The sequence below is a fragment of the Tamandua tetradactyla genome, chromosome 15 (assembly GCF_023851605.1).
Source record: "Tamandua tetradactyla isolate mTamTet1 chromosome 15, mTamTet1.pri, whole genome shotgun sequence".
Taxonomy (NCBI): Eukaryota; Metazoa; Chordata; class Mammalia; order Pilosa; family Myrmecophagidae; genus Tamandua; species Tamandua tetradactyla.
This window is the reverse complement of record NC_135341.1, coordinates 38659941-39134465: the sequence shown is the minus strand read 5'-3', so window position 1 is coordinate 39134465 and position 474525 is coordinate 38659941. Positions and strand designations below refer to the sequence as shown.

The 474525-nt window shown below is 39.1% G+C and overlaps 4 protein-coding genes, 2 long non-coding RNA genes and 8 pseudogenes across 19 annotated transcripts; 6 read left to right on the top strand and 8 right to left on the bottom strand.

Annotated features, from left to right (window-relative positions):
• Positions 1-4668: 4668 nt before the first annotated feature.
• On the bottom strand, positions 4669-18261 carry ELP6 (elongator acetyltransferase complex subunit 6). 4 transcript variants are annotated; one of them, XM_077129476.1, is made up of 7 exons: positions 18059-18260; positions 16091-16169; positions 14716-14786; positions 10298-10416; positions 8655-8853; positions 6969-7115; positions 4669-5817 (listed from the first exon to the last, which is right to left on the bottom strand). In XM_077129476.1, the coding sequence occupies exons 1-7, from the start codon at positions 18110-18112 to the stop codon at positions 5689-5691; spliced, it is 798 nt and encodes a 265-aa protein (XP_076985591.1). In that variant the 5' UTR covers positions 18113-18260; the 3' UTR covers positions 4669-5688. The 4 variants fall into 4 exon arrangements, with proteins under 4 accessions (XP_076985591.1, XP_076985593.1, XP_076985594.1 ...); XM_077129478.1 differs by lacking the exon at positions 14716-14786 and having other exon boundaries at positions 18059-18250; XM_077129479.1 differs by lacking the exons at positions 14716-14786; positions 18059-18260 and adding an exon at positions 17755-17959.
• Positions 18262-18847: 586 nt separating this feature from the next.
• LOC143656795 (developmental pluripotency-associated protein 2 pseudogene) lies at positions 18848-19782 on the bottom strand (annotated as a pseudogene).
• Positions 19783-73578: 53796 nt separating this feature from the next.
• On the top strand, positions 73579-74839 carry LOC143656794 (large ribosomal subunit protein uL16-like; annotated as a pseudogene).
• Positions 74840-111005: 36166 nt separating this feature from the next.
• Positions 111006-111731, top strand: LOC143656793 (PRELI domain-containing protein 1, mitochondrial pseudogene; annotated as a pseudogene).
• Positions 111732-160330: 48599 nt separating this feature from the next.
• LOC143657271 (uncharacterized) lies at positions 160331-175293 on the top strand. 2 transcript variants are annotated; one of them, XR_013162785.1, is made up of 3 exons: positions 160331-160413; positions 172527-172638; positions 175000-175293. It is a non-coding gene; the product is annotated as an uncharacterized LOC143657271 (long non-coding RNA). The 2 variants fall into 2 exon arrangements; XR_013162786.1 differs by lacking the exon at positions 175000-175293 and adding an exon at positions 173009-173273.
• Positions 164788-177773, bottom strand: CSPG5 (chondroitin sulfate proteoglycan 5). 2 transcript variants are annotated; one of them, XM_077129475.1, is made up of 6 exons: positions 177188-177359; positions 175862-176975; positions 172971-173159; positions 170962-171037; positions 165142-165273; positions 164788-164960 (listed from the first exon to the last, which is right to left on the bottom strand). In XM_077129475.1, the coding sequence occupies exons 1-6, from the start codon at positions 177198-177200 to the stop codon at positions 164925-164927; spliced, it is 1560 nt and encodes a 519-aa protein (XP_076985590.1). In that variant the 5' UTR covers positions 177201-177359; the 3' UTR covers positions 164788-164924. The 2 variants fall into 2 exon arrangements, with proteins under 2 accessions (XP_076985590.1, XP_076985589.1); XM_077129474.1 differs by lacking the exon at positions 177188-177359 and adding an exon at positions 177668-177773 and having other exon boundaries at positions 164788-165273.
• Positions 177774-183901: 6128 nt separating this feature from the next.
• On the bottom strand, positions 183902-435022 carry SMARCC1 (SWI/SNF related BAF chromatin remodeling complex subunit C1). 6 transcript variants are annotated; one of them, XM_077129473.1, is made up of 28 exons: positions 434866-435022; positions 345055-345174; positions 330283-330368; positions 319091-319172; positions 317819-317911; positions 315923-315992; positions 312142-312211; positions 303800-303875; positions 294203-294328; positions 287045-287166; positions 281434-281558; positions 277019-277078; positions 273150-273187; positions 270754-270875; positions 266570-266641; positions 263347-263460; positions 262587-262740; positions 261771-261884; positions 258229-258288; positions 245562-245820; positions 244235-244396; positions 228196-228251; positions 226620-226734; positions 225790-225944; positions 214201-214335; positions 201262-201523; positions 187793-187969; positions 183902-186221 (listed from the first exon to the last, which is right to left on the bottom strand). In XM_077129473.1, the coding sequence occupies exons 3-28, from the start codon at positions 330354-330356 to the stop codon at positions 186127-186129; spliced, it is 2988 nt and encodes a 995-aa protein (XP_076985588.1). In that variant the 5' UTR covers positions 330357-330368; positions 345055-345174; positions 434866-435022; the 3' UTR covers positions 183902-186126. The 6 variants fall into 6 exon arrangements, with proteins under 6 accessions (XP_076985588.1, XP_076985582.1, XP_076985587.1 ...); XM_077129467.1 differs by lacking the exon at positions 434866-435022 and adding an exon at positions 356740-357009; XM_077129472.1 differs by lacking the exon at positions 434866-435022 and adding an exon at positions 356443-356617.
• Positions 190208-194720, top strand: LOC143657743 (ubiquitin-conjugating enzyme E2 E1 pseudogene; annotated as a pseudogene).
• LOC143657264 (myelin expression factor 2 pseudogene) lies at positions 287176-291239 on the bottom strand (annotated as a pseudogene).
• On the bottom strand, positions 357049-359468 carry LOC143656792 (actin-related protein 2/3 complex subunit 1A pseudogene; annotated as a pseudogene).
• Positions 423764-424921, top strand: LOC143657928 (riboflavin kinase pseudogene; annotated as a pseudogene).
• Positions 435023-435236: 214 nt separating the features above from the next.
• LOC143657259 (ATP-dependent RNA helicase DHX30) lies at positions 435237-467389 on the top strand. Of its 4 annotated transcripts, XM_077129466.1 has the most exons (26): positions 435237-435364; positions 437159-437253; positions 437961-438067; positions 438950-439004; positions 443679-443774; positions 444931-444959; positions 450653-450783; positions 451461-451571; positions 454040-454341; positions 454828-454948; positions 455635-455784; positions 457502-457654; positions 457986-458822; positions 459105-459180; positions 459269-459373; positions 459645-459820; positions 460075-460281; positions 460371-460452; positions 460527-460720; positions 460836-460995; positions 461114-461271; positions 461362-461465; positions 461543-461682; positions 461783-463189; positions 464486-466403; positions 466944-467389. In XM_077129466.1, the coding sequence occupies exons 3-24, from the start codon at positions 438043-438045 to the stop codon at positions 462034-462036; spliced, it is 3666 nt and encodes a 1221-aa protein (XP_076985581.1). In that variant the 5' UTR covers positions 435237-435364; positions 437159-437253; positions 437961-438042; the 3' UTR covers positions 462037-463189; positions 464486-466403; positions 466944-467389. The 4 variants fall into 4 exon arrangements, with proteins under 4 accessions (XP_076985581.1, XP_076985579.1, XP_076985578.1 ...); XM_077129464.1 differs by lacking the exons at positions 437961-438067; positions 444931-444959 and having other exon boundaries at positions 454175-454341; XM_077129463.1 differs by lacking the exons at positions 437961-438067; positions 444931-444959.
• LOC143657269 (uncharacterized) lies at positions 437967-448037 on the bottom strand. The gene is made up of 3 exons (XR_013162784.1): positions 447963-448037; positions 438784-438985; positions 437967-438669 (listed from the first exon to the last, which is right to left on the bottom strand). It is a non-coding gene; the product is annotated as an uncharacterized LOC143657269 (long non-coding RNA).
• Positions 467390-472888: 5499 nt separating the features above from the next.
• Positions 472889-473309, bottom strand: LOC143657927 (large ribosomal subunit protein mL42 pseudogene; annotated as a pseudogene).
• Between the last annotated feature and the right edge of the window lie 1216 nt (positions 473310-474525).

Here is a 474525-nt window from a genome sequence, read left to right as displayed (position 1 = left end):
TTCAGATGGATCCCTGGACCAGATAAGTTCTGAAATGCAGAAGGGCATTTCCAGATCATCAACTAGTTCTACCCCCATCCCATATTATCGATAGCCCCTCCTAACATGAAAAAGTTAGAATGGGAATATCCCAAATACCCCTAAAAAGTGTGAGAGAGATCAAAGGTAATGGTGCAGTTATACAGAGGTCAGATTTAAATGACTGTGAGTGCTGAATCATTATACTGATATTTCTTTTAGCCTCCAGTACCTTAGAGCAGCTAGAAATAAAAACCTAAAATTGTGGAATTATAAAAAACAGAAGCTTGGCTGGGCTAACTTCACTTGCTCCCGAAAGAGGTCTCTTCTTTTCTCCAACAGGGAAGGGTTTTAGACTGAGGCTGCTGTGCCCATGGGGGAGGGGCAACAGCCTCCAGCTTTGGGGGGTTTTACTCACAGTTCTGTGGTGTAATCTCAGCCCCTCCACCCTTTCCAAACTGGTGGACAATGTGTATCTGGTCATGGATGTCCCCTAAACAGTTGTTCCAGACAATTCCTGGCTATTTACTAGCTGCTCTAGAGGACAAACTAAATTCCACACCTCCCTATGCCACCAGCTTGTCCCACTTCCTAATAAACTCTTTTTTTTTTTGGCAAGGGCAGGCACTGGGAATCGAACCCGCCTAATAAACTCTTGATAGCAGTCATACACTTACCTTTTAATACCTATTACCAGGTAATACAATTATTTCAGAAATGTCCCATTGCAAGAACTTTATATATAAATAAATCAGAATCACACAGAAGAGAAAGGAATATAACTTTTCAATAAATGTTATTGGACTATATAATTATCAGCATGGAGACGAAGTACAGTACAGTACAGAAGTAAATTCTAAATGGGTTAAAATATTAAGTATATTTTTAAAATTATATTAAACTAAGGAAAAATAAAGGACATCCCTGGGAGACAGGTCCCATGTTGCCAGGGAGATTTAAACCCCTGAAGTCATGTCCCATATAGGGGGAACAGTGAGTTCACTGCTGAGTTGGCTTACAGAGAGGCCACATTTGAGTAACAAAAGAGTTTCCGTGGGGGGTGATTCTTAGGCATAATCATAAGTAGGCTTAGCTTCTCCTTTGAAGGAATAAGTTTCATAGGGGCAAGCCCCAAGATCGAGGGCCCAGCCTATTAAATTGGTTGTCCTCAATGCCTGTGAGAATATCAGGAATTTCCCATGTGCCAGTTTGAAAGGATTTATGTAGCCTAGAAAAGCCATGTTTTAATCCGAACCAATCTTGTAGGAGTGACGGTTTCTTCTAATCCCTATTCAGTACTATAGGTTGGGAACTTGATTAGGTTATCTCCACGGAGATGTGACAATTGTGGTTATTAACTTTCGAATAGGAGATGTGACTCCACCCATTCCAGGTGGGTCTTGATTACTTTACTGGCATCCTTTAAAAGAGGGAGCATTTTGGAGAAAGCTTGAGAATGACAATAGCAGCAAAGACACAAGAACTACAGTCCACCAACCGCCCTGGGGGAGCTTCAAGAAGAGGCCCAGAGAGAAAGCTAGTAGATGTTGCCATATTTGCCATGTGCCTTTCTAATTGAGAGAGAAACCCTGAACTTCATCAGCCTTTCTTGAGTGAAGGTAACCTCTTACTGGTGCCTTAATTTGGACATTTTTATAGATTTGCTTTAATTGGGACATCTTCTCATTCTTAGAACTGTAAATTAGCAAATTCCCCTTTTTCAAAGCCATTCTAATTCTAGTATATCACATTCTGACAGCTAGCAAACCAGAGCCCCCCTGATGGGGAAGTTTAATATTTCCACTTTTCTCCTCAGTTCCCCAAGGGGACTTCGCAAATTTTACTCTGTACCCAAAGTAATGTATCGGGGCATCACCCTAACTTGTACAAACCAACAAGACCTCACTCCCTATTTAAGACTCCATGTAATTATGGTGTTCAAATAAACTGACCATACAAGTTAAATTAGATACTGTGCTACCAAAAACATAAATTTTGCACCAAATAACATCCATTCATTTGGTCTCACAGAGAAGTTGATGTTTTAAAGTAAAGATCTATATTAGTTTGTTAAGGTGCCAAATGCAATATACCAGAAATGGAACACCTTTTATAAAGGGTATTTAATGAGTTACAAGTTTACAGTTCTAACTCATGAAAATGTCCAAACTAAGGCATGCAGGGAAAGAAATTCAAGAAAGGCTGGTGGGTCTGGAATACTTCTGTCAGCTGGGAAGGCAGGTGGCTGGCATCAGCTGGTCCCTTGCTCCTGGGCTCCACTGCTTTCAGCCTCTGTTCCTTTGGGAGTTCCTCATTTTGCTTCTCCAGGGCCAGCTTTCATCTCTTGGCTTCTCTTGGCTCTCTCCAGGTTCTGGCTTGCCTAATATCTCATGAGAAGGCACAAGGCAACATCTCCTAAGCTCCAATCCTCTCCAAACATCTGTCTCTGTTCTAAGCTCTCTCCAAAATGTTTCATCTTTTAAAGGATGCCAGTAAACTAATCAAGACCCACCTGGAATGGGTGGAGTCACATCTCCATCTAATCAAAAGGTCACATCCACATCTGGATGTATCACATCTCCATTACCACAAGACAATTGTGGGGATAATCAAGTTTCCGCACTACCATATTAGATCAGGATTAGAAGAAATGGTTGCCTCCACCAAGACTGGATCAGGATTAAAACATGGCTTTTCTGGTGTGCATAATAGATCTAAACTGGCACAAGACCATATCATTCTTTACGCTGTATTGTGATTTACCCTAGTCATAGCCAGATCATGCAACAGGTGCTTTAGGATTGCTTTCTAATTTATTGTTAAAATCCCTTATACAAAACAAGCATTCTATAATACTTCTTGAATTAATGGATGCCTGAATATAAAACAAAAGTTTTTGAGGAAGGTAAAATGTTTTATAAATAAGAATGTTGAAAAATATAAAGACTGACAAAATCTTATTTTCCAAAATATTACAAAGAATTAACAAAATAAGGCAACACTAAGATTTCAATTGATAAGTGATCAAGGGTGAGGAACAGATTCTGCACACATGGGAAAATACAGACAGAAGACCATGTCCTATTCATTAAAGAATGGTCCATTTTCACACAGCTTTACATGATTATTAAAAAATGAAAAATAAATCCAAATTTGGTGGAGGAAAACCTATATCTCACTTTTAAGTGGCTCCATCATTCTGAAGAACAACCTATAACACCTGAGGGCCAGTCCCTGCTTTAATTCAGAAATTCTACCTCAGAAAGTAGACTCTAAACTTTCATATCCCTCACTTTTCATAGCCCCCTTCCCTGCTTTATTTATAGAAATTATCATGATCTAACGCTCTACATATTTTACATCTCAATTTTGGTGGTTGTCTCTTCTATAGAATGTCATCTCCATGAGGTTGAGATCTGTTGTCACTGCCATCTCTTAAATGACTAAGCAGCCTGCCATATAAAAGGTGCTCAGTATTTGCTGAAGGAATATTCTAAGGAAACAAATACCTGCACATAAAAGTTACAGCAGCATAATTATTGTAGTGGTTTGAAAGCATGTGTGTCCCCTAGAAAAAGCATGTTTTAATCCTAATCCCGTTTTGTAAAGGAAGCTGTTTCTTCTAATCGCTATTCAGCATTGCATGCTTGAAACTGTAATTAGATCCTCTCCCTGGATGGTGTGATTTAATCAAGATTGGTTGTTAAACTGGATTAGGTGATGACATGTCTCCACCCATTTGGGTGGGTCTTGATAAATTTCTGAAGTCCTATAAAAGAGAAAACATTTTGGAGACAAGAGATTCGGAGAGAGCAGAGAATGCTGCAGCACCACGAAGCAGAGAATCCACGAGCCTGCGACCTTTGGAGATGAAGAAGGAAAACGCCTCCCACGGAGCTTCATGAAACCGAAAGCCAGGAGAGAAGAGTTAGCAGATGATGCCGTGTTCACCATGTGTCCTTCCAGCTGAGGGAGAAGCCCTGACTGTGTTTGCCATGTGCCTTCTCACTTGAGAGAGAAACCCTGAACTTCATCGGCCTTCCTGAACCAAGGTATCTTTCCCTGGATGGATGCCTTTGATTGGACATTTCTGTAGACTTGTTTTAATTGGGACATTTTCTCAGCCTGAGAACTGTAAACCAGCAACTCATAAAATTCCCCCTTTAAAAAGCCATTCTGTTTCTGGTATATTGCATTCTGGCAGCTAGCAAACTAGAACAATTATAAAAACTGGAACTTACATGCCCAGAGAATAGCTTAAGCAAATTATAGTATGCAGATACTATAAAATGCTATGGAGCCATTACACATGAAAAGTTCACTGAAAATATTTATAAATGAAAAAACATAATAGCAGCATTCATCACATGAAAAATGTTGTCTTGCAAGAATTGAAGCTCATATGAAGCTTTTATGAACACTGAAGTATTAATAAAATAATGGATTCTTTACTACTTTCTCTTAAGTTACATTCATAAATTTCAAATATTCAATTACCTCAAAATATTCAGGTCTGCAATACTTCGAGAAAAAAAAAAGCAGCCACTGTTTCAGTGAGATGAATAGTATAGTTGGGGGTAGAGGAAGGTGGGTTATAGTTCCTTTAACAAAGACTAAAAAAGATAAAAAGTTAAAATTAAACAACAGATATAAAATCCTTTAGCGCACTGCAAAGCAGTTTTTCATTTTATTTATTTTTAAAATCAAATTCATTGCGGTAAAAATACATATACAATAAATGTACCCATTTTAAGAGAATACTCTGGGTGTCCACTCTGAGGTGAACTTGACTGAGGGGGTGTGTAGGACAAGTGGCCATCTACAGGGTTCTGGGGCAGGAGCTTACCTCTTGGGGTATGCACAGGTGAGGGACCCATCCCGCTTGGGAGCAAAAGCATTCCTTACCCCTCTCACCAAGACCATGCCCACTGTGCCCAACATGGGGCCAAGTGACCAAAGCACTGGTGGCAGGCTCATGATGGTAAGGACTCATCCCTATGCGGGCAAGACTGGGAGAAACAGGAGGACCTCAAGGTCTGAACTGGGTGGGGAGCCTGCCTGAAGTTCACTTGCCAGTTAGTCAGTGAGTATGGACTTTTGAGTCAGGCCTGCTCTACAGCCTGAACATGCTTCCAAACCTTTATGAGCCAGTTTCCTCATTGGACTCAAATGGAAGATACTCTTTGAGGATGAAGGTGAAAATTAAGTGAAACAATCCAGGTGAAGCCATGATGTGTGAACTAACTTTACACTAGAAATGATTATCCTAGTTGACACCTTGAACACCTGCCAAGGATACCTCTCAGGATGTGTCCTGGCTGACACATTCATAATCACTCTGGCTCTGAAAGGCATAACCACCAAAATCGGGCAGTTCGGACCAGAGTGTATTTACATAGAGGACTCCAAAGGATCCGTTTCAACAGGATTAAACATTCAGCCTCTCTCTCAGAGGCAAGGTCGTGGATTCCTCACTGTGCTTTCTGAACAGGGCCTAGAGAAGCAAAGGTATACTATCACAATACCATTTGACCATCCATGGGTCATAGGAGCACTGCCAGTCCAGCTTGAAATACAACTACAAAGGCAGAAAGATTCATTCCTGATAGGTTGCTTTATCTTTTGCATTTAAAAACAGTCCAAGGTTGTTTCAGCTGCCTCAAAATCAGGTCACAGAATAGCGGGAGACATTCCTCTAGCAAAAAAGGAAACATTCTTGTCTTGTATCTTGTACTGGTAAGTGAGGCTCCGATCCTGCTGGGCTGTGGGCTGCAATGTTCTTCTCCACAGGATCCTTAGCTACAGAGACAGAGAGAAGAATGAAAGAGGAACAGTAACCCCAAGTACCTGCTCCATTCTGAATACTCCCCTGCCTTCTCCATGACCTTAAAACGAGGTTGAGATGAGACCTATAGTTAGATGTGCCACGAAGTAACTGACTTCTAAAACAAAGCTCATTGCTAGCTAACCAAAAATAAAGGTGTCTACCTCCCCTAATATTTGCTTATTACCAAAAATGTGAAAAAGGAATTAAAAAAAAAAAAAGAAAGAAATTGGCCAGAGAAAAATCCTTAAAGTATTTTATGTATTTGCCTTTGGTCGTTTTTCTATGCATAGTTTTGTACTTCTTGCCTAGACTGATTGAAAATCAATACATCAGAATTTGCACATCCAAATTCAAAGCTCAGGAAGGCTTGGTGATGCTACCATTGACTCAAATGCTTCAGAGACAGGCCACAGGCTGCCATGATCCGTCCCCTCACACTGTGCCCACAGGCACTACTAAAACAGAATTTCTGGGCTTGCTCATTTGCTTGATCTATCAGACTTGCCCCTGAATGACTCTGGGCCAAACTCCGACCCACCTTTACTACGTGAAGTTAACCTGGAATCTGTGGTGGAGGCTTTAGGATGATTCTAAAGAAGTTTCAGAAAGGAGAGAGCCACAGTAGTCCCTCACAGAGGTAGAATCTGACCTCCCTCCCAGGGCAGGACTCCCAGCTTCCAATTATTCCAAACCTTCTGGGCAGAGGTGGCAATGGGGGCAGCATTCACATCAGTTCTTGGGTATGGTCTCCCCAAGTCTCTATTTTAAAAGGAACAGCACTGTTCTCATTATTCAATGCCTTCTGCAGTACTGCAGAGAAATTCTGCTGATATTTGATAGCAAGGCCCCTGCACTCCACTCTGGACAGCTATCTCTTCTTTAGGAAAGTTTTATTTTGGTCACAAATGGAGCCATCACAGAAAACCAGGACTGGTCCTCCTAAGCACCATCTGAAACAGGTCTCTGGCATCCATTCACATAACTTCCAAGATTTCCCTTCCGCCTGAAGGAACACCCCAAACAGGCAACCCCTTGGCCCCAACACCTTCTCACATGCAGACCTGAAGGCACCAAAGCAAACAGCCCATTGCCCAGCCAGCCCAGGGCCCCAGTCTTTGCACACCTGCCCATGCACATCTCTGCAGAAACCGGTGGCCAGACCCTCGGCCCGCAGGATGAGGTGGCTCTGGTGACTGAGGCCGTTCAGCAGCATGTCATTCTCCTCATCCTCGGCGTCTCCACTGTCATGCACAAGAGTCACCATGTTTCCCTGCAGCACAGATACAAGATGGAAACCTGCTTCTGACTGGAAGGGGCACCAGGATCAGGAAGCACTGGGTCCTCAGTGCCACCAGGCACATCCTCTCACTAATCACCCTCACTGTTGCTGCAACTATCCCCTTTGTGGAATGGACCTGCCTGGGCTCCAGGACCCTCATTCTAATCATCCATTGGATGGTTTTACCATACGTCCAACCTGTACTTCAGCTCAGTTAATCTAAAACCAAGCTCAATTACAATCTTCAAAATTAGCTCTCTTTCCTGAATTCCTTCATATTATTAAAAGTGTCACCAACTTCCAGGCATCAATTCACCCAATCAACAGCTCCTAAGCACTTATTGTATTCCAGACCAACCCCACAATGGAGATGCATGCCCTGTAGACAGAGACATATAATACAGGATGACAATGCCAGGAGAAAAGGGAGTATGGAGTGCTGCCGGAGAACAAAGAAGAGGCATTCCTTTCAGCCTGGATGAGGGAGTTAAGAGGTTGGGACATCTAAGCTAAGACTTGATGGAAAAATAGGAGTGAGCCAAGCAGAAGTGGAAGGGAAGGCCAAACCCATCAAAGGAGGACCCCTCAAGTCAAGAAATACTAGCTATTAAGAAGAACGAAGCAGATCTGTGTATTCTGGTTTCAGGAAACAGACACCAAAATATACTGTGTATTGCTATATGAAAAAAAGAAGTAATAAGGAGTGGAGATGGTAGATTACCAGTGATGTGAAAAAAAAGCAAGGAGATGAATGTACATGCAAATATATTTGTAACTGCAGAGACTCTCTGGAAAGATGTACATTGGAGGGAAGGAGGTAATTACTTTTTCTTTCTTGCTTGCTTGCTTGTTGTACCCAGGATGCATTCCTAGTTATTCTTACCTCTGGTTAGCTCACTTAACTCATTTCTGCACAGCTCTGCACTTCCAGCCTGTCCACACCATGACAATATCCACAGATTCCTACCAGCTGCAACATCACATGCTGAAGAATGGTCACTGAGGGCCAGGCACTGTTCTGATGTGTTACAAACTTCATCTCAATTCCTGCAGTCGGGTTCTTTTTTATTGGTTGGTCTATAGTAACTGCTCATAACGCCACTATGGCAAAATTATATTTTTGCCTCATAATTTTGGTAATAAATGCAATATCCTCTAATTGTATGGCATCTCACAATTTTTAAAGCAGTCTATACACATTTTCTCAGTTGATCTTTAAAATACACTCACATATGAAAAATAACTTGCCTCGGGCCACACAAGCAATGTGTGGCAGAGGTGGGATGCCAGCAGTATCACATATGGCTGGTCCAATCAAAGACAGTGCTGTGATCATTCCTTTAATTACAAAGGTTTTATTTTTTAGCAATAACAAGCTGGGTGGGTAGACCAAAAGATTACTGAGCCTTGCAGAATAAAGCCAAGTCCCCAAACAATGAAACACAAAAATCTCTGCAAATGAGTGAGGTCTGGGTCTGTCTGGGTTCACGAAGGTCATGGAGGGAACACAGAAAGCAGGGCCCATGGTACCTTTAGCTCCAAGCACACAGTGGCTCTGCAGTAGTGGACAAAGTCTAGCACAGCCACTGCCGCCATGCCCAGGCTCAGCAGCACACTGAGGTCATCCACCAGCAGCACCGGGTACTTCCATGCCTCCTCACTGTCCACAGGCTTCAGGGCCTCCTGCACAAACTCATACAATGGCTGCAGATTCCCCGTGTTGGTCTCCCTGGAGACACAGGGCAAAAGTCACTAGAGAGTTAATGCTCTCTACCAACATTTATCTGGGACTGAGCAGCAGCACAGGAAAGGGCTGGGGAGGAGGCAAAGATCAGTATCACAGCTTTAGCACCAAGAAGTTCACAATCGGTTGGAAAGAAAAGGCTTGCATGCATTCATGAATAAGTTTTATCCAACTCAAATATTTACTGAGGATTCCTAGGTACCAAGCACTGTGCTAGAAACTGGGGGAACAAAAATAAACAGTTTCTGGGGCCCTTTAGAGATATCATACAGCCTCTTAACTCAGGAACGAAAGACATCTGGAATATTAATTTGAATTGGGGTTGCAGGAGAAGCCTTCCCAAGAAGTCATACCTGGGTATAAAAAATGAAACAGCAATTCACGTGTACTGGCAGTGAGGAGCACTGGTCTAAGAGCTGCCTGTACATTTAATAGATTTGATCTGTTTCTGACACAAGCTGGCATAGCTATCTCCAACATCCTCAATGACTATACTCACAAGTCATTTCTTAGCAATGGGTGGAGGCGCAAAAAGCAAGGGAGCACACAGCCCAAGGCAATAATCCTACTAACCCCATGCTTCAAGGGTGGGCCACTCGCATTGGGTTATCTTTACCAAAAACAGAGAGAACTATTTCTCACAACATTAGGGGGCAGCTGTAACCAGTCTCGTTATTCAGGAGAAGAAACCAAGGTTCAGAGATGCTGAGGGACAGGTGCAAGTTTAGACATCCAGGGTCAGGAGCTAGGCCTCTGACTCCATGCTGCTTCCTAAGCCCTGCATAAGTGTATATCAGAAAAAGAGGCAATGAGGAGAGTTCCTGTAAGGACTCCTTTGTAGTGGAGGCAGAATAGCAGACAGGTGGGGTCTGCATACAGCTATGTTTGTAGCTGATGTTCATAAGGGATAAGAAGCAGGAAAAACCAATCTCAGACCTATACTGTTGAATACCAGATTTTTTCTTAAGGGCCAGACAGTACGCATTCTAGGCTTCCAGGCTATATGGTTTCTACCTCAACTACTCAGCTTTGCTGTTAGAGCACAAAGGCAGCCAGGGACAACATGTAAACCAATGAATGTGGCTGTATTCCAATATTATTATTATTATTATTATTTTTATAAAAACAGGTGGGTAGACCATGGGCTATAGTTTGCTGACTCCTTTATCAGACCAACAACAGAGCAAATATAAGTGCTGAAGCTCTGCAGTCAGGGTTGGGACACCAAATAACACTGTCTATAGCTTTTAGGACAGCTGTACACCCTCTGCCCTATGATATGATAACAATAATGCTGTTATATCAGGGAATGTCTGACTCCAGAAGTCAACTCTGCCCTCCTACACAATAAGAAGAAATCACACAGCAACCCTTTTCTGGGCCCATCTACCAGGTATGCACCTCAGGGCTGGACTGCAGGCTCACTGACCTGAGAAACTGCAGGGGGTGTGGCTCCTCCTGGGTCCGGAAGAATACATCTACTGAAGACTTGAGACCCTCAAGGAACACAAGCTGCCCACGCTCCCGTGCAGAGGTCAGGCTGACACCCTAAGTACAATAAAGACGAGAATGACTTGCTGTGCCCTGGAGAGAGTCTATCAGAGAGGCTAGAGGTCAGCTCACAGGAGGGTACAGGATACATTCCAACCCCTGTAAACACATTACCTATCCCCTCTAAGTACAGGACCCATGCCTCCTTTCTTCTGGGGGCACTCAACCCACACACCCTATTCCATTTTCAGATATACATTTATATTTAGATGTCACATTTTTTAAAACTCACCCTCTTATTTATATATTATGTTCATGATTGGTCAATATTAGTTTTATAATTTACATTAGTGAAATAAACGTTCCTTTTAAAATGTATGTATTTACAAAAATTAGCATATTTAAAAACAAAAATGAGTAACAACAAGAGAGTGGGAGAATGATCAGTGTTTAGAAAATGTTGGTACAGAAAAAAGAGCCAGGATTTGGTCTCGAATTTCACTACCCTTCTGTGCTTATCTTCCCATCAGTGATATGGGACCTCAGGATTGTTTTAAGGTCTTAAATAACATAATTTATGGAATATATTTGTCAGATTGTCTGACACAGAATAAGAGCTTCAGTAAGTTTTCCTTCTCTTCTCTTTCTCTTCAACTGAAGAAATGCTTCCATAAGGGTTAGGGGATGAACTCTTTTTTTTGTGTTGGAATTTTTCTGTCCTTTATTTGAGCAGCTATGGGTCTACAGAAAAATCATGGAGATAGGTCAGAGTTCCCATATAACTCACCACCGCCACCACCATGCCCCCGACGCAAACATACATGCAGTTTTACCCATTATTAATATTTTGCATTAGTCTGATACCTTTATTACAAGTAATGGAAACAAGTCAACATGTGCTCTTGACACTTGAGCCAATTTGAACCTGTTGTATACCCTAGAAAAGCCAAGTTCTTTAATCCTCATTCAATATTGTCAGGTGGGATCTTTTTTATTGTTTCCATGGAGATGTGACCCACCCAATTGTGGATGGTAATTTTTGACTAGATGGCTTCCATGTAGATGTGTCTCCACCCATTCAAGGTGGGGGTTGCTTACTGGAGTTCTTTTAAGAGGAAACTATTTTGGAAAAAGCTCAGAACTGACAGAGCCCACACAGCCAGAGACCTTTGGAGCTGGAAAATTAAAACACCCCCAGGGAAGCCACTGAAGAAGCCTGGAGAGAAAGCTAGCAGACATCTCCATGTACCTTTCCAGCTGAGAGAAAACCCGAACATCATCGGCCTTCTTAAGTCAAGGTCTCTCTCCCTAGATGCCTTAGTTCGGACATTTGTATAGCCTTGCCTTAATTGTGGACATTTTCACAGCCTTAGAACTACAAACTTGCAACTTAATAAATTCCCCAAGCCATTCCATTCCTGGTACATGGCATTCCGGCAACTTCTACAAATGAAAACAACACTCTAGTTCAGAGATGGGCAATTTTTTTCCATAAAGAGCTACATGGTAAATATTTTAGCCTTTGCAGTCTCTATTGCAACTACTCAACTATGCCACTGTAGCACAAAAGCAGCCACAGACAATTCATAAATGAATAAATGTGGCTGTGTTCCAATCAAACTTCATTTAATACAACAGGGGTATGTTAGTTTGCAAGCTGCCCAAATGCGATAGAACTGGAATGGGTTTTAAAAGGGGGAATTTAATAAGTTACAAGTTTACAGTTCTAAAGAAGTGAAACTGTCCAAATTAAGGCACCAATAAGAGGTTACTTTCACCAAGAAAGGCCAATGGGTCAGAAATACCTATGTCAACTGGGAAATCTCGTGGCATTGGCTGGTCCCTTGCTCCTAGGGCTCTGTTCTAGTTTGCTAGCTGCCGGAATGCAACACACCAGAGACGGATTGGCTTTTAATAAAAGGGGATTTATTTTGTTGGTTCTTCAGAGGAAGGGCAGCTAACTTTCCACTGAGGTTCTTTCTTACGTGGAAGGCACAGGATGGTCTCTGCTGGTCTTCTCTCCAGGCCCCTGGGTTCCAACAACTTTCCCCAGGGTGACTTCTTTCTGCATCTCCAAAGGCCTGAACTGAGCTGTGAGTGCTGAGATGAGGAATGCCGAGCTGAGCTGTGAGTGCTGAGATGAGGAATGCCGAGCTGCTAGGCTGTGCTACATTGCGTTCTCTCATTTAAGCACAAGCCAATTAAGTCAAACGTCACTCATTGCAGCAGACACACCTCCTAGCCGACTGCAGATGTAATTAGCAACAGATGAGGTTCACGTACCATTGGCTTGTGTCCACAGCAACAGAACTAGGCATGCTCACCTGGCCAAGTTGACAACTGAATCTAACTAACACAGGCTCCATTGCTTTCAGCCTCTGTTCCTGTGGGGGCTCCTTATTTTGCTTCTCTAGGGCTGGCTTTCATCTTTTGGCTTCCCTAGGCTCTCTCCAGGTTCTGGCTTGCTTAACATCTCATGGTGACATCTGCTGGGCTCCAAGCATCTCCAAACATCTGTGTCTCTGTTCTTTTCCTGTCAGCTCTCCTCTGAAGTTTCTGGGGTTACTGTCAGCTCTGAAGTTTTTCTCCAAAATGTTTCCTCTTTTTTTGGGAGGGGGGGGTGTGTGTGCATGGTTCTGAACTCAAACCCGGGTCTCCCGCATGGAAGGCAAGCATTCTACCACTGAACCACCTGTGCACCCATACAGCAGGGTTTTTTGTTGTTGTTTTTCTGCTTGGGCAGGCACCAGGAATCAACCCAAGTCTCCGGCATGGCAGGCGAGAACTCTGCCAGCTGAGCCACCACGGCCCTCCCTGTTCCCTCTTTTAAAGACTTCCAGTAAACTAATAAAGACCCACCTGGAATAGGTGAAGTCACATCTTTATGCGATCAAAAGATGACACCCACAATTGGGTATCTCACATCTCCAAGGAGATAACCTAATTAAAAATTTCCAATATACAATATTGAATCAGGATTTAAAGAACGGCTGCTCCCACAAGATTGGTCAAGATTACATAATACTTTCTGGGCTACATAATACTTTCAAACCAGCACAGGGGCATATGTTATTACCTTTACTCTAGACCAGGACTTCTCAAATATGGTTCTACATGAACCACCTGAGTAAGAATCCCTTGAGAAACATGAGTCAAATGCAGATACCTTAACTCTACTCCAGATCCACAGAACTAGTGGCTTTTGGAGCAGAGCCCACGAATCTGCAGTCCAATAAACATCCAAGGATCTTTATCTGGAATGACAAGTTTTAGTTTTGCAACCCATTGCTCTAACTGTGCAGAAACAGGTGACATGAACTCTTTAGACTTCCCACACCCCTAGATCAGGTCTCAAATGCTCATTTATATGACAAATGCCTAATGTCCTCCCCTATCCAAAACTATACACTCCAACAACTGCTGCTGGCAAAGAAGAGGACTTCTAATCATCACCTTTGTTCTCGCTCACTACCATTTTACTTCTGCAAATACAATAACATCCCAAGAGTACGGAAGTTCACGCTCCCGTACTGCACATGCCAAGAACTGCCCATGCCATTCTTGCCTGACCGGCCTTAGAGACATGCTTCAGAGACCCGGTATGCAGCATCTATTCTGGATGTGACCACTCTCTCTGAACTCATGCCCTGACCTCTAACACAGGAACTTCTTCCTTCTCTGCAAATGATGGGAAAGAGTCTACCATTATCTCACCACCTTGTTTATTTCTCCCAATCAGAGAAGGAGCAGTGACTTGGCCTGACAGTAATATTCGGATTTTAAAGATCATTACTGATGGGTGGCATGCCCATAAAAAAATAGGCCACTGGTCTTTAATTCCCATTTTCAGGCAGTAAGTCCACCTGGTCACAGGTTATGGGTAAAAGCAAAGGCTAAGCCAGGAGGCTCACCAGCCTGCATCTTCTGAGGTGAGAGGAAAGATCATCGTAAAACTAGGCAACAAAAGCACCCCTCCCCACATTTGGGTTCCAAGCTCCAGATTTGGAGAGAGACCATGGGAGACGGAGCTGTGATCTCCAACTGACAGGAACAACATTGATTTTAGCAACTAAGTTTTCTTCTTAACTGTTCTGAAACCAGCAGAGAAGGGTTTGATCAATTAATATCCACAAACCACACATCTGATTCCACAAACTCTATATTAATAAAACATGTAGAAATGCTGCTTTAGCGCTAAAGCTAAAAGGTTCAGGAATCCAAGATTTTCTTAGTCCCGTCTTTTAAGCTCTCCACAGTCCAAACACGAAAGCCCAGCCTTAGACATGCTTACAGGTTTGCAAAGGCACACACACTTACTCAAGACCCAACCACACCACAGAGGTCTAAAATATTTACCAGCTTCTGTCCCACGATATTGTAGTGACTAAAGGACTGGATGAGTGCCACAAAGCAGACTTTACAATTAGCTAGAAAACAAAATAAATGGATTTTTAATAAAACCTCTGCTTACAACCAGTCTGATATACATCAAACCTCTGGATATCAAAGCACTGAGCAGATCTAGAGACCAGAGGTCTTGCAACCTGACATACCCATACTGACTCAAAAATGTATGTTTTTTTTCCTTCATATTTAACAATTACACCTTATTTCACTGATTTTGAGATATACTTCTTCTGCTAGATGTATTACTGGATACCTTAAATATTTTGTTCTATTGTAGATAGTGTCTTTTTAAAAATTTCATGATATTATTGTTTTATATATATAACATAAAATTTCCCATTTTTAACCATTTTAACTGTATACTTCAGTGGTATTAATTACATTTATAATGTTGTGCAAGTATTACCATCATCCAGTACCAAAATTTTTCACCACCCAAAACAGAAACTCTATACCCATTAAGGAATAATTCCTTATTCCCTCTTCTCTCAGCCTCTGGTAACCCTCATCTACTTAACTGTGTTTATGAGTTTGCTTATTTTAGATATTTCATATAAGTGTTATTGTACAATATTTGGCTTTTTGTGTCTGGCTTATTTCACTTCATTTTTTCAAAATTGTATTTCTTAATTGTTTGTTGTTAGTATATAGGAATATAATCTATTTTTAAACTAATCTTATATCCAAGAGAACTTATCGGCAGCACACAAGGCTCTGGCGATCTTACTGATCCTTATAAATTCTAATAATTTATCAATAGGTTCTCTTAATCTCTCTACTTTGATAATCACAGTCAAAAGTAATTATGACTGAGAGTGCCAAAGGTCTACCTCATATCCCAGCCTGACACAGTAGATATTCTTGGAGAACCAGTTGATAAATGAGCCTATTAGCCTCTTCTAATCAATTTATTTCCATATATAAATTTCAGTGTCCCTGCTGTTTTCTCCCCTATGATCTTCAGGAAGCATCCACTTTCAGGCAAAAGCAATCTGTAGAGAAGAACTCTCAGAGACCTGAAGATACACAAGGGCTAAGGAGCAACAAATCAAAAGGTCACGTAAAGACCTCAGTCAAGCAGTGCCAGCGTAGTGGGTGGAAAAGGGGAATGTAGGATGGGAACAGAGTGAGCACATTTCACTCCTTGGCAGGGGTGAGAAAGGGAACAAGATAGTCTAGTAATGTATTGCCTAATAAAATAACCTTTTGACTACCCAAACATGAACGCACTGGCTAGTAAATGCTCTTCTCATTGCTTTTCTGAAGTATGTTTCTCTGTCTGTTTGTCTTGTTTCTTTTTCTACAGCATCGAAGAGTCTCATACCTTTGAGGTAGAAGGAAAGAAAGTGGTGCACAAGGAAACTACCATCTGTCTTGGCGTCACAGAGTAGAGTCAGTTTCCCCTAAAAGTGAAGAGGACCAGGAAAACGTGAATTAGACTCGCTGAGAAGAAGGCAAGTTAGTGTAGAAAACTAGTCAACTGTGTACACCCCTGAACTTTTACATTTGGAGATTATTTTTTCAATGAAAATAAACACTTCCTTTCCTCACTCTTCACTCTAGTCACTCAGGGACTAATCTTGGAAAAAATTAGATTATGAACAAAGGATTTTTTTACCATCAGGCGTCAAGGAAAATCAGACTATCAGTGTGGGAAGGGATCTTTAAAATGGCCATCTGATCCAACTTCTCCCTATTTTTATTGTCTCCAATTTTGTCCTCTGGAGTGGGGAAGATGAAAGTAGCTGTTAACAGAGACCTTCAACCACAAAGTCCAATAACAAAGACTAGAGCAGAAATAAATGAAATTGAGAACATGAAAACAATAGAGAAAAGCAATAAGACCAGAAGTTGGTTCTATGAGAAAATCAGTAAGATTGATGGGCCCTTAGCAAGATTGACAAAGAAGAAGAGAGAGGACACAAATAATTAAGATCAGAAATGGAAGAGGAGACATAATCACTAACCTCACAGAAATAAAGGAGGTGATAACAGGATACTATGAACAACTTTATGCTAATAAACAACAAAGTCCTCCTTGCACCAGCTTTGGACACTGCTTCACACACACAGCTCTGATAACCAAGGGCCCTGGTCTCTCTGGAGGACCTGGCTGCCCAGCTCCAGTAACTCAAGTGCCCTGCCAGGGAACTTCAGAGAACTACAGAGAAGATCAAGAACAAGTGGTATCAGATTGGCCACTTTGTGCAGTGTAACCTCAGACAAGTGCTTTTTCTCTTTTAGTTTTCTTCACTGATAAAATATGAAAGATCACACTGCAAACGTTGACTGCGTGTGTTATCATTTCCCGGTGTTAGCTCATGGCCATTTCAACCCTCCTTCTCCCTCTGTTCCTAGGCTGACTTTGGAGGTACCAAATGTTAACAGGCAAAGTTAACCTTGGATAGAAGAGAACCAGTGGATAACTAAAATCCACAAGGACCTACTGAAGGCTACAATTTGCCAGGCACTGTGAGGGTCATGAAAAGATTTAAATAAAAGGATTTATACACCACAACATGGCTACCCTGAGGCACTTACTATGTCATCAGAAAGACAAAATTATGGGGGGGGGGGGGGAGCCAGAAATGTTCCTGGGAGACGAAACTCTGGGCCTAAAATGTGAAAGATTTCTAAAAGATACTCTCCATGAGCAAACAGAAATAAGGAAGCGTAGGAAAATGGGGCAAAGTGCCCCAAGAGTGCAGAAAGGAGGGTGGAGTCAACAGTGGCAAGGCGGCGGGCACTATTCTGAACTCAATGTGAGCCGCCAGCAGTTGTGAGGGGCACTATTAGAGACCACGAGGAGGATGTAGAAAAGAAAGGACTTTCACTGCGACCTGCCGAGAATTCCCCGGCGAGAGGAAAACTCAAGGAGGTTAAAAAGCTGGTCGAAGGTGGAGAAGGAGGAGGAGGTCTTCTCTCCTCGCGGGCTCTATCCGCAATCTCCTCTGGGCGCCAGGGACACCCTAAACCCAGTAAACGTACACGGGTCTCCCCGGATACATATCTGTGGCACGTAAGCCAATCCAACTGCAGGCGTTCTTCCTGGAAGTTTTTAAGGAACGCACGGCTTTTGAGAGGACGCGAGGAAATCAAGAAGTCCACCTTCCGCAGGCCCCAGTCTCGAGCCCAAGGCCGCGGCCTGCCCTCTCCTAACTACAAATCCCAGGCGCCTCAGTGCCCACCGATGTTGAACCTGCCCCCGACCGGAGTCGCCGGCGCTACATCCGGGAATGCACACTTCCACCACGTTCCCAGCACCCTTTCCCTTCTCCTTGCTATAGCTTACCCTTTCCTCCCTGTCAGGGGTCGTGTTCAGAAGGTTATTGAGTTCCGGAAACATCCCGAGCTTAAGGGGCTAATGCCCTAGATAGGAGCTGGGGGGTACCAAAGAGACAATAGAGGATGGAGGGCGACACACAACCACAAAAACAACCGTGTCGCGCGGAAACATCACGCATGCGCAACCTCACTTCTGTGCGCCTGCCGCAGCCAATCGAGCGTCTGGATCTGCGCCGCTGACGGCGCAAGCGCAGTGTGAGCCACAGCCTCGAGTGGTTGTGCTTCTGTTTTTTTTTTTTTTTTAACTCAGCGATTCCACTTGCACAAATTTTATTTAACAACAAATCCACGTGTAGAAATTTCATTGTACAAATGCACACACACAATATGATTGAACAAGGCTAACTGTGTGAATATTACAATGAGAAATATTTCATAATATATCCAAGTAGTTTTTAAATATTGTGGATATACCCACATAAAGATTTTTAAGATAGCAAGAACATATTCTATATAGCTATACACAGAATGTTGAAATATTTATGGATACATTTCCTGTACTTGAGCTCTCCTCTAGCAGTAATTTCTATGGAACCAACACATGGAGAAAATTTTAATTGACGTGAACAAGATTACCTTTTACTAAACCCAATTCATAAAAAGTAACAGTAGCAGTCACTTTTTGGTAAATCCAAAGTCCAGAATCCAGAAATTCACATTTTTACTCAAAAAAGCAAGCAGCATTGAGGATGTTTAGGACACAGCACATTAATCATCTGGATGCAAGTCAATTTCGCTATGGACTCTCAGTCATTTGTTGTTTACTAAAACATTGCCCTTCCAAAAATAGAGATGGTGTGGTGTGTTCAAAGCAGATCGCATCTCCTTCCCAACTGAAATTAATCTTTTCATTAACTTCTTGTTCCTCTTCACACATTCTGGGCACAACATATTGTCTTCTACGTCTGCTGATGCAAAAGTGCAGGCTGGTAACAGAAAAAGAGAGATCATTCTTTTGGGAGTGTCAGGTACCCAGGCCTGACCTGCATGGAACTGCAGGCGAACCCAACCCTTTGTGTCTGCAGGGAGAACTCTGCCATGGACCACACACCATCTGACACCTGAGGCTTGCAGCAAAAAGGTCTCAACAGAAGTAGGTATGGGACATGAATTCACAGTCTTAGGCTGAACTGCTCTTGCAGCAATTCTTGTCCATGATGCTAACATTGCCTCCTGAGCAGAAGTTATTACTTCAATTTTTTTAGTCATTTCTTCTTTCTCCTTTTTCTGACCCTTTCCTGTCTTGGTCATTGTCTTGCAATTCTTCGAACGTGACTCCAACTTGGCCTTCCGCGGTGTGTCAGGAATATCCTGTTTTTGCTCAGGGTAAGCATGTTGCTGGAGTCTCAGATAAACCTCTATTTTTGGGCCATCGGTACTCAAATTAAAATGCTGGCACCACTTTCGCAAAGTGTCCCGGTGTACCTTATTAATTGGAGGCAAAATGGTTGGCAAGGGAAGCGCTGGTACTTTAGGTTTTGAGCAAGCTTTGGATTGAGAAAGAGGAACTTTATCCCTTTTCCTAGACTTCTTTGGTTTAACTTCTGCAGTAGAAGTACTTGGTTCCATTTGATGATCTTCTTGAAGTTCCTCTTTTATTGGAACTAAAGTGATTATCACATGTTCCTCATCTACTTCCTCCTCAGAGACATTCTTTGCTCTCAAACCCATGTACTTCTGTTTATGTTCCAAGCTCTTTGGGTACGGACGTTGCGTAGTGTCCGAGCCATCGCAGGAACACTCCACGGCCGCACGCAATCGGGTCCCCTTCTCTTTTCCTTGGCATCTCCCTCTCTGGCCCCTGGGCCTCCTAGCAGTGCGATGCTTCAGTCCTCACGTGCTTTTCAGTGTCTGGTGTATATCGGGTGCGGTGGGCTACCTGGTTGAATGAGTCAAGCAAAGATGCCTGCCCTTGCGGAAAGCAGAAAACAAGCATAATAGACACGGAATTATAAGTTAAAAGTGATGAGCTCTGTGGAGAAAAGAAAATCAGGATAATGGAGCCAGTGGAGGAGCGGGTGGCTTTAGTAATTAAAGAGGTTGTCAGGGTAGCCTCCCTCACTAAGAAAGTGTGATAGGAACACAAAAAGTCCTCCTCAGAGAAAGGGGGAAAATTCAAGTTCTCCAAGTGGAAAATTTTTTATATTCTCACAAGCAGTGGGGACAACCAAAGCAATAGGCTGGGCCCCCAATCTTGGGGTTTGTTCATATGAAACTTAACCCGGCAAAGGATAGGCTAAGCCTACTTCAAATCAGGCCCAAGAGTCACCCCCGAGAGAACCTCTGTTGCTCAGATGTGGCCTCTGCACTCCCCACCCTCCCGCACCCCAGCCAACACAACAAGCAAACTCACTGCCCTCCCCCTCTCTACGTGGGACATGACTCCCAGGGGTGTGGACCTTCCTGGCAACATGGTACAGAAATCTTAGAATGAGCTGGAACTCAGCATTAAGGGATTGAGAAAACCTTGATCAAAAGAGGGAAGAGCAAAATGAGACAAAATTAAGTAAGTATCAGTGGCTGAGAGATTCCAAACAGAGTCCAGAGGTTATCCTGGAGGTTAGTCTTACCCATTAAATAGATATCACCTGTTGAGTTAAGGTGTAATGGAGAGGCTGGAGGGAACTGCCTGAAAATGTAGAGCTGTGCTCCAGTAGCCATATTTGTTGAAGATGGTTGTATAATATAGCTTTTGCAATGTGACTGTGATTGTGAAAACCTTGTGTCTGATGCTCTTTTTATCTACCTTATCAACAGACAAGTAAAACATATGGATTAAGAATAAATAAATAATAGGGGGAACAAATGTTAAAATAAATTTAGTAGATTGAAATGCTAGTGATCAATGAAAGGAAGAGGTAAGGGGTATGGTATGTATGAATTTTTTTCTGATTTCTTTTTATTTCTTTTTCTGAATAGATGTAAATGTTCTAAGAAATTATCATGATGATGAATATACAACTATGTGATGATATTGTGAGTTATTGATTATATAACAAGAATGGAATGATCATATGGTAAGAATGTGTTTGTATGTGGTTATGTTTCACAAATAAATTTTTTTTTAAAAAAAAGGCCTCCTCAGATCCTTTGCACTGGTTCTTCCATCTTCCTAGAAAGTTCTTTTCCCAGCTACCCAGCATATTAAATCTCTACTTCCTTCAGGTCTTTGCTCACATGTCATTTTATCAGTGATGCCTTCCCTGAGCAACCTATTTAAATCTCAAACTACTCCTTCCCCAACACTTCTTAATCCTCCCCTCAGCTTTAATTTTTCTATAACACATATTTATTATATCATATATAGTTTTAGCCTAGCCTAATCACCCTCAGATCTCCTGTGATTCTCACAAAGTCAAGTTTATTGACGCAGTGCAATGAAGGAGATGGAATACAACCTGAGGCCTGTCACCAGCGAAGGAAAAGGGAGTTGTTACAGGATTTGGGAAAGGGTGGAATTCAATTGAAATTTAAGTGAAGCAGTGTTTTGATAGACTCAAAGCAAAGTACAGCTGTGTGTGAAGGGGTCAGTATCCGGCCAGGACTGCAAACTGGACCAACAAACCGGTTTCCTTGGAAGCTACAAGGTTAAGATAGATGTAGGCAGTGATCTTCAAGACAGCAGAGTAGTTCCAAAGTTCCATTTCCCCGTAGAGTTTTTGAACAACAAGCAAAAACTGTCAGAATATCTTTCTCTAAGCTCTAGAAATAATCAGATTGTAGCAGTAACAGCAAGTTACTGATATGATAGGAAAACTTCATGGACTCTTTTCCTGGTACTTCTCCCGCTCTCAGGCTCACTGTGAGACAGCCTCTGTTCCCAGTGCAAGTCTCTGGTTCCAGTTCTGGAGGGAGCAGAGTAACCTTTATGTGCACATTCGATTGAATGTATATCTGTACTGATATGTCTGGCGGCAGCCTGAAGGACTATCTCAGGTGCTCAGCTATGTCTGACTTAGCCTATGACTTTCTCAGAAATAGAAGTGGTTTTCAAGGCAGCTAAATTGCTGTGAGAAAACAATCAAATCATAGCTTCCTTGAATGAAGGATTATTGGCTTTAAAACATGCAATAAAGCACCCATAACCAGAAGGAAGGAATGAAAATGTCCTGGGGTAAGATAGATATTTGGAGAGTACCTATGTAAATTGGGGAATTCATAAAGCTACATGCATGCCCACAACAAGATGCATGCACGAAAAAGACCAGAGAGGAATTTATTCTTTGACTTCAGGCTGTTCTTTAGGCTCATGAAAGGCTGGCTAAACTCTGAGGAGAGCACTTGCCCAGAGCAAATCTGCAAAGACTATGAAAGGTGTTTTATTTTGTTTCTTTGTTTTTGTTTTCTCTCTCTCTTTTTTCCTTAATTTTTTCCTCCTTCTCATCAATGTCCTCCTCCTCCTTCCTCTTTAGCTCCTAGCACTCAAGGAAATCTGTCATAACACTAGCTGAAAATAAGTTTTAAAAACAGACACTTCGAGGTGGTGCAAGAGTGACTCAGTGGCAGAATTCTCGCCTGCCATACCAGAGACCTGGGTTCAATTTCTAGAGCCTGCCCATGGGGGGAAAAAAAACCCAGACACTTCAGTAGATAAAATCCAGAGTTAATACATTAAAATATTAAAATTTCCACTGTGTGAAAAAAAATTACAAGACATACAAAGAAACAGGAAACCATAGCACATTCAAGAAAACAAAATAATACCTCTGAAAACATCAGTAAGCAGCCCCTATTTTGGATACTCCAAAGACTTTTAAAAACCATCTTAAATACACTCCAAGAGTGTAAACATGAACAGAACTAAAGGACATCATGAAAGTGATATATGAACAAGATAATACTATAAATAAAGAGGTAGAAGTCATAAGAAGGAACCAAATAGATATACTGTAGCTGAAGACCACAATAACTGAAAAAAAATTCCCTAGAGGGTCTGACAGTAGATTGGTGTCATCGGAAAAAAGAATCAGTGAACTCAAGGATAGGACAACTTAAATTATTAGGTCTGTGAGAAGCAGAAAGAAAAAAGAATGAAGAAAAGTTAACAGAACCTGAGACCTGTCGGACAGCATTAAGCATGCTAATATACATATGTTTTAGCTTCCCACCTGCTAAAACAAATACTATATAATGGGTTGGCTTACACAATGACAATTTGTGGACCCACAGTTTTGAGGCCACAGAGAAGTCCAAAATTGAGGCATCATCAAGGTGATGCTTACTCCCTGAAGACCGTGATATTCTGGGGCTGGCTGCCAGCAATCCTTGAGTCCTTGGCTTTTCTGTCACATAGCAATGCACATGATGACATCTTCTTTCTCCTCTAGGTTCCATTGACTTTCAGCTTCTCTTCCTGGCGGCCTTCTCCCTGTGACCTTCACTACGAGGCCTCCAGTGATAGGCAAAAGATCAAACGAGAAGATGGAGTTATAACAGAGAAGATAGGATTTAACAAATGAGTATAATTGCTGAATCATTAAATTGATATTTCTTTTAGTCTCCAGGGTCCTGGAGCAGTTAGAAGTAAAAATCTAAAATTGAGGAATTGCAACCCATACCAAACTCTGAAATCTGTTTTATCACTAACTGTTGTGGGGTGCTTTGAATTTATTGCTTTTTTGTATATATGTTATTTTTCACAATAAAAGTGAAATAAAATACTTATCCTGATTCAGTTGGTCACACTTACACTAAATAACATCTTCAGAAGGTCCTTATTTACAATGAGTTTGTACCCAAAGGAATGAATTAAGGTTAAGCACGTGTTTTCTTGAGGTACATAATTCAACCTACCATATTATGGGAGTTGCACAAGGAGAAGAACAGGGCAAAAGGAGCTTAAAGAGTATCTAAAGAAATGATTTAATGAAAGACGTGAACATACTAGTCCAAGAGTGGAGAAAAAGAGTGGGAGAAAGATCAAAGGTGATGGAGGAGTTATACAGAGAAGGTAGGGTTTAACAAATGAGTACGACTGCTGAATCATTAACTTGATATTTCTTTTTTTTTTTCTGAAAGTAACACAAATAGCTTTTATTTTTCCCTGACACATTTGAGAGTAGGTTGCTGACACGATGGCCCCTTGCTACCAAATACTTTAGCATGAAATTCTACAAACAAGGACATTATCCTACATAATCACAAACTAACCAAGAAAATCAGGAAGTTAATTGTGATACACTGCTACTTCTAATCTATAGACCACATGGTAACATTGCTATTTTAGTTTTTTTTTTGTTTTTTTGTTTTTGTTTTTGTTTTTTCTTAATTTGCCTTTTATTTAATTTTAATTTTTTATTAATTAAAAAAAAATTACAAGAAACACAAACATTCCCAACACATACACTCAGCAATTCACAATATCATCACATAGTTGCATATTCATCATCATGGTCATTTCCCAGAACATTTGCATCAATTCAGAAAAAGAAAAAGACAACAGAAAAATAAAACAAAAACAGAAAAAAAATTTTTACATACCATACCCCTTACCCCTCCCTTTCATTGATCACTAGCATTTCAAACTAAATTTATTTTAACATTTGTTCCCCCTATTATTTATTTTTATTCCGTATGCTCTACTCATCTGTTGACAAGGTAGATAAAAGGAGCATCAGACACAAGGTTTTCGCAATCACACAGTCATATTGTGACGGCTGTATCATTATTCAATCATCCTCAAGAAACATGGCTACTGGAACACAGCTCTATATTTTCAGGCAGTTCCCTCCAGCCTCTCCATTACATCTTGGTTAACAAGGTGATATCTACTTAATGCGTAAGAATAACCTCCAGGATAACCTCTTTACTCTGTTTGGAATCTCTCAGCCATTGACACTTTGTCTCATTTCACTCTTCCCCCTTTCGGTCGAGAAGGTTTTCTCAGTCCCTTGATGCTGGGTCTCAGCTCATTCTAGAGTTTTTCTCAATCCCTTGATGCTGAATCTCAGCTCATTCTGGGATTTCTGTCCCACATTGCCAGGAAGGTCCACACCCCTGGGAATCATGTCCCACGTAGACAGGGGGAGGGTGGGGAGTTTGCTTGCTGTGTTGGCTGGAGAGAGAGGCCACATCTGAGCAATAAAAGAGGTTCTCTTGGGGGTGACTCTTAGGCCCAATTTCAAGTAGACTTGACGTATCCACTGTGGGGTTAAGTTTCATATGAACAAACCCCAAGACTGGGAGCTCAGCCTATAGCTTCGGTTGCCCACACTGCTTGTGAGAATATCAAGAATTCAACTTGGAGAGGTTGAATTTTCCCCTGTTCTCACTCCATCAAAGGGGACTTTGCAAATACTTTTCCACTCACTGATCAAATCACTCTGGGATTCACCAGGGCATCACCTGGACAAACCAACAAAATCTCATGTCCTATACAAAGTTCTATGTACTTAAGGTGTTCAACCAACTATTTACATAAGTTATATTTGGAGACGCACTAGTCAAAGTATAAATTTGTACCAAATAAACATTTTTTGCTTTAGTCTCACACATTAGTTGAAATTTTAAAATATTAATTACCATCTGTTTTCAGCACACTGCAGTAATGACATTCGTTTGTTCTTCCTCATGCAAAAACATTTTTTTAAACTTGTACATTTAGTCACTATCATTATACACTCTAGGCATTCCTAGATTATACCATCTCAATCTTTATCGTCATTCTTTCTTTGTGATTTCATTTATGTCCCAGCCCTCCTCCCTCTATCATTCTCATATGCACTTTCATTCAGTGTTTTAACATAATTGTATTACAGTTAGGTAATATTGTGCTGTCCATTTCTGAGTTTTTATATTCAGTCCTGTTGCACAGTCTGTATCCCTTCAGTTCCAATTACCCAATATCTTACCCTATTTCTATCTCCTTTTGGTCTCTGTTACCAACAAAATATTCCAAGTTTATTCACTAATGTCGGTTCATATCAGTGAGACCATACAGTATTTGTCCTTTTGTTTCTGGCTAATCACATTCAGCATAATATCCTTAAGGCCCATTCATGTTGTTACATACTTCATAACTTTATTCTTTCTTACAGCTACATAATATTCCATCATATATATATACCACAGTTTGTTTAGCCACCCGTCTGTTGATGGACATTTTGGCTGTTTCCATCTCTTGGAAATTGTAAATAATGCTGCTATAAACATTGGTCTGCAAATGTCCATTTGTGTCCTTGCCGTCATGTCCTTTGAGTAGAGACAGCATATAGATGGGTCCTGTTTTTTAATCCATTCTGCCAGACTATGTCTTTTTTTTTTTTTAATAATAATTGCTCTTTATTAGAGGTTTAGTTCATTATCAGGCATGTGCTAAGCACTTTGCATGGATCATCTTGCTTAATCTTCTTTATATATCTTCTGAGGTAGCTACTGTAACTAGATATGTTTCCTATAAACCCTGAAAAGTGGATCTGACATGGAAGAGAGAACAGAGCTGTTGCAGAGGTCTTGCAGTTGGTAACAGAAGAAATAGCAATCTTGATGACTAAATGCCAGAGACACAAGAGGGCATCACAGCTGATGCCACCACGGATATATGTTGCTTTCCCCAGTCTTACCTTAACAGTGTTCAGTGTTACGTATAGGGGTGTGTGCCAGTTTGAAAGGATTATGTGCCCCAGAAAATCCTGATCCATCTTGCGGAGGGATTTCTTTTAATCCCTATTCAGCACTATAGGTTGGCAACTTGATTAGATTATCTCCACAGAGATGTGACTCAACCAATTATGGGTATTAACCTTTGATTAGATGGAAATGTGACTCCAACCATCATTCCAAGTGAGTCTTGATTAGTTTACTGGAATCCTTTAGAGGAGGAAACATTTTGGAAAATGTGAGAGAGCCACAAGAACCACAAGAGCCAGAGACCTTTGGAGATGAAGAAGGAAAACACATCCAGGGGAGCTGCATGAAACAACAAGCCAGGAGAGAAAGCTAGCAGATGTTACCATGCACACCATGTGCCTTTCCCATTGACAGAGAAACCCTGAACTTTATTGGCTTTTCCTCAGTGAAGGTAACCTCTTATTGGTACCTTAATTTGGACATTTTTATAGACTTGTTTTAACTGGGACATTCTCACAGCCTTAGAACTGTAAACCAGCAACTTAATTAATTCCCCCTTTTAAAAGCCATTCTGTTTCTGATATATTGCATTCTGGCAGCTAGCAAACTAGAACAGGGAGTAGTAAACTTGGAATTGAAGGATTTGAAAATCCCTGCAATAGATAGTATAGGCATTCATAAGAGAAGTTTCAGTTATAGAAAAATAAGTCTGTATTTTCCTCCACAGGTGAGATTGTAGACCTAAGTAACAATAGCACCTCTAATAATCAGGGGAGGAAAAAACTGAGTCAGACAGACTCAGATACCTGTCTAAGATCATACAGACATTAAGTGGTAGAGTCTATATTTGAAGCCATAGAGTCTAAAACCAGAGTTCAGCCTACTGAGTACTGGATATATAGAAATTTTTCAAATGCAATGAAAATCATCTTTCTTTTTAAAAGTAACCTGTATCTGGATCCTTTCTTCCTGAATTTATGTCCTTTCTGCACATTCCTGGGTCACCAAGAAAAGATAGAAATGTATTTGGGTCATAGTACTTGGGCAATTTCATTATCCTCTTGAAACTAAAGGTCTAAATCATTATCATCTTATAGAGATATAATGCAAGTCACATATAATTTCTAATTTTCTAGCAGCCAGATTTTAAAAGGTATAATGAAATAATTAATTGATTTTGATAAATAATTCTTTTAAATATATATATTACATTTATCATTTCAACATGTAATCAATATTTTAAAATTTTAAATGACTTATTTTATGTTTTTTTCTCAAACTACATCTTCAAAATCTGGTGTGCATTTTATACTTAGACCACATCTCGATTCTGATTACCCACATTTCCCATATTCAATAAGCACATGTGGCTAGTAGCTGCTATACTGAGCTGTGCTGTTCCACATAGAAGATGGAATGATGATTCAAACCCATCTGAAAGGACACCTGAGATGGTCTCCTGCCTTTTCCACAATCTTACCTTTCTATGAAAAATCTCAGACTTTTTTGGAGTCAAGCTTGGCATTTTCTTTTTTGTTTGTTTGTGTGACATTTTCTTTTAAAAAGAAAATTTTTATTTTGGTGTTTCTTTCCTCATTTTTATTAACAGCTCAGACTATGTCTTTTGATTGGAGAGTTTAATCCATAAACATTCAATGTTATTACTTCATGGGTAGTACTTTCTTCTACTATTTTGCCTTCCTGATTTTATATGTCATATCTAATTTTCCTTCTTTTTACCTTTACTCATAGTCTTCCTTTCTACACTCTTCTCCATACCTCTCTCTTCTTTCTTCGTATCTGTCTCTAGTGCTCCCTTCAGTATTTCTTGCAGAGCTGGTCTCTTGGTCACAAATTCTCTCAGTGATTTTTTGTCTGAAAATGTTTTAATTTCTCCCTCATTTTTGAAGGACAATTTTGCTGGATATAGAATTCTTGGTTGGGAGTTTTTCTCTTTTAGTAATTTAAATATATCATCCCACTGTCTTCTTGCCTTCATGGTTTTTGCTGAGAGATCTGCGCATAGTCATATTGGGCTTCCCTTGTATGTGATGGATTGCTTTTCTTTTGCTGCTTTCAAGATTCTCTCTTTCTCTTTTACCTCTGACATTCTGATTAGTAAATGTTTTGGAGTATGTCTATTTGGATCTATTCTCTTTGGGGTACACTGCACTTCTTGGATCTGTAATTTTAAGTCTTTCATAAGAGTTGGGAAACTTTCAGTGATAATTTCCTCCATTAGTTTTTCTCCTCCTTTTCCCTTCTCTTCTCCTTCTGGGATACCCACAACACGTATATTCGTGCACTTCATATTGTCTTTCCATTCCCTGAGTCCCTGCTCATATTTTTCCATTTTTTCCCTATATTTTCTTTTTCTTGCCAGATTTCAGATGTTCTGTCCTCCAGTGCACTAATCCTATGTTCTGTCTCTCAAAATCTACCATTGTAGGTTTCCATTGTTCTTTTCATCTCTTCTACCTTGCCTTTCATTCCCATAAGTTCTGTGATTTGTTTTTTCAGACTTTTGATTTCTTCATTTTGTTCATTCCTTGCCTTCTTTATATCCTCCCTCAATTCATTGATTTGGTTTTTGATGAGGTTTTCCATGTCTGTTTGTACATTCTGAATTAATTGTTTCAGCTCCTGTATGTCATTTGAATTGTTGGTTTGTTCCTTTGACTGGGCCATATCTTCAATTTTCCTAGTGTGATTTGTTATTTTTTGCTGGCATCTAGGCATTTAATTACCTTAATTAGTTTATTCTGGAGATTGCTTTCACTTCTTTTACCTAGGGTTTTCTTGCTGGATGAATTTGTTGTCTATCTGTTCTTTGACATTCAGTTCACCTTTATCTGGACCTCTAACTTAGGTTTTGTTTAGCAGAGGAGAATTAAAAGTTCTTGTTTCTTGCCCTGCTTGTATGGTGCCTTTCCCCCCACCCCCACCCTTAGGAGGATCTACTTAGATATTATAGACCTCAGCTGGATTTTCCCAGACCAAACTGGCTTCCTATCAGGAGGAAAGAGTCACCTGCATCGTTTTCCCTGAGAGTGAGACCAAGCAGGTTGAAAGACTTTCCTGTGAAGTCTCTGGACTCTGTTTTTCTTATCCTGCCCAGTATGTGGCACTTGTCTGCCTGCAGGTCCCACCAGCGTAAGATGATGTGGTACCTTTAACTTTGACGGACTCTCCCTGCTGGGGGCGTGGTGGAGACAGAGGAGAGGTTGTAGGCTGGTTTTAATGGCTTCAAATTACCAAACCCTGGTGTCTGAATTCCTTGAGGGAGGGATTCCACCTGAGTTGGGCTTCACTCCTCCCCTGGGGAAGGCATAGGCTCCAGACAAGCCCCCAAAAGAGCTCACTTCTGCCTATGCCTGGGGCAGTTGCAGCCTGAGAAGTCCTATCCAAAGGCAGTCAAACCTTTGTAGAAACACAGCTGCAAAAACCTCTGTTTCCTTCTTTTTTTCCCCTTTTTCCGTCAGCCCTGCCCTCTTGGCACCAGGGCAAAAATGAGCAACCTCCGCTTTGACCAGGTTCATCTAAGCTGGGGGCCTATTTTTAGTTGTCAGAATTTGTTAATTAATCCCACAATTTGGCTTTTGATTGTGCTCAGTCCCTGCTGCTCGTAAAGTCTCTTTCCTTTCCCCTCTGGGAAGCAGCCTGTGGGGGAGGGGCACCGGCCGCCGCAGCTTTGGGAACTTACGGTTCTGTGGGGGCTCGCAGCCGGTCCAGCTGGTCCAGACTGGGGTATGCTGTGTGTCCGGTTTCTGACATGGATCCAGGAGCTGTTCTATACTGTTTCTGGTTATTTAGTAGTTGTTCTGGAGGACAAACTAAAATGTGCACATTGTTAAGCCACCATCTTGACCTGGAACCTTGATATTTCTTTTAGTCTCCAGTATCTTAGAGCTGCTAGAAGTAAAAACCTAAAATTGTAGAATTGTAATCCATACCAAACTCTGAAATTTGTTCTACACTAATTGTGCTGTGCTTTGAAATTTATTGCTTTTTTGTATACATGTTATTTTTTACACAAAAAAGGACAGATTGAGACATTCCTAGATAAGCAAAAGCCGTGGAGTTTATCACCATCAGATCTGCCCTACAAGAAATGCTGAAGTGAACTCTTCTGTTTGAAAGTAAATGACACTAGACTGGTAGAATAAAACTGCATAAAGAAATAAAGCTCTCTGGTAAGGGCAACTACATGGGTAAGTATAAATGCCAGTGCTCTTGTATTTTTCATTTGTAATTCTACTTTTTACTTCTTACAGGATCTAAAATTCAAATACATAAAATAATGATAAAACTATTTTTTGATACACAATATGTAAAGATATAATTTGTGACAAGAACAACTGAAAGATGGGGAGATGGAGGATAAAGGAAAATAAGATCATTTGTGTAGGCTACTGAATTTAAGTTGGTATCAAATCAAATTAACCTACTGGAGATGGCATCTGAGCTACATTCTTCCAGAGCATTTATTTAACCCTCAAGTGTGGTGCTAGGTGTATACACAGAAGGTTAAATGTGCACAATCTAGCTGCTCAGCAAGTAGCAGAAAACAATGCAGGGGAATTGAGGCCTTGAGAGACCCCTACCGACTATAGCAGTGCGTCTCCAGCATGAACCTGATAGGACATTCTGATACTACTCAGTGTCAGTAAACAGCTATTCAGGTGTATATAGAGTTTCACACCAGAAAGCCATAGGCTTCTGTGCTTTTGAAAGGATGGATGGATGTCCCCTAGAAAAGCCATGTTTTAATCTAAATTCCATTTTGTAAAGGCAGAATAATCCCTATTCAATACTGTGTGTTTGAATCTGTAATTAGATCATCTCCCTAGAGATGTAACCCAATCAAGAGTGGTTGTTAAGCTGGATTGGGGGAAATGGGTCTCTACCCATTTGGGTGGGTCTTGATTAGTTTCTGGAGTCCTATAAAGGAGGGAACATTTTGGAGAATGAGAGAGATTCGGAGAGGGCAGAGAGTACTGCAGCACCATGAAGCAGAGAGTCCATGAGCCAGCAACATATGGAGATGAAGAAGGAAAATGCCTCCCGTGTAGCTTTAAGAAACCAGCAGCCAGGAGAGAGAGCTAGCAGATGACTCTGTGTTCACCATGTGCACTTCCAGCTGAGAGAGAAGCCCTGACTGTGTTCACCATGTACCTTCTCACTTGAGAGAGAAACCCTGAACTTCATCAGTCTTCTTGAATCCAGGTATCTTTTCATGGATGGATGCCTTTGATTGGACATTTCTATAGACTTGTTTTAATTGGGACATTTTCTCAGCCTTAGAACCGTAAACTAGCAACTTATTAAATTCCCTTTTTAAAGCCATTCCATTTCTGGTATATTGCATTCCAGCAGCTAGCAAACTAGAACAACTTCTTAGGGCAAGGTTTTTTTTTTTTATTTATTTTTTAACAGCTTTATTCACACACCATACAATCCATCCTAAGTGTGCAATCAATAGCCCCCGGTATAATCACATAGTTATGCATTTACCACCACAATATATAAGAACATTCCCATTTCTTCTGGAATGAAAGAAAAAAAATCCCATACTCCTCCCTTTTATATCCCCCTATTACTGGCATTTAGATTTGCTATAGTGTCTTTCTTACAATTAATGAAAGAATATTACAGAGTTACTGTTAACTATAGACCTTAGATTGTATTAATTACATTTTCCCATATGCCACGCCTCTACCTAATCCAGTTTAACAACCAGGGAGATGATCTGATTACAGTTTCAAACATACAATACTGAATAGGGATTAGAAGAAATGACTGCCTTTACAAAATGGGATTAGGATTAAAACATGGCTTTTCTAGGGTACATACATCATTTCAAACCAGCACAGCCACCATCATCAACTACTTTAGGTTATACAGTATAATTTACAGTCCCAGTTTTTATCCTCTAGATTTCCTTCTGGCAACATACATGTCCCCAGCCTTCCTCTTTCATACATACTTACACTCACCTTTGTTCATTATACTCACAATATTGTGTTATCATCACATAGTATTGTGCCATCCATTTCTGAACCTTTACAATTAACTTATTAAACATATTGTATTCCTTAAGCATCAATTGCTCAATCTCTACCCTCCTTCTAAGGAGATGCTTTTAATGTAAATGTGTTAAATGTTTCCACAGAAAGAGCAGAGATTGCAGAATGAATTAAAAAGCATGGCCCCACGATATGCTATTTGCCAAAGACTCACCTTAAATTCAAAAGGCACAAGTAGGTTGAAAGTGAAGGGGAGGAAAAGAAATTATTCCACACAAAGAGTAACCAAAAGAGAGCTGGGTTAGATATACTGCTATAAGATAAAATAGACTTTAAGTTGAAAATGGTTACAGGGGACAAAGAAAGACACTACATGCTGATAAAAGGGTCAATCCATCAAGAAGATATAAAATATATAGACAATATGCACCAGTGCTGGTTTGAAAGGATTTACATACCATAGAAAAACAATGTTTTAATCCTAATCAGTCTTGTGGGAGCAATGGTTTCTTCTAATCCCTATTCAATACTATAGGCTGTAAACTTGATTAGTTATCTCCGTGGAGATGTGACTCAATCAATTGTGGTTATTAAACTTGATTAGATGGAGGCGTGTCTCCACCCACTCTATGTGGGTCTTGATTAGTTTACTGGGATCCTATAAAAGAGGAAACATTTTTGGAGAGAATGCCTTTTGAGAACAACGAGAAAACTCCAGCAGAGCCAAACAGAGCCATGAGGCTGAGAGAACTAGAGTCCACCAGCCAGTGACCTTTCGAGATGAAGGAGCATGCCCCTGGGGGAGCCTCATGAAACACGAGGCCTAGAGGGGAAGCTAGCAGACGATGCCTTGATCACCATGTGCCTTTCTAGATGAGAGAGAAACCCTGACCCTGTTCTCCATGTGCCTCTCCACTTGAGAGAGAATCCCTGAACTTCATAAGCTTTCTTGAATCAAGGTACATTTCCCTGGATGTCTTACATTGGACATTTCTATTGACTTACTTTAATTGGGACATTTTCATGGCCTTAGAACTGTAAGCTTGTAACTTATTAAATTCCACTTTTTAAAAAGCCATTCCATTTCTGGTGTATTGCATTCTGGCAACTAGCAAACTTGAACAGCACCTTAAACCAGAACCCCAAAATAAATGAAGCAAGATTTGAAGGGTGAAATATATCGTTCTACATTAATAGTGGGAGACTTCGTTCATCACTTTTCAATTACAGAGAAGATCAATAAGGAAGTAGAGGACTTGAACAATACTATCAATTAACTAGACCTAACATATATGGAATATTTCACCCAACAACAATAGATCACATATTTCTCTCAAGTGCATTCTCTAGAATAGATCATATATTTTGTCACAAACTAGTCTCAATAAATTTTTAAAAGATTGAGAATATAGAAAGTATCTTTTCCGACCACATGGAATGAAGCTAGAAATCAAAAATAAGGAAGAAATGGAAAATACACAAAAAGGTAAAAATTAAAGAGCACACTCAAACTTCCAAAGAAGAAGAAATTATAAGGGAAATTAATATTATAATTCTCGACTCAAATGAAAATAAAAACACAATGTATCCAAACTTATAGGATGCAGCAAAGACAGGGCTCTGAGAGAAATTTATAACTATAAATGTTTACATTAAGAAAGGAGAAAGATCTCATATCAATCACCTAATCTAACACCTAGAAGAACTGAAAAACAAAACTAAATGCCACCTAAAATGAGCAAGGAAAGAATAAAGATGAATGCAGAGTTAAATGAAATAAGATCATAGATAATGCTGCGATGGTGGCTCAGTGGCAGAACTCTCGCCTGCCATGCCAGAGACCCAAGTTCGATTCCCAGTGCCAGCCCATGCAAAAAAAAAGATAATAGAAAAACAATAGAGAGAACCAATGAAACCAAAAAGTGGTTCCTTGAAAAGATCAACAAAATTGACAAAACTTTAGCTAAACTGAAAGATCAAAAAGAGGAAACGAATAATTAAAATTAGAAATGAAAGGGGGAACATTACCAAAACTTTTCCATCACCCAAAGAGAGACTCTGTCATTAACTTCCCATTTCCTATCCCCACCCCTGCCCCTAGGAAACTGTACCCTAGTTTCTGACTATGAATTTGGTTATTCTGCTTATTTCAGATAAATGGGATCATACATATTTGCCCCTTTGTGTCTGGCTCATTTCACTCAATATGATGTCTCCAAGGTTTATCCATGCTGTCTCATGTATCAGAACTTCATTCCTTTTTACAGCTGAATAATATTCCATTGTATTTGTATACCACATTTCATTTGCTCATTTATTTGTGGATAGACACTTGGGTTGCTTTCATCTTTTAGAAATTGTGAATAATGCCACCATAAATATTAGTGTGCAAACATCTGTTCTAGTTCCTGCTTTCAGTTCTTTTGAGTATGTATATACCTAGAGGTGGGATTGTCAGGTCATATGGTAATTCTATGCTTGGCTTCCACAGCATTGCAACATTTTACATACCCACTGTATTAGTTTGTTAAATGCTGCTGGATGCGATATACCAGAAATGGATTGATTGGTTTTTATGATGGGAATTTATTAAGTTACAATTTTGCAGTTCTTAAGGCCATAAAAATGTCCAAACTAAAGCATCCAGGGACGGATACCCTGACTCAAGAAAAGCTGACATCTGTCACATGGGAAGGCATGTGGCTGGCATCTGCTGGTCCTTATTCCCTGTTCTATTGCTTCCAGCTTCTGATGCCAGGGGTTTCCTCTCTAAGCATCTATGGGACTTCACTTAAGCTCCTCCAGGACACAACTCTGGGTTCTGGCTTGCTTAGCATCTCAAGGGAAGGCATATGGTGCCATCTGCTGGGCTCTGCATCTCCACACATCCGTGTCTAAGCATCTATTCTCTCTGTTGGCACACCAAGTATCTCCAAATGTCTGCATTTCTGTCAGCTTTGAAGCAACTGTTCTCCAAGAATTTCTCAAAAATGTTTCTCAGAAATGTTTCCCCTTGTAAAGGACTCCAGTAAACTAATCAAGACCCACATGAATGGAGGAGTCACATTTCCATCTAATCAAAGGCCACACCCACAATTGGATGTGTCACATCCCCATGGAAGTAATCTAATCAAAGGCCCCACCCTAAATAATAGGTCTGGCCCCATGAGATTGGATTTAGGAAAAGGACATGTCTTTTCTGCAATATGTAAGTTTCAAACTAGCACACCCACCAACAATATATAAGTGTTCCTATTTCTCCACATACTTTCCAACACCTTTTTTTATTAGACAAGTTGTAGGTTTACAGAAAAATCATGCATAAAATACAGTTTCCATGCACCACCCTATTATTAACACCTTGCATTAGTGTGGTATATTTCTTACAATTACTGAAAAAAATTTATAATTATACTATTAATTATAGTCTATGATTTACATTAAAGTTCACTGCTTGTGCTTTGTAGTCTTATAATTTTTAAAAAAATTTAATTCTAGTAACATATGTCCAAACTAAAATTTCCCCTTTCAACCATATTCAGATATGTAATTCAGTGCTATTAATTACATTCACGATGTTGTGCTACCATCACCAGAATCCATTACTGAAACTTTTCCATTAACTCAAATAGAAACTCTGTGCAATTAAAGCATTAACTCCCCATTCCCTACCTGCACCCTAATCCATAGCATCCTATATTCTAATTTCTGACTCTATAACTTTGCTCATTCTTATTATTTCATATCAACAAGGTTATACAATATTTGTCTTTGTGTGTCTGGCTTATTTCACTCAACATGATATCTTTAAGGTTCATCCATGTTGTCACATTTATCAGGACTTCGTCATGGTCAGGTTTACATGTCTCCTTGGCCAGGTGGTGGTGGTACCTGTTTGTCTGGTTGGGCAACTTCTGGCCTGTCTGTTTCTATGAGGACATTTCATAGAATTAAATCATGATCACGTCGGCAGCATCCACAGCTGATTCCATTTGTAATCAGCCAAGGGGAGTTGTCTTCTGCAATGAGTCATGTTTAATCTAATCAATGGAAGGCTTTTAAGGAGGATTCAGAAGAGACAAGCTCTGTTCCTGCTTTGGCGGGTGAGCCTTTCCTGTGGAGTTCATCCAGACCCTCCATCAGAGCCATCAGCTTCACAGCCTTCCCTATGGATTTTGGACCCTACATTCCCATAGTTACATGAGACACTTTTATAAATTTTATATTATGGATATTTCCTATTGATTCTGTTTCTCTAGAGAATCTTAACTAATACAGACTTCATTCCTTTTTACAGCTGAATAATATTCCAAAGGATATGTCATATTATATTTATTCATTCATCAATTGATGGACATTTGAGTTGCTTACACATTTGGGCTGTTGTGAATAATGCTGCAATGAACATCAGCATGCAAATATCCGTTCAAGACTCTGTTTTCAATTCTTTGTGGTATATACCTAAGAGTGGAATTGATGTGTCATACTTAATTCTCTGAGGAATCACTGAACTGTCTTCCACAGAAACTACACTATTTTACATTCCCATCAGCAGTTAATGAGTGTCCTATTTCTCTACATCCCTGCTGACACTTGAAATTTTCCATTTTTTAAATACTAGCTATTTTAGTGGTTGTGAAATGGTATCTCATGGTTCTGTTTAGACTTTGGTTTTCAGAGTAATTATAGGCTTACAGAAAAGTTATGCAGAAAGTACAGAGTTCCCATGAATCACCTCCATATATGCAGTTTTCCCTATTATTTAGATTTTGCATTAGTATTGTATGTCTATTACAATTGATAAACCAATATTATTATAATTATATTATTAACTAAAGTTCGTAGTTTACATTAGATTTCACTCTTTGTGTTGTACAATTCCATGATTCTTTTAAAAATTTTTATTGTGGTAACACATTTACAATATAAAATTTATCTTTTTAATCACTTTTAAATAAACAATTCAGTGATATTAATTATACTCACAAATTCTAAATATAACCAGCCATTCTGAGGTTTGGAGCTCTGAATATTCCCTTTCTATAGACTCTTTTATTTATTCTCCCAGAATCAGACATTACCTCTGTGCTGGTAGCTATCAAATGTTTGTTCTCAATTCTGTTTTCTTACCAAAGTTCTGGTTATACAACTTCAGCATTTATTGGATATTCCTAAATGGATGCCCCCTGCAACCTCAAACTTAATAATCCAAACACAACTCTTCACTATTCTTCCCAAATGGGTTCTGTCTTCTAACTTCTATTCTATTCAAATGGTGTGCATAAATATACCAATCTTTCCACCTAGAGATATAAGAATCCCTGTATTTCATCTCTTTTGCATCAGAATAAATTAATAAGATGTAGTGTGGCTTCAGATCAAATAGAATTAATTTTATTTATTAGAGAAATTGTGGGTTTACAGAATAATTATGCATAAAATACAGGATTCTGATGCATCCTGATGCATCACTCTATTATTAACACCTTGCATTGGTTTGTTATATTTGCTACAATAGATGAAAGCACAATTTTACAATTGTTCTATTAACTATAGTCCCTGGTTTAACTTAGGGTTCCCTGAATTTGTTGTGCTGTTCAATGGATTTTTAAAAAATTTATTCTAGTAACATATATATAACCTAAAATTTCCCCTTTCAACCACATTCAAATATATAACTAATATGTGCTACTGTTACTACCATCCATTACCAAAACTTTTCCATTGTCCCAAGTAGAAACTCTGTGTATTTTAAGCCTTAACTCTCAGTTCTCTACCTCTATCCTGTTCCTTGGCAACCTGTATTCTAGACTGTGACTCTAAGTGTTTGCTTATTCTAATTTTTCATGTCAATTAGATCAAACAATATTTATCCTTTTGTGTCAGGTGTATTTCATTCAACACAATGTCTTCAAGGTTCAACCATGTTGTCACATGTGTCAGAACATCAATCCTTTTTATGGCTGAATAATATACCATTGTGTATATATACCCTGTTTGTTTATCCATTCATTGGATTGATACACACTTGGGTTGCTTCAGCATTTTGGCTATTGTGAATATGCCGCTGTGAACATCAGTGTACAAATATCTGTTCAAGTACTTGCTTTAAATTCTTTTGAGTATATACTGAGAAGTGGGATTTACAGGCCATATGGTAATTCTATACTTAACTTTCTGGAGAACTGCCAAACTGTCTTCCACAGCCAAAGCTGCACCTCTTTACATTGCTGTCATGAATAATGAGTGTTCCTATTTCTCCACATCCTCTCCAACACTTGTAACTTTCTATTTTTTTAACAGTAGTCTTGTGGGTGTGAAATGGTTTCTTATCATGGTTTTGACTTGATTTTCCAAGTAACTAACTAAGTTAAGTATTTTTTCATATGCTTTTGGCCATTTGTGTGTGTATTCTTTGGAGAAATTTCTGTTGAAGTCTTTCAACCATTTTTAAATTGGTTTGTTTGTTGTTTTATTGTTGCATTTTAGAATTTCTTTATATATTCTGGATATTAAATCCTTACTGGATATGTGGTCCCCAAATAGTTTCTCTGGTTATATAGATTGTCATTTTACTTTCATAATAAATTCCTTTGATGCACAAAAGTTTTAAATTTTTATGAGATCCCTTTTATCTAATTTTTATTTTATTTCTTGTGCTTTCAGTGTAAAATCTAAAAACCATTTTCTAATAAAAGATATTGATGAGAGTTCCTTACGTTTTATTCCATGAGTTTTATTGTAGGTTCTTAGATTTAGAGTTTCGGTCCATTTTGAGTTGATATTTGTATAAAGTGTGAGGTAGAGGTACATCTTTTTTTTTTTTTTGCACATGGACATTCAGTTTTCCCAGCACCATTTGCTGAAGAGACAATTTTTTCCCATTGAGTGGACTTGGCCATAAGAGCCTTTCCTGTGGAGTTCATCCATAAATGTGATGGTTGATTTCTGAACACTCAATTAAATTCCATTGGTATATATGTCTGTCCTGGTGCCAGTACCATCCTGTTTTGATTACTGTGGCTTTGAAATAACTTTTAAAATCAGTAAGTGTGGGGTGTGCAATGGTGGTGCAGTGGCAGAGTTTTTGCCTGCTGTTCTAGTTTGCTAGCTGCCGAAATCCAGTATACCAGGAACAGAACAGCTTTTAAAAAGGCGAGTTTAATAAATTGCTAGTTTACAGTTCTAGGTCTGAGATGTCCCAATTAAAACAAGTCTATAGAAATGTCCAATCTAAGGTATCCAGGGAAAGATACCTTGATTCAAGAAGGCTGATGAAGTTCAGAGTTTCTCTCTCAAGTGGAAAGGCACATGGCAAGTGTGGTTAGAGTTTCTCTCTCATCTGGAAAGGCACATGGTGAACACGGCGTCATCTGCTAGCTTTCTTTCCTGGCTTACTGTTTCATGAAGCTCCCCAAGAGGCATTTTCCTTCTTCATCTCCAAAGCGCTGACTGATAGACTCTCCACCTCAAGGTGCTGCAGCTTTTTTTGCTCTCTCTGAATGTCCCACTTTCTCCAAAATGTTTCCTCTTTTATAGGATTCCAGTAAACTAATCAAGACCCACCCGAATGGGTGAAGATACATCTCCACCTAATCCAGTTTAACAACTACTCTTGATTAAGTCACATCTCCAGGGAGATGATCTAATTACAGTTTCAAACATACAGTACTGAATAAGGATTAGATGAAACAGCTGCCTTTACAAAATGGGATCAGGATTAAAACATGGCTTTTCTGGGGTACATGCATCCTTTCAAACCAGCACGCTTGTCATGCTAGAGACTTGGGTTTGGTTCCCAGTGCTTGCCCATGCCAAAATAAAAAAAAATCAGTAAGTGTGAGTCCTGCAATTTTGTTCTTCTTTTTCAACATGGCTTAAGCTATTCAGGGTTCATTACCCTCCCAAATAAATTTGATGATTGGCTTTTATATTTTCTTGCAGAAGGCTGTTGGAATTTTTATTAAGAGTACATTGAATCTGCAAATTGCTTTGTATGGAGCAATTTAACAATACTTAACTTAACAATATTTAGTCTTTCAATCCATGAACACAAATGTCTTTCAGTTTAATTAGATCTTCTCTGATTTCTTTTAGCAATGTTTTGTAGTTCTCTGTGCACAAGTCCTTTACATTCTTGGTTATACCTATTCCAGCATATTTTATTAACTTTAGTTGCTACTGTAAGTGGAATTTTTCAAAAATAAAAGCACAAGCAACCCACTTAAAAGTGGTAAAAGACTTGTATGTTTCCAAGGAGGGTATACAAATGGCCAAAAAGAAAATGAAAAGATGGTCAACATCATTAACTATTGGGAAAATGCAAAAGTAAACTACACTGAGATACCATTTCAACTCACTAGGATGTCTATTATTAAAAAACAAACAAACAGACAAAGAAAATTAGGAGTGTTTGGAGATGATATGGAGAAATAGGAATGTTCATTCATTGCTGGTGGGAATGTAAAATGATACAGCTGCTGAGAAAGTTTGGCAGTTCTTCAGAAAATTAAGTATAGAACTACCATATGACCTGGCATTCACACTTCTAGGTATGTGCCCCAAAGAACTGAAATCAGAGACTTGAACAGATATGTGCACCCCTTTGTTTATAGTGATATTATTCACAATTTCCAAAAGATGGAAGCAACCCAAGTGTTAATGCAGTACATAAATGGTAAACCCTAAATTAAACCATGGACTATAGTTAATAGTACAATTATAAAATTGTGCTTTCATAAATTGTAACCAATGTTCCTCACCAATGCAAGGTATTAATAATAGGATGGTGTATGGGAACCCTGTATTGTGTGCGCGATTATTCTGTAAACCCATAACTTCTCTAATAAAGAAAAAAATCATAGGATTATATCACATAGTGAACCTTAATGTAAAGAAAGAGCTATAGTTAATAGTACAATTGTAAAAATGATCTCTCATGGATTGTACAAATATATTATACTAGTACATGATGTCAATAATAGGGTGGTTGTCATGGTCAGGAACATGTGTCAACTTGGCCAAGTTGTGGTACCTGTTTGTCTGGTTTGGCAAGTGCTGGCCTGTCTGTTGCAATGAGGACATTTCATAGAATTAGATCATGATCACGTCAGCTGCATCCACAGCTGATTCCATTTGTAATCAGCCAAAGGGGAGTGTCTTCTGCAATGAGTGATGCTTAATTTAATCATGGGAACTCTTTTAAGGAGGATTCAGAAGAGACAGGCTCTATTCCTGCTTCGGCTGGCGAGCCTCTCCTGTGGAGTTCATCCAGACCCTCCATTGGAGTCATTGGCTTCACAGCCTGCCCTGCGGATTTTGGACTCTGCATTCCCATGGTCACGTGAGACACTTTTACAAATTTTATATTTGTGAGTGTTCCCTGTTGATTCTGTTTCTCTAGAGAACCCTAACTAATACATCTTGGTACCAGGAGTGGTTCTTAAGAAACAGAATCCTAAAAATGGGTTTTTATGAATGGTTTTCTACTCTGACTGGACTCAAAGACACTAAGGACTCTGATTCCTGCAATCAGAATGACACTCCCAATCCATGGAGTGAGCTAGCAAAAGAGATAGTCAAAATATCACCATTCGATTCTCCTAATGCTTCGCTTATACGAAGCCAGGCTCCGGGGGAATAATGTTTTTGACAGCTTTACAGAGTTTTGTAGAAATAAGAGGTATAGAGATGTTGGTTTGTTGTTGTTAGATACACTGGCTACATTAAGGGGTGAAAGAGATGGGCTTAAGACTACAAACGAAAAGCTTAAGTGCCGTCTAAAGATGTAGGCATTACTATGAGTATCCTGAAGGAAAAATCTTATTTCCTGTAGCTGTAGACTTGAGATCTCTGAAAATCAGACTCAGAATCTTATTGTTAGAGTAGCAACTTTACAATGTAAACTGAAATCTCAATCTTGCATGGTGTCTGCCATTAAAGTGAGGGAATTGATTGGAAAGGAGTGGGACCCTGAAAAATGGGATGGTGACATATGGATTGATAATGATGTCGGGGGTGAGGTTGAAACCCTAGATCATGCTGAGTCTTCTATAGATAACCCTGTAATAGTTTGCCCTGAGGACATAACCGCCCCACCTCCAGTCTGCCTTGAGGAGTTGGCCACCCAATCTCCTTCTGAAGGGATTAGCCTAGAGTGATTAATCCTATTTAACCAGATGAAACTGCAAATGAAGGCCCTGAAGCAAATGGCTCAGAAGATATTTCTAATTCTTTTCATGAACCACCCCAACACCCCTCATTTCTTCCAGACCTATAACTAGACTAAAGTCCCAACAGGCAGTAAAGGTTAGGTACAAAGTATCACACATGAGGAGGTAGGATATACTCCAAAAGAACTGTGTGAGTTTTCCAATTTATATAGACAGAAATCAGGGGAATATGTGTGGCAATGAGTTTTAAGGGTGTGGGATAATTGGGAGGAATATAAGCCTGGATCAGGCTGAATTTATTGATATGGGCCCACTAAGCAGAGATTCTGCATTCAATGTTATAGCTTGAGCGGTTAGAAAAGGTATTAACAGTTTGTTTGGATGGTTGGTTGAAACATGGATCAAACGGTGGCCAACATTACCTGAGGTTGAACTACCAGAACTGCCCTGGTATAATGTAGATGAGGGGATCCAGAAGCTTAGAGAGATTGGAATGTTAGAGTGGATTTATCATGCAAAGCCTGATCTTACACCCCAGTAATGTCCAAAGGATGCACCTTTTACCAGAACAGTGAGAAATAAATTTGTGAGACTAGCACCATCATCCCTGAAGAGCTCTGTGGTTGCACTTCTCTGTAGGTCAGATATTACTGTAGGAACTAGTGTCAGAGAGCTGGAATCCTTAAACATAATGGGGATGACAGGATCCCGAGTTGGCAGAAGCCAGGTGGCAGCACTTAATTGCCAAAGACAGGGTAGATGTGGCTATTATAATAGACAGCAAACTCAAAGCAGGTGTCAAAATTATATGACATGCAGAGATTTGTGGCATTGGCTAATAAATCATTGGGTACATAGAAATATGATAAAAGGCAGTCTACTAAATTCTTGTTCAAGCTGTATAAACAAAAGAGTTCTAGGTCAAGTGAACAGAAGTCTAAGCTGAATTACAAAAACACAGAGTCATGGCCCCTTAATTAATTTCCAGACTTGAAACAGCTTACAGACCCAGAGCCCCTTGAATGAAGAGGAGGGCAGGTCTCTTTGGGGGAGAACCCTGTTACACTGCCACAAATTTATACTGTTAACCTTCCTCCAAGCCTTCCCCAAGGAGACCGACAGCCTTTTACCAGGGCAACTGTGCATTGGGGAAAAGGAAATGATCAGATATTTTGGAGATTATTAGACACTGGTTCAGAAGTGACATTAATTCCAGGGGACCCAAAACGTCACTCTGGGCCACCAGTCAGAGTGGGGGCTTATGGAGGCCAGGTGATCAATGGAGTTTTAGCTCAGGTCTATCTCACAGTGGGTCCAGTGGGCCCCCGGACCCATCCTGTAGTTATTTCCCCAGTTCCGGAATGTATAATTGGCATAGACATACTGAGCAACTGGCAGAATCCCCACATTGGTTCTCTAACTCGTGCAGTAAGGGCTATTATGGTGGAAAAGGCCAAGCAGAAGCCACTAGAACTGCCCCTACCAAGAAAAATAGTAAATCAGAAGCAATACTGGATACCTGGAGGGATTGCAGAGATTACTGCCACTCTTAAGGACTGGAAGGATGCAGGGGTGGTGATTCCCACCAAATCCCCATTCAATTCTCCTATTTGGCTTGTGCAGAAAACAGATGGGTCTTGGAGGATGACAGTGGATTATCATAAGCTCAACCAGGTGGTAACTCCAATTGCAGCTGCTGTTCCAGATGTGGTCTCATTGCTTGAGCAAATCAGTTCATCCCCTGGTACCTGGTATGCAGCTACTGATCTGGCAAATGCTTTTTTCTCAATAGCTGTTAGTAAGGACCACCAGAAACTGTTTACTTTCAGCTGGCAAGGTCAGCAATATACTTTCACTGTCCTACCTCAGGGGTATATCAATTCTCCAGCCCTATGTCATAATCTTGTCTGCAGAGACCTTGATCGTTTCTGCCTCCCACAGACATCACACTGGTCCATTATATTGATGATATCATATTGATTGGACCTAGTGAGCAAGAAGTAGCAACTACTCCAGATTTACTCAAAAGACATTTGCGTGTCAGAGGATCGGAGATAAATCCAAAAAAATACAGGGGCCTTCCACCTCAGTGAAATTTCTAGGTGTCCAGTGGTGTTGGGCATGTCGAGATATCCCTTCTAAGGTGAAAGATAAGTTGCTGCATCTGGCCCCTCCCACAACCAAAAAAGAGGCACAATGCCTAGTTGGTCTTTTTGGATTTTGGTGACAACATATTCCTCATTTGGGTGTGCTACTCTGGCCCATTTATCGAGTGACCAGAAAAGCTGCTAATTTTGAGTGGGGACCTGAACAAGAGGAGGCTCTGTGACAGGTCCAGGCTGCTGTACAAGCTGCTCTGCCACTTGGGCCATAGGATCCAGCAGATCCAATAGTCCTGGAAGTGTCAGTGGCAAATAGAGATGCTGTCTGGAGCCTTTGGCAGGCCCCTATAGGAGAATCACAATGCACACCCTTAGGATTTTGGAGCAAGGCCTTACCATCTGCTGCAGATAACCACTCTCCTTTTGAGAAACAGCTTTTGGCCTGCTACTGGGCCTTAGTAGAGACTGAACACTTAACCATGGGCCACCAAGTTACCATGAGACCTGAGTTGCCTATCATGAGCTGGGTGTTGTCTGACCCACCAAGCCATAAAGTTGGGCATGTGCAGCAGCACTCTATTGTAAAATGAAAATAGTATATACGAGATAGAGCCAGAGCAGTTCCTGAGGCACAAGTAAGTTACGTGAAGAAGTGGCCCAAATGCCTATGGTCTCCACTCCTGCCACATTACCTTCTCTTTCCCAGACCAGAGCTATGGAGTTTCTTACAGTGAATTGACTGAGGAAGAGAAAACTCGGGCCTGGTTTTAGTTCCAAAACAGGAAGTGCTTCCTCCAAGAGAAACAACGATTCCACTGAACAGGAAGTTAAGACTGCCAACTGGTCACTTTGGGCTACTTACACCACTAGATCAACAAGTCAAGAAGGGGACTATATTATTGTCTGGGGTGATTGACCCTGATTATCAGGAGGAGGTAAGAATGCAACTACATAATGGAGGTAAAGAAGAGTTTTCTTGGAATATAGGAGATACCCTAGGGCGTCTTTTAGTACTACCATGCCCTGTGATTAAAACCAATGGAAAACTGCAACAACGCAATCCAGGCAGGACTACCAATGGCTCTGAAACTTCAGGAATGAAGGTTTGGGTCACCCCACCAGGCAAAGAACCATGGCCAGCTGAAGTGCTTACTGAGGGTAAAGGGAACATGGAATGGGTATTGGAAGAAGGTAGTGATAAATATGAACTTCAACCACGTGAACAGTTACAGAAATGAGGACTGTAATACTGTTTGGTTCATGTTATACTGTTTAAGTTGTAAGATATCAAGTTTAAGAATGAATGTTGCCTAAGGATTTGCACCCTATTCTGGAGAGATTTAATGTGTTTCCAGTTATATGCAGGACAGTTGAGTATTGTTAGGTAAGAGAAAAAATGTGTGATCTTTTATTTTTAATTGGAAATTGGGTATGGTTTAAGATGATATATATAGCTGTCAAGTTGACAAGGGGTGGACTGTCGTGGTCAGGGACATGTGTCAACTTGGCCAAGTTGTGGTACCTGTTTGTCTGGTTTGGCAAGTACTGGCCTGTCTGTTGCAATGAGGACATTTCATAGAATTAGATCATGATCACGTCAGTTGCATCCATGGCTGATTCCATTTGTAATCAGCCAAAGGGAGTGTCTTCTGCAATGAGTGATGCTTAATTTAATCATGGGAACTCTTTTAAGGAGGATTCAGAAGAGACAGGCTCTCTTCCTGCTTCTGCTGGTGAGCCTCTCCTGTGGAGTTTGTCCAGACCTTCCATCGGAGTCATTGGCTTCACAGCCTACCCTGCGGATTTTGGACTCTGCATTCCCGTGGTCACGTGAGACACTTTTATAAATTTTATATTTGCGAGTGTTCCCTGTTGATTCTGTTTCTCTAGAGAACCCTAACTAGTACAGTGGTGTATAGGAACTCTGTATTTAATGCATGAATTCAACTTCTCTAATTAAAAAAAAAAAGTATGTGGGGGAACAGCACCCTGGAGTGTCTTACAACACCCTCTTGATTGACTGGAAGCTCTGTTGGGAGAGTTTTGATTACTATTCAGTTTCCTTGCTTGTTATAGGTCTATTCAGATTTTTCTATTTCTTTATGAGTCAATTTTTGTAGTAATCTGTACCCTACTTTCAGTTTCTATGAGTTTGCATATTCTCCAGTATTTTGGGTGGAGATTACCATGGGCTATAAATTCAACATCCTAAATGTATAACAATCTTGTTTGCTTTGATACCAAATAAACTTAAATAGCATACATAAACCATTTTCCTACACCACTCTGTTCCCCTACCTTTATGAAGTTCTTGTCACAAATTAAATATACTTTGTAAGTCCAAAGCCATTGATTTACTGTGCCAGTTTGAATCTGTGGTGGACCTCAGAAAAGCCATGTTCTTTAATCCTCATTCAGTATTGCTGGGTGGGAGTATCTTGATGTTCCTGTGGAGATGTGACCCACCCAACTGTGGGTGGTAACATTTGATTAGATGATTTCCATGGAGGTGTGTCTTCATCCATTGAAGGTAGAGTTGCTTACTGGGATCCTTTAAAAGAGGAAACATTTTAAAGAGAGTCCCTTTTGGTAGAGCCATGAGAAAGTCAGCAGACGCTGCTATGTTTGCCATGTGCCCTTCCAACTGAGAGAGTAACATTGAACTTCATCGGCCTTCTTGAACCAAGGTATCTTTCCCTGGAAGCCTTAAATTGGACATTTTTTATAGACTTGTTTTAATTGGGACATTTTCTCAGCCTTAGAACTGTAAACTAGCAACTTATTAAATTCCCCTTTTAAAAGCTGTTCTGTTCCTGGTATATTGCATTCTGGAAGCTGGCAAACTAGAGCATTTACCATTACATTTTATGCATTTGCCTTTTAGGTCCTTAGGAAAAAACAAGTGGGGTTACAAATCAAAACTTACAATAGTACTGACATATACATGTCATTATTTTTAATGGAGATTTTTATTTCTTCCTGTGGCTTCAGTCTATTCTTTAGGGTTCTTTCCTTTCAACTTGTAGAACTCCTTTTCACATTTCTTGTAGGACCAGTGTAGTGCTGATGAACTCCCTCAGCTTTTGTTTATCTGGGATTGTCTTAATTCTTCCCTCATTTTTGAAAGACAGTTTTGCTAGATACAGAATTCTTGGTTGGAAAATTTTTGCCTTCAGCACTTTAAATATGTCATCCTATTGCCTTCTTGCCTCTGTGGTTTCTGACGACAAATGGCACTTAATCTTAGTGAAAGTCGTTTTGTATGTGAAATGCTGTTTCTTTCTTGTGGCTCCTGAAATTCTCTATCTTTGGCATTTGACTGTTTATTATAACATTTTTACCAGACAAAGACTGCACATTCTTTTGCCCAATGAATTTAATAACCAATTCCTGAGACACGGGAGTTTCAAAGAGAAAAAGAGTTTATTACTAGGCACATAGTAGGAGAGCAGATGCCTCGCAGCCCAAAATCTATCTCCCCACGTTTAGGGGGTTCAAGGTTTCTAAAGATTTTAGCAAAGGGAGATGAGGTCATTTCAAATAAAAACTTCAAAGCAGAAAAGGAGACAGTGTTATATTATCATTTCAATAGAAGAACATAAGCTGAAAGGAGGGGAGGCAGCGCTACCACTTCAGTACTAATGGTGTAAACCAAAGGGAAGGGAGACAAGTTATCCTTCAATAGTAGAGTCTAGCTGATATGATTTACAAATGTCCAGGGCTGAAGCTAGTTAATGGCTAACTTTGAATTCTTCATTAGCATTAGGGCCTTTGTCCTGTGAGAAAATGATCAGATAAAGGGGGTAACAGCTCTTACAGTCACAAAAGCACAAGATAAGGGCATTTACAATCATTTTAGATGTCAGGACAGATGAATTATAGTTTAGGGCTTTCAGGTATTCCCCTCTGTCTACTCCAATATACCAGAAAACAAAAAAGGAACATGATTAAGTAATCAGAATCATCCCTTAAATCCTGATTTCTCCATTCCAACATGGTGCAATGGGGGTCTATTTGTGTTTATCTTATTTGGAGCTCACTGAACATCTTGGATGTATATATTCATGTCTCTCATTAAATTTGGGATGGTTCAGACATTTCTTTGAATGTTCACTCTTCTCTTTCTCTCTTCTCTTTCTGGGACTCCAACAAAGTATATATTGGCACACTTAATGTTCCACTTGTTCCTCAGGTTGTTGGCTTCATTCTTTCACTTTTCTGCTTTTCAGATTGGATAATTTCACTTTACTTCAAGTTCACTTATTCTTTCTTCTACTGGATCCAATCTGCTGCTGAACCACTCCGTGAATTTTTAATTTTTGTTATTATGGTCTTAAGCCCTATTTCATAACTTTTCATAATTTCCATCTCTATATTAATATCTTTGTGTTCATTTGTATTTTTCTGATTTCCTTTAGTTCTTTGTCCATGTTTCCCTTTAGCTCTTTAAGCATACTTAGGATTATTTTTTAAAACTCTTCAACTGAGGGGAGAGGAGGCAAGATGGCAGCTTAGCAAGGTGTGAAATTTAGTTCGTCCTCCAGAACACTTACTAATAACCAAGAACAGTACAGAACAGCTCCTGGGGCTACGTTAGTGACTGGACACACAGTGCACCCCAGTCTGGACCAGCTGGACTGGCTGTGAGCTCTCCCAGAACCATGAGTTTCCCAAGCTGTGGTGGCCGGTGCCCCTTCCCCCCAGGCTGCATCCCAGAGGGGAAAGGAAAGAGACTTTACCAGCAGCAGGGGCTGAGCACAACTAAGCTTTAAGTGTGGAATTAATTCAAAATTCTGACTACTAAAAATAGGCCCCCAGCTAAAGTGAACCTGGTCAAAGTGGATGTCACTGATTTTTGCCCCAGCACTAAGGAGGCAGGGCTGATGGAAAAATAAAAAAAGAAGAAACAGAGGTTTTTGAGGCTGTGTTTCTACAAAGGCTTCACTGCCTTTGGATACAGTGGCAGGGCTTCTCAGGCTGCAACTGCTCCAGGCATAGGCAGAAACAAGCTTCTTTGAGAGCTTGTCTGGAGCCAGTGACTTCCCAAAGGGAGAGGTGAGGCCCAACTCAGGTGGAATCCCTCTCTCAAGGAATTCAGACTCCAGGGCTTGGTAATTTGAAGCCATTAAAACAAGCCTACAACCTCTCCTCTATCTCCACCACTCCCCCAGCAGGGAGAGTCTTCTAGAGTTAAAGGTACTGCATCATCGTATGGTGGTGGGACCTGCAGGCAGACAAGCATCACATACTGGGCAGGATAAGAAAAACAGAGTCCAGAGACTTCACAGGAAAGTCTTTCAACCTGCTGGGTCTCACCCTCAGGGAAAACTGATGCAGGTGACTCTTTTCTCCTGATAGGAGGCCAGTTTGGTCTGGGAAAATCTGGCTGGGGTCTATAATACCTAAGTAGACCCTCCTAAGTGTGTGTGTGTGTGGGGGGAAGGCACCAAACAGGCAGGGCAAGAAACAAGAAAACAAAAACTGAAAAATTCTCCTCTGTTAAACAAAACCTAAGCTAGTGGTCCAGAAAAAGCTGACCTGAATGTCAAAGAACAGACAGAGAACAAATTCACCCAGCAAGAAAACCCTAGGTAAAAGAAGTGAAAGCAATCTCCCAAATAAACTAATTAAGGTCATTAAATGTCTAGCTTCCAGCAAAAAACAACAAATCACACTAGGAAAACTGAAGATATGGCCCAGTCAAAGGAAGAAACCACCAATTCAAATGAGATAACAGGAGTTGAAACAATTAATTCAGAATGTACGAACAGACAAGGAAAACCTCATCAAAAACAAAATCAATGAATTGAGGGAGGATATAAAAAAGGCAAGGAATGAACAAAAAGAAGAAACCAAAAGTCTGAAAAAACAAATCACAGAACTTATGGGAATGAAAGGCACAGTACAAGAGATGAAAATAGCAATAGAAATCCACAATGGTAGATTTCGAGAGGCAGAAGATCGGATTAGTGAACTGGAGGATGGAACATCTGAAATCCGACAATAAAAAGAAAATATAGGGGGAATAAAGGAAAAATATGAGCAGGTACTCAGGGAATTGAATGACAATATGAAGCACATGAATATATATGTTGTGGGTGTCCTAGAGAGAGAAGAGAAGGAAAAAGAAAGAGAAAAACTAAAGGAGGAAATTATTACTGAAAATTTCCCAACTCTTGTGAAAGACTTAAAATTACAGATCCAAGAAGTGCAGCATAACCCAAAGAGAATAGATCCAAATAGATGTACTCCAAGACACTTACTATTCAGAATGTCAGAGGTCAAAGAGAAAGCAAGAACTTGAAAGCAGCCAAGAGAAAAACAATCCATCACATACAAAGGAAGACCAATAAGACTATGTGTAGATTTCTTAGAAGAAACCATGGAGGTGAGAAGACAGTGGGATGATATGTTTAAATTACTAAAAGAGAAAAAATGACAACCAAGAATTCTATATCTAGCAAAATTGTCCTTCAAAATGAGGGAGAAATTAAAACATTTTCAGACAAAAAAATCACTGAGAGAATTTGTGACCAAGAGACTGGCTCTGCAAGAAATACTAAAGGGAGCACTGGAGACAGATATGAAAAGACAGAAGAGAGAAGTGTGAAGAAGAGTGTAGAAAGGAAGACTATTAGTAAAGGTAAAAAGAAGAAAAATTAGATATGACATATAAAATCCAATAAGCAAAGCGGTAGAAGAAAGTACTACCCGTACAGTAATAACACTAATGTTAATGGATTGAACTCCCCAATCAAAAGACATAGACTGGCAGAATGGATTAAAAAACAGGACTCATCTATATGCTATTTACAGGAAACACATCTTAGACCCAAGGATAAACATAGGTTGAAAGTGAAAGGTTGGGAAAAGATACTTCATGCAAATAACAATCAGAAAAGAGAAGGAGTAGCTATACTAATATCCAACAAATTAGACCTCAAATGTAAAATGGTTATGAGACAAAGAAAGACACTATGTGCTAATAAAAGCAACAATTCAACAAGAAGACATAACAATCTTAATATTTATGCACTGAACCAGAATGCTCCAAAATACATGAGGCAAACACTGAAAATACTGAAAAGAGAAATAGACACATCTACCATAATAGTTGGAGACTTCAATTCCACACTCTCATCAATGGACAGAACATCTAGACAGAGGATCATAAAGAAACAGAGAATTTGAATCATACAATAAATGAGCTAAACTTAACAGACATTTATAGACCATTACACCCCACAACAGCAGGATATACCTTTTTCTCAAGTGCTCATGGATCATTCTCAAAGATAGGCCATATGCTGGGTCACAAAGCAAGTCTCAATAAATTTAAAAAGATTGAAATCATACAAAACACTTTCTCAGATCATAAAAGAATGAAGTTGGAAATCAATAATAGGCAGAGTGCCAGAAAATTCACAAATATGCAGAGGCTCAAAAACACACTCTTAAACAACCAGTGGGTCAAGGAAGAAATTTACAAGAGAAGTCAGTAAATATCTTGAGGCAAATTAAAATGAAAATGCAACATATCAAAACTTGTGGGATGCAACAAAGGCAGTGCTAAGAGGGAAATTTATTGCCCTAAATGCCTATATCAAAAAACAAGAGCAAACATTGAGAAATTAACTGTCCACTTGGAAGAACTGGAGAAAGAATAGCAAACTAACCCCAAAGCAAGTAAAAGGAAAGAAATAATGATGATTAGAGCAGAAATAAATGAAATTGAGAATATGAAAACAATTGAGAAAATCAACAAAACCAGAAACTGGTTCTGTGAGAAAATCAATAAGATTGATGGACCCTTAGCAAGACTGACAAAAAGAAGAAGAGAGAGGTTGCAAATAAATAAGATCAGAAATGGGACTTAGAGAGAGCAGAGAATGTTGCAGTACCATGAAGCAGAGAGTCCACCAGCCAGTGACCTTTGGAGATGAAGAAGGAAAATGCCTCCTGGGGAGCTTCATGAAATAGGAAGCCAGGAGAGAAAGCTAGTAGATGATGCCGTATTTGCCATGTGCCCTTCCAGCTGAGAGAGAAGCCCTGACTGTGTTCGCCATGTGCCTTCTCACTTGAGAGAGAAACCCTGAACTTCATCAGCCTTCTTGAACCAAGCAGAAGTTAAAAGACTGGGGGTGGACTTCTGGAGAAGATGGCGGCTTAGTAAGGCGTGCGGGTCTTAGTTCCTCCTCCAGAACAACTACTAAAGAACTAGAAACTGTACAGAACAGCTCCCAGAGCCACGACAGACACCAGACACACAGTGTACCCCATTCCGGAACGGCTGGACCGGCTAAGAAACTCCGCTGTGGTGAGGTCACCGAGAGGCACGCACTTCCCTGGGCCGAAGCGGCTGGTCGCTGGAGTCCCTCCCTCCCTCCTTCCTGGGCCGGCTGGGAGCTTTGGATTGGGTTCCCCAAGCCGCGGCGACTGGAGCCCCTTCCACACACGCGGCTTCCCGGGCCTGCCGGGAACATTGGACCGATGGTTCCCCAAGCCGCAGCGGCCCTCCCACACGCAGCTTCCCGGGCCGGCTGGTAGCCTTGGAACAACGGTCCCCCCAAGCTGCGGTGGCCGGTGACCACAGCCTCTTCCACACGCGCGGCTTCCCGGGCAGGCTGGGAGCATCGGAACAGTGGTTCCCCAAGCCGCGGGGACTGGCGACCCTCCCCCACAGGCGACTTCCCAGAGGGAAAGGAAAGAGTCTCCAGCAGTAGTAGAGACTGAGCCCAACCTAACACTAATAGTGGCATTAAGGAACAACTTCTGACTATTAAAAACAGGCCTTTAGCTCAGGAGAAACTGATCAAGGCAGAAGTTGCCAATTGGGCTAACTGAAAAAGAGGAATGGGGGCGAAACAGAGCCTTCTGCAGCTGTTTCTATGGAGGCTTCATTGCCTCTGGGCTCAGCGCTGGGATTATATAGGTTACAACTGCCCCAAACGCAGAAACAGGCTGCTTTTAGGGCTCTCTACCACCTTAACCTTCCCCACGGGAGGGGTGAAACACAACTCAGGTGGAATCCCTCTCTCTAGGAATTCAGATCGCAGGACTTTACAATTTGAAGCCATTAAAACCAACCTACAAACTTTCCTCTGTCTCCACCACACACCCAGCAGCGAGAGTCTTCCAAAGTTAAAGGAGCCATAACATCTTTTGCTGGTGGGACCTGGAGACAGACAAGCACCACATACTGGGCAGGATAAGAAAAACAGATCCCAGAGACTTCACAGGAAAATCTTTCAACCTGCTGGGTCCCACACTCAGGGAAATCTGATTAAATGCCCAGACGCCAGCAAAAAATAACAAATCACACCAGGAAAATTGAAGATATGACCCAGTCAAAGGAACAAAGCAATAGCTCAAATGAGATACAGGAGCTGAGACAACTAATTCTGAATATACAAACAGAAATGGAAAACCTCTTCAAAAGCCAAATCAATGAATTGAGGGAGGACATGAAGTGCAAGGAATGAACAAAAAGAAGAAATGGAAAGTCTGAAAAAACAAATCACAGAACTTATGGGAATGAAAGATACAGTAGAAGAGATGAAAAAAACAACAGAAACCTACAATGGTAGATTTCAAGAGACAGAGGTTAGAATTACTGAACTGGAGGATGGAACATCTGAAACCAAAAAGAAACAGACACTATAGGAATGGAAAAATATGAGCAGGGGCTCAGGGAATTGAATGATAATATGAAGCACACAAATATAGGTGTTGTGGGTGTCCCAGAAGGAGAAGAGAAGGGAAAAGGAGGAGAAAAACTAATGGAAGAAATTATCACTGAAAATTTCCCAACTCTTATGAAAGACCTAAAATTACAGATCCAAAAAGTGCAGCACACCCCAAAGAGAACAGATCCAAATAGGCGTTCTCCAAGACACTTACTAGTTAGAATGTCAGGGTCAAAGAGAAAGAGAAGATCTTGAAAGCAGCAAGAGAAAAGCAATCCATCACATACAAGGGAAACCCAATAAGACTCTGTGTAGATTTCTCAGCAGAAACCATGGAGGCAAGAAGACAGTGGGATGATATATTTAAATTACTAAAAGAGAAAAACTGCCAACCAAGACTTCTATATCCAGCAAAATTGTCCTTCAAAAATGAGGGAGGGGGGGCCGCGGTGGCTCAGCGGGCAAAGTGCTTGCCTGCTATGCCGGAGGACCTCGGTTCGATTCCCGGCCCCAGCCCATGTAACAAAAACGGAGAAACAGAATACAATAAAACAAGAAAATGTTTAAAGATGTTTCCCTTTCTTCCTTCCTTCCTTCCTTCTATCCTTCCTTCCTTCTCTCTGTCTTTCCTTTAAAAAAAAAAAAAAAAAAATGAGGGAGAAATTAAAACATTTTCAGACAAAAAGTCACTGAGAGAATTTGTGACCAAGAGACCAGCTCTGCAAGAAATACTAAAGGGAGCACTAGAGTCAGATATGAAAAGGCATAACAGAGAGGTATGGAGAAGAGTGTAGAAAGAAGGAAAATCAGATATGATATATATAATACAAAAGGCAAAATGGTAGAGGAAAGTATTACCCAAACAGTAATAACACTAAATGTTAATGGACTGAACTCCCCAATCAAAACATAGACTGGCAGAACGGATTAAAAAACAGGATCCTTCTATATGCTGTCTACAGGAAACACATCTTAGACCCAAAGATAAACATAGGTTGAAAGTGAAAGGTTGGGAAAAGATATTTCATGCAAATAACAACCAGAAAAGAGCAGGAGTAGCTATACTAATATCCAACTAATTAGACTTCAGATGTAAAACAGTTAAAAGAGACAAAGAAGGATACTATCTACTAATAAAAGGAACAATAAAACAAGAAGACATAACAATCATAAATATTTAGGCACCGAATCAAAATGCCCCAAAATACATGAGGAATACACTGCAATCACTGAAAAGGGAAATAGACACATCTACCATAATAGTTGGAGACTTCAATTCGCCACTCTCATCAATGGAGAGAACTTCTAGACAGAGGATCAATAAAGAAACAGAGAACTTGAATATTACAACAAATGACCTAGATTTAACAGACATTTATAGGACATTACACCCCACAACAGCAGGATACACCTTTTTCTCAAGTGCTCATGGATCATTCTCAAAGATAGACCATATTCTGGGTCACAAAGCAAGTCTCAACAAGTTTAAAAAGATTGAAATCATATGCAACACTTTCTCAGATCATAAAGGAATGAAGTTGGAAATCAATAATAGGCAGAGTGCCAGAAAATCCACAAATACGTGGAGGCTCAACAACACACTCTTAAGCAACGAGTGGGTCAAGGAAGAAATTACAAGAGAAATTAGTAAATATCTCGAGGCAAATGAAAATGAAAACACAACATATCAAAGCCTATGGGATGCAGCAAAGGCAGTGCTAAGAGGGAAATTTATTGCCCTAAATGCCTATATCAGAAAAGAAGAAAAGGCAAAAATTCAGGAATTAACTGTGCACTTGGAAGAACTTGAGAAAGAACAGCAAACTAACCCCAAAGCAAGCAAAAGGAAAGAAATAACAAAGATTAGAGCAGAAATAAATGAAATTGAGAACATGAAAACAATAGAGAAAATCAATAAGACCAGAAATTGGTTCTATGAGAAAATCAATAAGATTGATGGGCCCTTAGCAAGATTGGCAAAAAGAAGAAGAGAGAGGACGCAAATAAATAAGATCAGAAATGGAAGAGGAGACATAACCACTGAGCTCACAGAAATAAAGGAGGTAATAACAGGATACTATGAACAACTTTACGCTAATAAACACAACAATGTAGATGAAATGGACAAGTTACTAGAAAGGCATGAACAACCTACTTTGACTCAAGAAGAAATAGATGACCTCAACAAACAAATCACAAGTAAAGAAATTGAATCAGTCATTAAAAGCTTCCCAAAAAGAAAAGTCCAGGACCAGACGGCTTCACATGTGAATTCTACCAAACATTCAAGAAAGAATTAGTACCAACTCTGCTCAAACTCTTCAAAAAAAATTGAAGTGGAGGGACATCTACCTAATTCATTCTATGAAGCCAACATCACCCTCATACCAAAACCAGGCAAAGATATTACAAAAAAAGAAAACTACAGACCAATCTCTCTAATGACTATAGATGCAAAAATCCTCAGCAAAATTCTAGCAAATTGAATCCAGCAACACATTAAAAGAATTATACATCATGACCAAGTAGGATTCATCCCAGGTATGCAGGGATGGTTCAACATAAGAAAATCAATTAATGTAATATGCCATATCAACAAATCAAAGCAGAAAAATCACATGATCATCTCAATTGATGTAGAGAAGGCATTTGACAAGATTCAACATCCTTTCCTGTTGAAAACACTTCAAAAGATAGGAATACAAGGGAACTTCCTTAAAATGATAGAGGGAATATATGAAAAACCCACGCTAATATCATCCTCAATAGGGAAAAATTGAAAACTTTCCCCTGAAGATCAGGAACAAGACAAGGATGTCCACTATCACCACTATTATTCAACATTGTGTTGGAGGTTCTAGCCAGAGCAATCAGACAAGAAAAAGAAATACAAAGTATTAAAATTGGAAAGGAAGAAGTAAAACTATCACTGTTTGCAGACGATATGATACCTACATCGAAAACCCAGAAAAATCCACAACAAAACTACTAGAGCTAATAAATGTGTACAGCAAAGTAGCAGGTTACAAGATCAACATTCAAAAATCTGTAGTGTTTCTATACACTAGCAATGAACAAGCTGAGGGGGAAATCAAGAAACGAATCCCATTTACAATTGCAACTAAAAGAATAAAATACCTAGGAATAAATTTAACCAAAGAGACTAAAGACCTATACAAAGAAAACTACAAAAAACTGTTAAAAGAAATCACAGAAGACCTAAATAGATGGAAGGGCATACCATGTTCATGGATTGGAAGACTAAATATAGTTAAGATGTCAGTCCTACCTAAACTGATTTACAGATTCAATGCAATACCAATCAAAATCCCAACAACGTATTTTTCGGAAATAGAAAAACCAATAAGCAAATTTATCTGGAAGGGCAGGGTGCCCCGAATTGCTAAAAGTACCTTGAGGGAAAAAAAACGAAGCTGGAGGTCTCAAGCTGCTGGACTTTAAGGCATATTATGAAGCCACAGTGGTCAAAACAGCATGGTATTGGCATAAAGATAGATATATCGACCAATGGAATCGAATAGAGTGCTCAGATATAGACCCTCTCATCTATGGACATTTGATCTTTGATAAGGCAGTCAAGCCAATTCCCCAGGGACAGAACAGTCTCTACAATAAATGGTGCCTAGAGAACTGGATATCCATATGCAAAAGAATGAAAGAGGACCCATATCTCACACCCTATACAAAAGTTAACTCAAAATGGATCAAAGATCTAAACATTAGGACTAAGACCATAAAACAGTTAGAGGAAAATGTAGGGAAATATCTTATGAAACTTACAATTGGAGGCGGTTTTATGGACCTTAAACCTAAAGCAAGAACACTGAAGAAATAAATAAATAAATGGGAACTCCTCAAAATCAAACACTTTTGTGCATCAAAGAACTTCATCAAGAAAGTAGAAAGACAGCCTACACAATGGGAGACAATATTTGGAAACGACATATCAGATAAAGGTCTAGTATCCAGAATTTATAAAGAGATTGTTCAACTCAACAACAAAATGACAGCCAGCCCAATTACAAAATGGGAAAAAGATTTGAACAGACACCTCTCAGAAGAGGAAATACAAATGGCCAAAAGGTACATGAAGAGATGCTCAATGTCCCTGGCCATTAGAGAAATGCAAATCCAAACCACAATGAGATATCATCTCATACCCACCAGAATGGCCATTATCAACAAAACAGAAAATGACAAGTGCTGGAGAGGATGCGGAGAAAGAGGCACACTTATCCACTGTTGGTGGGAATTTTCAAATGGTGCAACCACTGTGGAAGGCAGTTTGGCGGTTCCTCAAAAAACTGAATATAGAATTGCCATACGACCCAGTAATACCATTGCTAGGTATCTACTCAAAGGACTTAAGGGCAAAGACACAAATGGACATTCGCACACCAATGTTTATAGCAGCATTATTTACAATTGCAAAGAGATGGATACTGCCAAAATGTCCATCAACAGACAAGTGGCTAAACAAACTGTGGTATATACATATGATGGAATATTATGCAGCTTTAAGACAGAATAAACTTATGAAGCATGTAATAACATGGATGGACCTAGAGAATATTACGCTGAGTGAGTCTAGCCAAAATATAAAGGACAAATACTGTATGGTCCTACTGATGTGAACCAACATTCGAGAATAAACTTAGAATATGTCATTGGTAACAGAGATCAGCAGGAGTTAGAAGCATGGTAAGATAATGGGTAATTGGAGCCGAAGGGATACAGACTGTGCAACAGGACTAGATACAAAAACTCAAAAATGGACAACACAATACTACCTAATTGTAATGTAATTATGTTAAAACACTGAATGAAGCTGCATCTGAGTTATAGTTTTTTTTGTTTGTTTATATATGTTTTTTCTCTATATTATCATTTTATTTCTTTTTCTGTTGTCTTGCTATTTCTTTTGCTGAATCGATGCAAATGTACTAAGAAATGATGATCATACATCTATGTGATGATATTAAGAATTACTGATTGCATATGTAGAATGGAATGATTTCTAAATGTTGTGTTAGTTAATTTTTTTAATTAATAAAAAAATTAAAAAAAAATAAGATCAGAAATGGAAGAGGAGACATAACCACTGACCCCACAGAAATAAAGGAAGTAATGACAGGATACTATGAACAACTTTATGCTAATAAACACAACAATGTAGATGAAATGGATAACTTCCTAGAAAGGCATGAACAACCAACTTTGACTTGGGAAGAAATTGACGACCTCAACAAACCAATCACAAGTAAAGAAATTAAATCAGTCATTAAGAAGCTCACCAAACAGAAAAGTCCAGGACCAGATGGCTTCACAGGTGAATTCTAGCAAACATTCCATAAAGAATTAGTACCAATCCTGCTCAAACTCTTCCAAAAAATTGAAGAGAAGGGAAAGCTACCTAACTCATTCTATGAAGCCAACATCACCCTCATACCAAAGCCAGGCAAGAAATTACAAAAGAAGAAAACTACAGACCAATCTCTCTAATGAATATAGATGCAAAAATCCTCAACAAAATTCTAGCAAATCGAATCCAGCAACACATTAAAAGAATTATACATCATGACCAAGTAGGATTCATCCCAGGTATGCAAGGATGGTTCAACATAAGAAAATTAATTAATGTAGCACACCATATCAACAAATCAAAGTAGAAAAACCACATGATCATCTCAATTAATGCAAAAAGGCATTTGACAAAATTCAACATCCTTTCCTGTTGAAAAACTTCAAAGGATAGGAATAGAAGGGAACTTCCTCAAAATGATAAAAGGGAATATATGAAGAACCCACAGCTAACTAATATCATCCTCAATGGGGAAGAACTGCAAACTTTCCCCCTAAGATCAGGAACAAGACAAGGATGTCCACTATCACCACTGTTATTCAACTTTGTGTTGGAAGTTCTAGCCAGAGCAATTAGAAAAGAAAAAGAAATACAAAGCATCAAAATTAGAAAGGAAGAAGTAAAATCTCACTGTTTGCAGATGATATGATATTATATGTCAAAAACCCTGAAAAATCCCCAGCAAAACTACTAAAGCTCATGAATGAGTATAGCAAGGTGGCAGGTTACAAGATCAACACTGAAAAATCTGTAGTGTTTCTGTACACTAGTAATGGACAATCTGAGGTGGAAATCAAGAAATGAATTCCATTTACAATTGCAACCAAAAGAATAAAATATTCAGGAATAAATTTAACTAAAGAGACAAAAGGCCTATACAGAGAAAACTACAAGAAATTGACAAAAGAAACCACAGAAGACCTAAATAGATGGAAGGGCATACTGTGTTCATGGATTGGAAGACTAAATATAGTTAAGATGTCAATTCTACCTAAATTGATTTATAATTCAATGCAATACTAATTAAAATCCCAACAACTTACTTTTCAGAAATAAAAAACCAATACCCAAATTTATCTGGAAGGTGCCCCAAATAGCTAAGAGTATCCTGAGGGAAAAAAATGAAGCCAGAGGTCTCACACTGCCTGACTTTAAGGCATATTATGAAGCTACAGTGGTCAAAACAGCATGGTACTGGCATAAAGATAGATATACTGACCAATGGAATAGAATAGAGTGTTCAGGTATAGACCCTCTCATCTATGGACAATTGATCTTTGGTAAGGCAGTTAAGCCAACTCACCCTGGACAGAACAGTCTCTTCAATAAATGGTGCCTAGAGAACTGGATATCCATATGTAATAAAATGAAAGAGGACCCATATCTCACACCCTATACAAAAATTAACTCATAATGGATCAAAGACCTAAACATTAGATCTAAGACCATAAGATTGTTAGAGAAAAATGTACGGAAATATCTTATAAATCTTATACTAGGAGGTGGTTTCCTAGACGTTACACCCAAAGCAAGAGCATTGAAGAAAGAAAGAAGTTGGAACTCCTGAAAATTAAACACTTTTGCACATCAAAGAACTTCATCAAGAAAGTAAAAAGACAGCCTACACAATGGGAAACAATATTTGGAAATGACATATCAGATAAAGGTCTAGTATTCAGAATTTATAAAGAGATTGTTCAATTCAACAACAAAAAGACAGACAACCTAATTATAAAATGGGCGAAAGACTTGAACAGACACTTCTCAGAAGAGGAAATACAAATGGCCAAAAGGCACATGAAGAGATGCTCAAGTTTCCTGGCTATTAGAGAAATGCAAATCATAACCACAATGAGATATCATCTCACACCCACCAGAATGGCCATTATCAATAAAACAGAAAATGACAAGTGCTGGAGAGGATGTGGAGAAAGGGGCACACTTATCCACTGTTGGTGGGAATGTCAAATGGTACAACCGCTGTGGAAGGCAGTTTGGTGGTTCCTCAAAAAGCTAAATATAGAATTGCCATATGACCCGGTAATACCATTGCTAGGTATCTACTCAAAGGACATGAGGGCAAGGATACAAATAGTCGTTTGCACACCAATGTTTTGTTCTACAGTCAACATACCCCAGGCAGCAAAATTTGACTGCTCTCCATTTCCTAATATAACTCATGTAGATAGTTTGATTGAACACCATAAGTATTTGGAATCTCAGATAGCACATGAGATTTTGTTGGTTTGTCCAGAGTGACCCCCCGATGAATCCCAGAATGATTTGATCAGTGACTGGAAAAGTATTTGCAAGCCCCCTTTGGGAAATGGTGAGAGTGGGGAGAAATTCAATTTCCCCAAGTTGAATTCTTGATATTCTCACAAGCAGTGTGGACAACCAAAGCTATAGGCTGAGCCCCCAGTCTTGGGGTTTGTTCATATGAAACTTAACCCCACAAAGGATAGGTCAAGTCTACTTAAAATTTAGGCCTAAGAGTCACCCCCAAGACAGCCTCTTTTGTTGCTCAGATGTGGCCTCTCTCTCCAGCCAATATGATGAGCAGTCTCATCACCCTCCCCCTCTCTGCATGGGACATGACTCCCGGGGGTGTGGACCTTCCTGACAACATAGGACGAAGATCCTGGAATGAGCTGAGACTCAGCATCAAAGGACTGAGAAAAACCCTAGAATGAGCTGAGAATTAACATCAAGGGATTGAGAGAACCTTCTCCACCAAAAGGGGGAAGAGTAAAATAAGACAAAGTGTCAATGGCTGAGAGATTCCAAACAGAGTCGAGAGGTTATCCTGGAGGTTATTCTTAAGCATTAAGTAGATATCACCTTGTTGTTTAAGATGTAGTATAGAGGCTGGAGGGAATTGCCTGAAAATGTAGTGCTGTGTTCCAGTAGCCTTGTTTCTTGATGATGATTGAACAATGATGTAACTTTCACAATGAGACTCTGTGAATGTGAAAACCTTATATCTGATGCTCCTTTTAGCTACTATATCAACAGAAGAGTAGAACATATGGAATAAAAATAAATAATAGGGGGAACAAATGTTAAAATAAATTCAGTTTGAAATAGTGGTAAATGAAAGCGAGGGGTAAGGGGTATGGTACGTATAGTTTTTTTTTTTCTATTATCATTTTATTTCTGTTTCTGTTGTCTTTTTATTTCTTTTTCTAAATCGATGCAAATGTACTAAGAAATGATGAATATGCAACTATGTGATGATATTAAGAATTACTGATTGTATATGTAGAATGGAATGATATCTAAATGTTTTGTTTGTTAATTTTTTTTAATTAATAAAAAAATTTTTTAAAAAAGTGAACAGAAAAAAAAAAACTTCATCAGCCTTCCTTCAGTGAAGGGAACCACTTGTTGATGCCTTAATTTGGAGATTATTATAGGCTTGCTTTAAAATTGGGACATTTTCACAGCCTTAGAACTGTATATTTGCAACTTAATAAATTCCCCCTTTTAAAGGTAGAAAAAAATTTTTTGACTGCTCTCATGGAGAGCTCAGTGAGCCACCTTCAATAAGCAGGGCTAAATTCTGAGACAGAGAGTCCCTCAGACCACCACCAGACAGATTGGGCCAGATATATATGTTCCCATTATGTGCATGAGGGTTACTCTGCTCCCTCTGGAACTGGGGCCATGGGTCCACACTGAGAGAGCAGGCCTGATGGGCACACAGCTGGTGAAGGGTGCGGGAGGGTCCAACTAGGGCCTTAGGAGATTCTACCTCTTTTAAGCAGCTTTTTTTTTTATATGCCACTTACCTTCATTCTGAAGTCCTTTAACTCTTTTCTGAAGCTTTTAGAAAGATGTTTCTGCCAGTTCTTGCTAGTTCTTCAAAGTTTATGTTGAAGGAAGTGGCACTGAATTGTCTCACTCTGCCTTACTTCACAAATTGTTTTTATCTCTAGAAGTTTGAGTCTTTTTAAAACATCTTCAAAGTCTCTTTTTAACCTTTTGACCATATAGAATACAGATTAATATCTGTTTTAACATTATATGCTCTTAATTCTTAATTAAGAGAATTCTGAATCAGTTCTGAGTTGGTTTCCACTGATTTTTCTCTTTATAGCCATGTTTTCCTGACTCTTTACATGCATTGCATGCCAAACATTGGGAATTTTTCCTTGCTGGGAGCTAAATATTTTTGTATTCTTGTAAATTTTCTTGAGCTTTGTTTTGGAATGCAGTTAGGGTAGTCAGAAACAGTTTGATCCTTTCATGTCTTGTTTTTTTTTATTAATTAAAAAAATTAACTAACAACATTTAGAAATCATTCCATTCTACATATGCAATCAGTAATTCTTAATATCATCACATAAATGTATGATCATCGTTTCTTAGTACATTTGCATCGATTTAGAAAAAGAAATAGCAAGACAACAGAAAAAGAAATAAAATGATAATATAGAGAAAAAAATAAAAATAAAAAATAAAAAATATATTAAAAAAACTATAGCTCAGATGCAGCTTCATTCAGTGTTTTAACATAATTACATTACAATTAGGTAGTATTGTGCTGTCCTTTTTTTTTTAATGGAAAAAAAAGAAATTAACCCAACATTTAGAAATCATACCATTCTACATATGCAATCAGTAATTCTTAACATCATCACATAGATGCATGATCATCGTTTCTTAGCACATTTGCATCGGTTTAGAAGAACTAGCAACACAACAGAAAAAGATATAGAATGTTAATATAGAGAAAAAAATAAAGGTAATATTAATAGTAAAAAAAAAAAACCTATAGCTCAGATGCAGGTTCATTCAGTGTTTTAACATGATTACTTTACAATTAGGTATTATTGTGCTGTCCATTTTTGAGTTTTTGTATCTAGTCCTGTTGCACAGTATGTATCCCTTCAGCTCCAATTACCCATTATCTTACCCTGTTTCTTTTTTTTTATTAACGGAAAGAAAAAAAAAGAAATTAACACAACATTTAGAAATCATACCATTCTACATATGCACTCAGTAATTCTTAACATCATCACATAGATGCATGATCATCGTTTCTTAGTACATTTGCATCAGTTTAGAGGAACTAGCAACACAACAGAAAAAGATATAAAATGTTGATATAGAGAAAAGAAATAAAAGTAGTAATAATAGTAAAAAAAAAAAAACCCTATAGCTCAGATGCAGCTTCATTCAGTGTTTTAACATGATTACTTTACAATTAGGTATTATTGTGCTGTCCATTTTTGAGTTTTTGTATCTAGTCCTGTTGCACAGTCTGTATCCCTTCAGCTTCAATTACTCATTATCTTACCCTGTTTCTAACTCCTGCTGGACTCTGTTATCAATGACATATTTCAAGTTTATTATTGAATGTCCATTCACATCAGTGGGACCATACAGTATTTGTCCTTTAGTTTTTGGCTGGACTCACTCAGCATAATATTCTCTAGGTCCATCCATGTTATTACATGCTTCATAAGTTTATCTTGTCTTAAAGCTGCATAATATTCCATTGTATGTATATACCACAGTTTGTTTAGCCATTCTTCTGTTGATGGACATTTTGGCTGTTTCCATCTCTTTGCAATTGTAAATAATGCTGCTATAAACATTGGTGTGCAAATGTCCGTTTGTGTCTTTGCCCTTAAGTCCTTTGAGTAGATTCCCAGCAATGGTATTGCTGGGTCGTATGGCAATTGTATATTCAGCTTTTTGAGGAACCACCAAACTGCCTTCCACAGTGGTTGCACCATTTGACATTCCCACCAACAGTGGATAAGTGTGCCTCTTTCTCCGCATCCTCTCCAGCACTTGTCATTTTCTGTTTTGTTGATAATGGCCATTCTGGTGGGTGTGAGATGATATCTCATTGTGGTTTTGATTTGCATTTCTCTAATGGCCAGGGACATTGAGCATCTCTTCATGTGCCTCTTGGCCATCCGTATTTCCTCTTCTGAGAGGTGTCTGTTCAAGTCTTTTTCCCATTTTGTAATTGGGTTGGCTGTCTTTTTGTTGTTGAGTTGAACAATCTCTTTATAAATTCTGGATACTAGACCTTTATCTGATATGTCATTTCCAAATATTATCTCCCATTGTGTAGGCTGTCTTTCTACTTTCTTGATGAAGTTCTTTGATGCACAAAAGTGTTTAATTTTGAGGAGCACCCATTTATTTATTTATTTCTTCAGTGCTCTTGCTTTAGGTTTAAGGTCCATAAAACCGCCTCCAGTTGTAAGATTCATAAGATATCTCCCTACATTTTCCTCTAACTGTTTTATGGTCTTAGACCTAATGTTTAGATCTTTGATCCATTTTGAGTTAACTTTTGTATAAGGTGTGAGATACGGGTCTTCTTTCATTCTTTTACATATGGATATCCAGTTCTCTAGGCACCATTTATTGAAGAGACTGTTCTGTCCCAGGTGAGTTGGCTTGACTGCCTTATCATAGATCAAATGTCCATAGATGAGAGGGTCTATATCTGAACACTCTATTTGATTCCATTGGTCGATATATCTATCTTTATGCCAATACCATGCTGTTTTGACCACTGTGGCTTCATAATATGCCTTAAAGTCAGGCAGCTTGAGACCTCCAGCCTCTTTTTTTTTCCTCAAGATGTTTTTAGCAATTTGGGGCAACCTGCCCTTCCAGATAAATTTGCTTATTGGTTTTTCTATTTCTGAAAAATAAGTTGTTGGGATTTTGATTGGTATTGCATTGATTCTGTAGATCAGTTTAGGTAGGATTGACATCTTAATTATATTTAGTCTTCCAATCCATGAACACGGTATGCCCTTCCATCTATTTAGGTCTTCTGTGATTTCTTTTAGCAGTTTTTTGTAGTTTTCTTTATATAGGTTTTTTGTCTCTTTGGTTAAATTTATTCCTAGGTATTTTATTCTTTTAGTTGCGATTGTAAATGGGATTCGTTTCTTGATTTCCCCCTCAGTTTGTTCACTACTAGTGTATAGAAAAGCTACAGATTTTTGAATGTTGATCTTGTAGCCTGCTACTTTGCTGTACTCATTTATTAGCTCTAGTAATTTTGTTGTGGATTTTTCTGGGTTTTCTACATATAGTATCATATCGTCTGCAAACAGTGATAGTTTTACTTCTTCCTTTCCAATTTTGATGCCTTGTATTTCTTTTTCTTGTCTAATTGCTTTGGCTAGAACTTCCAACACAATGTTGAATAATAGTGGTGATAGTGGATGTCCTTGTCTTGTTCCTGATCTTAGGGGGAAAGTTTTCAATTTTTCCCCATTGAGGATGATATTAGCTGTGGGTTTTTCATATATTCCCTCTATCATTTTAAGGAAGTTCCCTTGTATTCCTATCTTTTGAAGTGTTTTCAACAGGAAAGGATGTTGAATCTTGTCAAATGCCTTCTCTGCATCAATTGAGATGATCATGTGATTTTTCTGCTTTGATTTGTTGATGTGGTGTATTACATTAATTGATTTTCTTATGTTGAACCATCCCTGCATACCTGGGATGAATCCTACTTGGTCATGATGTATAATTCTTTTAATGTGTTGCTGGATTCAATTTGCTAGAATTTTGCTGAGGATTTTTTGCCTCTATAGTCATTAGAGAGATTGGTCTGTAGTTTTCTTTTTTTGTAATATCTTTGCCTGGTTTTGGTATGAGGGTGATGTTGGCTTCATAGAATGAAATAGGTAGTTTTCCCTCCACTTCGATTTTTTTGAAGACTTTGAGGAGAGTTGGTACTAATTCTTTCTGGAATGTTTGATAGAATTCACATGTGAAGCCATCTGGTCCTGGACTTTTCTTTTTAGGGAGCTTTTGAATGACTAATTCAATCTCTTCACTTGTGATTTGTTTGTTGAGGTCATCTATTTCTTCTTGAGTCAAAGTAGGTTGTTCATGCCTTTCTAGTAACTTGTCCATTTCATCTACATTGTTGTGTTTGTTAGCGTAAAGTTGTTCATAGTATCCTGTTATTACCTCCTTTATTTCTGTGAGGTCAGTAGTTATGTCTCCTCTTCCATTTCTGATCTTATTTATTTGCATCCTCTCTCTTCTTCTTTTTGTCAATCTTGATAAGGGCCCATCAATCTTATTGATTTTCTCATAGAACCAACTTCTGGCCTTATTGATTTTCTCTATTGTTTTCAATTTCATTTATTTCTGCTCTAATCTTTGTTATTTCTTTCCTTTTGCTTGCTTTGGGATTAGTTTGCTGTTCTTTCTCCAGTTCTTCCAAGTGCACAGTTAATTCCTGCATTTTTACCTTTTCTTCTTTTCTGATAAAGGCATTTAGGGCAATAAATTTCTCTCTTAGCACTGCCTTTGCTGCGTCCCATAAGTTTTGATATGTGGTGTTTTCATTTTCATTCGCCTCTAGGTATTTACTAATTTCTCTTGCAATTTCTTCTTTGGCCCACTGGTTGTTTAAGTGTGTGTTGTTGAGCCTCCATGTATTTGTGAATTTTCTGGCACTCCGCCTATTATTGATTTCCAACTTCATTCCTTTATGATCCGAGAAAGTGTTGTGTATGATTTCAATCTTTTTAAATTTGTTAAGACTTGCTTTGTGACCCATCATATGGTCTATCTTTGAGAATGATCCATGAGCGCTTGAGAAAAAGGTGTATCCTGCTGTTGTGGGATGTAATGTCCTATAAATGTCTGTTAAGTCTAGCTTATTTATAGTAATATTCAGATTCTCTATTTCTTTATTGATCCTCTGTCTAGATGTTCTGTCCATTGATGAGAGTGGTGAATTGAAGTCTCCAACTATTATGGTATATGTGTCTATTTCCCTTTTCAGTGTTTGCAGTGTATTCCTCACATATTTTGGGGCATTCTGGTTCGGTGCGTAAATATTTATGATTGTTATGTCTTCTTGTTGAATTGTTCCTTTTATTAGTAGATAGTGTCCTTCTTTGTCTCTTTTAACTGTTTTGCATTTGAAGTCTAATTTGTTGGATATTAGTATAGCCACTCCTGCTCTTTTCTGGTTGTTATTTGCATGAAATATCTTTTCCCAACCTTTCACTTTCAACCTATATTTATCTTTGGGTCTAAGATGTGTTTCCTGTAGACAGCATATAGAAGGATCCTGTTTTTTAATCCATTCTGCCAGTCTATGTCTTTTGATTGGGGAATTCAGTCCATTAACATTTAGAGTTATTACTGTTTGGATAATATTTTCCTCTAACATTTTGCCTTTTGTATTATATATATCATATCTGACTTTCCTTCTTTCTACACTCTTCTCCATACCTCTCTCTTCTGTCTTTTCATGTCTGACTCTAGTGCTCCCTTTAGTATTTTTTGCTAAGCTGGTCTCTTGGTCACAAATTCTCTCAGTGACTTTTTGTCTGAGAATGTTTTAATTTCTCCCTCATTTTTGAAGGACAATTTGGCTGGATATAGGAGTCTTGGTTGGCAGTTTTTCTCTTTTAGTAACTTAAATATATCATCCCACTGTCTTCTAGCTTCCATGGTTTCTGCTGAGAAATCTACACATAGTCTTATTGGGTTTCCCTTGTATGTGATGGATTGCTTCTCTCTCGCTGCTTTCAAGATCCTCTCTTTCTCTTTGACCTCTGACATTCTAACTAGTAAGTGTCTTGGAGAACGCCTATTTGGGTCTAATCTCTTTGGGGTGCGCTGCACTTCTTGGATCTGTAATTTTAGGTCTTTCATAAGAGTTGGGAAATTTTCAGTGATAATTTCTTCCATTAGTTTTTCTCCTCCTTTTCCCTTCTCTTCTCCTCCTGGGACACCCACAACACGTATATTTGTGCGATTCACATTGTACTTGAGTTCCCTGATACCCTGTTCAAATTTTTCCATTCTTTTCCCGATAGTTTCTGTTTCTTTTTGGAATTCAGATGTTCCATCCTCCAGATCACTAATTCTATCTTCTGTCTCTTTAAATCTATCATTGTAGGTATCCATTGTTTTTTCCATCTTTTCTACTTTATCCTTCACTTCCATAAGCTCTGTGATTTGTTTTTTCAGTTTTTGTATTTCTTCTTTTTGATCAGCCCATGTCTTCTTCATGTCCTCCCTCAATTTATCGATTTCATTTTTGAAGAGGTTTTCCATTTCTGTTCATATATTCAGCATTAGTTGTTTCAGCTCCTGTATCTCATTTGAACTATTGGTTTGTTCCTTTGACTGGGCCATATTTTCAATTTTCTGAGCGTGATCCGTTATCTTCTGCTGGCGTCTGGGCATTTAGTCAGATTTCCCTGGGTGTTGGACCCCACAGGTTGAAAAATTTTTCTGTGAAATCTCTGAGTTCTGTTTTTCTTATCCTGCCCAGTAGGTGGTGCTAGTGGCACACGTTTGTCTGCGGGTCCTACCAGTAAATGGTGCTGTGGGTCCTTTAACTTTGGAAAACTCTCACCGTGGGGGAGGTTTGCCAGCCGAAGCATCTTGGAAGAGTGCCAGGTCTCCCGGGGGTCCGAACGCAGGGAAGGTCACCAGCCGCCGCAGCCCGTGAGAGCGCCCATCCGAATTTCCTAGTCGGCCCGGGGCGCCAAGCGTGGCGGGAGGGCGCCAGCCGCGGCGGCCAGAGAGAGTGCACCGTTCCCAGCCAGACCGGGGAGTCATGTGTTTGGAAGGGAACCCCCCGGTCACTGTTCTCCGCGGCCTCAGGATTTCCGATCCATTTCTCAATTGGTCTGGGGGGCTGCACGTGGTGGGAGTGCCAGCCGCCTTGGCTTGAGGGGACCGCCTGCCCAATTCTGCCAGCTGGCCCGGGAAGGAGGAAGGGAGGGACTCTGGCCGCTTGCCGCCCCACCTGGGGAAACCCGCACCCCTCGGCGATCTCACCAGAGAAGGTTCTCCCATCCAGTCAGCCATTTCAGGATGGGGTATGCTGTCTTTTTTATCTCTGTCATGGCTCCGGGAGCTGTTCTGTATCGTTTCTACTCCCCTAGTAGCTGTTCTGGAGGAGGAACTAAGATCCGCGCGTCTTACTAAGCTGCCATATTCTCCGGAAGTCCAATCTCATGTCTTGTTTTTATGACTGCTAGGTGAATCTGGAACAGTTTTCGGTCCAGGACTAATTATTTCCCACTGCTGAGACAAGACCTTTCTGAGTTCTCTACACAATTCCCCATGAATTATGAGTTTTCCCAGTCTGGTTGTTCAGAATAGACACTGTTCCCAGCCCTATGTGAATGGTGGGCACTAATCTTTTTCATTCTTTTTAATGCTTCTTTCCCTGGCCTTAGATAATTTCCTCAAAGGCTGAATATTTGAGAGTGACCCTCTATAGATCTCCAGGGTTCTCTGTCTGTGTTACTCTCTCCTCTATGGTACTTTGTTCTATGAACTTAAACTGCCTTGGTCTCCCCAGACTCTTGGTTTCATCTTTTTAACTCAGGTAATATGCCAGGCTCTATCTTCATTTCCCCTCCCTGTGCCATGGCCAGGAAACTCCCTCAAGGCAGTTGGCTTGGACAATCACAAGGTTTATCTCATTTGTTTCCCATCTCTCATGGATCACTTCCATTTCTTGAAGGTTAGTGTTCTAGTTTGCTACCTGCTGGAATGTAATATACCAGAAACAGAATGGTTTTTAAGAGGGGACTTTAATAAGTTACAAGTGTACAGTTCTAAGACCATGAAAATGTCCCAATTAAAAAATGTCCAATCTAAGGCATCCAGGGAAAGATACCTTGATTCATGAAGGCCAGTAATTTTCAGTGTTTCTCTCTCAGCTGGAAGGGCACATAGTGAACATGGCAGCATTTTCTGTCTTTCTCTCCAAGCCTCTTGTTTCATGAAGCTCCTTAGGAGGTATTTTTCTTTTTCATTGCCAGAAGCCACTGGCTGGTAGACTCTATGCTTTGTGGTTCTGCGGCATTCTATCATCCTTCTCTGCTCTCTCAGAATCTCCCCTTTCTCCAGTGTTTCCTCTTTTATAGTATTCAAGTAAAGTAATCAAGACCTAACTGGAATAGGTGGAGACACATCTCCACCTAATCAAATTTATACCCACACTTGATTGAGTCACATCTCCATGGAGATAATCTAATTAAAGTTTCCAATGTACAGTACTGCATAGGGATTAGAAGAAATGGCTGTCTTTACAAAATGGGATTAGGATTAAAACATGGCTTTTCTAAGGTACACATGGCATTGGCAGTGTTATGAAAATCATTGTTTCATATATTTTGTCCCTGCTCCCCGCTTTTTTTTTTTCAAGCAGTGGGTGAATCTATTCCCAGTTACTCCATCTTGGCTGGAAATGAATTAAAGTCCTATCTTTTATTGTGAAAATTACTGTGGTAACATAAATATAATACACATTTCACATTTAACCATTTTAAATGTTTACTTCAGTGGTATTAATTATATTCACAGTGTTGTGCTACCATCACTACCATCCATTACTAAAACCTTTTCATCACCCCACACAGAAGCTCTGTGCCTATTCATCATTAACTGCCCATTTTTGCCTTCCCCCCCAATTCCTGGTAACCTCTAATTTACTTTCTGTCTCTTTAAATTTGTTTATTTTAGATATTTCATGTAAGTGGAATTATACAATTTTTTCCTTTTTGTGCTGGTGTATTTAAATCAACAAGATTGCTTCAGGTTTTCGGATTTTGTGCATGTATCATAACTTCATTGCCTTTTACAGCTGAATAATATTCTATTGCATGTTTATACCATATTTTGTTCATCTATCATCTGTTGGGGGACATTTGGGTTGTTTCCATCTTCTGGCTATTGTGAATAATGCTATGGATGTTGAGTACAAATACCTGAGTTCTGCTTTCAATTCTTTTGGATATATACCTAGAAGTGGAATTGCTGAATCATACTGTGGATTTTGTTTTTGCTTTTGAGGGTGGACAACTTATTGCCAAGGAATTTATTCATATAACATACTCCAAAGTCAAATAGAAATAAGATTTCCCTTATAGTTCACATCCTATTTATTGCAAATACTATATAGTTGACTGTATAACATCCAGAGAATATGTACATTATCCAGTGATTTTTCTTAGTTCTTCTCAGATCTTGATATAAGGAAAAGATAAGTACACCTTGGTTAAGTTTTTATTTTCCAGGGGCAAGGCAATCCTTCAAATATATGCTCTATTAAGCACATACATCAAATAGAGAATCTTTTTGGCCTTGATGAAAAGAAACTAGTCATTAAAATGTCTATTTAACACAAACATACATGTGACATATATATATATGTATATGTGTGTCATATGTATGGTTATGACTATGTATAAACACATACAAATACAAATAAATACAATTTGTGTGTTTGGTTAGCATGACTATTAGGAAAGATATTTCCACATAAAAACAACTAATACGAAAAGGTACTGGAACTGCTCTAAACCATGGGGGAAGGACTGGGTTATCTTAATGTTTTCTTTCTGAACTTCCCCTTCAGTGACACATTAACCTCTCTGTGGTCTCTAACCTCGGCACCAACCAGTTTTCTTCACTTCCTGTTATCTTGTTCCCACTTTTTAGTAAGGCTCAGAGGTGTCTGAAGGGAGGGAATATTTTGGTACAAAGGCAATGGGCAAACAGGAAAGGCAGCCAACCCGCTTGTTACGGGTTATTCATGACAACCTGGAGAGGAATTTCTTGGACTTCCCTTGGGCTGGTCAGTTTCCCTTGTGGATTTTCTTTTGAAGAATCAAAATTTGGTCAAATTTTTCCTTTATTATTTGATCTTATTGAGTCTTCTTTAAGAAAGTCTTCCTAATCCCAGGGTTATAAGGATATGCTATATTTTCTCCAACAGTTATAAAGTTTCTCTTTTCACATTTAAGTCTTTAATTCATCTGGAATTGCTATTTGCCTATTTTGGTGTGAAGTAAGGAATACAGGTCAATTTTGAATTCAGCATGTTCCATTTAACCATGCTAGTAATTTTATTGGGATTGTATTGAATCTTTAGATCCAGTTTGAGAAGTAGTATCTTTTTAAAATAAAATATTGACTCTTCCTATATTTATCCATTCTCCTATCAATAGTCATGGGCCAGTTCTAGGTTTTCCCTATTAGGAAAAATGTGCCTGTGCTCTTTCCCTTTGGCATGTCACCAAACATTTTGTATTCATAATTTCTGTTTTCCTTTTATGTAAAGAGACCTCCCTCCCATATTGTATAAGCTTCAGGCCCCAATGGGACATTGCTCCTCCCAGTATTATTGGTACTTTAAGAATCATTCCTACCCAAAAAGTCTTGCTTCCTGATGCCAAGTTTTGCATCTTTGTCCTGGGTCGGAAGAAGGCAAAAAGTAGATTACTTCCCACTATGGCCACATGGTATCAGATAAATATAAGCAGTTTTCTCCTCAAGTTCTAGAGTCTGTCCATATTTTTGCCAACATTTATATGGTGAAAAGTTGTGGCAAAGATACCCCTTCCAGGTCATCTGCATTAACAAAATGTCCTGTGCCAGGAGTGATGTTGATGTCCTCCAGACAGGTATGCTAGGTGCCTTTGGAAAGTCCCAGGGTATGGTATTCAGGTCCCACATTAGCCAAGTTATCTTGTTCATCTGCACTCAAAACATGGAGCATGTGATTGAGGTACTACTCAGGGCCAAGTTCAAGTTCCCTGGCTGCAAGAAGATCCATATCTTTAAGAATTGGAGCTTTACCAAGTTTAATGCTGATGAATTCAAAGACATAGACCCTGGGAAGTACCTCATCACCAATAGTTGTGGGGTCAAATACATCCCCAGTCATGGCCACTTGGACACGGGGCGGGCCCTACACTCATGTGATCTTTGCCAGCATTGCCTTCACCTGACTTGTGCCCACCAATAAGCTACTCCCTGAACAAATTAAAAAAAAAAAAAAAAAAAAAAAAAGAATGCCGTTGGGCGGGCCACGATGGTTCAGTGGCAGAATTCTCACCTGCCATGCCGGAGACCCGGGTTCGTTTCCTGGTGCCTCCCCATACCAAAAAAAAGAGAATGCCCTTGTGAGCAAACTCAAACATGTCTCCTGGTATACACATATAAGAGTTTCTCTAAGGTATGTACCTGGAGTGGAATTGTTGGATTATAGGTAGAGGTGGATTTAGCATGAAGCAAAGAAACCTAATTTTGTATTCATAATTTCATTTTCCTTTTCTGTAAAGAGACCCCCCTTCCATATTGTATAAGCTTCAGGCCCCAAATGCCTAGACTTCCCCTAGTCATAGCCTATGCACATGTTGAACATAACATGCAACTACGTAAAATTCAAACAGAAGGATTCGATGCATGAAACTGGGTAGAATTGGGTTGGAATAGCTGGAAGAACAAAAGGGAACGGGGATTTTATACAGCAATTAGGACACTGGTACTGCCATTTGGCTGGAGTACTCTCTTCTGTATTGAAAGGGGGCTGGAAGTCTGCAAACTACACCTTCCAGACTGGATTCCTGTTTGGTACTATTAGGGAGACCTTGGCAGTAGACTGGAAAGCAGGAGGAAGGAAGAAACTATTTTTTTTCTGCTTCTTGTGTTTTCTCTGCAGCATCAGCCTCAGTGGTGGGTGGCTGTGGGCTGCAACAGTGGTAGAGGCAGTTGCAGTAGCGGCAGGAGTGCAGACTCCTGGGTTCCAATGGCAGCAGAGGCAGCACCAGTGCCACCAGGGTCTCTGTAGCTCCCTCATTCTCCTCAGTCTCCTCACACACTCATTCCACAAGATTTTAAGCTCCATTTTTATCTACACATCTTCACCATGTCCACTTTTTCTCCATTAGTTGGGCCTTCCTAGTTCCATTCTCTTCCCTCCCCAGTAGGAACATATGATCGTACCCTTGAATTCAGAGCCCTCTGACAAGCTCTCAGTGCTTCCATCCTGTTGCCCACTCCAGTCAACCTGGGAACAGCACCTGCTCTATAACTTCCAGCACCGGATGCATCCTTCAGCCCCACTGCTTTTCTGTACGCTGGTGACCATCACTGCTAGAAAGTACCACATAGCCCTGTAATTTCTTGGTTTCCAGCCTGTTTTTGCACCTGGTTTTTTGTTAGCTACACAGTGGCTGCTTCGAATTCCAATCTCGTCTCCCCACCCCATTTCCTCTCAGAAGACAGTCTCACCTCCTACTTTATCACAGGGCCCAGCGGTCTTGACCATCTTTCTCTGTCCAGCCCCAGCCCACTCCAAATACTGCTGCATCTACACCATATTTCCCTTTTGCCTTCCTGTCTCTAATTTGGTGAGTTGTTTCCTTGAAGTGCTACCTGATACCTCCGCCATCTATGACGGAGTTTTTACAACTTCGAGTCGAAGGTGAACCCACAGAACCTTCAGACTTCTGGCTGAAAAAAAAAAGAAACCTGGAAGCAGGTTTGTGTAAGTTCCTGCACATCCACCAGAGGGCGGCAGACACTGGCTAAAGATGCTGGGTTAACTTCATGCGGGTTCATTAAACAATTGCACTTGCAAGCTTTCGGGCTGGGTCCTGCTTGCTGAGGCCACGGAGGTCAAAATGTGCAGTGTGTTTTGCAGTCTCTCCTCTCTGCTGTCGCTGCCCTATAGTTCACCCTTAGCGCTCCTCTCTGGAAACCTAACGGTAGTCTCTTCACGGGATCTCCTGCTCATCGTCTCCCTCCCTCAGGAATGACCCCACCACCATGACCCCATCCATAGCTCCCCCTCCCACTCAGCGTAAAAGCCAGACTCCTCACCACAGTCTCAGCCGCCTGATCAGACCCTCGACTGTCCTGAAATCTCCTGCCACTTATTCGCTCCAACCCAGCTCGGCTCCTTGCTGTTCCTTGAGGCATCAGACACAACCTCATCCAGGGTCTTTGTTCTTCTGTTCCCTTAGTCTGGAAAACTCTTCCCCCCTGCCGCTGTCACCCTCCTGCTCCCAGCTCACTTTCTTGAAATCCTTCATCTCTACTCAGTGAGGCCTTCTCTGAGCACGCGCAAGTAGTAGATACTAGACTGCAACCACCCAGATCTCCTGTCAGAAGGGATTTGTGGCCCAGTTCACCCACTGCAGCTCTCAGCTGCATAACACGCCTCGCTTGAGGTCACACCCTGCCCAGGGCGGCTCTCATCCTTGACTGATTGAAGAGCAGGACAGGGGTGAGGGTCCAAGTATTTAGAACCTGTGTGGGACACTGACAGATTGGTTCCAGATTCCCTGCCAGGGCTTTGTCAAGTTATACCTCTGCCCGATCCTGTTTCTTCCTTCATTTCACAGGGGTTGACCCCAAACTCCTCAACATTTAATTCCCAAGAAACCAATTTGCAATACCCTAGCACTTCTTATTTCTGAACCCTGATTTATTTTTCTCTCTAGAATTTACCACAATCTAACGCACGATTCAGTTTGTTTGCCCAATATCTCTCCTCACTAGAATGTAAGCGCAGAGAGGGCAGAGAGTTTTGTCTGTTTTCTTCATTAGTTTATCCCTGGCACATGGAAGAGAACCTGGGTTATGGGAGGTACTAAATAAATGTGCTGAGTGAATAAATGAAAGGGCAAGGATCTGTGGTCAGTTTGGTATTGCTGGAGGAAGATGTGCTTTCAGGGGAGTTGCAAAAGGTGGGAGGGGAACATTTCTTAGCCCAACTTCCTCCAAAAGACTGAGCTAAGCCGGGGTCACTTACTTGGAAGGGAATCCTGGAGCAGGGAGAGTGAAACAGAAATAGGAAAGACCTGGGCAAGAGTATGTTGGCAGTATGGGGCTGCTGGGGCTATGGAAAAGCAGGCAGAGTGCCTCCCAGAAACTTCCACCTGAAGAGCAGTTGACTGGAGCATGTTTCTATCACATTCTGTTCTCACTGGAAGAGGGTCAACCCCCGGAGTATTGACTGTCCACATGCCTGAGCTGTCCTGTGCATGGACCAAGCAATCCTCTTTCCAGATCCCCTCCAGGGAGCAGCCTCAGGCCCCAGGAGGCTCGAGCTTGAAGTAAGAGGATAAGCACACAAAGAAAGGCAAAGCTGACGTCACAGGAGAGTCTGTGAGGGGTGTTCATCTGCTTCAGAGGGAACGCGGGAGCCTTGGGTGCCATGCTTTGAGGAAGTGGGCTTGAAACAGACTGAATTAGAAGGGTTGGGGCAGAGGCCTAGAGGGGCTGAACCCAGTGGGGAACGGGAGGGGAGACATATTCAGGAGCCACTTGGCTGGAGAAGCACAAGACTCTGGGTAGCGGGTGAACTAAGAGTAGGAGGTATTAGATGTAACATGGGAAGGGCAGGAGGAAGAGGGTCAGGCTGGATTTAAACTGGAGGTGCTTGAGGCCCCGAGGGGCATGGAGGTGGACACACCCAGCAATTGCACATGGAAATCAGGGCCCAGTTAAGTGGCCTGGGCCAGACATTAGGTGAAGGGTCATGGCTGTTCTGGCTGCCTGTGCTGTGAGTGAGGAAAAGCCATTTCTCTGATTTCAGCTATGTCTTCCCTAAAATCTTGGGGAGTCTCTAGGTTCTCCTTTAGTCTCAGGAAGCTGGTTGAACTCCAATGTGACTCCCCAAATATACTATATCCAGGCAAGATAGGGCCTCTCCCTGCCCACTCAGGGTTTCACTCTGTTATCCCGAGGAGTGAATAGATCTACCTACACCAACCCCCCACCCACGACTCCCGCCGTGGCTTTGTCCATTTTGCTGTCCAGCTTTGGAGTGGGGTGGGGGTGGGGGGTCAGGGAACCCATGTCAGGTTGCACAATACCAAGCACAGATAAAGGGTGGTGTTTGGTCTGAAGCTTTATGAGGCTGAAAGGAAGAGAAGTCACTATTAAAATCTCAATACACACTTGTCACTTGGGTCCTGGAGAAGAACCGGTTTCTTTGTGTGGATAAGCAAGGCAGGGTTGGAAGAAGACCTTCAAACACAGAGGAGTAAATCGCTCTGTAAAAGCAGGGCTGTGGGGGGTGCAAGGGTAGTTCAGCGGTAGAATTCTCACCTGTCATGCGGAGACCTGACTTCGATTCCCCTCCCATGCACTTTCCAAACAAACAAACGAAAAACCAAATAAACAATTCAGCAAATGGTGCTGCAGGAAGGGGATATTCACATGGAAAAGGAATGAAACATGATTTCCGCCATACAGCATACAAGGAAAAAAAAAAAAGCCAGGCTGTGAGAAGCCTCTGACCACAGGCTCAGATACCATGGAAGCAGGTGGGGTCTTCAGTTGTCAAAGGGCTTTGAATAATAGTGATGTCTTAGATTGTTCATTTTTTTAAAAATTCAATCAATTTCGTTTTATTATTCAATTTTTCTATGTATTTTGTTGTTCTACTTACTACATCAGTCTAATTCTCACAGTGTATCTTTTGTGGTATTTTTATCATTTCCATCTTACATTTCTAATATTTTCACTTTATAATCTTAACTGCTTTATTATGCATATAATTGATGACCCCAATCACTGAATCACACTCCCCCGCACTCTCCGGGATACTGGAGTAGACAGAGGGGGACATCCGAAATCCCCAAACCACAATTTAGCTGCCCTGACATCCAAAACAACTGCAAAAGCCCACATCTCTGCCCCTATGACAGCAAGAGCTGCCACTGCCTCCATCTGGACATTCTCCTGCAGGGCAAAGGACCCAGTGCCAATGTAGAATCCGAAGTCAGCCACCAACTAGCCTCAGCCCCAGACACCCATAAACTGCACCAGCTAGACTCACACCACGGAAAGACAATCCATTTCCTCTCCCTTCAGTCCACACCCCCAGCACTGAAGCGACAGCTCTGCCTCACCCCAACTCATGCTCTCCCATTGAAACAACAATGACAACACTGTCTTCCCCTCCCCCTCAAACCTACCACTTGAAACAACCTCATCTCCCCCTATCAAAAACCCCCTAAACTCAGGGTGACAGACCCCGGGCTGCTAGGCTATCTGCTCTCCCACTACATGCCCAGTAATATTGTGCACTTTTTAAACTCTTCTGCAGTGTAACCCTGCCACCACTCCAAGCCCTCAGTATAATTGGCACTATCAACAGAAGCCTTCTATGAGGGGCTTTCGGGAATTCAGAGGTAAAGTCTACATTTCCCTCCTAGGGGTGAGTACAGGGATCTGCAGGATTTTGGACACCAGAGCAAGTAGGGGTCATGATGACAGCCCCAAGGATCTGCAAAGACCTTCATGGGAGCATCAAATTTCCCCCAAAAGGTGGGAAGACTGAATGAAAAGGTCCAGGCCTTTTACCCTGATTCCCATATCCTTTCTGCCTGACCATCTTTATGTAACCATTGACATTTTTTTTTCCTTGAACACTTATTATTTTCCTGTACATTTCCTATAAACAAGGACATTCACTTAGGTACCCACCTTAAATGCACTTCTCAAGTTCAAGAATTTAACACTGATACAAAGCTTTCAGTCCGCATTCCAATTTTTCCTTTATGTCTCAATAATGTCCTTTTGAGCCTTTTCTCTACCATCCTAAATCCCACCCAGGATCGTGTGTAGCATTTAATTGTCATGATCTCTAGTTCCTCTTACTTTCTCTCTCTTTCTTTTTTTTAATTAAAATCCATAGTTTATTCAGATTTCTTTGGTTTTTGTCTAATATTCCTTTTCTGCTCTCAGATTCCATCCAGGACACCACATTAAACTTAGTCGTCAAGTCTCCTTAAGCTCTTCTTGGCCATGATAATTTCCCAGACTTTTTTTTTTTTTTTTTTTATTAATTAACGGAAAAAAAGAAATTAACCCAACATTTAGAAATCATACCATTCTACATATGCAATCAGTAATTCTTAACATCATCACATAGATGCATGATCATCGTTTCTTAGTACCTTTGCATCGGTTTAGAAGAACTAGCAACACAACCGAAAAAGATATAGAATGTTAATATAGAGAAAAAAATAAAAGTAATAGTAGTAAAAACAAAACAAAACAAAACAAAAACCTATAGCTCGGATGCAGCTTCATTTAGTGTTTTAACATGATTACTTTACAATTAGGTATTATTGTGCTGTCCACTTTTGAGTTTTTGTATCTAGTCTTGTTGCACAGTCTGTATCCCTTCAGCTCCAATTACCAATTATCTCACCCTGTTTCTAACTCCTGCTGGACTCTGTTACCAATGACATATTCCAAGTTTATTCTCGAATGTCGATTCACATCATTGGGACCATACAGTATTTGTCTTTTAGTTTTTGGCTAGACTCACTCAGCATAATGTTCTCTAGGTCCATCCATGTTATTACATGCTTCATAAGTTTATCTGTCTTAAAGCTGCATAATATTCCATCGTATGTATATACCACAGTTTGTTTAGCCACTCGTCTGTTGATGGACATTTTGGCTGTTTCCATCTCTTTGCAATTGTAAATAACACTGCTATAAACATTGGTGTGCAAATATCCGTTTGAGTTTTTGCCCTTAATTCCTTTGAGTAGATTCCCAGCAATGGTATTGCTGGGTCATACGGCAATTCTATATTCAGCTTTTTGAGGAACTGCCAAACTGCCTTCCACAGTGGTTGCACCATTTGACATTCCCACCAACAGCGGATAAGTGTGCCTCTTTCTCCGCATCCTCTCCAGCACTTGTCATTTTCTGTTTTGTTGATAATGGCCATTCTGGTGGGTGTGAGATGAAGTCTCATTGTGGTTTTGATTTGCATTTCTCTAATGGCCAGGGACATTGAGCATCTCTTCATGTGCCTTTTGGCCATTTGTATTTCCTCTTCTGAGAGGTGTCTGTTCAAGTCTTTTTCCCATTTTGTAATTGGGTTGGCTGTCTTTTTGTTGTTGAGTTGAACAATCTCTTTATAAATTCTGGATACTAGACCTTTATCTGATATGTCATTTCCAAATATTGTCTCCCATTGTGTAGGCTGTCTTTCTACTTTCTTGGTGAAGTTCTTTGATGCACAAAAGTGTTTAATTTTGAGGAGTTCCCATTTATTTATTTCCTTCTTCAGTGCTCTTGCTTTAGGTTTAAGGTCCATAAGAGCGCCTCCAATTGTAAGATTCATAAGATATCTCCCTACATTTTCCTCTAACTGTTTTATGGTCTTAGACCTAATGTTTAGATCTTTGATCCATTTTGAGTTAACTTTTGTATACGGTGTGAGATATGGGTCTTCTTTCATTCTTTTGCATATGGATATCCAGTTCTCTAGGCACCATTTATTGAAGAGACTGTTCTGTCCCAGGTGAGTTGGCTAGACTGCCTTATCAAAGATCAAATGTCCATAGATGAGAGGGTCTATATCTGAGCACTCTATTCGATTCCATTGGTCGATATATCTATCTTTATGCCAGTACCATGCTGTTTTGACCACTGTGGCTTCATAATATGCCTTAAAGTCAGGCAGCGCGAGACCTCCAGCTTCGTTTTTTTTCCTCAAGATGTTTTTAGCAATTCGGGTCCCCCTGCCCTTCCAGATAAATTTGCTTATTGGTTTTTCTATTTCTGAAAAATAAGTTGTTGGGATTTTGATTGGTATTGCATTGAATCTGTAAATCAATTTAGGTAGGATTGACATCTTAACTATATTTAGTCTTCCAATCCATGAACACGGTATGCCCTTCCATCTATTTAGGTCTTCTGTAATTTCTTTTAACAGTTTTTTGTAGTTTTCTTTATATAGGTTTTTTGTCTCTTTAGTTAAATTTATTCCTAGGTATTTCATTCTTTTAGTTGCAATTGTAAATGGAATTCGTTCCTTGATTTCCCCCTCAGCTTGTTCATTACTAGTGTATAGAAATGCTACAGATTTTTGAATGTTGATCTTGTAACCTGCTACTTTGCTGTACCCATTTATTAACTCTAGTAGTTTTGTTGTGGATTTTTCTGGGTTTTCGACGTATAGCATCATATCGTCTGCAAACAGTGATAGTTTTACTTCTTCCTTTCCAATTTTGATGCCTTGTATTTCTTTTTCTTGTCTAATTGCTCTGGCTAGAACCTCCAACACAATGTTGAATAATAGTGGTGATAGTGGACATCCTTATCTTGTTCCTGATCTTGGGGGAAAGTTTTCAATTTTTCCCCATTGAGGATGATATTAGCTGTGGGTTTTTCATATATTCCCTCTATCATTTTAAGGAAGTTCCCTTGTATTCCTATCTTTTGAAGTGTTTTCAACAGGAAAGGATGTTGAATCCTGTCAAATGCCTTCTCTGCATCAATTGAGATGATCATGTGATTTTTCTGCTTTGATTTGTTGATGTGGTGTATTACATTAATTGATTTTCTTATGTTGAACCTTCCTTGCATACCTGGGATGAATCCTACTTGGTCATGATGTATAATTCTTTTAATGTGTTGTTGGATACGATTTGCTAGAATTTTATTGAGGATTTTTGCATCTATATTCATTAGAGAGATTGGTCTGTAGTTTTCTTTTTTTGTAATATCTTTCCCTGGTTTTGGTATGAGGGTGATGTTGGCTTCATAGAATGAATTAGGTAGTTATCCCTCCACTTCGATTTTTTTGAAGACATTGAGGAGAGTTGGTACTAATTCTTTCTGGAATGTTTGATAGAATTCACATGTGAAGCCATCTGGTCCTGGACTTTTCTTTTTAGGGAGCTTTTGAATGACTAATTCAATCTCTTCACTTGTGATTGGTTTGTTGAGGTCATCTATTTCTTCTTGAGTCAAAGTTGGTTGTTCATGTCTTTCCAAGAACCCGCCCATTTCATCTAAATTGTTGTATTTATTAGCGTAAAGTTGTTCATAGTATCCTGTTATTACCCCCTTTATTTCTGTGAGGTCAGTAGTTATGTCTCCTCTTCCATTTCTGATCTTATTTATTTGCATCCTCTCTCTTCTTCTTTTTGTCAATCTTGATAAGGGCCCATCAATCTTATTGATTTTCTCATAGAACCAACTTCTGGCCTTATTGATTTTCTCTATTGTTTTCATGTTTTCAATTTCATTTATTTCTGCTCTAATCTTTGTTATTTCTTTCCTTTTGCTTGCTTTGGGATTAGTTTGCTGTTCTTTCTCCAGTTCTTCCAAGTGGACAGTTAATTCCTGCATTTTTGCCTTTTCTTCTTTTCTGATATAGGCATTTAGGGCAATAAATTTCCCTCTTAGCACTGCCTTTGCTGCGTCCCATAAGTTTTGATATGTTGTGTTTTCATTTTCATTCGCCTCTAGGTATTTACTAATTTCTCTTGCAATTTCTTCTTTGACCCACTGGTTGTTTAAGAGTGTGTTGTTGAGCCTCCACGTATTTGTGAATTTTCTGGCACTCCGCCTATTATTGATTTCCAACTTCATTCCTTTATGATCTGAGAAAGTGTTGTGTATGATTTCAATCTTTTTAAATTTGTTAAGACTTGCTTTGTGACCCAGCGTATGGTCTATCTTTGAGAATGATCCATGAGCACTTGAGAGAAAGGTGTATCCTGCTGTTGTGGGATGTAATGTCCTATAAATGTCTGTTAAGTCTAGCTCCTTTATAGTAATATTCAGATTCTCTATTTCTTTATTGATCCTCTGTCTAGATTTTCTGTCCATTGATGAGAGTGGTGAATTGAAGTCTCCAACTATTATGGTATATGAGTCTATTTCCCTTTTCAGTGTTTGTCAGTGTATTCCTCACGTATTTTGGGGCATTCCGGTTCGGTGCGTAAATATTTATGATTGTTATGTCTTCTTGTTTAATTGTTCCTTTTATTAGTAGATAGTGTCCTTTTTGTCTCTTTTAACTGTTTTACATTTGAAGTCTAATTTGTTGGATATTAGTATAGCACTCCTGCTCTTTTCTGATTGTTATTTGCATGAAATATCTTTTCCCAACCTTTCACTTTCAACCTATGTTTATCTTTGGGTCTAAGATGTGTTTCCTGTAGACAGCATATAGAAGGATCCTGTTTTTTAATCCATTCTGCCAGTCTATGTCTTTTGATTGGGGAACTCAGTCCATTAACATTTAGTGTTATTACTGTTTGGATAATATTTTCTTCTAACATTTTGCCTTTTGTATTATATATATCATATCTGATTTTCCTTCTTTCTACACTCTTCTGCATACCTCTTTCTTCTGTCTTTTCGTATCTGACTCTAGTGCTCCCTTTAGTATTTCTTGTAGAGCTGGTCTCTTGGTCACAAATTCTCTCAGTGACTTTTTGTCTGAGAATGTTTTAATTTCTCCCTCATTTTTGAAGGACAATTTTGCTGGATATAGGAGTCTAGGTTGGCAGTTTTTCTCTTTTAGTAACTTAAATATATCATCCCACTGTCTTCTAGCTTCCATGGTTTCTGCTGAGAAATCTATACATAGTCTTATTGGGTTTCCCTTGTATGTGATGGATTGTTTTTCTCTTGCTGCTTTCAAGATCCTCTCTTTCTCTTTGACCTCTGACATTCTGACTAGTAAGTGTCTTGGAGAACGCCTATTTGGGTCTAATCTCTTTGGGGTGCGCTGCACTTCTTGGATCTGTAATTTTAGGTCTTTCATAAGAGTTGGGAAATTTTCAGTGATAATTTCTTCCATTAGTTTTTCTCCACCTTTTCCCTTCTCTTCTCCTTCTGGGACACCCACAACACGTATATTTGTGCAGTTCATATTGTCCTTGAGTTCCCTGATTCCCTGTTCAAATTTTTCCATTCTTTTCCCGATAGTTTCTGTTTCTTTTTGGAATTCAGATGTTCCATCCTCCAAATCACTAATTCTATCTTCTGTCTCTTTAAATCTATCATTGTAGCTATCCATTGTTTTTTCCATCTTTTCTACTTTATCCTTCACTTCCATAAGTTCTGTGATTTGTTTTTTCAGTTTTTCTATTTCTTCTTTTTGATCAGCCCATGTCTTCTTCATGTCCTCCCTCAATTTATCGATTTCATTTTTGAAGAGGTTTTCCATTTCTGTTCGTATATTCAGCATTAGTTGTTTCAGCTCCTGTATCTCATTTGAACTATTGGTTTGTTCCTTTGACTGGGCCATATTCTCAATCTTCTGAGTGTGGACCGTTATCTTCTGCTGGCGTCTGGGCATTTAGTCAGATTTCCCTGGGTGTCGGACCCAACAAGGTTGTAAGATTTTTCTGCGAAATCTCTGGGTTCTGTTTTTCTTATCCTGCCCAGTTCGTGGCGCTCATGGCACACGTTTGTCTCACGTGTTTGGAAGGGATCCCCCCGGTCACCGTTCTCCGTGGCCTGGGGGATTTCCGATCCAGTACTCTCAGTTGGTCTGGGGGGCCACGCGTGGTGGGGGCGTCAGCTGCCGTGGCTTGAGGGGATCCTGTGGCTCCTTTATTAAGTCCCCTATTGGTGTTTGGTTGGACCCAGTCCCTGCCACTGTCGGAAATTCCCTCCTCTCCCTGGAGGGGTGTTGGTTGCCGGCCGCCGCGGCCTGGGGAATTCGCCACCAGACCAGGAAGCCGCCCGCGGGGGAGGGGCACCGGTTGCCGACTACCGCGGCTTGGGTAGCCCTCTGATCTGAGATTCGTAGCCGGTCCAGGAAGCTGCCCGCAAAAGAGGGGTGCCAGCCGCCGCAGCTTGGGAAACTTGCCTCTCCGAGACTCTAAGCCGGCCCAGGAAGGAGGGAGGGAAGAGCTCCGGCCGCCACAGCTGCCATGGCTCAGGGAATCATGTGCCGCTCGGGGATCTCACCGCAGCAGAGTCTTGCAGTCAGACTAGCCAGTCCAGACTGGGGTACGCTGTGTGTCCATTCCCTGCCGTGGCCCCGGGAGCTGTTCTGCACTGTTTCTGTTCACCTAGTAGTTGCTCTGGAGGAGGAACTAAGACACACGTACCTTACTAAGCCACCATCTTGGCCCCCTCATCATTGACATTTTATTCTTCTTGAAGTCCAGTCACTTTCAGATGAGCTACCTGCAGGTGATACCTAGCCACACTAGCTTGCCAACCCTGGCCCCCCTGCACCCTGTCTACTGGTGCTTCCATGTTCTATCTAGAGTACTGTATGCCAAGGAGGGCAAGAAGACCAGAAAAATGGATGAAAACTGGTGGGGGATTGCATACCCCGTGTTTTCTGTTCTGTATGGCCCAAAGTCTTGCTAAAGGAAAGAACTACAGAAAATATGCTTCTTTAATACCTACTGACAGCCACCTAGTGGTCTGACTTTTTTTGAATAATAATTAATTTACAATCCTAACACCTTTAATAGTCAATTGGAGTTTCACTTCCAGAATGACAATATGCAGAGCTCTGTAGAGCCACTCCCCAGGTCAAACTTGTAAAAGTTATAAAACAACAACAATTTAAAGTCTCTGAAAGTGGTCCAAAGTTCATGCAACAAATGAAGAAATATTTATTTAAGAAAATCTATTAAAACTCAGTAAGAAGAGTGAGAATCTAGCATTTGAACCCAAACATGCTCCTTTATCCCCTCCAAGCTTAGCAAGAAAAACTCCACTCTACACTTGAGCAGCAAAGACACAGGTCTCCCTCTCCCCCAAACCAAGTGGTGGGGACTTTTTTCTTTCACTCAGTCATAGAATGGGGTCTCTCCCTTGAGCACAGTGCCACTGAGAATACTGGGAACACAATCATCTTTGCCCTACTCAATCTATAAGGTGAAAGCAAGTGTATTAATTAGAGTTCTCTAGAGAAACAGAATCAACAGGGAACACCCGCAAATATAAAATTTATAAAAGTGTCTCATGTGACCGTGGGAATGCAGAGTCCAAAATCCACAGAGTAGGCTGTGAAGCCGATGATTCCAATGGAGGGTCTGGATGAACTCCACAGGAGAGGTTCACCAGCCAAAACAGGAAGGGCCTGTCTCTTCTGAATCCTCCTTATAAGGCTTTCAGTGATTAGATTAAGCATCACTCATTGCAGAAGGCACGCCCCTTTGGCTAATTACAAATGGAATCAACTGTGGATGCAGCTGATATGATCATGATTTAATTCTATGAAATGTCCTCAGCGCAACAGACAAGACAGCACTTGTCCAACCACCACTTGGCCAAGTTGACACATGAAACTGACCATGACAGGAAGTTAAGAAGATCTGAAGCTACTGCTGCCCCCACCAAGTGACAAGCTCCTAGAGCAAGAGTGTCACTCTGAGGCAAGTGAGTCATTGTCTCCATTCCCAACTCCAGAGTTTGACCTGAAGATTTTGCTCACAGGAAGCTATAAAGTTGAGAGCACCAAATCTCTTGCAAAAGGAACTGACTTCACTTGCAATAGAATATGGAGAAGTTCATGCCTAAAAGGACTCCCCAAAACAATGGAGGTTGTAGAGGAAAGCAATTAAGAGGAAACTGGTAAGCTCATTAGAGATATAAACTAAACTGCAGGCTTACTAGTTTACCAGAGAGAACCAGGGAAAGAGTATGTCCTAGTTTGCTAGCTGCCGGAATGCAATATACCAGAAATGGAATGGCTTTTTAAAAGGGGAATTTAATAAGTTGCAAGTTAACAGTTTTTAGACCATAGAAATGTTCCAATTAAAACAAGTCTATAGAAATGTCCAATCTAAGGCATCCAGGGAAAGATACCTTGGTTCAAGAAGGCTGATGAAGTTCAGAATTTCTCCCTCAACTGAGAAGGCACATGGTGAACACAGTCAGGGTTTCTCTCTCATCTGGAAAGGCACGTGGCAAACATAGCATCATCTGCTAGATTTCTCTCCTGGCTTCTTGTTTCATGAAGTTCCCCAGGTGGCATTTTCCTTCTTCATCATCAAAAGTCGATGGCTGTAGATGGTGGCTTAGTAATGTGCGTGCGTTTTAGTTCGTCCTCCAGAGCAACTACTAAATAACCAGAAACAGTACAGAACAGCATCCGGAGGCACGACAGTGACCGGACACACAGCATACCCCAGTCTGGACCAGCTGGACCGGCTGCGAGTCTCCGGAACAGTGAGTTCCACAAGCCGCGCACAGTTCCCCAAGCCACGCCCAGTTCCCCAAGCCACGGCGGCCGGCGCCCAGCACCCCTCCCCCACAAGCGGCTTCCCGGAGGGAAAGGAAAGAGTCTCTAACAGTAGCAGGGACTGAGTCCAACCAAACACCAATAGTGGCATTAATAAACAAATTCTGACTACTAAAATTAGACCCCCAGCTCAGGCGAAACTGGTCAAGGCAGAGGTCGCCTATTGGGCTAACCGAAAAAGAGGAAAGGGGATGAAACAGAGCCTTCTGTGGCTGTTTCTACGGAGGCTTGGCTGCCTCTGGATTCAGTGGCAGGATTACACAGGCTGTACCTAGCATACGCAGAAACAGGCTGCTTTCAGGGATGTCTCCCACCTGAACCTTCCCCAAGGGAGGGGTGAAACGCAACTCAGGTGGAATCCCTCTCTCAAGGAATTCAGACCCCAGGGCTTTGCAATTTGAAGCCATTAAAACCAGCCTACAACCTTTCCTCTGTCTCCACCATGCCTCCAGCAGGGAGAGCCTTCCAAAGTTAAAGGAGCCACAACATCTTTGGTGGTGGGACCCACAGGCAGACAAGTGCCACATACTGGGCAGGATAAGAAAAACAGAGCCCAGAGACTTCACAGGAAAGTCTTTCAACCTGCTGGGTCTCACACTCAGGGAAAACTGATGGAGGTGATTCCTTCCCCCTGAAAGGAGGCCAGCTTAGTCCGGGAAAACCTGGCTGAAGTCTGTAATACCTATGTAGACCCACCTAAGGGTGGGGAGGGAAAGGCACCTTACAAGCAGGACAAGAAGCAAGAAAACAAGAACTGAAAACTTACCTTCTGTTAAACAAAACTTAAGCTAGAGGCCCAGAAAAAGCTGAACTGAAGGTCAATGAACAGATAGACAACAAACTCATCTAACAAGAAAACCCTACGTAAGATAAGTGAAAGCAATCTCCAGAATAAACTAATTAAGGTAATTAAATGTCCAGACACCAGCAAAAAATAACAAATCACACCAGGAAAATTGAAGATATGGCCCAGTGAAAGGAACAAACCAATAGTTCAAATGAGATACAGGAGCTGAAACAATTAATTCATAAAATATGAACAGAAATGGAAAACCTCTTCAAAAACCAAATCAATGAACTGAGAGAGGACATGAAGTGCAAGGAATGAACAAAAAGAAGAAATGGAAAGTCTGAAAAAACAAATCACAGAACTTATGGTAATGAAAGATACAGTAGAAGAGATGAAAAAAACAATGGAAACCTACAATGGTAGATTTCAAGAGACAGAGGTTAGAATTACTGAACTGGAGGATGGAACATCTGAAACCAAAAAGAAACAGAAACTATAGGGAAAAGAATGGAAAAATATGAGCAGGGGCTCAGGCAATTGAATGATAATATGAAGCACACAAATATAGGTGTTGTGGGTGTCCCAGAAGGAGAAGAGAAGGGAAAAGGAGGAGAAAAACTAATGGAAGAAATTATCACTGAAAATTTCCCAACTCTTATGAAAGACCTAAAATTACAGATCCAAGAAGTGCAGCGCACCCCAAAGAGAATATATCCAAATAGACATTCTCCAAGACACATACTAGTTAGAATGTCAGAGGTCAAAGAGAAAGAGGGGATCTTGAAAGCAGCAAGAGAAAAGCAATCCATCACATACAAGGGAAACCCAATAAGACTATGTGTAGATTTCTCAGCAGAAACCATGGAGGCAAGAAGACAGTGGGATGATATATTTAAATTACTAAAAGAGAAAAACTGCCAACCAAGACTTCTATATCCAGCAAAATTGTCCTTCAAAAATGAGGGAGAAATTAAAACATTTTCAGACAAAAAGTCACTGAGAGAATTTGTGACCAAGAGACCAGCTCTGCAAGAAATACTAAAGGGAGCACTAGAGTCAGATACAAAAAGACAGAAGAGAGAGGTATGGAGTAAAGTGTAGAAAGAAGGAAAATCAGATATGATATATATAATACAAAGGCAAAATGGTAGAGGAAAGTATTACCCAAACAGTAATAACACTAAATGTTAATGGACTGAACTCCCCAATCAAAAGACATAGATTGGCAGAATGGATTAAAAAACAGGATCCTTCTATATGCTGTCTACAGGAAACACATCTTAGACCCAAAGATAAACATAGGTTGAAAGTGAAAGGTTGGGAAAAGATATTTCATGCAAATAACAACCAGAAAAGAGCAGGAGTAGCTATACTAATATCCAACTAATCAGACTTCAAATGCAAAACAGTTAAAAGAGACAAAGAAGGATACTATCTACTAATAAAAGGAACAATTAAACAAGAAGTCATAACAATCATAAATGTTTATGCACTGAACCAGAATGCCCCAAAATATGTGAGGCATACACTGCAAATACTGAAAAGGGAAATAGACACATCTAAAATAATAATTGGAGACTTCAATTCGTCACTTTCATCAATGGGCAGAACATCTAGACAGAGGATCAATAAAGAAACAGAGAATTTGAACATTACAATAAATGAGCTAGACTTAACAGACATTTATAGGACATTACACCCCACAACAGCAGGATACACCATTTTCTCAAGTGCTCATGGATCATTCTCAAAGATAGACCATATGCTGGGTCACAAAGCAAGTCTCAACCAGTTTAAAAAGATTGAAATCATACACAACACTTTCTCAGATCATAAAGGAATGAAGTTGGAAATCAATAATAGGCAGAGTGCCAGAAAATTCACAAATACGTGGAGGCTCAACAACACACTCTTAAACAACCAGTGGGTCAAGGAAGAAATTACAAGAGAAATTAGTAAATATCTCAAGGCGAATGAAAATGAAAACACAACATATCAAAACCTATGGGATGCAGAAAAGGCAGTGCTAAGAGGGAAATTTATTGCCCTAAATGCCTATATCAAAAAAGAAGAAAAGGCAAAAATTCTGGAATTAACTGTCCACTTGGAAGAACTGGAGAAAGAACAGCAAACTAATCCCAAAGCAAGCAAAAGGAAAGAAATAACAAAGATTAGAGCAGAAATAAATGAAATTGAGAACATGAAAACAATAGAGAAAATCAATAAGACCAGAAGTTGGTTCTATGAGAAAATCAACAAGATTGATGGGCCCTGAGCAAGATTGACAAAAAGAAGAAGAGAGAGGACACAAATAAATAAGATCAGAAATGGAAGAGGAGACATAACCACTGACCAAACAGAAATAAAGGAGGTAATAGCAGGATACTATGAACAACTTTATGCTAATAAACACAACAATGTAGATGAAATGGACAAGTTCCTAGAAAGGCATGAACAACCAACTTTGACTTGAGAAGAAATAGATTACCTCAACAAACCAATCACAAGTAAAGAAATTGAATCAGTCATTCAAAAACTTCCCCAAATGAAAAGTCCAGGACCAGACTGCTTCACATGTGAATTCTACCAAACATTCCAGAAAGATTTAGTACCAACCCTGCTCAAACTCTTCAAAAAAATTGAAGTGGAGGGAAAGCTACCTAATTCATTCTATGAAGCCAACATCACCCTCATACCAAAACCAGGCAAAGATATTACAAAAAAAGAAAACTACAGACCAATCTCTCTAATGAATATAGATGCAAAAATCCTCAACAAAATTCTAGCAAATCGAATCCAGCAACACATTAAAAGAATTATACATCATGACCAAGTAGGATTCATCCCAGGTATGCAAGGATGGTTCAACATAAGAAAATCAATTAATGTAATACACCATATCAACAAGTCAAAGCAGAAAATTCACATGATCATCTCAATTGATGCAGAGAAGGCATTTGTAAGATTCAACATCCTTTCCTGTTGAAAACACTTCAAAGGATAGGAATACAAGGGAACTTCCTTAAAATGATAGAGGGAATATATGAAAAACCCACAGCTAATATCATCCTCAATGGGGAAAAATTGAAAACTTTCCCCCAAGATCAGGAACAAGACAAGGATGTCCACTATCACCACTGTTATTCAACATCATGCTGGAAGTTCTAGACAGAACAATTAGAAAAGAAAAAGAAATACAAGGCATCAAAATTGGAAAGGAAGAAGTAAAACTATCACTGTTTGCAGATGATATGATACTATACGTTGAAAACCATGAAAAATCCACAGCAAAACTACTAGAGCTAATAAACGAGTACAGCAAAGTCGCAGGTTACAAGATCAACATTCAAAAATCTGCAGTGTTTCTACACACTAGCAATGAACAATCTGAGGGGGAAATCAAGAAACGAATTCCATTTACAATTGCAACTAAAAGAATAAAATACTTAGGAATAAATTTAACTAAAGCGACAAAAGATCTATACAAAGAAAACTACAAGAAAATGTTAAAAGAAATCACAGAAGACCTAAATAGACGGAAGGGCATACCATGTTCATGGATTGGAAGACTAAATATAATTAAGATGTCAATCCTACCTAAATTGATTTACAGATTAAACGCAATACCAATCAAAATCCCAACAACTTACTTTTCAGAAATAGAAAAACCAATAAGCAAATTTATCTGGAAGGGCAGGGTGCCCCGAATTGCTAAAAGTATCTTGAGGAAAAAAAACAAAGCTGGGGGTCTCACGCTGCCGGACTTTAAGGCATATTATGAAGCCACAGTGGTCAAAACAGCATGGTACTGGCATAGAGATAGATATATTGATAAATGGGATCAAATAGAGTGCTCAGATATGGACATTTGATCTTTGATAAGGCAGTCAAGCCCACACATCTGGGACAGAACAGTCTCTTCAATAAATGGTGCCTAGAGAACTGGATATCCATATGCAAAAGAATGAAAGAGGACCCGTGTCTCACACCCTATACAAAAGTTAACTCAAAATGGATCAAAGATCTAAACATTAGGTCTAAGACCATAAAACAGTTAGAGGAAAATGTAGGGAGATATCTTATGAATCTTATAATTGGAGGCGGTTTTATGGACCTTACACCTAAAGCAAGAGCACTGAAGAAATAAATAAATAAATAAATGGGAGCTCCTCAAAATTAAACACTTTTGTGCATCAAAGAACTTCATCAAGAAAGTAAAAAAACAGCCTACACAATGGGAGAGAATATTTGGAAATGACATATCAGATAAAGGTCTAGTATCCAGAATTTATAAAGAGATTGTTCAACTCAACAACAAAAAGACAGCCAATCCAATTACAACATGGGAAAAAGACTTGAACAGACACTTCTCAGAAGAGGAAATACAAATGGCCAAAGGCAGATGAAGAGATGCTCAATGTCCCTGGCCATTAGAGAAATGCAAATCAAAACCACAATGAGATATCATCTCACACCCACCAGAATGGCCATTATCAACAAAACAGAAAATGACAAGTGCTAGAGAGGATGTGGAGAAAGAGGCACACTTATCCACTGTTGGTGGGAATGTCAAATGGTGCAACCACTGTGGAAGGCAGTTTGGCAGTTCCTCAAAAAGCTGAATATAGAATTGCCATATGACCCAGCAATACCATTGCTAGGTATCTACTCAGAGGACTTAAGGGCAAAGACACAAACGGACATTTGCACACCAATGTTTATAGCAGCATTATTTACAATTGCAAGATGGAAAGAGCCAAAATGTCCATCAACAGACGAGTGGCTAAACAAACTGTGGTATATACATGCGATGGAATATCATGCAACTCTAAGACAGAATAAACTTATGAAGTATGTAACAACATGGATGGACCTAGAGAACATTATGCTGAGTGAGACTAGCCAAAAACTAAAGGACAAATACTGTATGGTCTCACTGATATGAACCGACATTAATGAATAAACTTGGAATATGCCATTGGTAACAGAGACCATCAGGAGATAGAAATAGGGTAAGATAGTGGGTAACTGGAGCTGAAGGGATATGGACTGTGCAACAGGACTGGATACAAAAACTCAGAAATGGACAACACAATACTACCTAACTGTAATGTAATTATGTTAAAACACTGAATAAAGCTGCAGGTGAGAATGATAGAGGGAGGAGGGCTGGGGACATAAATGAAATCAGAAAGAAATATAGATTTTAAAGATCGAGATGGTATAATCTGGGAATGCCTAGAGTGCATAATAATAGTGAAATGTACAATGTACAAAGTTTAAAAATGTTTTTGCATGAGGAAGAACAAAGGAATGTCATTATTGCAGGGTGCTGAAAATAGATGATAATTAATACTTTAAAATATCACCTTATGTGTGAGACTAAAGCAAAATATGTTTATTTGTTACAAAATTTAGATTTTGACTAGAGCATTTCCTAATATAATTCATGTAGATAGTTTGATTGAATGTCATAAGTACTTGGAATCTCAGGTAGCACATGAGATTTTGTTGGTTTGTCCAGAGTGATCCCCCAATGAATCCCAGAATGATTTGATCAGTGACTGGAAAAGTATTTGCAAGCTCCCTTCGGGGAATGGTGAGAGTGGGGAGAAATTCAACTTCCCCAAGTTGAATTCTTGGTATTCTCACAAGCAGTGTGGACAACCAAAGCTATAGGCAGAGCCCCCAGTCTTGGGGTTTGTTCACATGAAACTTAACCCCACAAAAGATAGGTCAAGTCTACTTAAAATTTAGGCCTAAGAGTCACCCCCAAGACAGCCTCTTTTGTTGCTCAGATGTGGCCTCTCTCTCCAGCCAATATGATGAGCCCTCTCTGCATGGGACATGACTCCCAGGGGTGTGGACCTTCCTGGCAACGTGAGACAAAGATCCTGGAATGAGCTGAGACTCAGCATCAAAGGACTGAGAAAAACCCTAGAATGAGCTGAGAATTAACATCAAGAGACTGAGAGAACCTTCTCGACCAAAAGGGGGAAGAGTAAAATGAGACAAAGTGTCAATGGCTGAGAGATTCCAAACAGAGTCGAGAGGTTATCCTGGAGATTATTCTTACACATTAAGTAGATATCACCTTGTTATTCAAGATGTAGTGGAGAGGCTGGAGGGAATTGCCTGAAAATGTAGTGCTGTGTTCTAGTAGCCTTGTTTCTTGATGATGATTGAACAATGTTATAGCTTTCACAATGAGACTCTGTGAATGTGAAAACCTTATGTCTGATGCTCCTTTTAGCAACTATATCAAGAGAAGAATAGAATATATGAAATAAAAATAAATAATAGGGGGAACAAATGTTAAAATAAATTCAGTTTGAAATAGTGGTAAATGAAAGTGAGGGGTAAGGGGTATGGTACGTATAGGGTTTTTTTCTCTATTATTTTATTTCTTTTTCTGTTGTCTTTTTATTTCTTTTTCTAAATTGATGCAAATGTACTAAGAAATGATGAATATGCAACCTTGTGATGATATTAAGAATTACTGATTATATATGTAGAATGAAATGATTTCTAAATGTTTTGTTTGTTAATTTTTTTAATTAATAAAAAAAGTTTTTTTTAAAAAAAGTTGATGGCTGGAATCTTGGGGTTTGATCATATGAAACTTAACCCCGCAAAGGATAGGCTAAGACTACTTAAAATTAGGCCTAAGAGCCACCCCCAAGAGAATCTCTTTTGTTGCTCAGATGTGGCCTCTCTTTCTCAGCCAACACGACAAGCAAACTCACTGCCCTCTCTACATGGGACATGACTCCCAGGTGTGTGAACCTTCCTGGCAACATGGGACAGAAATCCTAGAATGAACTGGGACTCAGCATCAAGGGATTGAGAAATTCTTCTCGACCAAAATGGGGAAGAGTGAAATGAGACAAAATAAAGTGTCAATGGCTCAGAGATTCCAAATAGAGTCGAGAGGTTATCCTGGAGGTTATTCTTACGCATTAAATAGATATCACCTTGTTATTCAAGATGTAATGGAGAGGGTGGAGGGAACTGCCTGAAAATGTAGAGTTGTATTCCAGTAGCCACGTTTCTTGAAGATGATTGTAAAATGATATAGCTTTCACAATGTGACTGTATAATAATGTGACTGGTGTCTGATACTCCTTTTATCTACTGTATCGACAGATGAGTAAAAAATATGGGTTAAAAATAAATAAATAATCGGGGAAACAAATGTTAAAATAAATTTAGTAGATTGAAATGCTAGTGATCAATGAAAGGGAGGGGTAAGGGATATGTTATTCTTTTTATTTCTTTTTTATGAATTGATACAAATGTTCTAAGAAATGATCATGATGATGAATATACAAAAAAAAATGTTGATGGCTGATGGACTCTCTGCTTCTCATGGCTGTGTCATTCTGCTCTGCTCTCTCTGAATCTCTCTCATTCTCCAAAATGTTTCCTCCTTTATCGCATTCCAGTAAAGTAATCAAGACCCAACTGGAATGGGTAGATTCATATCTCCCCCTAATCCAGTTTAATAGCCACTCTTGATTGAGTCACATCTCCAGGGAGGTGATCTAATTAAAGTTTCAAACATACAGCACTGAATAGGGATTAGAAGAAATGGCTGCCTTTACAAAATGGGATTAGAATTAAAACATTGTTTGTCTAGGATACATACATCCCTTCAAACTGGCATAGAGGAGTTAAAAGGAACTCTCCTGGGATCAGAACAACTATCAAACACTGACCTCAAAAACTATACTTTCAAAGTAGCCTGGATTTAATTGGATCAGCCTGTGGAGCAGTTTATGCCCCAGAGCATTGTTGAAAATGGTAGAGAAATCATCCAGCAATTAATGGAGTTTACCAGCTGGGTATGATCAGGGAACGATATAATAATAAAAGAGATTGGCCAAAACTGCTGTCACACCAAAGTGACTGTGCGCACACCCAAGACTGTGCCATCTGAGGAAAAACATCAGAGGTTTCACACTGCAGAGGGTGTAGAATTCACTAAAATAATATAGCCAGTCACTAAGTAAATACACAAACAAACAACAAAAGCAATTTCCACATGGGAGAGACCAGTCTTATTTTAGTTTGCGAAAGTTGCCAAAATGTAATATACTGGAAATGGGCTGGCTTTTAACGATGGGAATTTATTAATTTACAAACTTACAGTTCTAAGGCTGTGAAAATGTCTGAATCAAGGCATTAATAGGTGATCCATTCTCCCCAAAGACTGGCTACCATGATCTGGGACTCCTCTGTCACATGGCAAGTCAAATGGCTGGATTTTGTCTCCTGGGTTCTGTTGCTTCTGGCTTCTCCATCTGTAGCTTTCTTTCTCAGCTTCTGTATGTGTCCTTCTCTCTCAGCTTCTCTGGCTTTTCTCTCTGTGTTTTATTCTCTTATAAAAGACTCCAGTAAGAGGATTAAGACCCAACTGGCATTGAAATAACCTAATCAAAAGGTCCCACCCACAATAGGTCTATACCCACAGGAATGATTTAGCTTTAAGAATATGATCTTTTCTGGGGTCCATTCAGCTTTAAACTACAAGTACTCAGAGATGTTACAATTAATTATCCAAAATATTCAGATTCCAAAAATAAATTATGAGACATACAAAGAAACAGTAAAGACTGATGCATACACTTGAAAAAAAGCAGGTAACAGAAACTGCCTCTGAGAGTAACCAAATGGTGGCTTTAATAAATACTTCAAAGTAGCCATTATAGAGATACTCAAAGAACTAAAGCAAACCATGATTAAAGAAATAAAGGAAGGTATGATGACAATGTATCTTCAAATATAAAATATCAATCAAGAGATAAAAATATAAAATAAAACAAATAGAAGCTCTGGAGTTTAAAAGTACAACAAATGTAATGAAAAAATCACTAGAGGAACTCAACAGTTATTTTAACTGGTAGAATTAATGAACATGAAGATAGATGGATAGAGATTATGTGGGCTGAAGAAAGGAGAGAAAATGGATTGAAGAAAAATGAAAAGAGCATCAAAGAAATATGGGACACCGTTAACACACAAGTATACACATAATGAGAGTGCTAGAAGGATAGAAGAAAGAAAAAGGAACAGAAAACAAATATTCAAAGAAATAATAGCTGGGAACTTCCCGAATTTATTAAAAACATTTATCTACATATCCAGAAAGTTCACTGAACCCCACATAGGATAAATACAAAGAGCTCCAAAAACATTAAAGTAAAAATGCTGAAAGCTAAAGACAAAAGGAAAATCTTGAAAGCAGCAAGAGAAAAATGACTTGTTTCTTACAAAGGAACACCAATGATATTACCAGATGGTATCATTAGAAACAATGAATGCCAGAATGCTGTGTGATGACATATTCACAGTTGTTATAGCTTGCTAGCTACTAGAATGTCATATACCAGAAACGGAACGGCTTTTAAAAAGGGGAGTTTAATAAGTTGCGAATTTATTCTTTTAAGGCCAAGAAAATGTCCCAATTAAAACAAGTCTATAGAAATATCCAATCTAAGGCATCCAGGGAAAGATACCTTCATTCAAGAAGGCTGATGAGGTTCAGAGTTTCTCTCTTCAGTGAGAAGGCACATGGTGAACACTGTCAGGTTTTCTCTCTCATCTGGAAAGGCAGGTGATGAACATGGCATCATCTGATAGCTTTCTCTTTTGGTTTCCTGTTTCATGAAGTTCCCCAGGAGGCATTTTCCTTCTTCATCTCCAAAAGTCACTGGCTGATGGACTCTCTGCTCTGTGGTTCTGCAGCATTCTGCTGTGGCTTTCTTGTGGCTCTGAAAACGGACTCTCTCCAAAATATTTCCCCTTTTAAAGGATTAATGGATGGAGTCACAACTCTGTGGAAGCTATCTGATCAAAAGTTATCACCCACAATTGGGTGGGTCATATCTCCACGGGAACAATTAAAATGCTCCCACCTAGCAGTATTGAATGAGGATTAAAGGACATGGCTTTCTGGATTTAACCTGGCACAAAAGTACTCCAAGAAAAAATTAACCAAGGACATTTTATCCAAAATCAATTTAAAAACATTAAAAAGAAAAGTATTATCAAGCAAAGGTACCTTTCAAAAATGATAGTGAAATAGGTCCTGCCCCAATCAAGATGGTGGAATGAGATGCTTCAGGGCTAAATTTCCCCAAAGAAGCTTTGAACAACCAGTAGACCTTCCAGAACATCTTTTTTAAAACCCCAGAAAGTAGTTAAAGGATTGCAGTAATGGGAAGAACACCAAGCCAAGAAAAATGTCACTTAAAAGTGGTAGGGTCTAGTGGTGGGCCATGGTGGCTCATCAGGCAGAGACCTGGGTTTGATTCCTGGTACCTGCCTATGCAAAAAAAAAAAAAAGAAAGAAAGAAAGAAAAAAGTGGTAGGGTCTAATGATGTCCTAAGGCCCCTCCCCTACCCCCACCCCCACTGGTTTGGTACATAGCTGGCCCATGCTCTCTGTGAAGACCCTTGGTCCCAGTTCTGGAAGGAGCAGAGTAACCCTCATGTAGATAATGGGAGCATGTATTTCTGTCCCAGCCTGACTGGTGGTAGTCTGAAGGACTCGCTGTTCCAGAATTTACCCTATATGTAGAAGGCAGTTCGCTGAGCTCTCCTAGAGAATGTTGTGGGAGAACAAAGTCAAACTGCCTGTGGCAAGGGATTGCTGGCTGTAGGGCACACAGAACCATGCCTAGGACCATGATGAAATGGATTCCTGGGGAAGAGATGTCATTTGTATCCATTTAATCAGGGGAATTTCTGGAGATAAATGCACATGTTCACACAAAAGGCCCCTATGCTTTGGCCTGGAGCTCATCTCCAGTCTCATTGTGCAGATAAGCCGTGAAGGACAGCACTTACACAGGTCAATCTGCAAAGATTGGAAAAGGTATTTTTTGTCCCCCTTTTTTGTTAGCTCCTGGAATTCAAGGAAGTCATATAACTAGCTAGATCCAAGCTTAAGGGACAGACACCTCAGAGTGTAAATTCTAGTGGTAACACATTAAAAGATCAAAATGTTCAGGTTTCAACAAAAGATTTAAGAAACATACAAAGAAACAGTAAGTAAAGAAGATGAAAGTAGTAGCAATGATCAATGAGGAAGACCAGACCTGGGGCATACAAAAGACTTAAAAAAAGGTCTTAAATATGCTCAAAGAGTGGAAGGAAAATATGGGCAAAGAATTAAAGGACATATTTAGGATGTTAAATTTTAACCCCATGGTAACCTCAAAGAAAATAGATGAAAAATATATCCAGTTAAAAAAGAAGACATTCAATATGGTACAACACAAAAAAATCAAATAAATATAAAAGTAGGCATTAACAGAAGAATGGCAGAGGAAAATTTTGCATTATCCGTTATGACTTCAAATGTTAATAGGCTAAATACTCCAGTCAAAAGGCAGAGATTGGCAGAATGGATGAAAATAATATAACCTGACTATATGCTATCTGCAAGAGACTTACTTTGAATTCAAAGACACAAGTGGGTTGAAAGGATGGAAAAAAGTATTATACAGGTAGTAAAAAAAAGAGAACTGGGATAGCTATACTAATATCATATAAAATAGACTTTAAGTAAAAAAAGTTACAAAAGGCAAAGACAGTAATTATATACTGATAAAAGGACATTTCAACAAGAATACATAACAATTATCAGTATATGTGCACCTAATAGCAGAGCTCCAAAGTATATGAAGCAAATTCTGACAGATTTGAAAGGAGAAATTGATGATTTTACATTAGTAGTAGGAGACATTAATATGCCACTTTCAATAATGGATAGAACATCTAGTCAGAAGATCAATAAGGAAAACAATGATATCCTAAAACACCTAGACTTTAACAGACATATATAGAACACTTCAACCAACAAAAACAGAATGTACATTCTTCTCAAGTGCACACGGATCATTCTCAAGGATAGATTATATGTTAGGTTACAAAACAAGTTGTCAAAAAGATTAAAAATATTGAAATCATACAATGTATCTTTTCCAACCACAATGGAAAACTAAAAATCAATAACAGAGGGAGAATTAGAAAACTCACAAATATGTGGAAATTAAACAGAATACTCTTAAACAACTGTGCCAGTTTGAAAAGATATATGTTCCCTAGAGAAGCTATGTTTTAATCCTAATCCCATTTTGTAAAGGCAGCCATTTCTTTTAATCCATATTCAGAACGGTGTGTTCGAAACTGTAATTAGATCACCTTCCTGGAGATGTGACTCAATCAAAAGTGCTGTTAAGATGGATTAGGTGGAGACATGTCTCCACCCATTTGGGTGGGTTTTGATTAGTTTAATGGAATTCTATAAAAGAGGAAAAATTTTGGAGAAAGAGAGATTCAGAGAGAGCAGAGCAGAATGACATAGCCACAAGAAGCAGAGAGCCCATCAGCCAGTGACTTTTGGAAATAAAAAAGCAAGACATTTCCCAGGGAGCTGGAGAGGAAGCTAGCAGATGACGCTGTGTTCACCATGTGACTTTCCAGCCAAGAGAGAAATCCTGACCATGTTTGCCATGTGCCTTTCCACATGAGAGAGAAACCCTGAACTTCATCAGCCTTCTTAAATCAAGATATCTTTCCCTGGAGGCCTTAGATTGGACATTTCTATAGACTTGCTTTAATTGGGATGTTTCCAAGTCCTAAAAACTGTTAACTTGCAAGTTATTAAATTCTCCTTTTAAAAAGTCATTGTTTCTGGTATATTGCATTCTGGCAACTAGCAAACTAGAACAGATTTTGGTACCAGGAGTGGGGTGCTGCTGTGGTTTATAAATACCAAATGTGCTGGAATGGCTTTTTAAATGGATAAGGGTAAGATTTTGGAGGAGTTGTGAGGAGCTTGATAGACAAGGCTGGGAATGTTTTGAAGAGACTGTTGGTAGAAATGTGGACTCCAAAGTTAACTGTGACAAAGCTCTAGACAGAAATGAGGCATGCGTTATTGCAAACTGGAAGGAAGGTGATCATTGTTTTAAAATGGCAGATAATCTGGCAAAATTGACTAATGGTTTTGTCTGGAAAGCAGATTTTAAAAGCCATGAACTTGGATATTTAGCAGAAGAGATTTCCAAATTAAATGTGGGAAGTGCAGACTGGTTTTTCCTCATAGCTTATAGTGAAATGCAACAAGAAAGAGATAAACTGAGAACTGAACTCTTGGGTACCAAGAAACCAGAAATTGATGTACTGGAAAATTCTGGGATTCCAGGAAGGGAGACCCCAGAGGGTAGTGACCCACTTGAGGATTTGGCCAAATGTGGAGCCAGTAAGCCATTTCAGAGAAAGCCAAGATTGGACATGGAGTTATCCAGGAAGGATTTGTGGAAACTTCTTATATCTGATGGGTATGATCAAAGGCTACTTCACAGAAAACCAGTGGGAGTGTTTCTGGATCTGTTTAAAAAGAACCACTGCCAGTTGGGACTGAGAGGAACAGAGAAGGGATACATAGGAGGAAAAATAACTTCAGAGGCAAAACCATGGAGGCTGAGGTCTGAAGTCAAGGAGCCTTAGGCACAGAGAGCAGACCCACCCAAGCAAGTGGAGAAGGTGAGTTTGCCCCGAAGGCAGAGGATGGGCCTTCCATCTCGTTGCAGTGGAAGAGTCAAGCCACCAAAGGTCTTGGAGAGGGTGAAGCACATTCCTTGGGGTTTGGGGAGAGCTTGGCTGCTACCACATGGAGGGGTTAAGCGTGTGCCCTAGAGATGACAGAGGGCCCAGGTGCAGTCCCAATCATTGGAGAGGGTGGAGCCAAGAAAAAGGTGGTCTCCCCAGTGTCCCCCAAGGTGGCGTTTGGAGAGAGACAGGCCTCTGCACAGGCCCTTGGAAAGGGTGGGACTGCCACTTTTTAAAGCCCCGAAGATAAATGACTCTCAGACTTTGAAATCTAATGGACTTTGCCCTGCAGGTTTTCGAAATTGTGTGGCTCTAGTGACCCCTTTGTTCCTGCCTCCCTGTGTAAACGGGAATATGTATCCTATGACTGTTCCTCCTTTGTATATTGGCAGCAAATAACTTGCTCTGAGTTTCACAGATCCAGAGCAGGAGGATAATTTTGCCTTAGAACAGACCATGCCTGTAACTAACTTTGATAGGAGTTTGTGTTTCTAATTTTGTATTTCATTTGTATTGCTACTGAAATGGTTTAAGGGTTTCTGATATTGTGATGGAATTAATATATTTTGTATACGGGAAAACATCTTTTTTAGGGTCCAAAGGTGGAATGTGCTGGTTTGAAAGGATGTATGTACCCTAGAAAAGCCGTGTTTTAATCCTAATCCCATTTTGTAAAGGCAGCTGTTTCTTCTAATCCCTAGTCAAGTATGTTTGAAACTGTATTTAAGTATGCATGTTTGAAACTGTAATTAAATCATCTCCCTAGAGATGTGACTCAATCGAAAGTGGTTGTTAAGATGGATTAGGTAGAGATGTGTCTACACCCATTTGGGTGGGTCTTGATTACTAATATTGAAAGCTGGGACTCTAAATGTTCATAGTGGGCACATCAATGTTCATAGTGGGCACATCAATGTTCATAGTGGGCACATCAATGTTCGTAGTGGGCACATCAATGTTCATAGTGGGCACATCAATGTTCATAGTGGGCACATCAATGTTCATAGTGGGCACATCAATGTTCATAGTGGGCACATCAATGTTCGTAGTGGGCACATCAATGTTCATAGTGGGCACATCAATGTTCATAGTGGGCACATCAATGTTCATAGTGGGCACATCAATGTTCATAGTGGCATCATTCACAATTGACAAAAGATAGAAGTAACCCAAGTGTCCATCATCTGATGAGTGAATAAATAAAACGTAGTAAATATATACAATGAAATATTGTTCCGCTGTAAAAAGGAATAAAGTTCTGATACATGTGACAACATGGATGAACTTTGAAGACAACTTGTCGCATGAAATATGCCAGATGTAAAAGGACAAATATTTTACGATATCACTTATTTGAAATAATTAGGATAAGCAAAGTCATAGAATCAGAATCTAGAATGGGGTGGGGATAGAGAATGGGGAGTTAAGGCTTAATTGGTACTCAGTTTCTGTTTCAGGTGATGGAAAAATTTTGGTAATGGATTGTGGTGATGGTAACAAAACATGGTGAATGTACTGAATTATGTACTTGAATGTCATCTCCCTAACCTTCTTCTCCCACAGTCTTTCCCAGCAATATCCCTCCAGTGTGGCAGCCAAGTCATCCTTGACTCTCTTTTCATCTTCACATTAGATCCATCAGCAAAACCTACGGTCTCAACCTTCAAAATAGGTGCAGGATCTACTTCCCACGTGTTCCACAACCAACAGCCCACTCTGAACCTCCAGCTTCTCCTGCTTTTATCAGTAAAGTAGCTACCTAAACTGTCCCCTCCTTCTCCCATACTTGCCCCAGCCTCAGGTAAGTGATCATTTTAAAACTAAGTCAGTGTATTGCAGTAGCCTACATTCTTGAAGACAATTGTATGAACTATATAGCTTTTACAATGTGACCGTGTGACTGTGAAAACTTTGTAGCTGATGCTCCCTTTATCCAGGGTATGGACAGGTGAGTAAAAAAAGGACAAAGAATAAATAAATATTGGGGGGGTGTGGAAAAGGGGTCAAAAGAAATTGGGTAGATTGCTATACTAGTGGTCAGTGAGAGGGAGGGGGTAAGGGTAAGGGGTATGGGATGTATAGGTTTTTCTTTTTCTTATTTTTTTCTGGAGTGATGCAAATGTTTTTAAAATGATCATGATGATATTAATACACAACTATGTGATGATATTGTGAGCCATTCTTAAACATTGTTGGGTGGAAATGAAAAATGATATAGTCACTTTAGATGAAGGTTTGGTGGTTTCTTAAGGATACTAAATAAACACCTACCCTATAAGTCAACAATTCCATTACTAGTGTATTTACCCAAGAAAAATGAGAATATATGTCCACAAAAAGACTTGTACATGAATGTTCATACTGCTTTCTTTGTAATAGCCAAAAAAATGGAAGCAAACCAAATGTCCACTAACTGGTGAATTAACTGTGGAATATACTTAGCAATTAAAAGGAAGGAACCACTGAAACACTCAGCTCCCAAAACCATTATGCTGTGAGAAAGAAGCCTTATCCAAAAAAGTATACACTGTATGATTCCATTTATACGAAATTTTACAGCAGATAAAACCAATCAATGCTGAAAATAAGCCAGTTTTGTAGGACAAGTCTCAATTCCCAGGGCAGGCTGGGCAGTCTCTATGCTTCCCATTCCTGGTTCCAGTCCTGACTCAGAACCTCCCTCACTGAGTAACTCTGGGTAAATCATGTCCTCTTTCTGGGCCTCAGTTTCTCCATCTGTTCATTCTCACAGAAGTTGTAACAGATGAGCCAGATGGTTCCTTTCATCCTAACATTCCAGGATTCCAGGATTCCCTTGCAAGCTACTGCTGCCTCAGGAAATACCCTGTGCCAGCCTGTGGATGGCTCAGGATTCCACAGCAGGGTGAGGACGTCCCTCCTGGGCCCTGGAGCTCTGACCTCAGGCAGATCTGGATGTGGCTGGATGTCAGCCACCCAATATAAGTAGAGCCAGGAGCTCCCAGGGCTCCCCCAAGACAGATCTTAGAGGGGAGGGATCTGGCGGTCCTTCATCACCTTTTGTTTCCCTGTCTCTGGGGCTTTGCAAGCCGATGAAAATACAGCTCTGAGAATAAAAGCCCCTTGTCCAGAATTTTGAGCCCTAATCCTCTTACATGCCACCAGCGGAAAGCCGGAGTTGGTGGCAGAAGGGCTGCTCTGATTTCCCTGCCAGTGTGTCCCTCATTCCACCCTCTGGTGCCAGCCCAGTCTCATTACAAAGGGCTGGTGCCGCGGCCAAGCAACCCCCAGCTGAATGTAATTACTACTCAGACCCTTGATGAAGAAATGATTAGGCCCTGAGCTCTAGGCAGCAGTTGAATGGCCCAGGAGCGTCTGAGCACCCATCCTGTCCTGAAAGTCGTAGGCCAGTTCAGAGCCCAGTGTAGCCTGGCCCAGGGGTCTGCCTCCTCCCCTCAGGGTCCAGATTGTTCCTTGAGAGATGAGGGAACTTGGTTTGGGTAGTTACAGGGTCTTACCCCTCCAGCCTTCAGGAGACACGGACTGAGTCCCAGCTCTTGGCCGTGGCTGGTAGGGTGTTGAAGAGGCAGGTGCTGTGGCTCCCTAGTCCTCATTTGAGGAGACAAACACCTCCATAACAGGTGAGAAGCCCATGGCACCAGTGTGGTCTCAGTGTGCCCAACCCACCAGAGAAGCCAGGCAAAACTCTGTGCTGCACTTTGAAGTGTAGGCGACAGGCAGATGACCGGGACTGGGTTGGGAGAAGGGGAAGGAGACTGTTCCTCCCAGGAAGGAGCAGCAGCAGCCCTGGGGCCAGCATTCTGAGGCTCTGGAGAGAGCAGCTGACAATGGGCTGCCCAAGGAACTGTGAAATGTGAAGTCTGCCCTGTAGGCTGGAGCTCCTGAAATGGGGGTGCACGTACCCCAAAGAGACACGACTTTGGGAAGCCATGGGTCAAACCAGGCATCAGCTTTATTTGAACATAAATGCTTACACATTTATGTGTAAACAATATAAAAGTCAATGTTTTAAAATTAAAACACAGCCACGAAGTAAAATGCAAAATCATGTATATTTTAAAGATGAAATAAAGAGGCTTCAAAGAAATGTGTGTTTGTGGAGAAACACCTCCTATTCCACTAGCAGATCCTGGCCCTGTCTTGTTTTCTGGCCGTGGTTTGGGGCAAAGCAGTGACATAATTAGGATGTGCTTATCCAGGTCACCTTATCTGCAATTAAGTCAATCAGATGAGTTCTCCCATCTGTCAAAGAGCACAGCGTGGAGTCTGATGACAGGTACAGACATGGACAGGTATTCTAAAGTGTTATAAAAAGGTGGAATCGGAATGCTCTGTGTGTGTTCTCGGAGTTGGGGACAAGGCAGGGGAGTTTGTGTGTGTCCTGGGAACCTGGTCAAGAGGAAGACTGTAAGTCTCTGGGCAAGAGGAGGGAACAGAGTCCAAGGCAGGGACGAGTCTGTGCATCAAGCCAGAAGAAGAGCTGAGGTGCAAGTGATGACGTTTTGGGAAGGAAGCCAGAGTGCTAGTGAGGGGCAGGCAAGGCCACATGTTCTGATGTTCAAACGTGCAGTTTGTAGACACTAGTCTGTTGCAGGGTAATCCTTTCATGCAGACTGTGGTGGGGACTGGGAAACAGCAGCAGGAGCAGGACCTTCACAGTTTACAAAGTGCTGTTCACACTTTTCACTTCCCATCTTCTCCTCCATCATTAGCTCACTTTTAGCACCATTAACACTGCACCAAAGCGCCAGGATAGCCAAAGAGGAAGGTGATGACACGTGAAACGGCCAGACTCTGGAACAGGAAGATGATTTATGAAGAGCTTGGTTGGGGATGCAAATGTTACACTCTACAAAAGCACAGCCTGAGTAGTTAGTGGAGGACAGAATTAGGACTCAAAAGCATCTCAGGTTAGAAAGAAGAGCATTCATCCCAATGGCCGAAAGAGAAAAGAAGGTTCAGAGACAGCATTCTGGTTGTCTTTTGGTCCTGAAAAGGCCATCAATGAAAATAAGGAGACTTACTGATTCATTCTGAGTGCTCAGAGAGTAGAAGTAGGGCCAGGGAAGCAGGGAGGATCAACAGAAAAATGAAAAAGTGGAGAAGGTGTCAGAGAGAGAAAAAATAGGATGGGCCACGGTGAGAGTTTCCTTGCTGAAGGAAGGCCAACTCTGCTACACTCATGTTCTTCGGACATTTTTCTAGTGATGATTTAAGCCACAGAGGACAAGGAGCGGCTGATAATTAAGCTATTCCCTGCCCTGAGAGTCTCTGAGTATTACAGATGAAAGGCATGTTGCAAGCCTCTCAGAGACAGGGCCTGTCTCCCAAGTCCCCGTCATCAGGCTTCTGAAAACCCTTTCCATTTTACAGGAAGAGTAAATCAAGGCACAGAGCAGGAAAGTTCCCACAATCCTGGCAACCCAGCTTTCTCCACTGTGCATCAGTGGGGACCTGCCATTTACTCCTGTAGATCAGGCTGTCATCTGTTTTTTTGTAGGTTAGCCACGCCTCTGGGGGTGTGTGACAGCTCCTCACATGGACACCTCTTCATGAATACCATTGTCCTGTGCCTGGTGCTGGCAGTGTCCAGGCAGCCATGGGAGCCAAAGGGAGGTGTTTTTTTCCTGTGGGAACTCATTCCAGTTGCCAGCAGAGTGAAGAGCAGAACTTTGTCACTTGGCTTTCTGGTGGTTACTCCTGGCAACCTTGTTTGGCCTTGTTGTGGCCTTGGACAGAGACCCAGTCTGCCGCAGGGTTTCTGTTTCTCCATCTGTAGAACAAGGATGAACTTCTACCCTGGCTGGCTGCTGAGCTGGCTGGACCAGGAAGCATGCTTTCCTCCCTGAGAGGGTGAAGTAGCCGCCAGAGTAAAGACAAGAAGCCGGGCCTACTGCCTCCCAAGAGGGGCCCAATTAGGGCAGTGAGCAGTTCCCACCAGAAGCTCTGGCCATGCCTCAAAGCCAGCCGTGTGGGCAGGCAGCAGCAGGCTGTGTGATTAATGATGGCAGCTCTACCGCCCACTGGGCCTGGCCTCAAGAACTTTAAATGAGCACATGCAGTGCCAAGGGGGAAGAGGGTCAGCTCCCTTTTTTCTGCAGGGAAGTGATGAGTGAGAGCCAGCAGCAGGAGCACCCAGCAACAAGAGGGCCAACGAAGAACCATGCTCTTGAAGTTCCTAAGACCTCTGCACAGGTCTCCCCATGGGGTCCCAGGGATGGGGTGTTTCAGCAGAAATCCAGAGATGGGCTCACTCCACAGGCACCCAACTCAACACACACCTGACTGAGGCTCAGTGATATTCCAGACCCAGAGCTATGGAAGCAAACAAAAAAGTGCCCTGTTCTCAAAGAACCTGAGCCATTCCTTCATTAATTTTTTTGTTTATTTATGCATCCAACAAATATTGATGCCTACTGAGTGTCTAGGTCCATACCAATGAGCAAGACAGACAGGACTCCTACATTCAAAAATGTATATTCCACAGAAGCCCTGCACAAAACAAGTAAATCAATAAGTAAAAAGCACAGAAAGGTAACAGAATTGTTATGGCCCCTGATTCTGGAGTCAGAAGGCCTGGGTTTGATTCCCAGATCTAACTCTTATTATATGACCATGAGGAAGCTATTTAACTTCTTTGTGCCTGGGCTTCCTTCTTTGTAAGGTGGGGATAATAAAAGTACCTATCACAGAGGTAGTTATAAGGATTAAATGAGTCAATATTTGTGATATTTGTAAAGTGCTTCAAACTGTGCCTGGTGTAGAGTAAACACTACATAGGTATTAGAACCAGGTGTTCTCTGTCTTCCTGTTCTATTATCCTTAGCCTTGTCCTCAGGCTAGTCTGAGGACATAGTCTCAAAGTCTCAAGATAGCTGCTTCAGTGCCAAGCATTACATCCATGCATAACATGTCCACTGAAGAAGAGACCATCTCTTCCTGGTGGTATGAAATTTCCCAAGAATTCCTCCTTCCACATTGCCTTTACCCAGAAGAATATGACATGCTCATGCTTCAAATCTTGGAGGAGGCATGATAATGAATTGAAAAAAGATTTTAAGAATGGACATGATATGGCTCTTGAGTAGACAGTCAACAAACTCTGCAATAAGAATTAAGAGAAGTCCTCATTAAGAATATTCATCTAACTGGAACCTAAATGATGAGAAGGAACAACTATATAACTATCTGGTGGGAAAGCATTCTAGGCAGAGGGAACAGCAAGTGTAAAGGGGCTGAAGTGCAAATGTTATTTGAGGAACATAAGAAAGACCAGTGTTGTTGCAGAGTAGGTTAAACAAGAGGGAGAGAGTGTAAGACACTAATAATAATGTCTTTTGGAATTTGAAACTTAGATAATTTTAAAATAATAACTGTAGCATATATATCAAGAGAGAAAAAACACTTAGAAGTGTTTTAAGGCATTATCTGAGAGGAGGGCAATAACAATGGCGATATCAGACTTTGACAAGGAAGGGACATGTTTGGCAATTTCTAGAGCTACACCATCCAATATGGTAACCACCATGTGGGTATTTAAATTGAAAATAAGTAAAATTAAATACAATTAGATGGCCTGACAGCTCCTCATGGTTGCAGGAGGTGGGGCAGGTGTGCAGTGACTGGCAGATGAGTGCCGAGCCTCAGCCCGGCCTCTGCATGCTCCCACCTCCAGGGCTCTGCACCGATTGCTGTGCAGGCTCTAAGCCCACCTGGGTCACGACAATGGTGAAGTATTTCCCAAACCAGAGCGGCTCCAGTGTTCCTGAGACCAAGTGTTTGCTGCCTTCTGGCAGTGGTACCCCAATAGCAAATCTGTTTTGACGGAAGACAATAGATGAGGAGGTGACTCCTGACCAGAAGCCCTGTCCCAGCAACTCCTGACCAGATCAAGAGGATGCCTCTCTGGGCTAAGTGACCGTTTACTACCAATGTTGTTCACTTGGTGCACATCCTGGAGGACTCTATCGTGGACTCACAGACTTCCACTACCTTCACCTGGAACATCACTCATGCCTGGCTGATAGTGGTGGAAGGATGTGTTCACTCTGAGCTCTGATAACAGCAGCTGGACTGAAATTGGCCAGGAATCCAGGAATCCTCTAGCTTCTTTGGCATCTCCATTGCCCTGTAGGAATTTGGTCTGGCCTGGTTCAAAAGCAATGTGACCAAGACTATGAGGTGTTTTAAATACATCTTGACTGAGCTGAAAGGTGAGGCCCCTTCCAGAACACTTGTTAATACAGCTATAGAAGTCAAGATGAAGGCAAAGGAGACAGCACTGGGAGCTACTGAGAAGGCTACAAGGCAGCCATCAAGAAGTAGCAACAGCAGCAGTAGTTTGTGCAGCCAACCCAGGTCCTGGCACATTCTGGGCCCTCCCCACACTGCCACAGCACACCAGACAATCTGGCTTACATCCCTCCACTCCGTCCCGTACTTTATTATTAAACACCAACTTCCACCCTTAACTGTGGTAGGTTAAGGGTGGATGTCCTCTTAGGTATCTCCAGTACCCTAGGCAGGTTACCTACCCACATCTGGGCTGGGCCTGCTTATTCTTCATTGGGTAGCTGAGGACGCTGAGGTATAGAGAGTTGTGGTGATTTTTCCAGGGTCACAGACCGTGTGTAGGTGAAGCAGTAGTAAATGTTAGACTTTAAGCTCCATGAGAGCAGGAATCTTTGCTTTTTTCTGTGATGTGTTCTAAGAACCTGGAATAATTATTAGCACTTAATAGGCACTCAATAATTATTTGTTAAATTCAATTAAATATTTAAATACAACAAAAATTTAGTTGTCAGTTGCACTGGACACATTTCAAATATACATAATCTACATGGATCTTGTGATGGTTTGGTTCTGGTTTCAACTTGACAAAGTAATTATGCCCAGTTGTCTGGTCAGGAAAGCACTGGCCTCACCATTGCTGCAAGGATATTTTGTGGCTGGTTGATAAACCAGACGACTGGTGTATTAAATCATCAGTCAGTTGATTGCATCTCAGGCTGATTACATCTGTAATCCATCAAGGCATGTCTCCCACAACAAGATAATTCAATCAGTTGAAGGCTTTTAAAGAAGAAGAGAGATTCTTTTGCAGTTTCTTCAGCCAGTGAGCCTCTCCTGTGGAGTTTGTCAAGACTCTTCATCACAGCAGCCAGCTTCACAACCTGCCCTATGGATTTTTGGACTCTTCCATCCCCATAGTTGCTTGAGACATCTTTAGAAATCTCCTATTAACAGATTTCTCTTGTTGGTTCTGTTTCTCTAGAGAACCCTAACACAAGGCTATTGGACAGCATAAATAGAGAACATTTGCAACATTGCAGAAATTTCTGTTGGACAGAATTCTTCTAGAGAAACCACTAAATGAATAGGAAAAAGTTAACTTTCAAACTGATGGAGGCAAACATGGAATGATAAAAATCATAATTTCTTAATTTGTAAAAATACACAGTGGTAGTGAATAAAAGTTTGAAAATCAATTTTATGTATGGATTTCAAAGGAGATTGTTAAGAAGATTTTATTCCATATTGCTAAGGTGCCGAGTATTTTGATGCAAAAAAATTGTAATTGAGTAAAGCAACCTAAAAGAAGAAAATAAAGAACACAAAAGAAAGAAAAAGTGCATAGTAAGGTGGGAGATTTAAATCTAAATTTATCAGTAATTGTATAAAATGTAAATTGACTTAACAGTTCAGTTTCCAGATGTATAAAAACACTTTTAGACTGTTTAAAGATAGATATGTAAAATAATAAGGAAGCAGGAAAGTTGGCAATAAAAAATGGAAAAATACACACTGTGCAAGCAAAGGGAAGCTGGTGTAACTACAGTAACATAAGACAAAATGGCAAACGAAATTATAACAGAAACAAATAGCCACCTCATAATGCTACAAAGATTCAATTCTCCAAGAAGATACAACAATTTTTAATTTGTAAGTATCTGTAACATGGCATCATATTTTATAAAGTGAAAATTGATAGGACTATAAAGAGAAACAGACAATTCCACAATCATGGAGGGAGATTTTAACCCACTTCTCTCATAATCTATAGAAAAGACAGGCAAAAAACATCACTAAGAAAGAGAAGACATAAATAACATGATTAGCTAACTTGATCTAATTGACATACATAGAACACAACTCCAAAACTGCAGGTATACATTCAAGCATACAGTGAATGTTGACAAAATAGATCATATACCGATCAATAAAGCAAATTTTAAAGGATCAAAATTATATAAAGAACATTCTTTAATCACAACACAGTTTTTTTAATAATCAATAACAATTACAAAGCAGGTAATTCCTATGTGCAAAGAAGGAAACTTCTAAATAATCAGAAGGCCAAAGAAGAAATTGAATAAATACCACATGTCAAAACTAGCAGGACCACAATGAGATACCCCTTCTCACCCTCTAGGATAGCTATAGGATGACAGATGTAATATGTTGCAGCCACTTCCGGAAACAGTCTGGAACTTCCTCAAAGGGCATTCTAGTCTGCAAGCTGCTGGAATGAGATTTATCAGAAACTGAATGGCTTTTAAAAAGAGGAATTTAATAAGTTGCAAGTTCTAAGGCTGTGAAAATGTCCAAATTAAAGCAAGGCTGTAGAAATGTCCAATCTAAAGCATCCAGGGGAAGATACCTTGGTTCAAGAAGGCCAATGACATTCAGGGTTTTTCTCTCAACTGGAAAGGCACATGGTGAACATGGGATGTCTGCTAGCTTTCTCTCCAGGCTTCTTGTTTCATGAAGCTCCCCTGGGAATGTTTTCTTCTTCATCTCCAAAGGTCTCTGGCTTCTTGAGCTCTGTGGTTCTTGTGGCTCTAAAGCTTCTTCCAAAATGTTTCCTCTTTTAAAGGATCCCAGTAAACTACTAGAGACCCACCTGGAATGGGTGGAGTCACATCTCCCTCTAATCAAAGGTTAATACCCACAATTGGTGAGTCACATCTCCATGGAGATAATCTAATCAAGTTTCCAACCTGCAGTGCTGAATAGGGATTAAAAGAAACGGCTGTCTCTACAAGATGGATCAGGATTAAATTTGGCTTTTCTAGGGCACATAATCCTTTCGAGCCAGCACAGAGGGATAAGTATAGAGTTACCATATAACCTGACAATTTCATTCCTACATATATACCCAAAATAAATTGAAACATCCCCACAAAAAAATCTGTATGTGAATGTTCATGGTAGCATTATTCACATAAGACAAACAGTAGGAGCAACCTAAATATCCATCAACTGATGAGTGGATAAATGTTGTATAAATATTGTTGAATATTTTTCAACAATAAAAAGGAATGAAGTACTGATAATGCTACAGCATGGATAAACCCTGAAGATACTGTGTTAAGTGAAAGAATTCAGTCATAAAAGGCAACACATTGTGTGATTCTATTTATGTGAAATGGAAAATTTCGATTTATGTCCATATGGGAACTCCACAGAAACAAAAAGTAGATTAGTGGTTGCTAGGGATTGGGGGGAAATGGGAAAGGGTAATGGGTGTAGAGTATCTTTTTGGGGTTATTAGTTACATTTAGAATGTTGTGCTACTATCCATTCCCAAAACTTTTTTTTTAATTTTAATCGATACAACAACATACAAGTACATACATTCTTTTTTCTTTTTTCTTTTTTGCATGGGCAGGCACTGGGAAACAAACCCCACATACATACATTCTTAACATACAAACATTCCATACATGTTGTACAATCAATGACACACAATATCATCACATAGTTGTATATTCATCATGATCATTTTTTAGAACATTTGCATCACTCCAGTAAAAGAAATAAAAAGAAAAAAGAAAAACTCATACATATCATACCCCTTACCTCTCCCTCTAGTATTTACATCTATCCAATACATATATTTTTAAATTTTAACATTTGTTCTAGCTGGTAGCTGCCGGAATGCAACACACCAGAGATGGATTGGCTTTTAATAAAACGGGATTTATTTTGTTAGTTCTTCAGAGGAAAGGCAGCTAACTTTCCACTGAGGTTCTTTCTTATGTGGGAAGGCACAGGATGGTCTCTGCTGGCCTTCTCTCCAGGCCCCTGGGTTCCAACAACTTTCCCCGGGGTGATTTCTTTCTGCATCTCCAAAGGCCTGGGCTGAGTTGCGAATGCTGAGATGAGGTATGCTGAGCTGCTTGGGCTGTGCTACGTTGAGCTCTCTCATTTAAGCACCAGCCAGTTAAGTCAAACATCATTCATTGCAGCAGGCATGCCTCCTAGCCAACTGCAGATGTAATTAGCAACAGATGAGGTTCACATACCATTGGCTCATGTCCACAGCAACAGAACTAGGTGCCTTCACCTGGCCAAGTTGACAGTTGACTCTAACTACCACAACATTTGTTCCCCCTATTATTTATTTTTAGTCCATATGCTTTACTCATCTGTCCATGATTTACTTCATCATGCTCCATAAAAGGAGCATCAGACACAAGGTTTTTACAATCACATGGTCACATTGCAAAAGCTATATCATTATACAATCATCTTCAAGAAACATGGCTACTGGAACACAGCTCTACAGTTTCAGGCACTTCCCTCTAGCCTAATACACCTTAATCTAAAAAGGAAATATCTATAAAAGGCATAAGAATAATCTCCAGGATAACCTCTCCACTCTGTTTGAAATCTCTCAGCCACTGACACTTCATTTTGTTTCATTTCTCTCTTCCCCCTTTCAGTCAAGAAGGCTTTCTCAATTTCTTGATGCTGAGTCTCAGCTCATTCTAGGATTTCTGTCCCATGTTGCCAGGGAGGTTTACACCCCTGGGAGTCAAGTCCCACGTAGAGAATGGGAGGGCAGTGAGTTTTCTTGCCGTGTTGGCTGAGAGAGAGATAGGCCACATCTGACCAACAAATGAGGTTCTCTGGGGGTGACTCTTAAGCTTAATTTTAAGTAGGCTTAGTCTATCCTTTGCAGGGATAAGTTTCATATGAACAAACCCCAAGATTGAGGGCTCAACCTATTGATTTGGTTGTCCCCACTGCTTGCGAGAATATCAGGAGGTCTCCTAATGGAGAAGTTGAATTTTCCCCTTTCTCACCATTTCCCCAAGGAAAATTTGCAAATACTTTTATATTCACTGTTCAAATCACTCTGGGATTTATTGGTCCATCCCTCTGGACAAACCTACAAAATCTCATGCCCTATTCAAGGTTCCCAAAACTTTTCATCACCCCAAACAGAAATTCTGTTCCGATTGACAGCTTCCCTTCTCCTAGCACCTGATAATCTTGAATCCATTTTCTGTCTATGAATTTGCTTATTTTAGGTATCTCCTATAAGTGGAACCATCCAATATTTTCTGTCTGGCTTATCTTATTAAGCATAATGTTTCCAGGTTCATCATGTTGTAGCATGAATCAGAATTTCATTCTTTTTACAGCTGAATAATACTTCAATATATGCATATTCTACATTTTGCTTATCCATTCATCAGTTGATGGACACTTGGGTTGCTTCCACCTTTTGGATATTATAAATAATACTGCTATGAACATTGGCATACAAATAGAGGTTTTGTATGGTGTTCAGTTCTTTTGAGTATATACTAGAAGTGGAATTGCCAGGTCATATGGCAATTCTACATTTAAAGATTTTAGAAAGACCAAACTGTTTTCCACAGTGGCTGCACTAATTCATGTTCTCACCAACATACATGAAGGTTCCAGTTTCTCCACATCCTCACCAACACTTGTTTTTCTTTTTTAAAAATAATAGTCACCCCATCCCCCCAAATAAAAATAAAATAATAGTCATCCTAGTAAATAAAGTGGTATCATATTGTGGTTTTGATTAGCATTTCTGTAATGATTAATGGTGTTGAACATCTTTTTTTGTTTGTTTTTTTAATTTTTTTATTAATTTTTACGTTTTTTAAAAAAAATGACAAGAAAGAAACACAAACATTCTTTTTTTTTTTTTGGCTTTTAAAAAGGTGAATTTAATGAGTTGTTAGTTTACAGTTCTAAGGCCGAGAAAATGTCCAATTAAAACAAGTCTAAAGAAATGTCCAATCAAAGGTATCTAGGGAAAGATACCTTGGTTCAAGAAGGCCGATGAAGTTCAGGGTTTCTCTCTCAAGTGGGATGGCACATGGCAAACACAGTCAGGGCTTCTCTCTCAGCTGGAAGGGCACATGGCAAATACGGCGTCATCTGCTAGCTTTCTCTCCTGGCTTCCTATTTCATGAAGCTCCCCGGGAGGCATCTTCCTTCTTCATCTCCAAAGGTCACTGGCTGGTGGACTCTCTGCTTTGTGGTGCGGCAGCATTCTCTGCCCATTCTGAGTCTCCACAAACATTCTTAACATATAATCATTCCATTCTACATATATAATCAGTAATTCACAATATCATCACAGTTGCATATTCATCATCATGATCATTTCTTAGAATACTTGCATCAATTCAGAAAAAGAAATAAAACGAAAACAGAAAAAAAAATTATAGATACCATACCCCTTACCCCTCCCTTTCATTGATCACTAGCATTTCAAACTAAATTTATTTTAACATTTGTTCCCCTTATTATTTATTTTTATTCCATATGTTCTGCTCGTCTGTTGACAAGGTAGATAAAAGGAGCATCAGACACAAGGTTTTCACAATCACACAGTCACATTGTGAAAGCTATATCATTATACAATCATCATCAAGAAACGTGGCTACTGGAGCACAGTTCTACATTATCAGGCAGTTCCCTCCAGCCTCTCTGTTACATCTTAAATAACAAGGTGATATCTACTCAATGTGTAAGAATAACCTCCAGGATAACCTGTCGACTCTGTTTGGAATCTCTCCGCTGTTAACATTTTATTTGTCTCATTTCACTCTTCCCCCTTTTGGTCGAGTAGGTTTTCTCAATCCCTTGATGCTGAGTCTCAGCTCATTCTAGGGTTTTTCTCAATCCCTTGATGCTGAGTCTCAGCTCATTCCAAGATCTCTGTCCCACGTTGCCAGGAAGGTCCACACCCCTGGGAGTCATGTCCCACAAAGACAAGGGGAGGGTGGTGAGTTTGCTTGTTGTGTTGGCTGGAGAGAAAGGCCACATCTGAGCAACAAAAGAGGCTGTCCTGAGGGTGACTCTTAGGCCTAATTTTAAGTAGGCTTGTCCTATTCTTTGTGGGGTTAAGTTTCATATGAACAAATCCCAAGACTGGGGGCTCAGCCTATAGCTTTGGTTGTCCATACTGCTTGTGAGAATATCAAGAATTCAACTTGGGGAGGTTGAATTTTCCCCCGTTGAACATCTTTTCATGTTGTTATTGGCCATTTGTAACTTTTCTTTGGAAGAATGTCTATTCAAGACCTTTGCCCATTTGTAAATTGGATTGTCTTTTTGTTATTGAGTTGTAAGATTTCTTTATATATTCTGGATAGTGAATCCTTATCTGATATATGATTTGCATCTCTTTCCTCCAGTTTGGGAAGTTTCTTTTCACTTTGATAATGTCTTTTGATGCACAAAAATTTTTAATTTTGATGAAGTCCAATTTATCTATTTCTTTGTCATTCATGCTTTTGGTGCTATACCTAAGAATCCACTATCAAATCCAAGATCATGAAAATTTCCCCTATATTTTCTTCTAAATGTTTTATTATTTTTAAGCTCTTATTTTTAGGTTGAGTTCATTTTTATATATGGTGTGAGTAAGGGTTTGTGCTGGTTTGAAGGGATGTATGTACCCGAGAAAAGCCATGTTTTGATCCTAATCCCATTTTGTAAAGGCAGCCGTTTCTTCTAATCCCTATTCAGTATTGTGTGATTGAAACAGTAATGAGATCATTTCCCTGGAGATGTGATTTAATCAAGAGTGGTTGTTAAACTGAATTAGGTAGAGGTATGTCTCCACCCATTTGGGTGGGTCTTGATTTGTTTCTGGAATCCTATAAAAGAGGAAACGTTTTTGAGAAAGGAGATTTGGAGAGAGCAGAGAATGCTGCAGCACCACGAAGCAGAGAGTCCATAGCCAGTGACCTTTGGAGATGAAGAAGGAAAATGCCTCCCTGAAGCTTCATGAAAAAGGAAGCTTCATGAAAAAGGAAGGCAGGAGAAGAAGCTAGCAGATGATGCCACGCTTGCCATGTGCCTTTCCAGATGAGAGAGGAACCCTGACCATGTTCACCATGTGCCTTTCTAGATGGGAGAAAATCTGACTATTTGCACTGTGTTCGCCATGTGCTTCTCACTTGAGAAAGAAACCCCGAACTTCATCGGTTTTCTTGAACCAAGGTATCTTTCCCTGGATGCCTTAGATTGGACATTTCTATAGACTTGTTTTAATTGGAACATTTCCATGGTCTAAAAACTGTTAACTTGCAACTTATTAAATTCCCATTTTAAAAAGCCATTCCGTTTTTGGTATATTGCATTCCAGCAGCTAGCAAACTAGAACACTGTGTTGACTCCACTTGAAGAAGACTCTTGGAAGCTTGTGTCTGCTTTCCTCTGGACTTTGCCCCATGTGCCTTTTCTTTGCTGATTTTGCTTTGTATCCATTCACTCTTATAACTCTTAGCTATGTCTACAATTATATGCTCAGTTTTGTGTGTCCTCCTAGTGAATCATTAAACCCGGAAATGGTCTTGGGACTTCTGACACGAAGTATACCTTATATTCAATAAAATTCACCTTTTAAAGTGTACAATTTGATGAGATTTTTTAAATCAGTTTTTATTCACACACCATACAATCCAGCCAATGTAAACAATCAATGTCTCTCAGTATAATCACAGAATGGTGTTTTGTGCTGGTTTGAAGCTATTATGTACCCCAGAAAAAGCATGTTTTAATCCTGGTTCAATCTTGTGGGGCAGCCATTTCTTTTAATCCTGATTCAATATAGTAGGGCAGAAACTTGTTTTTTTTATTCTTTAAGACTTAAAAAACTTTTAAACTTTTATTTCACACAGAAAATGTTTTTTATATTCATCACCATGATCATTTCTTAGAATATTTGCATCAATTTAGGAAAAAAAATAAAAAGGAACCAAAAAATTCATACATACCATACCCTTTACCCCTCCCTTTCATTGATCACTAGCATTTCAATCTACTAAATTTATTTTAACATTTGTTTCCCCGATTATTTATTTATTTTTAATCCTTTTTTTTATTCGTCTGTCAATAAGGTAGATAAAAGGAGCATCAGACACCAGGTTTTCACAATCACACAGTCACATTGTGAAAGCTATATTATTATACAATCATCTTCAAGAAACATGGCTATTGGAGCACATCTCTATATTTTCAGGCAGTTCCCTGTAGCCTCTCCATTAAACCTTAACTAAACAGGTGATATCTACTTAATGCATAAGAATAACCTCCAGGATAACCTCTCGACTTTGTTTGGAATCTCTGAGCCACTGACACTTTATTTTGTCTCATTTCACTCTTACCCCTTTTGGTCGAGAAGGATTTCTCAATCCCTTGATGCTGAGTCCCAGTTCATTCTAGAATTTCTGTCCCACGTTGCCAGGAAGGTCCACACCTCTGGGAGTCATGTCCCATGTAGAGAGGGCAGTGAGTTTGCTTGTTGTGTTGGCTGAGAGAGAGAGACCACATCTGAGCAACAGAAGAGGTTCTCTTGGGGGGTCACACAGCAAATTTGAAATCATATAAAGAAGCACATTTGAATCTAGAGAGTAGAAGGTTTGTTCCTTGCAAGCATTTAAATCAAAAGTACAGTAGTAAACATTTATTAATATTATATTAGGGAAAATGCATGCATACTTAACTCTCATATTTACTGATCTTATCTAGAGCTTAGTGAAATTTCTAAAATTTGTGTAATACTTTCCATGATTCTTTAAGTCCATTACCAAATAATGTTGGTGTTATAAAAAATTATTCTTCAAAGACTCAACTTTTTACACTTACCAATCAATGTCTGAGAAAATAATACAAGCTATGAATGAGTAATAATTATCTAAAGAATGATCACATTTCTAATCTCTCTTTTGTAGAGCCTAATTATTCAGCAAGGCCTCAAGGCCTGTGTGAATTTAAGTAGTCTATTACTGACTACAGCGAACCAATCTAGAATTATATTCAGAATTTACAGAAATATTCTGAGAAATATACCATTATAGGTTTAGGTACAGTCTTCTAGAACTAAAACACCAAATTTAATTTCAAATTTACTTCATGAGCTCTTTAAAGTTCACATTGCTATGGCCTACAGATAATAATAATAACTGTTTTCAGGTTTTTAATTGTTTGATACCTGGAAGGTAAAGACAGCCACATAAGTCTAAAGTTTTAAAAATGAGCGGTCCACACGAGAGAGGTTATTTGGACAATTTAAATGAAAACATGGATATCAGAACCAATCATACAATTTATATCAACAATATGAATGACAAAATTAAAAAAGAAGAATTGAAGAGATCCCTGTATGCTGTTTAGCCATGTGGTAGATAGTACAGCTTTAAAGACTATGAAGATGAGGAGGCAGGCCTTCATTATATTTAAAGAACTGGACTCATCCACAAATGTCTTGAGACAGTTACAAGGATTTCCATTTTATGGTAAACCAATGTGAATCCAGTATGCAAAAACAGATTCTGGACAAGCGTTTAGATTAGTGAAGGAAATCAACTCTCAAAGCAAACCAATCAAGCTATTTACGTGCCGTGAAGACAACAGAAGATCACTGAGATTATCATGAGGCAGGAAGGTATAGCCCAGGCTAATGACCTAATTAAAATACCAGAGGAGTCACAGACATTGGAACAACTAATCAAAGATGTTCATATAACTTTACTAAATAAAATAAATGGGATGGCTAATGACATAAAGGAGATCAAGAGGACATTAGAAGAGCATAAAGAGGAATTTGAAAGAATAAATAGAAAAATAGCAGATATCACAGAGATTAAAGATGTTGTAGACTAAATTTAAAAATACTAGAAACACATAACAGCAGATTTGAAGAGGCAGAAGGAAGAACAAGTGAACTAGAGGACAGGATAATTGATTTCAAACACTCAAAGCAGCAAATGGCAAAAAAGATGGAAAAATTTTAATTGGCTCTCAGGGAAATGATAGACAAAACAAAGCACACAAATATAAGAATGAATGGTGTCTCATAAGGAGAGGAGAAGAGTAAAGGACTAGGAAGATTAATTGAGGATATAATGGGGGGAAACTTTTCAACCCTTATGAAATATATAAATATGCAAGTCAATGAAGCTCAATGAAATCCAAATAGAATAAATCCAAATAGGCCTTCCCCAAGACACAAACTAATCAGTCTTTCAAATCTTGAAGAGAAACAGAAAATCCTAAAAGCAGCAAGAGAAAAACAATCTACTTCCTACAAGGGTAACCACATAAAACTGAGTTCAGACTACTAAAGTGGCACCATGGAGGCAAGAAGCTAGTGGTATGATATATTTAAGATCATGAAAGAGAAAGACTTCCAGTCAAGAATTCTGTACCCAGCCAAATTGTCCTTCAAAACTGGGGGAGAGATTAAAATTTTCACAGACAAACAAATACTGAAAGAATCTGTCAACAAGAGACCAGTCTACAAGAAATACTAAAGGGAGTTCTGCCAGTTGAAATAAAAAAAGACAGGAGAGGGAGGTCTGGAGAAGGGCACAGAATTGAAGGATACCAGTAAGGGTAACATAAAGGATAAAAAGAAAAAGAGGGAAAAGAATATATACCTCTGACAAATAAATCCAAAAGATAAGATAGTGGGTTCAAGAAATGCCTTTTCAGTAATAACTTTGAATGTTAATGGGCAAGCCTTTTTTTTTTGGTGCATGGTCAGGGAATCAAACCTGGGTCTCTCACATGGAAGGCAAGCATTCTACCACTGAATCACCCATGCATCCATGGTCAGGCCATTTTTAATAGTTGAGGACAGGACATAGTGAAAGCAAAATTTTTGTGAAGGACTTAAAAATTATTCAGTCTTTCTTTAGCCTTAGTGAGCTGTATGTGCTGGTTTGAAAGGATGTATGTCCCCTAGAAAAGCCATGTTTTAATATAAATCCCTTTTTGTAAATGCAGAATAATCCCTATTCAATACTGTATGTTTGAATCTGTAATTAAATCATCTCCCTGGAGATGTGATTTAATCAAGAGCGGTTGTTAAGCTGGGCTAGGTGACGACATGTCTCCACCCATTTGGGTGGGTCTTGATAAGTTTCCGGACTCCTATAAAAGAGGAAACATTTTGGAGAAGGAGTGATTCAGAGAGATCAGAGCAGAATGACACAGCCATGAGAAGGAGAGTTCACCAGCCAGCGACCTTTGGAAATGAAGAAGGAAAATGCCTCCCAGGGAGCTTCATGAAAGGAAGCCAGGAGAGAAAGCTAGCAGATGACACCGTGTTCGCCATGTGCCTTCTCACTTGAGAGAGAAACCCTGAACTTCATCAGCCTTCTCAAACCAAGGTATCTTTCTCTGGATGGATACCTTTGATTGGACATTTCTATAGATTTGCTTTAATTGGGACATTTTCTCGGCCTTAGAACTATAAACTAGCAACTTATTAAATTCCCCTTTTTAAAAGCCATTCCGTTTCTGGTATATTGCATTCCAGCAGCTAGCACAGTAGAACACTGTGGAATACAAAGGCCTTAGTTTTGTACAATAAACTTTTATTTGTATTTTATATCTTATGCTTTGTTTTATTGGCTCATTGCCCTATCATCAAATGCTTATTTTTGTCCAGAGCACATCTTAAGGTATATAAATCTACATCTTAAGATGCTTTTCTAGCATTATTTTGGAGTAGTTAATGGTACAGAAACATTGAACCATTTTATTAAAAGGAAAGGAGAATTAGATCACAGAAGCTAATAAATGGCAGTTGTATAAATAGTAAAAATGATCATCCTGAATATTGAAAGAAAATGAGACCTGGGCAGGATCTAAATTTGATTTTGTATCCCTTGAAGAAATTGGCATAGTATTTTGCTAGTAGTAGGCATTTCATGAATCATTAAATTCCATGTCTAATTGAATAAAAGAAATTTATGAGTTAAAAAATTAAATAAGAATATAGTGACTATAAGGAATAGATAAGGGTTTAAAAAAATCAAATTTGTTTAAGAAACAGTTTCGTCATTGGTTAGGGTCAGTTGGTCAGGCAAGTTAGCTTTAAACATGATGATGCATAAAATTGGTAAAATATTATATTAGGTAATATAAAAGCCCAACATGAACATCAAGATTAGAATGTATCTTCAAATGCAGGTTTTTAGTAGCAGTGTAATGATTTTTTGCATGAGTTTTTCACTCCATATAGACAGAAATCAGGGGAATATGTATTAAGGGTATGGGATAATGGTGGAAGGAATATAGAGTTGGATCAAGCTGAATTTATTGACATGGGCCCACTAAGCAGAGATTCTGCATTCAGTGTCATAGCTCAAGGGGTTAGAAAGCATATTAATTTGTTTGGATGGATGGCTGAAACATGAATCAAAAGGTGGCCAATACTACCTGAGGTCAGAATGTAGACAAGGGGCAAATGTACTAAGAAATGATGAATATGCAACTATGTGATGATATTAAGAATTACTGATTATATATGTAGAATGGAATGATTTCTAAATGTTTTGTTTGTTAATTTTTTTTAATTAATAAAAAAAAATGTAGACAAGGGGATCCAAAGGCTTAGAGAGATTGGAAAGTTAGAGTGGACTTATCATGGAAAACCTGCTCATACACCCCAGGAATGTCCAGAGGACACACCTTTTACCAGAAAAAGAAGAGTTTTCCTGACGACTATGCCCTGTGATTAAAGTCAAGAGGCTGCTATGCAAGCTGCTCTGCCACTTTGGCCACATGATCCAGTAGACCCAATGTTGCTAGACGTGTCAGTGACAATAGTGATGCTGACTGGAGCCTTTGGCAGGCCCCAATAGGAGAATCGCAATGTATACCCTTAGGATTTTGGAGCAAAGCCTTACCACCCACTACAGATAACTATTCTCCTTTAGAGTAACAGATTTTAGCCTGCTGCTGGGACTTAGTAGAGACTGAACGCTTAACCATGGGCCACCAAGTTACCATGAGACTTGAGTTGCCTATCATGAGATAGGTGTTGTCTGACCCATCAAGCCATAAAGTGAGGTGTGCACAGCAGCATTCCATCATAAAATGGACATGGTATATAAGAGATAGGGCTCACGCAGGTCCTGAAGGCACAAGTAAGTTACATGAGGAAGTGGCCCAAATGCCTATGGCCTCCACTCCTGCTACATTATTTTCTCTTTCCCAGACCAGAGCTATGGTCTCTTGTGGAGTTCCTTACAGTCAGTTGACTGAGGAAGAGAAAACTTGGGCCTGGTTTACAGATGATTCTGCACAAGATTCAGGAACCACCCAGAAATGGACAGCTGCAGCACTACAACCCCTTTCTGGGATGCACTTAAAGGACAGTGGTGAGAGGAAATCCTCCCAGTGGGTGGAACTTCAAGAAGTGCACCTGGTGGTTCATTTTGCATGGAAGGAGAATTGGCCAGAGGTGCATTTGTAGTGATTCATGGGCTGTTGCTAATGGTTTGTCTGGATGGTCAGGAACTTGGAAGGAGTATGACGGGAAAATTGGTGATAAAGAGGTCTAGGGAAGAGGTGTGTGGATAGACTTTCTGAATGGGCAAAGAACATGAAGATATTTGTGTCCCATGTGATTGTGCACCAAAGTGTGACTTCAGCAGAGGAAGGTTTTAATAATCAAGTGGATAAGATGACCCATCCTGTGGATACAAGTCATCCTCTTTCCTCAGCCATTCCTGCCCTTGCCCAGTGGGCTCATTAACAAAGTGGGCATGGTGGTAGGGATGGAGGTTATGCATGGACTCAGCAACATCAACTTCTACTCACCAAAGCTGACATAAGGCCACTGCTGAGTGCCCAATCTGCCAATATCAGAGACCCATAGTCAGTCCCCAATATGGCACAATTCCCCGAGGTGATCAGCCAGCTACCTGATGGCAGGTTGATTACATTGGACCACTTCCATCATGGAAGGGGCAGTGATTTTTTCTAACTAGAATAGACACATACTTTAGATATGCTTTGCATTCCCTGCATGCAATGCATGGATTTACAGAATACCTTATTCACTGTCATGGTATTCCACACAGCATTGCTTTTGATCAGGGAACCCATGTTACAGCAAATGAAGTGCTGGAAGGGGCATATGCTCATAGAATTCTCTGGTCTTACCAGGTTCCCCATCATCCAGAGGCAGGTGGGTTGATAGAATGATGGAATGGCCTTTTGAAGATCCAGTTATGGTGCCGACTAGGTGGCAATACCTTTCAGGGCTGGGGCAGTGTTATCCAGGAAACTGTGTATGCTGTGAATCAGCATCCTGTATGGTGCTGTTTCTCCCATAGCCAGGTTTCACAGGTCCAGGAATCAAGGGGTGGAAATGGGAGTGGCACCACTCACTATCACCCCTAGTTATCCACAGGAGAAGTTTTTGTTTCTTCCTTGAAACCTTAAGCTCTACTGGTCTAAAGGTCTTAGTTCCAAAAGAAGGAGTAATCCTACCAGGAAACACAACAATGATTCCATTAAACTGGAAGTTAAGACTGCCCCCTGGCCACTTCGGGCTTCTCATTCCACTGAATCAACAGGCAAGAAAGGGGATTACTACTCTGCCTGGGGTGATTGATCCTGACTATCAAGGGTAAATAGGACTGCAATTACACAATGGAGGTAAAGAAGTATTTTCCTGGAATACAGGAGCTCCCCTAGGGCATCTCTTAGTACTACCATGCCCTGTGATTATAGGCAATGGAAAACTGCAACAACTCAATCCAGGCAGGACTACTAATGACCCAGAAATTTAAGAAATGAAGGTTCGGGCCACCCCCCCACCCCCCCCGGCAAAGAACCATGGCCAACTGAAGTGCTTGCTGAGGATAAAGGGAACCTGGAGTGGATAGTAGAAGATAAATATGAACTATGACCATGTGACCAGTTACAGAAACAAGGACTGTGATTGTATGAATATTTCCTCACCATTTTGTTATAAGTATATTTACATTTCTACATAAGCAAATATCTTGCTTCCCTCTTATCATGTGACATAAGTTGTATTGCTCATATTATAGTATTTAAGTCATAAGATATGAAGATTAAGAGTGAATGTTACCTAAGGACTTGCACCCTATTCTGGAGAGATGTAGTGTGTTTCTGGTTGTACTCAGGACAGTTGAGTATTTTAGCTGAAACATATGGTTGTTATTGTGTTCTATTTGGAAATTAAGTATGTTCCAAGGCATATAGCTGCCAAGTTGACAAGGGATGGACTGTGATGGTTAGGTGTAAAGGAAAGATAAATTTGTAGAGTTTGTTCTATTCAACTGATGTTGTCATTGGGTGACTTTGGTAATAAATTGTTGAACTGTGCACTCCCACTGAGAGGACTGACTATCCTTCCAGAAAGAAATATACTTTGGTAAAGATATCTAGGCCTCAGGATGCTCCTATCTGTCCCTCACCAGTTTGCAGAGAACCAAACTGGGCCTGGTCATGTAAGCTAATTGGAATTCAGCCACTATTCTGTAAAGATACAAAAAAACCTGCATGCAAGCACTTAGAGAGATAGAGGAGAATCTTATGATAAGGAGAGAGAGAGTCTCATCCACATTTTATCTGGGAAAATAATGCTCTGCTGTGGATTTTCACTAATAAAATGAATGCTGTCTCTGAGATTGCTGTGGATTTTTACTAATGAAACTCTGAATGCTGTCTCCAAGATTTCCCACCACTTCTCTTCAGGTGTTGGTGCTATCTCATTTGGTGATGTATCTATGCTTTATTTTAAAAATTCTTTTAATTACTTCCTAATAAATTTTGTTTTTATATCACTGAAGTCTGTGCTGTCCACAAATATGAGCCTATAAATTATGTGGCCACAAATATCATGTTGCCTTTCTTTACTTTTTTTTTTTTTTTTTTTTAACATTTTTTGCTTCAGTCACACACATAAGTTGAAATTTTAAAATATTACCATCTGTTTTCAGCACCCTGTGGTAATGACATTCCTTTGCTCTTCCTCATGCGAAGACATTTTTAAAGTTTGTATGCTTAGTCAGTATCATTATAGTGTGTGTATATATATATATATATACCTATATATGATTATAGGTATAATCTTGTTGCCTTTCATGCAACATTAGGTTCTATTGTCAACTTGGCCAAGTGATTATGCCCAGCTCTCTGATCATGCACTGATTGACCATTACTGCAAGGATATTTTGTGGCTGGTTGATAAACAAGAAGGCTGTTCATTAAATCATCAGTCAGTTGATTGCATCTGTGGCTGATTACACCTGTGATCAACTAAGGTGCGTCCCCCATCAATGAGATAATTGGATCAGTTGAAGGCTTTTAAGGAAGGAAAGAGACATTTTAACTGCTCTTCAGTCAGTGAGTTCTTCCTGTGGAGTTTGTCCAGACTTTTTTTTTTAATATGAAAAAACACGTAACAAACGCAAACATTCCTCTTTTGATCATTCCATTCTACATATATAATCAGTAATTCACAATATCATCACATAGTTGCATATTCATCATCATGATCATTTCTTGGAACATTTGCATCTGTTCAGAAAAGGAAATAAAAACAGAAAAAAAAATTTATACATACCATACCCCTTACCCCTCCCTTTCACTGATCACTAGCATTTCAAACTAAATTTATTTTAACATTTGTTCCCCCTATTATTTATTTTTATTCCATATGTTCTACTCATCTGTTGACAAGGTAGATAAAAGGAGCATCAGACACAAGGTTTTCACAATCACATAGTCACACTGTGAAAGCTATATCATTATACAATCATCATCTAGAAACATGGCTACTGGAACACAGCTCTACATTTTCAGGCAGTTCCCTCCAGCCTCTCCGCTACATCTTGGTTAATAAGGTGATATCTATTTAATGCTTAAGAATAACCTCCAGGATAACCTCTCGACTTTGTTTGGAATCTCTCAGCCATTGACACTTTGTCTCATTTCACTCTTCCCCCTTTTGGTCGAGAAGGTTTTCTCAATCACTTGGTGCCGAGTCCCATCTCAGTCTAGGATTGCTGTCCCACATTGCTAGGAAGGTCCATACCCCTGAAACTCATGTCCCATGTAGATGGGGGAGGGCAGTGAGTTTGCTTGTAGTGTTGGCTGAGAGAGAGAGGCCACATCTGAGCAACAAAAGAGGCTGTCCTGGGGGTGACTCTTAGGCCTAATTTTAGGTAGGCTTGACCTATCCTTTGAGGGGTTAAGTTTCATATGAACAAACCCCAAGACTGAGGGCTCAGCCTATAGCTTTGGTTATCCACACTGCTTGTGAGAATATCAAGAATTCAACTTGGGGACGTTGAATTTTCCCCTGTTCTCACCATTCCGTGAAGGGGACTTTGCAAATACTTTTTATTCACTAATCAAATCACTCTGGGATTCATCGGGGCATCATTCTAGACAAACCAACAAAATCTTATGTCCTACCCAAGGTTCCATGTACTTATGGTGTTCAATTAAGCTGTCTACATAAGTTATATTAGGAAACGCACTAGTCAAAATATAAATTTTGTACCAAATAAACATTTTTTGCTTTAGTCTCACACATAAGTTGAAATTTTAAAATATTAATTGCCATCTATTTTCAGCACCCTGCAGTCATGACATTGCTTTGTTCTTCCTCATGCAAAAACATTTTTAAAATTTGTGCATTTATTCACTATCATTGTACACTCTAGGCATTCTTAGATTATACCATCTCAATCTTTATCGTCTATCTTTCTTTCTGATTGCATTTATGCCCCCAGCCCTCCTCCCTCTATCATTCTTACATGCAGCTTCATTCAGTGTTTTAACACAATTGTATCACAGTTAGGTAGCATTGTGCTGTCCATTTCTGAGTTTTTATATTCAGTCTTGTTGCACAATCTGTATCCCTTCAGCTCCCATTACCCAATATCATACCCTATTTCTATCTCCTGATGGTCCCTGTTACCAACAAAATATTCCAAGTTTATTCACTAGTGTCAGTTCATATCAGTGAGACCATACAGTATTTGTCTGGTCTCCATGTTGTTACATACTTCATAACTTTATTCTGCCTTAAAGCTGCACAATATTCCATCATATGTATATACCACAGTTTGTTTAGCCACTTGTCTGTTGATGGATATTTTGGCTGTTTCCATCTCTTTGCAATTGCAAATAATGCTGCCATAAGCATTGGTGTGCGAATGCCCGTTTGTGTCCTTGCTCTTATGTCCTTTGAGTAGATACCTAGCAATGGTATTGCCGGGTCATAGTTAGCTTTTTGAGGAACCATCAAACTGCCTTCCACAGTGGTTGCACCATTTGACATTCCCACCAACAGTGGATAAGTGTGCCTCTTTCTCCGCATCCTCTCCAGCACTTGTCATTTTCTGTTTTGTTGATAATGGCCACTCTGGTGGGTGTGAGATGATATCTCATTGTGGTTTTGATTTGCATTTCTCTAATGGCCAGGGACATTGAGCATCTCTTCATGTGCCTTTTGGCCATTTGTATTTCCTCTTCTGAGAAGTGTCTGTTCAAGTCTTTTTCCCATGTTGTAATTGGATTGGCTGTCTTTTTGTTGTTGAGTTGAACAATCTCTTTATAAATTCTGAATACTAGACTTTTATCTGATATGTCATTTCCAAATATTGCCTCCTATTGTGTAGGCTGTCTTTTTACTTTCTTGATGAAGTTTTTTGATGCGCAAAAGTGTTTAGTTTTGAGAAGTTCCCATTTATTTATTTCTGTCTTCAGTGCTCTTGCTTTGGGTGTAAGGTCTATAAAACCACCTCCAAGTATAAAATTATAAGGTATTTCCCTACATTTTCTTCTAACAGTTTTATGGTCTTAGATCTAATGTTTAGGTCTTTGATCCATTTTTAGTTAACTTTTGTATAGGGTGTGAGATATGGATCCTTTTTCATTCTTTTGCATATGGATGTCCAGTTCTCTAGGCACCATTTATTGAAGAGACTATTCTGTCCAGGTGAGTTGGCTTGACTGCCTTATCAAAGATCAACTGCCCATTATGAGAGGGTCTATATCTGAACACTCTATTCGATTCCATTGGTGAGTATATGTATCTTTATGCCAGTACCATGCTGTTTTGACCAGTGTAGCTTCATAATATGCCTTAAAGTCAGGTAGTGTGAGACCTCTGACTTCATTTTTTTTTTCAGGATACTTTTAGCTATTTGGGGTACCCTGCCCTTCCAGATAAACTTGGTTATTGGTTTTTCTATTTCTGAAAAGTAAGTTGTTGGGATTTTAATTAGTATTGCATTGAATCGTAAATCAATTTAGGTAGAATTGACATCTTAACTATATTTAGTCTTCCAATCCATGAACATGGTATGCCCTTTCATCTGTTAATTGTTAAAAGAAATTTCTTTTAACAGTTTCTTGTAGTTTTCTTTGTATAGGTCTTTTGTCTCATTAGTTAAATTTATTCCTTAATATTTTATTCTTTTGGTTGCAATTGTAAATGGAATCCTTTTCTTGATTTCCCCTTCAGTTTGTTCATCACTAGTGTATAGAAACACTACAGATTTTTGAGTGTTGATTTTGTATCCTGCCACTTTGCTGTACTCATTTATTAGCTCTAGTAGTTTTGCTGGGGATTTTTTTTTTGGGTTTTCAACATACAGTATCATATCATCTGCAAACAGTGAAAGTTTTGCTTCTTCCTTTCCAATTCTGATGCCTTGTATTTCTTCTTCTTATCTAATTGTTCTGTCTAGAACTTCCAACACAATGTTGAATAAAGTAGACATCCTTGTCTTGTTCCTGATCTTAGGGGAAAATTTTTCAGTTTTTCCCCCTTGAGGATGATGTTAGCTGTGGGTTTTTCATATATGCCCTCTATCATTTTAAGGAAGTTCCTTTCTATTCATATCCTTTGAAGTGTTTTCAACAGGAAAGGATATTGAATTTTGTCAGATGCCTTTTCTGCATCAATTGAGATGATCATGTGGTTTTTCTGCTTTGATTTGTTAATATGGTGTACTACATTAATTGATTTTCTTATGTTCAGCCATCCTTGCATACCTGGGATGAATCCTACTTGGTCATGATGTATAATTCTTTTAATGTGTTGCTGGATTCAATTTGCAAGAATTTTGTTGAGGATTTTTGCATCTGTATTCATTAGAGAGATTGGTCTGTAGTTTTCTTTTTCTGTAATAACTTTGCCGGCTTTGGTATGAGGGTGATGTTGGCTTCATAGAATGAGTTAGGTAGCTTTCCCTACTCTTCAATTTTTTGGAAGAGTTTGAGCAGGATTGGTACTAATTCTTTCTGGAATGTTTGCTAGAATTCACATGTGAAGCCATCTGGTCCTGGACTTTTCTTTTTGGGAAGTGTCTTAATGACTAATTCAATTTCTTTACTTTGATTGGTTTGTTGAGGCCATCTGTTTCTTCTCGATTCAAAGTTGGTTGTTCATGCTTTTCTAGGAAGCTGTCCATTTCATCTACATTGTTGTATTTATTAGCATAAAGTTGTTCATAGTATCCTGTCATTACTTCTTTTATTTCTGTGGGGTCAGTGATTATGTCTCCTCTTCCATTTCTGATCTTACTTATTTGCATCCTCTCTCTTCTTCTTTTTGTCAGTCTTGCTAAGGGTCCATCAATCTTCTTGATTTTCTCATAAAACCAGCTTCTGGTTTTGTTGATTTTCTCGATTGTTTTCATGTTCTCAATTTCATTTATTTCTGCTCTAATCTTCATTGTTTCTTTCCTTTTGCTTGCTTTGGGGTTAGTTTGCTGTTCTTTCTCCAGTTCTTCCAAGTGGACAGTTAATTCCTGTATTTTTGCCCTTTCTTCTTTTTTGATATAGGCATTTAAGGCAATAAATTTCCCTCTTAGCACTGCCTTTGCTGCATCCCATAAGTTTTGATATGTTGTGTTTTCATTTTCATTTGCCTCAAGATATTTACTGATTTCTCTTGTAATTTTTTCCTTGATCCACTGGTTGTTTAAGAGTGTGTTGTTGAGCCTCCACGTATGTGTGAATTTTCTGGCACTCTGCCTATTATTGATTTCCAACTTCACTCCTTTATGATTTGAGAAGGTGTTTTGTAGGATTTCAGTCTTTTTAATGAGACTTGCTTTGTGAACCAGCATATGGTCTATCTTTGAGAATGATCCATGAGCACTTGAGAAAAAGGTGTATCCTGCTGTTGTGGGGTGTAATGTTCTATAAATATCTGTTAATTCTAGCTCATTTATTGTATTATTCAAATTCTCTGTCTCTTTATGATCCTCTGTCTAGATGTTCTGTCCATTGATGAGAGTAGGGAATTGAAGTCCCCAACTATTATGGTAGATATGTCTATTTCTCTTTTCAGTGTTTGGCACATGTATTTTGGAGCATTCTGGTTCGGTGTAGGATTTATGATTGTTATGACTTTGTGCTGAATTGTTCCTTTTATTAATACATAGTATCCTTCTTTGAGAAAAATTGTATCCTGCTGTTGTGGGTTGTAATGTCCTATATATGTCTGTTAAGTCTAGCTCATTTATAGTAATATTAAGATTCTCTATTTCTTTATTGATCCTCTGTCTAGATGTTCTGTCCATTGATGAGAGTGGTGAATTGAAGTCTCCAACTATTATGGTATATGTGTCTATTTCCCTTTTCAGTGTTTGCAGTGTATTCCTCACATATTTTGGGGCATTCTGGTTCGGTGCATAAATATTTATGATTGTTATGTCTTCTTGTTTAATTGTTCCTTTTATTAGTATATAGTGTCCTTCTTTGTCTCTTTCAACTGTTTTACATTTGAAGTCTAATTTGTTGAATATTAGTATAGCTACTCTTGCTCTTTTCTGATTGTTATTTGCATGAAATATCTTTTCCCAACCTTTCACTTTCAACCTATGTTTATCCTTGGGTCTAAGATGTGTTTCTGTAAACAGCATATAGATGGGTCCTGTTTTTTAATCCATTCTGCCAGTCTATGTCTTTTGATTGGAGAGTTTAATCTATTAATATTTAGTGTTATTACTGTACAGATAGTACTTTCTTCTACCATTTTGCCTTTTGGATTTTATAGGTCATATCTAATTTTCCTTCTTTTTACCTTTACTCATAGTCTTCCTTTCTACACTTTTCTCCACACCTCTCTCTTCTGTCTTTTTGTATCTGTCTCTAGTGCTCCCTTTAGTATTTCTTGCAGAGCTGGTTTCTTGGTCACAAATTCTTTCAGTGATTTTTTGTCTGAAAATGTTTTAATTTCTCCCTCATTTTTGAAGGACAGTTTTGCTGGATATAGAATTCTTGGTTGGCAGTTTTTCTCTTTTAATAATTTAAATATATCATCCCACTGTCTTCTCACCTCCATGGTTTCTGCTGAGAAATCTATGCATAGTCTTATTAGGCTTCCCTTGTATGTGATGGATTGTTTTTCTCTTGCTGCTTTCAAGATTCTCTCTTTCTCTTTGACCTCTGACATTCTGATCAGTAAGTGTCTTGGAGTACGTCTATTTGGATCTGTTCTCTTTGGGGTATGCTGCACTTCTTGGATCTGTAAGTCTTTTATAAGAGTTGGGAAAGTTTCAGTGGTAATTTCCTCCATTAGTTTTTCTCCTCCTTTTCCCTTCTCTTCTCCTTCTGGGACACCCACAACATGTATATTCATGCGCTTCAGATTGTCACTCAATTCCCTGAGTCCCTGCTCATATTTTTCCATTTTTTCCCTATATTTTGTTTTTATTGTCAGATTTCAGATGTTCCGTCCTCCAGTTCACTAATCCTATCTTCTGCCTCTCGAAATCTACCATTGTGGATTTCCATTGTTTTCATCTCTTCGACTGTGCCTTTCATTCCCATAAGTTCTGTGATTTGTTTTTTTCAGACTTTCGATTTCTTCTTTTTGTTCATTCCTTGCCTTCTTTATATCCTCCTTCAATTTATTGATTTGGTTTTTGATGAGGTTTTCCATGTCTGTTTGTATATTCTGAATTACTTGTTTCAACTCCTGTATCTCATTTTAATTGTTGGTTTGTTCCTTTGACTGGGCCATATCTTCAATTTTCCTGGTGTGATTTGTTATTTTTTGCTGGTGTCTAGGCATTTAATTACCTTAATTAGTTTATTCTGGAGATTGCTTTCACTTCTTTTGCTTAGTGTTTTCTTGCTTGATGAATTTGTTGTCTATCTGTTCTTTGACATTCAGTTCAGCTTTTTCTGGACCACTAGCTTAGGTTTTGTTTAACAGAGGAGAGTTTTTCAGTTCTTGCTTTCTTGTTTCTTGACCTGCCTGTATGGTGCCTTCCCCCCCCAACACACACCCAACACTTAGGAAGGTCTACTTAGGTATTATAGACCCCAGCCAGATTTTTTCCGACCAAATTGGCCTCCTATCAGGAGGAAAGAGTCACTTGCATCAGTTTTCTCTGAGGGTGAGACCCAGTAGGTTGAAAGACTTTCCTATGAAGTCTCTGGACTCTATTTTTCTTATCCTGCCTAGTATATGGTGCTTGTCTGCCTGCAGGTCCCACCAGCCTAAGATGATGTGGTACCTTTAACTTTGGCAGACTCTCCTGGCTGGGGGCATGGTAGAGACAGTGGAGAGGTTGTAGGCTGGTTTTAATGGCTTCAAATTACCAAGGCCTGGTTTCTGAGTTCCTTAAGGGAGGGATTCCACCTAAGTTGGGCTTCACCCCTCCCTGGGGAAGGCACAGGCTCCAGACAAGCCCTCACATGAGCTAGTTTCTGCCTATGCCTGGGGCAGTTGCAGCCTGAGAAGTCATGCCACTGTATCCAAGGGCAGTCAAGCCTCCATAGAAACCTCTGTTTCTTATTTTTTTCTTTTTTGTCATTCTTGCCCCCTTGGTGCTGGGGCAAAAATGAGTGCCCTCTGCTTTGACCAGGTTCACTTGAGTTGGGGGCCTATTTTTAGTTGTCAGAATTTGTTAATTAATTCCACAATTGGTGTTCGGTTGGACTCAGCCCTTGCTGCTGGTAAAGTCTCTTTCCTTTCCCCTCTGGGAAGCAGCCTGTAGGGGAGGGGCACCAGCCGCTGCGGCTTGGGTATCTCATGGTTTTGGGGGGGCTTGCAGTCGGTCCACCTGGTCCAGACTGGGGTATGTTGTGTGTCTGGTCACTGACATGGCCCAAGAGCTGTTCTGTACTGTTTCTGGTTATTTAGTAGCTGTTCTGGAGGATGAACTAAATCACACACATTGCTAAGCTGCCATCTGGGTCAGCCATTGTCCAGACCCTCTTTTAGAGCTGCCTGTATCACAGCCTGCCCTGCAGATTTTGGATTCTTCGATTCCTATGGTTGTGTGAGATGCCTTTATAAATTTCGTATTTACAGATATCTCCTATTGGTTCTGTTTCTTTAGAGAATCCTGACTAATACAAGTTCTATACTTAGCTTCCTGAGGAACTTACAAACTGTTTTTCACAGTGGCTGTACCATTTACATTCCCAACAGCAGTGAGTAAGAAAATGATTTCTTATTATGGTTTTGATTCACATTTCCTAAATAGCTAGCGATGTTGAGCATTTTTTCAGGTGCTTATTAACCATCTGTATTTCCTCTTTGGAAAAATGCCTGTTCAAGCCTTTTGCCCATTTTTTAATTGGGTTGTTTGTTTCCTCATTGTTGAGTTCTAAGAGCTCTTTATATATTTTGGATACAAAATATAGTAGTCTTTCATTCAATGTGTGCTTTGAAAATATTTACTCTCAGTCTTTGGCTTGTCTTTTCATTCTACATATCTGTGTGTCTATTTTTGAACTCTCTATTCTGTGCTTTTGGTCTAATATATGTTATTTCACCAATACAAAATTGTCTTGATCACTAAAGCTTTATAATAAGTCCTGAAGTTAGGTAGAGTCAGCCCACCAACTTTGTTCTTCTTCAGTATTGCGTTGGCTATTCAGGGCCTTTTGCCTTTCCCTATAAACTTTAGAGTCAGTTTGTCAATACCCACAAATTAATGTCCTGGGATTTTGATTGGGATTGCATTGAATCCATATATCTAATTGCAAAAACTGACATTTGAACAATGTTGAGTCCTCCTATCCACCAACATGGATTTATCTCTCCATTTATTTAGATCTTTTATTTCTTTCATTAGAGTTCTATAGTTTTCTTCATACAATTTTGTACATATTTTATTATAGTTATACCTAACTATTCCATTTGTGTTGCTGATGTAAATGGTTTGCTATTGATTGCAAATTCCAAAGATCAGGAATATCATCACCAAGATGGTGGAGCGAGACAATCCTCTGTTCTGTTACCTGACGGTATTTTTTGAACATGCAGAAATTGGTACAAACATTTTATTTAGAGCTCTGGAAAAAATTTAAAGGGTTGCAATAACTGGGCAAGTGCCAAATCAAGTAAAATGGCAGAAAAATCTTATTGCTCTCTTGCTGACCCTTCCTTCATTCTCTCCCTTCTCAATGTGAGTCCAGCCCATGACCCCAGAGGGGCTCCTGGTCCCAGTTCCAGAGGGATCATAATAACCCTTATGCAATATAGGGGTGCATATATATCTATAACAGCTGTGCTGGCTTGAAATTATTATGTACCCCATATAAGCCATGTTTTCTTTCCTCATCCAATCTTGTGGGGGCAGACCTATTGTTTATGGTATGTGCCAGTTTGAAAGGATGTGTGTACCCTAGAAAAGCCATGTTTTAATCCTAATCCCATTTTTTAAGGCAGCTGTTTCTTCTAATCCCTACTTAGTAGTGTATGTTGGAAACTTTAATTAGATTATTTCCATGGAGATGTGACTCACTCAAGAGTGGGTGTTAAACTGGATTAGGTGGAGACATGTCTCCACCCATTACATGTGGGTCTTGATTACTTTACTGGAATCCTATAAAAGAGGAAACATTTTGGAGAAAGCTGGAGATTCAGAGAGAGCAGAGAAGAATGACAGAGTCACGAGAAAACCACAACAGAGAACACTGCAAAACCAAGAAGCAGAGAGTCCACCAGCCAGCAACTTTTGAAGATGAAGAAGGAAAATGCCTCCCAGGGAGCTGGAGAGAAAGCTAGCAGATGACGCTGTGTTCACCATGTGCCCTTTCAGCCAAGAAAGAAATGCTGACCATGTTCACCAAGTGCCTTTCCACTTGAGAGAGAAATCCTAAACTTCACTGGCCTTCTTGAGTCAAGGTATCTTTTCCTGGATGCCTTAGATTGGACATTTCTATATACTTGCTTTAATTGGGACATTTTGTCAGCCTTAGAACTGTAAACTAGCAACATATCAAATTTCCTTATTTAAAAGCCAATCAGTTTCTGGTATATTGCATTCCAGCAGCTAGCAAATTAGGATAGGGTGGAAACTTTGGATTGTTTCCATGGAAATGTGACACACCCAATTGTGGGTGTGACCTTTTGATTAGATGGAGATGTGACTCTGCCCACTCAATGTGGGTCTCGATTAGTTTACTGCAGTCCTTTACAAAGAGAAACATTTTAGAGAAACCTGAGAGCCAACACAGATGCAGACATCTGAAGATGTTTGGAGTGCCAACAGAGAGAGCAGATGCCTAGACAAGGACATTTGGAGATGCAGAGTCCAGCAGATGTCACCATGTGTCTTTCCATGAGATGCTAAGTGTTCTAGTTTGCTAGCTGCTGGAATGCAACACACCATAAATGGATTGGCTTTTAATAAAAGAGGATTTATTTAGTTAAAAACGTGTAGTTCTTCAGAGGAAAGGTAGCTGACTTTCAACTGAGGTTCTTTCTTATGCAGAAGGGCACAGGGTGATCTCTGCTGACCTTCTCTCCAGGCCTCTGGGTTCCAGCAGCTTTCCCCAGGGTGATTCCTTTCTGCATTTCCACAGAGCTGGGCTGAGCTGCATGTGTGGAGATGAGGTATGCTGAGCTGCTTAGACTGTGCTATGTTGAGCTCTCTCATTTAAGCTTCCAGCTAATTAAATCAAACATTGCAGCAGGCACGCCTCCTAGCCAACTGCAGATGTAATCAGCAACAGATGAGATTCACATGCCATTGCCTCACATACACAGCAATAGAACTAAGCACCTTCACCTGGCCAAATTGACACCTGAACCTAACTAACACACTAAGGAAACCAGAACCCAGAGTTGTGTCCCAGAGGATCTAAGTGAAGGCCCACAGACATTTAGAGTGGAAACTACTGGCATCAGAAGCTGGAAGGAACAGAACTAGCTACAAGGACCATGAGATGCCAGCCATGTGCCTTCCTATGTGACAGATATTGGCCTTTCTTGAGTCAAGGTACCTTTTCCTTGATGCCTTAGTTTGGACATTCTTATAGCCTTAGAACTGTGAATTTGTAACTTAATAAATTCCCTTTATAAATGCCACTCCATTTCTAGTATATTGCATTCTAGCAGTTTTGTAAACCAAAACACCAACCCACCTAGTGATAGCATAAGTACCCCAGGATGCTTGTCTCTGTTTTGCCAGTCTCAGAACTTCCTCTGGACATAGAAGCAGTTTACAGGGAAGCCAAACCGCATTAGAAAAACCCTAGAAGGAGCTGAGAATTAACATCAAGAGACTGAGAGAACCTTCTCGACCAAAAGGGGGAAGAGTAAAATGAGACAAAGTGTCAATGGCTGAGAGATTCCAAACAGAGTCGAGAGGTTATCCTGGAGGTTATTCTTACGCATTAAGTAGATATCACCTTGTTGTTCAAGATGTAGTGGAGAGGCTGGAGGGAATTGCCTGAAAATGTAGTGCTGTGTTCCAGTAGCCATGTTTCTTGATGATGATTGAACAATGATATAGCTTTCACAATGAGACTCTGTGAATGTGAAAACCTTATGTCTGATGCTCCTTTTAGCAACTATATCAACAGAAAAGTAAAACATATGGAATAAAAATAAATAATAGGGGGAACAAATATTAAAATAAATTCAGTTTGAAATAGTGGTAAATGAAAGCGAGGGGTAAGGGGTATGGTACGTATAGTTTTTTTTCTCTGTTATCATTTTATTTCTTTTTCTGTTGTCTTTTTATATCTTTTTCTAAATCGGTGCAAATGTACTAAGAAATGATGAATATGCAACTATGTGATGATATTAAGAATTACTGATTATATATGTAGAATGGAATGATTTCTAAATGTTTTGTTTGTTAATTTTTAATTAATAAAAAAAGTTAAAAAATGCATTAGAAAACAATCAAACTTCAGCTGCTTGAGGCAAAGTATCATGAGCTTTAAGATATACAATAGAGTACCCATCACTGGAAAGAAAGATTATGAATTCACTGGAATAAGAGGGACATTTGGAAAATCCATGTAAATGGCTGAATTAATAAGGTCTGGTGCATGCTCAGGACAATATACATGTTCAGAAAGGATCAGGGAGAACCCTACACATTTGCCTTGGGCTGTTATTTAGCCTTGTTGTTAGGCTGAGTAAACACTGAAAGAATACTTGTACTGATTCAATCTGCAAGAACTGGCAAAGGTGTTTTCTTTTATTTCATTTTTTTCTCTTTTCCTTCCTTCCTATCTTCCTTCCATCCTTCCTTTCTTTTTCTGCTGTCACTCAGGGAAATTTATATCATACCATTGACTGGATACAAGATTAAGGAACGACACTTCAATGACTAACTTCCATAATTAGCATAATATTAAAATGTCAAGTGTACAACAAAAAATTACAAGGTACACGAAGAAACAAAACATTATATCAGAAACCATCAGTAAAGGAGCCCAGGCTATGGACATACTAGATAAAGACTTTTTCTTTAAAAAAAACTATCTTAAATTTGCTTGAAGAGCTAAAGGAAAACAGGTACAAAGAACTAAAAGGAAAATGATATTTGAACAAAATGAGAATTTCAATAAAGAGACAGAAATTATTAAAAGGGACCAAACAGAAATACTGGAGCTGAAGACCACAAAAATAAAAATAAAAAATTCCCTAGAGGAATTCAGCATCAGTTTGGATCTGGCAGAAGAAAGAATCAGTGAACCTGAAGATGGTGACCTGTGGGACACCATCAAGCATTCCAGCATATGCATTATGAGATTCCCAGAATAAGAAGAAAAAAGGAAAGGGGCAAAAGAAATATATAGAAGAAATAGTGGCTGAAAACTTTGCAAATTTAATCAAAGTCATATTATGCACAGTCACAAATGTCAGTGAACTCCAAATAGGCCCAAAGAGTTCCACAGGTAGAGAAATTATAATCAAGACTGTCAAATACGGACAATAAAGAGAGGATACTGAAAGCCATAAAAGAGAAGCAACAAGTCATGTATAAGAAAGCCTTTATAAGATTATAGCTGATTTTTCATCAGAGACTATGAAGGCAATAAGACAATGAGATGATGAAGGAAAGTTTGTAGGGAGAGATTTGTTCATAATATTAATTTATTATTCTTTTAATGTCCGGGGAATCTGTAGTAATGGTGCTTCTTTCATTTCTGGTATTATTGATTTTTATCTTCTCTGTTTTACTTCTTGGTTAGCCTGACTAGAGTTTTATTGTTTTTATGGATTTTTTTCAAAAAACCAGCTTTTGGTTTCATGGATTTTCTCTGTTGTTTTCCTGTTTTCAGTTGAATTGTTCTCTACTCTAATTTTTATTTCTCTTGTTCTTCTTTCTTGAATTTAATTTGCTCTCATTTTCCTAGTTTTCTAAAGTGGAAGCTTATATTTAATTGATTTTAGGTCTTTATTCTTTTATGAATATGCATTCTATGCTATAAATTTTCTTCTAAGCAGTACTTTTGCAGCATTCCATAAATTTTGCTGTTGTATTTTCATTTTGTTTAAAATATTTTAAAATTTCCCTTAATTGTTCTTTTTTGTTCCATGTGTTTTTTGAAAGTGTTGTTTGATCTCCAAATATTTGGGGATTTTGCAGCTGTCTTCTATTATTAATTTCTAGTTTGATTGTACTGTGGGCTGGATGCATACTTTATATAACTTCTACTTTTTCAATTTTTTTGAGGTGTTTTATTGCCCAAGATGTAGTTTATCTTGGTGAATGTTCCTTGTGAACTTGAGAGGAATGTGTATTCTGCTATTGTTGCATGAACTATTTTATAGTTGTCAATTAGATCCAATTGATTAATGGTGCTTTGCAGTGCAACTCTATCCTTACTGGTTTTCTGCTTGCTATATCTGTCAGTTACTGACAGAGGGGTGTTGAAGTCTCCAACTTTAATAGTGGATTTGTCTATTTCTCTTTGCAGTTCTGCTCCATGTGTTTTGATACTCTTTTGTTTTGTGTATGTATATTCAGGATTGTTAGGTCTTAAAGGATTGACCCCTTCGTCATTATGTAATGATCCTTTTCATTCCTGACAATTTTCTTTGCTCAGATATCTTCTTTGTCTGAAATTAATATATCTACTCCAGCTTTCTTTCTTTCTTTTTGTTTTTTTAAACATTTTAAATTGTGAAATATAATATATACAAAAAAGCAATAAATTTCAAAGTACATTGTAACAAGTAGTCATAGAACAGATTTCAGAATTTGGTATGAGTTACAGTTCCTACAATTTTAGCCTTTTCCTTCTATCTGCTCCAAGAAACTGGAGACTGAAAGAAATATCAATATAATGATTCAGCAGTCATACTCATTTGTTAAATCCTATCTTCTCTATTATAACTCCTCCTTCTTCTTTGATCCTTCTCCCAATCTTTAAGGATATTTGGGCTATGCCCATTCTAATCCAACTTTCTTTTGATTAGTGTTAGCAGGTGTGGTAGTTAGGTTCAGTTATCAACTTGGCTAGGTGAAGGTGCCTAGTTCCGTTGCTGTGGACATGAGCCATTGGCATTTGAAACTCATCTGTCACTGACTGCATCTGCAGTCAGCTAGATGGAGTGCTTCCTGCAATGAGTGATGTTTAATTTAATTGTCTGGGTGCTTAAATGAGAGATCTCAATGCAGCACAGACCAAGCAGCTCAGCATACTTCATCTCAGCACTCGCAGCTCAGCCCAGACCTTTGGAGCTGTAGAAAGGAATCACCCCGGGGAAAGCTATGGGAACTCAGAAGCCGGGAGAGGACGCCAGCACAGATCGCCCTGTGCCTTCCTGTGTAAGAGAGAACCTCAGATGAAAGAAAGCTGCCTTTCCTCTGAAGAACAATAAGTTTTTTAACTCTAAATCCCCCTTTATTAAAAGCCAACCCATCTCTGGTGTGTTGCATTCTGGCAGCTTTAGCAAACTAGAACAGCATGGTATATATCTCCCTTTACTCTTTTTGTTTTTAAATATTTGTATTGAGAAATCTTCATACATATAGAGCCCATCCATACTATACAATCACCGGCTCACAATATCACCACCTAGTTGTGTATTCATCACCACGATCATTCGCATCGCTCCAGAAAAAGAAATAAGAAAAAAGAAGAAGAAACTCATACATTCCATACCCCTTACCCCTCCCTCTCATTGTCCCACAGTATTTCATCTACCCAAGTTTTTTAACCACTTATCTCCCATTATTTCTTTATTTTTTTTTACTCATCTATCCCTACCCTGGATAAAAGGAGCATCAGACACAAGGTTTTCACAATCTCACAGTCTCACTGTAAAAGCTATATAGTTATACAATTGTCTTCAAGAAATCAAGGCTACAGGAACATAGTTCAACAGCTTCAAGTACTTCCTTCTGGCCATTCCAATGCACCATAAACTAAAAATGGATATCTATATAGTGTATGAGTAATCTCTCAACTCTGAAATCTCTCAGCCACTGAAACTTTATTTTGTCTCATTTCTCTCTTTCCCCTTTGGTCAAGAAAGCTTTCTCAATCCCATGATGCTGTGTTATGGCTCATCCCTGGGATTCAGGTCCCACATTGCCAGGGATATTAACACCTCTGTGAGTCATGTTCCATAGAGGGGGAAGGGCAGTGAGTTTACATGCTGAGTTTGCTTAGAGAGGCCACATCTGAGCCACAAAAGAAGTTTCCTGGGGGTGACTCTTAGGCATAATTATAAGTAGGCTCTTAGGAATAAGTTTCATAGGGTTGAACTCCAAGATCGAAGGCTCAGCCTATTGAATTGGTTGTCTCCACTGCTTGTGAGTATATCAGGAATTTCCCAGATGGGGGAGTTTAATATTTCTTCCTTTCTCCCTTGCCCCCCAAGGGTACTTTGCAAATGCTTTTTTATTTTCTTCCCAAATTACTCTGGGATATATCGGGGCACCACACTAATCTGTACAAATCAACAAGATCTCATGCCCTATTCAAGATTCCATGTATTATGGTGTTCAAATAAACTGAGCATACAAGTTAAATTACATAATGTACTACCCAAAATATAAATTTTGCACCAAATAAACATCTCTCCCTTTATTCATACATAAAGGGAGAAGGTCTGGACAAACTCCACAGGAGAGGCTCACCAGACAAAGCAGGAAGAGAACCTGTCTCTTCTGAATCCTCCTTAAAAGGCTTCCAGCAATTAGATTAAGCATCACTCATTAAAGAAGATGCTCCCTGTGTTAGTTAGATTCAGTTGTCAACTTGGCCAGGTGAGCATACCTATTTCTGTTGCTGCAGACACAAACCAATGGTACGTGAATCTCATCTATTGCTAATTACATCTGCAGTCGGCTAGGAGGCGTGTCTGTTGCAATGAGTGACGTTTGACTTAAATGGCTGGTGCTTAAATGAGAGAACACAATGTAGCACAGCCTAGCAGCTCAGCATTCCTCATCTCAGCACTAGCAGCTCAGCCCAGGCCTTTGGAGATGCAGAAAGAAGTCACCCTGGGGAAAGTTGTTAGAACCCAGGGGCCTGGAGAGAAGACCAACAGAGACCATCCTGTGCCTTCCACGTAAGAAAGAACCTCAGTGGAAAGTTAGCTGCCTCTCCTCTGAAGAACCAACAAAATAAATCCCCTTTCATTAAAAGCCAATCCATCTCTGGTGTGTTGCATTCCATCAGCTAGCAAACTAGAACACTCCCCTTGGCTGATTACAAATGGAATCAGCAGTGGACGTCACTGACGTGATCATGATTTAATTCTGTGAAATGTCCTCATTGCAAAAGACAGGCCAGCACTTGCCCAACAGACAAACAGGTACCACCACCTGGCCAAGTTGACACATGAACCTGACCATGAAGTCCACCCCTTGTCAACTTGGCAGCTATACTCATCACCTAAACCATACCTAATATCTAAATAGAAAACAATAAAAGACACAATTTTTTCTCACCTAACAATACTCAACTGTCCCACATATAACCAGAAACACATTAAATCTCTCCAGAATAGGGTGCATGTCCTTGGGTAGTATTCATTCTTCAACTTGGTATCTTACAACTTAAACAGTATAACATGAACAAAACAGCATTACAGTCCTCGTTTCTGTAACTGATCACGTAGTCGTAGTTCATATTTATCATTACCTTCTTCCACTACCCATTCCATGTTCCCTTTACCCTCAGTAAGCACTTCAGCTGGCCGCGGTTCTTTGCCTGGTGGGGTGACCCAAGCCATCATTCCTGAAGTTTCAGAGCCATTGGTAGCCCTGCATAGATTGGGTTGTTGCAGTTTTCCATTAATTTTAATCACAGGGCATGGTAGTACTAAAAGACATCCTAGGAGATCTCTTATATTCCAGGAAAAGTTTTTTTTTTGTTTTTTTTTTAACCACCATTGTGTAGTTGCAGTCCTATTTCCCCAGATAGTCAGGGTCAATACCCCAGCCAGTAATGTAATCCCCTTCTTGGGTTGTTGATCCAAGGGTATGAGTAGCCCAAAGTGACCAGGTGGCAGTCTTAGATTTCAGTTCAATGGAATCTTTGTTGTTTTTCCTGGTGAAGCACTCCCCCTTTTGGAAGTAAAAACTGTAAACCAGTAGAGCTCAGGGTCACAGGGACAGGAAGCAAAAATTTTCCTAATGGATCACTAGGCGTAATAGTGAGTGGTGCCACTCCCATTTCCACCCCTTGGTTCCTGGACCCATGGATCCTGGCTATGGGAGAAAGAGCACCATACAGGGGACACTGATTCAGAGCATACACAGTTTCCTGGAGAACATTACCCCAGTCCTTCAAGGTATTGCTACCTAGTTGGCACTGTAATTGAGTTTTCAAAAAAACCATTTCACCATTCTATCAATCCAGCTGCTTCTGGATGATAGGGAACATGGTAAGACCAGAGAATTCCATGAGCATGTGCCCATTCCTGCACTTCATTTGCTGTGAAGTGTGTTCCCTGATCAGAAGCAATGCTGTGGAATACCATGACGATGGATAAGGCATTCTGTAAGCCCACAGATGGTAATTTTGGCAGAAGCATTACGTACAGGAAAAGCAAACCCATATCCAGAGTATGTGTCTATTCCAGTTAGAACAAATCACTGCTCCTTCCATGAAAGAAGTGTTCCAATGTAATCAACCTGCCACCATGCAGCCGGCTGGTCACCTCAGGGAATGGTGCCATATCGGGGACTAAGTGTGGGTCTTTGCTGCTGGCAGATTGGGCACTCAGCAGTGGCTGTAGTCAGGTCAGCCTTGGTGAGTGGAAGTCCATATTGCTGAGCCCATGCATAACCTCCATTCCCTACCACCATGACCACTTTGTTCATGAGCCCACTGGGCAATGACAGGAGTTGCTGAGTGTTGTAGTTCACTAGCTGCTGGAATGCAACACACCAGAGATGGATTGGCTTTCAATAAAAGGGGATTTATTTAGTTAATGTATAGTTCTTCAGAGGAAAGGCAGCTAACTTTCGAATGAGGTTCTTTCTTATATGGGAAGGCACAAAGCGATTTCTGCTGGCCTTCTCTCCAGGCCTCTGGGTTCCAACATCCTTCCCCGGGGTGATTCCTTTCTGCATCCCCAAAGGCCTGGGCTGAGCTGGAAGTGCTAAGATGAGGTATGCTGAGCTGCTTGGGCTGTGCTACATTGAGCTTTCTCATTTAAGCACCAGCCAATTAACTCAAACACCATTCATTGCAACAGGCACACCTCTTAGCTGACTGCAGATGTGAACAGGAACAGATGAGGTTCGCACGCTATTGGCTCATGTCCACAGCAACATAACTAGGCATCTTCACCTGACCAAGCTGCAACTGATTCCAACTACCACACTGAGGAAAGAGGCTGACTGGTATCCACGGAATGGGTCATCTTATCCACTTGATTATTAAAACCTTCTTCTGCTGAAGTCACCCTCTGGTGTGCATTCACATGGGACACAAATATCTTCATGTTTTTAGCCCACTCAGAAAGGTCTATCCACATATTTCTTCCCCAGACCTCTTCACCACCAATTTTCCAATTATGTTCTTTCCAAGTGCCTGATCATCCAGCCAAACAATTAGCAACAGCCCATGAGTCAGTATACAAACACACCTCTGGCCAGTTCTCCTTCCAAGCAAAATGAACAGCCAGGTGTACTGCTTGAAGTTCTGCCCGAAGTTCTGCCCACCGGGAGGATTTCCCCTCACCATTGTCCCTCAAGGACACCCCAGAAAGGGTTTGTAGTGCTGCAACTGCCCACTTTCGGGTGGTACCTGCATATTGTGCTGAACCATCTGTAAACCAGGCCTGAGTTTTCTCTTCCTCAGTCAATTCACTGTAAGGACTTTCCCAAGAGGTCATGGCTCTGGTCTAGGAAAGAGAATGTAACGTGGCAGGAGTGGAGACCATGGGCATTTCCTTCCACTTCATGTAACTTGCTTGTGCCTTCAGGACCTGCTTGAGCCCTCTCTCTTATATACCATGTCCATTTTATGATGGAGTGCTGCTGCACATGCCCAGCTTGATGGCTTGGTGGGTCAGACAACACCCAGCTCATGATAGGCAACTCAGTTCTCATGATAACTTGGTGGCCCAAGGTTAAGTGTTAGGTCTCTACTAAGGTCCAGTAGCAGGCCAAAAGCTGTTTTTTAAAAGGAGAGTAGTTATCTGCAGCAGATGGTAAGGCTTTGCTCGAAAATCCGAAGGGTCTGCATTGTGATTCTCCTATAGGGGCCTGCCAAAGGATCCAGACAGCATCTCTATTTGCCACTGACACTTATAGCACCATTGCATGTGCCAGATCATATGGTCCAAGTGGCAGAGCATCTTGTACAGCAGCCTGGACCTGTCACAGAGCCTCCTACTCAAAATTAGCAGTTTTTCTGGTCACTCGATAAATGGGCCGGAGTAGCACACCCAAATGAGGAAAATGTTGTCACCAAAATCCAAAGAGATCAACTAGGCATTGTGCCTCTGTTTTGGTTGTAGGAGTGGCCAGATGCAGCAACTTATCCTTCACCTTAGAAGGGATATCTTGACATGCCCCACACCACTGGACACCTAGAAATTTCACTGAGGTGGAAGGCCCCTGTATTTTTTGTTGGATTTATTGCCCATCCTCTGACACGCAAATGCCTTACCAGTAAGTCTAGAGTAGTTGCTACTTCTTGGTCACTAGGGCCAATCAATATAATGGACCAGTGTGATGTCTTGTGGGAGGGAGAAACGATCAAGGTCCCTGCAGACAAGATTATGACATAGAGCTAGAGAGTTGATATACCCCTGAGGTAGGACAGTGAAAGTATATTGCTGACCTTGCTGGCTGAAAGCAAACTATTTCTGGTGGTCCTTACTAACAGCTATTGAAAAAAAAGCATTTTCCAGATCAATAGCTGTATACCAGTTACCAGGGGATGTATTGATTTGCTCAAGCAATGATACCACATCTGGAACAGCAGCTGCAATTGGAGGTACCACCTGGTTGGGCTTTTGATAACCCACTGTCATCCTCCAAGACTCATCTGTTTTCTGCACAGGTCAAATAGGAGAGTTGAATAGGAATGTGGTGGGAATCACCACCCCTGCATCCTTCAAGTCCTTAAGAGTGGCAGTAATCTCTGCAATCCCTCCAGAAATCCGGTATTGCTTCTGATTTACTATTTTGCTAGGTTGGGGCAGTTCTAGTGGCTTCCACTTGGCATTTCCCACCAGAAGAGCCCTCACTGCCTGAGTTAGAGAAGCCATGTGGAGATTCTGCCAGTTGCTTAGTATGTCTATTACAATTATGCCATTCTGGAACTGGGGAAATAACTACAGAATGGGTCTGGGGCCCCACTGGACCTACTGTGAAACGGACCTGAGCTAAAACTCCATCGATCACCTGACCTCCATAAGCCCCCAGTCTAACTGGTGGACCAGAGTGATATTTTGGGTCCCCTGGAATTAATGTCACTTCTGAACCAGGGTCTAATAATTCCTGAAATATCTGGTCATTTCCTTTTCCCCAATGCACAGTTACCCTGGTAAAAAGTCGTCGGTCTTCTTGGGGAGATTAACAGTATAGATTTGTGGCAGTGTAACAGGGTTCTCCCCCAAAGGGACCTGTCTTCCCCTTCATTCAAGGGGCTCTGGGTCTGTAAACTGTCTCAAGTCCGGAAATTGATTAAGGGGCCCTGACTCTGTGTTTTTGTAATTCAAGTTAGACTTCTGTTCACTTGAGCTAGAACGCTTTTGTTTATACAGCTCAAACAAGAATTTAGTAGACTTCCCATCTATTGTATTTCTAGGTATCCCATGATTTACTAGCCAATGCCACAAATCTCTACGAGTCAGATTATTTTGTCTCCTGCTTTGAGTTTGCTGTCTATTATATTAGCCATGTCCACCCTGTCTTTGGCAATTAACTGCTGCCACCTGGCTTCTGCCAACTCGGGATCCAGTCATCCCCATTGTGTTTAAAGATTCCAACTTAGCAGCAGCAGTTTCTACAGTAATATCTGACCTACAGAGAAGTGCAACTACAGAGCTTTTCAGGGATGATGGCGCTTGTATCACAAATTTATTTCTCACTGTTTTGGTAAAAGGTGCATTCTCTGGACATTCCTGGGGTGTAAGAGCAGGCTTTGCATGATAAATCCACTCTAACATCCCAATCTCTCTAAGCCTCTGGATCCCCTCATCTACGTTATATCAGGGCAGTTCTGGCATTTCAACCTCAGATAATGTCGGCCACCTTTGATCCATGTTTCAGCCAACCATCCAAACAAACTGTTAATGCCTTTTCTAAGCCCTCGAGTTACAACATTGAATGCAGAATCTCTGCTTAGTGGGCCCATATCAATAAGTTCAGCCTGATCCAGCCTTATATTCCTCCCACCATTTTCCCACACCCTTAAAATCCATTGTCACACATATTCCCCTGATTTCTGTCTATGTAAATTGGAAAACTCACACAGTTATTTTGGAGTATGAAGTACTTCCTCATGTATGAAGTAATAGATCTGGAATAAATGAGGGGTTGTGGGGGTGGGTCATGAAAAGAATCAGAAGTATCTTCCAAGCCATTTGCTTCAGGGCATTCATTTGCAGTTTCATCTGGTGAAACAGGATTAGTCACTCTAGGGCTAAACCCTTCAGGTGGAGGTTGGGTGGCAAACTCCTCAAGGCAGACTGGAGGTGGGGTGGCAATGTCCTCAGGGCAGATTATTACAAGGTTATCTAGAGAAGACTCAGCATGACCTAGGGTTTCAACCTCTCCACCAACATCATTATCAATCCTATGTCACCATCCAAATTTTTCAGGGTCCCACTCCTTTCCAACCAATGCCCTCACTTTAATGGCAGACACCCATGTAAGACTGAGATTTCAGTTTACGCTGTAAAGTTGCTACTCTAACAATAAGATTCTAAGTCTGATTTTCAGAGATCTCAAGTCTACGGCTACAGGAAATAAGATTTTCCTTCAGGACACTCACAGAAACACCTACATTTGTCAGATGGCGCTTAAGCCACTCGTTTGAAGCCTTAAGCCCATCCCTTTCACTCAATGTATACAGTGTATCTAACAACAACCAGCCAACATCTCTATACTTCTTATTTCCACAAACCCCCTTAAAGGTGTCAAAAACATTATCCCCCAGAGCCTGGCTTCATATGAGCGAAGCATTAGGAGAATCAGATGGTGCTATTTTGACTATCTCTTTTGCCAACTCATTCCATGGATTGGCAATGTCATTCTGATCATGGGAATCAGAGTCCTTAGTGCCTTTTAGTCCAATCAGAGTAGAAAACCATTCATAAAAGCTCATTTTTAAGATTCTGTTTCTTAAGAACCACTTCTGGTACCAAGTTGTATTAGGGTTCTCTAGAGAAACAGAATCAACAGGAAATATTCGTAAATATAAAATTTATAAAAGTGTCTCACGTGACCGTTGGAACATAGAGTCCAAAATCTGTATAGAGGCTGTGAAGCTGACGATTCTGATGGAGGGTCTGGACAAGCTCCACAGGAGAGGCTCACCGGCCAAAGCAGAAGAGAACCTGTCTCTTCTGAATCCTCCTTAAAAGGCTTCCAGTGATTAGATTAAGCATCACTCATTAAAGAAGACACTCCTCTTGGCTGATTAAAAATGGAATCAGCTGTGGATGTAGCTGACGTGATCATGATTTAAATCTGTGAAATGTCCTCATAGCAAAAGACAGGTCAGCACTTGCCCAACCAAACAGGTACCACCATCTGGCCAAGTTGACACATGAACCTGACCATGACAGGGGGTGCATGGTCTGGGAATCAAATTCGGGTCTCTCACATGGAAGGTGAGCATTCTACGATTTAACCACCTGTGCACCCATGATATAGTTGGATTAATGTCTACTATATTTGTAACTGTTTCCAATTACTTGCCCTGGTTCTTTGTTTATTTTTTCTGTCTTCCACTCTTTTTCTGCCTTCTCTGGCTTCAACTGAGCATTTAATATGATTCTATTTTCTCTCATCTCTTAGCCTATCAAGCATGCTTTTTTTTTTAATTAATTCGTGGTTGCCCTAAAATTTTCAATATACATTTACAACTAATCAAAGTCTACTTTCAAATAACACTATACTGTTGCATGGATAGTGCAGGTAGCTTATAATAGAGAATTCCCAATTCCTCCCTTCTGTCCCTTGTAACATTGCTGACATTCATTTCATTGATTCATAATCTATAATCATCTAATATATTGTTGCTGTTGTTAATTTGAACAAACTATCATCTGTCAGAGCAATTAAGAAAAAGAAAAATATTTTATTTTACCTTCATTTATTCTTTCTCAATTACTTCATTTATTTCTTCATTTATTCCTAGTCAGGGTTTCTGACCTATGTCATTTCACTTCTCTCTGTAAAACTTCTCTTATTGTTTCTTTTAAGGCAGGTCTACTGAGAACAGATTTCCTCAAAATTTTTTTTCTGATAAAATCTTTATTTCTCCCTCATTTTTCAAGGATAATTTCCTTGGATACAGAATTCTAGGTTGGTGTATTTTTCTTTCAACACTTTAAATATTTCATTCCACTCTCTTCTTACTTGCATGATTTTAAAAGAGAATTCTGATGTAATTCTTATCCTTGTTCTTCTAAAGGTTTATTTTTCCTTTGGCTTCTTTCTAGATTTTGGCCTTGTTTTGAATTTCTGCAGTTTGAATATGCTATGTGTAGGTAGACAGAGAGTTTTAAATTTAATTTAATTTTTTGTTATTTATCTTACTTGGTGTTATCTGAGATTCGTGGATCTGTGGATTTGGTGTCTATCATTAATTTTGGATAATTTTCAGTCATTATTACTCAAGTATTTCTTCTGTTCCTCTCTCTTTGCTCTCCTGGTATTCCCATTATGTATATGCTGTACCTTTCATAATTTTTCCACAGTTATTGAATCATGTGTTCTGTCTTTTTCATTCTTTTTATCTCTTTGCATTTCAGTTTTGGAAGTTTCTATTCACATATCTTCAAACTCACTGATTCTTTCCTCAGTACTGCCAGTTTATTTTATTAATGAGTTCATCAAAGGCTTTCTTCTTTTCTATCACGGTAGCTTTTATTTCTAGTATTTCCTTTTGAAACTTCCTTAGAGTTTCCAACTCTCTGCTTACATTACCCATCTTTCCTTGCAAGTTGTCCACTACTTAAATTGCAGCTCTTAGCGTAATCAGTTACATTAAGTTCCCAGTCTGATATTTCCAACATCTTTACCATATCTGAGTCTGGTTCTGATATTTGCTCTGACTCTTCAGACTGTGTTTTTTGTTTGCCTCTTAGTATAACTTGTATTTTTTTTTGTTATTTTTGTTGAAAAACAGACATGAAACATTGGGTAAAATTAACTGAAATAGGACACTCCCTGGAGAAGATGGCGGCTTAGTAAGACGCGCGGGTCTTAGTTCCTCCTCCAGAACAGCAACTAAAGAAACAGAAACAATACGAAACAGCTCCCGGAGCCACGACAGAGACCAAAAAGACAGCGTACCCCATTCTGGAATGGCTGAACGGGCAGGGAGAATCCGCTGCGGTGAGATACCCAAGGGGCGCGCTTTCCCAGGCCAGGGCGGCTGGCGACCTGGGTCCCTTCCACACACGTGGCTTCCCGGTCCGACTGGGAACGTTGGATAGCGGGGCCCTCCCGCCACGCTTGGTGTCTCGGGCCAGCTGGGCAATTTGGACCGGCACTCCCCCAAGCCGCGGTGGCCTGCGACCCCCCCCCTCCACACGCGGCTTCCCGGGCCAACTGCGAGATTCGGATTGGCAAGTTAAAGGAGCCACAGCATCTTTTACTGGTGGGCTCCGCAGACAGACGAGCGCCACGAGCACCACCTACTGGGCAGGAAAAGAAAAACAGAGCCCAGAGATTTCACAGAAAAACCTTTCAACCAGCCGGGTCCCACACCCAGGGAAATCTGATCAAATGCCCAGACACCAGCAGAAAATAACGGATCACACTCGGAAAATTGAAGATATGGCCCAGTCAAAGGAACAAACCAATAGTTCAAATGAGATACAGGAGCTGAGACAACTAATGCTGAATATACGAACAGAAATGGAAAACCTCTTCAAAAACCAAATCAATAAATTGAGGGAGGACATGAAGAAGACATGGGCTGAACAAAAAGAAGAAATAGAAAATCTGAAAAAACAAATCACAGAACTTATGGGAGTGAAGGACAAAGTAGAAAAGATGGAAAAAACAATGGATATCTACAATGGTAGATTTAAAGAGACAGAAGCTACAATTAGTGAACTGGAGGATGGAACATCTGAATTCCAAAAAGAAACAGAAACTATAGGGAAAAGAATGGAAAAACTTAAGCAGGGGGATCAGGGAACTGAATGACAATATGAAGCGCACAAATATACGTGTTGTGGGTGTCCCAGAAGGAGAAGAGAAGGGAAAAGGAGGAGAAAAACTAATGGAAGAAATTATCACTGAAAATTTCCCAACTCTTATGAAAGACCTAAAATTACAGATCCAAGAAGTGCAGCGCACCCTAAAGAGATTAGACCCAAATAGGCGTTCTCCAAGACATTTACTAGTTAGAATGTCAGAGGTCAAAGAGAAAGAGAGGATCTTGAAAGCAGCAAGAGAAAAACAATCCATCACATACAAGGGAAACGCAATAAGACTATGTGTAGATTTCTCAGCAGAAACCATGGAAGCTAGAAGACAGTGGGATGATATATTTAAATTACTAAAAGAGAAAAACTGCCAACCAAGACTTCTATATCCAGCAAAATTGTCCTTCAAAAATGAAGGAGAAATTAAAACATTTATAGACAAAAAGTCACTGAGAGAATTTGTGACCAAGAGACCAGCTCTGCAAGAAATACTAAAGGGAGCACTAGAGTCAGATACGAAAAGACAGAAGAGAGAGGTATGGAGTAAAGTGTAGAAAGAAGGAAAATCAGATATGATATATATAATACAAAAGGCAAAATGGTAGAGGAAAATATCCAAACAGTAATAACACTAAAAGTTAATGGACTGAATTTCCCAATCAAAAGACATAGACTGGCAGAATGGATTACGACCCAGCAATACCACTGCTAGGTATCTCCTCAAAGGACTTAAGGGCAAAGACACAGACGGACATTTGCACACCAATGTTTATAGCAGCATTATCTACAATTGCAAAGAGATGGAAACAGCCAAAATGTCCATCAACAGACGAGTGGCTAAACAAACTGTGGTGTATACCTACGATGGAATATTATGCAGCTTTAAGACAGACTAAACTTATGAAGCATGTAATAACATGGATGGACCTAGAGAACATTATGCTGAGAGAGTCTAACCAAAAACTAAAGGACAAATACTGTATGGTCCCACTGATGTGAACCGACATTCGAAAATCAACTTGGAATATATCATTGGTAACAGAGACCAGCAGGAGTTAGAAACAGGGTAAGATAATGGGTAATTGGAACTGAAGGGATATAGACTGTGCAACAGGACTAGATACAAAAACTCAAAAATGGACAGCACAATAATACCTAATTGTAATGTAACTATGTTAAAACACTGAATGACGCTGCACCTGAACTATAGTTTTTGTTTGTTTGTTTGTTTGTATCTTTTGTTTTTGTTATTTTCTTTTCCTTTTTTATATATATATATATTTATTATTATTATTATTATTTTAATTTTCTTCTCTATATTAACATTCTATATCTTTTTCTGCTGTTTTGCTAGTTCTTTTCCTAAATCGATGCAAATGTACTAAGAAATGATGATCATACATCTATGTGATGATACTAAGAATTACTGAGTGCATATGTAGAATGGAATGATTTCTAAATGTTGTGTTAATTTCTTTTCTTTTTTTTAATTAATAAAAAAAATTTTAAAAATAAAAAAAATTAACTGAAATAAATAGGCATTTACTGTGAGGTCTTATGCTTATTTGGATAGTAGTTAGGCTGTGTTTGTTTGCTGTAGTTGTAAATACTGGGAGGTTAACATTTCCCCTGGTGTCCTTGTTTTTGTCTCCCCTGTTGTCTTTGGGTTTTTCTAGAGACTTATTCTTAAAGAAGGTCTGAGCCTTGCAGTCCATTCTGTTGCAACCCCCTGTTATTATATAGGAGCCCTATTGATGTTGTGGTAAGGTGATGGAGGGAGGGGAATCATTCTATAATCATATGATTTGGTCTCAGTCTTTTAGTGATCTTGTGTTCCTGGGCTGTAATTTTCATAAGTGCTTGTCAGCATTTTTTCCCCTTCCTCAAATGAGACCAGAAGGCTAGAGGGAGCTAGAGGTTCATGTTTCTCTTCCCCCTCTGATGACTAGGGTCTGGTAAATTGGTTAGGCACTGTTCAATGATTTCTTTTGAAAGCAATCTTTTGTTAAGGAGAACAGACAGCTCTGGAAATATTTCAAAAAGTTTACTTTTCTTTTCCACCTGCTGGAAGCAGGAAGGGATTTTTTTTTTCTGTTTTTCGCAGTGGGAAACACAGTGGGCTCTTGGACATAAAACTCAGGAAAGCGTGCGGGTCTTCCTAAAACTGCCTGCCCCCCATCTCCAGAGTCTTTAACTGTCCTGCTAGTCACACAGAGCCTCCCACAATTTGTCAATTAGAATTCAATCATTCCTACCAGTACTGGCAGAAAGTGTTTCTTCCTGGGTTTCTCCTCCAGGTAGACTGTGGTATTCTTTGTACACCTCTATCTTGTTTTGGGGCAAGTGGTTTGTCCTTTAACCTTAATTCTCTGATGGACCTAAGAAGAGTTGTTTTACAGTTTGTTAAGTTTTGTTTTTGTTTTTTTTTTTTCTTTTTAGGATAGGAATGACAACTTCCAAACTTTGTACATGTCAGACTGGAAGTCTGGCTTTTCTTTTTTAGTCTTGATATGGTGAATTATTTTGATTTTCTTACATAAAACTGACTTTGCATTCCTGGAATAAACCACACATGTTCATGACGTACTATCCTTTTTTGTATTACTGAATTTAATTTGTTAAAATTTGTTAAGGATTTTTGTATATATGTTCATGAGGGATATTGGTTAATAATTCCTTTTCTTGTAAGTTTTTTGGTATTAGAGTAATCCTGGCTTCATAAAATGAGTTGGGGAAGTATTCTCTCTGCTTGGATTTGTTGTAAGATTTTGTGAAAACTGGTATTATTCTTTCCTTAAATAGTTGTTAGAATAAATAAATGAAGCTATATGCACCTGGAGTTTACTTTTTGGGAAAGTTTTAACCACAAATTCAATTATTTTAATATGTATAGGGCTACTAAGGTTATCTATTTCTTCATGACTGTGTTTCAGCACTATTTGTCTTTGAAGGAATTTGTCCATTTCATCTAGGTTAACAAAATTATTGGTCTCAAATGGTTCATCATAATCTTTCAGTATTATTTCAATGTCTCTAGGCTGTTTAGTGATACATCCTTTTTCATTCTTGATCATTATGTAATGTGTCTTTTCTCTTTGTTTTTCCTGATCAGTCTGACTAGAAGTTATACATTTTAATCTTTTCAAAGAACTAGTTTTGGTTTCATTCATTTTCTCTATGTTGTTTTCTGGTTTTCTATATTAATGGTTTCTGTACTTTTATTTATTATTTTCCTCATCCTGCTTGTTTTGGGTTTCTTTTTTTCCAGTTTGAGGTGGAAGCTTAGATCTTTGATTTTAAGTATTTTTCTAATAAAAGCATTTAATGAAGCAAATTTCCCTCTAAGCACTGGTTTAGTTGTATTCCACAAGTTTTGATCTGATGTATTTTCATTTTAATTCAATTAAAAATATTTTCTATTTCCATTGTGACTTATTCTATGAATCTTGGGTCAAAACGTGCTGTTCAATTTCCAAATGCTTGAAGTGAGGGTTTCCACCTATCTTTGTTAAATTGATTTCTAGTTTAATTCTACTATAATCAGAGAATATGCAGTGTAATGTTTCAAATTCTATTTTTGGAATTTACTTTATGGCTCAGAATATCATCTATTTTGATTAATATTCTATGAGCTCTTGAAAATAATGTGCATTCTCCTGCTGTTGCAGGGATGTTCTATAATGATCAATTAGATCAAGCTGGTTGATAGTGTTGTTCACGTCTTCTAAATCTTTACTGATTTTGGTTTTCTTGTACTGAGGGAGGCCTGTTGACAACTCCAACTGTATCTATTTCTCCTTTAATTTCAATCACTTTTTGCTTTAGGTATTTTGAAGTTCTGTCATGAGTTGCATATACTTTAAGAATTGTTGTGTCTTCTTCATGAACTGATCTCTTTATCATTATGTAATGTTTCTCATTATTTCTGTAATATTCCTTGTTTTGAAGTTTGTTTTGTCTATTATTAATGCAAAGGAATTTTTCATCTCTGATTTTGTGGTAGATTTTTGCTATTATTTCTAGCATTTTCATGACTACTTTTTGTAGTTTCCATCACTCAAATTTCCCATCAGTTTATGTATATTGTTCATCTTTTCCACTAAATTCTTTAACATATTAATTATAGTTATTTTTAAGTCTCTGTCTGAGCCATCGTCTGGGTCATCTCTGGTCTGGTTGTTTCGATCTCTTTACTTCTAGACAGTGGGTTGTTTTTCTTGTCTTTTTTGATTCTCATGAATTTTGTATGAATGGCAGATACCGCATGTAAAAGAACAGGAAAGACTTAGCTAAGTAATATTTATGCCCAGGATGGACATGTCTCATTTTTTCTATTAGGCTATTAGTGTAAAGGATTGAGTCAATCAAATTAGTAGCAGAACTGAGTTGTTGCTATAATTCTTCCAACGGTGATTTGTTTGAGGCCTAAATGATGGAGTGTTTTTCTCAGTATTTCTGTTCTGCACTCCACTTTCAGCAGGACCTTTGATGCCTTAGCCACAGATAAGGATAGTCTCTCTATATGGTTTTTCTCTTCCCTCAACTGTAAACTGCTGCTGCTTTTTAGTCAGGGTAAGGCCCTGTGGTGGGGGTCTTAGGCAGACACTGAGTCTCAGAGTGAGGCTTTCTTACATTTCTTGCTCTCTCCTTCCTTGGGACTCAAACTCTTATTTGTATCTGTATGGAGAATCAGTTAGGAGAATGTTTTTAAATCCTCCCTCAATTGTAGCAGAACTCTAGTTTGTATCATTTCAGGGTTCTGAGTCCAAGCAGGTTTCCTGCCCCTTTCCCGGGGGCATGTGGTTGTTTCACTCTTCTCTCAATATACTTGTACTTGGAGCTGATGGTAGATGAGATTGCTACCTATTTTAGTTTCCTAGGCTACTTAAGCAAATACCATGAAATGAGACAGGTTAAACAATGGGAATTTATTCACTCCTGGTTTTGAGGCCAGGAAAATGTCCAAATGAAGGCATCATCAAGGCGATGCTTCCTGCCCAAGGACTGTGGAGTTCTGGGGCTGGCTGCTGGTGAACCTGGACTCCTTAGGTTGTCACATGGCAAGGCACGTGGCAGCATCCTCTGGTCTTGTCCTTCTCTTCTGGCTTCCATTTCATCTTCTTGCTTCTTGTGCTTTCTCCCTGTCTGAATTTCATTCTCTTGTAAATTAATAGGATTAAGATCCATCCTGATTGAGGTGGGGCACACCTTAACTGTAGTAACCTCATACTTTCAGTGGGTTCACACCCACAAGAATGGATTAGACTTAAGAACATGTTTTTCTGGGGGACATACAGCTGCCCCTCTATCAACAGTTATTTGGTACAAGGCTTCTAGGCAGGAAGAGGTTTCCTGACCCACTTACAGAGGCAAATGGTTTTGCTTCTTCATCTCCCCCAGAGGCAGTTGATTTTTCTTGGAGCAAGAGCGTTTCCTACTCTTCTGTTAGCACTTTAAGGCTTTTGCTTCAAATGATAGAATAATCTGGTAAGTGGGAAGTACTTTTCTCTTGTGCACCACTGGTGGGGGTGCCCTCAGGTCTTATGCCCTCCCTGTAGTTTTTCTTCTGAGCAGCCAATAAAGAGTTTGTGGAAAAGAGCTTGTGGATAGCTATAGACTTCGTTTGAGTCTGGAGCTCCCAGGGATTCTGAACTGTCATACTAGCTCACACTGAGCCTTTAGGAATTTGGCACTTAAGTTCTCTTCTTCCTTGCTTTTATGATATTAACTCTTCTTCATGGGGTCTTCCATAGATAAAACATTTTGTGTGTTCTATCTCTCTTTGAAGGGTCTTGTTACCCTTTGGAATTCCATGTATTTGGTTGCCTGGCAACCTCAGATCTCTGATGGGTTCAAGAACTTGTGATTTTCTAGGTTATATGACTTTTTTCTTGTTGTTAGGGTGGGAATTAGGCCTAAGAGTCACCCCCAGAGAACCTCTTTTGTTGTTCAGATGTGGCCTATCTCTCAGCCAACACGGTAAGCAAACTCACTGCCCTCCCTGTCTCTACGTGGGACATGACTCCCAGGAGTGTAAACCTCCTTGGCAACATGGGACAGAAATCCTAGAATGAGCTGGGATTTCCTAGAATGAAGTGGACTCAGCATCAAGGGATTGAGAAAACCTTCTCAACTGAAAGGGGAAAGAGAGAAATGAGACAAAATAAAGTGTCAGTGCCCGAGAGATTTCAAATAGAGTTGAGAGGTTATCCTGGAGGTTATTCTTATGCATTATATAGATGACCCCTTTTTAGTTTAAGGTGTATTCAAGACGTTAGAGGGAAGTGCCTGAAATTGTAGAGGGAAGTAGCCATGTTTCTTTAAGATGATTGTATAATGATACAGCTTTCACAAAGTGACTGTAGGATAGTGAAAACCTTGTTCTGATGCTCCTTTTATCTATGGTATGGACAGATGAGTAAAAAATATGGATTAAAAATAAATTAATAAGGGGAACAAATGTTAAATTGAGTAGAGGGAAATACTAGTGGTCAATGAGAGGGAGGGGTAAGTGGTATGTATGTATGAGCTTTTTCTTTTTATTTCTTTTTCTGGAGTAATGTAAATGTTCTGAGAAATGATCATGGTGATGAATATACAACTATATGATGATTTTGTGAGCTACGGATTGCACACCAAGTATGGAATGTTCATACATTAAGAATGTTCGCGTTGTATGTTGATCGATTTTATTAATAAAAATTAAAAAAAAGAATAATGTTATAACCATAAAGGAAGACTGATAAATTTGACTACATTAAAATTAACTTTACTGTTAACTTAATTAACATTATAAGCATGAAATTTCAAGTCACGGGATGGTAAATATTTGCAACAGATATCACCAATAAAGGGCTCATAAACAAGACAGTAAAAAAAATGCCCAGAAAAATATAATCTAATAGAAAAATGGGCTAAAGTGTTAATAAACACATGAAAAAGTGCTCGATCTCATTGGTAATCAGGGAGATGTAAATTAAAATCACAGTTACATACCAGTATGTGCATATAAGAAGGGTTAAAATTGAAAAAGTTTGAGAATATAAAGTGCTGACAAGGATGTGGAGCAACATCAGCAGCTGTTGGGGGGAATTTTTCATTGATAAACTACTTTTGACATTATGTTGTAAAGATTAATATAGGTTACATTCCATCCTAGCAATTCTGCTCCTTGGTATATACCTCAGAATTGAACACACCAGGAAGCTTCAGGAAGGGATTCTGATTGACACATTATTCTTTTAGCTTTAATAAACTTGTGGCCAGAATACTCTTAAATCTGGCTGTCCATTTGATGTCTTAGAGCTAGTTTGTATATCTTTGCTCACATCCACTGTGTGTAATTTCTTAAGTTATAAGTTCAGGGGACAATATTTTTTCCAAGTTTGCTTTAGTGGAGTCTCTCACTCTTTTCGCCAAATGTCTCACATGCTTGTAATGAGCTCCTGGGCTGTAGAGAGAGCCTCTGCTATAGTACTCAGCAGTTGTGGTGTACAGACATTTCATTGTTTACTTGACCGATAAAGCTGGTACTGCCCCTTTCCTTGAGTATGTGTTTGTACAGTTTCTACCACTTCTCAGATATTTCCACATATATTACCTTCTATGGACTTCATGACACTGGAAAATAAACTGCACAAGGCAGAGATTTTTGGTCCATTTTGTTCATTTCTGTATCTCTGATACCTAGATAGTCCTTTGCAAAGGTAAGGATTTTACAGATGAAGAACCTTAAGTACGGAGAGATCATTTTGCTCCTTAATGGAGAGGTCTCCTAACTCTGAGCCTACTGTTCAGGGCTACTTTTCAGAGCTTAGGCTAATCTTTTCACTTTTATAGATTACAGGGGAAAAAGACAAGGAACCGTTATTACAGTACTTAAAGTACGGTGTGATGTGGGGAAAGAGTACTGAAATAGAAGTTTAAAGACTAAGTTTGAATACTGTCACTGTTGCTTTCTGGTCCTAAGACCATATCTTCATGGTTCTGATGAGCATGTGAGGAGATCATGGATACGAATGTATGTTGCAAATTGCAAGGCATGGTATATGTGTAAAGGTTATGTCTTACATAAACAGATGGATCAGCATGGCACATACACTTCTCCTAAATGAAATAATCTCATCAGTGCTGAAAGGTTCCCCGATTTTTCCTCCATAATGCTTAAGATTCCCACATTTTCATTCTGTCCAAGAGTCCTAGGGAGCTGATGTGGGAATGCCCTAAGTGCTAGGCAGTCACTGGGGAGATGGGGGAAGAAATCTAACACAAGAACTGGGGGGTCCCCAGAGAGGATGCTGGCCAGCCCTATGGCTCACAGTCATCAAGGAGCACAAATACTTTGGCAGGAAAGAGAACTAGCCACAGACAGAAATCAGCATGTCCTATTCCAACACTTCAGCCCCTGCTTTGGGTCAAAGATTTGGCAACATTTGGTAACTATTCAAGGGCTGCTACTGTATCCTATTCCCCTTCCCATCAGGGTTTTCTTATTCGTCCCGCCTGTGCTGTGAAAGTGGGATAGAGCCAAGGGCTTTGATAAGCATTTCATAATGCTATTTGTGGGGAAAACAAACAAAGCAGAAAATTAACAGTCCCTTAAATCTGGATGAGGACTTAGAATGTACAAAGTGCTTCCTTGTGAAAGAAGCCAAGGGCGGCCTATCCAGGAAAGATGGGTTCTCTAATTCAGAGTACAGGAGGTTCCAAGTAGAACAATGCCAAAATCCCAAAAGTGGATAAGAGTCAGATCAGAAAGCCATAACACACATAAGCCTATAATCCAGCATCCCTATATGCAGCCCTATCCAATAGCAAAAGAGCAGACTGAGCTCACGGTACCAGCGGAACACCACCTGGGCACGAGTCCCAAGGTGAAAACAGAACTTCTGCTGTCAGTAAATGGGAGACTAGGTAAACAGGACAAACCCTTCCACAAAGCACAATAAAAAGGGTGTAAAACATCTGAAAAGCATCGAAGAGCAAACATTAGATACTAGGCTGACATTCCGGAGAGGACAGGAATACAGGCAGGTGAGCTCAGCATTCGGGGTCACTTTTGCCCTGGAAGCATTTGCTCATTTGGAAGAGGTGGCTGAGAGAATGAGTTCTGTTTCTGAAAGTTTTACATGGCTGGGGGTTGGGGAGAAGCTGAAGTTCAGGGCCCACCAAAAGTAGCACACTGGTAAACCACGGCCTGCTTTAGTCTATAAAAACAAAGGATTGTTCCCTAGGGATAAGAGTGAACCAGAAGCAAAATCTGCCTTGCAAAGTCTAATGAGTCTGTGGCTTGGCTTTAGTGGCCCAGAAAATCTCCAACCATAAACCTGGATTAAGATAATGCTGGAATTCTATTGTCCCCAGGTGCCAGGCAGCAGCAAACAAAAACACTATTTAGAGGAAGAAGTCATCCTACTCCTCAAATTATTTCTGTAACCAATTTTTCAAATACAATGCCCAGGACAGAATAAAAATAAACCACATGAGGAGAGAGGCAGCAGGAATAGGAAAGAGAAACAGTCAGAGGGATTCCAGTTGTTGGAATTATTACAGACTGAACAGTGTCAAGAAGTTCTAGAAAACTTCCCCAATCCAAATAGTAAATTTGGCTATTGAAATCTTATCTTTTTCTTTTTCATTGATCCTCATTCTTTGCCAGATTGTTACAATTTCCATCAATTCTGACTTTGCTGCTATTTCCTGAGGTATCTTTTTAGGAAGTAAATCTGATTCTGCCTCTGTCCTGTGCTTAAATGGCATTCAAGCCTTCTCAGTCTGTTCTAAATCACCCTTTCCAGTCTCATCACTTGGGTTCCCTCCCTCTCACACAATTTCTAGTCATTCAGCGCTTAACTCCTTAGCTTTTTGAGTGTCCTCTCTCCACCTTGAATGTCCTCTTCTCCTCTATTATCCTGAAAAATGCCTCTTTATCCTTCAAAGTGAAATTTGAACCTCCTTTCCCTCAAGCATTTTTGAACTCTTAACTCCAACTCTCGTAGCTCTGTACAGACTTCTATTATAATACTGACACACTGTATTACAATTATTTGTTTATAAATCTGTCTCTTAAATAGGCTGCTAACTTCTTGAGATTAGGGTCTATTTTATTCATCTAGTATTCCCAGCATCTAACACAGTACCTGTCTCTGAGTAAATGTTAAATAAATATTTATGAGACAATGACACAACAATAGGTAATATAGACCATATTTGGGATTTCAAACATGTTTAAATATACATCTTCAATGAAAGTAAGAATTCAATTCAAGATGACAAGAATGGATAGGGAGTGGACACAAAGACATTAGGAAAATAGATAACTGTTTAAAAAGTTTTATTTCAAGAACTTTGTTTTTTACCAGTATTTCAAAAAAAGGTGGGTCAAAGTACAAAAAAAGTCAGTTGAATAACAGCATAAGTTTAGAAATCACAGCAGCAGAAGCAATGTACAGACAGCATAGACAGAACAATCCAATGTATGCAATTCCTGTTCAGGTTCTTTGCTTATTTTGTGTTTTTTCCCCCTCCTGTACAAAATACATCAAAGCATGCCATGAGATCAGAAAAAGAAAAGGAATTAACAAATGGTTACAAGAAATAGACTCTGTACAAGAGGAGATACTGTTTCTTCCCTGCCCCCCCACCCCCGCCCCCCATTTCCTCTCTTCTTGTTCTGCTTCAGGTTAAGTTATTCTGCAGACAGTTTACCTCCAGGTCAGCCTGGTCACCTTTACTACTCTCAAGTTTGGGTGACATGGAGTTCTGGATGTTAAATGACTCCTCCTCTTTCAGGCATGACTTGAGAGCTTCCTGGATTTTGTGGGGAGCACTCGGATCATCCTGGAAGAGGAAAAAGTTGGGGGCAGGAAAGGATACAATGGGTACAGCAATTGAACAAAAATCTCAGGTTTTTCCACCTGTTTTGAAGGAAGCATAACTGAAAAAGGAAAGAAAGCTCTAAGACTTTAATGAACAAATATAACTTGTTAGTAGCTACTTTTTAGGAAAGTCCCCTTAAAAGCAACAGCCAGATGTAGATGAAGATTTGCTAAGTAATGAGATGATGAATACCTGTAGTTTGGACCAGTCCAAGGTTATGTCTTGGAGAGAGATTGGGGATAAATAAGTCCCTTTTAATTCCTGTGGATGGGGTCTGCTCAGCCTGCCTGGCCTTTCCTTACTCTAGTTTTCCATCCTGTTTAACAGACAGGCCTTGATCAGGAAGCATGCGTTGTCAGTTCATGCAGTGGGATGCACATGGAGCTATGGTCTGGAGCAAAGCTCCTCTCCCTACAGCAAATATATATCTTCTGACTAGAGGCCAAATATGTATGAAATGTTCACCATCAGACATTTACTTGCCAAACACTAAAGAAGTATTTCCTCAATTCAACTGCTGTGCCTGAATGAATCCTGTAGTGTCACAATGGCCTACCATACCCTGTGTTAGATGGTATCCATGATATCCATATAGCTGGTTCACCACCCACTTCTGCTGTGTTCCCGTGCCCTTCTGCTAATCCATGTATGCAGCCTTCAGCCCTGTGACAAGCTCCTGAACCTGAATTGAATTTGCCTGTTAAAGATTTTCAGGAAATCCTCACTGGTACACAACCCTCCAAGTCTACATTCTGGGTATCTAGAGAACTTTTATGGAAACTCTTGCCTTCCCACTATTCTTTTTCTTTAGATGCACTTGAGAGGATTACACCCAATGAGATTTAACAGGCCTCATTTCTTTCTCTGGTGCCCTACATAGTTGTTATAAGTATTTAGAACAACTGCTGATCAAAAAGGTGATATAACCATGCAGGCAGATTCATGGGTGGCAAGAAGGGCACAGAATGTTCCTATCGATCAGCTAACTAAGACATTTCTTGCCTTAACCACTTCCAAAATTCAAGGTAATAATCAGCTCACAAGTAAGGACCAGAGCATTTTCCATAAAACTCTGCGAAATTCTTGTCCATGCCTGTTACTGAGCTTGGCCCATAACAGCACTAGGTTAGGGTAGTAACTGGTTGTGGAAAAAACAGGGAAAAGCTTCAGGTTTTCCATGATGCCTGTATTTTTAGGACACTAGGAGTACATATGGAAATTACAGTCATTTGCCCATTACTTCTAACATCAATGCTTTTTCAGAAGACCATCTTGAACAGAGTTAATAGAGTTAAAAAAAACTTCAGACACAATTTACAGGAGAAAATGAGAACACATATTCCTATTTCTAATGAAGTAAGAATTAGAAGAAACGAACTTCATACAGTAGTGAGCCAGACTGCATACAGCTTGTGTATGGTTTCCAAGGGCACATGATATTTTTAATTGCTGCTTGGAGAGATTCAGTAAAAAGCTTTTCAATGTGCATGCTGAGATGTAATGATCTCCATGATACATTAAGTAAAAAAAAAAAAAGTAAGGGGTAGAGTATATATATGTATATATAGCAAGATCCCATTTATGTTTAAAACATATATAGATGTATATGTGTGTGTACACACAACACACAAACGCACACATGTTTTATGAAGAGGGGTAAGGTAGAACTGCACTTTTTTTTTTTAACTTGGGCAGGCACTGGGAATCGAACCCAGGTCTCCAGCATGGCAGGTGAGAATTCTACCTGCTGAGCTACTGTCACACCGCCCTAGAACTGCACTTTTTATTTCATGCACTTCTGTATTATTTTGGAGGAGGATAATGAAACATAGGCTTGAAAGCTGGGCCATTAAAGATCCTGAGTAGGAGGGACTTTGAATCACAGCAAAACTTGGAGCAAGATACAAGGGCCTATATTCACCTCTCCTTACCAGGTTGCAATTGGCTTTTATGTTTTCTGAGATAACCTCTTCCTGACACACTAAAACACAGGAACATTCTCATAAGTGAAGAAAAGTGAGATACACCTGAGCACCAATGCTGTGGTAAGCTGAAGGCAGGGGTCCAAATTAAAACTGTTCCCTTGAGAGCTCATGGGGTTTGGATAAATGAGAAAACTGCCCCAGGGCCAAGGGATAGGAGAAGCATATTCTAAAAGTAAGGAGCACAGGTAAAGGTGAGGCAATGTCTAAACCAGCTAGAGCCCTCCCACCCTGTGTGCTTCCTCTAGAACTTGATCCTATCAATCCTAGGGTTGTCCCATCTGCCTTTGAATTGGAGGAAGTCCTGTGTCATGGGAAAGCTGGATCATCATCTGGCTTAAGTCCTAGGAACTACTGTGACTCCTTCAATCCAGGGTAGTCTGGGTTCAGGCCTAGACTATTTCTTGTCCAGATACAAACCTCTATCAGAGAGGGGGACAGGTGGTGCTTTACCAAGAACCTAGAAAGAACAGAGTCTGGAAACTAAGAAAGATTTGGATGGGAAAATAAAAGCACTAAGGGAATTCATGGAAAAGTCCTTGTAATAAACTGAAGTATGTGGGAAGGTCAGTCAAACTTTAGGAGGACCCAGATTATATCCGTAACATTCCCTCAGCACAGTTGTGAGAATTGACATGACAGTGCTCAGTGTGCGGGCAGTTCACCTGTGTGTTCCAGGTGAATTCATTCATGCGATGTACCTGGAGAATGTCCAGTTTCCCACACTTACCATTCCACCTGGAAAACTTGCAAACCTCCACAACAGAGGCTGAGGAGCCACAGGCCTTTCCCTTTCCTCCTGATGCTCCTTTTAGATATATGTTGCTCAGATACGCAAAAGACTTACACACAGACTCAGACAATTGCCCATCAGCTACAGTTTCTCACATCAGTCCCAGGGGGCCATGAGGGGCAGTGCAAGGTGAATGGAGGGTAGAGGAGAGAGAAGGGAAGTGCCACTGACACATATACCAGCAACAAATCCCTCCCCCACCACAGACCCAGAGCAGCAGATTTTTTTTGTTTGAAATCTTTTCAGAGTGTGGCTTGTAGAGATTATTAGAACTGGGCAGGAAAATGGCCTACTCAATCTACTTTACCTTTGTAAAAGAAATAATCCCTCTATTAAGATAAATAGAACTCTCCAAAATTTTAGGAAACACCAATTCCAGCAAATAAGTGTAAGGGCTAAAGGCAGAGGGATGAGGAGAGGAGAGACTAAACTAGCAGGCCTAATTCTGATGCCTCTAGTGTCAATTCCCAGTTTACCCTCAAGTTTTTTTCACTTTCATCCTGCTGTTGACACCCCTTATAAGCAATGTGTTGGCTATAGCAATAGATGGGGCTTTACCTTACGATAAAATGGCAACCATCTTAATAATCAATGCCCAGAAGATCTTGAATACCTCAGTGGAGAAAATTAGAGATGAATTTAGAAAATCTACCAGTATACTCCCTGCTGAATAGGAAAGTCACTCCTTCACATGCTCAGTGCTTTTGCAGAGAGAAGAGGATTTCTTCTCTTTGGGCACAACCCAAGGGAAGGATATCAGCTGAAAACAACCCTTGAGATCCAAGGTGATCCAGAGGAGACCACCACAGCCTCATCTTGCACATCCCTGAGGGATCTCCAAATGCTGTCTGAGCCAATCTGAAAGCCCCTTCTCAAGGCAATGGCCACCATGGCTGACTACCTCCTCTCCACTCTGTTTTCAAGGCTTGCTGTATTCTGAACTCAGGGTGAGTGGTAGCCCTCATGTACAGCCCAGAACAGGACATTTTCATGTGGGCTCATGCAACCCAGCCCTCCAAGAGGAGTTATATTTCCTTTCCCTCCCTCTTGGTGAAGAGGAGAGATGTCCATGACTGTGGTAGGGATGTCTGAACAGAAATGCTTGGGTCAGAAACCTTCCTATAGTCCCTTGTGCTCTGTCAGGCAGAGAGGGAGGAAGACAATCCATGGGTGATGACTATACTGATTGGAGGAACCACTTGACTGGTCAGATCTGCTGCTAGATGGTAGATCAGATGGTGAGATCAAGAAACCCTGTAATAGGTCAGCATTCACTAATATTCAGTAAATGATGACTGAATGCCTGTTACTGCAAGGGGCTAGGTAAGGTAGAGATGGAGAGAACCAAGATGAGCAATACTCTGTCCTGCCCTCAAGGTGCTTATGTGTATTGATTAATGTGGCTATCTTAAAGTTTGTAGGACATCTAGTTTCTTTGGTTATTATGTCCATCTTAAACTTGATGCATACCAAGTGAAATAATATCCCTTTCTACCCTTTATATCAAAGGATAGAGATTTATCCTAAATTTACCTCTTCATTTCATATTCAAATTGAGTCCTTTACTCCTCCCTGACCAGGGCAAATTTACGTTCTCTAGGATTTGGTAAACAAGGCCACATTTACTATAAATCTCTTTCCTTCCTTCTAGGATAATTATAAAATGAAGTTTCTCCATCTATAAAATGAGCACAATGGTCTAGATCTGTGCTGTCCAATATGGTAGCACTAGCTACACTGCAAGAGTTCAAAGGCACATGTACCTAGTAGCTGTGATGGCAGACAGTACAGATACAGAACATTTCTATTTCACAGAAAGTTCCACGGACAGCCCTGGTCTAGATTAAGATCCCTACAAGCTTTGATACCCTATGGTCATTATTTCAAAAAACTTCAAAATTTCCTCTTAAATGCCATTGTTTCAGTGTAAAGAGTCTTAGTTTAGCTTTCTTACCTGTATAATAATATATTTATCTTGAGGTATGGTGGTTGAATCATGAAGAATTCTTGGATTTAGATGTGACATGATTTGGGACTTGGGTGGTTTATGCTTTCTTTTTGAAATTCTTTCTGATGGTAACTGAGAGAGAATATTTTACTTATAAAGTCTAGATGAAGCTGAAACCTCAGCAGCAGCTGCTCTAACTTAGGTGGTCCCATGCTCCTCCCCTTTCTGTACACCCCTACTCATAGTTTACAGGCAATACACACTAGGTTAGGGTCTTCAGAAAATCATCTATTGGGAGTCTCAGTTGGGTCTCAACTGATATTCCTGAGCCCACTGTCCTAAGAAAAGAATGTGGCTTTTTACCCCTAGGCCTGTGACTTGATTGTTTCACCAGTGTTTTGTGCTCGCTTCAGTCTCTAACCAGTTGTGTACAAGCCTGCCAGTTTTAACGGTCGTTAAACAGGGCCAAAGACCTAGAGGTTCTATTCCAATCATGCTAGGGAGCAATGACCATTTGCTTCCTTGACCTCTAAGAAATTCCCCACCAATGAAAGCAGCGACTTTCTCTTTCATATGAGAAGTAGAAAGACAATAATCAGACTTATAAAGTCTAGATGAAGCTGAAACTCATGAGTCATCCTAGAAAAAGATTTTCTCCACTACCTATAACTCTGGTTGCCAAGGAAGTGGTACATCATTGTGCCTTTATTCCCCCGTTCACTACTCAACCTGTTACCCTGAGCTGATCTCCAGAATTCTGATGGGTGGTTCCACACTCTGAAATAGACCAGGCAAAGGCAGGAGGCTGAAGCATGCATAAGGGAGATGTGAAGAAGACAAGTTACCTGACAGATAACGTTATCATAGTGAGCCAAGGCACGGGCATGGGGGGAGGAGGTACGGGGAGTGTCGCAAAGTTTCCTTACATTTGGGTGAGAGCCCTCAGCAATGGTAGAGAGGGAGAAGTTATCGTTGTGGAGCTCAGATGGGGTCCGGAATTTGCTGATCAGGGCAGAAGAGAGAAGGAAAAATGTAAGTGAAATAATCACAGCAAAGTTTGACAATAGTACTAATAATTTCTCAGCTTTGTGGGTCAAATACTGTATTTTATCAAATGCCATGGATTGCAATAAGATGCATCACTATTTAATGTACCATTAAGGAAAAAAATTTCTGCCACTTAACCATGAGCTAATACTCTGCTATCACCTAGAGTTTTTATTTTATATTTGAAACAGCTCATTTAGACTTTAGATAAATAGCTGACAACAATATGAACAGTTATGACCATGTTTGTGCATGCCAGCCAACGACAACTACAAGATGACTACCATCTGGTCAAAAGGGAATATAAGATGCCAGTGACTGTAAGACACAATCCAATTTCAGAGATGTTAATAGTGAAAAAAAAATTGTGTATTTTAGAATCAATAAATTGCCATAGTATCCGCAATGCATTAAACATGTGTAGCATTATCATAACCAGACTCAGGCAAAACAAACAAACAGTATTCAGAGAAAAACAAGGAAGGCAGCATTTCCTTCTGAAGGAATGCAGGAATCATGCTGTGTGTAAAACACATAGATGACTAGAGGAGGGAGGCCTAGAACCAGGCCTGTCCCTGGCCACAGCTCTCACTTCTTTACTCTCCTAGCAGTTTCTTCTTTCTCTCCCCCACCCTCAGCAGTAGCTGCTCTAATTTAGGTGGTCCCATGCTCCTCCCCTTTCTATACACCCCTACTCACCCACCCCCTTCATGTAGACATTATGAGCCAAGGGTCTTGGCTTGTGCCTCTCTGGAGTGATCATGTGCTCAGATACAGGCCCTGCCTCAATGCACAGGCACAATGGAGAGGTCTTTTCATCCCCATGACCGTTAGCTAAAAAGCTGCAGAGAGCTGCCAGCATCTGTACATTGCATGAATCTACCCAGCAAAGGAGCAACAGATGGCGTTTTGTCCTTTTCCCAGGACCCAGGGGAATCTTTAGTCACATTCTCTGGAGGGAGTCTCAGGTCAGGGGGAGAAAATGAATGGGACAACAGGTTAGGAGGAAGGTGGGGGCAATTCTGCATAAATTTTTTCTTGGGTTCCCTTGGAAGCTGAGCACCAATCTCCTCCTTTTGTGACTCCTGTGACACTTCAGCACTTTTATTTTGCTTACTGATAAGAGTGACTCTCTCTTAGTGTATAAAGTACATTTGAGTGTTCAAGGCATGGACTTAAAGGGTAAATGCATTTTGATTCTCACATATAGACAATAGTCACTGCTGTGTTAAGGGGTGAGCTAAATTCAGATTCTACAATCCCCGTGTGGAACTTAAAATCCACAGTAGAGTAAGTGAACCCTAACCCTCCACCAAATTCTACTCAGAAGAGATGAAGAGGATTTCCTTAAGTTTTTACACTTCTTTTTAGACCAAAGTTTGATAAGATTTTTAAAAAATAATGCATGGTGATGCTAAACCTTTCTTCTTCAATATTCATTGAGGAGACAGCAGTTTTGAGGGAGATGGAATTACTTCATGCTGATTTATGAGCGGAATCCTCACACCAGCCACTGACTATTTAAGACCAAAGGAGCAGCAGCAGTCAGGCAAAAGGTAGAGAGGATTGAGCACAGCAATTTACTCGGGGATTAGAGCTGGAGGTTGCAACTCAGGTTGCCTTTTCTTTAAGCACTCTTCATCCAGGGGTTGGGAGTATTGCTGGTTACCTGCGGTGTACCACAGGGACATAGCCTCTCCTGCAATTCCAGCATATTTCATGTTGGAATGGATAAGCTTAGTGAAATCTGTGGCATGAAAAACAGCTCAGAATGAAAAGCAGGTGCCAGAGACCCTCATGATAATGTCCCTGGCTCAGATGGATGGCACAGCAGGGTCAGGGGATCAGAGCACCTCCTGATGAGTGAAACTAGGTGACACAGACTTACTTGGTCCTGCGCAGCTTGGTATTCTCTGTCTTAAGCAGATAGAGCTTCTTGGCAAAAAATACTGTCATCATGAAGAGCAGGAGCAGTACGAGGGCGGCTGAGCCAATGGCCACGCACATCACTTGGAAGTCGGTGATGATGGACTCACAGCGCATCCCCTTGTGCCAGATGTAGTCCTGCGTGTTGCACCTGCAGCAGGGACAGGGTGAGATTGAGGTGGCGGAGCAGGCAGATACAGCCACAGCAAGGGCCTGGTCCCTGACCCCACTGCTTGACTCAATTAAAAATAAAACAACAACTTATCTCAACAGTCCGTTCCTATGACCATCTAGAAGAATTGTAATGCTTCATGTCTGCACATCCATTAGAGTTGATATTCTTGCTCCATCTTTACAATCACCCTATAAAGTGGTCTAGGCAGCTCTGAGATCTATGATAAAAATGAGGTAACCCAGGTGCTGAGAAACTGAGTGGATTGGTCAAAGTCATATGAGTGCTAAGTGATTGAGGAGGGATGGGAATCCTGTCCACCTCACAGTCTCAATAAGGACAACTGTAGGATTCTCTCAGGCCCCTTCTGGGCTCTGGGTGAAAGAAAGATGAAAAACAAGATGAATAGGAGGTACGGCTGCAAAGTACTAAGGTATGCTTTACACATTTTGTAAACCTATCTTGTTGCTTTTCAGTTCCATCTTAGTTCACATGGCTAACCAGACACTGAAAAATAAGGAAATGACAGACAAGGACAAACACAAAGATGGATTATATTCACCCCAAAGTCCTGCACCTAAAGCTTCCTATCCTATGACCATGAGAAATGTCATGCAGTGAGAATTCTCATGAAATGAAAATCACCCCTCTGGGTGGGTTTTAGTCCTTTTGTTGAGTGACTTTCTCCTGCCCTTGGGGACATTCCCAGGCTCCAACTCTTCCAATGACATTGCTGTTTCCATGGGAACCAGGCTGCTTCAAAGAGGAAAGATGCGGAAGGATACAGAGGCAGGCAAAGGACAGAGGACATGAACCTCAGGGTGAATGACAGTCAAGAGAAAGGGGTCTAAAAACAGGGAGATTGTACATGAGAGAATTGGTTACACTACATACAGCATTGTGTGGGGAGGTTTGGCTAGCAAGGCATTCCTCATTCTTTTCCAAATGCAACTCGGCTGTCAAGGGAAGGCTATCTGTTTGAGAATGCCAGGGAATGCAGATCCCTCTAACCCACTGTTCTAGAGAAGTTCCACCACAGCTATGATCGTTTCCCTGCAGTGGGTCAGGGTGACAGAGACAAAGGCATGCTGCAGTCTGCAACTAGAGGCTCAGCAGTCTCCTGTGAGTGGAATGCAAAACAGTTCTCTAGTCACAGCCGGGCCTGGGTATACACAGCCAGAAGAATTTCTGGTGGGGAGGCCCTTGTTTGATCCTTGGATGCAAGCTGAGCAAGGGGGAATTGCAGTAGATTTGTGGAGGAGCCCTTTGGAGACAGTGACAGACATACTAGTGGACCCGGGGTCAGTAAAGTCATGTAGCTTGTGAAGAGGACTATTTTACTCTTCTACTTGGGAATCCCCTGAGAACTCCAGGAGGTTCTGGAGTTTATAGTTCTCCAGAGGTAGCAATGGCTCTAAATTTCTTTTTCTTATGGGGAACTCACTTTAAAGTGAAAATTCCAGGTCTCCAATAGGATTAAAGATGATGTTGCACAGATATTTCACAGCTCCTAGGCTAAAATCATCACTATAATACCTCAAACTAAAGTTTGAAGAGCAAAATTATGGGGTTTCCTGATATATTTCTGGTAATCCTTAATCAACTGGTAAGATTCTTATTGCCATGAATTCCTGATTATATTCCCTCTTCTTGGCAATGGCTAGATGACTTCAACCAGAACCATGTCGTCACATCCTATATGTGCAATTCTACTGTCATGACTATTTATAGGAAATAACTTTATAGAAATGGTCTAGAACTCAAGTTTCAATGCCACGGGCGCAACATTCACTGTTTTTTACATGCTATTCTCCTACAGAACATCAAGACCTAAGGAACTTGAATTCTTCATATACCTCCAAAATAGAGCAAGACTGAAGTGATACTTAAAAAACACATTCCAGATAACAGAAATGCTCCTTATAGGACCACTGGAAACAAGCTTAGAAGAGACTTCTAGGGCTTGTAAAGGAGTGAGGCAAGGAAACCACCCTGATCATCCCTGACTTGTGATTCCTCCAAAATAAGCCAGTGAGCTATCCAGTAGATTAAATGGTTCACTGTTGAGGGCACTTACAAAGAGTGAAGGTGAATGGGGTAATTACCTGATGGGGCATGGGATAGTGGCTGCAGAACAAGTTCCTTGGGATACTAAACTCTCTGGGTCTTTAAAAAAACAGTTTAGGCTGGGGATTCCAAGGAAGACAAACGTCAAGGAGAGAGGAAAAGCCACCACCTAAGTTAAGAAAGTACAACAAATCTATACCACCAGGAAAGACTCAGCCCAATATTACCTACTGAGTGGCTGCTCTTCTGGGCCTGCCTCTGGGTGAGGTCTTCAATCTGACTTTTCACATGCCCGCCCCTGACACATTCCCCTCAGAAAGATCAGGCCCTCCTCCTGCCATATCATGAGTGTTCATATCAGGGAGTGTTCAGCAGCAGTTTTTCCTACAGAGTAGGTTTATGGGCCTACTCTCTTTTGGCTAGTACAACCAGAACTTTGTAAGTAATTCTGTAAAAGCTGTCTGAATGAACATTTCTTGACCTAGGAATCCTGTGACTGTACAGTCTTTTGGAACATGTGCCTGTCATATTCCCCTCTTAGCTGAGACTGCCTTACATACGCTCTTCAGGTGGTCTTTCAGAAGCCCCTATGCAGCTGCCTGCCACATTCTTACCTGCAGAAGGCCCCTATGTTCTCCACCAGGTAGCATTGGCCGCCATTGTGACAGTAGCTTGGAAAGAGGTCACACACTGATCGGCAGGAGCCGTTATGCCGAACAAAGCCACTGCGGCACTCAGTGCCATTCTCGCTTGGGGCCAGGTCCTTGCCTGGTTCTCCTGAGCCAGGCCTGAGAGCGATGCTGCTGCCAGGGACCATCCCCAGAGTATGCTGTGGGGGAACAGCGTGCCACCGATTGGTGGGCTGGCCTGCCATGGGCCCCAGGCCAGGCTTCTCAGTGAGCCCAAGAAGGTCATTTTCATCTTCCAAGTCTCCACCTCCCACTGCATCCTTATCATCCTCTTCTTCCTCCTCCTCTTCATCCAAATCATCATAGAATGAGGTGGTGGGATAGAAATCAGATTCGTCAAAGGGGGTGAAGTCATCATATAAGTCAAGCAGGCTCCAGGAAGGGGTCTCTCCACCTGGATCTGGATGGTGTTCTGAGGTTTCTGGTGACCCAGGGAAGCTCTCCAGGTCAGCCCCACGGCTCTCACCATCCAGTCCATCGAAGTAGTCAATGTCTAGTATATCTGAGGCTGGTTGGGGCTCTACTGTGCCCTGAAAGGGGTATGTTGGCTCTGGCCCATGAAGGCTGGGCATGCTGCCTCCCAGGTTCAGCCAAACCTCCACAGGGCTCTCTTTGGGTGCTTCAGGGCCAGGGCTTGGCTTGTCAACAGGGGTCAGAGAGAGTGGTTCGCTGGGTTCTGTGGCATTGGGGGTGGAGGGGAGCATTGATGACTGCCCGACGGCCTTGCTGGGAGCCGGGAGCGTCACAGGAAGGGCTTGGGTGTCGCCGCTGCCCATCTCTAAAGTCACTCCGCCAAGGCCGGGGTTGTTCGTCTCCAGCCAGGCGGTGTCCGTGACGGCGGCCGACGCCTCCAGCGCTTCCTCTGGCCCGACCCGGGAGCCCACGGCAGCCTGCTCTTCAGCGGGCTTTGGCCACGCGGTCTCTTCTTCTCCAGTCCCTGGCAGGCCGGCCTCTTCCCGCGTGTTGTTGGCGCGCGACTCCCACGTCAGGACGCTGTCCACCCGCTTCTCGGCTTCGACCGCACTGCCTGCCTCACGCACTGTGGGCAGGAGGGTGAGAAGTGGGGCGTCAGGGCGACGACGCGCGTGGAAGGGCCCTTGGGACCCGCCCCGCCCCAACTGCGCTCACCCATTCAGAGCAGGGCCGACCCTCATTCACCGCCTCAGTGTATTCGAGGCTACGTACCCATCTTTAAGCTGGTCCTGGGACCGCCCTCCCTCAGGCCAAGGAACACACCTGACCCCTTCTTACCTCGCAAAGGCATGCCCGCGCCTTACCCTGCCCCATCGTCTAAGAGGCCACGGCAGGGAGCTCCCAACTCAGGTCCCATTCTAAAGTCCTATCCTCAGGCTCCGCCCATAAGTTTCACCCTCAGGTTCTGCCCGAACCCCAGGCCACACCCTAAGCTCTCATCCTCAGGCTGTCTCCCCTCACCATCACCCTGGGGCTCCGCCCCATTTCCAGGCCCCGCCTCGAAGTCTCGCTCTCAAGCCCCGCCCCCAGTCCGCACCGCGGGCCGCATGCCCAGCTGCGGGCCGCCCCCTGCCGCTCTGCTACCCGCAAGTCTCCCACCTCCTCGTGCGCTCCTCCCCCAGCCCCGGCAGCTGGCAAAGCGCTGTCCCGCCCACTAGTCACAGCTCGCAGACTCCTCCCGTACGCGGTGTCTATGAGACCCCGGCCCGGGGATGGGGCGCAAGGGGCACTAGGGTCCCATTCGCGGTCAGTACCTACCCGGTGCGGCCTCGGCGGCGAGGACCAGAGTGGTCCTCAGAAGCAGAAGTAGCAGCAGCTGCAGCAGTTCCTGGCGCGGGCCCCCAGCGGCCCCGGCTCGGCCCATGGCGTGGCGCCCCGACCGCTGTCCGCCCAGCTGGCTGCCCCTCGGATCGCCTGGCCGCCGCGCCTCCCGCTAGTCCTGCGGCCGCCTCAGCCCGCGATGGGCAGCGCGAGGAGCCGCATGCCGCTGCCGCCGTCCGCCACTGTCCCCGGCGCCCCGCGCCTCCCCGCCTCCCGCGCTGCTGCCGCGCTCAGCACCGCCCCCGCCCCTCCCGCAGCGCCCTCCCCGCCGCACGTAGTGCTGACGCCGACCCCGCTCGGTCCGCCCGCGGTGGGGACAGACAGAACCCCCCCTCACTGGGAGCGGAGACAAACGGACCGAGTTACGCAGGGACAGGCGCTCAGCGCCATGTGTGGCATTAGCCGACAGGTGCACGAGCTGGGGACGGTGCGGGACTGGGCCGCGGTCCCGCCCTCCCCATGAGGGGCCGGCACAGATTCCCTCACTCGCAAGGAACCCACCCACCACGCGGCAAGGACGGAGGCGGGGACTTCGAGGGTCCAGATACCCGTTGCCTCCGGGCGGGGCTCGGAAAGGCCGTGGGGGCGGAAGCCCAAAACCCGGGTGTGGAAATGAGCCTCACGGTCTGCGCCAGCCGTGCGTTAGGTGCCGTTAAGGTGATCCGGGAGGTTTCCGGGTCTCCCGGGAGGCGGAGTAGGCGCTGGCAACGCCAGAGAAGGGGGCGAAGCAGATCGCCCAGGCTCTAATCGGATCAAACCTAATCCGTCTGCAGCCAAAGCCACCAGCTCATTTCTCGCCACCAGGAACCTACCAAGGATGCGGGGAACGAGACCCTCCCCGAAGTTGCGGCCGTTTCTCGTCTCTTCCTGGGTCATTTAATCCCGGCCCCTTCCTCCTTCCTCAGGGTAGGAGATAAATAAGTGGCATGTCCACGACTCCCCCACTGCCGCCCAAGTGTCCCTGGCCACCAAAGCACAGGTTCCCAGCAGCTTAGCTCACAGCTCAGGGACACGCGGGCACCACATCAGGCACTACCGTGGCCCAGAACGACGTCACCCCTGGACCCCTGCCTAGTGGAGTGGGCCTAGACACCTACCTGCTTATGCCCCAAAAGCGATTTGCTGAGACAGAATCCTTGGCTAGGGCCCTCGCATCTGGAAGCCCAGGGAACAGTCTTTTGAGGGCCCAGCTCCCCCGCCCCCTTTCACCTTTTAGTTTCCCTCTTGATGTATAATTGACACAAATAATGTTGATTTGGAGTCACAGCCCAAGGACACCAAACAGCTGTGGTATTTGAGAGATGTTCCCATTTATTCCCCTTGGAGAGCACATAGATGACCAAGTTAGAGATTCTGTCTCCTAGTTCCTCACACTGTCCCTGGAGAGCTTGACTTGGTTCACAGACTGTTTCTCACCGGAATTATTGCTGCAACCTATTAGTTTGAACTGGTGTTGTGTTCCATCCTTGCTTGCCTGTCCCATGCCTCCTTATCCCTATCGAGTTCCTATCACCTTCCTCTTTTTGAAGCTTTCTCATTCTGTTTCTTAATCTGCCTCCAATAATTCCCACTGTGCTGCAAGGCAGTTGAGTGCACGGCACCAGGCACAGAGGGAGACTAAATTAGTAACTTTCCCCCTCCACCACAGAACTGTGGGTCTGGAGATCCTACTAAGGGGCTGCCCTTCTGAGACTCTACCTGGCTTTATGCTGCCTCTGTGGACAGTAACACGCTAGTTTGAAATACTAAGCAGCGCTTTGCACTCCTGTTGGCCTAGAGGAACCAAATGCTTCCAACTCCATCTCTGCTTCCCTTATCTATAGCTTTATTCAACGTCTCCTTTTTTGCTCGTATATGCAAGTCTCTTTGTCATTTTGCTTCTCTCAGTTATCTCCTTTTGGGTGGTAGCTGTCAAGAATGGTGGGATGTGCTATCTACCTCCTCCTCCCCTTCCTAAGCCCATTTTGTGTGGAAAAGGAGTTTTATTGACAGGTACCTTGATGTCTGGAGCATTATAACCATTCCCACCCCTTTGTTAAAACTCAACCTTCTCCAGTTAAACTTTGTTTCTGATTTAAATATTTGATAACTATTTAAATATATTCTTTTAAATTCAACTTTTGAATTAAGTATAACAAGCATTTGGTGTTAAATAAATGTGAAAATTCTTCCTGTCTGTTGCCCCATTACCTTCTTCCCTTCCCTTGAGACAAAATTCTGTACCATTTTCTTCAATTTGGTATTTTAAATCAACTGTTGCCATTTGAAAAGACTGATCTTCCTTAGCAGTTTCAGAACTGAGCACAGCACATTTTGCCAGCAGTTTCAGAACTGAGCACAGCACATTTGGCTGGGTGACGCCTCCATAAGATGGATGGGAGATCCTACAGGCAGTGGCATGTGAAAGGAAGAACAGAATTGGCATCAAATCTACGTGACCTTGGGAGAATAACTTTCTCTCATTTGTGTTAGTGTCTGGTGCCCATAGTGTCAAATAAACGCATTTCACTTTTTCTGGGCACAAGAGCTAAGGTAGGATAGAGATGTAAGATGTATTATTTAAAGAAAGGAAAACTGACCTCTACCTAGAACTTACACCCATTGTCCAACACCCGAGGCACATGCATTTGGGCATCAAAACTGTTTTGTAATGGTTTCTGCATGCCTCCAAGGATCCCACTGGGTTTGGCAACCTGCCTTTAGTGCCAAATCAAGCACAAGGCCAATTGCTATGACTACAGCCTGCTTCCCTGTGCATGGATAGCCACTGCCTGCACCAGAGGGCCACTGTCCAGGGCAGGGGTGCCATGGTTGGGAGCATAATTCTATTTGGACAAGCAGCAGCAGTTTCCAACTTTGCTTTCCGAAGTAACCACTAATGTTTCAGTGAATTTTTAGTTTTCCTAGTGCTTTAATTTGATGTATTTAATCTTCACAACCACACTATGGGTATCTCAGTCCCCATTTTACACATCTGCAAACTGACTGAATTAGCAACTCTGCCCAACATTACACTAGTGAAGTGTAAGGCCAGGACTGGAATATCCTGATTCCAACCCCCTCCTATTTTCATGTGGAGGTGCTTCATCCCATCTTTTTAAACTCAGAAGGGGAAACAGGATTCAGACACAGGACCTCACTTGGCACAACACAGGCCCTGACCCCAACTTATACCCAGGCATTTAAGAATTATTCAGTCAAGGCTATGACCTCTCAACATGGAATGACAGGGCTATAAATCAACTCTTAGATCAGTCAGAAAAGAAGAGCTGGCAAGGTCCCTCCTCCCAGTGTGCTGGAGGAAATGCAGTTCTGGGTTGCAAGGCAGTATGCAGTGACTTGTTTTTGGTGAGCAGCTGCTGGGAATGGGCCTCCTTAGACCACTCCCAGAAGGAAAGTAAGGGTGAAGGATCAGAGGCCTGAGTTTGTTGTGCTGACCAACACCCTTTTTGCTGCAGGGAATTCCACATTCTCACTTGACCACATGTACTCATTTCAGAAAAAGGTATTGCAGTCTGGAGGTGGTCCTTATGTCAGAGCAGCAGAACTGCCTCTAAACTGGGAAGGCCTCTGGAGCTTTATTACACTAAACCTAAATCATTTGGTGAAGTCACACAGCATAAGCCAACACAGCCTCAAGTGAGGAGCAACTAGGCTTGTCTGCATAAGTGACCTGCTGCTTCAGCAGGTAGTTTCTCTAAATGCTTCCTGGGGACCCCATAGCTACTACTATCCTTCAAAGAAATAGCCAATAGAATAAGCTGACTGAAACAAGGAATGGCAGTATGGCTGGCCACAGGAGACCCATCAGTCAAGGTTAGATTAGCATGTGTAAAGAAACCACTACTGTCCAAGAGTGCTGCTGCTCCCAATTCTAGACTGCCTGGCCATGAGGGCATTTTAGATAGTGGACTATCATGGCACCAGCCAGAATGGGAGACATTTTCTTTACTGTTGCAGTTGCCTGAAGGTGATGATCATTGCACTGTATTAAGGCTTGGCTATGCTGTTGAGAACTACAAAGGATGTACCCTAAGGAATGCAGAGATCTCCCCTGAAGGAAAAGGTCACTGCCACAGTCACCAAGCTGCTCTCTGCATGGGTTTGGAAGGGCCTGAAAAGGGCTGGGGGATGAGGGTTCAGGAATAAAGATGGCCAGTTACAAAAAGAAAGTGATCAGATAAGGTCCTTTTCCCATTGTGGGAAGATTTTCCCAGAACTAGCTAGTTATGAATGGTTTTGGAACCATTTTAGGTTGAGATTTTTAGAACTTTCTTTTATGCACCCTTTCTTAGTAGCCCTGTTGCAATTCTATCACCAAGTTCAGGAGTAAACATGCTTCCTAAAGAAGAGTGGTGGCACACCTGGACATGAGCCACAGGGAAATGAAGCTCAGGGGGTACTGTCCATTAAGAAAAACCCACACCGAGGCCTTAGAGGTCCTGGGTTTGAAGAAGGGCTACACTTCTTCCTTCAAAGTATATGCCTTTCATTCCATTCTGAAAGATTACCCCCTTAAGTGGTGATAACCCACTAATAGAGGATCAAATTTTCACATGATTCCCAGGAAGAAATCCCTCTTCATCAGGCACCAACAAATAAGAGCTATGTTATTGGAACTGTATAATGAAGGTATTTTATAATCAAAGTCACAGAGAACCTTGCAGAAAAGAGCCTCTCGGAGGTTAGGACTAGGTGTCTAGATGAAAGGGTGCTCTGGTTATTTATATGCTCTGGAGTGAAGAGCAATTACTCAGGTTATCATACTCTGCAGGACAAATCATGGATCTTCCACTTTATGGACTTACAATTTACAGACTATACACCTTAACTCCTAGAAATTGTTTCAAAGAGACTCTTGATCCATTGTTTTATTTCTTCATGAACAGAAAGCACTATCTAAAATAAGCTTATGTGTTAACTATTTCCAATTTCGTTTCCTCTCTGAAACTTCCATCCCACTAGAATGTTAAGGGCCTGAAGGGCAGAGACTTTACCTAACTTATTTAAAACCATGACTGCAGTGTATACAAGGTTCAATGTCTGGGACATAGTAGGCCCTAAAATATTTACTGAGATGTTCTTATTGAACTGTAGAGATTTTTATTAGAGCTTACTATACATTCTTCTTTACCAATGGTTCTCAAAGGATGGTCTGAGAACAGCAGCTCCATTAGCAAACCTTGGGAATGTATTAAAAATATAAATTCGCAGGGGTGATAGCAGACCCACTTAATCTGAAAGCTGAGCATAGGGGCAAGCAGCTAGTATGCTAACAATCTCGTAGGTGATCCCTATTTGCACGGAAGTTTGAAAACTACTGTTCTTAATCCTTTTTGGTTGAATTACTCAATAGGAAGGAGTATGTGGAAGACTGGTTGACTGTATATGTTCTATTATGCTCTAAGTTTATAAATCAGTCCTTGGTTAGTTTGCACGGATGATTAACTTCCCTCGTCCCCTTTAAGAAACTACTGGAATTCTAAGATCCAGCTGGTTTTAGCTCTCTTCACTACAACTGAATTGGGAGAGGCCAGAAAGCAAAGTTCATTCAGCCTGACACACACTTTCATGAGGAAGAGAGTGGGGATTTCATTTCATCACATGGCAGATAATCTGCTTCTTTTCTCCTCATTGCCAATGGCTGTTTTCTTTTTTTTTTTGTGCACAGGGTTTGTACCTGTGTGTGCTCTATATCTGCGGAGTATATCAAGGTTTATGGAATTCCCTGCCTTTAAGGCTCATCTTCCACCCAGAGTTGTTTAAAATGGACCATAACAAACATACTCCAGTTCACCAAGTGAACCTTTTCCTCTCCTGGAGGTGCTAGGATGTGGGCCACGCTTTATGAAGGACTTTCACTCATCTTTCTTTACTTTGACCACGAAAATAAATGGTGGGTAAGGCACACTCAACTGTATGTTCCTTATGGATCATAAAGGTATAGTCAAGGGAGCTTCAAGCCACCAAATTTTAACTATCAACCAGGACCAGGTAATGCTGGATTTTATAGGGATATATACGGTAGAATACAGGGAATGGGATTAGAATCTAGTATTAAATTTACTCACTGAAAAGGAGGGAGATTAGGCCTTCCCGATCCATTTCCTCCCATCTCCCTGAACCCCCTCTCCCATCATTTTTCCAAAATAACAACACACTGAGAACACATCTTTGTACAAAAACCACATATTATTCCCCATCCCCCTCCCCTCACAAAATTGGGTGGCTGTATTACAGGAATGAAACCAGATGATAGATATGAAAAGGAATAGTCACCAATTATACTGAAACATAACAATGCTAAGAATTCAGGTATCCTGTTAAGATTATTACCAGCATAGTAAAAATATTTCCACCTGCATCATTTAAATTTGAAAGTGGTCACATTAAAAACCTGAGGTTACAGGGACCACAATATGAACCAGAATTCCATTTTCCTTCTAAAACCCCAGGGGAAAGGTATTTGGAATGAGTTTCCTTTGGGAAAGACTGGCAGGAAGTAGGGAAAACCCTGGCCATTCTCAAAAGGCACTGGGGTCTCTCTGGAGGCAACTACACTGGAACTAAACTCTCTTAGGGACAAGATTATGTCCACTCCAAGAGTCCAGAAACACACACAAAAGGAACAAGGTCTGCTTGGTTCCCAGTACTCTGATGGTGTGACCAGGACCACTTGGTTAGAGGCAACACCTGAGGGTTTGAAAGGCAAATTTCAATTGTGGTTTTGTTTTTTTTTTTTTGCTTTCTGATATTTAGGAAAAAAAGTTCTAAGAAGTTTTAGAAATACCTCCCTACAGCTTCTCATAAGTAAAGCTTTATGGAATATATAGGAAAAAAATCCAAAAGATGTTTCACCTTGCATTCTAAATAACAAAACTGCCACTTGAAAATGTGAAGTGAAGAGGTGAGATGCTTTGGAAACAAAGCTCTACCAAAAATACCCTCTCCCTACCCATGGAAAGAGAAAGGGGAGGGAAGAACAAAAAGAGAAAACCAAGAATTCTCAAGTCACTCATCAGCAGGGCTAGAAATGGGCTCAAATTAAGGCATTTTTGTGGCTCTTCTTCTGGAATGACATTCTACTCTCCAGCCCCAGCACTCCAAACCTCAAGGCATGATGCTCTGAATGCCAAGTGAGTTCCTTGGTACCCTTAGCATCTCCTTAACAACTCACTGATGGAATGTGAGACTTAAGAAAGTGGAGAAGGTACTAGAGGCCATTGTCCTGCCCCACTTCTCCAATCCCACCCCAAACCTAAAGTACCGCTTCACTAAATTCTGCACACCCTGGCTATTGCAAGAGGTAGTTTAGGGACTTGCACCCCAAGCCATGCTAACCAAGTTTCAAAAGCTAAAATGTTTAACACTATCTACTTACTTTTTTTCTTTCTTTCTTTCTTTCTTTTTTTTTTTTTTTACTTTTTAAGGGTTTTTTAAAGAGGGAGAGAAAAGAATGCATATAAAACAGTGAATAGTAGGTTAGATTCATTGGGTGGCTATTGCCCTAATCCCCTAAAACTTTCCTGGCTAGTCTAGGGGGACCAAAGAATGCCTCCTCAAATTCCAACCCTCAAAGCTCATAGTGCTATCAGAAAAAAAAAAAAAAACACTCAAAATCCAACAAAACATCTGCATAGAAAACCAAAACCAGAGGGCCTGGGAAAAGAGAGGATTTGTTCTAATGCCTGTGCTTTCCCCAACCATATACTAAAGTTCCGCCTGGCAGGGTAGAAGCCCTCATAGTCCTCGGTAGGGAACAGAATCATAGAGTCACCTTCCCCACCTTTTAATTTTGGTGCATCTATGTGTAGCAAAAGTGTTGTGAGACTTCACTATCAGCACCATTCCTAGCTCAGATAAGCAGAAATAAGGTCACTTATAATGCCTTAAAGGTATGTCCTCCATGACTATCCCTTTTTTGCCCATCACCATTTTTTTGGTTCCTAGTAACTTAAGATGCTCTCCTTTAAAACAATGACAACAGAAGAAAAAAAAAAAGAGAGAAAGAGAGAGAGGGAGGGAATGATTGAAAAGCATTATCCAAAGAAGCCTAAGACAGGAAAAACGCCGGGAGAGCAAAAATCCTTAAAATATAGAATACTACTGTTGGCAGGACTTGCAGATGAACTGCCAACCTATCCCCACACCAGGACAGGGGAGATGCAAGTTATTTTTAAGATGACCAGGGCAAACTGTCACCACAGGCCTCCCTTTGAGTGCTGACTGAGGACCTGAGAAAACACGGGAAGAGGAACGGGAAGACATGGGACGTGTGCTTGGGGCTGTGAGAAGAAAAATCTTGAAAGAAACCCAAAGAAGCTGAGGAGCACAAGTTTTCTCATCCCCACTCCAATTGGTAGCGCTGGGCATTGATGTTCCCTGCATCTTCCAGGCTAGGGAGCAGCCAAGGCTGGTGGACCTGGAGCAGGAGGTGGAGGAACCCCATCTGTGGGTGGCGGCGGTGGCTGCTGCTGCGGCGGAGGGGGATCTGCAAACATATCCAAGACAACTTGTCATTGCTGGAAATGCAATGGCTTTGGAAAGAGCCCATTAAGAGAAAAATGACATAGGAAGTAATTTTCTTTGTGGCAGGTAACCAATGTAGCCTGCTGTGGTCTATGCAGGTCAGGTCCATTTGAACCTCTAGGCCACTGCTCATAATACTTACCTTAGTCCAAGTACTTGGGAGAATGGAAAGTACCTACATCCATTCCCCCCTCCTTCAAGGCCCACCCTTTCCAGGAATCACTCCAGACCGTCTCGGAACTTAAATCAGATTTTGAATTTACTGTATCCTACTGGTTCTCTCTGCTAATTTTATCTGTTTGGTTAAATAATAAGCTTTTGGGACAAGTTCTGTGTCTTATTATTTTTCTTCTAAAGTGCCTTGCTTAGCCAAGCATAAAATAGGTAGATTATCATCAATGACTTCTTGCTGATTAACTATCTCTGCCAGAGTCAGAAAGTATCACATGAGTATTGCTGACAAGCTGGACAATCCTGGGAGGCGCCAGGGCTCCTTAACAGCAGGTCTTGGATTTTTGGCCAAAACTAGTTCAGGTCCTGGAGGGAATAATTAGTCTGAGTGTCTGGGGGCTCTTTCCTATTTCAGTTGTAGCTGCTTTGGTGTACAAAGGAACCCTAGAATTTTGCCAGAAATGGAAACATGAGACAATTAATTAACTGTAGCCTTGCTCATCAGACAATTCACCCAACCCTATAGCAGGAGGTTTCTACTAGATCTCTGAGGTTCTTCAAAACATTTTGAAACCCAATGATCAAAACCCTCTTGTCATCTTACAGTGGAAGAAATTGAAAAAAGGAAAAGCAACTTACCCCAGGTGACCTGCCAAGTATCCTAGAGCATATCAGTGGCTCAAAATTCCTAAACACTCATCTGGGGAAGAAAGTGGGGAGGGAGCTCTAACACACTCTTAAATAGACACTGCTCAGTAGCATTGGTGCTTTTTCCATTGAGCATGATGGGGCTTCATATTCCTTTTCAACATAGCCCCTGTATGTTCTTTCCTTGGTGTAAGCAGCCACTGCCAGTGAATCGGCATGGCTTTAAAAAACTTATTATCCTTGCCCTAAACCAATTCCTATTTTTTTATACTCACCACTTTTGAACTGCGTATTCTCATAAAAGGCTCCTATAAGGAAGTAACAACCAGTAGTTCTGTACGCCTACCAGGATCCAAACTAGACAGGCTTCAATAGGAGGTGAAAAGGAATGTTTTTTCAGCTTCCCCATAGACCCTGGTACCTATGAGAGTGCATGCCATGAAGGCTGTGGCACATAAGCCCAAATGGATGGGAATACTTTGCCTGTTGCCTTGCATTAGCCCATCAAGTGTGCTGAGGAGCACTGACCCAAAAACCAGCCTTCCAGAATCCACTGTCGCAGGTTACACTGTCCATGGACCTCCCAAACCTCTGGAAGGTTAGCAGGCAGGGTTAGATGAAAAGTGAGTGAAATGGAGAACAAAGCCTTCCTCCCCTCTTCACATCCCTCCCTGACAGATCTGGGACACTGGGTCCCCCAATTGTGCTACTTACACATGCCATTAGGTGCTGTGAGCGGTACCCGGGGTCCTAAGATGCTTCCTGGCATTGGAGGCATACCAGAAGGGGTAGGACCAGTCCCAGAGGGGTGGATGTTGGCTGCAACGGTGGGGATCATGCGGCCTGGCATGGGCTGCCCAGGCATCATGGAACCTGGGCCTGGTATCTGACCTGTGGAGATTTAAAATACTATAATAAATATATTAGGAAAGGGTATATAAGAAAGGGATCAGTTCAGTGTCCAAGACTACTAAATACAGACAAACATGACTAACCCAACAAAGGACTGAAAATACCAATTGAGCAAACCATCTATAATAATCTCTATTTTCAGCTTAATTTCATGATTTTTTGGGGGTGGTGGTGGTGGGGTGGGACAATATGGACAGGTCTATGGAGTTAATGATTACTCTAAATCCTGGTATAGGCTGGTAGCTGGCAAGAACAAATTACAAAGAAAGTCTTTAACAAGTGGATTGCTAAAAATGTCTTCCTAGGGTCACACAATGCTAAGCACAAACCACAGGGACAGAGAGGACTTTAACAGCAAGTCAGTTCACAGTCCAAGGATTACTGCTCCATGGGTCAAGATCTAAGTTTCATCCACAGGCTTTACGGGAAGTTAAGTCTGCCTAAAAAGTCATTTGGTCTCTAGTATGAAATCATTTTTAAGAAGGTGAGCTGGTTTGAAAGAATGTATGGACCCTAGAAAAGCCATGTTTTCAATCAAAATCCCATTTTGTAATGGTGAATCTGCAATTAGATAATCTCCCTGGAAATGTGATTTAATCAAGAGTGGTTGTTAAGCTGGATTAGGTGACAACATGTCTCCACCCATTTGGGTGGGTCTTGATAAGTTTCTGGAGTCCTATAAAAGAGGAAATATTTTGGAGAAAAAAGTGATTCAGATAGAGCAGAGCAGAACGACATAGCCATAAGAAGCAGAGTCCACCAGCCAGTGACCTTTGGAGATGAAGAAGGAAAATGCCTCCCAGGGAGCTTCATGAAATAGGAAGCCAGGAGAAGAAACTAGCAGATGACACCGTGTTCACCATTTGCCTGATTGTGTTCACCTTCCACTTGAGAGAGAGACCCTGGACGTCATTGGCCTTCCAGAACCAAGGTAGCTTTCCCTGGATGCCTTAAATTGGACATTTCTATAGACTTGTTTTAATTGGGACATTTTCTCAGTCTCAGAACTGCAAATTTGTAACTTATTAAATTCCTCTTTTTAAAAGCCATTCTGTTTCTGGTATATTGCATTCCAGCAGCTAGCAAACCAGAACAGAAGGATTCTGACTTGAATTGCCAAGACCTGTTTATAAAACAATCTCCCTCTTGCCCCAACTTTTGAAGCCCTGGTCCACAGCAAAAGAAGACCGGCGACTCCATCTCTCCTTATTGTTTTTAAATTAATGATTGGAGATCTTAGGAAAAAAAAGAACAGTAAGATAGGTATTCACCTGTATTCAGTTTCATACTGGGCCTTTAAAACAGGAAACAGTGAACTTATAGATAGCAAATATTTCAGACATCGTAGGCCATATATCATAACCTCACTGCTGTAGTGTGAAGGCAACCAAAGACAGTATTAACAACTGGGTGTGGTTGTGTAATGGTTTTAGGTTCATCATGTGTCAACAGCAAGCACTAGCCTAACCATTACTGTGAGGACATTTCATGGATTTAAATTGTCAGTTGATTGCATCTATAGCAGATTATATCTACAATCAACAAGGGGAATGTCTTCCGCAAATGAGAGAATCCAATCAGCTGGATTTAATCTAATCAGTTAAGTTTTTTTTTTTAAAAAAGGGAGAGCTGATGACTTCAGCAGTCAGAAGAGAGAACTTTGCCTCTACTTCAGTAAGTCAGCTTCTCCCTGGGGAATTCACTGAAGACCTTTCATTGTGGTCAGCTTGCAGACTGCCCTTCGGAATTAGGATTCATGTATCCCCACAGTTGTGTGACATACTTCTGTTCCAATAAATATTTATTTATAGACACTGAAATGTGAATTTCACACAATTTTCATATGACATGAAAAAATGTTCTGAATTATTCTACCCATTTAAGAACGTGAAAACCATTCTTAACTTACAAGGTGTACAAAAATAGGTGATGAGGATTGTAGTTTGCCAACTCTTATTTTAGGTAAGGTTAATAGTTTGATATTGAATACAAATTTCTAGACACAGTTCCAAAACACCTGGAAATGAGAATGCATGAAGTCCAATCTTGGAAAATTGGGGAGTTGGCCTGATAGGTAATTGGAAGTTAAAATAAAAAGAGCAGTACTGGAAATAACTCAAGACTTCCCTGTAACTGCTTAGAAAAGGACTATCTTAAGTAAGATACAAAAAGCTTGAAACTACACACCATCTACATCCAGTGTCTGTTCCTTAACCCATGCAACACAGAGAGGAATATATTGCTGCAGGGGTATCAACTGACAAAACCCCAGTGAAGTGCCAAGAGTCAGAGGTAGGACACATAAACAGCCCACTGTCTTTGGAGGACTATTTTTAAAAGAACATTAGGTCAATATGTACACCAGAATAAAGGGCAGCCAGTCTTGAATGCTGTGGTCCACCTGGTAGAGGACAACTTGGTCAAAATGCCTCAGAGAAAGCAAGAGTAGGTGCTGTTCCCAGGCCTACGTGGACACCACCATTACTTGTAGTCCAATTGACCATTAAAATATATGCTGTTACGTGCCTGTGCCATAGCTCAAGGACAAATACAGGCATTGTTGAAGCATCTGACACAAAATGATGAAAGGGACAAACATGTATACTACAAGTTTCACAAAGGATGTCTATACATAAAGGAGTGGCAGGGACTAAGGGAAAACCAGGAAAATAGCTAACCGAAGAAATGCTACATTCCAGTTAATAAAAAAAATGAAAACCCTGTTAGTGATTCAGGATTTTGGATGAAGTATACATAAAGTGAAGGGGATAGTGCCAGAGTAGATTATCCTATGCACAAGACTCACCTAAAGTTAAACAATCAGATAACATTCCCAGGAGGCAAAAACCTGGGTTCAGCATCTGACTAGGAATGTGACGTGAAGGATAAAAGACAAAAGAGGACATGAGAGAGCTTTAGCTTCAGAAGTAAGGGATGTGAGATTGGCTACCACTGTAGTGGAATACTGAGAGAGGAAGGGAAGGGAAGATAATAGAACTCTCAAAGTTTCAAATGTAAGAGGAGCTGCAGAGGACTGGCTCTCTGTAAAACTGTCACTGAGACCTGCTTTATAGGAAGCACTCTCCCTGCTCCTTTTGGGGGGTGCTTCGTTTCCTACCCCTAGATCACCTGCTAGGCCATCATTAAAAATGTGGTGTTTCCCATCGTTTAAGTCTCTATTAATTCTCTAACCCTATACCAATTACTGTGACAGGAGAAATTTTTTTTGTTGTGTTGGAAAAGCAGGAGACCTACTTTTACATCCAGATCTAAGTAATTCTAACTTGGAGACTAAGAAGCACTTCCAATGGACTCATGGAGTTAAAGGGGAAACCATATGTTAGAACAGATAAGACATACATCCTATATCTACCAATGGTACAGGTTGCCCCCTTTTTCCAAATTCAGCATGGTCAGAGGCCTTGAGCACTGAGGAAGAACATTTCACCAGTCCTCTGCAGTAGCTCTACTGACAACTGGAGTAGCGAAGCAGGTCTTACTAAGAGAGTTGCTGTAAATAGGCCAGTACTAGCTTTCAAGAGGGGAGAAATAAGGAAGAGTATTATAGATGATGCAATACACAACCATTCAATTTCAATTATTATTTTTTTTCAGTAGTTTGGGAGGGTTGTATACTGATGTCTTGAGGAAGATTTAGGTTGTCCAAACTCCTGGTTGGCCAGTGGGCCCAGCGCACACTGCAGTCAGTGCTACTTAGTATTGTCCTCATCAGGGATAGCACAGATGAACAGGTCTGGAAATCAAACTGCAGCAATCTTACCTTCAATTCACTCTCACTTAGATGACTGTCCTTGGGAAAATCATTTAGGATGCCCTGAGCCCCAGTTTCTTGATTAAAATAGTCAAGTTAAATATCTGCCCCACGTATACCACAAGGCTTTCTGTGTGGATCAGGGGAACTGCAGTGTGTTAAATTGCTTTACAGGTTATAAAGCACTTAATACTTTATGTCATTGACTCTTCCAAAATGCTTGAGAGAGGCAGAGAAAACACTCTCACTTAATAGAGAATAGAAGCTCAGAAAAATTAAAAGTCTTCTTTATTGCACAGAGCTAGTAAGAATAAAAATCAAACACTGGTCTTTGGACTCTAAATCCAGTTATCTTTCCACCACATTACTCCATGCTCAAATGAAACAATTCATGTCAAAGGACAGCTAGCATCATAAAATCTAAGATATACTCTTCTATTTCAGGCCCCATGTTTTCTTCTCCACTGTATCAAAGTTATAAGACTTTTGTTTTATTTAACAAGGACTCACTTTAATACCTTGTAGTGGGTTGAATAGTGACTTCCAAAAGATATGCCCATATCCTAATCTCTGGGACATGTGAATGTTACCATATTTTAAAAAGTTCTGTGTAAATGTAATTAAGGATCTTGAAATGAGAAGATTATCCTGAATTATCTGGGTGGGCCCTAAATCCAATGACAGGTGTCCTTTTAAGAGATTAAATGGAGAAGACACAGAAGAGAAGGCAATGTGAAGACAGAGCAGAGAGCTATCGCCACAAGATAAGGAATGCAGCCAGCTGCCAGAAACTGGAAGAGGCAAGGAAAGGTCTCTTTTTGAGTCCCAGGCAGAAGGATGGCTCTGCCAGTATCTTAGCTTCCAGAACTTGTGAAAGAATAAATTGCTGTTCTGTTTTTTTAAATCATCGTTTGTGGTAGTTTGTCATAGCAGCTTCAGGAAATGAATATACTCCTATTGTGCTCTAGGCATTTTAACTTAAGAGCTTCATAAATGTTAATCTATTCAATCCCCGTAACAACGCTATGAAATAGACGCTATTATTATCCCTGAGGATGAAATGGAAGCACATAAAGATTGAGTAACTTTCTGATCTGTACTCTGGCTCCAGTGCTTGTAACAACTATATAATCCCTTACCTGTGTAGGTCTAAAGAAATCTGGCTTTCTTCAGCAGGAACTCAGAGACTACATGATGTGAACTATATTGCTACTAAACTGATGGATTAGTGATTTGCTCTACCCCTAGCATCAGACAGAAAACTGATTCTCTTAACTAGCAACTAATATTGTGGACATTCCACTTGACAAACGATGTATTCAAACTGTTCAAGAAAGTCTGAGAAAGAAGAGCATCAGTGGCAGATCAATGCAGACCCATGAGGTGGCGCCTGTCCATCATGCCTAGGGATAAACAGTGCTCATTACTCTCAGCAGTACTCTTTGAAGCCACCTGCTCAGTGGCAGTGGCCCATTTACCTATTTCCCTACATCTTTCTGGCATCAAGCTGGGAAAGGGTAGACATTAAGGGTTTGCCAAGGCTACAAACTCACAGCTGGAAAAAACTTTTCCTTTCTCTTACTACAAATTATGAAGCCTTCTGAAAAATTTTCTATATCCCTTCTGTCATAAACAGGGACATAAAGAAGGGCCTGTGAAGTAGGTGCTAGGGTATGAGAGGACAAAGGCTCCCTAGGAAAGGTGGTAGAAAAAGGAGAAGCTAGAAGTAAAAGTTTATTTCACTTGTGGGAACTTATACAGTCCAGACATTACCACAGTCACTTGCTACACAACAGTGCCAAGCAGAACACGCAGTAATGGAAACAGGAATACTGCTGACTCACGTTTGCCATTAGCCAGAAACATGACAAGCTATCTCACTGAATTCTCCAGCTGATTTGAACATGTTTGTGCCTGTCTGAAAATACAATGTGCCACAGAAAAGCCATATTTCAATACTGATTCAATCTTGTGGAGGCAGCCGTGTCTTTTAATCCTAACTCAACACAGTAGGGCAAAAACTCTTGATTTAAATTACCCCCACAGAGATGTGACGTGCCCAATTGTGGGTATGACCTTAAATAAGATGGAGATGTGACTCTACCCATTCCGGGTGGGTCTTGATTAGTTTACTGGAATACTTTAAAAGAGGAAACAACTTAATTCAGCTGGAGACTTTGAAGAGAATGGAGGGCGGTGTGCGCCCGTGGGTGCACTCCTTGGCCCGTGCTCTCCTAACTGCATCTGAGTTCCTTTATTTACACTGGCTGCATGGTTTGTTTCTGCTTTGTTTCCCTCCCCCTTTTGGGGCTGTTTGAGGGGTAGGGTGGGGGATTTGCTATGTAGGATGACGATAGGCCAGCACTACCTTCTCCTCCTCATCTTCGTCCGCCAACCAGCAAACTGAGAAACAAACACCCCCAAGAAGGAAAGTAAAGTCAGCATGAGCAAAAACTCCAAACTCTTCTCCACTAGCACGAAGAGGATTCAGAAGAACTGGCAGACATCACTTTAGACCCTCTACCTAACTGCGGTGCTGGCCCCAAAGGTGATAACGTCTGTGAACGGAGATCAACCATTCTAGGGCCTCTGGGATCTGTGTATGAAGGTGGTATATTCTTCCTTGACATCACTTTTACACAAAAATATCCCTTCAAATCTCCAAAGGTTACCTTTTGGACAAGAATTTATTACTGTAATATTAACAGTTAAGGAGTTATTTGCTTGGACATATTGAAAGGTAATTGGAGTCCAGCACTAACCATTTCTGAAATCCTTCTTTCTATCTACTCACTTCTTACAGACTGTAATCCGGCTGATCCCTTGGTGGGAAGTATTGCCACTCAGTATATGACCAACAGAGCAGAACATGACAGAATGGCCAAACAGTGGACCAAGAAATAATGCTACATAAATTGGGTTTTCACAATTCTTGCATTATTTGTCTGTCACAGAAGAGAGCTGTGAGGGTGGGAGTTGGTAAAGAGTAGGGTATTTCTGTAACAGATATTATTCAGTCTTATTTCCTAAGATTTTGTTGTAACTTAAGGTATCTTGCTACAGTAGACAGAATTGGTAATAGCATCTTTTAAACCTGTCATTAGTTCTGCATTATTAGCTGAAATGTAGTACAGAAAAGAATGTATATTTAGACATTTGGGTTCAGTTTCTTACGTAATTTAAAAACAGCCTAATTTTATGCAGGTTATCCACGTGGCCATTTATGTAAAGTCCTTCCAAGACTATATACTTTTTTGTTTAAAAAAAAAATCAGAATTTGTATTAAATACACTGGTATTTAACATAACTAAATTAATGTTTAATAATAATATCTAATATTAATAAAGAAATACCAGTGTATTTAATACAGGTTTTTAGAGACAGTCATATATATAAAATGGATACATCTTATATATAGCTGGATACAGCTATAAGATACCATATAGGAAATGAGTGGTTGTGTATTTCATTTTATATGCCAATCTACCTTATTGTGAAAAGATTAATAAAGGTTTGAATCAGGACTTGTGAAAACCTGTAGTTTACAGGTTCCTGGGGGCGCCTGCAACAGATGCTCTTGGTTGAAGACTGGGGCCACTGTTCTCTTAAGCATATAACTGTAAGGTATGGAATAGGAGTTGCTCAGTGGATTGGTTATATATTGTGGACTACTTAAGTCTGCATTTGTTACTGTGCTAATGAACAATATTAAAAACAACAAAAAAAGAGGAAACATTTTGGAGAGAGCAGAGTTGACACAAAGCTGATACTTGGACAACAGAGACGTGGATGTCTGGAGATGCTTGGAGCCCAGCAGACGTTGCCATGAGATGTTAAATAAACCAGAACCTGGAGAGAGCCAAGGAAGTCAAGAGTAGAAAGCCAGCCCCGGAGATGCAAAGTGAGGAACCCTCACAGGACTAGAGGCTGAAAGCAATAGAGTCCAGGAGCAAGGGATCAGCAGATGCCAGTCATGTGACTACGCACTAGACAGAGGTCTTCCTGACCCATCAGCCTTTCTTGAATTAAGTTATTTTCCCCTGGATGCCTTAGTTTGGACATTTTTATAGGCTTAAACTGTAAACTTGTAACTTATTAAATTTTCTTTATAAAGCCATTCCAATTCTGGTATATTGCATTCCAGCAGTTTACAAACTAAAACAAGGTAAAATAAATACTAAAGACCCAGTTTATAGATAAGGAAACTAAGCCTCAGAAAGAGTGTGTAATTTGAACCATCAGAGGAGCAAGAAAACTGAGCTGGGATTCAAACCTGGGCATGTATGACCCTGAGGCCCATTCTCTTTTCCTCTAACCATTCTGTTTCAAAGGAATTTCTCTCTGCTTAGAAAAGGTGATTTCTAAGGATCAACTCTGAAATGGGGTAGAATTTAAGAAGACTACGGTAAATGCAAACATTCTGTGGTTTTTCTGGTATCTAAACAGATGACAACATCTGAGGGAGTTTCCATTAATCCTTATGAAACATCACTAAGTCTGGCCCACATGAACCTGAAATAAGTAAAAGCAGGCCTTGTCAAACAAAATAAAGGGTCTGTGTAAATATTTTCATTAAAAAAATTAAAATTTAGTCGTTTCCTCCTCAGTAGATAGGAAAGGTGGGAGGTGGGAGAGAGATGTGGCTACAAAACAACAGCATCAAAGCATAAAATAGTAGGAGTCTGACCTACATTAAGCTTTTTTTTTTTTTTTTAACTGCAGGCATCTGAAGCCTGAAAAACGGGAAGATTTGCTAAAATTAGGTTTAGCCTACTGGAAAAATCCCTCATACTCTTTCAGGTTTATTAAAGTGCTTTACTAAAGCATTAAGCCCATCATGCCTATCAGAGTTATTATTTAAGGATTTTACTTTTACTCTTTGGACTGGGAGAGACAGGTGAGAGAAGAACATGAATCTAAGGAAAGGAACCTGTGAATTTCCAATCTTGGGCACATATCATCACTTTGTTTCTAACCTTCCACAGCACATCTTCTGGCTGAGTCCCCAAGAGAACGGAAATAACACAATCAGGGCCAAGAAAAGGGAAGCCTGGGCTCTTTGGAGGTTGTTCCTTCCCCACAGCAGCTTCCTGGGGGCGCCTATGACAGACGCTCTTTGTTGAGGACTGGGGCCCTCACTGTTCTCTTTGTAAGGGTAACCTGGTCCTCCGGAAAGTGGCACAGCAGCCTTGCTATCACATGATGCAAACACGACTGAAGGCCCCAGAGATGATTAAAATTTGGCCGATATGATAGGCTAATCCTTAGTCCTTTTCAGCGTGAGGCTGTCAGTGAATAGGGTGGATTGGGAAGTGTCAACTGATTGTAATCCTTCCTCCCAAGTACTATTTTCTACGGGCAGAGTGGTATAAGTGGGTCTAACTGGGAGGCTTAAAAGCCAAGTGCCTGCTGCTTTGGTTGAAATGTCCTTGAATAGACCATATTTCACCAACTGAGACAAACTATTCCGGTTTTATCAATAGAATGTTACTCCTTTACTGTGTCTGAGTTCTCATATCAGACCAGTCTGTATACCGATTTTCTGGGGACCACCAAATATTCTAATATGGTCAATGATAAGTAAAGTATAAAGATATTTAAACCACATTGCAGCAATCAGTTGTAGAACAGATTTCAGATACGTTATTTTTCACAAGAAAGCAAAAAAAGTCTATTGTGATGATTAAAAAATATATATATATATTTCCCCTCTAGCCTCCAGTTATCTGGGACAGCTAGAAGGAAAAATCTGAGATGATAGAATGGTAACTCATGACAAACTCTGGGATCTGTTCTATAACTAGTTGTTGCAGAGTGCTTTGAAAGTTGTTTTTTTCTTTCTTTGCTTTGTATACAATAAAAAAAATTAAAAAAAAAAAAAGACATTTAAACCAACATGCTTTCTTTCTGGCTTCTCACTAACTCAGCCACAGAGACTTCCCCAAGGGCAGCTCACTCCAGATCCATGAGGCATGAATACTCATGAGTCTCATGAGAACCTCATTTACTACAAACGCCCAGGGTATGGCAGAGCTTATACTACACTTACATACTAGATTTCAGTCATATCCCTTTAGTTCGCCTTATTAATAGGTAATCTTCCTTTACATATGTGCCAAGGCCTCTGGACTCCTGTTCAACTTACCTTAGAAGAAAACCCCAAGCAGTCAAGAGGCTACAGTAAGTAGCAAAATCAAAGACCCCTGAGGAAGTAGCAGACACTACTCCTTGGTTCCTCACATGCTGCATGGATACCATGGAAACGATTCAGGGCATGATCAAGGGACACCATGCATGGGGAGCTAGAGACCTGAGTTCTAAGTCAACTGGCCAGACAAGTGGCCCTGGGCAAGTTCTTTGGCCGCCTGGGATCTTAAGTTTCTCATATGTAAGACCAAGATACCCCTGGCTCCCAACTCCTTTTAAACTCTGCTTCCAAACTTCACAGGTAAGTTTCACTGACATAAGGTTGAAGAAAGTGACATTCCCTGTGCCTTCTCCCCACTCTCAGAGCTCTCATAGAGTTCCTAAGTCACACATGCATGCCAGGGCATTCTTTTTTTTTCTTTCTCTTAAAATATTTTTATTGATAAATCTTCACATGTATTTCATACATGACATACAATCAATGGCTCACAATATCATCACATAGTTGTGTATTCATCACCACGATCACTTTTTAGAATATACACATCACTCCAGAAAAAGAAATTGAGAGAAAAAAGAAAAAACTCACACATACGATACACCCTACCCCTCCCTCTCATTGGCCACCAGTATTTCCATCTACCCAATTTATTTTACCTTTTATTCTCCCCATTATTTATTTTTTATCCGTATTTTTCACTCATCTGTCTGTGCCCTGGATAAAAGGTTTTCACAATCCCACAGTCACATTGTAGAAGTTATATCTTTATACAATTGTCTTCAAGAATCAAGGTTACTGGAACACAGCTCAACAGCCAGGGCTTTCTTTTCACAACTTTGTGCTGGTATCCAAGCTAGGCTCTTGAGCACCTTCTTTATAGACAGATGGCTTGCAGACTGAGGTTACTGTTTCTAAACTTCACTGAACCCTGATATCACTTCCCAAGAACCATTTTTTAAAGAAGCTCAAGTTCCCCTGGAGTTTGGTGGAGCCAGAAACCAGAAAAGCCACACCACAGTTTACTACACCAACTTAGTCCCTAAGTCTCTCCTCCTGGGTCTGCTGCCCACAGTCTCCTCCCCATCAATCTTCACAATGTGGCAGGCATGAACCTTTTAACAGGTAAAATCTGAGCTTGTTTCCATGCTTAGTAATCGTCCACTGCTCATCATCAGAGAGCTAAAAATCTCAGTGTCTTTACAATGATTTACAAGGTTCTTAGACAATCTGGCCTGAGACTATTCTCTGTCTTTTCTGCTCCCATCTTGTACAGCATGCATGGTACAGTCCAGAAATAAGGAACTGCTGTGGTCTCCTAAGCACACAGTTTCTGCCTAGAGCATATGTCCTTCCCTGACCAAACAACCTGGGTTCAAATCCTAGATATGCCACTAGTATGTCATTCTGGGCAAGTTACTAACCTTTCTGTACTAAAGGTTCCTCATTTGTAAAATGGAAATAGGGTTGCTATCAGGATTAAAAACGAAGTGAAATATACGATGAAAGAGTTGTAACAGTGTCGACATGCAAATTCTTATATACCATCAAAGAAACCTTCCTGCTATCCTCTCAAGATGTGTTTTCTCCTATGTCCTCTATAATAATTTCATTATATCAAACTCTCAGTCAGACTACAAGCTCCCTGAGAGCAAGGCCTAGCTCTTTAGTCTTCCATAGTGCCAATCACATTGCCTGGCATACAGTTGATTAAGAAATACATGGCGAATAACCTGGCCTTCCATTTCATACAAATATTCTTTCCTCTATGTAATTACATAAGCACCCATGTACACCTCTATTCTAGCACTTAACTTATGATTCTGTATGTGGCTACAGGCTTACATTTTCAAATGGAGATCTCTGAAGTCTTATATAGGTCATGTTCTTATTTGACTCTGTAACCCTGGCAATCCAAGCACAGGACCCAGAACAGAGTATGTACTCAATGTTTACAGACATGGAGAGACTGAGCCTTAAAATATTTAATTAAAAGTAAATGATAATTAGGTTTCTACTGAACACACAAAATCTACATAGCCCAGTTTGTGGGTAAAATACAGAGGCAGTGGGTGGGCCCTGACATTCTGTGAGTTTGGAGCCTCTTTCGACTCTGATTACTAAGACTGGCAGGGGATAAGGTTACACTAACAGATACACTCACTAGCTGGGCTGGTGTACATGCTTAGCTCATTCATGGCTAATAAGGTGTTGTAGTCACATAGTGGAACACTGCACGGCCAAGAGAAGCAACAATCTACAACCACTCACAACAATGAGGATGTGGTTCATACACAGTGTTGAACCAAAGTAGTCTGACACACAAAAACATCTCTGTATAATTCCCTCTAGACAATATTAAAAAATAACCACAACTAGCTATGATGTTAGAAGTCAGGACAGTTGTTACCCTAGGAAGGGAAGGGGATTGGTAGCAGCTTGAGGGCCTTAGAGCATTGGTTATGCAGATATGTTTTCTTTGTTAAAATACCAACAAGCTAGATGTTTATGATTTGGGTATTCTGCATACATATATTTCACTAAAAAATTTTAAGAAAAGAGAATAATTCATCAGAGATTTTTTAAAATACATTCATCTAGTGAACTAAATGATCCTTTCCTTTACAAATCCTCTTTACAAAAGACTATCTCTGTGAGGACATAAAGACAGAAATGACTTATTTCTCATTCAAAAATTTTTATGAATTATTTTTGCTGTTATCACCTAGTTAGGAGAAAAGCTATCTCTGAATTGGCTGTAAATTTCCCTCAGTCCTCTTTCATGAGAGGTGGCATCATGGCATCAGTCTTACTTTGAAACCAGATGGAGCTCAGGGTGAATCTTGGCTCCATCATGTAACAAGGCTATATGGCCTTGCCATGCATCAGTTCTTCAACTATAAGGTTAGTACAATTAGAAATAAGCCTGCCATACAAACACCTGTTATCACTAGAGTACAATTTAGGGAAGAACACAGAAGCATTTCTCTGACCATCTTTTCTGAATTTCATTTTTTGTTTATCTTTGAAAGTTTCTATAAGAGTATGTAAAAATAAAGGGCTGCAGACAATCCAAGGATGAAATTTTAAGGAAGTCTGGGATATACTGTTCATTCACAGGCTGATCTACCCAACGAAAGGGCATCATGCCAAGAGGACCCTGGAAAGAGAACACAAAGGCAGGTTTTATGAAGTGATGGTTATAAAACCAGTTCTTACTTGTCTACAATTTCCTGGATGACAATGGGCATTCTTCAGTCCTAGTTAGAAAACACCAACTGTGTGTTTGGCCCCTTTGATGTTCATGCCACAGAGGTGACCACAAGTCTTTTATCTGAACACTCTTTCTCTTACCTGGCTGGGGTGGATGAGGTGGTGGCATCTGGTGGTGCATCAGAGGGTAGGGAGGAGGCTGTTGATGAGGCATCATGCTGGGGTGCCCAGCTGCACCAAGTGGGGCCAGGCCAGGTCCTCCTGAGTGCTGGTGGGCCTGCTGAGGGTTTTGCCCATGCTGCTGCTGTTCCATTTGCTGTCGGGCTCGTAATTCAGCATATTTCAGCTGTTCCATGTGAAAATTCTGGCGTTCAGTAAGTAACTGTTGCCTCTGTTGTTCTAGCTATAAGAAAAGGAAGGGGAAGACACACCTTTTTAGGATAGGATGATACACAGCACATCTATCCAATGCCTGAATTTTTTCTGCATCAATACAGATACATAGCTATCGTGCCTCCTGTGATATCAAAACTAAGATAAAAAGCATTATTTCTTGAGTAGCATACTTTCACATGGATACCAATTATAATGGTCTAGGTATTCCTAATGTTGAATCTAAGGTCTGATATGAACTCAGGAACAAATATAACCATTTCTTTATGTGGAACACTGGCAGTATCACTACAAGTTTTAGTTTTCAATTATCCAAAATTATACTGGGTGACACATTCACAGAATACTTTAGAGGATTAAATAAAATTTGCAGGAATCTTGATTTGAAGATTATGCGCATTTCAATGTTCTAGATAATTTTTCTGGGATCCAAATTAAAATAAAGAGAAATAAGTTGCTAGAAGAAAAAATGAAAAATCATGGAACTGAAACCCACCCACATCAAACTTTAAACTCTGCTCTATAACTACTTGTTTAAGTGTACTTGGAAACTTATTTTGTAAAAAAAAAAAAAAGAGAGAAGAGAGAGAGAAATAAATTATTATATGGGCCTGGAAATTCAGAAACTATACATCTGTTATCAGTTCAGAGAATGGCATCTACTTTAAACGTTATAAGAATTTAATTTCAGGGCTAAAAAAAAATCAACTTGAACATAAAAGAAAATAAAAATCCAGATCACTGGAAGAAAAAAATACAAAGATCTTAAGGAAGGCTAACAGACTAGTTTCTTTTCAATGATGTCCCCATCCCACCATGTTCCATAGCAAGATCTGAACAACTGGGATACATTTTCTTAACATTCAATAGAGCAGCCACTAGCCAAATGTGGCTAGACTGAAATGAGATGTACTGTATGTATAAAATACACATTGAATTTTGAAGACTTAGTATGAAAAAATATAAATTATCAATAATTTCTAAATTGATTACATGTTGAAACATTTTGTATAATTGGTGCAAATAAGAATTTTTTTCAACTTTACCTGCCTTTTTCTTTAAAAAAAAAAAGATACTAGAAAATTAAAAATCACATTATATTTTATCGGATAGTCTAAAGCACTTAATTCTTCTTTTTAACATTTTATTTATTTATTTTTTAAATTTTTATTAATAAAACCAGTCAACATACAATATAAACATTCCTTTTTTCATCACATAGTTGTATATTCATCATGATCATTTCTTAGAACACTTGCATCAATTCAGAAAAAAGAAATAAAAACAGAAAAAAATTCATACATACCATACCCCTTACCCCTCCCTTTCATTGATCATTAGCATTGCAATCTACTAAATTTATTTTAACATTTGTTCACCCTATTATTTATTTTTAATCCGTATGTTTTACTCATCTTTCCATAAGGTAGATAAAAGAAGCATCAGATACAAGGTTTTCACAATCACACAGTCACAATGCAAAAGCTATATCTTTATACAATCATCTTTAAGAAACATGGCTCTGGGAAAACAGCTCTACATTTTTAGGCAGTTCCCTCCAGCCTCTCTGTTATGCCTTAACTAAAAAGGTGATTATCTATTTAATGCATAAGAATAACCTCCAGGATAACCTCTTGTTCTAGTTTGCTAGCTGCCGGAATGCAACACACCAGAGACGGATTGGCTTTTAATAACAGGGGATTTATTTTGTTGGTTCTTCAGAGGAAAGGCAGCTAACTTTCCACTGAGGCTCTTTCTTACGTGGAAGGCACAAGATGGTCTCTGCTGGTCTTCTCTCCAGGCCCCTGGGTTCCAACAACTTTCCCCGGGGTGACTTCTTTCTGCATCTCCAAAGGCCTGGGCTGAGCTGCAATCTCTCACTTAAGCACCAGTCAATTAAGCCAAACATCACTCATTGCAGCAGACACGCCTCCTAGCTGACTGCAGATGTAATTGGCAACAGATGAGGTTCACATACTGTTGACTTATGTCCGCAGCAACAAGATTAGGTATGCTCACCTGGCCAAGTTGACAACTGAATCTAACACACCTCTCAACTCTGTTTGGAATCTCTCAGTCATTGACACTTTATTTTGTCTCATTTCACTCTTCCCCCTTTTGGTTGAGAAGATTTTCTCAATCCTTTGATGCTGAGTACCAGTTCATTCTAGGATTTCTGCCCCAAGTTGCCAGGAAGGTCAAGACCCCTGGGAGTCATGTTCCATGTAGAGAGGGGGAGGGCAGTGAGTTTGTTTGTCATGTTGGCTGAGAGAGAGAGAGGCCACATGTGAGTAACAAAAGAGGTTCTCTTGGAGGTGACTCTTAAGCTTAATTTTAAGCAGGCTTAGCCTATCCTTTGCAGGGTTAAGTTTCATATGAACAAACCCCAAGATTGGCGCTCAGCCTATTGCTTTGGTTGTCCCCACTGCCTGTGAGAGTATCAAGAATTCTCCACTTGGGGAAACTGAATTTTCTTTCCCCTTTTCTTACCATTCCGCCAAGGGGATTTTGCAAATACTTTTTTATTCACTGTTTAAATCCTTCTGGGATGTACTGAGGCATCACTCTGGACAAACCTACAAAATCTCATGCCCTACTCAAGGTTCCATGTACTTATGGTGTTCAATTAAGCTGTCCACATAAGTTATATTAGGAAATGCATTAGTTAAAATATAAATTTTGTACCACATAAATATTTTTTCCTTTAGTCACACATAAGTTAAAGTTTTAAAATATTAATTACCATCTATTTTCAACACCCTGCATTATTGACATTCCTTTGTTCTTCCTCATGCAAAGCATTTTTAAATTTGTACATTTAATCACCATCATTATACACTCTAGGCATTTCGAGATTATACCATCTCAGTCTTTATCGTATATCTTTCCTTCTGATTTCATTTGTAAAGCACTTAATTTTTATTTTTACTATTTTAGTATTTTATAGTATATCTCTGGCTCTGTGGATAAGTACTATATACTACTATAAACACAAATTAGATGCAACATGTATTAGAACTAATCTAAAAATCTGGGCTTCTAGAAGAGATCTGCCTGAGCAGAAATCCCTGTGGAACTGAATGAGAAGCATCTCTGGCTAGCAAAGTAGCAACTAGAGATTTCCCATGGGTGATGGGGATGCAAGACAGGCCATCAACAGAATGAGAAGAGGCACGAACAGGTGAGGAGAAAAAAAATGAAGAAAACAGATGTTAAAGCCTATGTCCTATATATTGGACAGCTGGTTTATAGAGAGCCTCCTTATAGAGATTAGTAGTGAAGAACTTCCAAAACAAAATGTTTTTTTTGAGAGTTTGAGGGTTATTGGGAGGGAATGACAAACAGGGTCCTATCATGGTCTTAACTGATTGTCACAGGTTCTGTATTCTCTAGGGAGGGCAATCTGAAAAGGGTAAAGCTAGCTGGCTCAGGAAGAGAAATACAAGACGTAAACAGTAAGCTAGAAGTTCAGCTCTACAGCAAGATTAATGAGTGAGATAATGTTTAGGAGCAGACTGACAGAAATGGGATCTAAATATTCCTAACTATTTGTTCTAGGAAATTTAGTACTTCATGATAATTTGCTAAGGGTTAGGCCTAAAAGGTTGCCAAAAAAAGGACCTCCTACCTATATTACTGAGTCACTTACTAGTCTGGATAGTTCGTCTGAAGCCCTGTAACTTATGTAAGAAACTATGGAATTTAGGTGGAGATCTTTATTAAGCGGCTGAACCATTACTGGATATATTTTCTGTTATCTCTGAAGGAAACTTTTCGTCTCTGTATTATCTAGCTCAGTAATTTTCTTGTTTTGCTTTGTTTTTTTTTAACCTAACTACCCTTTCTTTTGGAGGTGACCTTAGCATTTAAGTACTTGGAAAGTAGAAGAAGAATCTATTGGTAAGGGGATAGAAGAGTCAACTGGGAAGAAAACGTTGCCCAATTTCCCTCATCTACAGCATAAACGAGCCTCAACTATGCTACTTATATCTGGGTTTCATTTGTTATTTTATGAAAAATAAAAGTAATTAAAATGGTTAAGCGATCAAACAGATATACACACAACTGAGAGAACTCAGCTTAAGCATAAAACCCAATGTGAGATAAGCAGGTCCTCCAAGTTCAAGAGTAAGAACTAGAAGGCAGACTGGCCAAGAGCAGGCTGTCTCTGCTCTGGGGCAGATGCAAGAGAATTTATGGCCAAGTCCTGGTCTCATCATGCAAAGGAAATATCCTTTCTTATTCTGGACACCTGATTTTTATTGAAATCAATTGACAACTGCATCCACTTTTGTGGTAGTCAGAAATATTTTATCGCCAGACACTAAGGAAATGCACACTGATTATAAGTAGCATTTATACCAACCAGATCTATTAAAATATATAGTAGCATTTATACCAACCAGATCTATTAAAAATATAATAAAATAGATAATATCCAATGTTGGCAATGATGTGGTGAAAAGCGCACTCAATAAAATGATGAGAATGTGATCTGGGAATTGTGGAGGGGAATTTGGCAGTATTGGGCAAAAATTTTCTTTTCTTTGAATGCTGTATGGTGGGGGTCACACTTCATTCTTTTTCCATGTGAGTATGCCCTTATTGCAGCACCATTTGTTGAATTTTTGTTTTTGTTTGTATTGGGAAGTGCATGGGCAGGAAATCAAACCCAGGTCTCCTGCATGGCAGGTGGAAATTCTACCACTTACCCTCGCACCACGAGCATTGGGCAAATTTTAAATTCCACTTCTAGAAATCAACCCCCCAAAAATGTCTGTATCCAAAAAATGTCTGTATATGTATACAGGATGTCACTTAAGCATTATTTTGGAGATACAATGGGGAAAAAGCTGCAACAACAGAACCTATAACATAATCCCAGTTACATAAAAAGATTTTCGTGTTTATATATAAACATGCTTACACATGTATTGAAAATGTTGTGGAAGACAAAAAACTATTAAAAGTGATTATCACTAAGAATGAGACTGAGGGTAGGAGAGGCTTTTATTAATTTATTATTTGAATTTTTAAAAATATCAATTATAACTTTTATAATAAAAAACCAAAATACTGAAAAATTGCTGAAGCTACATCAATCTTGTTTTTATTCTCTTCTTTCTCTACTTCCCAGGATTATGGATATAATCACAACAGCTAAAATGAACAGTATAAATTACTCACGAAAATAGTGTATTAATGAAGGTGTTAATTTTTTTCATGGCTCCAATCTGGCTGTAAGGAATCCAGTTTCATATACGGCTGCCTGTAGCCCTGCTCTGATGTCACATTCCCACCAGCATTCAAATCCTGCTGTCCTTTCCCCCTCCTCTGCTACACTATGTATGTATAAGGAAGTTGTATCCAAGTGGAACAAGAACACAACAGAGCACTTTTCTACACAAGACACCAAAGAGGGACACAGCTGCAAGTGCAGCTGAAGTTCACACAAAGCATTATTTACATAAAGCAGGGAGGAGGGGTGGGAAGAGTAAAAGACCATGGGGTTCACAAAAATCCATGTATACTGCTGAGGACTGAAATATCAGCTAAGACTTGAAGTTTCTGATCTATCTGACCTTAAAACTGAAGTAAATAATCATTACCTTTTTTCAAGTGTTTGTTGTCAGTGACCAGACATTCACTTTAGAAAAAGCAAATCCAAAACACAGACATATCCATTTCTTCTAAAACTTGTGAGAAAATGAAACAACACATTTGCATTTTGCTCCTTCCATGTGTACTTCTGGTACCAGAAGAAAATGAATTTGGAATCTTGCCATATTACTGTGGCTGGTTATTTTGTCTTTCTTGCACTGTGCTTACTTTGTGAGGTGCTACTTCTCTTTTTCTTCAGCCACTAAACTTGCTACTGGGTATGGCTTTCTGAATCTGAAATAAAACTACCTATAATGTAATGGTTAATGACTAGCAACAGATTCAATTATATGACACGAAGCACAGAGATGAATTACTACAAGTACACACAGAACAAACATATACAAGTCCCTTGGGAGCAGTATGAAATTAACCTTTTTAGACTTTTTGTTCTTTCTTCCATAGCTTGTTGATAAAGTATAAGAAACCTTTCTAAACGTATATCCCTCATATCAAAATATCTTGTTAGCTCTTCCTTCAAAATCTATCTAGAAATTGACTATTTATCTTCATTCTCATGGCCACCACTCTTGTCCAGACTATCAGCATCTTTCCTGGGGTATAATAAATATCCTACTTCCTTGTCTCTCCTATTCTAACCTTTCCTCTTACAATATATCTTCTATTTATAATATACGTTCTACAAGATAGATAGACTAACTCCTGTTAATCTATAAGGAAGATCATGCCAGTCCTCTGCTCAAGGTCCTGAAATTGTTCCTTGTTACAATCAGAGTAATGTAAAAGGCCTCTGGATGGTTTACAGAGGTTGATCCAGCCACTGTTCCCTCTCTGATTTTATCTGTCCACCACTCATTTATGCTCCAGTCTACCTACAAACTATCTAGGTCCCAAACATGTAAATCGTGCTCCTATCACAGGGGCTCTGCACTGGCTATGCCTAACTGCTTAAAAACAACTGTCCCATCAATTGTTAGTTTCTCAACAAGGCCTACTCAGATCACTTAAAAAAACTGCAATCCCTCTCCAACCATACCCAATCTCCCTGGGATCCAGCATTTTTACAAAACACTGAACACCTTCTAATATTCTTAATTCACTTATTATTTCTAAGTAATAAATTATGTTTATTTTTAATTGTCTCTCTCCAGTAGATTTTTAAAAAACTTTTTGTTGTCTAGTATAACATATATACAAAGCAAAGAAAGAAAAAAGCAATGGTTTACAAAGCACTAATCAATAAGTAGTTACAGGACAGATCCCCGAGTTTGTCATGGGGTACATTATCATAATCTCAGATTTCTCCTTCTAGCTGCTCCAGAACACTGGAGGCTAGAAGGAATGAATGTATTTTTGTATTATCAAATCGACTTTTTTTTTGTAAAAAATAACATATATACAAAACATCAATAAATTTCAAAGCACATTGCAACAATTAGTTGTAGAACAGCTTACAGACTTTGTTATGAGTTACAATTCCACAATTTTAGGTTTTTACTTCTAGCTGCTCTGAGGTACTGGAGGCGAAAAGAAATATCAATGTAATGATTCAGCACTCATACTTGTTTGTTAAACCTGACTTTCTTTGTAGAACTTCACCATCACCTTTGATCTTTCTCCAATTCTTCAGTGTATTTGTGCTATGCCCATTCTAACTTTTTTCAGGTTGGAAGGGCTGTCAGTACTATGGGATAGGGAGATGGAACTAGTTGATCTGGTCTCTCCAATAGAATTTAAGCTCCAGCAAAGCAGGGAATTTTGTTGGGTTTTGTTCCTCAAAGTGCCTACATGTCCGGAACACAGTAGGTGCTCAATAAATATTTGCTGTATGAACAAATGAACTTAACTATGCTGCAAAAGCCACTAGCTCTGGGCAGGCAGACTTCTTCAATCTTCTAAGAGCTTTTATTTCTGTATTTGGGCCATTCCTATAGCTTAGATCAGCTTTCCCCCACTCCTAGAAGCTTTCCCTGATAATCTCAGCCAACTTTTAACTCCCCTCCCTGGAGTTCCCACAGCCCCATTATCTTATAGTATTTGTTTTATTTATGTGTCCATGTCTCATTCGCTAACCTCTTTAAGGACAGAGCCTGGGTTTCTCTTTGAGCTTCCTACAATGATTCTCTTTTCTGAAGGTAAACAATTTCTATACCTAGCCAAATGAACTTAAAAAACTCAGAGTGTTTATTATTAGTAAGAAAATAGTCATGGTGTTGTATGCCCCAGGGAAGGACAGGATGCTAGTGTTGAAATAGAGATAAAAGGTTGTTTTAATTGTACAAGAAATGAGTGGGTGAAAATCTGAAGTTTTGGGTTGGTGTGACAGCCTCCAAGCTGACTCCAATGATCCTGCTTCCGAGTATTTCACCTTCTTCCACTGAAGCCTCCTCTCGCCCCTCCCCACTGTATGGCTGATAAAATGTAATTATAACTGATGGGATGTGACTTCCAAACTTAAGTTCTGAAAGACACTGTGGCTTCCATCTTAGGGATGCTTCATGTCCCTAACTCTTTAGAATTTTTCGCTCTAGGGGAAACCATTTAATGAGCAGCACTATAGATAGTACTATGTGGCAAGGAACTGAAGCCTCCTGCCAAAAAGAGCCTCAAGAGTGAACTTCAAAGTAGATCTCTTCAGCCCCAGTTGAGCCTTTAAAGAAGAATGCAACCTAGTAGGAGACTCTGAGGCAGAACCATCCGGCTAAGCTGCTCTAAAGATTCCTAATCTCAGGAACTGTGTAAATAAAATTTTTTTTTGGTTGTTTTTAGTCACTAAGTTTTGAGGTTAACTGTTTACATAGGAATAAACAACTAATACAGTGTATTGGTGTTCACTGTGTAGGGCCAACAGGGACTGCCCTGTACAAAAGAACTGCCCTTCACAAAATGCTACTAGTACTCTAATTTAAGAAAAGACAGGCCAATCACCAAAGGATTCAAGCAGAGCAACTTACGTGGTGGGCAGAACGAGGAGTGCTTCCCCAACATTTTCAGTTTTATTCAGAGACTATCCTGTAAAATGCTTACTGTGCTGTGATTAGAATCCAACGTAGAAAAATAGAGTCAAAGGACAAAAGACAAATGGAGTTGTGTAATTTTAGATAAATAAACACGACAAATATACAGTATAAGGAAAATTATGAAGGCTGAGAGAATTGAAGCCATTACACCCTGCCTCTAGGTGTCTGGGAATCAGTGAAGAGAAAATGGGCATGGAAGGGGCTGGGGTGTCTGCTATACCCACATGATAGACAAAAGTTTCCATGAGATGGTTTGGAAAGTGGGGAAGTATAGGTTCACTCTCAGAAGATAAAATGACCTACAGCTGAGGAAAAAGCCCTTACTAATCTAGTCATTGTTCTGTTGTGTCCAAGCAGGGTCATCCAATCTTCAAATTAATACCAGTTATGCTTCATGAGTACCAGTAAGGCATCTGTTTACCAATGGAAACCACCCAACCATTCATGTGAATCATACATGTGGCAATAATCCATTATATTACAGACACCTGTTACCCCAAATAACCTAAGAAAATTCATAAGGTGACAAAGAGCAGCTAATCAGTAAGATAAACACAAACAGTAATTTCGACAAATGGTGCTGGACAAATGAATACACAGATATAAAAGAATGAAGCTGAATCCTTATATACCATGTACAAAACTTTGAAACTCAAAGTGAACCAAAGACCTAAATGTAAGAGTTAAAATTACAAAACACTGAAGAAATCAGGGATAAATTTCACAATCTTGGATTTGGCAAAGGGTTTGAAGATATGACATAAAAATCTCGAGCAATTAAATTAAAAATAGATAAACTCGTCTTCAACAAAATAAAAAACTTTTGTGGTTCAAAGGATACCTTCAAGAAAGTGAAAAGACAACCCACAGAATGGGAAAAAATATTTGCAAATTATTTATCTTATAAGAGACTTGCATTTGGAATACATAAGGAGCTCTTACAACTTAATAATAAAAAGATAAATAACACGATTAAAAAACAGGAAAAGGACCTGAATAGACATTTCTTCAAAGAAGATACACAAATGGCCAATAAGCACATGAAAGCTTCTCAACATCATTAATCATCAGGGAAGTGAAAATCAAACCATCATGAAATACTTCTTAATACCCACTAGGATGGCTGGAACTGAAAGTCAGATAATAACAAGTGTTATGGAGAATATGGAGAAATTGGAACCCTCACATGCTACTGGTGGGAATGTAAAATGGTGCAGCTGCATTGGAAAACAGCCTAGCAGTTCCTCAAAAGACTAAACAAAGTGACCATATGACCCAGCAATTTGACTCCTAGGTATATACAAGAGAAATAAATTATGTCCACACAAAAATTTGTACATGAAGCATTATTCATAAGAGGCAAAAAGGTGGAAACAATCCACATGTCCATCAACAGACAAATGAATAAACTAACAGCAGTGTAACTACCCAAGGGAATATTATTCAGCCATACAAAGGTATGAAGTACTGATGACATTCTACGACTTGGATGGACCTTGACAACATCAGACTAAGTGAAAGAAGTCAGTAGTCACAAAAGACCAAACATTATATAAGTCTGTTCATATGAAAGCCTGGAATAAGAACATCTATTAAGACACAGAAAGTAGATTAGCGGTTGCTAAGGGCAGGGGCAGGGGCAAATATGGGTATAGGAGGTGACAGGTAAAGGGTATGAAGTTTCTTTTAGAGGTGATTAAAATGTTCTAAAATTGACTGTGGGGATGGTCGCACATATCTGTAAATATACTAAAAACAACTGAATTGTGCACTTTAAATGGGTGAGTTGTAAGACGTATGAATTATATCTCAATAAAGATGCTTTATGAAATTACAAACAAACAGAAAAACAAGTAACCATAACATAAATACCACTTTTTCAAAAATCCACCTCTAGGAAGTTTCTTCTGATACCCTCTCCTCTTCACACCTCTAGGCGTTCCTCTTCTGTAGTCCCACTACAGTACTGAACATGTTATGTTGTCATAATGTTTTCTTGACTGTTTTCCCCATCAAAATTAGTTCCAAGGGTGGACATTCCCAGCTTGCAACAATGATATAGACATGCATTCATTTAATAGACACTTAAATAAGGGCTTAACATGTGTCAGATTCTATATTAACAGATATTTTATAAAGTCCCTACCCTCAAAGAGTATACACTCTGGAATGGGAGACAGACATGTAAAACAATTACAATAAAGTAGATAGTTTGTTAAATTGCCACAGCAGCAATGGGAGGGCACGTCACCCATTGCCGTAGGGCTGAAGGATGAAGGATGTAGGCAAGCAGTGAGGAAAAGGACCTTGCTGGCAAAAGAGCAGGAATCAAGAGTGGCAGAGAACAAAGTCACGAGGGAAGCCTTAATGTGTTCTGGCATAACTGAACAGAGGGTGACAGAGACAAGATGGGTAGTTGGTCAGGAAAGAGCCAGTAGTGTGAGAGATGCTATGAAGATGGGGTTTCATTGACCAGATAGGTGGAGTAAAGTGGCATGAGAGGACTCCTCATTAGGAAGGGGTGGGGGTGGGGGGACAGGGTAGGAGAGCTACTGAGGCACCGAACAGCTTATCCTTGCTTATAGGGGTAGAAAGCCCACAGTAAGCAGCAGAGCTGGTCTTGGAATTGACTAACATGACCTTAACTTTCTTTTAGCTTAATTAAACTTTAGACACCCTTCTCCCTGACTCAGGACTTACCTTACCCTGGTTTTTACACTATCCAGATGTCTCAGAGCCTCCTAGCTAGTTAGTTCTTACCTCCCTCCTCTAACCTCTTAGAGGCCAGCCATCACAGATTTTAGGTGGCCGAATTATCACAAAGCAAAACAATGTGAACCAAGTTATCTAGTTGCAATACTTCAGTAAAACCACTCACCCCTCCTGGTAATCAAACACCTTATCATCCTCTGGTGTTTTTTCACCCAGTCCATTCTACACCTTAAAAAAGCCAGCTATGCTTTGTTGTGACGGAACCAAGTTCTCATCTCTCTCCCCTACAAAGGATGCTATGAATAAAATCATCCTTGCTTGCTTCACATTATCTAGTGAGGTTATTTTTTTTGACAGGATAAAATGAAAATGGGCTACTTATCTCAGGGAATCTGACAGAAGAGTTGCTCTGACTACTAAGAAAGGGTTTAACAAATGCAAACAGACTTTAAATATAATTAGTCTTCTGGGATTGTTTAATTTTAAAATTCTACCATTCAGGAGCAAACCAGTGCTTCTTATTCAGATAAAAAAGTCAAAATAGTCAGAGAAAAATCCCCAAATAAATCTTCAGATTTATTCTATCGTTCCTTCTCTAGCCAACTCAATTACAAAAAACTTCTCCCAAAGACCTGTATCTGTTTCTCCTAAAATTCCACTGAGATAACCAAATATTCTCTGAGTGTAAGCTCTGCTTACTTTTTATTATTCCCCTCCTCATTTTTGGCCTTTTTCACAATTCTTTATTCTCGAATGGCCCAAATCCTTACATCAAAAGTTTCTTTCCCAAACAATGCTGCTTAGGAGCTTAGTATAGGCTAATTCCAAATATAGGAGAGGGAAGGGAAGAGTGAGACAGATCAACAATCTGGATCTTAGGAGTGCGTTAAGAAAGGCTCACAAAAAACGAGGTGCCTACCTCAAAATGAGATTAACTTCTACTTTCTGAAAATGATATTGAAGAAAGGAAATGAAGAAAATCCTTAAATTAGGTAATGGATCTACATATGAATTCTACGTTTTTGAAGACTTAACAGGAAAACAGTGAAGTAAGTCTTAGAGCCAACTTTTGTAGAAGGGAGAATTTGATGCTGGAAAGCTAAGAGACATTATAAGAAGTTGAGGTTTACATATTTAGTTTTATAATGATATCAGTTCCTCTTATTTATCCTAGCTAGCTGAAAATCCTTTTGAAACTGCAACACAAAACAGAAGCTAGCCAGAGAGACCAAGAGAGTAAGTTACATTTATTTTATCTAACATATATTTTAGGAAAGGTAGTCAGGGATTAATTGATAAAAACCCTCTAAATTACAGAATTCCCCTTACTTACAGCCTCTTTCTCTCTGTCCATGATAGTTTCTAACTCCTCAAAATGTCGAAGTTTTATCTCCAGTTTCTTCATTTGTGTCTCAACCAGGAGAGCTACCAGGGACTTGATCTTTCTTTCTTCTACGGCAGCCAAGTGCTAAAAGCAAAAGGTCATTCAAATTATTTAGGTAAATATTTGATTATAAACAGAAACAAAATGCTGAAGTCACTATTCAAATGAGGACTGTGCCATTCAAAATAGTGCCCTAGACTGCCCCCCTTGTACATTTCTGCAAAGCACTTGTTTCAACTTAAAATAACTATCCCTGAATTTCAGATCCTTATACAGATTAAAAGAATCCCAGCATAATCTACTGCCTTCAGAGTCCACTAAAGAAGGGCGGGTGAAACAGAGCCCTAATGAGAAAAACAGGAGAACACAAATGGTGATGGTAACCTCCCACATTCCTTCACCCTTCTCACTCTCACCTCTGACCTCTAACATTCCCTTTACCATCCTTTTTCCCACCCTATGGATTTTTCAGCTGTAGACAGAAGCAGCAGCTCTCAGCACCTCGTAACAGATGCAAAATCTCTGCCTTTCTCTGATGAGTTGCAACTGTGTGCCAGAAAGGGATATAGCTTATTTATTCCTTTTCTAGTATGAGGATAGTGGCAGGAGCAGGAAAAAAAAATACAGCACAAAGATAGAGGTTACTCTGAAAGAATGGACTACTCCAATGCTAAAGAACTGAAGATGAATCCTACTAGTTTTTCTTGCCAACTCAGTAGCAGAGAGAATAAGAAGCCATATAACCCAGAGAATGAGACGCCTATTTGGCCAAGGCCCTGACCTTCTCCAGAAACCATCAAAAGGCTTCACCCAACAAACTCCCAACACCACTTTGCATATACTTTAATTATATCTGCAAAATTTATGTGTCTACCTTATTTCTACATTAGGTCATAAGAAGACATGGAATAGCTATCTTATTAAATTCTCTGCTTCCTACCAAATCTAGAAGGAGGGGACATGCAGTAGGATTTAATATAGGTGTTGGGGAGCTAAATTGGTAGTCACAGCATTTAAATGAGAGCCTTTATTTTCACTCTTTTATTGGTGAAAAGAAATATGTAGTTTTACAGCTACAAAGAACCACTAGCAGGAAGATTCAGAAATGTGAGCAAAAGGTGATGATAAGCTTTTACCAACAAATCTACATCTGTTAATGATCATGTTTATTCCCAAAACTACAGTGAGAGCTACATGAAAAACACCAAAATTTTAAATAAAGGTACTTGATTCTAAGCTGTTTATCAATGTACAGTGTTATGCAATTTATATTTTTGAATAAGAGAACTATATAAAAATTACAAAGAATTAAAAAAAAAAAGAAAAAATGGTTTCCCTTTTACTTTTGTCACCTAGCCACCATTTTAACCATTTTAAAGTGTGCGATTCAATGGCATTATATTTACAATGTTGAGCTACCTACCCATCAATACCACCCATTACTAAAACTTTTTCATAACTCAAAACAGAAACTCTCTACCTACTAAACAATAACTATACCCCCCTCAAGCCAGTTATCCTCTCCCATCTCACAATTTCTAATCTACTTTGTCTCGTATGAATTTGCTTATTCTAGATCTTTCATAAAATATGAATCCTACAATTCTCGTCTTTTTTTGTCTTACTTTACTCAACATGATGATTTCAAGGTTCAGACATGTTGTAGCATGTATTAGAACTTCATTCTTTTTTATGGCTGAATAATGTTCCATGTAAGTATACCTCATTTCATTTATTCATCTATTAATGGACACTTGGTTTGTTTGCACCTTTTGTCAACTGAATAATGCTGCAATGAAGGTCAGTATGCAAATATCTGCTCTAGTCTCCACTTTCACATCTTTTGGGTATATACAGACCAGTGGACTTGCCAAGTCACATGGTAATTTTATGTTAACTTTTCCAGGATGCAATAAATTGTTTTCCACAGTGGCTGCACTATTTTATATTCCCACCAATGACAGAAGAGGGTTCCAATTTCTCCACACCATACTAATATTGGACAAAACACATTTAAATGCAAAAAAAAATGTTACATAAGAGTCAAAGAAGGTCATTATATTTTATATATAAAAAATAACAAACAATCATAAGGGTTTATTCACCTAACTCAAAAGACATGAGGTAAAGAATGGCAAAATCGAAGGCAATAATAGATGTCTTACAGTAATAGAGGTCTCTTCAATAGACATAAAATCTACAGGGGCTCAATAAGGAAACAGAGAACTTGAATAATATGATAAATTAACTAGATTTAACAAACACAGAACATTACACTCCAAAACAGTAGGATACACATTATTCTCAAATACTCATGGATCATTCTCAAGGATGAACCCACATGCTGAGTCACAAAACAGTCTCAATAAATTTAAAAATACTGAAATTATACAAAACTACTTTCTCTGATCATAATGGAATGAACCTGGAAATCAAGAGGCAGAAAACTGGAAAATTAACAAATATATGGAGGGTAAATAACACTCTTAAATGATTAGCAAGTCAGAGAAAAAAATGCAAGAGAAATCAGTAAATATCTGGAGATGAATGAAAATGAGAACACAACATATCAAAACTTTCAAAGACAGTGCTGAAAGCGGAAAGTTATAGGTCTTAATGCCTACATTAAGGAGAAACCTAAAATCAAAGAACCAAATGCACACTTGGAAAACTAGAAAAAGACCAGCAAACTAATCCCAAGGAAGGGAGAAGGAAAGAAAAATTAGTGCAGAAATAAACAAAATTGAGAACAGCACCAAAAAAAATTAGAGAAAATCAGCAAAACCAACAGTTGTTCTTTGATAAGATCAATAAAATTGACACGCCATTAGTGAGACTGACAAAGGAAAAATGAGGAAGCAAATAAAAAAAATCAGAAGTGAGGGGGGGACACTACTACTGAACACAAAGAAATAAAAAAGATCATAAAAGGATACTATGAACAACTGTATGCCAACAAATTAGACGACCTAGATGAAATGAACAATTTATTAGAAACAACCAACGCATACTCACTTGAAAAGAAAGAGAAGACCTCAACAAACCAATCACAAGTCCTCAACAAACCAATCACAAATAGAGAATGAATGAGTAAACAAAAATCTCCAAAGAAAAGCCCAGAACTACATGGTTTCATAGGGGGAATTCTAACAGTCAATCCAAGAAAAATTAATACCAGTACTGCTTAAATTCTTCCAAAAAATTAAAGAGTGAACACTACCTAACTCATTCTATGATGCCAACATCACCTAATACCAAAGCCAGATAAAGATACTACAAGAAAAGAAAATTACAGACCAATTTCTCTAATGAATATAGATGCAAAAACCCTAAAAAAAGAAGACTTGCAAATCAAATCTAACAGCACATTAAAAGAATCACATATCATGATCAAGTGGGTTTTATTCCTGGTATGCAAGTGTGGTTCAAACAAGAAAACCAATTAATGTAATGGACCACATTAACAAATCAAAGGGAAAAAACCCACACGATTGTATCAATGGATGTAGAAAAGGAATCTTGACAAAATCCAGAGTCCTTTCTTGATAAAAACACTTCAAAAAGATAGGTATAGAAGAAAATTTCCTCAACATGATAAAGGAGATATATGAAAAAACAATAGTTAACATCAGGCACAGTGGTGAAAGACAAAGCTTTACCTTTTAGATTATGAACAAGACAAGGATGTCCACTGTCATCATCGTTATTCAACACTGTGCTAGAAGTTCTGGCTACTGCTATTAGGGAAGAAAAAGAAGGCAGCCAAATCAGAAAGGAAGAAGTAAACCGGTCACTGTTTTTAGGTAATATGATCCTATACTTAGAAAGCCCCGAAAAATCTATGTTAACAAATAAATGAGTTCAGCAAAATTGTGAGATACAAAATGAACACGCAAAAATCAGTAGTGTTTCTATACACTAGTAATGAGCAATCTGAGGAGGAAATTTACAGTAACAACTAAAAGAATCAAACATCTAGGAATAAATTTAACCAAGTATGTAAAGGACATGCATTCAAAAAACTACAACATACTGCTAAAAGAAATCAAGGAAGACCTAAATAAATGAAGTATATTTCATGTTCATGGATCAGAAAACTAAACATTGTTAGGATATCAATGTTACACAAATTGATTTACAGAAATGATCACAATCCCAATCAAAATTCCAATGGCCTACTTTGAAGAAATGGAAAAGCCAATTATCAAATTTATTTGGAAGGGTTAAGTGCCCCCAAATAGCCAAAATATCTTGAAAAAGATGAATAAACTCGGAGCACTTATATTTCTTAATTTCAAAGATATTACAAGGTCAAAACAGCATGGTACTGGCATAAAGAGAAATATACTGATCAATGGAACTGAATTGAGAGTGCAGAAACAGACTTGCACATTTACAGTCAAGTGATTTTTTGTGAGGCTGCTCATATCCACTCAACTCGGGTAGAACAGTCTCTTCAACAAATGGTGCTGTGAGAACTGGCTATCTACTCCAAAAGAAAGAAAGAAGACCTCTTACCTCACACCTCATACAAAAATTAATTCAAAATGGATCAAGCATCTTCAATATCTTGTGGCAGACAGGAGTTTCTTAGTCTTTACATCAAAAGCACAATACAAGCAATGAAAAAAAGGAGATAAAAGGGACCTCCTTAAAATTGAAGATTTTTGTGCTTCAACTTCGTTAAAGAGGTGATAAGGCGGCATATACCATGGGAGAAAATATTTTGAAACCAGTTAAATGATAAGGGTTTAATATCTAAAATACATAAAGAAATAAATACAACTCAATAATAAAAAGAAAAACAGCTCTAATGGATGGAGGGGGCTGAAGGGTATAATAACTGAGAAACCGAAAGGCAAACTGATATATATATATATATATATATATATATATATATATATATATGTATATATATGTTGGAATACTGTGCAGCTACAAATAAAGACGTCCTGAAGGCATACAACAAAATGAATGAACCTTAGGGACAATGTGTTGTGCAAAATAAGCCAGAAACAAAAGAACAATTATGCTATGATCTCTTTCAGAAAATACTTATAAGAAAATTGGAGCCTAGATTGTAAGCCCTTATTAGCAGCTACATTACTCCCAAGTTTTAAGGATGTTTCTAGATTCTGAGATACTGAGATACTGAACTATAAGTGTATAAACAAGCCGGTACTTTCTGCAGCCCTGAAAGTTAGCATTGCTACAAACAATACACACAATAACAGTTAAAAAGTAACCAAAAAAAGAGACCAGATTTACTAAGGTAAATCAGAATGCAGGGTAAAAATGACAGTGTATGTACTCTAGAGCTTCACAGACTATATGAGACCAAAGGCTTTTATTAACCTTTCTGGACAGCTCATTTAAACAACCCTAAAACTCATGGAGCCCAGAAGGCCTTGTTATTCTGTATACTTTAATGTAATACCTGGAAACATCTCAGACTATGGCGAGCTGATAATTAAAAAGTATTGGGGGTGGGCCACAGTGGTTCATCAGGCAGAGTCCTTGCCTGCCATGCCAGAGACCCGGGTTCGATTTCCAGTGCCTGCCTGTGCAAAAAAAAAAGGTATTGTAGAGTCCCTTAAGGGACCAAAGAAAAAAACATGGAACTATTAAACCTGATTCACATCTGGGAAACCCCTGATACCCTCTCAACCATTGGGGATGCCAAAGAAAACAGGCCAAGCCCTTGGTTTTAAGTTTACCCTTATGAAATTTACTTTGGTGTCAGAGAAGCCTCCAGAATAGCCTCTGGACTCTATTTGCTCTCTCTCAGCCACTAATGACTTATTTTGTTTTCTTTTCCCCCTTTTGGTCAGGAAGGCATTGTTGATACCACAATGCCAGGGCCAGGCTCATCTCAGGGAGTCATGTCCCACACTGCCTGGGAGTCTTTCACCCCCAGATGTCATGTCCCACACAGGACAACTCTTCTTGCTGAGCTGGGCTTAGAGAGAGAGAGGCCACATCTGAGCAACAAAAGAGATTTTCTTGGTCACAACAACAGGTAGACTTAGCTTTTCTGCTACAGAAATAAGCTTCACATGAGCAAGCCTCAAGATCAAGGGTTTGGACTACTGATTTGGGAGTTCCTAATATTTAATAGAGTAACAGGAGTTTCCCAGGTGGTAAAGCTATTTAATAGTTCAGAAATTGTTACTAATGTAATAAGAACCTAAAATCTGACATTAGCTTTGTGACAAGACAGGAAATGTAAGCTGAAAGAGCTTTAAGAAGACCATTGGTGAACTTAAAGGACAGAAAGAACAATACTATTGAAGGGTGAAGAGAAATGTGTCTTTGTTATGTAGTAGCACCAAGTCTGTAAAGTGACCTACAATGATGTGGTAAATAGAAAGGGTACTTAATGAACTTGTGGCTATGGCTACAGTGATGTGGTAGTTAGAGTCAGTTGTCAACTTGGCCAGGTGAACGTACTTAAGTTTTGTTGCTGCGGACATGAGCCAATGGTACCTGAACCTCATCTGTTGCTAATTACATCTGCAGTCAGCTAGGAGGCATACCTGCTGCAATGAATGATGTTTGACTTAATCGGCTGGTGCTTAAATGGGAGAGCACAGTATATCACAGCCCAAGCAGCTCAGCATACCTGATCTCAGCACTCGCAGCTCAGCCCAGGCGTTTGGAGATGCATAAAGAAGTCACCCTGGGGAAAGTTGTTGGAACCCAGGGGCCTGGAGAGAAGGCCAGCAGAGACCATCCTGTGCCTTCCACGTAAGAAAGAACCTCCACGTAAGAAAGAACCTCAGTGGAAAGTTAGCTGCCTTTCCTCTGAAGAACTAACAAAATAAATCCCCTTTTATTAAAAGCCAATCTATCTCTGGTGTGCTGCATTCCAGCAGCTAGTAAACTAGAACAAGTGATTTCTAGGCATGTAAAAATTCTTTTCATATTTTATTGGGAAGTAGCTAAAAGAGAGAGGAAGCAACTAAAGAAGGAACAATTAGGCTTCACACTGAATTCAGAGGAAATATGAAGGTGCAGAATTTGAAAATATAATAGTTTCCCAGTTCTGGTCTCTCCCAAAAAAAGAGGCTGAAAGTAAGAAATGGCTTGGGGTCAAAGACCAAATCCAGAGAAATACCAGTAAAGCATGGCTTCAGGGAAATTTTTTCAATGTGTGGCTATAAGACCTTACAAGTGCATTGTAAGGCTTCCCGAACCTTCCTTATCCCTCAGGACATTTTTCTCTTAAACCTGAAGGAAAGGTCTATAGTTTTAAGAAAACATGACCTCTGCTCTCTTGGAAAAACTGAATCCTGTTGCTGAGAAAAAAACAAACATGTTCTAGTTTCTGGTTTATTCCAACATTAGTTCTGGACACCTTCTTCCTTAGATAGAAGGGAACCAGAGGACTCAGTAATGATGCTCCTTTTCACACCCACACTTACTCCTTCAAGTGGAGCAGTTCACAGACTGCCAATAGGTTCACGAAAAAACCCATGCTACAGAAGAGTCCCTCAAATGGCAGAGATAGAGAAGAGCCAGGAATCATGACATCCCATCTGTTTAGGAGAAAGACCTAGAACTTCTAACTACTATTCCACACAGAATGTGAAAAACGATTTTAATTTATCAAGGAAAATGCTTAATAACAAAGTTGCTCATAGGAAAAGAAGATCAAAAAAAGATAAAGAAAAAACTCTGGCTAGGTAAGTTACAATAATCACAGTAATTTAAGTAAATTCCTTACCCCATAATTACCATACAGCACAAAAATGATTGTGTGCTATGAAATGTATTACATCCAGCTGTTTAGAGACATTTTATCATCACACTGAACAGTTCATGTATGAAAAGTTATGTATCAGAAGCATCTGTATCATTTTCACAAATCAGAAGGAAGTGTAGATATTTTAAGAATGAAGATCTGAAAGTGTTCAGTTATTAAGAATAAGACTGAAAACTCAGGAACTGAATTTAGTAATTCAATGAGATGAGGGAGTGAAAATTCAGTAACCTTGGACAGAAAATCTTATTTGGACACCCAAATAACATACACAGAGTATCTAAGAGCGAGGCCAATTGTTCCACAAAAGCAGTTTCTCTGTATAGGAGTCAAACAATTGTTGCAAAGCAGTTACCATTGCACTTTTGTGGCCAAAGTGTACATATCAACAGTTGTGAGGTTAGAGGAAAAGGTCATAAATCATTCATGAGATTTTAAGATGGCATACCATTTTAGTTTCGTCTATAGCCAACATACAGTTGGCTCAGCACAGAGGTATAAAAAAGGAAAATAATGTTAGAAGAGTAAGAAGACGATGCTCTATGAGAGGGAAGAGTGCCCTAAAAAGTACAGCAGGAGATATGACAGAGTGGATAAACTTTGGTGGAACTGGCAGAAGCATTTTAGGAAGGACAGGAAAGAAATAAGGCTTGACAACTAAGAAGGGTCCTGGGTCCTGACTGAAAAAATCCAGAATTCCCTATTAAATAGTTTGGACTTTTACCCTGAGACAGAGCTGGAGGTTACTGAAGAGTGTGACATGCTCATATTTGCATTTTAAAGATTCCTATCCATAATGTATGAGTCCATTTATGTGACGACAAAAATAGGAGAAACTAAGCCATGGTATTAGAAAACAGGTGTGCTGGTTTGAACATATTATGTACCCCAAAAAAGCCATGTTTTAATCCTGATTCAATCTTGTGGAGGCAGGCATTTCTTTTAATCCCAATTCAACAATGAAGGCTGGGATCTTGATTAGATTATCCCCACGGGGGCGTGGGGCACCCAAATGTGGGTATAAGCTTTTAATTAGATGAAGATGTGACTCCTCCCATTTCAGGTAGGTCTTGATTAGTTTACTGGAATCCTTTAAAAGAAAGAATATTTTGAAGAGAGTCAGAAATGAGAGAAATGACAAGCCTCAGAGCCGAGAGAAACTTTACAGCAGAGCTGACACAGATGTGGATACATGGAGAACAGAGACACGGGTGTTTGGAGATGCTTGCAGCCCAGCAGACGTTACCATGAGAGGTTAAGCAAGCCAGAACCTGGTGAGAGGCAAGGGAAGCCAAAAGATGAAAGACAGCCCTAGAGAAGTAAAGTGAGGAATCTCCACAGGAAAAGAGGCTAAAAGCAACAGAGCCCAGGAGCCAGGGAGCAGCAGATGCCAGCCACGTGACTACCCAGCTGACAGAATCTGATCCATCGGACTTTTTTTTTGTTTTTTTTTAAACTTTTTTTTATTAATTAAAAAAATTAACAAACAAAACATTTAGGTATCATTCCATTCTACATATACAATCAGTAATTCTTAATATCATCACATAGTTGCATATTCATCATTTCTTAGTATATTTGCACTGATTTAGAAAAAGAAATAAAAAGACAACAGAAGAAGAAATAAAATGATAATAGAGAAAAAAAAGACTATACATACCATACCCCTTACCCCTCGCTTTCATTTACCACTAGCATTTCAAACTGAATTTATTTTAACATTTGTTCCCCCTATTATTTATTTTTATTCCATATGTTCTACTCTTCTGTTGATATAGCTGCTAAAAGGAGCATCAGACATAAGGTTTTCACATTCACAGAGTCTCATTGTGAAAGCTATATCATTGTTCAATCACATCAGACTTTTTTGAGTGAAGGTAACCTCATGTGGGTGCCTTAATTAGGACATTTTCATCTCCTCAGAACTATAAACTTGTAATTTAATAAATTCCCCCTTTTAAAAGCCATTCCATTTCTGGTATACTGCATTCTGGAGGCTTACTAACTAAAACAGGCTAGTCATTACCCTTCCAGTAAGTGGAATGGAGTATGAGGAAGCTGGGATGGGAATGGTAATGTTATGCTTCTTAATGTGGATGCAGGTTACAGAGGAGGGGGGTTCACTTTGTGAAAAATTCATTGAGTTGTAGATTTACATGTTTCCTTATTTGAATGTAAGTTATACTTCAATAAATTTTTGAAAACAAAAAAGATTACTTGGGTTACAAGATGGAGAATGGGATGGGGCAGAAAGGCTAAAGAAGATGCGAGGCTAATAAAAGGGAGCAGAAATGGGGCAGGGCATTAGCCAAAAAACTAAAGAGCCATGAAGGGTTTGGTCGGAGATCAGCTATGAAAAATCAAAGAACAAGAAGTATTAAAGAAGACCTGAGACTGTAGGTATGAAGATTGGGTGGATGGCTGTGACACACTCTTGAGAAAGCACACAGGAGGGAGGCTCTTGGAGCCTCTACCTTATTTATACAACCAAAAAAATATGCCTACTCCTTAGGGTCTCTTAAGACTCCTGACAGTAGTATTTATAAGGAAATAGGAACTGGGGCAACACAGAGATAAGGAGATGCTCAAATAATTTGACCTGGCAAAAAACAGAGAGGATCAAAAAAAAATTTCCAACAAGAGAGCAAAACCAGACAAATGTGAAACATTAGTCACACTGGTATCTATAACAGTACTCACTGAAGCCAGTGTGTACCTTTAAAAATTCCTATAGAGTGAGGTGATATGGGAGAGAGAATACCTAAATTGAGCTATAAACCACAAAGATCAGAAGATATTTTCTTCGGAAGAGTGGCAAGTCTGAATTTGCAGGACTTCAAGCTAGTTGGGCTAAGTGTTAGGCTCACTGACTGTTACTTTATGCATTGATCCTCCTGCTACTGCCTGTAAACATTTCCCCCACCCCCAACTTTGGCACTTATACCAGATGGGTGGGCACTTTAAACAGTAAACACTTTGAGAAGCAGCTCACAGCAGCTACTGGGGAATTAAAGACCATGAAAGAGCCTCTTTACTAATCGATCAAGAAAAGGTGTAATGGCACCAGTTTAAGATAAAATGACAAGGAATGTTCTAATAGTCACTGCTTCTTAAAACGTGGGAACCCATAATAACAGGAAACTTAGCAGAGTAGAATGTAGAAAGGATAAAAAGAGTTTTAAGATCTTCGTATATTCATGCCTGGAATGCTTTAAAAGGCTAATTTAACCCAAAGTGGGAAAAACAACATTCTCTTGTCTTCCAAAGTATGCTGTGTAGCCAATACTATGTTATAAATAGAGAAAACCACCCACAGAAAAGCTGGCAAATTCAAGAAGAAAAAAAGCTATTTTAGGTTCCCCCTCTTTTCTACTTTCAATCTGTAAAAGCAAGGTGAAGTATTTATAAAAATAATTTTTGTCTTAAAAATGGTAAGTATTTTAATCTGACAGAAATTAACAGGATAGTTCAAGGCATGCCCTGGCACAAATTTAAAACCAAAAGACAATTATTGCCAATGTATCTTTACTTCTGCAGCCTTTGCAAGATTAAATGATGTAAGGAATGCATGGAAGAAAGTCATGCATTAGGACTGGATCCACTATTTCTACCATCCTCCTCCTGTCTGGATTTCATAACCTAGAACTGCCAATCAAGAAAATAGTCATCTTCTATTGGGTACAAGGCTCTTTATACTCAATGTTCCCAGTGACCTAAAAACAAAACAACCATTCATGGCTTAAGAGAGCACTGGAAAAGCGATGTCAGGGGCAAACCTTGGCTTTGGTTGCAGCTGAGGCAAGGGCAGCTGCTGCAGCTGTGGCCACATTTCCTTCAGAAATTTCATGTTCTACTTTCTTCTTCCCAATATCACTTTCTCTTTCTTTACATATATCAGTAAGTTCCTTGTTCTCTTCAGCCTCTTTTTCTTCTGAAAAAATCAGAAACCTTTATTATTATAGTGCCCAGTCTCAATCTTATAAGTCTTTATTATTAGAGTGCCCAATTGTACCTCTCACCTCTGCCGTGTGACAAACTAGGACTGTTGTTACAAAGAGCTCTCAGTGCCTTTCTTCTTTTTAAGGTTTTGCTGAACCATTACTATATGTTTAAGTCTGTTTCCATGCAGAAAGATTTCTCTAAATTATACAGTCCGCCTTCCCTATCTCTCAACTCTACATGTAGTTCCCTTGGATATAAAAGAAAATTCAGGGGAACTAAGTCATAAAATTTATGTGTTCATGAATCCATCAACTAAATGCTCTGGAAAATCAGAGTCCAGAGGGAATGAGAAGCTGAGAACCCAGTAGTTCAACAAGCCCACTGAAAAAGGCATGATGGGATGTATCAGCAACTGAGACAAAATAAAATGGCAAGGCTAACTGGCGACTTCACAATCATGTTGAACTTGCTTGTTCATACACTACTGACAAAAAGAGGAAGAAAAAAGCAAACCACTGGGCTTTAGTAGTGGTACCTGCTTCAATGAAACTCAAATGAATCTTTATCAGTACACTGAGTAAGAAACATCAGGAAATAATTCTACACACAAGTACCTACATTTCTCTAGTGCCTTACAGTTTTACATAATAAAATCTCAAATTACCTGATTTAATATCCTCACTAACTTCACTATCCTGTTCCTTCTCACTGTTTTTTTCATTTTCTCCATCTTGTACTTTATCACCTTCCTCTGCTTCATTTTCGCCTTTATTTTCTGCCTGAAGAGACAGATACAATAGGTAAAGAAGTGAAGGAAAAACAATCCTTACACGAGTGATATTACACATTATCTCAAACTACTTTAGGGTTCTACTACTTTTGGCAAGAAGTGAAGGAGGTTCAGAAAGGCCTTGGACACAGGAGATTGGAAAGAAATTAATAAATTCAGAAAAATACCTTTCACTACTTCAAAACTTGAATGCTTACAGGACTTTATGCCTCCAAAGCACAAATACCTGTTCTCTCTCCTTCATCTGCTTTAAGGGCAAAGGAATGGCAGGGGAAGGAACTGAAATCATTCATTGATTAAGTAAGTTAATAAATAAACATAATAATAAATAATTGCTCAAAAGGACCAAGAGATTAAAATTTTACCAACCATGAAGCATGATAGTGCCAGGAAAACCATCAACATAGCCCTTTAAGACATCTGCTACTGGTTTTAGGAAGAGCCACATTATAGCACCTGCGATCGTACACCGAGGACTGAAAACCTCAATTTCTCAGGTCAGCAATTGGTATCATTTGATGATTTTGAAATCTTTGTAATCTTGGTCAAATTATGTAATGCTGACTGTAGAATGAAGATGCTATCACTAACCTGATGAGCTTCTTTTAGGAATTAGATGAAATCATAAATATAAAGCACACAGAACATAAAGTATGGTATTTGGAACGTAGTAAAAGTAATAACAAATTTTACTGTTTTATCACCGTCTCTCTTTATCTATATATTATTTAAAAATACCACATACAATCAAGGCCTTAACTCTCCACTTCTATAATTTACTCAAATACTAATTGTGCACTGTGAGCTATGGAAGTGTGGGGGATACAAAGACCCAGACCCTAATCTTGAGGAGGCTGTAAAGTTTTCTTTGCGTAGCCCACCTTCTATGAAACAATGATCAAGAAACAAATATACTGGGAAATGTGGTTCCCTCTGCAATGCTGGCTTTACTGTCTCGCTTCCCCTACTAGTTGGATCTCCTATCTCCTACCCTCTATTTCAATTTTCCATACCTGCTCTTTAAAACTTAGCTCAAATGTTGCCTTCTTCTTAAGACTATTCTAAATATTCTTCTGCTGCCAGTTAATTTTCCTAAAAAAGCCCTTAATATTCTAAAATTCTCTTTTGACACATGTAAAGGATTTAAAAACCTACAACTCAATATTCCTAAGAATTACAACACTTTGTATTCATATTTCCAAATGTACCCCAGGCTGGAAAAATTTCCATAGAATGAATAAATGAGAAATGTTCTAAATTACGTCTGGTGAGAAGTATACCTTAGACCAGCAAAGTCCAAGCAGCTGAGAGAACATTTATACTTCCCTAAGAAGGGCTCAAAAAAATCTGGAAAAAATCAAACAAAACCCAAACCCAAACCTATATGCTTCAAAAGACATGCTCTCTGTGGTTCCTCTGTTGTGGGAAAATTCAAGTAGACAGACTTCACCTTTTCAGGCTGCTGAACGTCAATGTCTGTTTCCATCTTTTCCTCTTCAGTTCCTTCTACAAGTAAAAGAATAAGTACCAGTAATGCAGTAGGGAAAAAAGTAAAAACTATTATACAGCTATGAGTGTGTCTGAAATACAACTACAAAAAGTAATATGGGTGAATTTTACAAACATAACATTGAAGAAAGAAGTTAGATGCAAGACAATACATATTCTACCATTGTATTAAAGGTCAAAAACAGGTGAAAGTTACCTATGGTATCAGAAATCAAGAGGTGAGGAGAGTGACACAAACAGCTCAGGGGGAACTTTAGGGTACTAGTAATGCTCTGTTTTATTGAGCTCAGTGTTCTTACATGATGTGCAGTCATTTGTGAAAAAGTACTGGGTAAAACAGTTAGGACCTTCACTTTTCTATATATCTAATAATAAAAAGTTCAAAAATTAAAAAACAAAAAGAAAGAAAATGTGTTATTAGTAAACAGACATTTATCAAATATATAATTTGAGCCAGGTACTAGAAAACAATACCAAGTCAAATCTTCACATGAACTTTAAGAAAAGCAGAAGCAAAACCTCGTCGGGCAGTTTTTTCAAGAGAACTTACAAGTAACTAGCTTAAAACGATCAAACCCCAAGAAAGAAAGCCACTAAGATTGAGAGCAGAAACATTAACCAACAGATTTAGAACCTAAGGAATGCCAATAGTAAATCTGATAGATTCTAAATGTAGAATATCCACAGATATGATGTATAAATTAAAACAAAACAAAATAACAAAAAAACAAACCAATTAACAAGAGAATATTAGATTGATCAGAGACTTTAAAAAAAAATCAAAAGATCAAATCAGATTTCTGGAAATCAAAGTCAGGTCAACAGATTAGACAAGTTGAAGAAAGAATTACAAAACTGGAAAATATATAGTACCATTCATGGTACTATTAGTCAATATACACATTAAGAAAAGAACATTAGAAAAAGAAAATCACAACATTAAAAGGAAAAAAAGGTTTAATTTATGGGAAAGATATTACATTTTATACTTTTAGGAACCTAAATGAAAGTGGCAAAATATATATAGTGGGGGTGTGAAGGTAGTTCAGTGGTAGAGTTCCCACCTGCCATGCGGGAAACCTGGGTCCAATTCCTGGCCCATGCACTTTCCAAAAACAAATAAACAAATGAAATACCAAACAAAAACAAAAAAATCCAACAAATGGTGCTGCAATAAGGGGATATTCATGTGGAAAAAGAATGAAATGTGATCGCCGCCCTACAGAATACAAAGAAAAAACCACACACATGCATATATGTGTGTACGTATATATGTATGTTTGTGTGTGTATATATATATATATAGCCAAAACTGATAAAAGGACAGGTAGAAATTGAGACCCTTCCATCACACTGGGGTTTCCACATACCTTACTCAATGAATACCAAGATTTACAGCAGCTGTGACAATAAAATGATGATTCTAATATGTGTACAGGTATAGAATCCCTCCAACAAACAAGCTTACATGGAACTTTTAGAAATTTATAAAGCAAGCTTCACACATTTCAAAATTTCAAGTTTCATACCAAGTTCTCTCCCATGATGCAATCAAGTCAGAAGATCAAAATATGAAGATAAAGTTCTCTATAATTGGAGATTTAATTGGAAAAAACAGAAGTGTTTTTAACTTAAAAACACTTAATAACTTAAGTGGAAATAATAGGCTTATATTCATAACATCAGAAAAGAAAAATGGATAAAAGTTAATATATTTATATTTAAAAAGAAGAGAAAGAATTAATAGAATATAGAAAGTGGGGTAATAAAAAAAGATTAGGAGTGGTGCAATGGTGGCTCAGTGGCAGAATTCTTGTCTGTGATGCCAGAGACCCGGGTTTGAGTCCGGATGCCTGCCCATGCAAAAAAAAAGATACAACAGGGGTGGCAAGGTTAGTTCAGCAGTAGAATTCTTGCCTGCCATGTGAGAGATCTGGGTTCGATTCCCAACCCATGCACTACACCACCACCACGACTAAAAAAAAATTCAACAAATGGTGCTGCAGTAATGGGATACTCACATGTAAAAGGAATAAAATATGACCCCCACCACACAGCACACACACAAAAAGATAAAACAGAAAGAAAAAATAGACACAAAAGGTGGTTCTTTGAAACAACAAATAAAATCGACAAATCTCTGGTACAACTGCTCAAGGAAAGAGAGAAGACATAAATAAATAATACAAGAAATGTAAAGGTAATAATGATAGAAAAAATAAAAGGACAAATCACTCTGAAGAACTTTATATCAATAAAACCGAAAAATTATATTATGTGCACAAGTTACTAGAAAATTTAATTTTACCAAACTAATTCAAGGGAAAAAAAAACAAAAAAGAAGTCCTGACTAGTTCTATAATGGTTAGAAAACCTAAAATAACTAAACAGTTTAAAACAAAAAAAAAAAACACAAAGCAACAAGTGTTGGAGAGGATGTGGAGAAAAAGGAACATTTCTTCATTGGTGGTGGTAATGTAAAACGGTGCAGCTTCTGTGGAAGACAGTTGGTGGTTTCTCAGAAAATTAAGTACAGAATTACCATATGGCCTGGCAATCCAGGTCATTCAGTATATAGCCAAAATAATTTAAAGCAGACTCAAACAGATATTTGCACCCCTATGTTCATAGTGGCCCTATTCACAATTGCCAAAGGATGGAAGCAATCTCAATATTCATCGACTCATAAATGGATAACCAAAATGTGATGTATACATACATACCAATGGTATATTATCCAGCCATAAAAAGGAATGACGTTTTAATAAATGCAACAACATGTATAAAACGTGAAGACATCATGTTGAGTGAACTAAGTCAGACAATTATTGGTATGACCTCACTTATATGAAATAATTAGAAGAAAGAAATTCAAAGACTGAAATACAGAGTACCGGGGACTGGAGTAAAAGTAGGGATGGGGAGATAATGCTTAAATTGAATAGGTTTCTCTGTTTGGGTTGGTAGAGAAGTTTTGGTAATGAATAGTGGTAAGAGTAGCACAACATTGTGAAGGTAATTAACAGCACTGAGTTATACATTTGAATGTGGTGAAAAGGGGAGATTTTAGGTTGCATATACGTTACTAGATCATAGGTCAGTAAAACACAGAGAATCCAAATATAAACGATATTATATACGATAATAACACAATGATAAAATTGTTCTTTCATGGATTTGCAAGATATTAATAATTGGGTACTATACTGGAACTCTGAATTTTATGCCATGTCTCCGAAAACCTACAACTTCTCTATATTAAATTAAAAACAAAAAACTCACAGGTCAACAGGGTTTCCTCAGTAAAAACTGGGAAACTCTATAATACTTGTAGGAACAAGATGATTACAATCTCACACAAACTTTCCCCAAAAACAGAAACAGAAGGAATACTCCACCCCTACTCATTCTATGAGGCCAGTATAACGCTGATTAACAAATCAGTTAAAGTCAAAAGATAAGGAAAATTGAACAGTGAATAAAAAAGTATTTGCAAAGTCCCCTTGGAGAATGGTGAGAAAGGGGGGAAATTCAACTTCCCCAAGTGGAGAATTGTTGATATTCTCACAAGCAGTGGGGACAACCAAAGGAATAGGATGAGCTTTCAATCTTGGGGTTTGTTCATATGAAACTTAGCCCTGCAAAGGACAGGCTAAGCCTACTTAAAATTAGGCCTAAGAGTCACCCCCAGAGAACTTCTGTTGCTCCGATGTGGCCTTTCTCTCTCAGCCAACATGACAAGCAAACTCACTGCCTTTCCCCTCTCTACATGGGACGTGACTCCCAGGGATGTGGACCTTCCTGGCAACGTGGGGTAGAAATTCTAGAATGAGCTGAGACTCAGCATCAAGGGATTGAGGAAACGAAACCTTTTCGACCAAAAGGGGGAAGAGCGAAATGAGACAAAATAAAGCATCAATGGCTGAGAGATTCCAAACAGAGTCGAGAGGTCATCCTGGAGGTTATTCTTACACATTATACAGAGATCACCCTTATAGTTAAGGTGTAAGAGAGGCTGGAAGGAATGTCTTGAAAATGTAGAGCTGTATTCCAGTAGCTATGTTTCTTGAAGATGACTGTATAATGACATAGCTTTTGCAATGTGACTATGTGATTGTGAAAACCTTGTGTCTGATGCTTCTTTTATCTACCTTATCAACAGATGAGTAAAACATATGGATTAAAAATAAATAATAGGGGGAACAAATGTTAAAAGAAAAAGAAAAGGGAAGTGTTTTGAAGAAGGGATACCTTGGCATGGAGAAAGTCTATCGGGTTACTGGACTTCTTTCCTTTTTTGTAAATTTTTTTTAAGTTAAATAAAAGTTTTAAACAAAAATGAAAAAAAAGAAGATAATAAGGAAAATTATATACCAATAAGCTAAATCTCATTAGCAAACAGATAAAAAACTCCTAAGCAACACAATGATAATAACAAAACAGTGATTAACTATAAACCCACTTCATTAGATATATTAAAAGTGCTGGATAAAACTCAATAATTCCCATGAAAACAAGGGCTACAAGAGAAATTCTTGACCCCCACAAAGACTGTTACCAAACATTGTACCACAAACATCATTCTTCACAGAGAGATGCCAACAGGATTCCCTTTAAAATTAAGGGCAATTCAAGGAAACTAGAATTATTACTTCCTTTCAATATTGCTCTGGAGGTCCTAGCCAATATAATTAAGAAAGAGAAGTAGAAGGAAAAGGGCTGGGAAGGAGTCATGATTTGCAGAGATCAAAACCCTCTACCTAAGAATGGAATGATTTCTAAATGTTGTGTTAATTTCTTTCTTTTTTTTTAATTAATAATAATAATAATAAAAAAAAACCTCTACCTAAAAGAGCCTGCAAGAGTATGAGAAATAATCACAGGGTTTAGTAAGTTGTTTAACTATAAAATTAATATACAAATATCAACTGCTGGCAAATGATGGTATATAATTAAAAACTGTGCTGCTACAAGAAGGAATGAAGTTGTGAGGTATGCAACATTGTGAAGGAACCCGTGGGATACTTGGTGAGGGAAAATAAGCCAGAAACAGAAGAGCAAATATTGTATGATCTCATTTAGAAAACAAAAGAAAAAATGGGGTCTAGATTGTAAGCTTTTATAGCAGTCACATTTAATTTGGAGCGGTAATTGTTATTTCTGGATTTTGAGAAGCTGTTTTATATATGTAACCTAGTATTCACAGATTAAGAATAAAGCTGATCAGGTTAGGATTAAGGTAATTCAGAATACAGGGGTATGGAAGACATTGCCTATATTTTTGAACTTTATCTACTCTTTGAGACCAAAGGAAGAAAGGTTTATTTTGTGCAGAACCTAAAATTTTCTGTAGCACATAATCTAACTCAACCTGTCTGGATAGATCATTTAAACAATCCAAACACCGTGAGCCCAGAATAATAAGAGCCTTAAATCCTGTATAGCTTAATGTGATGCCTGGATACATCCCAGAGTAAATTAAACAAATAATCATAAGGTATTAGCAAAGTTCCTCGAGGGATGGGAGAAAAAATATGGAACTATTAAACTTTATGAGTGGAGAAACTCTGGATACTACATCAAATATCAGGGATACTCAAATCAATAGGCCAAGCCCTTGATCTTGGGGCTTGCTCTTGTGAAGCCTACGTATGTAAAGCAAAGAAGCTTAGCCCACTTAGAGTCACATTCAGAGGACTTCTATTGCTCAGATGTGGCCTCACTATCTCTAAGCCCAACTATGCAAGTGAAATCAATGCCCTCCCCACAACATGCTCCCTGGCAGCACTGAAGATGACTCCCAGGGATGAGTCTGGCCCTGGCACCGTGGGATCAACAATGCCATCCTGACCAAAAGGGGGAAAAGAAGTGTAACAAATAAGGTATCAGTGGCTGAGAAAGTTCAAATAGAGTCAAGAGGCTACTGTGGAGGTGACTTTTATGCAAGCTTCAGTTAGACACTGCTAGCCTATCATAGTTTGCCAAACCTCAGCCAAAACTATTACTGTCAATCCTAAAAAACACCTAGGATGTTATATAAGACTCCACAAGGGTTCCATGCACTAGGGTATCTTTTCAGAAACCTACAACCTCCAGATGGGTCCCGGACCAGATAAGGCCTGAAATGCAGAGGGACCAGCCTCTCCAGAACATCAACTATTTCTATTCCCCTGTCCCATATTCTTAACAACCCCTTTCAACACAAAAAAGTTAGAATGGGCATAGCCCAAATACCACTAAAGAGTGGGAGAAAGAACAAAGGTGATGGTGGAGTTATACAAAGAAGGTAAGTTTTAACAAATGAGTGTGACTACTGAATCATTATACTGATATTTCTTTCAATCTCCAGTATCTTACAGCATCTAAAAGTAAAAATCTAAAACTGTGGAATTGTAACCCATACCAAACTCTGAAATCTGTTCTACAACTAACTGCAGTGTTCTTTGAAATTTATCGCTTTTTTGTATATATTTTATTTTTCACAAACAAGAAAAAAAAGAATTGTGTTTTGTAGGATGTTGGCTTGAAGATGATTTTCAAGATCTTTTTTTGTAATTTAAATATGTAAAGTATACAAGAAGTGTTTTTGTTAGGGAAAAAATGAATTACTTTTTCCCCTAAAGTAAAATAATTATTGCAGAATGAGAAACAGTAATGTGTGGGATAAAATGGATGGACACAGAAAGTTGTAGAAGTCTTGCTGGAAGTGAATTTTACTGGCTGTGGTTAAGTTTGGCTAAGATTTCATAGTTTTATAAAATTTTTAATAGTTTTCTTATCAGATATATCTTCATGAAAAAACAAGAATTTGGTTTTTAATCCGTTAAAATGACAATGTTTTTCTGGATTATTTGTTTGCTCTTAGTGAGAAGCTATAAAAGGTTTTTAACCATCTGAATAATCTGCCTAGATGACAAAAATTCTATGTCTTATCATGAGACCAATATACTTATTGATATGCATGTTGACCATCTCCTTTCCTATTGTTTTAGACAATGCCTCCTCACTTTAAAGAAAAATTGTCTTTTTAAAACCATGTTAACCCCTCTATTTACCATCAAACTTTTATATCACCTTGGTTAAATAAAGGACAACAAAAATTTAAATAAAAATAAATAAAGGCATTAAAAAAGCTAATGCAATACGGACCGAGGCCTTAAATATGAATACTAAAACTATGAAACTCTAAGAAAATTATAAAGGGGTAAATCTCCATGACTTTTATAATATATTCTTAGATATGCTGTAAAAGCATGAGTAATCAAACAATAAATTCAAGTTCATCAAAATTAATAACTTCTGTACATCAAAGGACAGTATCAAGAAAGTGAAAAAATATTCTAAAGAAAGGAAGAGAGTTAGCTTATGTTCAGTCATCCATGCATGTCTCTTCTCATCCTTCTGAGGTGTGGTCCGAGTCTAAGGGATCCGTACCAGGCCTTCTGTGAGGCTGTCACTGTCGTGTTTACCCATCGGGAGATCTGGCCAGGACCTGCTGGCAGGCCAGGACACAGGAGCTAAGAAGAGTGCACACAATCCTGAGGAGGCCCCCTGCTTGGGTCGCTCTACTTGTGCAAAAAGAATTTCTAGGACAGTTCAGTGCACGTCTTCCTGAGAAAGCGCCCAGTGAATGAGCTTCTGATCATGTCTCAAAAGAGCTCCCTACCAGGCCCTTTGGACTGTGGTGTTATGTTGTGCCAATGTGAATCTGTCGTGTACTCCAGAAAAGCCAAGTTCTTTAACCCTCATTTGATATTGCTGGATGGGTTCTTTTTTTACTTTTTTATTATTATTATTTTTGTGTATGTGTGTTGATAATTTATTATGGTTTGACCAGGGCTTGTATGGATACAAACCCCTCTCACCCTCAAGCCTTTTGTAATAAAGAGTTGACTGAAAATAAGTATTTTAAAAATATGTAGAAGACTAATGAGTAAGTGACATTTACAAATAATTTGTAAGAAAATCATTTGGGATTAATAATTTTCATTTTCTCCACAAAAGCCCATGTATAAAGAAGATACCTCTCCTCAAACAGGAGAAAAAAGCCCAACAAACACACTCACGCCCATGGCACAGTCATAATATGAATTATTTTTAGTGAGAAAAATTCCAAGATTAAGATATACAGTAGTGTTTGAAGAGGAATATGTGCTATTATATTCATCCTAGAACTGAGGGAGGGTTTAGGGAAAGAGAACAGCTGGTCAATTTAAGAGATTTTAAACAGCAAAGACTACACATGAGAGCAACAGTCTATTCCCCTTAAGAGAACCAATAAATTCCTATGAACTTTCATTTTCAGGTCTTTAAATAATGGTCTCTTTTCATATGACTCTTAGTTCAAGAGTATCTTTCCCTGGATGCCTTAGTTTGGACATTTTCACAGCCTTAGAACTCTAAACTTGCAATTTAATAAATTCCCTTTTAAAAGCCAAAAAATTCCCTTTTAAAAGCAAAAAAAATTCCCTTTAAAAAATTCCCTTTTAAAAGCCAAAAAATTAAAAAATACAAGAATGGAATAAAACAGTATTAGGTAAGGGCTTAATATCCAGTATATACAAAAACTTTTACAACAAAGGGAAACATCACAAAATTTGGCAAAAGACACGAATAAACATTTTTCCAAAGATATACAAATGGGCAATAAGCTTATGAAAAGATACTCATAATTCACACGATGGAATATTATTCAGCCACAAAAAAAGAATGAAGTTCTGAGACATGCCACAAGATAGAAGAAATTCGAAATCACTGTACTCAGTGAAATAAGCAAGATTAGAGGTCACTCGGAGATGGAGGTTGGTGGTGTATGCTTGATAAGATAGGCAGATTGTGTTGAAGTAAATAAATACATTATCATTTAAAAAATAAGATTAGTATATGAGATTTATAAAGAAAAAGACAAATACTATAAAAATGAGCAAAAGATAGGAAAAGACGCTATACAGATTTATATATTATCAATAAATATAAAACATGATGTTCCACTTAAATCACTTACTAGAGAAATGCAATTTAAGACCACAATGAAATTTCATTTTACACCTGCTAGACTGGCAGAGAATCTAACACTAGGAATTACTGGATCAAATATTACTATTGGGAATGTAAACTGATACACTTTGGGAAAAAAATAGCATTATTTTTTCTTAGAAAAATTTGAGTTCTCTAAAATACTGCTACTCATAGAAGCAATTCACAAGAAACTAAGGAGTTAAGTAAGACTGTTCAACACACTAATCTTTCTTTTAGAGAAGTTTTTCTTATGAAAAGTGATGACTGAAATAAACAGTGAGTTTTGCGATACAAATTCTTTATCTCAATGTGGCAGCTGTTCAACTACCAACTTTGAAAAGCACTGTATATAAGAGAATGTGCATATCTGCAGAAGCAGGCATGTACACTTACATTTGCAATGTAAGGTCTGAACTAACAAAAAAACTGGAAACAATTCAAATTGTTTCAACAGGAGAATAAAGAACTAAACTGGGCTATAATCTCAAAATATAGTATTTTATAGCAATGAAAACAAATGAATTATGGCTACAAGGATAATACAACTACGTGGATAAATCTTGAAAACATAAGTCTCAGAAGACTAAATACACTATGTTTTATATTTTATGAAGCTTAAAGTATAACAGGGCTCTCATACTGATGAAGATGGTGGAGTGCTAAGTATCAGGGCTCTTTTCCACCACAGAAGCTTTGAACAACCAGAAAGAAAGAACCACTACAATTTTCTAAAGTTTCAGAAAATAGATAAAAGACTACAGTAATAGGGTAAGCACTGAATCAAGAAAAAGGCCACTTGAAGTGGTAGGGGTTTCCAGCTGATAAAGATGACAGCACATGACAGTTCACAGTGCCATTCCCCTAAATCTGCACAACTTACGAAAACTGGTAGTCATCTTTCTTAGAACTCTGGAAAACAGTTAAAGGGTGTCAGTAACAGGGTGAGGGCCGAATCAAGAAATCAGTTTTTAAAAATGGTAGGAGAAGCTCATGATGTTTAAACTGGTTATCCCATCAACCCTCAACAGTAGGAGGTAGAGGCAGTCTGTGTTCTCACTGACTTCAGATGGGGAAAACTAACCCCAATGAGCACAGAAGGGGACCTGTATTTCAATGCCCATAAGTTGGGTGGCAATCTAAAAGAGTGAACCAGGAAATCTATCTCCAAAATTTGCACTGTAAGCAGAAGCAAATACAGACAGCTCTAACAGGGTAATAAACAGTTAAGTGAAAGCAGAATCAGGCAAAGGATTATCTGCTTTAAATAAAAAAAGCACCGAAGAGGAGTACAAAGTTATTTTAGGGGGTGGAGGGAACATTCAAATTCTTGTAAAAGGGGGGAATTCAAATATATAACATAAGTTATCTGAATACTAAATTATTTAACAACTCCAAGATGGGGTCTCTTTTCAATCCAATAGTCACAACGAGCCTTTTAAAATACAGGTCAGATCCCAAAACTCCTTGGCTTAAAGACCTCCACTGGTTCTATAATCCTTAGAGTAAACATTAAAAACTACAAGTCTCTCTTCATTTTCTATCACCCCACCTGCCCCCAACTCATTCCAGCCACTTTACACCAGCCACCTTGTTCCTAAACTCTGCCAGGTTACTCCTGCCCAGGGGCCTTTGTACTGGCTGTTCCCTTTGTTCACATATCACTTTCTCAGTGAGACCTCCCATGATCAATTAAAATATAATTCTCCATCCTTAATCTTATTCCCCATCCCTGCTTTATTTTTTACCACAGCATTTATTATCATTAGTTAACATACTCATTCAAATTCAGTACATACATTCCAAGTTTTACTTGTTTGTTTAAATTCCTGACCAACTTTCGTCTCTAAAATAATAAAGTCCATGAGGGCAGGAATTTTTTTGTCTACTTGGTTCATCAGTACTCTGGCAGCTAGAACACAATGAAATAAAGTGATAAGGTAACTCATTCATAGTTTTACTTATACCTGTGAATCAAAATAAAGTCTAACTTACGTGGTGTAATCACATACAGGGAAGAGCACTGGGTAAAATTTGGTGCAGGTCTGTCAGAACTCAGCTGTGCACAGATGGACTGCCATAACCGTCTTGCTGGTGTATCTGCCTCTCTCAAGCAGACTCTAGATTCCCTGAGTCTATTTTCTATTGTGTTTCCCAGAGTGTATAAGATAGTGTAATACAAAGGAGGTATTAGACTTTTAATGATCCTTGTTCAGTAAATGAAAAATACTGACTCACCTACATATCTTACTTTTCACAATCTGCTAAAACTAAGAGGTTAACCTTTGGGGTCAGATAGATTTAGGTTGAAACTCTAGCTAAGATAACTCACAAGCCTATACAACTTATCTGCTGTAATTTCCCTGCTTTTACAACAGAAACAATGCCACTTCTTCCACATGGGTGTCCTAAAATACCAAATGACCACCAGTCTGAACCGCCATTAAACGTGACAGATATGGGCACTCAGAAAGAAACATTGGTTTCCAACCCTTTCAGCAAATAAAATAAAAATTATTTCCATCTCCTTTGCCCTAGCTTCACCCACCTTTTCCCTTATAAAACAGAGTAAATAAAACCTAATGATTTCAGTTAAACACAAAAGGTCTCAAATATAAATTTTATTTTTCCTTTGCTTAGAAAGGTTCCTGGTATAAAAACAAAAAAATCCACCCAAATGAATTAAGTTAGAGGAATCAGTTGATTTAGGTGCTGACCACAATTAAACAAGATGGGTTAAAGTAGCCCCTTCTTACAGAGCTAAGATTCATTTCCAAAGCAACTGCTGAGAAGTCTCTCAATAAATGAATATAAGATGTGTTTAGCACCTAGTATTCACCTATCTTTACTCTTATTCCACCAAAAATCCCACCCCCAAACAAGTTCACAATTAAAAGTAAAATAGGTTAATGAGAGGAATCTAAAATATTCTTGTACTTACAAAGGAAATATTAAGTTTTTCCATTACCATTTTAACTAATACATATAAAGGAAGGTGTAACATAGCAAAATTATGTATCACAATAAAAAGTACCATAAACCTACCACCCAAGTACACTGTTATCCATCTAAGGAAAGCCCTACATCGTTTTATTTCAAATCAGTACGCTATTCAATAAGACACTATTATTTGTTTTATATTTAGATATATATATATTACACGTAAAGTATATGTATATAAGTAAATCTGACAGTTCCTTATTTTTGAATCCCCTAGTTTGAATCTGATGAAGAGGAACGAAGTACCCACGTTACCTGCCCACTTCAATTTTGCTGAATAGTCATCTGCTGTTGTCCTAATTTATTCTATTAGTCACCGTCAGTAAAAATCACGTTAACTGTATCTACTCATTATTCACCGTTAAATTTAAAAAAAGAAAAAAGAAAAAAGAACTCCTGTTACTACAACTAGCAGACATACATCATACTTCAGAGAGGTTAATTTATAAACTCATACCCAAGAAACTATGAATGAATTTTACTGTTCATGACAAAGCATCAACCTCTGCATTCTCTAATGCTATTAGCTCTAGACACTACAGAAACTATATATTCACTAATGAACTAGAATAATCCAACTTCACAAGGAATAAAGTAGATGGATATTCTCTGACTTCTTTATTTTAAATCCTACTAAACTAGACACAGCTAAATTTGCAATCTGTTTCTAAACCACCAATACTATATGATATTATATACACCCTCCCCCCCCAAAATCATAAAGAAAGATGTTCATGTAAAAACATGTCTTGTTTTGTAAAGTTCAGGAACTTCTGTGAATCAGGTAAATTAAAAAAAGCTTTGCCAACCCTTTCCAATTCCATGACCACAGGGAACCAAAAGACCCTACAAATGAATCCAAAACACAAAACAGTTGAGAAAAATAAAGACACTTTCCAGGCTTCATTTATTAGGTCCCAGGTTTTCCCTTCCTGTACTATGTACTGCCTTCTGGTGTAGAATCAACAAAAAGTGACAGACGTGGTTTGGACTGCTAATTTCAGTCTCCATCTATAAATAAGGGAGCTTTCAAACTAATGCTCACAAACTGTTCTTTAATTCAAAGGTTCAATACTCTGGATTAGTAATCAACACTAAAAAGAAAGGTCAATGTTGATCTGAGCCCTAGTGTGAGAAGTTAGATTAATTTGAAAATATGCTTCCTTATCTGCAACATGAAACTGTTAGACTGACACTTTATGAAAGCAGTGAGAACAATAGGCTTAAATCCTATGTAAACTCTTAGAAACTAGACTGCTTTAGACCTGAGAAGGGTCCTTAATGGTATCTACTCAAACCACCACCAAGAAACAGAGCACCTGGAGTTCAGGCAGTACCATCATGTACTGTAGAGTACTGGTTGGCAATTTTAATTTTCCTACATATTATTTTTATCTATAAAAAATAAATTTAAAAAGAAAAGTAGTTGCTCTAAATCATAGGCTATACAACTTGATACGAGTGAGACAAAGATGGAAATAATTGGGCATGCTGACAGCAATAATTATGGTCTAAGTTATTCATCATACTTTTTGTCTCAAAATGACAGAAAAAAAAATAAATGGACAAGTTATATGCTAGAATTATACTACAAAAAGTCATATATAAAATATATTATTTTTGGCTTATTGTGAACAGGATCCTATTAGAACATACTGGAACACTTCTCTCTGACAAGACAGATTCTGCCTATGAGGCTATTAAGTTCTTTCAAGGCTGATTAAATAAAAACATACGATTAAAATCTTAACCACAAAAATATAATCTGTCCAATATCATAGAAAGTCATAGTGAAGGGAGATATTGTAGAGTACCTAACATCTTTCCCATGTTACAGATGAGGTATTTGACAGTCAATGAAAACAAATGGCTTTTTAAAGTCCTATAGCTATATAAGGCAGAACCAAAAGTAGAAATCTAGGTTTCTAGACTCTTCAAAATCAATGAACTACACGCTGTCTACAAGAGATTTGTTATAAATAAAAAAGCACAAACAGGTTGAAAATGAAAGGATGGAAAAAGATATTCCATGGAAACAGTAACCAAAAGAGAGCTGGAATGGCTATACTAATGTCACACAAAATACACCTTAAGACCCACCTAAAAGAAGCAATATACACGTTCTTCTCCAGTGCTGTGAAATATTTCTAGGTCGAAAATCGTATCTCAATAAACTTAAACTTCAGTGAACAATTAATAAAAATTCAGTGTAAAGTATCTTCTTTGACCACAATCCAATGAAATTACACATCAGTAACAGAAGGAAATCTAGAAAATTCACCCGTGAGAAAACACTCAAATAATCAAAGTGTCAAAGAAGTCAAATGAACAAAATGGACAAATCTTTAGTAAGATAGAGCAAGAAAAAAAGAGATGACCAAATTAATAAAATCAGGAATGAAAGTAAGGGACATTAACATCAAACTTAAAGAAATTAAAAGAATAAGAGAATGTTATACTCCCCAATCACTTGCTAACCTATCCTTAAAAGCAACCAATAACCTACTCTCTTTCTCTATGGATTTTAATTTTCTGGGCATTTGTTATAAAAGGTCTCATAATAATGTGCTCTTTTGCAACTGGATTCTCTCACTTACGTGCTACGTGCTGTAGCATGTACCAGAACTTCACTGCTTTTTAAACTGTGGTCAACAATTTTGATTCATCAGTTGATGAGTAGATAAACAAAATGTGATAAATAAATAGAATGGAGTACTATTCAACGATAGAAAGGAACTGCCGTAAGCTGCCACATACTGTATGGTTCCATTTACATGAAATGTCCACAATAGGCAAATCTATATACATAGAAAGCATATTAGTGGTTGCCAAGGGTTGGGGTGACGATGGAATGGGGAGTGAGTGCTTGATGGGTATTGGACTTCTTTTTGGGTGATAAAAATGTTCTGCTATCAGACAGTGATTGATGTACTAGAAACCACTGAATCACATTCTTTTAAATGGTTTAAAATGTTATATTCATTATATTAACACAGAATTTTATATGAAGTTAATGTTAATTAAAATAAAAAACGAAACAGTACACTAAAATTTAACCATCAGCATATAAGTAACTATGAAAATCTTTTGCGTGCTCTTATCTTTACAACCTAGATAAAAATCTACATCCAAAAACAGCTACATCTACTTAAAAACAGAGACAATTTTATAGCTTTACCTACCATAAAAGAAACAGACAAGGAAAAAAATATCATATACAAATCTTAAGAGGTAGGTTTATACTGATCACTATACTCGCTTTTTAAATTTTTATTGAGATATATTTATACAACTTAGAAACCATCCAAAGTATACAATCATTGGTTCAGTGTCATTACATGGTTGTGCACATAGCCCCATAGCCAAATTTAGACCATTTTCACTACTCCAAAAATAAATAAAAAGAAAACACTAATCCCCCCATACTCCTTATCCCTTCCTACTACTGACCCAGTGCTGGTGTGATACATTCGTCACAGTTGATGAAAGAATATTAAAATATTACTGTTAACTACAGTCCATAGTTTGCAATAGGTACATTTTTTTCTACACCCCTCAATTATAAACTCCTTACAATAGTGTCACACATCTGCTCTAGTTCATGAAAGAACTTTTTTATATTTGTATAGTTAATCATGGACACTGTTCATCACAAGATTCAGTGTTATACATTCCTGTTTTAACCTTCAACTTTCCTTCCTGTGACATACACAACTCTAAACTTCCCCTTTCCACCACACTCACACATCATTCAAGCACTGAAAATACACCACTCTAAACTTCCCCTTTCTACCACACTCACATGTCATTCAAGCACTGTCAATCATTTTCACAATAACGTATTACCGTCACTTCTTTTAAATGCAAAATAATCACCACAATTATTTTATTAAGTTGACAGGCCAATACAAACTTCCATTATCCCTGTCTTCCTTTGAAAAATTATGGATGCAGAAGAGACTTACCTAGCTTCTCTGGCATATCAGGCCCTGTGCCAGCAATACAGCTACTCTCCAGGCCATAGGTGGGATCAACTTTCCCAGAGGCTCGTGCTGCATCTTGTACTTTTTTGACATGAGCTTCAACCAATTCCAGAGGTACCTCCTCTCGGACCCGAGAAAACTCCTCTGTTAAAGAATAGAAATGGAACAGTGATTTGGTTAACTTCAGTTTAAGACTACTAGGAAATCCAACACATTAGAGTCTTGGATAAAGTAACTTCTGAAAAATCACTTGACCTTCTGGAACTCAGTCTTTGTACTGGCAAACCAAGAGGGCCAAAATGAGATAAGCATATATAGTAATTAGATTCTGTGACTCTGGGTTTTATCCTAAATGTCATAGTACCTTGCCATATGTGCTGGTGTGAAATGATGTATCCTAGAAAAGTCATGTTTTAATCCTAATCCCATTTTGTAAAGGCAGCCATTTCTTCTAATCCCTATTCAGTATTGTATGCTTAAAACTATAATGAGATCATCTCCCTGGAGATGTGATTTAATCAAGAGTGGTTGTTAAGCTGGATTAGGTAGAGGCGTGTCTCCACCCATTTGGGTGGGTCTTGATTAGTTTCTGAAGTCCTATAAAAGAGGAAACATTTTGGAGAATGAGAGATCTGAGAGAAAGCAGAGCAGCACGACACAGCCACGTGAAGCACAGTCCACCAGCCAGTGACCTTTGGAGATGAAGAAGGGAAATACCTCCTAGGGAACTTCATGAACCAGAAGCCAGGAGAAGAAGCTAACAGATGAGACCGTGTTCGTCATGTGCCCTTCCAGATGAGAGAGGAATCCTGACCATGTGCCTTTCCAGATGAGAGAGAAACTATGAACTTCATCGGCCTTCTTGAATGAAGGTATGTTTCCCTGGATGCTTTAGATTGGACATTTCTATAGACTTGTTTTAACTGGGACATTTTCTTGGCCTTAGAACTGTAAACTAGCAACTAATTAAATTCCCCTTTTTTAAAACCATTCCATTTCTGGTGTATTGCATTCCGGCAGCTAGCAAACTAGAACCCATATAATAAAAGCGATTTTAAATTTCTATCAGTAAGAATTAAAATTCTCTTCCAAATTTTCTCTAGTTATCTGCTAGTTAGGCTGATAATCAAGTAAGCAACAAAAACTAACCATAAATCCCAGAAAGAATTCTATGGTGTAAGTTGCAGTTATAATTGACACAATCCAAAAATATTAAATGGCCTCCATTAAATTTGAGCTAATTCTAATATGAATTAATATTTTAAACCAGTATCTGAAGAAGTTTTTCTATTTAGGGAGAAGTCCATACCTAAAGCTGCTTTTGCTGCAGCAGATGCCACACGTGGGTCCACCACAGATGCCAAGAAAGCAACAGTGCTCATGACTGGGTTTCCAGACTGACTAAAAGGGACAGGCTGGTAGGCTAAGGGCCCAAGGGATGCATCTGAATTCTCAAGGTATGGGTCCTCGATGGGAAGCCTCAAAAAGTGGAGGATGCACTCATCCTGGGTACGACTTCCAACATGTTCTGACACTTTGTTCCAATCATCTTTGTACATTTCCAGGGCCTAAAAGAGAAAAACAAAAGCTTTAACGTCAGGTAAAATGAAGTGACATGTAAAGTAACAAAGTCGTTTAGATAAACTATCCTTTAAAAAAATAACGTATGTAGTTATACTGCACATCAGAAAATAGACAGATTTGATGGTTGCCTTATGTGCTGGTTTGAATTTGTGGATTCCAGAAAAGCCATCTCTTTCAATCATCATTCAGTATTGCTGGGTGGGAGTTTTTAAATCATCCATGGAGATGTGACCCACCCAATTGTGGGTGGTACTTTTGATTAGCTCATTTTCATGGAGGTGTGTCCCTGTCCATTCAAGGTGGGGTTGCTTACCGGAGCCCTTTAAGAGGGAACCATTTTGGAAAGAGCTACAGAGCCCGTGCAGCCAGAGATCTTTAGAGATGAAGAAGGAAAATGCCCCCAGGGGAGCTTCATGAACCAAAAAGTGAGGAGAGAAAGCTAGCTGTCATGGCCATGTTCACCAGGTGCCTTTCCAGTTGTGAGACACCCTAAATGTCATTGGCCTTCTTGAACCAAGGTATCTTTCCCTGGATGCCTTAGATCAGACATGTCTATATAGCCCTGCTTTAGTCGGGACATTTTCACAGCCTTAGAACTGTGGACTTGTAACTTAATAAATTCCCCCCTTTTAAAAACTGTTCTGTTTCCGGTATATCACATTCTGGCAGCTAGCAAACCAGAATACCTTAATACTAAAATCTCAGTGAAAGAAGAAAAAAAATAAAAAGCATCCATACCGGAGAGAAGTAAAACCCTTTTATTTATAGAAAATGATTATTTATATAGAAAATTCTAAAGATTTTTTTTACTAAAAGTTTAGTAAGATTGCAGGATATAAGGATACAGAAAAACTCAACTGTGTTTCTGTATATATTCCATAGTGAATTTAAAAAGAATACTATTTATAATAGCATATGAAGCGAAAAGATTAGGAATAAATCTAACAAAGGAATATGCAGAAAATAATAAAACACTGGTGAGAAAAATCCAAGTGTGCCTAAATAAATGAAGAGATATACTGGGCTCAGCAATGAAAACAATTATCTCTGTGTTTACTTGGCTCACTGACTCCTTAATGCTGGACTCCCAAATGCTATTTCAGGTTTTCATTCTCAATGGAAAGTAGAAGACTCCTCAAAACCTAAGCCGGCTAATAATCCTTCTCATCAAATCCCTTTAAAAATGAGACTAATCACGAGTTTCCTTTGGATAATCAGAGAACTCTCAGTGGTCTCGGGCTGTGAAGGAATTACTTAGAAAAAACGCCTACATAACAAAAGAAAAAACAATCTACCTTGCAGCCAGAAAAGATCTACTAGAACCATCTTAAGTTCCTGATTTTGGGAAGGAATTTCCTCGGCATGCTCCATAATGACCTCTTCCAATGAATTTATTATTTATTTTCTCTTTAGCTCATTTTCCTTCAGCTAGAAAAAATAAAGTTCAGGAAGGTTTTTCTAGAATAACAATGGAGTTGGGGAACCTCCTGAGATGCAAAATCCAAGCAAGAGTCAACATCCAGGAAAGCCTAAGGCTGAAAAACAGCAAAGGTCTGTGCCTGGGTACCGATAGCAGCATTAGAAAAGGAGACAGATTGGAGTGATATTTTCAAAACAGAAAATGGTGACAGACTGGCCACAGGAAAGGGGTGAGATGGGGGTGACAGATAAAACTTATTAGTAGACATTTTGTGTTACAAAGTACGTTCATCCCTCCTACCACAAACTTGGTCCAGGTCTTCATCACTAATTTACCTGGATTCTTAGATCTATCAGTTCCTCCAGCCTCAAAGTCATCCTGCTCCCTTTTACTACAGTAAATATATTTCATACATATCTTTGTTCCTTTCTACCTAACATTAACGATGAGTGATGGCTGATCATTACCCCATGAAATTAAAGCCAAACACAATCAGGCATTCCTTACTTCTTTCACACCATCCTGTATTCTTTATGCTCCAGGAATACTCAGACCTTACAACCCTGTTCCTAGCTATTGTGCCGAGCAGCTTGTTTTGTGCCAGAAACATCTTTTCTGCCTGTATCACTCCTGCTCATTCTATAAAAACTAGAGCAGCCATTCCATTCTCAGGAAGCTGTCCATTACATCTCATCCTTCAATAAGGACATGCACTGCAACTCGTCTAAATATGTTATATGCTCCATGTATATCTCCAAATGATGACACTGCATTCAAGTTTTGTTTCATCCGAAAACTTTATAAAGTTTTCACTTACTCAACTATGAAGTCCTTAATATTAGAGACTGTAGCCTAATCATTTCATGAATGCCACAGTGTCTGAAACACATTACCCAATAAAAGTTTGCTAAATTTTTTGAGTTTAGAGAACTGGACTAAATCAGGAGAATGAATACATGGGTTTATTTTCCCTAAAAACAAGTTTTGCAGGGAAGACCTAATGATTTAAAACGTGGTTCAGAATCACATTGGTCAAAATATTTCCTGAGCTGCACATGAAGGGTAAGGCATTTCAAGTTTCTGCAAACTATGAGAGAAGCTTTGACAATCCTTACTGAATCATCTTCTAATGTCATTGCTTCTATAATTTAGTTAGCATAAACATATGTGAGAAACTCTTTCAGTCACAAACATTAATAACCCTCATATATTTTATTTACAGGTACAATTTTTTTTTATATATTTTATTTACAGGTACAATTTTTTTTTTTTAAACATGAGAAGGCACCAGGAATCGCATCTGGGTCTCTAGCATGGCAGGAGAGAGCTCTGTCACTGAGCCACCATGGCCCGCCCGCCCTACAGGTACAAATTTTATGTCCATTAATTAAGAGAAAAGCAAAGCATGCATGATAAAAATTTAAATTAACAGCAGAATCAATAAGCTTACTGACTCAATTTCAGGCCCAGGGACACTTATAAATGACGAGGAAGGATACTGTAATCAGCTACAGACAGGCAAAAATATTTTGTAAGCCTTTTTCAAAAATTCCCTTAATCACTACAGACTAGAATGGAACTACTAAAACCTTCCATTACCAAGCTTCCTATCAACACAACTTCAAACTGCTTGTAAAGATAAAGTTAGCCTTTTGTGGATTTGTATACTGCTGACTCGCTTTTAGGTTGAACACCTGAAACTCCTCACATTTTTCTGAAATCTTATTCAAACAAGTCTGCATCATCTTGAATTATACAATAATGTTTATTAAAAGCTAATTATAGAGGAGATCTAGCATATCCAACATGGTATTTGCAAAGTCTCCTTGGTGAACTGGGGAGAAAGGAGGAAATATTAAACATCCCCACCTGGGGAAGCCCTGATATTTTCACAAGCTGTGGGGACAACCAATTCAATGGGCTGGGCCCTCAATCTTGGGGCATGCCCCTATGAAGCTTATCCCTGCAAAAGAGAGGCTAAGCCTACTGGTAAAATTATTTCTCTTAAAAGTCAACCCCCCAGAGACCCTCTTTTGTTGCTCAGATGTGTTCTCTCTCTAAGGAGATAAATTCACTGCCCTCCCCCTGTGTGGGACATGACACTCAAAAGTATAAATCTCCCTGGCAATGTGGGACCTGGCTTCTGAGGATGAGCCAGGACCCTCCATCTTGAGAATGAGAAAGTCTTCTTGACAAAAAGAGAGAAGAGAGAAATGAGACAAAATAAAGTCTCAGTGGCTGAGAAATTTCAAACAGAGTTGAGAGATTATCCTGGAGGTTATTCTTACATATTATATAAATATCCTTCTTTAATTTATGGTGCATTCGAGTAGCTAGAGGGAAGTAACTGAAACTATTGAACTGTGTTCCAGTAGCCTTGATTCTTGAAGAAGACTGTATAACTATGTAGCTTTTACAATGTGACTGTGTGATTGTGAAAACCTTGTGTCTGATGCTCCTTTTATCCAGGTATGAGTTAAAAAAAGGATAAAAAATAAATAAATAAAAGGGGTAAATGGAGGGTAGAAATTGGGTAGATTGAAATACTGTGTGGGTCAATGACAGAGAAGGTTAAGGGGTGTATAGCTCTTTTTTTTTTTCTTTTTATATCTTTTTCTGGAGTGATACAAAGTATATTTCATGTACTAAGTTTGTATCTTCCTTGTACTTCTATCTTAGTATCTTTCATGTACTAAGTTTACTTTCCTGAAACCTATACCCTCCAGAGGGTTCCTAGCCCAGATTAAGTACTGACACCCAGAGGGGCCAGCCTCTCCAAGAATATTAATTAATTCTATCTCCCTATCCCATACTGTTGACACCCTTTTTCAAGATGAAAAAGACAGCTAAGACTGGGAGTAGGATCAAAAGAGGAGGAGGAGGAAATATAATAGAGAAGATAGGATTTGACAAGTATGACTGCTGAATTACTATAACGATACTAGTTTTGGCTTTCAGTGTTTTGTGGTACCTAGAAGGAAAACCCCAAAAATGTGGAATGGTAATCCACACCAAACTTTGAAATCTGTTCTGTAGCTACTTGTTAAAATGTACTTTGAAAATTACAGCTTTTTTTGGGTTATATATGTTATATTTCACAGTAAGAAATGTTTTTTAATAAATTGGGTGGTCTCAAGAATAAGAATAAATAATTGGGATGCTACCTGACGGATGTATTTACCAATAAAATGCTATGATTCCTTTTTGAAACAATAAATTCCCATAAACCTTCTTATTAGGAAGTTGATTCATCAATTTATTAGAAAAAAATGGACATGGCAATAAATCCATTAAAAACTTTTCATCTCACTTCATTATCAGCAAATAAATTACATAAATAAAAGATATTAGTGCTAAACAATACTGCTGAGAAGTCTTTTATTCCCTTTGTATATATGTAGACAACACCTGCAGATTCGATTGCATGTTTAAAAAGAAAAATCAATCACTGCATAGATTCCACCTGCAGGAAGGAAAACACGCCATTGTATAAGGATACTGTGGTTTTCTGGGATATGTTCAGGGTAAACAGTAGTTCAGTCATTTTTACCTCACTTTCTATTTACTATCCACTAAATACATAGAAGAGGAAAAAATTCTGACTATCATTATGAGGCAAGAAAAGCACTGATAATGAGGGTTGTGGTTATAGTAGGTATTGCACAACTGAATTTCTCCCAAGTGTCCAAAGATTCCAAAATAGCAATGCAAAAGCAGGTTATGTTCCCTTTTAAGTATTCAGTACACTATTCTCTTCACTTAACATTCATGGTAGATATGACTGGACAAAATAATCCTGGAAAAAAAGACAGCTTAGAAAAGAGACTCTTTGCTTATCATCATTGATAAAGAATGGGCAGATAGAAACTAAAATAATGGTAAAAACACAAAGAAATCTATCCGAATTCTGATCACAAGGGAGAGAGCAAAGAAAGAGCAAGGAAAAAAGCTAGTATATAAAAAAAAAGGAAACTGTTACTCCATCACTATCTACAACTATTATAACAACTTGAGAAACCAAATATCCACCCCACAGAAACCTGAGACATCACCTGTTCCAGGGATCTCAAAATATGGTTTAAGATTTCATGGAGGACCAAACCCTTTAGGGTACTGTAAAGTCAAAATCATCTTCATAATAATATTAAGTCATTATTACCTTTCTCATTATGTTGGCATTTACAATGATGGTTCTAAAGTAATGGTGGGTAAACCACTGGCATCTTACAAATTAAGACAGAGGCACCAAACTGTTCTAGTGGTCTCAACTCTTGAATGCCACATACTTACAGAAGAAAACAAAAAGCAAACTGCACTTCAACATTTCCTTGATAAAACTGTAAAAATTAATTTTACTAATCTAAAGATCCAAGTATATGCGTTTTATTATTTTTAAAATTTTTATTAATGAAATCAATCAACATGGGCGGGCCACGGTGGCTCAGCAGGCAAGAATGCTTGCCTGCCATGCCAGAGGACCCGGGTTCGATTCCCGGTGCCTGCCCACGTAAAAAATAAAAAAACAAAAACCAAAAAACCAATCAACATACAATATGAATGTTCTTTTTCTTTTCATCACATAGTTGTATATTCATCATCATGATCATTTCTTAGAACATTTGCACCAATTCAGAAAAAGAAATTCAAAGAAAACAGAAAAAAAATACATACATACCATACCCTATACCCTTCCCTTTCACTAATCACTACCATTCCAATCTACTAAATTTATTTTAACATTTGTTCCCCTTATTATTTATTTTTAATCCACGTTTTACTCATATGTCCATAAGGTAGATAAAAGCATCAGACACAAGGTTTTCATAATCACACAGTCACATTGCAAAAGCTACATCATTTTACAATCATCTTCAAGAAATGTGGTTACTGGAACACGGCTCTACATTTTCAGGCAGTTCCCTCCAGCCTCTCTGTTACGCCTTAACTAAAAAGGTGATATCTATTTAATGTGTAAGAATAACCTCCAGGATAACTTCTTGACTCTGCTTGGAATCTCTCAGCCATAGACACTTTATTTTGTCTCATTTCTCTCTTCCCCCTTTCAGTGAAAGGCAGATACTTTCTCAAAAAACGGACAGAGTGACTCTGGTCATTTCAAGGAAAACAACCAACAGTATCTGTTGTCTAACAAAACTCAACTTTTTAAGTGAAAATTAGAATTCTGGAAAATGTGTACCTGCCACAAAAATTTCCTAATATTTAAACGACTTTTCTTGATGAGATTGGTAATATTATAATGAGCTTTTGATATCAGATAATGCACTCTAGCAACATTTGTAAAGTCTGCATAATTCAGCAAACCAGTATTTCCGAGTTTACATGTAAGATGTTACATAATCACACATGAGTAAAAGATCCATTGGAACGAGTAAAATACTCGTCCCCTTTACAAAACATATAACCTTGTGATACCAATTTTCTTTATATACTTCAACCAAAGCAGCATTTTGAATGGAGAAGCATAAGAATCCAGCTATATTCTATTAAGCTAAGCATTGTAGATAACTGCTAAAATGTATATATAAGGCCATTCGTTCTACTAATTCCTTTAATTTTTGAAGTTATTTTTCATATAAATCTTAATTATGTTAACACATAATATCTTAACGATTATTTTCAACCGAATTAATAAATTTATCTTGGTTTTAATTTCTAATCCAGAAAATACTGATAAATAACCTTCATGAACAAAAAGTATCTGGGATATTGAAGATAACCTTAACAGTAAAAATAGGCAGTGAGATAACAAAATGTAAGAACTGCTAATCTAGCCTAATCTCCTATTTGATACTTGAAATCTGCATTGCCTATCTAATACACTCCAGTGCAAGGGAGCATTCTCCCTCATGAAAATATTACTATATGTCATAATTTAGAAGTCAAAACAGTTCTTCCATTACAAGAACCTAAAATATTCCTATAAAATGATGCAGATGATGTCAGTAAGTAAGCAAACAGCAATCACCAACTCTTTCTCCCAAGTTGCCTCCACTATTGAAACTAGAAATCTAGGTATTTGTTTTCCCAGCATCACTTGCAGCAATAATTATTAGACACATTTCTTTTTGTATGCTATATGGCGGGGGTCACATTTCATTCTTTTCTCCATGTGAGTATCCCCTTATTGCAACATCATTTTGCTGAATTTGTGTTTGGTTTTTCATTTGGTTGCTTGTTTGGGAAGTGCATGGGCAAGGAATCAAACCTGAGTCTTCTGTATGGCAGGTGAGAATCCTACCAATGAACTACCCTCGTAACCTATTAGACACATTTTGATCAATAAGATAAAAGGGGAAGACTGCTGAGAGGCTTCTGAAAAATATATTTCTTCTAAGAAGAACTCAAGAAAAATAATCTCGAACTTTCTTCCCAAATGTGAACCCTGACATTAAGCAGCTTTGATGTGACAAAAAGGAAGCAAAAAAGAAAAGAGAGAGAGAAAAAAAAAACATGGAGCTCTAAGGAAGGTAAAACAGAAAAGCTAGAGCCCTAAAAACATAAGAGCAGTAGGACAAACCCTGGAACCTCCAATTTGGAGACCTCGAGTCAAATATAAAACAAATGTATTCTTGGTATAATCCTTCTAGTGAGTTATCTGTTCCTCATAGGCAAAAGCTTTCTTAACAGATGTTAACATTCATCTTCCTCACTTGGTCCTAATTTGGCTCCCTTAAAGAGTCTATGAATAAACACTAAATAATGTCAAGAAATCTTCAATCTCACCCAAATAGCTGTTATTCTATAACAAAACAAAAATGGTTCTTCTTCAGAAATTGCTGAACAGTAACCCAGGATTCTCTATTTCCCACCCTTTAGAGTAGAAATAATAGCAAAATTCTGGTTGTGGAAGTATTGGCAAAAATCTCAAAAGACAAGAAGAAATCCAAAAAGCATCCAATAAGCTGAATGACAGGTATATATCATCATCATTATCATCACTGTTTACCACAGCCTTCCTTCATAAAAGTAGTATTCTCAATGACAGAAATCATCATCTACTACTCTGGAGTCTTTTTGGGAAATATGGAGGTTGTACACACATGCATACAAACACTACACAGATAATCTAAAAGGACTGAGATGGGTTAAACAAACAAACAAAACCAAAATTTTTTTGGTTCTGCAATCTGAAGACATGTCCCACTTTAAAAGACAACTGCTCCTAAGGGTAGGCTAATTACTGCTATGTGGGAATGAGGATCCAGAATTGTAAAATCTTCCAATTTCTAGGGAGCAATTAGAGATCTAGATTAATCTATCAAAGCTTCAGTATTTGCTTAAATGTTGGCAACTGATTAAAGGATAAAACAAAAGAAAACGTGGGCCAAAAAATTACATATCAAGGCTTGAGCATGATCTGCTCTTCTGACAGTCTCTGGCAGTCAAAACACTACCTCTAGTGCAATATTTAAACACCAAAACCACAAGAAAATTCAATTGAAACTCATTACATTGTTCAAAAATTTTCAGGATAAGTTCTATAGATATTTTTAAAAAGGCTAGCCACCAGACTCCAAGCCAAGATGGCGGCTTAGCAATGTGCACATTTTAGTTCGTCCTCCAGAACAACTACTAAATAACCAGAAAAAGTACAGAACAGCTCCTGGGGCCACGTCAGTGACCGGACACACAGCATACCCCAGTCTGGACCAGCTGGACCAGCTGGGAGCCCCTCCAGAACCCTGAGTTCCCCAAGCCGCGGTGGCCAGCGCCCCTCCCCCACAGGATGCTCCCAGAGGGGAAAGGAAAGGACTTTACCAGAAGCAGGGACTGGGCACAATCAAACGCCAATTGTGGAACTAATTAACAAATTCTGACTACTAAAAATAGGCTCCCAGCTCAGGTGAACCTGGTCAAAGCTGAGGTTGCTCATTTTTGCCCTGGCGCCAAGGGGGCAGGGCTGACGGAAAAATAAAAATAAAAAAAGGAAACAGAGGTTTTTGTGGCTGTTTCTACAAAGGCTTGACTGCCTATGGATACAGTGGCAGGGCTTCTCAGGCTGCAACTGCCCCAGGTATAGGCAGAAACAAGCTCGTTTGAGGGCTTGTCTGGAGCCTGTGCCTTCTCCAAGGGAGGGGTGAAGCCCAACTCAGGTGGAATCCCTCCCTCAAGGAATTCAGACACCAGGGCTTGGTAATTTGAAGCCATTAAAACCAGCCTACAACCTCTCCTCTGTCTCCACCACATCCCCAGCAGGGAGAGTCTGCCAAAGTTAAAGGTACCGCATCATCTTATGCTGGTGGGACCTGCAGGCAGACAAGCACCACATACTGAGCAGGATAAGAAAAACAGAGCCCAGAGACTTCACAGGAAAAGTCTTTCAACCTGCTGGGTCTCACCCTCAGGGAAAATCGATGCAAGTGACTCCTCCTGATAGGAGGCCAGTTTGGTCTGGGAAAATCTGGCTGGGGTCTATAATATCTAAGTAGGCCCTCCTAAGGCGGGGGGGGGGGGGGCACCATACAAGCAGGGCAAGAAACAAGAAAACAAGAACTTTTAATTCTCCTCTGCTAAACAAAACCTAAGCCAGAGGTCCAGATAAAGGTGAACTGAATGTCAAAGAACAGACAGACAACAAATTCATCCAGCAAGAAAACCCTAGGTAAAAGAAGTGAAAGCAATCTCCAGAATAAACTAGTTAAGGTAATTAAATGTCCAGACGCCAGTAAAAAATAACAAATCACACTAGGAAAATTGAAGATATGGTCCGGTCAAAGGAACAACCCAACAATTCAAATGAGATACAGGAGCTGAAACAATTAATCCAGAATATACGAACAGACATGGAAAACCTCATCAAAAACCAAATCAATGAATTGAGGGAGGATATAAAGAAGGCAAGGAATGAACAAAAAGAAGAAATCGAAAGTCTGAAAAAAATAAATGACAGAACTTATAGGAATGAATGGAACGGTAGAAGAGATGAAAAAACAATGGAAACCTACAATGGTAGATTTTGATAGACACATCATAGGATTAGTGAACTGGAGGATGGATCATATGAAATTGGACAGGAAAAAGAAAACATAGGGAAAAAATGGAAAAATATGAGTAGGGACTCAGGGAACTGAATGACAATATGAAGCACATGAATATATGTGTTGTGGGTGTCCCAGAAAGAGAAGAGAAGGGAAAAGGAAGAGAAAAACTAATGGAGGAAATTATCACTGAAAATTTCCCAACTCTTATGAAAGACTTAAAATCATAGATCCAAGAAGTGCAGCGTACCTCAAAGAGAATAGATCCAAACAGACATACTCCAAGACATTTACGAATCAGAATATCAGAGGTCAAAGAGAAAGCAGGAATCTTGAAAGCAGCAAGAGAAAAACAATCCATCACATACAAGGGAAGCCCAGTAAGACCATGTGTAGATTTCTCAGCAGAAACCATGGAGGCGAGAAGACAGTGGGATGATATATTTGAATTATTAAAAGAGAAAAACTGCCATCCAAGACTTCTATATCCAGCAAAATTGTCCTTCAAAAATGAGGGAGAAATTAAAACATTTTCAGACAAAAAAAATCACTGAGAGAATTTGTGACCAAGAGACCAGTTCTGCAAGAAATACTAAAGGTAGCACTAGAGACAGATATGAAAAGACAAAAGAGAGAGGTGTGGAGACCAGTGCAGAAAGGAAGACTATGAGTAAAGGTAAAAAAGAAAGAAATTAGATATGACATATAAAATCCAAATGGCAAAATGGTAGAAAAAAGTACTACTCACATAGTAATAACACTAAATGTTAATGGACTGAACTCCCCAACCGAAAGACATAGACTGGCAGAATGGATTAAAAAACAGGTCTCATCTATATGCTGTCTCTACTCAAAGGACATGAGGGAAAGGACACAAATGGACATCTGCACACCAATGTTTAAAGCAGCATTATTTACAATTACCAAGAGATGGAAACAGCCAAAATGTCCATCAACAGACGGGTGGCTAATAAACTGTGGCATACAATATGATAGAATATTATGCAGCTGTAAGAATAAAGTTATGAAGTACGTAACAATTTAGGCCTAAGAGTCACCCCCAAGAGAGCCTCTTTTGTTGCTCAGATGTGGTCTCTCTCTCCAGCCAATATAACAAGCAAACTCACCACCCTCCCCCTGTCTACGTGGGACATGACTCCCAGGGGTGTGGACCTTCCTAGCAACGGGGGACAGAAATCCTAGAATGAGCTGAAACTCCGAATAAAGGGATTGAGAAAAACTCTAGAATGAACTGAGACCAAGCATCAAGGGATTGAGAAAATCTTCTCAACGAAAAGGGGCAAGAGCGAAGTGAGACAAAGTGTCAATGGCTGACAGATTCCAAACAGAGTTGAGAGGTTATCCTGGAGCTTATTCTTACGCATTAAGTAGATATCACCTTGTTATCCAAGATGTAATGAGAGGCTGGAGGGAACTACCTGAAAATGTAGAGCTGTGTTCCAGTAGCCATGTTTCTTGAAGATGATTGTATAATGATATAGCTTTCACAGTGTGACTGTGTGATTGTGAAAACCTTGTGTCTGATGCTCCTTTTATCTACCTTGTCAACAGACGAGTAGAACATATGGAATAAAAATAACTAATAGGGAAACGAATGTTAAAATAAATTTAGTTTGAAATGCTAGTGATCAATGAATGGGAGGGGTAAGCGGTATGGTATGTATAATCTTTTTTTTTCTGTTTTTGTTTTATTTCTTTTTCTGTTGTCTTTTTCTTTCTTTTTCTGAATTGATGCAAAGGTTCTAAGAAATGATCATGATGATGAATATGCAACTATGTGATGATATTGTGAATTACTGATTACATATGTAGAATGGAATGAGCATATATTAAGAATGTTTGTTTCTTCCTTGTAATATATATTCTTAAATCAATAAAAAAAAAGCTAGTCACATAAATCATAGTACCCATCTCAAATGTGGATAAAGGTGGTCAATCTTGAAAACACTTACCTCCAGGAGGAGAAGTGTCTCCTGTTCAGTCCACTCTCTTCCAGCACTAGCACCTTTACTCTAAAGGAACAAAAGTAGAAATTATTTACTCATTCTTAAAAGGGTGAAGATATAGTGCAGCTGGATTCCTTTCTGAGGCTTAGGGGACTACAAGCTAAGTCTCCAAGTAACAGGAATGAAGGAACCTAAAGTTAAGGAAGTTTAAGGAACCTAAACTTCTAAGAGAAAGGCTGACATTTCAAAGATTTCAGCCTATCAGTCAAGTACCCAAAAACACTTGAATATATTATTCGTGTTATCTTAAAAATATTAGATAAAACCTTTTGTAAGCTATATAGAAACAATATTTTAACACATGCCATGAATCTTATGAATATTTGGTATGAATTTGACAGAGTACTCTTCAAGATTCAAGGACAAGATATACTATATATAAAGTACTCTGATGGGTACTTCATATTTTGACAAGTCCATATTAACTCACTATTAACATATCTCGATTAAAACAATCTTCATGGCATTCCACTAGAGTCCAAATTTCATCCAAATGTACAAGTGACCCCCCTACATTACAAATCACATCACCTTTTCTATGGGAATCTCATGCTTATAATTCATGTGAACTTGAGAGTACAATACAAAACTAAAAGTCTGTGTTATAGAAAATTACAATGATCAAATGAATCATACTTTGATTTGCTCTGTTCCTTTCAGAGATTTGCAGAGGACTAAATGTGTGATATGTCTGACAATATTTAGCTGTAGCTACTCCTAACTCAAAATATCCATCCTAATATATTATCTCTTCTCTACACAAATTATATTTTTAAAAAGTATGATTTAATCGATGCAAATGTACTAAGAAATGATGAATATGCAACTATGTGATGTTATTAAGAATTACTGATTGTACATGTAGATTGGAATGATTTCTAATTGTTTTGTTAATTCTTTTTTTAATTAATAAAAAAAAAGTATGATTTAATAAAGAGAAAATGTCTACTCATGACATTCTTGTCTGTGTCATTAAAATTTCTCAATATTATATCAAAGACAAACTGGGATCTATCCTATAATTACCTGTTGAAGAGTGCTTTAAAAATTATTGCTTTTTTATTTCTTTGCTTTGTATATATGTATACTATACAATAAAAGATGTTAAAATACATATATATATATTATTATGTCAAAGAGGTTCAAATTCAACCACCTTATTGTATGAAGACAGTTTGATTCCTTATCATAACTGTTCAATATTTCACTGTTTGATATATTTCACTGTTTGATATATTCAATCACTGTTTATTTTTGCATTTTATTGATGGGAACATATAGTTGGTTTACACTTTGTGGCTATTATGGATAAGGCTGCAATTGGTATCTTTCCACATTCCTTTATATACTTATCTTTTATTATACCCATTTATCTTGCTTATATACCCAGATGCTAGGTAACTGGGCATACAATATGTTTAGCTTTAATAGTTTTTCCTACACTTTTATTTTATGGAAGACTGTATGGAGACTGCTATTATTTCTTCCTTAAATGTCTGGTAAAATTAATCTGTTAATTTGTTTTAGAAAAGGTGTTTAACTACCATAGATTTAAAATATATAGGGCTATGCAGGTGTACTAGTTTTCTGTGGCTGCTGCTAAATTCACACAAACCTGCGTGCATAAAACAACAGAAACTTATTCTCTCAAAATTCTGTAGGCTAGAAGTCCAAAATCACTATCACTGAGCAGAAATCAAGATGTCAGCAGGGCCATATACTGTCTGTAAGCTCAGGGAAGAATGCATTCCTTGCCTTTCAAAGATTTTGATGGCTGCTTTTACATTCCTGGGCTGCAGCCACCTCACACCAATCTCTGCCCTGATGCCTTTCCTCTTCTGTCATCATTCCCTTTCACTCTCTTGTCTAAAGATACTTGGCGACTTTTTCAGTCTATTCTATCAGGTTATCTATATCATCCTGAGGGAATTTTGATATTTTGCTGCTTTCAAGGAATTTGTCCATTTCTTCAAAGTATCAAATATACTACCATAAGTATATATAATATATATACTTACATATTATATACACATATACTTATATACATATAGTATATAAATACATATTATATAGCATATGAATATAGTATATTAACTTATACTATATTACATGTATATAATTTATAATAACATATATTATATACATATAATATAGCATAATAATATGAAGAACAACTTCTGGTTGTTCTTCATATTATCTTTTTAATGTCTGTAGAATCAATGACGATAAACTTGTTTGTTCCTGATATATTGGTAATCTGGTTTTTTTTTCCTTGAACACTCTGGATAGAGGTTTATTAAGTTGATCTTTTCAAAGAACCATCCCTCCATATCAGTAATTTACTCTATTGTTTCTGCTTTCTATTTGATTGATCTCACACTTATGCTTTTCTTCCTTCTGCTAACTTTGAGTTTATTCTTTTTAGTTTTGTATGCTGTTTGGCGGGGTCACATTATTTTTCCATGTGAGTATCCCATTATTGCAGCACCATTTATTGAATTTTTGTGTTTTCCTTGTTTGCTTTGTTTTGGGGGAAGTGCATGGATCAGGAATCAAACCCGGGTCTCCCACATGGCAGATGAGAATTCTACCACTGAGCTACTCTTCCACCCCTGGAATACTTCCTTTTATTAGTTGATTCTGAGGGGATTTTCCAGCTGATATCTTATGTCACCATGTTAATGACATCACCTCCACCTTGTTATCTGCTTCTCTGAGGAAAGACTGCTGGCATCCTGTCACAATGGGAAAGGACATGGCCGTAGTCTCCTAGTCCTTCTCTCCCGGGTTTAGTTTCTGATATCAGTGGCTTTCTCTCTCAAATCCTGTGGGCCCTTTCTTCACATCTCTTAGGCATTCTCTCTAAACTCTCTGGGCTTTTATTGACTTTAACCTTCTTTACAAAGGACTCCCATGAAGAGCCATTAGGTCTTAAAACATCACTTCTGCTCTATTATTTCTCTTCTGGGACTCTGTATGTGTGCATAAAAATTGTTTTGACTATCTCATGTGTCTCTTATACTCTGTCATCTTTGTCTACCCCCCACCCCACATCTAATTTCTTTACCTCTTGGTATTTCAGGTTCAGTGTATCTACTAGCCTATCTTTTAAGTTCACTAATTCCACAATTCTCTGTTCAGCCTTATATATTATACTTATCTAATGAGTTAGTTTCAGTTATATTTTAGAATATTCGATTTATTTTATACCTTCCAATTCTCTTTTGAAATTCTCCATCTTCCCCTCTATTTTCTTTCATATACTAATCATGTTATTTTAATACCTATCTGTTAACCATATTAGGGGGAAAAAAAGAGTAAGATAAGTGATTTTTGATTTATAAAATGCTTTCAGAATCGAGCAGAATATACACCTCCCTCCACTACAGAAAGTAAGTATATTTCTTATAGGAAATGATATTTATGAAAAGAAGAACAAAGAATAACAAGCTAGATTATAGCATGTGTATCTAGGAAAAAGTTTTTACCTTTGCTAAGGTCTTCTTGGAATAAATATCAGTGCGGAGGCCAAAGTTCTGCAAGTCAATTGGTTTTTCCCTGTTCTTCTCAGGAAAATTTAACATCTGCTGGGCAGCAGGGACCTATCAATTCAGATAAATGATAAATGGCTGAATTAACCCTCCACAAAGTCAAAGATATATAAGTTTTTAAAAAATTACATAATACTGACACTTAAATCACTCCTAGAGGATATTCTAAAAACATAAAAATAAAATAGCCAGATCTCCACACATTTCTAACAAAATATCAACATACATGAAACATTCTTGGTTAGTCACAGAAAGACGAATTTTCTTTAATATGAGCTTTTATTTCAGAGTGGAGGGCAATTCATAACTTTGGTCATGTTATCACTCTTACTTAATGCTATACAAAATCTGGCTGACATAATAATCTTTTCAAGTGTGCATGGATGTCTGCTTTCTAAATATCAGGTTAAGTTATAAAGATTACATTTCTAGGGCATAGACTGAAGAAGGGAACAAAATCAACATGGACACTTTGTGTAATCTCCTTTCTAAATGTCTTGCGATAGCAGAAGGATAAAGGGGGATATGAGTATGAAGGTATATCTATAATTTGATAGGATAAGGAATAGAATCTTGAGAAAGTTTGAGGAATATTAACCTAACCCCCAAATATGCTTACAGGCTCATTTCCCACAGACAAAAAATAGCTAAGAAATAGCAATTGCTACAACACAATAATGATTATTCTTGAGGAAGGACACTTTAACTGTTGTCTGTTAAAATCAGACTGAAGAGAATGTAGCATCATGTTACCTGAGGTGATCGAAGATGGAGAGGAACAAGCCCAGAGGGGGTGTCAGCTAATACATTAAAATGAGGAGTAGGAGGAGGTCCCATTGCCATGGGTCGACTTTCTGGATCCACTTGGTAATTAACAAGCCCCCACTGCTCTAAAAAGGCATGAACCCTAAAAAATAAAGCTCTGACATTAAAATCTAGAAAATGTAACCTGTTTCCTACACCACCATGACAAAACCTCAAAACAAATCAAATCATAATAAATAAAAAAGTCTCCTAACAGTTATGAGTCTCTACAATGTACCTCAAAAATCTAGTGAGTTGTATAAGGGACAATTTCCACAAATACTACATAATGTTGACAATACAGCACCCCAAGACCTAGTAACAAAGCATAATCATTTCAATCACAGAAATAAACAAACAATGTTCATTTATAATCAAAGTGAAAGAATTTACACAGAGACTAAATTCATATAATATCTACATTTTGATTTTTTTCTTTAGACAGAGATCTAGGGCACAGAGCTTATCTAGCCCCCACCACAAGCCACCCTCCATATCTCTTCATTTTACAATTTGACTATAAAATAAAAGATATAAACTGCAATATCTGAAGAGGAAAAGATGCCAAGGTATTAAAATTACTCAAGCTCTAAATGAAAGACAAAAGATTTAGGGAATCGAGAAAACATTCAATTTAATCAATCATTAGACAGCAAATTTATCAGTTACAACCTGCAGTATAATGCCTGGGAAAAGTCAGACATTTTACCTCATCACAGCACACACATCTCCTGTCAAGTTCCTCCGACAAGCAGTGCTGGTTAAATACTCTTGGGGATTCAGGCGATATGTGTCAATCATAAAATTTCGATATGCCAAGTATCTAAAATACAATGGCAAAATTTGTAAAGTGGATACACATCTTACAGGAAGCAATAACTCAGAGGGCCAAAAAATTTAGATTCTTCACAAGAAGGTAAGGCAATAATCCAACAAATAACAGTGATATTTTATTGAGTTTTATAGCCATAGTAAAATTCAGGGTTTTTATAAATACTTTACTATATTTACTAATATGGAAGGCAATTGTTTACTAATGTATAATAGATAAAATAATCTATTTTACTAATGTGAAGTAGGAAAAATACAAGACAATAAATAATTCTTTGTTGCCTGCAGATTTGTAACTAACACATGGTTACCTAGGCTGTGTCCTTTTCTACCATTTATCTATCATTTACTGTGTGCGAGGTCTGTTTTAAGCACATTCCCACGCATATTTTACTCATTGAAGCCTAACAATCTCCTATGAAGTAAGGTCTATTCTATCATCTCATTAGCAGGTGAGGAAACCAAAGCACAGAAGGGATAGAGAGTTTGGCCAAAACCACAATGCTTGTAAATTGTAGAACCAAAATTCAACACCAAGAGTGTGGCGGCTCTGGAATCCATGCTCTTAATCTCTGCTATCATTGTTATACTCTTTTCATTGTCTCTGACAACAGCTATACAACTTCAGGATGATAGCTCTTTACGGGAGTTTCCAGCTGGCAATGAATAGAACCCTTGACGCTGAACTCAAAAGGTAAAGCAAGAATATACAAACAGAAGAAAAAATCTGAATCACAGCAGGTTCCATAACATACTCAAGAATTTCTGCCACAAAATACTTAAAACAAGAATGTTAAGGAGCTTAAGACCTAGCAGCAGTTCTTGACACACAAACATAAATCTGGCAGCTTGAGGCAAGCTACATTAGAATAGAAAAGGTACAGTGCTCAAAAAGGTCCAAATACAAGCAGAGGCAGAAAAACAAAGAACACACAAAGGTCAATTTACAAAGTGAAATAGGCTAAAATCCTATGTTGTGTTTGTAAACAGAAGACTGCCAAAGAACCACGTGTTTCCCCAAATGTTGTCAATATGCAAATGAGCAGCAATAGACAAACTGGCTAAAAGAATATATCCATGTCTGACAAGATAAACTTATGAACCATGTAATAACATGGATGGACCTAGAGAATATTATGCTGAGTGAATCCAGCCAAAAACTAAAGGACAAATACTGTATGGTCCCACTGATGTGAACGGACATTCGAGAATAAACTTGAAATATGTCATTGGTAACAGAGTTCAGCAGGAGTTAGAAACAGGGTAAGACAATGGGTAATTGAAGCTGAAGGGATACAGACTGTGCAACAGGACTAGATACAAAAACACAAAAATGGACAGCACAATAATACCTAATTGTAAAGTAATCATGTTAAAATACTGAATGAAGCTGCATCTGAGCTATAGGGTTTTTTTTTGTTTTTGTTTGCTTGTTGGTTTGTTTCTTGTTGTTGTTTTTTACTATTACTACTACTTTTATTTCTTTTCTTTATATTAACATTTTATATCTTTTTCTGTTGTGTTGCTAGTTCCTCTAAACCGATGCAAATGTACTAAGAAACAATGATCATGCATCTATGTGATGATGTCAAGAATTACTGAGTGCATATGTAGAATGGTATGATTTCTAAATGTTGTGTTAATTTCTTTTTTTTTCTCTCCGTTAATAAAAAAAAAAAAAATAAAATAAAAAAAAAATAAAAGAATATATCCATGTCTGAACAGCCGGAAAAAAAATAACAGGGCTTCTTAATATCAAGTCTATGATTTTGGTTTTAAGTGACTCTTTATAGCTTTATTATGGAAAGATGGAAATGTTTTTGACATTTAAACTTAGAATCTTAAACTATCATGGACAAACTACAACCACGAAATAATTTATCATTCAATTAACTGTGTTATGCCATGTGTTATTTACCTGGACAACTACAGAAGTTAATCCTTCACAAACAGGTATCTATTTGTGCAGTCATATGTGTATAACAGACAACAGATTAATACCATGAAGATAATACATGGAAGGGTGTTTATAGTATGATAAATGTGGATTTATTTTAGGGGCAAAGGTTTCCGAAAGTGTACACCAATAAAAATAACTCCCAGCAATGAATGACAAAAACGTATGCTTCTTTCTAGTACTGAAAAGTTGTACAGTTCCAGAACAAAAAGTTACTAAAGTACAGCCTGACTGCTAACTTTTTAAAGTCTAGTCAAATTAAAATAAAGTCAATGATACATTAAAATCTAACCATCTCTTATACAAAGAAATGTTTTGTAATCATAGTCTGAATTGTTGAATAATGCTTTCTCCTTTCCATATGTAGTATTTTAAAACTGCCATAAATATTCATCACCATGAATCTAGTTAATGGAATTTGAGGAGATGTCAATATCTGATGCTGTTACTTTAAAAGAAAACAGCATCAGATTATATTAAAAATAGTCGGCCTCTGAAGACACAGTTCTCAATTATTCTCAAAGTAAACTAATGAAAAGATTATCTAATAAATTATCTTATTAATGAAATAAGAAAAAAATACTTTCTAACAAACTTTATACTTTCAATGCAAAAGGACAACAATGCCTTTGGCAATTCAGATAAATTTATATGCAGGTATATCACACCTGACATTCTTTTAATTACAAATCATTCATCAGGGAGATAGATAAAGATTCCATTTTCTCATGAATCATTATATAAAAACAAACACGTTCCATAACACATTTACAAACACAAGTTAGGACTGGTTAGGAGAAACCTGAATTCATTTTAGTGAACATCCATAACAGAATTTAATCTTTAACTCCAATAGCTAATGTGCATACTGTTCAAGATTTGGGAAAAGGAAAACAGAAACAATTTTCTTTGAAATAAAGAAGGCTGTGCAACTGAGAAATAAGTACTGTTTTGATTAGATTAAGGTACCTGCAAACTTCCAAGAATCAGCAACAATTAACTTAAAAGTGTGCTTTCAGACCCCCGCCCTCTGATATACAATGCCCCTACACACATACACACACACACTCACAAGTATAATGATTTTTCTAAAAACTGGCCTCAAATATGCAATGATATGATTGCACCTTCACATTTCACTCACATTTCTGGAGTCTTGGATTTGTTTTTTCCATTGAAAAACTCAGGAAGAGCACGCCGTTCAATCACATGAATACTGAAAGGAAAAAAAAAAAGAGGATTGGCAATGTCCTTGGAAAAAGAATAAAACCTTAAGATTTGAACTAAGGTTATTCAGTTTTCAAAGCAAAGCAAAATCCAAACGAGCACTGCGTGATAAAATTAAATGACTTACACAAATTCCTATGCAGCAAATAATAAGGTTAAAGGGTAAGAGCTTTCTCTTTCCCTTTTTTAATTTTAGGTGTTCTATTCCTATAACCAACCTCAAAAAAATTCTTTCAACTCGCTGCAAGGTACAAATTTTATTACTTTCTTGATATAACTCAATATGACTAGATGATAAGCCACAAATAGAAAGAGTTCTTTGGAAGTTGGTTGCCAAATATCAAATAGGATGACACAACAACAAACTGATGTTAACAATAATGACCAACCACAAAAAAAGACAATGGAATTTACAATTATCAGTTTCTCAGGCTTTTAACATCAATATGCCTTTGTTCAGCCCTCAGAAACTTTGTGGTGAATTAACCTTTAAATTTCAGCTATCTACTGCTTTTAACAAAATCATATAGCTAATTTTTAACATTTAAATAAAACAATTACAATTTTTAAAAATGTTACTGGTTCTAAGCACAGTAGAGAGAGACCATGTAAAATGATCAAACCTAACACACTACAAATGAACCAATTGTAATTCTAATAATGTTTTAGGTTTTTTTAAAGTGTTTAGTCTTAATGAATTTATTCAACAAGTTCTAAAATAACACTTTATTTTAAGTAAAAATTTCAGCTTTAGAAATACTAACTTCATTAAAAAATTTTTTTTACTATGAAAACAACATATATACAAAAAAGCAATAAATTTCAAAGCACACCAAAATAATTAGTTATAAAACAGATTTCAGAGTTTCGTATGGGTTACATAAAATTAACTTCATTTTGTCATATATTTCATTTTTATCTTTTTTGTAACAAAATAAGATCTCTGAAATTACATAGAAAAAGAAAATATTTTTGTTAAGGGATAAGATAGTCCACTGAAAACTTATTCACAGTTACACTATAAATATTAATAAACACTAAATATTTTCATAATTGTGTTTTCAAAAATCCTATTAAAAATGAAGGCTACAATTGTAATTTTCAGTGAATTACACTTTACACTTTCTTTCACAATTCTGTCCCATTTACACCTTTAAAACTGGGCACACTGCTGAACATTTACTTAAGCAGTACTAAATAGCAAGGGCTTCTACAAAAAACAAAGAAACCACCTCCACAACAGTAAAAAGAACAAAATGTTCAAAAACACCTTAAAGGGCAGGAGTAACCACTGAACTGGCTAATATTTTGATGTTCATTGAATGTAGTTGCTTATCTATGATTACTAGAATACCTGAAAGGTTTATTATACAAATTCAAATTTACTAAGTGCCTTTCACAATATTCACAACGACAACAAAAAATTAAGCAGGCTGCCTAATATTCAATTACTAATCGGCTTATTTTTATACATAGGAAGAAAAAAAAGAAAAGGCAAGAGATACAACTCAGCCTGGAAAATTTATACAGGATATATCTGGCAATATGAAAGAAGCAAGCAGCACAAGGTTCTTGACACGACTACTAATGAATGTGTTTATCCTGTATGAATATAACTAAAACCATTCACACTCTTTCATTATTTGGTAACATTTAAAATATTTGAAATGACTATCTGTACTTTTATATACTGTAGATACACTCAATTATCTGAAAACTAGAAAGATGCTCTTCTAATATGTAATGTATAGAACAATAAGAGAATGCTACACGACTTTTCAAGTTGTACTATGAAAAGAATAGCTGCAAGCAATTCATTATATAGTTGTAATTTACCTCACATTGTTTTAATAGTTACAGATTAAGAATGGAAAAAAAAGAACAAAACAAGAATGTTTAACCCCAAGCACCTTCCTCTTCACCAGATACGTCTGGTGAAAAAGGTCATATAAAGGAAGTATAAGTAGAGAGGGGCAGGTCATTTGGAATTTTTTTAAATCTGGAGTTCTTCTAATTATTAACTCTGCAAGTTCGGAACACTTTAATAAAGCAGCAGTTATCTTGTCTATAAAACGGAAATATATCTAATATCTCTACAATCCACCTAACAGTAAGCATTGTGAAAGGAAAAGGTGTTCATTCAAATGAGAGTGTTTCGGTAAGTGAATAAAAAACTACACAGTTAAATTTTTCTTGCGACTATTACCTTTTCTAATTTTTGACATTTTTTTTTATTGTGAGATATAACACATGTACAAAAAGGCAACAAATTTTAAAGGACCCTTTAACAAGTAGTTATAGCACAGACTCCAAAGTTTGGTATGGGTTAGAGTTCCACATTTTCAGGTTTTCCCTTCAGGTGCTCCAAGACACTGGACATTAAACAGAAATATCAATATAATGATTCAGTAGTCATACTCATTTGTTAAATCCTAACTCCTCCATTATATAACCCCTTCTCCCAATTTTTAGGGAGATTTGGGCTATGCCCATTCTAGCTTTTTCATGTTGTACTTTTTCTAATTTTAAGGAAAAGAATGCTAGTTTCTCAGGTGTGCCTGCCCCACTATGCCCTTCTGTTAGTGGGAGTTTTTAAGTTTGTTGGTTTTAATATATTAAATTCTCACTATTTGGAATAACAATATAAGTTAAAAATACCAAAAGGCTAAAATATTTTTAAAAGGCAACTTACTATTCAAGTATATTAATAACTAATCATTGTTTACTAAAAAAAAACCTGGAGACAGTTGATGAAAGATTATACTTAAAAATATCAACGTAATATTAGGATGCATAATATTAGTTTTTTTGCAAAAACGCAAGTTGCAAAATTTTGAATCTTAAACATGAAATTAAAAATATTAAGAGACACTTCTGAATTTTCAAAAAATAATTTAAAGTAATAATCAATGCAAGAATATTGACATTTCAAACAGAAGAACTAGATACTTACTCTAATTCAGTTTCTACCTATTCAAAACATGCAAAAACACCATTCAAAATTGATTGTAAAGGCAAAAAAGAAAAGTCTCAATACATGAATCATACCTTGGTTTTGGACAAAAATAAGGTAAGTAGCTAAAGTGGACCATCTGCTTTATTTTTGTCTTCTAATGACTGCTATCTATCTATCTATCTATCTACATACACATACACACACAATTACAACTTTCTTTAAAGAATGATAATGCAATAATCACTGAGAGCAAGCAAAAGATCCAAAAAGAACTTCAATGTTTTCAATAATGGTATCATCAACTAAAGTAACTACTTTAAAAAAGCTAAAATCTATTTGCAGGAATAAGTTCTGGTACATTTATTTAAAAATCAAAACCAACCAAATAAACAAAATCAACTTTATATTCATAATCGATTAGTTATTTCCAGCTGTTACATAATAACTATTCACAGTGTCACAGGAGTTGCTGTAAATGGCAGGAAGGATTCTTATGAGGTTTGTTTTCGTCAACTCTGTTCCTACCAGGGTTTACATGTAAAAAGCATTCTAATGCTAAAATATTTCCTATCATCTGTGGCTATGTCTTGGTAGTGACATACTGATTCTATTTCTTTCGATATTTTAAAAGCATAAAATGATCTTTTTTTTGTATGCTATATGCCCGGGGTCACATTTCATTCTTTTTCCATATGAATATTCCGTTACTGCAGCACCATTTGTTGAATTTTTGTTTGTTTTTTCTCTTTGTTTTGCTTGTCTTTTTGTATTTGGGAAGTGAACAGGCTGGAAATCGAACCTGGGTCTCTTGCATGGCAGGCTAGAATTCTACCACTGAACTACCTTCACATCCCCAAACATCAATTTTTTAAAAAATAATATATAAGCATTGTCTGTCTGAATTATAGTTGAACCCAACTAAGTTAGGTTCAAGCTTACAAAATTTTACAAATCCAAACTACAACACAATCTAGTTTCTATCCCTAGATTGCTTTGAAGAACACATTCCAAAGATAAAAATCATTTTACCTCTCCCTTCATCCTGTGGGTCAGGAACTGTTATTGTGAGATTTGTGCAGAACATGATTTCAAAGGAAGTTTACCCGTTCCTAAGTACAGTGTTCACAGATAAGCAAACCACTTACCAGTTATAATCAAACCAGGATGCATAGCTAGGAATAATAATGTGATTTGTCTGCTCTGTTACATTATCTTCACCAGGGTCGACTGACCGACTCTGATCACCTTTGCTAGGATCTTCATCTTCCTATAGAAAAGAAGCCAAAGTTCAGAGAAAGAAACTACTACTGAGATAAACAGGTTTCAAACTTCAGATATAAGGTCAGATAATTTCAATTTCAAAGACCAGGAAAACACATTTCAAGTAAAAAAAGTGTTTGACAGTTTTCAAGGTAACCTCACAAGATGGCTAACTGACATAGCAGATTTTATGTCTTCCTTTTACAGAAAAAGGGAATCAACTCAAAGAAGCTAAATTTCTCATAACAAGATTAAACAGCAAGTTAACTGAAGAAAGTCTGATTCTACAAACACAGGAATTATTGCCCCCAAACTCTTCCTACAAATAGCCTGCTTATTGCTTGTCCAATTACACCTCATCCTAACATTTCTATATAAATTGTTCTCAACATGTTCGTAGGTGATTCAAGCGCATAAAAGGCATAATGACAAGGCTGTCCCTCCCAAAAATATTTGAGCACTGAGTATCTGCAAAGAGCTGTATGTGCATTATCTCATTTCCTCCACACAACTTGCCAATAACAACTGGTAATACATATCATCTCTTTTGAAGAAGAGGAAACGATGTACAGATCTATCAAGTTATAAGCAGGATAAAAACCCAGGAAGTACAGCTAAAGGATCTATACCCTTAATCATTCCCACCACTACTCAAAATTAGCTTCTTTTTAATCTCATTTATGCAGAATTTGTAATGATTCCATCTAAAAACCTGGCTTTGTAATACAAAAATTTCAAAATCAATCGCTTTAGGTCTGAGGTCAAGAATATTTCTTATGCTACCAGGAAGCAAAAATAATTACTTAAAATATTAATCCTAATACATTATCTAATATGGAGCTTGTATTCAAAACACCTGGTGGTCCAGAAAGACCTTTTACAGATTTTTTTTCCCCCAAACCTGATCAAGGATTCTATATTTCATGATATTTATGTCTCTTCAGTTGCATCTACCAGTTTATGCATTAATATTTTTTAAGAACCTAGATTAATTATCTTGCAGAACATCCAACATCTGTTTATCTGGTTCTTCATTATTAACTTGAGGATAAAAATTTTTTAATCAAGAATACTCTAGGAAATAAGTCTTTTGACATTAAGATGCTTTTCAATTTTGTGCAGTTAAATCTAGTACCCTTATCTGTTTTAATATTATAAAATTCTTATCAATTAAGAAAACTGGCACATTTTAAATCATTATAATTGTTCAGTAGTTTAATTTCTACCTTTAAGTCAATTCAACCTAAATCCTGTATTGTATTATTTGAGGTAAAGATCCAGTATTACTGCCTAGGAACTTAACATGGTAGTTTCATTCCTTAAGATCAACGAATAGTGAAAATTAAACATATGAAACACCAAGGAACCTATGGTTTTTAATTAAATGATATTGAAACAAAGGATGACAAAGGTAATAAATTTCATTTCCCAAATGACAGAACCTAGCAAAAAATATGCTCAAGTTTAATGTTTTTGTTTTATTTCATTTAATGTGTTTCTGGGGTGTGAGGTTTCAGAAATTCAGTTAGGAAACAAAATATTTGCCTTTATTCGGAAAATCAGCCATTTTTATGGAGCCGGAAAGCCACAGTTTTAATCATCTCAATGAGAAAGCAACAAGCAGGATCACTTGGGAGAGGGTATATAGTAACTGCCTCTAAGACTTTTAAGTTCTATAACAGATTTGTTATACAACTGGTTATATGGTTTCAAATCTCCATCTGACCTTGGCATAAAAAAAAATCTTATAAGTAAGTCCTTTTGACATTCTATTTTGGACTTTTTTACTACCACACAGTACTATTTATTCTGAATAGGAACTTCTTTTTATTAACGTAGTATTCTTCTAGGTCTATAAAACAGCTGTTTGACAAAAGATGTTTTACTTTTAAAGAAAAAATTAAGAACAATTCAATTAAGGAAACATGTATAAGAGTTTGTTGAAATACTTTAGTTGAAAATCTTGTCATGAATATGTTAATTTCTTCACCATGAAAAACAATGAAACATCAATGTGGGGCATCTCTGACTGAATGAAAAAAACAAAGAACCATTTTCACCAAATATTTCAAGAAAAGATTAGAGGTTAATTATACTTAGAAACACAGTCAAAAATGATAACCTGAATGAAACAATGGACCATTTATTAAAAATTGAAGACACTACTGTGTCTTTACAGCAGAAATTATGAAACAGGAAGTGGATGACTGTAAGGGTTAAGAAAGGTCAAGAGCATAATTAGAGAGTTACTCCTGGACACCAGGTAATACTAAATCATTACCTTTCCTCCAGTTGTGACTGTTTCTTCATCCTGTTCATCTGCAAAATCATAACATGAAATTTATTTAAAACTAAGGTAAATGCTTTCTGGATTACCTGGAAATTTTAAGACATAAGTGACTGATAATAGAGAAAAGGAAAGAAGGCAAAATCATCTTTAATAATTTAATAAATTAGAATTTTACACAGAAGCAGAGGGGTAAGTTGCAATTCAATGCACAGGTAATTAAGCATATCCAACATGAGGGAATTTATAATTAATTACTACTTGGACTAATAATATCTTAGTCATGTACTTGTCTAATACTAGGTAAGAGACCTCATTAGGCCTCTGACCTCCTGGGATTTCGTAAAACAAAGTAACATTTTGGATGCCTGAGAGGGGATTAAAGAATAAGTAAAGAGAGAGGCCATAATCAATCCCTACAGACAAAGTACCAATAAGAGTTAATGTCTACTATTGATAAGAGGACTCCAGGACCTAAATGCTGGCTTGCAAAAGAACAGGACAAACCCACTGCATAATTTAAACCAGGCAAGTCATTTCCACTGTAAAAAGCAAAAGTGCCAGTGTATAAGCTGTTATGTTATCAATAAGTACATTAGTAACATTTTATTTTCTTATAATTATTATAACCATTTGTAGTGGTTAAAGAATTGTAAATTTAAAAAAGAACTTGTTGAAGTCATTCTTTAATTTACTTATTCACTCAACAACTATTCTTGATGAAAAGCACTAAATAATCTAGTTAGACTAAGTCCATAGTGCTCCAGTCAAATCTGGCCTGCTGCCTGTCTTTGCATGGACTAAGGGCAGAAAGGAGTTAACATGATAAGCCTGAGACTTCTATTCATGGCTGACATTCATGGTCAACCATGAAGGTGGTTTATTGTGCTTTGGCAAGTTTGTGCAAAACTATGCTTTAAAATGAACATCTATATTTCTTCTGGGAGTCCGGAATTTTGGTACATGCTAGGCAGAAGGTGTCTATGTGACCAGTCTATAATAAATATTTCCAGCATATAGTCTCTAATGGGATTTCCTGGGCAAAACAATGCAGATATGTTGTTGCATTTGTGCTGCTAGGGGAAGAGTTCCCTCTGTGTAATCCTTCATGGAAGGGAGATGGCATAAAAAAACCTGTACATACATTCCTCTAGACTCCATCTGTGTCCTTCTCCTTATTCATTTGTGCATCCTTATTAATTAACTGTAATAAAAAATGTTTAGCAATAAATACAACCATACATGAAGTCCTGTGGGTCCTTCCAGAGAATCTCAAAATGTAGGCATAATTTTGGGAACTCTCTTCACATCTACAAGCTACGAATGGCTTTAATTTTTTTAATGGTTGGGGGGGGACAATAAAACAAGAATGTATCATAACACATGAAAATTAACTAAAATTCAAATTTCAGTGTCCATAAATAGAAGTTTTATTGGCACGCAGCCATATTCATTTGTTTACATACTGTCTATGGCTGATTTGGCACTACAACAAAAAAAATGAACAGCTATGACGCAGAATGTGACCCATGGTTTTTTACAAAAAAGTTTTGTGGGTACACAGGGGGTTCAATTGTAGAATGCTCACCTTTCATGCGGGAGACCTGGGTTCAATTTACGTACCATGCATTCCCCAGACCATCCTCCCCCACTCAAAAAAAAAATTCACAAAAAATGTCTACTTTAGAGCATATAAAAGATGTGTGGCATTTTAATAATTAAGAGACTATCACTGAAATATTCAACTAAATTTTATGGACCGTCTGCTACATGCCAGCCACCATACAGATGTTAAGGATACTATGAGGAACAAGAGAAGGTCGGTGCCCTTTTCGAGTGGCAGGAATAAGACAGAAAGTAAATGAACAAAAAGATCAGATGTTGAAAAATACTACGCTGAGAATGAAAAGTAAAACAGTGTGGGACAGGATAGGTGGACCTTTAAAAGCAAGTGATGAGAAAAGTTTCTCAGAAATGAGACATTTAAGTTGAAACATGAAAGAGAAGAATGAGGCAAATATTCCAAGAAGAAGAGGCCAGATCAAAGTCCTTCAGATGGGCACAGGCTTGGAATCTTCACAGAAGTGGAAAGGTCACATTGAGAAGGCATAATGGCAGAGAGAACTGAAAAAACCAAAACAGCAGACTGGAAAAAGAAGATGCAGTGCATACGCACTGAAGTTAAACCTGGATTAAATATAGGTGCTCTCAACAGCTGTATGCTTAGAAACATTACTGAACCTCCCCAGATCTCTGTTTCCTCATTCGTAAAACAAGGGAAATACGGTGAGGTACAAACATATACTGAATGATGCCTGGCAGGTCTGAGCAACGTACAGGTGAACACTATTGTTTGATTCATAAGTTAGAGACAAAATTTTTTTTGAGGGGGGAGGGTGGTCCAGAGGAATGCGTGGTCCATAAACTGAATCCAGGTCTCCTGCATGAAAGGTGAACATTCTACAACTGAACCACCTGTGCACCCACAAATCTTTTTTTGTAAAAAGCCAGTTAGTAAATATTTTACACTCTGTGGGTCACATTCTGCATCATAGCTATTCATCTTTTTTGTTGTAGTGCCAAATCAGCCATAGACTGTATGTAAACAAATGAATATGGCTGTGTGCCAATAAAACTTTATTTATGGACAATGAAATTTGAATTTTAGTTAATTTCATGTGTTATGATATATTCTTCTTTTATTGTTTTTTTTTCCCCCAACCGTTAAAAAAATTTAACAGGAATAGAAGACTCAGAGTATGGTCAAGTTTGGAACTAACCAGAGCCATTACAGTCTGCATAGGGACTGTGTTTTTTCTAGGAGTTGCCAACAGAAAGAAATTCAGGTAAGTTTGTCAAGAATGAACTTTTTCTTTTTAGATCTTGGTAAACCATACAAAAACCACTTCTCTCTAGGTGATAAGATAACTTTAATGATGTCTTTCTGCCCAAGATATACAATTTAATTGTAGCTTGACATATTTCTGTCCATGAATTATCTTGGTACCAATGTTTATAACTTCAAATAATACAAAAGAAGGACAGATATCCTATTTACTGACCCTTAATGGTAATACTCAGTACATGGTCTCTTCCTTCTAGATGTTGACAAATATGCTTCCCTCTTCCCCTGTCCATGGATCTTCACTTTTCAGGGATCTCAAGAAATAAAAGAAAGGACTAGATATATTTAGCTGGGTGATATATGTTGGGGAAGTCAAGGACATAAAAGTCATGTCCCAGCTCTAACTGATACCTCTCCTTTCTCCCATTTGCCTGTGTGTGCAAGTGCTATGTTTCCATTTGTGCTGCTCTGCATGCACATGTTTGGTATGTTTCTATTTCCCAAGATACAGCAGGCAGCCATTAAATCTTAATGTGTTTCAGGGACAGCCGCCGCCGCCACCAGTGTATAAATATGCTCAGCACTCAGTCAATGGAGGTGTCCCTTAGATATCTTCAATGTGAAGAAAGGCCTGCAGAGCTGCTGAACAGTTGGCTTCCCTGGGGGACTAGCCACAATTGGTCCCTCATCACTGATGCAAAGAGAGGCATGTGGAGCTACTGATCCAAGCAGGTAGTTTCCACAAGTGACCAGCCAAGGTGGGATCTTTTTCCCTTTTTGGTAAACTAATATATATATAAATTACAATTTTATTTAACAAACTGTATCAGAGAAGAGCACGAGTCTTTTACCTTTTTGAGTATATAAAATATAGGACCATTTTTAGCTTACTGCAGATGAAAACTACATCTCTGAGAAAAGAATGGAATAGTAGAGGAGCTTATATATTCACAGGAGTAAACAGCAAATAACTGTATGTGTGTGTATGTGTATAAATGTATACATATATTCTTTTTACCTAGATCTGCTACTGTTCCTCCTTTAACAGGTGTGTTTTCACTATCTTTCTTTGGATTTACTAGAAGAAAAAAAAGAGTATTTTAGGGGAAAGTTATGCATGTTTTCATAAATGAAACAGCAAACATCATGATTTAAAAATACATGCATTTCACTGCAACTCCAGTGACAACTGCAACACGCCTCCATATAAAAAGGGTAAACATCAAAACAACATACCAAACTACATCCTTTTCACTAACTAGCCAAGCAGCAATGAATTATCATGACAATAGTAAATAATATGGAAATTATTCAGAACAAAAGAAGAAAGAATCTTTCAAACTTGCTCCCCAAAATATTTTTGTAGACAGGCTTTTTTTTTTTTTTAGCATACTTTGATTCCCATTTCTGTGTTATTCATTCAAATAAATAAAGTGAGGAAGAACTGATATTTTTCATACATCTACATGGACTTTGAAACATATTCTGGGGTTTTAAAATCTTGGATTTGGGAATGCAAAATGGTGCAGCCACTGTGGAGAACAGTATGGCAGGGCCTCAAAATACTTAAATATAGAATCCCTGTGTGACTTGGCAATTCCACACCTAGGTATACTCAAAGAAAAAACAGAGACTCAAATAGAAACTGTAAACAAACATTCATAGCAGCATCATTCACAATAATCAAAAGATGGAAACAACCCAAGTGTCCATCAACAGATGAACGAATAAACAAAATATGGTACACATTCCATAAGAAGGAATGAAGTTCTGAGATATGAAAACAACATGGATAAACTTTCAAAATATTATGCTGCATGAAATAAGCAAGGCATGTAAGGATAAATACTGTACAATTTCAATTGCATAAAAAACCTACCAAAAGCAAATAGAAAGAGACAGGGAGTAGATTAGAAATTACCAGGGGATGGAGAAGGGGGGGAGAGGGAGATGCTGCTTAGTGAAATAGAGTACAGGTAAATTTTCAAAATTTAAAAATACATAAAAATTTTATATAATAAATGTTATCCATACTGTACTCCTTACCACTTAATTACTCTCTTCTAAGAGTGTGCCTTTTTCCGCCATTTTCTTACTTACAGTCTGCAACTAAACATGTAATCACTCTGCACGTTCACCTCTACATCATCTGGGGCCACTATGCTCATTATCCCAAAACCTGCCCTCTTTTAATTCTATAAAACTATCAGAATTACAGCAGTTTGGAAAACAGATTTTGGGTTGATAGGCCATCTGCTCTCCTGCATGCCTTGCTTATTTCATGCAGCATAATATTTTGAAAGTTTATCCATGCTGTTTTCATATCTCAGAACTTCATTCCTTCTTATGGAATGTGTACCATATTTTGTTTATTCGTTCATCTGTTGATGGACACTTGGGTTGTTTCCATCTTTTGATTATTGTGAATGATGCTGCTATGAATGTTTGTTTACAGTTTCTATTTGAGTCTCTGTTTTTTCTTTGAGTATACCTAGGTGTGGAATTGCCAAGTCACACAGGGATTCTATATTTAAGTATTTTGAGGCCCTGCCATACTGTTCTCCACAGTGGCTGCACCATTTTGCATTCCCAAACCCAACTTTTTTTCTCTTTGGAAAAAAAAAAAGTATGCCTTTTTCTTTCCATATAAATAAGGACTTTTAGTTACAGCGTGTCTTTTTTATTTATTTATTTTTTGCACTGGCAGCCACTGGGGATCGAACCCGGGTCTCCAGCATGGCAGGCAGGAACTGTGCCTGCTGAGCCACTGTGGCCCATCCTGTCTTTCGTTTTTAATAGGTTCACTGTACCCATGAAAGGACCTAAAGTTAAATAGCCTTATATTGATGGAAACTTGGTTTATTCAATTTTTCACTATTCTGTCATCAACATTCTTTTAAAATTATTTTTATGCATGCGTGAAATTATTTAAGATAGACTCAAAATTAAAAATGATATTGAATATGCACAATATAAAATTTAATGGGCAGAGAACAACACTGTGCATATAATTACATTTGAATGTTTTTAAAAAGGAAAATCACAGGTTGTATAGATAGTACACAAATAAATTTAAAAAAACAACATGGAACTCACAACACAGTGCAGTCTAACTTAAAAAAAAATAATTAATGGACACAGCCAAACTGTGTTAAGCAGATTCATCAATTAACACTTCCACCAACAGCATCTGAGGGTACCTACTTCCTCAAGACCTTTCTACCACTGGGAATCTTACAAAGGTTTTGAAAATCTAATTGATGTAAACAATACTCTTATAATTTAATTTCTTTAGTTAAATGATGTTGAAAATCTTTTCACATATTTAGCAGTCCAGATTTTCAATGAATTACCATTACATAGTTAGTACTTTGCCCTTTACTCTTCGGAGTTTAAGAATCTTTACACATACTCAGGATTCTTTGTTTTTTAAATGAGTAATGAATATTTTCTCCCAGGATAACATTTGTTTAAAAGATATAAGATATTTGAAGTTTTACAGCTTAGGTTTGCTTATTTATAACTTTCATTTACCTGAAGTTTAAAACACTTATATATGATACAGAGAGGAGTAATAAATTTTACAAAAGTATTTAAGGAACAGTTTAGTTTTTCCTCACTGACATGCAACATCAAATTCAGTATAAATGAAATTCACAAACAAATATTAGCCTAATGTTTAACTGGCTAATCTATCCCACTGATCAATTCATCCATTCCTGTGCCAAAACAATACTAGTACTTTAATTATTTTACCTTTACAGTTAGGTAGTCTATCTGTTAGGGCTACCACTACCTTCGTAGTTCTGGCAAAAAACTTTTTTGGTTATTTTCCTAAATTTTCTCTTCCATGACTTAAAAAAAAATGCTTATTAAATACCAGTTTTCTAATGAAATTAATGAGATTAATGACATATTCAGCAATTTCTCCTCAATATTGAAATCTCCCATTCTGAAGGTAGGATTTATTGAGGTATTCTTTTAAGTCACTCAATAATGCTTTATAATATTTTTCATTGCTTCTGCACTTACTAGTTCTATTCCAAGGAATACATGGTTTTTCTTCCCATTGAGAATCTGATTTACTTTGCAACACATTTTCTCACTGATCCCAGAGATAAGTTATGTACTTCAGCTAACAGCCCTAGGTGAATCCAAGTCAAATTCAACACTAACCACCACACAAGTGAGCGTGTAGACTTCCAAAAATTCTACCCCTACACAGTGTGTCTCCCCCAGACTTTGAGCCAACCCAGCTAATCCTGGAAGAAGTACACCTGTCTCTACTAAGCTGTGCCCAAATTAAACATTCATGAGCAAAACAAGTGACTGTTGCTTGAAATTACTAAGTTTGGGCTGGTCTGTTAACCCTGAAACAGATATATAGAACAGTAGGGGGAGTCAACCTGGGTATGACAGACATTTACCCAGCTTTTCCCCAAAGGCATATCCTAGGGCATACAAAGTCCCTTCAAATCCTTCCCTGATTACTAGAGTGTGAGTGCATGGGGTAGGACCACAAAGGAACACAGTGAGAAGAAATCACTGGAAAACTGAAAGAACTGAGCTGAGATTTCAATCATTGCATGGTGCAAGGGAAAACTAAAATTGAGTTTATAACCTTGATCAAGTAAAAGGAATTTGGTAAACACCTGAGGCTTTCCACTAAAACCCAAAAGGTCCACTACATATGAGTAAGATGGAAGCAACCCGAGTGTTCAATCAATCAATGAATGGATAAACAAAATGTGGTACATGCATAAATAGAATATTAAGAAACCAAAGGAAGGAATAAAATTCTGATACATATAACAACATAGATGAACTCTGAAGACATCATGTTGAATGAAATAAGCCAGGCATAAAAGGACAAACATTGTATGACTTAACTGATATGAAATAATTAAAATAAGCAAATTCATAGTCGGAAACTAGAATCCAGGATGACAGGGGTCAGAGTATGGATAGAGAATGGGGAGAGAATACTTAATTGGTACTGAATTTTTGTGAGGAGTGATGGAAAGGTATTAATAATGACTGGTGGCGATGGAACCACAACACTGTGAATGCAATTAATCACAATAAGCCATATATTTAAATGTGACTAAAAGGGGAAATTTTTGATGGTATACATATCACTAGAAAAAAAAATTTTTAAATGAAAACAAAAGCCAAAAAATAAACCAAAGAACAGAAAAGCACAGACAGTGAAGCCTAACATAAACTCTAGACTACAGTTAAAAGTACAGTTCTAGTAATACTGCCATCAATTGTAACAAAGCTACCACAATAATGCAGAGTGTCACTAAAAGGGAAAACCATATGTGTGTTTGGGGATGGTATAAATAGGATCTTTGTAACCATATCAAACCACTGGTGAGTATGATTATATTATGTCTGACATGCTTTCAGTCTAGGCTGGAAAATACAAACCATTTTTGGGCAGTACCACTTCCTCTATATTGGGTACAGGTGTTGGGTCTTCCATATCTTTGGTAAGATCTTCTTGCTCATCTTCTTCTTTCTGACTTCTGCGCTTCCCATAGAGACTAGTTTGGCTAAAACATATGAGAAAATTTAAATGCAAACAAGATGGATTATAGCTACTTATAGCAAACAATTTTTTATTTTCTACCCTACATTACTGTTAGAATTTTATGTTCTGACATTTTTAAAAAGTCAAAGTCAAACAGATTAGATATATTCCCCAAATTACAACCAAATAGGAAAAAGAAAAACATAAATTATTGGACAAAAGAAATGGACAACAGATATCCCACTATTCAAACTACAAGCAATATCCTAGGCTTAAATTAGCTTAACAGAAGGACATCTGCTAAGAAAATATGGCATATTCCCTTTTAAACCTTAAACCAGGATTATAAACAGCCTTTTACGTAATAAGTTTGTCCAAAATATATACAACTGTATTTTTCTGGCTCTTAATATAAAAAAATCAGGAACTACAAACCAAAATCACTTAAGTATGGTGTTAATCCTTTCTTTTTTATTTTTTTCTTAAAAAACTAATATTATGGATTATGGGAAGATGGCAGTGTAGGAAACTTCAGGAATGAGAGACCACGAAAACAACCACTGAATTGGCAGGAATTGTCAAAACCAATTATTCTGAAATTCCAAAGTCTAATGGAACACTGTGCATCATCCAGAGAGGAGAGGAAGAGGGTGGTAACTAGTGTGTTTCACCCTCCCTACAGCTGCTACCACTCCCCTTTCCCAGGCTTTATGGCAGACAGCAGTAGGGAGTGAAGCTAGGGTTTTTAGAACAGCTGCTAGTGCCAGGGTGGGACACAAAGACATGATCCTTCAAATTCTAGATATGTGTGGTCTGATTACTGATTAGCACTATTAATGAACCACTACAGAGCACTAGGGGCCTGCTCTAAGGACAGTCATTTTTCCAAACATATACAGGCAAAGGTGACAGGGGAATCTTTGAGACAGTAATCTTCTTCAAAACTATGGAAAACAGTTAATAAGCTGCATAAACTGGGCAAGTACTGAATCAAGAAAGCACAGCTTCAAAGGACATAGAAGAGCCTTCTAGTGCTCTTGCTGGTCCCTACTCTACACCACCCACAAGCAGACTGAAGCTGGATTGTGCTCCCATTATGGGAGCAAAGGAGGCGCCTTGGGAGTGCCACCTGCAGGAAGGACGCAGTAAGTGCTGCTGAATCAAGATACTGATATTCCTTCTAGCCTCCACTGTTTGGAGCAGACAAAGGAAAAATCTGAGATGCTGGAATGTTAGTCCAAGATAAATTCTGGGACCTGTTTTGTAACTGTTTATTGAAGTGTGCTTTGAAAATTACTTCTTTCTTTCTTCACTTCATATGTGTGCTATGTTATATATAAAAAAAAGTTTTAAAATAACTACTGTACATAAGGAAGCATATTAGGATTCAAATTAGAATGGAAATTATTCTTTATCTTGACAAATACAAGGGAGACAGCATAGAAAGCTATAACTACCATGCAGAACTTGATATGTACCACTGCAGAAGTGTATCACTGCTTGGGTATAAGAGTTTACCACTGTTTGGGTTTAAGAGTCAAGATTGCAGGTGACATGAACTGAAATCTTGAAAACTGAGTAAGAATCCACTAATATGGAGGCAATGCTTCAGGAGTAAAGACATGAAGGGAAAAAAACAAAACAAAACCTTGGCTTAAGAAAAAACAGGGAATAATCTGGAATGCATTTAAAAGTGAGAGTGGAAAGAAACAAAGTGCTGACTGGAACAGTGTCCTGGGACAAGCCCGAGTCCTCACACTGCAGAGAGATTGAGGATGACAATTTTTTCATATAAAAATTATGAATTTTAGAAGTCTTTTATAAACTAAAGGGAATAAAGATAAAATACTTAGGGAAGAAGAGATGCAGGAAGATTAAAAAAAAAAAGAAAACATTTCAGCATGGTTTGAAATTTGGGAAACTGAGCAAAAGCTTAGCCATTGAAAACCGGAGGTATTTGATTAAAGGACACAAAATACATTTATTTTGAGAAATTCGACTCAGTGGGTTTTACATGCATATTAGATGCCAAATGCACTGTGGGTCTTTTGGACATCACATCCTGGTTCAGTAACCACAGCGTCCTATTCCTATCTCAGTTTCTACATGAGAATAGCAGTGTCTATGATTTCGGCCTGAGAACCGTTATGAAAATTAAGCTTCATACACAAGGATCTTGGGTCATTCTGAAATCTTTGAACATCAACAGCAAGATTCAGATTAGAAATTTAAGAATAAGTTATTCCCCATAACACCAAAAAAAATCTACTTCTGCTGTTTTAATTTTTATCACAATACATTTGACTTGACAATTAGCAAAATCTTTTTTATGACTCTGACTATAATTATTATTATACATAAAAGCAACAGGTTTTTAAACTTTCATAAAGTCATCTCTGCATGATTAAGAATGCTTTAGGGACTGGGAAGATGGTGGGCCGGAATGGAGTGAGTTCACTCCTGCTCCCTGAAACAAGACAGAAGATGGGGAGAAAATGCCCAGGACTGCAGGTCTCAGGGAGCTAGAGTCCACCTTGGGTCAGTGGTGTGGCAGTCAGCCATTCTGCCACTAGAGTACCTGTGCATTCTCGCTTACCTTATAACAGACCCTGAAGTTGAACTGTATATCCCCTACATGAAACCTGGACCTTGATTTGACAGAGAATAACTAACCAACAAAGTGCAAAAGAAAACATTCAACAAAAACTAAGTAAACACAAAACTTCAGAAGAGTGAAGAAAACCAACTTGCATAATAACCATATCAAGATAATCAAATGCCTGAAACACAACAGAAAATCACAAAAACACAAGATCCAAGCAGAAATTGCCCAGCCAAACAACCAAATCAAAATTCCAGAGGGACAAGGATTATGGAACAACTACTCAAGATATTTATAAAGAAATAAAGAATTATCAGAAAGATACTCTAAGAACATCAAGAAGAATTTGGGAGTTTAAATAGAAAAATGGTATATCTCACAGAAATGAAAGATAAAATAAAGCTAATAAAAAATATACTGGAGACGCGATAGATTCAAAGAAGTAGAATAAGTGAGCTAGAAGACAGAACAACAGAACTGGAGCGCACAAAAGAACAAATGGCAAAAAGGACTTCGTAAAAAAGGTGAAGAGGGAGTCAACTCAATGGGAGAAAATATTTGGAAACCACATATCAGATAAAGGCTTGATATTCTGTGTACATAAAGAAATTATACAGCTAACCAACAAAAGAACAAACAACCCATGGGCAGAGGAAATGGGTAGGCATTTTTCTGAAGAGCATTTACAGATGGCTCAAAGGCACATGAAGAACTGCTCATCTTCACTGGCTACAGAGAAATACAAATTAAGACAATGAGATATCACCTCACACCTATAAGAATGGCTGCTATTAAACAAACAGGAAACTATAAATATTGGAGAGGATGCAAAGAAACTGGAACACTTATTCACTGTTGGTGGGAATGTAAAATGGTTCAGCCACTGTGGATATCAGCCTGGTGATTCTTCAGTAACCTAAATACTGAGTTGCCCTATGACCCGACAATACCGAAACTCAGTATGTAACCAGAAGAGTTGAGGGCAGTGACATGAAAGATATTTGCACACCGCTGCTCATAGAAGCACTATCCACAATTGCCAAGAGAGTATATGGAGAGTTTAACAGATGAGTGGATAAACAAAATGTGGTATATACATACGATGGAATATTATGCAGTATTTAGACAAAATGATGTCCTGAAACACATGACAACGTAGATGAACTTTGAGGACATAATGCTGAGTGAAACAAGCCAGACACAAAAGGACAAAGACTGTAGGATCCCATTATTATGACTCTGATAAAGCTGCTAGTGTTTTGGAGCAGCTAAAAGGAAAAATGTGAGTTGAAGGTATGCTGTCCATGACAAACTCTGGTAACTGTTCTTTGAAACTTATTACTTTTTTTTTCTTTCTTTTCTTTGTATATATATGTTATATTTACAACTAAAAAACAGTTTAAAAAAAACTACAGGCAGTTATAGTAATATTAGACAGAATAAATTCCTGAAATAAAAAATTTGTAAATATTTAGTAACAGCTCACTATGATAGCAAAGCTGATATTTGTAATAACTTTTTACTTGATATTTTGAGAACACAGATTTTTATAGTTAATCAAATGGTAGCTGAGATACTGTTTAATACTTAGAATTCAAATAACTCAGATATCTGTGCTTGTAGGTTTTTTTCCCTCCTTGCTTTAATTTTAAATTACAAACAGGTTTTACGATGACAACTTAGATTTTTTTTTAATATGCCTATGGATAAGCTAACTTAGATATCCATTTTAGGTCATTAAGATTTCCATATGTTAATTGTAAAAATATTTGTATCTTCATGTTTTCCTGAAATCATGAAAATATTTAGTAACACAGGTCATTACTATAGCAATACAGATATCTGTAAAAACCTTTTACATGATGTTTTTTAGAACATTCAGTTTTGACAGCTGATCAAATGGTTAGTGTTTAAATACTTAGAATTGAAGAACTCTGCTATCTGAACATGCAGAATTTTTCCTTGTTGCCTTAATTTTACATTGGTTTATGAAATTTACTACAAACAAAGACTTTACGATGATTATATGGATACTTTATTTAAATATGCCTATGGCTAAACTAAGATACCCCATTGTTGGTGGTTCTAAGTGTATTGTTTGTTCTCTTAAATTAAGAAAAAAAAAAGAATGCTTTAGGGAATAACACGATTCAGGGCATGTTCTGGAAAGAGAGGGGAGTTTGTGTAAGGAAGCTGCAGGAGATGAGATGCCAAAAACAACTTTACCGTCCAGTCAACAGTCAGAAATTTAACAAATTTATTATTACAGGAAAAGGATCAATTTTGTAGACTGTCCTTCTCTAAGACTAAATCATAGCCTCTAGAAAACTATTTTTTAAATATTTTAGGTTAGGCAGCCGTGAAATTATTAAATAACTATTTAATATACAGATTATTAAGTATCTGCTATTAATTAATATATATTCAGGCCAGGTACCGGGCAAGGGCTTATAAATATCTCACTTAAGTCCTAAAATAACTTATGTTGTAGAAGGCACAGTCCCATTCAAGCAAAGCTCAGGAAGTACAAAAGTGTCACTCTGAACAGGGTACTAACGCTTTTCAGAAAATCAAAACAGCCATAGGTTTACCTCCTCCATGAATCATTTTGATCACAAATGGAGACAGGTGGTAAAATCAGAGAACCAGTTAAATATATTGAATATCACTTCTTAAAATCCTAATCAGCCACGAGTCTGGATCTACATTTAGGAACATAAAAAAAGGATTGCATTCAGGATGTCTTGATGTAACTACAACAAGAGATGCCTGCCACGTAATGTCCTATTAGAAGACAAGCTATCAAACAATTATGAGTTCAAAGGGTTCAACTGACTTCCAGCAAAAACTTCCAATATAAATGCAAAAATGAGGAAAGTCCTTTGAAGTTTGAGTGTAGTTCTTACCCTTTTTTCCCACTCTTCTTCCGTGATTCTGTGGGTGTGGGAGGGGGAGGGGAAGGTGAATGCTTCCTCTTTCGAGCATTAGCTGCTGCTTTTCTATCTCTTCTCTCTGGACTTCGGACTGGCTACGAAGAAGTATAAGAAAATAAGTATCAACCAGCTTTACCAATTTCTCGGTTTCTAAAATCTCTTGTCCAAAGTAAGTTTCCATGAATAAAAGACACCACCATATCCACCAAGTGCAGAGCAAACGAAAGGCACATCATTAAGCACCCTGAACCACCAGCTGTCAAGAGACTCCCCAAGACCAGGTAGCTGAAGGGTACTTTGAGAAGCAGAAAGGCAAACTGGTGTATAAATATTGTGCGGATACAGAAAAAAAGGAAGTTGGGAGACACACATGAAATGAAGGAACTTTGGAGACATCATGAGGTACAAAATAAGCCAAAAATAGAAGAGCAAGTATTCTGCTATTGCTGGCTTTTAGACAACACTTATTAAGAAAACTGGGGCTTAGATTGTAAATTCACATAGAAGTCACACTTAGTCTAGGGTTGTGTTATTTCTAGATTCTGAGATCCTGGGCTATATGTGTATAACCTGGTATTTCCCTGGAACTTTGGGTACCTGTGTGACACCTAAGACTCAGAGTTGGAGTTCTGCAGCTCTGAAAGCTGCATATAAAACAATTGTTAAAGAAACCTAAAAAGAGATCAGGCTCCAGTTAGTGATAAGAATGAAGCCAATTTGGTTGGGACTAAGATAAATCAGAATACAGGGCAAAGGAAGCTATTATTTGCATTTTAGAGTTTCACCTCTATATAAGAACAAAGGAAAATAAGTTTATTTTGTCAAAACCTAAATTTTATGTAGCACACAGTCTAACTAAACCTTCCTGGATAATTCATTTAAACAATCCAAACAACAAATGAAGCCCAGAATGGGAAGAAGGGCTTGTAATTCTGTATAGCTTAATGTAATACCCAGCTACATTCCAGGGTATGTTAAGCAGACAAAAAATTTAAAAGTATTGGCAAAGTCCCTTGAGGGACTGAAGAAAAATAATGGAATTATTAAACTTTCCCACCTGGAAAATCCTGATATTCTCTCAAATACTAGGGACTCCAAGTTAATAGTCTAAGCATTAGATCTTTTTTACAGCTTTAAAAATATTTACTTCCTCAGTAACATACTTTGAAGAAAAAAGAAGAGTAATTCAAGAGGAAGAATTTACTGTTTAATAGCAGGTTAATTTCACTAAATTTGATCTCCCAAGTAATAATTCATCTGAAACGTGCAATAAATTTCAATTAGCCACGTTAAATTAGAATGAAAAGCAATGAGCTGTCTACATACCTTACTGGGAAAAAGTTTAATAAATAAAGTAATTATTATTTAATAAATAAATGCTCAAACTTTAAATACTAACCCAACAAAGATCAAAACATATAAATTCAGTTAAGACTTTTGCTCTAACACAGCAACTTCCCAAAATGAATAAACAAAGAAAGATTCAGAGTATATTCTTACAGAGCTTATTAATAAAATACAGTATCATTATGCACATTTAACAACATGTTTTTCTTCTACAGGTATAGGAGATATGGATCTCTAACATCATGAGATCCACTATGTTTTATATGCTATGCCTAAGTGTCCCATGGTTTATTACAACTGTATATATAAATACATCAACTCCTATAAAAGTCATAGAGGACTGACTTACATAACCATCTCTCTCAGTATTTCAATTTTTCTTTCTTTAGCAATTCATTTTAATGGGTGGAAACTAGACAGCAAATTAGGATTAGTCTGCCTATTTTTATACTTGGGGTTTACCACATTATCAGTTCTACATGAACTTTGAATTATTGGAAACAATAAAATAAGGGTCTGTGGGGATTGCTATTAGTAGTGTTATATGGAAAATGTGAGTGATGGGGAGGGGCAGAAAAAGACAAAATCCATTTCTTCCTTTAAGTCAAATTAAAAAACATAGTAGGGCGGGCCACGGTGGCTCAGCAGGCAGGAATGCTTGCCTGTGATGCCAGAGGACCTGGGTGCGATTCCTGGTGCCTGCCCATCGAAAAAAAAAAGCATAGTAAATTTTAGGATCTAAAACTTACAGTAATTCTTTATAACCAAAGAAAAGTTAATTTAAAACTAAATGAAATCACATCCTAATCTGTCTGCACCTTTTCCTTTTAAGGACAACTACATATATAAAAAACAGAAGTTTTGAAAAAAATCCATTCATGTTTTACCTTACAGTAAGTTGATAAAAATCAGGGAAACGTGAACAATCAAATCCCATTTTGAAAATAACAAGAAAATGGCTTGATTAAAAATAGTATAACCATTCATTTAAATTGAATGACCAAACTCACTGTCTTTTAAAACCCAAACTTGAGATTAATAAAAATCACAGTATATATTTAACACTATACTGTTAAAAGCTGGTGAGAATTTTTAAAGTTCATTTTTACAGCTTTTATAAGCATATAGTATATCTTTAAAAATTACTTTTACTAGGAGATCTAGTGAAACAGATGTAGGAATGTCCCAACTATGGTTTGAAATCATGTACTACGATCCAAATGTACATCAATTTCTCTGTCACTGATTTTTATGCCATTCATTACTCTGCAGGCTTTTTCAGCTGATTCTGGGGAGTTAAATCTGACTTTCACAGCCTTTTGACTTTCCATTTTCATTTCTACAAACATTATAAGACCACACTGACTGAATTTCTCTTTTAGTTTCTGCCAAGTCAAGTCAAAAGGCAGATTTCTGACAAATACATGGTTGCCTTTGTAGCCTATTTTTTCTCTCATTCTGCCTGCTATTAGACCTGATAAAAATCCTGAATCCCACATATTGATGCTCCTTTCCAGTACAGCTCCTAGTCCTAGTCCTATTCTATCAGAGCTGGAACTCATCCGGTCCAATTCCATCCCTATTCCTCCAGTCATATTGTTCATGCCTCCCATTCCACCACCAAGCCTACCAAAGGAATCTTCAAAGACTCGATTTATTCCAATATCACCATGTCCAAAATCTCTCTCCATGCTACTAGTCATTGCACCATGGTATAGCTCTCCCATTCAGCCAACTTCACCAAATCACCCCATGCTATTCATTGTGTCCAGGCCACCAAATCCGATTCCTCTTCCAATTCTATCCATTCCTCCAAAACCCGGACCATCCATTCCCATACCACTTGGAACTAAATTTCCCATTACATCACCAAAGTTCAACTGGCTGGCATTAATAGGCTGTCCACCTGGACCAAGTCCCATTCCAATGCCTCCAAGACCAAATGGTAATTGTGGTGTCTTACTATCATGTGAGCGACAGGCTTCATGAGGGACAGACTTGTCGTCCATTTTCACATGCATAGGTCTATCAAACAAAAATTACCCAAATAGAAATTGCTTGAACTGCTTCAATTGCTTGTTCAAAAGTGATTGTGCCCACTCCTCTGCTCCTGCCATCTTTGTCTTCTTTAATATCTGCCTGCTTTACTGTTTGAGCTTTGTTGAATACTTTCTTCAGTTTCTTTCAGCTGATTTTGAAGTCAAGATTAGCAACAAAAATTGTGGAACCAAGTCTATCAGTCTGCAAATTATTGATAACTTCAGGAGGAATGTTTGAATTATTGAGAATGGAAGGTGGTAAATTCATCAACCTCGATTCATAACAGGGACAAGTTCTCCCGGAAATGATCCTCCTGTTCGTTGCAATGCCCTACAAGCATTTTCTCCATGAGGATCCTCTTTAATATTCAGGTTGTCTTCCATTAAGATCACATTTGTTCATAGTTTCTAGAGTTTTCTTTACAAATTCTTCATCTTTGAATTCAACCACACAACCCTTTGATTTTCCTTCCACATCCTTAAAGAGCTCCACGTATGTAACCTCACCAACTTTTTCTCTCATTAGATCTTTAATAGCTTGCCATTTCATGTCATATGGAATATTGCTAAAGAAAACTGTTATGATTTGGACCCTTCTTTTCTCCAGTATCTGAATTCTTGTCTTTTGAATAAGGATGAAATCTATTTGCCTTCATATTTCCTGTAGACTTTTCCTTTAAGTTAGATTTCTCTTCTTTCACTGATTCATCATTCTCCATTTTAACACCATCAGAACTGCCACTGTGGTGCTGCTCTGGGTCCAGGGGGTGTGCTAAAGCAGGCTGTCGTCACCAGTGGCCCGGAGAACCTCGATGTCTGCCATCTCGCTGCTGCTGCCTCTGTCGCCTTTGCTGAGGGGCTCTGAGCATGACAGTAAGTATTAGACTGCGAGGCTTGCTCTTATGAAATTTGTTTCAGAGAACTTTGTAGCAGAATCTGTAGCAGAGAAGTTAAGCCTATGTATAATTAATAATTTATGCTTCAGAATTATTTCCAGAGAACCTCTTTTGTTTCTCAGATGTGGCCTCTGTCTAAGCCCAACTTTGCAAGTAAAATCATTACCCTCCCCTCTACATGGGACATGACTCCTAGGGATGAGCCTGGCCTGGCACCAAGGGATCGACAACACTTTCCTGACCAAAACGGGGAAAAGAATTGTAACAAAATAAGGTATCAGTGGCTAAGAAAGTTCAAAAAGAGTTGAGAGGTTATTCTGCAGGCTACTCTTACATAAGTTTCAGCCAAATATCGCTAATTGCCATGGTTTGCCAAACCTGAACAGATATCATCTTGTTAACCCCAAAGAACACCTGAATTTTATCTGAGCTCCTACATAAGTTTCATGTACTAAGTTTACTTTCCAGAAACCTGTAACTTCCAGGTGGTTCCTACACTAGATAAGCCCTGAAATCCAGAGGGGCCAGCTTCTCCAAGAGTATCCAATAGTTTCATCCCCCATTTTTAACATGAAAAAGTTAGAATGGGCAAACCCCAAATATCCCTAAAGATTGGAAAAAGGATTGAGGAGGAGGAGGAGGAGCTAAAACAGAGAAGTTTTATACTGAATCTTTATACTGATATATCTTTTAGTTTCCAGTGTCTTGGAGCAGCTAGAAGGAAAACCCTGAAATTGTGGAACTACAACCCATACTAAATTTAGCAATTTGTTCTATGACTGGTTGTTAAAATGTACTTTGAAATTTATTGTTTTGGTATATATATTTCACAAAAAACAAACAAACAAACAAAAACACTGAAAAGGGTGCACGGGTGGTTCAGTGGTAGAATGCTTGCCTTTCACATTCAGGAGACCATGGTTCAATTCCTGGATCACACCAAAAAAAAGGATTCTCCAAGACCTTTCAGGTTCCACATCACCAATTGAAATACAAACACTTCTATACAGGTATTCATTACTTTATACAACATAGACATGCCAAAATCCTGAACAACTAAAAACTATTGTTGTTTACATTCTATGAGTCTCTGCAGGAAAACCACTTTCAATACTACTGGAAAAATATGAAACACATGCCATTAAACTGCTAAAGTAAAGATTAGGTGAATGATCTTACAAAAATGTAGCATTATAAAAACTTCTAACTCATTAGCAAAATGAATAAAATAAAGAGTTAAGTTTATGACAGAAAAATTTTTAAATAAGATTGCAACTTACCATTTAAAAGTCACCATGTTAAGTACATTATTCCTATTTGCAGATGACATGATCTTCTATATAAAAAAATGCCAAAGAACCCACAAAAGCACTACCAGAGTTATAAACAAGTTCAGCAAAGTTGCAGAATACAAGTTCAATACACAAAGTCAACACATAGGTAATAACTATCAACTTAATAAAAGAGACCATAATAAAGAACAACTAAAATGATCTAAATTATTAAATTAGGTGAAAGCATCTGAGGTACAAAAAAAATAAAATTTTAAAATCAGAGGTTAAAATATCAACTAAACATTTATTTTCCCTGGTATATTAATCAACCCTAACAACTTCCTTTTAGTGGCTCTGTGGTATCAAACTGGAATCTGAGGCACAAGTTCGTAAGTATATTTTAAAGAAAATCTAAACTAAACAAAGCCTTATATAATAAAACAAGTCTCAATTTAAAGTCTTTAAATGAGATATGAAATCAATGTTGCTATAGTCCCCTTAAAAATTAATGAATAAATAAGCAAACAAATCATCCTAATTTGAACAGAAGTAGATGTGAATGCAACAGCTTAGTAACATGCTAAGCAGATCATAATACTCTTAATGACACAAAAGTCTTGGTTTAAAATGCAGTAAGGGAAAACAAATATAAAAAGAAACCTGCCAGTGAAGTTTAAAAAAGAAAAGTTTAAAGAGAGTCAAATTTAATATGAATGGATGTGAAAAACACAACTTAGAAAGACATTTCTTAAAAATTTAAAAAGAGATACTGTGACAAGTTTTAATGGGAAAGTAAGAAGGTAAAAACGGGAGGGGGAGAGATGTAGTTTCTAAGTTAATGGTTAAAAGAAGTATCTCTGTCTCAATAAGTTTTCAAAGAACTAAAATATAAAACAAAAACCAAACATTTAAGTGTCCCTAAGATTAAGGAGTTAAGAATCACAGGTCTCTTTCTAAAGCATCTAGAAATCCAACATTAACCCATCTCAGTCCTCTTCTCAGTAACAGGTCCTCCTCTAGTGTCACATCTATTTCAAAGACACAAATTATAAGGAATCATGGATAACTATTTAGGTGGGTGGGTTCCTTTAAGTATTACAAAGTATTAACTGTCAGCCTCTCCCCAACCCCAAAAAAGGACTGAACTATAACTCTGAGACCTTTAGGACCTGTACTTTCACTAATTACTATCAGCGCATTCAGTTATTTAAAAATATTAAAACCAAACAACTTTTCTCTGGGAAAACCAACAGCTAAATTAAATTATGATATGATGGTATTTGGAATACAAAACTAAAACTCAGATCTGTACCACTACGACACTATAATCAGCTGTACCACTGCCATACTATAAGAGGCCATTTTAAATCTTAATGATCCTATGAGAGTTTCTTCCCTGTTTAAGGATACCAGCTCCTGAAATGGTTGCTACGGGCTATTCAGTAACTTTTACATACATTTAATGCCCAATAGACCTTGGTTTTTATGCAGTAGAATTAGTTCAATGAAGATTAAATTTGATCAAGAAAAGAAAAATGGAAAGCAGAAAGAGAGAGAACAGTGTCAGCCAAATACCTCTTCATTCTTTGTTGAAATTCGCTGACGGAAACTCACGGGCTTCCTATTCTCATCCACCTCATAATCTTCCTCATTCATCCATTCATTGAAAGTATCAGTGTCCAAAATCCACTTAGCATGAACCTAAAGAAACATCAAGGTACAAATATTTACCTAAGAAATAAAAGCACTCGACCTTTTAATAAACTAAAGTATTCAAAAAGAAAGAAGCTGGTTTAAGCTGGTTTATTATTTCCAAAGCCTCAACTGTATAAAATAGATTAAAAACATAAGACTGCTTTAACTTATATTTAAGTAAGTGGCAACTTAACATTTCTAATTTTTATTCCATGTCTTTTACTAAGCAAGAGTTGGTAAAAATGCCATAGGCAAAAGTAAATTATGTGAAGAAATCGGATTCTCAACAGTTGCTAAAATCAGTTTGGCTTCAGATTTCATTCCACAAAGCAAAATAAAATAAACAAACTAAAAACCAAAATGTTCAAAATGCAGAGTAACTGGAAAAAAATAGAATGAAACATTTAATACATTTTAAAAAGTAAAATAATAAAAATAAAAAAGTAAAAACAGTTTTCAACACCATGAAATAAGACAAAACTGGTGAAATAATTTTACATGTTAAAATATACTGAAAATAAAAGGCAAAATACTGAAAACAATTTTGCCACACCAATTAAGTTAAATTTACTTTAAAAGTTGATTCATATTAATAACAAAATGATTATGACCTAACAGTCATTAAATTAACAATAAGAATAATGATTTGCAAGTAACACTTATTTAGTACTGAGTATATGCCAGGTTATTTAGCCATCTGAATTCATTTAATATTCAACTATCTTGTTGAGTACATACTATTTTTTAAAAATTTATTTTGTATTATCAAACCAAAACAACATAAAAACATGAACATTATTTTTTTTTTTTTACATGGGCAAGGACCGGGAATCAAACATGGGTCCTCTGGCATGGCAGGCAAGCATTCTTGCCTGCTGAGCCACCGTGGCCCAAAACATGAACACTCTTAACATACAAACATTCCATGTATGGCGTACAATCAATGGCTCACAATATCATCACATAGTTATATATTAATCACCATGATCAAGAAAAACTGACTTTTGACAGAACTGGAATTGACACCAAAGCTTCAGTATTTTTCCATCTTCAAAGAAGATAAACACCACATGGGAAAGATAAATGAAATTTACTTACATCATACCATAGTTTAAAAATTAATTCCAGGTGGATTAAAAATGTATATAGGAAAGAAAAACTAAAAACTTTTTAGATGATAATGCTGGAAAATAGCTCACTAACATCAGAATTGGAAAACAAAAGACAAGCTACCAAGAAAACACATTTTAACTCATATAACTGACAATGGATTAGTATGCAGAGTATCTAAAAAACTCCTAGAAATAAAAGTAAAGCAGAATGCAATGGAAAAAAAGAACAAATGAAGGAACATGTACTTTGTAAAAAAGGAAACCCCAAGGATAAAGAGTTCCTGAAAAGATAAACTAATAAAAAAAACACAAACCACAATGAGATGCTGCTTCACCCCCACCAGAGACAAATATTACAAATGTGGAAAACACTAAGCAAGGCTGTGAATCAGAAAACTTAATACAGTGTTTCCCAAATAAATTTTTATGACCAATTTGGCATTACATAGAAAATAATTATCTGCATTGCTTATGAGGTAGCAAGTTCATTGTGAACATATATAAACACGTTATGTTCAAGGAAATTCATAGCACAATTGTTCAAAATACCTTGATGTCCTTGATGTGAAAATAACTACATACTAACAATGTTGTGGTGATTATACTGCAGCACATTCATACAAAAGATTACTTATATTCACCCACAGTAATCTCAGGAATGTAACGTTAAACAAAAAGTCAAGTCACAAAAGAATATAGTATGATTCCACTGACATTAAAAGCTGTTAAGACAGGCAAAAAATGGAAAGGATTTGTACAGCTATACCTACATATGTGGTATACTATAATGAGAAAAAAGTAAGTAGAACACTTGGAATAGTTACCACTGGAAGGGCAGGGAACCGGACAAATGCAAGGATTTCTTCAAAGTTAATGGTAATGTTCTTTTTTATCAAGAGAGTGGGGCACACACAGATATTTACTATGATCCTTTTTTATTATCCACATATTTTATAACTACTACTAATATATATAAAATTTAATTTAAAAATTAAGTTGCTAACTTTGTCACAGCAACCACACTTTCTAAAAAAAAACAAAACACATGGACACTATTTTATAAAGCAATACAGAAAATAAAAGAAGGAAGTCCAATTTAAATTTTCTAACTAAAGACAGTTACCTTTCCTTTCCTAAGTTTCAGTGAAACAAAGTATTATACTAACTTTTTATCACATAAGTGGGATAAAAATACACATTTCGAAGGAGAAAAAGAAAGAACATAAAATATTTGACTCATAAAGAACATGTTCATTTAATTTTTTTTTTTTTTTTTTTTTTTTTTTTTAAGAGAGAGGGAGGAAGGGAAGGAAAGACAGAGAGAAGGAAGGAAGGATGGAAGGAAGGAAGGGAGGAAGAAAGGGAAACATCTTTTAAACATTTTCTTGTTTTATTATATTTTGTTTGTTTGTTTGTTTTTTACATGGGCTGGGGCCGGGAATCGAACCGGGGTCCTCCGGCATAGCAGGCAAGCACTCTTGCCCGCTGAGCCACCGCAGCCCGCCCTGTTCATTTAATTTTAAAATGGGATAACATTGGTTATAGAATCACAATGCTATTCAGATTTAATGGGATAAATTAAAAATAATTATTTATAATACAGTAGAAGTTATATAATCAGCAGCTACCTGAATTTCTAATGAAAATTTTTATATGTAAACAACATGTACAAAAGGATAATTTTTTGTTTTGATTTCTTGGAGATAAATGATCAAGAATTTTTTTAAAATCACTGATGTAAAGAATTTGTAATTGCTTTTTTACTGCTGACAGGAAATTTTTCTAGCTATAGGATTTATTTTTTAAAGCCATCCTATTTTCCTAAAAAACAAAACAAAAATGCCCTCCTTGTATCATTCCTTACTAACATTTACCATAACAATAAATTAAAGCTAAGGATCATAAGGAAAGTAGATACAAAAGCCACAGAAAGCCATCCAAGCGGATCTTTCTAACAATGACTCTCTGAAAGAGGGCATAACACCTTCCTCTAACTCAGAAGCTGATTTTATAAGGAGAATAAAAGGGAATGGTAAAAACTAGCAGTAAAAAAATCAGCTAGTTTATTTACTAAGAATTAAGAATTTTTCAATCCTGGTCTTTTCTGTTAGAAACAAATTTAACATTCCCCCAATAAACAGTGCAGAATGGACTTCAGCATAGCATAGATACTAAACTTCATGCAGGAAAAGAGAAATGCCAATTAAAACTAACCAAACCCCTCTCTCAGCCAACAAGGCAAGCAAACTATAGCCCTCCCCTCGCTAGGTGGGACATGACTGCCAGGGGTGTAAACCTCCTTGGCCATATGGGACAGAAATCCTAGAATGAGCTGTAACTCAGCATCAAGGTATTGAGAAAATCTTGACAGAGAAGGGTAAGAGAGAATGAGACAAAATAAGTGTCAGTGGCTGAGATATCTCAAACAGAGTCAAGAGGTTACCCTGGAGGTTATTCTTAAGCATTTTATAGATATCCCCTTTTTAGTTTAAAGTATATTAGAAACTTCTGGAAGATGAATGTATAATGATATAGCTTTTGCAATGTGACTGTGATTGCTTGTGAAAACCTTGTGTCTGAGGCTCCTTTTAACTACGATACTGACAGGTGAGTAAAAAATATGGATTAAAAATTTATTTAAAAGAAGAAAACAAAAACAAAAACAAAAAATAATAAATTTAAAAATTCAAAATATTTTAATGATTATTAATAATCACATGTCCAAAATATGTTAATTGAAAAGTGATAAACATTTCTGTAAAGTTTTAATTTTTACCATATGCATATTAGATGTTCAACATGTGGTAATGAATAAAGTATTTTGCAATCAGAAAAATAAAAAAATTAAAATTAAACACAAACAAAAACTAACCAGAGATACTATTTCTCATATATCAGGACTGGCAAAAATTCAAAAGCTTGACAAAGTTGTGGCGCTACAAGGAAAGCTTGTGAAATTCCTCTGTTACAGAGGACTACTAATAAAACTACCTATTCATTGCCCTTACTAGCAGGAAAATGTGCTGCAATTTTCAGAAACATCTGTAAAATGAGATAATACTTTAAAAGGAATAATAAGAATATCAAAAGATAAATACTTTTCATTTTTATAAACCATAAAGAGCAAATATGTACAGGTGTATGTGGCAGAGCAAAGTTCCTAATGGAAGAAGAAAAGAACTACTAACCATTTGGTATTAGTACAACAAAACACGAAAATCTGTAAGAGAAAAAACTAAAATAAGAACTCAAGGAGATAATAATATTTCCTTTAACTTCCTATGTTTTGGAGCAACTAGAAAGAAAAACCTGAAAATATGGAACGGTAACCCAGCCCAAACTTTGAAATCTGTTCTGTAATTACTTGTTGAAATTTACTTTGAAAATTGCTCTTTTTTGGTATATATGTTGTATGTCACAATAAAAAAAAAGGTTTAAAAAAATGAAGGATAAAATAAATTGGGTAGATGGAAATACTAGTGGTCCATGAGAGGGAGGGGTAAGGGGTATGATATGTGTATTAGCTGGGGTTCTCTAGAAAAACAGAATCATCAGGAAATATCTGTAGATATAAAATTTATAAAAGTGTCTAACGTAACCCTGGGAACATAGAGTCCAAAATCTGTAGGGCAGGCTATGAAGCTGATGACTCTGATGAAAAGTCTAGACAAACTCTACAGGAGAGGCTCACCAGCCGAAGCAGGAAGAAAGACTACCTCTTCTGAATCCTCCTCAAAAGCCTTCCAGTGACTAGATTAAACATCAATCATCGCAGAGGACACTCCCCTTGGCTGATTACAAATGCAAATGAACTGTGGATGCAGCTGACACGATCATAATTTAATTCTATGAAATGGCCTCATAGCAACAGACCAGCCAATACTTGCTTAACCAGACAAACCGGTACCACCACCTGGCCAAGTTGACCAATGTACCTGACCATGACAGTATGCTTGAGTTTTTTCATCTTTCTTTCTTTTTCTGGAGTGACGCAAATGTTCAAAAAAAAATGATCATGGTGATGAATACACAACTGCAATGATAGTGTGAGCCACTGAGTGTACACCATGTACAGAATGTTATTTTTATTTTTTGCTAAGAATGTTTGTTAACTTTTATCAAGAAAAATATTTAAAAAAAAACCTCAAGGAGACAAAAGAAAAAACTTATAAATTGGAAAAGATATGAGCAACAGGCTACAAAAGATGTAAAAATGATTCAAACATATGCATAGATGCTAAACTTCATGCAGGAAAAGAGAAATGTAAATTAAAACTAACCAGAGATACTACTTCTCATAAATCAGGATTGGCGGAAATTCAAAACCTTGACAAAGTTGTGGGACTACAAGGAAAGCTTGTGAAGCTCTTCTGCTATGGAGGACTACTAATAAAACTACCTATTCATTACCCTTCAATCAACAACACTACTTTTAGAAATTTACCCTGAAGATACACCTTCAACAATTTGTACATACATGTGGCACAAGGTTATTCATTACACTATTATCTGTAATTATAAAACAATGCAAATTATCCAAAGGTACAGGCATAGGCAAATGGTAGACTAAAACTCCAGTATACACAATGGAGCACTACATAGGTATAAACAACCAGGACTTCCAGGACAGATTATTAAGTGGAAAAGGAAAAGTATAAAAGATCATCTACAGCATGCCACCATTTATGTAAGAAAATGGGGGAAATAACAACCCATATATATGTCTGCTTATCTTGACAAAGGAAATACAGGAAAGATAAACCAGAAAGCAGTGAGGCAGTTAAAGCATAAGGGGAAGTGGGCAGAAGGAATATATGAGGGAATGTATGTCTCAGAAACACGTTAAATTATACATATTCAAAATAAAAATTTAATCAGTCAGGACTGGAAGGGGGAAAGGAAACACTGAAACAGAAAGCAACCTGTAACAAATAAACCCATTTTTACTTCAAATGAATAATATAACCACACTGAAGTGGAAAAAAAGAAACAGTCAAATCCAAATAATTCACAAACACAGTATTTGCCTACATACTATTAATTGGGCAGGGAAGGAGCTGAGGGGAGACTAACAACCATATTTTGCACTCTCTTTAGTAATTTTATTCACTGTAGCGGCATGGGCAATGCAATTCTGAAATTAATTCAAATGTTATTAAAAGGACTGAGTAAATGTATGATTTTGTTGGGAGCCAGGGCTTTTATTCTGGGAAGAGAGACATACAAATATGGAAGTAAAAATACGGAGGGCAAAAATAAAACTTGTGGGGATGAATTAGAACTAGAGGTATCATATAAGATATGAGATCTTATATGGTCTCATGATTTCAAAAATATGATATCATGTGTGTACACAAGTATGCATGAACACATATTTGTACAAACATACCCAGGTACATGTATGTGTTCATGTGGGTCTATACTTAAACACACACATGCTATACTTCAGAGTTCTCTTCAGAGAAAGGACCTAGAAGTAAAGATACCTCAGTAGCACTGAACATACCTGTGTCCAGGTCTTGGTCTCTAATTCCTGTTCCTACTAAAAAGAATGAAAGTTCCTCTAAGAAATTACTGATCCTAAGTATGAGGAATAGAAGGCTCAAGATATGCCTGGAACATTTTCCTATGCTATAAAGAAGCCCTCAAAAAAGATGGAGTCTTGTCCCAAGGATGTTAAAAGGCAAAGTTTAAAAAGCTCCTCCTGGCTAAATGTGAAACAATTTAAGCATGAAAATAATTAAGGAGAATAATGAACTATAAATATAGTTCACTGGACTAGAGAAATCAAATCTCTAAATAGATTTTAGAGAAACTAGTGAGACTAGCCAAAAACTAAAGGACAAATACTGTATGGTCCCACTGATGTGAACTGACATTAGAGAATAAACTTGGAATATGTCATTGGTAACGGAGACCATCAGGAGTTAGAAATAGGGTAAGATAATGGGTAATTGGAGCTGAAGGGATACAGACTGTGCAACAGGACTGGATACAAAAACTCAAAAATGGACAGCACAATACTACCTAATTGTAATGTAATTATGTTAAAACACTGAATGAAGCTGCATCTGAGCTATAGTTATTTTTTGTCTGTTTGTTTGTTTGTTTTTATATATATTTTTTGTATTTTTTATTTTTATTTTTTTCTCTATATTATCATTTTATTTCTTTTTCTGTTTCTTGCTATTTCTTTTTCTAAATCGATGCAAATGTACTAAGAAATGATGATCATACATCTATGTGAAAATATTAAGAATTACTGATTGCATATGTAGAATGGAATGATTTCTAAATGTTGTGTTAGTTAATTTTTTTTAATTAATAAAAAAAAAAAGTGAAAAAAAAAAAGGAGATATATCATATAAACCAATACCTGATTCTAGATTGGATTCCACACTAGAGGTTAAAACAAAACAAAACAAAAATTCTATAAAGGACATTATTGAGAAAATTGACAAAACCAAAAATAAGTACAAAAATTGGGCCAATGTTAAATTTAAATTTACTGAATTTGATAACTGTACTGTGGTTTTGAATGAGAATTCCTTAATTCCTAGGCAACAAATATAAATATTTAGGGGTAAAGGCCTACAACATATACAATTTATTCTCTAATGGTTCAGAAAAACATATGAATAAACACACAAAGAGAATAAATGATAAAAATAAAAAATGACAAAATATTAACATTAGGCAAACATGGATAAAGGGTGCACAAGTATTCCACATTCTATTCTTACTCTTGCATATTTTCTGTGAGATTGAAATTATTTCCAGATAAAAAGCTTTAAAAAAAAGACTAATTTTTTTACTCCCATTTTCCAAATGTGGAATTTGAAGCACAAAAGTTCAATCTTTTCCAACGTCACACAATTAGAAATTGGTGAACCAACTCTAAAATCTATTAAAATCTGACTCCAACTAAGTGCTCATTATATTATACAAAGGTCAATAAAATCATGTATAAATACCATTGTTACTGAAAGAAAACAGAAGTCCCTGTACAAATGGCTGATTCCAGGGTTGGGACATGGAAAGTAGAAACTAAATTTGGAATATCTTTTTGTGCCAGAAATTAGTAGTACCCCAAAAAACAGATCAAGTAATGCTAAAATGGTACAGAAACTGCCTCACTGGAGCTCCTGCTGGCCAAATTTGGGACGATTTGAAAATGAAGGACAACAGTAATGTCATTGGCTCCCTGAGTTCATACTGATTCTGCAGATGCATATAAATGGAGAAGAGATAGTTCATCCCCATTGCAAAATGCCAACTACAAGCAAAGATGGAACAGACAGTTCGAAAAGCGCCATTTTGCAACCATCCCGGTAATAACTAATTAGTCAGGCAAACTTTGGGGTAAGAATATATTGAGAAAAAGAATATTTACATAGTCTGAAAGTATCTCCCTATAATGTAAATTTAATAACAATGAAAAAGTGGTAATGTTATAGTTGCGAAACTCTGCAAGCACTACCTTAACAAATAATCAAACTAAATATCAGCATGGGCCACCATGACATTATGGCCCTCCTGATATGACACACAGAGAATACAGTACTACTTAAGAAGAATTCTAGCTAAAAAGGCATAGCCTGAATATAATAAGAAAATATCACATAGACCGAAATTCAGGAAAATTCCATAAAACTGATCTACAGGCTTCAAAATGCCAAAGTTACGAAGACACAGAAAGACCAAAGACTGTCTCAGATTAAAGAAGACTAAAGAGATTTGACAAATAAATGCAGTGTGTGATCCTGGATCAGGGGAAAAACTCACTGTAAAGCATATTACTGGGACAACTGGTGAAAATGGAATATGGGCCTTCTATTAGATGACAGTTTCAAAAATGAATTTCTAAAACAACTAACAATAGGGGAATCTGCGAAAAAGGTATAAAGTAGTACTCTGTACTATTATAGAACTCTAAAAATCATTTCCATGTTAAAAGCTGGAAAATAAACTTAAAGCAAAGACTCTTACAATTACAATTGAAATTATTTCCAAAATAACTCTTTTGTCAGAGTAAAAGTCCTGCAGGCAGAATCTCCACCCTTCCTTAATACAACATCAATGATGCTCAAACTCCACTCCTCATACTCCACCCTTCTCAACTATCTCACACCACAAACTGACTTGGCTTTGGAGTCCTTCAAATATCACTGAAGACATTTCATTTAAGAAATGAATAATTACAACTTCACAGCAATGTGATCTTCTAATACAGATAACAAGAAAAGGTAACCACCATTCTATACCTCCTTAAAATATTGTTCTGGAGAACAGCTGAGAAGAATTAGTAAATCACTTCAGGATAAAGTTGACCTTTGTTTTATTTTGCCTTTAAAGGAACACTTACCTTCCATGGTTTTTCTGGAATTGGTGGCTCTTCAATTTCGGCATCAACATCACTATTGTGGACCCAAGTATCATAGCTAGAAAGAAAATGAAAAAAAGAATTAGAAATCAAGTTCTTTCATTGGAAAGGCCTTTATCAAATAGAAAAAATAGGTATTAGAAATACTATTAAGAGATGGGTTGCTGGACCAGATAAGTTCTGAAATACAGAGGGGCCAACCCTTCCAGAACATCAGCTAGTTCCATCCCCCTATCCCATATTATCGACAGCCCCTTCCAACATGAAAAAGTTAGAATGGGCATAGCCCAATACCACTAAAGAGTAGGAGAAAAATCAAAAATGATGGTGGAGTTACACAGAGAAGGCTGGGTTTAACAAATGAGTATGAGTGAGGAATCATTATACTTAGAGTTCTTTTAGCCTCCAACACTTCAGAGCAGCTAGAAATAAAAACCTAAAATTGTAGAATTGCAACCCATACCAAACTCTGAAATCTGTTCTACAACTAACTGCTGTGATGTACTTTGAAATTTATTGCTTTTACGTATATGTTATTTAAAGAGAAGTATAACAGAAATGATAGGATTTAACAAAGGAGCATGATTGCTGAATCATTATATTGATAATTCTGTTGGTCTTCAGTGACTTGGAGCAGCTAAAGGAAAAAATGAAAAATCGTGGAACTGTAACCCATACCAAATTTTAAAATCTCTTCTATAACTACTTGTTAAAATGTACTTGAGGGTGGTGCCGATAGTGCTCTCACTGTGGCACCGCAGTGGCAGAGTTCTCATCTGCCATGCTGGGGACCCGGGTTCAATTCCTGGTGACTGCCCATGGGGAAAAAAAAAAAGCCTACAAAAAAAAAACGTACTTGAAAATAAGCTTTTTTGAATATATGCTATATTTTACAATTAAAAAAAGTTAAAAAAAAAAAAAAAAAAAGAAATACTACTAAGATCCCACAATAGCAAATTATCAAACACTTTTGTTTCTACCACTCTGCCGAAAAGGCTTTTCTGTAGTTGTCACCAGTAACCTTCACATTGCTAAACTTAAAATTCAAGCCTCAGTCCATTTTGTATTCAAATTAAACACAAAACTGTCAACAACTTATTGCTCTCTCTTCAAAGAACTGTCCTTTACTCCAGGGACAGTACTACCACCTGGCTCTTTTACCAGTTTCTCCCCTTCTCCCAAAGTGTATCAACAACTGAAGGCCCCAGGCCCAGTTTTTTGGCCATTCTTTTTATCTCCTCTTTTCTCAGTGATCTCGTTCAGGCCCATGGTTTCAAAATTATATTGACCAATCTAAATTTTCCATGTGCCCTCTCTTCTGAATTCTGGACTTCAGAATCCCATGGCCAACTGCACATCTCCTCTTACATGTCTAATAATCTTCTCAAACCTAACAAACACAAATAGTACTTACAATGCCACATTGTACAATGCCACAAATATGTTCAAGCCAATCAACTCCATTTCTGTAAATACCAATTCCATCATTCCAGTTACTCAGATCAAAATCCTTGGGAAACCTCCTTGACTCCAATTTTAATCACCTCCTACATCCAAATCATCAGGAAATTCTACCAGCTCCAGCTTTAAAATATGTCCAGAATCTGTCTGCTTCTCACTTCCTACACCCCACGCAATAGTCTCCCTGGTTCTGCTTTTGGCCCCCTGGAGTCAATTTTACACAGAACAACTACAGTGACTCTTTTGAAAACTAAGTCAGACCACATCACTCCTCTGCTCTAAACCCTTCAACAGTAAAAGGCAAAATCCTTACAGTGGTTGCCACAGACCAAGCTTGGGTCCTATTACTCCTGCCCTGACCCATCTCCAAATCTTCTCCCCTCACTAATGTTAACTCAAGCCACACAAGCTTTCTTGGTGTTCCTGAAACATGCCAAGCAGCTGCCACCCAAGTCTTTGTACATACTGCTCCTATTTGCATAAAATGCTCCTCACTGCCAAGTTATTATATGATTCACTCCCTCACATCTTCACATCTCTGTGTCCAAATGCCCTCTTATTAGTGAGGTCTAATTCACTAAACTAAATCATTCCTTCTACTACTCCACAATTTGAAATAAGCATAAAATTATCTACCAAATTAAAACTCTATTAATGCCTCTATACTGGCTAATGCAAACATTAAAACTAAATGGCAAAAAAAAACCAAAAACACTAAATGGCATCTAAATGAAATAAAAGGATGGTAACAAGCATTAGCCCTCTTTGTAGTCACCACTAAGCAATCAGTTCAAAAGCATCTGAAATAAGTACAGCTCTACATATCTACTGATAGTATTCTGTTACGTTTTCTAGGAACACTTAAACATGGGCTGGGATAAAAATAAAAGTCCCTATGCCAATTTAGTATATACCAGGTAAAGATTACAATGTGTGAAAAATGATCACCTTTTAATTTTTGTATAAAAGTCTCAATTAGAAAATGCAACATAGATGGACCTATTGGGCATAGAATAGTCAATTTAAAAAAGCAAACTAATGAGGCTTTTTGAGAAAAAAATCTGAGCTAGCCACTACACTTTTTTGATAAGGTAAAGACTGACAACAACATACCTGATGTCTGATATAAAATTTCTATCAACCCTCTACTTACGTAGCTTGTAATCATAAATTTAAGTTTCCATCTAATTAGTTTTGAAGGCCAGAGCACATTCCTGTGGTAGTTCCTATAATATTTAAAAGTTTGTTTAAATAGTGCCAAGGATAACTTGAAGCTTGAGACTAAAAACATTTTACAGAAAGCATTTATTCAAATGTTTACCATAAAAAATTATTACTTCACTTAAAGTTATCAATTACAGTTCAGAGGAAACTGATTGCCAAACAGACTTGATTTTTTTTAATACCTTTGAAGTAGTTCTTGAAAGAACTTATTTCTCTAGTGTAATCAGTGTGACATAGGTCTACACAATCTCTGTCAATCATGTTCCCCTTCAGTATGATAATATTACTTATAGACCCACTAGAGAAGTGCCTTCACTTTATTTCCTTACATTTGAGTTCAACCTCATTAGCTACTTGTTCACCCATCTCCAGCTTCTATGTATCTTTAAGTCCCCTAGAATTTGTATAATAAGCCTCTGATTTGACCTTTAACGTGATCATAAAAGTGGAGTCATACAGTATCTATCCTTTTGTTGTCTGGCTTATTAAATTTAGTATTATGTCAAGGCTCATCCATCTTGTCATGCACTTCAGGATGTCATTTCGTCTTACTGCTGCATATTATTCCATCGTCTGTATACACCACATTTTGCTAATCCTTTTATTTGTCTTTTGATGGGCATCTGGATTGTTTCCATCTTTCGGTGATTGCGAATAACAGTGCTATGAACAACAGCGTGCAAATGTATGTCTGTGTCACTGCTTTCAGCTCTTCTGGGTATATACCAAGTAGTGCTATTGCTGGGTCACAGGGCACCTCAATATTTAGTTTCCTAAGGAACCGCCAAACTGTCTTCCATATGGCTGTACCATCATACATTCCCACCAGCAATGCATAAGTGTCCCAATTTCTCCACATTTTTCCCCAACATATGACATTTCCTGTTTGTTTAATAGCAGCCATTCTTATGGGAGTGAGATGTTATCTCATTGTAGTCTTGATCTGCATTTCCCTTATAGCTGATGAAAATGAGCATCTCTTCATATACTTTTGAGCCATCTGTGTTTGCTCTTCAGAAAAATGCCTATTCGTATCTTTAGCCCATTTAATAACTGGGTTGTTTGTTCTTTTGTTGGTGAGTTGTATGATTTCTTTATGTATAAAGGATATCAAACCTTTGTCCAATGTGTGATTCTCAAATATTTTCTCCCATTGAGTTGGCTGCTTCTTCACCTTTTTGACAAAGTCTTTTGAGGTGCAGAAGCATCTGATTTTGAGGAGTTTCCATTTGTCCATTTTTTCTTTTGTTGCTTGTGCTTTGCCTATAAAGTTTAGGAAGCTACCTCCTATTACTAGGTCTTGAAGGTGTTTCCCTACATTTTCTTCTAGAATCTTTATGGTGCTAGGTCTTACATTTAGGTGTTTGATCCACTTTGAGTTAATTTTTGTATAGGGTATAAGGCAAGGGTCCTCTTTCATTCTTTTGGCTATTGATATCCAGCTCTCCCATGCCCATTTATTGAAAAGACTATTTTGTCCCAGTTCAGGGGTTTGGGGGCCTTATAAAAAATCAGTTGACCATAGACTTGGTGGTCTATTTCTGCACTCTCAATTCAATTCCATTGGTCAATATTTCTGTGTTTGTGTGCCAATACCATGCTGTTCTGACCACTGTGGGTTTATAATAAGTTTTAAAGTCAGGAAGTGTTAATCCTCCCACTCTGTTCTTTTTTAGAATACTTTTAGCTATTCGGGGTCTCTTTTCCTTTCAGATGAATTTGGTAACCAGCTTTTCCAAGCCTTCAAAATAGGTTGTTGCAATTTTGATTGGTACTGCATTGAATCTGTAGATCAATTTGGGCAGAACTGACATCTTAACTATATTTAAACCTTCCTATACATGAGCACGGAACATCTTCCCATCCATTTAGATCTTCTTTGATTTCTTTTAGCTATGTTATATAGCTTTTTATGTACAAGTCCTTTACGTCCCTACTTAAATTCATTCCTAGGAACCTGATTCCTTTAGTTGCTATTCTGAATTTTGCACATTAATTTTATATCCCACTATCTTGTTAAATTTTATTATTAGCTCATGTAACTCTGTTGTAGATTTCTCAGGATTTTACAAGTACACTATCATGTCATCTGCAAATAATGAAAGCTTTACTTCTTCCTTTCCAATGTGTATGCCTTTTATTTCTTTGTCCTGCCTGATGTTCTGGCTAGAACTTCCTGTACAATGCTGAACAACAGTGATGACAGAGGGCATCCTTGCCTCATTCCAGATGTTAGGGGGAAAGCTTTCAGTCTGTTTCCATTGAATATGATGCTGGCTATCAGTTTTTTCATATATTCCCTTTATGATATGGAGGAAGTTACCTTTGATTCCTATCTTTTGAAGTGTTTTTATCAGAAAAGGGTGTTGAATTTTGTCAAATGCTTATTCATCATTAATCAAGATGATCATGTGATTTTTTCCTTTCGATGTGTTAATGTGCTATATTACATTAAGTAATTTTCTTGTGTTAAACCATCCTTGCATTCCTGGTATAACACCACTTGGTGGGGGTCTATAATTCTTTTAATATGTTATTGGATCCAATCTGCTAGTATTCTGCTGAGAATTTTTGCACCTGTGTCCATTAAGGAGACACTGGCCAGTAGTTTTCCTTTCTCGTAACATCTTTACTCAGTTTTGGTATTAAAATTATTTTAGCTTCATAAAATGAGTTAGGTAGTGTTCCTTTTTCCAGAATTTTTTAGAAAAGTTTGAGCAGGACTGGTGTTACTTCTTTTTGGAATGTTTGATAAAATTCCCTTGTGAGGCCATCTGGCTCTGGGCTTTTCTTTGTAGGAAGATTTTTGATGACTGATTCAATCTCTACTTGTGATTGGTTTGTTGAGATCTATTTCTTCTTGAGTCAGTGTAGCTTGCTTGTGTGTCTCCAGGAATTCGCCCATTTCATCTAAGTTGTCTAGTTTGTTGGCATATAGTTGTTCCAAGTATTGTCTTATGATTTATTTTTTCAGAGTCTGTGGTAAAGCACCCCTCTCATTTCTCATTTTGTTTATTTGCATTCTCTCTTTTTTCCTTTGCTAGGTTTGCTAGTGGCCCATCAGCTTTATCGATTTTCTGAAAGAACAACTTTTGGTTTTATTGATCCTTTCTATTGTTCTTTTGTTCCCCCATTCATTTATCTCTGCTTTAATCTTTATTTGTCATCTACTATTTGCTTTGGGGTTAGTTTGCTGTTCTTTCTCAAGTTCCTCCAGGTGAGCAGTTAGGTCCTTGATTTTTGCTCTATCTTGTTTATTAATATAGGCATTTAGGGCAATAAATTTTGCCCTCAGCACAGCCTTTATCACACCCCATAAGTTCTGGTATGTTGTATTATCATCTTCATTCATCTCCAGATAACTACTCATTTCTCTAGCAATTTCTTCTTTGATCCACTGGTTGTTTAAGAATGTATTATTTAATCTCCATATATTTGTGAATGTTCTCATTCTTTGGTGGTTATTGATATCCACCAGACAGACTTGATTTTGTTCTAACTAATTCAATATGCATAAAAAAGACTGAATTTACTCTTAAATTTTGAACATGTCTATACTAGACTGAATCATGTAAGCCACAAAGTTATGTCCAAGTCCTAATCCCTTTTCCTGTATGAACCCATTTGTAAAGAAGACCTCTGAAGATGTTATAATTAGCTTAGATGTAGCCAAAGTACATGAGGGTGGTCCTAATCCAATATGGCTGAAGTCCTTATAAGCAAAAGAAATCGGGCAAGTCAGGTCAGGAGAAGCTAGAAACCAGAAGAAGTCAGAGAATTAGGCAGAATGCCATGTGACAGAGGCAGAGATACAAGCCAAGGAACTCCTAGGATGGTGGGAACATAACACCAAAACTCTATACTCTGGAAGAAAATAAGGCCTATTCAGCACCTTGATTTTGGACTTAGCTTCTAAAATCGTGAAACAACAAATTTCTGTTGCTTAAGTCAACTAGTTAAGTGGTATTTGTCATAACAGCCCAGACAAACTAAGTTAATATCTAAAGACATATTTCCTTGTTTTAAAAATATAATTATAGCACATTTCTAAGTGAAAGAAACCAGACTCAAAAGAATATATGCTATATGATTCTGGTATTAAGGAAATTCTGGAAAAGGCATATCTCTATCGTTAAAATATCAGTGGCTGCCATAAGTTCACAAGGTACACAAGGCATCTTTGGGGCAGTGAAACTTTTCTGTTTAATACTATAATGGTGGATACATGACATGAGAAATTTGTTAAAGCCCACAGAACTGTATATACAAATAGTGCACCCTAAAGTGAACTCTAGACTTCAGTTACTAATAATGTATCAATACAGTTTATTAATTGTAACAAACGTACCACACTAATGCAAGATGTTAATAGGAGGGGAAAGTTTCTGTGTTGATGACAATATGGGAACTCTCTATTTTCTGTTCAGTTATATAAACCTAAAACTGCTCTAAAAATAAAGTAACTTAAATAGATTAACTTATTTCATAAATCATAAATTGCAAGGGGGGGAACAGAGGGAAAAATTATAAATTTCTAATACTGAAAATCCAGTATGTGGATTCTGTTTGAATTTTAATTCAAACAAATATAAATCAATTGATAAAATGCCACTGATAGGACAACTATGAAAGTGAACACTGACCGGATATCCAGTATTAAGGAGTCTGTTCATTTTTTTTTTTTAAGGTTTGACAACAGTAATACGGTTATTTTAAAAGAGAGACACCTTAGCTTTTAGAAATATATGTGAATGAAATGATATGTTTGATATGTGTTTTCAATAATGAGAAGGCAAAAAGTTGATAGGGACAGAAGGGAAAGAAAACTGACCTGATGTGAAAAATCTACAACAAACAGAATCTCCAGTTAATATGACAATAGTTAATAGAACATCAAAGCAGCGCTAGTACAGATTTAGGAAGATAAAATACATGGAAATCTATCTCTATTCCTATATAATCTATGTCAAGCATAATATTAATTAAATGAGCACCACCATTTTCACTAACATCTAGCTCTGGTTTATAGTATTCTTTACTCATATTTTAGATATTGAACCACAGTATTGAGTTATGATATAAAAAAGAATAATACTATGGAAATAAATTTCTATGAAGAAAAAAATCAATTTTAAAAACATAAAGTTTCATCCAAAATGGTCAGGCATGAACAGTTTAAAAAAACGAACAAAAAAAACTACCAGTCATAAATTCTAGGGAAAAAAATTATTTTTCTATTTCTTGAAGAAAATCTAAATTCGTAGTCTAAATCCATACTGAAGGTGAGAGTAAAATGCAGAATTTGGATAATGCAGTCAACATAGTAACTGGAATAAATTCACATGATTTAAATGATTTCCATAACCTAAATAAGAAAATAGTCAATAAAATACTCAATAAAATGAGAGCAATGACTGACTCAAACAAATAAACAAAGTTGTCACTATTTAGAAAATGAAAGTATGTATAAATAATTCTGGCTTACTTTTTTTTTGTTTGCATGGGCAGGTACCGGGAATTGAACCTAAGACTCTGGCATGGCAGGCAAGAATTCTACCTGCTGAGCCACTGTTGCACTGCCTTCTGGCTTACTTTTGAAAAAAATCTTTATACCAAATCTCAAGGTAAATAAACATTACCTGTCTGGGTAAAACCCCCAATGTACTAACACCTGCTTGTCTTTTTTCATCACCGGTCTCAACCACTCTTCTGAAAGAAAGGTTAAAAAAAAATTTTTAGCAAAATTGACAAAATTATTAAATAAATTACAAAACAGCTTTAATTTTTACTTAAAACAAACTTTCCAATTCACTATTAAGCCAAAAAAAAAAGTGTTTCTTAATGATCACCATCTATCAGATTAAGGTGAAACTTCTTAGCCTGTGCATTTAGATTTTCTAGAAGCTAGGCAAATTATCTACCAACATTGACAAAACCAACTGTCCACTGCAGCAAAATGATCCTCTCCTATTTACTTGCCTGCCTCTATCATTCTTTCACTTCTAGTACAATCACAATCTCTATATTCTTTACTGCCTCATTTAACATGCAAAATCTCTCCTCCCATTTTCTGTGAGGCTTTCTTTTCTGCCATACTTATTGAAAAAATGGTAAACCTCTGCCAACTCCACATCTTGCTTTCACTTGCAAATTTACTATAATTTCAGTCTCAAAGGTTACGAATTATTTCCTGACAAATCCAAATAACCTTGTATCAGGTCCCATTTACTTTCTTTATAGAATAATACTATTGCCCACTTGCTGCATTTTAACTGCTCTTGTCTTATTTCCCTTGAAAAGATATGGACCATTCTTGGCTTGTCACTTGACTAATCTTGGTCATAGTTAATAGTTATCTATTATGTAGTAACTCCTCATTCTTATTCCTCAGTCTCTAGTAAATTGTATCTAGGACTTGCCTATTCTGGGCATTTCATGTAAATGGAATCATATGATAACTTGTTGAGTTTTTTTCTTTTCATATTTGACTTCTTTCACTTAGCATAATGTTTTCAAAATCCATCCATATTGTAGCATGTATCAGTATTTTTCTGGTTAGGTGTCCTCAGAAGCAGAAAAGTTTTCAATTTATTTTCTTGGACTTAATATGTGTTTGTCCAACGAAATTATCAAATTCTCCCTCAACTGGCAAGCTAATCTACTTCAAAGTTGCTGAATGGGTGTTGCTCTCTAACTAGTCTTCTTATATCATACGGAATATCTCAGCACCAGGAAATCAGCTTCTTGACAAATTCTCCTAATACAGCTGCAATTGCACATTTTTCTTCATGGAAATCATCAGTATTTTCTACAGTCCCCTTCATCTGTCAAATAAATACAAACCTCTTTCAACTAGAACTCATGTCTTCCACACCTTTTCACCCTTATCCCACACTATCTCAAAATACTGAGCTGTACAATCTCCTTTTCTTCAAACAAATTATACAGCTTACTACCTTCGTGATTTTTGCTCATTTTGCACCCCCTTTCTAGCATGTCATATTCACAATCTTACTAATACTTTAAGACCCATTAAATCTTACCTGTTATTTTAAATTCTAACTGATCCTCCTAAAATGCATATTGCATTTTCAAGGGTTTTACAGCATGGCCTTTCATATGCTGTGGTAAATACATGTCACCTGAAACATGTAAATGTAAGGGGCCTAGCACAGGATTTTGCAGAGTCAAGTTTACTTGATGCCAGTCATGCTAAGGTAAATCTCACAATATGCAGAATCATGCCTTATACTAAAAAAAGCCCAGAACCCCGAAATACATTAAAAGTTAAATTTAAATGATATCTACTACTAACAGTACTCAGATAACAATACCAAGCAAGCAAACTAGATGTATTAGACAACAAAAACTACCATGAATAAGGAATCACTAAGTACCTAGATATTACAGTTCAAATAGTGTCTGAAAGACAATCTTTTCAAGGAAGTCATAACCTAAAACTTTTATACCAGCCGTATTGGAGAAATAGTAAGCGGGCAACAGAATTAGTATTCTAACATCCATGGCTATCCACTACCTTCATCTAGGGAAGACAGGTTGCTACTACATTACATGATGAGAGCAGAGGAAATACTATATAAGGAGGAAGAAGTTTCTTACTTTATAGAAGCTTAGTTAAGAGGTAAAATAATGACTGTTACAAAATCAGTTATAAAAATTGATGTGATGAAGAATATTTAACTATGTGATGATATTGTGAATTACTGATTATATATGTAGAACGGAATGATCAAAATAGGAATGCGTTTATTTGGTGTTTTTTTGTATTTAAAAAAAAAAGTTCCACTGAGGGGGGAAAAAAAATTTGATGTGAGGGCAGTGAGATGGTGGCTCAGTGGCACAATTCTCGCTTGACATGCCAGAGAGCCAGGTTCGATTCCCAGTGCCTGCCCATGTTAAAAAAAAAAAAAAAAATTGACGTGAGACCTAAAACTATTTAATTCCTAGAAGAAAACACAGACATAAAGCTTCATGACTTTGCACTATGCAATAGTTTCTTAGCCATGATACCAAATCCATGCACAACAAGAAAATAAATTGGACTTCATCAAAATTCAAAATTTTTCTGTTTCTAAGGACACCTATCCAGAAATACTGATACATGCTACAATATGGATGAATTTTGAAAAAATATTATGCAAGTGAGAAAAGTCAAACAACAAAAACAAATTATCACACGATTCCAATTACATAAAATGTCCAGAATAGACAGTCATAGATAGAATTTACTAGGGACTGGGGGAGAAGGAATGAGGAGTTATACATAATACGTACAAACAGAATTCCTGTTTGGGGAGAAGAAAAAGTTTTGGAAATGGATGATGGTCGTACAATGTGAATACAATTAATGTCACTGAATTGTACACTTTAAAATGCTTAAAATGGCATTGAGTTACATTATATTATTGAGTTGAAATTTATATATTTCATGTTATGTATAAACTACTGCAAAAACATTTTATCAAAAAGAGAAAAAAAAATAGGTCGAACATACAGGGTTCATCCTATGCTTCCCCCTTTGTATATTTGCAACTCTCTTCCCTCAACAGTGAGAAGTCTGGACAATTTTATCCACTGACTTTACTAATAAATTTACCAACTAATTCAATCCTAGGATACACATGAACCAGTTTCAGAAATGCTAACCCATAACCCCTCTTAAACCTATATGACAGCTCAACATTTGTTTATAGTACCTTTTGTCTTTAGCCTGAGGATATGCAGTCAAACTGTGTTCAAAAGGTACTTAATGGAGGTAATGTTACTCATCTAAAATCCAATTAGGTTCACTTATTTCTATGAGTATTACTTTTTAGTCCTGGGCAACCTTGAGCCATTCTTATTTATTTTTAGTATGTGAAATACCAACACAGTTCAAAAATTCAGAACAGAAAAAATGCCACATACCCCAATATTCTTTTTATTCCATTCCTAACCATCAACCCACAACATTCCAGTCTACTACTCACCCCAATAGTTAGTCAATCTAATAATCCTTCCTCAATCTTTTTTTCACACAAATGATCATTGCTCATTACACAAAAGACAGTATACTAACTAACGATACATATACTCTTTTGCACTTTGCCTTTTTCTACTTGATGAAATAACCTGGATATCACTCCAGATCAGTTCACAGAGTTTTTTCTTCTTTTGTACAGCTGCACATTTCTCTGCTTTGTGCATATATTGGGTTTTATTCAACCATTCTCCAAAATGGCATAACTGCTCATTAAAGAAAATAATAGAAAACTATAAATCTAAATAATCTGGGGAATTAAATTACAACTTGCAAGTTAAAAAAAAATACAGAAAGTTACATTGTTTAAATCTCTGCTAATAGGACTTCACATCCAATGGAGTATAAGTTGATAAGTTCACAACCAAAAATTAACTTACCGTCCTCTTGGGAGGAAGGATATGGATAAATGTGGTGGGAAGCTTTTGACTTCTCATCAGTAAATGTTCCCTGGAAAGCAAATGAACACATAAAAATAAAGCATGTGGCAAATAGAAACCATATATGCCAGATACAAATTCCATAAAGTGTTTTATTAATTATACTTATGAGTATTATTTTAAGACTTCAACATTTTATTATTTTCAGTCAAGGAAAGGGATAGTAGTGATCAACAACAAAACACAAATAAACTATCAGTACACAATTTATGTTGTATAGAAAAATAGTATGAGTACCTCTTAGCTAATTCTCTATATATGTGCCTTTGGATATCCATATCAGTAATACAAGTACCTCTAATTCTACAAGTTACTTCAAAGTCATCACAAATTATCATTATTATTTAAAGTGAATTAAGGAGGTCTATGACCTTAGCCCTAAGCTGGTGCTACACAAATACAGGATGGTCATTTGACTTGGCTCTAGCATTTATGTGTCCTGCTGTCATTTTTAGTCACTGTTAGAATAGATGATTATAAAGCTGAGTTGAGTTGTGGCTACACCACAGCTAGAGTACTGCATACATCTACTATGTGACTTTCACAAAAAAATTTTTAGGACCAAGTTAATAGCTGTAAAGAGTTAAGAACAGTGACAGGACACTGTCAGTGCTCAATTAATCTGAGTTACTAATGCATTTTAAAACACTTTGAGCAAAGGCCTGACAGTCATTATTCAATAACAACACTCTCATTATTAGATCTCAGGGTATGTTCCCTAAAATTCTATGAAACCATCCAGATCCCTACATCCCTCCAGAGGACATACCTAGAAAAGAATCACTGAGTCAGATTTCAAAAGAAATAAACTATTCCCAGTATAATTTGGCAGAAATAAGAATAGGTAACTTCAACTTGAAGGCAAGAATCAGCAGGTTAATTTGTTCCATTTCTGCCCCTTTAATGTTTCACATATAATTGAACCTGACATTTTTCAGGAACTCCAATAATCACACCATCCAACAGAAAAATGAAGGTTAAGGGATTTGTTCAGTCATGCTAGTGAAAAGACAAACTGGAATTCACACCCCTCAATTTGACAGCACAATATGTATGAGGACTGTACTAAAGCTCTAATTCTAAGTAGTATTAAAAACCTCTGCTTTAGTAAGAGAGATCTTACTAAATGCTAAAACTATAACTCAACTGGCAATCTATCTGCAGAAGAAAAAAAGAAAGCTGTTTTATGGGGCTTCTTAACCAATCCCAAAGATTGCTAAAACTTTGCCACTCAAACAATGTTGCTTCAGAAAAGTACCTTCTACCTGGGTCTCCTCAGCTAGTTACCGTCATCATGGGTTTGGCTACAGTTTTGCCACATATAGTCACAAACCTACCATGCAGTACAATACCCAACGTGTCAGTCAAAAATGAACGTAGGAAAAAATAGATAAAGATGTCAGACAAGAGAACTAGTTAGTATATGTGAATCAAGATACTGGAACTGGAATTTTTCAGTCATTTTTTAAAAACTACAAATATAAACATAATATCTAATTTAGGGATGAAATTACTTCAAGTAACATTTGCTCTCTGCCCACCAACACTCACTCGGACTTTGTGCTATCTGTGATAAAGAATTCAGTGGTCTCACCTTATCTCTATGTAAGAGCATTTCAAAATAAAACTATAAGAACTTCATACCAATGATTTTACTAAATGCTACATCTAAGCTAAGAACTGGAGGCAAGTGGAGAAGAAAACACTTGGTACTATAAAAACCCAGAGAGAACTTTCTTTTAATGGAGATATACACAAAAATCAAAAGATATTATAGTTCAGATTTATAAGAGATTTATTACAACTCAGTGTTTCTGAAGTGGCTGTGTCCATTACCTGATGTCGTTTGATGATATCTTTCAATTTGTTAGCCAACTTTAAGTCAATGTCTGGAATGAGGTAGATGCTGGGTCTGATCAGACAATTATTCTGAGGAATAAAGAACAGAAATTTCCTTGGTTTTGACATAATATCCTATTATTTATGCACTATCCTAATAGCAAAGCTGGCACTCAAAGCTATATTTTTAATTTGGACAGATGTTCTTTGGAATAGAATGTAAAATTCTTATCTCAAGAAAACACCTAGGTGTTGAGCAGTCCACTTACGGCCATTCCCAAATCCCTTCTCTGCAGGTAGGTAAAATTCGATAAAAAATGTTGAGAATCGTGACCTAATGGAACTCAACATCTTTTTCATTAAGTTACCATGCTTTCAGATTAAAACTACTAGCCAATTTTACCTAAATTCAAGTTAAACAATCGAATGTAGTGTTTTCCACTACACCTTTTATTGGGGTATACGGAAATGAGGGGGATATATGCCTATTTTGGCTCATCATGTAACTAACAATAGAAACTACTGATTATGGATTATTTAGCTCTTTCCCCCATTTCTAATCTTACAAATAGCAATGATTAATAAATTCTCCTCAAGCCATGACCAAAACTTCATCAACTAACAAAAACACCCAATTATTTCTCTAGCTAATAACCATGTGACAAGTTTGGGACAATAATAATAGTATGTGTTTGTATTTTTGCCAGCTACCCTTCACCAGTAAGGTTAATTCAGTGATCAGTAGAAATTAATAATAAAAATGCTAGGAAACACAAAAGAAGAAAAGCAAATGTTTGCTCCTCCAGGTAATAATCTAGTTGAAGAAACAAGATCTATACTTTATGGCACAATCATGGAACAAACACAGAGAAAATGACTGCATCAACAAATACTACTAGGATACTGGTATTCCTATTAAATATGAAAAAGATTCAAATAATCAATCAGGTGAAATTAATGAACAGTATCATGAGTTATTTCATCAGAAACTTAAGCTTAGCACTCTTAAAATGGTAAGATTAGTCATTCTTTATATTTCATAAAACTAAAACAAGAGATTTTAAAAATTTATTTCTTCCTACGATCTTCTGACAATCCAACAGAACCATTCTTAAAACTGAAGGCAAGGGTGGGTCACGGTGGATCAGCAGGCAGAGTTCTCACCTGCCATGCCTGAGACCCAGGTTCGATTCCCAGTACCTGCCCATGCAAAAAAAACCTGAAGGCATATTAAAGAAATATTTTTTATAATCTAACTTTCTGAGTTACCTGCACCAATGTTTTTTCAATATTCATAAACATTTCAACATTACGATCCATTCGGGATGGATTCTGTAGGTCAAACCTCCGCCTTAAAGAGAAGACAATCATTAGTTAATGTCTCCTACCTCGAACAAAAGTGAAAACTTGGTGTTACCATTCAAAGCAAATGAGCTGGCAAGATTAAGATATGTGTGAAGGTATCGCTTAGCAGTATAAGGAAGGACAGGGTCAATACCTTCATGAAAGAGACACATTAAAATTCACCATTATCCTCAAAATTCATACTGTAACTAGTGCATCTCCTAATATAATATGTGGAGAACTTAACTGAACATCATAGTACTTGGAACCTTGAGTAGAGCATGAGATTTTGTAGGTGCGTCCAGAGTGATGCCTTGATAAATCCCAGAAGGATTTAACAGTAAATAAAAACGTATTTGCAAAGTTTCCTTGGGGGAATGGTGAGAAAGGGGGAAAATTCAACTTTCCCACATGGAGAATTCTTGATATTCTCATAAGCAGTGGGGACAATCAAAGCAATAGGCTGAGCCCCCAATCTTGGGGTTTGTTCTTATGAAATTTAACCCTGCAAAGAATACGCTAAGCCTACATAAAATTACGCCTAAGAGTCACCCCCAAGAGAACCTCTTCTGTTGCTCAGATGTGGCCTCTCTCTCTCCAGCCAATACGACATGCAAAACTCACTGCCCCCCCCCCACCCCTCACTACATGGGGCATGACTCCCAGGGGTGTGGACCTTCCTGGAAACGTAGGACAGAAATCCTAGAATGAGCTGGGACTCGGCACCAAGGAACTGAGAAAACCTTTTCGCCTGAAAGGGGGAAGAGAGAAATTAGACAAAATAAAGTGCCAATGGCTGAGAGATTTCAAACAGAGTCCAGAGGTTATCCTGGAGGTTATTCTTATGCATAATGCAGATAGCACCTTTTTAGTTAAGGTGTAATGGAGAGGCTAAAGGGAACTGCCTGAAAATGTAGAGCTGTGTTCCAGCAGCCATGTTTCTTGAAGATGACTGTATAAAGATATATAGCTTTCACAATGTGACTGCGTGATTGTGAAAACCCTGTGTCTGATGCTCCTTTATCTACCTTATCAACAGATGAGTAAAACATATAGACTAAAAATAAATAATAGGGGAATAAATGTTAAAATAAATTTAATAGATTGAAATGCCAGTGATCAAAGAAAGGGAGGGGTAAGGGGTATGTTATGTATGAATTTTTTTGTTTTCTTTTTATTTCTTTTTTTGAATTGATACAAATGTTCCAAGAAATGATCATGATGAATGTATAACTATGTGATGATATTGTAAATTACTGATTATATAACAAGAATGGAATGATCACATGGTAAGAATGTCTGTGTTTGTACATGGTTATGTTCCATTAAAAAAAAAATTCACCACTATCAAAATAAAGTACCAATTCCACGAACCATCCTGTTTTCCTTAAATCTAAGATTTTTACATCTTATAGAAAAGTGGTCCACAGGTCCAAAGGCAGTGAACTACAAGTATAAAGTAAATCTACATACTTACACTTACTACTAATGCTTAAAAGTATCTGTCTTTTCTTAGACAAAGGAAAGTATCCTGGGTAATTCTGATACAGTAAGAAAATGTGTACATATTTAAATAAGCCAAAATTTCACAAATATCTAACTAACCACAGTAACAGTCAAAAGCAGAGTTAGATTATTCCTTAATCCAAGAATTTATGATAGCTGAGGGTATCCCAAACTCTTTCAGCATACCAATGAAGACTATGATATTAAGTAAGGTCAGACTCAAATCCCAGCCTTTCTTCTACAGAAATTTCAAGGGGTAGACCAGGGACACAGAGATATGGAGATGGCTATAACTATAAAGAATTAGAGTTATACATAGTGCTTTAACAGGCAAACCTGACAAATCAGTGAGACACCCTCCTTCTCAAAGGCTGCATAATATTGAGAATACCCTGGCAAAATCTCCAAACACTCCCTGAGTATTACTATAACAAACAAGATACTGGGAATTGTGAGGAAAGGAAGTATGCTACTCTAAAGGTGGTTTAATGTGGAGGCTATGATTAAAACAAGAGTTTTTAAAATGGTATGGCAGAGAAGAGCAATAACTTTGAGAAAGCATGTGACTATAAAAACAGAATAGGCAATACCTGGCATAACTGTGTGACTGAGGTCACACTTGCCACACCACCAAATGAACAGCAGGGCCATTAGTTCCAGAAATAGTCAAATCTGTCACTTCTCTCACAAGTTATAATACTTCTTGCGCCATGAACAACCTCTCAGTGTTCATTTTCTTTGCTACCACATACCTGGTCACGACTGGGAGTACTGAACAGGGTTTTCCCAGTGAAATCCTAAAACTGGGCCTTTAGGCACAAATACCTAACATCTCAACACCCTAAAGTGAAGGGAAAATCAGGAATAAATATTCTGTCTTTCAAAGTTTGTACACATTTGATAAGATAAAATATGTGATACTTCCTTGAGAATTATCTGTCCAATGATTCTATGACATACTGAGCATAGTTTCATTAGCTATTCAACAAATACTACAGATGATTAACATAAGAATAGTTGACTATGGTATTTAGAAAAATCCTTTTAAAATCAGAAAATTTACAACAATTACTACTGTTAATGGTTCCTTAGATCCTTCCATCAATTTGCTAATGTTTTTGACGGGGTTCTACCACCCCAATCTTAATCCCTATTATTCTGTATTTCCTTGGCATTAGTATTCCTTCCCCACTTCTATCTCATTTCAAGATTCTTCCATACCCTTGTCCATAATTTCAGGCAGCATCCATATTTTCTTTAGTATTCTGGTCTATTTTCTCAGGAAAATAGATCTTTAACCTACTTTTGTCCTAAATGTGGTAAAATTAATCTATTTACCTTTATCTGATCTTTCCCCAATGTTTGTTAATACGATTATCCAATATAACATTCTGAAATTGTCTTGGCCTATTCCTAATCACTTTCATATTGTTAAGTCTTTACAAATTCTAAAACAACTTTCTCCATAATTTTTCTTCTGTATCTAGTTTGCTTTTGCTCTATTTTAAAGCTGTTAATGTAAAAATATCCTGGGAGGTGAGTAGAGCTTACTGATTAAGAGTAAGGTCTATGTTATCAAACTGCTTTGGGTTTCTAATCCTGACAACGCCTTTGTTTATGCAGTTTTAAGCAATTTACTAACCCAATGATCAATTTATCAGTATAAATGGCCTATTGTGAGGTTCTGTGAAAATTAAATGAGATATATCTGTTAAGAGCTTGGCATAGTGCTTATGATTAGTACACGGCAAGTGGTTAATAAATGTTAGCTATGGTTATAATTTTCTTTTATCATTACTACCATGTACTAGCTAGGATTAGTCAGTCTGAGAATAGAACCCATGCACTTAAACTCTTGTGCCAACTGTTCTGTCCTGGAGATGCTCCCCACCCCTCCCCTCTTTATTTCAAAACTCTGCAGCCTTCCAGGATGTCACCACCCATTCAACAGGCTTGACACTATCATTCCCAGAACAAGTTCACAAGTCATTTACTTCTATGAAGTAAATTCCTGTTTTCATTCATGCTCCCAATACATGCTGTATACACTGTCATTACAACCCCATAATATAACCATCTTGATAGTGAGAATCTAATTCTTCATCAGATATCTTGAAGACACAAGGACCAGGTTTTCGTATCAATCTTCCTATATAACCTTAGTTGCTAGGAGACTCTGATTTCACAAAGTAAGGCACTCAATAAATTAATATTTATTCTGACTGTGGTCGAATATTTATTATGACTTTTTCACTGCTATGCTAGGACAAGACTGAAATGTTTCCAAAAGTAACTGCAATTTAAAAATTAGGGAAAGCAAAGCGTCCACTAAAATACAGAAAAATAAGTTACCACAGAACTAGTTACAACTTTAAAAATGACATTTATAGGTAAGAAAGACTTCCTTCCTTAGTACCCTTATCTTGATTTAACCTTCTACACAGAACTTTCCCTTAAATTCCATTTTTTGGCTTTTGACTATCTTCCTTTTCTTAATCCCTTTCAAGGAAAGGGTAGCTTAGAAATTTCAGGCAGTTTATACCAACTGGTAGGACAACATATGACCAACCAACCAATGGAACATCCCTATCATGGCTGACAGCCTCCCACCAGTTCTCTCAGTACCATGTAAGGAGAGACATGCTACTGTCTCCCACTTATAAAGAAGGGGTGACTCTTTCACAGGCTTCTGATAACAGAAAAGCCATACATGGAAGTACATCACCTACAGAAGCACTTACATAAGAGTTTATACATTATTCACAGAAAAACTGCTTCCTTAACAAATGATTCACATACAGAGACTGAAGGCAACTTTCTCTATTAAAATTGTGAGAGGCGGGCCGCGGTGGCTCAGCGGGCAAAGTGCTTGCCTGCTATGCCGGAGGACCTCGGTTCGATTCCCGGCCCCTGCCCATGTAACAAAAACGGAGAAACGGAATACAATAAAACGAGAAAATGTTTAAAAATGTTTCCCTTTCTTCCTTCTTTCCTTCCTTCTATCCTTCCTTCCTTCTCTCTGTCTTTCCTTTAAAAAAAAAAAAAAAAAATTGTGAGAAATAATTTTAAAGCAGCCATTAGACAAATTACAATAGCAATGACTGGGCTTGTCTGCAGTTGGTAACTAAAAAAAAAAACAAAACAGCTAAACAAACTTGACAATAAATAATAAGAATTTATCCTGCTTTTCTTGTAAATATATCTCAAGGCAACCAAATCATACATGAGTAAAATTTCTGCTGACAAAATTAGTCCAACAAATAAATGAAAAAGGAAAAACAGAGTAAGACCCGTTAACAATAAGAAAAATCTGTTTAACAATAAGGATCTATAGCTACATTAGAATAGCTACATTCCAATTTTCGAAATTAGAATGTTTGTAAAATTGTAATGAATTCATCATAATGAAGTAGTGAATCTAGACATTAAAATCAACGTCTACCTATCACAAAGAGACACAGGCAGACATAATGTGCTTTGAATGGAAGAACAAAACACTATCTATGAGGTACTGTTGTCAAAAAAAAAAAAAAAAACCTGAATCTGAATCAGATCAAACTTCAAGATCTAACCACCAATTACCAGAAATTTAGGAAAGCCTGTTAAATGATATCTTAGGGACACCTCAGCAAAATCCAAAACACGGACACCTTTACAAGACAGCCTGCTTTCAATAAAAAACAATCTAAAAGGAAAAGGGGAGAACAAGCAGGAAGAAAACTATTTTTGAAGAGACGTAAGCAGATCTACCAAATGCAATACATGGACCTTCTTGAATATTCGTTTTAATTTTCAAAGAAAATATAAAAATCATTCATGAGCTAATCAGGGAAATTGGAATACTAATTACCTGGAAATGCTGAAGAATTATTGTTTAATTTTCTTAGTTGTGAAAATGGTACTGATTTATGCCTTTCTTAAAAAAGATTTTTAAATTATCTAAAAATTTTTTTTAAAATACATAGTGAAATATTTACAGATAAATTAATGTTGAAGACAGGTGATGATAAATAGTTGTTCATTATCTTATTATCTCTGCTTTTATATATTATTGTGTATATTATATATTAAATACATTTAATGTTGATATTTTATATGTATTATATATTATTCTTCTATATACATTATATATTATTCTCTGCGTATAGAGAGAAAGAGAATATTTTATACTTTATAAATCACTAATTTCAATTTCAGGAATTTATCCTCCAGACACACTCGAACATGCACATGAACATATAAGGGAAGTAATTTACCCTTTCACCATCGTGGCATCGAACACTAAGGAGGCAATTAAAAATCAAAAAAAGATCAATCAACAGGGCAAGATCACCACATTAATAATGTCTAAAGAAAAAACAATATAGAACATATACAGTGTGATCTCATTTATCTAAAACAACAAAAATTAAATGCATATAAATATAAAAGCATAGATAGAAAAGATTTGGAAGGTTATACACTGATAAAAGTCCTTAACTAACAAGGAAGGAGAGATACTGTGGGGAAGGGTAAAAGGAAGCTTTTTACTTCATATGCTACTATCCTTTAGTTTTTCAAATATGTATGCATGCATTACTCTTTTAATAAAAAAAATCAATAATAATGAAGAGCGTAATCTCTTCCTAACATGCACTATCATTTAGTAATGATATAAATTTAAAGTCTATTTCGGCTTAGATTATTATCTTAAGAATGCCCCAATGGCTCATTTTCATGTTTCTTAACATAAAGTACAAAAGGAATTTTCTAACCAATGCTTAAATATCAATCTAGCTAATATGTAGCTTTAACCAAAGCACATGTATCTTTAAACAATAGATAAAGCATAGTCAATTGTATTGACTATAATTTTGGTGATACATTTTGAAGAAAGAAAATTAAAGATGGGATTTCAGCTTGTTGTTAAATAATTGGATTTGGATAGCTGTTCAATATTGCATCAAGCTTTAGATTTGCATAAGCAACAGGGTTTGCATGGTTCATTTGCTTCTCGCTGTACCTATACAAATAACATGTCAAACTTAATGAGACCAGCCCTTTCTTTTTTAATTGGAATAATCTTTGGGATTATTATGATCACAACTAGGGGAGACTATCAGGAAAAATTGCCAGACTTTGAAATGGCAAAAACATTACTGGTGTCCTTCAATGGAATATTAATAAATATTTGAGAACTCTACCAAAGTTATTTGATTCAGTAGCTAGCTGTGCTTTTCATTGTCTTTCACTACTTCACAACTATATGGAAGTAAACCTGTTGAAGGACAATGGTGATGAAAATTATTTCTGTTCATATAAATGCTCATTTAGGGCAAGATGCAAATGAATCCATTCTGTAGAAGAGGCCACTTGGGCATCTTATTAGCAATTTTTTTTCAGCTTTCTGGATTGCTTACATGTTTAAAATAATACACACAAAAAAAGAAAGCTTTTTTACATTTTACTGGTCCTCTCATAAATTAGTGATTTAAATAAAATCTTTTAACACATTTTCATTTAAAGTAAATGCCATTAAAAAATTCACTTCAAACACTACTCTCTGAATACAGCACCTTACATGGTTATGTTTCTTGTTATTTCAACTTGAGTTTCTTAATTCCTTAGCAACACATTCCTTAAAGCAACACATTGCATATCAAAAGAGCCTCCAATTTTGTACACTCCTGTCAGTATAGACAGGAATATTGTTCTCTACTCATCCTGAAATACCTCTAGAAAACACAATCTAAATGAAAATAATCAACACTGGATCCTGGGGACTCGGTTCAACTCCAAGGAAAGTAAAACAAAACTGCACTCAGGTGAACAACAGACAAAAAAAAGTGTGAAAAGAAGTGACCAAATTCAGCTTCCAGAAAGGCACTTTATCTTTTGGTGGGTAGCAAGCTAAAAGAATCTGGAGGGCAAGTTAATGGAGCCAGTTAGTCCCTGGGGGATGGTCTAGCATGCCACACCCCAAAAGGATAGCAATAACCTAAAGAGAATTAAGGCTTGGGAATAGGTGTGCAAATATTGAGGGTGGGGGTAGGATGGGAGGTCTAATAGCTAGGTAGACTAAAAAAATACGTTTTTTATATAAAAATATGTATTATATACATATGTCAGATGATTAGCAGAAAGCAGCATTTTAAAATATGCTACTGCATGTCTTCACAATTAAAACATTTAAATTACCTATGTGTTAGAATGACCATCTGTCTGATGAGCATTTCTCAAAGTCTGGCCTGAGACCCATCTAGAGTACTTTTTGAAATCAGACTCTTGGTTTCCACCTTGTAAAAGGAAATTGCCTTCCAAAAACAGGGTTGGCCTTTGTCCCAGTTCCTAGGGGATAACCTATAAATCCTTAGAATATCCTTGTTATTCACCGTGGGCCCCCAGATCACACCTGATAATTTATGCTAATAAGATGACTCAGGATAGGACCAGCCATGCTAGTCATCTTAGGTTGGGGGCTAAAAAGACCAGAAGGACCAACCATGTGATTGGAGGGTTGGGGTTTCCAAGGGAGGGGAATGGAAACTGAAATCAAACACAAGAGCACTTGGTCAATCAACCACACCTAAGCAATGAAACCCCAATAAAAACACCAAACTTGAAACTTGGGTGAGCTTCCCTGGTTGGTAATACTCTACAATATTTTATCATGTCAATGTGCCAGGAAGGTGACGTGCTTGATTCCACTGGAAAAACAAAGGTAACTCTTATGTTTGGTAAAACTCCAAGACCTCGACTTGTGAGTCTCTTCTTTGGACTCCTTTTTGCTATACCATTATACTTATAAGCCCAGAGATCACTTCACTTCTACTGAGTCATTCCAATGAATTATCGAACCTGAGGGGCTAATGGGAACCACCAAATTTGTAGTCAGTTGATCAGAAGTCAGCATGGCCTTGGGAACCCTTGCATATGTGGTTGATGTCTAAAATGAGGGCAGTCTTGTGGAGGACTGTGAGTGCCCTTTACCTATAAAATTTACGCAAATCTAGCAGTTAGTGTCACAATTGCAATGCACACTTCAAACTTAAAGGCTGATGATCTGTATCCATGAAGCCCAGAAACTTTTATTTTTAAAAAGGGCTAAAAAGGGCTGCAGATGATTCCTAGTTGGAAAGTCACTGGCATAAACTTATTGTGATAAAATATAAATTAAATAAGAACAACAAGAAATTCTGAAGGGAACTCTGAAGGGAAGAATAAAAGTTGGACAACCAAGTCTTAAAAGTAGAAAGAAAAGGTTATAATCCTAATTTACATATATACACAAAACTCAGAAAGGTTTAAGTTTGACTTTAAGAAATAAGCATTCAGCCACAAATAGTGTCAGGAAAAAAAGGTCACCTTTCACATTAAGAAAAATCCTACACTTCGGTGATTCTACACTAGGTCTACACTGCCAAGCAAAAGTAATAAAACACAAACAAAATGTTTTCAATTACCAATCTCTTTGAAGGTCATAAAATATGACTTACAACTTACAGCAGTCTGTTTAGAATTAAAGAAAGAAAAAACAAGGACCTAATCTATCCACTGTAAATGGGGGGACTGACATTTACTCTTCTGTTATTAATTACAACTTCGTGGTATTTAATCTCTCCTTCAGAAGATGTGTATGAATATCCATAAATACATTAAAATCATCCTGCTGGGTATCCCTCACTCATATATAACTCTACTTGAAATTAGGCCAACGTTTCTTCCTTCACAAAAAAAGAAAAAAGGCACTCATTATTCCTGCCCATTTAGATACACAGAAAAATCAAACTCAAACCCTGTAATCAATAAGCATAGAGAAATTTAAACTGTACTGTCTCTTCGTAACCATACCAAAAATTACCAGGTAGTCCCACTCTCATTCAACTTCTTATTTTCCTGGAAAGATGTTAAGATTATAAAACACACACAGGTAACACAACTAAGACTACTAAACAACTTCAAGATGATACACCTCAGAATAGCGAGAAAGGGGGGAAATTCAACTTCGCCATTTGGAGAATTTCTGATATACTCGCAAGCACTGCAGACAACCAACCATATCAATAGGCAAGCCTTCAATCTTGGGATTTGTTCCTATGAAACTTATCCCCACAAAGGATAAGCTAAAAGGTGATTCACAGAGAACCTCTTTTGTTGCTCAGATGTGGCCTATCTCTCTCTCAGCCAATACGATAAACAAACTCACTGCCCTCCCCCTCTCTGCAAGAGACATGACTCCCAGGGGTGTAAATCTCCCTGACAACGTGGGACAGAAATCCTAGAATGAACTGGAATCAGCATCAAGGGATTGAGAAAACCTTCTTAACCAAAAGGGGGTTTGAGAGAAATGAGACAAAATAAAGTGTCAGTAGTTCAGAGATTTCAAACAGAGTTGAGAGGTTATTGTTATGCATTATATAGATATCCCCTTTTTAGTTCAAGGTGTATTAGAGAGGCTAGAGGGAAGTGCCTGAAACTGTAGAGCTGTGTTCCAGTAGCCATGTTCCTTGAAGATAATTGTATAATGATATAGCTTTGGCAATGTGACTGCATGATTGTGAAAACCTTGTGTCTGATGCTTCTTTTATCTACAGTATGGACAGATGAGTAAAAAATAAGGATTAAAAATAAATAATAGGGGGAACAAATGTTAAAATAAATTGAGGAGACTGAAATACCAGTGATCAATGAAAGAGAGTGGTAAAGAGTATAGAAAAAAATAGGGAACAAGGGTTCAAATGTATTGGGTGGATGGAAATATTGATAGTCAATGAGACGGAGGGGTGAAGGGTATGGCATGCATGAGTTTTTTTTTTTTTCTCTTTTTGCGTCTTTTTCTGGAGTGATACAAATGTCCCAAGAAATGATTATGGTGATGAATACACAACTATGTGATGGTATTGTGAGCCACTGATTGTACACCAAATATGGAATGTTCATATGTTAAGAATGTTTGTGTTTGTATGTTGTTTTGCTTTGTCAATAAAAAATTTTTAAATATATAAATATAAATAAAAAGATGATACACCCTAGACCCCCATGATGTGAATCACGTACCATCCTCAAACTCAGCAACATCATAGTTAAACACTCAGTCTCAGCAGCTGAACTTCCCACAGTGAGCTGAAGCCCAAGAAAGAAAAGACAAATTGTACCAAGAGAGACATGGCTAGAAAAGGGAAAAGGAAGACTGAAGGGAGAGGCAAAATTTTCTGGGAACAATGACAGGAATTCTCACACCTCACACCTCATACACCTGTATCCTGAAGAAGCAGAAAAGATAAACTTTGAAAGGCTGGCTGACTAGACTATTATACACTGCTATCTTTCAGTTACGTAATTTAATGCATATTATAAACATACATTTATACATTTCAGATTGAGCTTAATTTCTAATTTGCTAATAACATGCACCTCTCATCTATATATAACAACACAGGAAAAACTGTCTGCTATTTTTCTCAGATGCAGGCACAAAGTAAAATAAGAGCTCTTGATAGAATAAACCATTTTGCACTTTAATCATAATGTGATTACAGGACTCTGTAACACCATACAATGACTGAACAGAATATAACATTAAATAACTCAAATATCATGCTAAAATATGCAAATTAAATACAAAAACTTACCATCCCTGTTCATTTTTGTACTTGTAAGCAGCTCCAAGAATATGACACAAGGTACCCCCAGCTTTGAAATCCATGAAGCATTTTGCCTAGAAATAATACAGGTTGCATCAGAAAAATAAAGGTACTGATGATTGCATTCTGAATTCATACATTCAAAATATAAACAACTGCTAATTAAGTAACCTTCCAGAATACTTTCTGGAACAGAGGTATATATAAATTTTTCTAAAAGTTTTCAAAAAAATATTTCTTTTTAAATTCCATTAACATAATCTTCAATAAGGAAACTATCTATAAAACAAGATTTACAAAAGAGAAATAAAAATATTACAACAGCAAACACTACTGGGCAAAACTGTGATAAACTACAAACTTAACTGGTAAATTTTTTTTCCCCCTCAAAAGACATTTAATAGCAGTGAGTTCATGTAGTACAAAGACTTCACCACTTTTATTAACTCTGCATGCTCTGTGGTTACTGGTGCATGAGGTAATACTGAATAAGCTATAGTTGTCAGAAATATAAATGTGCCCTGGTATAGAACAGCTTTAATACTATTTATTTCATTGTCTCATTTAGGGCATTTTGGAAGGAATTAGAGAGATTTCCTTCCGTAGAGAAACTTGTTGCAAAGTAGTGTCTGTTTATATACAATATATGAATAAAGCAGAAATATCCAATTTTCAAAGTTGGGAAAATGCATTCATAATGTCAAGTGTGGTGCTAATTCCTGTTGTTTTTCAAGCTAATGAAAATTTTGGGGAAGAAAAGGACTTAATTGGTTATTTCTTTTGATTATATCCTTGACCTCACAAGTTAAATATTTTTGCACATCATCTTCCCCACCTAGAACAGATACATATGCATAAATTCTGCCCTAAATATCTGTTCTTAAATACAAAATGCAACCCAAAATATTGAATGGTATATTTTAACTGGTAAATTTCAAATGTGATGTTTTAAACATATAAAATTAATTTTTTTCAACTCTGACACAATTTCCAAAACAACTTTCCTGGAAACACTAGAATGCCTACAGATTTTTTAATTGCCATTTATGATCCTGGCTTTAAGTTATAGAAAAATTATCACTGAACATTGTTATTGTAATATTTTAAAGAACACTAAAACATAATATAAGCTGTATTTAACAATATATAAGCTTACAGCTAAAATCTGTAACAATTTAAAAGAAATTTTCACCTTATCAATTATAAAACTACAACTCAAATAAAACAAATGATGAATGACCTTCACATTATGGAAGCACAAACCTAATACAAAATGAGCAAAACGATGAGGTGTTAGAAATACACACTTTTTTTCCTTTAAAAACTATTACAAAATAAAAGAGCTGTAATAAGATAATATCAAACCTTAAGACTTTTAAACATAAACTCTCCCAAATTAAGCTAAAAATGAGGCCTCCAAGTAAGTCTGGTCACCCTGTCACTTACTCAAAAAAAGCAGTTTTCTGAGTTCTTGCTTTTTTTGCCCAAAACTATGATCAGTATATTCCAAATCCTGTGCTACATATTTCAAAGCAAATATAGCTAGAAAAGTTTCTGATCCACTAATAATTTTTTATTTACCTGAGGAAATGCATAAATATTATTATACTGGCATCTAAAATTACAATAATATGTTACGTGGGCATCTATTAAAGAGTGAAGTAAAACTAAGTTCTCCTACAGTCATCCCTGACCCTACAAATTGGGGTAAAATGTTTTTTCACACCAGATATTTATACATACAGCTAATGCACTAATCACAGCACTATACTGAAATGACTGCTTTATAGATTTACAGAACTGAACTCACTAAAGATAGGAACACTGTCTTATTCAAATCTGTAACTTCAGCATTAAGCAGAGTGCCAGACTATGTAAATACCTTAGAAAACTTTTCTCAACTTGTTCTTTTTCAATTGCATAGAAACTATTTACAAATCCATATCCACACTGAGAAATATACATTAAGCAGATCAAAACAATAAAACATTTATATACATAATTCAAGGTAAGGTCGATTTTTTGACAAATACTCCATTTAAAGAATTATATGATCAGATATATATTAAAATACAAAAAGTAATAATAATAGTAACTACTAACAACCACTACAGAGACTGGAAATAAGAATGCATAAAAAGAAATATCTACAGTTTTGGACACAATCTATAAATATGTAATGTATGACAAGAAAAACATAAAGGTGGGGATGGTAGGGCACAGGAAGACACTCTCTGTATGCTGTTGAATTTAAGTTGATATCAAATCAAACAAGATTACAACAGATTTAGGATGTAAAATTGAAGCTCCAAGGTAACTACAAAGAATAAGTCTGAGAAATACAGAAGAAAATATATGGAACTCAAAATGATTCTCTACAAAAGATCAATTGAACATCAAAAGAAGGCAGTAATGGAAGGACTGAAAGCCAAGAAAGATATAATACTTACAAAAAACAAGTACTAAAATGGCAGAAGTTTTACCTGTTAGAACACACTTTAAACATAAATGGATTAAATTCTCCAGTCAAAAGATAGAAATGTATAAAAAAGCACAACCCAACTAAATCTGTTTAAAAGAGAGTATCTTATATTCAAAGACACAAGTAGAATGTAAGTGAAAGGATGGAAAAAAAAATGTATTCCGCGCAAATAATCAACATAAGAAAGTTGTTGTAGCTATACCAGTCAAATAAACTTCAAGTCACAAACTGTTACAAAGAGCCAAGAATGACACTATATATTGATAAAAGGGTCAATTCATTGAAAAGCTATAACAATTATAAATGTACACTGACCGAACAAGGCCACAAAACAGATGAGGCAAATAGTGACAGATCTGAGAGTAGGTTTTATGCCTAGCAATAAACAACCGCTCTCTTTGAAAATCCGGTGTCTAGGGAATTGGTCATTTCAGCACAAAGACAAAAGAACCTACTGTCTTTGGTACAAAGTCAAGAGAATGAATCATGCATCAAAAACCTGCCAAGAAAGAAAAACTCCAGGACCAGAGTGCTTCCCAATTCAATTCTACTAAACATTCCATGAAAATTCCATGAAGAATTGACCCTAATCCTGCTAATACAGGATTTCATCTCAAACTAATGCAGTTTTTCTTCCAAAAAACTTAAGGAGTGAAATTATTTTCAAACGCATTCTCTAAGAGTCCAGATACCAACCAAGTAACAAAGCCAGAAAAAAATACCACAACAAAAGAAAATTACAGACCAAATCCGTTAGAAATACAGAAGCAAAAATCCTCAACAAAATACTAGCAAGCAAATCCAAATCACATTCCAGAACTATACACCACAATAATGTGGGTTTTATTCCAGGAATGCAATGGTGGTTCAACACAAGAAAATAAGTTAATGTAATGCACTACATTAATAAACTGAAAGGGGAAAAAAAATCACATGATCATCTGAATGCATTTGAAGTATCTGACAAAATTCTGCATTCTTTCCTGATTAAAAATACTTCAGAAGATAGAAATGCAAAGAAATTTCCTCAACATGACAAAGGGCATATATGAAAAGGCTACAGCTAATATCCTACATAATGGTGAAAGACAAAGTTTTTCCTCTGAGATCAGCAACAAGACAAGGATGCCCACAGCCACCACTCTTAATCGACATTGTACTATAAGTTCAAGCCAAAGCAATTAGGCAAGAAAAAGAAATAAAAGGCAGCCAAATTAGACAGGAAGAGTTACAACTTTCAACATTTGCAGATGACATGATCCTATATACAGAAGTACCAAAATATCTACAAACAAGTTACTAGACTCATAAAAAATTCAGCAAAGAGGAAGGATACAAGATCAACAAACAAAAATCAGTAGTGTCTTTATACACGAGCGTAATTAGCAATCACCATATATAGAAGTATGTGTGTGAAGATTTTTATCAATTAAAAAAAAACTTTTGTGCATCAAAGGATTTTATCATGAAAGTAAAAAAAAGGCAGCATCCACTATACGAAACAATATTTGGAAACCGCATATCAGATAAGGATTTAATATCCAAAATACACACAAAGGGATTCTACAACTCAACAACAAAAAGACAAGCAACCCAATTAAAAAATGGGCAAAAGACATGAACAGACACTTTTCATAAGAGGAAATACAATTGGCTAAATGGCACATGAAATGATGCTCAACTTCTCTGGATATTAGCAAAATGCAAATCAAAACCATAATAATAGGGACTTTCGGAAAGATGGCTGACTAGAGTACCTCGAGATTAGCCCTGTTCCATGGAAAAGTTAGAGAAGGGACAGGAGGATCACCAAGGCAGTGATTCGGGAGTGCGGCTGACCTGGGAGAGACTTCTGCACCACACAGGGCAGCCCTAGTTGCAGAGTTTGAGGAATTGAGAGGCAGAAAGCTGGAGCCTGACACAGAGGCATGGACCCCGCAGGAGTGCACAAACAGGAACCAAACCAGGAATACAAATTAAAGCAGGCCACGCATTCCTTGGGTGCGCTACCATTACCAGCACAGCCCTATGACCAGCAACTCACCCCAAACCCCACACACCCAATGGGAGTCACCAGCTCCCATTCCCCGTGCTCCAGGCGCCCCCACCCCACCAGCCCCCAGTGCACATCCCTGCCCCAAACCCCCAACCCAAGTGGAGCCCAACTCACCCCTCCTGCACCCCTCCAGACACTACCCCGCATTCCTTTTCTCTGCAGGCTGTTACCAGCGCATAAAGGCTGTGGGCACTAACCTCCATGCATAGGTTATGCCTGCCCCCCACCCATACTGGTGCACAGCCTCACCCCACGCCCCAAGCTCTGCACATCAGTTTACATCACTCCTAAGCCCACGCATGCGCACAGGCCCCCAACCATGTCATTCAGCTCTGGGAACCTCAGTTTACAGTAGTCCTAGAACCAAGCATACGCAAAGCCCTCGGCCACAGCCTCCAGCTCTGAGAAAGTGCTACCCTCTACAGCCAGGTCACATCTGCCCCCAGTCTACAAAGACATAAAGCCTATCTGCTGCCACAGCTCTAAGCATGCGCACAAAGGGCCCCGTGTCTTAGATCAGTGCACACCAGGGTGATATCCCCCAGACCACTGCACCCACACAGCTACATCCTCCCTGGCCGCTGGGCGCCCACATTCACAATCATCAGAGTAACATACCCAACCTGTGCCTGTACCTGCCCTGAAACAAATCACCACACTGAGTGCCCCACCCCACACCCTGCTCCCTGCTGTATAAACATTCTGCAGACACAAGGCCTTAGACTACTGAAAGACATCAACTCCCAAAGTAAATCAATCAAGGTATTTATATGCCACAAAGAAAGCAGAAGATCTATAAGCATATCACAATGCAGACAGATATAGCCCTGCCTAATGACCAAATTAAAACACCAGAGGAGACACAGACATTGGAACAACTAATCAAAGATGTTCATACAACTCTATTTAATAAAATAAGTGGGACAGCAAATGACTTCAAGGAGATCAAGAAGACAGAAGAGCATAAAGAGGAATTTGAAAGAACAGAAAAATAGCAGGTATCACAGAGATCAAAGACTCTGTTGACCAAATAAAAAACATACCAGAGGCACACAACACCAGAGTTGAAGAGACAGAAGAATAAGTGATATAAGACTTACAATAGCAAATGGCAAAAAAGATAGAAAAATCTGAACTGGATCTCAGAGAAATGATACCCAAAATAAAGTGTGCAAATGTAAGAATCACTGGTGTCCTAGAAGAAGAAGAAAGGAGTAAAGGACTAGGAAGAGCAGTTCAGGATATAATGAGGACAAACTTCCCAACCCTCATAAAGGACATAAATATACAAGTCAAAGAAGGCCAACGAACTCCAAACAGAATTAAATCCAAATAGGCCTTCCCCAAGACACATACTAATCAGTCTATCTAAATGTTGAAGAGAAACAGAAAATCCTGAATGCAGTAAGAGAAAACAATCCACTACATACAAGGGAAACCAAATAAGACTGAGTTCAGACTACTCAACTAGCAGCCTGGGAGATGAGAAGGCAGTGGTATGATATATTTAAGATTCGGAAAGAGAAAGATTTCCAGCCAAGAATTCTGTACCAAGCCAAATTATCCTTCAAAACTGAGGGATAGATTAAAGTTTTCACAGACAAACAAGTCCCGAAAGAATATGCCACCAAGAGACTGGTCATACAAGAAATAGTAAGAGGAGTTCTGCCGGCTGTAAAAAAAAGTCAGGAGAGGGAGGCGTGGAGGAGGGCACAGAATCGGAGAGTAGCACTAAGGGTAATTTAAAGAATACAAACAGAAAAAGGGAAAAGAGTATAGAGACATGACAAATAAAAAAGATAAGATGGTGGATTCAAGAAACGCCTTTTCAGTAATAACTCGGAATATAAACACACTCAACTTACCAATTAAGATAGATTGGCAGAATACATTAAGAAACATAATCCAGTTATATGCTGCTTACAAGAGATTCATCTTAGACAAAAGGATACAAATGCATTGAAAGCAAAAGGATGGAAAAAAGATTTTCTATGCAAATTGTAACCAAAAGAAAGGAGGAGTAGCTATACTAGTATCGGACAAAATAGGCTTTAAATGTAAAGACATCATAAAAGACAAAGAAGGACATATACTAATTAAAGGGTCAATTCACCAAGAGAATGTAACAATCAAATATTTATGCTCTCAATCAAGGAGCTCCAAAGTACAGGTACAAGGAGCTCATAGACAGACATTGGCAAAACTGAAGGGAGTGACAGATGTTTGAACAATAACAGTAGGAAACTACAATACACCACGCTCCTCTAAAGATAGAACAACCAGAGAGAACATCAACAAGGAAACAGAGAAGTTAAATAACTTGATAAATGAATTAGACCTAACAGACATATATAGCTCATTGCACCCCAAAGTACAAGGATATACATTCTTCTCTAGAGCTCATGGAACATTCTCCAGGATAGATCATATGCTAGGGCGCAAAACAGGTCTTCATAAATTTTAAAATATTGAGATTATTCAAAGCACTTTCTCTGATCATAATGTGATGAAGCTGGATCTCAATAACCACCAAAGAACGAGAACATTCACAAAGAGGATACTATGAACAACTATAAGCCAACGAACTAGGCAACTTAGATGAAATGGACAAATTCCTGGAGACACACAAACAAGCTACATTGACTCAGGAAGAAATAGAAGATCTCAACAAACAAATCAATAGAGGATCTCAACAAACAAATCACAAGTAAAGAGATTCAATCAGTCATCCAAAATCTTCCTACAAAGAAAAGCCCAGGGCCAGATGGCTTCACAGGGGAATTTTACCAATCATTCCAAAAAGGATGACACCAATCCTGCTCAAACCTTTCCCAAAAATTGAGGAAAAAGGAATTCTACTTAACTCATTTTATGAAGCTAATATCATTTTAATACCAAAACTGGGTAAAGATGCCATAAGAAAGGGAAACTACACGTCAATCTCCCTGATGAACACAGATACAACAATTCTCAACAAAAAATTAGTAAATTGAACCCAACAGCACATTAAAAGAATTATACACCATGACCAAGTGGAGTCTATACCAGGAATGCAAGCATGGCTCAACACAAGAAAATAAATTAATAAAATACAATACATTAACAAATTGAAAGGGAAAAATCACATGATCATCTCAACTGATGTTGAAAAAGCATTCGACAAAATTTAGCATCCTTTTCTGATAAAAACACTGAGAAAGATAGGAATCAAAGATAACTACCTCAATATGATAAAGGGAATATATGAAAAACCAATAGCCAGCATTGTACTCAGTGGCCACAGACTGAAAGCTTTCTCCCTAAGATCAGGAACAAGACAAGGATGCCCACTATCACCACTACTATTCAACAGTGTGCTAGATGTTCTAGCTAGAGCAATCAGAGAGGACAAAGAAATAAAAGGCATCCAAATTGGAAAGGAAGAAGTAAAAACTATTATTTACAGATGATATGATACTAGGAAGAGTCTGAAAAATCCACAGCAAAGTTACTTGAGCTAATATACAAATTCAGCAAGGTGGCGGGATATAAATTTAACATGCAAAAATCAGTAACATTTCCATATACAAGCAATGACCTAACTGAGGAGTCAGTTAAGGAAAAAATTTCATTCAAAATAGCAACTAAAGGAATCAAGTACTTAGGAATGAACTACGGATGTGTGGTAGTTTTAGATTCAGTTGTCAACTTGGTCAGGTGAAGGTACCTAGTTCTGTTGCTATGGACATGAGCCAATGGTATGTGAACTTCCTCTGTTGCTCATTACATCTACAGTGGGCTAAGAGGCATGCCTGCTGTAATGAATGATGTTTGATTTAATTAAACGAGAGAGCTTAAGGTAGCACAGCCCAAGCAACTTAGCATACCTCATCTCAGCACTTGCAGCTCAGCCCAGGCCTTTGGAGATAAAGTAATCACCCTAGGGAAAGCTGCTGGAACCCAGAGGCCTGTAGAGAAGGCCAGCAGAGATCACCTTGTGCCTGCGCACGTAAGAAAGAACCTCAGTTGAAAGTTAGCTGCCTTTTCTCTGAAGAACTAACAAAATAAATCCCCTTTTATTAAAAGCCAATCCTTCTCTGGTATGTTGCATTCCGGCAGCTAGCAAACTAGAACAGGATGTAAAGGACTTGTACACAGAAAACTACATAACACTGTTAAAAGAAATAGGTGGAAAGACATTTCCTGCTCACAGACAGGAAGGCTAAATAAAGTTAAGACATCAATTCTCCTCAGATTGATACACAGGTTCAACACAGTACCAATGAAAATTCCAACAACCTACTTTGAAGATTTGGAAAACCTAATTACCACATTCATCTGGAAGGGAAAGAGACCATGAATAGCTAAAAGTATCCTAAAAAAGAACAGAGTGGGAGCATTAACATTTCCTGACTTTAAAACCTATTACAAAGCCACAGTGGTTCAAACAACATAGTAGTGGCACAAAGATACAAGCACTAAACAATGGAATCGAATCGAGAGTGCAGAAATAGACCACCAAATCTATGGTCAATGGATTTTTGACAAGGCCCCCAAATCCATCGAACTGGGACAAAATAGTCTTTTCAATAACTGGGCATGGAGAAACTGGGTATCAACACCCAAAGGAATGAAAGAGGACCCCTATCTTACACCCCACATAAAAATTAACTCAAAGTGCATCAAACACCTAAATATAAGTAGCAGCACCATAAAGCTTCTACAAGAAAATGTAGGGAAACATCTTCAAGACCTAGTTATAGGAGGTAGCTTCCTAAACTTTACACAGAAAGCACAAGCAACAAAAGAAAAAATAGATATATGGGAACTCCCCAAAATCAAATGCTTCTGCACCTCAAAAGACTTTGTCAAAAAGGTGAAGAGGAGGCCAACTCAATGGGAGAAAATATTTGGAAATCACATGTTGGACAAAGGTTTGATATCCTTTATACATAAAGAAATCATACAACTCAACAACAAAAAAAGAAACAATCCAATTATAAAATGGGCTAAAGATATGAATAGGCATTTTTCTGAAGAGCAAATACAGATGGCTCAAAAGCACATGAAGCAGGTGGGCCACGGTGGGTCAGCAGGCAGAGTTCTCGCCTGCCGTGACAGAGACCTGGGTTCAATTCCCGGTGCGTGCCCATGTGAAAAAAAAAAAAAGCACATGAAGAAATGTTCATTTTTATTGGCTATGAGGGAAATGCAGATCAAGACTACAATGAAATATCACCTCACACCTATAAGAATGGCTGCTATTAAACAAATAGGAACTATAAATGTTGGGGAGGATGTGGAGAAACGAACACTTACACACTGCTGGTCAGAGTGCATAATGGTGCAGCCACTATGGAAGACTGTTAGGCAGTTCTTTAGGAAACTAAATACTGAGTTACCCTATGACCCAGCAATAACGCTACTTGGTGTATACCCAGAAAAGCTGAAAGCAACAATACAAACAGACATTTGCACACTGATGTTCATACCAGCATTATTCACAATCACCAAAAGATGGAAACAAACCAAATGCCCATCAACAGACAAGTGGATCAACAAAATGTAGTATATACATATGATGGAATATTATGCAACAGTAAGACAAAATGATGTCCTGAAGCACATGACAAGATGGATGAGCCTTGAGGACATAATGCTGAGCAAAATTGGTGAGACACAAAAGGATAGATACTGTATGATTTCACTTTTATGACCATGGTAAAGGTATAATCAGAGGCTTATAATACAGAATATACGGGATTCAGAGATACATAGGAGTTAGAGATACATAGGAGCTAGAACAATTAGTTAATGAGGCTGAACTCCAATGTAAGGGAATAGATAGGAGCAAAGGTGATTCTCTAGTGGGTCTAGAAATAATATTACCATACTGAAGATGAACAAGATTGAAAGGGGTTGCATACACCTATGTGTCCCACTGACTCACTAGAAATATGAATTAGTTCTCGCCAGAACTACTTCAAAGATATGATTTTTATATAAAGACTGTTTAAGTCCAGGGTACAGGGGAAAAACTGCTATTGCATGCAATTAGCTATGTTCAAAAGAAAACCATCAGCACTACCACAGCGACAGCAGAGGTAAATAATGGGGGGAGGGAAAGGAGTTAAGAGGAAGTTTAGATTTCCTATTTGGTGACGGTGTGTTTATTGGTTTTCTTTTCTTGGGAACAATGAAATGATCTAAAATTGACAATGTTGATGGACTATAAACTTAGGGCCTTCAACATGATGACCGATAAATTTGGGTGGCTGAAGGATGCACTGGCGGAGAACTAAATTGGTGAATGATGGTGTACACTTATCAACGAAGGTTATGCTGCTACCAAAAGGAACAAATTTGTGAGGCATGCAACGATGTGGGACATGTGGTGAGACAAAATAAGCCAGAAACAAAAGAACAACAATGGTATGGTAACCTTTAGAAAATGCTTATAAGAAAACAGGCACCTAAACTGTAAGCTTTTAGAGCAGACACATTAGTCTGGAGTGGTGATTATTATTATCTGGATTTCTAAGAGGCTGTTTTATATATATAACCTGATTTAGAGATAAGAACAAAACCGAACAGGCTGGGGTAGTAATTCAGAATATAGGGGTAAGGAAGACAATATCTATATTTTAGAGACACACATACTCTTTGAGACCAATGGAAGAAAGATTTTATTTGATCTGGAATTGAAATTTTCTGTAGTGCATAATCTAACTCAACATATCTGTACACTTCATTTGAACAACTGAAACACAGGGAGCACAGAATAAGAAAGAGGTCCTTTAATCCTGTATAGATTATTGTAATGCCTGGAAATATCCTAGAGTATATTAAGCAGATAGTCAAAAAGTATTGGTAAAGTCCCCTGAGGGAAGGGAGAAAGAATATGGAACTATTAAACCTTATCATCAGGGAATCTCCTGACACTGTGGCAAACTTGAGGGATGCCCAAATCAATAGGCCATGCCCTCGATCATGAGGCTTACTCTTGTGAAGCTTATGTCTTTAGATTTCCTATTTGGTGACGATGTGCTTATTGGTTTTCTTTCTCTTGGGAACAATGAAATGATCTAAAATTGAGAATGTCGATGGACAGCAGAAAAGCTGAGACTACCTACAGGTATGCCTAAGAGTTACTTTTGGAGGATCTCTTTTGTTGCTCAGATGTGGCCTCAGTCTCTCTAAGCCCAACTCTGCAAGTGAAATAACTGCCCTCCCCCACTATGTGGGACATGACAACCAGAGTGAAAGTCTCCCTGGCGATGTGGGAGATGACTCCCAGGGATGAATCCAGACCTGGCACCATGGGATCAATGTTCTAGTCTGCTAGCTGCCAGAATGCAATATACCAGAAACGGAACGGCTTTTATAAAGGGGAATTTAATAAGTTGCTAGTTTACAGTTCCAAGGTCAAGAAAATGTCTCAATTACAACAGTCTACACAAATGTCCAATTTAAGGCATCCGGGGAAAGACACCTTGGTTCAAGAAGGCCAACGACGTTCAACATTTCTCTCTTAGCTGGAAGAGCACATGGTGAACATGGCGGTGTCTGCTGGCTTTCACGTGGCTCTACCAAAAAGGGGACTCTCTCCAAAATGTTTCCTCTTTTAAAGGATTCCAGCAAGCAACTCCACCTTCAGTGGGTGGAGACACACCTCCATGGAAATCATCTAATCAAAAATTACCACCCACAATTGGGTGGGTCATATCTTCATAGCAACAATCAAAATACCCCCACCCAGCAACACTGAATGAGGATCAAAGGGCATGGCTTTTCTGGGGTCCACCACAGATTCAGACCGGCACAATCAACAATTACATCCTGACCAAAAAGGGGAAAAGAAGAGTAAGTAATAATGTATCAGTGACAGAGAGAGTTCAAATACAGCTGAGGGTTGCTCTTATGCAAGCTTCTGTTAGACTTTGCTACCTATCATAACCTTCCAATTCCCAACCAGGAACATTCCAGCAAATCCTAAAGAACACTTAGGGCAATATATGATCCCACAAGGGTTCCACGCACTAGATTAACTTTCCAGAAACCTACAACCTCCAGATGGGTCCCTGTTCCAGGTAAGTCCTAAAACCTAGCTCAGCCTCTCCAGCTCCCTATCCCTTATTAGTGATAGATCCCTCCAGTATCAAAAATTTAGAATTGCTGTAGCCCAAACACCCCTAAAGAGAGGTATGGAAAGATCAAAGGTGATGGCGGCATTATACACAGAAGATAGGATTTAATAAATGAATATGAATGTTGAATCATTGATATCTTTTAGTCTCCAGTTTTTTAGAGCAGCTAGAAGTAAAAACCTAAAACTGTGAAACTGTTAACCCATGTCAAACTCTGAAATATGTCAAACTCTACAACTAATTGTGCTGTTGTGTTTTGAAATTTATAGCTTTCTTGTATATACGTTATTTTTCACAAAAAAAGAAGGAAAAAAAGTCGACTGTGATGGTAAAAAAATATTTAAGCCCTCTAGCCTCCTATATTCTGGAGCAGCTAGAAGAAAAAATACAAGGATCATACGGTAGCCCATAATAAACTCTGTGATCTGCCCTGTAACCACTTGTTGAAGAGTTCTTTGAAAACTATTGTTTTTTTATTTCTTTGCTTTGTATATATGTTTTACTATACAATTTAAAAAGTTTAAAAAAAACATAATTCACCTATATGCTGATTACAAGAGAGGCATCTTACATTCAAGGATACAGATTTAAAGTGGAAGGATGGAAAAAGATCTTCTATGCAAGCTGTAACCAAAGAAAGCAGAAGTAGCCATTCTAATATAAGACAAAATAGACTTTAAATGTAAAGACATCATAAGAGACAAAGAACACTATATATTAATGCAAAGGACAATTCATCATGAAGAAATAACAATCATAACTGTGTATGCTCCCAATCAAGGAGCTCCAAAGTACATGAAGACAGTCATTGGCAAAACTGAAGGGAGCAATAGATGTTTCAACAATAATAGGAGATGTCAGTAAACCACTCTCCTCTATACATAGATTGATCAGACAGAGGCTCAACAGGGAAACAAAGAACTTAAACAATTTGATAAATGAACTGTTTAAGTTCTTTAGTTGCTCAGATGTGGCTTCTCTCTCTTTAAGCCCACAGGGCAAGTGAACTTACTGCCCTCCCCCACTATGTGGGATATGTATCCCAGGTGTGTAAATCTCCCTGGCAACATGGGACAGAATTCTGGGATGAGCTGGGACCCAGCATAAAGAGATTGAGAAAACCTTCTAGGCCAAAAGAGGCAAGAGAATAATGACACAAAATAAAGTTTTAGTGGCTGAGAAATTTCAAACTGAGTTGAGTTAATCCTGGAGATTATTCTTACGCCATTATATAGCTATCCCCTTTTTAGTTTATGGTGTATTGGAGTGTTTAAAGGGAAGTACCAGAAACTGTAGAGCTGTGTTCCAGTAGCCTTATTTCTTGAAGATGATTGTATAATAGCTTTTGAAAAGTGACTTTGTGATTATGAAATCTTGTGTCCGATGCTCCTTACAGATGGGTAAAAAAAAAATGGATTAAAAATAAACAAATAGGGAAACAAAGGTTAAAACAAATTCAGTAGACTGAAATTCTAGTGGTCAACGAGAGGGTAGGGTAAGGGGGACAGTATGTATGAATTTTTTCTTTTTTATTTTGCTGGAGTGATGCAAACGTTAAAAAAAATGATCATGGTAATGAATACACAACTATGTGATGATACTGTGAGCCACTGATTGTACACCATTAAAAAAAAAAAAAAAAGGAAATAAAGTCTAACTCAGCATTTCTATACCAAGCCAAACTCTCAGTGAAGATATCAATTGCAAGGGCAACAGAATTATATGTTCACACAAACTCAAAGGTATCCCACCTACAAAATATAAAAGTTTCAGGAAACAGTATTCTAGCCATAAGATCTGTTTTAGGAGAAAGAGTAGGAAAAGACCTGGTAGAGACAACAGGCAACAGCAACACAGTAAAACATTAAGTTAAATCTATATGATAACTGTGATGCTTAACACAAATATTAAATGATTCCTGAAAGAGAAATTTCCTATAGTTAAAAAACAGTAATATTTTATGTTTAAAATTCTGTTAAAGTTCCTCCTTTTTTTATTCCATAGGCTAACAGGAGCACAGAAAACTGCTGTAGGCTATACCCAAGAGTACTGAATTTGAAGATAGCCAATGCTATATAATAAGCTGCTGTACTTACAGGGAGTTTGGTGAAGGCTGGGTTGGTGACATGCTTCCCAAAGGTATCTTCCTGGAACTGCAGAAGCTGTACTACCAGCCCAGTCAGAGTTTTATTGGTAGGGGCATCGGCATGAACGTACTGCAAAATAAAGACAAAGACTCAAAAACTAGAACAATCATACAGAAAACAATGTTCACTTATTTCCTACTCTCTACTAAGCAGTGCTAGCACTGTGGCAGATTTACAGATATCAGAGACATACTGTTGAAAGAGCTTACAAGTTCAAATACATGTGAGAAGTTACCATGACAATGCTGAAAATGTTAAAAGGCCCAATCAGTGGTGGGGACAGCAAGCTCATTTCACAGCAAGGTAAGATTATGGGTAACCTGACAGGGAAATCATAAATTAGTGAGTTGAATCAAATATAAAACTTTCATTTGATATTAAATGTCCAATATCACCTTGAAATGCCAATACATTCAACTAAACAAATTTTTAAGTCCTCTACTTTGAGTAGGAAAAACATCTATACTTCTTTCAGTCTGACAAAAGATAATCAATTAAGCTTTTCTTCCTTGAACAAACCATTCTGCAGGGACCATCAAACATTTCAAGGTTAATATAGTATGTTTCTATTACAATAAATAATTTTTAAGTAATTTGTACATGGAAAAATACCATCAACTGCACTGTCTACCATTATTATATGTTCAGATGAATGGCTCTCAATTTGTGCTTCTGCCAATCAATGATACAGCTTAACATAAAAGAGCAATAATCTTAAAGTGTAGCAACCTCTTACATTTTTATTTGTTCTGGTACATTAGTTTTCCACTACAAATCAGTCAACATGCAGTTAACTCCGCTAACGACTAGTAGTTTGTTGGAATGCTTTATTTTACATGAAATCTTCTAGATCAAATGTCACAAAAATCCATCCCACCACCTATTTCTATATAGGCCACAAAGAATGGTTTTTACAAATTTAGGTGATTGAAAAAAAAATAAATGTTTCATAACATGGAATTTATAGGAAACTCAAATTTCAGTGTCCATAAATAAAGTTTTATTGGAACATAGACATATTCATTCTTTACTTATTGTCAAGGATTGCTTTCAAGCAACTTCAATTGGGTAGCTGCAACGGAGACAGTACGGTCTGCAAAGCCTAAAATATTTATTAATCTAGCCCTTTACAGAAAACTTTGCCTACTCCATTCTAAAATACTTTCTTTTAATTTTCACCTATTACTTTACGGATATTCTGTAAAAACACATTTCCATAAGGAAGTGGCACATGTATGCCAGACATTAAAAAATCAGCACATAAGATGTCAATTCCATCGGTCTAAAAAATGTTTCTCACATTTTAGCATGCATCAGAACTACGTAATTGTTAGCCCCCTCTCCAGAGTTTCTGATTCAATAGGTTGAAAGTAGAACCAAAGAATTTGCATTCTAACAGTTGAGCATACTGGTCCAGGAACTGCACTTTAAGAACTAATGGAGTAGGGACAACCAAATCAATAGACTGAGCCTTCAATACAAGGTTTGCCCCTTTGAAATTTATTCCTGCCGAGGATAGGCTAAGTCTACTTGTCATTATGCCTGAGTCACTCCCAGATAACCTCTTCTGTTGCTTAGATATGGCCTCTCTCTCTAAGCCAACTTGGCAGGTGAACTCACTGCCCCCCCCATGTAGGACACGACTCCCAGGGGTGCAAATATCTCCCTGGCAACATGGGACAAAACTCTGGGATGAGCCAGAATTCAGCATCAAGGTATTGAGAAAGACTTCTCAATCAAAGGGGAAGAGAGAAATGAGACAAAGTTTCAGTAGCTGAGAAATTTCAAAGAGTCAAGAGGTTATTTCAAACAGAGTCAAGAGGTTATCCTGGAGGTTACTCTCACGCGTTATATAGATATCCTTTTTTAGTTTGTGGTGTATTAGAGTGTCTGGAGGGAAGTACCTGAAACTGGAGCTGTGTTCCAGTAGCTTTGATTCTTGACAACTGTATGATGATATAGCTTTTACAATGTGATTGTTTAACCATGAAAACCTTGCGTCTGATGCTCCTTTTATCCAGGGTATAGACAGATGAGCAAAAAAATACGGATAAAAAATAAATAAATAATGGGGGAATAAGAGGTGTGTCAGTTTGAAAGGATTATGTGCCCTAGAAGAGCCATGTCTTAATCCTCATCCATCTTGTAGAAGCAGCTCTTTCAATTCCTATTCAACACTGTAGGTAGGAACCTTGATTAGATTATCTCTCGATTACGGGTATTAACCTTTGATGAGCAGGAGATGTGACTCTACCCATTCCAGGGGGTCTTGATTAGTCTACTGGAATCCTTTAAAAGACGAAACATTTTGGAAAGAGCTTCAGAGCCTCCAGAACCACGAGAGCCATGCAGCCAGAGACCTTTGGAGATGAAGGAAAACGCCCCTGGGGTAGCTTCATGAAACAAGAAGCCTGGAGAAATAGTTAGCAGACATTGCCAGGTTTGCCATGTGCCTTTCCAGTTGAGAGAACATCATCGGCCTTCTTGAATCAAGGTATCTTTCCCTGGATGCCTTAGATTGGACATTGCTTTAATTCGGACATTTTCAAGCCTTTAGAACCGCAAACTTGCAACTTAATAAATCCCCCTTTTTAAAAAGCCATTGTTTCTGGTGTATCGCATTACAGCAGCTAGTAAACTAGAACAAGGGGTAAAATAAATTGAGCAGATTGCAATACTAGTGATCAGTGAGAGGGAGGGGTAAGAGATATGGGATATTTGAATTTTTTATTTCTTTTTCTGGAGTGATGCAGATGTTCTAAAAATGATCATGGTGATGAACACACAACTATGTGGATGATCCTGTGAGCACTGATTGTACACCATTTATGGACTATATGTGTGTGAAGATTTGTCAGTAAATATATTAAAAAAAGAACTACTGGACTTGAAAAAGAAAATCCATTTCAGATACTATTTCAGAGATTAATTTTTCTAAGATAAAAACCAACTAAGTAATTTTTAAAATATTAAGAACTACTTACAATTCATTCCTTTCCCATAATATATTGCCAAGTCCAATGAAAAATAGCACATGTACTCTTTTTAAAGATAAACTTTCAAAGTGGAAATTCAACATCATTTTTCCCCCAATTTACTCAAAATGCTAAATCTTTAACAATACTCAATTAGTAAATAATGCTTGACACAGTATAATCATTAAGAAAACTCTTCAAATTTATCCTACAGAACTGACAAAACAAATTGTACATCTCCACAAGGCAACTTTATAATCCTTAATGAGCAGAGACTTCCCAAAGAGGTCATATAATGTATTATATATTGTTCTAGTTTGCTAGCTGCCAGAATATGATATACCAGAAACAGAATGGCTTTTTTTTTTAATTAATTAAAAAAAGAATTAACAAAACAATTAGAAATCATTCCAATCTACATGTACAATCAGTAATTCTTAATAACATCACATAGTTGCATATTCATCATTTCTTAGTACATTTGCATCGATTTAGAAAAAGAAATAAAAAGACAACAGAATAAGAATTAAAACAATAATAGAAAGAAAAAAAAACAAAAAAAACAAAAACAAAAAACCTATACCTCACATGCAGCTTCATTCAGTGTTTTAACATAATTGCATTACAATTGGGTAGTATTGTGCTGTCCATTTCTGAGTTTTTATATCCAGTCCCGTTGTACAGTCTGTATCCCTTCATCTCCAATTATCCCTTCTCTTTTTTTTTTTTTTTTTAATTAACGGAAAAAAAGAAATTAACCCAACATTTAGAGATCATACCATTCTACACATGCAATCATTAATTCTTAACATCATCACATAGATGCATGATCATCATTTCTTAGTACATTTGCATTGGTTTAGAAGAACTAGCAACATAACCGAAAAAGATATAGAATGTTAATATAGAGAAAAAAATAAAAGTAATAATAGTAAAATCAAAACAAAACAAAACATAACAAAAACCTATAGCTCAGGTGCAGCTTCATTCAGTGTTTTAACATGATTACTTTACAATTAGGTATTATTGTGCTGTCCATTTTTGAGTTTTTGTATCTAGTCCTGTTGCACAGTCTGTATCCCTTCAGCTTCAATTACCCATTGTCTTACCCTGTTTCTAACTCCTGCTGAACTCTGTTACCAATGACATATTTCAAGTTTATTCTCGAATGTCCGTTCACATCAGTGGGACCATACAGTATTTGTCCTTTAGTTTTTGGCTGGATTCACTCAGCATAATATTCTCTAGGTCCATCCATGTTATTACATGGTTCATAAGTTTATCTTGTCTTAAAGCTGCATAATATTCCATCGTATGTATATACCACAGTTTGTTTAGCTACTCTTCTGTTGATGGAGATTTTGGCTGTTTCCATCTCTTTGCAATTGTAAATAATGCTGCTATAAACATTGGTGTGCAAATGTCCGTTTGTGTCTTTGCCCTTAAGTCCTTTGAGTAGATACCTAGCAATGGTATTGCTGGGTCGTATGGCAATTCTATATTCAGCTTTTTGAGGAACCGCCAAACTGCCTTCCACAGTGGTTGCACCATTTGACATTCCCACCAACAGTGGATAAGTGTGCCTCTTTCTCCGCATTCTCTCCAGCACTTGTCGTTTTCTGTTTTGTTGATAATGGCCATTCTGGTGGGTGTGAGATGATATCTCATTGTAGTTTTGATTTGCATTTCTCTAATGGCCAGGGACATTGAGCATCTCTTCATGTGCCTCTTGGCCATCCGTATTTCCTCTTCTGAGAGGTGTCTGTTCAAGTCTTTTTCCCATTTTGTAATTGGGTTGGCTGTCTTTTTGTTGTTGAGATGAACAATCTCTTTATAAATTCTGGATACTAGACCTTTATCTGATATATCATTTCCAAATATTGTCTCCCATTGTGAAGGCTGTCTTTCTACTTTCTTGATGAAGTTCTCTGATGCACAAAAGTGTTTAATTTTGAGGAGTTCCCATTTATTTATTTCCTTCTTCAGTGCTCTTGCTTTAGGTTTAAGGTCCATAAAACCGCCTCCAGTTGTAAGATCCATAAGATATCTCCCAACATTTTCCTCTAACTGTTTTATGGTCTTAGACCTAATGTTTAGATCTTTGATCCATTTTGAGTTAACTTTTGTATAGGGTGTGAGAGATGGGTCTTCTTTCATTCTTTTGCATATGGATATCCAGTTCTCTAGGCACCATTTATTGAAGAGACTGCTCTGTCCCAGGTGAGTTGGCTTGACTGCCTTATCAAAGATCAAATGTCCATAGATGAGAGGGTCTATATCTGAGCACTCTATTCGATTCCATTGGTCGATATATCTATCTTTATGCCAGTACCATGCTGTTTTGACCACTGTGGCTTCATAATATGCCTTAAAGTCAGGCAGCGCGAGACCTCCAGCTTCGTTTTTTTTCCTCAAGATGTTTTTAGCAATTCGGGGCACCCTGCCCTTCCAGATAAATTTGCTTATTGGTTTTTCTATTTCTGAAAAATAAGTTGTTGGGATTCAGAATGGCTTTTAAAAGGGGGAATTTAATAAGTTGCTAGTTTACAGTTCAAAGGCCAAGAAAATGTCCCCATTAAAACAAGTCAAGAGAAATGTCCAATCTATGGCATCCAAGGAAAGATACCTAGGTTCAAGAAGGCCGATGACCTTCAGGGTTTTTCTCTCAGCTGGAAGGGCACATGGCAAAGTCTGCTAGCTTTCTCTTCTAGCTTCTTGTTAGATGAAGCTCCCTGGGAAGCGTTTTGCTTCTTCATCTCCAAGAGATGCAGGCTGGTGGACTCTCTGCTTTGTGGTTCTGCAGCGTTCTGTTGTCCTTCTCTGCTCTCTCACAATCTTCAAAGGTCGCTGGCTGGTGGAATCTGTGCTTTGTGGTTCTGCTGCATTCTGAAGCTTTCTCCAAAATGCTTCTTTTAAAGGATTCCAATAAACTAATCAAGACCCACCTGGAATGTATGGAGACATGTCTCCACCTAATCAAGTTTAATACTCACACTTCATTGAGTCACATCCCTGTGGAAATAATCTAATTAAGTTTCCAGCATACGGTACTGAATAGGGAGTAGAAGAAACTGTTGCTCCCATAAGGTTGATTAGGATTAAAACGTGGCTTTTCTGGGGTAGATAAACCTTTTCAAACCGGCACATATATTTATGCTTGTGTGTAATATGTATGCATATGTATGTACATACACACAGAGTAGGGGTTTTTTTTCACAAAGTAAAACAACTCAAAAAACTAATAACCATAACTTTTGATGTTTCAGATAACTGTAGATAACCAAACAATGCCAAACACTAAAACTGAAAAAGACAACATCTTGGGGGCAAGGCTCCTCAACTGGACAAATCGAATCTTTGAGCAAAAAGTAATTTTTAATAACTGTGGTAAAAATAGCTTTGTAAATGTTCTAAGCTTTGCTACTTACATGTTTATATTCTGTAATTCAGAATAAGAAAGGATAAACAGTAGACATTATTTTCAGAATAAAGACAGCAAGGTTCAAAGCTCAATCAAAATTACTGCCTTAGCTATTTTAAAGTTGGAATTTTAAAGTGTGAAATATCTAATACTAGAGTCCTTGTTTCAAATCACCCCCCAAAATTACCAAACATGATGCAGAGATGGCATATTTAATTCATAAATGAATTCTGACCTTAACATATTAGTATAAACTATGCCTCATGCCCACTGAAAGGTAAGTAGTATGTAAGCTTTTAAATCAACTTTAAATTTGAAACAAATATAATTTAACCAATAAAAATGACTTACCACGGTTTATGTGGTAAATATATCACTACCACCTCAGATTTATATAACCCCTCTTCAAGGACTACCTCATTTGATTCTAACATTTCTATGAGAGTCTTATTCTAAGCTTATAAATGAAAAAATTAAAACACATGGAAATTGTGCTTTAATTTAGCACAATAATAGGACCATCAATTGGCAGCCAAGAAGAGTACTGAATTCATATCTTTTGAACAAAATGTAATACTCATTCCACTATTCCATCCTGATATATAGCTGATATATACCTCAACTGCCCAAAATAACTTTTAATAAGTAAAAAATTCTGTTTTCAAAATGCTGATCCTTAATTAAGAAAAAAATGAATGACTATGTAGACTAGTTTAATCATAAACATCTCTTTTAATCTAAAGTCTAACACCGTGTTTTACTTAAGAAAACAAAGTTATTAGTTTCATTAAAATATTCCTTAAGAAAGTTATGTTTAGGAAGTCTTATCAATAAATCTGCTTTATAGTATCTACAGCATTAAAAAAGTTCAAAAAGTTGATTTGCCCCTAAACAATTCTATAGCAGCGAATGTCCCATTAAAAAAATAACCAGGAAACTGTTAAATAGTTTATGCCTTCCTTGGGCAATACTGTCCAATTTGATCATCCTTAAATCTAAATTAATCTTAAATAGTCCTGAAATCTTAAATCTTATTTCAATAATAAATCAAAATTCAAGAATTTAATTTGAACTTCATGGAGAGGAAGAATTTAATGGCTTACAGATAACATCTCACCTCCAACATATCTTAGTTGAATCAATTTGAGATCTGCAGTGTAAAAGTTTTATCATCGGAAAACAACTCAAAACCTCAACCATATTTTCTATGAACAGATGCACAGCTCTCATCTTTATCAAAGTCAAGATGAAGGACATGTACCCAGTAACACATGGAAGGCAGCTCAAGTAAAGAATGAACAAGCTCCTGCACTGCTTCTTAAAGTAAAACCTCAGGTGGTTAACTTTTCTGTGCTGCCTCTTACCTAGCCATCACCTCCTCTGGCCTCCTCTCAACTGAAGCTCATCCCAGTCAAAACATCTTCACTCTTCTATCTTGATGCTAAACTAAATGTATCAACAAAACCTAAATTATTAGGTTCCTAGTCTAGTTCATCTATTCATTCATTTATACAACAAATATTTCTTCAGCACCCACCAAAGGTATACAGGAAACAAAGATAACATACAAGGCAGCTCTATTTTAATTTGAAATCTCCTGAATTTTACAAGTAGGTATCTATCTCTTCCACTAAATTAAGAGTTTCTTCAACAAAAAGATGTTTAGCAAAAATAATTAGGATTCTGGAGCCCAAATTTGAATCTCAAATCTGCAACTCTTGCAATATTGGAAAAGTTTTTTAAATCAGGAGTCTCAGGTTACTCTTCATCTGTAAAATGAGAAAAATAGTATCAATCATTCAGGACTGCTGTGAGGATTTAAGCAAGTTACTTTTAAATTCCCTACATATGACAGACACTCAGTAATTGTTCATTGATAAACCCATCATTAAAAATGGTACCAGTAGTGGAGTGCTAATCTTCATTTCCCAGGGTCAGCCACCACCGTGGAAGATCCTCTCCTATTGGAGGAGTGCTGGAATTGTGAAAATAAAACAGTCCCAGCCTTCAAGGAACCCACAATGTGTTTACTTTGGCTGCTATGGTAGAATGGATTATAGGAAACTTAGAGACCAGTTGGGCAGTTCTCCAGAAAAGAGAAAGAGGAAGAGGAAGAAAAGGAAGAAGAAAAGGAGGAAGATGATGAAGGGCAAAAAGGAAGAAGAGGAGAAGGAGAAAAGGGAGAAGGAGAAGATCTGGCAACACTTGGCTTACATTACATCACAGCCCCCATAATACTCTCTTTCTATTATGGGCTGGGCTTTACTCACTTTCCATTATCTGCCAGGTTACTGTGGGGATTTATGTGAGAGCCCTCCTTTTAGATCCCTGCAGTTAAAGACTCGCTGTCATTAAGCTATTTGAAACTCACATTTTATAAAAGTGTTGTAGTGAGGGTGATCCTCTAAGGACCTCTAAGAAGGGGGAGACAGGAAACTACAAAGCCAGAAAAGACAGACATGTTGGATAGCATAACAATTAAGAACTTTTATGGCAAAAAACATAAGGTCAAAAGACAAAATAATAGATTGGAAAAAATAATTCGTAATACAAAGGGTTCATATCCCTAATATATAAGCAGGTTTTACAAATTGCTAAGAAAAAGAAAAACCACCCAAGGAAAAACTGGGGAATAGGTATGTTAGGTTAAGGCTATGAAAAGGAAATTCAAAAGAACAATGCAGATGACTAATAAACACATGAAGCGATAGCTTCACTGTTCGTCAAGAAAAGGCAAATTATAACAACAGTGAGAAACTAGTTTTTACTTATTAAATTAGCAAAATTTGATGATAGCATTCCATGCTGGTAAAAATGTGTGGAAGAGAGTATATAGGCCCTCTCATATATTATTGTTGGGAGTATGGAAAGGAGCAGTGTTGGGAAAAATAATCTGCCAATATTTAATAAATTACAGACCATGTATGATTTAGAGTTCCACTTTTGGGGGCTCTATCTTAAAGAATAAAAACACTAGTTTATAAGATTATATGTTAAAGCTATTTAATGTTGCACTGTTTGTAATAGTAAAGAAAACAAAACTGGGAAACAACCTGAATGGTCAAGAATAACAGATGTTAAATGTTGAAACAATAATTTCTACAGAATATTAGGAAGTGAAACTGGAGGAAGACCTGCGATATACTGCTAAGTAAAAAAGATTCTATCGCAGATTATGTTTATATTATCTTCCCATTTTCATTTAAAAAACAACTAAAGACATTTATATACATCTTTTAAAAAATGGTACCAGTAATGTCATGTTTATTTCATACAGTTGCTGAGATTTAAACTGCAGCTGCGATGAAAATGCAATATAAAATATGCAGTACTGAACGCAATAGCAATGTTTACTTAAAACCCATCACTGAGCACACCAAGTAGACATATACTGCATAGAAAAGAAGCAAAGAATCTTCTGGTTAGTGTTTTCACCACTCCCAGAGGGGACGGAATTCAACTGACTATGAGGACTGAGGGTATACAATTTTGAATCTGAGTAGGCCCAAGGTGCTTTAAGAAGCCAAGAGAAGTCAAACCTAACTTTATCTTTAAGGTGATAGGGACACTGAACAACATTAATCACTCTGGGACAAACCATTCAGTAGGCCTCACAGCCATTTCTGCACCCACCCAAACAAATCTCTGAAGGATTATCATAGTATGAAACTGTTCTTCTAAAGTTGGGTGGAAACCAACGCACACTATGTTTTGGGAGCTAAAAGTGACTATTTGCCATTTTCTTCCTTGATATCCAAATACCTCCTGGGTATTTTTCTTTGTTAAAGCTACACTGAATTTAAGACTCAAAGCATTAGCTGAAGGTGACCTGATAAAAGAATTAACTACTTTCACAATATATTTAATTCCCTTACAGCGCATCCACAAGCTCCACTGATTAAAAAAAAAAGGGGGGGGGGGCAGACGGCAATTTTATCATCGTAAAATAAGGGATAAACATATTCCTGTCTATTTATGTGTAGATGAGAAAAACCTATAGTTCCAGATGTGACTCCAATATTTCAGGCAAAAAAAGTCAAGGCATTTACAACTTATTGTCTCTCACATCCTGAAACTTTAGATCAGAAATGTCATTTTTGAAAATATAGCAGTGTAATGTCAAAAGAGCCTAAGATCCATGCCCATGCCCTAACAACTGCAAAAGGGTGACCGGCTTCACTGTGGAGACCCCAAATAAGTAAATTCCTAGTCTAATTTATCTGTTCATTCAACAAATACTTACAATTATTAAGGGTGAAGCACTGAGTACTAACCATGTTGAAGGAAGGACACACTGCAGTGAACAGGCCTGACAAGGCACCTGACCCTGTGCTATTGTCCTCAACGGAGAAACGGAAGAATGCGTTCCAAGAAATGGGGGGGTGGGGGGGCCCTGAAGGAGAGGTGTATGGGGCTTTCTTCATTATACCCTCAAAAAGAATCATTCCTGAACATTCTCTTAAAGAAGTAGCTAAAGAAAAAAACCCTTTTATTATAAACAAGATTTAAGTCTAAACTTCGAAAAACAATGCTTCAGTGGAAATCACATTCCAAAGTCGGAGACAAATTGGTAAATAAAAAATAATTTCAAAAAGTGGTAAACATTAGAAAGTAAAGGTGATATGAAGTGGGGTGACCTAATATAAATGGGGTCCTTAAGGAAGACCTCAATGAGGACACATTAAGTACAAGAGAACATTAACTCTTATCCTCACACCAGAAACTTCAATAAAAGCATTACATAACCAAAAGCACAATGAAGTAAAAACCATCATTTTTAAAAAAATATTAGTACTCATCAATACTATAACTCATTGTATTAACCTGCTGTTAACTACTGAATACAAGAGTCCATAGTTCTTCTTTGGCAAATAAACAAATAGTCTCTAAACAAAACACGAAGCTGGTTCACCCAGTTCATAATGATCATTGTTCACACACCTATGCAGCTAACAAAAGAAGATTCACGTTCTCCCGGCTACTGAGCTCGACCTATTCTTGCAGCCTAGAAAGAGAAGGGGATTTCACCCCGGCGTGTGTGAGTTCAAAAGAAGTTAGTCAGGCCCCGAGCTCGCTGCAGCCGAGAATGGGTGGCGGGGGCGTGGCAGGCCCGGAACCGGCCTTTGTTGTCCCTCGTGGCGTGCGGAGGGGGAGGGGCGGCCCGAGGCCCACGAGGCAAGAAGCCGTCTCTGGCCCCCGGCGCGTGACCTCCCCGCTACTACGGGCACGCGAACCTACCTTCTTGTAGTGTTTGCCCAGCCACACGCGCACCGAATCCAACTGGGACACGGTCTCCGGGCTCTCCCAAAACTTGCTGACTGGGCCTCCGTCCTTCCGCCGATAAACAGCAAGACCTGCGGCGGTAGCCGTCCCTCCGACACCCGCACCGCCCGCGGCCGTCGCCGACCCACCGCCGCTCGCTGCCGCGGCCATCGTCGCCGTCCGTCGTCCCCACCGCCCGGCCCGCCCAGGCCCTCGCGGCGCTGCCCTTTCACAGCCACCCGCTCACAGCCGCACCCGCGCGCGCCGCCGCGGCCACCACCGCCCCCCGGCCCCGCCCAGCTAATCCTCTTCCGGCGTGGATAGCCAGCTCCGCCCCATTTCAGGACGGGCGCCCTGACGCGAGCACGCGCATACGCATGCGCAGAACGTGTGCCGGGCGGGTGACCACTGACAAGCACTTCGACCCGCCACTTCCGCCCGCCGCGGTTGGCTGCCGACTGTCTGTGCCGCGCGGTTTAGGCCTCTGAGCATCTATCTCCTCTCCGGCTCCCGTGTCAGATAATTGTGCGGTCAGAACCCGCATAGCCGTTCTATTTCATTGTCTGCCACCGTCGGAGAGAAAAGGCTGGGTGTCAGAAGTGTCGAGGGGAAAGTCCGTTGAAGATGTCGAGTGCCGACAGAGAGACCCACGTGTGGGGTGGGATTCTGCGTAGGTTGCCCTCTGGCCCTCTACTCGGAGCGGCTACGTCGACCTTTGTAAACGTCCATCAGGGTCTCCATTACCGGAACTGCTTACGCTTCTTCGGCCGTCCGCCTTCTTCCTGGCTCTAGCCACACCAGTTTATCTAACTTCGCTCTTCTCTTATGTAACGTACGAAACTGAGTGAGCATCTTTTTTATGCTTTATCAAACTCTTCTCCAAGTTTGATCAGCTTCTAACATTTTATCCTTTGCACTTTCCATATCATGAAAAAGTTCCTTTAATGGGAGGTTTTTTTTACCGGCATCACATCCGTTGAGACATCCTCATCTGTTTTTTCACAAACATTTTCTTCATTATGTGGATAAGTTTGACTTCACTACACTCCTCTGGCTGCATATAGAGTCTTTTTGGTACTGTCAGTGTCAGTATCCCCTTGTCAGCTATTCCGTCTATAATATCATTTCTGTTTGAATTTCATGTCCAGCTATCACTTCTCATTTCTTCGATGCATTTTCATCTTTGTTCCCTCTTTTGATCACTCAGTAGGGAGGCAACACAATAATATGCCTTGCTTGCTGTGTGTGAACTGAATAACAAATGCACAGTGACTAGTCACAGATTTTTTCTCATTCACATTCAGTATTTTTATTTAATTTTCTAGCAATTTACATACCTCACCACATCTTTCTTTAAGTTAGTGTGACTAACTTAAAGTCACACTTTAAGTTTATTTTCCATGATAAACTACTTAAAGAGACACTTTGGTCAAGAATGGAAAAATCACTGCCACTTTTAAAAACCTGACACTTTCACCAATTATATTCAAACAAAAGCATACACAATAAATGCGTGCTATATACTCAATGTTTCCTTGCAACTGGCTTTCCTACCGTCAAGCAAATAACTGCACACAGTCAGTCAAGGTTTATCATGCTAGATTCCAGAGGTTCACTCAGCTTCACATTATTTGAAGTCCTAAATAGAAAACTCTAAAGCTCTTGAAATCCCAAATTTCTACGGCCACATTGATGCCAGTGGTGCAAAACTTGTGACAGTTTGCTTGTCCACCTCATAAACAGACACTCAAGTGATGCTATTCTAGTGTGGCAACTCCAAGGTTGTACGGTTCTCAGTTATGGTCCTCTTGTCCGTTTTTCAGAACTGTTTCATGGTGCTGGATGCTGTCTTGGAATGTCTAGTTTGGAGACAAAGATTGAGCAGCTGCAATCATGATAGTTAAGGCACTGGGCAGCAGTCATGGCCAACAGCTACGACACTAGTCTTGGAGATATATGGTACACTCAGGAATATCAGGAACTCCATTTTCATTTCCATTTTTGGAAACTTGCATTTTTTGTTGTTGTTGAGGCATCAGCAATGGACATGGTGCTGTTACAGCTTACCCAGGCAAGATGACTCCCACTGGGAGAGAGGCTGACCCTCTGGACCCAGTCACCAATGCCGCCACAACCAAAGTCTGACATCAGCTGACCAAAAAACATCTTGCTGTCCTATGGTATACAGGCTGGTTTTTTATCCACTTCTTTAATGTAGGCAGAAAACACTCTGCATTTGAAGTGGGATACTCCTACTGTAAGCAATAACAGTGTTAAGCTGAGGACCATGGAAGGACTATGCTTTTTAACATGCTTGCTTACCCACTAGTCATTTTCAGATACAAAGTACCAAACAGAAATGAGTACTGCTCCACTTCCCACAGCAAATTTGTTCTTTAGAGTGGACCACTTCATAAAAGTGGCTGAATGATTAATTCTCAGGATCACCAGGGTTTGCTTCCAGCCATTTTTCTAATTCCAGACACAGGCATTGAGGTCTAACCTGCAAGTGATGATGCATTTGCTCTAGGGAGCTGTTTTAGTTCACTAAAGCTGCTGAAATGCCATGTACCAGAAATGGGCTGGCTTATAACAATAGGTATTTATTAGTTTACAGACTTACAGTTCTGAGGCCATTGAAAATTCCAAATCAAGGCATCAACCGGCAATCCAGCGATCTTGAAGTCTTTCAGTTGAAAAGACATGGCAACATCTGCTGGTCCTTCTCTTCTCAGTTTTGTTCCTTTCAGCTTCTGGCTGCCCAATCTGTGGCTTGCTTTCTGAATTTGTCTTTTGACTACTGTGTCTGAATTTCATCCTCTTACGAAGTTCTCCAATAAAAGGATTAATAAGACCCACCTGGGTTATACATCAACTGAAATAATCTAATCAAAGGGTCCCACCCACAGCAGGATTAACACCTACAGGAATGAGTTAACTTTAAGAAAATTATCTTTTCTGGGGTCCAATTCAACTTCAAAAAACCACAGAAGCCCAGTCAATACCTATGATGTATTCATTGTGCTCCTAGAGTTCATGAGCTTTCACCCATTGACTACCATTCTTATAGATACGGACTTCGAGGTTATTGAAGTTAAGGACAATGCAGGTATGATCCTCGGTTCAGGCATGAATGGTGACTGGATCTGGTAAGTATTCAAAGGGTAGAAAGCTGGACTAAGGCAGACTGGACAAACTTTGAGTGGAGAATTTGTGGACTTTGGTCTCTCAACATGAAAAGACTCTGGCTTCACCAACAGATTTTGAAACAAAGAAAAGTGGCATGATTGGTCATTCATTGATCATGAGACACATCTGTTATTTAGATAGTGACTTGTGGACTGAAGAGCTAGCAGTGAAGTTTACATTTTATATAGTTACACTTAATATACTATGGTAAATGAAGTGAGAACTATGTTGTTGGGAGACTGGTGTTATATAATTAAGATTTATGCATGTTAGAACTGTGCAAAGCAAGGACAACCTGCATTTAACATGATGTCTGTAAACATTGCAGAATTGAAGAAATGAGTCCTCAAATCAAATGTGCACACTGAATGCCATGGTGGACAAATAAAAATGAATACTCATTGGGACATGGTGCAATGAAACGGCAGAACATGAAATACAAAGAAAGAAACCTTAAATGATACCAGAGAAAAAAGATACTAAACCTACAAGGAAAAGAAATTCAACAGCATTCTTCCTAACACTAATAGATGTAGACAATGGGATAATCTTCCATTTAATGAGGAGAAAAACTGTCAATCTAGAGTTGTATATCCAGCTAAACTCTCTTTCTAGACTGAGGATAGGATAAAGGCATTTACAGTTATGTAATGAATAAGCAATTACACAGCAACTCTTACTGAAAGAACCTACTATACTAAAAAATGTACTTTGCAAGAAGAACATTTAACCCTGCAGAAAGGAGTGGGATATAATAAATAATGACACACGCTGATATTAGTAAAATATATTTCAAATTTTAATTTACTATTGACTAGTAAAATACCTTTTTATGCAGAAATAAAAGAAGGAACAAAAACCTTAGGTAAAAATAGAAGGTTATACAAGGCTGTGTGTCATTTATGATGTTTTTGGCAGCAAGGAACAGAAACCCTGACTCAAAACTGGTTTAAAGTATAAGGAATTCTATTAAATTGCAAAGGAGTAAGCCCTCAGGTAGGACAGACCTCATAGGTGATGGATTCAGGAGCTCAACAGTGTCATCAATGAACCAAATTCTTAACATTTCTGTTTTCTGTCCTCAGGGTAAGCCTCATACTCAGGTTTCTAGCAATATGGCTGTACCAGTACTCAGTAGGTCTCAGGAAACTCCTCTTCATGTTTCAATGACTACAATTGAGCAATTTTTGTATTTTTATCCCTGGCAAGATACAATGCCTTCTGACATAGAGTTAGGCCAGATGAAAGGTACAGTCCTCCGAAAGATTTCCCATGCTTCAGAAACTAGCCACAAGGTCAGGGAAGATATCCACAGCCACCCTGACTTTGGATCAACTGGCTATAAATTTGGTGGTTCCCCTGCCCTCTCAGGTTTGATAATATACTATCATAAGTCACTGAAGTTGAAGAACTGCTATACTTACAATTTTATTATTGCAAAAAAAGGAAACAAATAAGAAGGAGCCAAATGAAGAGACCCAAAGGACAAGAACCAGAAGCTCCATTGTCCACTCCCTGTGGAGTCAGGACATATAGCCATCCTGGCACATTGATGTGTGACAATATATAGAGTATTATCAGCCAGGAAAGCACACCTGAATGTCAGTGTCCAGAGTTTTTATTGGAGTTTCATTACATAGGCATGATAGGCTGAATCATCGATCAGGTAATTTAGCTCAATATCTAGTCTCCCTCTGCTTCCTTGATGTTAGGGTCAAAATCTGAACTCAAATCACATGGTTGGTCTTTCTGGCATGGCCAGCCTCCATTCTGAGACATCTCCTTAGCACAAATTTGGGGCTCACCATGAGTCATCTTGTTAATAAAAACTATGAGGAGCTACCATGAGTAACAAAGACATTTCTATCATTTGGAAAATTTGAAGAATTTAGAGGCCACATCTGATAGACTGAGGACAAAGGCCAGCCAAATTCCTTATGGGGAATGGAATTAACCATTAGGGCAGGTGGCTAAAACTTGGATGATAAACCCATAGTCTTATTAGCTTAAAGAACTGGAGAGAGTTTGGAGAAACCACAAAATCTGTGCAATAAGTGAAGAAATCCCACAGGAAAAAGCCACAGAAGGAATGCCCAAAATTCTGTGTATAAACTCTGCGTAAGTCCAGAAATGACTGGAACTATGCATGTATGGAACATACTCCAAACCGGCCAACAAAAGTTAAAAGAAAGAAGTAAGCAAAGATTAGCTGCTCTCTTTTCTAATAAAAGATGAAGTTTGTAATTTGAGTCAGTCTGCCTACCAATACAAAAAATCATTACTTTTCAGAGGAACAAAATAAAATCCAGAATCTCTACAACATATAATTCACAATAGCCAGGATACTTCCAAATTACTCAGCATTAAAAAAAAAAATAGGACCCTTCTCAAGAAAAAGGTAATTGATTGAGAACAATCCTGAAATTACCCGGATGTTGGTATTAGCAGACAAGGATATTAAAGCAACCAGGGTAAATTACTCAATATACTAAAAGAAAGTGTGCTTGTAATGAATGAACATAGAAACTAAGAAAGGACCAAGTGGTATTCCCAGAACTGAAAAATATAATATCTGAAATAGAAAATTACTGGATGGACTTAATAGCAGATAAGACATGGAGATAACATTAGACATAGTGAATTTGATGACAGATCAATAAAAACAATCCAATCTGAAAAATAAAAGGAAGACAATAAAAACAACCTTAGTCACCTGTGGGACAATGTTACGTGCCCTAATATATGTGTTATTGTAGTCCCAGAAGGAGAGGGGGGAGAGATAATAAGGAATAAAAATAATATAAAATATGAAATATAAAGCATTATAAATATTCAGGCATGAATTTATAAGTGTAACTTGAAGCAGGATAAATAAAAAGAAAACCACATATTGGCACGTCACAGTGAAACTACTGAAAAACTAGATTAATGTCCTGAAGGTAACCAGAGAAAAGCAACATGTCACATGAGAAGAATGATATGAATAACTACTGACATAACATCAGAAACAATAGAGACTAGGAGGCAGTAGACCAACATTTTTGGTGCTGAAAGAAAAAAATATTGAGCCATAATTATATATCCCATGAAAATATTCTTCAAGAACAGAGGCAAAAAAGTTTTCTGATAAAATTAGTCCACCAATTGGACTGTACGATAAATGGTAAAAGAAATTGCCTAGAATGAAATTCAGACTTTCAGGAAGAAACAAAGAGCACCAGAAATGCAGTATGAAGGTATTTATAAAATACACTTTTTTTCAACAATGCATTTATTTATAATTTTTTTAAAGGAAAATTCCTTTGTTCAAAAACAAAGGAAGTCAGAAACCAACAACCAGAGGAGACTAAGGATACATAACTAAATGTAATGTAATATTGCATCCTGGACAAGATCCTGGACAGAACAATGACAATGGCATTTAGATTCTACTAATGAGACTTGATAAATAAACATCTATCAGGATTATAAAAAGACAAAGATAGGTGTAAAGTTAATGGATAGAAATTATATATCACATAAACAGTAAGTGTAAGAAGAGGAGAGTAGCTATACGAATATGAGATAAATTAGACATGAAGATAAACAGTGTTATCAGAAGTAAATAAGGGCAATTCATGATAAAAGTCCATTACATTAGGAACATATTACAATAATAAATTTATGTGTGTAAAAGTAGGAATTCATAATACACTAAAAACAGTTTTTCAGAAATGAAAGGACAAAGAGATACTTCGATCTATAATCATATTTGGAGATTTTAAAAATCCTTTAGCAATTTGCAGAAAAATAGACAAAAAATACAATGAAGACATAGAATATCTGAACAACTTTATCAACCTTGATATAACTGGAATATATAAAACTACTACATCCCCAAAACTAAAAAAAGTATTGAAATCATATAAAATAGGTCCTCTGTCCATAATGTACTTAAACTGGAAAATAAATAATATATTAAGAAAATACCCCAAATATTTGAAAATTAAATCCATTTCTAAAATAATCCATTGTTGAAGAAATCATTTAAAAAAATTTTTTTAACTTTTAAATTAATGGTAGTAAGAATAAAACTTAAAAATTGTAGTTTGAAGCTAAAGTAGAGTTTATAGTGAAATTTATAGATTTAAATGCTTACATTAGAAAAAAGGTTTAAAATTAGTGACCTCCTTTTACACTAGTTGTTCTAGTTTGCTAGATGCCAGAATGCAATATACCAGAAACGGAACGGCTTTTAACAAGGGAAATTTAATAAGTTGCTAGTTTACAGTTCTAAGGCTGAGAAAATGTCCCAATTAAAACAAGTTATAGACATGTCCAATTTAAGAAATCTGGGGAAAGATACCTTGGTTTCAAGAAGGCCAATGATGTTCAGCGTTTCTCTCTCAGCTGGAAGGGCACATGGCGAACATGGCAGTGTCTGCTGGCCTTCACGTGGCTCCTTCCAGAAAAGGGACTCACTCCAAAATGTTTCCTCTTTTAAAGGATTCCAGCAAGCAACTCCACCTTCAGTGGGTGGAGACACATCTCCATGGAAATCATCTAATCAAAAGTTACCATCCACAATTGGGTGGGTCACATCTTCATGGAAACAATGAAAATGCTCGCACCCAGCAATATTGAATGAGGATCAAAGGGTGTGGCTTTTCTGGGGTCCACCATAGATTCAAACCAGCACACTAGTAAAAGGGCAAAATAAATAAAAGAGGAAAAATTTCAAAAACAGCAGAAATCAATAAAAAAAAATATTAGAAAAATTTAACACACTCAAATGTGTTAGTTATTTAAAAAGAGTGACAAACATGATAAATCCCTGGGTATATTGCTCAGGAAAAGAAGAGAAAACAAATTATCGGTATCAGGAATGAAAAAGGAATATCACTACAGATACTATGGATATTAAAATATAATAAGGAAAAAAACAAAGAAAAAAGAAAAACAAGGAAGAAAGAAAAAGTAACAAATGAAAAAAAGATTAAACAAAAATATAATGAGGAAAAGGATTGTGGGAAGATAGTGGAGTAGGGAGCTTCAGTACTCAATCCTTCCACTAGAACAACTTTTAAACAGACAGAAACTGCCTGAAACAACTGTTTTGAAACTCTGGAGGCCAGAAGAACACTGTAGAGCATTCAGGGAAGAGAGGGAGAAAGAAGTAGATAAATTGTTCTCTCTATATGGCAATACCCTGTGCCCATCCCCCACATTCATGGCAGGGAGCAGTGGGGTCCTGCTCCTAGTTAGCTCGATGTTGACAGAAAGAGACATAAAAATCCTCTTTCTCAAGACAAGGTGTGGGCATGACAGATCACTGATCATAGCTTATGATTAATGAATTCAGATGGCTGGGGGCCTGGCTCTGAGGGCATACAATGTTTCAACCCACGCCAAACAGGTACCACAGTGTGGAGACTTCAAGAGGCCGTGCTTCCTCAGGGCTGCAGGGTACAGTTATATGAGAGCCTGAATTTGCTGGCCAGGCCAGGAAAGTCCAGCTTTGGGGCTCTTAGTCCACTTCTGGATCTCTTCCCAGGGCACTTTGGGGCTAGACTGTGTGCCCCATCTGTGGGTCACTGGCCCTATTTTGGCCAGAAAAGACTGAGTTGGGAAAGTCTTCTCCCAGGTGAAATGCCTCCCAGAATTTGCCCTCTGGGCAAAAGCAGCTTGAAAGAAGGAAAGGAGTGTAAAAAACTATAGAGGCAAACAGTATGGAACAAAAGCCTGTCAAATACCCATGAGTAAGGGTTCTATCTTCTGAGAAACAGAGGGGCACCCAAACTCCTGTAAACAGGGGAACTCCAAAACAATTAACAAGCAAAAGCCCAGGACAAGACAAAAGCTGAGAAAGACAGGGAAAACCCTGCACACTGCATTCACGTTGTGCCCTTTCTGAGAGGAGGGCTGAAGCTCAAGAAAATCTGTCTTTAGTCACCAGCTGGTTACAAAACCAAGAAACAGTTGGCATCTCAATGAGTAAATCCCAGAGTTAACATTATACAATATTAAAATGTATGGTGTGTGGTTTTGTGTATAGAAGGGCTTCATAGGGCTTCTGGAGAAGATGGTGGCTTAGTAAGACGCGCGGGTCTTAGTTCCTCCTCCAGAACAGCTACAAGGGGAGTAGAAATGATACAGAACAGCTCCCGGAGCCACGACAGAGATCAAGAAGACAGGGTACCACATTCTGGAATGGTTGACTGGCTGGGAGAACCCGCTCCGGTGAGATCGCCGAGGGGCGCGGGCTTCCCCGGGCCAGGGCAGCAGGCAGCCAGAGTCCCTCCCTCCCTCCTTCCCAGGCCGGCTGGGAGAATTGGAAAGGGGGTCCCCTCAAGCCGTGGTGGCTGGCGACCCCCCCACATGCGGCCCCCCGGACCAACTGGGAAAATTGGATCGGAGATCCCCAGGCCACGGAGAATGGTGATTGGGGTCCCTTCCAAACACGTGGCTTCCCGGTCCGGCTGGGAACAGTGCACTGTCCTGGGCCGCAGCTGCTGGCGCCCTCCCACCACGCTTGGTGCCCCAGGCCAGCAAGCAGATTCGGACGGGCGCTCTCCCGGGCTGCGGCAGCCGGCAACCTTCCCTGCGTTCGGATCCCCGGGCCAGCTGGGAGATTCGGACAGGCACTCTTCCAAGCCGCTTCAGCTAGCGAACCTCCCCACAGCGAGAGTTTTCCAAAATTAAAGGACCCACAGCACCTTTTACTGGTGGGACACGCAGACAAACGAGTGCCATGAGCGCCACCTACTGGGCAAATAAGAAAAACAGAACCCAGAGATGTCACAGAAAAATCTTTCAACCTGTTGGGTCCAACACCCAGGGAAATCTGACTAAATGCCCAGACGCCGGCAGAAGATAACGGATCACACTCAGAAAATTGAAAATATGGCCCAGTCAAAGGAACAAACCAATAGTTCAAATGAGATACAGGAGCTGAGACAACTAATGCTGAATATACGAACAGAAATGGAAAACCTCTTCAAAAATGAAATTGATAAATTGAGGGAGGACATGAAGAAGACATGGGCTGAACAAAAAGAAGAAATAGAAAAACTGAAAAAACAAATCACAGAACTTATGGGAGTGAAGGATAAAGTAGAAAAGATGGAAAAAACAATGGATACCTACAATGATAGATTTAAAGAGACAGAAGATAGAATTAGTGATGTGGAGGATGGAACATCTGAAATCCAAAAAGAAACAGAAACTATAGGGAAAAGAATGGAAAAATTTGAACAGGGGAACAGGGAACTGAAGGACAATATGAAGCTCACAAATATACGTGTTGTGGGTGTCCCAGAAGGAGAAGAGAAGGGAAAAGGAGGAGAAAAACTAATGGAAGAAATTATCACTGAAAATTTCCCAACTCTTATGAAAGACCTAAAATTACAGATCCTAGAAGTGCAGCACACCACAAAGAGAATAGACCGAAATAGGCGTTCTCCAAGACACTTACTAGTTAGAATGTCAGAGGTCAAAGAGAAAGAGAGGATCTTGAAAGCAGCAAGAGAAAAACAATCCATCACATACAAGGGAAAACCAATAAGACTATGTGTAGATTTCTCAGCAGAAACCATGGAAGCTAGAAGACAGTGGGATGATATATTTAAATTACTAAAAAAGAAAAACTGCCAACCAAGACTTCTATATCCAGAAAAATTGTCCTTCAAAAATGAGGGAGAAATTAAAACATTTTCAGACAAAAAGTTACTGAGAGAATTTGTGACCAAGAGACCAGCTCTACAAGAAATACTAAAGGGAGCACTAGAGTCAGATATGAAAAGACAGAAGAGAGAGGTATGGAGAAGAGTGTAGAAAGAAGGAAAATCAGATATGATGTATATAATACAAAAGACAAAATGGTAGAGGAAAATATTATCCAAACAGTAATAACACTAAATGTTAATGGACTGCATTCCCCAATCAAAAGACATAGAGTGGCAGAATGGATTAAAAAACAGGATCCTTCTATATGCTGTCTACAGGAAAACACATCTTAGACCCAAAGATAAACATAGGTTGAAAGTGAAAGGTTGGGAAAAGATATTTCATGCAAATAACAACCAGAAAAGAGCAGGAGTAGCTATACTAATATCCAACAAATTAGACTTCAAATGTAAAACAGTTAAAAGAGACAAAGAAGGACACTATCTACTAATAAAAGTAACAATTAAACAAGAAGACATAACAATCATAAATATTTATGCACCGAACCGGAATGCCCCTAAATACGTGAGGAATACACTGCAAACACTGAAAAGGGAAATAGACACATATACCATAATAGTTGGAGACTTCAATTCACCACTCTCATCAATGGACAGAACATCTAGACAGAGGATCAATAAAGAAATAGAGAATCTGAATATTACAATAAATGAGCTAGACTTAACAGACATTTATAGGACATTACATCCCACAACAGCAGGATACAACTTTTTCTCAAGTGCTCATGGATCATTCTCAAAGATAGACCATATGCTGGGTCACAAAGCAAGTCTCAACAAATTTTAAAAGATTGAAATCATACACAACACTTTCTCGGATCATAAAGGAATGAAGTTGGAAATCAATAATAGGCGGAGTGCCAGAAAATTCACAAATAGGTGGAGGCTCAACAACACACTCTTAAACAACGAGTGGGTCAAAGAAGAAATTTCAAGAGAAATTAGTAAAAACCTGGAGGCGAATGAAAATGAAAACACAACATATGAAAACTTATGGGACGCAGCAAAGGCAGTGCTAAGAGGGAAATTTATTGCCCTAAATGCCTTTATCAGAAAAGAAGAAAAGGCAAAAATGCAGGAATTAACTGTCCACTTGGAAGAACTGGAGAAAGAACAGCAAACTAATCCCAAAGCAAGGAAAATGAAAGAAATAACAAAGATTAGAGCAGAAATAAATGAAATTGAAAACAATAGAGAAAATCAATAAGACCAGAAGTTGGTTCTATGAGAAAATCAATAAGATTGATGGGCCCTTATCAAGATTGACAAAAAGAAGAAGAGAGAGGATGCAAATAAATAAGATCAGAAATGGAAGAGGAGACATAACTACTGACCTCACAGAAATAAAGGAGGTAATAACAGGATACTATGAACAACTTTACGCTAATAAATACAACAATTTAGATGAAATGGACGGGTTCCTGGAAAGACATGAACAACCAACTTTGACTCAAGAAGAAATAGATGACCTCAACAAACCAATCACAAGTAAAGAAATTGAATCAGTCATTCAAAAGCTTCCTAAAAAGAAAAGTCCAGGACCAGACGGCTTCACATGTGAATTCTATCAAACATTCCAGAAAGAATTATTACCAACTCTCCTCAAACTCTTCAAAAAAATCGAAGTGGAGGGAAAACTACCTAATTCATTCTATGAAGCCAACATCACCCTCATACCAAAACCAGGCAAAGATATTACAAAAAAAGAAAACTACAGACCAATCTCTCTAATGAATATAGATGCAAAAATCCTCAATAAAATTCTAGCAAATCATATCCAAAAACACATTAAAAGAATTATACATCATGACCAAGTAGGATTCATCCCAGGTATGCAAGGATGGTTCAACATAAGAAAATTAATTAATGTGATACACCATATCAACAAATCAAAGCAGAAAAATCACATGATCATCTCAATTGATGCAGAGAAGGCATTTGACAAGATTCAACATCCTTTCCTGTTGAAAACACTTCAAAAGATAGGAATACAAGGGAACTTCCTTAAAATGATAGAGGGAATATATGAAAAACCCACAGATAATATCATTCTCAATGGGGAAAAATTGAAAACTTTCCCCCTAAGATCAGGAACAAGACAAGGATGCCCACTATCACCACTATTATTCAACATCGTGTTGGAGGTTCTAGCCAGAGCAATTAGACAAGAAAAAGAAATACAAGGCATCAAAATTGGAAAGGAAGAAGTAAAACTATCACTGTTGCAGACGATATGGTACTATACGTTGAAAACCCGGAAAAATCCACAACAAAACTACTAGAGCTAATAAATGAGTACAGCAAAGAAGCAGGTTACAAGATCAACATTCAAAAATCTGTAGCATTTCTATACACTAGTAATGAACAAGCTGAGGGGGAAATCAAGAAACGAATTCCATTTACAATTGCAACTAAAAGAATAAAATACCTAGGAATAAATTTAACTAAAGAGACAAAAAACCTATATAAAGAAAACTACAAAAAACTGGTAAAAGAAATCACAGAAGACCTAAATAGATGGAAGGGCATACCGTGTTCATGGATTGGAAGACTAAATATAGTTAAGATGTCAATCCTACCTAAATTGATTTACAGATTCAATGCAATACCAATCAAAATCCCAACAACTTATTGTTCAGAAATAGAAAAACCAATAAGTAAATTTATCTGGAAGGGCAGGGTGCCCCGAATTGCTAAAAACATCTTGAGGGAAAAAAACGAAGCTGGAGGTCTCGCGCTGCCTGACTTTAAGGCATATTATGAAGCCACAGTGGTCAAAACAGCATGGTACTGGCATAAAGATAGATATATCGACCAATGGAATCGAATAGAGTGCTCAGATATAGACCCTCTCATCTATGGACATTTGATCTTTGATAAGGCAGTCTAGCCAACTCACCTGGGACAGAACAGTCTCTTCAATAAATGGTGCCTAGAGAACTGGATATCCATATGCAAAAGAATGAAAGAAGACCCATATCTCACACCCTATACAAAAGTTAACTCAAAATGGATCAAAGATCTAAACATTAGGTCTAAGACCATAAAACAGTTAGAGGGAAATGTTGGGAGATATCTTATGAAACTTACAATTGGAGTCAGTTTTATGGACCTTAAACCTAAAGCAAGAGCACTGAAGAAGGAAATATATAAATGGGAGCTCCTCAAAATTAAACACTTTTGTGCATCAAAGAACTTCATCAAGAAAGTAGAAAGACAGCCTACACAATGGGAGACAATATTTAGAAATGACATATCAGATAAAGGTCTAGTATCCAGAATTTATAAAGAGATTGTTCAACTCAACAACAAAAAGACAGCCATCCCAATTACAAAATGGGAAAAAGACTTGAACAGACACCTCTCAGAAGAGGAAATACAAATGGCCAAAAGGCACATGAAGAGATGCTCAATGTCCCTGGCCATTAGAGAAATACAAATCAAAACCACAATGAGATATCATCTCACACCCACCAGAGTGGCCATTATCAACAAAACAGAAAATGACAAGTGCTGGAGAGGATGCGGAGAAAGAGGCACACTTATCCACTGTTGGTGGGAATGTCAAATGGTGCAACCACTGTGGAAGGCAGTTTGGCGGTTCCTCAAAAAGCTGAATATAGAATTGCCATATGACCCAGCAATACCATTGCTAGGTATCTACTCAAAGGACTTAAGGGCAAAGACACAAACGGACATTTGCACACCAATGTTTATAGCAGCGTTATTTACAATTGCAAAGAGATGGAAACAGCCAAAATGTCCATCAACAGATGAGTGGCTAAACAAATTGTGATATATACATACGATGGAATATTATGCAGCTTTAAGACAGGATAAACTTATGAAGCATGTAATAACGTGGATGGACCTAGAGAACATTATGCTGAGTGAGTCTAGCCAAAAACTAAAGGACAAATACTATATGGTCCCACTGATGTGAACCGACATTCGAGGATAAACTTGGAATATGTCATTGGTAAAAAAAAAAAAAAAAAAGAAAAGAAAAGAAAACAGGAATGTGCACAAACCAAACACAGCTTTTTAAAAAAATTATCTTAACACAAGTAAAGAGATTCAATCAGTCATCAAAAATCTTCCTACAAAGAAAAGCCTTGGGCCAGAGGGCTTCACAGGAGAATTCTATCAAATATCCCAAAAAAGAGCTAATACCAGTCTTGCTCAAACTTTTCCAAAAAAATTGAGGAGAAAGGAACATTACCTAACTCATTTTATGAAATTAATAACTTTTTTTTTTTTTGACATGGGCAGGCTCTGGGAATCGAACCCAGGTCTCTGGCATGGCAGGCGAGAATTCTGCTTACTGAGCCACCATTGCACTACCCTTAAGCTAATGCCATTTTAATACCAAAATCAGGTAAAGATGCTATAAGAAAGGAAAACTACAGGCCATTCTCCCTAATAAATACAGATGCAAAAATTCTCAATGAAATATTAGCAAATTGAACCCAACAACATGTTAAAAGAATTACACACCATGACCAATTGGGATTTAGTCCAGGTATGCAAGGATGGTTCAATATAAGAACATCAATTAATGTAATACACCATATCAACAAATCAAAACAGAAAAACTGCATGATATCTCAATTGTTGCAGAAAAACCAAAAAGATCCACAGCAAAGCTCCTAGGGCTAATAAATGAGTATAGCAAATTGGCAGGATATAAGATTAACACTCAAAAATCTGTGGTGTTTCTGTACACTACTAATGAGCAATCTGAGGAGGAAATCAAGAAAAAAATCTATTTACAATTACAACCAAAAGAATAAAATATTTAGGAATAAATTTAACTAAGGATACAAAAGACCTATAAGAGAAAACTACAAGAAATTGCTAAAAATCACAGAAGACCTAAATAAATGGAAAAGTAAACCATGCTCATGGATTGGAAGACTAAAAACAGTTAAGATGTCAATTCTACCTAAATTGATTTATAGATTCAAGGTAATAACAATTAAAATCCCCCAAATTTACTTTGCAGAAATAGAAAAACCAATAACCAAATTTATTTGGAAGGTCAGAGTACCCCAAATAGCCAAACTATCTTGAGAAAGAAAAATGAAGTTGGAGGTCTCACACTACCTGACTTTAAGGTATATTACAAAGCTACAGTGGTCACGGTACTGGCATAAAGATAGATATACTGACCAATGGAATCAAATAGAGTGTTCAGATATAGACCTGCTCATCTATGGACAATTGATCTTCAATAAGGCAGTCAAGCCAACTCACTTAGGACAAAGCAGTCTGTTCAACAAATGGTGCTTGGAGAACTTGGATATCCATACACAAAAGAATGAAAGAGGATCCATATCTCACACTGTGTTAGTTAGATTCAGTTGTCAACTTGACCAGGTTAACATGTCTAGTTCTGGTGCTGTGGACATGAGCCAATGGTACGTGAACCTCATCTGTTGCTCATTACATCTGCAGTTGGCTAAGAGGCGTGCCTGCTGCAATGAATGATGTTTGAGTTTATTGGCTGGTGCTTAAATGAGAGAGCTCAACATGGCACAGCCCAAGCAGCTCAGCATACCTCATCTCAGCACTCGCAGCATGCTTTGGAAATGCAGAAAGAAATCACCCCGGGGAAAGTTGTTGGAACCCAGAGGCCTGGAGAGAAGGCCAGCAGAGACCATCCTGTGCCTTTCCACGTAAGAAAGAACCTCAGTGGAAAGTTAGCTGCCTTTCTTCTGAAGAACTAACAAAATAAATCCCCTTTTATTAAAAGCCAGTCTATCTCTGGTGTGTTGCATTTTGGCAGCTAGCAAACTAGAACACACACCTTATACAAAAATTAACTCAAAATGGATCAAAGACCAAAATATTAGAGCTAAGACCATAAAACTTTTAGAAGAAAATGTAGGGAAATATCTTATAAAACTTGTAATAGGAGGTGGTTTCCTAGATCTTACACCCAAAGCATGAACATTGAGGAAATAAATAGATAAATAGGAACTCCTCAAAATTAAACACTGCTTTGGACAACCAAAGCAATATGCTGAGCCCCCAGTCTTGGGGTTTGCTCATATGAAACTTAACCCCACAAAGGATAGGTCAAGCCTACTTAAAATTAGGCCTAAGAGTCACCCCCAAGAGAACCTCTTTTGTTGCTCTGATGTGGCCTCTCTCAGCCAACAAAACAAGCAAACTCACTGCCCTCCCCCTCTCTACATGGGACTTGACTCCCAGGGGTGTGGACCTTCCTGGCAACGTGGGACAGAAATCCTAGAATGAGCTGGGACTCAGCATCAAGGGATGGAGAAAACCTTCTCGACTGAAAAGGGGAAGAGAGAAATGAGACAAAATAAAGAGTCCATGGCTGAGAGAATCCAAACAGAGTTGAGAGGTCATCCTGGAGGTTATTCTTACACATCAAATAGATATCACCTTTTTAGTTAAGGTGTAATGGAGAGGCTGGAGGGAAATTGCCTGAAACTATAGAGCTGTGTTCCAGTAGCCATGTTTCTTGAAGATGATTGTATAATGATATAGCTTTTGCAATATGACTGTGTGATTGCGAAAACCTTGTGTCCGATGCTCCTTTTTTCTACCTTATGGACAGATGAGTAAAGCCTATGGATAATAAATAAATAAACAAACAAACGTTGAAATAAATTTAGTAGATTGAAATCTAGTGATCAATGAAAGGGAGGGGTAAAGGATATGGCATGTATGAATTTTTTTCTGTTTTCTTTTTATTTCTTTTTCGGAATTGATGCAAATTTTTGAAGAAATGATCATAATAATGAATATACAACTTTGTGGTGATATTGTGAGTTACTGATTATATAACAAGAATGGAATGATCATATGGTAAGAATTTGTGTCTGTATGTGGTTATGTTTCATAAATAAAAAACACATATATTTGCAAGTTCCTCTTGGAGGAATGGGGAGAAAGGGGGAAAAATTCAACTTCCCTACTTGGACAATTCCTGATAGTCTTATAAGCAGTGGGATAACCAAATCAATAGGCCAAGCCCTCAATCTTGGGATTTGCCCCTATGAAACTTATCCCTGCAAGGGAAAGGCTAAGCCTGCTTAAAATTAGGCCTAAGAGTCACTCCCAGAGAACCTCTTTTATTCCTCAGATGTGGCCCCTCACTCTCTCAGCTGACATGGCAAATAAACTCACTGCCCTCCCCTCTCTGCATGGGAAATGACTCCTAGGGGTGTAAATCTCCTTGGCAACATGAGACAGAAACCCTGGGATAAGCTGGGACCCAGCATCAAGATATTGAGAAAACTTACTCGACCAAAAGGGGGAAGAGAGAAATTAGACAAAATAAAGTGTCAAGTGGCTGAGAGATTTCAAACTCAGTCAAGAGGTTATCCTGGAGGTTATTCTTACGCATTATATAGATATCCCCTTTTTAGTTTATGGTTTATATGGATTAAAATTAAATAAATAATAGGGGGAACAAATGTTAAAATAAACTGAGTAGATAGAAATCCTAGTGGTCAATGAGGGGGGAGAAGTAAGGGACATGGCATGTGTGTGTTTTTTCTTTTTCCTTTTTATTAATTTTGCTGGAGAGATGCAAATGTTCAAAAAATGATCGTGGTAATGAATATACAACTATATGTTGTTATTGTGAGCCACTGATGGTAACCATGTCAAGAATGTTTGTATGTCAAGAATGTTTGTATGTTTGTTAGTTGTTTACAATAAATATATTTTTATAAAATCAGTGAGATGGCTAATGACATAAAGGAGATAAAGAAGACACTGGAAGAGCATGAAGAAGAATTTGAAAGAAAAAATAGAAAAATAGCAGATATCATGGAGATTAAAGATGCTGTAGGCCAAATAAAAAACATACTAAAGACACACAACAGCAGATTTGAAGAATTAGAAGAAAGAATAAGCAAACTCGAGGACAGGACAACTGATTTCAAACACACAAAAGAGCAAATGACAAAAAAGATGGAAAAATTCAAATTGGATCTCAAGGAAATTTTGAACAGAACAAAGCATACAAATATAAGAATTATCAGTGTCCCAGAAGGAGAAAAGAGGAGTAGGGCTAGGAAGATTAGTGGAAGATATAATGGGGGAAAACTTCCCAAACTTTATAAAAGGCATAAATATGAATAAAATAGAATAAATCCAAACAGACCTATCCCAAGACACTATGTACTAATCAGTATGTTAAATGTTGAAGAGAAGCAGAAAATCCTGAAAGCAACAACAGAAAAGCAATCTACTACATACAAGGGAAACAAAATAAGACTGAGTTCAGGCTACTTAACTGACACAAAGTTAAGTAGTGACACTAACTGAGGCAAGAAGACAGTGGTATGATATATTTAAGAACTGAAAGAGAAAGACTTCCAGCCAATGATTCACTACCCAGCCAAATTATCCTTCAAAACTGAGAAACAGATTTAAAATTTCACAAATATGTCAATAAGAGACCAGCCCTACAAGAAATATTAAAGGGAGTTCTGTCAGCTGAAAAAAACAGACAAGAGAGGAAGGTCTAGAGACAGGCAGAGAATTAAAGAATACCAATAAGGGTAACTTAAAGGTTAAAAAGAGAAAAGAATATATAGATCTGACAAATAAAATCCAAAGTATAAGATGGTGAATTCAAGAAATGACTTTACAGTAATAACTTTGAATGCTAATGGACTAAACTTATTAATTAAAAGATAAAGATTGACAGAATAGATTAAGAAATATATGCTGCTACTACTACCTAACTGTAATACAATTATGTTAAACACTGAATGAAGCTGAATGGAGAATGATAGAGGGAGGAGGGCTGGGGGCATAAATGAAATCACAAAGAAAGACAGACGATAAAGATTGAGGAATGCCTAGAGTGTATAATGATAATGACTAAATGTACAAATTTTAAAAATGTTTTTGCATGAGGAAGAACAAAGGAATGTCATTACTGCAGGGTGCTAAAAATAGATGGTAATTAATATTCTAAAATTTCAACTTATGTGTGAGACTAAAGAAAAAAAATGTTTATTTGGTACAAAATTTATATTTTGACTAGTGTATTTCCTAATATAACTTATGTAGATAGCTTGATCAAACACCATAAGTACTTGGAATCTTGGGTAGGACATGAGATTTTTTTGGTTTGTTCAGAGTGATGCCCCGATGAATCCCAGAGTGATTCGATCAGTGAGTGGAAAAGTATTTGCAAAGTCCACTTTGGGGAATGGTGAGAATGGGGAGAAATTCAACTTCCCCAAGTTGAATTCTTGATATTCTCACAAGCAGTGTGGACAACCAAAGCTATAGGCTGAGCCCCCAGTCTTGGGGTTTGTTCATATGAAACTTAACCCCACAAAGGATAGGTCAAGGCTACTTAAAATTTAGGCCTAAGAGTCACCCCCAAGAGAACCTCTTTTGTTGCTCAGATGTGCCCTCTCTCTCCAGCCAACACAACAGGCAAACTCAACACCCTCCCCCTGTCTACGTGGGACATGACTCCCAGGAGTGTGGACCTTCTTGGCAACGTGGGACAGAAATCCTGGAATGAGCTGAGACTTAGCATCAGGGAATTGAGAAAAACCCTATAATGAGCTGAGACTCAACATCAAGGGATTGAGAAAACCTTCTCGTCCAAAACGGGGAAGAGTGAAATGAGGCAAAATGTCAATAGTTGAGAGATTCCAAACAGAGGTGAGAGGTTATCCTGGATGTTATTCTTTCACATCAAGTAGATATCACCTTTTTATTCAAGATGAAATGGAGAGGCTGGGGGGAATTGCCTGAAAATGTAGAGCTGTGTTCCAGTAGCCATATTTCTTGATAATGATTGAATAATGATATAGCTTTCACAATGTGACTGTGTGATTGTGAAAACCTTGTGTCTGATGCTCCTTTTATCTACCTTGTCAACAGATGAGTCGAACATGAATAAAAATAAATAATAGGGTGAATGAATGTTAAAATAAATTTAATTTGAAATGCTAGTGATCAATGAAAGCGAGGGGTAAGGGGTATGGTATGTATAATCTTTTTTTTCTGTCTTCGTTTTATTTCTTTTTTCTGAATTGATGCAAATGTTCTAAGAAATGATGAATATGCAACTATGTGATGATATTGTGAATTACTGATTATATATGTAGAACGGAATAATCATATGTTAATGTTTTAGTTTGTTAATTTTTTAAGTAATAAATATAGAAAAAAGAAAAAATGAGGGGGAAATTAAAATACTTGCAGACAAAAAAATCACTGAGAGAATTTGTGAGCAAGAGACAAGCTCTGTAAAAACTACAAAAGGGAGCACTAGAGACAGACAGGGAAAGACAAGAGAGAGAGGTGTGGAGAAGAGTGTAGAAATGAAGACTATCAGTAAAGGCAAAAAGAGGAAAAGTTAGATATGACATATAAAATCCAAAAGGCAAAATGGTAGAAGAAAGTACTGTCATTGCAGTAATAACACTAAATGTTAATGGATTAAACTCCCCAATCAAAAGACATATACTGGCAGAATGGATTAAAAAACAGGATCCATTTATATCCTGACTATAGGAGATGCATTTTAGACTCAATGACAAATATTGGTTGAAAGTAAAAGGTTGGGAAAAGATATTTCATGCAAACAACAATCAGAAAAGAGCAGGATTAGCTATACTAATATCCAACAAATTAGACTTCAAATGTAAAATAGTTAGAAGAGACAAAGAAGGACACTATGAATTAATAAAAGGAAAAATTCAACAAGAAGACATAACAATCATAAATATTTATGCACTAAGCCAGAATGCTCCAAAATACATGAGGCAAACACTGAAAAGAGAAATAGACACATCTACAATAATACTTGGAGACTTGAATTCCACACTCTCATCAATGGACACAACATCTAGACAAAAGATCAATAAAGAAACAGATAATTTGAATAATACAAAACAAACAAACAAACTAGATTTAACAGATATCTATAAACCATGCACCCCACAACAGCAGGATACACCTTCTTTTCAAGGGCTCATGGATCATTCTCAAGGATAGACTATATGCTGGGCCACAAAGCAAGTTTCAATTAATTAAAAAAGATTGAAATCATACAAAGCACTTCCTCAGATGATAAGAGAATGAAGTTGGAAATTAATAACAGAGTGCCTGAAAATTCACAAATATATGGAGGCTCAACAACACACTCTGAAATAACCAGTGAGTCAAGGAAGAAATTACAAGAGATATCAGTAAATGTCTTGAGGCAAATGAAAATGAAAACATAATGTATCAAAATTTATGGGATGCAGCAAAGGCAGTGTTAAGAGGGAAATTAACTGCCTTAAATTCCTATATTAAAAAAAGGGAAAGAGGAAAAATTGAGGAACTTACTGTTCACATAGAAGAACCAGAAAGAACAGCAAACAAAAGTAAAGAAATAATGAAGATTAGAGCAGAAATAAATGAAATTGAGAACACGAAAACAATCAAGAAAATCAACAAAACCAGAAGTTGGTTCTATGAGAAAATCACTAAAATTGATGGAAACTTACCAAGGGTGACAAATAGAAGAAGAGAGAAAATGTAAATAAATAAAATCAAAAATGGAAGAGAAGACATAATCACCGACTCCACAGAAATATAGGAGGTAATGAGAGGATACTATGAACAATTTTATGCTAATAAACTAGACAATGTAGATAAAATGGACAACTTTCCTAGAAAGGCATGAACAACCAATATTGACTCGAGAAGAAACACGATCACAGCAAACCAATCACAAAGAAAGAAACTGAAGTAGTCATTAAAAAGCTCCCAAAAAACAAAAGTCCAAGACCAAATGGGTTCACATGTGAATTCTACCAAGCATTAAAGAAAGAATTAGAACAATTCTGCCCAAACTCTTTAAAAAAAAAAATTGAAGAGGGATGGCTACCTAACTCATTCTATGAAGCCAACATCATGCTAATACCAAAGTCAGACAAAGATACTAAAAGAAAAGAGAATTACAGACCAATCTCTCTATTGAATATAGATGCAAAAATCCTCAAGAAAATTCTTGCAAATCAAATCTAGCAACACGTTAAAAGAATTATACACCATGACCAAGTTGGATTCACCCCGGGTGTGCAAGGATGGTTCAACATAAGAAAATCAATTAATGTAATACACCAAATCAACAAATCAAAGCAGAAAAACCACATGATCATCTCGATTGATGCAGAAAAGGCATTTAACAAAATTCAACATCCTTTCCTATTGAAAACACTTCAAAGGATAGGAAAAGAAGGGAACTTTCTCAACAAGATAAAGGGAATATATGAAAAACCCACAGCTAACATCATCCTCAATGGGGAAAGACTGAAAGGTTTCCCTCTTAAATCAGGAACAAGACAAGGATGTCCACTGTTACCACTGTTATTCAACATTGTGTTGGAAGTTCTCACCAGAGGAATTAGACAAGAAAAAGAAATACAAGGCATCACAATTGGAAAGGAAGAAGGAAAACTCTAACTGTTTGCAGATTATTTCATACTATATGTTGAAAACATAACAAAACTACTAGAACTAATAAATGAGTACAGCAAAGTGGCAGGTTACAAGGTCAACACTCAAAAAACTGTACTGTTTCTATACACTAGTAATGAACAATCTGAGGGGGAAATCAAGAAAAGAATTCCATTTACAATTGCAACCAAAAGAATAAAGTATTTAGGAATAAATTTAACTAAGGATACAAAAGACCTATATAAAGAAAACTACAAGAAATTACCAAACAAATCACAGAAGACCTAAATAAACAGAAGGGCATACTGTGTTCATGGATTGGAAGACTAAATATAGTTAAGATGTCACTTCTACAGAAATTGATTTATAGATTCAATGCAATCCCAATTAAAATCCCAAAAGCTTACTTTGCAGAAACAGGAAAACCAATAACCAAATTTATCTGGAAGAGCAGGGTGCCCAAATGGCTAAAAACTTATTGAGAAAGAGAAATTAAGTTGGAGGTCTCACATGACCTGACTTTAAGGCGTATTACAAAGCTACAGTGGTCAAAACACTATGGTACTGGCATAAAAATAGATAATCAGCAATGGAATCGAATAGAGTGTTCAGATATAGACCCTCTCATCTAAGGACAATTGATGTTTGATAAGTCAGTCAAGCCAACTCACCTGGAACAGAACAGTCTTTTCAATAAATGGTGCCTAGAGAACTAGATATCCACATGCAAAAGAATGAAAGAGGACCCATATCTCACACCCTATACAAAAATTAACTCAAAATGGATCAAAGAACTAAACATTAGAGCTAAGATCATAAAACTTTTAGAAGAAAATGTGGGGAAATATTTTATAAAACTTGTTGTGCTGGTTTAAAATGATGTATGTACCCTAAAAAAGCCATATTTTAATCCTAATACCATTTTGTAAAGGCAGCCATTTCTTCTAATCCCTATTTAGCATTGTATGTTTCAAACGGTAATTAGATCATCTCCCTGGAGATGTGATTTAATCAAGAGTGGTTTTTTTTTTTATTAATTAAAAAAAATTAACTAACACAACATTTTGAAATCATTCCATTCTACATATGCAATCAGTAATTCTTAATATCATCCCATAGATGTATGATCATCATTTCTTAGTATATTTGCATCGATTTAGAAAAAGAAATAGCAAGAAAACAGAAAAAGAAATAAAATGATAATATAGATAAAAAAATAAAAATACTAATACAATATATATATATATATAAACTATATGTGTCTTTGCCCTTAAGTCTTTGAGTAGATACCTAGCAATGGTATTGCTGGGTCATATGGCAATTCTATATTCAGTTTTTTGAGGAACCGCCAAACTGCCTTCCACAGTGGTTGCACCATTTGACATTCCCACCAACAGTGGATAAGTGTGCCTCTTTCTCCGCATCCTCTCCAGCACTTGTCATTTTCTGTTTTGTTGATAATGGCCATTCTGGTGGGTGTGAGATGATATCTCATTGTGGTTTTGATTTGCATTTCTCTAATGGCCAGGGACATTGAGCATCTCTTCATGTGCTTTTTGGCCATTTGTATTTCCTCTTCTGAGAGGTGTCTGTTCAAGTCTTTTTCCCATTTTGTAATTGGGTTGGCTGTCTTTTTGTTGTTGAGTTGAACAATCTCTTTATAAATTCTGGATACTAGACCTTTATCTGATATGTCATTTCCAAATATTGTCTCCCATTGTGTAGGCTGTCTCTCTACTTTCTTGATGAAGTTCTTTGATGCACAAAAGTGTTTAATTTTGAGGAGCTCCCGTTTATTTCTTTCTTTCTTCAGTGCTCTTGCTTTAGGTTTAAGGTCCATAAAACCACCTCCAATTGTAAGATTCATAAGATATATCCCTACATTTTCCTCTGTTTTATAGTCTTAGACCTAATGTTTAGATCTTTGATCCATTTTGAGTTAACTTTTGTATAGGGTGTGAGATACGGGTCCTCTTTCATTCTTTTGCATATGGGTATCCAGTTCTCTAGGCACCATTTATTGAAGAAACTGTTCTGTCCCAGGTGAGTTGGCTTGACTGCCTTATCAAAGATCAAATGTCCATAGATGAGAGGGTCTATATCTGAGCACTCTATTTGATTCATTGGTCGATATATCTATCTTTATGCCAGTACCATGCTGTTTTGACCACTGTGGTTTCATAATATGCCTTAAAGTCTGGCAGTGTGAGACCTCCAGCTTCGTTTTTTTTCCTCAAGATACTTTTAGCAATTCGGGGCACCCTGCCCTTCCAGATAAATTTGCTTATTGGTTTTTCTATTTCTGAAAAGTAAGTTCTTGGGATTTTGATTGGTATTGCATTGAATCTGTAAATCAATTTAGGTAGTATTGACATCTTAACTATATTTAATCTTCCAATCCATGAACACTGTATGTCCTTCCATCTATTTAAGTCTTCTGTGATTTCTTTTAACAGTTTCCTGTAGTTTTCTTTGTATAGGTCTTTTGTCTCTTTAGTTAAATTTATTCCTAAGTATTTTATTCTTTTAGTTGCAATTGTAAATGGAATTCGTTTCTTGATTTCCCCCTCAGATTGTTCATTACTAGTGTATAGAAACACTACAGATTTTTTAATGTTGATCTTGTAGCCTGCTACTTTGCTGTACTCATTTATTAGCTCTAGTAGTTTTGTTGTGGACTTTTCCGGATTTTTGATGTATAGTATCATATCGTCTGCAAACAGTGATAATTTTACTTCTTCCTTTCCAATTTTGATGTCTTGTATTTCTTTTTCTTGTCTAATTGCTCTGGCTAGAACCTCCAACACGATGTTGAATAATAGTGCTGATAATGGACATCATTGTCTTGTTCCTGATGTTAGGGGGAAAGTTTTCAATTTTTCCCCATTGAGGATGATATTATCTGTGGGTTTTTCATATATTCCCTTTATCATTTTAAGGAAGTTCCATTGTATTCCTATCCTTTGAAGTGTTTTCAACAAGAAAGGATGTTGAATCTTGTCAAATGCCTTCTCTGCATCAATTGAGATGATCATGTGTTTTTCTGCTTTGATTTGTTGATATGGTGTATTACATTAATTGATTTTCTTATGTTGAACCATCCTTGCATACCTGGGATGAATCCTACTTGGTCATGATGTATAATTCTTTTAATGTGTTGCTGGATTCGATTTGCTAGAATTTTGTTGAGGATTTTTGCATCTATATTCATCAGAGAGATTGGTCTGTAGTTTTCTTTTTTTGTAATATCTTTGCCTGGTTTTGTTATGAGGGTGATGTTGGCTTCATAGAATGAATTAGGTAGCTTTCTCTCCACTTCAATTTTTTTTGAAGAGTTTGAGCAGAGTTGGTACTAAATCTTTCTGGAATGTTTGGTAAAATTCACATGTGAAGTCGTCTGGTCCTGGACTTTTCTTTTTGGGAAGCTTTTGAGTGACTGATTCAATTTCTTTACTTGTGATTGGTTTGTTGAGGTCATCTATTTCTTCTTGAGTCAAAGTTGGTTGTTCATGCCTTTCGAGGAACTTGTCCATTTCATCTACATTGTTGTGTTTATTAGCATAAAGTTGTTCATAGTATCCTGTTATTACCTCCTTTATTTCTGTGAGGTCAGTGGTTATGTCTCCTCTTCCATTTCTCATCTTATTTATTTGTGTCCTCTCTCTTCTTCTTTTTGTCAATCTTGCTAAGGGCCCATCAATCTTTTTGATTTTCTCATAGAACCAACTTCTGGTCTTATTGATTTTCTCTATTGTTTTCATGTTCTCAATTTCATTTATTTCTGCTCTAATCTTTGTTATTTCTTTCCTTTTGCTTGCTTTGGGGTTAGTTTGCTGTTCTTTCTCCAATTCTTCCAAGTGGACATTTAATTCCCGAATTTTTGCCCTTTCTTCTTTTCTGATATAGGCATTTAGGGCAATAAATTTCCCTCTTAGCACTGCCTTTGCTGCGTCCCATAGGTTTTGATATGTGGTGTTTTCATTTTCATTCGCCTCGAAATATTTACTGATTTCTCTTGTAATTTCTTCCTTGACCCACTGGTTGTTTAAGAGTGTGTTGTTGAGCCTCCATGTATTTGTGAATTTTCTGGCACTCTGCCTATTATTGATTTCCAACTTCATTCCTTTATGATTTGAGAAAGTGTTGTGTATGATTTCAATCTTTTAAAATTTGTTGAGACTTGCTTTGTGACCCAGCATATGGTCTATCTTTGTGAATGATCCATGAGCACTTGAGAAAAAAGTGTATCCTGCTGTTGTGGGGTGTAACATCCTATAAATGTCTGTTAAGTCTGACTCATTTATTGTAATATTCAAGTTCTCTGTTTTTTTTATTGATCCTCTGTCTAGATGTTCTGTCCATTGATGAGAGTGGTGAATTGAAGTCTCCAACTATTATGGTATATGTGTCTATTTCCCTTTTCAGTGATTGCAGTGTATTCCTCACGTATTTAGGGGCATTCCAGTTCGGTGAATAAATATTTATGATTGTTTTGTCTTCTTGTTTAATCGTTCCTTTTATTAGTAGATAGTATCCTTCTTTGTCTCTTTTAACTGTTTTGCATTTGAAGTCTAATTTGTTGGATATTAGTATAGCTACTCCTGCTCTTTTCTGGTTGTTATTTGCATGAAATATCTTTTCCCAACCTTTCACTTTCAACCTATGTTTATCTTTGTGTCTAAGATGTGTTTCCTGTAGACAGCATATAGAAGGATCCTGTTTTTTAATCAATTCTGCCACTCTATGTCTTTTGATTGGGGAATTCAGTCCATTAACATTTAGTGTTATTACTGTTTGGGTAATACTTTCCTCTACCATTTTGCCTTTTGTATTATATACATCATATCTGATTTTCCTTCTTTCTACACTCTTCTCCATACCTCTCTCTTCTGTCTTTTCATATCTGACTCTAGTGCTCCCTTTAGTATTTCTTGCAGAGCTGGTCTCTTGGTCACAAATTCTCTCAGTGACTTTTTGTCTGAAAATGTTTTAATTTCTCCCTCATTTTTGAAGGACAATTTTGCTGGATATAGAACTCTTGGCAGGCAGTTTTCCTCTTTTAGTAATTTAAATATATCATCCCACTGTTTTCTTGTTGCCATGGTTTCTGCTGAGAAATCTACACATAGTCTTATTGGGTTTCCCTTGTATGTGATGGATTGTTTTTCTCTTGCTGCTTTCAAGATCCCCTCTTTCTCTTTGACCTCTGACATTCTAACTAGCAAGGGTCTTGGAGAACGCCTATTTCGGTCTATTCTCTTTGGGGTGCACTGTACTTCTTGGATCTGTAATTTTAGGTCTTTCATAAGAGCTGGGAAATTTTCAGTGATAATTTCTTCCATTAGTTTTTCTCCTTCTTTTCCCTTCTCTTCTCCTTCTGGGACACCCACAACACGTATATTTGTGCGTTTCATATTATAATTCAATTCCCTGAGCCCCTGTTCATATTTTTACATTCTTTTCCCTATAGTTTCTGTTTCTTTTTGGATTTCAGATGTTCCATCCTCCAGTTCACTAATTCTAACCTCTGTCTCTTGAAATCTACCATTGTAGGTTTCCATTGTTTTTTTCATCTCTTCTACTGTATCTTTCATTCCCATAAGTTCTGTGATTTGTTTTTTCAGTTTTTCTATTTCTTCTTTTTGTTCAGCCCACGTCTTCTTCATGTCCTCCCTCAATTTATCAATTTCATTTTTGAAGAGGTTTTCCATTTCTGTTTGTATATTCAGCATTAGTTGTCTCAGCTCCTGTATCTCATTTGAACTATTGGCCTGTTCCTTTGACTGGGCCATATCTTCAATTTTCCTGGGGTGATTTGTTATTTTTTGCTGGCATCTGGGCATTTAATCAGATTTCCCTGAGTGTGGGACCCAGCAGGTTGAAAGACTTTCCTGTGAAGTCTCTGGGCTCTGTTTTTTTTATCCTGCCCAGTATGTGGTGCTTGTCTGTCTGTGGGTCCCACCAGCAAAAGATGTTGTGGCTCCTTTAACTTTGGAAGACACTCGCTGCTGGGTGTGTGGTGGAGACAGAGGAAAGGTTGTAGGTTGGTTTTAATGGCTTCAAACTGTGAAGTCCTGGGATCTGAATTCCTTGAGAGAGGCATTCCACCTGAGTTGCATTTCACCCCTCCTGTGGGGAAGGTTCAGGTGGTAGAGAGCCCTGAAAGCAGCCTGTTTCTGCGTTCCGGGCAGTTGCAACCTGTGTAATCCCAGCGCTGAGCCCAGAGGCAAACAAGCCTCCATAGAAACAGCCGCAGAAGGCTCTGTTTAGCCCCCTTTCCTCTTTTTCAGTTAGCCCAATAGGCGACTTCTGCTTTGATCAGTTTCGCCTGAGCTGAGGGCCTATTTTTAGTAGTCAGAAGTTGTTCATTAATGTCACTACTGGTGTTAGGTTGGACTCAGTCTCTACTACTGTTGGAGACTCTTTCCTTTCCTTCTGGGAAGTCGCCTGTGGGGGAGGGGCACCGGCCACCGTGGCTTGGGGAACTGCTGATCTGAGGCTCCCAGCCGGCCCGGGAAGCCATGTGTGTGGGAGGGGCTCCGGTCGCCAGCTGCCGTGGCTTGGGGAACTGCTGATCTGAGGCTCCCAGCCAGCCCGGAAAGCCCCGCGTGGGGAAGGGACTCCGGTCGCCAGTCGCCGCCGCTTGGGGAACTGCTGATCCGAGGCTCCCAGCTGTCCCGGGAAGCCGCGTGTGTGGGAGGGGCGCCAGTCACCGGCCACCATGGTTCAGGGAACCGCTGATCCGAGGCTCCCAGCTGGCCCGGGAAGCCGCGTGTGGGAGGGGCGCTGGTCGCCGGCCACCACGACTTGGGGTACCGCTGATCCGAGGCTCCCAGCCAGCTGGGGAAGCCACGTGTGTGGGAGGGGCGCCGGTCACCAGCTGCCGTGGCTTGGGGAACCACTGATCCAAGGCTCCCAGCTGGCCCGGGAAGCCGCGTGTGGGAGGGGCGCCGGTCGTCAGCCACCGTGGCTTGGGGAACCGCTGATCCGAGGCTCCCAGCCGGCCTGAGAAGCCATGTGTGTGGGAGGGGCACCGGTCGCTGGCTGCCGTGGCTTGCGGATTCACTGACCCGAGGCTCCCAGCCAGCCCAGGAAGCCACGCGTTGGGGAGGGGCGCCGGTCGCCGCGGCTTGGGGAACCGCTGATCCGAAGCTCCCAGCTGGCCCAGGAAGCCACCCGTGAGGGAGGGGCACTGGCCACCAGCTGCTGTGGCTTGGGGAACTCGCCTCTCCAAGTCTCTCAGCCGGACCAGGAAGGAGGGAGGGAGGGGCGCCGGCTGCCAGACACCGCAGCCCGGGGAAGCGCACGCCACTTGCAGACCTCACTGCAGCGGAGTCTCATAGCCGATCCAGCTGTTCCAGACTGGGGTACACAGTGTGTCTGGTCTCTGTCGTGGCTCCGGGAACTGTTCTGTACTGTTTCTAGTTATTTAGTAGTTGTTCTGGAGGAGGAACTAAGACGCGCACACCTTACTAAGCCGCCATCTTCTCCGGAAGTCCTGGACTCGAAAGTACCAGCTTTTAATGCATTTGAGAGTGTCATCAATCCTATAATTGCAAATGGCCAAGATATCCAAGAGTTGAACCACCTCCCTGGTGGATCCTATGGGGACAAAGCTCTATTTTCAGTGTGAAATCAGCACCAGGCTCTTGAGAACTGAACTGCAGGATATTTCTGGGACAATTTGAGTCATCATGGGTTGGGGAAGTGAGTTTGGATGCCTACTGGACAATGCACCACTTCCTCTCCCTCTGGATGAATCTCTGAAGTGGGGCTGAAACTCCTCAATACCAAGCTGCATGAAGTGGACTCCAGGACAGTCAACAGGGAAGCTATCCAGAAGGAAGGCTCTGCAGAAAGAACAGGAGTGGAGGAGACTTCTCCAGACCCCAAGAGTGGTTTTTAAACTGGATTAGGTGACGACATGCCTCCACCCATTTGGGTGGTCTTGATAAGTTTCTGGAGTCCTATAAAAGAGGACTGAAAGAGGTTTGGAGTAGAATAAAGGAGGTTTGGAGAGAGCAGAGAATGCTGCAGCACCACAAAGCAGAGTCCATCAGCCAGCAACCTTTGGAAATGAAGAAGGAAAATGTCTTCCAGGGAGCTTTATGAAAGAAGAAGCCAGGAGAGAAAGCTAGCAGATGATACCGTGTTCACCATGTGCTCTTCCATCTGAGAGAGAAACTGTGACTGTGTTCGCCATGTGCCTTCTCACTTGAGAGAGAAACCCTGAACTTCATCAGCCTTCTTGAACCAAGGTATCTTTCTTTCCCTGGATACTTTTGATTGGACATTGCTATAGACTTGTTTCAATTGAGATATTTCCTTGGTGTTAGAACTTTAAACTTGCAACTTATTAAATTCCCCTTTTTAAAAGTCATTCTGTTTCTGGTATATTGCATTCAAGCAGCTAGCAAACTAGAACACTTGTAATAGGAGGTGGTTTCCTAGATCTTACAGACAAAGCAGGAGCATTGAAGAAATAAATAGATAAATGGGAACTTCTCAAAATTAAAAACTTTTGTGCATCAAAGAACTTAGTCAAGAAAGTAAAAACATATCATGAGCCATTGATTGTACACCAAGTATGTAATATTCATAAGTGAAGAATGTTCGTGTTTGCATCTTGTTTTGTTTTGTCAATAAAACATTTGTTTACCTTCTTTTTTTAACATATTCTATATGTATAATCAGCAATTCTCAATATCATCACATAGTTGCATATTCATCATTTCTTAGAGCATTTGCATCAATTTAGAAAAAGAAATAAAAAGACAACAGAAAACAAAATAAAATGATAACAGAAAAAAAAGATTACACATACCATACCCCTTACCCCTCGCTTTCATTTATCACTAGCATTTCAAACCAAATTTATTTTAACATTTGTTCCCCCTATTACTTATTTTTATTCCATATGTTCTACTCGTCTGTTGATATGGTAGATAAAAGGAGCATCAGACACAAGGTTTTCACAATCACAGAGTCACAATGTGAAAGCTATATCATTGTTCAATCATCATCAAGAAACATGGCTACTGGAACACAGCTCTACATTTTCGGGAAGTTTCCTCCAGCTTCCCCACTATATCTTGAACAACAAGGTGATATCTACTTAATGCGTAAGAACAACCTCCAGGATAAGCTTTCGACTCTGTTTGGAATCTCTCAGCCATTGACACTTAGTCTCATTTCACTCTTCCCCCTTTTGGTCGAGAAGGTTCTCTCAATCCCTTGATGTTAATTCTCAGCTCATTCTAGGGTTTTTCTAAATCCCTTGATGCTGAGGCTCAGCTCATTCCAGGATTTCTGTCCCACGTTGCCAGGAAGGTCCACACCCCTGGGAGTCATGTCCCACACAGAGAGGAGGAGGGTGGTGAGCCTGCTCGTCATGTTGGATGGAGAGAGAGGCCACATCTGAGCAACAAAAGAGGCTCTCTTGGGAGTGACTCTTAGGCCTAGATTTTAAGTAGACTTGACCTATCCTTTGTGGGGTTAAGTTTCATATGAACAAACCCCAAGACTGGGGGCTCAGCCTATAATTTTGGTTGTCCACACTGCTTTTGAGAATATCAAGAATTCAACTTGGGGAAGTTGCATTTCTCCCCGTTCTCACCATTCCCCGAAGGGGGCTATGCAAATACTTTTCCACTCACTGATCAAATCATTCTGGTATTCACCGGGGAATCACTCTGGACAAACCAACAAAATCTCATGTCCTGAAGATACACAAAAGGGAGGGGCCAAGATGGCAGCTTAGCAATGTGCACGTTTTAGTTTGTCCTCCAGAACAACTACTAAATAACCAGAAACAGTACAGAACAGCTTCCAGAGCCACGATAGTGACCAGACACACAGCGAACCCCAGTCTGGATCAGCTGGACTGGCTGCAATTCTCCAGAACCATTGGTTCCCCAAGCCACGGCAGCTGGCGCCCGGCACGCCTCCCCCACAGGTGGCTTCCCAGAGGGAAACAAAAGACACTCTAACAGTAGCAGGGCCTGAGTCCAACCAAACACCAATTGTGGCATTAATAAACAAATTCTGACTACTAAAAATAGGCCCCCATCTCAGGCGAAACTGGTCAAGGCAGAGGTCGTGTATTGGGCTAACCGAAGTACAGGAAAGGGGATGAAATGGAAGTTTTTGTGGCTGTTTCTACAGAGGCTTGGCTGCCTCTGGATTCAGCTGTGGGACTACTCAGGCTGCAACTGCCCCAGACATAGGCAGAAACAGACTGCTTTCAGGGCTCTCTCCCGCCTGTTCCCCAGGGGAGGGGTGAAGCCCAACTTAGGTGGAATCCCTCCCTCAAGGAATTCAGACCCCAGGGCTTGGCAATTTGAAGCCATTAAAACCAGCCTACAACCTCTCCTCTATCTCCACCATGCCCCCAGCAGAGAGAGCCTTCCAAAGTTAAAGGAGCCACAACATCTTTGGCTGGTGGGACCTGTAGGCAGACAAGTGCCACATACTGGGCAGGATAAGAAAAACAGAGCCCAGAGACTTCACAGAAAAGTCTTTCAACCTGATGGTTCTCACCCTCAGGGAAAACTGACTCAGGTGACTCCTTCCCCCTGTTAGGAGGCCAGTTTAGTCTGGGAAAACCCGGCTGCAGTCTGTAATACCTATGTATGTAGACCCTCCTAAGGGTGGGAAGGGAAAAGGCACCTTACAAACAGGACAAGAAACAAGAAAACAAGAACTGAAAAATTACCTTCTGTTAAACAAAACCTAAGCTAGAGGCCCAGAAAAAGCTGAACAGAAGGTCAAAGAACAGGTAGACAACAAACTCATCTAGTAAGAAAACCCTAGGTAAGATAAGTAAAAGCAATCTCCAGAATAAACTAATTAAGGTAATTAAATGTCTAGACGCCAGCAAAAAAATAACAAATCACACCAGGAAAATTGAAGATATGGCCCAGTCAAAGGAACAAAACAATAGTTCAAATGAGATACAGGAGCTGAAACAATTAATTCATAAAATACGAAGAGAAATGGAAAACCTGATCAAAAATCAAATCAATGAATTGAGAGAGGACATGAAGAAGGCAAGGAATGAACAAAAACAAGAAATGGAAAGTCTGAAAAAACAAATCACAGACCTTATGGGAAAGAAAGATACAGTAGAAGAGATGAAAAAAACAATGGAAACCTACAATGGTAGATTTCAAGAGACAGAGGTTAGGATTAGTGAACTGGAGGATGGAACATCTGAAATCCAAAAAGAAACAGAAACTACAGGGAAAAAAATGGAAAAATATGAGCAGGGACTCAGGGAATTGAATGATAATATGAAGCGCACACATATAGGTGTTGTGGGTGTCCAAGAAGGAGAAGAGAAGGGAAAAGGAGGAGAAAAACTAATGGAAGAAATTATCACTGAAAACTTCCCATCTCTTATGAAAGACCTAAACTTACAGATCCAAGAAGTGCAGCGCACCCCAAAGAGAATAGGTCCAAATAGATGTTCTCCAAGACACTTACTAGTCAGAATGTCAGACTTCAAAGAGAAAGAGGGGATCTTGAAAGCAGCAAGAGAAAAACAATCCATCACATACAAGGGAAACCCAATAAGACTATGTGTAGATTTCTCTGCAGAAACCATGGAGGCGAGAAGAGAGTGGGATGATATATTTAAATTACTAAAAGAGAAAAACTCAGGAGAAGATGGCAGCTTAGTAAGACGCGCGGGTCTTAGTTCCTCCTCCAGAAAAGCAACTAAAGAAACAGAAACAATACGAAACAGCTCCCGGAGTCACGACAGAGACCAAAAAGACAGCGTACCCCATTCTGGAACAGCTGAACGGGCAGGGAGAATCTGCTGCAGTGAGATACCCGAGGGGCGCGCATTTTCCCGGCCGGGGCGGCTGGCAACTGGGGTCCCCTCCACGCACGTGGCTCCCCGGTCTGACTGGGAACATTGGATAGCGGGGCCCTCCCGTCACGCTTGGCGTTTCGGGCCAGCTGGGCAATTAGGACCGGCACTCTCCCAAGCTGCGGCGGCCAGCGACCCCCGCCTCCACGCGCGGTTTCCCGGGCCGACTGCCGTGCAGACAGACGAGTGCCACGAGCGCCACCTACTGGGCAGGAAAAGAAAAACAGAACCCAGAGATTTCACAGAAAAAGCTTTCAACCAGCTGGGTCCCACACCCAGGGAAATCTGATCAAATGCCCAGACACCAGCAGAAAATAATGGATGACGCTCGGAAAATTGAAGATATGGCCCAGTCAAAGGAACAAACCAATAGTTCAAATGAGATACAGGAGCTGAGACAACTAATGCTGAATATACGAACAGAAATGGAAAAACTCTTCAAAAACCAAATCAATAAATTGAGGGAGGACATGAAGAAGACATGGGCTGAACAAAAAGAAGAAATAGAAAATCTGAAAAAACAAATCACAGAACTTATGGGAGTGAAGGACAAAGAAGAAAAAATGGAAAAAACAATGGATACCTACAATGGTAGATCTAAAGAGACAGAAGCTACAATTAGTGAACTGGAGGATGGAACATCTGAATTCCAAAAAGAAACAGAAACTATAGGGAAAAGAATGGAAAAACTTGAGCAGGGGATCAGGGAACTGAATGACAATATGAAGCGCACAAATATACGTGTTGTGGGTGTCCCAGAAGGAGAAGAGAAAGGAAAAGGAGGAGAAAAACTAATGGAAGAAATTATCACTGAAAATTTCCCAACTCTTATGAAAGGCCTAAATTTGCAGATCCAAGAAGTACAGCGCACCCCAAAGAGAATAGACCCAAATAGGCGTTCTCCAAGACACTTACTAGTTAGAATGTCAGAGGTCAAAGAGAAAGAGAGGATCTTGAAAGCAGCAAGAGAAAAACAATCTGTCACATACAAGGGAAACCCAATAAGACTATGTGTAGATTTCTCAGCAGAAACCATGGAAGCTAGAAGACAGTGAGATGATATATTTAAATTACTAAAAGAGAAAAACTGCCAACCAAGACTCCTATATCCAGCAAAATTGTCCTTCAAAAATGAAGGAGAAATTAAAACATTTATAGACAAAAAGTCACTGAGAGAATTTGTGACCAAGAGACCAGCTCTGCAAGAAATACTAAAGGGAGCACTAGAGTCAGATACGAAAAGACAGAAGAGAGAGGTATGGAGTAAAGTGTAGAAAGAAGGAAAATCAGATATGATATATATAATACAAAAGCCAAAAATGGTAGAGGAAAATATTATCCAAACAGTAATAATACTAAAAGTTAATGGACTGAATTTCCCAATCAAAAGACATAGAATGGCAGAATGGATTACGACCCAGCAATACCACTGCTAGGTATCTACTCAAGGGACTTAAGGGCAAAGACACAGATAGACATTTGCACACCAGTGTCTATAGCAGCATTATCTACAATTGCAAAGAGATGGAAACAACCAAAATGTTCATCAACAGACGAGTGGCTAAACAAACTGTGGCGTATACCTACGATGGAATATTATGCAGCTTTAAGACAGACTAAACTTAGGAAGCATGTAATAACATGGATGGACCTAGAGAACATTATGCTGAGTGAGTCTAGCCCAAAACTAAAGGACAAATACTGTAAGGTCCCACTGATGTGAACCGACATTCGAGAATCAGCTTGGAATATATCATTGGTAACAGAGACCAGCAGGAGTTAGAAACAGGGTAAGATAATGGGTAATTGGAGCTGAAGGGATACAGACTGTGCAACAGGACTAGATACAAAAACTCAAAAATGGACAGCACAATAATACCTAAGTGTAATGTAACTAGGTTGGAACACTGAATGAAGCTGCACCTGAAATATGGTTTTTTGTTTGTTTGTTTGTGTGTTTGTATCTTTTGTTTTTGTTTTTTTCTTTTTCCTTTTTATATATATATATATTATTAGTATTATTATTTTAATTCTCTTCTCTATATTAACATTCTATATCTTTTTCTGCTGTTTTGCTAGTTCTTTTCCTAAATCGATGCAAATGTACTAAGAAATGATGATCATACATCTATGTGATGATACTAAGAATTACTGAGCGCATGTGTAGAATGGAATGATTTCTAAATGTTGTGTTAATTTCTTTTCTTTTTTTTGATTAATAAAAAAATATAAAAAAATAAAAAAAGCTGTTCCATTACTGGTATATTGCATCCTGGCAGCTTTAACAAACTAAAACAGTCAGTTATATATAATTTTTAAAATATAGTGGATTTAAGTGGTGGAGGTGGGGGGCGGTGGGGTGGGAAAAGTATATTAAAAAATAAAAAGTATATAGTGAATTCAGTTAAAGATATGAATGAAGCTGATCTAGTTAGAACTAAAGTGGGCTGGTTTGAAATGATGTATGGACCCTAGAAAAACCATGTTTTAATCCTAATCCCATTTTGTAAAGGCAGCCATTCCTTCTAATTCCTATTCAGCATTATGTTTGAAACTGTAATTAGATCATCCCCCTGGAGATGTGATGTAATCGAGAATGGTTGTTAAACTGGATTAGGTGATGACATGTCTCCACCCATTCGGGTGGGTCTTGATTAGTTTCTGAAGCCCTATAAAAGTGGAAACATTCTGGAGAATGGGAGATTCCGAGACAGCAGAGCAGAACGACATAGCCACGAGAAACAGAATCCACCAGCCAGCGACCTTTGGAGATGAAGAAGGAAAATGCCTCCTGGGGAGCTTCATGAAACAGGAAGCCAGGAGAAAAAGCTAGCAGATGATGCTGTGTTCGCCGTGTGCCCTTCCAGATGAGAGAGAAACTGTGACTGTGTGTGCCATGTGCCTTCTCACTTGAGAGAGAAACCCTAAACTTCATGGCCTTCTTGAACCAAGCTAGCAAGCCAGAACATAAGATAAATCAGAATATAGGGTAAAGGATGTGTGGTAGTTAGATTCAGTTGTCAACTTGGCCAGGTGAACATGCCTAGTTCTGTTGCTGTGGACATGAGCCAATGGTACGTGAACCTCATCTGTTGCTCATTACATCTGCAGTCGGCTAAGAGGTGTGCCTGCTGCAATGAGTGATGTTTGAGTTAATTGGCTGGTGCTTAAATGAGAGACTTAACATAGCACAGCCCAAGCACCTCAGCACACCTCATCTCAGCACTCACAACTCAGCCCAGGCCTTTGGAGATGCAGAAAGAAATCACCCTGGGGAAAGTTGTTGGAACCCAGAGGCCTGAAGAGAAGGCCAGCAGAGACCATCCTGTGCCTTCCCATGTAAGAAAGAACCTCAGCTGAAAGTTAGCTGCCTTTCCTCTGAAGAACTAACAAAATAAATCCCCTTTTATTAAAAGCCAAAAAAAAAAAAAGAGAAAAACTGCCAACCAAGACTTCTATATCCAGCAAAATTGTCCTTCAAAAATTAAAGGGAGAAATTAAAACATTTTCAGACAAAAAGTCACTGAGAGGATTTGTGACCAAGAGATCAGCTCTGCAAGAAATACTAAAGGGAGCACTAGAGACTGATATGAAAAGATAGAAGAGAGAGGTGTAGAGAAGAGTGTAGAAAGAAGGAAAACTAGATACGACATATAAAATACAAAAGGCAAAATGGTAGAGGAAAGTACTACCCAAACAGTAATAACACAAAATGTTAATGGATTGAACTCCCCAATCAAAAGACATAGACTGGCAGAATGGATTAAAAAACAGGATCCTTCTACATGTTGTCTATAGGAAACACATCTTAGACCCAAAGATAAACATAGGTTGAAAGTGAAAGGTTGGGAAAAGATATTCCATGCAAATAACAACAAAAAGAGCAGGAGTAGCTATACTAATATCCAACAAATTAGACTTCAAATGTAAAACAGTTAAAAGAGACAAAGAAGGACACCATGTGCTAATAAAAGGAACAATTCAACAAGAAGACATAACAATCATAAATATTTATGCACCAAACCAGAATGCCCCAAAATATGTGAGGCAAACACTGTAAACACTGAAAAAGGAAATAGACACATCTACCATAATAGTTGGAGACTTTAATTCACCACTCTCATCAATGGACAGAACATCTAGACAGAGGATCAATAAAGAAACAGAGAATTTGAATATTACAATAAATGACTTAGACTTAACAGACATTTATAGGACATTAACCCCACAACAGCAGGATACACCTTTTACTCAAGTGCTCATGGATCATTCACAAAGATAGACCATATGCTGGGTCACAAAGCAAGTCTCAACAAATTTTAAAAGATTGAAATCATACACAACACTTTCTCAGATCATAAAGGAATGAAGTTGGAAATCAATAATAGGCAGAGTGCCAGAAAATTCACAAATACGTGGAGGCTCAACAACACACTCTTAAACAACCAGTGGGTCAAAGAAGAAATTTCAAGAGAAATCAGTAAATATCTCGAAAATGAAAACACAACATATCAAAACCTATGGGATGCAGCAAAGGCAGTGCTAAGAGGGAAATTTATTGCCCTAAATGCCTATATCAAAAAAAAAAGAAAGGGCAAAAATTCAGGAATTAACTGTCAACTTGGAAGAACTAGAGAAAGAACAGCAAACTAACCCCAAAGTAAGAAAAAGGAAAGAAATAACAAAGATAAGAGCAGAAATAAATGAAATTGAGAACATGAAAACAGTTGAGAAAATCAATAAAACCAGAAGTTGGTTCTATGAGAAAATCAATAAGACTGATGGGCCCTTAGCAAGATTGACAAAAAGAAGAAGAGAGAGGACACAAATAAACAAGATCAGAAGTGGAAGAGGAGACATAACCACTGACCCCACAGAAATAAAGGAGATAATAACAGGATACTATGAACAACTTTATGCTAATGAATACAACAATGTAGATGAAATGGACAACTTTCTAGAAAGGCATGAACAACCAACTTGGATCAAGAGAAATAGATGACCTCAACAAACCAATCACAAGTAAAGAAATTGAATCAGTTATTAAAAAGCTTACCAAAAAGAAAAGTCCAGGAACAGATGGCTTCACATGTGAATTCTACCAAACATTCCACAAAAAATTAGTACCAACCCTGCTCAAACTCTTCAAAAAAATTGAAGTGGAGGGAAAGCTACCTAATTCATTCTATGAAGCCAACATCACCCTCATACCAAAACCAGACAAAGATATTAAAAAAAGAAAACTACAGACCAATCTCTCTAATGAATATAGATGCAAAAATCCTCAACAAAATTCTAGCAAATCAAATCCAGCAACACATTAAAAGAATTATACATCATGACCAAATAGGATTCATCCCAGGTATGCAAGGATGTTTCAACATAAGAAAATCAATTAATGTAATACACCATATCAAAAAATCAAAGCTGAAAAATCACATGATCATCTCAATTGATGCAGTAAGGCATTTGACAAGATTCAACATCCTTTCCTGTTGAAAACACTTCAAAAGATAGGAATACAAGGGAACTTCCTTAAAATGATAAAGGGAATATATGAAAAACCCACAGCTAATATCATCCTCAATGGGGAAAAACTGAAAACTTTCCCCCTAACATCAGGAACAAGACAATGATGTCCATTATCAGCACTATTATTCAACATCGTGTTGGAGGTTCTAGCCAGAGCAATTAGACAAGAAAAGGAAATACAAGGCATCAAAATTGGAAAGGAAGAAGTAAAACTATCACTGTTTGCAGTTGATATGATACTATACGTCAAAAACCTGGAAAAGTTCACAGCAAAACTACTAGAGCTAATAAACGAGTACAGTAAAGTGGCAGGTTACAAGACCAACATTCAAAAATCTGTAGTGTTTCTATACACTAGTAACGAACAATCTGAGGGGGAAATCAAGAAACGAATTCCATTTACAATTGCAACTAAACGAATAAAATACTTAGGAATAAATTTAACTAAAGAGACAAAAGACCTATACAAAGAAAACTACAAAAAAAACTGTTAAAGAAATCACAGAAGACCTAAATAGATGGGAAGGCATACCGTGTTCATGGATTGGAAGACTAAATACAGTTAAGATGTCAATTCTACCTAAATTGATTTACAGATTCAATGCAATACCAATCAAAATCCCAAGAACTTACTTTTCAGAAATAGAAAAACCAATAAGCAAATTTATCTGGAAGTGCAAGGTGCCCCGAACTGCTAAAAGTATCTTGAGGAAAAAAATGAAGCTGGAGGTATCACACTGCCTGACTTTAAGGCATATTATGAAGCCACAGTGGTCAAAACAGCATGGTACTGGCATAAAGATAGATATATTGACCAGTGGAATCAAATAGCATGCTCAGATATAGACCCTCTCATCTATGGACATTTAATCTTTGATAAGGCAGTCAAGCCAACTCACCTGGGACAGAACAGTCTCTTCAATAAATGGTGCCTAGAGAATTGGATATCCACATGCAAAAGAATAAAAGAGGACCCGTATCTCACACCCTATACAAAAGTTAACTCAAAATGGATCAAAGATCTAAACATTAGGTCTAAGACCATAAAACAGTTAGAGGAAAATGTGGGGAGATATCTTATAAATCTTATAATTGGAGGCGGTTTTATAGACCTTACACCCAAAGTAAGAGCACTGAAGAAAGAAATAAATAAATGGGAACTCCTCAAAATTAAACACTTTTGTGCATCAAAGAACTTCACCAAGAAAGTAAAAACAGCCTACACAATGGGAGACAATATTTGGAAATGACATATCAGATAAAGGTCTAGTATCCAGAATTTATAAAGAGATTGTTCAACTCAACAACAAAAAAAGACAGCCAATCCAATTACAAAATGGGAAAAAGACTTGAACAGACACCTCTCAGAAGAGGAAATACAAATGGCCAAAAGGCACATGAAGAGATGCTCAATGTCCCTGGCCATTAGAGAAATGCAAATCAAAACCACAATGAGATATCATCTCACACTTCTTGGATCTGTAATTTTAGGTCTTTCATAAGAGTTGGGAAATTCTCTGTGATAATTTCTTCCATTAGTTTTTCTCCTCCTTTTCCCTTCCCTTCTCCTTCCGGGACACCCACAACATGTATATTTGTGTGCTTCATATTATCATTCAATTCCCTGAGTCCCTGCTCATATTTTTCCATTTTTTCCCTATAGTTTCTGTTTCTTATCAGATTTCAGATGTTCTGTCATCCAGTTCACTAATCCTAACCTCTGTCTCTTGATATCTACCATTATAGGATTCCATTGGTTTTTTTTTTTCATCTCCTCTACTGTACCTTTCATTCCCATAAGTTCTGTGATTTGTTTTTTCAGACTTTCCATTTCTTGTTTTTGTTCATTCCTTGCCTTCTTCATGTCCTCTCTCAATTCATTGATTTGGTTTTTGATGAGGTTTTCCATTTCTCTTCATATTTTATGAATTAATTGTTTCAGCTCCTGTATCTCATTTGAACTATTGTTTTGTTCCTTTGACTGGGCCATATCTTCAATTTTCCTGGTGTGATTTGTTATTTTTTTGCTGGCATCTAGACATTTAATTACCTTAATTAGTTTATTCTGGAGATTGCTTTTACTTATCTTACCTGGGGTTTTCTTACTAGATGAATTTGTTGTCTATCTGTTCTTTGATCTTCAGTTCAGCTTTTTCTGGGCCTCTAGCTCAGGTTTTGTTTAACAGAAGGTAATTTTTCTGTTCTTGTTTTCTTGTTTCTTGCCCTGCTTGTATGTTGCCTTTTCCCTCCCCACACTTAGGAGGGTCTATGTAGGTATTATAGACTCCAGCCAAGGTTTCCCAGACTAAACTGGCCTTCCATCAGGGGGAAGGAGTCATCTGCGTCAGTTTTCCCTGAGGGTGAGACCCAGCAGGTTAAAAGGCCTTCCTGTGAAGTCTCTGGGCTCTGTTTTTCTTATCCTGCCCAGTATGTGGCACTTGTCTGCCTACGGGTCCCACCAGCAAAAGGTGTTGCGGCACCTTTAACTTTGGCAGTCTCTCCCTGATGGGGGTGTGGTGGAGACAGAGGAGAGGTTGTTGAATGGTTTTAATGGCTTCAAATTGCCAAGCCCTGGGGTCTGAATTCCTTGAGGGAGGGATTCCACCTTAGTTGGGCTTCACCCCTCTCATGGGGAAGGCACAGTTGGGGAGAGCCCTGAAAGCAGTCTGTTTCTTCCTATGCCTGGGGTAGTTGCAGCCCAAGATGTCCTGCCGCTGAATCCAGAGGAGCCAAGCCTCCGTAGAAACAGCCACAAAAACCTCCGTTTCCTCCCCTTTCCTTTTTCCGTTAGCCCAATGAGCGACCTCCACCTTGACCAGGTTCGCCTGAGCAGAGAGACTATTTTTAGTAGTCAGAATTTGTTAATTAATTCCACAATAGGCGTTTAATTGTGCTCAGTCCCTGCTGCTGGTAAATTTCCTTTCTTTCCCCTCTGGGAAGCTGCCCGTGGGGGAGGGGTACCGGGCGCCACGGCTTGGGGAACTCACGGTTCTGGGGAGGCTCGCATCCGGTCCAGCTGGTCCAAACTGGGGTATGCTGTGTGTCTGGTCACTGACGTGGCTCCAGGAGCTGTCTGTACTGTTTCTGGTTATTTAGTACTTGTTCTGGAGGATGAACTAAAATGCGCACATTGCTAAGCCACCATCTTTGCCACACACCCCCAATAAAATATTTTTAAATATAGAAAGCAAAAAGGCAGCCTACACAAAGGGAAACAATATTTTGAAATGACATATCAGATAAGCATCTAGTATCCAGAATATATAAAGACATTATTCAACTCAACTACAAAAAAAACAAACAACCCAATTACAAAATGGGCAAAAGAACAGCTCTTTCTCAGAAGAAGAAATACAAATTGGCTAAAAGGCACATGAAAAGTAACCCAACTTCCCTCACTATTAGGGAAATGCAAATCAAAACCATGATGAGATATCATCTCACACCCACCAGAATGGCCATCATCAATAAAACAGAAAATGACAAATGCTGGAGAGGATGTGGAGAAAGAGGCACACTTATCCAGTGTTGGTGAGAATGTAAAATGGTACAACCACTGTAGAAGGCAGTTTGGCGGTTCCTCAGGAAACTAAGTATAGAATTGTCATATGATCTGTCAATACCTTGCTAGGTATCTACTCAGAGCACATGAAGGCAAGGACACAAACGGACACTTGCACACCAATGTTTATAACAGCATTATTTACAATTGCAAAGAGATCGAAACAGCCCAAATGTCCATCAACAGAAGAGTGGCTAAACAAGCTGTGGTATATATGTATGATAGAATATTATGCAGCTGTAAGACAGAATGAAGTCATGAAGCATGTAACAATGTGCATGAACCTTAAGGATATTATGCTGAGTGAGATTAGCCAGAAAGTAAAGGACAAATATTGTATGGTCTCACTGACATGAACTAACATTAGTGTGTGAACTTGGAGAATTTCAGTTAAGATAGAGGTCCCCAGGAGATAGAAATAGGGTAGAGATTTGGTAATAAGAGCTGAAGGGCTATAGATTGTGCAACAGGTCATCCATATTTAAAAACTTCAACTTCTGTGTGAGACTAAAGCAAGAAAGGTTTATTTGGTACAAAATTTATATTCTGGCTAGTGCATTTTATAATTTAACTTATATGTACAGGTTCATTGAACACCATAAGTACATGAAACCTTGAATAGGGCATGAGGTTTTGTAGGTTTGGTCAGGTTAGTGTGATGCCTCGATAAACCCCAGAGTAATCTGAACAGTGAGTAAAGATGTATTTGCAAAGTCCCCTTGGGGGAACGGGGAGAAAGGTGAAAAATTCAACTTCCCTATTTGAAAATTCTTGATATTCTCACAAGCAGTGGGAACAACCAAATCAATAGCCCGGGCACTCAATCTTGGGGTTTGCCCTAAGAAACTTATCCCTGCAAGGGATAGACTAAGCTGATTTAAAATTAGGCCTAAGAGTCACTCCCAGAGAAACTCTTTTTTTGCTCAGATGTGGACTCTTTCTCTCAGCCAACATGGCAAGCAAATTCACTGCCCTCCTCCTCTCTATGTGGAACATGACTCCCAAGGGAGTCATGGGAACATGGCAACATGGGAAAGAAATCCTAGAATGAGCTGGGACTCAGCATCAGGGGATTAAGGAAACCATCTTGACTAAAAGGGGAAAGAGAGAAATGAGACAAAATAAAGTGTCAGTGCTGCAAAGTTTCAGAGTTGAGAGGTTATCCTGGTGGTTACTCTTATGTATTATATAGATATCCCCTTTTTAGTTTAAGGTGCATTAGAGTGGTTCGAGGAAACTGTAGAGCTGTGTTCCAGTAGCCATGCTTCTGGAAGATGATTGTATAATGATATAGCTTTCACAACGTGACTGTGTGATTGTGAAAACCTTGTGTCTGATGCTCCTTTTATCTATGGTATGGACAGATGAGAAACATATGGATTAAAAATAAATAAATAATAGAGGGAACAAATGTTAAAATAAATTGAGTAGATAGAAATACTAGTGATCAATGAAAAGGAGTGGTAATGGATATAGAACAAAAAGGGGGAAGAAAGGTTAAAATTATTGGGTAGATGGAAATACTAGTGGTCAATGAGAGGGAGGGGTAAGAGGTATGGTATGCATGAGTTTTTTCTTTTTTCTTTTTATTTCTTTTTCTGGAGTGATGCAAATGTTCTAAGAAGTGATCATGGTGATGAATATATAGCTATGTGATGATACTGTGAACCATTGATTGTACCCCAAGTATGAAATATTAGTATGTTAAGAATGTTTGTGTTTGTATGCTGTTTTGTCAATAAAAATAATTCTTTTTAATGTACAAATTAAGGCACCAACAAGATGTTACCATCACTCAAGAAAGGCCAATGAGGTTCAGGGTTTTTCTCTCAACCAGAAAGGCACATGGCAAACATGGTGATGTCAGCTAGCTTTCTTTCCAGGCTTCTTGTGTCATGAAGCTTCCCTGGGGACATTTTCCTTCTTCAGCTCCAAAGGTCTCTGGCTGCACGGGCTCTGTGGTTCTCATGTCTCTCTCGTGGTTGTCATTGCTCTCAAGCTTTTTCCAAAACATTTCCTCTTTTAAAGGATTCCGCTAAACCAATTAAGACCCATTTGGAATGGCTGGAGTCACATCTCCCTCTAATCAAAAGTTAATACCCACAATTGCATGTGCCCCATCTCCACTGAGATAATCTTATCACATTCCAACCTACAGTGCTGAATAGGGATTAAAAGAAAGGTTGCCTCCACAATAGGATCAGGATTAAAACGTGGCTTTTCTAAGGTACATAATCCTTTCAAAATGGCACATTCCACCCTCTGAACCCTAAAAAAGACATGTTTTTCCCATATACAAAGTACATTAATTCCATCACAACATAACAAAAGCCTTAAACCTTTTCAGTAACAATACAAATACAAGGTTAATATCAGTACAACATCTCATCAAAGTCCGTTACAGGCCTGGTCTCTTCCAAGGCAAATTTTCCTCTGGCTCTTGACATGTAAAACTCAGAACAAGTTATCTGCTGCCAACATACAAAGGAGGGACAGTCATAAGACAAATATCCCCATTTACATAGGGGAAAATTGGAAGGAACACAGGGGTCACCAGACCCAAGCAGTTTTCAATACCTGTAAAGCAAACTCCATTAGATTTCAAAGTCTGAGAGTCATTATCTTCAGGGCTCTAGAAAGCGGCAGTTCCACCCTTTCCAAGGGCCTATGCAGTGGCCTGCCTCTCTCTGAGTGCAACCTTGGGAGACTACCTTTTTCTTGGCTCCACCCTCTCTAAGCATTGGAGCCTCACCTGGGCTCTATGCCATCTCTGGGGGTACACGCTCAACCCCTCCATGTGGTGGCTTCCAGGCTCTTCCCAATCCACAAGGAATGTACTCCACCCTCTACAAGATCTTAGGCAGCACAACTGTTTCACTGCAACGAAGTGAAAGGCCCATCCTTTGCATTCAGGCAAACTCACCCTCTCCCCATGCTTGGGCAGATTCACTCTCCTGGCACAAGAAAAAATACTCAACATCATTAGCTATCAGGAAAATGCAAATCAAAATCACAGTGAGTATAATTTCACTCCCATTAGAATGCTGCTATTAACAACAACAACAACAGAAAATAGCAAGTGTTGGAGGAGATGTGGAAATTGGAACACTCATTCACTGCTGGTGGCAATGTAAAATGGTGCAGCTGTTGGATGGCAGTTCCTCAGAAAGCTAAGTATAGAACTGACACATGACCTAGGAATCCCACTACTAAGTATATATACAAAATAAGCAGGGACTTGAACAGATATTTGCACACTGATGTTCATAGCAGCATTACTTACAATTGCCAAAAGGTGGACCAAACTGGCAAATAACAAATGAATGGATAAATAAAATATGGTATATACATAAAATAGGATATTATTCAGCGACAAAAAGGAATGATGTTCTGATAAATGTGACAATATGAATAAACCTTGAACACATCATGTGGCATGAATGAGCCAGACACAATCATGTATTGTATTGTATGATCTTCATGTATTGAAACAATCAGAGTAAGCAAAATCACAAAGTTAGAATCTAAAATATAGGTTACCAGGGCATGGGGTAGGTATAGGAAATGGGAAGTTAAGGCTCAAAATGTACAGAGTTCCTATTTGGAATGATGAAAATGTTTAGGTAGTGGATGTTGGTCATGGTAGCACACCATTGTGAACACGATTAACAGCACTGAAATATAAATCTGAATGTGATGAAAAAGGGAAATATTAGATTGTATTTATGGTAACAATAAAATACCATGACCAACACGTGATTTTGCTTACTCTGATTGTTTCAATACATGAAGATCATACAATAAATTCTGTTTTAAAAAGAATCCATGGATCAGAGCAGAAATAAATGAAATTGAAAACATGAAAACAATAGAGAAAATCAATAAGACCAGAAGTTGGTTCTATGAGAAAATCAATAAGATTGATGGGCCCTTATCAAGATTGACAAAAAGAAGAAGAGAGAGGATGCAAATAAATAAGATCAGAAATGGAAGAGGAGACATAACTACTGACCTCACAGAAATAAAGGAGGTAATAACAGGATACTATGAACAACTTTACGCTAATAAACACAACAATTTAGATGAAATGGACGGGTTCCTGGAAAGACATGAACAACCAACTTTGACTCAAGAAGAAATAGATGACCTCAACAAACCAATCACAAGTAAAGAAAATTGAATCAGTCATTCAAAAGCTTCCTAAAAAGAAAAGTCCAGGACCAGACGGCTTCACATGTGAATTCTATCAAACATTCCAGAAAGAATTAGTACCAACTCTCCTCAAAGTCTTCAAAAAAATCGAAGTGGAGGGAAAACTACCTAATTCATTCTATGAAGCCAACATCACCCTCATACCAAAACCAGGCAAAGATATTACAAAAAAAGAAAACTACACCAATCTCTCTAATGAATATAGATGGAAAAATCCTCAATAAAATTCTAGCAAATCGTATCTGTCATGGTTAGGGACAGGTGTCAACTTGGCCAAGTTGTGGTACCTGTTCATCTGATTGGGCAAGTGCTGGCCTGTCTGTTGCAATGAGGACATTTCATAGGATTAGGTCATGATCACGTCAGCTACATCCACAGCTGATTCCATTTGTAATCAGCCAAAGGGGAGTGTCTTCTGCAATTAGTGATGCTAAATCCAATCATGGGAAGCCTTTTAAGGAGGACTCAGAGGAGACAGGTTGCATTCCTGCTTTGGCTGGTGAGCCTCTCCTGTGGAGTTCATCCAGGCCATCCATTGGAGTCATCGGCTTCGCAGCCTGCCCTGTGGATTTTGGACTCTGCATTCCTACGGTCACGTGAGACACTTTCATAAATTTTATATTTGCAAGTGTTCCCTGTTGATTCTGTTTCTCTAGAGAACCCTAACTAATACATCTTGGTACCAGGAGTGGTTCTTAAGGAACAGAATCTTAAAAATGGGTTTTTATGAATGGTTTTCTACTCTGACTGGGCTCAGAGACACTAAGGACTCTGATTCCCGTAATCAGAATGACACTCCCAATCCATGGACTGAGTTGGCAAAGGAGATAGTCAAAATATCATCATTCGATTCTCCTAATGCTTCGCTTGTACGAAGCCAGACTCTGGGGGATAATGTTTTTGACACCTTTACAGAGTTTTGTAGAAATAAGAGTTATAGAGATGTTGGTTGGTTGTTGTTAGATACACTGTCTACATTAAAGGGTGAAAGGGATGGGCTTAAGGCTTCAAACAAGAAGCTTAAGTGCCGTCTGAAAGATGTAGAGGTTTCTATGAGTATCCTGAAGGAAAATTTTATTTCCTGTAGCCGTAGACTTGAGATCTCTGAAAATCAGACTCAGAATCTTATTGTTAGAGTAGCAACTTTACAACGTAAACTGAAATCTCAGTCTTGCATGGTGTCTGCCGTTAAAGTGAGGGCATTGATTGGAAAGGAGTGGGACCCTGAAAAATGGGATGGTGACATATGGATTGATAATGATGTTGGGGGTGAGGCTGAAACCCTAGACCATGCTGAGCCTTCTTTAGATAACCCTGTAATAGTCTGCCCTGAGGACATAGCCGCCCCACCTCCAGCCTGCCTTGAGGAATTGGCCACCCAACCTCCTCCTGAAGGGATTAGCCCTAGAGTTATTAATCCTGTTTCACCAGATGAAAGTGCAAATGAAAGCCCTGAAGCAAATGGCTTGGAAGATATTTCTAATTCTTTTCATGACCCACCCCCACCACCGCTCATTTCTTCTAGACCTATAACTAGACTAAAGTCCCAACAGGCCCCTAAAGGTGAGGTACAAAGTATCACACATGAGGAGGTACGTTATACTCCAAAAGAACTGTGTGACTTTTCCAATTTATATAGACAGAAATCAGGGGAATATGTGTGGCAATGGATTTTAAGAGTGTGGGATAATGGTGGGAGGAATATAAGGCTGGATCAGGCTGAATTTATTGATATGGGCCCACTAAGCAGAGATTCTGCATTCAATGTTATAGCTAGAGCAGTTAGAAAAGGTGTTAACAGCTTGTTTGGGTGGCTGGTTGAAACATGGATCAAAAGGTGGCCAACATTACCTGAGGTTGAAATGCCAGAACTGCCCTGGTATAATGTAGATGAGGGGATCCAGAGGCTTAGAGAGATTGGGATGTTAGAGTGGATTTATCATGCAAAGCCTGCTCTTACACCCCAGGAATGTCCAGAGGATGCACCTTTTACCAGAACAGTGAGAAATAAGTTTGTGAGACTAGCACCATCATCCCTCAAGAGCTCTGTGGTTGCACTTCTCTGTAGGTCAGATATTACTGTAGGAACTGCTGTCACTGAGCTGGAATCCTTAAACACAATGGGGATGACAGGATCCCGAGTTGGCAGAAGCCAGGTGGCAGCACTTAATCACCAAAGACAGGGTAGACGTGGGTATTATAATAGACAACAAACTCAAAGGAGGCATCAAAATTATATAACACGCAGAGATTTGTGGCATTGGCTAGTAAATCATGGGGTGCCTAGAAATACAATAGAAGGGCAGTCTACAAAATTCTTGTTGGAGCTGTATAAACAAAAGAGTTCTAGGTTAAGGGAACAGAAGTCTAACCTGAATTACAAAAACAGAGTCATGGCCCCTTAACCAATTTCCAGACTTGAAACAGTTTACAGACCCTGAGCCCCTTGAATGAAGGGGAGGCCAGGTCCCTATGGGGGAGAAACCTGTTACACTGCCACAAATTTATACTGTTAACATTCCTCTAAGTCTTCCCCAAGGAGACCGATGGCCTTTTACCAGGGTAACTGTGCATTGGGGAAAAGGAAATGATCAGATATTTCGGGGATTATTAGACACTGGTTCAGAAGTGACATTAATTCCAGGGGACCCAAAGCGTCACTCTGGACCACCAGTCAGAGTGGGGGCTTATGGAGGCCAGGTGATCAATGGAGTTTTAGCTCAGGTCCGTCTCACAGTGGGTCCAGTGGGCCCCCGGACCCATCCTGTAGTTATTTCCCCAGTTCCAGAATGTATAATTGGCATAGACATACTGAGCAACTGGCAGAATCCCCACGTTGGTTCTCTAACTCGTGCAGTGAGGGCTATTATGGTGGGAAAGGCCAAGTGGAAGCCACTAGAACTGCCCCTACCAAGCAAAATAGTAAATCAAAAGCAATACCGGATTCCTGGAGGGATTGCAGAGATTACTGCCACTCTTAAGGACTTGAAAGATGCAGGGGTGGTGATTCCCACCACATCCCCGTTCAACTCTCCTATTTGGCCTGTGCAGAAAACAGATGGGTCTTGGAGAATGACAGTGGATTATCGTAAACTCAACCAGGTGGTAACTCCAATTGAAGCTGCTGTTCCAGATGTAGTATCATTGCATGAGCAAATCAATACATCCCCTGGTACCTGGTATGCAGCTATTGATCTGGCAAATGCTTTTTTCTCAATAGCTATTAGTAAGGACCACCAGAAGCAGTTTGCTTTCAGCTGGCAAGGTCAGCAATATACTTTCACTGTCCTACCTCAGGGGTATATCAACTCTCCAGCCCTATGTCACAATCTTGTTCACAGAGACCTTGATCTTTTCTCCCTCCCACAAGACATCACACTGGTCCATTATATTGATGATATCATGTTGATTGGACCTAGTGAGCAAGAAGTAGCAACTACTCTAGATTTACTGGTAAGGCATTTGCGTGTCAGAGGATGGGAGATAAATCCAACAAAAATACAGGGGCCTTCCACCTCAGTAAAATTTTTAGGTGTCCAGTGGTGTGGGGCATGTCGAGATATCCCTTCTAAGGTGAAGGATAAATTGCTGCATCTGGCCCCTCCCACATCCAAAAAAGAGGCACAACGCCTAGTTGGCCTTTTTGGATTTTGGTGACAACATATTCCTCATTTGGGTGTGCTACTCCGGCCCATTTATCGAGTGACCAGAAAAGCTGCTAATTTTGAGTGGGGACCTGAACAAGAGGAGGCTCTGCGACAGGTCCAGGCTGCTGTGCAAGCTGCTCTGCCACTTGGGCCATATGATCCAGCAGATCCAATGGTGCTGGAAGTGTCAGTGGCAAATAGAGATGCTTTCTGGAGCCTTTGGCAGGCCCCAGTAGGAGAATCACAATGCAGACCCTTAGGATTTTGGAGCAAAGCCTTACCATCTGCTGCAGATAACTACTCTCCTTTTGAGAAACAGCTTTTGGCCTGCTACTGGGCCTTAGTAGAGACTGAACGCTTAACCATGGGCCACCAAGTTACCATGAGACCTGAGTTGCCTATCATGAGTTGGGTGTTGTCTGACCCACCAAGCCATAAAGTTGGGCGTGCACAGCAGCACTCTATTGTAAAGTGGAAATGGTATTTACGAGATAGAGCCAGAGCAGGTCCTGAAGGCACAAGTAAGTTACATGAAGAAGTGGCACAAATGCCCATGGTTTCCACTTCTGCTGCCACATTACCTTCTCTTTCCCAGACCAGAGCTATGGCCTCTTGGGGTGTTCCTTACAGTGAATTGACTGAGGAAGAGAAAACTTGGGCCTGGTTTACAGATGGTTCAGCACGATATGCAGGTACCACCCGAAAGTGGACAGCTGCAGCATTACAACCCCTTTCTGGGGTGTCCTTGAAGGACAGTGGTGAGGGGAAATCCTCCCAGTGGGCAGAACTTCGAGCAGTGCACCTGGTTGTTCATTTTGCTTGGAAGGAAAACTGGCCAGAGGTGCGTTTGTATACTGACTCATGGGCTGTTGCTAATGGTTTGGCTGGATGGTCAGGGACTTGGAAAGACCATAATTGGAAAATTGGTGACAAAGAGGTCTGGGGAAGAAGTATGTGGATAGACCTTTCTGAGTGGGCTAAAAACATGAAGATATTTGTGTCCCATGTGAATGCACACCAGAGGGTGACTTCAGCAGAGGAAGATTTTAATAATCAAGTGGATAAGATGACCCGTTCTATGGATACCAGTCAGCCTGTTTCCCCAGCAACTCCTGTTATTGCCCAATGGGCTCATGAACAAAGTCGTCATGGTGGTAGGGATGGAGGTTATGCATGGGCTCAGCAACATGGACTTCCACTCACCAAGGCTGACCTGGCTACAGCCACTGCTGAGTGCCCAATCTGCCAGCAGCAGAGACCCACACTCAGCCCCCGATATGGCACCATTCCCCGAGGTGACCAGCCAGCTACATGGTGGCAGGTTGATTACATTGGACCAGTCCCTTCATGGAAGGGGCAGCGATTTGTTCTAACTGGAATAGACACATACTCTGGATATGGGTTTGCTTTCCCTGCACGCAATGCTTTCTGCCAAAACTACTATCCGTGGGCTTACAGAATGCCTTATCCATCGTCATGGTATTCCACATAGCATTGCTTCGGATCAAGGAACACACTTCACAGCAAATGAAGTGCGGGAATGGGCACATGCTCATGGAATTCTCTGGTTTTACCATGTTCCCCATCATCCAGAAGCTGCTGGATTGATAGAACGGTGGAATGGCCTTTTGAAAACTCAATTACGGTGCCAACTAGGTGGCAAAAACTTGAAAGGCTGGGGTAATGTTCTCCAGGAAGCTGTGTATGCTCTGAATCAGCGTCCGCTGTATGGTGCTGTTTCTCCCATAGCCAGGATCCATGGGTCCAGGAACCAAGGGGTGGAAATGGGTGTGGTGCCACTCACTATTACTCCTAGTGATCCACTAGGAAAATTTTTGCTTCCTGTCCCTGCTACCCTGAGTTCTGCTGGTCTACAGGTTTTAGTTCCAAAACGGGGTGTGCTTTCTCCAGGAGAAACAACAGTGATACCACTGAACTGGAAGTTAAGATTGCCACCTGGCCACTTTGGGCTACTTATGCCTCTGGATAAACACACCAAGAAGGGGATTACATTATTGTCTGGGGTAATTGACCCTGACTATCAGAAGGAAGTAGGACTGCAACTACATAATGGAGGTAAAGAAGAGTTTTCTTGGAATATAGGAGATCCCCTGGGGCGTCTATTAGTACTGCCATGCCCTGTGATTAAAATCAATGGAAAACTGCAACAACACAATCCAGGCAGGACCACTAATGGCTCTGAGACTTCAGGAATGAAGGTTTGGGTCACCCCACCAGGCAAAGAACCACGGCCAGCTGAAGTGCTTACAGAGGGGAAAGAGAACATGGAATGGGTAGTGGAAGAAGGTAGTGATAAATATGAACTTCGACCACGTGATCAGTTACAGAAACGAGGACTGTAATGCTGTTTTGTTTGTGTTATACTATTTAAGTTGTAAGATATCAAGTTTAAGAATGAATGTTGCCCAAGGATTTGCACCCTAAGAGATTTAATGTGTTTCCAGTTATATGCTGGACAGTTGAGTATTGTCAGGTAAAAGAAAAAATGTGTGCTTATTTGTTTTCATTTGGAAATTAAGTATGGTCTAAGGTGATATATATATATATGCCAAGTTGACAAGGGGTGGACTGTCATGGTTAGGGACAGGTGTCAACTTGGCCAAGTTGTGGTACCTGTTCATCTGATTGGGCAAGTGCTGGCCTGTCTGTTGCAATGAGGACATTTCATAGGATTAGGTCATGATCATGTCAGCTACATCCACAGCTGATTCCATTTGTAATCAGTCAAAGGGGAGTGTCTTCTGCAATTAGTGATGCTAAATCCAATCATGGGAAGCCTTTTAAGGAGGACTCAGAGGAGACAGGTTGCATTCCTGCTTTGGCTGGTGAGCCTCTCCTGTGGAGTTCATCCAGGCCATCCATTGGAGTCGTCGGCTTCACAGCCTGCCCTGTGGATTTTGGACTCTGCATTCCTACGGTCACGTGAGACACTTTCATGAATTTTATATTTGCAAGTGTTCCCTGTTGATTCTGTTTCTCTAGAGAACCCTAACTAATACAGGTGGTAACTATTGATTAGATGGCTTCCATGGAGATGTGTCTCTACCCATTCAAGGTGTGGGTTTGCTTACTGGAGCCCTTAAAGAGGGAACCATTTTGGAAAAACTTTTCGAGCCCATGCAGCCAGAGACCTTTGGAGATGGAGAAGGACAACTTCCCAGGAGGAGCATCATGAAACAAGAAGCCTGGAGAGAAAGTTAGCAGATGTTGCCATATTCACTATGTGCCTTTCCAGCTGAGAGAAAAACCCTGAACATCATCGGCCTTCTTGAACCAAGGTATCTTTCCCTGGATGCCTTGCCTTAATTTGGACATTTTCACAGCCTTTAAACTGCAAACTTGCAACTTAATAAATTCCTCTTTTTAAAAGCTGTTCTGTTTCTGATATATCGCATTCTGGCAGCTAGCAAACTAGAACAATGCTATGGGCTATGTTTAACAGAAAACATCAACAGTACCCCAGAAATGCCAGGGGTACATAATGGCAGGAGGGATAAGAGTTAGGATTATGGATGGATTTTCTATTTGGTAAAGGTATGTTTATTGGCTGTCTTTCTCTTGGGAACAATGAAATTATTTAAAACTGGGAGTGTTGATGGACTGTTGACTTTGGGCATTATACATGCGGCCCAGTAGATGGAGGGAGGTGGCTGAAAGATGTGCTGACAGAGAAGTATCTTGGTGAACACTGGTATATACATATGATTGAACATTGTGCTGCTATCAAAAGGAACAAAGTTGTGAGGCATACAGCAATGTAAATGAACCTGTGGGACATTTGGTGAGGCAAAATAAGACAGAAATAAAAGAGCAAATATTATATGATCTCAATTATAAAATACTTATAAGAAAACTGGGCCTAGATTGTAAGCTCTTATAGCAGTGACATTTAGTCTGGAGCAGTAATTGTTATTTCTGGATTTTGAGGGCCTGTTTTATATATGTGTAGCCTAGTATTTAGAAATAAGAATGAAGCCAACCAGGTCAGGGTTAAGGTAATTCAGAATACAGGGGTAAGGTAGACATTGTCTGTATTTTAGAACTTCACCTACTCTTTGAGACCAAAGGAAGAAAAGTTAATTTTGTCCAGAACCTAAATTTTCGGTGACACATAATCTAACTCAGCCTGTCTGGATAGATCATTTAAATAATAAACATGGAGCCAAAATAAATAAATGAGAGCTTTTAATCCTGTATAGCTTAATGTAATGCCTGAATATGTCCTAGAGTATAGTTAAGTAGATAATCAAAAAATATTGGCAAAGTCCCTCAGGGATGGGACAGAAAATAGGGAATTATTAAACTTTACCATTGGGGAAACCCCTGATACTGTCAAACATTAGGGACACCCAAAACAATAGGCCAACAAATGAGTGTAATATTATATTGATAGTTTTATATTTCTTTTGGTCTCCAGTATCTTGGAGCAAGTAGAAGGAAAAATGAAAAATCATGGAGCTATAACCCATACCAAACTTTAAAATCTGTTCTGTAACTACTTGTTAAAATGTACTCGGAAATTTACTGCTTTTTTGTATATATATTTCACAATTTTAAAAAAGTTGTTGCTTTTTTTTTTTTAAAGGAATAACATTGTGAGGCATGCAATGAAGTGATTGAACCTTGGGGACAATGTGTGGTACAAAATAAGTCAGAAACAAAAGAAAAAATATGCTATAGGTTCATCCAGAAAATACTTATAAGAAATTGGAGCCTGAATTGTAAGTTCTTATAGCAGTCACAGTCTGAATTTGTAATTGTATTTCTAGATTCTGAGACACTAAGGTATATGTGTATAAACTGTTATTTCCCTGGAATTTTGAATATCTCTGTGACCTAAGATTCAGAGCTGGAGTTCTGCAGGTCTGAAAATCAGTCTTGCTACATACAATAGCAGTTAAAGTAACCAAAAAAGAGATCAGGTTTCAATTAGGGATAAAACAAAGCTGATCTTTTGCTGGGGTACATACAGCTCCATACACCACAGCAGGTAAATACCAACTTTGAAAATTTGACTGGAAGTTGATGAACTATAAGAAATGATAGCAGGTTTGAAAAACAGTCAAATGGAACTTCTAGAAATGAAAAACAAAGTACCTGAGATTAAAAGCTTGATATATATATTTGGCAGTAGACTGGACATAGCAAAAGAACCAGTGAACTAGGAAAATAAGTTAGAAGAAATAGGTTATGAAACATAGAGGAACTAGAAGATACGGGGAAAAGAAAATATAGAGTAAGAGATAAATAGATGCACTGTACATGTAATTGAAATCCCAGAGGATGAGAGAGAGGGTAGTAGCAATAACTGAAGAAACAATGACTGAAGAGTACCAAAAAATGATGACAGATATCCACAGATTCAAGAAGTCTAACAAATATCAAGCTGGACAAATGAAAATAAATCCTCATTTGGACTCAATATAGTAAAACTGCAGAAATTCTAAAGGATATTTCAGACAGAGGAAAAATTATCCCAGATGAAAAGTCTTATTTTCTAGAAGGAATAAAGAGCAAAGAAAGTGGTAAATAAGTGGGTAATTCTAAATTAATATCCACTGTATAAAATAACAATATGGGGTGTATTGGTTTGCTAAAGCTGCTGGAATGCAATATACCAGAAACAGACTGGTTTCTAAAAAAGGGAATTTATTTAGTTACAAGTTCTAAAGCCATAAAAATGTCCAAACTAAGGCATCTGGGGAAAGATATCTTGACTCAAGAGAGGCTGATGAGTCCAGAATATCTCTGTCAGCTGGGAAGCAGGCTGGCCTCTGCTGGTCCTTTGGTTTCTGGTTTCAAAGAGCTTCCCTAGGGGTGTTTTCTTTCTGCATCTCCAAATGTCTAGTATTGTTTTGGCTCTGAAGCAACTGTTTGCCAAGCATCTGTATCTGAGGTTACTCTAAAATGTTTCATCTTTTAAAGGACTCTAGTAAACTAATCAAGACCCACCTTGAATGAGTGGAAGCACATCTCCATCTAATCAAAAGACCACATCCACAACTGGGGGTGTCACACCTCCATGGAACAATCCAATCAAAAGGTTTCCACCTTAAACAATAGGTTTGTCCCCACAAGATTGGATCAGAATTCATACATGGCTTTTCCGGGGTACATAATAGTTTCAAAATGGCACAAGGGGTTATTAAAATACAGAATTTAAATATGTAACAAGAATAACATGTAAGTTGTGAAGAGAGAAATGGAATTAGAGTATTCTAAGAACCTAATGTCCAGAAGGCAGGTAAACATACCGATTAATATTAATGTTTGCTAAATTAATGATGAATGTTTAATTTCTAGTGAGCCACTAAAAGAGTAGAAACATTGTATATCATGTACAATTTTATAGAAAAGAGAGTAGTAGAGTTAAGAAATAATGAGTAAGTCACCAAAAATGTGTCATAAAACAATGTAGAATATACAGCTATGTGATGATATTGTGAGCCATTGATAGAATACTTTGGAAGGATTGTATGTGCGTGAAGATACCTCAATAAAAAAAAAATATATATATATATACAAATCAGACTGTGGTCATTCATCCTCCATTTTCTATTCCTCATTCCCAAGAGTGACAAGTGTTAACCATTTGTTGTACAGTGACGAATAACATTTTTAAGTTATGTTTTTCTAAGTTTATGTAGAATTTATTTTATAAATATTCTGGTAGATAATGTCTTGAAACTTGAAACTTGTTTTTTCTTTATTATATCATGGATGTATTTCCAAATTAACAAATATAGCTTACCTACACACTTTTCATTTCGTGTAGAATATGTATTATAATGGGTTTATCCATTTCCCTATCTGGGAAATGTAAGTAACCTTTTTGCTTGTTTGTCTGTTTTTCCTACTACATTCAATATTGTAATGTATATCATACATATTTAATACATTGATTCTATTTGTTAGATTTCTAGGTGTGGCATCGTTGGATCATTGGTTATGCATACTATATTCTTCCTTTAAACTTGAAAAAATGTTCGGATTTATTAGGTTTTTTCTTAGAGAAGTTATAGGTTTACAAAAAATCACGTGGAAAGTACCGGTTTCCTCACAGATGTACTTTCCTCTGTTATTAACACTTTGCATTAGTGTGGTACCTTTGTTACAATGGATGAAACAGTATTATTATTATATTATTAACTCTAGGCCATGTTTATATTAGGGTTCACTGACTGTGTTATACAGTTCCATGGATTTTAAAAAATTTTATTCTAACATAAATACTACCTAAACTTTCCCATTTTAACAAGCTTTAAATACACAATTCAGTGCTGTTGATTACATTCACAACGTTGTGCTACCATCACCATCATCCATTACCAAAACTATTTCATCATGCCTACTGTGGTAGTTAGATTCAGTTGTCAATTGGCCAGGTGAAGGCACCTAGTTTTGTTGCTGTGGACATGAGCAAATGGTATGTGAACCTCATCTGAGAGAGCGCAATGTAGCATAGCCCAAGCAGCTTGACATACCTCATCTCAGCACTCACAGCTCAGCCCAGGCCTTTGGAGATGCAGAAAGGTGTCACCCCGGGGAAAGTTGTTGGAACCCAGAGGCCTGGAAAGAAGGCCAGCAGAGATTACCCTGAGCCTTCCCACATAAGGAAGAACCTCAGATGAAAGTTAGCTGCCTTTCTTCTGAAGAACTAACAAAATAAATCCCCTTTTATTAAAAACCAATCCGTCTCTGGTGTGCTGCATTCCGGCAGCTAGCAAAATAGAACCCCTACCAAAAACTTAGTACCAATTAAGCATTAACTCTCCATTCTCTATTTCCATTCTAGCCCTTAATAACCAGTATTCCAATTTATGACTCTATGAATTTTCATATTCTAATTAATTCATATAAGTGAAGTCATACAACATTTGTCCTTTTGTGTCTGGCTTCTTTCACTCCCTATGATGTCTACAAGATTCATTCATGTCGTGGCATGCATCAGAACTACATTTTTACAGTTTAATAATATTCTATTTTATGTATATACCATATTTTGTTTATCCATTCATTTGTTGATGGACATTTCAGTTGCCACCATCTTTGATTGTGAATAATGCTGCTATGAACACTGGTGAACAAATAAAACATCTGTTCACATCTCTAAATTCTTTGGGTTATGCTAGAAGTGGGATTGCTGGGTCAAACAGTAATTCGAACTTCACTTTCTAAGGAATTGCCAAACTGTTTTCCACAATGGCTGCAGCATTTTACGTTCCCACCAACAATGAACAAGTGCTCCTATTTCTCCACAAGCCCTCCAACACTTATTTTTTGTGTTTTTAAAAAAATAATAGCCATTCTAGTTGATATGAGATAGTATCTCTTTGTGGTTCTCTCTCTCTCTTTCTCTCTTCTCTCTCTCTTTTTCTTACTTTCTTTTTAGCTTGTAATCTTTACTTAATTACACATCAAGAACTGTTTGATTCTAGAGGAGTACTCCATTTTATCACTTGGGCCAGTTCTCTTTCCTCATGCTCCAGAATGTGTTCATCTATAACAGAATGATTAAACCATACTTTTCAATAACTGCACTTGCTTTTTTGGGCTGTTTGGAAAGGAAAAACAGAATAAAAGAAGAAAACAATAAAACTGAAACTCAATGGATCTGTACCATAAGAATGGATTAAAGGAACATGGCTTTTCTGGGGTACATTACTGCTTCAAACCAGCACACTACCCTATTATTAACACTTTGTATTGGTATGGTACCCTTACTACAGTTGATAAAGGCACATTTTCGTAATTGTATTACTAATTATAGTCCACAGTATAACTCAGCATGCATTGCTTGTGTTGTGCATGTTCATTAATTAAAATAAATTCTAGTACCAAATATGCAGCCTAAAATTTCCATTTAACCACATTCAAATATATAATGTAGTCCTATTCATTACATTTGCAATATTGTACTACCATCACCACCATCCATTATCACAACTTTCTCATCATCCAAAATAAAAACTCTGTGTATTTTAAGCCTTAACTCCTTATTTCCTACCCCACCCTATCCTCTAGTAACCTATATTCTAGATTCTGGCTATGTGAGTTTGCTTATACTAATTATTTAATATCAGGGAGATCTTACAATATTTGTCTTTTTATATCTCACTTATTTCATTCAAAAGTCTATCCTCAGGGTCCACCTATGTTACTGAATGTATCAGAACTTCATTCCTTTTTACAGCTGAGTAATATTCCATTGTGTATATGTAACACAATTGTTTATCCATTCATCAGTTCATGGACATTTGGGTTGCTTCCATTTTTTTGAAATTTTGAATAATGCCACTATGATCATTGATGTGGAAATATCTACTTCAGTCCCTGCTTTCAATTCTTTTGGGTATAAACTTAGAAGTAGAATTTCTGGGTCATATGGTAATTTTATATTTTCTGAGGAATTGCCAAACTGCCTTCACAGCAACTGCATCTTATTACATACCCATCAGCAAAGAATGAGTGTTCTTATTTTTCCAATCCTCTCCAACATTTTTAATTTTGTTTTTTCTGTTAACAGCGATTCTAGTGGGTGTGAAAAGGTATCTTGTGGTTTCGATTTACACTTCCCTGATGGAAAATCATGTTGAGCATCTTTTCATGTGCTTTTTGGCCATTTGTATATCTTCTTTGAGAAAAATCTATTCATGTGTTTTGCCCATTTTTAATTTGTTTTCTTTTTTATCTTTTTTATTGAGTTGGAAGAGTTCTTTATATATTCTAGATATTAAACCCTTATCTGGTGTGTGATTTCCAAATATTTTCTCCCATTGTGTAGGCTGATATTTTATTTTCATGATAAAGTCATTTGAGGCACAAAAGTTTTTAATTTTGTTGTACCATTTCTCTTATTTTTTTTTCTTGTTGTTGCTTGTGCTTTAGGTATAACATCTCAGAATCCACTGCTTCATTCAGGGTCCTGAAGATGTTTGCTATGTTTTCCTCCGGTTTTACAATTCTGCCTCTTATATTTAGGTCTTTGTTCCATTTGGAGTTCATTTTTTGTATATGGTGTGAGGTAGGGGTCCACTTTCATCTTTGCAGATGGAGATTCACTTTCCCCAGCAGCATTTGTCGACAAGACTATTTTTTTCCAGTTCGGTGGTCTTTGCCCTCTTCTCAAATAGTAGTTGGCCACTTCCAGGAAAATGGCAGACTAGGGAGAGAGCTGCAGGGTGGACTAAAGCAGTGAGTGGACAGGAGAAATTGAATAAACTGTTCCGGAGCTCCAGAGACCAGGGGAACTCTGTGCAGCATTCAGGGAAGTACGAGACAAAGAAACTGAGAAGCCGTGGTGAGAAACTGAATAATTATGGCCACAGCTCCTGGTGTACCTCTCCAAACCTTGAGGCAAGCAGGTTTGGGAAGTCCAGTCCCTGCCTGTCAGGCTGCTGAGGACTGGGAACAACATGGGAATCCTCCATCCCAAGTAAAGATGGGGACATGGCCCAGTACTGATCCAGCTATTGGTTAGTGAATCAAGACTACTGGACCCTGCTGTTCTAGCCTGGTACCAGGCAACCATCAATGTGCCATTGTTTCCAGTGTCAGAGATGGAACTGGCAAAGGGTTAAAAATAGCCTGCCCCACGGGGCTGAGGAGAATACGTTGACAAAGAGTGCCACCTATTGGGCAATCAGGAAAGCACATTTTTGGGAAAATGTCAAAAGAAGGCTTTGAAAATAAGGCATGAGTGACTAATAAAGTTCAAATAGAGTTGAGAGGCTATTCTGGACGGTGTTCTTACACAAGCTTTAGCTAGATATTGCTAATTACGATGGCTTGTCAAACTCCAACTGTGTCATTTTGAAAGGATTATATACCCTAAAAAAGTCACGTTTTAATCCTAATCCATTTTGTGGAGGCAGCTGTTTCTTTTAATCCCTATTTAGCACTGTAGGTTGGAAACCTGATTAGATTATCTCCATGGAGATGTGACATACCCAATTGTGTGTATTAACCTTTGATTAGAGGTAGATGTGACTCCACCCATTCCAGATGGGTCTTGATTAGTTTACTGGAATCCTTTAAAAGAGGAAACTTTTTGGAAAGAGTGACAGAAGCCATGAGACACAGCACCATGAAAGTTGCAGAGCCCATGCAGCCGAGACTTTTGGATATGAAGAAGGAATATGCCCGCAGGGGAGCTTCATGAAACGAAGCCTGGAAAAAAAGCTAGCAGGCATCATCATGTTCACCACGTGCCTCTCCAGCTGAGAGAAACCCTGAACTTCATTGGCTTTCTTGAACCAAGGTATCTTTTCCTAGATGCCATAGATTGGACATTTCTAGAGTCTTGCTTTAATTGGTATATTTTCATGGCCTTAGAACTGTAAACTTGCAATTCAATAAATGCCCCTTTTTAAAAGCTGGCCTGTTTCTGGCATATCACATTCTGGCAGCTAACAAAGTAGAACAGACTTTGGTACTGGAGAAGTGGGGTGCTGCTGCAGTCTGCAAATACCAAACATGTTGGAATGGCTTTTTAAATGGATAAAGGGAAGATTCTGGAAGAGTTGTGAGGAACTTGACAGAGAAGGCCTGGAATGTTTTGAAAAGGCTGTTGGTAGAAATGTGGACTCTAAAGATACCTCTAACAAGGCTCTAGACAGAAATGAGATGTGTGTTATTGCAAACTGGATGGAAGGTGATCCTTGTTTTAAAATGGCAGATAATCTGGCAAAATTGACTAGTGGCTTTGGCTGAAAGGCAGATTTTAAAGCCATGAACTTGAATATTTAGCAGAAGAGATTTTCAAATTAAATGCAGAAAGTGCAGTCTGGTTTCTCCTTGCAGCTTATAGCGAAATGCAACAGGAAAGAGAGAAGCTGAGAACTGAACTCTTAGGTATAAAGAAACCAGAAACTAATATTTTTGAAAATTCTGGGCCTCCAGGAAGGGAGAATCTAGAGAATGATGCCCCATGTGAGGATTTGGCCACATATGGAACCAGTCAACCATTTCAGAAAGAAAGCCAGGATTGGACACAGAGTTAAGCGGAAGGATTTGTGGAAACTCCTTCTGTCTGATGGGCATGATCCTTGCTTACTACATGGAAAGCCAAGAGTAATGGCAACCACTGCCAGTCTGGACAAAAAGGAATAGAAAAGGGATGAATTGGAGGAAAAATATTTTCAGAGGTAGAACTATGGAGGCTGGAGTATGACGTCAAGAAGCCTCAGGCCAGGACAGCAGATCCACCCAAGCATGCAGAGAGGGTGAGTTTGGCCCAAAGGTGGAAGATGGGCCTTCCAACTCCTTGCTGTGGAAGAGTTGTGTTGCTTCATGCCTTGCAGAGGGTAGAGCATATTCCTTGGGGACTGGGGAAGTCCAGCAGCCACCGCACAGAAGGGTTGAATGTATGCTCTGGAGATGGCAGAAAGCCCAGGTTTGACCCTGATGCTTGGAAAAGGTGGAGTCAAGAAAAAAGTGGCCTCCCCAATGTTCCCAAATGTTGCATTCAGAGAGAGGTGGGCCACTAGTAGGCCCTTGGAAAGGGTGGGACTGCTGCTTTCTAAAGCCCCATGGATAAATGAATCTCAGACTTTAAAATCTAATGGACTTTGCCCTGCAGGTTTTCAAAAACTGCTTGGGTTTCTTGACTCCTTTATTCCTTCCAATTTCTCCCTATGGAAAGGGGAATATATACCCTATGACTGTCCCTCCTTTATATGTTGGTAGCAAATAACTTGCTCTGTGTTTTACAGGTCCACAGACAGAGGAGACCTTTGTCTTAGGACAGACCATGCCTGTAGGTGACTTTGATGAGATTTTGTACTGTTTCTGACTTTGTATTCAATTTGTAAATGGTTTAAGTCTTTCTGATATTGTGATGGAATGAATGTATTTGTATATGGGAAAAGTATGTCTTTTTTAGGGTCCAGAGGGTGGAATGTGTCAGTTTGAAAGGATTATGTACCCTAGAAAAGCCATATTTTAATCCTAATCCATTTTGTGGAAGGAGCTGTTTCTTATAATCCCTATTCAGCACTGTAGGTTGGAAACTTAATTAGATTATCACCATGGAGATGTGACTCTAAGCTTTGATTAGAAGATGTGATTACCCATTTCAGGTGGGTTTTGATCAGTTTACTGGAATCCTTTAAAAGAGGAAACTTTTTGGAAAGAGTGACAGAGCCAAGAACCACAAAAGCTGCAGAGCCCATGTAGCCAGAGACCTTTGGAGATGAAGGAATATGCTCCTGGGGGAGCTTCATGGAAGAAGAAGCCTAGAAAGGAAGCTAGCAGATGTCACTATGTTCAGGATGTGCCTTTCCAGTTGAAAAAGAAACTCTGAACTTTATTGGCCTTCTTGAACCATGGTATCGCTCCCTGGTTGCCTTAGATTGGACATTTCTACAGCCTTGCTTTAATTTGGACATTTTCACAGCCTTAGAACTGTAAACTTGCAAGTTAATAAATTTCCCCTTTTAAAAACCATTTTGATTCTGGTATTTCGCATTCCAGCACCTAGCAAACTAGAACACCAACCAATACCATTCCTGCTAACCCTAAAGAACACCCAAAGCTCTATCTGAGATTCTACAAAAGTTTTATGCACTAATATTACTTTCCAGAAACCTACAACCTCCAGATGGTCCTGAGCCAGGTAAGTCCTGAAACTCAGTGGGGTCAGCCTCTCCAAGAACGTCAACTAGTGCCATCTCCCTGTCCGATATTAACACCCCTTTCCAACATGGAAAAGTTAGAAAGGGCAAAGCCCAAATACCCCCAAAGATTGGGAAAAGGATCAAAGGAGAAAGAGGAGTTATGACACAGAGTATAGGATTTAACAAATGAGCATAGTTACTGAATCATATTGATATTTCTTTCAGTCTCCACTGTTTTGGAGCAGCTAGAAAAAAAAACCTAAAATGGTGGAACTGTAATCTATACAAACCCTTAAATCTGTTCTATAACTACTTGTTACAATGCATTTTGAAATTTATTGCTTTCTTGGGTATGTATTATATTTCAAAATAAAAAAATGTGTTTTTTTTTTAAAGCATTTTGGCAAAGAGCACCATCTGCTGGGCAAGTCAGGAAAGTGAAACCTTGGGAAGCTGAAGAAAAAAAAAAGGCTTTTTAGACTCTTGACCCTATACCCAGGGCTCTTTGGATCTGGTCGGTGCCACCTGTGTGGGTACCTGGCACTGTACTGACTATGAAATACTGACTGACCAACTGTCAAAGAACCTTAACTCGAATTCATTCAACAACAAAATCTTAGACAAGAGAGAGACAACCCAACCTTCAGAATAAACTCATCATGATAATCAGATGCCCAGATAGCAGTAAAAAAATTCATAGTAAGAAACAAGAAGATATGGTCCAAGCAAAAGAACAAATTATAAAGTTGGAGGAGATACAGAACTTAGAACAGCTAATTAAAGATCTCCTAAGTTCATTCAAAGAGATGAAGGAAAATATGGCTGAAGAGATAACGGATATTAAGAAGATACTGAGTGAACATAAAGAAGAATTTGAAAGCATGTGAGGAAAAATAACATCTTATGGGAACGGAAAGGGACAATAGATGAGATAACAAATACCAGAGGCATATAGTCGCAGATTTGAACAGGCAGAAGAAAGAGTCAGCAAGCTAGAAGACAGGACATCCAAAGTCAAAGAGACAAAAAGAGCACTTAGAGAAAAGAATGGGAAAAAATTGAGCAGGGTTTCAGGGAACTGAATGGCAGTACAAAACACACATACTTATGCATCATGAATGTCCCAAAAGGAAAAGAGATGGGAAAAGGGGCAGAAAGAATATTTGAGGAAATAATAGCTGAAAATTTTCCAACTCTTATAAAAGACATAAATATACATATCCAAGAGAACAATATGCTCTAAACAGATTAAATCTAGATAGAACCCACTCTTAGACATATACTAGCCAGACTGTCAAATGCTAAAGATGAAGAGAGAATCCTGAGAGTAACAAGGGAAAAGTGATTTACCACATACAAGGTATGCCCAATTCTAAGAAACCATGGAGGTTAAGAAACCATATATCATTGGTATGATATATTTAAGAAATGAAAAGAGAAAAATTGCCAGTCAAGAAGTCTTTAATCAGGATCAGCAATGTGAGGGACCCACCATGGCGCTTCATCAAAGCTACCCAAGCAGTTGTGTGCCCGAGTGTCTGAGCTCCCTTCTGTGTCCTCCGGTTGGCCAGGGAGGGCCCAGGCACCGCCTACATGGTCTGGACACTGCCTAGACAAGCAGATTGAGATGGAAGCCCCACCACTAGTGGGTGACATCATGAGGCACCTAACTTACTTCTACCACAGCCAGATGGTGTGGGGTTTTGGTCATGACTCCAAGTAGCTGGGAATCCCCAGCTAACTTTCCTGAACAAGTAATTGAAAATCTTCCAGCTGATATATCCACTGGCATTTATTATAGTTGGGCCAGTGTTGGAAGTGGATATGTCCATAAGATGGTGGTGAGCATAGTATGGAGCCCATACTACAAGAATATGAAAAAGTTCACTGGAAACTCACATCATGCATACCTTCAAAGAGGACTTCTATGGGGAAATGCTCAATGTGGCCATCATTGGCTATCTCAGACTAGAAAAGAACTTTGATTTTTTGTAATCACTTATTTCAGCAATTCAAGGTGATATTAAGGAAGCTAAGAAATGACTATTATTACCACAACATTTTAAATTTAAGACAATTTCTTCCAGGTTCCTAAAAGCAAAAAAGTGAATGGCCACTGCTGAAAAATCATCTTATTATTTATCCATTCACTGTTTTTTAGTATTTCACTGCTCATAACCATACAGTTGGTGTGAAATTTAAAATATCACATTGGTGATATTTTAAAAACCAATCATTTTCCTATAGCTGTGAATTTAAGCAGCATAATGTAATTACTATATTTATGCTTCAGCTATTAAATTAAACCCATTATGTCATAGTACTAAAAAAGATTTCATTTAAAAATCAAGATTTTTTTCTGTGATATGTTGATAACTCTTTCAAAGCTTTCTAAAATGTACCACTTAGAAAGGTCTTAAGTTTCTTATAATGGAAATAAAATTGATATAAGTATGGGTAAAAAGCATATCATTAGTTTGAGATGAGACATGATTCTTAAAATAACGGTATGTATATAGGTACTTGTATAGCATGCGCTGCTAAACAAACAGGATTGTAGAAGTAAATGCATTAAAACTAAGAGAAAAAATCCAGACTTTGTGTTTTTGATAATTGTGAAATTTCATTTCAGTCATTTCCTTCATGGGGTGAAATCACTGTACTGTTCCATCTTTATATAGATCTGCTTCAATTCTAAATAATCTTGGCTTCCTTCTTCCACTATTTTTGTTTGTACTTTAAGTCAAAGAAAAATAGGTGTTCTCATTTTTGCGTTGGATAACACTCTTCTCCTTCTTAAGAGGAGATATTCTTGTTCTTCCGTATTTTTTATTGGTTCTTTTTTCCTTTAAATGATTGTCTTGTCGAGTTTTTCATTTCACTTTTTTTCTTCCATTTAGACTAGCTTACAGCTGTACACTTATAGGAGATTGAATCTACCATTACCATTCCATCCTTTCACCATATGAAGAGTGATGGTCATGCATATCTGCATTGCACTTTTAGAAAAAAAATTTCTGTAGGTTTCTTCAAGATGTAATTGAACTTATAGCAGTTCATTTATATACACAAGTTTCTTAAAGAACACAAAATCCTTGGGACTTTTCTTCCCTTCAAATATTTAAGTGCCAATTCAACTATGAAAGAACTTGAAGGTTATTTTTCATTTAATTATATGCCTGAAAAAACACAAACTCCGTAGTTGTGTATGTTCAATGCCAGACTAAAGAATACCTGTAGCTTGGAGGAAAAGCCTAAATATATATTTTTTAAATTGTTGATCATTCCATTCTACATATATAATCAGTAATTCACAATATCATCACAAAGTGGCATATTCATCATCATGATCATTTTTTGGAACATTTGCAGCTATTCAGAAAAAGAAATAAAAAGAAAACAAAAAAAATCATACACACAATACCCCCACCCCTCCCCCTCACCAATTACCAGCATTTCACTCTAAATTTATTTTAACATTTGTACCCCTATCATTCATCTTTATTCCATGTTTTACTCATCAGTTGATAAGGTAGATAAAAGGAGCATCAGACACAAGGTTTTCACAATCACAGTCATGTTGTAAAAGCTATATCATTACACAATCATCTTCAAGAAACATGGCTACTGGAACACAGCTCCACGTTTTCAGAAGTTCCCTCCAGCCTCTCCACTACATCTTGACTAACAAGGTGATATCTATTTAATGCGTAAGAATAACCTCCAGGATAACCTCTCGACTCTGTTTGGAATCTCTCAGCCATTGACACTTTATTTTGTCTCATTTCACTCTTCCCCCTTTTGGTCAAGAAGGTTTTTTCAATCCCCTGATGCTGAGTCTCAGCTCATTCCAGGATTTCTGTCCCACATTGCCAGGAAGGTCCACACCCCTGGGAGTCATATCCCACATAGACGGGGGAGGGTGGTGAGTTTGTTTGTTGTGTTGGCTGGAGAAAGAGGCCACATCTGAGCAACAAAAGAGGTTCTCTTGGGGGGTGACTCTTAGGTCTAATTTTAAGTAGACTTGACCTATCCTTTGTGGGGTTAAGTTTCATATGAACAAACCCCAATATTGGGGGCTCAGCCTATAGCTTTTGTTGTCCACACTGCTTGTGAGAATATCAAGAATTCATCTTAGGGAAGCTGAATTTTCCCCCTTTCACACCATTCCCTGAAGGGGACTTTGCAAATACTTTTTTATTCACTGTTCAAATCACTCTGGGATTTATCAGGGCATCACTCTGGACAAACCAACAAAATCTCATGTCCTACTCAAGGTTCCATGTACTTATGGTGTTCAATTAAGCTGTCTACATAAGTTATATTAGGAAATGCACTAGTCAAAATATAAATTTTGTACCAAATAAACATTTTTTGCTTTAGTCTCACACATAAGGTAAAATTTTAAAATATTAATTACCATCTATTTTCAGCACCCTGCAGTAATGACATTCCTTTGTTCTTTCTCATGCAAAAACATTTTTTAAATTTGTACATTTAGTCACTATCATTATACACTCTAGGCATTCCTAGATTATACCATCACACTGTTTATCGTCTATCTTTCTTTCTGATTTCATTTGTGCCCCCAGCCCTCCTCCCTCTATCATTTTCACATTCAGCTTCATTCAGTGTTCTAACATTATTGTATTAGAGTTAGGTAGTATTGTGCTGTCCATTTCTGAGGTTTTACATTCAGTCCTGTTGCACAATCTGTATCCCTTCAGCTCCAATTACCCAATATCTAACCCTATTTCTGTCTCTTGATGGTCTCTGTTTCCAAAGAAATTCTCCAAGTTTATTCACTAATGTCAGTTCATATCAGTGAGACCATACAATATTTGTCATTTTGTTTCTGGCTAATCTCACTCAGCATAATGTCCTTAAGGTCCATCCATGTTGTTACATACTTCGTAACTTTATTCTGTCTTACAGCTGCATAATATTCCATCATATGTTTATACCACAGTTTGTTTAGCCACCAGTCTGTTGATGGACATTTTGGCTGTTTCCATCTCTTCACAATTGTAAATAATGCTGCTATAAACATTGGTGTGCAAATGTCTGTTTGTGTCCTTGCCCTCAGGTCCTCTGAGTAGATACCTAGCAATGACTGCCGGGTCATATGGCAATTCTGTATTTAGGAAAAGCCTAAGTATTAAAGTTCTAGTTAAATAATCTTCATCTCATATATTTTCTTTTCTGCTGTGTGATTTTTGACTATATGAGTCTTTTTGTTTACACAAGCAGAAATTTGAAATTGATATTTGGGAAATTAAGGTTACAGATTGCTTTGGGCCTGAAATACTACATTGCATTATTTTTTACTTTAGCACTGGATTTGCTGGAAAGGAGGGGCAGTATATAGTAGGCAATTTTAAAGATGAAAACGACTCATTACAAATCAGTTTTGCTAATCTGCATAAATGAATTAGAAAAAAGTATATAGAAAAATATATAAAGTCACATTGGATTATTGGGAAATGAATAAATTCAGTTGGTTCTATTTTATTTTAGGGTGTATGACTGTGGCAAACAGCAGTACATGGCATTTTTCATTTATTTATAAAAAACATTTAGAAAATATAATTTAATGTTAGAAATAAAATACTTGAGCAAAACATGCCTCAATTATTTTATGAAGTAGAGTTAAACAAACATGCAAAGTGTAAAGACAGATTTGTGCTTATTTTGCTTGACTACTGTTCTAGTTTGCTAGCTGCTGGAATACAATATACCAGAAACAGAACAGCTTTTAAAAAGAGGAGTTTAATAAGTTGCAAGTTAACAGTTTTTAGGCCATGGAAATGTCCCAACTGAATAAAGTCTACAGAAATGTCCAATCTAAGGCATCCAGGGAAAGACAGCTTGATTCAAGAAGGCTGATGAAGTTCAGGGTTTCTCTTTCAAGTGGAAAGGCACATGGCAAACACAGTTAGGGTTTCTCTCTCAGCTGGAAGGGCACATGGCGAACATGGCATCATCTGCTAGCATTCTCTCCTGGCTTCCTGTTTTATGAAGCTCCCCAGGAGGCGTTTTCCTTCTTCATCTTCAAAGGTCACTGGCTGGTGGACCCTCTGCTTCTCGTGGCTACATCGTTCTACTCTCTCAGAATCTCTCTGAATCTCTTTCATTCTCCATAATGTCTCCTCTTTTACAGGATTCCAATAAACTAATCAAGACCCACCGAATGGGAGGAGAGACGTCTCCACCTAATCTAGTTTAACAACTAGTCTTGATTGAGTCACATCTCCAGGGAGACGATCTAATTACAGTTTCAAATATATAGTACTGAATAGGGATTAGAAGAAACGGCCACCTTTACTAAACAGGATTAGGATTAAAACATGGCTTTTCTAGGGTACTTACATCCTTTCAAACAAGCACAACTACCTTGCTGCTAATTATGTCCTCATTTAAATATATGAAAATTCTTTGATACTTTATTGTTGCCTCATGTTTTTTAAATAGCCATTGCTTTTGAAAATCTGATAAGGCCAACATTTTCAAAAGTTTTATATGAAAAGTTATATATATTTTTTTGTTGTTGTTCTTTTTTGCATGGGAAGACACTGGGAATAGAACCTGGGTCTCCAGCATGGCAAGTGAGAGCTCTGCCTGCTGAGCCACCCTATATTTATGTATTTTAAGAAACTGCAGTAGTACCATTTTAATTAATCTGAATGCTTCCAGGCATTGAAGTAAATCTTAACTAAGTGAAAAAAATTATTTAACTAGCAAAACTGTGCTTCAAATATGAGGGAAGGGAAGATGGCTGAATAGAGTAGCTCAAGATTGCTCCATGGAAAAGTTAGAGAAGGGACAGAAGGGTGACTAAGGCAGCAATCTGGGAGTGCGGCTGATCTGGGAGAGCCTTCTGCACCACATAGGGTAACCCTAGTCGCAGAGGCTGAGGAACTGGTAGGCAGAAAGCTGGAGCCTGGCGCAAAGGTGCGGAGCCCATAGGAGTGCACAGACGGGAGCCGGGGAATAGGAAGTAAGCCAGGGCATGTTCCTTGGGCACACTACCCTCACCAGTGGCGTGGGAGGTGACTAACAGGGATGAGTCTGGCCCTGGCACCATAGGATCAACAATGACACCCTGACCAAAATGGGAAAAAGAAGTATAACAAATAAGGTATCAGTGGCTAAGAGAGTTCAAATAGAGTCAAGAGGCTACTCTGGAGGTCACGCTTACTGAAGCTTCAGTTAGACATTTCTAGCCTATCATAGTTTGCCAAACCTCAACCAAAACCATTCCTGCCAATCCTAAAGAACACCTAGGGCATTATATAAGATTCTACAAAGGTTTCATGCAGTAGGGTAACTTTCCAGAAACCTACAACCTTCAGATTGGGTCTCTGGATCAGAAAAATTCTGAAATGCAGGACTCATCTCAATTTTAATTTCATGTTCCCAAGAGAAAGCCTCTCCAGAACATCAACCAGTTCCATCCCACTAACCCATATTATTGACAGCACCTTCCAACATGAAAATAGTTATACTGGGCATAGCTCAAATACCCTAAAGAATGGAAGAAAGGTCAAAGGTGATGGTGGAGTTATACAGATAAGGTAGAGTTTAACAAATGAGTATGACTGCTGAATCAATATACTGATATTTCATTTAGTCTCCAGTATCTCAGGGCAGCTAGAACTAAAAACCTAAAACTGTGGAATTGTAACCCATACCAAACTATGAAATCTGTTCTACAACTAATTGTTGCAAAGTACTTTGAAATTTATTGCTTTTTTTTGCATATATGTTATTTTTCACAAAAAGGAAAAAAAAGTTATTTTAGCCTCCAGTATTTTGGAGCCCCTAGAAGGAAAAATCTGAAATAGTGGAATGGTAACCCATAACACATTCTGAAATCTGTTTTGTAACTACTTGTTGAAGTCTACTTTGAAAATCATTGCTTTTTCTTTCTTTCCTTTGTATCTATGTTATATTTAACAATAAAAAATGTTCAATTAAAAAAAAAAGAAATGTACACCTCAGTTTAATGTATTTTAAAATGTATGCATAGTTAGGTTACATGTTAATGGATACAATTATAACCAAATCTTTTTTAGGAACCCTACATTGTGAATGCTCATTTTTACTATTTTTATAATTATAAAAGGAATATCTACATCTGGTGAAAAAAGAATCCAACAATACAGAAGAGGATAAAGAGAAAACTATGAAATGCTGCCCCAGCTATCCATTAAGAATTTTGATATATCCTTCCAGAAATGTTCTATGCTAACATAAGCTTATGTACAAACATACAGTCTTTTTGAAAAATATAATTGGGATTGTGATATTTAAGTCCATGTGCCAACTTGACCAGGTTTTGTTATCTGGTTGTGTGGTCAAGCAAGCACTGGTCTGATTGTTATTACTGTGAGAACATTTCATTGGTTTAAATCATCAGGAAGTTGATTCCATTGATGACTGATTACATTTACAATCAACGGAGGAATCTGTCTTCAACAATGAGAGATGTCTCATCTAATCAGTTAAAGGATTTAATAGGCAAAATGATGATTTCAGAAGTCCAAAGGGAGAATTTCCATCTCTACTTCAGCCAGCCTGCTTTTCATAGGGAATTCACTGAAAACTTTCATTTCAGTGGTGGTCTCAGCTTGCAAATGGCCCTATGCAATTTGGATTTGCCCATCCCCAATTCCTTTAAAAAATCTCATACTATTTACACAATACAGACACACACAGAGACATATTTCCATTGGTTCTGTTTCCCTAAGAACCCTTTCAAAGGATCGTAAACTTATTGAATACAGAACTTGCTTTTTCTTTTCTTTTCTTTTTTTTTTTTTACCATTGCATGGTATTTGCTATAGCGACAAGGAAACTGAAGCAGGTATGCACATGTTAAATCTGACAGACACTGCCAACCACCCTCTAAAAAATGTACTTCCAGTTTATAGTCTTCCCAATAGAGTATGAGTGCTTGTTTTAATAAATTGGAGCCAGTCTCCCAAGTGAAAGCATTCACTGTTTCAACACCATTTATTCAGTACCTACTTCTGAATGGTGCCAGACACTGTGTAAGGTGCTTAAGATACAGTGGTGAACAAATAATTAAGTCCTGCCCTCAAGGATCTTTCATTCTAGGGGAGAAAGCAACAAATATAGATAGGTAAATAAATATACAGGGTGGTCTGTGAAACCATCTTTGAGATGACACCTACACAGAGACCCATATGGAAAGAACAAATCTTACTGACACCTAGGGAGAAAATACTCAATGTACCACAGCTTTAATTAGCTTTTAAAAATAAGCAAAGTTAATTTTGTTTTCTTAATTTTAATGGCTATATGTAATACATTTTCTGCTAGTCACCAGTTTGTTCATGCCCACTACCTTTTTTAAAAAATTGGATTGTGTAAGCTTTAAAAAATTAATCTGTAAATTCTCTTTGCATATTAAGGAAATTAATTCCATGTCTTAATTAACAAATGTTAAAATAAATTTAGTAGATTGAAATGCTAGTGATCGATGAAAGGGTGGGGTAAGGGGTATGGTATGTATGAATTTTTTTATGTTTTCTTTTTATTTCTTTTTCCGAATTGATGCAAATGTTCTAAAATGATCATGATGATGAATATACAACTATGTGATCATATTGTGAGTTACTGATTATATAACAAGAATGGAATGATCATATGATAATAATGTTTGTGTTTGTAGCTTGAATTAAAAAATTAATTAATTAAAAAAAAAAAGTCACCTGGTGGTTCAGTGGTAGAATGTTCACCTGCCAAGCAAGAGATCCGGGTTCAATTCCCAGCCCATGCACCCCCAACCCCTCCAAAATAAAAAGTCATCTGGTTCAACTTTGGTCTGATTCAAGAATCTCTTTAAACTATAATATCTTTTGCAACTGACTCACTTTGACTTCAACAAAGCACAGAAAGGACATATTTAACCTTTTCAAAATTCTACCAAATATGAAGTACCTACAAAGTTCCCTTAGTCTGGAATAATAAGCATGAGGGGGAAAAAATGACACCCTCAAACAAGGCAACTGAACAGAGTTTACTAATGGGACTATTGGCAGGTTTAAGGGAAACACAACAAAAGATGGTGAAATACCCTGGCGCTGGCAATAGTGGGGTATCATAATTTCCTTCAGGCACTTGGAAAGAGTAATGTCTAGGAACAGGAAAGGACCTAGATCGCACTTCTCATGGCTTTAGTTCCCATGACATAAAGTTATATCCTACTATCACTCTATTTTTTGTTGCTTGATAACCTTGCCATGTATTCTGCTACAATAGGTAAAATAAAATTGGTTCCACCAATCCTTCAACTCTAAGAAACTGAAGAACCCAGAAGAAAAATAAGCTAGGTGGCATGAGTCCAACAGAATAAAGATCTCAAGGAGGGAAGCCATTATCCAAGTAGCGCCTAGAGCACTTACATGGTATTGAGGACACAAGTATAACTTCAAGAAGCTCATATTCAAGGAGTGGGAGACATATTTTACATGCTACCACACAGAGAATAAACTATCGTAGGAGCTCAAAGGAGGGCCTTGAAGAATGTGTAGGAAACTGTCTGAAGAAGTGAATTTCTTTCTGGACAGAGGTGTTAGCAAAGAATAAAATCGAGGGACTGGCATAGGAAGACAGGCAGTGATAAGGAAGTGACCAGGAAAGATGAGGAGGTGAACTATATGGTAAGGAAGGAAAAAGACAGACACTAATTGGCAAAGACTTTCACTTTAATATAAAATGGGTCATTTTATATTCCTCACCTGAAACATTCATTAAGATTAGTTCAGGGCTCAAGAACAAGGAAAAGGTCTTCAGAGAGAAAACTAAAAATCTAAAATGTATTATAAGGAAAATTATTTAGTATTCCATTTGTACCTCTTTTACAGTACTTTCTCTATGCCTTGATTTAAGATTTATTTGCATGCTTTTTCATTCTCTCTACTAGATTATAACTATCTTTAGAGCAGGGCCCATACCTTTATCACTTAGCTTTCGCAATAGCATTTCAATCATTTGAATGAAGCTTCAATCTTCTCCAACTCCTGTCTTAATTATGTTAACAGTTGCATTATCCTTCCAGTCACCTTCATATAGATATTGAAGCCCTCTTTCCAAGCACGTTGTGGCCAGGGACAGGCTGCTGATCCACAACTATCTCCTCATTACTTTCCTTCTTGCCTTTTTCACTGCTCAATGTGGCTGAGTCCCACATTAACTCTCATCTAATTAGTATTTCAGATTCTATTTTTCCAACCAATTCTACTCTCACACTTCTAGAATAACCTTCCTAAAATAAGTACTTATTTTGTGCTCCAAAGTAACTACAAACAAAGTCAAAATCCAACTACTTTTCTGCTCTTATCTCCTCTAACCCTCTGGCCTCATCCAGATACTGAGTAATTGCCCCTTGTTCCACGTGGATGTCTTTGCTCAGTTCTTTCACTCTGATATTGCCATTCAAGAGTAACCACTCCATTAAACTCCTGTAGCAACTTCACACCTCCTCTCCATCATTTATTACTTCCTATTTGCTTCACACTCTGTTGACATCTTCCCTACTTGGCTCTAAGTCCTTAAGGACAAGGTCTTTGTATCCTCTACACGTACCTAGCAACTCAAATATCTATGCACGGATCTCCATATTCCCCAAACAACATTGCACATGCCCTGCTCAGAAACAGTAATACTTATTTGAAAGAATTTTTATGTTCCCTCCTTCTTAGCCTCCTGCCCAATATGTAGAGGAAAAAAAAAACCATATATACTTGGTGAATTTAATCGTTTACACGCAAAATTGAAGGAATATAGCACTAATTATTTATATCTCCCTTAGCAAAAATGTCATACCTTAAAAGCATATTCTAAGTCTTCCTAGCTCTGAAATCCTGCCCCAGCCTCAGAACTACTCTTCTGAAACTGGATTCCACTGGAATTCCATTGGACATATACACAAGCCTCATCTAGTGGACTGAAGCATAAAACCGGGACAATGCCCTTTCTCTCTTCTCGGAGGTGATGACCAGCAAGTGTCACCTGTCATTTTGCTTGCGTTATACAGTTTACAACGCGTCATCACACTGATTTTACCCTCCCAATAACCTTATGAGGCAAGAATTCTCACCTCACTAAGAAAAGAGAAGGGGAAATGGAGATGACAACTGGCAACGTACAGTAGCGGGCAAAGCGAGTGGAATACCGCAGGCCGAGCTGGATTTCTTTCCCGACTCAGCCTTGATCCCGCCTGTTTACTCACTCGCTCGGGGACCCAAGGGCCCTCCCCGCTCTCACACCGTCGAAAGCTAAAACGTTGGGAGAAGAGCTGAGGTGTGAAGCCCTACCGGGCGGCCCCCTCCAGCTGCAGAGGTGCTTCTTTAGCGACTCTAGAGCCGCCTGAACGCCCCTTTGCTCTGTGAGTTCGGCGGAAGTCCCGCCCCCACCCGTCGAGGCCACGCCCCGTTGGACCTGGAGGTGGGCTCTGGCCTAGGGTTGGCCGCCCGCCGCCGTGAGCCCTGAGTTCCCTCTGTGAACCCTGGATGGGGGCCCCCTCGAGACCTGTTGAGACATGGGGCCCTGGGCGGGAGACGGGCGGGTGGCAGTCTGAGGGGAGCGCCGGGGCGGCCGGCGGGACTTCCGCCACGGGACCCGGAAGGGGTCGCGCCGCCGCTGGTGGGAGTTGTAGTCCGGCCGCGGTGGGGGGGGGGCCGCGGCTCATGCGCGGTGCACCGAGGCTTGTTTCACATCTGTAACAACAGGTGAATTGGGCTTTTTATTCTTCCTTTTTGTGGCCCTTTGAGGCCCCTGCTGCGGCCTTGGGTGGTCGGCGCGAGGAGGGTCTCGGGTCCGACTACTGGCCTGGCGGAGTGTGGGGTGGAGAAGCGGGCGGGCCCGAAGAACAGGCCGGGCATCCTAGGCCTGCCCGGGAAGCCGGCCTGGCCGAGTTGTGGGCAGCCAGGCCTCGGCCTGCCGTTGCCATGGAGCCGGGCGGGGGCGGGGGCCAGACCGGTCCGTCGGGGCGGGCCTCGCAGTCTGGGACTCCGCGGGGACCGCGGGAGAGGCAGCTTCATTGGCGCAACGACGCCCTCGCCTCAGGGGATGCTCCGTTTGCTCTAGGCAGGGCCTGGCGGAAGCCCCCGAAGTGCCCTGGGACCTTTGTCTGCCCTCGGTGCCTCCTGGACCGTTCCTCCAGAGGGAGGCCTGGTGCATTGTGGCCTCCCTGGCTTGTCCCCTTTTGCGCCGTCCGTGTTACTGGGGGAGGCAAATGGATAAGGTCTTCTTTGTTTGCTCGTGGTGGCTTGCCCCATTTCGCAGGGAAAGACCTAATGCATGTTGGGTCCTTTGTTTGCAGTGAACTGGAGTCCCAAAGGTCTTCAGAACCCCTAAGCCAGGAGTATAGCGTGAGCATGCTGACTATCTAGTCCTCGTGTAGCAACATTGGTCACCTGATTGTGATTTTGCAAGATAGAGGTTGGCCCACTTTATAACCCCAGTCCATAGGGGCTTTTGCCATACACTGTTGCAGGCTCTCAACCAGCTTAGTGGCCAGAAGGAGATGAGACTGTTGTGTGCTAGTTTCCCTTGCAGATTCTCGGACAGCAATGACCTCACTGTCATTGTAGTCTTGACTACATCTTTTAATGTAATTCACTCTTGAATCTCGAAGTGTTTCGGAGTTTTCAGGAGGGATGACTCTTTTCAAGATATCTTAGTTAAGATTTATAGTAGTGCTTTTTATTTGTGTAGATGTTTAATGTGCAGAAACTACATCCTTTGCTGCCTATGCAAGTTGTCCTTTTACCCCCAAGGATATTTACTCTCCAGTGTTTCAATTTGTATGGCTGTGGTCCAAAGCTTTATCAGATGGACCCTGCTCACCCCTTTCTACCTTTTGAAGATGGGATTGTAAAATATTCTTTCAAGGATTGAACCATGGAACATTTAGGCAACAGCCTGATATCCTAGAAATAAGAAAAACTATATAGTATAAGCCTGGAAAGCTTTGGAAAGCATGGAAAGCTACTCTGTAAATGCAGATTTCCATTCTGGCCTGTGCCAGCTGGGGGATTTTAGGCAAGTTGTATTACTTTCTGTGCCTCAGTTTCCTTCTTTTGGAAAGAATTCCTGCCTCACTGGGTAGTTGCGTGGAATAAATGACATAGTCTATGGAACTACTTTGCAAACTGTAAAAATGCTATTTAACATTTAGGGCTTCATTATCTACACTACTTGAGTTTGTCTTATAAACATGGAATTAGCACTCAAAACTGAAGCAGGTTTTGCTCTGGGTTTGGAGAGAATGCTTTTCAGGCTGACAAGCCCTTTTTACTGTGACATTTCTTTCTTGGTATAGCCCAGGTATTAGGACAGCTCACAATTTGATGGGTCATGGCAAGTCCTGAAGTGAGGACAGTGAGTCCAGTGTGTGCATTTCATGCCACTAATGAATATTGTCCTTGTTGTTAGAGTTAGTAAGTGAAGTTCAATGATTGGAGCAACTTTCTTTCCCTGAGGGGGGTCACCGTTTGAATGACCTGGATTGTACTTCCCAGGAGGAGGCCCAGCCTCGTGATGAGGAATAGCAAGGAGAAACTTCAGCTCCAGTTTAAAAGTCTACAAAATCTGAGATTGTCACTGCTCTTGTAAGGTAAGTTGATTTAGCCATGCATTCACAGCATTGGTAGGTCTAGTGATCGGCCACACTGTAAAGGAAGGGGCATGTATCAAGTCCATTTATGACTGACTTTGGAAGAGGGGCATCCTTTTACATTGGCCATCGAGGAATCTTTCTGTCCTGGAATTATCCCACAGTGACTCTTCCTAGAGTTAAGTGATGTTGCATTATGCAGTAAATCTTGACATAACAGAATTTTACTTATCTCTAAATTATTTAAGAGAAAATGTGAACCACAAAGATTTTTAACATAATATTGTATTAAAAGGAAGGCAACTTTCTTTTGAATCTTTATGAAACATCCTGGAGCTTTGTAAACTGTCTCTAAGAGATCCTGTCTTGAATTTCATATGATAGTTTTTTAGACCAGTACAGAAAAAGATAGTGGTATAAGAGTTTTAGTTGGCCTGGCAAGGATCAAGGACTTTTTAATAGCAAACTAAGAGTTTATTTACAAGCATATTAACTTACAATTTCTTAGCAAGAAAATATTGTTTCTTAAATAATAAATAATAATAATAATAAATAATTGGTTGAGATGTCTTAGATTTTATAATATTCCAATTTTTCTTAAAAGTAGAATCTCAAATTATACCCTTTTCCTTTGAATTTGGATAGAGGGAGTCTATAGAATGTAACTTTCTGAAGTAAATTGTATCACTGTTGCTATTGTATTAAAGTTTTCTCTCTGAGCTACCATAGCCTATCTGCTGAAATTTCCGGCATCCCTGGGGGAGAGGAGGCCATCAGGGCAGACCTGCTATGGACCTGAAAGATTCGGCCCCAGGTCAGCCCTCCACCCCCACCTCCCCATGATTTGAAAATGAGAGGGAACAGCAGTCAGGAGCAGGAGTGTAGGCGCCATTAGACTCCTAGTAATGTTGGACATTATCCTGATTTCCTAAAACACTGTGTAGATATGTTTAGACTAAGGCTACGTAAAGTTATGGCAGCTAACCCAGGAGCATTCCATTATCAAACACTGTTAAGTTTGAGTTTGAGTACTTTTTAAAATGAAATCGTTAAGGTAGAGATGTTACTTTCTAGTTTTTGTTTGTTTGTTTGTTTTATGTTTTCTACTCTGTAGGCATATTCCTCGAGTAGATGTATTAATGAGCAAATGCGCCAGAATTTTTGGCCACCAATTAAGCTTTAATTTGATGTTATCTATTTCTGACATGCTACTTTGAAAAGTTTTTTATTCTGAATAACTGTACAGTTACTCTTTGATACTGTCAGTCACATCCCATTCCTAGGAGGTTGACTAGGTTTTTTGAAAAGCCAGTAGGCCAGTTTGTCTGTAAAGCAGTCATCAGTCCCATTTCCCAATACCGTGTGAGAGAAGGATCCATGTAGAATTTCTTTTCTTCCTGGAAGTCCCAGGGAAATCTGCAAGTGATGAGATGGGGCAGAAATCATATGTCTTTAACAGGGTTCTGAGAGTTTTAGGACAGAGTAAAAAAGTAAGCTCCTAATTAGAAAGAAATAAGGACTTATAATTACTGAGAGTAGAGCTGGCATTCCCATCCTTAACAATGGGGAACAGCAGTTAGGGTTGATTAGTGAAGAGCTTCATTTTTCTTCTGGACAGTGCTTCTATGTTTTTGAACACTTCTGTGGGTTCCTGGACCAGGAATATTCACCATTGCCTTTTGGCCTTCCTTCTCAGGATTCCAGCTTTCCCTCCTGGCCAGAAATGTTCAGCCTGGACTCATTCAGAAAAGGTAAGAAATTAACTGTTTACTCACTCGCTCGTAACTGTGCTTGTGATCTCTTGCCTCTCCTCCCAGTAATAGGCAGCTCTGAAGCTCTGAAAAAAATCCTTCTAACTAGTAGTGTGTAGTCCTTGAACTCCATCTTTGGGTAACTTTCCAAAATCCTTTCCTAGTCCTCCTTATTTTTTTCCCGTAGCCCTCCTTGACAGCATGGTACTTATAACCCCGTGCTTCCCCTTGCCCAGGCCTTTGCACACATTTGCCCTCCACTCTTTCCTGATGCCCTCTCTCACGTACTTGCTGCTTGCTGAAATCCTACTTATTCTTCTAGGCCAATGTTTTACATGGTCTCCTTCATGAACCTTCCATGATTCTATCAGCCAAATGCAATCACTCCTCTCTCTAAGTGTCCGCAGCACCATATCTGTAATTTCTTGTGCTTAATCTATTCCAAATTAGTCACTTTTTACTAGATTGGAAGCTCTCTGCAGCCAAATCCTGTTGTGTTCATTTCTGATCATCCATAGTACCTAGCACAGCATGTTGTACATGTTAGGCCTCAGTAAATGCTGGTGAACATAGCTAGATAGAGTAATTGTTATGCTATTGGTCATAGCAACTATGGCAAAGTGACCTTAGAAACAAGAGATCAGTGCTCTCCAGCAGAGGAGGTGGGAAGTAGCATACACTATGGCAGGGTTATAGAGCAGGGCTCAAGAACTGCTTACAAGTGATAGAGCTGGTTAGGGCTTCAGGGTTTCAGGCGCCAGATCCTGGAGGGCTTTGTATGTCTTAGAGGGGAGCATGGCCTTTCTCCTTCAGTGATGAAAGAGTGAAAGGCCAGGAGTCTGTGTGGAAGCTGGCCCTGAGGCTCCTGTCTGAGCCTATTTTATAAATAAATGAGAACTGTAACAGGGCCTTCCACAACTTTGGCAACTGCTAGTTTTCTCTCCTCTTCAAGTTATGTTCCTGGAGGCATGGGAACCCTGGCCAAGTGGTGCTCTATGTAACCCACTGAATGGTGCCAGAAGGAAGGTTGGATGTACCAGGGCCCAGAGCAGTTACTTCCTGCCTCCCTGATTTCTTTAGCCACTTTATCTGTTTTCATATTGCATAAATAATCATTCTCTATTGTCTTGCTTTTGTTGATTAACTGTGTCTGAGAAGGGAAAATTTGAGCTTTGAGATTAGTGTGGGTAGCACATTTTGATTTGAAAATTAAGTATCACAGAATTTATGTGTGTTTACCTATTAATCATGGGATTTCTTGTTCCCCCACTTGTAAAAAACGAAAATAAGTTTTTCATGTGGAAGGAGTATCTCTGCATTAATATTTCTGACTGTATAAAAAGATGGAGAGACCAGTACAATCACAAGCCTCCTTTTTCCTATGTTATTTATCTCTCTGGTATGATAGGGAGATGGTAGGGATGAAAGAGAATGCAGGACTACCACTCTCCCCATCACATTTTATTGTGAAAATTCTCAAAAATATGAAAAATTCCCTTATAGCATTTGGGATCTTACTTTCTAGGCTGGGGATTTAGGGTCAATAGGATTTCATCAGTTTAGTGGGAGGCAAGAGAGGCTCACTGAATAGAGGCTCCAGACCCAGATGCCTGGTTCACATGGCAGCTCTGTTCTTCACTGGTTGGGGAGACTTGGGCAGGTAACTAAGCCTCTCTATGCCTCCATTGCCTCATGATTTAGGTGGACCAATGCATAGGATACTTCCAAGGATCAATAAGTTATTTCATATAAAAAGCTTAGAACAGGGCCTAACATCTGGTTAAACACACGCCCATGTTATTATTACATAGCTTTAGGACAGAACAGTCTGATTTGGTTCCTTCCTTTCTGTACCAGTAGGAGTATTCTTAATAATAACCATTTTATGCTTGAATGTTTCAGGGAAAGCCATCAATCAGAGAGTCACCACCTTGAATATTTTCCCTCAAGCACACCCATCTTTTGGTGGTTTTCTGAGTATAAAGCCAAATGCCCTCTCTTAACTTTTGAAAGCTGGTAACACTTGTGTTTTGCATCATGACCTTGGCAATTGGTCGTTTGTGGCTTTGGGGCATCTTATTGTTGTAGGTTCTGTTTTTTTCCTCTTACAGAGTCTTCTTTTTACATGTTTGTTTTTTCCTAATGACAAGATTATGAACCTCCTAGGGTGTCATGAATCTTGAAAGGAAATGTTACATAGTGTAAATCTGGGCTCCTGAGTCACTGACTGTGGTTTGCCACTGGCCCCTACTCATACTTGCAAGGTGTTAACTTACCTAATCCTGTTTTTAAGCCCCTATCCTGAGGAGTATAGTGAAGTTTAAAGATGATGTTGGAAAATCACCTGACTTGTGGTCTGTGCTCAGCCCTTGGTCTTTGGCGTGGCAGACCATGGTAAATATGAGTAGGTTTATCCATTTGGCTTGCAATCCTGTAGCTGATGTTCTGCTGGAGAATGATAGTTGGGCCTCAGCATGCAAAGTGCTTTGAGCCTGCAAGATTGAGCATCTGCTGTGTATGACATGTTAGAATGGAGATGCTGCATTTAAAAGATGCTTCTTGGTACTCAGGAGCTTACAATCTCAATAGGATGGACCATTTGATAGTTCAGTTGGTAGCAGCTCTAGCAGTTGCACCCAGAATTTTGAACAGTGGCCCACTGGATCTTATGGCTACCACCTTTCCTATTATGTAATTCGCCAGAGCTTTCAGCACCTCATAACTGGAATGCTTGAGTGCCTGGTAAATGACTTGTTATTGACCCTCTCAGCATCTTAACACAAGTGTCTGATCTCTGAGGTGTAAAGCTGTCAGAATCAGGCCACAATGGGCAAACTGAGTCTTCTGCACTCAGCACAAGAGTTTGAAAAACCCTGGATTAGTAGCAGGCATTTTTCCTCCTGCTCCAGGTCAGAAGAGGGCTCAGTGATGCTGTTGTGGGATTCTAACAACTTTCCCTCAATTGCTGTAAATGCTTAATAAGATAATAAGTAATCATCAAGTCATTTATTCTTTTTCTTCTAAATCCAGTATCCTATGAATGAGGACCCTCCTCAAACGGGAACAGAGAGGTTGAGCTGGTCATTTCCAACTTTAGCTTCAAGGCAACCGTAGCTTGCAGTTAGATCCAAGGTAAACCTTGATCCCCAGCACTTTGTTCCAGAAGACCCTACAGGCATTTCTCCTATAACACTGTACGTTTTCTTCAAAAATATCACTTAAGGGAAAAATAGAGCTGGGGCTACGCATCTGTACCTTTATCATCAGAGTCTGACCAAAAGAGTAAGTGGTGCCTGGGAAGATGCTTTGGACCTCCTGGGCAGGCAGCTCAGTGTGACACTTAAAAATGTACAAAAAGCACTCTGAGAACAGAGCTGGCAGTTGCTGTAGCAGTGCAGGTGGAAGTGGAGTTCTGAGCTAGGGAGGCTGCTATCAAGGAGGGGTGCACAGCTGGAAGTCTTGGGGAGGAGCGCCTGAATACAGGACTATCACTCCCCCTTATCAACATTTATTATGAAAATTTTCAAAAATATGAAAAACTTGTGCAGTGAACACCCATCTATCTACCATCTTGAGTCTCCATGGGAACTTACTTTTATTTATATTTAAAACATAGCAGAAAGGGCTTTACTTTTCCTGCTGACAGTTTTAATTCTACTCGTGCTTTTTTTTTTTTCTTTAACTCCCCTTGACTTAGAACACTTGGTCCCAATGTGATTTTTCTGTTTTACTGATCTCATTCCCCTATTTATCAATTGTTTATGAGCTAATTTCATTATAGAAATGGGCATCATTGTAACAAAACTGGCTGTTTCTCAAGTATGTGTTGTGTGAGGCTGTCTCTCCTCGATGCCCTCCTACACCATTCATTACACAGAAACCAGTGGGACCAAGAGAATGAAGAGCTCATATGCCTTTTTCCACAGGCCAGTGATTCTTTGATGTTTTCACCATTTAATGATTGAAAGGACCTTAAGACTCCCTTACCCATCCATTTCCACCTTCCTATGGAAAAGGCTCTGCAAGTATCTTAATTTTAGTTCATGTCTATCAAACTATTGGAACTTCTTAAATAATTTGGCCACCACTAAGTAGCATTTAGTCTTCAAATGAGTAGACAAATTTGAAATGGCAAGCTGTTAACTGTGAGAAAGAGAGAGCCTTGCTGGTCTTGGATCTCAAGGGAAACCAAATCCCTTTCTTGCCTAGTTCTTACAGGGAAAGAATAATTTGAGATCTGATGGCTGAGGTGACTGTTTAAGGAACCCTTAGCAAATGCAGGGATAACTACCATGCATGGAAGCCAGATGATCTCATGAGTTTCCATGGGACCATTGCACTCAACTCTCAACTGCTGTCCTGCTTATGGTCACAACTCAAGACTATAGCGAAGTACTCAAAAGGGGTGTTCAATTTATAGCAGATAGCTAAGGGAACAGGGGCTGGGAGGTTTTGAGGGCTTTCTTCAGAGTCAAGAGGGAACTTTTCCAAGGCTGTTGTGTATTGTGTCTATATAAGATGAAGGCCTTCTTCCTGCGTGGGATTGTTGGCATTGTTTCTTAGAATCTGGGCCTGGCTCCAGATTGTTGCCTAAAGCTCCATGAGGATGCTCTGGGGGTCCATAACTGTGAGGGGTGAGAACAAGTCACCTTAATGCCCTTTCTCTTTTCCCAGATCGGGCCCAGCACAGGCAGCGTCAGTGCAAACTTCCCCCACCCCGCCTTCCACCCATGTGTGTCAACCCTGCCCCTGGAGGGACCATCTCTCGAGGTAAGGGAGGAGCCTTGCCTCTAACACCAGCTTGGTCCAGGGTTTGTGGAGAGATGGGTGGCAATGGGAGCCTGGGTGCCAGGGCCATGGGCCTCTAGAAAATGAGTGAGGAGTGGAGTTAGCAGAGCTCTTAGAAGCCTGAAGGAGAGATCATTTGGAAAGGTCTGAGTTATTCATGATTCTTGGCCATATGACTTGGACCCTACCATCTCCTTGGGCCTCTTGCATGGCCAGAAACAAATCTTAGCTCAGTTTGGATATTGAGCATCAGAGTGGAGAATCATCAGGGCCTAGGCCTTGTTGCTCCCAGCAATTCTGGTTCATTTGATTCAGAGAAAGCATGGTGTTTGTAGCAGGGCCAGAACAGAGAGTGCTGACTTGGCCCAGTGCCCTCTTTCTTGGGGAATTCGGGGATGCCTGGCATATCACTTCCGTATCCCCTACCATCACCACCACCACCCTCAACACCACCCTTCGCTGTACTTCAAAGTACTTTACTGACATTACAATCTGCCTCTCAGTCCATTTGGTAAGCTGTGCTCTCCTTTTTATTTGAGGAGAATGTCAGACTACCCAAACAAGTGACAGCTCACCTGCGGTCTCATTGAGACACAGGGTCAGGGCCAGTAATAGGACTCAGGGATGCTCTTCCCTGTGAGCACCTCTACTCTGCCCTTAGGCTTAGATCTTTGTGAGGTCTCATATGATGAGTGCTCTTAGCAGCCTCCTCACTTGACAGCCTCCTTGCTGGACAGTCTCTCTTCTCTGCCCTGTAGGCTGCCTGTCCACACTCTTCCTCCGGTTGACTGGTGGAAAGGGCACTATTTTCAGTCCTAGAGTCTTCGCCTCCACTCAAGACAGCATGTCCACTCTAGAGTCTGTCTGTAAAGTGCTTTGAAGGTGAAGAACTCAGGAAGGGTGTGGGGAGCACAGAGCACCTCAGTTTCTGGGGTGCTGCCATGTTCCCACGTGGTTTCCACAGGGCCTGCCCTCCTACTACATACATTCTATCTGTGGACAGCAGTATAGAAATAAACACTTCCAGCCCCTCTGGCCATTTGATTTAGGTTTTAGAAATGCCACCCCACTACCATTGCCAAAACAAGAGTTGATTGCCCTTTTTTTTCTTTCTTAAAATGCCATGTTACTCAAAAAGACTGAACGTTAACATTTCCAACATGTCAGGTGAGTGGCTCTAAGAGTGTAAGATGTGCTTTGGCTGAGCTTGAAGACAGTTAGTCAGGGTTAATCAAGCAGTCTGGCTAGGCAGCACCTCCTTGAACACAGGCAGAAGAGAATGCTTTGGAGATGGGCAGTCCAACAGTCGCCATGCTCTCTCTTCCCCAGAGAACCACAGACCACCTGAGTCTGATTGTTGCTCCTCACAGCTGTGCCTCCAGAAGGCATCCCTGGGAGTGTGCGTCTTTTGCCATCTCTTTCTCTCTCTTAGCTAGAAAGAGTACTTGCCTCTATGTCTGCTTTACAGAAGTAGCAGACCTCTTAGCCCATATATGATATTGGGCCTTTCTACTATGTTTTCTAATTCCCTAGAATCTTCACTGGTGCCTCTACCCTTAAGAAGGAGGTATGTGGCAGAAACAGTGTCTCTGATGTTCAAATAAGGAACAGCACCCAGAAAATGGTGGTTACTTGAATAGAGTCACAGTGCACGTCACAGTCAAATTTTCAACTGGGAATAAGCTACCACCATCCTTCCCAACCTACGTCCCATTCAGTTGCCAACCAGTTATCAAGGCTTTCTTCCAAGGTAAAGGGTGTATATATCAAGAAACTTACTTCTAAGACTGCCCCACCCACCCAGATTTGAGACATAGAACACTAGAAAGCATTGTGGGATTGCACTCTCTCTGGGAGGATCTTGAGGGCTACATGGCTGGTCTCTTCTGTCCATTCTCTCATGCAGATATGCCCCCTTTTCTTGATGTGGTGATTTACCTCACTGAACCTTGTGGCTTCCCATATGTGGACGGGAAAGCCATGAGGATGAGGATGCGTGACCTAGTGGGGATGGTCAGGATCATTCCCTAGTGGGGATGGTAGCTCCCTCTTGCCCTCCCCTTTGCCAACCAAGTGGACTATTTCTTGCCATTTTAATCATCTGTACAATATCTAACTATGGCTAAGTTGCCATAATGTTGGGTGAGACCTTTGGTTTCTTCAAGTGTCAGTGGTCTCTTTCACCCTCCCTGCACAAGTTCTGTGGTTGATCCCAAAGTCTGCACTATCTTGGGCTTCCTCCTGTTATTTTTTCCTGATGCCTCCAAAGTTTAGTATCCTAAAACACCTTCCTATGTATTCAGCAGATACTTTACACCTTAACTCCATGCTGCTAGATGTGGTGGTTTAGCAAATTTAAACCAGAAGTAGATGGATAGGTCTTGGAGCCAGTAAACCTTTTCTTTTGCCAGAATTTCTCACCTTTCACAGGCAAAGGGGTCAACTTTCTTTCCCAAAATAATGTGGAAGAGAAGGCTTAATGTTGATAGAAAGGAAGTGTGTCTGACAGAAGATCCTGAAGCAGGGAAAGTGCCCCTAAGTCTCAGCCTCTCTAACTTTCTTTGTGGTCCTCTAGAACAAGGGTCTGCAGACTTTTTCTATACAGGGCCAGATATTGAATATTTTAGGCTTTCTGGGTCATATGATCTCTATTGCAGCCATTGGAACATGAAAGCAACCATAGATAATATGTAAACAAATGATCATGGCTGTGACAATAAAGCTTTATTTATAAAAATAGCCAGTGGGCCAGTTTTGGTCCTCAGGTTGTAGTTTTCCAACCTCTGCTCTAGACCACAGAAGATCACAGAGTCATAAGGGTTCCAAGAGCTGGCCTAAGGAGTTGCCCTTATTCTACAGAAGGCAGTGAGGTTTGTAGGGGTAAAGTATTTTTTCAAAGTGATGCTGTTAGAGGCCAGTTAAAGTAAATGAAATAGGAAACAGGGATAAAGAGTTCTCTCTCAAGAACCAACTAGTTGATTGGCACAGCTAGACACTTTTTTTTTCTAACATAATTTTAAACATATGTTTGAAGTGTGTTTTCTGATTAAATACATTTAGTGTTTTCTCTATACCATAGAGAAAATAGTATAACGAACCCCTGTGTACCTATTAACCAGCTTTAACAGTGAACTCATGGCCATTGTTATTTGTATATACCCCTCCACTTTGGAGTTATATCATTTCAGCCTCATGCTGACTAGGTAGATGTCAGAGCAGAGTGCTACAACAAGGGCTTAATGAAGCACTATAAAGGGCCCTGGCCCTGTTTTCCAGGCTGGGTCTTTCTGTTTAAGCTTTTGTCCCTTTAGCTTTTAGTTACTATGGTTTTCAAGGTTTGGCCTTAGTAACTCCTGCCACTGCCAAGTTTGGTAAGCTTCTGAATTCTTTTGAGGGAATTTGGACTGCTAATGATTCCTTAAAACTATACCTGAAACTATAGATGCCTAGACTTTTGACAAGTTAATGTACCACCTGGTCAAATGCAAGCCCTTGGAGTATCATGTTCTGCCCTAAGAGTTCTTGCTATCCCAAATGGATGAGTTGGGTTTGGTACACATGGTGGTGCCCTTTTGTGAGGTGAGACAACTTCCGCTGAGTCCATCTTCCCTTTTGTCCATTCCCTCGTTAAAAAACCTCTCTGAGTGGGACACGGAGACAGCTGCAGTTAAGGCTTTACTACCCTGCTCTAGGTTTGTCTCTAATGGACCTGTCCCCTGCCATCTCAGACCTCAGAGGGCAGGGGCTTCTCTAACAGCCAACATCTACAGAACTCTCTGCAAAGCCTTCTTTCAAACATTCCCATTTTTTCCCTAACCACAGCCATGCAAAATGAGTAGAGCAAGCATGTCTTACTTTTCCCAATTGATGAAACTGCCCAAGGTTCGCAGTTTGCAAGTGGTAGAGTTGCAACTAACCCCAAGTATTAAGACTCAGTTCTCATTTTCTTTCCATAGGCCACTGGCTCTCAGTGTGGTCCCCAGACCGGCAACCTCAGCATCACCTGGGAACTTGTTAGAAATGCAGATTCTCAGGCACCACTCCAGATCTACTGAATGAGAAACTCTAGGGGTGGCACCCAGCATTGTGTTTTAATAAGCTTCCCAGGGAATCTTCAAGTCAGATCTAGAATTGGTAGAAAAAACAAACAAAACCTCTGCCCCAACTTACCTCCAACTGCCCTGCCTTCCCAGAGACTGAGACATCGAGGCTCCTTGCTCTGCATTGTCCCTATATCCAACATGCAGACTCAGTCTGATTCCCAGCTGACCCAGAGCCCTGCTCTTTAAGTCCATAAAAGGCAAAAAAGGAATAAGAGTGGCTAAGATCCAGGCATAGTAGTTTGGAAATGGAATCCCATCTGGCTTTCAGACAAGTAAGGAACAGCATGTTTGGACTTTCACTGCTGCTCAGTTTTTGGCACAGTGTCTTGATTGCTGCCCATATCAGGTATTTTTCATCTTTGACTCCAGTCCTGGGGATTAAAGCTGCTCTGCTTATGTTCAAAAGGTCTTTTGTACCCCCCATCCAGATTCTTCACCAGGCTTACTTTGTAAGCCCTTCAAACGGAGGGGTGGTCCCATTTGGCCGTTATCATGCACTACATTGTCCAGAGTACAAGCCAGTTTTCTGGTGGCATGTGAGGTATACATGAGGAATGAGGAGGATGCAGATGGAGCCCTCAGGTTCGTTTTCTTGGACATTGAGCTAACCTAGCACCATTTACTAAAAGCCTATTTCCTCTGCGCCTCCAATCCAAGTGACTACTCTGTGGGTTTGAATTTGCAGGGGTAGTAATTCAGCAGGGCTGAAGACCCCTGGCTGCGCTAGGGTAAGGGCAGCCTGAGGTCCTCCTGGCCAGAAGGGGGCGCACAGTCCTCCTGTGTCTGCCCGCCCCCGCTCCCGCCTCCATTCCGCTCTGCTCTCAGGCTGCTTGGACTGGCAGGAGCGCTATGGCAACCGGCAGGATACTCATGGCCCGGAAGCACTATGGCAGGGTGACAGGAACCCTTGAGCGGCTTTTCTTAAGGCTACTGCCGCCCTGACCACAACGAGGAAACCTACAAGGCCAAGACAGGGGAGGGCCCCGCTACTGTTGGCGACCAGGCCGTGGTGAATCGTGGGGTAGCTGCAAAGTTTGGCGGACCGAGAGCCCCATAATGGCTGAGACCGCCATCCGCTGGTGTGTCTCAGTGCTGCTGTTTTAGAGCTCAGTTTGACACAGGCGCAAATGGACCACTACAGTGCAGAGGTTCTGTAGGGCTGGACGTCCTGCATCTCATAAGAACAGGTGAAAGGTGCCGGACCTGGAAGAATGGGGGAAGACAGGTAAATGTTGAACACCGCCAGTATGGCTGGCTTAGGGTTAAGGCATCAAGAGTAAGCATATCCCCTCTCACCAGTGTGGAAAAGAGCCCAAACATACCTGTTTCTTCAGGATCTCAAATAGGGAAAGAATGACTGCCCTGAAGGGCCCTAGTTTTGTGCCTTCTAAATAGTGCAGAGAAGGAAACTGGTGTGGGCATCTCTACCCATCAATAGTGAGTAGAAAGAGTTAGCCTTCACTGATTCTATAGAGCTGAATGGTGTCCCTGTGCATGGGGCCATCCGAATCCAGTGGGATACATAAAGTTGATTCTGGTTGTGGAATCCAACCCCCTAGCATCTACTGAAATAATTGTTTCTTAACTGCCTAATTCGTAATTGTTTGACACCTGATTATTTAGAGGGAGACTCTATCCTGGTGGGTTAATACAGCGTCTACCCCAAGAAAACACGCTGTCTGGTAATTTTCCTGGTTTGCTCCGTTTTTCCAGGAGATCTCTACCTGGACAGCCGGGATTACATCAGAACTAGAGGAGCCTTTTCAAAGGTCTCCAGATGTTGATGATGCACCCAGGTGCATGGTGCACATGTGTGTATACACACAGTCCAGTAATTTCCTTTTTGGAGCTGGTTTAATGTTGAATAAAATGTCAGACTGTGGATGGAGATTGAAAAGGCCTACTATCTCCTCTGCATGTCTCTGACCATGAATCTTTTGAAGAACCATTCTGGTGGTCTCAGAGACTGCCCTTCCATCTGTTTCTAGCTATCCCCAGCAGGTCTCTTCATGGTCTAACTAGGTCCCATGTTTGGCAGAAGCTGTCTCCAGGTGGACATCTGCTCTTTTGTGCTCTGAGATTGATCCAAAGACCAAGTTAAAGAAGTGAGGTACCTCTCCTGCTATCTAATACATCCTGCCTGCACTGGACTCCAGAGAAATCGGAGGAGGAAAATCTCCTGCCAGGGTCTCAGCTCTGGTCTCTAATCCGTGTCCCTTCATGTAGTCTAGCTCTCAGGACCATTTGCAGGGTGTTGAGGTACAGTTAAGAGTTGGAGTTTGGATTTCAGACTCAGGATCTCATCATTACCTACATGGGGCCAATATTCCCTTTTTGTCTCTTTTGCTTTAGGAGGGCCCGTGCACTGTGTGTCTCTAGTTTTGGTGTCTGTGATGTTTTTTCTTTATTTTTTTTATTAGTGCCGTTTTTTTCTTCCTTCAGACATACTGGGGGAGTTGTTGGCCATGCAGGTTTCTGTCACTGATGTAATAAATCAGAAACTTGGGTGGGAGGGTGATGCTGACTGGTTGCATTCTGTGGTATGTGGTCCTGCTTCAGTAGACTGGTTAAACAAGTAGGTTTCCCCTGTAACCATTAAAGCCATCCTCTTCTTTTCCAAGATACTACTGGCTGGTCTGGGGTCATGAGCCAGCATCCTCAGAGTCCAGCCCAGGATTTCTTTGATACAGATCCCGTGGAGTTGGTAATTTTAGATGGAAAAAAAGAACTATAATGCTTTTGTTCTTATTTTCTTAGCTTCTAGGGACCTATTAAAAGAGTTCCCACAACCCAAAAACCTTCTCAACAGTGTGATTGGAAGAGCTCTTGGCATCTCACACGCAAAAGACAAACTCGTCTATGTGCACACAAATGGACCGAAGAAAAAGGTAACTCCACTGATGGGCAGGAGAAGCATTGGTCTGACTTCCAGGAAGGAGACTGGCTGCCCCTCTCTCTCCTTCTCTCCCTTAGGTTTCTTTGTCAAGGAGGCCGTAGACTGGGTCTTCTGAATTGGAAACGATTCAGCAGTGAATATCAGAGCAAAGCTAGGTTTGAAGAAGAGCCAGAGAATACGTGTCCCTAGTTTAGAGAAGGAGAACACACAGTGCAGGAGGTGCAAGGAGTTCTCACCTTGTCTATGACAGGCCTCTGTACTAATCCCTGGTTTTGGTCTTCCACTGAGTAACTGGGACTGCAGATGGTTAGAGTTGATGATGAGAACGAGTGCTGCTAGAGTTTTGGGTCTGGGACCCACAGAACATGTAGGCAAACCATTCTGAATGAAGATTTTTAAAGATGAAGATGGGCCCCAGGTTGCCATTTGGCTAGAACATGGTACCTTGAGGAAGCCAAGCAATTTGATGTGGGAGGAATGGATGGAGAATGGGAGAGTTAGAGCCTTAAATGTAGTTAAGAATGGGGTTGGGGTCATGCCCTACACTCTCAACTCGGAGCCTGCCCCTTAACTCCCACGAAGTCCACCTCTTGCCATTGGTCTCCATGTGGTTTGCACCATTTTCTGTCTGAAGAGGAATGGGTCCTAAGTCTTTCTTCTCCTCCCCAGAAAGTCACCCTGCATATAAAGTGGCCCAAGAGCGTGGAGGTGGAAGGTTATGGCAGCAAGAAGATCGATGCTGAGCGGCAAGCTGCAGCTGCAGCTTGTCAGCTGTTCAAGGTGACCCTCCCCTAGTGGAAGCCATGTGGACCTCCATCCTGGGAAACTCCTTGCCCCATGCTTTGATGGTCTTTCTGGCACCAGGTGCATCTTGGTAGAGATTAACAGGCAGTTCAATCATTCACCCTTCCTGGGCCCTTCCCGTTTCCTGGTTCCTTTTTTGGTGTTCAGCCAGCAAAAGTATAGATTTTTTTTTTTTTTTTTTTTTGCCACTATGGTTAACTACTTTTTGTGGTTTCATAACCCACAGAAAATAACGCCTTGTGAAACCTCTATACAGCACAGTGGATATGTCTCATTCTGATGTCAGCCTTCCTTTTTCTCTTATTTCATACGGGTTTTTTCCAGTATCCACATATTTCTGTTTTATCTCTTCTTGCACTTCTCAGTGGTAGTTTATGGCTTGCTTTCAGTTTTTTGTAACCCAGTACTTGCTAGGCCTTCAGTGTTGCTTCTCAACCTTTTAGTTCATCCCTAACTGACTCCCTTCAAGGTGTGTTAACCTTGGATGTTCCTCAGGTTCCTAGGTCTTCATCTCTGCTTGGACAAGCACAAACCTGTAGATTGTATATTCCCTCAGCTTCCTCTACCTCATGGCTCTCAGACCTTCCCTGTCTCTCTTTCCTGTGTTTGAGGAGAATTTTTCTGCCTGTTCTTGGCCCCCACACAACTGTTCTCTTTTTTCTCCCCCATATCTCCCTATACCTGTTCTCCACTCCCTCCTCTATCCTTTTAGTTAATCTTCAGATACTTCCTCTTTTGATTCATTTTGCAGGCCTCAAAACTCCTTCAGTGTTCTGATTCCTTTTCTTGCCCTGCTTCCACTGCAAACCAAACTCTGGGATTGTGTTTGCATTGTCTCCACCCTCCTCCAGGGAGGTTGCCTTCTCCTGGTTGCTAGTTTCTGAGTGTCCCCGTAGTGCAGGACCTGGCACATAGCAGTGGTCACCAGATGATTGTTGAGAGACTGGAGCAATGCTTTGCCAGACCCTTGGCCTTTTCTTAGTGCTCACTTTGCTTGACAGTCTGTGACCTTGGCACTGCCAGGTGCCTCTTCCTTAGCCCCTGGATTACACCTGCTTCTTTCCCTCTGAGTCACTTGGGCTCTTCCTATCCCACCTCTGTAAACATCTATTCTTTCTCTATCTCTTCTCCCTGGGGAAAACTTATCTCTTATAGGTTCAGCTATACTGTCTGGATTTTAGGTCTTAAAAATCTCCATCCCTCATAGAACAGCTCTACCTTGTAGTTCTCAACTGGGGTGATTTTGCCCCCCAGGGGATATTTAACAATGTCTAGAGACATTTGTGGTTGCCACAATTGGGAAAGTTCTGCTGGCATCTAGTAAGTTAGGGCCAAGGATGCTGTTAAATATCCCATAGTGCAGAAAATAACACCCCCTTCCCACACACAAAGAATTCCCTGGCCCACAGTGTGAGTAGTGCTGAGGGTGAGGAACCCTGCTGTACTTGGATGTTTGAAGGTACTTTCAATCCAGCCTGACTGAAACGATTTGTGTCACCCACTCCCCATCTTTATCCCCATGCGCTGTTTCAGAGCCTTTCATCTCAGTAAATGGACTCCCAGTCCTTTAGCTCTTCCTCATGTTCCCTTGGAGAATCAGTTACCAAGTCTTAAGAATCTTTGTGCAGGTGTTTCCTGTGTGTCCTTTCCTTCCAGCCTTTCCAGGTTTTTTTGTTTGTTCGTTTTTGCATAGGCAGGCACCAGGAATTCTGCCTGCTGAGCCACCGTGGCCTGTCCTTCTTCCAGTATTTGAATCACTTATCTTCAACTTATTTCTAGTTTTTTTACACCCTGGTCATCTCATTTTTTCTCTGAAAATGAGAGAAAATTCTTAAATTTTGAGCTTCTTCAGGCAGAGACCATCTCTGGTCTCTTCTGATGATGCTAAGGAAGGCCAGCACATTCCTTTACATATGCTAGAGACTCAGGAAATGTTTTAGTTGAAATTTTCTGTGGAAAAGAATGAAGCTACAAACCTAATTTTTTAAATAAAAATATTTTGGTATAAATGGTTTAGAAAATATTTTCACGTTATTTCTGTAAAATACATTCCCAGCATAGGATTCCTGTGTCAGAAGGTGTGACTGTGTTTTGATGTCGCTGTGTGTTTCCTGATTGCTATAGTCACTGATGCTTCCTAGATCACAATGTGAATGTATCTGTTTTTTCATTGCCCTGTGGGTTTTTTGGTTTTCCTTTTTTTTTTTTTTTTTGAGCAGAGGGATATAATTAGTGGGAATTTACCTTGTCATTTTTGTCTGTCAAAGTTAGACATTTTCAGTGTTCTCTCTGTACCTAGTTCTGGACTAGGGGCTGAGGTGGGCAGATGGGTAAAATAGCATGGCTCTTATGCATGAGAGACTTGTGGTGTAGTTGGGTGTGTGATCCAGGAAGATTCATGTGTGAGGGTGGTTTGGACCCTCACTATGCCCCTTTCCCCCCAGGGCTGGGGTCTTCTGGGTCCCCGGAATGAGCTGTTTGACGCAGCCAAATACCGTGTGCTAGCCGATCGCTTTGGCTCCCCGGCTGACAGCTGGTGGCGCCCGGAGCCCACCATGCCACCCACTTCCTGGCGGCAGGTGAATTCCGAGAGCATCCGGCCAGGGGGACCTGGGGGCCTATCCCGCCCCTTGGGCCGGGAGGAAGAGGAGGATGAGGAGGAAGAGCTAGAAGAGGGGACCATCGATGGCACCGACTTCCTGTCTGTGACCCAACAGGATTCTCACACCCCACTCAGGGATTTGAGGTAGAGCTGGAGGTGGGGGTAATGCAGGGGAATCTATCCACAGCTCTGCAAGGGGATGGGGGGATGTTTCCTGAGAGCCTTCTCTGAAGTGGATGGGCCCTTCTCTGTTCCAGTTTGTGTGTCCCATGATTCATTGGTACGTTTGCCCATTTTGGGGGGAGAGCCACTAAGGCTTCGTTGCACGAATGGGCTTAGGAAAACAGCAGCATATGCCTTCCCTCCAGTTCACACTCAGGTCCTGCAGGGGTCCAGCAATCACACTGCCAACCCTCTGATCTGTGGGGAAACTGAGGCATCTTTAGTCATGCTGTGTATCTGTGAGAGGATCACAGTTGAAACGGAGATGCCCAGTGTCCCCTTACTTTCATGCTTATTGGCTGTCTACTGCAATAATGCAGTGTCTTAGCCCATTGGGTTTTGGAGCCTGTGTTGAAATTTGTGCAGCAAAAGGTAGAACTTTCTCATCTAAACTTTTGGTCCTCCCAGGGGGGGCTCCTTTGAAATGACAGATGACGACAGTGCCATTAGGGCTCTGACCCAGTTTCCACTTCCCAAGAACCTTCTGGCTAAGGTGATTCAGATTGCGACCTCATCTTCCACAGCTAAGGTGAGTTGGGACTCTAACAGGTGCATGTGGGTGGGACGCTGGCCTAGTCACATCTATTTTTGCTTATAGACAGATAAGAGAGCTACAGGTGTGGTGGAAGGGCCAAGAGTTGCTTGTTCCTTGGCCTTGCCTAGGCTGGCTGTGGGATCTCATCCTCTCCTGATGTTGAGAAGCAGCAGAGACGATGGTCACAAAACAGGAACACAGGGAATGGAGCTGGAGTCTGAGGGAATAGAAGATCCAAAGGACAGGGGCTTAGGTGTGGTGGGGCTCGGGGACAGGCAGTTGTCCTGCTGTGAATTTCATCTTTGCTGTCCAGCCGTAGGGTATTGGTTAAGCAGGGCCTCTTCCCAGGTGCAAGGCTTTTTTTGCTCCCCTGGATGTGCTTGGTTTGTGCTCATGAGGACAGCTTTGTCCCATGGCTGCCACCACATCTGTTGCCTTGAAGGTGCTTAGAGGACAGCAAGGTAGGAGGACAGGTGGTGGCATTGCCAGATACCATCTCATTCTATGGAAATCATGTACCACAGCAAAAGGGAACCCCCAGCTCAAAGGGGGCCTGCTTCTAGCTCTAGAGTAGCAGTTCTAAAGTGGCTAATGTTTGGTACCTGCTGAGCTGGAGCTTCATTCCATTTCTCGATTTCTTTCTCCCTGTTTTGTAACCATGTCTTCTGCCCTCTGTGTAGAACCTCATGCAGTTCCATACTGTGGGCACCAAGACCAAGCTGTCTACCCTCACCCTGCTCTGGCCCTGCCCCATGACCTTTGTTGCCAAAGGGCGCCGCAAAGCAGAGGCTGAGAATAAGGCGGCAGCCTTGGCCTGCAAGAAACTTAAGGTGAGTCCAGGAGGGCCCATGGATGATGCCTGAGGATAACTTGAGCGCCTCTCTGCCCTCATATGTTGGTCCACTTTTCCTGGATGGGCCTTCCTCCTGGCTCCACACATTGGGTGGCCACGCCTTTTCATGGCAGGCTGTGTGATTGCTGTTCCCAGGACTCCCTAGCAACCCTCGGAGATGCTTTGCCTGTGAGCTCAGCCTTCTCAATGCTGTGTGCCATAACCTGGGGAAAGCTGGGAGGAATGTGCTTGTGTTGAGTTGGAACACTTGGTGTTGAGAACAGTTTTTGTAGCCTGGGTTTTGTGGCCAGAATGAATAATGGAATGTTTACCTGGGATGATGGGTGAGAAAGCCAACAGCATCAAGGTGAAGGTAATATAGCTTAACAGCTCACGGTTCCCTTGAAAAGGCTCAGAAGTTGAACTGCTGCCACTGGGAGTAAAAGTTTGTATTGTGATGTGTACATCCGAGAAGTTAGTAATCTGAACCCATATTGGGAGAGCTTTAATGGGCAGAAAAACTTAGGATATTGGGCCTCTGACCACCTTAGGTGGTGTTTTTGACTCTGGGAGCCACATTTAGATATAGCTGATCATGAAAGGTTGTGAGAACCTGGAGAGTAGATGAAGAAAGGGACAGTGAAATGGCAAGATTGAAGAGAGAATGGAAGTATTGTCTGTGGGCTCAGGAGTAGAGATATAGGACTAATTGGTATAACTTCAAGGAATATCCAAATTTAGCTTAATATTTGCAAATACTGATAATGATCAGAAATATTCCAGCAAGCAGAGACCTTCTTGGGAAGGATCAAGCTTCCATTTGGTACCAGTGTTTGGAGAGAAGCTGCATGGCCTCTTGTCAGAGAGGCTCTAGGGTAAAATCTGCAAGTCCTGGGAGGAGGTTAGAAGCCCTCTTCTATGGTGAGATGGCTGTATTGGCATGTTCCATGGTCGAGGGAGTGGATCCCTGTCCCTGAGGTTTTTCCAGCTAGTATGCCAGGAAGTCCAGAGGAAGGGGATTGGTCTCCAGGGGGGAAGAGACTACTCGAAGGTAGGTGAGCAAAATCCAAACATTACTGAAGGCAAGACTATAGGAAAAATGGCTGTGGTTTTATGTGTTTGCACGAGGTGTTAGAATGCCATGTTTTATCTCTGATGGGATGGTTTGGGCTCATAGGGAAATTAGTTGTGGTGTTCTCCTTTAAATAGCTTATTTTATCGACTTGCATGTGTAGACTTCACAGAAAATTCCATGTAGGGTTGTATGTGATGGGATCACAATTGGGACAGGTGCTCTGCAAGGACCAGGAGGTGGGATGGCAGGTGACCCTGAAAGAATTGTGTGGGGTGGCTTTGGGGAGGCAGTAAAGGAAGAGGGAGCCCTTGTAGGGTGTGTTAAGGGGTCTTTGAGGACTTGCAGAGCTTAGCTGGTCTTAGATGTACATTTTGGGAATTCATGGAGGTAAGATTGGGCTATTATGGAGGCCTCAGCTGCATGTCATGGTGAGGCTTCTCAGGGGCTTAGAGAACTTTTTAAATTAGTTACATTTTCCTGGCTCCTAATTTCTCCCTCCTTCACCATGTCAGCTGAAAATCAAAATCTCTTAGAAAAGATATTGCTGTGCATGACTTCTGTCCTTGGAGCTCCTGAGCCTGTCTGGGCCAGTTCTTGGGGAGGCTGGAGGATAGACTGAGCCGTACATGTCCCTCTGCAGAGCCTGGGCCTGGTGGACAGGAACAATGAGCCGCTCACCCATGCCATGTATAACCTGGGCTCCTTGCGTGAGCTGGGCGAGACCCAGCGCCGACCGTGTACCATCCAGGTGCCCGAGCCTATCCTCTGCAAGATAGAGAGCTTCCTGAACCATGTAAGAGGACCCTTCCCCATTCCCAACCCCTATCCCTCTCCTTCCAGCCCTTTACCTCTACCTGCTCCAATCTGAAAGCCTTCAGCTTTGGGAGTCAATCAATGTTGGTTCTTCCCATATTCCTTCCCAAGAGTGGAGACTGGGAGCACTCCTGCCCTGAGTAGCCCAGTCTTGTCCACAGGCCCCGGGGGAGTTAGTAAACTGAATGCTCTGCCTTCCGGGTTGGCCCACAATAGCTGACCCAGATGACGTCTGTGGAGGGGCTGAGTGTGGGTGAATGAGGAAGAACGCATTTCTCTTTCACTGTTTTTCTTGCCTCCTCCACCTTCAGTTCCCTGTAGATAGTTCATGGATCTCCCCTGAGCCCCGACTGCACAGCAATGACATCTTGCCCTTGGGCAAGGACTCTGGACCACTGAGTGATCCTATCACAGGCAAGCCCTACACCCCCTTGTCAGAAACAGAGGAATTGCGACTGAGCCAGAGCCTGCTAGAGCTTTGGCCACAGCGAGGGCCAGTCTGGCAGGAGGTTCCCCAGCTACCTGTGGACCCACATCGAGACACCATCCTCAATGCCATCGAGCAGCACCCGGTGGTGGTCATTGCTGGGGACACAGGCTGTGGGAAGACCACACGCATCCCCCAGCTGCTGCTGGAGCGCTATGTGACTGAGGGTCGCGGTGCCCGATGCAATGTGATCATTACCCAGCCGCGCCGTATCTCAGCTGTGTCTGTGGCACAGCGGGTCAGCCACGAACTGGGCCCCGGCCTGCGCCGGAATGTGGGCTTCCAGGTGCGGCTAGAAAGCAAGCCACCGGCCCGAGGGGGGGCCCTGCTCTTCTGCACTGTGGGCATCCTGCTGCGAAAGCTACAGAGCAACCCCAGCCTGGAGGGCGTGAGCCACGTCCTCGTGGATGAGGTGCATGAGCGGGATGTGAACACTGACTTCCTGCTTATTCTGCTCAAGGGCCTGCAGCGGCTCAATCCTGCCCTGCGGCTGGTGCTCATGAGTGCCACCGGCGATAACGAGCGCTTCTCCCGCTACTTTGGTGGCTGTCCTGTCATCAAGGTGCCAGGCTTCACATACCCAGTCAGGGAGCACTACCTGGAGGACATCTTGGCCAAACTGGGCAAGCACCAGTACCCACACCGGCACCGGCACCATGAGGTGAGGGGGTACTCCCACCCTATCCTGGGCTCTGGTCTGTCCTCTTTGGATTCCTTTCCTTTCTGTTCCTGTGGCTTGATGTGGCCTAGGGCAAGAACCTTACTCCCTAAATCTTGGTTTTCTTACTAGAAATACTAGAGAATATTTACAGATTCGTGGCAGGGATGTTGTGAGGGTTGGAGGTGATGTGCCAAGGTCTCCTTTCTCAATATTAACATGGCTGCTTCCTGTACACACTCCTTCCTCTGTGGTATGACTGTGGCCTCTCTTCCCCTACCCTAGTCTGAGGATGAATGCGCACTCGATCTGGACCTTGTGACTGATCTGGTGCTGCACATTGATGCCCGTGGGGAACCAGGTGGGTGCTTTCCCCTTCTTCCCTCTGCCTACCCTGACCCCATGTCTGCCAGGAGCCCCTGGCTCATGCCTGCAGAGCTCCTTCACAGGTGGGATCCTGTGCTTTCTGCCTGGCTGGCAGGAGATCAGAGGAGTGCAGCAGCGGCTCCAGGAGGCCCTGTGCATGCATGACAGCAAGTACCTCATCCTGCCAGGTGAGAGCCCTCAGCGTGAGGAAGTATGGACCATCAGAAATGAGACTTGTCCTCTGTTCTGGGCCATGGGGATCCATATGGTACACAAGGAGTCTGAGATTCTGACCAAGTGGCACCACTCTTGCTGGCTTTATGATCTTCAACTGGGAATATCATTTATCTGGGCCTTGGTTTCACCAAAATAGGGTCCAAGTCATATCCTGGCCTCCTTCAAGGAGGAGGTTGTGGTTGGAGCAGTACCCATAACCAGTGTGTCCTTGCTGTCCATCAGTGCACTCCAACACCCCCATGATGGACCAGAAGGCCATATTCCAGCAGCCTCCAGCTGGGGTGCGCAAGATTGTCTTGGCAACCAATATTGCTGAGACCTCCATCACCATCAATGACATCGTGCATGTGGTGGACAGCGGACTACACAAGGAGGAGCGCTACGACCTGAAGACCAAGGTGGCACCCAAACTCCTACCCAAGCCAGGCACAGCCCTTGGGGAAGGACTCCCAAGTGCTGAGTTGGTTCCCAGCCCAGATCTGCCTGTGACCTGATGTGTGTGTCTGGCAAAGGCCACCCTTGTGGGGTCTCAGGGTCCCTGTGTGTGTTCAGGGTTGGGAGTAGTTGAGGGGTGAAGTGAAGGCCAGCAGTGAGCAAAGCTCTGTGGAAGGCCTAGGTGGTTGTGTTGCTGCTCACTTGCCTCCCTCTGCAGGTGTCCTGCCTGGAGACTGTGTGGGTGTCCAGAGCAAACGTGATCCAGCGCCGGGGCAGGGCAGGCCGCTGCCAGTCAGGCTTTGCCTACCACCTGTTTCCACGCAGCCGTCTGGAGAAAATGGCCCCTTTCCAGGTGCCAGAGATCCTGCGCACGCCTCTTGAGAACCTAGTGTTGCAAGCCAAGATCCACATGCCTGAGAAGACGGTGCGGCATGGGCTGGGCTGGGCAAGGACTAGCCTCTGGAATGTGCAGGCAGGGGGCACGTTCATAGTGGGCTTTGGTTGTCCTTGTAGGCAGCAGAATTCCTCTCCAAAGCCGTGGACAGTCCAGATATCAAGGCTGTGGATGAGGCTGTGACCTTGCTCCAGGAGATTGGTGAGTGGGAAGTAGGCTGGCCTGGGCAGTTGTGTGGCCATGAAAGGCAGGCACTGACAGCTGAGTCATTGCAGGGGTGCTGGACCAGCGGGAGGACCTGACCACCTTGGGGCAGCGCCTGGCCCACATCTCCACTGACCCCCGGCTAGCCAAGGTCATAGTGCTGGCGGCCATCTTCCGTTGTCTGCACCCACTGCTGGTAGTTGTTTCCTGCCTCACCCGGGACCCCTTTAGCAGCAGCCTGCAGAATCGGGCAGAGGTGAACAAGGTCAGACCCAGCCCTTTCCCATAGCTCTCTGGTCCTCCCTTCTAACATTCATCCCCCAGTCCTGATTTGGCCTCCTCCCCACATCATCTATTGATCCTGTGAACCTCTCCTCCAGGTGAAGGCGCTGTTGAGCCACGACAGCGGCAGTGACCACTTGGCCTTTGTGCGGGCCGTAGCTGGCTGGGAGGAGGTATTGCATTGGCAGAACCGCAGTTCCCGTGAGAACTACCTAGAGGAAAACCTCCTCTATGCACCCAGCCTGCGTTTCATCCACGGTCAGCTGGTCCCCTCCTCTGTCCTCTCCCACACCCACTGGGCCAGTGTGCAATGACCTGTCACCCTCAGCTTTGTGTCTAGAGGGTCTTAGGTTCACCCTGTGCTTTACCTCCCCAGGACTCATCAAGCAGTTCTCAGAGAACATTTATGAGGCTTTCCTGGTGGGGAAACCCTCAGACTGCACCCTGGCCTCTGCCCAGTGCAACGAGTATAGTGAGGAAGAGGAGCTGGTGAAGGGTGTGCTGATGGCGGGTCTCTACCCCAACCTCATCCAGGTGCCGGCCTAGGGGAGGGGGGCTGACTGTGCTCCAGCCTTTTTCCTGCCTGCAGCCCAACCCCATCCATGTTTCTCTCTGACCCTGCAGGCAAGGCAGGGCAAGGTGACCCGACAGGGGAAGTTCAAGCCCAACAGTGCCACATATAGGACCAAGTCAGGCAACATCCTGCTGCACAAGTCAACCATTAACAGGTGAGGGGCAGGTACAACTGGGTGGGGTGGCTGGGAATGGCTAGAAGGGGGGCCTCACTCAGCCCTACATTCCCCAGGGAGGCCACACGGCTACGGAGCCGATGGCTGACGTATTTCATGGCTGTCAAGTCCAATGGCAGCATCTTCGTGCGGGACTCCTCCCAGGTGCACCCACTGGCTGTGCTGCTACTGACCGATGGGGATGTCCATATCCGAGGTTGGTACCTGTGTACTTTCCACCCCCAGTGTCCCTTGAGGGCCTGGGTCTCCAGGGTCTGGTCTCTCCTTGGCTCTTCACAATCTCTCCCTTCCCCCAGATGATGGGCGCCGTGCCACCATCTCACTGAGTGACAGTGACCTGCTGAGGCTGGAGGGTGACTCTCGCACCGTGCGGCTGCTGAGGGAGCTGCGCCGGGCCCTGGGCCGCATGGTGGAGCGCAGCCTGCGCAGTGAGCTGTCTGCCCTTCCGCCCAGTGTGCAGCAGGAACATGGGCAGCTGCTGGCCCTGTTGGCAGAGCTGCTGCGTGGACCCTGTGGCAGCTTTGATGTGCACAAGACAGCTGATGACTGAGTCCCACTTCCGCTGGGGCTGTGTACAGAGTGCAAATGTTTATTTAAAATAAAAGTTCTATTTATCCCTTGTGAGCACTGCTAGCCCACAGAGGCTCCTCTCTCAGGGTCTTAGCACACAGGGCTGTGGGCCACGGGTTTCCAAACCAGTAGGGAAAATGAAAGTGTAGAAGAGTCTGAGATGCTTATTGATGGAGGTCAGGGTTGTGGCCCAAGCTTTAGTGGAGGAAAGAATTTAGAACCCCTCAACCCTTTTAACGTTTGAACAACCAGTGCTGTTAACCAGCCTGAACTTCTTGGGCTAGCCCTGCTCATTCTTTTGATACAGCTATTCTCTTGGGTCCCCTTAGAAATAGGCCTGGATAAGTATTCCACCTTTTGTTCTTGGGCAGCCCACACCACAGGTGCTTGTCCAAACTGCCACAGTCCTTGCAGGTTTGGATTACAAGTGTTGAGTAGCCCCTTTCCTAGATTTCCCTTCCTGGTGTGCAGCAGTTTTCTAAGATGGGAGGCAGCCATGGATGCTGGAGGTAGAGACAAAAGGAGATACACAGGAAGAAAACACAGGGCGTATGTGGTGAGACACCATGTAGCTTCATTTACTCTTTGAATCTTGACAGCAATCACAGATCGACATGAGTAATGGCTGGGCACAAGCAAATTGGGAAGTACAGAAATATCTCACCCTCAAATAGCTGCAGAGTAGCACACAGGGTACAGGGGGGCACTGGTTCCCCAGCTCTCAGGCAGCTGCCTCAGGTTCTCTAACTTGTAGGACCCTCCAAAGGAGCTGTGACCAGATAGTGTCTCTAAGGGTACTGCCCCTACCTGCTGCCCACCTATAGAGTACTTGGGTCACCTCCTCTACACTTACCTTTGGCCAAAGCATAGGAGTGAAAAAACCCATAGTTTGTCCAACTCAGTTTCCTTTTGGCCCAGGGGTCAACAGTGGTGAAAGGGCAGCAAGTACCTTTAGGCCCTGTGCTATCTGTCACCCCTTTACCTTTCATTGCTTCCTTTTGTCCAGTTTCAGCTCACCCCTTCCTCCTGCTGCAGAGACACCGGTGCCCTAATGACCCTGGCAAGTTGTACAATGTCTTATTGGAGCAAAGCCTTTTTCTACAAGACTTCCCACTCCTGCCCCCAATTTCTTGGTATGTGCTTAGGGACCTGGGGATGTGGTATCAAACCTCTCCAAGGATAGTACTAATTCAGATACAAGTGGCAACGTCCAGAGATGCCTTTCTACTCCATGGAGATAAAATCTGAACCTAAATAAAGAGCCTTTGCTGTCAGGGCTGAGGAGAGACTTAAGAGGCCAAGTCAGGCAACCATTGAGGCACATTTGCACTGCAGAAAATGCTGGTCCAGAGGAGAAGCACTTGGAAACTCCAAGGCCATTTCACTATTAACTGTTAGGTTTTAATCCTTTATTAGTTATCATGCAGACTTTAATATGAAAAAATACAATAAGAATCTTCATGTCAACACAATTCCTGAGATTTCTTATTGCTCTGTAACCATCTCAAGATTTTGCCTGGCTGGGACACTCATTGACAGACTGGCCACACCTCTCCAGCCAGGATATATGGGAAATTTATTTTAATTTCCAAATCTCATTGTGCACTATCCACAACTGAACATGGCAGGTGTTCCCCACCTCCATCCCCAAAAGGGCTGGAGTGTTTTAGGCTTGCAGGTGCAGATTGGAGGATTTTGACCTCCAAGGCCCTTTCCCCAACCCTTGCCTTGTATCTCCCACCAGATCCCAGGGAATGAGACAAATGCCAAAACCAGCCTCTTGTTAGAACAAAAAGCTAAAGATGCCAAAACCACCAGTCCATATGCTGCCCAGCCCCTAGTATGCCCTAGCTGTTTACCATGCCACTAACCCACCACCTCCCCTTCCCAGACCACATCATCTCAAGGGCCCAAGGTATCCAGAACAACGTGGCCCCACAGGGTGGGCAGAAGCTGCCCAGCCCCCAGTGCCTGGCATCCTCTGGGTGGAGGCTTAAGGATTCCCCCTCTCTGTTTCCTTCAACACTTACTGAGGACTTGCATTTAGACATGAGTTCAACCTGCAAAACTACTATACCAGTTTTTACATTATTAGAAATGAAAAGATGGATAAAATGAGGAGGAAAAGAAAAAGGAAGGGTGACAGCAGCTAGGTATGTATGTATGAGAAGGAGCAGCACAGGCAGCACTGACCCCTGACTAACTTGGGGCAGGGCAGGAAGAGGGCTTGGTACCACTCATGGCAGCACTGAAGGGGAAGGCAGTGGTATAGAGGGCTCCAGAGGGCAGATAGTGGGTATTCATGACCCAGAATCTACCTCTACTCTTGCCTCAGGTAGAACCAGGGAGGAAAGAATGCATGTGTTTCTCTTGGGTTTGGTTCAAAGAAACCAAACACAGGAGGTTGGAAACTGGTTTTCCCCTTCCAGAACCACGAGATCACAAGTTAACCTCACCTGCCTCTTTCACCATCCAAACTCCTCTTCAATACCAGTGATGGGACGAGGAACAAAGCAGGGAACTGGACCTGGGAGAGGGGCAGGACTGCTGCTGCCCTGGGCAAGTGAAGGAGGAGGGAAGAAGGGCCTAGAGGGCTGGCCCGCACCCAAGCAGTCACAGGTCTCAAAGGAAGCCTGGGAGAGGGAATCAAGGGCTCAGGTGCTCAAGGTGAGACTGCCAAAAAGTGGGGTGTGGGGGAGACAGTCAACCTTATGGTCAGTGTGGGCCCTGGTGTTTGCCTGGAACACCAGCCTGTAGGTCTCAATCTGCAGTGACTCAGGAGGAGGGCAGGGAAAGGGTAACAGGGAAGATAAGTGGAGGGACACAGAAGATGGAAGATGAGACCAAAATGTCATCATTAGATGTCTGAAAAATAAAAAGTTGCTTCGTTAAAATTTAGGTCACACCATAGTCAAAAAACAAAGGTATTTCAATAGGTGCCATTGGCAGGGCTCCTGGCTGGCCCTCAAGCTGTGTCCAGCCACTTACTAGTCTCCTGGATCTAGCTGTCCAAGGTCTGGGCCTCCCTTTGGTCCCCACTCTGACAGGGTGGTGTGGCCACTGAGGCTACTGGCTGAAGTAGGGGCACCAGCTTCGGGTGCTGCCTCAGGGATGGCCAACTCCTCCCAACCAGGGGGGCCTGGACACGGAGGGGCCTCACTGCCACTGCCCTTGGTCTACAGTGAAACAGGGAGACAGTACAGGGTCAGTTGGGGAGGGAATGGGATGGGGTAATGGTGATACGTTTTACACACTGCCCCCAACCCCACCACCCCTGGCCCCTGGACTAAGGTACAGAACAAGGTGCAGACCAGGAGGCTTCTGCTGCGCCCTACCCATGGCACTGACGCCTGGTGTGGGCACTTGGACAGGGCAGGAATACAGGACCCTGGAGCAGGAGCCAGGCCTTGGTCCCAGTGAGGGCCGTAGCAGTGACCACATTCTCTGAGCTCCCATTGTGAAATGCAAAGCATGTGAAGACTCTGAGAGTGAGGTGCTAAGCCTCACAATACGAGTGGAACCAAATAAAAAGTAGCTGTGACCACAGACACTTAGCTACAAGCCTGAAGAAGAATCTGACAACAGCTGGGAAGCAGGGTTAGCCCCAGAAGGTTAGGGGACTCTAGAGCTTGACGGCAGCTTCCAAGGATTGCAATCTGCCATCTCTGACCTGATGGATCCCACACCACCCCGCACAGTGTGTGCCCAGGTATCTCATAGACCTTACAGGGTACCCCTGCCCGTTCATCCATCTGTTCACGCACTCCAGTCATTGACACCTCTTCTCTGCTGGGTGCTGAGCTGGAGCTGGGGTCTCAGGGGAGGAGACAAGTACAAAGACGTGATGAGTATGTGAAGAGCCAAAGAGGAGTGGCCCAGTAGAAGGACATTTGAGAGTAGAGTGCAACAGTGGAGTCCTATGCCCTTAGGACTTAAATCTTAAATCCAAAAGGTGACAATGGGGCAATAGTTTTCAATCAGAAGAGTGAAAGGAATGGGGCTCTGCATTAGAAAGATAATTCTCAAAATAATAAAGGAAGATAATGTGAACAAAGGAAAGAACACTAGACTTAAGGTCAGAAAGGCCCAGGTTTGAATCCTGGTCTGTGCTCATTTGCTGTGTGGCTCTGGACAGTTAACTAAACCTGAGTTAATGCCCTTTGGGACAGAGACTTAGAACAGAAAGATCAAGGAACGGAATCCTCACAAGTTACTGGGGGTATAGAACTGAGAACGTGTCACAGAGCAAGGACCCCAGAAACCTAATCAGGGGTTGAATCAGAGTGCTATCAGAGGATGGGACAAAGGGATGAGCTGGGATCAACCAGGGGTAGCCAGGTTTAAGAGGTAGGACCCTGAGCAGCAGCTCCTGACCCCCTTCCCGTGCTCACCACTCCCTAAGCAGCTGTGACCATCCTTATGCTTAGAAGCCTGCAAGATGCTGCCCCCAACAGGACTCCTTGCTCACTGAAGCCAAGGAACAAAGACAGCATCTTAGCACACAGAAGACTCATAGAACTGTGGAAGGAGGGAGGTAGGAGAGTCTAGTTTTCCCCAGATCCCTGAGCTGGGGTAGGTCAGGGGCAGGCCCTGCAGTCAGGTAGACACCAGGTCTGCTGCCAATGGCAGTCAAAATTGTGCTGCTTTGCTCTCAGGAGCTTGGCATGGAGCAGGTACCCACATTCTTCTTCATGAATGGCTAGGGAGTACTGCATATCATGCCGACCCCCAGCCCACCCCACCCTTGTGTTATGGTGATCTGTGCCCCAGCCTATAGCCCCTCTGAAAATGGCTGGGGTGGGCTCAGATCCACAACAGGCAAGGATGGCCATGGCTCTCAAGGTCCAGGCTGGACTGAGGCCTCCTTTGCTCTCCTGCCTTGCTCAGGACTAATGATGGAAGTTGGGAAACAGCAATAGTGAGGTGAAGACATGACTCCTGAAGAGACTGAGGGATGATGACAGGTGCCACCTGCCAGGACCCTGCTTCCAGCTGTACCCTTCCCCAGCCCTGGGAACCCACTCACTACCTTCACAGCACTGTCCGCAGGCAGGTGGCCCACGTTATTGAGGGATCCCACCTTGATCTGGGCCTTCTCCTTGAGATTCAGCTTCTGACTTTCAGCCTTGGCATCACTTCCACATGCAATCAGAAAGGAATCAGTCACTATGTGTGGCAGAGAAGCACCTCTGCAGGCAAAGCCAGGAGACTGGAACAGGAATCCTTGTTCAGCCAAGGACTGGCTCTATGAGCAATCTAGAAAGGGGAAAAATGTGACCTGTTCTCTGGTGGTTCTGTGAGCAAACGAAGTATAGGAAATATGCTTGTCAAAAGATGGTTGCTCCAGAGTCGAGAGGTTATCGTGAAGTTTATTTTTATGAATTATATAGATATTCCCCTTTTAGTTTATGATGTATGGGAGTGACTAAAGGGAGGTACCTGGAACTGCAGAGCTGTGTTCCAGTACCCATGTTTCTTGAAGATGACGGTATAATGATATAACTTTTACAATGTGTCTGTGTGAATGTGAAAACTTTGTATCTGGTGCTTCTTTTATCTAGGATATGAACAGATGAGTAAAAAATATGGATAAAAAATAAATGAATAATAGGGGGAACAAAGGTTAAAATAAATTGAGTAGATTGAATACTAGTGGTCAATGAAAGGGAGTGGTAAGGGGTATATAGTATGTATGAGTTTTTCCATTTTTGTTTTTTATTTCTTTTGCTGGAGTGATGTAAATGTTCAAAAAAATGATCATGGTGACTAATGCACAACTATATGATGATATTGTGAACCACTGATAGTATACCATGTATAGAATGTTTGTATGTCAAGAATGTTTTCTATGTTTGTTAAGGTTTGACAATAAAAATATTAAAAAGAAAAAAAAAGATGGTTACAGTTATCCATGTGAGGCTGAGACAATCTCTGCCTTCATTCAGTGGGAATGCCTCCATAGAGGAGAAAATCCAAAGCAGGTATCCTGGGCTCACCACCAGCCCAGCAGCCCAGTCCCCTGCCTGCCCAGGCTGCTAACCAGGCTCAGGCAGCTCAAAGCAGGGAGCACAGCCTCCAGGGGAAACTCCCTCAAGGTGCAGAAATGAATGTCTGCTTCTGATTCTCTTGGCTGTATGACAATTCCCTTTTGTGGAGAGAAGGGAGAGGGACCAACCACACAATGTAGGGCTCCTCATGCACAGCCTCATTTATTCTCAGGAATGCTCATCAGTCAGGGTGATAATGAGCCTTGTTTTTCAGCTGCTAAAATTAATGCTGGGCAAGTGAAACAACTTGCACCAAGCTAGTAAATCAGAGAGACAGGTTGTGAATATTGTCTGTCTGAGCCTTTGAATTAAATCACACTGCAGAGAAAATCAGGAAAGCTACAAAGAAGCAAGTCACCCTAGGGCTGTGGGTAGAGAAAGGGAGGACCAGGACCAGCCCAGCTCAGGATCCAGCGACTACAGGCTGGGGTGCGGAGAGAAAGTGACCTGTGCATAAGGCGCAAGAAGGTCAGGTTCAGAGTTCAGTGGCCACAGTGGAACAAGGGGCCTGGCAGAGACCCAGTCCCAAGCCAGGTCCAGCAGCTGGGCCTCTTGTAAACCTTTCTCAGCTCATATCACAAACTTCCATACCCAGGTTCTTGCAAAATTGTCCAGATGTCTTACACACTGGAGTTTTAGGTGCAGTCAAACACTAGACATGAAGTCATTTACTACTAAGGAAAAAGGTATCACACCAGAATGAATAAAAGGGAAAAAATGAAGGTTAGTCAAAGGCCAAACCATTTTGTACTTTTTAAATACTCCAAAGAAAACATGTTCTAAAATGGATCACAGTCTCTGCTGAGAGGGAAGGGAATTTTCTTTGCCTTGGTCTTAACTTCTCTATAGTGACTGGCTGTCTGAGACCTGAGATCTGCCAGCCAGTGTTACCTGCTGTTGCAGCAAAACTTTCCGACCCCAATTCTATGAGAGACTTAGGAACCAGGACACGTGAAGTCATTAGGGTGATAGCCAAGACAAGACAATATTCCAACTGCTCAGAGCCTCCATGAGGGCATGGGGCCATTTTCTGTGCATCGCTGGAGGGAACCTCTGCATTTATGCTGTGGACGATCCATGACCATGGACATAAATGTCATTACCCAAGGCCTCTCCATCTCCTGCCAGAGCTAATGGTTCATGCTTCACTGCTTGGGAGCATCCTTTGTTCCTGAATCTGACAGATGAGTCCCAACCACCACTCTCTGCAGAGCATCTTCAATATTAGCTCCTGGAACACTCATCTGGGAGGCTGACCTGGGTCCCCAATCTAGAGCTTACCTCTAGAGGATGAGGTCACATTCATGGCAGGTGTATAAGAGAATGCCTGCATGAATGGCAGGCTTTATAAACTGCTCCTCCTCCAATGAAGATGCCAGTACCTGACCCCACCTCCCTGACAGGGATGGGATTGTGCCGTTTCTGCCACTGTGTCCTAGCAGGTGGAAGGTGGCTCCATGACTCTTTGTGAGATGATAAAGGCCCGGGAATGAGACCCTGTACAGCCAGAGGGCTGTCCAGATGGCACAAGGCAGGCCCACTCACCCTGGGAGACCCATGGCAAGTGAGGTACCACTCACCAGGCTTGTGCTTGATGTTGGCCTTGGACCCACATTTGGAGGAAACCTTAGAGATGTCCACTCTCTTGTTGTGAATCTGAACCTGAGGAAGTAAGCATGAAGAAACATTGCCTCAGGGAGAGGATATCTGTAGGGCCAAACTTATGTTATCTTCATATTTCCTTCTCCATATTCAAGTCTTTCTTTTCCCCCTTCATCTGTAAGTTGCTGTCTCTGTCCATTCAAGTTTAGGGTCACTTCCCTAAATGCCTGAAAGAGCCTTGATCCATTCTTCCAGCCAGACCACTCCCCTCTGTTTCCCACACACACCCAGGCCCTTCAATCCCCACCCTGAATGTGCACCCTTCTCACAGACAGCTCCTCTCCATCTTTTCGGGTCCAAGACCCAACATCAAGTCTCCTCTGAAAAGTCTCTTTTGGTCTACCTCAAAAATTCTCCTTGCCCAGAGATAACATGGAATAACATTTTGGCATATTTCCTTCCAGTCTTTTTTCAACGTATTTTTTCCCCCTCTATAAGATTTTCTATTCCTGTTTAGTTCCTGTCATAAACATTTTCCCACAAAAATTCTGCAAAGCAATAGTCACATAGAATAGTCACTATTCTATAATATCCTTACTATAGTCTTAATGTTGAACATTTAGTTTATTTCACTCTTGTACACATGGCAACAATGAATATCTTTTTGAATAATTCCTTGAAATCCTCATGATTTCCTTAGCAAGATGCTCACCATTTTAAGCTTAAAGATTCGTCTGCTTTAAGGTTCTTCAGAGTGCTAAACTGCTTTTCAAAACGTACAATTGATGCCTCCATCAGCAGAGCTTGTGCGTTTCTTACTCACCACATTCTCCCAGCATTGGATATTCTCAGTAAAGAGAAAACCTTGCTAGTTTATAGATGAAAAATGTTTCCCTTTGGTTGCTTTAGTTATTATTAAGGCTACTTTTTTCTTATAAAGCTCATTACCCAGCCGGCCCCGTCTGAGCCCACCCCTTGGCAGCCTAAGGGAGTTATGGGACCCCGGACTCCGGCGCTGCACTGGAGAAGCTTCCACAGGAGCTGCTGCGGGGGCGGGTCGAGCAGGCTGCAACAAGGGTAGCGGCCCCCGCGCTGGAGGAGCGGCGCGGGCTCCTGCCGAGTGCATCGCGCAGCCTGAGGTCTGAATGCTGCTGTCCCGCAAGGTGCAGGCTTTGCCCGCGGGCGTCCTGAGGGCGGGCCCGTGCAGGGTGAGACTCCAGAGCTGTGCGGAGCGGCCCGCTTTGCTACTGGAGCAGAAGTCCGCGGCTGGTGGTCGGCGTGCGGGACAGCCATCCACCAAGCGAATGCCATCCACCAAGCAAGGCAACCGGGCGGGCGCGTGCAGGAACGCGAGCCGCCCGGCCCTCCGACTACAGTCTGTGGCCGCCGGTCAACCTGCCCAGTCAGTGTATTGCCGTTGGTCTACAGAATTTCCTGCGCGAGGTACCCAAAGTACCTGTCTCAGGCCTACTGTCTGTGCCGGGGCTGTCTGACCGGGCTTTCGGAGAGGAGGACCTACACGTTCGGAGCGCGCCTGGAATACATGCCCAAGGTGTTCCTGCGTCCGGCGCCGGCCTGCGCGGGAGGTCGCTGTGTGTACACGGACCACTACGTCCCCGTACTTGTGGGCTGCATCTGAGTCTCCGAGCAGGTCAAGGAGGACGAGCGTCTCAACCTCAGCATCGACAAGCGCGCCCTGAAACTGGTGCTCAGTCCCCAGGACAAGGCCGCCTGCAGTGGGGCCAAATGAGGTACCCTCTGAGAAAGGAAATAAGGACACAAAGCTGAACTGCGTCACTTTTTCGGTCTGGAAGAGTTAGCAGGTTCATTTCACACTGGTATTCCTTGTTGTTGTTTTTTTTTTTTTCAGGCAAAAGTTAGCAAAGGGTTGTTGGAAGAGGATGAGAAATTAGCCAGGTACATGGCACCTGTGGGTAACTAACATAAGGTCCTAGGCAGACTACATGGGAACTAGGAACCTTTGTTTAGGAAAGTTTAGCGCCCTTCAAGGCTCCACACACCGCAGCCCCCTGAAGTGGGTGTTGTGTGTATTGCCTACTGTGAGGAAACTCAGGGAAGGAGGCCTGAAAGTGCTACTTACTTAAAGAGAAGTTAAGTGGTGGCCTTTCTCCCCGTGGTACAACAGAGCAGCCACCACAGACAGATAGGTAGATAAATAGATAAACAAGTATGCTTAAAATACAAACAAACCTTTTAAAACATAGTAAAAAGTACAGAGAATATTACCTACCTTTGTCTTCAGCTGTTCTGAATAGGGGCAAGAAACTATTTTTCTATTAGTAATTAAGAGCTCTATTCAGTGTTCACTTCCTCCAGTAGTAGGAGTTTTTAAAAATCTTAATTAGAAACCTCAGATAAGCTTTTTAGCCAGTGATGTGGCCAGTCTTTGCGATTTAATGTGTAGCACGTTGTGTCAATAACAGAATGGGAACGTTTGAATTTGACTTAGCCTACCTTTCTCGTGTAATCACAGAGGGATTACATGACTCAGAAAGAGGCTAAGAATTCCAAATCTCAAACTCGGTTTCATTCATGAATATGTAAATGGATTCCCAATTTTTAAAAAAATGTTTTCATTTTTGGAAGCCAGCAGGGCCAATTTGTGTATATTTATTATGTTGGATTTAGCCTCATGAGCCTAGCACTAAATAAAGATAAGAAGTGGATCATGATACCTTTGCCAGTTCTCAGGAAGAGTCCAAGTATTGGCTGGACCTTAACATCTTCAAAAACCATCCAAATACAAGGAGGAAAGGAACCAAATAAAATTTCCATAGATCAGTATTGGAGGCCTCTGTAATATGAGCTAAATCCTTACTCTTTTCTTTAGGTTGAAAATCTGGTCTGTTAGCAAAATTATTTGTAAAAGATGGAAATTCTTTTTAAGTCATTAAAACGATGATAGGGGGACGGTATGTTGGCCATGTGCATTTCTCTTTGGGCTTTGCTTTGATGGGCTCAACTGATTTTTTTAAACATTTTTTTATTGTGAAATATATATCCAAAAAAGCACTAAATTTCAAAGTACATTTTTATGTGAAAAAATATTGTATTACTATTTACTATATAAAGTATTAGTAAGTACACAAGATTACATTTTATCAAATGGAAAATAAGGCAAAAGATAACATTTCTCTTTGATTCCTAACGAGAACCTGAAAATCATCTCTCTTTTGGGGGATTCTGTTTCCTACAACATCTGTGATACTGTCCGTGAGGATACCAACAGTGCTTAGTAATAAAGAACATTTTGCTAAGTTGTTGTTCTCTCATGGGTCTTTGCTTAAGATGTTCTTTTTCTTCTAATCTGATTTTTGGCACTTGGTCATGTTTCTTCATTATTATGCATAGTATCTGGTTGAGGGATAGGTTTATGTGTTCATATGGAATATCCACAGAAGGATGGTAGTATCGTCCTGCCATTGGATGTCAAAGCAAGCTCTACTTTGCAATTATAGTCATAGGGAAGAGAAGACTATGTAGATTTATGACAAATGCAGTATAAAGCTCCATTTTGGATTGGAAATTAGTGCTTCAAAATAGTTCTGCTTGATGTCGCCCATTTTAGTGCTGCTACTGTCATGGTGAATCAAGGTGCTCATTGCGTGGTATAAAAAAATATTTTGAAGAGAAACTGCTTTAAAAATCTGCTTCTAGGCACATCTATTTTCAAGCCTCCACAGATCTTCACTGTGAACCTGCTGTCTTGTCCTAATTCGTGTCCTCTCAAAGTGCATTTTAACAAGTAGTTATAGAACAGATTTCGAATTTTGGTATGGGTTATAGTTACACAATTTGATGTTGTTCCTTCTAGCTGCTCCAAAATACTGGAGACTAAAAGAAATATCAATATAATGATATAGGAGTCATGCTCATATGTTAAATCTTATTTTCTCTGATATGACTCCTCCTTATCCTTTGATCCTTCTCCCAATCTTTAGGTATATTTGAGCTGTGCCCCTTCTTTTTCATGTTAGGTGTGTCAACAATATGGGATGGGAGGTGGAACTAGTTGATGTTCTTAGAGAGACTGGCCCCTCTGGGTTTTAGGACTTACCTGGCATAGCGACCCTCCAGAGGCTGTAGGTTTCTGGAAAGTAAACTTAGTGCATGAAGCTTTTGTGGAATCTCATATAGAACCCTAGGTGTTCTTTAGGGTTAACAGAAATGATATTGTTTGGGGTTTGGCAAACCACAGCAATTAGCAATATTTGGCAAACCATAGCAATTAGCAATATCTAGCTGAAGCTTGCATAAGAGTAGTCTCCAGAATAACCTCTCAACTCTATTTGATACCTCATTTTGCTACATTTCTTTTCCCCCTTTTGGTCAGGAAAGTATTGTTGATCCAATTGTGCCAAGGCCAAGCTCATCCCTGGGAGTCATGTCCCTCGTTGCCAGGAAGACTTTCAGCCCTGGATGTCATGGCCCATGGAGTGGGGAAGGGTGATGATTTTCCTTGCAGAGTTGGGCTTAGAGAGAGAGTAAACCACATCTGAACAATAAATGAGGCTTTCCAGAAACAACTGTTAGGCATAATTATAGTAGGCTTAGCTTCTCTTCTACAGAAATAAGTTTCATAAGAGCAAGCCTCAAGATCAAGGGCTTGGCCTATTAGCTTGGGAGTCCCTAATGTTTGAAAGAAGAGCAGGGATTTCTCAGATGGAACATTTTAATTATTCTATAATTTTTTTCTCCAGACCCTCATGGGACTTTGCCAGTACTTTTAATTATCTGCCCAACAGAGCCTGGGATGTTTCCGGATATTACATTAAGCTATACAGAATTACAAGCCCTCA

What these genes read in the sequence shown, in the direction of transcription:
- ELP6 (XM_077129476.1), bottom strand. Translation starts at nt 18,112, where the DNA reads ATGTTTCCGGAACTCAATAACCTTCTGAACACGACCCCTGACAGGGAG. An exon ending in CACCCCCTGCAGTTTCTCAG is followed by an intron (nt 8,854 to 10,297) that starts GTCAGTGAGCCT and finishes CTGTGTCTCCAG; the next exon opens with GGAGACCAACACGGGGAATC. An exon ending in CTGTGTGCTTGGAGCTAAAG is followed by an intron (nt 7,116 to 8,654) that starts GTACCATGGGCC and finishes TCTGTGCTGCAG; the next exon opens with GGAAACATGGTGACTCTTGT.
- CSPG5 (XM_077129474.1), bottom strand. Translation starts at nt 177,773, where the DNA reads ATGGGCCGAGCCGGGGCCGCTGGGGGCCCGCGCCAGGAACTGCTGCAG. An exon ending in AACATAGGGGCCTTCTGCAG is followed by an intron (nt 173,160 to 175,861) that starts GTAAGAATGTGG and finishes TCCCTGCTGCAG; the next exon opens with GTGCAACACGCAGGACTACA. An exon ending in ACCAAGCTGCGCAGGACCAA is followed by an intron (nt 171,038 to 172,970) that starts GTAAGTCTGTGT and finishes TGCCCTGATCAG; the next exon opens with CAAATTCCGGACCCCATCTG.
- SMARCC1 (XM_077129467.1), bottom strand. Translation starts at nt 356,934, where the DNA reads ATGGCCGCGGCAGCGAGCGGCGGTGGGTCGGCGACGGCCGCGGGCGGT. An exon ending in TCCTGGTTTGATTATAACTG is followed by an intron (nt 266,642 to 270,753) that starts GTAAGTGGTTTG and finishes TTTTCCTTTCAG; the next exon opens with TATTCATGTGATTGAACGGC. An exon ending in TCCATCTTCGATCACCTCAG is followed by an intron (nt 261,885 to 262,586) that starts GTAACATGATGC and finishes CTGAATTGATAG; the next exon opens with GTCCCTGCTGCCCAGCAGAT.
- LOC143657259 (XM_077129466.1), top strand. Translation starts at nt 438,043, where the DNA reads ATGGACCTGAAAGATTCGGCCCCAG. An exon ending in ACCCCACTCAGGGATTTGAG is followed by an intron (nt 454,342 to 454,827) that starts GTAGAGCTGGAG and finishes TGGTCCTCCCAG; the next exon opens with GGGGGGCTCCTTTGAAATGA. An exon ending in TCTACCCCAACCTCATCCAG is followed by an intron (nt 461,272 to 461,361) that starts GTGCCGGCCTAG and finishes CTGACCCTGCAG; the next exon opens with GCAAGGCAGGGCAAGGTGAC.